The following is a 488,634-nucleotide window of genomic DNA, read 5'->3' as shown; positions in this document are numbered from 1 at the left end:
AAGGCAAGGAAAACAAAGGGAAAGAAAAACAGGAGGAAGGAAGGAATGAAGGAAGGAAGGAAGGAAGGAAGGAAGGAAGGAAGGGGGAGAGAGGAAGGAAGGAATGAAGGGGGAGATTGGTAGGGAGGAAGAAAGGAAAAAGGAGCGAAGGCAGAGAGAAGTAAGAACAAAGGAATGAAAAATAAAGGACAGAAAAAGGAAAAAGGCAGGAAAGCAAGGAAAACAAAGGAAAAGAAAAACAGGAGGAAGAGGAAGGAAGGAAGGAAGGAAGGAAGGAAGGAAGGAAGAGGATGGAAGGAAGAGGGAGAGAGGAAGGAAGATAGAGAGAGATTGGTCGGAAGGAAGAAAGGATAAAGGAGTGAAGGCAGAGAGAAGTAGCAGTGAAGGAATGAAAAAGGAAAAAGGCAGGAAGGCAAGGAAAACAAAGGAAAAGAAAAATGGTAATTATCTATGAGGATCAGTTTGTCATCTGCCACACTACAGCAATCATTGTAGCCTATGTCCTCTAATAGACACTGTGGGGACTTCAGGGATGATTTACTTGCATTCTTCCACAATCACTACAGAATTCATAATACATTATTTTCATTTTATTTTAATTTACAAATATAAAGGAAGGAAGGAGGAGAGAGAGAAGTAGGAGTGAAGGAATGGAAAATAAAAAAAAGTAAAAAAGGCAGTAAGGCAAAGAAAACAAAGGAAAAGAAAAATGAAATTATCGCTCAAGCACTCAATGCGCCTAGTATTAACGCACATTTAATCGCATTTACACGTGTTCCAGCACATTTACACGTGCCAAGCATTTTTTTCTGACAAATTCTGCTGCCATGGATGCACAGGCAGTGGGTTTTCTCTGACTTTAAATGCCCCTGCTAAAACTCCTCTAAAAGCCTGTGTAGGGACATAGGCTAACATGCGGGGGGGATTACAGGCAGAAAGAAATGCTAGATGCCCCTAAGAACAGCTGAAAAAATGCCCAGTGTGACTGAGACCCAATTCTGAGGTCCTCAGTTTCCTGTCTCTGCCTAAGCTATCAATGTTTTTCTCATGTTTGTATGGTTTTCTACAGCCAGTCACCTCCCACGATCATAAATAACATATAAGTGGGTTTTGTCTGACTTGTCCTTAGAGTGCATTTGTGTAAACGTGGTATGGACATCATAATATATGTTCTGTTGCTGGAGGAACTGATGTCAGTTGCTCAGTGTTCTCCCAGAAGGGCCATGAAATTTGTCAGCAATAGTTAAAGAGAACCTGTCTTGTGCCTCACTCACAAGGATGGTTTGAGGCAGAAAATAGCAATCCCATTGTTCTTCTACATCCAGGGAGCTGCAGGTGTAGTATGTAAGTCAGCCATAGAAGCAAAAGGCTATACGTACGTGTTCTTGGATGTACAAGGGCATTGGTACAACGTGCGTGCGCCTATGATATATTCCCCGAATGTGGAAATGAAAGTGTAGCCTAGTGAGCCAGTATAACCACTAAAACACAGTTTGTTTTCTAATAAATGTCTTCCTGAGCTCTATCCAAGCTTAGTGTTCAAGTATTGACTTCCTGAGCCCTCCATGATGGGGCAAGCAGGAGGACACTGCATCACATGTCAAACCCACCAACTGATGTCAATGGGACCGCTTTGCAACCATGAGCCAGCTGATTGGCACAGTATTTCAATATAAACCCCCCCTTTGGATTAAAAAAAATAAAAAGCAAAAAAAAGAGCAGCACCATCAAGCACTTTTCAGAGGACAGTGGAGGCTGACACTCATGTTAAGGAGCCTATAATGTATACTCACCAGCCAATTTATTAGGTACACCTGTTCAATCGTTTGGTAACACAAACTGCTAATCAGCCAATCACAGGGCAGCAACTCTGTGCATTTAGGCATCTAGATGTGGTAAAGACGACTTGCTGAAGTTCAAATTAAGCATCAGAATGGAAAAGAAAGGGGATTTAAAGGGACTTTGAACATGGCATGGCTGTTTATGCCAGGCAGGCCGGTCTGAGTATTTCAATAATTGCTGATCTACTGGGATTTTCACACACAACCATCTCTAGGGCTTACAGAAAATGGTCCGACGTAGTGAAGACGACTTGCTAAAGTTCAAACCGAGGATCAAAATGGGGAAGAAAGGGGATTTAAGTGACTTTGAACGTGGCCTGGTCATTCACAAACGTGATCCCCTGGGCTCCCCCTGGCATTGGCTCCCTTGAGGCACTGGAGAGTTAACACTTCTCTACACTGAGCTCCGTACCCCCTGCTTTCTGAATTCTCAGACAAGGTTTATAAATTCTTGAAAATGATTCTGCCTGTGTTATCAGAATCACCCAAAATACGCAAAACACTCACGTTGCCATTATTGCTTAAAAGAACCTACAAATGTGATGAGATTTTGACATGTTTGCTGCCCAACAAAAACACATGAAAATCATGTCAAAATGCACGTCACAAACATGCACCTGGCTCATTGCAGAAATTTGGTACATGAGCTTCTTTGGCATATTTTTCAGGCATATTCTAGCGAATGGGTTGCCGTAGGTGCAACGCACAGAAATGCACAGAAAATGTGCAAAAAACAGCAAGCGGGCAGACGTGTTCCCCCTACTGGAAGTGTGAATGCGACCTTACCAAAAGACATACATAGTTACATAGTAAATAGTTACATAGTCAGGTTAAAAAATAGTCCATCTTGTCAAACCAGCAGAAAAAGCAATGCTGTGACATCCCTTTGTATGTGTGTTATAATGGTAAGGCGATAGTTCTTCCAATATCACACAATGACATCTGTTTTATTTTTACTGGTGCCCATAGTGCAGGTGAGTCAGCCGAGCACCAACACCCCTCACAGCATGCTGGAGCTCCACAGTCACCAATTATCTATGAGGATCAGTTTGTCATCTGCCACACTACAGCAACCATTGTAGCCTATGTCCTCTAATAGACACAGCGGGGACTTCAGGGATGATTTACTTACATTCTTCCACAATTCAGTCCTTTCATTTGATTTATTTTTACTTAAAAATAGGAAGGAAGGAAGGAAGGAAGGAAGGAAGGAAGGAAGGAAGGAAGGAAGGAAGGAAGGAAGGAAGGAAGGAAGGAAGGAAGGAAGGAAGGAAGGAAGGAGAGGGAGAGAGGTGGGGGAAAGGAAGGAAAATAAAGAAAAAGGATGAGGGAAAAAAGGAAAAAGATGAGGGAAAAAAAGAAAAAGAAAGAAAGTAAGTAAGAAACAAGAGATGGAATTCAAGGAAAGAAAAGAAGAAAAAAAGGAAGGATGGAAGGAGAGGAAAAGAATAGAAAGAAAAAGGAAATTAAATCATTCCTTTCATTTGATTTGTTTTTACTTAAAAATAGGAAGGAAGGAAGGAAGGAAGGAAGGAAGGAAGGAATTGAGGAAGGGAGGAAGGAAGGAAGGAAGGAAGGAAGGAAGGAAGGAAGGAATTGAGGAAGGAAGGGAGGAAGGAAGGAAGGAAGGAAGGAAGGAAGGAAGGAAGGAAGGAAGGAAGGAAGGAAGGAAGGAAGGAAGGAAGGAAGGAAGGAAGGAATTGAGAAGTATGAGGAAAGGACGGAAAAATAAAGGAAAGGAAAGAAGAAGAAAAAAGGATAGAAGTCAAGGAAAGGAAAAGAAAAACAACAGAAAGAAAAAGGAGAGGATTACAAAAAGGAAGGAGCTCCCCAAATCCAAGGAAGGAAGGAGAGGTGGGAGGGAAGAAAGGCAAAATAAAGGAATGGAAAGAAAAAAGGAAGGCAAGGAAAATAAAAAGAAAAAAGTAGAAAGAGAAAGAAATAGAACGAGAAAGGAAAGGAGGGAAGGAAGGAAGGAAGGAAGGAAGGAAGGAAGGAAGGAAGGAAGGAAGGAAGAAAGAAAGAAAGAAAGAAAGAAAGAAAGAAAGAAAGAAAGAAAGAAAGAAAGAAAGGGAAGAATAACAGAGAAAGAAAAAGAAAGAAAGAAAGAAAGAAAGAAAGAAAGAAAGAAAGAAAGAAAGAAAGAAAGAAAGAGAGAGAGAGAGAGAGAGAAAGAAAGAAAGAAAGAAAGAAAGAAAGAAAGAAAGAAAGAAGGAAAGAAAGAAAGAAAGAAAAAGAAAAAGGAAGAAAGAAAGAAAGAAAGAAAGAAAGAAAGAAAGAAAGAAAGAAAGAAAGAAAGAAAGAAAGACAAGGTCGTGTTGCAGTAGAGGGGACAGCACAAAGATCCCCCCCCCCCACTATAGTCTGTTCTTGTAGGGAAGGTCGTTGATTATTCGTACACACAGCCATTTGGCAGCAGCTTATGGTGGGACAGGCAGCCAGCCATCCACTGAGTTGATTTGCACTGTAGAGTTGCAGGCTCTTCATTGCCCCTCTCAGTGAAGTATTCATCCATTAACTCTGCAGAGTTGGCACCAGCTCCTCCACCGCTCTTCATTGCATGTAGCAGCATGGATAGATCCGACAAATGCCATTTGCAGTCTGCTCCTCGGGAACTGCCAGTCCTCTCTACTTACCTTCATAAAGGAAAATTGCCTTATAGTTGTCATAAGCACGTCACCCTCTGAAATATACAGAAAGGGAGCCCCTAGTGGCAGGGTCAGGTATTGCAGCAAAAACATTTTTTTTTCTTTTTACAGTGACCCAAACCCATGTGCAAACTCTATTTCATGTGATCCCTGTGGTTCTAGCTTTGACCTTTCCATTGTCTCTGCTTCAAAAATCTCTAATGCAAGACACTTTTTGTGGACAGTAAAGATGGATTGGTGCCAAAGCTAGTAAAATAAAAGGGGCCCCCAGATCCATCTTAGGGGGCAAATGGAGATGTGCTTTCCATATAGTGTGCCACCAGCAAACGGATTATCTGCTACATCCCTCAAGGCAAAAGCTGCTCAGTGGTCGAAATCCAGCAACAAAACACACTATTGGGACCAGCGCACATCCACACAGCCTATGTGCTGTTAGGTGATGCAGGTGCACAGTGCACACGCTGAGGACCTCTGCACTACAGATGCTCGCACAGGCAAGTGACTACAACATGCTATGTGTTGTGGATAAAACTGCATGCATGGCAAAGGGGTGGGTATAGGGGTTGGTGGTTTCTGCTGTTTTTTTTTTTTTTTCATTGCATGGGACCGTCTGCCAATTTTATAGAGCTAACTTTCCCTGCTCTCCTGATAGCCAAGCACCCCTTAACCTGTCTTCTTTGATGCTTGCCTGGCACCCCCTGATGTTGCAGCCCTGGATGAAACTGGTCTCCCCCTGCAAGCTATAGCAGAATGCATCAGCTCAGGCAATCAGTAAAGAGCTGAGTCCCAGCAAGCAAGGGGCTGCCTATTCCCCATTCAGCAACCTATTGCAATCTGACTGCCACCCCCCACCCTCCAAAAAAAAAAAAAAAAAAAAAAAAAAAAGAAAACAACACTCACACTAGCACTGATCACAAGTGATTTCTGCAGCAAATTCCAACCCCTGTGCGATCTCATCGCTTCTTCTTCTTTTTTTTTTCTTTTGCTGGATTAACTTCATTTCAGCAGATCGTGCTCTGTTTGCTGGTCTCCTGTATCCAGAGCCCCCCTTGTCCACTCTTGCAGCCCCTCTCCTGTTGTCTACAGCAGTCTCTAACCTTGCCTGTGTGGTCATGGGTTGTACAATGTCCTTCTTATCCAGGCTGCCCAGAGCTGTGAAGGTTTTGTGAAGTGGATGTCAGCTGGTGGATTTATGTTCCTGGAGGAATATTAGACACCCAAGGCAGGAGAATCGGGGAGGAAGTCCCATCCAGGAGGATGCATGCTCTATACTGTGTGTCAGCGCTACTGCTCCAGTCCACCCTGCAGCTGGTGAGTGCCATACCTGCCCATTGCCTACCTTCCCTTCTGGTGTTAGGTAGACACATGCATTTGACTTTCGCAGATGTTGCTCAACTCGGATAATGCACAGGACCGGTTCTTTAATTCATTAACTCCAGGGGTAATTTGAGTAAGAGCTAGACTATGTCAAAGGCTAATATAGCCAGTGGAACTACAAGTCCCAGCTAGGTTTGGTATGCAGAACTAGAGACAAGGCAAAGGATGATCTGGTCTTTCCAAGTGGTTGAGGAACTCAAAGTCCCAGCTGAGTTTGGTATACAGAGCAGACCTGGGGTGGTCTGGATTTATCAGTATCTGGGAAACTAAAAGACCTAGCTGAGTTTGGTATACAGACCAGACCTGGGGTGGTCTGGGTTTATCAGTGGCTAGGGAACTAAAAGACTCAGCTGAGTTTGGTATACAGACCAGACCTGGGGTGGTCTGGGTTTATCAGTGGCTGAGGAACTAAAAGACTCAGCTGAATTTTGTATACAGACCAGACCAGACCTGGGGTGGTCTGGGTTTATCAGTGGCTGAGGAACTAAAAGACTCAGCTGAATTTGGTGTACAGACCAGACCAGACCTGGGGTGGTCTGGGTTTATCAGTGGCTGGGAAACTAAAAGACCTAGCTGAGTTTGGTATACAGACCAGACCTTGGGTGGTCTGGGTTTATCAGTGGCTGGGGAACTAAAAATCCCAGCTAGGTTTCATATACAGAACTACAGACCAGGTCCGACCAGGGATGATCTGGGCTTCTCAGTGGCTGGGGAGCAAACAGTCTCAGTTGGGGTTTGCTATACAGAGCCACGGACCAGACCAGGGATGATCTGGACTTCCGAGTGGTTGGGGACTCAAAGTCCCAGCTGAGTTTGGCATACAGACCAGACCTGGAGCGATCTAGGCTTCTCAATGGTTGGGGAACTAAAAAACCCAGCTGAGTTTCATATAGAGAGCTATAGACCAGCTCTGACCAGGGATGATCGAGGCTGCTCAGTGGCTGGGGAGTTAAAAGTCTACACAGTGGTTGGAGAACTCAAAGTCCCAGCTGAATTTGGAATACAAAGCAGACCTGGTACTTATCAATGGTTGGGGAACTAAAAGTCCCAGCTGGGTTTGATATACAGAACTATAGAGCAGACCAGGCATGATATGGACTTCACAATGGTTGGGGAACTCAAAGTCCTAGCTGAGTTTGGTCTTCAGACCAGACCAGACCAAACCAAACCGCAGATGATCTGGGCTTCCCAGTGGTTGGGTAACCTAAACGTCAATGCAGAACTCCAGACCAGACCAGGGATGATCTGGTCTCCCCAGTAGTAGGGAAACTAAAAATACCAGCTGGGGTTGAAATAAGGACCTAGAGACCATACCAAGGATGAACTGCCCCATGGCCGGGAAACTAAAAGTCCAACCTGGATTTGGCATACAGAACTGCGGATCAGACCAGACCCTGAATGATCTGGTCTCCTCAGTGTAAGGGGGACTAAATATACCAGCTGGGCTTGGTATACAGCACTACAGACCAGACCACGGACGATCTGGTCTCCCCAGAAGCTGGGCAACTGAAAGTCCCAGTTGGATCTGGTATACAGTACTACCAACTAGACCAGGGTTGATCTTCGTACTCCAGTGGTTGGAGGACTAAACACCACATTAAGATTTGGTCTACAGAGCTATAGATCAACAAGTGCCAGCTGGTTTTGGTATGCTGACCAAGCTAGGAGTTTATCTTGTGGCCTCAATGTATGGGGAACAAAAAGCTTAAGCAAGCATAGCCGGGTGGTGATTATTCTGGCATCCCACAGTTCTGTAGGTCTTGGGGAACTAAGAGCACCAGCAAATCCAGACAGCTATGTCTGGTCTATGATGCAGGGATCTCGGTGTATATTGTATGTACCAGCCTTAGCACATACAGGTCATTGAGGCTCCTCTATGGTCCGGTAGCTCCGAATGTGAAATTCCTGATTCTCCAGCACCTGAACGGCTTCAAGTCTCAGCAAGTTCAGGTAAAAAGGGTATAAAAGGGATGTATGCGAGTCTCCACCAAGGAAGTAACTAAAAGTACCAGCATTCTAGCTAATGTTTTCTCTACAGCAAATAATATCAGATGGAACCTTATTATGATACCCAACTTGCTGGGTCAGATGCATAGCGCTAAAGATTTGGGGAACTACAAGACCCAGAATGCAGAGTCACTCAGTAGACGTGCAGTTCATTAGTCCCAATAGAACCACAGACATCCATCCTTCCTAAAGATAATTAAAACTGCAAAATTGCAAATTTAAAAAAAATCTTGAAATATTAGCTTTGCCTTAGCGAGTCTGAATTCAACCTAGCTTTAATGTTAAAAAAAAATGAAATCTATAAAATGCTTGTAATCCCTATAGAAGCCTATACCCCATCCTACCTATCGATCCCAAAAACCAATACATTTTATTTGAAGATGATTTGTTGCATAAGGTCCACCTTGAGGGCAGCTCAAGCCTCAAACTTTTGCTAAAAGATTCAAAAAGCAGTGCAGTTACCTAAATTACAATTTCTGAAAAATACCTAATTTTGCTTTTTTTTTTTTTTTAATTATTTTCTTTTTTTATTGAAGGGGTTAGTGAATGCAAGAGACCATATAGATGGCAATGGAGGGGGGGGGGGGTATGTACTTGTAACTAAGCTTGTATGATTGTAATAACACAGAGCCTCTTATCACAGACACCCTTGTCTATGTGATTGACAACAAGCAGACGCTGTACTGTTACTGCCACTAGCACTGTACTGGAAATGAACTGGGAATGGAGAAGTTCTCCTTGGCATCTGAAGCAGCCCGACTAGTCTGTCCTCACTTGCGCTCAGGGACCTTGCCTCCATTGCACCAGCAGAGGGCGCGCCGCGTCACACTGACTTGGCACTCTGGCTTGGCAGGTGAACACTGAAGCTTCAGACACAGCTGTTTGCCCCCATCCCCTCCCCCCCCCTCTACTTTTTTCTTTTTTGATTAAGATTCATGAACGACACTTTAGAAGCCAAAGCCATGAACATTCTGAATTGATAGGAAATCCGGACCTTTCACAAGCAGGATGAGAAAAATACTTAAAAAAAAAAAAAAAAACTTTTCATGGGACTGTAGTGCAAGCTTTCGCGGGAGTTTCTCCCACCTTAAATAGTTATTTTTAACAACATGGGCAAACAAAATAGAAATCAATATGCTGCGTTAAATTTTAAATGTGTTTGTTGGCACTTAAACTGTTTTTTCCCCTCCACTCATTATAACAACCGCCTTGGATTTATCCTAATGCAGCTTGCAACACCAAGCCGCATTAATTCTGCTTTAATTGTAAACTGGGAGCATTTGAAAACCATTCAGTGTGCAAATTATGCTGATTCAATTACCGTTTAGTTACAGACTTCATTACCTGAATGCATTTTCACAGGGGGTTGGCAATTGTGGGATAGGAGACAATTTTCCAATTCTGCTGGAGTCATTGCGGCATTTTCTGAGCCATAAAAAACTGAGTTCACGAAGAAGAAGAAGAAGAGGGAGGAGGAAAAAAAATGACAGTAAACTTTGGAACTGCGATAAACCCCCATGGCCTTACCTGTCCTCTCTCAGGTAGTCACCTAAGCCCATGCAATGCCACCGACAATAGTATTGCCTTCTAGTTTGTCCTAAATTTCCTTTCATACTGACATAAGTCCCACACTACAAAGTATAGGATATGTAATGTTGGGTTAACTAAAACTCCTTTTTGTTGAAGTTTTTTTTACTTTTCTCTTCTTCTATCTTTCTTTCTCTCTTTATCACTTTCTCTTTCTTTTCAAAAACAAATTCCTAGTTTTACAATATTGACTGTTTTTTTTTCTTTCTTTCTTTCTTTCTTTCTTTCTTTCTTTCTTTCTCTCTCTCTTTCTTTCTCTCTCTCTTTCTTTCTTTCTCTCTCTCTTTCCTTCTTTCTTTCTTTCTTTCTTTTTCGTTCCCACTATGCCACTTCAGTAGTTATTTTTCTGTTCCTTAGAAAATATGTATATTATATAGGTATAGATATACATCTGTTTGGTATGTGTCTTAGGAACATTTATATATTCTTCTTTAATATTCATTTTATATATATATATATATATATATATATATATATTAAACAATATAATAAGATGCAGTTCCTAAATTCTAAAGTGTCCTAATAATTGTCACACACAAACACAATAAGCCTAGGCACACGCATGTACACTGATTTACAATATCCCTGGCTTGCCTGTAATTATGGCCTTTTAGATCATATAGCTCACTTTAAAAATAAACAATATAAATGATTTGTTTGTCGTTTATAAGATCATATCTTTACATATACTAAGTAAAAGTTTAGTTGGTGCAGCAGCTGTGAATTCTACAGTGTTTAGTGGAGTTGGTCAGGGCAGGCAATATAGGGATACAGGGCACTGAGCTGTCCAAGGTGCTTAACTAGGTGTGAGCTATAGAAAGTGCTGGTCTAAGTGTAAGCTATCCAAGGTTCTGGTCTAAGTGTAAGCTATGCAAGGTGCTGGTCTGGGTGTAAATCAGCCAAGTTGCTGGTCTGGGTGTAAGCTATGGAAGGTGCTGGACTGGGTGTAAATCAGCCAAGGTGCTGGTCTGGGTGTAAGCTATGGAAGGTGATGGACTGGGTGTAAATCGGCCAAGGTGCTGGTCTGGGTGTAAGCTATGTAAGGTGCTAGTCTGGGTGTAAATCAGCCAAGGTGCTGGTCTGGGTGTAAGCTATGTAAAGTGCTGGTCTGGGTGTAAGCTATGTAAGGTGCTGGACTGGGTGTAAGCTATGTAAGGTGCTGGACTGGGTGTAAGCTATGTAAGGTGCTGGTCTGGGTGTAAGGTGCTGGACTGGGTGTAAGCTATGTGAGGTGCTGGACTGGGTGTAAGCTATGTAAGGTGCTGGACTGGGTGTAAGCTATGTGAGGTGCTGGACTGGGTGTAAGCTATGTAAGGTGCTGGACTGGGTGTAAGCTATGTGAGGTGCTGGACTGGGTGTAAGCTATGTAAGGTGCTGGACTGGGTGTAAGGTGCTGGACTGGGTGTAAGCTATGTGAGGTGCTGGACTGGGTGTAAGCTATGGAAGGTGCTGGACTGGGTGTAAGCTATGGAAGGTGCTGGACTGGGTGTAAGCTATGGAAGGTGCTGGACTGGGTGTAAGCTATGGAAGGTGCTGGACTGGGTGTGAGCTATCGAAGGTGCTGGTCTAGGTGTGAACATTCCAAGGTGCTGACTATATATGAGCTATCCAAAGAGCTGAACTGGATGTGAGCTGTTCAAGGTTCTGAATTATGGTTTGAGGTATCTAGTGTGAGTTGTCCAGGGAGCTGCAATGGGGTTTCAACTATTTAAGGTGCTTAACTAATTTGAACCGTCCATGGAACTTGAACTGGGATTTAAGCCATGGAAGATGCTGAGCTAGGTTGAGCTGTCCAAGGAGCTAACCAAGGTTGAACTGTCCAAGGTTCTGAATATCTCTGAGCAGTCCAAGGTGCTGACCTGGGTGTGAGCTGTCCAAGGTGCTGACCTGGGTGTGAGCTGTCCAAGGTGTGAGCTGTCCAGGGTGCTGACCTGGGTGTGAGCTGTCCAAGGTGTGAGCTGTCCAGGGTGCTGACCTGGGTGTGAGCTGTCCAAGGTGTGAGCTGTCCAGGGTGCTGACCTGTGTGTGAGCTGTCCAGGGTGCTGACCTGTGTGTGAGCTGTCCAATGTGCTGAACTAGGTTGTACTGCCCAGGGTTCCTAAATGCTGTGAGGAGCTGGACTAGATTTTGCAGGCTTCCTCTTTCAATCCATGGTCTGAAGTCACATTGTATCGTGTGAAAGGCAGCCGTGAAAGTCTCTAGCGTTGTTTGCTGTGGATAAACATTTCATTGACCTCAACTCAGCCTCAGCCCTGTGGATAAATGGAGCTTTTCATTGTGTGAACAATACCGGCCAGGCCCAGGGACAAAAGCAGGCGATATTATTGCATTGCCGGGTGTAATATGCCAACTGCACCCTGTCACTGCAATGAAGAATAATCAGGGCCAATATAATTAGAGGCCTCCAATCCTATCAATGGGGTTTACAAATATCAGCTATTTCACCTTGGGACCCACACAGACATCCACCTGCATTCATGGCTGCTACACAAGCCAATGCAAGTAGCAAAATGCGTCTATTGTAATTCCAATGCTTTTTTTTTAAACTTAAATTTTCTAAACGCCATCCAATAAACAGTTCACGTTGATTTTGCAAAAAGGAAAAAAGTCAATGCAAAGGCTATAAAAGCAGGGTAAATAAGCGCTATACTAACGCTAGCCTGCACGTCATTTGTGCAAATCTTTAGAGAGACAGATGACATTTCCGGCTATTTCCACCATCTCCTAAGACAGCCGGGCACCCAGCAAATCTATGTTTATGGAAATGTTAATTAGACAGGCAATAAAAGCACAATAAATATTGCATCTCTAAGTCGGCTGTCTAGTTAAGCAAGATGTTCAATGTTTGTCGGGTGACTGGATTTAAAGGTTTTATTTTATTCAATTTTTTCTTATTGACAATAAAACAATTTTGTGTTACTATGAAATATCACAATGTGGAGATATTCTTTTATTATTTTTATTATTATTATTATTATTATTTAGTATTTCAGCAAGTAGGTAGTAATTAAGTGTCGGCTGTGTGGTCAGGACATCGGCTGCAGCTCTGGAAATCCTCCTGTCAATGAACTTTGCACCGAGCTGGAGATTAGTACATGGATGTAATAATGAGCGGCTGCAAATTACAGGGAGTGTGGGCTCCTTCCATGGACCACATTTATGCTTTTTCTTTATTCATTCCTGGAAAGGTCACAGCGACAATAAAGGAACCATATTTAGTCTTTAGCTCGGAGGTAAATCACCTTTTGGGTACAGTAAGTGTCTCGGTTTTTTTTTTGCTCAGGGTAGAATTTTGTAAAAAATCCATGGAAGATTAAATGACCTTTATTAGGTGGTAAAGGAAGGTTGTAGTTAACTCATTACTACCTGACTATTATTTGAATTAGCAAAAGGAAGAGGTTCAGCTTAGGGTCTTCTAGGAAACACAGAGCATTGCAGTACTGGGACAACCAACCTCTGGGAAGAGACATGAAAAAGGGTTATTGAAACAGGCTCAAGTATTTGTATCCTGAGTGTCTATATGTATTTGAGCATGATATATATCAGGTGTGACTATGATATCATCCCAAAAAAATGATATATATATATATATATATATATATATATATATATATATATAAACCCTCCTATATGTATTTGAGCATGATATATATCAGGTGTGATTATGATATCATCCAAAAAAAATTATATATATGTATATATATATATATATATATATATATATATATATATATATATATATATATATATATATAAACCCTCCTATATGTATTTGAGCATGATATATATCAGGTGTGATTATGATATCATCCAAAAAAAATTATATATATGTATATATATATATATATATATATATATATAAACCCTCCTATATGTATTGAACTGCATTGTAATTATACTGCCCCTCCCTATATTGTAAAGCTTTGTGCAAACTGTTGCCACTATATAAATCCTGATTTATGATAATGATAATAAGCAGTACATGTTGCAGATATAGATGTTTGGAGTGCATGCAGTCATTGTAGAAGCTGGATATCTAAGCTCTGGAAAGGGATATTATTATTATTATAATACAGAATTTATATAGCGCCAACAGTTTGCGCAGCGCTTTACAATATAAGGGAGACAGTACAATTACAATACATTTCAGTACAGAAGGAACATGAGGGCCTTGCTTGTGGAGCTTACAATCTAAAGGATATGAAGAGGATTATGAAAACAGGGCCACATATTTTTAGCTCATATGTCTATATGTACTTGAGCATATTTATATATAAGGTGTCTATCTATCTATCTATCTATCTATCTATCTATCTATCTATCTATCTATCTATTTATCTATCTTTCTTTCTATCTATCTATCTATCTATCTATCTATCTATCTATCTATCTATCTATCTATCTATCTATCTATCTATCTATCTTTCTTTCTTTCTTTCTTTCTTTCTTTCTTTCTTTCTTTCTTTTCTATCTATCTATCTATCTATCTATCTATCTATCTATCTATCTATCTATCTATCTATCTATCTATCTGTCTATCTGTCTGTCTGTCTGTCTGTCTGTCTGTCTGTCTGACTGTCTGTCTGTCTTTCTTTCTTTCTTTCTTTCTTTCTTTCTTTCTTTCTTTCTTTCTTTCTATCTATCCATCTATCTATGTGTTTGAGCATGTCAGATGCGTCTAAAAGACAAAATACATTTGTTAAAAGAAAATACATTATATATATATATATATATATATATATATATATATATATATATATATATATATAAAGCAGCACATGTTGCAGACATTGAAATGTGTTGTGCATACAGCCATTACAGGCTCCAGAATTAGACCTTTCTTTATATACACCATATGAATTTTCAACAATCATTGTTTTCCAATATCCATTACAAAATTTGAAAACAAAAATTTTTTTTCAACTGTCCACAATAAAATTAAAATGTATTTATATATATATATATATATATATATATATATATAAAAACAAAGACACATACAGACACACGTGGCTTAATATATTCCTGGCTTATCTGTAAATGTCTGTATTTCTTAGGTTTATTCCATTGATATTGCTCACTATAGTTAACAGATTCATATTTGAAAATTTGCTGCCTTAGGTATGCACACACTATAAAGCAAATTTCTTAGATGTATATTGTTTTGGCTATTGCATTCATAGGAAACAATTCCTGTAAGGTCAGTAATAAATTCTGCTAAGATTGTAACAGTAAATTGTACAGATAGTGATCTGTGGTAAACGGGGGGGCTTGTGATTGCGACTACGGTAGTTAACAGTTTCCAGAAAAAATGTGAAGTCAGTAGACATTCTTCTACCTCTATCTGTAATCGGATTGTGGACTGGGTGGCTGCTTGTGTTATCACACAACTGCATTTTCTTTCGTCTCTCTCTTATGCTCTCTTCTCTTTGCAAAGTTGTGGATTTGATTTATCAGCTAGTTTAGCTCCCAACCAGCTCTGCTTGTAAGTCAGCCTTCTAAACCACTTTGCTGGGTGCTTGGTAAATAAGGGGCTTAAGCCATTTTAAGCAGCAGATTGACATGTTGACGACTGTGCTTTAAGGAATGTGACAATAAAGAGGAGGGGAGGAAGACAGAAAAAAAAAAATTCCCAAGGCCCAGCAAGGCACTCCATCAAGGATAAAAAGCCAGTGCTTTACGGATGTCACTCAATTTATTGCAAAAGTCGAATGAATTACGTTTAATGAAAGCAGTCCCTAGATGAATATTACTTGCAATTTCCTGTATTGGCTCTGTTGGATGGATAGCAAGAAATGCCACCTCCTAGCATACACAATCCCCAAATCTCCATTACTATGCAAGCTCTTTTATTGGTGTGATATATGCAGTCTTTTTCTCAGCTGTAGAAAGTGGGCTTAGAGTTATCTATAGAGGGATATGGTCACCTTGCCCTCAAAATGGTACTTCCTCTGTGTTAATGGCCAGTTTGATCTGCTATTTTTGCACTTGTGCAGTTAAAAAATTAAAACATTTCTCTGTAAAAAAAAAAAAGAGAAAAAAGAAAAAAAAAACACTCTTCATCCCTACATTGCCAAACATTGATCTATTCCGGCCTACCATTAGGCTGTGTACATCATGCACTAAGCACACTTTGATGATATTGTCAACTGTACAGCAAATCAGTCTTGTGTGAAGCAAGATGTCAGTGTTGTAGGCCTATCTGTTCAGTGTAGAAAATCCTTTTACTTTATACAGCCATTGCAGAGTAATTAACAGTGGAAATACAATGGCTTTAGAGCCTGTTTTTTTAAATATCTAAGCAGAAAGATGCATGGCGCTCTGGACACTGCTATGTGATTGACACTGTAGATACATATTCCAAGGGACATAGACTTCCACAAACTTGCTGCTGCTTTTATTTAATTAAGAGTTGTGTATCCAAGGTAATTTTGCTCTAAATTTTATAGGAAAGTCCACTTTAATTTTTAGCCGTGGCTCACCACTTCTCATACCATTCAAGATTTGTGATTTTGACTCAGCTAATTGTTTTCTTGTTCTTGTTTTACACACTATTATTTGTCTAACTGGATTTCACGGCCTACTGCATTTCTTCAACCAGTGCTACCTATTGTGACTTTTTTGAGCTTCTTGTGCTTATTATTGCTTGGAAGTTGTTAATTAAGTCTATGATAATTTGTAGCCATATTAGAAAAGCAAAAAGAAGAAAAAAACAAAAAAAAAAAAGCTTTTTAAGGTCCTTTCTAGTAAACCAACAAAAAAATATCAGCTACATCTCTCTGCCTGCCAATGAGCAACTGCAGCCAAGAAAAAAAGGAACAGGTGCAGTCCAATGCAATCAGGTAGATGTTTCTTATTTTAAATTTGTAACCAGGAACATTTGAATGTTACGGTAGGGAAACAACCTTTCTTTCTTTCTTTCTTTCTTTCTTTCTTTCTTTCTTTCTTTCTTTCTTTCTTTCTTTCTTTCTTTCTTTCTTTCTTTCATTCTTTCTTTCTTTCTCTCTTTCTCTCTCTCTCTCTCTTTCTTTCTTTCTTTCTTTCTTTCTCTCTTTCTCTCTTTTTCCTAGTTTTACAATATTGACAGTTTTCCTTTGGATCTTTTTTAAAGTTCTGTGGACAGTAGGGAAAAAAAAAAATCAAGATAACACGGGAAGAATTGACCATGTTATGGGTTGTCTTGGTCTATTTATTTTACTCACAATAACATAAATTGCTGCTTTGGAGAAAGAAAAAAAATGGTGTTTCCTTAGAAACCATCTGTGCTCCGGGTCCTGAGTCTTTCTAATTCCCTGTGCCACTGAGGCATAGAAAGGCTACCGGTGATGGAGAGCAGATAAATGGTGTGAAACCCGGTGAACGAGAACAAAAAAATGACTACATGGATTAGGGTCACCAAATCTACATAAGTGAAATGAATTTCCTGACAGTTGAAAGCTGTCCTATCCTTGTCCCGGCAATCAAGGTGGCCTGTGTCCATGGTGGCTGTCCCCCCCCCCCCAAAAAAAAATATACTTTACACACACACTAATCTAAACAATATAAAGGTTCAGTCTGTATTTTTTTTTTACATTTTCTTTTATTTTGTAATTATTATTATGAATATCTGTATTTTTATTAAATATTTACCTGTCTATCTGTTATCTAGTTTTTATCATTCTGTCTATTCCTACCTTGCTAATTCAATTGTCATTATTTCTTTAAATTTTATCTTGCCCTATAGTTCATCCCTTTTTTTTGATTGGTCATAGAGAACATTTTTCTGACAAAAAAAAAAATATACAGTATATATATATATATATATATATATATATATATACATTCACTATAAATTGAGGTTGAAGCAATATAGTTCAAGCAGAATAATATAATTTTCTCTGGTTCTTTTTCTCACCTGTACCCTTGATCTCCCTTTGTCTCTCTTTTTTGCAGTCAATTTTCTGTCTTCTGCTCTTAATTTCCTAATTGCCTTTCTTGTACTTTCTCTTGGACGACTGTGGCTTGTGCCTCTCTGTATCTTAAAGCTGCAAAAGCCATATAGGTATTGGCTTTTGACTTAGCTGTGGGCGTGATTCTGTGTCAAAAAACATACGTGATACATATATATATATATATAGTTATAGTTATGTAGTCAGTGCCTCTCCAGCTATTATTGTGTTAAGGTAATTCAATGTGTAAGTATCTCTGTTGGAACTCTCATTGTATCTTGTAACAAAGCCCTGAAATCCCCTCCCCTCCTCCTCGCCGGTCTAGGCTGTCCCTGTGTGCTCCTGTAGGCTCTTTTAATTTATTGCAGACTATGTATAGGTGCTGAGGAGCTCAGCTGGGGGAGATTTGCTTTTCAGCACCTCAGAGAGCTCCCTCTTGCCGAATTGTATTGGTATTTTGAGGACTTCAGAGCAATGGCAGACTAGCAGCAATCTTTATCCGCATCCATTATCGATTCATAACTTTTATCATGTTGAATAGGCCTGATAAAATAGATTAGATGGGAAAAGGAGACATCATCCCCAGGGACAAATGAACTTCTTTCTCTGTGATTACAGCAATGAGATACAAAGAGATAATACATGTACCTTTTATATGGACACAATAGAAGAAACCTGTAGAGGAAGATGATGTGGGTGTGTGTGAGCCCTTGTCAGGTGGGTTGCAAATTCCATTGTGCTACCTAAATCGACTTTTTGTTTGCACAGTAACAGCATGCCATACACAAACTCAGGCCAAAAAAGTGAAATATGTCTATGTGACTATTTGTGCTACATCTTTGGTGGCCTTCTCGTCTTTGTCAATTCCCTAGACTAAACGTCTTCCTTGGATGCAAACACCTTGTAATTTTAATTGACAGTTTAGTCCAGATCAATCAAGTTCACTTAAATTTGCTTGCACTTTGATCTCTACGAATGGATACCCAACCATTGCGTAATGGTTTATACCAGATTTTCCCAACAATTTTAACTCAGAGGAACCCTTGAAACAATTTTCAGGTCTTGGGGTACCCTTGCTAAAATCAATTTTTTGGTGGTCAGTGAAAAAAATGTACCTTACATTGGTGTGGTCAGCAGGAAGAATGCAACCTTTACAGTGGAGGTCAGAATGCAACCCCTAAAGACAGCTAAAAAGATAACTGACTATATGCAATTGGCTCTAGCAAGTGGCACTGACCCCAGGACTATACAGCCACTGTCAAATGGAAGGCCAATCAGCCCCAGTTCAAGGAACCGCTAGTAACCTCTAAAGGAACCCTGGTTGAGAATGGATGTTATGAATGAATGGATGAATAATTATGTATACTATAAAGAATTAGAATCTGCTTTATTGGTCAAGTTATAAAGTGACTTAAGCAGAACTCTGGTTGAGAATGGATGTTATGAATGAATGGATGGATAATTCTGTATACTATACAGAATTAGAATCAGCTTTATTGGTCAAGTTATCAGGTGGCTTATACTGTCATAATGCACCACAACCCTTAATTAATATTGAACTATAGAAAATAGAAACAATTGGGAATTGGGACTTTTCAGGTGCTATATAAAGTCAAAAACCCCCTTTGTTTAAAAGAAACATTTCACTGATGCCTCTTTGGTCATACAACCAAACAGAGTAATATCAGGTGTACATGTAAAGTCAATTATATAATAAGAATTATATAGTAAAATACAAATAAAAACAATAGATCTAAATAGCTTTCACCTAAAAAGTACCCCTTATATACAACTACACTGTGTTTCTTTGCAGGGTTTGGAATTACTCCCTTTTTTTTTTTTAAGTACATTTGGAGAGTTGTGATTACTGTTCTTCAATGCGTTTCTCATGCTCGGCAGCCCTCTTCATCAGGAAGAGGTGGAGTACAATTCTATGAAATTCAAATATATGCATTAAATATATGCCCACATAACATATGCAATAAAATTGTCTACTTTACAAAAAGACACACACACACACGCACGCACGCACGCACGCACGCACACACACACACACATATATATATAAATGTAGGTGGTATTCACTTCCCTGATAGTACACCTAAACTCGAAACTGTGCAACTAGGTTAAAGGAACTAGGCATATATAAACTGTCAGCTCGCAGTCCCTGAATCGATATAGGGCATCTAGGAAAGACTGTAGACTGGAGGACCTGCTGGGAAAACTCATAGATCTAAAGGATAAAAAAGAAAAACACTTACTATCTATTTCTTCTTGAACCTAAGATGTATATCTTAAAACTGTCACATACACCCTAAATACCTTCTCAAAAATGCAAATCTAATTGGGCTTGTGGCAGGGGCGGACTGACCATTTGGAAAGTCAGGCCCTGCCCGAGGGCCCGGGGTCAGTAGGGGGCCCCATGAGATGCCCCTGGTACCTTTTTCATAGGCTTTTTTGAGTTTGGGCAAGGACACAGGGGCCCCATGATCCCTTATTGCCCAGGGGCCCCATGAGTTGTCAGTCCGCCCCTGGTTTGTGCGTTATAACTAAGGGCATATAGCATATCCAGATGGAGATGTATAGAAATGAAAAGAAACCCATATTCTTAGCTGTCTTTTGGCCAAATATGTACAGCATAAAAAGAATTTATCTTCGGATTAAAATGTAAAAGTTTAAAATGGCTCTCAGTATACTTTGCCAACAGATCAACATTTATGCATACATGTGCATCCACCCATCCTCATACACATGTGTGTAAATAGCCACACCCATTGAGATAACAATACAATGTGCAATGTCAAATATTTTACATGCTGTTCCAGGTCAGATCAGCCTCCAGACTCTACAATCTAAGGTGCTGGCTCAGCTTGTCTCCTCCGAACCAGTCACTTGTATCAGCAACAGGAATGCTGAACACCAAGATGCCAAATAATCTTTCTTAATTAAAATAGCCAGAAGGAACAACTTCTGTTCTGACATGTTTTGGGCTAGGTGAAGTGCTTTCCCAAAGAAAATGAGAAAGCGCTGTGCCTAGTGCAAAATATGGCAGAATAGAATTTGTTCCTGCTGGCCATTTTAATTAAGGAAGATTACAAGTGAATATGTTGATACAAGTGAATACAATATACAAGTCTACACTCAGATACTATATACATATTCTAATACTATGCAAACAATGTCTCACTGTGAGATCTGTAGACATCTAAAAGGTGAAGTAGCACAGGCAGTGCAATTTGGTAATGTTACAAGTGAGTATTCAGGTTTTCTTGACTCAGCTTAAGGGAAGACTCATAAATACGTAATCTAGAAAGCTGCTTCCTCCAATGCTCGTCCAGCTTCCTGCTGGCCAACAAACTAGTAAGAACAGCCAACAAGCCATCCTTGAAGTGCCTTCTTTAAGGCCTCCATGCAACTTTCATAAATACAGTAAGAAATGTAATCTCCAAACATGGAAAGGTTTCTTCACAGTGTGAGCTGTGAAAATGTGGAATAGACTCCCTCAAGAGTTGGTTCTGGCCAGCTCAGTGGATTGCTACAAAAAAGTCCTGGATTCTTTCTTGGATACACAGAATATAACTGGATACTAACATTTATAGGTAAAGTTGATCCAGGGAATATCCGATTGCCTCTCTGGGGAACAGGAAGGAATTATTTTCCAAGCAGGAGCAAATTGGATCATGCTTTGCTGGTTTTTTGCCTTCCTCTGGATCAACTGTGGGTCTAGGATTATAACTTTTTTTTTTCTATGGTTGAACTGGATGAACTTTTGTCTTTTTTCAGCCAGACTAACTATGTAACTATCTGCAAGCTTTCAAACAAAAGTCCAAAGATATTGTCCTCTTAACTTGCCACAAAGGCACCAGCCTGTCCTTGATAGACACCAAGCTTTCTGCTCTTCAGAAGGCCCAGAAGAGATAAATGGAATATATACCAAACCCAACTGCCAACTGATTTTTGCAACTTTGTAAACGACTTCGGGGTTAAACAACAAAAGGTTACATTGTTATTTAATTGACAAGCATACGTTGACGCAGATCTATCTTTGCTGTAGATAAGAGGATTTAATTTGTCTTACTGGACTTGCAGTTCACTGCGTTTATCTGCTGCCTTTGAAGCTCGCCGGTGTAGGCTTGTCACAAACCCCAAAGAGGGGACCTCAACTTTAGATCCATGAACAACGTTGATGTTTGCATCAAATGCTCAGGAATCCTTATCGATTTCCCTCGTCGACCTTGTTGGAGCCTCAGTGTTTAACTCTTTTGCAATACTTAAGTCATAGGAATTGAATGAAGTCCATTTAATTTTGATAAATGTGAACACAGAGGAGCTGGTATTGATTGGCTGTTGAGATGATGCTTGCAGGAAAGTGGGCTATGCGTGGTTTCCTAGTCATTAATACTGACACTTCACCCTCCTGCGAATGACTTGTAACAACCTTCTGTTACTTAGCGAAAGCCTTTCTTTTTTTTTTATGGACATAGGAAATTTGATTTAACAAGCAGACAAAGTCATTTACTATCACGCAGGAAGATATAAAGTTCTGTGGAAGCTTAGGAGACATTAAATGGAGCAGATTTTTATTCAATAAAAAGGTTGTTAGACAACTAATTCTGCAGTACTCTGTATAAGAGACAATCGTTTTCCATAACCAGCTATTACATAAATCCCCACCTTCTAATGATGGAGAAAAGAAAAGGGAGAGCTTCACTCTTATAGTAGTTGTTAACCCCAATTGAATAGTATTTATTGTGCTAAGCACTGTGTTTGCAAGCAGTTTGTCATTTTTTAACTAAAACCAGTAATAAACCCAAAAAGAAAACATTTATTATATTGCCAATCCTTAGATGTGATGGCTGCTTTAGTTTTCTTTTTTTAAGCTTTTTTTCCCTTTATTTAAACTCTGTGATCTGGCCAGTAAGTCTGCTGTTTTTTTAACCTCCTTGGCGGTATGATTCTTTCCGATTTTTTGTGCTGAAAGCGATACCATTTTTTTGCATGGAAATATGTAGTTTTTTATTGTAGGCTGTAATTTTTAGGAATAACTCACTGAAATCTGTCCGAACAAGAGTCTATTAAACATCCCGGGTAGGATAAAATGTGAAACACGAAATCATAAATTATAATTTAATAAATAATCATAAAAAATAATAATATAATAATAATAAATTTAATTCAATAATATAATCAAACCAAAAACACTGAAATTTGAATTACAGAGGCAAATTCGCACATCGCTGAGCAAAGTCGCAAAATCGTTTTCAGTGTCTGATGATGAATTTCCCCCACAAATCATTATCACTCAATTCTGCAAGTGGTTCTGATTTACTATCGCTGTTTTCTAGCCGGTCTAAAACCGCTTTTGACCTAAAGGGACGCTTTTTGGACGCCATGGACTTTTCTAAGTTTCTAGGCAGAAAGAACAGTAAAAATGCAGGCAGGGCGCCGGACAAAGCACTCGGGACAAAATGTATGTGAAATGCATTGAAACAGCAATGATAGCAAAAATGAAATTTTTTAAAAATTTCAAATTTCCCGCCGGTTCCGGTGCCCGTACGTCCCGACGTCACACAAGCCAGATGCCGGCCGGAGGAGATGGCCCGGGACGCTGCAGGGGACACATCGCGGGAGCGAAGGACAAGGTAAGTGCTGCAGGGACTCCCTGAGCAACGCCGCATGGTAAGCCCAAGTGTAGCTCGGGGTTAGCGCTTTTGGTATAGAAATTTTACCCCGAGCTACACTCAGGATTACCGCTAAGGAGGTTAACAGACCAAGCAGTCCTGCAGATGTAGCAGTTAGAGGGAGGGAAGTACTTATATAGCGCTGTCAATTTATGCAGCGCTTTACATATATATTGTACATTCACATCAGTCCCTAACCCTCAAGGGGCGTACAATCTAAGGTCCCTAACTCACATTCATACATACACATACTAGGGACAATTTAGACAGGAGCCAAATAACCTACCAGCATGTCTTTGGAGTGTGGGAGGAAACCCACACAGACACAGGGAGAACATGCAAACTCCAGGCAGGTGGTGCCATGGTTGGGAATCAAACCAATGACCCTAGTACTGTCAGGTGGAAGTGCTAACCATTTAACCACTGTGCATTTATCACTGACAGGCGTGCTTACAATAATCAACTTTTATTTATTCATGTAAAGCCTTTATGTCAAAAGGAAAAAAAAACTGTTTTCTGTAACTGCTTATAAAATGTGAGCTGCAATTTGGCTTCAATGTGTTAGTTTAGCCAAATTTGCTAGTATCTCTAACACTCCCTTCTGACCAGAATAACGGTGCTGCTGTCCAAATGTGTCGCTGTTGCTCCTTCATCCAGCATGGGGGCCCTCTAAGGAGGTGTGTTACTGGACAGATCACTGGGTGAAAAGCCTTAAAATAGAAAACAAATGCAGCCACCAGATTTAATTATTGGTAAGCTGCAATATATTACATTTTTGGTTTTGGGTTTAATACCACTTTTTTATGGGCTTTTACAGGCTTTTTTTATGACAGAAGAGACTGTGGGATTGATTTAGGAAAGGCCAATAGACCATGCACTTTGCAAAGTGCAGTTGTACTCTGCAAGTGCAGTTGCTCCAGAGCTTAGTAAATGACATGAAGCTCTGCTGCTTTCATCATCCAATCAGGTGCAAGAAAAAATGCTGCTTTTTTTAAATTTCCTTGCATGTGATTGGGTATTCTTTGCAAAGTGAAGCCTTACCTCATTTACTAAGCTCTGAAGCAACTGCACTTACAAAGTACACAGTTTATTTGCCTTTAGTAAATCAACCCCTTGTATATGTACATTGGGGCAAAAAAGTATTTAGTCAGCCACCAATTGTGCAAGTTCTCCCACTTAAAAAGATTAGAGAGGCCTGTAATTGGCATCATAGGTAGACCTCAACTATGAGAGACAAAATGAAAAAAAAAAATCCAGACAATCACATTGGCTGATTTGGAAAGAATTTATTTGCAAATTATGGTGGAAAATAAGTATTTGGTGAATATGAAAAGTTCATCTCAATACTTTGTTATATATCCTTTGTTGGCAATGACAGAGGTCAGACGTTTCCTGTAAGTCTTCACAAGGTTGGCACACACTGTTGCTGGTATGTTGGCCCATCCTCCATGCAGATCTCCTCTAGAGCAGTGATGTTTTGGGGCTGTCGCTGGGCAACACGGACTTTCAACTCCCTCCAAAGATTTTCTATGGGGTTGAGATCTGGAGACTGGCTAGGCTACTCCAGGACCTTGAAATGCTTCTTACGAAGCCACTCCTTTGTTGCCTGGGTGGTATGTTTGGGATCATTGTCATGTTGGAAGACCCAGCCACGTTTCATCTTTAATGCCCTTGCTGATGGAAGGAGGTTTGCACTCAAAATCTCACGATACATGGCCCCATTCATTCTGTCCTGTACATGGATCAGTCGTCCTGGTCCCTTTGCGGAGAAACAGCCCCAAAGCATGATGTTGCCACCCCCATGCTTCACAGTAGGTATGGTGTTTTTTGGATGCAACTCAGCATTCTCTCTCCTCCAAACACAAGGAGTTGTGTTTCTACCAAACAGTTCTATTTTGGTTTCATCTGACCATATGGCATTCTCCCAATCCTCTTCTGGATCATCCAAATGCTCTCTAGCAAACTTCAGACGGGCCCGGACATGTACTGGCTTAAGAAGGGGGACACGTCTGGCACTGCAGGATCTGAGTCCCTGGCGGCGTAGTGTGTTACTGATGGTAGCCTTTGTTACGTTTGTCCCAGCTCTCTGCAGGTCATTCACTAGGTCCCCACGTGTGGTCCTGGGATTTTTGCTCACCGTTCTTGTGATCATTTTGACCCCACGGGGTGAGATCTTGCGTGGAGCCCCAGATCGAGGGAGATTATCAGTGGTCTTGGTCTTCCATTTTCTAATTATTGCTCCCACAGTTGATTTGTTCACACCAAGCTGCTTGCCTATTGCAGATTCAGTCTTCCCAGCCTGGTGCAGGTCTACAATTTTGTTTCTGGTGTCCTTCGACAGCTCTTTGGTCTTCACCATAGTGGAGTTAGGAGTGTGACTGTTTGAGGTTGTGGACAGGTTTCTTTTATACTGATAAGTTCAAACAGGTGCCATTGATACAGGTAATGAGTGCAGGACAGAGGAGCCTCTTAAAGAAGAAGGTACAGGTCTGTGAGAGCCAGAAATCTTGCTTGCTTGTAGGTGACCAAATACTTATTTTCCACCATAATTTGCAAATAAATTCTTTCCAAATCAGCCAATGTGATTGTCTGGATTTGTTTTCTCATTTTGTCTCTCATAGTTGAGGTCTACCTATGATGCCAATTACAGGCCTCTCTCATCTTTTTAAGTGGGAGAACTTGTACAATTGGTGGCTGACTAAATACTTTTTTGCCCCACTGTATGTGCTGTCATAGATTCGTCTACCTGCCTGTCATGACTTTCTTCTGTAAGCGTATGCGCATGCGCAACCAAGCTCAGTGTACAGCTCTGGCACAAGTAACTCAGGCCAAAGTACCTCCTTTGCAGATGTGTGGGAGTTACATCATCCTAGCCAATTCAATGGCTTAAGACTTCAAACTCAGAAGAGGACCTGGTGCAGAAGAAAGCACCAGCCATAAAGGGGAGCACGGATATCGCTGAGCTGGAAGGGATCTAATTGCTAGCTACGTGTGCCTTAGGGGGTTGATTTACTAAAGGCAAATAGATTGTGCACTGCAACAGAAGTGAAGTTGCTCCAGAGCTTAGTAAATGAAGGGAAGCTCTGCTGACCTCCATCACCCAATCATGTGCTGTTTTTTTTTTTTAATTTTTCATGAACATGATTGGGTATTCTTTGCTAAGTAAAAGCTTCCCCTCATTTACTAAGCTCTGGAGCAGTTGCACTTGCAAAGTGCACAGTCTATTTTGCCTTTAGTAAATCCACCCCTTAGTGTCCAAAGACACATAAAAGTTGCACTAGTGTGAATGGAGCCTATGTTTCAGAACCTTAAATACATGTTTTGTAACTATGCAAATGAGGGGAGTCTTACTACATATACTATACATGTTGTGCTTCCTGCTTAGCTATACAGCACAGGGAATGTGGATGCTGATTGGTTTGTCTGACATACAGATGGCCACTAGGGGCAGCATCTTTACATCGCTGTATAAAATGCAGTCATGGAAATTTGACTCAGCAAAGATATATAAACAAAAGTCTTATTAAAAAAATATATATATTTCTAGTAAACTTAATAGTAATATTGTGCAATGTAAAACATTTCAGTGCTTGCAAGTCAGGTCCCCTTTAATCACACCAACCTTTGTAGCTTGTGCCTTCTATACTATGAATTATATCCTAATTTATTGCTGTGAACACCAATCGTCTTATTTTCCCTATTATTGATAGCGGTTTATGCGAGGTACACAGTGCAACTCTCACCATTGGAAAAAAAAAAAAAAAAAAATATATATATATATATATATATATATATATATATATATATATAATATTTTCCTTCTTTATCCCATTTTGTATTTTCCATTTGCTTGGCTGGGGCTTGTGCAGTGTTGGCTACGTCTCTATTTCTGTTTAACATTTGACCGGGTGAACAAAGCGTGCAGTATGTTGCGCTGCAGTTAATTAAAATGCAGGGTTGTTGGATAACAGTACAAGGGTCAGGAGACAGAAGAGGGAAAGTGGGAGCACTGAACAATATTCTCATAAACAACTGCAGGAGAGATAAGAAAGAGATAGGAGGTAGGGTGATGGAATTTACTGAGATATATGGGCCAGATGCAGGGGGGCAATACATATCCCATTCCGCTTCTTGTATCTTTGAGGACTTATATAAATTGAAGTCATGCGCCTATACATATATACCGTATGTATACTGTATATATATAAATATAAAAATGCACACACATCTATAAAGTACATATATATATATAAATGCACACACATCTATAAAGTACATATATATATAAATGCACACACATCTATAAAGTATATATATATATATATATATATAAATGCACACACATCAATAAAGTATATATATATATATATATATATATATATATATATAAATGCACACACATCTATAAAGTACATATATATATAAATGCACACACATCTATAAAGTATATATATATATAAATGCACACACATCTATAAAGTATATATATATATAAATGCACACACATCTATAAAGTATATATATATATATATATATATATATATATATATATATATATAAATGCACACAGATCTATAAAGTATATATATATATAAATGCACACACATCTATAAAGTATATATATATATAAATGCACACACATCTATAAAGTATATATATATATAAATGCACACACATCTATAAGGTATATATATATATATAAATGCACACACATCTATAAAGTATATATATATAAATGCACACACATCTATAAAGTACATATATATATATATATATATATATGCATTGCACTAGCAAAAACAGCTCAAAATGTAAATATGAGCCACTTGCAAATCTTCTGTAATCAGAGTGGCTGTAACCCTCAGAAATGAAATATGAGCAAAGCGTATCCCTCTATAGTGTGTACTTGTCTCAGCCCAGAGTACTAAATGTCATTTTTGTCCACTGCCTAGTTCTTCTATTATCAGCATGAGTCACTTCTGACAAGTTTTCCTGACACCAAGAACAAGGGGACAGGGGTGACAGGGGAGGGCACATCTTGTGATTGACAGTCTCAGCTCTGTTCTTGTGTGCTGTGTGAAGGGGGGGGGGGAGGGGGTGGGTTGTCCCTTCTCTCCAATCAGCTCCCAGGGCTCTCTTTACTGAGTGTAATGTACCTGCCCCAGTTCCTGCTCATAACAGCTGAGAGATCCTGTGTAAATCCTGAACTTTGAATGGATGTAGGGGACAGATGGCTGCAGAAAAACAGGTACAACCTATATAGGAGGATTTGTTTCATCTCTGTGCCTCACCTAAGGCTAGTTGCTTCACTGGGTATATGTAAGGGTTTACAACCTTTAAAGTGTATTTAATCCCAATTACTGAAGTTGAATAACGAGCTCAGCTTATTGCCTTGTAATTATAGTTATGGAAGTTTTTCTTTATTAACGTTCATGCTTACAAATACTTGTTAATCCTGCCAGTTTCTGCTATCTTCAGGGCCTTTTTTTATTGGCAGCACAGTAGCTAAATGGTTAGCACTTCCGCCTGGCAGTACTAGGGTCATTGGTTCAAATGCTGAAGTGCACAGTGCACAGAAGTTACCAACTGTCAGCTCCTGCACACTGCTTTGTATGGCTCTGCATAGCAGACCAATACAAAGCAGTGTACTTACAGTGAAGTACAAACACAGCCCACACAATAAAACACACACAGCACACAGTTAACCCTTTGATTGCCCCAGATGTTAACCCCTTCCTGCCCAGTGTTATTAGTACAGTGTCAGTGCTTTTTATTAGCACCGATCACTGTATTGGTGCTACTGGGGATGTCAGTGACACCAAGTCAGTTCCCCCCAGTGTCAGAATGCCCGCTGCAGTCCTGCTATAAGTTGCTGATCACCGCCATTACTAGTTAAAAAAAAAATTCCGGTATCTATACCGCCATTTGTAAACGCTATAATTTTCATGTAACCCAATTAAAGCGCTGAGCAAACTGTTACCGCTATATAAATCCTGTATAATAATAATAATTTACATGTATTGGGATTTTTGTTTAGCAAAGACACGCAGCAGAATACATTTTGTCCTAAATTTATGACGAAATTTGATTTTTAAAATTTTTTTACTGGAGATGTTTAATAGCAAAAAGTCAAAAATGTTGTTTTTTTTTCCTTAAAATTGTCAGTCTTTTTTGTTTATAGTACAAAAAATAAAAAACGCACAGGTGATCAAATACCACCAAAAGAAAGCTCAATTTGAGGGAAAAAAAGGGCATGAATTTTATTTGGGTGCAGCGCGGTGCAATTGTCAGTTAAAATAATGCAGCGCCGTATCGCAAAAAATGGCCTGGTCAGGAAGGGTACCCTTCCTGACCAGGCCATTTTTTGCGCCACCTATCACGGGACCACGCTTGGAGTCACTGAGCTCCTGAGAGCGACCCATTCTTTCACAAATGTTTGTAGAAGCAGTCTGCATGCCTAGGGGCTTGATTTTTTACACCTGTGTCCATGGAGGGGATTGGAACACCTGAATCCAATGATTTGGAGGGCTGGCCCAATACTTTTGGCAATATAGTGTATATAAATATATATATATATATATATATATATATATATATATATATATATATATTTACTGAATGTGTGTGTGTGTATATATATATATATATATATTTTTTTTTTAAATTTTTATATATATATATATATATATATATATATATATATATATAATAAAAATGAGAGATGAAGTGAAAAACAACAATATTTAATATTGTTATTATAATTATTATTATTAGATTTACTACTACTACCAATGTTTAAATTGTTATTATTACTACTACTCCTACTATTTTATTTATCTAAAATATATTTTAGCACATTTATTGTATATATATATATATATATATATATATACAATTTTTAACATGGATTTACTTAATTTGATGTATAAATGATATTTATTTATTTAACTGTATTTATAAACTATGTTATATACACCAGATTTTATTCTCTATAGACTATATGACAATATGACATAAACTATATCTTTTTTATAGCACAGATACAAATAGAAACTATTTATGCAGTGCATTTAATTTTATATTGTACACAATCATAGAAATTGACATTTTCTGTTCTTTAACACATCATTTGTATTGCAAATGAACAATAACAACAACAAAAAAAATTAAAAGGATACCAACATAAAGTACCCCAAACTGTCCGTCTGCTTTTTCGAATGCTCAAAAGATTTTTACTTTGTCCCAGAAAAGCCACAGTAAGATTTCTGTGTGACAATGTGGGAGGAGGAAGGTGAAATCATCTTGAGAAGTAATTCAGGTTTTTGCACTGAGGGTAGGGATGTAATTGAAAGTCATAATAGGTGAACAGTGGAAAGAAAGCAGGCTGTAGTATTGCAGTGAGTGCGTGGGATTGTGGAGGGTGAATTATGGGAACGCTGTTAAAGGAAATTGCACTCAAGGCTTAAAATGCAGCCAGAGTCAAACTTCTGATATTAGTCACCCTATGAGCTGAATTTGTCCTTACAGGGGAATTTAACAAACCTGGCCACATTTTGTCACACAAAGAGAATTTTCAGACTCGTTTTCCATCTTTGTCATCGGCTTTCATTGATGGAATCTCCATAAAATGTCTTGTATTTCCTACATGGGTATTTTTGTTAGATCCTTTAACAATCCTAATTGCACCTTTTTTCCATTGGAATAATGGTTATAGTTGAAAAAAAATCAGCTTAAAACTGGCATTCCTCTAGATCAATCAAACTCAAACCATTCCACTGTCACTGAAATGGTGAAAAGACTCCATAGACTCTGGACCTAGCCTTTAAGCTCCTCCTACTTTAAACCACAATTTAGCCACATCCTCTATTCAGCATTCTTAGGAATTAGGATTATCAAAAATTCATAGTTATGGGCTTCAAATTATTCTCAGTGAAAATAATATTTCAGAAAACTGCCAGGGACTGTAGACCTATTATATGAGATCATCAAAGACTGCTAGCAAGCTCCCAGGGATGGTTAGAGACTGCAGTGATGCTGCAGATGGTCAACAACTGTAAGTACGCTAAAGGAGTTTTTGGGTGCTGTGGACATACTTCATGAGACATTCATACAATGAAGACACATTACATGAGACTGCTAGGGATCACTGCTGGCATCTATGTAAAAAAAGCAGCAAATGTTGTCTGCTGGGGCTCAGAAGGCCTCACAGGGATTTTTTTCAGTGAGAATGCAGGGGAAAACAGTTCCAGCACCTCCAGCACTGAATGTATATTGACAAATATATTGACAATATATTGACATATATTTGAAATACTACAATTTTGGCCATATTCAATATATTTCAAAATATATTTCCATTTAATATATATATATATATATATATATATATATATTTTCATATATTCTGTAATAAAAACACATTTCAACATGCAGTGTGTGTGTAGATATTTATATATATATATATATATATATATACAGTATATATATATATATATATATATATATATATATATATATATATATAAATATATACACACACACTGCATGTTGAAATGTGTTTTTATTACAAAATATATGAAACATATGTTATAAAAGACATTAAAAAAATATACTGTATATCTTTAAAAATACAAATCTACATTTTTGGAATGCATTTACAAATATATGTAAAAATATATGTTAAGATCATTTTTTTATATGTTAAAAAAAATCTGAAGAATATATTTAAAAAATATATACTTTAAAAATATATATTTTTAAATATATTCTTCAGATTGTTTTCACCATGGAAAAAGTCACTTTAACATATATTTTTACATATATTTATAAATGCATTCCAAAAATGTAGATATGTATTTTTAAAGACATACATTATTTTAGAAATTTATTTGAAAAAATATTTTTCATATATTTTGTAATAAAAACACATTTCAAAATGCAGTGTATATATACATATATATATATATATATATATATATATATATATATATATATATACACACACACATATATATATATATATAAACATACAGTCAGGTCCATAAATATTGGGACATCGACACAATTCTAAAATGTTTGGCTCTATACACCACCACAATGGATTTGAAATGAAACAAACAAGATGTGCTTTAACTGCAGACTGTCAGCTTTAATTTGAGGGTATTTACATCCAAATCAGGTGAACGGTGTAGGAATTACAACAGTTTGCATATGTGCCTCCCACTTGATAAGGGACCAAAAGTAATGGGACAATTGGCTTCTCAGCTGTTCCATGGCCAGGTGTGTGTTATTCCTTCATTATCCCAATTACAATGAGCAGATAAAAGGTCCAGAGTTCATTTCAAGTGTACTATTTGCATTTGGAATCTGTTGCTGTCAACTCTCAAGATGAGATCCAAAGAACTGTCACTATCAGTGAAGCAAGCCATCATTAGGCTGAAAAAACAAAACAAACCCATCAGAGAGATAGCAAAAACATTAGGCGTGGCCAAAACAACTGTTTGGAACATTCTTATAAAGAAGGAACGCACCGGTGGGCTCAGCAACACCAAAAGACCCGGAAGACCACGGAAAACAACTGTGGTGGATGACCGAAGAATTCTTTCCCTGGTGAAGAAAACACCCTTCACAACAGTTGGCCAGATCAAGAACACTCTCCAGGAGGTAGGTGTATGTGTGTCAAAGTCAACAATCAAGAGAAGACTTCACCAGAGTGAATACAGAGGGTTCACCACAAGATGGAAACCATTGGTGAGCCTCAAAAACAGGAAGGCCAGATTAGAGTTTGCCAAACGACATCTAAAAAAGCCTTCACAGTTCTGGAACAACATCCTATGGACAGATGAGACCGAGATCAACTTGTACCCGAGTGATGGGAAGAGAAGAGTATGGAGAAGGAAGGAACTGCTCATGATCCTAAGCATACCACCTCATCAGTGAAGCATGGTGGTGGTAGTGTCATGGCGTGGGCATGTATGGCTGCCAATGGAACTGGTTCTCTTGTATTTATCGATGATGTGACTGCTGACAAAAGCAGCAGGATGAATTCTGAAGTGTTTTGGGCAATATTATCTGCTCATATTCAGCCAAATGCTTCAGTACTCATTGGATGCCGCTTCACAGTGCAGATGGACAATGACCCAAAGCATACTGCAAAAGCAACCAGAGTTTTTTAAGGGAAAGAAGTGGAATGTTATACAATGGCCAAGTCAATCACCTGACCTGAATCCGATTGAGCATGCATTTCACTTGCTGAAGACAAAACTGAAGGGAAAATGCCCCAAGAACAAGCAGGAACTGAAGACAGTTGCAGGAGAGGCCTGGCAGAGCATCACCAGGGATGAACCCCAGCGTCTGGTGATGTCTATGCGTTCCAGACTTCAGGGTGTAATTGACTGCAAAGGATTTGCAACCAAGTATTAAAAAGTGAAAGTTTGATTTATGATTATTATTCTGTCCCATTACTTTTGGTCCCTTAACAAGTGGGAGGCACATATGCAAAATGTTGTAATTCCTACACCGTTCACCTGGTTCGGATGTAAATACCCTCAAATTAAAGCTGACAGTCTGCAGTTAAAGCATATCTTGTTTGTTTCATTTTAAATCCATTGTGGTGGTGTATAGAGCCAAAAATGTTAGAATTGTGTCAATGTCCCAATAATTATGGACCTGACTGTATATATGTATGTGTATATATATATGTATATATTTAAATATATTTTGAAATATATTGAATATTGCCATAATTGTAGTATTTGAAATATATTTTTCTTCCATGTGGGAAGGGGTGCTGGATAGTGCATTAATGTCGGTTGCTGGAGGATCTATTGTCACTGCGTGTGTAGTGTTGCTTGGGGGAGTCTGCTGTTGTAGATGAAGAGGGTCTATTTTGCTGGGGGGATCTATTATTGTTAGTGGAGGACCTATTGTTGCTGGGGGAATCTTATGTTGCTGAAGGGATCTACTGTTGAGTGTGGGGGTCTATCATTGCTGGGTACTTGAGGGTCTGTTGATGCTGGCTGCTGGAGGACCTATTTTTTGGGGGGGCAATCTTGTTACTGGGGAGTTTATTTTTTTCTAAGGTAAAAATATTGTTGCTGGGGAAGATCTATTGTTGTTGGGGGATCTATCATTGCTGGCCACAGCGTATGAACCATTTTACTGCCTTTCTTGTTATCAATAACATATTCCATACAGATTATTTAGTACCGCAAAATGATACTTGGTTCTGTATTCTCTTAGTGGGCGGCACTGGGAAGTAGGTGAAGGTGGAGACAGTGCTCAGAGGTGGGCAGAGGGATCTACTATTAAAGGTGGAGATCTAGATTCTTGATTAGGTACCTTCCCTGGTTGCCATCTTGGGGGTGCTCATCTTGGGAGGTTCCCCCCTGTATGTGTGGGTGGGTGGGGAGTGACATGGTCGGGATTGGTTCCTGTATCTCCGATGCAATGTGTTATTACTATTTAGGTGTGGAGCCTATTTTCTTTTTCTTGTTTTTTCTTGAAGGTGGAGATCTACCATTGCTGGCTGCTTAAGCGTCTGTTGATGCTGGCTGCTGAGGGATCTATTGTTGCTGGCAGGGGAAGTTTTGTTCTTTTGGGGGGGTTTATTGTTTCTGGGGGAAAATATTGTTGTGGGGAGGAACTATTGTTGCTGGGGGTGGGGAACTGTTGCTAGGGGGGTCTATCATTGCTGGCCACAGGGGATCCATTTTACTGCCTTTCTTGTTATCATTAACATATTGCAAATGAAACAACAAATTACTTAGTACTTTGTTCTGTATTCCCTGAAATGGGCGGTACTGGAAGGTGGGTGGGGGCGGAGACAAGGGACAGTGCTCGGAGGTGGGTAGGGGTGGATACAAGATTTGACTTGGGGGGGGGGGAACCTGCACCTATTCTCTGGAAAAAAAACCCTGCCCACAAAAAATACTAAAGGGCCACACGTGGCTCCTGGGCTACAAGGTGTCAGAATTGCAAAAAGGGGACGTTTGCTTTTATTTGTATTATTAAACTAGAAGAAAAACAGATACAACTTAGTCACCACATTGGCAGAGCGTTTGCTACCTTGGTGACATGGGAACCGCTATTTTTGTAACCACGCAGCAAGGCTGACACTTGGTAAATTGTGATTTTGTTCTCAGACAAAAAAGCCAAAGGCGTTCTTTAAAAGAGTATACCACTGATACCAGGCACACTGCCAGCCTAGATGCCAAAGTGCTAGCAGAGGGGACTATACCAGTCGCTTTGCTGTTCTGTTATCTGGGAGCATAACTACAGATCATGGGGCCCCATAGCAGAATTGTGATGGGGCCCCTGGTAGCCTCTCTACTGTCATTGATCGTAGAATATTCAGGTCAGGCAGCAGGAGAGCTGTCAATATACTGCATACATTGCAAGAGATCAGGAGCTGTGAATGGAATTTGACAGAGTAGATGGACAAATGTGCAGGGAATGAACTTTAAACCCATGTCCTGATGACCCTTTAAAGCACAGGTGTCAAACACATGGCCTGGAGGGCCGAATCTAGCCCTCCAGGCCATTTCATGTGGCCCTTAAACCTCCCCTGCAGATATTGCACCTCCCTCGTCTCCAGTGTATCTAAACTCTAGAACACACGTGTCAAACACAAGGATCCAGCCTGCAAGGCCATTTCGTGTGGCCCTTGCCTCTTTCCTGCAGCTACTGCACCCCCTTGTCTCTTCCCCACCTTGTCTCAGCAGTCAGCAGCAGAAAGGAGGACAGAACTCCTCCTCCAGATCCTGCACTTCCTCATGCAGCCACAGAGAGGCTTGTCTCTGTCCCTTCCCTGTCTCAGCAGTCAGCAGCAGAGAGGAGGACAGAACTCCTCCTACAGATCCTGCACTTCCCCATGCAGCCGCAGAGAGGCTCGTCTCTGTCCCCTCCCTGTCTCAGCAGTCGGCAGCAGAGAAGAGGACAGAACTCCTCCTACAGATCCTGCACTTCCCCATGCAGCCGCAGAGAGGTTAGTCTCTGCCCTCTCCCTGTCTCAGCAGTCGGCAGCAGAGAGGAGGACGGAACTCCTCCTCCAAATCCTGCACTTCCCCATGCAGCTGCAGAGAGGCTCATCTCTGTCCCTTTCCTGTCTGAGTCGGCAGAAAGGAGGAGGACAGAACTCCTCCGCCAAATCCAGCACTTCTCCATGCACCCGTGAGAGGCTTCATTTTGCAACCCCCCACCCCTGGTCTTAGCAGTTGGCAGCAGGGAGGAGGACAGAACTCCTCCTACAGATCCTGCACTTCTATGTGCAGCCACAGCACCCCCTCGTCTCTAACTCCCCTGGTCTAGGCATTCTGCAGACTCCAGCCCTCTGGTCCTCCTCATGACCCTGCACCTTCTGCTTCCCAGCTCCTCCTCCAATTTCTGCCTAGCAACAGCAGGGAAAGGGGGGGGGGTTGTACTGGGATGTAGGGGAGGGTGGGAAGTTCGGGACATTTAGTCTTACAGGTACAACTAGCCCTTTGAGGGTAACCGTAATGCTGATGCTGCCTGCCATGAAATTGAAATTGACACCCCTGCTTTAAAGGATGTCTCCACTTCTGCAGTCAGATTTGAGAAAACTCCACTGTATATTTCTTTACAATTATACACCTTTTACCTTTTTTGGATGTTTCCAAGGAGAAGGTGTCATGGCCGATTCTAGGAATTTCCAGACCTTCTCACAGTGTCTTTGTCCCCACACAGACAGAGCTTTCCCTTATTAGCATACAACGCAGGGGGCGGGTTCAACATCTTTAACCTTTTTTTTTTTTTTTAAACAGACAGCATTCAAATCAGGAGATAATGAAGAACTGTTCCCTGCAGGGGCGGGCTGACAACTTATGGGGCCCCCGGGCAATAGGGGAACATGGGCCCCAGTGTCCTTGCCCAAACTCAAAAAAGCCTATGAAAAAGGTACCAGGGGCATCTCATAGGGCCCCCTACTGATCCTGGGCCCTCAGGTGGTGCCCGAGTTTCCAAATGGTCAGTCCGCCCCTGCCTGCTCCCCAATCCTCTCTGCAGTAAATGGAGCCAGAAGCGCTCAGCTCTGATATTTTCCAGATTCAGAGTTGTCCTTCCCTGGCTGTTACAGCCAGGGAAGCAGCTAATCAAGCACAATCTATGCTTGATTAGCTGCTATGGAGGGCAGGGGAGACACTGGGGTATCTGTCACATGTCCAATGCTATCACAAAGCCCCCTTGTGATAGCAATAAAGTTAAATGAAAAAATAAATAAATAAATAATGTAAATTTATAAATTGTGTAATAATAGTAATAAATAATAATAGTAATAATATTAGTAATTTATATAATTTATAATAATACGTAGTAATAATAATAATAATAATATTAGTAACTTATATTATTTATAATAATATGTAGTAATAATAATAATAACAACAATAAGAATATTAATAATGTATATAATTTATAATAATAATAATAATTTATATAATTTATAATAATACATAATAATAATAATTTATATAATTTATAATAATACATAGTAGTAACAATAATAATTGCAGCAACCATTTACTTTTATTTTACAGGGCCTCTTCCTTTCAGGGGTATTTATAGCCAAAACTACAGGTTTAAAATATATGCAAAAATGAAATAATAAAGGGGAAGTGAATACACATTAATCTACAACCCCTTCCTAAACATTACAAAGCAGGGAGGACATGTAAGGACCTTTAAATAAGTAAAAAGCACCTAAAAAGGTAATCAGCAATTTTTTTTGTTATGCCATGGTAATGGGAACATGCAGTATAACGAATATAACGTAGCTGTTATTCAATTTGGCTGTAAAAGTGGAAATATTCTTGAGTCGTCATGCACACTGGATATTTTTACAGCGGCTGTTTTTGGCATTTGACGTTTTTTTTTTCTACAGCCAGTAAACCCCCCAGCATGTTATCCTACAGTTGCAAGAAAAAGTATGTGAACCCCTTGGGATTACGTGGAGTTTTGCATGAATTGGGCATAAAATGTGCTCTGAACGTCATCTAAGTCACAACAATAGAAGAACACAGTCTGCTGAACATAATACTACACAAACATTAGATGTTGCCATGGTTTAATTGCACATAATATGTAAACATTCACAGTGCTGGGAGGAAAAAGTATGTGAGGCCCTAGCTTAATGACTTCTCCCAGAGCTAATTGGAGCCAGGAGTGAGCCAACCTTGACTCCAATCAGTGTGATGATATTGGATGTGTTGCTGACAGCTGTCCTGCCCTTAAAAAACACACACCTGTTTTGGGTTTACTGGTTTCAAGAAGCACTGTCTGATGTGAACCATGCCTCGCAGAAAAGAGCTCTCAGAAGACCTACGATCAAGAATTGTTGACTTGCATGAAGCTGGAAAGGCTTACAAAAGTATCTCCAAAAGCCTTGATGTTCATGTGTCCACGGTAAGACAGATTGTCTACAAATGGAGAAAGTTTAGCACTGTTGCTACTCTCCCTAGGCGCGGTCGTCCTGTAAAAATGACTGCAAGAGCACAGCGCAGAATGCTGCATGAGGTAAAGAAGAATCCCAGAGTGTCAGATAAAGAGCTACAGAAATCTCTGGCACATGCTAACATTTTTGTTGACACATCTACAATAAGGAAAACATTAAACAAGAATGGAGTACATGGGAGGACACCACGGAGGAAGCCATTGCTGTCCAAAAAGAATATTGCAGCACGTTTGAAGTTTGCAAAAGAGCACCTGGATATTCCACAGCACTACTGGCAAAATATACTGTGGACAGATGAAACCAAGATTGAGTTGTTTGGGAAGAACACACAACACTATGTGTGGAGAAAAAAAGGCACAGCACACCAACATCAAAACCTCATCCCCACTGTAAAACATGGCGGAGGGAGCATCATGGTTTGGGGCTGCTTTGCTGCCTCAGGGCCTGGACGGATTGTTGTCATTGATGGGAAAATGAATTCCAGAGTTTATCAAGACATTTTGCAGGAAAACGTACGACCATCTGTCTGCCAACTGAAGCTCCGCAGAGGATGGGTGATGCAACAGGACAATGACCCAAAGCATACAAGTAATTCAACAAAACAATGGCTGCAACAGCAGAGTATACGCCTTCTGGAGTGGCCCAGTCAGAGTCCTGACCTCAACCCGATTGAAATGCTGTGGCATGACCTTAAGAGAGCGATTCACACCAGACATCCCAAGAATATTGCTACACTGAAACAGTTTTGTGAAGAGGAGTGGTCCAAAATGACTCCAGATCGTTGTGCAGGTCTGATCTGCAACTACAGGAAACGTTTGGTTGAGGTTATTGCTGCCAAAGGAGGGTCAACCAGTTAATAAGTCCAAAGGTTCACATACCTTTTCCTCCCTGCACTGTGAATGTTTACATGTTATGTGCAATTAAACCATGGCAACATCTAATGTTTGTGTAGTATTATGTTCAGCAGACTGTGTTCTTCTATTGTTGTGACTTAGATGACGTTCAGAGCACATTTTATGCCCAATTCATGCAAAACTCCAAATAATCCCAAGGGGTTCACATACTTTTTCTTGCAACTGTATGTGTCCATACACACATAGACTGGAATCAACGTTTTTTGGCTGGGATGTTTTTTGGCTGTAAAAAAACCTCAGAACTAGTGGGTTTCTAGAGGAGTTTGTAGCTGTACAAAAAGCTCTAGTGCGTCAAAATGTGGTAAATCGCAGCAAACTGGCATTTTTGGATTTTTTGTTAACCAAAAATAAAAAAAAATATTTTGGTAAAAATAATTTTTTTTGGTAAAAAAAAAAAAACGCTAAAAAACACAAATACAGAAAAACGAGGGAAACCGCTAATACAAAAACACACAAGAAAATGAAAAACGTACGTCTTTAACATGACTTTACACAGCTAATCAATTAAATGGGCGTGGACTCCTGCACTGCCAGATATCCTCAGAAGGGAGGAAGTAGCTGCTAACACCTGAAAGAAATTAGCTGAAAAAATTATTTTGAACACAAAAATTATTTTTACACAGCTAATGTTACCAGCGTTATCAACATGCCCTGTGTGCATGGAGCCTTAGAGTTTCTGACTGTTGGGAGTCAAAGATGAAATTCCTGATCATGTGATTGGCTATCACAGTGGTCTCGTGATTGGGAGCCCCTCCCACTGTCAGTGACAGCTCCTTCAGAGGGGTGGCAGTGTCTACCCCATCTGAAAAGTGATCATGCTGTCTCCTGAATGTCTGCTTTTAATTCCAAGGTGTGTGTCTGTGGGCGGGGGTTGAATTAAAATACTGCACCACCACAATGAGCCAAGTGTTTGGATCATGGCTGTGGTCAGGCTGTGGTCAGGGGTGGACTGACCATTTGAGCACTGCCCAAGGTCAGTAGGGGGCCCCATGAGATGCCCCTGGTACCTTTCATTGGCTTTTTCATAGGCTTTTTTTGGGTGTGTTCACAGTGGCCCCATTTATTTATTCCAGGTACTTATATAGTGCTGTCAATTTACATATATATTGTACTTTCACATCAGTCCCTAACCCTCAAGGAGTGTACAATCTAAGGTCCCTAACTCACATTCATATATATACATACTAGGGACAATTAAGACAGGATCCAATTAACCTACCAGCATGTCTTTGGAATGTGGGAGGAAACCCACACAGGCACAGGGAGAACATGCAAACTCCAGGCAGGAGGTGCTGTGGTTGGGATTTGAACCAATGATCCTAGTACTGCCAGGTGGAAGTGCTAACCATTTAGCCACTGTGGTGCCCCATGATCCCCTATTACCTGGGGGCCCCATGAGTTGTCAGTCTGCCCCTGGCTGTGGTGTGATCTCATTGGCCGTCATTGGTGTGTTTGACAGGTGGTGCCACCTGTCAAATGCTGAGTTAAAATTTCCATTGATCAAACATTGTGGATGTGGCATGTGTAAAGCCGTATCCAGCTGCAATAGTAGCATTTAGCTGGGGCATTAAAACACTGGGTAAGCTGCTTGTTTTTACCACCCTCTGGCTACCTGTGTGAGCCTTTAGTGTGCTAGGAATGTGCCATGAGTGCACTCTCAACACAGAACAGTGGTGCAATGTAGATTCATATGCAGGGGCTGACTGACCATATGGAAACTCGGGCACTGCCCGAGGGCCCGGGGTCAGTAGGGGGCCCCATGGTACCCCTGGTACCTTTTTCATAGGTTTTTTTGAATTTGGGCAAGGACACAGGGGCCCCATGATCCCCTATTACCCATGAGTTGTCAGTCCGCCCCTGTTCATATGTGTGGCATGCGGCCACTAAGACCCAGCAACACTGAGAATTTCTGGCTCAGCAAACACTTCCAGTGGAATCATTTTGCAGTGAATCCAATGTAGTGAAAAATCACTTCTCTCATCTCTAGTGATAAAACCATTTGCTTTCAGTACTTCCTGAGTCACTGACCCAGAACAAGTGTGTGGATGAGGAAGGCTTGAGAGAAATCAGACGTCCTCCCTTGTATCATTCTTCCAATATTCAAGTATGAAGGCCACTCTAGCAGCCAGGCAGCCAGCGTTTTCAGAAACAGACCTCACACTGGCTATCTCCCCCCATGACAGTTTCCTTTAATCAAGTCAGATCAGATGTGGAAGAATAAGAATGAATAAGTATTTGTACTTCTGGCTGCTAGGTGTAAATCCATTATCCCGGAACACAACAGAAGTAATCAAAGTTGATCATTTCCTTTTATGTTCTTTTGTTCTTTACTTACCGCCCCGCTTTGATTTCTGTCCCAGTTTCATTTTACCTGAAGACACATTTTCTAAATATAGAAACCTGAAGGCTTCCCGGCCCAACCAGGGTGATTTGAGAATAAATGGGAATGTTATCACTTGTCTATTTGAGTATTTATTTATATGAAAGTTTATATGTATATATTATACATATATATATATATATATATATATATATATATATGTATATACAGTTGTGTTGAAAATAATAGCAATCAGACATCACTAACCTGATCAATCACTGTTTTTGGTAGAAATTATATTTCTACATGGCAAATAATTTACTAGCAGGTGTAGTAGAGTAACAGAAATCCAACAGACCCAACAGTCATGACATGCATGCTGCTGATTCTGTGTAATTGAATCACTAATTGAAAGGGGCATGTTCAAAATAATAGCAGTGTGGAGTTCTATTAGTGAGGTCATTTATTCTTTGAAAAACAGGTGGCAATTATTGCCCTTATTTAAGGAAGGAAGGCAGCAAATGTTGTACATGCTGGTTACAGTGCATTTCTCTCTGAAATTCTGAGGAAAATGGATCGTTCCAGACATTGTTCAGAAGAACAGCGTACCTTGATTAAAAAGTTGATTGGAGAGGGGAAAACATATAAAGAAGTGCAGAAAATGATAGGCTGCTCAGCTAAAATGATCGCAAATGCTTTAAAATGGCAACCAAAACCTGAAAGACGTGGAAGAAAGCGAAAAAACTACCATTCGAATGGATAGAATAGCCAAAATGGCAAGGACTCAGCCAACAATCAGCTCCAGGAAGATGAAAGAAGGTGTAAAGTTCCCTGTGAGGACTGTTACAATTAGAAGACGCCTATGTGAAGCCAAGCTATCTGCAAGAAGCCCCCGCAAAGTCCCACTGTTGGAAGATGTGCTGAAGAGGTTACAATTTGTCAAAGAGCACATTGACTGGCCTAAAGAGAAATGGCGCAACATTTTGTGGACTGATGAAAGTAAGATTGTTCTTTTTGGGTCTAGTGGCCGGAGACAGTTTGTCAGACGACCCCCAAACACTGAATTCAAGCCACAGTACACTGTGAAGACAGTGAAGCATGGTGGTGCAAGCATCATGATATGGGGATGTTTCTCATACTACGGTGTTGGGCCTATTTATCGCATACCAGGGATCATGGATCAGTTTGAATACATCAGAATACTTGAAGAGGTCATGCTGCCGTATGCTGAAGAGGAAATGCCCTTGAAATGGGTGTTCCAACAAGACAACGACCCCAAACACACCAGTAAACGTGCAACATCTTGGTTCCAGACCAACAAGATGGACGTTATGGAGTGGCCAGCCCAATCCCCGGATCTTAATCCAATAGAAAACTTGTGGGGGGACATCAAAAATGCAGTTTCTGAGGCAAAACCAAGAAATAGAGAAGAACTGTGGAATGTAGTCCAATCATCCTGGGCTGGAATACCTGATCACAGGGGCCAGAAGTTGGGGGACTCCATGCAACACAGATGTACAGCAGGTCTCAGAAACAGTGCGACTACAACCAAATATTCATGAAGTCATTCAGAGGAAAGCAAAATCTTCAAACATTTTTCAGTTTATATAGTGAATGTTTGAGTTTGTAAAGAACAATACAAACACTGCTATTGTTTTGAACGGTCTAATATTCACTTTTCTTCAATTTTTTTAGAGGAACAACACACATTTGATCTATTTTTCTTCATGTTTCGATTTGGAATAGAATGTGTCGTGTTCCCAATGGTATTGGAAGGATTTTGAGCTTTATTCACTTTTTTCAACACACTGCTATTATTTTGAACACAACTGTGTGTATATATATATACAGGGTGATTGAAAAGTAACTCCCTATTTTAAACTATTTATAAATTTTCTATATGAAGTTAATTTTTTTCTCAATTCTTTAATGTATGTTCCTAAATCTATGAAAATTAAATCTGCGATACCGTGAATGCCGAAAGGTATCTCACTATGCTGCAGGATGAAATCTGGCCAGTTGTCAATACCTGGTAGAATATTGAAGACTTGATTTTTATGCAAGATGGTGCTCCTCCACATTTTGCTATTATTGTTCGTGAATGGCTGAATGAACATTTTCCTGGGAGATGGTTGGGGCGACATGGTCCGCATGACTGGCTGACCAGAAGCCCGGATTTGGCACCCTGCAGCTTTTTTCTTTGGGGTTGGTTGAAGGAACAATTTTACTCTACGAAACCAAAGACTTTAAAAGAACTTGAAGGGCGACCAGGGGCGGACTGACCATTTGGAAACTCAGGCACAGCCTGAGGGCCCGGGGTCAGTAGGGGACCCCATGAGATGCCTGGCTTTTTTGAGTTTGGGCAAGGACACAGGGGCCCCATGATCCCCTATTGCCCGGGGGCCCCATGAGTTGTCAGTCCGCCCCTGATCCAGTTATATTCTGTGTATCCAAGAAAGAATCCAAGACTTTTTTGAAGCAATCCACTGAGCTGGCCAGAACCAACTCTTGATGGAGTCTATTCCACATTTTCACAGCTTTCACTGTGAAGAAACCTTTCCCTGTTTGGAGATTAAATTTCTTACTGTATTTATGAAAGTTGCATGGAGGCTATAAAGAAGGCACTTCAAGGATGGCTTGTTGGCTGGTGTGGCTGTTCTTACTAGTTTGTTGGCCAGCAAGAAGCTGGACGAGCATTGGAGGAAGCAGCTGTCTAGATTACATACAGTATTCATGAGTCTTCCCCTAAGCTGAGTCAAGAAAACCTGAATACTCACTTGCAACATTACCAAATTGCACTGCCTGTGCTACTTCACCTTTTAGATGTCTACAGATCTCACAGTGAGACATTGTTTGCATAGTATTAGAATATGTATATAGAAACTGAGTGTAAAATTCATATATCAAAATCCGTGGTGTCGTGCTCCACTCTCAGTGTATTTAAATATACATATATATATAATATATATATAAATTATATGAGATAAATTAATTAACTAAATTGCAACAAATTATATCAAGTAACTGAGTCCTGATAAATGTCCACGGCGTGATATTGCAATCTTGCTAGTGCTGCATGCATATCTTTGAAAAGTCAGTGATCCTATGGTGTCTTCTAATGGTGTATTACAAAACAAATATATTCCACCAATTCATATATGATGTGCTCCTTCACCAGTTGTGCTCCCATCTGACGTATATGACCAACCGTTTAGTGAGGAGTCCCTTTAATTGGGCTCAGAGGTGGACAAATGGATAAATCCCTGTATCCCAGAAGGATGGATGGATGAATGGAGTTTTTCCTTTTTTCCCAGCAGGGGGTCTCGCCATTTCCTAGGGATCTTTTTCCTGGAGGCGGATGGATGGATGGAGTTATCCCTCTTCCCACTAGGGGGTCTCTTGACTCCTTTCTAACTTTTTCCTCCATGTGTATGTATACCATGTAATTAAAGAGAGAATATAGTGCCTTATCTTCTTTTTTAAAAAAATTTATTAAATAAATGTAGTGCACTCACATAGTATAAATGTGATGAAGCCATGTGACCCGGTGGTGTAACGCATAGGGGAGGGGCTCTGATGTTATGACGCCTAAAGGCAACCACACAGCAAGTATATGGGAGTGTGGCAAACATCAGGAGCAGAGCTGAGGCTGTCAATCACAGGCTGTGTGCTGGAGCTCCCTCCCATGTCACCGTTTTATCTCCTGGTGACCAGAAGCAACTCATGGTGATAACAAAACAAGCAGCAGACAGAAATGACACTTTGTGTTCTTACACACCATAGAGGGATATGGTTTGTTCATGTTTCATGTATGAGGTTTACAATAACCGTCAAGAAGTTCAGGGATGTTTAAATACATCTATAGATTAAAAAGAAAGCTCCTTTAATACGAAGGAACAAATATGAAAAAAAGAAAACGACAACAAATGACACCTGTGTTTGTAGTAACAAAACCATCTTCCCTTTTTGATTTTTTTTTGTGTGTGATTGTACAGTGGAATAATACATGAGGGCTTTTCATCCCATTTCATACTGAGGCCTTTGATGGATGAAAGGACCAGAGAGAAGGAATAGATTTGTAACGATTATTTGCAGTGCATTACACATTTACAGGTGGTCCCTGTACATTGCAACCGTGTTTCCCCTCATTTTTACATCGTATTACTGCAAAAAACACAGAATGACATATCTATAGCTTCTGGACCTGCTTTCATCGCAGTGTTTTGTATACTGTGTTTCTGTTCTGGAGCATGCATGAACATTTTGTAAGATGCATATGTCCCTCTGTGTTACCAGGCACCCCAGCTATCTGATTTAGGGAACAACTGATCAGCCAGGTAGGATATCTACTGAGCAGCTGATCAATATTCTTTGCCCCAAGATTAGCCAGCATGGGAAGTGTTTGTGTCGACCTCACTCTTCCACAGACATAAGTGTATCCCTTCAGGTGGACTCAGGTCTTTTCCTCTCTCCCACTTCCTTCCTTCATTTTTCATTTCTTCCTTTAGTCAGTCTATAGTCAGGAGGGGTTTAATCTTTGTGTTGTCACCACTACTGCAACATGACTTTCCTTTCCTTTTCCTTCCTTCTCCCCTGCTTCTCTCTCTTTCTCTCCTTCCTTCCTGTTCTTTTCTTTGCCTTCCTTTTTTCGTTTTCTTTCCTTCCCTCCTACCTCTTTCTTTCTTTCTTTCTTTCTTTCTTTCTTTCTTTCTTTCTTTCTTTCTTTCTTTCTTTCTTTCTTTCTCTCTCTCTCTCTCTTTCTTTCTTTCTTTCTCTTTTTCTCTTTCTCTCTTTCTCTTTCTCTCTCTCTTTTTCTCTTTCTTTCTTTCTCTCCCTCTCTCTCTCTCTCTCTCTCTCTCTCTCTCTCTCTCCCTTCCTTCCTTCCTTTCTTTCTTTCTTTCTTTCTTTCTTTCTTTCTTTCTTTCTTTCTTTCTTTCTTTCTTTCTTTCTTTCGCATTACTTGAGGGTGTGAGAGGTTTTGACAGCTGCAAGCTAGGAATTGTAGTCATCATAGCAGCTCACCAAAAAATTTTTATACTATTTTTTACAGCTATAGAGTAGGACTTGAAGGGAGAGACTGTGTGAGGGAAGAAAGCTGCTGAAATATACTTTCACATGTGACCACTGCAGACCATCCACTAAATGTGATTGGCAATATCTCTCAAGTGATACTGGAAGGTATGTCGATGTGATGTGCCATTCCCTAAATTCCATCAGCAAAGTACAGTAAATCTTCCCATTTGTGTGGAAATTCCTTCCTGGGGATATAAAGGTCAATGACCAGGAATGTTATGTTGAGGCCTCTAGTTTGAAGTAGACACAACATGGTGGACGGTTTGGCCTCAGCAGGTACGGATGTGTTTTACCAAAAGGACAGGAGTGGGGAAGGGACTTTTGCTTTTGTGCCAACATTTAGCTACAGTCTCTTACACAGGGCTTGGGAAATTCATTGTTTTCTTACACTACAAAAGACTGAAAAATATCCTCTATACTGCAATTTTCTGGTGTAAAATTGTGTTGGATTCAACTTCTGTGTCTAGCTGAAGAGTTAAGCTGCCTGTGGATGGTGCCAAGTCAGCAGGTGACAGACTGGGTCTAAGGAGGTATGCCAATGCATATAGTAGCATTTGAAACAGAACACAAAGCCTGATAGTGCCTAGCAGTGCAGGTGCCTTGATGTGTTTGCCATTGCACTCATTTGTGCATAGTACAACACCAGGGGCGGACTGACCATTTGGAAACTCGGGCACTGCCCGTGGGCTCGGGGTAAGTAGGGGGCTCCATGAGATGCCCCTGGTACCTTTTTCATAGGCTTTTTTGAGTTTGGGCAAGGATGCAGGGGCCCCATGATCCCCTATTGCCCGGGGGCCCCATGAGTTGTCAGTCTGCCCCTGTACAACACCTATTATTACAGTTCTCTGCCCATTATCACGATGCAATAACGTGATCCTGGCCTGATGTGTACTTAAATGATCGAAGCTTAAAGGCAAGCAGGCATTTCTACAGGAATCCAGCCTTTTCGCAGAGCACCAGAGAAGCCTGGTTTCCCTTCAAATAATTTTCATGGTTGCGGCTCTGTCCCACCTCTTCACACCTCCTGCACCGTACTATTGGACGGTAAGATCACCTATTGCATGACTGCCCAATGGGAAGCTAGGAATTTGGCCATAGTTTTATGGAAGACCAGGGGAAGGAACCTGGAGGTACCATCTCTAAACCGTCCTACAGGCTTGCTTTTAGCTGTACAGGGTATGTGGATAGATCCATCCAGTTAGCGCCTTACCTGCATTTATTAAACCCCAGTACCTGTGTAATATAAATGTATCTGGAATGATGGCGAAGGTTTGGCAATCCTCGTATAGGATGGTGAGCTGACGGCATGAAACATTTCACCTTTCCCCTGATGGATGTTTCATTGTGTTCTTCTCAGTGACGGAGGCAGCCATGGTTCACCGGCAACATCTGTCGCTCAGCCATCCAGCACAGCCGGCCAACAGTGACAGGAGACTGTTCTCCATGCCAGACATCAGTGCTGCTGATAAATGCTGCACTGCACAGACCAGGAGCATTTATGTGCTCTATGGGTATCCAAGTGAATCGCCCTGTTCTGTATTATAGAAGGGGGGCTGTTAGCTTCTGCACTGGATGTGGATATTTCAGGGAAAATAACATTATAGAAATTTTTTTTTTCATGGAACAAGGTTCAAAAACTACCTATCAAACACTGTCTGTCTATTGTAAAGATTTAGTGGCCAGGTTAGAACTTGCAGGACTCGCCAACTTATGGTTTCAGGGTTTCTATGACCATATATAATATATATATATATATATAATTATTATACAGGATTTCTATAGCGTCAACAGTTTGCTCAGCGCTTTATAATGTAACGGGAGACAATACAGCAACGATACCATTCAATACAAGAGGGATAGGAGGGCCCTGATCCTTGAAGCTTACAATCTAGGAGGGAGTGGCTAGTGGTACAAAAGGTAGTAACTGTGGGGGATGGACTGGTTCCATTATTAGCTGAGGGCAGGATAGGCTTCCCTGAAGAGATAGGTTTTCAGAGATCGGCTAAAAGTGAGCAGAGTAGGCGATCGTCCGATAAATTGGGGTAGAGAGTTCAAGAGGATAGGGGAGGCTCTGGAGAAGTACTGGAGAGGAGCATGGGAGGATGAGACAAGGGAGCTAGAGAGCAGGAGGTCGTGCGAGGAGCGAAGAGTACGGTTTGGGTGATATTTGAAAATATATACACACACATAAGAGGCATTTTGAGTCAAACCGGGACTTTTGAGTTTAGATCATAAAAGAACAAATTTCAAGGAGTGGAAACTGCATTTAATGTACAACATAATCCTCTTCTACATTTATACACTTATCCCAGAGTTTAACTAATGCCTGCAATTCTTTTCCTGGAACGCAGCGCAGTATCTTTGTTGCGATGTGCTGGATGTCTAGAATGTCATCAAATCTGTGTCCTTTTAGGGCATTATTTAATTTTAAAAAAAAAGCCAAAAGTGGCATGGTACTAAGTCAGGGGAATAAGGTGGTTGGTCAAGTTTCAGAATTGATTTCTGGGCCAATAACTCGAACGCCTAATGCATCATATGCAGGAGCATTGTCGTGGTGGAGAATCCACTTGTCAGGTCAGAGTCCTGGTCTTTTCCTCTGAACAAATTCCCGTAATCTTTCCATTTTACACATTTGCATCCATCCTTTGTGTTTTTGGCTGCCCAGTTCTTGTCCCTCCTTAACCCCTTGACTCCGACGTAACACAAATATGCGGCCTCGCAGAACTGGGCTTTTTTTCCGTGGGGCTGCATATTTGTGTACCTGTCTTTGTGCTGGGATTACTCCGCATGGCGCTCTCCCAGCACAAAGACCGCGGTGTCACTGAGAGCCCCAGTCCTGTTCTAATGATCAGGACCCGGGACTCCTGATTCCGGGTAACATGATCGCTATGATAGCCTCTGATTGGCTATCACAGTGATCAGTCACTGTACAGCCCGGCCCCTTTGTTTTTTTCTCTCTCTATGAAAGGAGGAGATAGATACATTGTATCTCTCTAACTCTTGGCATAGAGAGAAAAAAAATGTTTGTAAAAAAAAAAAAAAAAAGAAAAATAAATATTAAACAATAAAATTAAAAATAAAGACAAAATACCTAGATCAAGGTTTGATCTAGTTCAGTGCCAGGATTAGTGTTTGGGTCAAGATCAAAAGGTCAGGGTCAAAGGTCAGGATTTAAAAAAAAAAGTGTTATCAGTGTCAGTTAGTGTTAGTGTCAGTATGCTTTAGGTGAAAAAAAGACAAAAACAAAATGTGCAAACAAACAGATACGGGTACAAACAACAAATAACATACACATATATGGTATCTCTATGATCGTCAAGAGCTGGAGAATTTATTTTGGGTTGTTCTTTGGTGGTAGGTTATGGTAGTAACAAGAAACACGCAGCTAAATAAAAAAAAACATTTTTTTTATTATTTTGGCCCATTTTTCCTTTAATAATAAAAAAAATCAGAAGATATCCATTACAATTTACCACCAAATGAAAGCCCAATTTGTACTGAAAAAAAAGGCATAATTCACCTGGATGTACAAAGTAGTTGTGATGATATGTACGCTTTTACTAACACATGTCAACGTTGCAAAATTGTGCTTAGGCATTTAGGTTTGTTTTACCCTTAGGCGTGAAGGGGTTAAACTGCCTATGCCATTCAAAAACGTTTGATTTCTTCATAGAATGACCATCATAAGCCTGTTGTAACAGAGCTAAAGTTTCACTCGCACTTTTGAAAATTTTCTCCAGAATCCTGTCACTCATTTTCTGCCAACAGCACAATGCACACACGTGTTATTTCCACTACTCCGCAAATACTGGAAAGTTTCGGCATAGAAAGATTTGTCAGTACACCTCAACCATCCTAGGACAGCTGGCTTCACTCCCCTATCATTGTGTTCACCGTTCCCACAGAAAGATTTTTCTTGTGTGCAATTTCACAACAGGTGATGCGTCAATTATCTGAAATCAGGCGTTTCACGCACTGAATGTTCACAGGAATGACTGCTGTGGGCTGGGAACCACCATGGCTGGGATGGTCACTGATGGACGTACGGCCATCTTTGAAACGTTTACACCATTCAGATGTATAACTGCGGCTGAGCGTCTCATCACCATACTGTGCTTGACATCTTCTGTAGATATCCGTGGGTTTTACGCCTTCATTCACAAGAAATTTCATCACCACACCAGTGGCGGACTGACAACTCATGGGGCCCCCGGGCAATAGGGGATCATGGGGCCCCTGTGTCCTTGCCCAAACTCAAAAAAGCCTATGAAAAAGGTACCAGGTTCATCTCATGGGGCACCCTACTGACCCCAGGCCCTCAGGCAGTGCCCGTATTTCCAAATGGTCAGTCCGCCCCTGGTCACCCTTCAAGTTCTTCTAAAGTCTTTGGTTTCGTAGAGTAAAATTGTTCCTTCAACCAACCCCAAAGAAAAAAGCCGCAGGGTGTTAAATCAGGGTTTCTGGCCGGCCACTCATGCGGACCACGTTGACCCAACCATCTCCCAGGAAAATGTTCATTCAGCCATTCACGAAAAATAATAGCAAAATGTGGAGGAGCACCATCTTGCATAAAAATCAACTTCAATATTCTACCAGGTATTGACAACTGGCCAGATTTCATCTTGCAGCATAGTGAGATACCTTTCGGCATTCATGGTATCGCAGATTTAATTGTCATAGATTAACCCCTTCACGCCGGCCACACGCAAATGTGCGGCCTCCCGGCGTCTGGGCCTAGACACCAAGCGGCCGCACATTTGCATTCATGTAAGAAAAAACATATGTGCTGAGAGCGCGTCCCCTGCGCGCTCCCAGCACACATGTGAGGTACTCACAGAAAGGTCCCGGTCTGCTCTTTCAATCGGGACCTTTCCCGATCATGTGACCGGCCGTGACGTGTCATCACGGCGGTCACATGACACTAAGCCACTCCCCCTAAAAACGCCCACCTCCCGGCGCAGGAACTCCTCTTCACTCCGGGACGATCCGGCGTGAAGCGGTTAAGGAACATACATTAAAGAATTGAGAAAAAAATAACTTCTCGTAGTCGCCCTAGGGCAGACTGACAACTCATGGGGCCCCCGGGCAATAGGGGATCATGGGGCCCCTGTATCCTTGCCCAAACTCAAAAAAGCCTATGAAAAAGGTACCAGGAGCATCTCCCCTACTGACCCTGGGCCCTCGGGCAGTGCCCGAGTTTACAAATGGTCAGTCCGCCCCTGCACCACACACTGTTCCATGCACGCACTGACACTGTTGTCTGCCATCTTGATTAATGGTCTCCAGCGACAGGTGCACCACCCATCAGTAATAGGACACACTTGCCTTGCACTACTGGGTGTAGTACCGCCACGCTATCATCCCTTTTCAAGTCCTGCTTTCACTTGAACTTTTTTTTGTTCCATGATGTACTGGGCACCCATTGCTTAAAGTGGTAGTAAACCGCAGGTAACGAAAAAAAAATTAAAAATCCCCATGCAAGGTAATGTCATAATGCGCTAGTATGCATCGCGTGCTGTCACCGCTGCAGAGACTTCTATCTTCTCCCAGTTGGTGTGCTCTGGCCATGACTGGCATGTGCGTGGGAGTCCTGGGCCATGGCACAATACTCTGTAGGAAAGGCACGGGTATGCCATTCCTTCAGAGCTCATGCGCCGGCTCTAAAAAAGATAAAATATCTCCTAAACAGTGCATATTTAATAGATATTCATTTCATCTGCTTTAATATAAGCCTACTCGTAGGTAAAGGTTAAAAAAAAAGTTTACTGTCACTTTCATCACTTACACTCCGGAAGGTTTTACCCTCTTCATGACCAGGGCATTTTTTGCTATTCACTGTGCTACTGTAACGGGCAGTTGTGCAGTCATGCAAAACTGTATGAAAATAAAATTTGTGTAATTTTTTTCTTACAAATAGAGCTTTCTTTTGGTGGTATTTTATCACCACTGGGTTTTATTTATTTATTTATTTTTTAGATTTTTTTATTATATAAATGAAAAAAAATACTGAAAATTTCGGGGAAAAAAATATTTTCTAAATTCTGTTAAAAAACGTATCCAGTTAAAAAAATCTCTTCATAAATTTAGGTCAAACTGTATTCTGCTACATGTCTTTGGTTAAAGTGATACTAAACACACACATTGTTTAACCATTTCAATACCGGGCACTTTTACCCCCTTCCTGCCCAGGCCAGTTTTCAGCGCTCTCACACTTTGAATGACAATTGCGCGGTCATACAACATTGTACCCAAACTAAAATTTTATCATTTTCTTCACACAACTAGAGCTTTCTTTTAGTGGTATTTAATCACTGCCAGGATTTTTATTTTTTGCTAAATTAACAAAAAAAACCAAACATTTTGATAAAAAACACGTTTTCTTTGTTTCTGTTATAAAAGTTTGCAATTAAATAATTGTTCTTCATAAATTTAGGCCGAGATGTATTCTGCTACATGTCTTTGGTGAAAATAACCTAAATTAGGATGTATTTTTTAGTTTGTAGTAAAGTTATATAGTTCACAAACTATGGGATAGATCTGAAAATTGATCAATCCTGAAGTACTGACAGCCAATCTAATTTCTTGAGGTCCAAGAATGTCAGAACAGTGCAGATATCCCCCAAATGACCCCTTTTTGCAAAGTAGACCGTCCGACGTACTTCAGAAGAGGAATGGCGAGTTTTTTGAAGTTGTATTTTTTTGTCATAATTTTTCGGAAAATTAAAAAATTAATACAATTATTTTCACAATTTTTTTTTACATACTGTCACCATTGCAGTACAGCGTCATCATATAACTGGCATGGCGGTGATCAGGTACACTGACAGTATGAAAAAATATATATATAATTTTTTTTTTCTTTTTTTTTTTTTAATTTTAAATTATTATATATTTTTTATTTTTTTAAAGATTTTTTTTCATATTTCACTATGACCAAAGTAGTACAATGTTACCTTAGTAACATTGTACTACTTTTGGGAAGTGATCAGTATTTTTTTTTTTTTTTACACAGTTTGCTTATAGCAAAGAATTACTTTGCTATAAGCAAGCATTTACCTGAATGACATCGATTCATTCAGGGGTTTTTTTTGGGTTTTTTTTGTGCTTAGCTGTGATTTGCCCACAGCTAATCACATGACATGTGCATGTGATCCCTGTGACCATTCACAGCTAGACACTAGTATACAATGGATGGCATGAATGAAGCCATCCATTGTATACAACTGTGATGTAACAAAAGGTAGTAACTGTGGGAGATGGACTGTCACATGGTACCGTCAACGGGGGATGGTACTCAGATCTGTCATCGGCCGTGTCCGAGGTACACGGCCGGTGACAGATAGCGCCACTGCGCGGCTCTGCAAGTGCGAAAACTGTGCATGCCCGGGAGGACGCCATTTGGCTCCACCCCGGAAATCTACAGCATTTTGCCGGCCGATAAACGGCTATTGGCCGGGCGTCTTTTGGTTAATTGACATTGTCCCTTCTATTTCTGTATGTGGATGATGGCACTGTAACTATTTTATTAAAAAAACCTTCTATGTACCCTTTTTTCTAATTGATATACAGCTGTGGCATGATCCAACTCTTTCCCAGTCTGTCTTGCAGGGAAACAGTGGCAGGAGGGGCTTTGAGTCCTCAGCCGCTGGCCACATGTTCAGAAATAATAAAAAAAAAAACAGCCTTTGGAATGCAGAAAAATAAATAAATAAATAATACAAATAAACTTTTAAATATTTGATTATATTATATTTGATATCTTTATCCATCTATCTATCTATTATATATTTATCTATCTATCTATAAATCTATTATATATCTATCTATAAATCTATTATCAATCTATCTAGAAATCTGTTATCTATCTATCTATCTATCTATCTATCTATCTATCTATCTATCTATCTATTATCAATCTATCTATAAATGTATCATCTATATATCTATAAATCTATTATCTATCTATAAATCTATTATCTATCTAGCTATCTATCTATAAATCTATATTTCTATTTATCTATATATCTATTTATTTATCTATAAATATATTATCTGTCTATCTATAAATCTAGTATGTATGTATCTATCTATCTATCTATCTATCTATCTATCTATCTATCTTTCTTTCTTTCTTTCTTTCTTTCTTTCTTTCTTTCTTTCTTTCTATCTATCTTCTGTCTTTTTCTAGGACATTACATTTCTATAAAGAATATATTTAAATAAAAATACAATTGTGAACACGTTGGGAATCGCCATGATGTACCTCTCACAATTCGTACAGCATTCTGAATACATGATATTGACTTTCTCTCTTGCAAAGCTTTGCTGTAAATTATTGAATAGAGGTTTAAGCAGGAAAAAATTATATATATATATATATATATATATATATATATAAAAGCTGGCCGATCTATTTGATAAAGTCTCATTTCGAGTTATTACTCTTTAGTGCAATTAAGCTACATGCTGTTATATGCTTCCAGCACAAAAGTCTAATAATAGGAGACCACCTCATATTAGAGAGGGACAATGTGCGGCTGGTATTGGCTGGTTTTCAATGGGGTTTAATAACTATTGTTTTCAGCATGTTCTTTTACAGGCTGGTCCATATCACAGAGTATAAGACAAACTGACACACTGTTAAAGGAACACCAAATTTTGCATTTGAACTGACTAATGGAACACAGTTTACTTTCTTATGATTCTACTACGTATTTTGTGCACTTGGCCGCTAAATCTCTATAATGTCCAAGACCAGAGCTGTCTAATTAGCTTAAGAAATATATAAGACTTGGAAATTGCAGGGCCATGTGTTCCCTGGTTCTTGCTCTGCCTTCTCTTTCTATTTATAATACATTTTTTTGTATTATAAGAAACATTACAGAATAAAAGCAATGGCTTACAGGTATAAATTGTCTCGATATAGAGACCATTACCATTACGAGAATGTTACTAAACCATGCTTGCATGTTCTCCCTGTACCCGTGTGGGTTTCCTCTCGGTACTCCGGTTTCCTCCCACACTCCAAAGACATGCTGGTAGGATAATTGACTCCTGTCTAAATTAGCCCTAGTATGTGTATGATGTATGAATGTGAGTTAGGGACCTTAGATTGTATGCTCCTTGAGGGTTAGGGATTGATGTGAATGCACAATATATATATATATATGTGTGTGTGTGTGTGTAAAGCGCTGTGTAAATTCCCAGAGCTATATAAGCACCTGTATTAAATAAATAAATAGCCATAAATTGTGTAATATTTAGGAATCAAATATAAGAAATATTGAATATGTGAACTCTTAGAGAGTCCTATCAGCCAGGTCATATGGCATCACTTATTCACCAAGTAAACCATTTCAAGAGTGCATTGGGGCTGAGTATAGGCCTACAAACTAGGGGACCTACTCTGAAAAAAGAAACAGAAAGGTAGACCCCTAAAAGAGAGAGGGAAAAAAGGGGGAGTAGTGGAAATAGTTCATGAGCACAGGAAGAAGGCAGTCATTTATGGTCCTGACTAGAGATGAGCGAATCGAACTTGGCGAAGTGGAATTCGTTTCGAATATTAGGAAAAATTTTTCCAAAAATGGCGGTGACATGTGTGGCGACGGAGCGGGGATCTCTGGGAAGGCGCGCAGATAAGGCGCGCTGACCCATAATGCATTCATTCATGACATGTGATCGCATTAGCCAATCAGCAGCCAGCCAGCCAGCACTGTGTAATGGTGGAGCTATAAATTGCGGCCATCTTACAATTCTCCATTTGCCTCCGGTCATTCAAGAGAGACAGACCTTTCTGTATTAGGGACAGAGTTAGGGCCACAGATACTTTAGGGACACAGAATCGTTACTTAGGGACACAGAATTGTTACTCAGGGACACAGAATTGTTACTCAGGGACACAGAACTGTTACTCAGGGACACAGAATTGTTACTCAGGGACAGACACAGAATTGTTACTGAGGGACACAGAATTGTTACTGAGGGAAACAGAATTGTTACTGAGGGACACAGAATTGTTACTCAGGGACACAGAACTGTTACTCAGGGACACAGAACTGTTACTCAGGGACAGACACAGAATTGTTACTGAGGGACACAGAATTGTTACTGAGGGATACAGAATTGTTACTGAGGGACACAGAATTGTTACTGAGGGACACAGAATTGTTACTGAGGGACACAGAATTGTTACTCAGGGACAGACACAGAATTGTTACTGAGGGACACAGAACTGTTACTCAGTGACACAGAATTGTTACTCAGGGACACAGAACTGTTACTCAGGGACACAGAACTGTTACTCAGGGACAGACACAGAATTGTTACTGAGGGACACAGAATTGTTTCTGAGGGACACAGAATTGTTACTGAGGGACACAGAATTGTTACTCAGGGACAGACACAGAATTGTTACTGAGGGACACAGAATTGTTACTGAGGGACACAAAATTTTTACTCAGGGACACAGAATTGTTACTCAGGGACACAGAACTGTTACTCAGGGACACAGAATTGTTACTCAGGGACACAGAACTGTTACTCAGGGACACAGAATTGTTACTCAGGGACAGACACAGAATTGTTACTGAGGGACACAGAATTGTTACTGAGGGACACAGAATTGTTACTGAGGGACAGACACAGAATTGTTACTGAGGGACACAGAATTGTTACTGAGGGACACAGAATTGTTACTGAGGGACACAGAATTGTTACTCAGGGACACAGAACTGTTACTCAGGGACACAGAATTGTTACTCAGGGACACAGAACTGTTACTCAGGGACACAAAATTGTTACTCAGGGACAGACACAGAATTGTTACTGAGGGACACAGAATTGTTACTGAGGGACACAGAATTGTTACTCAGGGACAGACACAGAATTGTTACTGAGGGACACAGAATTGTTACTGAGGGACACAGAATTGTTACTGAGGGACACAGAATTGTTACTCAGGGACACAGAATTGTTACTCAGGGACACAGAACTGTTACTCAGGGACACAGAATTGTTACTCAGGGACACAGAACTGTTACTCAGGGACACAGAATTGTTACTCAGGGACAGACACAGAATTGTTACTGAGGGACACAGAATTGTTACTGAGGGACACAGAATTGTTACTGAGGGACACAGAATTGTTACTCAGGGACACAGAACTGTTACTCAGGGACACAGAATTGTTACTCAGGGACAGACACAGAATTGTTACTGAGGGACACAGAATTGTTACTGAGGGACACAGAATTGTTACTGAGGGACACAGAATTGTTACTCAGGGACACAGAACTGTTACTCAGGGACACAGAATTGTTACTCAGGGACACAGAACTGTTACTCAGGGACACAGAATTGTTACTCAGGGACAGACACAGAATTGTTACTGAGGGACACAGAATTGTTACTGAGGGACACAGAATTGTTACTGAGGGACACAGAATTGTTACTCAGGGACAGACACAGAATTGTTACTGAGGGACACAGAATTGTTACTGAGGGACAGATACAGAATTGTTACTCAGGGACACAGAACTGTTACTCAGGGACACAGAATTGTTACTCAGGGACACAGAACTGTTACTCAGGGACACAGAATTGTTACTCAGGGACAGACACAGAATTGTTACTGAGGGACACAGAATTGTTACTGAGGGACACAGAATTGTTACTGAGGGACACAGAATTGTTACTCAGGGACACAGAATTGTTACTCAGGGACACAGAACTGTTACTCAGGGACACAGAATTGTTACTCAGGGACACAGAACTGTTACTCAGGGACACAGAATTGTTACTCAGGGACAGACACAGAATTGTTACTGAGGGACACAGAATTGTTACTGAGGGACACAGAATTGTTACTCAGGGACAGACACAGAATTGTTACTGAGGGACACAGAATTGTTACTGAGGGACACAGAATTGTTACTGAGGGACACAGAATTGTTACTCAGGGACACAGAACTGTTACTCAGGGACACAGAATTGTTACTCAGGGACAGACACAGAATTGTTACTGAGGGACACAGAATTGTTACTGAGGGACACAGAATTGTTACTGAGGGACACAGAATTGTTACTCAGGGACAGACACAGAATTGTTACTGAGGGACACAGAATTGTTACTGAGGGACACAGAATTGTTACTCAGGGACAGACACAGAATTGTTACTCAGGGACACAGAATCTTTACTCAGGGACACAGAATCGTTGAATTAAAGAGTATGTCAGACAACACGCAGAGGAGTGGCAGAGGTGGCAATGTTTCAGGAGCGAGCAGACGTGGCAGCAGAGGAAGGGGTCGAGGCAGCACTAGTCGCAGCCAGAGGCCAGTGCTCCCGGTGTCATCCAGTGGTCGTGTCTCCACCAACAACCCTGCCGTCATCGATTGGTTGGCTCGGTCGTCTTCCTCTTCCCAGGTCACCTCTGACACCTACAGCCAACGGTCGGTGGGTACGTCAGACACAACCGTTAGTTGGCATGGCCCGGGAGCAAGCCCACTGAAATCACGTGTCCTCTACCTGCCCCTGTCCTTTGGTGTTCCCTCACCAAGCGAAGTATCGCATGCTGTGGGCTCAGCCCCACTGTACAGTGAGGAAGAGCTAACAGAGGGCGGTCAGGAACGGGGGGAGACATCCGCCTCTTCAGCAGCCAGGCGAAGAAGTACTGGCGAGGAGAGTGGCTCGGTAGCCGGTCTAGAGACAGGTCTGTCTCCTGACCCACACGCAGCCGAGGGGGCTAGTAGTGAGGCGGAGACCCTAATTGATGATGATGAGGCTGATCGCACTTGGCAGCCTCGTCGTCATCAGGCTATTGCTTCCGCATCATCAGGAGAAGAGGGTGCCAGCTTGCCAGCTTGCCAGCGAGCAAAACAGTCGGTGGGTTGCCCAGGAGGCAGCAGGGTCGCAGCAGTGTCAGTGGAGCCAAACGGCCACGGAGTAGAGCACCAGCTCCACTGCAGCCTACCACCACGGCCAGTAGTGGTGCCGGTGTGCACGGAGGAAGTAGCAGTCAGCCAGTGAGGAGTAGCGGGGGCAAAGTTTCCTACTCGGCGGTGTGGCAATTTTTCGTCAAGCCGCCCGAGGAAGTAAACGTAGCCGTATGTCGACTATGTGGCCAGAAAGTCAAGCGTGGCCAGGGGGCCCATGTCTCCATCGCCACACTCTGCCATGTGCCACTTTCAGGTCTCCTCACACTGCTGGTGGGTTCCATTTTGTCATAGGGTTCTGGCAGATTAAGGGCCTCACATTGCTGCTGCCAGGCCCGTAATCTGTCATGGGCCCCTGTACCGCCTCCTCATGCTGCTGCCAGGCCCGTAATCTGTCATGGGTCCCTGTACGGCCTCCCATTGCTGCTGTCTCCATCGCCACACTCTGCCATGTGCCACTTTCAGGTCTCCTCACACTGCTGGTGGGTTCCATTTTGTCATAGGGTGCTGGCAGATTACGGGCCTCCCATTGCTGCTGCCAGGCCCGTAATCTTCCATGGGCCCCCGTACCGACTCCTCATGTTGCTGCCAGGCCCGTAATCTGTCATGGGCCCCTGTACCGCCTCCTCATGCTGCTGCCAGGTCCAGAGTGTCTCATGGGTCCCTGTACGGCCTCCCATTGCTGCTGTCTCCATCGCCACACTCTGCCATGTGCCACTTTCAGGTCTCTTCACACTGCTGGTGGGTTCCATTTTGTCATAGGGTGCTGTATGGCCTCCCATTGCTGCTGCCTCCACCGCCACACTGTGGCTCCACACTCTGGTTTTGGCCCCGTGACTGCCCAAATGAGTGAAGTGTGCGGTGATTCTAAGATCGACGGCACTCATCTGCATGTCATACTGACTGACAGTATTATTTCTCTTCCCCAGCAGACTCCAAGGGCATTTAAATTAAGGGTACAGTGTTCTGCACTAATATAAAGGCTCTCTGAAGCCTAGAAACACCCTTTTTATAAGTTAATTTCGCAGCGAATATATTCGCCTCGAATCGAATTTATTCCTCGAATTCGCCGAATCAGCTGAATCGAATTTTTGAATACTTCGCTCATCTCTAGTCCTGACGTCAGGGCTCAAAATTCTGAAGAACAAGATCTCAGTAACAGGTCCACATCTTGCAAAATTGTTCCTCTCTGTGGTTAGAGGAGGCCAGGGCATCTTACATAGTTTTAATTGTGTTGACTTGAGACAAACTTTAATAGGTGGAAGGGTTTTCTGTTTCCAATAAAGGGGAGTACAGTATTTAGCTGCATTCAAAAGATGTATCAAAAGTGAATATTTGTACCTTTTTTGCTGTCTCCACCATCTCTTTTGAACTACTGCAGGATCACTCACGTATATAGGAAGTGCAGGTGGCAAACTGCTTGCAGTCCCACCCTGAAAGTACAAGTGTTCTTCAAAAGAGTTTCTGCACTTTTTTAAACTTTATTATATATATAACAGGGGGGAAACTTTTTGAAGACCACTTGTATATGTAAGGATGATAGCTGCGGTGGATTCTATGGATTTGAGTAAAGAAAGTTCTTCAAAAGACTGGAAGACTTGCCTGTAGTAACCAATGAAGTTTTATCTTTGGGGAAAACTTGATTTCTGGACATTTTATAAGTAGACTTTCAAGATTAAAATTTCAGACATGTCTTCCATCACACAGAATTAATAAAAAAATGTCCAAAGCTGTTTTCTTCTGTTATAATTGATATCAGGATCCTATACAAAAAATTTAGCATGGATGGCCATGAAAGGGAGGGCAGTGAGCGTGCTGCCCCCTCACCCTTTTTATACCATAACAGGGCACATGCCTTTCAACATTGGGGGGGTTACCTTGGAAGAGGTAAGTAGCGAATGCAAGGAACTTTGTCCCAATGTTGAGTGACAACGTCATATTCCTTTAAGCCCCAAGAAAGATGTGGGGGTTTATTGACGGTGCCGTATAGCAGAATCTAGAAGCTTCCTTTATAATAAGTGGCCACCAGATATCAGCTCCCTCCCAGGAGAGTGAGCATAGGGGTAAATTAGTGTCCCTTACCCATTCTAAAGAGTTAAATATAAATAGACACACACACAAATGTACATATATACACACATCTCGGAAAACGTCCTTTAACATAGCTCCCAACTGTCCTCCATTTGGAAGGACAGTCTCTCTGTCCCTCTTTCCACCTCATTTTTGGCCTGATGTATAGACCTCCAAAGTCCTGCAGAACTGCTATTATTAAAGCCATGTATAAAAGAAAAGTAATTTTTTGCATATTAATTTTTCATGGCTCACATCATTGGAGGCATGATAGGGGTGTGAAATTTGCCTACATACTACATTTTACATTGTGTCCCTTCATTGTGTTCCATTTTCAGAAAGTCGGAGGGCATGCCTTTAACCACTTGCCTACCAGGCCAATTTTCAGCTTTCAGCACTGTCGCACTTAGAATGACAATTGCGTGGTCATGCAACATTATACCCATATGAAATTTTTATCATTTTTATCTCACAAATAGAGCTTTCTTTTGGTGAGATTTACTTGCCACTGGGGGTTTTATTTTTTGTGCTATAAACAAAAAAATAGCAAATAATTTGAAAAAAAAAAAGGTTTCTTTGTTTCTATTATAAAATTTTGCAAACAGGTAATTTTTCTCCTTTACTGATGTGCGTTGATGAGGCTACACTGATAGGCAGCACTGATGGGCACTGATAGGCAGCACTGAAGGGCACTGATAGGTGGCACTTATAGGCAGTACTAATGAGGTGGCACGGATAGGTGGCACTGATAGGTGGAATTGATAGGTGGTACTGATGATGGGTACTGATAGTCAGCACTGATAGGCGGCACTGACTGGCAGCACTGCTGGGCACTGACTGGCAGCACTGCTGGGCTGCACTGATGGGTGGCACTGATGGGCACAGGTGGGAGGCACTGATGGGCAGAGGTGGGTGGCACTGATGGGCACAAGTGGGTGGCACTGATGGGCTGAGTTGGGTGACACAGGTGGGTGACACTGATGGGCAAAGGTGGGTGACACAGGTGGGTGGCACTGGTGGGCAGCACTGCTGGGCACAGGTGGATGGAACTGGTGGGTGGCACTGCTGGGCACCGATCATCAGGGCACTGATCATCAGTGCGCTGATGATTGGTGCCGATCCCTGCTCTAACAACTGCCGGTTTTCGGCAGTACTTTCCCCACGTTCTGACAGCGTGAGGAAAGTGCAGCTGAGAACCGTCAATTGCATTTCCCTGTGATCAGCGTGTCATTGGACACGGCTGATCACGTGGTAAAAAGCCGCTGTGATTGGCCTTTTACCACATCACGTGATCAGCTCTGTCCGTAGGACACAGCACTCACCGAGATCGCTGGGTTCTGGGAGGACGTCATATGACCCTCTCCCAGAACTGGCCATCCACGGTGTAGCCGTCATTCGGCTATCTGCGGTCGGCAACTGGTTAATGACATTTCAATCATCTCAAACCCAGGTCCAACCCAAGCCCGAATCTCACCCCTGTTTGGATATACAGTATGTTGCCTTAGCATTATGTATTATGTCATTGTTATGTAACAAGTCATTATAAATAAAAACTCCTCACATGTAAAAAGGGACAAAACTCTTATAAACTGTTTGCCAAAAAATCCCTCATGATTCCCAAATGCAGCTGAACATTCCCTGCATTCAAATATGTTGTCACTTATACATCCTTAATTCCCCGGGCTGTAAAGTATAGCAGAATACACTGACGCTGTACAATATATATGAAATATAATAATAAAATGATAATAAACACGCAGTCCTTTATAGCGCCTTTTCTGAGCAGATGAAAGTATCTTGTTAAATATAGCCCTCTGTACACACTGTAATTATAGCTATATTGATTAACCTGTTGACTTTTAGCATTGGACCAATGTAGCTAATTACTTCTTTATGTCCAATTAAAATAAGAGGCCGATAATGCCTGAGTTATCATGGTGGGATCCATTTTCGTCTTACATGTGATAGAAGCAGCTCCAACATTTCCCTGCTATTTTTGAAACATGAAACGGTCATCTGGTCAGAGCAACTTGCATGAATCCTGTCTGATGATGAAAAAGGTTATTGTTTTACAATAATGAGCTGTTCAAGTCACTAATTGCAAACATTTACACTGCAAAAATAAAAATCAATTAACAAAGTGCCTCCTATAAAGAAGAGTTTATACTTGTACTTTCTAAGACAACCTTTTTCTACCTAGAACAGGGGTGTCAAACTCAATTTTATCGCCGGCCGCATCAGCATTATGGTAGCCCTCAAAGGGCCGGTTGCATCTGTAAGACTAGATGTCCAGAACCCCCCCCCCACCACTCCCCTTACATCAGGTGTCAAGAGCTTCCCTACCCTCCTTTACATCACAGTGTGCTGCTGCCGGGAAGAAGCTGGGGTTGGATCTGGGAAGCAGAAAGTGCAGGGCATGGAGGAGGACCAGAGGAGGGCTGGAGTCTACTGAATGCTGAGACCAGGGGAGGTGGAGATGAAGTGGTGCTGTGGCTGCACAGAGAGGTGCAGGATCTGTAGGAGAAGTTCTGTCCTCTCTGTTGCTGACTGCTGAGTCCGGGGGGGGGGGAGCAGAGACAAACCTCCCCGCATCTACATGGAGAAGTGCAGGATCTGCCAGAGGAGTCCTGTCCTCCTTTCTGCTGCCCACTGCTGAGATACGGGGGGGGGGGGTACTGCAGGTGCAGAAGAGGGGCGAGGGCCACATGAAATGGCCTGGAGAGCCAGATTTGACCCATGGGCCTTGTGTTTGGCACGTGCCCAAGAGGAAGCCCTGAAAAACTTTTCAGGTCTCTGAGGACCACCTTTTGAAACCAATTTATCATTTGTCAGTGGAATAAATGCCCTTTACATTGGTGGTCAGTGGGAAGAATGACCCCTAAGGCCCCTTTCAGAGTTCAGGTAGTGGAAACAAGCATTCCCACTTGTGGTTTTTAAACCGTGATTTACATGTGGAAACTTGTGTTTCACATAGGGCAGCCCATTCATTTCAATAGGCTGCCTTATGTGCATTTGTCACCCAAAAGAAGCTTCTTTCTTCTTATTTTGAGTGAAAGGCTTAACGCGATTTTTAACCTTTTTTTTTTTCATTCGATTTTGTCGCACAACTATGGTGGAAAAATGACACTGCATTTTGGGATGCCATTAAGAATAATGATACTCAAATACACATTGTGCGAACTGACGCATTTTGGAATCATGGGCAGAATTGTGATGATTCTGCCCGCGATTTCAAATCAAGGGACCTTACAGTGGTGATCAAAATGCTACCATTGTGGGCTGTCATTTACCACTATGTATACACCCACATGTGTTACTCAGTAGTCACATGGGCTGCTGAGATGTGATGGGAGGAAATGCTCCGCATAGAAACTCACTGAAAACTGAGCATGTGCACTAGCTGCCAACACTGATCTGCAAAATCCCCAATTGCAGTGGGAACATGGACAGAATGGGGAGACAAAGAACAGCAGGATCAACCAGGTTTTTTTCAGAATACAGAAAACAAATCCCATAGTGGTTAAGTGAGTATGAACAGCATGTAATACAGAATGTATTGATAGTTCTTAATTATGCAGGTTTATTGACACTTTAACCTCCTTAGCGGTCTGAATATTTCCATATTTCTGTGCTCAAAGCGGTACATTTTTTTGCATGGAAATATGTATTTTTTTATTGTAGGCCTGAAATTTTTAGGAATAACTCACTGAAATCTGTCCAAACAAGAGTCTAGTAAACATCCCGGGTATGTAAAAATTTGAAACACGAAATCAGAAATTATAATTTAATAAATAATCATAAAAAATAATAATATAATAATAATAAATTTAACTCAATAATATAATCAAACCAAAAACACTGAAATTTGAAATAGAGCGCCAAGTTTGCACATCACTGAGCAAACTCGCAAAATCGCTTTCAGTGTCTGATGACGTATTTCCCCCACGAATCATTATCACTCAATTCTGCAAGTGGTTCTGATTTACTATCGCTGTTCTCTAGCCGGTCTAAAACCGATTTTGACCTAAAGGGACGCTTTTTGGACGCCATGGACGTTTCTCAGTTTCCAGGCAGAAAGAACAGTAAAAATGCAGGCAGGGCACAGGACAAAGCACTCGGGACAAAATGTATGTGAAATGGTTTGATACAGGAATGTTTTACTATGTGATTTTAGTGATTTTAGTGAATGTCACTTTTTGTCATTTTCAAATTTCCCGCCGTTCCGTCCCCCGTATGTCCCGACGTCGCAGGGGATGGAACCCAGAAGATGGATGCCTGCATCCGCTGGAGGACATTACAGGGGACACTGCAGGAGGGACATCGCGGGAGCGCAGAACAAGGTAAGTGAAGAACGGATCCCGGAGCAGCGCCGCATGTGTAGTGTAGCTCGGGGTTACCGCCAGGGAGGTTAAACATAGGTGTACGATATGCTGGAAAGGGGAATAATACCTTCTATACATGTTTATATCCACTATAGCAATCTATCTCTGGTGTTGTGTATTTCCCTTTAGTAACTCAGTGTGTATCTAATTTGCTAGGCCTTGTTACCCATTGTCTCCAGTGGATTGCATAAACATGACAAAACCTGAAATAAAAACCAAATAGTTGTAGTGGGATGGACATATGTGGACATCTGTAAGCTCAGAGGTATGAAATGGGCAGGGGGAAATTAGGGAAGGTGGTGAGGGGATATTTCCTCCTTCGGCTGGTATGGTTACCTTGTATGGAAATCCTTCACCATTCATAGATCAGAGTGGGACCCACAATCAGTCCTACAGTAAGGCCATCATAATGCTATCTGATCCCTGTTCAAACCTTCAGTCCCAGTGACTGGGAAGACTTCCAGCACCAAATTCCTTTACAGTTTTGAGATGCCATGTGCCCAAAGGCTGAGATCTGCAAGGGAGGCTGAGATGTGAGAAGGTGGGCCACAATAAACCATGTTCTTTAGGAACCTCCATCCTTCACCATGCCCACCAATCTCTATGGCACAATGGCACACTTTATATTATTATTATACAGTATTTATAAAGCGCCAATGGTTCGCTCAGCGCTGTACATTACAAAGGGGGACAGAACATGTGACAGAACAATACCAATACAATGCAAAACATGAGGGGATCAAGGGCCCTGCTCTTTCGAGCTTACAATCTAGGAGGGAGGAGATGGTGGCACAGGAGGAAATAGCTGTGGGGGATGGAGTGGTAGGAAGAGTGGAGGAGGTCGGCAAGTTAGCAGGGGGTGGGGTAGGCTTCCCTGAAGAGATGGGTTTTCAGGGTGCGCCTAAAGGAGAGGAGAGTAGGTGATAATCTGATGGGTTGGGGCAGGGAGTTCCAGAGGATGGGTGACACCCTGGAGAAGTCCTGGAGGCGGGCATGGGAGGAGGAGACCAGGGAACTAGAGAGAAGGAGGTCTTGTGAGGAGCGGAGTGTTCGTGTTGGGCGGTACTTGGATATTAGGTTAGTGATGTAGTTCGGGGCAGTATGGTGGACAGCTTTGTACGTCAGTGTTAGGATTTTGAATTTGATCCGTTGCGCAATCGGAAACCAGTGGAGGGATTGGCAGAGGGGGGTGGCGGAGATGGAGCGGTTGGAAGGGTGAATGAGTCTGGCAGCCGTATTCAGGACCGACTGAAGCGGGGATAGCCAGCGGCGAGGCAGGCCAGTGAGGAGGGAGTTGCAGTAGTCGAGTCGTGATATGATGAGGGAGTGGATGAGCTGTTTAGTGGTTTCTTTATAAGGCCTTTTCTTTATTTCTGAGATATCTGTTCCCACCATGGCTATCTTTGCCCCAAGGCCAGAGGTTCCAAGTCCTTCCCGGGAAGTAGGGGGTCACAATTTTTATGAATTCTGCTCAATCCCCTTAACTTTGCCAAAACCACTGATCTACACTAACAAGCTTTGATATGGTTCGAGAATCGCCTCTCTTGTGTTGAGCGTGATTAGTTAACGAGCAGAGAATATCTCCTCTTTCCCGAGCAAATGTATTTCTGTCTCATCGTTTATTCATTGAGTTATTTCATTAGACATCACAACAAATGACAGATCTGGATTGTTTAGCAAACGTCAAGTTATTATTGGAGGAAAGTGGATTATAAGAGATACACAAAACCAGCAGGGGAATATTCGGAGAGCTCGGCGTGTGGTATTATCTGTGAAAACAGCTAACGTAGTAATAGGCAATCAGCAGCCTTTAGGCTTTTAAAGAACTATGGGGGGGGGGGGGGGGATTCATTAAAACAAGAGGAGCCAAAATCTGGAGTAGATGTGCACTGCAGCCAATCAGCTTCTAGGTTTCACCCATTGTTTAACTGAAAAAGCTGAAAATGGTGGAAATGGAAACTACAGCTTTCTGCCCAGAGAACCATAGTGCCACCAGCAGGTGAACTAGGTTCTGACAACAGCTCCAGACTCCTATTGGTTGCTGTGTTTAGCTGCTCTAGATTCTGTCTTTTGACAAGTTCCCCCTATATGTCTTAGCATGCCTGGTTCAGGATTGGCTGATTTCATAACCTTAGAGTTCTGGAGCAACTACAAGTCCCAACAAGCCTTTGCTAGTTTATCAAGAAAAAAAGTGGAAAGGATTTGGAGTGTTTTTGGATAAGAAGGAAAACATGCACCAAGCATGGGGTATGCCTCAGGTAGGGGCAGGGGCGGACTGACCATTTGGAAACTCAGGCACTGCCCGAGGGCCTGGGGTCAGTAGGGGGCCCCATGAGATGCCCCTGGTACCTTTTTCAAAGGCTTTTTTGAGTTTGGGCAAGGACACAGGGGTCCCATGATCCCCTTTTGCCCAGGGGCCCCAATGAGTTGTCAGTCCGCCCCTGGGTAGGAGTGCTAGAATTTTGGATCCCAACCCCAAAGGATCATTCATATGTGAGGTTGGGTGGGGGCAGTAAAACCCTGCAGTTGAACTATGCCCCCAACAACTACCTCCTTTAGCTTCAAAGGCAGCGCACAGGGAGTACAAATGCAGTGGTGGCAATGCCTTTCCTGGAGGCCATGGAAGGAATTATATCACATGCTGCTTTTGATAAGCATAGCATTTACTGAATGCAACCCATTCAGGTGAATGGGGCTGCTCTGTAAGTACCTACAACTGCATGCAAAGCAGGCAACAAGGAATTAAAGCAGGCGGTAAGGAGGTGATAGAACGCCTCCTCACTGCCTATCAAATGCTCTTTGAAGAGAGATCTGAATGCAGATCGCTGTTCAGCGAGCACTGCTAGTGTGTATGTGCCCTTAATACATTACCCTGCACCCTGTTTTCCAAGATGGTTTTAATGACTGGCTCTTTGGTAAAGATTTTACATCTGTAGTACAATGTACAGAAAACAAAGCATACAATGCATTGTATAGATCTGTATCACAGTGATGCCATGATACTGTGTATGTAATACAACCAAATTTTGTAATGAGAATACCTGTTTATGATAAGACAAGGCTACTTGTACTTCTTTCATGTCTACCTAAATAAAACAGTTTAAAAAAACAGAAAATAATTGCCAGCATGCTGGAAGATGACTTCACACCAGGGACGGACTGACCATTTGGAAACTCGGGCACTGCCTGAGGGCCCGGGGTCAGTAGGGGGCCCCATGAGATGCCCCTGGTACCTTTTTCATAGGCTTTTTTGAGTTTGGTCAAGGACACAGGGGCCCCATGATCCCCTATTGCCCGGGGGCCCCATGAGTTATCAGTCCACCCCTGCTTCACACATTATTTTATCGTACAATAACAGCAAAATACAATACAAGCCAGATTCCTGCCTCCTTAGCCTACAGTGAATCCAAATCCAAAAACAAAAATTAATACAGTTGTGCTCAAACGTTTGCACCCCCCTGGCAGAAACCGTGAAGTGTTGGCATAGAGATTGAAAATATGACTGATCATGCCAAAATAAACCTGTCTTGTATTTAAGGATAGTGATCATATGAAGCCATTTATTATCACATAGTTGTTTGGTTCTTTTTTAAATCTTAATGATAACAGAAATCACCCAAATGACCCGGATCAAAAGTTTCCCTCCCCTGGAATGTTTGGCCTTGGTACACACACACAAGGTGACACACACGGGCAATTAAAGGTTAATTTCCCACATCTGTGGCTTTTTAAATTGCAATTAGTGTCTGTGTATAAATAGTCAATGTGTTTGTTAGCTCTCACATAGATGCACTGAGCAGGCTAGATACTGAGTCATGGGGAGCAAAAAAGAACTGTCAAAAGACCTGCATAACGAGGTAATGGAACTTTACAAAGATGGAAAAGAATATAAAATTATATCCAAAGCCTTGAATATGCCAGTCAATGCTGTTCAGTCACTTATTAACCCCCCTGGCGGTATTCCCAAGTGTAGCTTGGGGTTAACTTTCAGTACCAAAAGCAGTAACCCCGAGCTACACTCATGATTACCCTGCAGCGTTGCTTAGGGATTCCCTCCAGCACTTACCTTGTCCTTAGCTCCCGCGATGTCCGCCCTGCAGCTACTCCGGCCATCTCCTCTGACCGATGCCGGCATCCGTCTTCTGTTCCCTGCGAGCGTCGGTACATACGGGATGTACGGGGGACGGAACCGGCAGGAAATTCAAAAATTTGAAAAGTGACATTAACTAAATACATTAAAATCTGATAGTATTCCATTGCTGTTTCAAACCATTTCACATACATTTTGTCCCGAGTGCTTTGTCCGGCGCCCTGCCTGCATTTTTACTGTTCTTTCTGCCTGGAAACTGAGAAATGTCCATGGCGTCCAAAAAGCGTCCCTTTAGGTCAAAAGCGGTTTTAGACCGGCTAGAGAACAGCGATAGTAAATCAGAACCACTTGCAGAATTGAGTGATAATGATTCGTGGGGGAAATTCGTCATCAGACACTGAAAACGATTTTGCGACTTTGCTCAGTGATGTGTGAACTTGGCGCTATATTTCAAATTTCAGTGTTTTTGGTTTGATTATATTATTGAATTAAATTTATTATTATTATATTATTATTTTTATGATTATTTATTAAATTATAATTTATTATTTCGTGTTTCAAATTTTAACATATCCGGGATGTTTACTAGACTCTTGTCCGGACAGATTTCACTGAGTTATTCCTAAGAATTACAGGCCTACAATAAAAAAACAACATATAATCAGACCGCTAGGGAGGTTAAGAAGTGGAAAATTGGGGAATCTCTTCATACCAAGCCAAGGTCAAGTAGACCAAGAAAGATTGCAGCCATAACTGGCAAAGGAATTGTTCGGGATACAAAGAAGAACCCCCAGGTAACCTCATGAGACATATAGGATACTCTGGTAAAAGACTGTGTGGTTGTTTCAAGGAGCAGAATACGATGATACTTGAACAAAAATGAGCTGCATGGTTGAGTTGTCAGAAAGAAGTCTTCACTGCACCAATGCCAGAAAATAAGCCCGGTGAGGCATGTAATGGTGTTGTCTGGCATATTGTAACCTGGCTCTATCAGGCTTTTAAACTTTATTTTCACCTGGTGATCCTGCCAATAACACACTTCCTGTCCTAGGGTGACAATGTGCATTCGCTGTACTGTAATATTTTTCTTTGTTGTCTGTAGTGCTTCTGTCAAAGTAGAGGAATTATATTTTTTAATTGGCTATAATATCTTGTGAAGCCCCCCTCTCTTATCATATAGAAATGTCTCTGGGATTCTAACCTTGTTGGGAATGAAACACACAGCGCTTTCCAGTGTGGACTGACAGTGTCAGCGCAAACCTCTTTAATTACATAGTAGTTGTCGAAATAAATTATCATTTGCATAAAATGCATTAGCAGGAACAATTCCTGTCGTCTGTTGTTGCAGCAGTAATTTATGAATAAAACAGTCAAGAGTTAATCTTTGAACTTTAATCAGATATTGACATGGGGGCTTATGGTACCGCTGGCAGCGCCATCACTAATTAAGGTCATCGGATTTTAATTATCATTACATTTTTTATGATATCCATCAAACGGCTCAGTCAGAAAAGTAAAATATATTTTCAATCAGTTACTTATACAGTACTGGCAATTGGTTGTGAAATATTATTTTGTGGAACTATTATTACATTGTAGTTTGCTGCATACTTTATAAACATGTGAATGCAACTCCCATTGTCTGAGCTTGAATCTACCTCTCTGTGTATCCTAAGCATCCCTCCTAACATATACAGTGCCTTCAAAAAGTAATCATACCCCTTTGTCATGTTAGAACCAAAAATGTACATTTTTTTTTTTTTGGGGGGGGGGGGGGGGGATTTTATGTGATAGACCAACACAAAGTGGCACATAATTGTGAAGTGGAAGGAAAATGATAAACGGTTTAAACATTTTTTACAAATAAATATCTGAAAAGTGTGGTGTGCATTTGTATTCAGCTCCCTTTACTCTGATACCCCTAACTAAAATCTAGTGGAACCAATTGCCTTCAGAGGTCACCTAATTAGTAAATAGAGTTCACCTGTGTGTCATGTAATCTCAGTATAAATACAACTGTTCTGTGAAGCCCTCAGAGGTTTGTTAGAGAATATTAGTGAACAAACAGCATCATGAAGGCCAATGAACACACCAGACAGGTCAGGGATAAAGTTGTGGAGAATGTTAAAGCAGGCTTAGGTTATAAAAAAATATCGCAAGCTTTGAACATCTCATGGAGCACTGTTCAATCCATCATCCAAAAATGGAAAGAGTATGGCATAACTGCAAACCTACCAAGACTTGGCTGTCCACCTAAACTGACAGGCCGGGCAAGGAGAGCATTCATCAGAGAAGCAGCCATGAGGCCCATGGGAACTCTGGAGGAGCTGCAGAGATCCACAGCTCAGGTGGGAGAATCTGTCCACAGGACAACTATTAGTCGTGCAAATCTGGTCTTTATGGAAGAGTGGCAAGAAGAAAGTCATTGTTGAAAGAAAGCCATAAGAAGTCCCGTTTGCAGTTTGTGTGGGGGACACATCAAACATGTGGAAGAAGGGGCTCTGGTCAGATGAGACCAAAATTACTTTTTCAAGGCACTGTACCGATCAGCCATAGCATTATGACTACTGACAGGTAAAGTGAATAATATTGGCACAATGAAATCTGAAAGTGCGGTGGTTATATTAGGCAGCAAGGGATTATGTTGCCCCTGAAGTTCATGTGTTGAAAGCATGTAGGTGAGTGCAGACTGTTTTCTCCACTCAACCTAAGGAAGTCATGGGAAACATGGCTTCTCTATGGTTTGCTAGGTCCTGGAACCTTAGTTCCGGATGGCTATGCTACATCCAAGTGACCTCTGGTGGCCATCTTGGGTCAGCAAAGCCTTTATAAGTCCCGGCTCACAGGTTTTGGCAAACATTTGCAAAGTAGCTAGTGTAGCTAGAGAGCCTTTATAAGTCCCTGTTTCCAGGTTTTGGCATGCATTTTGGCGCTCAACCTGTGGAAGTCATGGGAAACATGGTTTCTCTATGGTTTTCTGGGTCCTGGAAGCATTGTTCTGGTTGGCTATGCTACATCCAAGTGACCTCTGGTGGCCATCTTGGGTCAGCAAAGCCTTCATAAGTCCCGGCTCACAGGTTTTGGCAAACGTTTGCAAAGTAGCTAGTGTAGCTAGAGAGCCTTTATAAGTCCCTGTTTCCAGGTTTTGGCATGCATTTTGGCGCTCAATCTGTGGAAGTCATGGGAAACATGGTTTCTCTATGGTTTCCTGGGTCCTGGAAGCATTGTTCTGGTTGGCTATGCTACATCCAAGTGACCTCTGGTGGCCATCTTGGGTCAGCAAAGCCTTTGTAAGTTTATAAGTCCTGGCTCACAGGTTTTGCAAAAATTTGCGAAGTAGCTAGTGTAGCTAGAAAGACTCTGCCTGTCATGGAAAATGAATAGTGGCAGGGAAAGGTTCCAGATGAGTAGAGCCAATAGGGACATGTAGTCCTAACAGGAAGCCTCCCCTTTGGCACCAGACCAGCCAGGCCGCATTCCGTTCTCTGAAACAGATGCTGTCGGTGCATTTCCTCCCTTTGCATCTCTGCATTTGAAATGAACTGTGAGTCTTTGCATAAACAGAGCTCTTCCGCTGGGGTGTTTGTAGTTTGCCATTCTCATCAATACAAGTGACAAGTTTTATTGCAACCTTACTCTGTGTCTTTACTGCTGCTGTACCATGCTGCATCTCTCCACAGGCAAAACAAAAAGGGCAAGCGTAAGGATTTGGGCAACTTTGGCAAGGGCCAAATTGTAATGGCTATACGACTGGGTCAGAGCAACTCCAAAACTGCAAAAAAGCGTCAATATATAAAATTTTTGTTCTCGGGTTTACAGATATTTACCATATACTCCTCCTTATCCCTTCCCTCATCAAAACCTGATTTTACTGTTGTGGGTTTAGTAACACTTTAAGCATTGCACCATCCTATGCCACACAAACCAGATAAATTACACTGTTCAACAGGTAAAAAGTTTTGGGCATAAAATTAGCTAATCTTACATAATTTTGGGGTGCTGAAAACGAAAATGACCCTAAAAAATGTTGATTGGCTCTAGTTTCCATGATATATTCACCCATCTAATGACGTAAGCCATTCAAAATTATGATGCAACTTCAGCTGCATATTGCGCAATTGATACTGGTGACCAATAGAAAATTGCATGTATACTGAGATGATGCAATATTAGCCTTTAATTGCATCACTTCACTGCATAAAAGCTGCAGTATCTGTAGCTGATTGTAGTTCGACAGCGTCTTTACATTTCGTTTTCTGCTTATATAGGCTACTCAGTAATGCCTCGAACTTGTGTGAATAAAGCAGATAATTTCTGCTATATCTGCGTTGAAATAACTTTTATCTCACAAAAAAGGAGGATAACAGGAATGATTAAGAAAGCCTACAGCTTGTATTTTGGCTGCAAGATAGGAGACCAGGACAAAAGCTGGGCACCACATATATGCTGCAATTCTTGTGGGACGGCACTGGAGCAATGGTTGAATGGAAAAAAGGCATCTATGCCTTTCGCTGTGCCAATGATTTGGAGAGAGCCAACAGATCATCTTAGTAATTGTTACTTTCGTATGGTGCCTCCAATTGTAAAAGGTCTAAATAAGAAGAAAAAGTTATCTGTGCACTATCCAAATATTCCATCGGCAATACGTCCAGTTCCTCATGGAGAGGGGCTACCAATTCCTAAAGCACCAGAATCCTTTGTGGTTGAGTCAAGTGAGGAAGAACCTGAAGCGTGTAGTCACGTGCAGTTGTAAGAGATAGCCCTTTCCTCGAATACAAGAGAAAAGCCAAGAGAAGCAAAACCGACACAAACTGAAGACAAAACTAGTGAGAATCCTAAGTATTAAAATGATTCAACTTAGCTTATGGCTATAATTTTTCTTGGTAATCCTATGCAATATATTATGCCATTTAGGCTTTGTTATGTAGTCAATATCACTTGCTTTATATTTGTGGAAAGACATCTCTCTATATAATTATTGTGCATTATGTAGTCATTACGCCTATATAGAAAACTTTCCGTTTACAGAAAAACTAGAGCCAATTGACAAATTTCATTGTTATATTTGAACTCAGAATGTGAAATTCATTAAGAAATGGATCCTTTTGTTTCCAAAACTGGCAAAAAATAAAAATTTGTTGAACAGTGTTATAGATCATTTTGCCTTTTTTTGTTTCATAATTCTCTAAAAGCTTCGAGGAAACATAAGAATTTAGCAGATAACTCTACATTTTGCCAAACATGTTCATTTTGAGGTGGTAATGGTGGCTCACTGTCTAATTACAGAGGGCTTATCTCTAGTGAATGCACAGAACCTTACTAAGACATGTTGCCAATGTGAGCAGTGTAGCTAAATTTTTTTAAATATATTCTTCAGATTTTTTTTAACATATAAAACAGTCATTTTAACATATATTTTACATATATTTGTAAATGCATTCCAAAAATGTAGATTTGTATTTTTAAAGACATACAGTATATTTGAAATGTATTTTTAAAAATATTTTTCATATATTTTGGAATATAAACGCATTTCAACATGCAGTGCATGTATATATATATATGTGTGTGTGTATATTCTCTATAAATTGAGGTTGAAGCACTATAGTTCAAACAGAATAATATAATTTTCTCTGGTTCTTTTTCTCACCTGTACTCTTGATCTCCCTTTGTCTCTCTTTTTTGCACTCAATATATATACTATATATATTTATATATATATATGTGTGTGTGTATATATATATATGCCCGAATCACACACCTACTGAGCGACATATCAGACTGGATGTCGCTCCACTTCCTTAAACTGAACCTCTCCAAGACCGAGTTTCTTCTCTTCCCCCCAGCCCGGACCCCACCCCCCACTGACTTCTCCATCACGTCCAACAATGGCACCATCAAACCCGCCCCGCAGGCCAGAGTACTTGGTGTCATTCTGGACTCCAACCTATCCTTCCAGCCCCAAGTCCAATCTTTAACAAACTCATGCAGACTCCACCTCCGCAACATCGCCAAAATCCGCACGTTCCTAACCCCAGAAACCACTAAACAGCTCATCCACTCCCTCATCATATCACGACTCGACTACTGCAACTCCCTCCTCACTGGCCTGCCTCGCCGCTGGCTATCCCCGCTTCAGTCGATCCTGAATACAGCTGCCAGACTCATTCACCTTTCCAACCGCTCCGTCTCCGCCACCCCCCTCTGCCAATCCCTCCACTGGCTTCCGATTGCGCAATGGATCAAATTCAAAATCCTAACACTGACGTACAAAGCCGTCCACCATACTGCCCCGAACTACATCACTGACCTAATATCCAAGTACCACCCAACACGCACACTCCGCTCCTCACAAGACCTCCTCCTCTCTAGTTCCCTGGTCTCCTCCTCCCATGCCCGCCTCCAGGACTTCTCCAGGGTGTCACCCATCCTCTGGAACTCCCTGCCCCAACCCATCAGATTATCACCTACTCTCCTCTCCTTTAGGCGCACCCTGAAAACCCATCTCTTCAGGGAAGCCTACCCCACCCCCTGCTAACCTGCCGACCTCCTCCACTCTTCCTACCACTCCATCCCCCACAGCTATCTCCTCCTGTGCCACCATCCCCTCCCTCCTAGATTGTAAGCTCGAAAGAGCAGGGCCCTCGATCCCCTCATGTTTTGCATTGTATTGGTATTGTTCTGTCACATGTTCTGTCCCCCTTTGTAATGTACAGCGCTGTGCGAACTATTGGCGCTTTATAAATACTGTATAATAATAATAATATATATATATCTATATTCATTCAATATGGACAAATTTGTAGTATTTCAAGTATATGTCAACATATTTGGGAAGAATATTTTCAAAATATATTTCAAATATATTTTTTTTCTATGTGGGTGGAAACTAAACAGCCACACAAAGGCTTGTCACTGCAGTACAACATGAGACTAAATAAAATAGGACAAGGACTATAATTACTGGAGACAACACATGGGGGGCAGAGGGGCATATGAAATACAATAAACAATACAAAAGATAGACTGGCCCTAAGTTTGCCTACCCTACCTAATCAGTACCCCTTGGGGAACATATTATGATAGGTGAAAACTTGAGATCCCGAATTCAGAGAATTCATTAGCTGACCTTGCAATACCCGTGGATACAAGGCTGAAAAGGGTTATAGTTATGGAAGCAATTCCACAAAGAAAAATAAATCCATAATTACCATTTTTAGATGAAGCATACATTTAAATGTTTGTAAATGAGGTAGTTTGAATGGAGAATACAGTAGGAAAAGGACAGTTAAAATTTGATGGGCCTGTTCAACCACCCAGTGCTTTGTAGATGGTGGAGAGAGAAACCCCCTGAGATGATCTTTTATCTTGCAGGGACCCTATTGGTGAGATCTCTGTGCTGAGTTCCCAAGTGTGTACACCTGCGTGTATGTGTGTACACTATTATGGGGGGCTCCCATTTTTTCTGCTGAATCTTTATTTTTGTAATTTTTGGAAAATGTAATAGGAGAAGCTGTAGCATACAAAGGTGGGCAGCAGTACCCAAAACTCAGAAAAGGACAGGAGGAGGGTCATGAATCATGGCAAGGTGGTCTCGCAGTTGGTGAATCTAAGGCCTCATACACACAAGAGCTCCCCTAGACTTCTAGCTCTCCTCGCAGCAGAAAAACACTAAAAGCAGCAAAAACATGTGCAAACGCGGTACCGTGTTTAGCTGCGTTTAGCGCTTAGACATTTACTCATTCGGGCAGCACAGTGGCTAAATAGTTAGCACTTCCGCCTGGCAGTAGTAGGGTGGTTGGTTCAAATCCCAGCCATGGCACCACCTGCCTGGTGCTTGTATGTTCTCCCTGTGCCTGTGTGGGTTTCCTCCAGGTACTCTGGTTTCCTCCCACACTCCAAAGACATGCTGGTAGGTTAATTGGCTCCTGTCTAAATTGTCCCTAGTATGTGTATGTATGAATGTGAGTTAGGGACCTTAGATTGTACGCCCCTTGAGGGCTAGGGACTGATGTGAATGTTCAATATATATGTAAAGCGCTGTGTAAATTGACAACGCTATATACTGTAAGTACCTGAAATAAATTTGATTGGCCAGAGCATTTTACATTGACATGAATAAACGCCCAAGTGCTAAATGCGGCTAGCATTTAGATGTGTTTAGAAGCATTTACATGCATTTACACGCGTTTTAGCTACGTTTAACTGCTCCTAAACTCTGCTGCTCCTAAACTCTGGTAAAAGCCTATGTGTATATGGACATGTAGGCTTTTATTGAGATGATAAAACAAAGAAGAACTGTGCGCTGCCAATGTGCTGAATAAATGCTAAATCATGAGCTGCTGCAGACACGTGTTATGTGTGTTAACTTAAAAAAATAAAAAATAAATAAAAGTGTTGCGTTGCTAAGAACAAACAATAAACAAAATTCAAACGTGACTAAAAGTCCAGAAAAAAATTATGAAATATAAATTCTTCAAAATGTAAAAAAAAGTGGAACATCTTACTGCTGGAGACTGAAGATATATATTGAAGATTTGCAGCACTGGGACTTTGGGTGCAGTCACCAGCAGGAAGATGTCCCACTTTTTTTTTGACATTTTGAAGAATTTATTTTTCATCATTTTGTTGGACTTTTAGTCACGTTTGAGTTTTGTTTATTGTTTGTTGTTAGCAACGCGACACTTTTATTTATTTGTTTGTTTTTTTAAGTTAACACATATAACACGTGTCTGCAGCAGCTCATTATTTAGCATTTATTCAGCACATTTTATTGAGATGAGTTTAGGGGCTTTGGCAAAAAAATGCCAAAAGCGCCTAAACTCACGTTTAAGAGCTGCAGTATACATGAGGCCTTAGGGCGCGTTCACACTTGACTTTATTTCAAAGTCTTGCCAAATGCCCCTATAGCGTTTCACAGGCGTTAGACAGGCGTTTCGGAAGCGTTTTTAATGCTCCCCAAACGCTCCCAAAATGCCCTATGTGTGGTTTTGAGGCGGTTAATAGAGGTTTGCCAAACGTTAAAACCGCCCCACAAACTGCTATAATGAAGGTATTAATGCTTTGCGACCGCCTTGCAGCTGCCTCGCAACCGCACCGCAAATGCCTGCCAGGCATTTGCGGAGCGGCACCATAGACTTGAATGGGAGGCTTCAACTCTTCCTGACTCAACATGAGGTGTAAGTTTTGCCAGGACGCAACGTGACGCGACGCTAACGCCTCAGTGTGAACAGCACTGTGTGCTGCCATGTGCAGAATTTTCATAGGCGTTTGAGAAGTGTTAAAAATGCTTCCCAAATGCCTGTCTAACACCTGCTGACAAAGCTAGTGTGAACGTAGCCTTAAAGCGGAGTTCCACACACCTGTCAAAAAATAAAAGTCAGCAGCTACAAAAACTGTAGCTGCTGACTTTTAAAAAACAGCCACTTACCTGTCCCTCAGTCCCGTGGTGTGTCCCCCGCAGCCCGTTTCACCAGCCGTCCTGGATTCCAGGAGGCCGGCATCTTCAGTGTGGACACCCGGCTGTCATATCTTGCGGCTTCACAGCCGGGTGCCCACTGCACATGTGTGAGCAGCACTGCGCTTCATGAATGGTCCTGTAGTCTTCTGGGACCTGTCACATGTCCGAAAAGACTAGAGGGACAACACAGGAGCCAACTTAATCACTTGAAGACCAGGCCTTTTTCCGGCACTTCATGTTTCCAAGTAAAAATCATTATTTTTTGCTAGAAAATTACTTAGAACCCACAAAAATTATCTATTTTTTAGTAGAGGCCCTGGATAATAAAATGGTGGGTTTTGCAATTTTTTTATGTCACACAATTTTTTTTAATTTAATTTAATTAAAAAAAAATACACTTTATTGAATTTTAATGCGCACAAACACAATATAGTACCCACCTTTTGGTAACATATAAAAAATGGTGGTACGCCGAGCAAATAGATACCTAACATGTCACACATTAAAATTGTGCACGCTCATGGAATGGCAACAAACTACGTCGCCATAGGCATCACTTTAAAAACCTTTACAGGTAACCAGTTTAGAGTTAGAGTTTAGAGTTTAGAGGTCTGGTGTTAGAATTATTGCTCTTGCTCTGGTGCTTGCGGCGATACCTCACATGTGTGGTGCGATCGCCTAAATGCATGTGAGAACGTTCATCTTTGCTCGCAACACCTTCCGTTTCCGATCGCCTAGGCGATCAGACCAGAAATGGGAGTGGGTACCTGTCAAATTCGGGTACCTGCTCCCCCCCCGCACCCCGAAGGTGCCAATCCTTAATGGGGAGCGGGGGAGCAGTCCTTAAAGTGGAACTTCCCCTTTTGGGTAGAGCTCCACTTTAACCATTAGCCGCCCAGCCAATGGCCGTTTGGCAGCTTCAAAAGTGTTTCGGCATTCCGGGTGCACGCCATTTGGCGTGCTCCCGCACATGCGCAGTTTGCGATAATGCAGAGCCGCGCAGCGGCGCGATCTGTCACCGGCCGTGTACCTCGGACACGGCCGATGACAGATCTGAGTACCGGCCCCCGTTGCTGGTACCATGTGACCTGCTGTGACCAATCACAGCAGGTCACATGACAGTTGTATACAATGGATGGCTTCATTCATCCCATCCATTGTATACTAGTGTCTAGCTGTGAATGGTCACAGCTAATCACATGCACATGTCATGTGATTAGCTGTGACCAAATCACAGCTAAGCACAAAAAAAAAAAAAACAGAATGAATCGATTTCATTCAGGTAAATGCATGCTTATAGCAAAGTAATTCTTTGCTATAAGCAAATTGTGTAAAAAAAAAAAAAATACTGATCACTTCCCCAAAGTAGTACAATGTTACTATGGTAACATTGTACTACTTTGGTCATAGTAAAATATGAAAACAAATCTTAAAAAAAAATTTAAAAAATGTTATAAATAATAAAAAATTAAAAATAATAAAAAAATTAAAAAAAATTTTTTTTTTTTTCATACTGTCACCAGTCAGTGTCCCTGTTCACTGCCATGCCAGTTATATGATGACGCTGTACTGCACTGGTGACAATATTTAAAAAAAAAAATAGTGAAAATAATTTTTTTAATTTTTTAATTTTCTGAAAAATTATGACAAAAAAAATACAACTTCAAAAAACTCGCCATGCCTCTTATGAAGTACGTCGGACTGTCTACTCTGCAAAAAGGGGTCATTTGGGGGATATCTGTACTGTTCTGACATTCTTGGACCTCAAGAAATTAGATTGGCTGTCAGTACTTCAGGATTGATCAATTTTCAGATCTATACCATAGTTTGTGAACTCTATAACTTTCCTACAAACTAAATAATACATCCTAATTTGGGTTATTTTCACCAAAGACATGTAGCAGAATACATCTCGGCCTAAATTTATGAAGAACAATTATTTATTTGTAAACTTTTATAACAGAAACAAAGAAAAATGTGTTTTTTTTCCAAAATGTTTGGTCTTTTTTTGTTAATTTAGCAAAAAATAAAAACCCCAGAGGTGATTAAATACCACCAAAAGAAATCTCTAGTTGTGTGAAGAAAATGATAAAATTTTAGTTTGGGTACAATGTTGTATGACCGCGCAATTGTCATTCAAATTGTGAGAGCGCTGAAACATGAAAAATGGCCTGGGCAGGAAGGTGTAAAATTGCATGGTATTGAAATGGTTAAGCTGGCCATACATTACTCAGGTTTTTGTGTTCATCCACTCATTTGAGGTGGGTGGGGAAACCTTCATCCACTCATTTGAGGTGGATGGGGAAACCCTCCCCACTGTGTCCTTATATTCGAATGGCAGTCCATTGGCTGCATGTGCTGATCAAGGAGAGATTTTCTAACAAGCCCATTCATGAAAAGTCATTCAATAGATGGACTTCTTATGAATGGGAACCAACCTTACAGGGATTGGAATTCTTCCAGTTCTTAATGAAACAGCCCAGTTTTGATCCATGCATGGCCAGTCTAAGACTTACAAGAAGCCGGGGGCTAACTCCACCTTCCAGGCTGCACTTATAATTAAATATCACTTTTGGGTTAACTGACCCTTTAATTCATACATTATCTGTAAAGAAAGTTGATATTACATTGTATCTATATATGATCATTTATAAAATATACATAATTCACATTGTAATGTATTTATGTGTACTAGGGACCATCTGCTATCATTTTGATGTGATGCATCTTTAAATGTTGATGTTTCTTAATACCTGATAAGTCAGTATACTCATAATGTCCTTTTGTGACATCACAAAACTCAGAAGAGAGTGAGACGTTGGTGTATAATGTAACATTACTGCAGTCTGCTCAGTGGAGTGTTCTCAGGTTGGGACTCCTCTCCATGGCAGATGGTTTTGCAGTAAATTGTAATGTATAATGAATATCGTTATCAGCCTTTGGAAAGGCTGGAAACAAATGATTGTTCTTGGCAGAAGAGAAAATGAGGGAAATTAGTGTTTGAATCTCCATTCTTACAATCCATCAGCCTCTGAAGCATTTTTCAGTTTTGTCTTTCTTTTTTTTTTAAGGGGAAGCAAATATTGAATTTATGATTCTCTATATATATTTCAATGACTGCTTCATTATTTTTGTCTGCAGCACTATAAATGTAAACCTTTCAGAAATGGTTGCAATGTAAATGTAAATATAGCAATGGAAAAGCCCCCTGGCCATCAGTATGACTAGCCAAATGACCAATCTGAAGTGTCTTGGCTAATCAGACAGAGATGGCCAAGACACTTCAGTGGAGATTGCATGAGAAGCAATGGCACCATCTGGCTTAGTCAGTTATTATTTATTTATTTCAGGTACTTATATAGCGCCATCAATTTACACAGCGCTTTACATATATATTGTACATTCACATCAGTCCCTAACCCTCAAGGGGCGTACAATCTAAGGTCCCTAACTCACATTCATACATACACATACTAGGGACAATTTAGACAGGAGACAATTCACCTACCAGCATGTGTTTTGAGTGTAGGAGAAAACCAGAGTACCCAGAGAAAACCCATGCAGGCATAGGTGGTGCCATGGTTGGGATTTGAACCAACATAGTGTGAACGTAGCCTTAAAGCGGAGTTCCACTCACCTGTCAAAAAATAAAAGTCAGCAGCTACAAAAACTGTAGCTGCTGACCTTTTAAATACAGACACTTACTGTACCTGTTCCTTTGTTCGGCGATGTCCTCACCACCGCTGGTTTCAACGGCCGTCTTCTCTCCCTGGCTACGGCATCTTCAGTATGAGCAACGCAGCTGTGACAGCTTGCGGCTTCACAGTCGGGTGCCCACTGTGCATGTGCGGGAAGCGCTGCACTTTGTGAATGGCCCTGTAGTCTTCACGTGTCCCAGAAGACTACAGGGAGGGGGGGAGGACAATTTCCGCTTCCAATTGCCTAGGTGATAGCAGCGGATGTGGAAGTAGGTACCTGTCAAAGTCGGGTACCCGCTCCCCCCCGCTCCCCAAAGCTGTCAATCCATAATGGGGAGCGGGGAACAAAAGCTTAAAGCGGAACTTCACCTTTTGGGTGGAGCTCCGCTTTAAGAATGCTAGACCCTGGGGGGTGCTGGGAATATCCAAGGATTAGGTAAGTATATCTCCTTTCTCCTGCCCCCTAGACAAAAACAAACAACTGACCCTTGCAGTGTGGGCTTAGCCTCACTGCATGCGAAAACCTTTTTTTGCCCGGAGATGGGCGTTAAGCCTAATAGCTATATACCTGCAATGTGAAATCATCTCAAGACACTCCTGCCTCTGACTACTAGTCTCTGGAGATTTGAAGTGAGAGATGGTAATTTCTGCTTACTGTTCTTTTATCCTGGAGAGTAAGCTGTACTGGAGGACCTGCAGTGGAAGGATATCCCTACTTCTATTTAATTCATTCTGTGGATCTGTGCTATCTCCACCTCTTCTGCTGCTTCCTGAATATTCCCCTACCGGTAAATAGATTATAAACTATTGGGGGGCAATTTAAAAATGAGCAAGCAAAACCCTGCCTTTGCCAAGATGGTCACCTGAAATTTCTAGTAAATTAAAACTCTGAATTTCACTCATCCCAAGACCAGACACAATACTCTCATCCCCCACAAGCACAATATGCTGACTTTCTTTAATCGGGAGCAAGTTGGTTCGCTTTTCCTGTGTACTGTACTTGACCTTGTCACAGTCTTGTTTATTACTCGTATCTCTGTTATAAATACAAGTTTCCATTTTGTCGCAGATATATTTCACCCTTATGAGGGCCTAAAATGTAAATAAAATTGCTTTCTGAAAATGTTTTACACGAAGGTCAGAGTTTCCTCCGCTATTCCAAATGTCAATCGCGCCATGGTTCCTTCAGAAGATAATGCATTCCTCGAGATGGCGCGGGGCTCTCTCTCAAGCATTTTATGGGCTGCCATTTTTATACTGTAGTTTGTTGATATGTGATATTAATCTTCAAAAGCCCTGTTGTGTTATTAATGACAGGCTGAACCATGGCGCGTTTCGGTCTGTGATCTGGGATTGGTGTGATCAGAGGGTGTAGTAGAGATTAGAAACATATCCAAAGAGCAAAAGAAACACTTTTGAACAGTTTGCTGTTGAGGGAACATGAAGCTCTGAAAGTACTGAAAACTGCAAGAAAGGCTTAGAGAGAATCCAGAGCTTGTCAATAATTGTGCAGTGTATAGGTCAGGAGATGACCTCATGGATATGAAGTGACTGTAGGGTCAGATTAGTTGACTTCATTGCTGGCATTTTGGCTCTGGTCGTTTTTTCGAACAGGACTATGAAGATTTGGGACCACTCTTTTCCCAGTACAGGATAAAGAAAGTATACTGGGAAATGGATAGCTCAAAGAGATTAATTTATGAGTTGGTTATGATAGCGTCAGGGTATATTAAGAGTTAAACACTCATTTTGGGGAATGTAGAGGTTTATATTTTGTTGGAGAGAAGGAATATGGTCCTACTGAATATATACTGCTGTGCAAACAGTCAATGGATTATATTTACTGCTGGGTTTATGATGATGAGGAACATGTACTACTGGGGGACTATGCTGCCAGGGTGGATATGCTCCTGGGGAATGTGTACTGTTGCAATGTGTACTGCTTGGGGGAGAGTTATGCTGCTAAGGAATGTTTACTGCTGATAGGTATGCTGCCAGGGAATATGTGCTGTTGGCAAAAGCATCCAGGGGGATATACAGGGTTATGGTGATGAAGAACATGTAGCATGGAGAGAGTAAGCTGAAGGGGAAGATGCACTGCTTAGTGTATGCTAGTCGGGAAGACACACTGCTGGGAGTATGCTATAGGGGAAGGTGAACCATATGGGTTTGGCTGTTGGAGAAGATGTATTGCTGGTGGATATGCTAGTGTTAGTAGGAACAATGTAACGTGGAATTAGCTGTTAGGGAAGATGTACTGCTGGGTGGTATGCTATTGGAGAACTTGTAGTGCTGGGTTGTGTGATGTGGTGGAAGATATACTAGGGGGAGGGCAGCATGATGGTTGGGAAGATGTTCTGCCAGAGGGGTATGCTAGTTCAGAAGATGTTCTGCCAAAGGGATATGCTGGTTGGAAAGATGTTATCTCAGAGGAGTATGTTGGTGGGGAAGATGTTATCTCAGAGGAATATGCAGGTTAGGAAGATGTTCTGCCAGAGGGGGTATGCTGGTTGGGAGGATGTTATCCCAGAACAGTATGCTGGTTGGAAAGTTGTTCTGCCAAGGAGTATGCTGGTTGGGAAGATGTTCTGCCAGAGGGGCATACTGGTTGGGAAGATGTCTGCCAGAGAGGCATACTGGTTGGGAAGATGTCTGCCAGAGGGATATGCTGGTTGGGAAGATGTCTGCCAGAGAGGCATACTGGTTGGGAAGATGTCTGCCAGAGGGATATGCTGGTTGGGAAGATGTTATCTCAGAGGAGTATGCTGGTTAGGAAGATGTTGTGTCAGAGGGATATGCTGGTTGGGAAGATGTTCTGCCAGAGGGATATGCTGGTTGGGAAGATGTTATCCCAGAGGAGTATGCTGGTTGGGAAGATGTTCTGCCAGAGGGGCATGCTGGTTGGGAGAATGTTCTGCCAGAGGGATATGCTGGTTGGAAAGTTGTTCTGCCAGAGGAGTGTGCTGGTTTGGAAGATGTTATGCCAGAGGGATATGCTGGTTGGGAAGATGTTCTACCAGAGGGGCATACTAGTTGGGAAGATGTTCTGCTAGAGGGATATGCTGGTTGGGAAGATATTCTGCCAGAGGGGCATGCTGGTTTGGAAAATGTTCTGTCAGAGGGATATGCTGGTTGGGAAGATGTTATGTCAGAGGAGTATGCTGGATGGGAATATTTTATTCCAGAGGTGTATGCTGGTTGGAAAGATGTTCTGCCAAGGAGTATGCCGGTTGGGAAGATGTTATACCAGAGGAGTATGCTAGTTGGAAATATGTTTTGCCAAGGAGTATGCTGGTTGGGAAGATGTTCTGCCAGCGAGGTATGCTGGCTGGGAAAAAGTTCTGCCAGAGGAGTATGCTGGTTCAGAAGATGTTCTGCCAGAGGGATATGCTGGTTGGGAAGATGTTCTGCCAGAAGGATATGCTGTTTTGGAAGATGTTATCCCAGAGGAGTATGCTGGTTGGGAAGATGTTATCCCAGAAAAGTATGCTGGTTGGGAAGATGTTCTGCCAGAGGGATATGCTAGTTGGGAAGATGTTCTGCCAGAGGGGCATGCTGGTTGGGAAGATGTTCTGCCAGAGGTATATGCTGGTTGGGAAGATATTATCCCAGAGGAGTATGCTTATTGGAAAGATGTTCTGCCAGAGGAGTATGCTGGTTGGGAAGGTGTTCTGCCAGAGGTGCATACTGGTTGGGAAAATGTTCTGCCAGAGGGATATGCTGGTTGGGAAGATGTTCTGCCAAAGGGATTTGCTGGTTGGGAAGATGCTCTGCCAGAGGGATATGCTGGTTGGGTAGATGTTATCCCAGAGGAGTATACTGGTTGAGAAGATGTTATCCAAGAGGAGTATGCTGGTTGGAAAGATGTTCTGCCAAGGATTCGGCTGATTGGGAAGATGTTATCCCAGTGGAGTATGCTGGTTGGAATGTTGTTCTGCCAGAGGAGTATGCAGGCTGGGAAGATGTTCTGCCAGAGGGATATGCTGGTTGAGTAGATGTTCTGCCAGAGGGATATGCTGGTTTGGAAGACGTTCTGCCAGAGGGACATGCTGGTTAAGAAGCTGTTCTGCCGGAGGAGTATGCTGGTTGGGAAGATGTTATCCCAGAGGAGTATGCTTATTGGAAAGATGTTCTGCCAAGGAGTATGCTGGTTGGGAAGATGTTCTGCCAGAGGAGTATGCTGGTTGGGAAGATGTTCTGCCAGAGGAGTTACTGGTTGGGAAGACGTTTTGCCAGAGGAGTATGCTGGTTGAGAAGACGTTATCCCAGAGAAGTATGCTGGTTGGAAAAATGTTCTGCCAAGGAGTATGCTGGACGGGAAGACATTCTGCCAGAGGAGCATGCTGGTTGAGAAGATGTTCTGCCACGTAGTATGCTGGTTGGGAAGACGTTCTGCCAGAGGAGTATGCTGGTTGGGAAGATGTTCTGCCAGAGGAGTATGCTGGTTGGGAAGACATTCTGCCAGAGAAGTATGCTGGTTGAGAAGACGTTACCCCAGAGAAGTATGCTGGTTGGAAAGATGTTCTGCCAAGGAGTATGCTGGTTGGAAAGATGTTCTGCCAAGGAGTATGCTGGTTGAGAAGATGTTCTGCCAGAGGAGTATGCTGGTTGGGAAGACATTCTGCCAGAGGAGCATGCTGGTTGGGAAGATGTTCTGCCAAGTCGTATGCTGGTTGGGAAGACATTCTGCTAGAGGAGTATGCTGGTTGGGAAGATGTTCTGCCAGAGCAGTATGCTGGTTGGGAAGATGTTCTGCCAAGCAGTATGCTGGTTGGGAAGACATTCTGCCAGAGGAGTATGCTGGTTGGGAAGATGTTCTGCCAGAGGAGTATGCTGGTTGGGAAGACATTCTGCCAGAGGAGTATACTGGTTGAGAAGACGTTACCCCAGAGAAGTATGCTGGTTGGAAAGATGTTCTGCCAAGGAGTAGGCTGATTGGGAAGATGTTATCCCAGTGGAGTATGCTGGTTGGAATGTTGTTCTGCCAAGTAGTATGCTAGTTGGGAGGATGTTCTGCCAGAGGAGTATGCTGGTTGGGAAGATGTTCTGCCAATTAATATGCTGGTTGGGAGGATGTTCTGCCAGAGGAGTATGCTGGTTGGGAAGATGTTCTGCCAATTAATATGCTGGTTGGGAAGACTTTCTGCCAGAGGAGTATGCTGGTTGGGAAGATGTTCTGCCAGAGGGGTATGCTGGTTTGGAAGATGTTCTTCTAAAGGGGTATGCTGGTTTTGGAAGATATCATCCCAGAGGAATATGCTGGTTGGGAAGACGTTCTGCCAGAGGGACATGCTAGTTGAGAAGATGTTCTGCCAGAGGAGTATGCCGGTTGGGAAGATGTTATCCCAGAGGAGTATGCTTATTGGAAAGATGTTCTGCCAAAGGGGTATGCTGGCTGGGAAGATGTTCTGCCTGAGGGATAAGCTGGTTGGGAAGACGTTCTGCCAGAGGAGTATGCTGGTTGGAAAGATGTTCTGCCAAGGAGTATGCTGGTTGGGAAGATGTTCTGCCAGAGGGGTATGCTGGTTGGGAAGACATTCTGCCAGAGGAGTATGCTGATTGGGAAGATGTTCTACCAAGGAGTATGCCAGTTGGGAAGACGTTCTGCCAGAGGAGTATGCTGGTTGGGAAGATGTTCAGGCAGAGGGGTATGCTGGTTTGGAAGATGTTCTGACACAGGGGTTTGCTGCTTTTGGAAGATATTATCCCAGAGGAATATGCTCGTTGGGAAGACGTTCTGCCAGAGAGGCATGCTGGTGAGGAAGATGTATTGGCTATCGGGGAATATGTATTGCTGCACTGTATGATGTTGTGGAAGACGTACTTTTGGAGGAGGGCGTTATGCTCTGGGGGAAGATGTTCTGCCAGGTAGGTATGCTGGTTGGGAAGATGTAATATAAGGGGATAACTATTAGGGAAAATGTACTGCTTGGGGGAATACATTGATTAGAATGGCATACTACATAGGAGAATCTATTGATGGGGAAGATGTACTGCCTAGAAGTATATGCTGATGGGGAAGATTCACGGCTGAGGGGTATACTATAGGGAACATGTACTGCTGTGTTTTATAATGTTTTGGAAGATGTACTGTTGGGGGAGAGTGGTATGTTGTTGGGGAAGATGCTCTGCAGGTTGTTATGCTGATGTGGAAGATTTAACATATGGAGATGTACTGCTTGGGGGAATACATGGATTGGAAAGACAATACTTTGATGGGGAGGGTATACTGCCAGGGGTTGATGGGGGAAGTTCACTGCTGGGGAGGTATGTTGATGTGGAAAATATGTGTTTGGTAATAAAACACTGCTAGCATCTCTGCAGTTATCCATCATTTACATGAACTTTACGCTCAGACCAGTTTGCAGTATTGTAGCAGCTGTCGGTGCAGGCGATACACGGACAATGCTAAGTGTGATAGAGACAGGCCACTGTGATTTGTAGTTATGTCCCTGATGGCCAGCATATGCTGAGATGTTCCTTCTAAGTAATTATAAGCAGATTGTTTCTGACTTACATCAGTTTTACATTCTGTAACTCGGCATAAACCAAATAAAAACCTCACCAATACACAAGAACAGCCTGCTAAAATATAATTGATGGCAGCCAATAAAATTCCTGCCCAGAGCGGCTCTGCAGGTGTGGAGTGGCTGGAACATCGCCAGACCCCTGGGAACTAGAAAAACTGAGTATTATTCCAGGGCTGGGAGCAATTAATTTTTTAATTCCCGGGGTTATCTAGGACATACCTAGCCTGGTGACTGACCAACTCTAATACAAACACATCAATAATGGGAAACATTACTAGAAAAAACTATGTATGGGATCTCTGCTGTATTGTATAAAGGAATTTGGATTTATGTTGGAGTTCAATTCAATAACCCTGCAGATGGTCTCCAAACTTGTCAGTACAGGGACCACAATGTATAGTTACAAATATTTGTGGGCTGAAAAAAAAAATATTTATATGTAGTGACCCCCAAGTTTAGCTAGGGGGTGCTAGACATGTTTTTAGTCAGAGGCTGAGTAGCAGCCCGATATGAGTCAGCCTGGGATGAGTCAGCCAGGTTATTTTACATCAGGACTGATGGCTCTGCAGGTCAATTCCCTTATACCTCCTCCTGCTGTAGAAGTTTGTGAAATTTCTAGAAGGCAGTGGGTGGGGGTAAGGAGGGGCTGCTCTGCATATTAAAGGGATCTTGACCAATTCCCAAGCAGGAGGCTTGGCATGGGGTCAGGATAACTCCTAAATATGAGAGAGCCTGATCAGCAGGAGGAGTAGCGTTGGGTGGAAGATGAAGTGAAGGCTGGAGTGTGGAGCCTGGGAGGGGGCCCAGGAGCGGGGTATATCTGCAGGCAGAAGCTGGAAAGGAGGATCTCTCAACCTGCATATTTTGGCAGCCATCAATGCACCACGCTCACAGGAAAGGACTGAGTGAGTGAGTAATCCTGCACCTCCTGGGCCAGATAAGGGGAGAGGGCAGTCAAGTAGTAAACCCAACTAGCTCCTCACCTGGGGCTGCTTTACTAATATGGAAGTTTTTGGGTCCCCTTGTCCAGGGATTCCCTCTGGGTGGCTGGGTGAAGAAAAGAATTCATCTGGAGTCTGAGGTGGTACACCAGAAGGGCTAGAGAGCTCTTCTGAGAAGAAACCTTTTAGTCTATGGACTTGTACATAGTTTGTTCTAATGTTTGTAGTTCCCTTGGGCATTCCACCCCTCAACCCCGTCCAAGTTCAATAACCCCTAATAAAAGTACAAAATCAAGCTGAGGACTATTTACTGTCTCTATTGTGCAAGTATGGAAGAAATTGCATGTTGCCTGGTTGTGCAGAACTATAGGGGGACCCAAAAACTCAGCGACTACTAAGGAGGTAGTGCTACATATACATCACTGAATAACAAATGAATGAATATGTTTTACTTGGATCTTTTTAGGAATCAGCGTGATTTGATTTATTAGCTTACAGACCAAAGAATATCTGAGGAGCACTTCCCTTGGAGGAATTATAATAGTGCTCTGACACCCTGTAATCTCCAGAGTCCTTGCAGTTATCTGGCTGCCAGTGGGAGATCATTCCAAGAAGATGACAAAAGAGACACCCTATATGGGAAAACGTACTCTTTCCTTCCTGGTTAGGTTCCTCTCCCTATGACCTCTCCTGCTCTCTTCCTAACCAACAGGACTTTGTCCCTAATCTTCTCTCACACTTCAGGCACACTGAATGAGACAGAATCTGCTATTTTAATACTTCTGTGTCAAGATGGCTGCCCATATTTCTAAGGATTTCGATAAGAGATCTTGAGTGATTTCCAATAAGACATGCTGGCCTTTCCAGGATGGCCATCTGGAGGGAACAAATTATTTCTCAATGGTCTCTTGCTTGACCGTACAGGTCAGTAGATATAGTAGAACTTATCAGGGGTGTTCACATGCTGCGGCCTTGATGCTTTGTACCCACCGAAAACATTATCTGACATATTGTGATCTGAAGGTGGCAAACCCACCAAACACAACCCATTCAAGGGAATGGGAAAGCGTAGCAAATGCCCCACAACCACATGCAATGCACAGTTGCAGTACGTTTGCTCAGGAATAATGGAGTTAAAACAGGTGGTGAGGAGGCATCATATCCCCTCCTTACTGCTTGTCTATCATTTCGGAAAAGATCAGAATGTGAATCACTTTTCAGAGGAACAATAGTTTTGGACACACGTCTAAATCTAGCCTATGTCCTTCTACATCCCATAGTGGTTACATAATTGTAGTAATGACCTTGGGTCTGGCTGTGAAGTTTAACATTTGGAGGATTCAGGAGTTCTGCTTTACAGCCTAACATCAGCTCAAACTTTTTTTTATTTAGTTTTGGACAAAGCAGAGAAGGGTAAGATATTTTGTCAGGTTTCTCTATTGTCTGTGTGTCTACTGTGGAGATTTCACTTGACTTCCTGTCCGGGCAGGAAGTGATGGAAGCTCTCTCCAATGAAAGCATGGACAAAAATACATTGTAGCAGCATGGCTTGATGACAGCTGGTCCGAATGGCTTGTCTTGAAGTCAAGGGAAGGATGGGAAACCTCCCAAAAGGGGTCATAGAACTCTTCCTGTTCTATAAAGAAGCAAAACAAAGACCAACATTAGACTTTTTACCAACGTTTAACCACCTCACTACCTCCATATGTTGAAATGGCAGTGGTAGACGTTCATTTCTGGATTGCAAGTTATAAATGGCTCTGCAGAAAACACAGATGGGTGGCCAGTTCACCTGTGAATGGTTGTGATCTGAGCTGTCATTAGACACCATGAGAGTCAGATTGGCTCTGTACCTAGTAATAGCTGTCATGTCCAATCACAGCAATCACAAATGTAGACACTGTAGTGTTTACATTTGAGAACCCTCCCCTTCCTTTGTTCAGTGTTTAGGAAGGAGTAGTTATCAATGAAGATTAAGTGAATGGTAACAGGTAGCAGCAGACTTATGATGGGGGATTTAATACATTGTGGGATTTTTTTCTTTCAACCCCCCCCCCCCTCCTGTATATCTCATCTCCATCCTATCACTATATATTACCTGCATATTGAATCCTTCACCAACTTTATCCCCCTTCACTTATTTATTTATTTCAGGTACTTATATAGCGCCATCAATTTACGCAGAGCTTTACACATACAGTATATATTGAACATTCACATCAGTCCCTAACCCTCAAGGGGTGTACAATCTAAGATCCCTAACTTACATTCATACATACACATATTAGGGCCAATTTAGACAGAATCCAATTAACCTACCAGCATGTCTTTGGAGTGTGGGAGGAAACCGGAGCACCCGGAGGAAACCCACGCAAGCACAGGGAGAACATGCAAACTCCAGGTAGGAGGCGCCATGGTTGGGAATATGAACCCATGACCCATTTACTGCAAGGTAGACGTGCTAACCACTAAGCCACTGTGCCGCCCATCATCACTATTGGTAAGTCGTAGTTCCATCATCCAATGAGAGCTCCTTGGTATAGGACACTTCATAGTTTTACCTGTTTTTCTACAGCCATATTTCCTCTATACCCTTCTATAACACACATTATACACATCATTTCTGAGCTCTAGCAGGCAAGGTTGCAGGGCTCTGATGCCACACTGCACAGCATAGATCAGGGGGCTGAATGTAATCTGAGGCCTGAGTGGAGTTAAAGGACACCCCCTCTTTACACAGTCTTACAAGGAAACATGCACAACTGGAGCTGTCAATCACCTGCTGTGTGCTGGAGGAGGGATTGGTTGTCTTCCAGAATTGTCTGGTGTCAGAATAAATTGTCAGAAGTGACTCCTGCAGATAACAGAGGAATGAAAGAGGAGACAGAAATCAAACTCGGTGCTTTGGATTGAAGCACCTCACGTTAGAAGGATATGCTTTGTTCATTTTTCATTTCAGAGGTTTACAACCACTTTAATTGATGATTAAAATATTTACATCATGCTGCTCTTATTCCTGCACTGTATATGCCAGTATTCATCTATATATTTAGAAATACATGTGACAAGACATACGTCGTAGTTAACAACTAACAGTGTGATTATTTTCCTTTTTTTTGGAAGAAGAAAAAAAATTGCAGAAATTTCCAGGGACGGGGCCAGCATGGTGTTGAACTGCTGTAAAAATATAATGATTCCTTTTTTCATTAACGATTATTCACTGGAATCCATTTCCTCTTATCTCATCAATTTTATTGTAATTAAAGCTTTCTGTTCATACAGAGAATTTTCCTTTTGCAAGCAATTTAGAAGACAACATTTTTTATGGCAAGGTGTCTGGATTTTAATAGCGAGGCAACTACAATTTAATATTTTATTCCACTGCACTGGGCTGCAGTTATAGAAAAATGTATTTCACATTAGGTTTTATATTTCTATTTATTGGCTCTTCCATAAGGGGCTTGTTTCATCGGATTTATGACGCAGCAAACAGATAACGGCGAATAAGAAAAGTTTCAATGCACCTGATCTTGTTGTTGCACACTCACCCAGACCATGTGACCCTATCGGCCCATTCATGGTGGTGGTTATCTTCATGTAATACTAGAACTCATACAACGGGTCATGCAGCTGGTGCAAGATGTGTTGATGCTAAAGTAAACGTAAACGCAATCACTAAGGTCCCAGTTATAATTTCAAAAGTAATTTTAAATTTAAAAAAAAAAATCTTTAAAAATAATATCTGGTGATACTGCCATGAAGGTACTTCCTGTTATCAGGTGACAACGCTCTGTCCCTATCCTCCAGTTGTGCTATTGTGTTGTCACCCTGTTGCATGGGCTTCTGATGGAGGCTACAAGTGGCCATTTTGACAGACATTATGTAGACATGTTCCACTATTATCACCATCAGGAAGCCCACCCTAAGAAATGCCACGCAGAATCACTGGGGTACATGTGGATGGGAAGTGGCTGCCAAAATATCTGCAGGAGATCAGCAGCAACGAGATGCAACACAAGTGAAAGCAGGTGTTTTATAGAAAATTAACATGGAAACTGTTTTCATGCATAATTTCATTTTAGCAAACAAATTCACTTAGTGTTAGGACACGTTCACATGTGCGGGAGCTCTTGTTGTCCCTCTGAAAAATGACCTTCAGTTTACTGCTTATGACAGATGTTTGACAGGTGGTGAGGAAGTGACATTTTGCCTCCTCATTGGCTGATTTGTTCAGGTGCATTGCTCATGGTTGTGAGTAGGTTGCGTCACGACGTATAGACTTGCATTAATCGCATTTGGCAGTACTTACTTTGACAGTCCTCATCCCAGGGCTGCTCCTTTAATGCGTTTCACCCAGTAGTGCTTTGGGGAGATCTATACCCCTAGGACCAATTGTATTGCCTTCTCACCGCTTAATTTATGCGTTAAATGTCCCACAGCAGCACCAAAGCTGTTCGCATAGCACTTAGTCATGGGACGGTTGCGTCACAGCGCTATAAACTTGCATTATTGCATTTGCTGGTGCTGACTTTGACAGTGCTCATCCCAGGGCCGTCCCTTTAACGCATTTCACCCAATAGGGTTACATCATAGAGATCTCTACAACTAGGACTAGGACTAGTGGGTTGCCTCCTCACCGCCTGATTTAAACCTGTAAGTGTCCCACAGCTGCATCAAAGTTGCGTGCATTGCACTTGGTTGTGGGGCAGTTGCATCACGGTGCTATAGACTTGCATTAATTGCATTTGGTGATGCTAACTTTGACAATCCTCATCCCTGGACCACCCCTTTAACATGTTTCACCCAATAGTGCTTAATTGTAGAGATCTATACCACTAGGACCTATTGGGTTGCCTTCTCTCCACTCAATTTATCCTGTAAATGTCCCACAGCTGCACCAAAGCCATGGGCATTGCACTTGGTTGTGGAGCGGTTGTATCACGGCGCTAAAGACTTGCATTAGTTGCATTTGATGGTGCTGACTTGACAGCCCTCATCCCAGGGCCACTCCTTTAACACGTTTCACCCAATAACACTTCATTGTAGTAATCTATACCACTAGGACCTATTGGGTTGCCTCCTCACCATCTAATTTAACCCTGTTAATTTCCCACAGCTGCACCAAAGCCGTATGCATTGCACTTGTTGCGGGGTTGTTGCGTCACGGCGCTATAAACTTGCATTAATTGCATTTGGCTGTGCTAACTTTGACAGTCCTCATCCCAGGGCTGCCCTTTTAACACCTTTCACCCAATAGTGCTTAGTGATAGAGATCTATACCACTAGGACCTATTGGGTTGCCTCCTCACCACCTGATTTAACTCTCTGTCAGCGACCGACTGGCGGTAGCCTCTAGCAGCCCACTGGCTGGAATCCCACAGGGCGCGGAGTCTAAGCCTCAGTCTGCTGGTTCACCAGAGCCCCTGATGGTGGGGATGGACTTGAAGCAGCCTGAGACCAGGTTGCGACCCCCGAGGAACACCAGCTGTGGTAGAGGCGGAAGCCAATGGCGTAGAGCAGGTGAGAGCCAGACGTGAAGAGGTATGCGTGGTCAGACAGGCCGGGTCAGTAACAGCGGAGCAGAGAGTGCAGAGCGGCAGGCAGAAGAATAACAGGTGACAAGCCGGGTTCAGTAACGGGAGATCAGGCAATCAGGAACAGATAGAGAATAGTCAGGAGCCAGGGGTCAGAGCAGGAGAAGGCAGCAGTATCAGGACAGGCTTGGGTCGGCAACAAGGTATCAGGAACACAGGATTACTCAGGAACAGGACAAGACCAGAAGGCGATTTGGAGATGCACAGGGCAGGTTTAAATAGGCCGCCCTGTGCTCTCATTGGTGCGGCCACGATCGCTAGTGCACATGCGCGGCCGCCGCCGCGATTACCTAGGATTCAGTGCTCGCTGGATCGGACGAGTCGGCGCTCTGCGCATGCGCGCACCGCCGAGGCGCCGAGGCGCCGAGATCCCTGACACTCTCTAAGCGTCCCAGATCTGCACCAAAGTTGTGTGCATTGCACTTAGTTGTAGGCTGGTTGTGTCATGGAGCTATAGACTTGCATTATTAACATTTGGCGGCATCAGCGTTGACAGTCTTCCTCCCAGGTCCACCCCTTCAACGCATTTCACTCAGTAGTGCTTAGTTCTAGAGATCTGTATGACTAGGCCTTATTGGATTGCCTCCTCACCGCCTGATTTAACCCTGTAAATTTCCCAGCCAGAGCTGCACTAAAGTCGAGTTCTTTGCACTTGGTTGTGGGGCGGTTGCATCATGGCGCTATAGACATTTGGAAGCAACAAATTTGATAGTCCTCATCCCAGGACCGCCCCTTCAATGCATTTCATTCAATAAGGATTAGTTGTAGAGATCTCTATGGCTAGGCCCCATTGGGTGAAAGTAAAGCCAAGGGCAAGGATTGTCAAAGTCATGTTTGTGGATTTCCTACACAAAAAAATGTGGATCCTTTGGTGTGCGGCAACTTCGTTCTCTGCAAATTAGAGGAGAATTTAACTTGCTGAGAAAAAAGTGAATGAGTAACACAGATTATTATTATTATTATACAGTATTTATATAGCGCCAAAGGGTATGCTCAGCTCTGTACAGTAGCAAGGGGGACAGAACATGAGACAAGACAGTAACAATACAATACACGAGGGGTTCGAGGGCCCTGCTCTTTCGAGCTTACAATCTAGGAGGGAGGGGAAGGTGGTACAGGAGGAGATGGCTGTGGGGGGTGGAGTGGTGGGAGGAGTGGAGGAGGTTAGTTGTTAGGTGAGGTCAGGTGTTAGGTGAGGTTGGGGTAGGCGTCTCTGAAGAGGAGGGTTTTCAGGGTGCGCCTGAAGGTGAGGAGGTAGGTGACAGTCTGATGGATTGGGTGAGGGGGTTCCAGAGGATGGGGGAAGTCCTAGAGAAGTCCTGCAATCGGGCGTGGGAGGAGGAGACCAGGGAGCTAACAGGGAGATAACAAGGACTCGTGGCTGAAATCACATTAGTTATGTGCCTGTAGTTTACCTTTTATATATTTCAACTATTTCATTACCAATGGTATTGAATACAAAAACATGGAATACATGTCCTCAAGTGTGCACCTTGAGCTTGTGATCATCATGGGGTCTACTAGGAAAGGAAAAACATTGTTTTTTCCTAATTTATTCTAAATATTCACCATTTTTCCATCCAAGTGATTTTCAAAGCTTATTTCAAAGCGGTTTGATCATTCCATCTGTGAATTTCCCTTGTCCCTGCCATTTGATTTCTGCTTTTTTTCTACAGTGTTAAACAAAGATATGCCTCATTTATAAAAAGTCTTGTATCTTAACTCCTGATTCACCAAAAATATTCTCTGCGAGGTATACTTGATTCTACTATGAGAATTACACTGGAAATTGCAGATATGAGAATTTTTCAAAGCAGTATTCTAGACTAAACCTAACTAGTCTTAAAAATGCTCCCTCTCCCTTACTAACACCTATGCTGACTATTTTCAGGATACTCCAATGCAGTGGCTGCAGGGGAAAGGTGGGGGTGCTGACAATCAGCACTGGGACAAGAGGTGGGCAGGAGGGATGGCTGCCCCTGATACAGTGAACTCAAGTGAGGGGGGGCGGCACCACATGGTGACTTCCCACCCCTGTAGCATTTTACGTCTTTACGTTTCAGGGAGGGTAAGGAGGTTGTACTGGGGACACAATATGGGGAGGGGGGCGCTGAATTTGTGGTATGAGGGGAGATTTGACAGATGTGTTTAAGAGGCACTGGTATGACAATTTGTGCTAGGGTGGGGGATTTGGGTAGGAGATAGAATTTGTGCTAGAAGGGGGATTTGTGCTAGAAGAGAAAATTTGGAGGGGAGAGGATTTGTGCTAGGACAGGGTTTTTTTTTTTGGGGGGGGGGGGGGATTGTACTAGGAATGGGGAATTGGGGGAGGGTGGATTTAGAGTCGAGAGGAGGGGGTTTTTTTTTGCATTTGGAGGGAGAATATTGGCTTGCAGAGGGAATTTATGCTTGGTGGTGGTGGGGGCATGCAAATCAGTGCTGGATTTCTTTTTGGGGAGGGGAACGGGATTTTTTCTAAATCATGATACTCATGATACTCACACATTGCAGGGGGTGGCCGTACTTTGTCATCTTCGCCCTGAGCACTATATGACCATGTCCCGGCATTGCCAACAATGGATGGGCTATGGGTGCCTATGGGGGAATGTCACTGCTTCCAGGCTTTCCAGCTGTTGTCGTGTGCTCTCCTCTGTAGCCGGCGCTGGTTGACACAGGGGATCACATGACTGGACTGGAGCAGCCTGAAGACAGGTACGTTTAGACATCTTTCTTACATAGGTTAGATAGCATAGGAGCAGGGGCGGACTGACCATTTGGAAACTCGGGCACCGCCCGAGGGCCCGGGGTCAGTAGGGGGCCACATGAGATGCCCCTGGTACCGTTTTCATAGGCTTTTTTGAGTTTGGGCAAGGACACAGGGGCCCCATGATCCCCTATTGCCCGGGGGCCCCATGAGTTGTCAGTCCGCCCCTGCATAGGAGAGTAGACTCTTTTTAAGACTAGTTAGGTTTACACTGAAATTCTACTTTAAGGGATCCATTCAGACCCCTTCAGTACTATATGGTGTGAAAACATGCTACTTTCATACACGTTATGCATGTTACTGTGCATCTGTGCCTTTTATTTTCAATGGCACCCCAACACACTAACCCAATACACCTTTGGAACACATTTGTTGTGGTGTTCAACAATGCATGGTAATGCTGCTTTGGAAAAAAATGGTGCATGCCAATTTTTGGTGCATTTGCGCACATATTGGTCACCATCTAACCCATGGTACTCTTTTCCTGCATATATGGGCTGCACTTTTCTCCTTTAAATTTTTATTTTAGGTAAACTTTAGTGCCCAACAGTAGTTGCACCCCTTCAGACACAATCTCTCTTAATGAAACCTTGGAGCAGTACAGAGTAAGGCGGGGACAATGACTGGTTTGACTCATTTATTAGGATACATGAAATCTTGAGCTCAGTATCAATCAACATTTTACAACAAAGAAGCAAAGAGATATAAATCAAATATTGAACTAAGCCCTAATAGTAAATCATCATCTTTGGCAAATAACAAATCTATACTGGACGAGGGTGCGTTTCCCTGCCCAATCTGGCCAATTGATGAATCTAAAATATAACCTTTATTCAAATATATATAAAATGTATGCTCAGCTGTAATTAATGCCTACTGGAGTGGAATGTACTGCGCACAACAAAATGACTGGATACCATTGCAATTATTTACCTTACATCCAAATGGTTAATAACACCAGACCAAATCACATACCATCAGGGGCAGACTGACAACTCATGGGGCCCCCGGGCAATAAGGGATCATGGGGCCCCTGTGTCCTCGCCCACACCCAAAAAAGCCTCTGAAAAAGCCAATGAAAGGTACCAGGGGCATCTCATGGGGCCCCCTACTGACCCCGGGCCCTCTGGCAGTGCCCGAGTGTTCGAATGGTCAGTCCGCCCCTGCATACCATACCATTTTAGATGAAGGGACAGCATAAAAAGAGACACTGTAGTTTGATCATAAGCCTATCAGCTTGAATATATAATCTCTATTAAGGAAATGGAGTTACCCCATGGACAAAACTACTTAGATAGTACAATCTATCTTGCTACAGGCATGTAATACGGGTACACTCATACAGGGGCTTAAATGTCAGCCTCTCATGGACAAGCCCCATACATCACCATATCCAGACCAAAATACTTCACTGTCTTGAAAAATGCAAATTATGCACTGTAAAACGCAGTACAGACCTCTCCAAAAAAAAAAGGGGCAAGAGGAGTGAATACCATGTGCATTCCAAAAGTGCTCCCAAAGAAAGACCCAAAGAAAAAAAAGGAACTTTACATGTTTCTCTCCAGAAAACAGAGCTTTGTCAGGAGTATAAAGAATTAAAATAGGTCACGTAGTGGCTGGAAGTTGTGCTTAGCTGCACATGGTGGCAAAATGGCACTTATCATTTGTTTCACCTCTATATATAGAGATGGCCATCAAAATGGCCCCCGCACATGCTCAGTTCCTCAACAGACACCATCTTGTGGACAAAACCTGCACATGCTCAGTACCTCAACAGACGCCATCTTGTGGACAAAAAACAACGCCACAGCAGCACATCAGTCCACATACACAATAGACACTGCTGGTGCTCTCAAACACTGTTAATGCCCCACTAGTTAAGGACCAAAATTACAGTTCCTACTATTATATGGCATTTATGGCGAAAGTCAAACAAAAAGCACAGAATCCCTAATCACACATAAAAGGAAGAAAGGTAAATCCCTCATTTAAATCATAAGGTGCCCTTGAGCTGAAATGGAAATACCATTTTGCTTCAAGTTTCAAAAGACATTTATTTAGGTCTGCTTTTGCTAGGACCCAGATTATATTTCGTACATCATGTTTTTGTATCATATGTCTTGCTACTGGTCTATCCTTGTTTCCAGCAATATTGTTCACATGTTCAACTCGTCTCCTAAAGGGGCAAATTGTTTTTCTTACATATATTAGGGGCATGGGCATTTTAAAGTATAAATCACCCCCTCTGTGCTGCAATTATAGAAATCTCTTATTTTAATAATCTCCCCAATCTTAGGGTTAACAAACTCCTTGGTATTGCTCAGGAAAGTACATGCCTTACAGTGACCGCACCAGAAACTGCCTTTTGGTTTCTCAGGTAGCCAAGTGTTTCATTGATGTTTTAGAGGTTTATTCTAGGTAACTAAGTACTAACATGTTTCTCAAATTCATGGTCATCCACTTTTATGGTTTTCTGACCCAACAGAGATTCTCACGGAACCCCTTTCACTTTCTCATGGGATTTAATCAAATCAGTCTTATGATAGCCACGTCTCATAAATCTGTCAAACAATTTTTGACTCTCCATTTGGAATGCCTTCCATTGAGCAATTTCTCTTTGCTCTCATTATTGACCAGTGGGGATTCCTCTTTTCAAGGCTGCTGGATGTGTATTTATCCAATGTGGAGGTCGGTTTTCAATAGATTGTTGTATTAATATTGCCTCCTTCACCCCTTTTAATCTCCAAGTCCAAAAATGTTTGCTATCATATTTAATTTCACTCGTGAAGTACATTCCAATATTGTTTCGATTTAAGGTGGCTACAAATTCCACAAACAGACCTTTTTGACCCTGCCATAATATGAAGACATCATCCATGAATCTTATCCACATAAGAATGTGTGACGTAAAACATTCTAGGTCTTCTACAAAGACCATAGTACACTCCCACCACCGAATAAAGAGATTTGCATATGTAGGTGCGCACGATGAACCCATCGCAGTTCCTCTGCACTGTCTATATACTTTACCATCAAATAGGAAAAAATGATGTTCCAATATAAACTGCAAAAGTTGGAGAATGAATGTGGTATTGTTCTCAAATAGTTTACCTCTAGTTTCCAGAAAGGATTTACAAGCTTTTAGACCCAAGCCATGACTGATATTACTATATAAAGCCTCCACATCTAGACTAGCTAGCCACACATTATCTTCCATTGTGATAGTCTCGTGTATCTTCGATAAATGAAGGTAAACTATATACAAATGGACGCATGATATAATCTAGATATTTGCTTGCTCCTTCTGTAAGATCATTATTGCCCGAGATAATAGGGCGGCCAGGAGGTTTTTCTTTACGTTTGTGTACCTTAGGTAAGGCATCAAATGTTTCAATAGTTGGATGTGCATCCATAATAAAGGCACCTTCATCTTTGGAGAGGATCCCCTCTTCAACAGCCCTTTTCAAAATAGAGTTCAACTCACTCGAGCAGGAGTGTACTGACCATTTGGAAACTCGGGCACTGCCCGAGGGCACGGGGTAAGTAGGGGGCCCCATGAGATGCCCCTGGTACCTTTTTCATAGACTTTTTTGAGTTTGGGCAAGGACACAGGGGCCCATTGATCCCCTATTGCCCGGGGGGCCTGATGAGTTGTCATTCTGCCCCTGCACTCAAGTATTTGGGGGTTAGATCATTCTGAAGTGTTTAATAGTTATTCTCATTGCTTAATGTGAATACCATTGGAGGGAAGGCTGTGTCCCTTCCCTCCAATCAACTCTCAGAGCTCTCTTTAGCCAATCAAATGAATAATCATCCAAGGGCTAAGCGTGGTACCGTGTTTAGCAGTTTTCAGCTTCCAGGAGAGTTTAATGACTAGATCAGTTCATGTGTACATGAGGGTTTAAGGTGCAAGGTATCAAATAAATAAATAAATAAATAAAAGGATATAAATGCATGTATAAAAACATTACACATTCCTTTTATGACCCCCACCACCAGCAGTGCTTTTAGTACTGCAATGACAAAGCATAGGGGGAGCTGAATGATGGGAATCAGCGATGCTTAAATACAAGTGTTCATTTTTTTTTCCTTTAATAAAGACATTGTTATTCTTCGCAGGTACGAGACATGAATCTTGTAAACCACTTGCATGCTTTATTGCTGTTCTCGGGGAGTAATTTAACAACATATTGTTTATAAATTTTAATGAGCAAACATTAACATGTAAGAAGGCGGAAAAAAAAAAAAGAAAAAGCGAAAAAAAAAGAACGGGGCTCGACTTAAAGAGCACAGAGCCAGCAGGGGTGAGCTCATTCTAATGAAACAAAAGGAAATTGATTTCAATGTAAAAACATTAAGAATGAAATAAACTGGATTCAACATTGATATTAAGTGTGCGTATTGTTAAAAGGCAGAAATTTGTTTAAGTAGTTTTATGGGTTTTTTACCATCTAGTTGCTACTTTTGAAGCTTTTGTTTGCAGTTAATATAGAATTGCGGCATTAGGAACCCTCCCATGTGATCCTTTTGCCACCATATTGGGAGGAGGTTGCCCATTATTCTCTGTAGCCGGGAAATATCTCCCACAGAGACACCAGCTCCAAGAACGGAGTGACTCTTCTTAACTTTACTCAAGGTCAAACATTCAGTAATTGAACAACTTTATTCAGATTTTTGGCTTTTCACCTTCATCCCTTTCACTGCCAGAGCTGTTTTGGGTTTTTTTTTTTGCACATATGCTTAAAAATTTATTTTAGGCCTGAAGATTAGTTAAATCCCCCAAAAGAGCACATACGCTATATTGCCAAATGTAATTGGCCAGCTGTCCAAATCATTGGATTCAGGCGTTCCAATCACCCCCCTTGGCCACAGGTGTATACAATCAAGCCCCTAGGCATGCAGACTGCTTCTACAAACATTTTTGAAAGAATGGGTCGCTCTCAGGAGCTCAGTGACTCCAAGCGTGGTCCCGTGATAGGTTGTCACCTGTGCAATAAGTCCATCCGTGACATTTCCTGGCTACTAAATATTCCACGGTCATCTGTTAGTGGGATTATAACAAAGTGGAAGCAACAGGGAACAACAGCAACTCAGCCACCAAGTGGTAGGCCACGTAAAATGACAGAGTGGGGTCAGCGCATGCTGAAGCGCACAGTGCGCAGAAGTCACCAACTGTCTGCAGAGTCAATAGCTAAAGACCTCCAAACTTCATGTAGCCTTCAGATTAGCACAACAACAGTGCGTAGAGAGCTTCATGGAATGGGTTTCCATGGCCGAGCAGCTGCATCCAAGCCTTCCATCACCAAGTGCAATGCAAAGCGTCGGATGCAGTGGTGTAAAGCACGCCACCACTGGACTCTAGAGCAGTGGAGAGGTGTTCTCTTGACCAATCATGCTTCTCTGTCTAGCAATCCAATGGACATGTCTGGCTTTGGTGGTTGCCAGGAGAACTGTACTTACCAGACTGCATTGTGTCAAGTGTAAAGTTTGGTGGAGGGGGGATTATGGTGTGGGGTTGTTTTTCAGGGGTTGGGCTTGGCCCCCTAGTTCCAGTAAAGGGAACTCTTAAGGTGTCAGCATACCAAGACATTTTGGACAATTTCATGCCCCTTCCCATTCCAACATGACTGCGCACCAGTGCACAAAGCAAGGTCCATAAAGACATGGATGAGCGAGTTTGGGGTGGAGGAACTTGACTGGCCTGCACAGTCCTGACTTCAACCCCATAGAATACCTTTGGGATGAATTAGAGCGGAGACTGAGAGCCAGGCCTTCTTGTCCAACATCAGTGCCCGACCTCACAAATGCTTTTCTAGAAGAATGGTCAAACCTTCCCATAGACACCCTCCTAAACCTTGTGGCCTTCCCACATCATTTCAGTAAAAAAAACACTAAAGTTAATTTCAAGGCAGATAAATGCTGAATATGACCCAATCTGTGGATAAAATATAAAAGATGAAGTGGTGCCATGCAAAAAGATTCCCAACATGTCAAGCTGTACAATTAAATGAAGACAAACATTGGTACCCTAAATTTTCAGTGGCGATGTTTTAAAAGACTCTACAGGTCATCTGTTTAGAGTTAAAATGGAGGTAAACCCTTACATATACCTAGTGAAGTGACTGGCCTCAGGTGATGCACAGAGATTGAATAAATCCTCCTACATGAGTTGTACCTGTTCATTTGAAGGATCCTCTCCTCTACATCTGCTAAAAATTCTGAATTTATAAAGCTTGTTTGAGAGTTCTGAAGAAAGTGGGTGGGGAGCTGAAATTACACACTGCAGAGTTCAGTAAGGAGAGCTCTGAGAGCCACATCTCTGTTCACAGGAGATGTCAATCTGCTGGAGGTCCCTCCCCATCACCATTTTTCTCTTGGTGTCAGGAAAACTTGTCAGAAGTGACTCATATTGATTGCAAAGGAACACGGCAGCAGACAGAAATGACACTTAGTGCTCTTAATTGAGACAAGTACACACTATAGAAGGATATGCTTTGTTCATATTTTATATCTGAGGTTTATAACCACTTTAACCTCCCTAGCGGTATGATTTCAGATGATTTCAGATTTTTGGTGCTGAAAGTGGTACCATTTTTTGCATGGAAATATGTATTTTTTTTTATTTTGGGCCTGTAATTTAGGAATAACTCACTGAAATCTGTCCGAACAAGAGTCTAGTAAACATTCCGGATATGATAAAACTTGAAACACAAAATCATAAATTATAATTTAATAAATAATCCTAAAAAATAATAATAATAATATATTAATACATTTAATTAAATAATATAATCAAACCAAAAACACTGAAATGTGAAATATAGCGCCAAGTTCGCACATCGCTGAGCTCAGTCGCAGAATCGTTTTCAGTATCTGATGACGAATTTCCCCCACGAATCATTATCACTCAATTCTGCAAGTGGTTCTGATTTACTATCGCTGTTCTCTAGTCGGTCTAAAACCGCTTTTGACATAAAGGGACGCTTTTTGGACGCCATGGACTTTTCTAAGTTTCCAGGCAGAAAGAACAGTAAAAATGCAGGCAGGGCGCCGGACAAAGCACTCGGGACAAAATGTATGTGAAATAGTTTGAAACAGGAATGTTTTACTATGTAATAATCATTTTAAAAAAAATGACATTTTTTTTAAAATTTCAAATTTGCCGCCGGTTCCGGCGCCCGTACGTCCCAACGTCACAGGGACCAGAACACAGAAGCCGGATGCCGGCATCGGCCGGAGGAGATGGTCGGGGATGCTGCAGGGGACACATCGCGGCAGCGAAGGACAAGGTAAGTGCTGCAGGGAATCCCTGAGCAACGCCGCATGGTAAGCCCGAGTGTAGCTCGGAGTTACCGCTTTTGGTACTGAAACTTTACCCCGAGCTACACTCGGGAATACCGCCAGGGAGGTTAACCAAGAAGTATTTCTGCTACTTTGTGATGTGCAGCAATATGTATCAGGTGTAGAGCAATTTTCATTTTTGTGTGTAGGAGACCCTGAAGCATTATAACATTCATTTGTATAACTTTTTTTTTTCACTAAACTATATTTTTTTAATCACATAAATAGTCCCCTAGGTAATACTGTTTTTGGGACAGGTTCTGTTTTAGGCCCCTGTTATCTCACCTGGCCTCATTGGAAGCTAATGGAGCACAGATCCCACTCTATTAGCTTCTTCCTGACTGCCATGACAGCCAAACCCAGAAGTAACATAATATATGTCACCTCCGGGTTCTTACAAGGTAGGGGAGATCAGTGATCGAACATTCGCTGGTTTCCCCCTCCTCTACATGGCGGCACCTGCCATGCCAGCCCCAGATCTGCTGATGGCAGCATGGAGCCCTATAAGTGCCCAACAGACGGTGTGTCAGATTTCATCTGATCTGTCCAATTCACACATCAGTGGCAGCATAAGGGTTAAATAGACAGTCAAGGCCTAGTCCTAATTTCCCCCCGACCTCCCTCTTTCTTTAGATGCCTGTGCAAATGCGGCCGCAAGGAAACTGCAATAGTGAGCACCTAGCCTCGGGGCTCTTTCACACTCACAGTGGACTGTGGTGCCCTCTGAAGAGTGATCCATATTCAGATCGCCTTTCAGAGGGCAGTTGACAGGTGGTGAGGAGGCGTTATATTGTAATGCCGCACTATCACACCACAATCACATTCATTGCACGCAGTTGCGGCATGGCCCTATGGAACTCAGCTGCACCCTGTATTAAAAATGCTGCAGTTGTGAACGAAAGCATATATACGGACCCTCCTGGCTTGGGGGGGAGGGGGTAAAATTGCAGCTCAGACACCTATCTTTATCTCCCTCCAACTGCCATCTGAAAGAAAACTTAGTAAACTAATGGTAGTACCAGGGGTGGACTGACAACTCATGGGGCCCCCGGGCAATAGGGGATCATGGGGCCCCTGTGTCCTCATCCAAACTCAAAAAAACCTATGAAAAAGGTACCAGGGGCATCTCATGGGGCCCCCTACTGACCCCGGGCCCTCGGGTAGTACGAAGAGCCTCGAATAAATGGGAATAGGTGGGGATGTCTGATTGGAGTGTATCTTTAAGAGAAACTAAATGAAGGCGTGAGGTCCTGTTACATTTTAATATAGCGGTCCATCTCTTCCAGACATCGCTGTGGCTGGAATAATGAAATATTATCAAATTTTTACAGAAACGGCCTGAAAATTATGCTCTTCTAATCATGGCTTATTAAGTTTCTCGCTCATTTTCATTAATGTCCATTATTGTTAATGTTGAAATTATTATCATGGATTTAACTTGTGTTAACACTTTGTCAGTCTGAACAGAGCGTCAGATGCAGAGCATTCACTTTTGACTTAATGTGTTTAGGAGTAATAAACCCCATATGGAAGAAAATATATTTGAAATATATTTTAAAAATATTTTTCCAAAATATATTGACATATATTTTAAATACTACAATTTTGGCCATACGCAATATATTTAAAAATATATTTAAAAAAATAAATACATATATATACAGTATATATATATATATATATATATATATATATATATATATATATATACATACTGCATGTTGAAATGCGTTTTTATTACAAAATATATGAAAACTATTTTTAAAAATACATTTCAAATATACTGTATGTCTTTAAAAATACAAATCTATATTTTTGGAATGCATTTACAAACATATGTAAAAATATATGTTAAAATGACTTTTTTATATGTTAAAACAAATCCGAGGAACATATTTAAAAATACATATTTTTTAAATATATTCTTAAGAATTTAAGAATATGGTAAAACGCATCAAAAACACACCGAAATGCACCAAAAACGCACTGGAACGCACATGTCCCTATTTAAATTGAAGAAAAAGAAGGGAAAAAAATGAACCACAATGCATAAAAAATGCACAGGAACGTGTCAACATCACAAATGCACCGGCATGTGCCAAAAACGCATAAAAAAGTGCTTGTGGAAACGCATCTGGATTGAGCTTCTGTAGTGTGAACTGGCCCAAAAGACAGAAGTTGTTTTTTCATCTTATTGCATTCAATGCATTAAGGTAAAAAACCTTCTGAGCAGGGGCGGACTGACAACTCATGGGGCCCCCGGGCAATAGGGGATCATGGGGCCCCTGTGTCCTTGCCCAAACTCAAAAAAGCCTATGAAAAAGGTACCAGGGGCATCTCATGGGGCCCCCTACTGACCCCGGCCCCTCGGGCAGTGCCCGAGTTTCCAATTGGTCAGTCCGCCCCTGCTTCTGAGTGCAGCCCCCGCTATACATACCTGAGCCCTATCGCCATCCAGCAATGTGCTAAAGAGCATCCGCTTTCTCAGCTCTCTCTCCTCATTGGACAGAAAGGCAGTGGCGAAGCCATTGGCTCCTGCTGCTGTCAATCACAGCCAGTGAGGAGAAAGCAGGGTGTGGGGCCGAGCCGCGCTGTGTGTGTCAATGGACATACAGAGCAGGCTCAGGAGCGAGCACAAACGAGTGTCCTCATAGCAAGCAGCTTGCTATGGGGGCACTCGACAGGTGAGAGGAACCCGGAGCACCGGAGGGGGGACAAAAAGACAGGAGGATCAGGACTGTTCTGTGCAAAATTTTAAACAGAGCAACTAAGCCTGACATGTTTGTTATTTTAAACAAAAAAGTTTAGAATCACTTTAAGCAAGACCTAGGGTTCAATTCCTTGCTACTGACCCCAATTTTACCCAGCCGGCAACACAGGATTAGCAGAAGGCTGACGTATGAAGGCAGCCATGGAGCTGGGGGCGAAGCTGCGTCAATCCTGCAATTCTAGAAATGGAATTCCCAGCAGGTGGAGCTGTCGGCTCTCTTCGGATCTCCTTTACAAATCATTGATGTTTACCTGGTCTAAGCAGAAAAACTGACATGGAGACCTCAAATGCCACTAGTCAAGCTGTTTAGGCAACAAAAAAAGAAAAACAAACGTTTATAGGTTTTTTTGGGGAGGGGGGTTACATTATTTTACTTGGTGCTTTTTGTGTTTGTGTTTTTCTTGTGTATTTGAGCAGTATTTGTGTATTTGCACTTTAAATCATTTATTTAACTTTTTACCTTGCTTTCTGTATATTATTCTGTGAAGGAGATGTTAATAAATAAATTAAAATGCAATTGAACCTTAAAAAAACGACAAAAAAACTTATAGGTAGGATTACATACCCAACTATTCTCTCTCTCTCTGCCTCTCTCTGAGCGTTTATGTACACTGAGCTACGCAGTTCAGCGTACATTTATGGCTCCTCTCTGTGGCATGGTGATGTGACTCCCCTGCACAGGCGGCATTGACAATGAAACATGTCTGCTGTACTGTCTCTTTAGCTTCTTTGGGAGTCCTTTGTTGTATAAAAAAAAAAAAAACAAGAAAAAGCGAAAAAGTGTTCCTATATCATAAAAAGGTAAAAACAAAATACATAAAAAACCCATATATATATATATACATATATATATGCTATATTGCTCAATATATTGCTCAATCATTGGATTACAGTGTTCCAATCACCTCCATAGCCACAGGTGTATAAAATCAAGCCCTTAGGCATGCAGACGGCTTCTACAAACATTTGTGAAAGAATGGGTCGCTCTCAGGAGCTCAGTGACTCCAAGCGTGGTCCCGTGATAGGTTGCCACCTGTGCAATAAGTCCATCCGTGACATTTCCTGGCTACTAAGTATTCCACGGTCAACTGTTAGTGGGATTATAACACAGTGGAAGCAACTGGGAACAACAGCAACTCAGCCACCAAGTGGTAGGCCACGTCACATGACAGAGCGGGGTCAGCGCATGCTGAAGCGCACAGTGCGCAGAAGTCGCCAACTGTCTGCAGAGTCAATAGCTAAAGACCTCCAAACTTTGTGTGGCCTTCATATTACCACAACAACAGTGTGTACAGAGCTTCATGGAATGGGTTTCCATGGCCGAGCAGCTGCATCCAAGCCTTACATCACCAAGTGCAATGGAAAGCGTCGGATGCAGTGGTGTAAAGCACGCCACCACTGGACTCTAGTGCAGTGGAGACGTGTTCTCTGGAGTGATCAATCACGCTTCTCTGTCTGGTAATCCGATGGACATGTCTGGGTTTGACGGTTGCCAGGAGAACGGTACTTGTCTGACTGCATTGTGCCAAGTGTAAAGTTTGGTGGAGGGGGGATTATGGTGTGGGGTTGTTTTTTTAGGGGTTGGGCTTGGCCCCCTAGTTCCAGGCGTCAGCATACCAAGACATTTCGGACAATTTCATGCTCCCAACTTTGTGGGAACAGTTTGGGGATGGCCCCTTCCTGTTCCAACATGACTGCCCACCAGTGTACAAAGCAAGGTCCATAAAGACATGGATGAGTGAGTTTGGGGTGGAGGAACTTGACTGGCCTGCAGAGTCTTGGGAGAGTACATGTGATCAGCACAGGGCCAATCAACACTATTGAGACAGATGTCCAGGGTTCTGCATCCTCCTAGAGCAAAATGAAAATGCCTCCTACAAGCTTTAACCAGTGCTCTGTTGGACACTGATAGAAATCACAAGATTGCTGTATACTTCTGATGAGAAAAGGTATTATATTTACTAAAATAATTGCATTTCCATGTTGTGTGTACTGTGGGAGACCAGATATAGTGAATGCCGGGTCCCGGGAGACCAGATATAGTGAATGCAGGGTCCGGGGAGACCAGATATAGTGAATGCAGGGTCCAGGGAGACCAGATATAGTGAATGCAGGGTCCGGGGAGACCGGATATAGTGAATGCAGGGTCCGGGGAGACCGGATATAGTGAATGCAGGGTCCGGGGAGACCGGATATAGTGAATGCAGGGTCCGGGGAGACCGGATATAGTGAATGCAGGGTCCCGGGAGACCAGATATAGTGAATGCAGGGTCCTGGGAGACCGGATATAGTGAATGCAGGGTCCCGGGAGACCAGATATAGTGAATGCAGGGTCCGGGGAGACCGGATATAGTGAATGCAGGGTCCGGGGAGACTGGATATAGTGAATGCAGGGTCCTGGGTTTAGTGACACTTTAATTCTGGTTCTAATAGAAAGCTGTCAGAACACATCGAACTTCACAGTTTGTTGTGTATGGAGCTGTGTAGCTGCAGACCGGTCAGGGTGTCCATGTTGACCCATATCCACAGCCAAAAGCTCCTACAATGGGAAGGAGAGCATCAGAACTGGACCAGGGAGGAATGGAAGAAGGAGTTCTGGTCTGATGAATCATGGTTTCTTTTATATCATAGGTTAGGGCTGTTTTGAAGGCAAAATGGGGACAAGGGGGACTGTTAAGCTGAAATATACATTTTTTCTTGGGTATAGAGACTCTTAAACCTTTGCAATGCAAGGAAAGCCACACTGCAAGGGTAGTTTAGGATTTTCCCCAGAGTTCAGCTATAACAAAAACAAAAAGTTCCAAGTGGCTGTAAAATGAAAAGAAATACCATATAGAAAGGTCAATCCTATGCCAAACATAATTTCACTTCTAACTGTTTTTAAAGTAAAAAATGTAGCTTATTATATCTAAAAAAAAAAAAAATCCTGCATAGGTTTTAATGATTTTGTTGTTTGGTTATCGGGGTTTCCAAACTGCTTTTTCAGTTTGCATATTTTTTTTTTTTAAAAAGCAGTGAGAATTTTCACACCTTGGAAGAAAATAACAATGTCTTCTCCTTAACAATGTACTGGGAGTCCTAACAAGACTGGATAAATATAGTAAGGAGACAAAAAAATGTCAGAAATATTTCTGTTAATGTATAACATATTTTTTCTTTAAAGAGACAGAAAATCAAAATAAAAAAAACAAAATGTAGTGGAAGAAGAAAACAAAAACTAAGGTAAAAGGTAGAGCGAGAGAAAGACAGGGAGAGGAAAAGAAGGAGAAATGGGGGGGGGAGAGAAATGGGGGGGGGGGGGAGGGGGGATATGGGAGAGAGAGAGGGGGGAGAGGGGGATATGGGAGAGAGAGAGGGGGGGGGTATGGGAGAGAGAGGGGGGAGAGGGGGGTATGGGAGAGAGAGGGGGGGGAGGAAGATATGGGAGAGAGAAAGGGGGGAGAGGGGAGAGAGAGAGGGGGGAGAGAGAGAGAGGAGAGAGAGGGGGGGGAGAGAGGGGGGGAGAGGGGAGAGAGAGAGGGGGGAGGGGGGAGAGGGGGGGGATGAGCGAGAGAGGGGGGTATGAGAGAGAGAGAGAGGGGGGGTATGAGAGAGAGAGGGGGTATGAGAGAAAGAGAGCGAGAGAGGGGGTATGAGAGAGAGAGAGAGAGGGGGGGGGATGAGAGAGAGAGAGGGGGGGGGGAGAAAGAGAGGGGCAGAGAGAGAGGGGGGGTATGAGAGAGGGGGTATGAGAGAGAGAGGGGGGATATGAGAGAGAGAGGGGGGGGTATGAGGGAGAGGGGGAGAGAGGGGGGTATGAGGGGGGGGGATATGAGAGAGAGAGAGAGAGGGGGGAGGGGGGAGAGAGGGAGAGGGGAGAGAGAGAGAGGGGGGGAGGGGGGTATGAGAGAGAGAGAGAGAGGGAGAGAGAGAGAGAGATAGAGAGAGAGAGGGAGGGAGAGCGAGGGGGAGAGGGGGAGAGAGAGACAGAGACAAGGGAGAGAGAGGGGAGGGGGAGAGATCATGGTGCCCCCTGGGAAATAGGGGGCTCAGGATTTAATCAAACATGCATCTGGCTGGCAGGCAAACACTGGAACAAGGGCAAAAGTAGAGAGGGACTAAATACCCTCCCAGCAGCCAGAATCAGGTGGAGACTGATTACTGGGATCTGCTCGCTGATAGGAGACTCCCTGGTGTCTGGTGGACACTGAAACTACAACCCTTTGATCAGGGAACCACAGTGCCACCAGCAGGTGATTCAGGTCCTGACACCACAACTTCCTGACACAGCATAACAACCTCAGCAGACGCCAGGCAAGGTTCATGCCAAACCATCGCACCCCTGTAAGGATTGGGGTGATAACGCTGTTAAGGATTTTAAGCCAGACTTCTACTGGTGGTTTTAAGTGGTACAGCTGTCTCCTGATAGCATAGAAGCCAGGAAACAAGGAAACAAGAAAGACAGCGAGCACTATTGTTGTTTATTAATAAAGAGGTTTTTTTTTTTGCATCACAATATGATAGCATAACATTTCAGTCTATAAATAGCACCTTTTTTGTTGTTTTATGGTACTTTGATCAGCTATGCGTTCTCTGTTTCTGCCACCATTGATAGACGCTATTACAGTTCATTAGCAGTAACCATGGTAATGACATTTAGAGACACTGATTAATTACACCACCTAATGAATCAAGTCTCAAGATTAGACGAGCCATCAAAGAGAGAAAAGTTATAATATGAAAACACAATCACAAAAGACCCAAGAAACTGATCTGCCACAAAAAGCAATCATGTGCATACGGAAATATAAACATGCAAGGAACGCATTCAAGGAAGGCCACGCAGCTGCACTTCCACGTTGAATGGGAGTTAAATAGGAAATTAATTAGAAGCTTTAATGCTGCGTCTTTCTTTTAACCTACTATACAAATAGCCTGCCGGGTGACTTTTAAAGGGGATGCAGCATCATGTTTTATCACATTCCATTTGAATTTGCTGTAATTGCACCTACCTCCAGATATACGATTTTATGCTAAGTGAAGCGGTAATGTGTAAATGTGACACTTCTAGGTATTTATTTCCTCTCCCAGAAATGTATCTATTTATTTAGTAAAGGCACTTATATAATGCTGACAATTTACACAGCACTTTTATATACTGTACCATTCACATCAGTCCCTGCTGTCATGGAGCTTACAATATAAGGACTCTATCTAACATTCATCATGTGTCAGCAAAAATCCCACCCCCGCACCCCCCCAAAAAAATAAATAAAAATCAAGCACTAATCTTCAAATTTACATCTTAAGCATTCATTCCTATTGCAAGCAAAAATTCTCCCCAAACAAAAATTCTGCCTCTTCCAGTACAAATCCCCCCTCCCAGCTCAAATCCTGCCCTTCCCCAAATCCCCCTCTTCAAACACAAATCCTCTATCCTTTAACCACTTCCATACCGGGCAATTTTACACCTTCCTGCCCAGGCCAGTTTTCAGGTTTCAGCGCTTTCACACTTTGAATGACAATTGCGCGGTCATACAACATTGTACCCAAACTAAAATGTTATCATTTTCTTCACACAACTAGAGCTTTCTTTTGGTGGTATTTAATCACCGCTGGGGTTTTTATTTTTTGCTAAATTAACAAAAAAAAAGACCAAAAATTTTGAAAAAAAAACACGTTTTTCTTTGTTTCTGTTATAAAAGTTTACAAATAAATAATTGTTCTTCATAAATTTAGGCCGAGATGTATTCTGCTACATGTCTTTGGTGAAAATAACCCAAATTAGGATGTATTATTTAGTTTGTAGGAAATTTATAGAGTTCACAAACTATGGTATAGATCTGAATATTGATCAATCCTGAAGTACTGACAGCCAATCTAATTTCTTGATGTCCAAGAATGTCAGAACAGTACAGATATCCCCCAAATGTCAGGACAGTACAGATATCCCCCAAATTACCCCTTTTTGCAGAGTAGACAGTCCGATGTACTTCATAAGAGGAATGGCGAGTTTTTTGAAGTTGTATTTTTTTTGTCATAATTTTTCGTAAAAAAATTATTTTCACTATTTTTTTTTTACATACTGTCACCAGTGCAGTACAGCATCATCATATAACTGGCATGGCGGTGAACAGGGACACTGACTGGTGACAGTATGAAAAAAAAAATATATATATTTTTTTAATTTTTTTTATTTTTTATTATTTTTAATTTTTTATTACATTTGTTTTTATTTTTTTAAGATTTTTTTTCATATTTTACTATGACCAAAGTAGCACAATGTTACCATAGTAACATTGGGGAAGTGATCAGTATTTTTTTTTTTTTTTACACAATTTGCTTATAGCAAAGAATTACTTTGCTATAAGCAAGCATTTACCTGAATGACATCGATTCATTCAGGGTTTTTTTTTTTTTTTGTGCTTAGCTGTGATTTGCCCACAGCTAATCACATGACATGTGCATGTGATCGCTGTGACCATTCACAGCTAGACACTAGTATACAATGGATGGCATGAATGAAGCCATCCATTGTATACAACTGTCATGTGACAAAAGGTAGTAACTGTGGGGGATGGACTGTCACATGGTACTGGCAACGGGGGCCGGTACTCAGATCTGTCATCGGCCGTGTCCGAGGTACACGGCCGGTGACAGATCGCGCCGCTGCGCGGCTCTGCAACCGCGCGAACTGCGCATGTGCGGGAACACGCCAAATGGCGTGCACCCGGAAAGCTGATGCATTTTTGCCGCTGCCAAACGGCTATAGGCCGGGCGGCTAATGGTTAAATTTCCCCTCTGAGCAAATCCCCCCCCCCTCCAAATTCCCCTTCTCCTAGCACTAATCCCCCCCTACAAATTTCCCCTCCCAGCACAAATCCCACCTCCAAACCATCCCTTCTAGCATAACCCCCAGGGCAGCTACTCTTCCTATCTACCCCTTGTCCTGGCCCTGCTGGGGCAGTAAGCTGTGGCCTGGGAATTCTTCACCTTGCAGGTGAACGTACCAAAGGATGCTGGTGACATCATTGACCAAATACTGTATGGCCACACGTGGTTATTGGCATTGTCCAAATATGGTCATGTGGCCATATTTGGATGATGACATCAGCCAGCATCCCTGCCCCTTTATTGCGTGTGGCGGCAGAGAAACCCCTGGTCACAGATGATTGGGCCAGCGGTGTGCTATCATGATGTACTGGATTTGGTTCAAACCCTAGTTCATCATTACAATCAAGCAGATGGAGAACCTGTTGATAAATAAATAATGCAGCGCTGAAAATTCATAAAGTGACTGATGCATCAAAGTGTGAGCGCTATATTGCGCTAAAGTGATAACAGTATTATTAAAGTGTACCGTCATGAGCTGACGTAATAAATAGTGACTTATAAAACAACTTCAGTGTATAATAACTGTAATTAGGACATATGATTAATAAAATCTGGAAAAAATATGTAACAGTCCAAATTTTCTGTGAAATCTGTGATAAGGATCAGTAGTGTGATTGTACTCACCAGAAGCGCAATATTTATGCGCATGTGTATATATTATCCTCTGTGGTCATCTGGGTTCATGCAAGGAATAGGAATCATCTGGCACACAGATAGCATACAAGGCGTAACTCCAGACCTCACTCACAGGACCCTCTCAGTATACAGGAACAGCTCCTCAATACTTCATCACCACCAGACAATAATAGCTCAAAAGAGGATGTTTCCACCTTAAAAGGATCGTAAACCACAAGCCACAAACAATAGTGTAGTATTTTATTGGTATGCAGAAGGATCAATCCACAAACAGCTGCCAGTAACAAACTTACAGGGACAAAGATGGCCGCCGGCCTTCCATGCTGCCTCTGCGGCGTGACGTCAATACGGCAAGGCTCCTTCCCCAATTTTATTTTGAGGATACAGAGGTTCATCCTGAATCAGGGGCGGACTGACAACTCATGGGGCCCCCAAGCAATAGGGGATCATGGGGCCCCTGTGTCCTTGCCCAAACACAAAAAAGCCTATGTAAAAGCTACCAGGGGCATCTCATGGGGCCCCCTACTGACACCGGGCCCTCGGGCAGTGCCCAAGTTTCCAAATGGTCAGTCTGCCACTGTCCTGAATGTTAGCTGCTATTGTTCAACCAGGCGCTCGCTCATTACCAGTTTCTCAGATGGAAAACATGCAAACTCCATGCAGATGCCCTGGCTGGGACTCGAACCACAGAAGGCAGTGCATTAGAGCAGAAGTGCTAACTTTCTAACAATACCTTCATCTGTTATCCTCTCCAGAAGGAGGGAGTCATCCAAGGTCACCATCTACTTCCTGAGCTGGGATATCAGTTTAAAGATGACACAGTCATGTAAATCTTGGTGCCTGTGCAGTTCTTGGTTTTGTTAAAAATTGTCTGACATAGACTAGGCCCTGTTGCAGCCTCTCACCTTGTGATTTGTTACAAAGTTACATTGTTGCAGTCTGATCACTGATGAGAATAGAGGAAATGCTTTCTCCTGCCTGCAGCAGAGTGATAACATCATTCCAACTTAGGCAGAGTCACTGAACTGGAGTTCAAGGGCTCCTTTAATGGTAACTGATCATTTCTTTTTCCACTTCTGCTCAGAATGCCCTTGTTGGCCCTTGAAACAAAAAGGGTGTGCAGGTGGGTGGCACTTCTCCTCAAAGTCAGTAAATTCAGGCCTCCAGGGACAAAGTGAAACCGGTCTAAGAGTGGTGTATAGAGCAGGGTTGTCTGGCCACCAAAGGCACTAGCACTAGCCTTGTGGCATTTACTCCTAGGCAGGACTTTTAAACCCAAGGCAGATATAAGATAATATAATTACATAGACCATATTTGACATTTAAGGGTGCCGTTCTAAAGCCAGATAAGCAAGATAGATCACCCCTCCAGCATGGGAATGAAGGGAGCCCTTAAAGTGATACTAAAGTTTTAATTTTTTTCACATAAAAATAGCAAACATGTTATACTTACCTGCTCTGTGTAATGGTTTTGCACAGAGCAGCCTGGATCCTCCTCTTCTCAGGTCCTCCACATTGCTCCTGGCTCCTCCCTCCTTTCACTCACAGAGCCACAGCTTGGCCCTGCTTCTCCCTCTCCTGATTAGCTCACTGGCTGTGATTAACAGCAGCAGGAGCCAAGGGCTCCGGCTGCTGCTTCAGCCAATCAGGAGTGAGAGTCCCTGGAGAACCGAGGCTCTCCTGGACATCGCTGGATTAAGAGGGGGCTCAGGTAAATGCTAGGGGAGCTACTACACACCGAAGGTTTTTTACCTTCATGCATAGAAAAAACCTTCAGACTTCAGAACCACTTTGAATAGCAACTACCGTATTTTTCACTCCATAACACGCACCTAGGTTTTAGAGGAGAAAAACAAGAAAAAAAATATTCTGAACCAATGGACTGCAGACGCAGTACAGGAGATGACCAGAGACTGCGGACATCGTACAGGGGATGACCAGAGACTGCGGACATAGTACAGGAGATGACCAGAGACTGCGGACACAGTACAGGAGATGACCAGAGACTGCGGACATCGTACAGAGGATGACCAGAGACTGCGGACATAGTACAGGAGATGACCAGAGACTGCGGACACAGTACAGGAGATGACCAGAGACTGCGGACATCGTACAGGGGATGACCAGAGACTGCGGACATAGTACAGGAGATGACCAGAGACTGCGGACATAGTACAGGAGATGACCAGAGACTGCGGACATCGTACAGGGAATGACCAGAGACTGCAGACAGTAGAGGAGATGATCAGAGACTGCGGACACAGTACAGGGGATGACCAGAGACTGCAGACATAGTACAGGAGATGACCAGAGACTGCGGACATAGTACAGGAGATGACCAGAGACTGCGGACACAGTACAGGAGATGACCAGAGACTATGGATACAGTACAGGAGATGACCAGAGACTGCAGACACAGTACAGGGGATGACCAGAGACTGCAGACAGTAAAGGAGATTACCAGAGACTGCGGACACAGTACAGGAGATGACCACAGACTGCGGACATAGTACAGGGAATGACCAGAGACTGCGGACATAGTACAGGAGATGACCAGAGACTGCGGACATAGTACAGGAGATGACTAGAGGCTGCGGACATAGTACAGGGGATGACCAGAGACTGCAGACATAGTACAGGGGATGACCACAGACTGCAGACATAGTACAGGGGATGACCAGAGACTGCAGACATAGTACAGGGGATGACCAGAGACTGCAGACATAGTACAGGGGATGACCAGAGACTGCGGACATAGTACAGGGGATGACTAGAGGCTGCGGACATAGTACAGGAGATGACCAGAGGCTGCGGACATAGTACAGGAGATGACCAGAGACTGTGGACACAGTACAGGAGATGACCAGAGACTGCAGACATAGTACAGGGAATGACCAGAGACTGCGGACACAGTACAGGAGATGACCAGAGACTGCAGACAGTAAAGGAGATTACCAGAGACTGCGGACCTTTGGGGAGGGAGGGGGAGCGGGTACCTGAATTTGACAGGTACCCGCTTCCACTTCCGTGGAGTTGTCCTTCCTTCTTCCCGTGGCGGCTTCTGTGACAGCCGGGTGCCCACCGCGCATGCGCGAGAGGCGCTGCACTTTGTGAATGGCCCGGAGCCTTCTGGGACTTGTCATGTGTCCCAGAAGACACCGGACCATTCACAAAGCACAGCGCTTCTCGCACATGTGCAGTTGGCACCCGGCTGTCACAGAAGCCGCCGCGGGAAGACTTCAGCTCTGGAGCAAGGAACAGGTAAGGTCCTGCAGCAGAGAAGAGCTGAGCTGCCGGCCCGATATTCTGACATGGTGGCGGCAGAAATACCGGACCGGCCGCTTTACATTCGCTCCATAAGACGGGACTTTTTTTTGGGGAAAAAAGTGTGTCTTATGGAGCGAAAAACACGGTACATTAGTTCTATGGAAACTGAAAACAACTAACTCCGCAGACAACCGGAAGGGATGTTTTCAGCCATCTTGGCTTTCCGCCAACCAGGGAAGAAAACAAAAAAACATCCCCACGTTCATGGGGATACAAAAAAATGATAAATATTAAATAAACAAGCTAAAAACAACAACATGCATGGCTAATTACTCTTCTGGATATCATGTTCATATATAATAAAAACAATAAAAACAGAGCAAATAATTAAAAACAAACTTTTAAAATGAGGACAAATCAGATACATAAAAAATGTAAGATGAAGATCATAGTGTCAAATTTCCTAACATAGTTACATAGTTAGTCTGGCTGAAAAAAGACAAAAGTCCATCCAGGTCAACCATTAAAAAAAAAAAAAGTTATAATCCTACAACCACAGTTGATCCAAAGGAAGGCAAAAAACCCAGCAAAGCACGATCCAATTTGCTCCTGCAGGGGAAAAAAATTCCTGATCCCCCGAGAGACAATCTGATATTCCCTGGATATAAAAGACTTTTATCTTATGTTAATAGTGTATCCACAAGTATTATTATTATTTTTAGGAGTAAGTTGAGCCTGAAGCCCCTCTACCCCAACTTGTCTAGCTTGTTTTATGGCTCATCCATTGTTTTTTACAGAGATTCACAGATACAGTTATGGAAACCTGAACATAAGATACTTTGGAAAGAAAAGACTCACACAGCCATTATGCCTGCTCTGTACCCGTGCTGCACACAGGGGTTATTGAAAATGGAAAACTTCACAATCGCTTGTACCTCTTGCAAAATTCTAAAGCAGAATTCACAAAACATTTCCCTGCATCATTCATAAAGCACAAGCTGAATCTGGTGCCGTCTGTATGACGGAAGGTTGGGGTAAAGAAGATTTGTGTTGATTTGCATGAAATCTGCAACTCATTAGAGCTGACATGAAGAGCATATTAATATCTAGCTTTACATTAGGGAGAGATTAGTATACCTGGCAGCACCTAGCAGTGAAAATATTCACATTTTGCATGTAGTCAATTTTTTTAATGGCTGTTTAACACATACCATTATGCAGTATATCAGGGATACGAAGTTTGAATTTAACATACAGTACTGTGCAAAAGTTATAGGCAGGTGTGAAGAAATGCTGTACAGTAAGAATGGTTTCAAAAATATATATTTAAATTTTTTTAGTTTTTATCCATGAGTGAACAGAAGAAAAATCCAAATCAAATCAATATTTGGTATGACCATCCGTTGCCTTCAAAACAGCATCATTTCTTCTAGGTTCACTTGCACACAGTTTGTGACGAATCTCAGCAGGTGGGTTGTCCCAGACATCTTGGAGAACTAACCACAGATCTTCTGTGGATGTAGGCTGCCTCAAATTCTTCTGTCTCTTCATGTAATCCCAGACAGACTTGATGATGTTGAGATCAGGGCTCTGTGGGGCCAAACCATCACTGTACTCCTTGTTCTTCTTTACACTGAAGATAGTTTTTAATGACATTAGCTGTATGTTTGGGGTCATTGTCCTGCTGCAGAATACATTTGGGGCCAATATCACACCTCCTTCATGGTTGAGGACACCATTGATTGGGAAACAATGAGAACGGTAGACACAGGGGTCGGCTAAGGTACCCTAATGCAGCAGATGAAAAACACATCATTGCTTTCTTCCCTTTGACTATGGAAGATGTCCAGCAGTGCCATCAGCACAGAAGTTATGGAAACCAGTGGGACCCAGGTACACCCATCTACTGTCCTGAGAGGTCTGGCCAGAAGTGGTCTTCATGGAAGAGTTGTTGCCAAAAATGAATGGTGCCTCTGCATAGGTGTAAATTCATATAAAAATGGCCCAGTTTGCATTGCAAAGGGCATGAGTGTGACAAAGAAGTGCCCTCTTCTACGTACTGCCTTGCATGCCTTACTGGTTGCCAACATTCCCAAAAAATTTTGGAACACAATTTTGTGTGCTAGGAAAAATGAAAGAGCACCTCCTGCCATGGTAAATCTTGCCTACATTGATACTCGGGTTGCAAGACAATTTGCAAAACCCGAATGACCTACAGAAAGAGGAAAACTTAGAAACAGTGATGATGGTCTATTTATGACTGGTAATACACAACCAACACGTACTGTATGATCTCATTCTGCAAGCCTTCATGTATGAACTCGCCTCTCTTTATGAGGAAAATTGCTATGATTGTAGCATTTCATTGACAGCAAAATGTAGTGGAAACCACACTATAATTACAAAGATGCCATCATCCTGTCTGTGACTTCGGTAGAAGAGATGAAGAGAGTGCAAGGTGATGTTTGTTTTCTTGGTTGCAATGGATCTTGTAAACTGCAGCTCTTACGGCATTGCCACTAAAGGGAACCTGCAAAGAAGAAGAATGGACTTTGATCGTTGAAGGTCCAAACAAAGATTTCCTTCCAAAAAAATACTTTATTGTTTTAAGAGAAGACAAAAGCCTTTAGAGCATGTACAGCAATAGAACACAGTTAAAACATAGACATGACATGTTGCTTTCCATTTCGAAAACGAGACAAATTGTAAACAGTTGTGCAAAACTAAATCATGTAGAACAGTACATTCATCTAAAAAGTCAAATGGAGGATACCAAGAAGAAAATGGATAAGATGCTGTCAGAGAATGCTATCTCGTCCTGACTCTCATCAACTTTTCAATGGTAAAGTAGAGTGATGATAGGGGTAAGGGTAGGGAAAGCGTTGGGTATTGTGACGGTCATTGTTTACATATTTATAGCTAGCGTATGTGTTATGGTTGACGTCAGTCATATCTTTGTGCAGGTAGATGCTCTATTTGGTTGGTAAAGAAGAGCTGGTACAGGGAAATAACAGGTGTGAAGACAAGAGGTTAGAAAGAAAGACCGTAGAAGGAAGAATTATAGGGTGAGATGTTGGGGAAGAGAAAGAAAGAAAAAAAAAGGGGGGGGAGGGAGGGGGGGAGAAGGCGTTACATCCTCCTGTCTTGGCCCAGCCTGACAGATATTGCTAGAGCTTAAAATAGGATGTGTGAAGGATCGGTCGGTGGGGTAACGCAGGTATCAAAAACCCCAGAAGGCATGTTGAGATATAAATGAACATACCATCCTTGTGTGTTAGTTTGGACTCTCAAAAATCAGTGGTGCTCCATTTTTCTTCTTTATGGATTTGTTTTCTAATCCACCCTCTTGCGTATCCAGAGCCTACTCACTAGAGAAAGAACACTCCTAATTATGGATGATCAGCAAAGCCTTCTACCAACAGTTTTCAAAATAATGAGAACCTGTCAGGATAGTTACCAGTGTCCATGCATTGCTGAAGTTTCCATATATCAAGAATTGGGACTACCAAGGCCCAGCTCCTGGTGCACTTTAAGATCCTCAGAATGTGCTTTATGCGCTTTTCCTTTTTAGAAGGAAGACTAATTTCAGGAATCAGGTATGGACAGCTTCCAGTCTTGGCTGTGATAGGCTGCAACCATTGCAACACGTTTCTTTTGAAATTAATCTAGCACAAAATTAAATTGGGAAGAGGAGTCTCACTTCCCCATAGATCCAGTCCTGCAGATGCCTTGCACTGTGGTTCCTTCTTTCAGTCCCTGAATATCAATACATGATTTAGCAGTGAGGAGTTGGAGGAAGGAACCATGGAGTGAGGCAGGGGTCATGGACATCAACCACTGCCAGACTGTCTAAGGCTTAAGGCAATGAGGGAGGCTGTAGTGGTAGAACAGAGGGGAGGTAGGAGTCATGGGTCATGGAAGAGGTGAGTAAAATTCCAGCTATATTGCCAGAAGCTGTGTCACAAATCAATATATATGTGGGGCATGTATATAGAAAACTTCATAACTGTATATAAAGTCAATATTTTATTGTTACAAAACAAAATCACGGTAACATAAAAATAATGTCTGACAGAGTATCAGTTTCATGTATCCCCTAAACACATGCTCTTTTTGTTCCATACTTAGTTCAAATTTCTTGTACAGTTACATGTGTGGACACTGCTAACGTGTTTCGAATACATTTTCATCAGGGCTTGGAGCACCTTTATATAGAACAAGGGGATGAAATAAATACTTATCAGCCCATTAGTATTAACCACTTGCCGCCCTGCCACTGTATATATACGTGTGCAGGGCGGCACTGGGGCCCGACGTTTTCGCCGGCAGGGGGCGCGCGCTCCTGCCGACCGCGGGTGACACCATTCGATCCCGGAGGGATCAATCATTAGATTTCAGCCAGTGATGTCTGGCTGAAATCAGATGATCGGTCCCTGTCCTATCCTGTCCTGTGTTGACATTTACACAGGACAGGATATGATGTCATTCTTCTCTGCCTGGACACATTCCATTCCAGACAGAGAAGAAGACACAGTAAACGTGAGTAAAACACTACACATTTACAGTTAGAACACACCTAGGTCACATTTAACCCCCTGATCGCCCCCCCCAGTTAACCCCTTCACTGCCGTCACCAGTGTCACTGATCAGTGAACCGATTTTTACTGATCACTGTATCAGTGTCCCTGGCGACTTCCGATAGTGTTAGTGCCCCTCCCAGATAGCGCCAGTTTGCCCGCCAGTACATCAGTAATCCCATTTAACCCCTTAACCCCCCCCCACAGTTAACCCCTTCACTGCCCTGTCACCAGTGTCACTGATCAGTGAACCGATTTTTACTGATCACTGTATCAGTGTCGCTGGCGACTTCCGATAGTGTTAGCGTCCCTCCCAGATAGCGCCAGAGTTCCCGCTAGTACACCAGTAATCCCATCTAACTCCTTAATCCCCCCCCCGAGTTAACCCCTTCACTGCCCTGTCATCAGTGTCATTGATTAGTGAACAGATTTTTACTGATCACTGTATCAATTTCGTTGGCGACTTCCAATAGTGTTAGCGCCCCTCCCAGATAGCGCTAGTTTTCCCGCCAGTACACCAGTAATCCCATTTAACCCGTTGATCACCCCCCCCCCCAGGTAACCCCTTCACTGCCCTGTCACCAGTGTCATTGATTACAGTGAACAGATTTTTACTGATCACTGTATTAGTGTCACTGGTGACTTCCGATAGTGTTAGCGCCCCTCCCATATAGCGCCAGTTTGCCCGCTAATGCACGGGATTTTTTTTACCAAAAACATGTATCAGAATACATTTTGGCTTAAATTTATGACTAACTTTGAGTTTACGATATATTTTTTATAGCTGAAAGTAGAAAATATAGTTTTTTTCAAAATTTTTGTGTTTTTTTTGTTTATAGCGCAAAAAATAAAAAGTGCACAGGTGATAAAATACCACCAAAAGAAAGCTCTATTTGTGTTAAAAAAAGGACGTAAATTTCGTTTGGGCACAGCATTGCATGACCGCGCAATTATCATTTGAATTAGTGCAGCGCTGTATAGCAAAAAAAGGCATAAATTACAGTATCAATACCATAGTTTGTAGATGCTATGACTTTCACACAAAGCAATCAATATACACTTATTGGGATTTTTTTTACCAAAAACATGTAGCAGAATACATTTTGGCTTAAATTTATGACTAACTTTGAGTTTACGATATATTTTTTATAGCTGAAAGTAGAAAATATAGTTTTTTTTCAAAATTTTTGTGTTTTTTTTGTTTATAGCGCAAAAAATAAAAAGCGCACAGATGATAAAATACCATCAAAAGAAAGCTCTATTTGTGTGAAAAAAAGTACGTAAATTTTGTTTGGGTACAGCATTGCATGACCGCGCAATTATCATTTGAATTAGTGCAGCGCTGTATAGCAAAAAAAGGCCTAAATTACAGTATCTATACCATAGTTTGTAGACGCTATAACTGTCACACAAAGCAATCAATATACACTTATTGGGATTTTTTTTACCAAAAACATGTAGCAGAATACATTTTGGCTTATATTTATGACTAACTTTGAGTTTACGATATATTTTTTATAAAGGCCTGGTCATTAAGGGGGGTAAATCCTCAGGAGCTCAAGTGGTTAAAAAGTAATACAAACCTATGGAGTCAGAAGATGGTCTCCCAGGACCCTGTATTCACTATATACGGTCTCCCCGGACCTTGCATTCCGTATATCCGCTCTCCCCGGACCCTGCATTCACTATATCTGGTCTCCCCGGACCCCGCATTCACTATATCTGGTCTCCCAGGACCCTGCATTCCCTATATCTGGTCTCCCCGGACCCTGCATTCACTATATCTGGTCTCCCCGGACCCTGCATTCACTATATCCGGTCTCCCTGGACCCTGCATTCACTATATCTGGTCTCCCCGGACCCTGCATTCACTATATCCGGTCTCCCTGGACCCTGCATTCACTATATCTGGTCTCCCCGGACCCTGCATTCACTATATCTGTTCTCCTCGGACCCTGCATTCACTATATCTGGTCTCCCCGGACCCTGCATTCACTATATCTGGTCTCCTCGGACCCTGCATTCACTATATCTGGTCTCCTCGGACCCTGCATTCACTATATCTGGTCCCCCCGGACCCTGCATTCACTATATCTGGTCTCCCCGGACCCTGCATTCACTATATCTGTTCTCCCCGGACCCGGCATTCACTGGGCAGGCGAGGTGCTCACAAGGACCCAGAAGAACATCAATGCATATAATAGCACAGAGGTTCTGTTGATTTAAGAATACTCAAGGACCCAAACTGGCCACAACAGCTGGTTATAGTTATTGGTTATGCCTTATTCACTATTACCAGAATATCATTTGTATTTATTTAGAAACCTCACAGAGTCTATTCAACCTAGTAGGTGGATCAAAGAACTTTTTTTCCGTTTTGGGGCTTTAAAGCTCATAAAACCTGATTCAACAGCTTACAGCCTCAGAAAAGTTTGAAACTGTTTTTTTTTTCAGGCAGATTTGTCATAAAGCTTCTGGTGTTTCAATCAAAATCTTTTCATTAATTCTTCTCTTAATCGCCTTTAAAAAATGCTCGTAGTAATTTTTCATGAGAAATCCACCTTGCATTTTTTATAAGGCACTTTATCTTTTGGCTGCCATAATCCTGTAATACATTTTGTGTTTTCTGTCACGGCATGTTGTGTTAAACATCGTCCGGCGTTGTTCTCTGGCGTGTTCCTTTAATAACAGACAGAGCAATGGGCAAATCCATCTTCAATTATTGAAATTAACATTTGTATCGACATTCAATCTTCTTTGTACACCCATGTGCCCTATCTAACACAAGCAAATAAACGCAGTATACAAATCAATTTTCTCGCTGAATTATTAAACACAAATCAAATTCGGCGAGCTTTAAGCTTGAATAACAATGCTATATTCCAATATAATATTTTGATTTGAATAGAGAATCTTTGCTTTGTTCTGTCTAGCGTGCTATGACATCGGATTAGTGGAGGGAATTGAAAGAGTTGGTGGGGGTAGAGCAGCTGGTGACAAAACTTCCATACCATTTGATTACCATTTTGTGTCATTATTTTTAGGATGTATTCATTTTGTCTCTATTATGTCTCACCTGAGGCAGGCAAAAAAGTGTCATTGCAGAATGGTGTAAAATAATGTCAGGAAAATTCGCATTTCTGGCATAAGTTTGGAAACAATTGCAAGTCAAAACATTAAAGGGTAACTAATTTTTTTGTACAGTTTATAGATTGAGATTAGTGATCTGCTACATTTACATTTTCCTATTAATGAATATACAGTTGCAAGAAAAAGTATGTGAACCCCTTGGGATTACGTGGAGTTTTTCATGAATTGGGCATAAAATGTGCTCTGAACATCATCTAAGTCACAACAATAGAAGAACACAGTCTGCTGAACATAATACTACACAAATATTAGATGTTGCCATGGTTTAATTGCACATAACATGTAAACATTCACAGTGCAGGGAGGAAAAAGTTTGTGAGGCCCTAGCTTAATGACTTCTCCCAGAGCTAATTGGAGCCAGGAGTGAGCCAACCTTGACTCCAATCAGTGTGATGATATTGGATGTGTTGCTGACAGCTGTCCTGCCCTTAAAAAACACACACCTGTTTTGGGTTTACTGGTTTCAAGAAGCACTGACTAATGTGAACCATGCCTCGCAGAAAAGAGCTCTCAGAAGACCTACGATCAAGAATTGTTGACTTGCATGAAGCTGGAAAAGGTTACAAAAGTATCTCCAAAAGCCTTGATGTTCATGTGTCCACGGTAAGACAGACTGTCTACAAATGGAGAAAGTTTAGCACTGTTGCTACTCTCCCTAGGCGTGGTCGTCTTGTAAAAATGACTGCAAGAGCACAGCGCAGAATGGTGCATGAGGTAAAGAAGAATCCCAGAGTGTCAGCTAAAGACCTACAGAAATCTCTGGCACATGCTAACATTTTTGTTGACACATCTACAATAAGGAAAACATTAAACAAGAATGGAGTACATGGGAGGACACCACGGAGGAAGCCATTGCTGGCCAAAAAGAAGATTGCAGCATGTTTGAAGTTTGCAAAAGAGCACCTGCATGTTCCACAGCACTACTGGCAAAATATACTGTGGACAGATGAAACCAAGATTGAGTTGTGGGAAGAACACACAACTGCAGGAAACGTTTGGTTGAGGTTATTGCTGCCAAAGGAGGGTCAACCAGTTATTAAGTCCAAAGGTTCACATACTTTTTTCCTCTCTGCACTGTGAATGTTTACATGTTATGTGCAATTAAACCATGGCAACATCTAATGTTTGTGTAGTATTATGTTCAGCAGACTGTGTTCTTCTATTGTTGTGACTTAGATGACGTTCAGAGCACAATTTATGCCCAATTCATGCAAAACTGTATATGTATTAAACATTTTTCTCCTGTGTAAAATATTTTAATTTTAAATTTGAATGGATTCGTAAATCTTTTTATGAAAAAATTGACTTGTATCCACATTCCATTAAATTGTAAGACAATGATAAAATATAAAGAAAATTAAGAATTTTTGATAGATACCAAGGGTCAACCATAATGCACACTCACTGGCTACTTTATTAGGTAAACCTGTGCAATTGCTTGGTAACACAAATTGCTAATCAGCCAATCACATGGCAGCAACTCAATTTATTTAGGCACCTAGATGTGGTGAAGACGACTTGCTAAAGTTCAAACCAAGCATTAGAATGGGGAAGAAATGGGATTTAAGTGACTTTGGACGTGGAATGGTTGTTGGTGCCAGATGGGTTGGTCTGAGTATTTCAGAAACTGCTGATCTACAGAGATTTTCACACACAACCTCATCTGCGGTTTACAGAGAATGGTCCGAAAAAGTGAGCGGCAGTGGTGTGGAGGAAAATGCCTTGTTGATGTTAGAGGTGAGAGGAGAATGGGCAGACTGGTTGCTGCGACATTCAGATGGTAGGGTCAGAATTTGACATAAACAACATGAAAGCACGGATCCATCCTGCCTTGTATCAACGGTTCAGGCTGGTGGTGGTGGTGTCATGGTGTGGGAGATTTTCTTGGCACTAGCAAAGTGTACCTAGAAAAGTGGCCGGTGAGTGTATATTTTTTTAAATATAGTGCTTTATTCTTAACTTGGCATAAAACTACATATAGACATATGACACTCTGTATTGCCTGGCTATGTCTCTTCTTGCTGATGACATATAAAAGATACATATATGATATTATTTCACATATTAGGAAACTACCGTGCCTCCATATCACCCTGAACATCCATTGCTATCCTATATATTGTCCCAATCGTAGTCGCCATATCAGAACTATGGATCACTGGTCACTGACTGTTCCTCAACACATTTTCTAGACCAATGCACTACTTCCCCATAAGGAGCAAGGGAGCTCAATATTATAATAACATAGTACCATTAGAATCATTATAAAAACACTGATAGCATTCCTGGGTGTGGTCATCCAACAGACCCAGGGGCGGACTGACAACTCATGGGGCCCCCGGGCAATAGGGGATCATAGGGCACCTGTGTCCTCGCCCACACTTCAAATCACACCCAAAAAAGCCTATGAAAGGTACCAGGGACATCTCATGGGGCCCCCTACTGACCCCGGGCCCTCGGGCAGTGCCCGAGTTCCCCAATGGTCAGTCCGCCCATGAACAGACCCAAGTGGAAATATCAAAGTAGGGATTAATAGACAGGAATCCAAAACCAATCAGTAGGTGGAATCCTTTTCATAAAATGTTATATCATTAATAGTGTCGGCCATTATGGAGTACTTGTCTCCCATAGTAGTAGTTGGACACATTTAACTGGACTTGTTCTATAATGTTAAAGACATTTCATAGCTTACCGAAGCTTTTTCTTCAGTGCAGAAGTGGCTTGGATAACCTACAAACATCCTCATCAAGTCCAGTTAAATGTGACTAACTACTACTAGATTTACCATGACCTGGATAAGTGAGAACCTTCACAGACGTATTGTTCCCCATAGATTTCTATAGGCGTATCAACAAACCACCTACTTCGTTTGATGGCTATATAGAAGTCTAAGAAAAAATGTGCAGGTGTGGCAGGCATGAAGAAGATTTTTGCTGGCAGTGGGGCACTACCAAATTACTTGACCATTCTAATTGGTTAAAGTTTGGATATTCCCTATTAGTTTTGGAGCTTGCAGCTCCTTCCATCTACCCATACCTTCCTATTGACCCAACCATTTAGTGGGCTGTTTCACTGACCCTTATGAATGTATGGAAGTTGGGAAAGGGTGGGCAAGCTTCAACATTATGAGCTGATGTCAAAATTGTACCGGATCCGAGTGGTTTGCATCAGGGGCGGACTGACAACTCATGGGGCCCCCGGGCAATAGGGGATCATGGTGCCCCTGTGTCCTTGCCCACACTCAAAAAAAGCCTATAAAAAGGTAACAGAGGCATTTCATGGGGCCCCCTACTGACCCTGGGCCCTCAGGCAGTGCCCGAGTTCTCGAATGGTCAGTCCGCCCCTGGTTTGCATTCAGACAGAGCACGAGGCACTGAAAGCTGCTGAAGGCATGTGCAATCATTGCTGGAAAACCTACATTTGAAAAGGATATTCTTCAATTACTTCTGGAGTTCACCTTTAAATTGGTCTACTATTGTCCTGCTATGTCTTACGTAAAAAATAGTCAATTTGCCTTCTTGATGGAACTTCCAGAGATATATAAAGTTCACCTGAAGGTCAGTGTGTGAAAACTGGAATCCAATAGCAAGGTTCCATCCTAACCTTATTATGTAAGAATACATATCTCACGGCTGTCAAGGCCTCCTTAGTCTCTCTCTATCGGGGCGATATATTGCTGCCGGCTGAATTAGATCTCCACATTACAATGCGTTGAGCTCATCTTGCTCAGTAGACTTTTATCAAGAGTATTGAGTTGGTTTCTTAATTGCCCTATCAATATTCAGTCAATATTCAATTTCTGTCCCCGGTTTGGTATCTCAGTATAATTTCCAGTGGCAATATGATAAGCAGAGACTCTGGCAGTCCATTGTGATTCACAATATATTACAGAACACTGAATAATGGCTCTTGTAGTCTGTTCAGACAGAATACGGTGTTTTATGTTGTTTGTCAGCTGTGATTTAAATTGTGCCTTTACTGCTGTAGAAAACCAGGAAGGGAGAGGGGAATTTTTTTAGTGTATTTTGGAAGCGTCATGCTTAACCATTTCAATACCGGGCAATTTTACACCTTCCTGCCCAGGCCAGTTTTCAGGTTTCAGCGCTCTCACACTTTGAATGACAATTGTGCGGTCATACAACATTGTACCCAAACTAAAATTTTATCATTTTCTTCACACAACTAGAGCTTTCTTTTGGTGGTATTTAATCACCGCTGGGGTTTTTATTTTTTGCTAAATTAACAAAAAAAGACCAAAACTTTTGAAAAAAAAAACACGTTTTTCTTTGTTTCTGTTATAAACGTTTACAAATAAATAATTGTTCTTCATAAATTTAGGCCGAGATGTATTCTGCTACATGTCTTTGGTGAAAATAACCCAAATTAGGATGTATTATTTAGTTTGTAGGAAAGTTATAGAGTTCACAAACTATGGTATAGATCTGAATATTGATCAATCCTGAAGTACTGACAGCCAATCTAATTTCTTGAGGTCCAAGAAAGTCAGAATAGTACAGATATCCCCCAAATGACCCCTTTTTGCAGAGTAGACAGTCCGACATACTTCATAAGAGGCATGGCGAGTTTTTTGAAGTTGTATTTTTTTTGTCATAATTTTTCAGAAAATGAAAAAATTAAAAAAATTATTTTCACTATTTTTTTTTTACATACTGTCACCAGTGCAGTACAGCGTCATCATATAACTGGCATAGGGACACTGACTGGTGACAGTATGAAAAAAAAATGTATATTTTTTTTTAATTTTTTTATTATTTTTAATTTTTTATTACTTTTTTTAAATTTCTTTTAAGATTTTCTTTTCATATTTGATTTGGGGAAGTGATCAGTATTTTTTTTTTTTTTTTTTTTTTTTTCACACAATTTGCTTATAGCAAAGAATCACTTTGCTATAAGCAAGCATTTACCTGAATGACATCGATTCATTCATTTTTTTTTTTTTTTTTTTGTGCTTAGCTGTGATTTGGCCACAGCTAATCACATGACATGTGCATGTGACCTGCTGTGACCATTCACAGCTAGGCACTAGTATACAATGGATGGCATGAATGAAGCCATCCATTGTATATAACTGTCATGTGACCTGCTGTGATTGGTCACAGCAGGTCACATGGTTCCGGCAACGGGGGCCGGTACTCAGATCTGTCATCGGCCGTGTCCGAGGTACACAGCCGGTGACAGATCGCGCTGCTGCACGGCTCTGCAACCGCGCGAACTGCACATATGCGGGAGGACGCCAAATGGCGTATACCCCGGAAATCTGCAGCATTTTTGCGGCCGCCAAACGGCTATAGGCCGGGCAGCTAATGGTTAAAGCTGAACACCAGGCAGATATAAAAGACACAAATGAATGCAGATTCTGTGCTCATGAATACAGCGATAAAGGGCGGAATCACACTTCTTTGTTGTGGTAACATGCATGTTATGTGGTGCATGTAACATGGGTGTGGTGCCATTCATTTTGAATACCGCCAAATTGCAGGTTTGCCAATGCACCTTTGTTGTATCATGCTGCAACGCCAACTTTGGACAAGCCATTGGCAGCTCATTAGCAAAGAATGGACTTAAAACCATAAGGCAAACTTTTTTTTTGTTTTGGATAAAGTGTAGAGGGATTAGAACCCCTACCAGCTTTTTACTGCTGTCTGTGCCCCCATTACATAGATTCACCCTCTCTATTTGCCCTGTTTACCATTCTCACCAGGAGTGAAAGTAAAAGAAAAATTCAAGTAATGTCTATATAGAAGGTAGGCTTTTTGATAATAATCATTTACGAGGAAGCTGGGAATTTTTAGAATCCTAATGCTCCATTTTCTTCTTTGGTTATTTGGAAAAGAGTTGGCGTCTTGGGTCTTGCTGAGGGAGGTACCATATTTTTGGGCTTATCAGGGGGTTTTGCCGGTCAGCTTTTTAACAGGGCAATGATCCTGGCCTCATATGTATTGCAATCTTTTGGGTCTGTGGGTGTATTTTTTATTGTGTATACCTAAATTATTGGATGATTATCAATTATTGTTTAGTTTGCAGATTCTCGTTCTCCTGGGGAAGACACTAAGTTTGTTCAAAACACATTGGGCGTGAAAATAATTCTACCCAATATGTCTTGATTACTAATGTGGCCTCATCTATTGTCTTTATTTTATTGTGTATTTTTATATGTGTAATAAAATACATTTTATAGACTTAAATACATGCATATTATTATTATTATTATTATTATTATACAGTATTTATATAGCGCCAACAGTTCGCTCAGCGCTGTACATTATAATGGGAGACAGTACACGAGACAGCACAGTAACAATACAATACAATACACGAGGGGTTTGAGGGCCCTGCTCCTTGGAGCTTACAATCTAGGAGGGAGGGGATAGTGATACAGGAGGAAATAGCTGTGGGGGATGGAGTGGTAGGAAGAGTGGAGGAGATCGGCAATTAGGTGAGAGCGGGGTAGGCTTCCCTGAAGAGATGGGTTTTCAGGGTGCGCCTAAAGGTGAGGAGGGTAGGTGACAGTATGATGGATTGGGGTAGTGAGTTCCAGAGGATGGGGGAAGCCCTGGAGAAGTCCTGGAGACGGGCATGGGAGGAGGGGACCAGGGAACTAGAGAGTAGGAGGTCTTGTGAGGAGCGGAGAGTACGTTTTGGGTGGTAAATGGATATCAGGTCAGTGATGTAGTTTGGGGCAGTGTTATGAACAGCTTTGTATATCAATGCATATGTAGAATCAGGGCTTTTTTTCTCATAGAAAAGGTGCAGGAACTCCCCCCTCCAAATTTCCCTGTTTCTCCACCCCCTACTCACCTCCAAGCACTATTTCTTGGTTCCACCCTCTACCCACCTCCCAGTACCTCCCCTTTTGGAGAATACAGAACCAAGTATCATCTTGTGCTGCTAGGTAATTTATATGGAATTTGTTAATGATATTAAGAAAGGTAGTAAAATAAATCCCCTGTAGCTAGAAACAACAGACCCCCCAGCAACAATAGACCTCCACCCAGCAACAATGGACCCCCAAGCAACAATACATCCATACCAGCAACAATAAACTCCCAACAGCCAGCATCAATAAACCCTCCAGCAGCCAGACCCCTCCCCCAACAGTAAATCCCTCCCAGCAAGGTTTGACTCCCGTAGCAACATAAGACCCATCCCCAGCAATAATAGACCCCCACCAGCAATAGATCCCCCAACAACAATAGATCCCCCAGCAGCCAGTATCAATGTACCTTCCAGCAAACCCCAGCTCCCCTTGCCAATACTTACATTCAGTGCTGGAGGTGCCGGAACTGTGTTCCCCCACGTTCTCCCTGAAAAAAAGCCCTGGGTAGAATTCCTGAAAAGTCCCACTCAAATATGGAGTTGCATACTTAAAAATATAGGGATGTTGACATTCACAAGTAGAGAGTGACTACTTGGTTTTTGTTTCGAAAGAAAATCCCAAATTTTGGGATGCCACCAGAATAGGAATAGAGGTGAAATCTCCCAATAGAGACACTACCAGGGATTCCCTCACTCTTACTTTCTATTTTGGCTATGGGATTGAGAAGTGAAGGGAAATCCTTCCAAAGCTGCACAAATGGCAAAGAAAAAAGAACTGACAGGGAATATAACCCTCCCTTACTCCATACACAAATAAAATCAAGTTTCACCTTTAGTTCTATTTTCACACAACACACATTAATGGGAGAGGCTTCCATCTAGACCAGGGGTGGGCAAACTTTTTGACTTGAGGGCCGCAATGGGTTCATATATTGGACCCAGGGGCCAGACCAAGAGTAGATGAATGATGTGTATGTGTCATCCATAGTAAGTATAGTAATATTCCCCCATAGTAAGCATAGTAATTAATCCCCCATATAGTAATTCATCCCCCATATAGTAATTCATCCCCCATAGTAATTCATCCCCCATAGTAATTCATCCCCCATAGTAATTCATCCCCCATATAGTAATTCATCCCATATAGTAATTCATCCCCCATAGTAATTCATCCCCCATAGTAATTCATCCCCCATAGTAATTCATCCCCCATATAGTAATTCATCCCCCCTATAGTAATTCATTCCCCATGTACCCCCTGTGTCAATTCACTTTCCATTGCTCCGCGCGTTCCTCTCGCCGTGTTCCCGCGCCGCTCCGGTGTAGCATGAAAATCTGTCTCCTATGAGGATCTGGCCTGCACAGAGTCCTGACCTCAACCCCATAGGACACCTTTGGGATGAATTAGACTGGAGACCAGGCCTTCTTGTCCGACATCAGTGCCTGACCTCACAAATGCGGTTCTAGAAGAATGGTCAAACCTTCCCATAGACACCCTCCTAAACCTTGTGGACAGCCTTTCCAGAAGAGTTGAAGCTGTTATAGCTGCAAAGGGCGGGGCCAACTCAATATTGAACCCTATGGAATAAGACTGGGATGTCATTAAAGTCCATTTGTGTAAAGGCAGGCGTCCCAATACTTTTGGCAATACAGTGTCTGTGTGTATATATATATATATATATATATATAATTAGCATATTTAGCTCATCTAATTCATCTATAGTTCATTGGAATAGGGGAGTCCATTATCCAAACGGTACCCATCAACAGAGGAATCATGTAAAATTGTGGTCACATAGTTTACAGACCACAAATACAATTATTGTTGAGAGAACTCATTTGTGGTTAATTAAAGAGAAAATTTTAAAATTTCTTCCAACGAAGAGTATTTCTTGTAAACAGAAAATCTAGAGAATTGAAAATTATACCGGCATAAATGAACTTGTGTTTCACTGAACTTCGAAGTGTAACTAAAATACAGTTTATAATGATCTTCCTTGGCGTGTTTTAATTATTTTTTATTGCTTGGTATTGTAATTAAGGTGAAGTCATACGAAACAATGTAAACACTAATATGCTATGACTTATGCACAAGGTTCCCATAGCATTAATATAATTGTATCAGTGTTTATGGCCAAGATTCCATAAAAAGAAAAAAAATCTGTACTCCCTGTTTACTTCACACCATCAAGATGATTGCCTGCTTACAACATTCCACTCAGTAGCTTATTAAAAATGACCATTGTAAAATAATTAGAAATGAACGAAGAAAGTTTTCCCCAGTGCATGTCACTACATCAGATTCAATGACTACACTTTAATAGAGAATGCTGTCTTCTGGCACTCATTGACAATAGAACAAGTTACTAATTTTGCTGTGTGCATTCCAAGAACTCGAGCATTTTTAGAGTTTTTTAAATTCTATAATTCTTTATTTAACCTCCTCGGCGGTATGATTCTTTCCGATTTTTTGTGCTGAAAGCGGTACCATTTTTTTGCATGGAAATATGTAGTTTTTTATTGTAGTCCTGTAATTTTTAGGAATAACTCACTGAAATCTGTCCGAACAAGAGTCTAGTAAACATTCCGGATATGATAAAACTTGAAACACGAAATCATAAATTATAATTTAATAAATAATCATAAAAAATAATAATATAATAATAATACATTTAATTCAATAATATAATCAAACCAAAAACACTGAATTTTGAAATACAGAGGCAAATTCGCACATCGCTGAGCAAAGTCGAAAAATCGTTTTCAGTGTCTGATGACGAATTTCCCCCACGAATCATTATCACTCAATTCTGAAAGTGGTTCTGATTTACTATCGCTGTTCTAAAACCGCTTTTGACGTAAAGGGATGCTTTTTGTCGCCATAACTTTTCTAAGTTTCCAGGCAGAAAGAACAGTCAAAATGCAGGCAGGGCGCTGGACAAAGCACTCGGGACAAAATGTATGTGAAATGCATTGAAACAGTGATGACAGCAAAAATGACATTTTTTAAAAATTTCAAATTTCCCGCCGGTTCCGGCGCCCGTACGTCCCGACGTCACGGGGACCGGAACACGGAAGCCGGATGCCGACATCGGCCGGAGAAGATGGCCGGGGACGCTGCAGGGGACACATCGCTGGAGCGAAGGACAAGGTAAGTGCTGCAGGGACCCCCGGAGAACGCCGTAAGGTAAGCCCGAGTGTAGCCCGGGGTTACCGCTCTTGGTATTGAAATTTTACCCCGAGCCACACACGGGAATACTGCTAGGGAGGTTAACCACCAGCTATAAGTTGCTGATCACTGCCATTAATAGTATATGTATTAAAAAATTCCAGTATTTATACCATAGATTGTAGACACTATAGATTTTGAGCAAACCAGTCAATATACAGTTATTGAGATTTTTTTTTTGCCAAATATATGTAGCAAAATACATATTGGCCTAAGTTTATAAAGCAATTAGATTTTTTGAATTTTTCCACTGGATATGTTTTATAGCAGAAAGTAAAGAATATTGTTTTTTCTGTATTTTTTTTGTTTGCAGCGCAAATAATAAAAAACCCAGAGGTGATCAAATACCACCAAAAGATAGCTCTATTTGTGGGAAAAAAATGCCATAAATTTGTATTCGTGTACAGCGTTGCATGACCGCGCAACTGTCAGGTAAAATAATGCAGTGCCGTATTGCAAAAAATGGTCTGGTCGGGGGCTGGGGGTTGGGTAAAATCTTCCAGAGGTCAAGCGGTTAATTCATTTTTAATATTCAATTCAAACTCCCCCTCCATCCATGTCTCCATTGTTTATTTTGTTGAGAAATCCCTTTGAAAACCCCCCCCCCCAAGCATTCATAGCCATGGCCACTTTGAGTAACGGCAGATTTTTCAAGTGGCATTTATTTCCAAGTGGTTCATTCATTTTTAATATTCAATTCAAACTCCGACTCCATCCATGCTCCATGATTTATTTTGCTGAGAAATCCCTTTGAAAAAAAAAAAACCCTAGCATTTATAGCCATGGACACTTTGAGTAAGGGCAGATGATTCATGTGGCATATATTTCCTGGAATCCACCTGCCTTTAGCTCAGAAATGCAGGCAGGAGGGTGTGCTTAGCTGGAAAAGGCCCTCTTCCCTTCTTCCCATGAAGACTCCTGGGATGTATGACATTATTGTGGCCTAGGCTAGAAACTAAGAAGCGACTGAAGAAATGTATATATAAAAAAAAAGTTTCAAACAAGTAAATATAATATATTTAGCATCATGTGGATTAAACATTTTATGTTGATTGAGAGAGTTTGGCTTTGATTTAATATCACCAGATAACATTTTATTAAAAGCTATTCATTTAGTAAAATTCAAAATTTACTTAAAAATAAATGAACATATTACAGTTTCTGAGAGATTTTAGTGATTGGGTTTATACCTGCTTGAATTTTTTTAAAGTAGGACTTACTTTGGTTAAATTGCATTTAGTATGCCTGGTATATTATTAAAGTAGCATTTTTTTTAACCACTTGCCCTCCAGGGATTTCCCCCCCTTCCGGACCAGGCCATTTTTTGCAATACAGCGCTGCGTTTCTTTAACCGACAACTGCGCGGTCATGCAACGCTGCACCCAAATTAAATTTATGTCCTTTTTTTCCCCCACAAATGGGATTTCAGTGGTATTTGATAACCTCTGCCGGTTTTATTTTTTTGCGCTATAAAAAAAAAAGACTGACAACTTTGAAATAAAAACAATATTTTTTACTTTTTGTTATAAAACATAGCCATTAAAAAAAAAAATTAAAGAAATCAAATGTCTTCATAAATTTAGAGCAAAATGTATTCTGTTCCATGTCTTTGCTAAAAAAAATTCCCAATAACATGTAAATTTATTGGTTTATGAGAAAGATAGCGTCTACAAATGGCGGTGTATACAATATATATTGGATTTTTTTTAATAGTAGTAATGGCAGCGATCAACGACTTATAGCGGGACTGCGATGGGCATTCTGACACTGGGGGGGGGACGACGACTGACTAGCTGCCACTGACATCCGCAGTGACACCAACACAGTGATCAGTACTAATAAAAAGCACTGACACTGTACTAATGGCACTGGGCAGGAAGGGGTTAACATCTGGGGTGATCAAAGGGTTAACTGCGTGCTGTGTGACTGTGTTGTCTGTGTGTACTTTACTGTGTAGCACGCTGCTTTGTAGTGCTCTGCTATGCAGAGCACTACAAAGCAGTGTGCTGGAGCTGACAGGGGAGAGATCTGTGCTGTTTACAAACAGACCTCTCCCCTGTCAGTGTTCCCTAGGTGATCACCAGGGAATCTCCGGCCGGGACCCGAAGATCGAGAGCTGTACCTGCCAATGTTGGCGCCCCTACCCGAAAATACAGTATCACGTAAATATACTTGATTTTGCACAGCCCTGCCACCCTGTAGCAGTAGGTCTGCTAAAGAGCGGTCAGGAAGCGGTTAATAAAGCCAAATATATATATATATAGGCTTAAAATTCAGAAATGCACAAACAGCCAACAAAACCTCAAATCTTCATTTGCATCTCTTCTCTCTTTTTTCACAGGAAAATTTTTACCTGTGCAAAAACAAAAGAAGGGGACTAACATATCAGAAATGTACCCGTTGATTTGTGAATATAATCCTTTTATGTTCCATTGGCATGAGCTCCCGTTATGTCATTCACAAGCCATGAACGGAGGCAGCAAATGAGACAGTGCTCCATGAATGCAGCAAACGCGGAGCCCTGAGCTTGTCCTGTAAATTGACTTTCAGCGTTTTTCATACAGCAGCTATTCAGCTCTTAATAAAGGCCTTATGTGGCTTAAATGCCGCAGCGTGAGTGGAAATTTTGAGGTGGGTCATGGAGCTTTTCACTGTATTTAGAGCAAAATGGCATACAAAAATGGAAATGACAAAGAACAGGGATATTTTTTTTTCAAGGCTTTGTGACACAGAAATCCTAACACCCCTTTATGAATTTTCGAAGCCGCGATGCCAAATTACAGCAATGCATCGGTCAAGCGATATGATTAGGGTTTAATAAAAATGACTTCAAATGTTGGGTTTCTTTTGTAAAGAGATATCAAGCTATAATTTGTGCCACTCTGCACATGTACTAGAGAGAAGAAACCTGTACTGGGAAAGTATAGATGTGCACCTCTTATTGTCTGGGATGCTTATTGCCTGGAAGTCATATCGATCCAATGATTTCAGTTTTTTATTTGTTAGGGCTCATTCACACGCAGAGTTGAGGCAGTAAAACCCTGTGGTTGATCTGTGTTTTACCATCCTTCAACTGTTACCCCCTTTAGCTGCAGATGGTGGGGGTGTACTTCCCAGCCGCATTAAGAATTATGCCTCTTTCAGGGGCGGACTGACCATTTGGAAACTCGGGCACTACCCGAGGGCCCGGGGTCAGTAGGGGGCCCCATGAGATGCCCCTGGTACCTTTTTCATAGGCTTTTTTGAGTTTAGGCAAGGACACAGGGGCCCCATGATCCCCTATTGCCCGGGGGCCCCATGAGTTGTCAGTCCGCCCCTGGCCCCTTTCACCTCCGGCGTATCACCCGCCGAAAGAAACTCAGTAACTGCTCCACCACCGTGTGCAACCCACATGGAAGAAAAATATATTTGAAATATACTTTAAAAATATTCTTCCCAAATATATTGACACATATTTGAAATACTACAATTTTGGCCATATTCAATATATTTCCAAATATATATTTAAATATATATATACTGTATGGTGAAATGCATTTTTATTACAACATATATGAAAAATGTTTTTAAAAATATATATTTTTTAAATATATTCTTCAGATTTTTTTTAACATATAAAAAAGTCATTTTAACATATATTTTGACATATATTTGTAAATGTATTCCAAAAATGTAGATTTGTATTTTTAAAGACATACAATATACTGGAAATGTATTATTAAAAATATATATTTCATATATTTTGTAATAAAAACGCATTTCAACATACAGTATGCTGTATGGTGAAATGCGTTTTTATTACAAAATATATGAAAAATGCTTTTACATTTTTTTTTAAAATATATTCTTCAGATTTTTTTTAACATATAAAAAAGTCATTTTAACATATATTTTGATATATACCGTATTTTCCGGTGTATAAGACGACCCCCTAATTTTCCAGTTAAAACATAGGTTTTGGGCTATACTCGTCGTATAAGACTACCCCCCTTCTGAGGCAACACCATTTAACCCCTAGCCTACAGGGCACCTATACCCACTTCCCCCCCAGGCCAATTTTCAGCTTTCAGCGCTGTCACACTTTGAATGACAATTGCGCGGTCATGCAACACTGTGCCCATATGAAATAGGTGGCACTGATGGGCACTGATGAGGAGGCACCGGTAGGTGGCACTGATGGGCATTGACATGCATCACTGATGGGCACTGAAAGGCAGCACTGATACATGGCACTGATACATGGCACTGATAGGCGGCACTGATAGGCAGCAGTGATAGGCGGCACTGACTGGCACTGTTAGGTGGCACTGACTGGCACTGTTAGGTGGCACTGACTGGCACTGATAGGCAGCACTGATACGTACTGATAGGTGGCACTGACTGGCACCGATAGGCGGCACTGATGTGCACTGATAGGCGGCACTGACTGGCACTGATAGGTGGCACTGATTGGCAGCACTGATGTGCATTGGCAGGCATCACTGATGGGCACTGAAAGGCAGCACTGATACATGGCACTGATAGGCGGCACTGAGTGGCACTGGTAGGTGGCACTGACTGGCACTGATGGGTGACACTGAAAGGCAGCTCAGATGGGCACTGATATATAGCATTGATGTGCACTGGTAGGCACTGATATGTGGCATTGATGTGGCACTGATGGACACTGACAGCTGGCACTGCTGGGGCTACACTGATCATCAGGGCACACTGATCATCAGTGCTCTGATGATCAGTGTACATGTCCCCTCCGCGGAAAACCGATTACCGGCTCTCCTCTCCTCTCGAGCTGTCAGCGTGACCGTTCGAGAGGAGAGAAATGCCGATAACCGGCATTTCCGTCTTTCCATGTGTACACAGCTGATCACATGACCGAGCCGGCATCTTTGGCTCTTTCCGTGATCGGTGATAGCTGTTTCTGAGGGACACAGTGCATCGTCGCGCATGCGCGGAGAATGGGAGGACGTCATATGAGCCAATCATGGCAAGTGATGTATTCTATTAACCTCCCTAACGGTCTGATTATGTCCATATTTCTGTGCTCAAAGCGGTACATTTTTTTGCATGGAAATATGTCGTTTTTTTATTGTAGGCCTGTAATATTTAGGAATAACTCCCTGAAATCTGTCCGAACAAGAGTCTAGTAAACATCCCGGGTATGATAAAATTTGAAACACAAAATCATAAATTATAATTTAATAAATAATCATAAAAAATAATAATATAATATAATAAATTTAATTCAATAATATAATCAAACCAAAAACACTGAAATGTGAAATATAGCGCCAAGTTCACACATCACTGAGCAAAGTCGCAGAATCGTTTTCAGTGTCTGATGAGGAATTTCCCCCACGAATCATTATCACTCAATTCTGCAAGTGGTTCTGATTTACTATCGCTGTTCTCTAGCCGGTCTAAAACCGCTTTTGACCTAAAGGGACGCTTTTTGGACGCCATGGACTTTTCTAAGTTTCCAGGCAGAAAGAACAGTAAAAATGCAGGCAGGGCGCCGGACAAAGCACTCGGGATACAATGTATGTGAAATGGTTTGAAACAGCAATGTTTTACTATGTAAAATTCGTTTTGAAAAAAATGAAATTTTTTTAAATTTTCAAATTTCGCGCCCATACGTCCCGACGTCACAGGGTCCGGAACACAGAAGCCGGATGCTGGCATCGGCCGGAGGAGATGGCCGGGGACGCTGCAGGGGACACATCGCAGGAGCGAAGGACAAGGTAAGCTATGGAGGGACTCCCAGAGCAACGCCGCATGGTAAGCCCGAGTGTAGCTCGGGGTTACCGCTTTTGGTACTGAAACTTTACCTCGACCTACACTCGGGAATACCGCCAGGGAGGTTAATGAATACAGAGCCTGCTTGGATTGGCTGTGTCAGAGAGGCGGGCTGATGATGTCACAACTTCAGCCAATCCGAGCAGGCTCTGTATTCATTAATAGAATACATCGCTCGCAGTGATTGGCTCAGCGTGGTACACTGTATGTAGCTGAAGCTACCATACAGTATTACCGCACATCCAACGTTCTATACCCGGCGTATAAGATGACCCCCAATTGTTGGGGTGTGTTTTTAAGTAAAAAAAGTCGTCTTATACGCCGGAAAATACGGTATTTGTAGATGTATTCCAAAAATGTAGATTTGTATTTTTAAAGACATACAGTATACTGGAAATGTATTATTAAAAATATATATTTCATATATTTTGTAATAAAAACGCATTTCAACATACAGTATCTATCTATCTATCTATCTATCTATATATAGAGAGAGAGAGATTGAAATATATTGAATACGGTCAAACTTGTAGTATTTCAAATATATGTCAATATATTTGGGAAGAATATTTTAAAAATATATTTCAAACATATTTTTCTTCCTTATGGGAATGTGCGTGGTTGCAGCCTGCTAGTGTGGAAATCAAAGAGTTAAAGCAGGTGATGAAAAGACAATACAAGACCTTCTCGCTGCCTGTCAAATGCTCTCTGAAGAGCGACACAAACAAAGCAAAGCACATGTGAATGAGCCTTTACTGACATGTGGATCAGGAATACTGTAAGTAGTTTGCCAAAGAAGAAGAAATAATAAAGATCAAAGGCATAAAGGACTTTTAAGGTGCTCGTATATCCTCAGGATAGAAAACTCTGACACATTGGATGTATAAAAAATATAAAGTTTTATTACACATAGTGAAAAGAACATATACTCCCATAAAAACAGGTAAGAACATGAATCCTTCAGTACAGTGAACCCCATTTCACACCTTCCCTCTTGTAACACTGACGAGCCATGGCCAAAAGGTAAGTATTTAGGAAGATGAGAAGATGGTAAACTCCAACACGTTTTGCCGAATTGGCTTCTTCAGGGGTTCAAAGGAGGGGAAAGAACTGCAAATAGAGAAGGGATCATGAAATACAGTATATTTAAATAGTAATTCTTTTCTTAGACATCAAAGTCTGACAACACAGATTGACTCCTTGACGCCGACGTCACACAAATATGCGGCCTCACAGAACTGGCCTTTTTTCTGTGGGGCCGCACACACAGCGCGCTCTCAGCACAAAGACCAGGGTGTCACTAACGATCGGAACCTGGGACTCCTGATTCCGGGTCACATGATTGCTGTGATTGCCACTGATTGGCTATCACAGTGATCAGTCACTGTACAGACCGGACCCCTTGTTTTTTTTTCCTCTCTATGAATAGAGGAGAAAGATACATTATATCTCTCTAACTCCTGGCATAGAGAGGAAAAACAAAATGTTTGTTTAAAAAAATATAAATAAATAAATATTAAAAAAGAAAAGAAAAAATAAAGAAAAAATACCTAGATCAAGGTTTGATCTAGTTCAGTGCCAGGGTTAGTGTTTGGGTCAAGTTCAGGGTCAAAAGTCAAGGTCAAAAGGTCAGGGTTAATAGTCAGGATTTTTTATTTAAATTGGTATCAGTGTCAGTGTGTTTTAGGTAAAAAAAAAATGTGCACAATTGTTTCTGGGCTGTACTATGGGTACAAACACCAAATAACATACACATATATGGTGTCGCTGCAATCGTCAAGAGCTGGAGAATGTATTTTGGGTTGTTCTTTGGTGGTAGGTTATGGTAGTAACAAGAAACACACAGTTAAATTAAAAAAATTATTATTTTTTTACTATTCTGGGCCAGTTTTCCTTTAATAATAAAAAAAATCAGGAGATATCCATTACCATTTAACACCAAATGAAAGCCCAATTTGTCCTGAAAAAACAAGGTATAATCCACCCGGATGTACAAAGTAGTTGTGATGATATGTACGGTTTTACTAACACATGTCAACATTGCAAAATTGTGCTTAGGCATTAAGATTTGTTTTACCCTTAGGCATGAAGGGGTTAACCTTGTTATAACCAACATCAATGTATTTTATGTTGGTTATGACAAGGGTATTCCTTTACAGCTTTGCTCTTTTTTTGTACATGTAAATATTTGGACCTGGTGCTGATGGATCAGACATATCAAGTGTGAACAAAAGTAGAAACTGTTCACTTTTCCAAATTAAATGTTGGGTTGGTGAATGGTGAAACTGTTCACTTCAATCATCCAGTCATGTGCAAGAAAAATCTTTTTTTTTTTTATCCTGCACATGATTGGGTATTCAAAGTACATACAGCTTATTCCCAAAGTGAACATTCACATTGCAAAGTCAACCACCTCTACGCCTTTGTCAAATCACTCAAACTGATTGCACTTTGATTTATCCCATATGCATTCTTGTACTAAGTCAAACAGTATGGCAGTCAGAAACCGCCAGGGAACTAGCATTTTCAGAGGGAGGTAAGCAATATCCCCCTCTGTTGCTCCCCTGCTGCATAACAGTGGGGGAGAGAAGGAAAGGTGATTTTTGTTGTTGGGGTGGAGGACATTAAAGTGACATTAAACCTTCATTTTTCAATTAAAATAACAAACATAGGGGACGATTTACTAAAGCTGGTCCACTTAGACTCTGGCGCAGCTGTGCATGGTAGCCAATCAGCTTCTAATCTCGGCTTGTTGAATTAGGCTTTAGCAATAAAACCTGGAAGCTGATTGGTTTCTTTGCAGAGGTGCATGAGATTCTGAGTGAACCAGCTTTAGTAAATAAACCCCATGGCATACTTACCTGTTCTGTGTGATGGTTTTCCACAGATCAGTCCCGGTCCTCCTCTTCTGAGGTCCCCCGCCGAGCTTCTTGCTGCTCCCAACCAGTGGATTGGCATACGTGTGGTGAACACTGTTCCGAGCATGGTGGTTCATGGTTTGGGCATCCATAACTTGGTATTCTGCAGGACCCATCATCACCTTGAAATGTGGAGTCTCTGTCAGTGACTATGTACTAAATGTGGCCAACTATGTCCACCCCATGGTTCAGACGTTCTTTCCGGAAGACAGCTCAATTTACCAAGAAGATAATGCTCTGATTCACACAGCTGATGTTGTCAAATTGTGGTTTGATGAGCATGCAGACGATGTCTCAATATCATAGAGCCGATATGGTCAACAAGCTCCGGTCTCGTTTTCAAAGACTTACTGTATATTTGTCATATTCCAGTAGAATTTAGGCCATCTTGGATGCCAAAGGCAGTCCAACACCATATTGGGTAACTATTTTGTTGTTTTATCTGGTGTTTTCATAATTTTCAAAGAAAAAAATGGTCACCTTCCCAGGTCTATAACTGGCTGTTTAACCTCCCTAGCGGTATTCCTGAGTGTAGCTCGGGGTAAAATGTCAGTACCAAAAGCGGTAACCCCGAGCTACACTCGGGCTTACCATGCGGCGCTGCATAGGGTGTCCCTGCAGAGCTTACCTTGTCCTGCGCTCCCGCAATGTGTCCCCTGCAGCGTCCCCGTCCATCTCCTCCGGCCGATGCCGGCATCCAGCTTCTGTATTCCGGTCCCTGTGACGCCGGGACGTATGGGCGGCGGCGGCGGCGGCGGGAAATTTGAAAATTTAAAAAAATTTCATTTTTTTCCAAATAAATTTTGCATAGTAAAACATTGCTGTTTCAACCCATTTCACATACATTTTGTCCCGAGTGCTTTGTCCTGTGCCCTGCCTGCATTTTTACCGTTCTTTCTGCCTGGAAACTGAGAAAAGTCCATGGCGTCCAAAAAGCGTCCCTTTAGGTCAAAAGCGGATTTAGATCAGCTAGAGAACAGCGATAGTAAATCAGAACCACTTGCAGAATTGAGTGATAATGATTCGTGGGGGAAATTCGTCATCAGACACTGAAAACGATTTTGCGACTTTGCTCACCGATGTGCGAACTTGGCGCTCTATTTCAAATTTCAGTATTTTTGGTTTGATTATATTATTGAATTAAATGTATTATTATTATATTATTATTTTTTATGATTATTTATTAAATTATAATTTATGATTTCGTGTTTCAAATTTTATCATACCCGGGATGTTTACTAGACTCTTGTTCGGACAGAATTCAGTGAGTTATTCCTAAAAATTACAGGCCTGCAATAAAAAAACTACATATCTCCATGCAAAATAATGGTATCGCTTTCAGCACCAAAAATCTGAAATAATCATACCGCCAGGGAGGTTGAACAGAGAACATGGAAGACGTCACAAAGTAAAAAATAGGACCATCCAGTTCAACTTGCCAGCCTACCCCAATAACCCCCCAATAATGGCTATTGTTGGCAAGGAACATGGATAAGTATAACTTATCAAAAGAGGGGGATAAGAAAGCCAGTTCAAACTGCCAGCCAGTTAGCCAACTATCAAAAACCAAATTAACCTGTCTAAGAACATGCGTTTAAAAACAGGGGTTTAGTTAGCACACATTTGCAAATACATACGTAAGCCACAGAGCCACATCACGGCACCCTGAGTGTCTGTGGTCCTAACTCTATAAATCTTGAGAGTCCTGCAAATGGAGGCACATGCATTTAAATGGATAGAAACAAGGGCAGGTGAACCTGAGGGAGCCCACCCCTCATTAAGGTCATGGGAGCGCACCTGACACCAAGCATGTAGCACAACGGCAGCCAGGGTGTCCAATGCACCCACTGAACCTCCAAAATTAACATACAAAGAAAAAACTGGTCACCTACCCAGGTCTATAACTGGCTTTTTAAACAGTGAACATGGAAGGCGTCACAAAGTAAAAAATAGGACTTTTAATAAATTTGTCTAACCCCTATACATACGTATACAGAGGTCCCTAGACACCCCCACATATCACGAAGTGCAGTGCTGTCTTTCAGGATGAGTTTAAGAAAAAACATACTGTACATTTTCCTGGGTACTGCTAAGGCACAATAAACATTTCTAAATGTTTCCTATAACATACCAAGTCTTCAGTCTTTCAGTTCAGTTTCCTTTAAAGTTTGATAATTGCTTTGTATCTCTTTATTTTTACCATTGCAATCATTTTTTTTTACATATCTACATTTAAAGCCTAACTCCGGGAATTAAAAAGATACACAATTTGCTTTTCCAATCCACCTGCCTCTAGCAAAACTTACCTTATTTTTCGCACCATAAGACGCACTTTTTTCCCCCCAAAAAAGGGGGGGAAATGTCAGAGCGTCTTATGGAGCGAATATGGAGCGGCCGGTCTGGTATTTCTACCGCCGCGTCAGAATACCGGGCCGGCCGCTCAGCTCTACAGCGGGACCTTATAGAGATGACTGCTGACCTTTGGGGAGGGGGGGGAGCGGGTACCTGAATTTGACAGATACCCGCTCCCACTTCCGTGGAGTTGTTCTTTCATCTTACCCGTTCCTCTATCCAGCGGCGCGGTCTTCCCGGCTTCTGTAGTGTGGGCATGACAGCCGGGTGCCAAGTGCGCATGCCCAGGAAGCAGTGCTTTTTGTGAATGGTAAGGCGGCACCTGGGACACATGACAGATCCCAGAAGCCGCCGGACCACTCACAAAGCGCAAGTGCTTCTCGCTCATGCGCACTGGGCACCCGGCTGTCATGCCGAGCGCCATTACAGAAGCCGGGAAGACAGCGCGCGGCTGGATAGAGGAACAGGTAAGATGAAAGAACAACTCCGCGGAAGTGGGAGCGGGTACCTGTCAAATTCAGGTACCCGCTCCCCACCTCCCCAAAGGTCAGCAGTCATCCCCTGTACTATCCACAGTCTCTGGTCATCCCTGTGCTGTCCGCAGTCTCTGGTCATCCCTGTGCTGTCCGCAGTCTCTGGTCATCCCTGTGCTGTCCGCAGTCTCTGGTCATCCCTGTGCTGTCCGCAGTCTCTGGTCATCTCCTGTACTGTCCGCAGTCTCTGGTCATCCCTGTGCTGTCCGCAGTCTCTGGTCATCCCTGTGCTGTCCGCAGTCTCTGGTCATCCCTGTACTGTGTCCGCAGTCTCTGGTCATCCCCTGCACTGTGTCCGCAGTCTCTGGTCATCTCCTGTACTGTGTCCGCAGTCTCTGGTCATCTCCTGTACTGTGTCCGCAGTCTCTGGTCATCTCCTGTACTGTGTCCGCAGTCTCTGGTCATCTCCTGTACTATGTCCGCAGTCTCTGGTCATCTCCTGTACTGTGTCCGCAGTCTCTGGTCATCTCCTGTGCTATGTCCGCAGTCTCTGGTCATCTCCTGTACTATGTGAGCAGTCTCTGGTCATCTCCTGTGCTATGTCCGCAGTCTCTGGTCATCTCCTGTGCTATGTCCGCAGTCTCTGGTCATCTCCTGTGCTATGTCCGCAGTCTCTGGTCATCTCCTGTGCTATGTCCGCAGTCTCTGGTCATCTCCTGTGCTATGTCCGCAGTCTCTGGTCATCTCCTGTGCTATGTCCGCAGTCTCTGGTCATCTCCTGTGCTATGTCCGCAGTCTCTGGTCATCTCCTGTGCTGTGTCCGCAGTCTCTGGTCATCTCCTGTACTGTGTCCGCAGTCTCTGGACATCTCCTGTAATGTGTCCGCAGTCTCTGGTCATCTCCTGTACTATGTCCGCAGTCTCTGGTCATCTCCTGTACTGTGTCCGCAGTCTCTGGTCATCTCCTGTACTGTGGCCGCAGTCTCTGGTCATCCCCTGAACTGTGTCCGCAGTCTCTGGTCATCTCCTGTACTATGTCCGCAGTCTCTGGTCATCTCCTGTACTGTGTCTGCAGTCCATTAGTTCAGAATTTTTTTTTCCTGTTTTCTGCCTCTAAAACCTAGGTGCGTCTTATGGTCAGGTGCGTCTTATGGAGCGAAAAATACGGTACTTTTTGCTGAGGCCATGTTGCTTTCTGGTGAATTATACACTGCCAATTGGCTGTCAAGAGTGTCCATCAAATGGTCCTCTAGCCTTACAGTGATGGTGATGTCATGACACTCGGAGTGCAACAAGACCGATCTGCTGCAGGCAGTTTAGCTTCTCATCACTGGTCTCTATTACTAGAAGAGGCGGCATAGAAGGTCACATAAAAGTCAAAATTAGGGTTTTAGATTAGAATAAAACTATAGACATGATTGGGGGGGAAATGTTTTTTTTCCATTGGAGTTCAGCATTTATACAAGGGGCTATTTTATTTTTTATTTATTATGGGTTTTATAAAGTGAGAGATCAGCAGTACCTGTTTGCTCGCAGACTCTCTCTCCAAATGAAGCTTTATACAGCCTGGTCTGTCTAGACCAAGCAGGGAGGAGGGGAGAGAGCAGGTGAGTCGCTGATTTGAGTCAACTGTGCATATAAAAGTGAGCTTGAGCTACTAAACTCCATCAACAAGCCTTAAGTGTTAAAGCATTTGAAGTATAACTCCACATTCTTTAGGAAAAACCAACCCTCTCCGGGTGATCAATGCACAATGCTGGGATTTTAACAAACTTTCTTGAAAATTCCTACCTGCTTCTGCTATGAACAGTGGTGTATTTAGGTTTTGTGCTGCCCTAGGCAACACAAAAATCATCTGCCCCCATGGACATGGGCCAATCCCTTCCCCCACCCATGGAGAGAGCCTGACATCGACCAACATCACCCATGCCCCCCACCCGGGAAAGCCTTCTACTACCCCCCCCCGGTGATAGAGAGAAAGACACTCGTATTCACACCTCCAGACATCACCGGGAATGAGAGTCAAGCTCTGCATAAACCATCAAGCAGCCTGCAGCCTCTCTCGGATCCCACCTGGTCCCCATGCTGTGTGTGTCCCTTCTTCCATGCCTTCTTTTAGGTGGAGGTGCTGAAAAATGCCGCCCTAGGCAAGTGCCTTGTTTGCTTTGTGATAAATACGCCCCTGGCTACGAAGAAATATCTATTTGTTTGCCCCTATCTTTTGCAGAGTGATTCTGAATGGAAAGGTCTGGTTCATTATCACCTGGTGCACATTCAGTGTTTTGATGAGAAATGTTGCAGTGTCTTTATCCCTTTAGAGGTATCTAACCCTTAAGGAGTATCTTACAAAAACTGAAATTCCAATTGAAGGGGGTGCATTAACCTCCCTAGCAGTATGATTATGTCAGTATTTCTGTGCTCAAAGTGGTACATTGTTTTCAATGGAAATATGTTGTTTTTTTATTGTAGGCTTGTAATTCTTAGGAATAACTCACTGAAATCCGTCCGAACAAGAGTGTAGTAAACATCCCGGGTATGATAAATTTGAAACACAAAATCATAAATTATAATATAATAAAGAATCATAAAAAATAATAATATAATAATAATAATAATAAATGTAATTCAATAATATAATCAAACCAAAAACACTGAAATATAGCGCCAAGTTCGCACATCGCTGAGCAAAGTTGCAAAATCGTTTTCAGTGTCTGATGACGAATTTCCCCCACGAATCATTATCACTCAATTCTGCAAGTGGTTCTGATTTACTATCGCTGTTCTCTAGCCGGTCTAAAACCGATTTTGACCTAAAGGGACGCTTTTTGGACTCCATGGGCATTTCTCAGTTTCCAGGCAGAAAGAACAGTAAAAATGCAGGCAGGGCACCGGACAAAGCACTCGGGACAAAATGTATGTGAAATGGTTTGATACAGTAATGTAATTCTATCAGATTTTAGTGTATTGAGTGAATGTCAAATTTTTACATTTTTGAAAGTCCCGCCGGTTCCATCCCCCGTACGTCCCGTATGTCCCGACGCTTGCAGGGAACGGAACCTGGAAGACGGATGCCGGCATCGGCTGGAGGACATGGCCGGGGACGCTGCAGGGGGAACATCGCGGGAGCGAAGGACAAGGTAAGTGCAGAAGAGATCCCGGAGCAACGCTGCAGTGTATTCCCGAGTGTAGCTCGGGGTTACCACTTCTGGTACTGAAACATTACCCCGAGCTACACTCGGGAATACCACCAGGGGGGTTAAATGTAACTAATATCTTAAGTGGGGTACACACTATGAGAAAATCAGAAGAAAAATTCCATACGAGGAACATTGTTCAACTTTCATAATATGTGTACACAACTTTCGACATCCGATTCAGAATTTCCAAATGAAAATTTCCGAAGGGACAGACTGCTAAATTTTTCTTGTACGTGAACAGAACTATTTTCTTTAATGTGCACTGTTTTTGTACAAGAAAAATTGGATGCGAAAGATTGCACATGATCAGAAACAATAACCAGCAGTAATCTGGACTACAACGTTTCTACATCAAACAAAAAAAAAAGCCTTTGTCATTTGAGAATTTTCATACAATTAGTACCATCCTCGGGTTCGACTTGCTGTGAAACATTGAGGAAAACCAAACGATCGTTCACCCGACTTTCTGATAGTGTGTACCCAGCTTTAGTGGTGGCTTCTGGGAAAATCAGTGAGCTAATCACAAAGAACATGGACAGGAAAGGATATTTCTGGATGAGTTCTGTACAACAACAAAGTAAAAGAACACCTCCAGGTTTCCATATTGAATTGAATTTTGCAAAAAATTACAGTGGCTGCTAATTAAAATGTAATTTTTAATGATATTAAATTACAATTTGGCTTGTGTAGCAATTTTATGTTATATTATTATTTTTTTTTTAATTTGCTATTTTTTTTTATGAATGTGGTGTTACCTTTTAAGTATGGCACATATAAAAAGAATCCTAGAGACCACCTCCTGATTGAAAATAAGTATAAAATATTATTATGCAATATTGCCTATTTAAATAAAATGGAAATAAATATGAGTTATATTTTTACCTTTAGTCCAGAACATGATAAAATAAAAGGAAAATATTTACAAGGGGAATTTTCTTGATAGTTTTTCCGCTCAGCACAGTCTGGTTCAGCTCCCATACCAGCAGTCATGAGATCCGTAGACTAGACAAGAAAGAAAGTCTGAAAACCCGGCTCTTTACTGTACTTTGTTCCTCGTGTTTTCACAGGAAATTTTATGGCTATTTGCATTTGTTTGCCTTTGATTACATGTGAAGTTTTCCAGGAAAGGAAATCATCACAAAATTACGCTCTTACCTTTTTCTTTAATATGCATTCTCTTTTCTCAAAGGAGAACTGACTATCCCTTCTGATATTCTGTTGTTCCGCCATAATTTCTGCCTATTATTCCGGAGTAAATAGTTGACAATTAGCACTATAGGATAATGTGGAGAATGTCAGGGAGAATATGGCAGAAAATAGCAGAAAACAAACCTTTGTTTAAATAAAGCCCTTCACTACGCACAAGGGAATCTGAGTAAAAACATTGTCACAATTTCAATATATAACAATTTCCATTTATGTTTCCTATTTTTTTTTCCTATGTTACGAAACACACTCATTATCTGCATCATTCAGCACAGCTACTTGTTATATATAAATAGTTGACCAGTTAATCATGAAGGCTGAAATAATTACATAAGGTAACAGGGGCGAACTGACAACTCATGGGGCCCCCGGGCAATAGGGGATCATGGGGCCCCTGTATCCTTGCCCACATTCAAAGCACACCCAAAAAAGCCTATAAAAGGTACCAGGGGCATTTCATGGGGTCCCCTAGAGACCCCGCGCCCTTGGGCAGTGCCCGAGTTTCCAAACGGTCAGTCCACCCCTGTCTGTGCTACATTACTGCATATGCATCAACGCACATTTGGGTTGATTTACTAAAGGTAATTATACCGTGCACTGCAAGTGCAGTTGCTTTAAATTCGAGGGGAAGCTCTGAAATGAGGCGAAGCTCTGCTGATTTCTTTCATCCAATCATGTGCAAGCATACATGCTGTTTTTTTAATTTCCTTGCATGTTCCCCTCAAATCTAGAGCAAGTGCACAGCCTATTTGCCTTTAGTAAATCAACCCCATTGTGTCACGCCTTAACATTAGCAGCTCATTTATTTTAAATGGTCTGTCACAGGGCTGCTGTTAGAAACCACGGGGCCCCATACAGCCAACTTGACACCCCCCCACTAAAAAAACAAACAAACATAGTTTACTATACTTCAGTTATGAATGAACACAGTGAGTGATCAGTACTGATCACTCATTGTGTTCATTCAGGAAAGGAAGGGGCTGGTAAATGTGACATATTTACTGCAACCTTACCCCACTCTCCATCCAGAAGGATCCTATTGCCTTAATGCCTGCAGCTGCCAGAGGGAAGGAAAGGAGGGTAGCCGGCAGCACTGTGGGGGTGGGGGGACCTGGGCATTTCATGGGGTCCCCTAGAGACCCCGGGCCCTCGGGCAGTGCCCAAGTTTCCAAATGGTCAGTCCGCCCTGTCCTGAATGCTAGCTGCTATTGTTCAACCAAGCGCTTGCTCATTACCAGTTTCTCAGATGGTCAGTCCGCCCCTGTAAGTTGCATGTCCAGCCAGAAACCTACTTGGAGTGGAAAGGATTAAACACCCTGTCGGGTTTTTATGGCTGAAATGAATAGAAAAGCATCCAAGAGGCACTGGGATTTTAACTTTATACAATGTAGTGAGAGGGCAAAAATATTTGAAGAGTTCACTGGCTCATATTAGGCTGCTCACAACAGACAAAGCTACCCTCCAGTGGGTACCCCAACAGGTTACTAGTAAGAAGCATGCACAAATGGAAGGACCACCAGACCAAAAGATAAAAGAGTCCAAATTAATTTATTAGTTTGTACTAAAAAAAAGAGTCAACACATTTCAGGGGTTAGAAAGACGTCCTCTTCATCAAGGCTACAGTTAAGAAAAACAGACAAGGCTACCCTCCAGTGGGTACCCCAGCAGGTTACTGGAAAGAAGCATGCACAAATGGAAGGACCACCAGACCAAAAGATAAAAGAGTCCAAATTCATTTATTAGTTTGTACTAAAAAACAGCCAATACATTTCAGGGGTCAGAAAAACTCCCTCTTCATCAGGGCTACAGTTTAAAAAACATACAAGGCTACTCACCAGTAGGTACCCTAGCAGGTTAGCAGAAAGAAACATGCATAAATGGAAGGAGCACCAGACCAAAAGATAAAAGAGTCTGCTTTCATTTATTAGTTTGTACTAAAGAAACAGCCAACACGTTTCAGGAGTCAGAAAAACACCCTCTTCATCAGGGCTTCAGTTAAAAAAACCAGACAAGACTACCCTCTAGTGGGTACCGCAGCAGGTTAATGGAAAGAAACATTCACAAATGGAAAGAACACCAGAACCAAATTCAGTTATTAGTTTTTAGTAAATAAACAGCCAATGCGTTTCTGCCTCCTTCTTCAGGGATTCAATTTAAAAAAATGCACAAATGGAAGACAAAAGAGTTCAAATGCATATTTAGGCTTTTACCTAAAAAAAAAAAGCCAACGTATTTCAGGGGTCAGAAAAACTTCCCCTTCATCAGGGCTTCAGTTAAAAAAGCAGAAAAGACTACCCTCCAGTGGGTACCCCAGCAGGTTACCAAAAAGAGACATGCACAAATGGAAAGTGCAGCAGACCAAAAGATAAAAGAGTCCACATCCCCTAGTAAGAGTAAGAATCCCCTATAATGAGCACCATTTAACAGAAAGAGTGAAAAACCCACAAAATGGGCACCCATTAACAGGCAGAGTGGGACCAGCACATAATGGGCACCCCTCAACAGCAAGAGTGAAAACCCCTTATAATGGTCTCCCCTCAATATGAAGAGAGGGAACTCCTTATAATGGGCACCCCTAACAGGAAGAGCAGGGACTCCTTATAATGGGCACCCCTAACAGGAAGAGCAGGGACTCCTCATAATGGGCACCCCTCAACAGGAAAAGTAGGAACCCCTCATGATGGGCACCCCTCAACAGGAAGAGTAGGAACCCCAGTGCACCTCTGACACACATAGATTGCAGTACACCACTCAGTAACATATTACTGCAACGCACGTTATGTGCTTTAGCGTGATGGCATGCCAATCATCTTAAATCTTGACCAAGTGTTGCAGCACACCACAGTGCATGGTACTACACTACTCTGCATTGTGGGGCGCTAGGTCTGAGAAAATGCTACATTTCTGTTTTTTGGGGTTTGTTCCTGTGTGTTGACAGCCCAGGGTCATGGATAAGGTCATGTTGGGGGCCCAGGCCAGCAGGGGGCCCCAGGCAGCTGAGGGATTTGGATGTGGGCAAGTAGGGTGATCAGAACAGCGGAGGGGTGATTGCAGGTACCGATCCATATGGCTCTTTCTGCAGCAGCTGAAAGCTGACTTCTCTCCCTCCCTTCGGCTTTCAGCTGCTGCAGGGAGAGCCATACAGGGGATCAGTTCCAGTAATTGCCCCTCATCACCCACCTTGTGCACCATATGTTTCCCCATGATGCCCAGGTCCCCCCACCCCCACAGTGCTGCCGGCTACCCTCCTTTCCTTCCCTCTGGCACTCTGTACTGATCACTCACTGTGTTCATTCATAACTGAAGTATAGTAAACTATGTTTTTTTTTTTTGGTGTGGGGGTGTCAGGTTGGCTGTATGGGGCCCCGTGGTTTCTAACAGCAGCCCTGTGACAGACCATTTAAAATAAATGAGCTGCTAATGTTAAGGCGTGACACAATGGGGTTGATTTACTAAAGGCAAATAGGCTGTGCACTTGCTCTAGATTTGAGGGGAACATGCAAGGAAATTAAAAAAACAGCATGTATGCTTGCACATGATTGGATGAAAGAAATCAGCAGAGCTTCGCCTCATTTCAGAGCTTCCCGTCGAATCTAAAGCAACTGCACTTGCAGTGCACGGTATAATTACCTTTAGTAAATCAACCCCAATGTGCGTTGATGCATATGCAGTAATGTAGCACAGACAGGGGTGGACTGACCATTTGGAAACTCGGGCACTGCCCGAGGGCCCGGGGTTAGTAGGGGGCCCCATGAGATGCCCCTGGTACCTTTTTCATAGGCTTTTTTGAGTTTGAGCATGGACACAGGGGCCCCATGATCCCCTATTGCCCGGGGCCCCATGAGTTGTCAGTCCGCCCCTGAGCACAGAATAATGGAGAAGAGTGAATGGGTCCTTAGAGTAACCAAAAGGGCCTGAGGCTGATTCAGCCCACCAGGCTCTACCTGCAACTGAAATATCACTTTAGGGTGATAAAATGGTGCAGTGCTATTTTTACACATACAAATAATTATTTGCACTAACACTGGAGCACCCGTATGTATGATGTATGATGGTACTATATGGACATTAATGTTTTACACTTTATTTATAACAAATGCAAATGGTACACTGAGCACTTGTTGTTTGCAATATATATCCCTGTATAGGGACTCACCTTCTTTTTTTGTGTATATCACACTTGAATATTGGGGATTGGTCCCAGTGAGGGACAGGTTCAAGTCACGCATTTGGGTCCTATTGGACCGCATGTTTTTCTTCTGCACCTTTTATCACCTAAAAGATCCTGGCAGATCTTACGCACCTGTATATTTTATAACTGTATATGCGTTTATGTTTATTGATCTGTATCCACTGATTTTATAATTATTGGTATGTGTAAAAATAGCGCTGCACCATTTTGTTTATTATATTGCATTGTCCTGGTTTAGGTATAGGATAGGGTGTTGGCTGCTTATATCATTATTCCTTCACTCTTAGCAGCGCAGGAGGATCTCCACTTACTATTGTCACTTTAGGGTGGACTTCCCCTTTAAAATGTGAACCTACAGATTATATTCAATGGTCGTCCTTTGAATCAACTCCAGAATCTTTATCAGCTCACATCGCCATGCTAGAACTGTGCCGTAAAAACAACATTTTACAAAATCCCTCTTCCCAGCGATCACAGCCAACACGGTCTAGTCCATCTCAGCAGACTGTGCAGCATATTGCTTCTTGATTGTAAGGTGACAAATTATAAGAAAAGGCTTTTTGGTGTCTTCACAGTTCATATACATCCTGTCAGAGTGGGCCTTTCATGTAACTCTCCTGGGTAAAGTCATTTGCAGAGACAAAACACATCAATGAAATCTGCCATCTAACCGCACTCTTTTTTCAACGCGTTTGCGTAAGTGTGCGCTCTGTGTTTTGACATTACTGAGATTGAGTTGGCAGGAATCCCTCGATGGCTGTCAAACACTTTTACACTTCAAAACTAACTAAGCAGGGAAGAGTCTCAGAATTGTTCTTTACAGCTGACGTACGGATACTTTGTTGCCTCCTCCTCGTCTGTTCTGCAGCCAATTGGTTCTTTATGTTGCAGGAAAAACGAAGCTACTTTTGAATATTAACAGATAAATCTAGAGTGCTGTAGAGCAATTACAATTACCCTCGTGCATTGCCGTGGTAACAAAGGAATTTGTTTGAAAATGACAAAAAATATATACTCACAAACCAAGATTCAGAAAACAAGCTAGGAACCGATGTGACAGTCTGAGCAGCTGGTATTCTAACAGCAGGGTGTGCTAACGCGTTTCGGGAGACATACTCCCTTCCTCAGAGCTCTGTGAGTTTGTATTTTTTGTCCAGGGGCGGACTGACCATTTAGAAACTCGGGCACTGCCCGAGGGCCCGGGGTCAGTAGGGGGCCCCATGAGATGCCCCTGGTACCTTTTTTATAGGCTTTTTTGAGTTTGGGCTAGGACACAGGGGCCTCATGATCCCCTATTTCCCAGGGGCCCCATGAGTTGTCAGTCCGCCCCTGTTTTTGTCATTTTCCTAAAAAAATGTTTGTACCACGGTAATGCATGAGGAGAGTGCACCCCTTCTTTGCTTTCTTCCAGTATAATCAAGATTCCCTGATCTTTAGAGGGCTGCACCCAAGCGAGTGATTGCTACTGTGGTCCTTGGATGCTCACGGACTTGAGCACTTGTGTTGTTCTTTTTCTTTTGACAATTACAACTACCATGTAAAGTTTCAGCTTAGGTGGTACCTTCAGTTTAGGCAACTCTTACAGAGACACAGCTTGAACCAATGTACGTATGTATGTGCCATACCTGTGGGCTCACCATGAAAGCTGGAAATCACTGCAGCAGGCACCACTCAGTGTTGGATTTATAAGGGCGTAAAAGGGACAACTGCCCTGAGCCCCCTGACAGAAGGGCCCCCCCATACAAAAATAATATACAAAATTATATAAAATCATACAAAATAAATAATAATACAACAATATAAAAAATAGAAAAAAAATATATACTCACAAACCAAGATTAAGAAAACAAGCTAGGAACCAATGTGACAGTCTGAGCAACTGGTATTCTAACAGCAGGGTGTGCTAATGCGTTTCTGGAGACATACTCCCTTCCTCAGAGCTCTGTGAGTTTATAGTTTTTGTCATTTTCATTAAAAAAATTTTTTACCACGGCAATGCATGAGGAGAGAGCTCCCCTTCTTTGCTTTCTTCCAGTATAATCAAGATTCCCCGATCTTTAGAGGGCTGCACCCAAGCAAGTGATTGCTACTGTGGTCCTTGGATGCTCATGGACTTGAGCGCCTGTGTTGTTCTTTTTCTTTTGACAATTACAACTACCGTTTAAAGTTTCAGCTTAGGTGGTACCTTCAGTTTAGGCAACTCTTACAGAGACACAGCTTGAACCAATGTACGTATGTATGTGTCATACCTGTGGGCTCACCATGGAAGCTGGAAATCACTGCAGCAGGCACTACTCAGTGTTGGATTTATAAGGGCGTAAAAGGAACAACTGCCCTGAGCCCCCTGACAGAAGGGCCCCCCCATACAAAAATAATATACAAAATTATATAAAATCATACAAAATAAATAATAATACATCAATATAAAATATATAATAATAAAACAATTTAGGGAAGTAATATGTTGCCTGCCATCAGCTCTAAAATAAATATACATAAACCAGTGCCACCTAGTACTCAACCACAGTGTATAAACTAAAACCACATCACAAACTTCCTACATAAATGAAATGAAAAACAAAAAAGACAATATTATCTGTGTATATACTCCTTGTAATATGCACAACATCTTTAAAATAAGTAAAAAAAAAAAATGTCCATGTGTACCAAATTTGTTTGCGTGTACCATTTTGAATTTTCTTTATTGAATGAGTTCTTGAGATGCATCAATAGTACTTCACACACATTCTTATTAATTGAAAAATATTGGGATAATGCACATGTGTACCCAATTTGTTTATGTGTGCCACTTTAAATATTTCTTATTAAATGTGTTCACCAGATGCATCAAAAATACTTAAGACACCTTCTTATTCCTTTATCCTCATGCTTCCACAAGTGTTTTATAATATATAGTTCATCCAAAGTGCATATATCATCACCACAAGGCTTGTACTTTCACCCTATGACTAGGCCTAACATGTATTAGGTCAAATGCGCCTTCCCCTTTAAATAGGATTATTATAAACCACAGCAACAATCTCCACTCCAGTATCCAGAAGCTCCACAATCCAGTTCCATCCTCCATACTGCTTTGGGCCAGGGCAATATAAAACTCAAAAAGTGGAAGAGTACATAGGGCTCTGCTTCCAATGAGTTATTGCATTAAAAATATCTATATGCCTAACTTAAAAAGTGCACTAAACACTGCAGTATCAAGCAATTACATACAGGACAACCTCCATAAAAATGGCTACTCACACACTTCCTTTTAGCGGCGTGACGTCACCGGCTCTACCCAACGTGTTGCGTCAAATCATGTTACTTCTTCAGGGGTATTTCATTTATGTAAGAAGTTTGTGATGTGGTTTTAGTTTATGCGCTGTGGTTGAGTAGTGCGCAGCACTGGTTTATGTATTCTATATTTATATCACTTTATCTTGTGGAAACACACTGTGAGCAGAAGACATACTTTTATTTGGTTCATGTTTGGAATAATATTTTTTAGAGGAGTGATTGCACTTGGGTTGTTTTTTTGAGTTTAGTGTCATCATCTGTAAAAGTTGTTACTCTGAACTGATATATTGTATTTTTTTTTTTTTTTTTAATATTGGTGGCTCAAGTGACCCACACATAGAGCACTTGTGACACATGAAGTCACATGAAAAGTTAAAATATATTAATTTTAATGTAATATATCAATATTGTACCGCGCTCCAATATATATAACTATGAGTGCTATGATAAATTATAAATAGCTGAAGTGTAACACCAATAATTCAATAATATTCTAAATCCATAATACTTGAATCCATAATTAATATAAATATATAAATTAAAAAAACAATTAATATTTATAAATGAGTGCAAAACACTAATAAAAGTGAAATATGAAAAATAAAATAAAATAAAAAAAATGAAAAAATTAGAAAAAATTAAAAATGGGAATGACAGTTCAGTTCATACGAATTGAGATGGTATTGTAGTTCAATCTAATCTGCGTAGTGGGTCAATGTTCATGGCATGAACCTCTCTCTCCTTCCTCCTCTCCTTTCTCCTCAATATAGCTTTCTCAATAAGAACTTTCTCCTCTAGCTGCGTGACTTATTCCTCCATAGCCGATACATACAGAGAAGGGGAAACAAGAAACATAGTGTCTTATCCTGGGTAACAATTGTTTATTGAGCTTCTAATCTCCCACTCACATGGTATAAGTAAAAGTAGCGCTTTGTATATAATGTATCCAAATCCTCCTGCAAACAGCCTTGCAGGTGTGTGTGTGTTCACTCGATATACTCGCCGTTCCTCTGTGGATGCGTGATGACGTCACCGCCCCTCCCCTACGCGTTACGCTACAGGGACTCGTAGCTTCCTCTGGGGGAAGCTACGAGTCCCTGTAGCGTAACGCGTAGGGGAGGGGCGGTGACGTCATCACGCATCCACAGAGGAACGGCGAGTATATCGAGTGAACACACACACACCTGCAAGGCTGTTTGCAGGAGGATTTGGATACATTATATACAAAGCGCTACTTTTACTTATACCATGTGAGTGGGAGATTAGAAGCTCAATAAACAATTGTTACCCAGGATAAGACACTATGTTTCTTGTTTCCCCTTCTCTGTATGTATCGGCTATGGAGGAATAAGTCACGCACCTAGAGGAGAAAGTTCTTATTGAGAAAGCTATATTGAGGAGAAAGGAGAGGAGGAAGGAGAGAGAGGTTCATGCCATGAACATTGACCCACTACGCAGATTAGATTGAACTACAATACCATCTCAATTCGTATGAACTGAACTGTCATTCCCATTTTTAATTTTTTCTAATTTTTTCATTTTTTTTTATTTTATTTTATTTTTCATATTTCACTTTTATTAGTGTTTTGCACTCATTTATAAATATTAATTGTTTTTTTAATTTATATATTTATATTAATTATGGATTCAAGTATTATGGATTTAGAATATTATTGAATTATTGGTGTTACACTTCAGCTATTTATAATTTATCATAGCACTCCTAGTTATATATATTGGAGCGCGGTACAATATTGATATATTAAGTTAACATCCATACACCTGGAGAGGGTGTAATAAGTACCATGGCGATCTAATATCTAGTTAAGCACGTAATTAATTTATTAGCAGTTCACATAATTTATTATTTACAAATATTTTTACACACGGAATTAATTGCTCTAAAAGTAAGAAAACTTCTAGTGGCTCACAAGTATTTAATCAATTTGCATTTATATTAATTTTAATGGGTGCCATCTTAATCAGTGCAACAAAAAAAAAGGTTCCTGCACTACTTTTCTGCAACTTTGCTGCAACTTGAGTGCCAAATACTGCAATGTTAATTCACAAAAGTTGCAAACAAGTTGCAAGGAAGTAGCAAGGAACTCACAAGACGTTGGGGTCACAGCAGTGTGAGCCGAGCCTTAAAGCAGTAGTAAACTTCAAAAATGTTCCCCTGCAAAATAATAGCATAATGTGCTAGTATGCGTCACATATTAGCACATTATGAAAGACTTACTTTAGAACGAAGCCCTCCAGCAGAGCGCTGTTATCACTGACAGGGCTTCCATCTTCACCCAGTCTTCCTTTCCGGTTCGTGGGCTGTGGCTGTTTGACTGGACAAGGTGAGATGACGTCACGGGCATGCGCACGGGAGTCATGGCACACAGTCCATTGAGAGCGCAGTACACATGCGCCGTTGACATTACTGGCTGCTACTACAGTAAATTTCTTCAAAGCGGTGCATGTTTAGGAAATATTTACTGTACCTACAGGTAAGCCTTATTTTAGGCTTACCTGTAGGTACAAGGAAAAAGGTAGGCTTTATTACCATTTTAAGGTGGCCTATAACTGCATGTGTGTGTGTGTGCACGAGTGACCTCAGAATGGCGTTGTGTTATACATTTTAAAAATGTGCAACTGTCACTGAGAATGTAAACCAACTCTGTGCATGAGGACCCCCCCAAACCTGAAGTGCCAGAGGCCCCCTAAGGTCAAAGTAAACAAAAACAAACAAGGGCGCACTCCAATCGTGCATTAACGTGGTACACCACGTATTTATTGAAAAATAATACTCACAAACCAAAAGGGATAAAAACAGAACAGGTGATCCATAAGGACAGTCCAATGGATTCAAACACCTTGTAGGGGATAGGCTAACGCGTTTCGGGAGACGGACCCCCAAAACGCGTTAGCCTATCCCCTACAAGGTGTATGAATCCATTGGACTGTCCTTACGGATCACCTGTTCTGTTTTTATCCCTTTTGGTTTGTGAATATTATTTTTCAATAAATACGTGGTGTACCACGTAAATGCAAGATGGGAGTGTGCCCTTGTTTGTTTTTGTTTACCATCACCTAGATTTCCTGATCTCTGAAGGGCTGCACCTCCACGTTGGACATTCAGAATTTCCTTAGTCTGCATGAAGGTTTGAGCGCTGGTTTCGTTTTGTTCTTCCCCTAAGGTCAAAGTCTGGCCCTGGCACCCAGACTTGCTGTTAGAAACCACGGGGCCCCTGTACAGCCAACGTGACAGGGCCCCCAACTAAACACAGTTTACTATGCTTCAGTTATGAATGAACACAGTGAGTGATTGATACCACCAAAGGAGTCTTTTGAATATGTAATTGTTTTCCTCACGTTTTTGGAAAATGTGAAAATCTTTCTGGTACGATACCAGAACAAATGATTTTCATTTAATCAGTACAGTATTTGTCTAAAAAAAACAAAAACAAGTGACCAAGACCGTGTATGCTCGGAAACAAAAGAATACATTACAATACAATACATGAAATCACTTCCGAAGTTGTATTCGGTCGTGCAAAACTTTTCGCAACTTTAGTAACCTCTTCATTTTCGAAATGAGACTAGCATGCAAAAAAAAAAAAGGTCAATCATTAGTCTGAGCTCCAAGCTGAGTCTATTTAATACATCTGGTGGTGGATTAGCACGGTGTGGGCGTGAACACTTTAGAAAGCACAAGAATCAAATATATGAATTGATGGACTTTTCATCACAAACTCTTGATATATAAACAAGATATATATATATATATATATATATATATATATATATATTTATTTTTTATTTCCTTGTTTTTTTTGCACAAATTGTTATATTAACTTGATATGTTTTATGATGGGGGGGGGGGTATACTAAAATTTTGTATATTAATTAGCATAGGTGAGCTTTTTGATGCATATGATACTTTTTTAGTGTTTGTTTGTATGTAGCACTTTTTTTTTGCATACCTATATAGGTTTGAAGTATTGAGGAGAGTATATTACCAAGGTGTCGGGGAGCGCTGTTTAATTCCTTATATCCAATAATATTGTTTTGGGTTTTCAGAAATAAAATAGCTGCTTCTTCCCATTTTTTCTGGGATAGCACCCTGTAAACGTCCGGTGGCTCCGTTTATAGAAAGTATTTTTGATTTTCTCTGATAAAACCTTAAAAATCCATTGATGTTTGTAGTTCTACAAATAAAGTTTAACCTCTTGCTGCTCACATACCACCCACGCACTGGATATATGCCTCCATGGATGACCAAGGTAGCACAGTAGCACAGTGCCTGAGCTGCCATAGGCGGCCAATCGCAGCGGTCATGTGATTGGACAGCCCATCCCTCCCCAACCCCCAGGAATAAAGACCTATATAAAGGGTTGCTGGGGCTGAGCAGGAAGGTATAAAAGAGGTTTGTGTTAGAGTTATAGAGTATTCATGTGCATTCAAAATGTTGTCATAATTTATAATCTCATTGTAGTTAGCAGGGGTGGACTGACCATTTGGGAACTCGGGCACTGCCCGAGGGCCTGGGGTCAGTAGGGGGCCCCATGAGATGCCCCTGGTACCTTTTTCATAGGCTTTTTTGAGTTTGAGCAAGGACACAGGGGCCCCATGATCCCCTATTGCCCGGGGGCCCCATGAGTTGTCAGTCCGCCCCTGGAAGTGACCCTTCTAAAATCCCAACATTGCTTTACATAGCTAAGCGCTATAGCGTCTCCCTTAATATTTATGCAAAGGCCTCCACACACATTGTCACTGCGGATTAACCTGCGCTGAATCTTTGGAAATAGAAGACAAAAACTGCGCTGAGGGAAATTGACTAGCTTCTTCTTTTTTTTTTTTTTTCTTCCACCTTCTCGGTATATAGCCCGAAAAGACATCCAATAATTCCTGTCTTTCTCTGGCTTGCCGCACAGCCAAGGAGAGAGCGAGGGAGAGAGAAAACGTCCATGATAAATTATATGAGAGGGGAACTGAATTGCACAAGCTGCTCGACCAATATATGTGCAAGTTATACATAGATAACACAATACAGAACAAGAAAATCAACCCACTGACATTTTGATTAAGTGTTCTCTATTCCAAGTCGAGGATGATAGGACAAAATTACTGTGTGACACGGGAAGATAAAGTAGACTTTCTTCTGCTGTGATTGAGGTCCACTGACAAACTGGCACTATAATTCAGAGTGTCTTGAGCCAATTGCAGGAAGCACTCGCGGGAGGAGATTGTAATAGAGAGTAAAGTGTGCTCAGCTGGTGTTGTTAAGTTTTTACACTGCAGATGGTTTTATCCGTCCTTGCTTTTTATTTTTAACATTTTCGGGAGCCCATATATTAGTCCTTTTATTTATTCAACAAATTGACCACAATGATAATCAAAGTTTTGTTGACCACAAAATGACTTTTTTTTTCTGTTAATTTTTTCTCCACAGACCAATTGTCTTGGATATTTTGAAAGTGTAACTGTTATTGGTAATTTATTTTTTAATTTTTCAATTGTAATACTAACAACAGTATCTGTTATATCTTTTATTTGTTCATTGTATAATTTTTTTTTTACAATTTGCTAATTACTTGGATATAATACTTTGTTTTTGTTTTTTACAAATTGGTACATACACTATATTGCCTTTACATGCACATGAACTTTAATGGTATCCCAGTCTTAGTCCGTAGGGTTCATTGTTGAGTTGGCCCCGCCCTTTGCAGCTATAACAGCTTCAGCTCTTCTGGGAAGGCTGTCCACAAGGTTTAGGAGGATGTCTATGGGAAGGTTTGACCATTCTTCTGGAAGTGCATTTGTGAGGTCAGGCACTGATGTCGGGGGAGGAGGCCTGGTTCACAGTCTCCGCTCTAATTCATCCCAAAGGTGTTCTATCGGGTTGAGGTCAGTCAAGTTCCTCCACCCCAAACTCACTAATCCATATCTTTATGGACCTTGCTTTGTGCACTGGTGCGCAGTCATGTTGGAACAGGAAGGGGCCATCCCCAAACTCTTCCCACAAAGTAGGAAGCATGAAATTGTCCAAAACATCTTGGTACGCTGACGCCTTAAGAGTTCCCTTCACTGTAACTAAGGGGACAAGCCCAACCCCTAAAAAACAACCCCACACCATATTCCACCCTCCACCAAACTTTACACTTGGCACAGTCCAGACATGTCCATCAGATTGCCAGACAGAGTAGCATGATTCGTCACTCCAAAGAACATGTCTCCATTGCTCTCCAGTTGACCGTGGAATATTTAGTAGCAAGGAAATGTCATGGATGGACTTATTGCACAGGTGGTAACCTATCACAGTACCACGCTTTGAGTCACTGAGCTCCTGAGAGCAACCTACTCTTTCACAAATGTTTGTAGAAGCAGTCTGCATGTCTAGGTGCTAGACATTTACACATGTACCCATGGAGGTGATTGGAACACCTGAATCCAATTATTTGAAAAGATGTCCCAATACTTTTGGCAATATAGTGTAGGTTAAAAAAAGAAACATTAGTCTATCTAGTTCAACCAAGATAAATAATTAAATGAATAGAAAAAATAGGATTGTACCAAAAGTAATGCAAAAGTGGGTATAACTTTTTTTAACTCACATAGGTCATTCAAAATTTAAAGTGGAACTTCACCCATACCAACTTGATAAAAAATCATGTTCTTTAGCAATGATCATACATTTCACATTAATAATTAAGTTTCCAAAATTAGTGTGTGCTGTAAATTGCCTCCAGTGTTGCTGCTGTTTCTTCTTGCTGGAAGCTGCCATTTGCTGAAGCCCAGAGCCCCTGAGAAGCAGTAAACTTTTAGGCTACCATCAGATTGGCCTCTAGAAATGCAGCACAGTGCCTAAAAATAAAGAGCAACTGAGCATGTGCAGAGCAGGGTGAGACAATGTATTACTAGATTTTAAACAGTATAGACCAGCCTTTCTCAACCTTTTCAGCACAGAGAAACCCTTGAAATAACTTTCCGGTCTCAGGAAACCCTTGCTAAAAATGACTTTATCTACAACTCATAATACATTATCATGTTGGTCATTTGGAAGAATGTTACTTACACTTGTGGACATTGGACAGAATTACCCCCTTATAGATAAAAAGATCAGTGGTGTCAGTGGATCTTCTTTGAGAGGCAGAAATTGCTCATTGCTCAAGGAACTCCTTGAAACCACTAGAGAAACCTTTGGCTTCCATGGAATCCTGGTTGAGATAGACTGGTATAGGCACTTATAATGGTTTACATAGCTATACCTGAAAAAAGGGGCCAGCCTGAAGTGATTTATCTGGACTTAATTTTCTTTAACATGTTGGTAGAGTAAAGTTTCCTTTATAGTAACTCTTCTTCTACTACTTTTTCATTACTGGTAAATAATGTCTTGTCTTTGATGAATCTTGGTAATGGTGTCATCTCTATAAACATTTTGTAGCCTTCTGTGGATGTTGGACAACTTGCACCACTCCTTCATCATGGACTCAGTGGTGGCATGTTGCCTCTGCTTGGACTCCATTATTTATCGGTAATGAGGAAGAAGAGTTACTAAAGAAGAAGAGTTACTATAGAAGAAGAGTTACGTTAATGAAGTTTAAATGACCTAATGAAGTTAACAGAACTTATGCTCACTTTTTCATTACTTTTGGTACTGCCCTTGTAGAGAATCTTGATATACAAAATCCTATGCCCACAATAGGAAACATATGATCCAGAAGAAGGCAAAAAAACCTATAAAAACCTGGTTCAATTTGCTCTAGAGAGGAGAAATGCATTCCATTCCTATTTTCTTGTAATCATTTTTTGTTTTAATAATTACACATAAGGTAGAATATTAAAAAAAAATGGTATAGAATGAGCATTCAACTCCAGTATGGAAGTTTGTGCACCCAGCTCCAAGGGCATCCTGGCAAGCTTACTCCGGATTTTGACAGTCATGAGCTTCTGATGTTTCCAAGTATTTCCTCTTCCAGTAGATTTTGCTACATTTTATTCAGTAAATGAAAAGGAATGGGTACACCAAAGGCTTTTATAATACAGTATAATGCTCAGTTTGCAGAGGATGCCTGGCTTTCTAAAACGAAAGTCCAGACTGGTTGCGCGATTATTGGCTGCTTGTGTACCACTAAGGAGGATAATCACATCTCTCAAAGAAGAGATGGATGAGGAGGAGAGAGAGGGTGAAGTAAAGATTTTCTGTACATAGGTACTGATGAATGGGATAAATATAAGAATAACAAGAATCACTTTAACACCCCTGTTGTTTTTTTTTTCTGTGTCCATCCTGCAGATAACACAGGAGGTGGGAGAGAATCTCTCCAAAGGGAAACCTTCTCTTAGATCAGTGGTCTCCAAACTGCTGCCTGGGGGCCAGATGCAGCCCTTTGCTTGACCTATCTGGCCCTGTTCCTCCCACTGATACAAGGCACTATTCCTCCCACTGACACCAACAATCGGGCATAATTCCTGTCACTGATACCAATGATGGGGCACTATTCCTACCACTGACCCCAACAATGGGACATAATTCCTGTCACTGATACCAACAAGAGTGCACTCTTCCTACCACTGACCCCAACAATGAGGCACTCTTCTTCCCACTGACACCAATGATAGGGCACTATTCCTCCCCCTGATACCAACAATGGGGCACTATTCCTCTCATGAATAATAGGGCATTGTTTACTCCCAGGGCATTTTCTACTCTCACTGGGCACAGTCTGGCCCCCTCAGAGTCTGAAGGACAGTAAACTGGCTCTTTTTTCTAGAAAGTTTGGAGACCCTTGTCTTAGATGGATATCACCAGAACAGGTGTCCCATTGATATATAGCGCCGCACTGCTTGAATCATTCCAAATATAGCTTTTTCAAAGGTTAGTGATACCACATCTCGAGTGCTCTGCAGCAAACAAATAAATTGTGCTCCACCTCTGTGAGAATTATGCCCTCACCTCAAGGTTTGGACCCCTCTGGGGGGGTAACAGGGGGGCTTGGTGTCACTTCCACAGATCCAGTAATATCATCTACCACATCAGCAGATACATGGCTGATCATAGGCTGATCACCTCTCTTGGCAGCTGGAAATAGGCTCAAAACACAGTGTAGAAATCTCCAAAGGAATATATAATTTATTAAAACTGTTTGCACTTACAAACAGTGATAAGATCAGCACAGCACTCCAATATGGTATTGGGATTCTGAGTGCCACTATTGGTGCTGCACTTCCGATTTCAGTAATGATGTCACCTGGCTCCACCCCAATGCGTTGCATTATTGAACACATGACTTCATCAGGGGATATTTTCTTCATGCCAACTCTGTGTTGGGCAAAAAGGAAAAAAGACTCATCCGTTTGCATCTGTGAAAAACTAAAATGCAACTCCAGCTGCTATGCTCTCCCTCTCTTCTTCTAGGTTGAGTGACACCCAGCTTCATTCAATTTACTTTCTGTGAGCCTGAGGTGTCAAAGACCCAGCTCTTTGCCATCGAGGCACAGAAGAATGCAGCAGAGAGTGGTGTCACATCATTACGTTACATGAGGAAGACCTGTGACCTATGAAAAAAGGTATGTAAATTTTTTGTTAGAGTGTGAAGGGTAGCATTAGGCCCCATTCATATAGGCATGCCTATTCATACACCTGTGCGAAGGACAGTCTTTTCCTGTACAGGTTGCACAGGTGTTCTGTGCCTCTGCATGCAGGCAGTTTTATTAATGTCTACTGGGACGCAGCGACTGCATGGGAAAAACCACTGGTCCCAATTTGACAGCTGTGGGGGTGTGTGTTCCCAAATGCACAATGTCTGCTTTGGGCCTTGCAGCAACACGGGTGTCAGATTGGGAGCCTTGACTGTGTCTGTGCAGCTGCTGCATCCCAAAAGACATGCATGGGACTGTTCGCACCCAGATGCACGGAACACTTGTGCAACCCGTACAGGGAAAGACTGTCCTTCGTACAGAGAGAGAGTTTCACATGGGTGTATGAATAGATAGGCCATTGGGAGTAGAAAATGTCTCAACGTCAGTGGGAATAGACCATGCCCAATGTTTGGTGACAGTGGGAGGGATAGTGCCCCTTTTTTGGTTTCAGTGAGAAGAATTGCAACCCATTGTTTGCGTCAGTGGGAGGAACTGTGCCCCCTCATCGGTGTTATTCAGAGGAATTGTGGCCCATAGTTGTTGTCATTGGGAGGAATTGTGCCCAGTCATTGGAGTCATTGGAAGGAATTGTGCCCCTTAGTTTGGTGTCACAGGGGGAAATTATGCCTCATTGTTGGTATCAGTGGATGAAACAGTGCTCCAAGGGCCGGATTAAAGCAAGCAAAGGAACACATCTGCAGTTTGGAGACCACTGTCCTTAGCTATCCCTCCTGTCCTGGAACCTGACCCTATGCTAAGCTCTGTCCCTCATAAGTAAGTTCTTTTCCCTGACTACAGATTTACCAGAAGAGCGCCAATATGACATGGGTCCCTTATTTAAATGGTTCCCTCACTCAAGATGGCTGCCAAAGTCTCTCAGAATGCAGTGTCCAATATGATTACTTTCTTCTCTCGAGGCACTGGACAGAATCACTAAGGGATCAATTCCCATCAAACCCGCCCCGCAGGCCAGAGTACTTGGTGTCATTCTGGACTCCAACCTATCCTTCCAGCCCCAAGTCCAATCTTTAACAAACTCATGCAGACTCCACCTCCGCAACATCGCCAAAATCCGCACGTTCCTAACCCCAGAAACCACTAAACAGCTCATCCACTCCCTCATCATATCACGACTCGACTACTGCAACTCCCTCCTCACTGGCCTGCCTCGCCGCTGGCTGTCTCCGCTTCAGTCGATTCTGAATACGGCTGCCAGACTCATTCACCTTTCCAACCGCTCCATCTCCGCCACCCCCCTCTGCCAATCCCTCCACTGGCTTCCGATTGTGCATAGGATCAAATTCAAAATCCTAACACTGACGTACAAAGCTGTCCACCATACTGCCCCGTACTACATCACTGACCTAATATCCAAGCACCACCCAGCACGCACACTCCGCTCCTCACAAGACCTCCTTCTCTCTAGTTCCCTGGTCTCCTCCTCCCATGCCCGCCTCCAGGACTTCTCCAGGGTGTCACCCATCCTCTGGAAGTCCCTGCCCCAACCCATCAGATTATCACCTACTCTCCTCTCCTTTAGGCGCACCCTGAAAACCCATCTCTTCAGGGAAGCCTACCCCACCCCTGCTAACTTGCCGACCTCCTCCACTCTTCCTACCACTCCATCCCCCACAGCTATCTCCTCCTGTGCCACCATCCTAGATTGTAAGCTCGAAAGAGCAGGGCCCTCGATCCCCTCATGTTTTGCATTGTATTGGTATTGTTCTGTCACATGTTCTGTCCCCCTTTGTAATGTACAGCGCTGAGCGAACTATTGGCGCTTTATAAATACTGTATAATAATAATAATAATAATATAATAATTCCCTTTCCCATGTAATAATAGTGTGAAGCCACCTACAGGCAGGAATGCCAATTGCATCTGCCCACACCTTCCTCCCTCTCTCTCTCTCTCTCTTTGGTATTACCAGTCACAGGCTTTCTGTGTTGTGAGAGGCAGTAAGGAGGGTGTTCCAGCATTAACAGCAGATGCATTCCAAGACCTCTAGATAGGACTGGGGCAGAATTCCCTTATGAGACTCCCCTTCCCATGCCATAATAGTGTGAAGCCACCTCCATCCAGGAAGGATAACTGCATCTCCCTACACTTGTACTTTCTTCTCTCTCTTTTTGAATCATGAATCACATGCTTTCTGTGTGTGAGAGCTCCTAAGGTGGGTGTTCCAGCATTAACAGCAGATGCATTCCAGGACCTCTAGATAGGACTGGGGCAGAATTCCCTTATGAGACTCCCCTTCCCATCCAATAATAGTGTGAAGCCACCTGCATCCAGGAAGGATAACTGTATCTCCCTACGCTTGTACCTTTACCCCTCTCTCTCTCTTTGCATCACCAATCACAGGCATTCTGTGTGTGAGAGCTAGAACAGAGGGTGTTCCAGCGTTTCCAGCAGATGAGTTCCAGGGCCACCAGATTACAGAGGGGAGTGGGGCAGAATGGTGCATGACAACAATTTCTGGATGAGGGTATGAACTACTCATGTATGTATGCATGTAGGCTGTGCTCCCTGTAGATATCACAAGGTTTTGTTCTCAATTTTGGCTGTAGCATCCCTTTAAAGGTTAAAGAAAGATTTGGACACATATACAATGCAAACCAGAAGCACTTTAATGGATAAATTCAGCCTGAAAAGAGCTGATATGAACAATACTTCTTTTGCTCATAAAAGGATACATTCCAGATGTTGGCAATGAATTCTGGGTGGTTTATGGCCAAAGCCAAGCATGGCGGGAATGCAGATAAAGCTCTCATTAATTAATTTTGAATGTAAATGAAGCTTAGGTGACAGTACCTAGTGGAGTTTGCTGAGAGCTTATTGTCGAATGCTGAGAAAGATAAAAATGAAGATGCTTGGCATTGTTATATGGGCCATGCAAAGTGCTCGGCAAGTATTTTCTGCACCTATAAATCAGAAAAATAGAACCCGTTATTTGGCTTTCAGCGCATCACAGATCATTGACATTAAACTGCAAGAGGTGACTTTACAAACGGAGGAAGGTGAAACACATTCAATCAAAAACTCACATGCATAATTTAATATGCATGTTATGCTTCAGTTGTTAGCAGCTACATTTGTTAAAAGAGACCTGTCATCGTAGAAATACGGGGCTCTTCTCCCAAAAATTCTATTTACCTTGCAGTTATCTTGACCCTCTTTAGCCCTCTCCCTTCAGAATCACTGACATGGAATTTAGATGTAGCGAAGGAGTTCTGACTTCACTGTCCACATGCTTGTTCCAGATCTGCAGCTCAGAAAGCCAGAGAAAGTCAGGGAGCTAGTCATTTTTAGAAAGAGTTGAATGATGGTAGGCTCTGTATTAGACATGTGCGATACTTTTCGTTACAAATCAAAATTTTAAGTATTCAGAAATTTGGATGTATCCAAATCTCCAGATCACAATAGTAACGAATTTCAATGAATCCTAAGTAAATTATAACAAAACAACCAATTCATTGATACACATTTATTTCATTCGGATGAAATTATCTAAGTTTGGATCTTTCTTAGATCCGAAATAACGTAACGACATAACGAATGGTCCAAAATGATTCGGATCAATTTCATTTTTATTTTGCATTAACATTTTTCATTTTCATAAAAAAAATGCACTACATATGAAATGGAAATACAAAGCAATAAATACAGTAAGGTATAAAAGTGAAATAAGATGATGATTCCTACTTACTGTGTTTGGGTTGGATGGAGTTGGATCCATCAGAATCTCCAAATCATAACATAACAAATGAATCCGAAATTCATTAATTCATTACTTTCGGATGCATGTGACCCTAGTTGATATTGCCCAACCAGCTCATTCAATTTCTTTTTGTGGGTTGGACTAGCGGGGATGATTCTGAGTGCATAAGTAATCTTCCGAAACAAGGAATTATCACATTACCCCCCCTGGTGGCATTCCTGAGTGTAACTCGGGGTAAAGTTTCAGTACCACAAGCGGTGACCCCGAGCTACACTCGGGAATACCATGCAGCGCTGCTCCACGATCCCTCGATCACTTACCTTGCCCTGCGCTCCCGCAATGTCCCTCCTGCAGTGTCCCCGGCAATGTAATCCGGTGGATGCCGGCATCTGTCTTCTGGGTTCTGTCCCCTGAGAGCGTCGGGACGTGCGGGGAACGGAACGGTGGGAAATTTGAAAATGACAAAAAGTGACATTCACTAAATACACTAAAATCACATAGTATAACATTCCTGTATTAAACCATTTCACATACATGTTGTCCCAAGTGCTTTGTCCTGCTCCCTGCCTGCATTTTTACTGTTCTTTCTGCCTGGAAACTGAGAAACGTCCATGGCGTCCAAAAAGCGTCCCTCTAGGTCAAAAGCGGTTTTAGACCAGCTAGAGAACAGCGATGGTAAATCAGAACCACTTGCAGAATTGAGTGATAATGATTCGTGGGGGAAATTCCTCATCAGACACTGAAAACGATTCTGCGACTTTGCTCAGTGATGTGTGAACTTGGCGCTATATTTCACATTTCAGTGTTTTTGGTTTGATTATATTATTGAATTAAAGGTATTATTATTATATTATTATTTTTCATGATTATTTATTAAATTATAATTTATGATTTTGTGTTTCAAGTTTTATCATATCCGGGATGTTTACTAGACTCTTGTTCGGACAGATTTCAGTGAGTTATTCCTAAGAATTACAGCCTACAATAAAAAAAACGCCAAATTTCCATGCAAAAAAAGTACCGCTTTCAGCACCAAAAATCTGAAATAATCATACCGCCAGGTAGGTTAAGACAAATACAGTCAATCTTCTGAAAAAACTTCCGAACAACAAATATGCAAATCGCTTTAAAACAATGAATATAAGAAACAAATCTGAATATAAGAAAAAAATCTGAATATAAGATACAAATTCTGAAAATGAATCATTCTAACATAAGGAATATGACGAAATGAAATGATTTACTTAATGAATGGATCCAAAACCAAACAAATGTTTCTGATGTGTACATCTCTACTCTGTATTACTCTTATGACAGATTTCCTGTAAATCTCTCTAGGTATACATGACATTATTGTAAAGAAGAGAGACAGCAGCGCCGCTCTAAGTGTAGACGGTTAAAATCAGGCAGATGGAGGTCCAGTGGGAGCATCAGGTCCTTTGGCCACGCTCTGGGTATTTCCCTGCCGTTCCGGTGGTGTCCAGGGCTTGGGGAGTAGCAAAGGGGCACAGGGAGGCTCACAGGGTTGATGTCACCGAATGAACTGGGTGTCCAAGATGGTGCGGGTTCAGAGCATGCTCACGCCTGATGGAAAACACCCAGAGTGTGGCCAAAGGACTGGATGCTCCCACTGGACCTCCATTACTTGACATGCCTACCTGTTACCTAGCTATGTGAGTGCAATTTTAGCATTAAATCTGCCTGATTTTAACTGTCTACACTTAGAGTGGCGCTGCCGTCTCTCTTCGCTACCTGCATTAGGTGTATTTACAAGCTCTTGCAGCCGGCTGCCTCCTCATACAAATCCATACTACTATAAGTCCCCCCAATACAGATGGACTTGGACACCACCTCCACGTGGAGCTTCTACTAACCCCCATTGCTGATGGTCCATCCCCAAAACGCACACAGGGTAGATGCGTCTTAGCACTCCCTCCACTCACCTCTATACATGACATTATTACATTTAAAGCAGAACTAAAGGGACAAGGAGCAGGACAATTAGAGTATTCATCCCTTTAGTTCCCCTTTAAAGTATAAATTCTAACAATAAACTCTCTTATTTCTCCTATTTGCTTTTTTTTGTCTGCTAAATGTATTATTGAAAGTTATTTTTGTAATATCTGTTCAATAAGTGCATGAAAAAAAAAACCCTGTTGATCTTGCCAGAGAGCTTGCGAGCTGATAGCTTCCTATAGTACTGCTCTAAAATTTCAAAAAGTCTTGTCCAAGTTCTGTTTGGGGACTATAGAACACCCAAAGGTGTAACTAGAACCTGTTGCAAGTGAGACCTTTGCAATCCTGGTAGTTCCGCCACCGCTGTCAGTAGTTTTTTTATTTTTGTTATTTTATTTATTATTATCTATCATTTTGTTTGATTTTTTTTTTCACAATATTATCGTTTATTATTTTTTAAAAAAAATTTAGGAGCCCTGTTGGTGGGGCTTTGGTGGAATATCAGGGGTCTAAACAGACCTTTGAGACAGAGAAAAGAAATTGAGGAAACAGCCCTCAAAGAAGACACGGCAGGGGCTGGTACATGACACATTTACTGGCCCCTTCCCCACTCTCATCCTGACAGTATCCCCCGCAGTAGCCACTGGAAGAGGGAAGGGGGAACCTGGCAGTGCTACGGGGTGGAAGGAGGAGGGCTGGGAGAGATCACAGGAGCGCAGTGAGAGCACAGGGGGTAGGGTCAGGGGACAGTACAGGATCCCAGTGAGAGAACAGGGTGCAGGAGAGAGCACAGGAGCCTGGAGAGAGCATGTGGGCTAGGAGATAACACAGGAGCCCATAAAGAGCATGGGGGCTAGAAGAGAGCACAGGGGCCCAGGAGCAGCAGGAGGAATTTGTATAAGAAGGGCGAGGGATGGCAGCATATAGAGGAACTGAATGCCAGCAGAGGGGAGAGGAGGAGAAGTGGTGCAGTCGCTGAATGCCCATTTCTTCTTTTCTCCCTCCTGCTGGCATTCAGAGGCTGCAGGAGGAAGTTGGAGGGATCAGTTCCTCTATATGCAGATGTCCTCGCCTATCCAGGTGTAGAGGGGGCCACACGGACCCCCTGGAGCATGGGACCAAGTTGCAATTGTGACCCCTGTGACTCTCGTAACTGCGCCTTTGAGAACATCCCCATATCATGGGGACGAGGGGAGGGAAAGTGTTCTGTAATCCTGTTCTAGGATGACAACACTGTTCCTTCATAGCTAGAGCACAGTGTGTGTTGTCACCGCAGGACAGGAAACTGTCCTTTGTTACTGGCAGAACCACCAGGTGAAAATAAAGGGAAAACTTGGAAAAACAAATGCAGTTGCCACATCAATGGCCTGTTTAGGTGAATTCTATTACATATTTGTTCTTGGGTTTACATATACCTTAGACATACTGGGGGACACAGCACACTTCCTGACTGGTAGGGATGAGTAGATCTGGCCATGTCAGCTTCAGAAAACCCAGAGGGAAGTCTGAGAACCCGGAACTTAGTGCTGAACGACAATGAAGTGTATGTAAGTAGAATCTTGCTTTTGTTGTCTGGCCTTTTCCATGGCTAATAGGCAAGCTATTTTTGAAAAAAGGCACAGGGAGCTGGGCACTGCCATAGGGGGCATGTACCAATGCAAAAAAAAGATGTAAGCAGGGAGAAGGTCTTTTCATACATCTCAAAGGGCAAAGCTGAAAATACCCAAATCCTTTAAATAACATGCTTGGGGGATTCCCTAAACCTGCATGTGATGTTAACAAACAGTAGGATGCAGGGGCGGACTGACCATTTGGAAACTCGGGCACTGCCCGAGTGCCCGGGGTCAGTAGGGGGCCCCATGAGATGCCCCTGGTATGTTTTTCATAGGCTTTTTTGAGTTTAGGCAAGGACACAGGGGCCCCATGATCCCCTATTCCCCGGGGGCCCCATGAGTTGTCAGTCCACCCCTGGTAGGATGTAGTCCTTTAAAACTGCAAAAAAAAGTGTGGGAGTTTCCCCTACAATGTCCCCCACACCCAGGGGTGGACTGACAATTCATGGGGCCCCCGGGCAAAAGGGGATCATGGGGCCCCTGTGTCCTTGCCCAAACTCAAAAAAGCCTATGTAAAAGGTACCAGGGGCATCTCATGGGGCCCCCTACTGACCCCAGGACCTCAGGCAGTGCCCGAGTTTCGAAATGGTCAGTCCGCCCCTGCCCACACCCCTAACTATGCATGCAGTCTGGGTGACCAGGAAAGGTGGGCAGCAAGTGCAAACTCCCAGAAATAACTATCAATATTGGGGGGAGTTTCTTGCAAGGGGGGCAAAAAGCCTCCCCCCTTACACAGCATCTTTTCTGTATTTTGTGGGACAAGGTCTTCTTCCTCACATCTTGTCCCCCAAAACGAATGCTTAAAGTGGTTGCAAAGCTCTAAAATGACAAATGAACAAAGCATATAATTCTGTAGTGTGTACTTGCCTCACTCTAGTATGATTTCTGTCTGCTGTCTCCTTCCTCTGCTATTTGCATGAGTCACTTCTGTTATGCTGACGCTAAGAAATCCAGGGGGGACAGGGAGGGGAGCTCCAGCACACAGCAGGTGATTGACAGCCTCAGCTGTGCATATTTCCCCGTGAGAGCATTTATTCAGAGGGGTAGTGTGGCCATTCCCTCCACTCAGGTTTCAGATTACACTCAGCTCTGTGCTCTTTGCTGTGCAGTGTGTGACATCAGATCCCCGTCCCTTGCCTTTGTAATCTCAGAAATGCGGTGCAATTTCTGAACAAGAGTAGAGATGACATGGCTGCTGATAAACAGGTACAGCTTATATGAGAAACTGCGAATAAACAGGTGCAACTTATATGAGACGGCTGGGGATAAAAAAGTAAAACTTATGTCGAAGGATTTTTTTTCATCTCTGCGTATCGCCTGAGGCTTGTCTCTTCACTGGGTATATGTAAGGGGTTACAACCATTTTAAATGGTTTATTTTCCACGTATGTCTTTTTTGTATTAAATAGACACCTCTAAGAAAAACCTTTTTTTATGAAGATCCTTCTCTGCTCAAATGTTTCCCCTTTTATACTAAGACACCTTTGGTATTATAATGTAACACGGAGGGAAGTGAGAGAATGATGGGTCTTCAGAGTCATTAAAATAATAGATATGCTGATGACATCACCTCTGTAATGAAATGCAGTAGATGACTTATATATGGGGTTTTTACTGCAGTTCCTTTCCCCGTATGTTCAGGATATATACATCAACAAGCTCATTAATAGCTGTGTGTATCTCATGGATACAGACGATGGGCTCTGTATATTTCATCCGGAGTGTCAACATTCTCCTGGTTTTAATTGCAATACAAAGGCAAGCTGAATTCGGAGGGGAAATGGCAATTCTGTTTTCAAACAAGCAACTTGTTCAAAAGCAATACTGTCATTAAAAAAGTCCATATTATAGGTAAACTCCAAGCGGATATACTGTACAACGTACAGAGACACAAATGGATGCAGCGTTGTATACAACAAGATCCAATTAAATGCATTTTTTTAACCTCTTCCCGCCAAACCCGGGTGTCCCTTTAATAGGGTCTGTATGTCTTAGGCTCCATGTACACGGGACACTTCTGAACGATGGAAACTGACTGCTGGAAAACGTAGGCTAAAAAACGTCTGTTTAGCCGCGTTTGCATACTGCGTTTATGCGCGTTTAGAAGCATTTTTTTAAAGATAAGCTCAGGAGAACCTCCCAAATGCCCAGAATGCACGGAAAAGTGGTAAATTATTAACTATTTCAGACTGTTTTAGAGAAATACAGAGAGTAGAAGCAGAGACAGCAGTATGTGTTGAGATAATTAGGTTTGATTTGCTCATTAACATTTCTTTTGTTTCCAAGGGTGGGAAAGGTGTCTGGTGGAGGGAGTCATTGAGGCCACCTGGCAGGGGGTCTTCATGAGGAAGTTGAGGTGTGAAGGGTCATTAACATATCTTTTGTTTCCAAGGGTGGGAGAGGTCTAAGGTGTAAATTGGTCAATAACATATCTTTTGTTTCCAAGGGTGGGAGAGGTCTGAGGTGTGAATTGGTCCTTAACACATCTTTTGTTTCCAAGGGTGGGAGAGGTCTGAGGTGTGAATTGGTCGTTAACACATCTTTTGTTTCCAAGGGTGGGAGAGGTCTGAGGTGTGAATTGGTCGTTAACACATCTTTTGTTTCCAAGGGTAGGAGAGGTCTGAGGTGGGAATTGGTCGTTAACATATATTTTGTTTCCAAGGGTGGGAGAGGTCTGAGGTGTGAATTGGTCGTTAACATATATTTTGTTTCCAAGGGTGGGAGAGGTCTGAGGTGTGAATTGTTCGTTACCATATCTTTTGTTTCCAAGGGTGGGAGAGGTCTGAGGTGTGAACTGGTCATTAACATATCTTTTGTTTCCAAGGGTGGGAGAGGTCTGAGGTAAGAACTGGTCGTTAACATATCTTTTGTTTCCAAGGGTGGTAGTGGTCTGAGGTGTGAACTGGTCGTTAACATATCTTTTGTTTCCAAGGGTGGGAGAGGTCTGAGGTGTGAATTGGTCGTTAACATATCTTTTGTTTCCAAGGGTGGGAGAGGTCTGAGGTGTGAACTGGTCGTTAACATATCTTTTGTTTCCAAGGGTGGGAGAGGTCTGAGGTGTGAATTGGTCCTTAACGCATCTTTTGTTTCCAAGGGTGGGAGAGGTCTGAGGTGTGAATTGGTCATTACAATGTGTGACAAGCTTGGTAGGAACATCCTGTGTTCAGTGTTGTGTCCATCTGAGTATATTGAAAACTCTTTGCATGCATTTTTCATGATGAAAAAAGGCTCTGGACAGCATCGGGAACTGGAAGAGTTAAAAAAAAATTTCAAACGCAAACGCTTATAAATGCGATTTGCTATGTTTACAAGCGTTTTGCATTTGAAACGCTGATAAAATCGACTGCTAAATGCAAGTTTTTTGCGTTTAAAAAAACTACTGTAAACTCAACTGCCTGTAAACGACTGTAATCGAAGATGTGTACATGGACACATAGGAAAACAGGGAGAGTTCAGGGGCTGCTCAAAAAAACGCTGAACAGCTCCTGAACGTCAGTTTATCAGCTGCAGTGTACATGAGCCCTTAACCACTTCCATACCGGGCACTTTTACCCCCTTCCTGCCCAGCCTAATTTTAAGGTTTCAGCGCTCTCACACTTTGAATGACAATTGCGCAGTCATGCAACCAAACTAAAATTTGATCATTTTGTTCACACAACTAGAGCATTCTTTTGGTGGTATGTAATCAACACTGGGGTTTTTATTTTTTGCTAAATGTACAGAAAAAAGAACAAAAATTTTGAAAAAAAAAGTTTTTTTCTTTGTTTCTGTTATAAACGTTTGCAAATAAATAATTGTTCTTCATAAATTTAGGCCGAGATGTATTCTGCTACATGTCTTTGGTGAAAATAACCCAAATCAGTATTTATTATTTAGTTTGTAGGAAAGTTATAGAGTTCACAAACTATGGTATAGATCTGAAAATTGATCAATCCTGAAGTACTGACAGCCAATCTAATTTATTGAGGCCCAAGAATGTCAGAATAGTACAGATATCCCCAAATGACACCTTTTTGCAGAGTAGACAGTCCAATGTATTTCATAAGAGGCATGGTGAGTTTTTTTAAGTTGTAATTTTTTGTAATAATTTTTCGGAAAAAAAAAAAAAATTTTCACAATTTTTTTTTCCATATTGTCACCAGTGCAGTACAGCGTCATCATGTAACTGGCATGGCGGTGATCAGGGACACTGACTGGTGACAGTGCGAAAAAAAAAAAAAATTTTTCTATTTTTTTTAAGATTTGTTTTTCATATTGCACTATGACCAAAGTAGTATAATGCTACCATAGTAACATTGTACTACTTTGGGGAAGTGATCAGTATTTTTTTTTTACAAAATTTGATTGCTTATAGCAAAGAATTTCTTTGCTATAATCAAGCATTTAACTGAATGAAATTGATTCATTCAGGTTTTTTTGTTGTGATTGGTCACGGCTAATCACATGACACAGCTGGGCTGTGATTGGACCAGTTTGTGCATGTGATCGCTGTGACCATTCACAGCTAAGCACACTTGTATACAATGGATGGCATGAAAGGAAGCCATCCATTGTATACAACTGTCTTGTGACCTGATGTGATGATGATTATTATTATTATAATTTGTATTTATTTCTGTATGTTTTTTCTGATTTACCTGTATAAATATTCTTCTTATTATTATTATTATTATTATTAGTATTATTATTATATGTTTATTTTTATTTACCTGTACAATAATTTATTTATTATTATTTATTATTAATTTTGTATATTTTTTTCCGATTTTCCTCTATTATTATTTATTATTGCTATTATTATTAATAATAATAATTTATTTATTATGTTTATTTTTGTATACTTTTTTTCTAATTTACCTATAGAATTAATTATTGATTATTATTTATTACGTTTATATTTGTATGTTTTTTCTTATATACTTGTAACATTATTTATTTATTATGCTTATTTTTTGTATGCTCTTTTTATTTACCTGTACAATTATTATTATTTATTTATTATTATTATTGTTATTATTATTAATAATAATAGTAATAATAATATGGTTTATTATGGTTTTTTTTGTTTTAGCTTTTTTTATCAGATTTAGCTAGACAATTTTTTATGTATTATTAATTTATTATTTTTATTTTGTATTTTTTTTCTTCTGAGTTGCCTATGGAATTATCCAAGTTACAGTACTGTATATAGCTAGTTTGAAAAATTGTGTATGTCAATACGCACCTTGAAGAACTAAAAAAAAGAAAACCTGAAACATACGCAATACATCCTCTGAAGCCATAGCTGATCCAGAGTAACTGGTAAAGGGAATTGTTACAAGTTTCTAGCCCAGTTCCAGGTGAACATTGTCACTTCCTCCCATTAGCGCAGTGTTACGTCAGCATTGCTGGGTCGTCCGATCATTTCACATTTTCCACACAATTAATGTGTAGTGCAGTATTCTGCAGTAGGGATGAGTGGCAAAAGTCAGCAAAACTGATGTTGCCGTTTCAGTGTAAATCATTTCCAATTGACTTCAATGCATTTCGCCAAAGGCTCAATCAATTTGCCCAAATCGAGTTTTTTTCTTCCTTCAGCAAAATGCTTTGGAGCCAATTAGGTGCAGATTGTTCTGCTAATCTCTGTTCTGGAACTGCAATATTTGAGTAGTCTCAGGCTACTTGTATACCCCCCCTCCCCCTACTCCATGACTTCTCCTATAAGACATGACAGATCACATGTGGGCTGCGCAGGATGGATGGTGCCAAGTTCACACATCATATTACCAGCCATACAGAGTATAGAGACGCATGGCATTTATAATCAGCAGCATGCAGGAGGTGGGGTCAGCTTCTGCACTCCAAATGAATATATCGTGCCATTCCTACTGTAGTGATAATAAAGTTCCTGTACCCTGGTTGGAGGAAGTTCTTTCTCAATCAGGCAAAAAGTCCCTACTGCTAGAAGGTCAAGGTCATTCTACAAAGAAAGTGAAAGAACCAGACCCACACCACACAGCTAGACTCAAAATCAATTTACTGTAGCAGATCAGGGAGCAATTGTGATTGGTTGCCAGAGGTTACAGCATATCATTACCGCTCGCTGACTGGTTGCTAGAGGTGACAGCACATCAATTCTGCTTGCTGATTAGTTGCTACAGGTTACTGCACATTCTTTTGCTCACTGATTGGTTGCTAGAGGTTACTGCACATCCTTAACGCTCACTGATTGATTGCTAGAGGTTACTGCACATCATTACTGCTCACTGATTGGTTGTTTAAAGTTACTGCACATTACTACTGCTCACTGATTAGTTGTTAGAGGTTACTGCACATCATTACTGCTCACTGATTGGTTGCTAGAGGTTTCTGTGCATCATTACTGATTGGCTGCTATAGATTACTGCATATCCTTTCACACACTGATTGGTTGCTAGAGGTTACTGCACATCATTACTGCTCGCTGATTGGTTGCTAGAGGTTACTGCACATTATTACTGCTCACTGATTGGTTGCTAGAGGTTACTGCATATCCTTTCACATACTGATTGGTTGTTAGAGGCTACTGCACATCATTACTGCTCACTTATTGGTTGATTGAGGTTACTGAACATCCTTTCATTCACTGATTGGTTGCTAGAGGTGACTGTACATCATTACTACTCACTGATTGGTTGCTAGAGGTTACTATATATCATTACCAGTTACTGGTTGGTTGCTAGAGGTTACTGCACATCATTACCACTTACTGATTGGTTGCTAGAGGTTACTGCACATCATTACTGCTCGCTGATTGGTTGCTAGAGGTTACTGCACATTATTACTGCTCACTGATTGGTTGCTAGAGGTTACTGCATATCCTTTCACATACTGATTGGTTGTTAGAGGCTACTGCACATCATTACTGCTCACTTATTGGTTGATTGAGGTTACTGAACACCCTTTCATTCACTGATTGGTTGCTAGAGGTTACTGCACATTATTACTGCTTACTGATTGGTTGCTAGAGGTTACTGCACATCAATACTGCTCACTGATTGGTTGATAGAGGTTACAACACATCATTACCGCTTGCTGATTGGTTGCTAGAGGTTACTGCACATCATTACTGCTCACTGATTGGTTGATAAAGGTTACCGTCTCTCTATGGAGGGGCCCCTGGACTGGAGGTAGAGAGACTACTACCTCCAGTCCAGGGACCCTCCATAGAGAGACTACTATCTCCAGTCCAAGGATTCTTCCATAGAGAGACTACCAACTCCAGTACAGGGGCCCCTCTTATTGTAGGGTGACATTAGAATGGAAAGTCCATGGGATAGTAAATCAGTGCAGAGTGTCCTGTATGTGGTCTCACCTGAGTTGGCTCAGTTGAGCCCGGTTTGGCTTTCCCTTCCTCCTCCTCCACAGTGGGCAGGTTCAAGTCAGGCCTGTCAGTGTGAGTATGGGGCTCTTGCTGTTTAGTGAAGTGATTGGACACTGTCACAGTGGGGCTTTAGTGGGGGAGGGGGGCGAGGAGGCAGACAACCCCAGACTCTCAGCACATGCAGGTAGAGCAACGGCAATACCCCTAGTGGAAGTAAAGCTGTGCGGGGAGAGGAAGAGGACAGATTACTCTGCTGTGGCAGGGCTTCAGCCAAGACTAGAGTGGCAAATGCAACTGACCTTTCCTTCCATGGCCAGCATGAGCAACCCTGGACAGTGCATTCTCAAGCAACAGTATTTGTAGCTGCTGACTTAATTTTTTTTTTTTTCTGAAGGAGACTGAAGCTCCTCCTTTAAAGAGGCACTGTCATCTTGAACAGGCAAAGCAGCAAAGTCTCTTTAAATTTAAAGTACGGAACATTAAAATGCTCCCTTTAACTCAATCTTAAATTGAGTCATCCCGCGCTTTTTAATCCTGATGTAGTAGAGACCGCCGAGATATACAGATTCCTTCAGTTCCGTCTAATCACCCTGCCTTGTATAAATCGCGCACAGTATAAGAAAGAAAGTGCAATTACAATAGCATTTTGAAATGCTACATTTGATTAATATCTCTATTTCCCGCCATATACAATCCACTCATTATGTGTCGCGGCACACTCGAGCGTGCACATGAAAGCGACATTATTTTATCTCTAAATTTAATATTTTGACTTTTTACAGAAACATTTTCCAAAAAGAATTAAGTGAATAATTTGTCTCGAACATCATATTCCGTGGAAGAAAGATTTTTTCCCGGACCGTTTAAACAGGGCGCCGCTAAAGAAGGGCATTAAGCGCCATCTACACCATTGAACATGGATTGGATCCAGCTTTTCTTTCTTCCTCTCTCACTCTCTCTCTTTTTTTTTTTTTTGTAAGCTCAATAAAAAATAGCTCTGACACAAACGGCAACGGTCTGTGAAAGTGGGAGAGAAGGATCCTTTTGTTTCATCTGCTGCGTGTTTCGCGGATGGTTCTTTTTACTAGTGTTTTTTTATCATTAAAAGACGCTTATCCACAGGCGTTTGCAAATGAGCCTCGGCGCTGTCAGTTTTTTTGACACGCACACTTCAGTCATTTTTACGCGACAGTACAAAGGGCTTGCACGGTGGGACTCTATGAGCACAGCTGTCAGAAACGCCATCTATATGTATTGCCGTCCAAGGCTGGCATCTCCGCAAGCCGGAGAATGCAGATGAGAAGTCTCTGGGGATTTGTAAGGCATATTACCATTGCTTACTAAAGACAGATGAAAACAAGTAAAGAAACACAATAGCTTGTTATCGCCGGGCTCCATGCATGCTTGGTGTAGCTGTTAAAAAAACAGAAAAAACAAAAATAGTACTTACTGTATATGTATATACATGAATAGCTAATCCAAAATGAAACTAAAATGTATTTTCAAGAAACCCTGTCATCAGACCATTCATATCAAGAACACTGTTCCCATAAAATTATATTTACATATGATATATTTTATTCATGTTATTTACCTTTAAAAGCCTCCATTGTGCAGACATGCAAAAAACCCTGATACTGCTGCTGGGTGCCACCATCATGGATGTGTTGTCAGCAACCCAAGCAGACTCAGAACTGTCACTTAAGTGATGGGGTGTAAACTCAATTTCATTGCAGACCTCATCATCATTATTATACTTTCAAAAGTCCAGTTACAGCTGTAATACTGGATTTCAAGAGCACCCCACCCTCCCTTACATTAGATATCAAGAGTTCCCCACCCTTCCTTACATTAGATATCAAGAGTTCCCCACCCTCCATTACATTAGATATCAAGCGTTTCCCATCCTCCATTACATTAGATATCAAGAGTTCCCCACCCTCCCTTACATTAGATATCAAGAGTTCCCCACCCTTTTCCTTACATTAGATATCAAGAGTTCCCCACCCTTCCTTACATTAGATATCAAGAGTTCCCCATCCTTCATTACATTAGATATCAAGAGTTCCCCATTCTCCCTTACATTAGATATCAAGAGTTCCCCACCTTCCATTACATTAGCTATCAAGAGGTCCCCATCCTCCATTACATTAGATATCAAGAGTTCCCATCCTCCATTACATTAGATATCAAGAGTTCCCATCCTCCATTACATTAGATATCAAGAGTTCCCCATTCTCCATTACATTAGATATCAAGAGTTCCCATCCTCCATTACATTAGATATCAAGAGTTCCCCACCCTCCTTTACATTAGATATCAAGAGTTCCCCACCCTCCATTACATTAGACATCAAGAGTTCCCCACCCTTCCTTACATTAGATATCAAGAGTTCCCCACCCTCCATTACATTAGATATCAAGAGTTCCCCACCCTCCCTTACGTTAGATATCAAGAGTTCCCCACCCTCCATTACATTATATATCAAGAGTTCCCCACCCTCCCTTACGTTAGATATCAAGAGTTCCCCACCCTCCCTTACGTTAGATATCAAGAGTTCCCCACCCCTTCATTTGGACTTCTTATATGATTATCATTTATATTATTCACTATTTATTAACTATTTTTGATACTGAAGTTTCACGATTTGTAGCGCTGCACGCAGGGGCGGACTGACAACTCATGGGGCCCCCGGGCAATAGGGGATCATGGGGCCCCTGTGTCCTCTTCCACACCAAAAAAAGCCTATGAAACAGCCAATGAAAGGTACCAAGGGCATCTCATGGGGCCCCCTACTGACCCCGGGCCCTCAGGCAGTGCCCGAGTGCTCGAATGGTCAGTCCGCCCCTGGCTGCACGTTAATTTCATTTATTTATTTGTTAGGCAAATTGAGTTACAATATTTTTATGAAGTTCATCGCAATTTACTTTGTGATGTGACTTTCACATTTTGTTTTCCTATCTGTACTATATATTCATATTGAAAATCATATAGAGATTTGATGGATCTCCTGCCAGGTGTTATCTGAATATTAGATGAATCACTGCTGTGCTTGTTAACTTATAAAAGTAGATGTAAACCCAATCACTAAAACCTAATATACATTTTAATACTTAATTTCAAATGTCATATTCAATCTATCTTCAGTTATATCTAGGGATCCTGTCATGTAGGTCCTTGTTCAACTGCTTCCTGTTATAGGGTGACAATGCTCAGTCCCTGTCTCCCATTTATGTTACTGCATTGTGAACCTGTCATACAGACTTCCAATGGAGCCTACAAGTGGCGATGGCATTGCACAAAAAGGCTGTAATGAATGAGAACACCACATGTTTATAATCAGTGCAGTATAGATTTCAAAACATTAATATAAAATCAGAATGTAAAACAGACTGGCACTCACTCTGCCTATACTCTAATTCTTTGCCTTCATTGTCCAGTATTTTCTTAGATTATCAGTCACCTGTATTCAAGCCTTGATGAAGAGAGAGTTTTGAGCCCACGAAAGGTGTTGGCTTTACCCTTTGATGTTTAACCAAGGTTACTAAATCTATACTGGACTCATTATGAACTTGTGGTGCCCTAATCATTTAAAGCAGGGGTCTCCAAACTTTCCAAGCAAGGGGCCAGTTTACTGACCTTTAGGCTTTAGGAAGGCCAGACTGTGGCCAGTGAAAGGAGAAAATGCCCTGATACAGTGCCCCATCATTGGTTTAATGGGAGGAATAATACCCCATTGTTGATATCAATGAGATGTATAGTGCCCCAGTTATGGTGTCAGTAGGAATGGTGCCCCATCATTGGTGTCAGTTGGTGGAATAGTGCTCCAAGGGCCAGATAAAGGCAAGCAAAGGGCCCCCGGGCTGCAGTTTTGAGATCACTGATCTAAAGCATGGGTGTCAAACTTAATTTCATTGTGGGCTGCAACAGCAGTATGGATGTTGGCAAAAAGGATCGTTGTATCTGGGATGAGTTACCTACAAAGTGCAGGGTTCAGGGTGCAGATTTCTGGAGTACATTACATAGAGAGCTCAGGAGTGGGTTGTGTACAGAGTGCAGGGTTCAGGTGTGTGCAATGTACAGAGTGCAGAGTTCAGGGATGTGCTGTGTACAGAGTGCAGGGTTCAGGCGTGCGCTATATACAGAGTGCAGAGTTCATTGATCTGCTGTGTACAGAGTGCAGGGTTCAGGTGTGCGCTAAGTACAGAGTGCAGAGTTCAGGGATGTGCTGTGTACAAAGTACAGGGTTTAGGGGTGTGCCATGCACAGAGTACAACCCCCCCGTCTCTCTTTCTTACCTTGCCCGGCTCATGTGCCTCCCTGTGTAAGCAGCTCAGCCTTGTCTTTCAGGCAGATTGTTCTCTCTCTCAAATTCTGGAAATCTGGCACCCCCATGAGTGTGTGCAGGGAACTGTTAGTTCTGGAAGCTGCTGATAGCAAAGCTGTTCTTTTGGGCTCTCTTCACTCAGAGACTCCATCCGCAGAACCTGCTTTTTAAAGGGACCCCTGATGGTGGTACGTTTGAAGGTCTTCTGAGCACCCTGCCCTAGACGTGACCAGAAGGTGTACAGGATCCTGGCCCTTGTTGGAAGCAGATGTACCTGAGTTATACCTGATGAGACAGGCTATCTCAAATGCGTGTATTTAGGCACTTCAGGTGAGTGCGCAATTCATTCATTTATTTTATTACTCGTCATCTGCCACTCCGGATCAGTTCCCCACGCACTTACATTAGGATCTCATCGGATCCCCACGATTTATTTATTTTTTCTGCTTTATGGGACATTATTCTCATTGATTTGTTCACTTACTCTGTTCACCTAATGGTGACATATGACTCTGCACACTATACAGTACCCCATAGTTTGTAGACACTATAACTTTCATGCAAACCAATTAATATACACTTATTGGGATTTCTTTTTTACCAAAGACATGTAGCAGAATACATTTTGGCCAAAATATATCAAGATGTTTGCTTTTTAAAATTGTTTTATTGGATATGTTTTATAACAGAAAGTAAGAATTTTTTTTTCAACAATTTGGTCTTTTTTTCGTTTATATAATAAAAAATATAAAAAAAACAGTGATGATCAAATATCACCAAAAGAAAGCTCTGTTTGTGGGAATAAAGTATATACATTGTGGGTACAGCGCTGCATGTCTGCATAATTGCCAGTTATAGTCCCTCAAGAGTTGGTTCTGGCCAGGTCAGTGGATTGCTTCAAAAAAGTCCTGGATTCTTGCCTAGATACACAGAATATAACTGGATACTAACATTTATAGGTAAAGTTGATCCAGGGAATATCCGATTGCCTCTCGGGGGATCAGGAAGGAATTTTTTCCCAGCAGGAGCAAATTGGATCGTGCTTTGCTGGGTTTTTTTTTGCCTTCCTCTGGAACAACTGTGGGTATAGGATTATAACAATTTTTTTTTTTTTAATGGTTGAACTGGATGGACTTTTGTCTTTTTTCCAGCCAGACTAACTATGTAACTATAGTGGCACAGTGCCAAATAGCAAAAAATGGCCCGATCACAAAGGGAGTAAAATCCACCAGAGCTTAAGTGGTTAAATTAACAACACTAAATAATATAAAAAAAAAAAAAACTAATAGTATCTTTATTGATCATGAATAGGTGCAAAAGCAATACACTAGAGTTAGAAAATACCCTTGGAACATGTACGTATTTGAAAATAATCGATGTAACCGTGCATATAGGAAATAAAAAGGGGCCATTGATTTTCACAACATTTTTATAAATGGCTTCAAAGTCCAACACGTTTTAATTTATGATGCATAGGTGTAAGCGCCTTTTACTTTGTATTATTCTGTGTAGTCTGGTAATTGCCCTGCTCTCCATTGATTGCCGAGCCTTTGTTTTGTCAGAAAGGCCTATTCCCAGCCATGTAATCGGATTCTTACTTCTACCGGAGAACAAATCAAATACATGCATTTAGCTGCTTTTCGAGGTCCCCACGAGCTTCTCAGTCTATAATGTCTAACCTTGGTCTTCTCCAGTCCCAGGTGAGCTGCCTAGCAATGTTGATCTATCTCGTTCCTTTTCTTACAAGCAAATGATCTCAGTAGCCCGTCTCTTTTGCAGACACTTAATGGTTTAAGCGGTAGCTGTTTAATGAATACATTTTAGGGAATTTCCCTAATGGAAAGAATTCGAGCTCTGAAGGCTTCGGGGATATTGTTAAAAGACTAGGCTTTTTCTTTTTCTCTTGTCTTTTTTTTTTTTTTGCAAAAACTGCAGCAGGAAAAAACATATCATTATTGGTTTGTTAATCAAAATCTAAATAGGAATTATTTTACTTTGTGGCACAGGTCAATAGCACAGCGAACTGTTTAAATGGAACATTATTTGAGGTTAGGGCAGCCAGGTAGTTGGAAAAACAAAAGGAGAATGGCAAGGATATGGAAAATTCTAATTGAGGCTTTGAAGAAAAATAGGAAAAGCAATAAAACGCACTTTTAGTTAAAGATCACCTGTCGCCCTGTGACACTGAGGAAGATGCAGCTAAAGTGATTGTGAAGCTTCCTTTTTTTTCATTAAAATAACAAACATGTTATACTTACCTGCTCTGGGCAATGGCTTTGCACAGAGTAGCCCCATTTCCTTCTTCTGGGGTTCTTGCTCTGGGCTTCACCACCCCTCCACTTGCTATAGGGGCACTCGTGTGTAGGCAGGTGCAGTCTGCTTTCTCCACTGCAGGTGGCGCTCAACTGGTGTGGTACTGAAGATGTAGAGGAAGTCAAGAGAAACCCGGTTTCTCTATGATTTCCTGGTCCCATGAGGCACCGAGGAAGCTGCAGTTCTTTTTTATTCATTAAAATAACAAACATGTCATACCAGGGGCGGACTGACAACTTATTGAGCCCCCGGGCAATAGGGGATCATGGGGCCCCTGTGTCCTTGCCCAAACTCAAAAAAGCCTATGAAAAAGGTACCAGGGGCATCTCATGGGGCCCCCTACTGACCCCGGGCCCTCGGGCAGTGCCCGAGTTTCCAAATGTTCAGTCCGCCCCTGTGTGATACTTACCTGCTCTGTGCAATGGCTTTGCACAGAGCATCCCTGATGCTCCTGGGGTCCCTGCTCTGGGCTCCACCCCTCCACCGAGTGCAACTTGCTATGGGGGCTCCCATATGTAGATAGATGCAGTCTGCTTTCTCCACTGCAGGTGGCGCTCAACTGGTACGGTACTGCAGCTGGAGAGGAAGTCAGGATAAACCTGGTTTCTTTATGATTTCCTGGCCCCCTGAGGCTTTCTATGCTGCATCCAAGTGACCCTGAGCGGCCATCTTGAGCCTTTTTAGGTTCCTGCCCCTAGGTTTTGTTGCAGATTTTGCGAAGTGGCTAGTGCAGGGGAAGAACACCCATCTGTCAGGGAAAGTGATTAGTAGCAGGGAGAGGTTCTGGATGAGTAGGGACATGCCTTCCTGCATTGGAACCCTCCCCATTGGGACCAGAACAGCCAGGCCTCACTCCACCCTCGGAGACAGATGCTGTTAGTGCATCACCTGTTGTATTCTAAAGTTGCACAGAACTGTGTTTCCTGGCATGGCGCTCTCCCTCTGGGCTGTTTGTAAAATCGGGCCTGTCCTTTTTGGTTATCTACAACTGGACTCCAGCAGCAATTACTGCAGCCCAGTGGCGTCCCTAGGGCGGTGCTGCCAGCATCGGGTGACACCATCACAGGGGGTGCAGGAGCAGGATGCCGCCACAGTGACAGCTGTCCCCGCCCCGGTGTAGCGGTAAAGGAGTATCCCCTGAAGCAATTGAGCATGTGTCGGTTTCAGGCCAAAGAAGCCAATCACCGGCTCTGTGCGAAAGTCGGAGATCGGCTTCTTCGGCCTGAAACTGGCACATGCACAGTTGCTTCAGGGGATACATATCTTCAAGGGATACTCATTTTACACTGGCACCGCTCCTTCCTCTCTGGAGGGGTGACACCACGTGTTATCGCAACCGCATTGGGTGACACCAACCCTAGGGACGCCTCTGCTGCAACCGCACCACTCTGCACCTACCAACATATGGGTGCTTGCTCCCGAGCTCTGCTCTGTGTGTCCATAAGATGCACAGAATGGGGCTCAGCCCTGCCCCCCACTGCTCGGCACTGGCTCTGATTGACAGCCGTGTAAGACAATGGCTCCTGCTGCTGTATCTGAGCCAATGAGGAGTGAGAGAGCCGAGGGAGCCGGATCAAGAACAAGCTCAGGTATGTATTCAGAGAGGGCTTGTCAGGGATCCAACCGCGGTAGCCTCTAGCACTCCACAGACCGGAATCCGCCAAGGCGCGGAATCTAAGCTCTGACCTGCTTGTTCACCAGAGCCCCTGATGGTGGGGATGCACTTGGAGCAGGCCGAGACCAGGTCGCGGCCCCTGGGTTCACCCAGCTGTGGTAGACGCACCGTTGAAGGTGTATAGCTGGTAAGAGTCTGATGTGAGGAGGTAACTAGAGCAGCGTCGGTAACAGTGGTGGCGGTGTAGTACAGAATCAGCAAGCAGAGGGATAAACAGGTCACAAGCCGGGTTCGTCAACAGGAGGTCAGAACATGCGGGGTTAAGCAGGAGAATGGTCAGACAAAGCCAGGGATCAGAGCAGGAGACGGACAGCAAATCAGGATCAGGCAGGGTCGGCAACAAACAATCTACTCTCAGGAACTCAGGAACACAGATAAGACCATATGGCACTTGAGCATTGCAAGAGCCGGGTTTAAATAGCCCGCCCGACTCCTGACAGGCGCTCCTGGGTCCTAGTGCTTGCCCGGTTTTACAACCACTTTAAATGAAAATCAGGCAGTCTGATGACCAGGGGCGGACTGACCATTTGGAAACTCGGACACTGCCTGAGGGCCCGGGGTCAGTAGGGGGCCCCATGAGATGCCCCTGGTACCTTTTTCATAGGCTTTTTTGAGTTGGGGCAAGGACACAGGGGGCCCCATGATCCCCTATTGCCCGGGGGCCCCATGAGTTGTCAGTCCGCCCCTGCTGATGACTAATAAGTTAGCTTTCTTGGTCATATGTGGTTACATTTTCACTCAAACATTCATGGAGACTTGGAAAAATACTTTGTCAGATCATTCTTTTTTTGCCATCACTGAATCAACTAGTCGTTTTTTTCAAAGACACTATATTATAAAGGTACGCCTGTGCTGCACCGAATATCTTCTTTTTGAAAAATGTATTCTTTATTGAAGTATAGGCGCAGGGTATTGCACAATACATAAAATACCTAAGAACATAACATATTGTGACATTACAATGGATAGCTGGTGACCATTATATACCAACATATACGGGGGTCCATTTTCTGAATTAGCTTTTCTTTCAAAGGGAGATACAGATGACATTTAGCAAAGAAAAATTAATAAGTCATTGAGGCCCATCAAGCAACCAGTACAGTGAAGCAGAGTAGGTCTTGAAAACAATGTAAGAGGAATTTGGCCCTTAGACAGTCAATATGACAAAATGTGGTGTATGGTGAATAGGTTGCACTGACAGGTCCACGTCACCTCAATGAGTTTAACCCCTTCCTGCCCAGTGCTTTTTATCAGCACTGATCACTGTATTAGTGTCATTGAGGATGTCAGTGACAGTCAGTCCCCCCCCCCCCTTTTCCCAGTGTCAGAATGTCCACCGCAGTCCTGCAGTCCCGCTATAAATCGCTGATCACCGCCATTACTAGTATAATAAAATAAATTAATTAATAAAAAATTCCAGTATATACACCGCTGTTTGTAGACCCTTTAACTTTCACGTAAACCAATTAATTTACACATATTGGGATTTTTTTTTAGCAAAGACATGTCGCAGAATACATTTTGGCCTAAATTTATGAAGAAATTTGATTTTTTAAATTTTTTTACTGGACATGTTTTATAACAAAATGTCAAACATATTGTTTTTTTTTTAAATTGTCTGTCTTTTTTTGTTTATAGCATAAAAAAACAACAACTCAGAGGCAATCCAATACCACTGAGAGAAAACTCCATTTGTGGGAATAAAAGGACATGAACTTCATTAGGGTGCAGCGTTGCACGACCGCACAATTGTCAGTTAAAGTAACGCAGCGCCGTATCGCAAAAAATGACCTGGTCAGGAAGGGGGTAAATCCTCTGGAGGGCAAGTGGTTAAGTTATTGTCAGCTAGGGTCATCCACATGTCAGGAGTTTGCAGCCAGCGATCCAGATTTCGTTGTATTTAGATGGGCAACCCCTAGGTATATTGATGAGCTTATACACTCACAGGCCACTTTATTAGGTACATCTTGTTAGTGCCAAGAAAATACCCCCCACGCTATTACACCACCACCACCAGCCTGGACCGCTAATACAAGAGATGGCGTTCTGCATACCTTGGATGTAACGATTGGTTATTTGAGTTACTGTTACCTTTCTATCATCTCAAACCAGTCTGCCCATTCTCCTCTGACCTCTGACACCAACAAGGCATTTTCCTCCACACAACTGCCGCTCACTGGATATTTTCTCCTTTTTAGATCATTCTCTGTAAACCCTAGAGATGGTTGTGTGTAAAAATCCCAGTAGATCAGCAGTTTTTGAAATACTCAGACCAGCCCATCTGGCACCAACAACCATGTCACGTTCAATGTCACTTAAATCCCCTTTCTTCTCCTTTCTGATACTCGGTTTAAACTTCGGTGAGTCGTCTTCACCACATCTAGATGCCTAAATGCATTGAGCTGCTGCCATGTGATTGGCTGATTAGCGATTTGTGTTACCAAGCAATTGGGAGGTGTACCTAATAAAGTGGCTGGTGAGTGTAAGGTACGGTGGAATTTATTTCCCGAATCCAGGAGTTGATTGTGGGGGGCGTAGCCTGCATCCAGCTTTGTACAGTTTTTTCACAGTGAATAAAATTTCATGCAACAACATTTTAGTGAACGTATCTAGATCATGGTTTGGAGCGTAGAGTGAATCAACTAATTGCACTCAAAAGCCCCTCAATATTTCATCCAGGCCTGCTACTGCTGAAATCTCAGACGTAATAACAGATCACAATGTGTATGATTTTTCCTGCAAGGAGAACCACATTCACAGTTAGAATTTTGCTTGTTCGAGAAAAATTTTCCATTCTGATCCTTAGAATTTTCTGGTTACCGGTCAAAAATGAATGTCGATTTAACATCACTAACAGAAAAAATGTTTGGATTCTCCCCATGACATCATTTTCATGATGTTAAAGTTGATCTATGGTCAAAATAATACATATTGAAGTTGTATATAGATAATATATACTGTATATATCCACACTGGTCACCTGTAACATTCTCACCAATGACAGCTAAAGTGAATTGCACTGATTATTTCATTACAATGACATCTGAAAGAGGTTGGGATACCTTAGGCAGCAGGTGAACATCCGCCCCAAAGTTGATGTGTTGAAAGCAGAAAAAATAGGCAAGCCTAAGAATATGAGCAACTTTGACATTGGCCAGATTGTAATGGCTAGACGACTAGGTTAGAGCAACTTCAAAACTGCAACTCTTGTGGGATGTTCCTGGTCTGCAGTGGTCAAGACTGACCATAAGTGGTCCAAGGAATGAAAACCATCGAACCATCGACAGGGTTATGGATGCACGCGAGAAGCGAAGGCTGGCAAGTGGCTGCTATGGGGGCACTCGGAAGAGGGGAGAAGCCGGGGGCACTAGTGTGGGATCCCAGAAGAGGAGGATCGAGGCTGCTCTGTGCAAAACCACTACACAGAGCAGGTAAGTATACAGTACAGGTAAGTACAATCACTTTAATGTGCATTGCATAAGTATAGCTCGATTATGTTGAATGAGCTGCCATTGCAGTAAAATGCAGGACATGCTGAGATATTTTGTAAAATGTCACTCATGCTGTATACTGTTTATTTATGCAGACTTTTAAAGTTATCGAGAAGTCTGCTTCAATTAGAGCAGGGAACCGAATATCAAGTTTTGCATTTGAAGCTTTGAATTTAGAAAACCTTTTTTGAAATCAGTATATAGTACTTTTTTTTTGTTTTTGAATTGAAACAGCTATATGCAGTTTAGAATAAATGGCTCTATAATATTGGACTATGTTTGCACTATTTTGCATCGGTTCTGGATGTACATCTGGCTAATAGGGTGTAAAGGAATGTGTAGGGACCCTACTCTAAGCAATAATGTTCCAAGCAGGGGAAGACTGACCATTTGAAAACTCGGGCATTGCCCGAGGGCCCGGGGTCAGTAGGGGGCCCCATGAGATGCCCCTGGTACCTTTTTCATAGGCTTTTTTGAGTTTGGGCAAGGAAATAGGGGCCCCATGATCCTCTATTGCCTGGGGGCCCCATGAGTTGTCAGTCTGCCCCTGGTTCCTAGTCTAAATTTATTGCTGATGGGCTGTAGTCAGCCTGTGGATGGGGCCACTTGTTCACTAGGGGTACCTTTTACTCGAAGGTGTGGATCAGGACCAGACAGGAAGTGCAGTCATGTGAACAGTCTAACATTAAGGCAGTATACTGACTTAGAGATGCGCTCTCACTGCATGTAGTAATGAAGCTGAGTTTCTCTTATAAGTGTTGTCCCATAGCTCTACACACAGTGACTTGTGTATGTTGCATTCAGAGTAGCAGGCTGAGCCACCTCCACCAGCCAGTGTACCTATGTTACCTCACTCCCAGTAACAGAATGAGATCTTGACGGACCTATAGCCTGGATCCCATGCATTTCTTCTGTTAACTCTTCCTCTTCCATACTATACAGTTAGGCCAAGGTCCTTCATTGTTGTTCTTCCTTAGCATAATTGTTTGACACGGTAGTGTCTTCATACCCCTCTAGTGCTTTACAGACCTGGGTTTTTTGGATATTTAAACCCCAGTATGCACTCCTTTGAATAACTTCAGACCAGGCTCTTGGAAAAGTTTAGCAGTCTTTACTGACCACCTCCAGTAAAACATAATATAAAAGTGCAATGCAGTATATGTCCTAACCCAACTAAACTGATTGGCAGCCTGGGCATACCTTCACACGTGGAAGTCCATGGTTGTGAAGTTCATACTTGGCAGTACTTGGCAGTACTTGGTGGTAGAGATGGCACACAATTGTCCTCTCCTGGTTTTTGGGTTTCAGTGGGAACAGCAGCAACAGAGACACTTCTGTGCCCTTGGATCTCAGCCTTCTCCAAATGTATATCACAGCTGAAGCCCAATGGAAATAGACACCCTAACCCCTTCCCAACCCATCCTGGGCCATCCCTAATTTTCTTAGCAGTTTCAATCTGCTTACAGGCTGGAGCTCTAGCTGACAGTTTGGTGTTCTTCAGGTTTTCCCTTACTCAGTATTATTGTTTTCTTCTGTCTGCTCTTGGGAAGTGTCCTTGGCAATAGTGTAAGAAGATGCAATAACCTGAGTTATGAATATTTATGTCTACCTGGACAACCACTAGTACAGGCTTTCTCAACCAAGGTTTCATGGTAGCTTAGGGTACCTCCAGAGATTGCTAGAGGTTCCTTGCGTAGTGATAAAATTTCTGCCTCACAGTTGAGTAAGCTGTGACAACAGCAATCTGTAATTTGAAATTCTTCTCAATGAGCACAAGTGTAAGGAACATACCTCCCAGTCACCATCAACTAATGTTCTGTGAGGTGTACAGTAGTTACAGTAATTGTTAGCAGAGATCCCTGAGACCAGAAAGTTATTTCAAGTTTTCCTCATGGTGGGAAAGGTCGAGAAAGGCTGCATTAGGAGGTTTATTGCCAGTTGTGCATGTTTTGGAAGTGTAAAAATATTTGAGAGTGACCTTGGAAAGGTCTGTTTCTTCCCATTCTTTTGCATGGTGACGAGGTGTGTGTTGCTGTGGGTTCCTGCTGCCTGGGGAGGGTGTGTCACCACAAAGAGGCCCAAGCCTGATGCCTGAAGATTCCTGCTATCCTACAGGAGGGTATCCAGGGAACGTTGTCTAAAAGGGGTAAAGAATTTTTCTGCTGAAGAGTATTTTGGGAGTTGGGTGGAAACTAATGCCGGTAGACATTGGTGGAAGTTATGTTGGCTCGTCCACAGAGCAAGAACCTTTAAGCCTTGCTTAAAGGAACTTTTTCAGTATTGACTGTGAGTGGTGATACATTTTTTTATATTTTTTGGGTATCTTTTGCCCTAAAACTTCTCTCTCTAAGTTTATTGGTCCTTTAATAAACCCTGTTAAACTGTCTTAAAGTGATTGGTGGCCAATCCACCCTACGGTAAGTCATGAATTACACCCTGACGTGAAATGCTAGCACACTGAGCTACCTGGATGTCCCTAAAGCTAGACACAGATGGACTCAATTTTGGCCAAAGATGGAGTTTTGATCCATCTATGGCTGGCTTTAGGTTTCGCTAAAGTTGGACATGGACCGAATTTTGGCTGATTCTGCAAAATTTGTTCTGTGGGTGAAAACCTAGCTCAACCTTTGTCAAATAATAAAATTCATCCAGCCTAACCATCTTTAGGAGGTAAGGGGTGTTACACATGATTTGCACTTGCCTGACCACTGTTTTGAAATAAGGAATGATTCTTTTATTTTTTGGTAATTTGATAGAATGATACTTGTGAACACCTTCTATTCTAAAAAGGTTTTACTGTGCTCTATTTTTAAATTTAGAAATAATATGTCACGCTGTTCCAGAACATAAATGATTTTGTGCCCAATTAAATGCTATGTTAATGGCATGAGGCTATTGTAGAGGAATTGGCACCACTGTGCCTCACTATGCATCAGTGATTTTGGCCAATCACCTATTGCATCCTCCTTGTATCCACTGATAAATGTGTGTTATATATAGAGCAGATGATAATTGTACAGTCAGGACCTCCACAGGTTTGTGGCTGCTCTGCTGCCTCTTGTTAAAATTTCATAGTTAAATTCATTACGGTGTTTAAAACTCTTCCTCCAAGCAGTGGATCTGATTAATAAAAAGATTTATGTATGTGATTTATATTACCGAAGCCTACTTTTGCCCAGATTTACGCAAACACTGTAGAGATAGCTCCAGCGGGCTTCTTACATAGTTTATTGACTTTATTTTCTTTACAAAACAGTCTGCTGGGAATGCGGATATAATGCTATAACCATCTGTCAGAGTCAGTGAGAGAACACCGTTCTACACCACAGAGGAACTAAACTGAGGAGATGGAGGGAAACGTATCTCATAACAGCCTGCCTCTGGCTACACAGTCAGACCCGGGCCGCTGCCACTCAGGGGAGTTGTGCTGGATTGAGTTGCCACTTTCCCACCCAGAATGCTGTAAGTCACATGATCTAAAGAAGGGGAATGCTGTGAGGTGTCTGAAACCTAATGCTGGCAGTCAAATGTAGCAGGAAGAAATGGAGGGTGGGAGGGAGGAAGGAAGAGGAAGGAAGGAAGGAAGCAGGAAGAGATGGAAGGAAGGAAGGAAGGAAGGAAGGAAGGAAGAGGAAAGAAGGAAATAAGGAAGGAAGGAAGGAAGGAAGAGGAAGGAAAGAAGGAAGGACTGTGAAAGGAAGGAACAATGGTGGGGGAGGGGGTGCAGGAAGTTGGGACGGAGGGCAGATGGGTGGGGAGGAAGAAAGAAAGAAAAAGAATGAAAGAAAAAAAGAAAAGGAAGGAAGGACGGAAGAAGAAAATAGTGATGGGGGATGGAAGGAAAGGAAGGAAGGAAGGAGAAGGACCGAAGAAGGAAGGCACAATGAAGGAGGGGGGGGGGGAGTTGGGATGGACAGATAAGGGAAGGTGGGTGGGAAGGAAGGAAGAAAGAAATAGAATGGAAGGAAGGAAGGAAGGAAGAGGAAGGAAAGAAGGAAGGACTGCGAAAGGAAGGAACAATGGTGGGGGAGGGGGTGAAGGAAGTTGGGAAGGAGGGCATATGGGTGGGGAGGAAGAAAGAAAGAAAAAGAATGAAAGAAAAAAAGAAAAGGAAGGAAGGACGGAAGAAGAAAATAGGGATGGGGGATGGAAGGGAAGGAAGGAAGGAAGGAAGGAAGGAAGGAAGGAAGGAAGGAAGGAGAAGGACCGAAGAAGGAAGGAACAATGAAGGAGGGGGGGGGGGAGTTGGGATGGACAGAGAAGGGAAGGTGGGTGGGTGGGAAGGAAGGAAGAAAGAAATAGAATGAAAGGAAGGAAGGAAGGAAGGAAGGAAGGAAGAGGAAAGAAAGAAGGAAGGATTGTGAAAGGAAGGAACAATGGTGGGGGAGGGGGTGCAGGAAGTTGGTAAGGAGGGTAGATGGGTGGGGAGGAAGAAAGAAAGAAAAAGAATGAAAGAAAAAAGAAAAGGAAGGAAGGACGGAAGAAGAAAATAGGGATGGGGGATGGAAGGGAAGGAAGGAGAAGGACCAAGGAAGGAAGGCACAATGAAGGGGGGGGATGGACAGAGAAGGGAAGGTGGGTGGGAAGGAAGAAGGAAATAGAATGAAAGAAACAAAGAAAAAAGGAAGGAAGGAAGGAAGGCAAGATGGAAGGACTGAGGAAAGAAGGAACAATGAAGAGGAGAGAGGACGGAAGTTGCCCTGGACAGAGGACAGAAGGTGGGTGGGAAGGAAAAAAGGAAAAATCGAAAAGATAAAAAGTAAGATGGGAGGGAGGGAAAACAAAATGAAGGAAAGAACGGAAACTGTCCATCTATCTAATAATATTTTCATGCTATAGAACCTCTACAGCACGTTACTTATAATGAAGGTTGATAAGCAGAGACTATACATTGTCCTCCACTGGACGGGCACAGCAGTATGGCCTGCACAATATATTTTCCTCTTGATTTTTCTCTCCCAGCGAATAACAGGAGGTGGTTTCAACCAGCATTTTTTTTCCATGGTCAGATTCTTTTATCTTCCCGACACTTCAATTACTGACAGAAGCTTCACATAAATGCTCTGCGTAGCGCGGTGCCATTTGTAAAGCAGCAACCATTGATGGGCATAACACACGCACTGTGACCAATTCTTAATGAGAGCCGGTAGGCCGGCCGATTGACATTGATGGAGATCTCAAGATTCTCAGTCATTGTATTCCTGGTTCCTCTTCAGTCAATGTCTAGAAAAGAGGCATTTCAGACACCACATCCACAAGTGCATGGAGGAAAGTAAAGGTCAGCTTACTGTTGCTTGCCAGAAATTAATTAAACAAAAAATTGTACTGCGTCCTTCTCAACATTTAATTCCTCCTTTTACTGCTGGCCTCATACGTGGTGTTCATATTGAAACGATACACCGAGCTTGTTCATTTATGGACTGAGGACTTGAGTGAGCACAGATTCACAGCTTGAAATGAATTTTTCTTATTCTGTGCTAAAGGCAGAAGGGAGGAAAAAAGAAAAATTAAACAATGGTGCATATCCGGATGGCAATTTTCTTTTTGAAAGGCTCCAGTGATGGAAGAATAACTATGGTCCATCATGACTTTATTAACTTATTTTCAACTACTCCGGGCATTTTGCTTTTTGATTTTGTTTTGAGAAGTTGTCCTTGGATGTCTGCGTCAGTTATTATTTGTCTTAGGTTGTATAGCAAGAAATAAGAATCTTAAGAGTTGGTTGCACTCAAGATTAGATATGCATTAAAGCAGAAAGATAATCAGCCACTTCCATGCCCTGTATAATGAGTCACCCCCTTGAGTATCTGGATGCCAAAAGCAGACAGGGGCTTGTCCTTACTCAAAGCTATCCGAGGATCCAAGATAAAGAAGCCGATGACATACATAATTTTATTATAACAGACAAACAACAAGAGGTCTTGTCTAAAACCTTCCCTAATGCATTTTACCAAAAAATGGGTTTAAAGTGGCTGTAATTGTCAGAAATTAAAAATTAACAAAGCAGTCCTTCTATAGTGTGTACTTTCCTCTATCCAAAGCTTCTAGTGTGATTAATGTATCTTCCTCATTGTCCCGCTATTTGTGTAAGTTACTTCTGACAGTCTATGAGGACACCAATCAATCCTGGGAGATGGTCTCGCCTCGCCTCACAGCAGGTGATTGACAGTCTCAGCTGTACATGTTTCCCTATAAGACTGTGCAGAGGGGGTGTGTCCATTCCCCCCCCCCCATTCAGGTCTCAGATTACACTCAGCTCTCTGCTCTATGCTGTGCAGTGTGTGATCGCAGATCCCTATCCTCTGCCTTCTGAAGCTCCATCTGGTCCCAAACAAGCATGAGGTGAATGAAGTCAAAGGAAGGTCAGCACTCCTGATCTGCATATTTAATTGTTGGTAAATAGGTCATAAAAACAGCCAGTACTTTTCGGGGCAACATCACTCTCCCTTCTTCAGGGCTCAACACAGGATGAACCTTGGTTTATTGTTTTGCCATCTGTGCCCCATTGGGGAGATTTACCTTCACTGTCTCATAGCCAAAATAGGAAATGAGAGGAAATCCCTGAAAATTAAGGGAATCCCTTGGGGACCACCCAGTATTACATTTCTGGGACAACAAAAAAATTTGGGATTTTCTTTTGCTTTCCCTTTCAATGCTAATAGTAAACAGGACAAATGGGCTGAATCTCCCTAATGGGGACATACAGCAGTAAAAACTGAAAGGTTTTGCCTTTGGTTATACTTTAAATAGAATATACAATATAATACATTATTTAAACAAATATAAAAGAGATTATTTTAACCACTTGCTGCCCGCTCACAGTACTACTAGTATTCCATGGATGGGCGGCATAGCCCTACTGGATGATGTACCTTGGTGGGGGACTTCCGGGCTTCCATTGGTCCCAGCCAATGATTAACAGTACAAAGCCCTGTGTTTACAAACACACAGGCCTCAGTACACTGATCAGCAATCTAAATGTTTCTTTTCCCTGCAAAGCAGGAAGAAAAACAGTCAGATAGCAGAGTAAAGCAACACACATTACACATTGTTAGGCACATATTTAACCCCTTGATTGCCCCTGGATGTTAACCCCTTCCCAGCCAGTGTCATTAGTACAGTGTCAGTGTACAGTATTATCACTGATATTAATGTCATTAGAAATGTCAGTTAGTGACACTCTCAAGATCATGTCTGTTAGTGCCAGATTGCCCGCCACACTATCACAGTCACTGATCTTATAGTCATCTATAGCTGCATAAAGACATCTATATAGCGTCTACAAACCATCGTTTGCAGATGCTATAACTTTCACACAAAGCAATTAATACACACTTATTGGGATTTTTTTTTTTACCAACGCAGAATACATTTGGCCTTAATGTATGAAAACATTTGATTTTTTTATTTCTACTGTAACAGATAGAAAATAAATATTTTTTCATAATATTCTATCTTTTGTAATTTTTATTGCAAAAAAAAAAAATAAAACCAGTGGTGATCATATATCACCAAAAGAAATCTATTTGTGTAGGAAAAAAGGATATAAATTTCTTTTGGGTACAGTGTTGCATGACCACGCAATTGCTAGTTAAAGTAGCACAGTGCTAAATAGAAAAACATTGTAGTCATGAAGGGCATATAACCTTCCAGGGCTTAATGTCTTTTTCTGGAAACAGATGAGCTCATCACTATGCTGGTTCTCCTATACATTGCTGTAATCATTAATACATCAATAAATGCATTTATTTAAATGCAAGAAGTGTAAATCACAGAATTTGACTTGGTTTAAGGCTCTTGCATCACCTGTACAGCAGGGCTAAAGTGCGAGAGGAAGAATCAGATTAAGAACCCAACCAGTTGATGCTGATAAGAGGAGAGACAGAAATGACAGAAACGTGAGCTCATCACTGTGCTGCTTCTCCTTTCACTGTCCAGTCCAGGGGCGGACTGACCATTTGGAAACTCGGGCACTGCCCGAGGGCCTGGGGTCAGTAGAGGGCCCCATGAGATGCCCCTGGTACCTTTTTCATAGGCTTTTTTGTGTTTGGGTAAGGACACAGGGGCCCCATGATCCCCTATTGCCTGGGAGCCCCATGAGTTGTCAGTCCTCCCCAGGTCCAGTCCCAGACTGGAGTGGGTCTAGGCTGCCCTGGGCTCAGAAGAAAAGTGGTTGCATGATGCTGGCCATCAGACTGAGGACATCTAGGGGCAGAAAAAAAGTACTGCAGGGATAATCTCTGGATTTAAGGCAAATATTGCAGCATAACCTTGTTATATTATTGTATCCTTTTAAAGGATTATTCATTTTTTTTTGTTATTTTTGACTGTAGTTCTATGCTGATGATCAAGTGGGAATTGAATAACTCTAAATAGAAATAATAACACTCCTTTAAATCCCATCACATACACCGTTGTAATTGGAAAGTTTTGGTTCCCCCGTAAAGTTCTCCCCCAGACAAACCAAACTCCCCTGCTGGCATTAACACATTGTTATTTTGTTGCAATTAGCAGTTTATTTATTTGCAGGGCACTTTCCGCAGCTCTCCAGATAATAAAGAAATACTTAATTTACACCCCAAAATAAAAATAAACGGCTTGTTATTCACATAAAAAGATGTGCGAGCGTTCCATTTTTAATAGCTTGTACATGTAAATAAAACATGTTAGCCTAGATGAGTCTAGTATTTGAAATCACAGTATTTAAATCACAGAATTTGACTTGGTTTAAGGCTCTTGCATCACCTGTACAGCAGGGCTAAAGTGCGAGAGGAAGAATCAGATTAAGAACCCAACCAGTTCAGGTCCTGACATGAGGAACATGCTGATAAGAGGAGAGACAGAAATGACAGAAACGTGAGCTCACGACTGTGCTTCTCCACCTTTCACTGTCAAGTCCAGGGGCGGACTGACCATTTGAAAACTCGGGCACTGCCCGAGGGCCTGGGGTCAGTAGGGGGCCCCATGAGATGCCCCTGGTACCTTTTTCATAGGCTTTTTTGTGTTTGGGTAAGGACACAGGGGCCCCATAATCCCCTATTACCTGGGGGCCCCATGAGTTGTCAGTCCGCCCCAAGTCCCGTCACAGACTGGAGTGGGTCTAGGCTGCCCTGGGCTCAGAAGAAAAGGGGTTGCATGATGCTGGCCATCAGACTGAGGACATCTAGGGGCAGAAAAAAGTACTGCAGGGATAATCTCTGGATTTAAGGCAAATATTGCAGCATAACCTTGTTATATTATTGTATCCTTTTAAAGGATTATTCATTTTATTTTGTTATTTTTGACTGATGATCAAGTGGGAATTGAATAACTCTAAATAGAAATAATAACACTCCTTTAAATCCCATCACCTTTGTAATTGGAAAGTTTTGGCTCCCCGTAAAGTTCACCCCCAGACAAACCAAACTCCACTGCTGGCATTAACACATTGTTATTTTGTTGCAATTAGCAGTTTATTTATTTGCAGGGCACTTTCCGCAGCTCTCCAGATATTAAAGAAATACTTAATTTACACCCCCCAAAAAAAAAAAAATAATAAACGGCTTGTTATTCACATAAAAAGATGTGCGAGCGTTCCATTTTTAATAGCTTGTACATGTCAATAAAACATGTTAGCCTAGATGAGTCTAGTATTTGAAGATCACTTGCTGTGAATGGGATATTAACATCTTTTATATTTTTTTTTTCATCTCTCTCTTTTTTTATCCAAACGTTGCAGATCAGTTAGGTGTAAATTATAACTTCTATACAACCAGGGCAGCTGTGCGCCGCATTCAAAACAGACGTCTGCCACTGCTCCTCGGCAGATATTAGACAAGCTTTTGTTCTAAATTGTAAATCAGTATGGTTTAAATGTCAGAAAATCACTGTCTCTGAATGTGCTATATTTATTGACTTCTCCTCCGAAAAGCGCCTCCGAGATCTTTTGTGAAATCTTTCTTTCAGTTTGATCTATCAATACTTTTACAACGGCAATAAATGTTCAAGGGTGTATGGAGCTCGGCGGAATTGGATAGTGCTACCCGTCCTTGCGCTTAATTTTTCCCGGCTTTGTGCCTTTGGAACTGAATCACGGCCTCGGTGGTTATGGAAAAAGAGAGTATGTCACCGCGGATCTTTATGGACGGCTATATTTTACGTTGTTATAGCTGGACTCCAGGCAGATATAAAAGACGCAAATTAATGAAGAACTATCATTATTAATACACTGTTAAATGTTGTTTTTAATTGCAAATGCTGTAAGTACCTGAATTTCTCTTCAAATCCGCCTCTAGCTGCCAAGGTACAGTAGAGCTCAGAAGGAGGGGTGGAAGAAGCAGCACAAGAAGCCAATTAGGAGGAGAAAGCAAATTGATAGAGAGATGAGCTCACCAGTCTCCTGCTTCTTCTTTCACTATCCAATCACAGGCTGGGGGAGGGACAAGACCTGTAAGTGTTACTGAACTGCTGCTGAGAAGAATTAGGTCTTCTGCACTTAAAGAAAGGGCTGTTCTGGCTGGCAGAGCTGTGACTTTTTCAGGACTGAGGAAGCATTGTGTTAATCCTGGTAATTCTGGTTGCAATAATTTAATTCAGATTCAAGGGAATGTAAATTGACTTTATTGATGTTGCAAAGTGTGTTGGATACTATTAGCGCCATAGAAATTATAGTTACTTTGGTTGCTTACTCTGATACCTAGGGTTTCCTTATTTACCAGCAGCAGTAATATGATGAAGAGCAGGAATGATGTCCCCCAATCTTTATAGAAGGAACATATGGATAAGTGAACGGATAGGCTGCATTCTCAGTGATGTCACTGGTCTCTAGTGAATGGATAGGCTGCATTCTCAGTGATGTCATTGGTCTCTAGTGAATTGATAGGCTGCATTCTCAGTGATGTCACTGGTCTCTAGTGAATGGGTAGGCTGCATTCTCAGTGATGTCACTAGACTCTAGTGAATGGATAGGCTGCATTCTCAGTGATGTCACTGGTCTCTAGTAAATAGATAGGCTGCATTCTCAGTGATGTCACTGGTCTCTAGTGAATGGATAGGCTGCATTCTCAGTGATGTCACTGGTCTCTAGTGAATGGATAGGCTGCATTCTCAGTGATGTCACTGGTCTCTAGTGAATGGATAGGCTGCATTCCCAGTGATGTCACTGGTCTCTAGTGAATGGATAGGCTGCATTCTCAGTGATGTCACTGGTCTCTAGTGAAAGGACAGGCTGCATTCTCAGTGATGTCACTGGTCTATAGTGAATGGATAGGTTGTATACTTAGTGTTGTTCTCCATTGTTGTCAGTGATCTCCCTTGTCTCTAGTGAATGGGAGGTTGTATTGTCAGTGATGTCACTGGTTTCAAGTGAATGGATAGGTTGCATTCTTAGTAATGTCACTGTTCTTTATTGAAATTATAGACTGTGTTGCCAGTGATGTCATTGATCCCTAGTAAACGGATAGGCTGCATTTTCAGTGATGTCTCTGTTCTCTGTTGAATGGATAGGCTGTGTTGCCAGTGATGTCACTGGTCTGTGTTGAATGGATAGGCTGTGTTGCCAGTGATGTCACTGGTCTGTGTTGAATGGATAGGCTGTGTTGCCAGTGATGTCACTGGTTTGTGTTGAATGGATAGGCTGTGTTGCCAGTGATGTCATTGCTCCCCAGTAAAAGGATAGGTTGCATTCTCAGTGATGTCACTGGTCTGTGTTGAACGGATAGGTGGCATTCTCAGTGATGTCACTGGTCTGTGTTGAACTGATAGGCTGCATTCTCAGTGATGTCACTGGTCTGTGTTGAACTGATAGGCTGCATTCTCAGTGATGTCACTGGTCTGTGTTGAACTGATAGGCTGCATTCTCAGTGATGTCACTGGTCTGTGTTGAACTGATAGGCTGCATTCTCAGTGATGTCACTGGTCTGTGTTGAATGGCTAGGTTGCATTCTCAGTGATGTCACTGGTCTGTGTTGAATGGATAGGCTGTGTTGTCAGTGATGTCATTGGTCCCCAGTAAACGGATAGGTTGCATTCTCAGTGATGTCACTGGTCTGTGTTGAACGGATAGGCTGTGTTGTCAGTGATGTCATTGGTCCCCAGTAAACGGATAGGTTGCATTCTCAGTGATGTCACTGGTCTGTGTTGAACGGATAGGCTGTGTTGTCAGTGATGTCATTGGTCCCCAGTAAACGGATAGTTTGCATTCTCAGTGATGTCACTGGTCTGTGTTGAATGGATAGGCTGTGTTGTCAGTGATGTCATTGGTCCCCAGTAAACGGATAGGTTGCATTCTCAGTGATGTCACTGGTCTGTGTTGAACGAATAGGCTGTATTGTCAATGATGTAACTAGGCTCTCGTATATGGCTAGGCTACATGGTTTTTGTCCACAAATTCAATCGAATCATACAATCCAGTTTTACATAACTACCTGGCCTTTTGAAATGAATTAAAATGATACAAAACACGGGCTATGTGTGTGAGTTTGCCCATTGTAGCAGCGCTCAGCAACAATAAGGTCCCGTTAATTGATGATTGTTATTCAGAACATTATGTTTAGAAAATTGTTACTTGGAGCGAGATGTTTACAATGCTGTGCAAATTCGGGGAGGAGACAGCTGCATGAAACAGATTGTTTCAGGCTTGAAGTGATGCCAGACAGGCTGGCAATTGTTCTCCGCTCATCTCTTGCATTGTACAGGAGGTGCAGAATGCATTGCTAGGCTTATTTTTATTAATTAAGTTTCAGACATGAGAAATTAACTTTAAGGAATAGATAGAGCACACAATCACTTTGAACAACGCACATTAAAAAGAAATGTTCTTGACTAGATATTTTTCTTGACGTTTCTTGATGCAGCAACTGCCTCTTGCAAATTGCTTTCTAGTGGCACATGGCAAGTCCAGCCCAAAACAGAGCCGGCGGGATACTCCTTATAGGATCACCAATGTTAGGGCCCATTCACACTTTTCAATGCAGTAACATGGGTGGGGGTGATACAGTGCCATTCATCATAAATGGCACACCAGTGTACCTTGCCCATTTACAGCGTGCTATGCTGCCAGAAATGGCTCATGCACCCTTTTTGGTGCATTAAACTCGAAAGAGCAGGGCCCTCGATCCCCTCATGTTTTGCATTGTATTGGTATTGTTCTGCCGCATGTTCTGTCCCCCTTTGTAATGTACAGCGCTGAGCGAACTATTGGTGCTTTATAAATACTGTATAATAATAATAATAATTAGGCAACACATTCAAATGAACCTGTTGTCTTAAAGTGGCTGTAAACCTCTGAAATAAAAAATGAACAAAGCCTATCCCTCTATAGTGTGTACTAGTCTCAGTCCCAAGCATCTCATGTGGTTCCTATCTGATTTTTCTTCACTCTGTTATGTGCAGTCTATACTAAAAAGAAATGTAGTGTGCAGGGGCAGACTGACCATTTGAAAACTCGGGCACTGCCCGAGGGCCTGGGGTCAGTAGGGGGCCCCATGAGATGCCCCTGGTACCTTTTTCATAGGCTTTTTTGAGTTTGGGCAAGGACACAGGGGCCCCATGATCCCCTATTGCCCGGGGGCCCCATGAGTTGTCAGTCTGCCCCTGGTAGTGTGCTAACGCCTCATCAAAAAAAAATTATAAAACCCATGTGAGCAATATATATCCATCCCCACTAAATAAATGGTGAAAATATAATAGTCCAATCCCAAATTCAAAATGTCTTAGTATTGTGCTGTCATCCAAAATTCCACAACTTGCTTGTATTAAGGGCACACTCCCTGCTCACCTTAAGGTTTGACCTACAAATTATATTAGGTCAAATGCGCTTTTTAATTGGAAAATGTATCCTCCATATTGTAATCCATGTGATACTCCCTCCAAGGTATATCTTCACTCAATCTTGGCTCCAAACCGTGCATGAAAAAACCAAAGTACATTCCATAGTGCAACACCGTTTTAAAGGAACTAAGTGAGCTAAACATATACCCTCACCAAGGGCGGACTGACCATTAGAACACTCAGGGACTGCCCAAGGGCCCGGGGTCAGTAGGGGGCCCCATGAAATGCCCCTGGTACCTTTTACAGGCACTTTTGGGTGTGCTTTGAGTGTGTGCAAGGATACAGGGGCCCCATGATCCTCTATTGCCCGGGGGCCCCATGACTTGTCAGTCTGCCACTGACCCTCACATTGAGAAAAAAACACAATGTGCTCCACATCAAAGGGAACCAATATTCACATTTCTCCACTGTGCATACTAATCCATGGTGCTTCCCATCACCGACAGATGTACCATACACTCACCTTCTTCCTTGACCTATAAAATAGGTCCCAAACACCAAACAATCAGTTTCTGCTCATGCACTGCTACCCTTCAGTCTTTTTGCAGTCTATGCCATCACCAGACAATGCTGGGAGATGGCACCACCACCCTCCAGCACACAGCTGGTGATTGACAGCCTCCGATGTGCATGTTTCTCTACGAGACTGTGTAGAGAGGATTGCGTCCATTCCCTTTACTCAGGTCTCATATTATACTGCTCTATGCCATGCAGTTTGTGACATCAAATCTCTGCCCCCTGCCTTCTGGAGCTCAGAAATGCTGTGTGAATTTTGGATTTTGAACAAACGGAGAGGAGAGAGGGCACAGATAAACAGGTACAACTTATGTAGGGGAAATGTGTTTAATCTTTGTGTATCACCTAAAGCTAGTCACTTCACTGGGTATAGGTAAGGGTTTACAAACACTTGAACCACTTGCTGACCACGCTATAGCCTAATAATGGCTACAACGTGGTCATCCAGTTCTGGGAGGATGTCATATTATGTACACCCAGAACTGCCCCCCTTGCGCGCCAGCTGCGGCGCACACCCAGGGCTCTCTCCTTCGGACACAGCTGATCACGTCATGGTAAAGGGCTGATCACAGCGGCCATTTACCATGTGTCCAATCACAAATGATTACGTTACGGTAAAGGGCCAATCACAGCCACCATTTACCACGTGTCCAATCACAGCTGATCACGATGTAAGCACACTTGCTGGTTGTTGGCTGTACTTTTCTCATGCTGTCAAGTGTGAGGAAAGTACTGCCGATAACCGGCAAATGTGAACCCCCCAGCAGTGCCCATCAGTACTGCCTATCAATGCCAGTCAGGGTCCATCTGTGCTGCTGATCAGAGCCCAGCCGCACTGATAGTCAGTGCCCAGCAGTGCTGTCAATCTGTGCCCATCAGTGCTACCAGTCAGTGCCACCTATCAGCTCCCCCTATCAGTGCCACCTATCAGCTCCCCCTATCAGTGCCGCCTATCAGCTCCCCCTATCCGTGCCGTCTATCAGCTCCCCCTATCAATGCTCTTCAGTGCTCTCTATTAGTGCCCATCAATGCTGCCGATCAGCACCCCATCATTGTCATCTACCAGTGCCCATCAGTACTGCATATCAGTGCTGCCTCATCAGTGCCCATCAGTGCAACCTATCAGTGCATCCTAATGAGTGCCCCTCAGTGCAGCCTATCAGCACTGCCTATCAGTGCCCATCAGTGCAGCCTTATCAACGCACATCAGCGAAGGACAAAAATAACCTGTTTGCAAAGTTTTATAATAGAAACCAAAAACAGTTTTTTTTTTTTTGGTTTAGCAAAAAATAAAACACCCAGTGGTGATCAAATACCACCAAAAGAGAGCTCTATTAGGGTGAAAATTTTGATTAAAATGTTATATGGGTACAGTGTTGCATGACAACGCAATTGTCATTCAAAGTGCGACAGTGCTGAAAGCTGAAAATTGGCCTGGACAGGAAAGGGGGAAAATGGCCCAGAGGCAAGTGGTTGATCACTATAAAAAGACAGAACATTTTTAAAAAATGCGCTATATCCGGTCTCCCCAAACCCTGCATTCACTATATCTGGTCTCCCCAGACCCTGCATTCACTATATCCGGTCTCCTCAAACCCTGCATTCACTATATCTGGTCTCCCCAGACCCTGAATTCACTATATCTGGTCTCCCAGGACCCTGCATTCACTAGATCTGGTCTCCCCGGACCCCGCATTCACTATATCCGGTCTCCCTGGACCCTGCATTCACTAGATCTGGTCTCCCCAGACCCTGCATTCACTATATCTGGTCTCCCCAAACCATGCATTCACTATATCTGGTGTCCCCGAACCCTGCATTCACTATATCCGCTCTCCCCGGACCCTGCATTCACTATATCTGGTCTCCCAGGACCCTGCATTCACTATATCCACTCTCCCCGGACCCTGCATTCACTATATCCAGTCTCCCAGGACCCTGAATTCACTATATCCGGTCTCCCCAGACCCTGCATTCACTATATCTGGTCTCCCAGGACCCTGCATTCACTATATCTGGTCTCCCCAAACCCTGCATTCACTATATCCGCTCTCCCCGGACCCTGCATTCACTATATCCGGTCTCCCAGGACCCTGCATTCACTATATCTGGTCTCCCCGGACCCTGCATTCACTATATCTTGTCTCCCAGGACCCTGCATTCACTATATCTGGTCTCCCCGGACCCTGCATTCACTATATCTGGTCTCCCCGGACCCTGCATTTACTATATCTGGTCTCCCTGGACCCTGCATTCACTATATCTTGTCTCCCTGGACCCTGTATTTACTATATCTGGTCTCCGCAGACCCTGCATTCACTATATCTGCTTTCCCCGGACCCTGCATTCACTATATCCGGTCTCCCCGAACCCTGCATTCACTATATCTGGTCTCCCCGGACCCTGTATTCACTATATCTGGTCTCCCCAGACCCTGCATTCACTATGTCTGGTCTCCCCGGACCCTGCATTCCCTATATCTTGTCTCCCACAGTACACAAAACATGGAAATGCAATTATTTTAGCAATTATTTTTATTATCTTTTCTCATCAGCAGTATATAGCAGTCTTGTGACTTCTATCAGTGTCCAGCAGAGCACTGGTTAAAGCTTGTAGGAGGAGTCTTCATTCTACTCTAGGTGGCTGCAGGACCCCCGACCTCTGTCTGGACAGTGCTGATTGACCCTGTGCTGATCACATGCACTCTCCCAAGAAAAAAAAAAAACCTCTCTAGCAATACATACCAAATTGAGCATGTGCAGAGTGCCTCCACACGTTATGTCTTATCAGGAGATAAGAGGGGGACACTGGAAGAAGAAGAGGATCAGAGAAGACAGGATCAAACATTCTTTTTACACAATGCAGAGGATTAGCCCCTTAGGTTCCACAGTGAGTATAACAAGCGTGCTTTACTGCATATACAGACTGATTGTACTGTTGGGGGTTTAGTAACACTTTAAGGAAAGTCAGACCCCAGTAACAAAGTGAAAGTAAATCAGAGAGGTGCACAGAAATTGCAGGCATATTGAGGCATCTGCTCTTAAATGTTTAAAATGGAATACAGTTTGTTCTCCTGTATTGTACATCAGTTACTAAGAGGGTTTATATAAATTCTATATGAACAGCCTGATAAATGCAAGCAATTCTTCTTACTTAGTGCATCTTTTGTAATTATCGGGCTGCTTTTTACATTCAGAGGTGTGAGAACAAGTGCCTGCGGAGGTCAGACGTGCTTATTATCGCACTGGGAGATTCTCGAACATATGAATAGGAGAATGAAAACATCGGAATATTGCACGGACGGGTCAGGCCACACGGGCACGGAGAGCATCAATAGCTTTGCACTACCTTGCTCTAAAAAAACAATGAGGTCTTCATATCACGTGGAAGGTACATTACCTCAAACCGTGTCTAAATCCAAAAACAAAAAATCTACTACAAAATATTGCAGCTTACCAGTTCTTAGATACGGCGGGTGCATTTGTTTTTTCCCCCCTTTATTTTGCACACATTATACTTGTTAGGCACACAGTTAACCCTTCAATTGCCCCTTTATGTTCACCCCTTCCCAGCCAGTGTCATTAGTACAGTGTACAGTATTATCTCTGATCACTGTATTAGTGTTACTAGTGATGTCAGTGTCAGTTAGTAAGTCAGTGTCCCTCCCAACCAGTATCTGCTAGCGCCAAATTGCCCGCCACACTATCACAGTCCCACTATAAGTAACTGATCACTGCCATAGTATTGCGTCAATAGCTGTATAAATTCCGGTATATATACCATCGTTTGTAGACACTAAAGGGTTGATTTAGTAAAGGTAGAAAGACTGTGCGCTTTGCAAAGTGCACTTGCACCCTGCAAGTGCAGTTGGTCCAGAGCAGGGGTCTCCAAACTTTCTGAACGAAGGTCAGTTTACTGTCCTTCAGTTCTTAGGGGGGCCGGACTGTGGCCAATGGGAGTAGACTATGCCCCATGTCAGTGGAGTAAACAATGCCTTAGACTTGGTGGTCAGTGGGAGTAAACAATGCCTCAGGCTTGGTGGCCAGTGGGAGTAAACAATGCCTCAGGCTTGGTGGTCCGTGGGAGTAAACAATGCCTCAGGCTTGGTGGTCAGTGGGAGTAAACAATGCCTCATGTTTGGTGGTCAGTGAGAAAAAAAATGCCTCAGGCTTGGTGGTCAGTGGGAGTAAACAATGCCTCAGGCTTGGTGGTCAGTGGGAGTAAACAATGCCTCAGGCTTGGTGGTCAGTGAGAAAAAAAATGCCTCAGGTTTGGTGGCCAGTGGGAGTAAACAATGCCTCAGGCTTGGTGGTCAGTGAGAAAAAAAATGCCTCAGGCTTGGTGGTCAGTGGGAGTAAACAACGCCTCAGGCTTGGTGGTTATTGGGAGTAAACAATGCCTCAGGCTTGGTGGCCAGTGGGAATAAACAACGCCTCAGGCTTGGTGGTCAGTGGGAGTAAACAATGCCTCAGGCTTGGCGGTCAGTGGGAGTAAACAACGCCTCAGGCTTGGTGGTCAGTGGGAGTAAACAATGCCCCAGGCTTGGCGGTCAGTGGGAGTAAACAACGCCACAGGCTTGATGGTCAGTGGGAGTAAACAATGCCTCAGGCTTGGCGGTCAGTGGGAGTAAACAACGCCTCAGGCTTGGTGGTCAGTGGGAGTAAACAATGCCTCAGGCTTGGCGGTCAGTGGGAGTAAACAACGCCACAGGCTTGGTGGTCAGTGGGAGTAAACAATGCCTCAGGCTTGGCGGTCAGTGGGAATAAACAACGCCTCAGGCTTGGTGGTCAGTGGGAATAAACAATGCCTCAGGCTTGGTTGTCAGTGGGAGTAAACAATGCCTCAGGCTTGGTGGTCAGTGGGAATAAACAATGCCTCAGGCTTGGTTGTCAGTGGGAGTAAACAATGCCTCAGGCTTGGTGGTCAGTGGGAATAAACAATGCCTCAGGCTTGGTTGTCAGTGGGAGTAAACAATGCCTCACAATGCCTCACGCTTGGTGGTCAGTGGGAATAAACAATGCCTCAGGCTTGGTTGTCAGTGGGAGTAAACAATGCCTCAGGCTTGGTGGTCAGTGGGAATAAACAATGCCTCAGACTTGGTGGTCAGTAGGACTAAACAATGCCTCAGGCTTGGTGGTCAGTGGGAGTAAAAAAAATGACCTAGGGCCTGTTGTCAGTAGGAGGAATAGTGCCCCTTCATTGGTATTGTTAGTACTGTTGCCAAAATTAGGGCTCTATCGTAGGTGTCAGTAGAAAGACCAGTACCCCATTGTTGGTGTCAGTGCAAGAAATAGCGCCCCATCGTTGGTTTCAGTGGGAGGACTAGCACCCCATTGTTGATGTAACTAGGAGAAATAGTACCCCATTGTTGTGTCAATGGGAGGAAGAGTGCCCCATCATTGGTGTCAGTAGGTGGAATAGTGCCTCTATTGTTGGTGTGGGGGGACTAGTATCCCACTGTTGGTGTCACTAGGAGAAATAATACCCTATTGTTGACATCAGTGGGAGGAATAGTGTCAAATTGTTGATGTCAGTGGGAAGTCATTATGCCAGTGGGAAGTTATTTTTCACGTCAGTGAAAAAAATAGTGCCTCATCATTGGTGTCAGTGAAAGGAAAAGTGCCTTGTTGCTGTGAGAAGAACAGTGCCCCAAGGGCCAGATAAAGGAGCAAAGAGCAGCAAAAAGCCGCATCTGGCCCCTGGGCCACAGTTTGGAGACCACTGCTCCAGAGCTTAGTAAATGAGGTAAAGCTTCACTTTGCAAAGAATACCCAATCACAAGTAAGGAAAATTTAAAAAACGGCATTTTTGTTTGCACATGATTGGATGATGGAATTCAGCAGAGCTTCTGCTCATTTACTAAGCTCACTAACTAGCAAAGTGCACAGTCTATTTGCCTTTAATAAATCAACCCCTATAAGTTTCACACACCAATTGATATACACTAATCTTAGGATTTTTATTTATTTGTTTATTTTTTTACCAAAGATATGTAGCAGAATATATTTTTACCTAAATTTATGAAGTAATTGGATTTTATTGGATATGTTTTATAACAGAATGTAGGTTTTCTTTTTTCAAATATGTGTTCTTTTTTCATTTAAATACTGTATCAAAAAATAAAAAACCCAATGGTGAAAGTACTGCCGATAACCAGCAAGTGTGAAAGGAGACATCTACACTGTGCCCTGATTATCAGTGCAGCCCCAACAGTGCCCATCAGTGCTGCCTATCAATGCCAATCAGGGTCCATCAGGGAAATCCTCTGGAGGGCACATGGTTAAGGTAGGCTTTCAATTTTAAGACATGGCTCTGCAAGGCTATAAAATTTGAAAGTTGAAAAAAAAAACTGCCCCAAAGCACCCCCCTATGTTGAGGGCAGGTGGCCTGGTGTGGTCCAGGAGGTGGGGGGGTTCGCTCGCTCGCCCCCCCCCCTTCCTGACCTGCCGGGCTGCATGCTCGGATAAGGGTCTGGTATGGATTTTGGGGGGACCCCCATGCCATTTTTTTAAAAAGTTTGGCGTGGGTGTTCCCCTCAAAATCCAAACCAGATCCGAAGGGCTTGGTATGGATGGAGGGGGGGACCCAACGCCATTTTTTAAATTCATTTTTTTTTTCATTCAGTTGATGACTAAACACGGATGTAAAAGGATGAAAAAACGGATGTAAACTCACCTGTTTTTTCTTTGGAAAAATGTGACTGAACTGATGAAAAAAACAGAACGCCCGTGTGAAAGGACCCTAAACTAGAGCGCTCAGAATCTGGTTCAGCTGTACATGGTTACCAATCAGCTTCCAACTTCAGCTTGATCAATTAAGCTTTGGCAATAAAACCTAGAAGCTGATTGGTTTCTATGCAGAACTACACCTGATTTTGTATGCTCCAGCTTTAGTAAATCAACCCCTTAGTAGTGACTTGATTATATAGTTCCCTAGTGTGAGCTCAGTACAAAAGGCTACTATTGAGTTCCAAGAGATAAAGCCCAATAACTCAGTGCACAGCATTGAATGGTGTCAATGGAAAGGGTGTCATCAAGGTCAGCAGAAGTTATTGCATGATTGTATTTCAATAGCTCAAGCCGGCATTCCAGGTTGTAGAACAGGACAATGAATAAAGAGGCACTTTATCATCCGCCACAACCCAGTTACAAATGGCATTGCAGTGCATTATAGTGCAGCAGAATGCAGAAGACATCGCTCAGAGGGTTCCGTCATTGGAGAATGGACTTTGTAAAGTGAATGTTCCCTTATCTTGGTGAATAAGGTGAAGCTGTCTTTATGTAGGTCTCCAGGCACACGCTCGCAGAAGTCTTGTTTTAGATCACTTCTCTAAAACATGTTTATATATTCTTTAAGTGAACTTTATTTTATCTTATCTCCACCTCGGCTTTTCTGTACAAACTGGCAAGAGAAACTACAGCATGTGGCAGGAAGAGCAGACACACAATGTATGGAAGGGATGAATCCCCGCAAAGCCACATCATTTATACATAGGAGATACTTAACCACTTTCCTGACGCTCTATAGGAGATTGTAACGGCAATGCTGGGTGCAATAACTAAAAGCAAGTCATATACACAATTAACAAGTAGTCATGCAGGTACCTTTTAATTGGCATTTAAACCATTACATATTCTACATATGTGAAAGACCCTCTACCAAATGAACACCTGTCCTGGCACATCATAGCATTCACCTGGCACGCCAAGAAATAACAGAATCCAACTACAATATTCTTGCACTGCCAAAACTTCCATTTTTGTTATCACACGACACACAGGAGGATATATATTTTATAGTCATCACAATCTGCATAATAACACACCAATAATAATGTGAGCATTACAGCATGAAATAGACACATCATTTGACAGTGTCACAGCATAGAATTAATACATTGCCAAAGCTATGTTAGAAGCTGGAAGGAACAAATCCCATCGGAACCATACTGTCCAGGGGGTCAAAGGGAAGACGTAAGTGTGACCAATCGATGAGCTCATATAGCCTTGGCAAAAATCCCAGCGTCAGAGCATCCCCTCACACATGAAATGGCTTCCATGAATTGATCTTGCTTGGACTTCCAGCATTTAAACCATTTTTCTGGAAGTTGTCCAACAGTGGGCGGGTGCCACACCCACACAGGAGGAGCTAGCAGAAGGGTTCCACGAGGATAACAGAGTCACGCTCAACCACTATATTGATCCCACATTGTTATCTGAAAAGTCACATTTTTACTTCTTATCTACACTAAACGTCTTCTCATCTACCCCAAACTTCTTCTCATCTACCCCAAACTTCTTCTCATCCACCCAAAACTTCTTCTCATCTACCCCAAACTTCTACTCATCTACCCCAAACTTCTTCTCATCTACCCCAAACTTCTTCTCATCTACCCCAGACTTCTCATCTACCGCAAACTTCTTCTCATCTACCACAAACTTAAGGATTTCTAACTTCTCAAGCAAGTAGATGTCTTTAAATAGGTTTTTATCTCCTAATGTAAGGTTACTAGATGTCAAAACACGTTCAATTTCCATAAACAAGTTTTTATCTTGCTCTAAGCAGAATGTCTTGTGACTCTGTTGCTTTGGCTTAGAGAAATGACATCAGTCACCTCTCATGCCCCTGGCACTTGGGCAACAATGCTTTATTGTAAAAATTACCCAAGAAACAAAGGGTCCAAGGCCAACACATTTCATAGGCATTACAGAGCTACACTGCTAAAGGGTGGCAGGGGTGCGCAAAATCATGTATATATACATAATCTTGTATTTCTGGGTAAGGGGCACGCGAGCCACATGCACACCCTATCCACACTGCTATACGCAGCCTCGGCTGTCAATCACCGGGTCCTGGCCAGTGATTACTCGCTGGCACCCAGTGATAGCCAAGCATTACTGACAGGGGGAGAGAACTCTAAGTAAATAATACAGATCTCTCCCCTGTCAACTCCTGCACACTGCTTTGGAAGGCTCTGCATAGCATAGCAGAGCCATCTAAAGCTGTGTGCTTACAGTGAAGCACACAGACGCCGCCCCCTAGTAAAACACACTGAGCTCACAGTTAACCATTTGATCGCCCCTCATGTTAGCCCCTTCCTGCCCAGCGCCCTTAGTACAGTGTCAGTGGTTTATTTTAGCACTGATCACTGTATTGGTGTCACTGGGGATGTCAGTGACACCAAGTCAGTTCCTCCCAGTGTCAGGATGTCCACCGCAGTCCCACAGTCCCGCTATAAGTCGCTGATCGCCGCCATTACTTGTAAAAAAAAAAAAAAAATTCCCAGTAGATAACGTTATAATTTTCTCGTAAAGCAATTGATTTAAATGTATTGGGATTTTTTTTAGCCAAGACATGGAGCAGAATACATTTTGGCCTTTTACATTTTTTTACTGGACATGTTTAAAAGCAAAAAGTCAAAAATATTGTTTTTTTCTCAAAATTGTCTGTCTTTTTTTTTATTGCGCAAAAAAAAAATAATGCACGGGCGATCAAATACCACAGAAAAAAAAGCTCTATTCATGGGGGAAAAAGGATGTAAATTTCATTTGGGTGCAGCGTTGCATGACTGCACAATTGTCAGTTAAAGAAACACTGCGCGGTATCGCAAAAAATGTCCTGGTCAGTAAGGGGGGGGGGGGGGTAAATCCTCTGGAGGGCATAGGGTCAAAAAAAACTTCATCTAGGCAGAGGAGATCAAGTACCACCAAAAGAAAGCTGTATTTGTGGGAAAAAAGGACACACATTTCATTTGAGTGCAGCGATGAACAACCGCGCAATTGTCAGTTAAAGTAACACAGCACCGTAATGCAAAAAAATGGCCTGGTCGGGAAGGGGGGTTAATCCTCAGGAGGGCAAGGGGTTAGATACAAAGACAAATCACACAAACAAATCTGAATCAGGAAAAGACAATTGCAACTCTAAGCCCTCATGCACACGGGACGTTTTGATAATGCTGGTAACATTAGCCGTGTAAAGCAGGGGCGGACTGACCATTTGGAAACTCAGGCACTGCCCGAGGGCCCGGGGTCAGTAGGGGGCCCCATGAGATGCCCCTGGTACCTTTTTCATTAGCTTTTTTGAGCTTGGGCAAGGACACAGGGGCCCCATGATCCCCTATTGCCCGGGGGCCACATGAGCTGTCAGTCCGCCCCTGCTGTAAAGTCATGTTAAAAAGTGAGTTTTTCAGTTTTTTTTAGCGTTTTTGCATTAGCGTGTAGCAGCGTTTTGCCGCATTTAGCCGCATTTGAGTTTTTTAGCATTTTTTTTAACCAAAACAAAGTCCAAAAATACTGGTTTTCTGTGTTTTACCACGTTTTACTGCATTTTGGTGCGTTTTTCAGCATTAGAGTGTTTTTACAGCTACAAATCTCCTCTAGAAACCCACTAGTCCTGGATTTTTTCCAGCCAAAAAACGTCCCAGCCAAAAATTGTTGATTCCAGTCCAGGGGCGGACTGACCATTTGGAACTCGGGCATTGCCCGAGGGCCTGGGATCAGTAGGGGGCCCCATGAGATGCCCCTGGTACTTTTTTTATAGGCTTTTTTGAGTTTGGGCAAGGACGCAGGGGCCCCATGATCCCCTATTGCCCGGGGGCCCCATGAGTTGTCAGTCCGCCCCTGTTCCAGTCTATGTGTGTACGGACACATAGGATAACATGCGGGGGGGTTTACTGGCTGTAGAAAAAAACATCAAAAGCCAAAAACAGCCGCTGTAAAAACGTCTCGTGTGCATGAGGACTAACAAAGACGTCTTTTCACACAAGACCTGCCTTTTAAATAAGACCTTGACAGATCATTTCAATACTCTTTCTATGGTTTTCTTTTGTTTTATGGAATTAACCTCAGAATAAAAAAAGGAATACTGTATTGTGTTAACTCGTCCTTTGAGCATCCTAAACAAAGCCAAAAAAAAAAATTCCCTAACTATACGATGACAGCCGCTCTTTAACGGTAAACCAGAAATGAATAATAAAAATCACACCAAACCTATTGCACTAAATCTAAATTCCTTGAATCAAAAGGTATTAAAAGAGTTGTAATTCAGGAAGTCTTAAAAAAAGAAAAAGAGAAACCCAAATGATGGCTGCGATCTCACCGACTAGTTTATGGCGCTCTTAAAATCTTGCTGGCGGCTTATAATGAAAGCATTCAAATTCTTCCCTCACTTTCGGAGAAATATGAATTGATCACGGGCCTCCCTGCCACATTTTCATTACACGTTCAGTTTCAGCTGACAGACTTCTTCATAAAAAGTGCCATTTCTCTCCTCTTGTAGCCTTTTTAGTTTACGATCAAAATCAATGAAGGCTGAAGTTTTCCACAGCTATCTATAAAATGCAATTACTGTATACAACGCGCGGTAAAGATCCCACCGTGTATAGGCTGCCGAATTATTTATGCCACTTTCCTCCGGAGCGCTATTGATCTTCATTACTGAGTTCTTTATAAAACAGTGAAGACTACGTCTTGTACTGAATAATAGTTATTGGGCTTGATTTACGATCGGGTGATAATGACCTTTGCTTTACCTTCTTCCTGTAGAGCATCCTAACTGTATAGGATCCCTTTTCAAACTTTGGAGGCATGGATTTCTTTGTCATTAGTCCTAACGCACACGGGACGTTTGCGGCTGTTTTTGGCTTTTGACGTTTTTTTTTACATCTAGTAAACCCAGGGGTGTTTTTACCACATGGCAAACAAGGCACTTGCCTAGGGCAGCATTTTTCAGGGGGGAAGCACTTCCTCCCCCAGAAGCAGGGATGAAAGAAGGGACACACGCACCATGGAAACCAGGTGGGATCCAAGCAGGGGCGGACTGACAACTCATGGGGCCCCCGGGCAATAGGGGATCATGGGGCCCCTGTGTCATTGCCCAAACTCAAAAAAGCCTATGAAAAAGGTACCAGGGGCATCTCATGGGGCCCCCTACTGACCCCAGGCCCTCGGGCAGTGCCCAAGTTTCCAAATGGTCAGTCCACCCCTGGATCCGAAAGAGGCTGCTTGCTGATATGTAGAGCCTGGCTCTCATTCCTGGGGATGTCTGGAGCTGTGGAGATGAGTGTCTCTCTATCGCCGGTGGGGGGGGGGGGTAGTGGAAGGCTCTCCTGGGTGGGGGACAGGGGTGCTGTTGGTCAGTGTCAGGCTCTTTCCGTGTGAAGGGGAGGGGGGGTTGTGTTGGTCGGTGTCCATGGGGGCAGACGATTTTTGTGTTGCCTAGGGCAGCACAAAAGCTAAATACACCCCTGAGTAAACCCCCCAGCATGTTCTCATATGTGTCCATGCACACATAGACTGTAATCAACATTTTTTGGGCAGCATGGTGGCTAAATGGTTAGCACCAGGGGCGGACTGACCATTTGGAAACTCGGGCACTGCCCGAGGGCCCGGGGTCAGTAGGGGGCCCCATGAGATGCCCTTGGTACCTTTTTCATAGGCTTTTTTGAGTTTGGGCAAGGACACAGGGGCCCCATGATCCCCTATTGCCTGGGGGCCCCATGAGTTGTCAGTCTGCCCCTGATACTATATATATATATATATATATATATATATATATATACACAGGGCTGGGAAAAGGGGTGGGCAGGAGGGATGGATGCCCTGGGGATCTGGTATCGTGTGAGGTGGATGGGCGCTGCAAGGAGATTGGGGGGAGGGAGAATCTGGGGGATGGCAGGGTGTTAAGAATGGTTATAGGAGGAAAATTTTGGGAGGGGGTGCTAGGAGTGGTGATCTGGGAAGATTTGTGTTGGGAGGGGAATAGGGAAGGGGATTTGTGCTAGGAGGAGGATTTGGGGGGGGGGGGGGTTTGTGCTACAAGCGGTCACATGGTAGAGGGGATTTGTGCTAGGGGGGGAATTTTTTTTGCAGGGGAAGTGAAGTTTGTGCTAGTGCGAATGATTGGGGGTATTTGTGCTGGGAGGGGAAATTTTAGCAGGTGGAGGATTTGTGGTAAGAGGGGAACTGGGGGGATTTTGTGCTGGAAGGGATGATTGGGTGGATTTCCTGCTGGGAGGGGGGCTTTGGAATGGTGGGGAGAGGATTTGTGCTCAGAGGTGTGATTGGGGGTGGAGCAAAGATTTCTGCTGGGAGGTGGGATTTCAACAGGGGAGCAGATTTGTACTGGGGGGGGGGGGAATTTATGCTCAGGGGGTAAACATGCAGCTTAATGCTCGATTTTTCTTTGGGGGAGGGGACTTTTGCTGACACATAATGCTCATACATCTTGGGGGGGCGGCGCACTTTGGCATGTTCGCCCTGGGATCTAGATGACATTGTCCTAGCATTATTCAGTATCATAATTTATTTCCAAATCAACCCGCCCAGAGCTCAAAAACTGCCCTCTAAAAGCGATATGCAGATGTGAGAGCTGAAGTGGTTCAGGTTGCAATGGACTTTATATGCCTTTCGAGGGTTACAGAAACTCCTTTCAACAATTCTGGACCTTTTCTTGGGAAAAAAAAGTCTCTTTGTTATTGCCATTATTTTTGTTTTTTCCCAAAAGAAAAAATAAATAAATTAATAGCGAAAAAAAGTAAAACAAAAATTGTAAAACAACAGTTAATAAATAGTTAATAAATAAGCAAATTCACACATAAAAGGAAGAAAACACAAAATGAAATAAAATAAATTTGTTTAACTAATTGCCGACCCACCACAGTAGTTTTACTAATGCGGGGCAGCAGCTACAGGCACTGTGATGTACTGGTACATCGCTGCTTGTATCCAGGTTTGGGGCGCATGCGGGCCCCCCACCCACCTACTCCCCTATGATTTGACAAGGCGAGAGTTCATCAACAGACCCCTGGCAATGATTAATGGCTGGGACTTGCTGATTGGCTGTGTCCAATCACAGACCAGAGCTCTGTGTTTGTAAACAACACAGAGCTCTATACGGAGGGAGCGATCGCTTTGTCAAATAAATTGATTTGTAGTACACATCACACATGTTAACACTTGCTAGGCACTTAATTAACCCCTTGATTGCCCCTAGATGTTAACCCCTTCCCAGCCAGTATTACTAGTGCAGTACTATTTTTAGCACTGATCACTGCATTGGTGTCAATAGAGATGTCAGTATCATTTATTCAGTTCCCACAAAGTGTCAGTTAGTGTCAGATCGCCCGCCACAGTATCACAGTCCTTCTATAAGTAGCTGATTGCCACCATTACTGGTATAAAATAAATAAAGAAATAAAGAGACATAAATACAAATTCTAGTTCATATACTGTACTATAGTTTGTAGATGCTATAACTTTTATGCAAGTCAAATAATATACACTCACTGTGATTTTTTTCTTCTTTTACCAAAGACACAGAGCAGAATACATTTTGGCCTACATTTATGACAACATTTGCTCATTTTAATTATTTATTGGATATGTTTTATAGCAAAAAGTCAAAAATATTGTTTTGTTTTTAAATTAATAAATATATAATAATAAAAACCCAGTGGTGATCAAATACCACCAAAAGAACTCTAACTGTGGGGAAAAATTGATATAAATTTCGCCTCTCCCCCTCCAGCTCCCAAGACTTACCTTACCTTTGTCTGGGGTTGCCACCTCATCCCTTTACAACTGAACACATATTCATTACACAGGTTCTGGGGCTGATTAAGTGGTAGTTAAACTCATTTAATGCTTTATCTGCAATAAATTAGCCTCAGAACCTGTGTAATGAATATGTGTTCAGTTTTAAAGGGATGAGGTGGCAACCCTACCTTTGCTCCCTGCTGCTCCATTGTGATCAGGAGAAATCCTGTGCAAGCTACAAAGTCCCTCTGGTTGGAGCTTACACAGGGCTAATAACTATCCCCGCCCCCTTGGGATAAAGTTGGAGCCTTGCAAATGGTCACCTAGACATTGCGGCAGGTAGTGGAGAAAGTCCCATGCCCTTTGTAACCTGGAGTGCCAGGTAATCTCATTACTCCATTGGGCAAATGGGGTGAGTTGGAGTGGTGGGTTGAACAAAGGAAAGGAGAGTATAAAAAACGACAGGGGTGGGGCAATGTATAAACCAATTGTTTCACGCTTCACGAACAGTACAGGTTCACTTGAAAGTGTTACTAAACTCACTACAGTAAAATCAGTCTGTATATGCAGTAAAGCATGCTTGTTATACTCACTGTGGAACCTAAGGGGTTAATCCTCTGCATTGTGTGAAAAGGCTGTTTGATCCTGTCTTCTCTGCCCCTCCTCTTGTTGAAATGATCACCTGATACAGACTGAATCCATAGTCACATGCACGTGCTCAGTTTGGTGTGTACTGATAGGGAGGTTTTTTTTTCTTGGGAGAGTGGATGTGATCAGCACAGGGCCAGAGAGACGGTTAGGAGTTTCACATCCTCCTAGAGCACAAAGAAAACTCCTAGAAGCTTTAACCAGTGCTCTGCTGAAGTCCCAAGACTGCTCTAACTGCTGATGAGAAAAGGTATATAGCAGTTTACATTTACTAAAATAACGTCATTCCAATGTTGCGTGTACTGTGGGAGACCAGATATAGTGAATGCAGGGTCCTGGGAGATCAGATATAGTGAATGCAGGGTCCGGGGAGAGCGGATATAGTGAATGCAGGGTCCGGGGAGAACGGATATAGTGAATGCAGGGTCCGGGGAGACCGGATATAGTAAATGCAGGGTCCTGGGAGATCAGATATAGTGAATGCAGGGTCCGGGGAGAGCGGATATAGTGAATGCAGGGTCCGGGGAGAACGGATATAGTGAATGCAGGGTCCGGGGAGACCGGATATAGTGAATGCAGGGTCTGGGGAGACCGGATATAGTGAATGCAGGGTCCGGGGAGAGCGGATATAGTGAATGCAGGGTCTGGGGAGACCAGATATAGTGAATGCAGGGTCCGGGGAGACCAGATATAGTGTACGCAGGGCATGGGGAGACCAGATATAGTGAATGCAGGGTCCGGGGAGACCAGATATAGTGAATGCAGGGTCCGGGGAGACCAGATATAGTGAATGCAGGGTCCGGGGAGAGCGGATATAGTGACTGCAGGGTCCTAGGTTTAATAACACTTTAACCCCTTATTAATCCTTAGTTACCCTTTATCAGACCTAATTAACTCTGTCCTTTCATTTTCCCCTTAGCTATTATTTTCTGTGTTTTTTTAGTTCTATTATTTTACCATTATTGCTCAAACTTTTTTTTTCCATTTTCATTCCTATTGTCTTTAATTTTTTCATTGTTACGTAATTTTTTTTTTAAAGGCACCTTTTTATATACAAACTACTTTAAGCTCCAGCGCAGCAAATCTTCAAAATATACAGTACAATAATAACACAAATTTACACCCAAAGAAAATGACACTACCTTTCCCTTTAAGTTCCTCACACATACAATATGATATCCAATATCAGCAGAAAGGGTAAAAATGTTCCTCTAATTAAAGAAAAGTGCAGTGGATGCAAATTTGTAAACAGGAGTAATGTGACACATTTAATTAATTAAGCTAAGGACAGGAATGGTTTTGCAATCAAGGCTAAAGAAATTAACTTAGTAAAGAAGTTACTCTGAGGGTTTTATTGCAGTATGTGATGTAGCTCACATCTAACTTCAGAGTTACTCTATTAGAACAGAAAGATATTCACATATTACTTCCATCACAAGTCAGAGTGCAAATGTATTCTCCAATCATTCCTGCATTTCCTAGAGCAGCATTTCTCAACATTGAGGAACCCATGAAATAACTTTTTGGTCTTGGGAAACCCCTGCTAATAGCATGATGGTCAGCAGGAAGAACGCTCATTACTTTGGTAGTCATTGGGAAGAATGACCCCCTGACATTTCTTTGATGTCAGTGGTTGCTTATCTGAAAAGCAGAAATTGCACATTGCTCGAGCAAAAACTAGAAAACTGTCAAACTCAATTGCATTGCAGGATGCGTCAGGATCATGGTTGCTCTCAAGGTCCATTTGCATCTGTAAGAGTAGATGTTCAGTGCCCCTCCACCATCAGAAGTCAAGTGTCCCCCCCTTACATGACAGTGCACCCCCCCTTACCTTGTACTGCTGCTGGGAAGAAGCTGGAGGCAGAGCTGTGATGCAGAAAGTGCAGGGTCTGGAGGAGGACCAGAGGAGTCTGCTGAATGCTGAGACCGAGGGAGGTGGAGACAAGCCTCTCCATGGCTGCACGGAGAAGCACAGGATCTAGCGGGGAAGTTCTGTCCTCTTCTCTGCTGCAGACTGCTGAGACAAGGTGGGGGCAGAGACTAAGGGGGTAGACTAAGGGGGTTCCACAGCTGCAGGAAAGGTGCAAAGGCTACATGCAATGGCTTGCTGAGCTGGATTTGGCCTGTGAGCCTGGTGTTTGACACACGTGCTGTAGGGGAACTCTAGCTGAGAGAGGCGGTTCTAGAGGGTTACATTAAAAACAACAAAAATTTATGCCAGCCATTATCAACCAGGGTTCTTTGGAGCCCTAGGGTTCCTCCAGATGTTAATAGGGGTTCCTTGTTCAGTGGCTAATTGACCTCCCATTCGATGGTGCCAGAATAGTTCCAGGGCTAACACTGCTTGACATAACCAGTTGTATGACATCATCTGTTTGCAAGGATGATATTCTGACCAGCACTGTAAGGGGCATTCTTCAAACTGGCCATCAATACAAGGGACACTATAGCAGGGTTTTCCTAAAACCTAAAAATAATTTCAAGGGTTCCTCAGAAGATAAAATGTTGAGAAAAGTTCATTTCTGTTCTACTTTTATGGGTCAGAAATAAGCATTAATGTTAGTATGGTTTTCCTCTTGCTCCTGGTAACCTGATAGGGTCAAGTATCTTGAAGGACCATTCCACCTAAAACTGTTATTTGTTTCTTTAGATACAGGACATTTTGACATACAATATCTCTCGGGTACTCTGTTCCTGCACATCTTTAGTGCCTATTTATGAGCAATTCCCCCTCTTCTGCTGGATTTTTAAAATTTACTTTAAATTATAGAGACTACAATAGAAGGAACATACCAAGGTAGGCAAGACACTCAAAACTCCTACCAAGGTTTACAGCTGTATTCATTCAGTCTTTGTGTTTAAAATATCTGCAAGGTTATTCTGGTCTTTAAGTTAGCATGACCCAGAAACAAACACTGTACTAAATAACAAAGCAAATTTGAATTTAGAAAATGTATAAATATTGTAATAAGGACCAATGATAAAATCAGCTAAATAAACATATTGCCCGATATGTTCTCATGCTTTTTCAGATGGTAAATATATTCATTGTGCCCACAAATATTTAGACCAGAGTTTCTTATCCAGGGTTTCATGGAGCCCTAAGGTTTCTCCAGAGAAGTTCTCACTGACACCATTGATCTTTGTAGCTATCTGTAAGAGGGTATGTCCCCGCCGCGATGGTCCCGGCGCAGGCGCAGTGCGCCGCCCTGTGCAGGGACTCGGGCACTAGGTCGTTCGAGTTCGCGCATGCGCAGTAGAAGCCGCGGCCGCCCGCTGGGCACCAATGGCAGCGCAGGGCGGGATATTTAAATGGCCCTGAGCTGTCATTCAGTGCCTTCTGGTCTTCCCTGTATCCTGTACCTGCGAACCTGTGAATTGTAAGTTGCTGACCCGGATTGTGCTCTGACCTTGTTGTATTCTCCTGCCCAGACCCTTGCTTTGCCTGACCTCTCTCTTGAATGCCCCCTATTGGATCTGACCTGCTGTTACTGACCTGGCGTGTGACCCGACTATTCTCTGCCCGCTGCCTTGTACCATACCGTCCTCCCTGTTACCGACCCGGCTTGTCTGACTTCGCACCTGCTCAGCCATCCATCCATCCATCCCTCCCAGTGGGGTCTTCTGACCTCCTCATATCAGGCTCTTCCCCGTGGGAGCCCTCGGCGTATGCCACTACCACTGACGGGTTTACCCAGTAGCCACGACCTGGTCTCGGGGAGCTCCAAGCCCATCCCCACCATCAGGGGCCCTGGTGAACAAGCACCCTGGGACTTAGACTCCGTGCTCTGTTAACGCCTATTTAGTGGAGTGCTAGTGGTATCGCCGGGTGGTCCCTTACAGGGTAATTCTTCCCAATGGCCACAAATGTAAGCAGCATTCTTCCCACTGACCTTTACAGTAATGTATCATGAGTTGAAAATATAGTAACTTTTAGTAGGGATTCTCTGAGAAAAGAAAGTTATTTCAAGGGTTCCTCTGTGTTGAAAACTGATTTAGACTTTTGTTGCAAAAGGAGAACAGTAGTCACAGGGAAAGTCACACTAACCCATCAGACTAGCATTCTAACTAAAAGATTATGTTATGGATAAAATGACCCTTTGCCACACTGATGAAATCCCCTGCTCACCTGATCAACACAAGTGGCCCTTGAATATGTTGCGTCTTTTGCAACTTTCATGCACGTAAGTGTTGCAGCCCTCATTTTCCTGAACAGGTTCTTTGATTCCTCTTCTTCTTTCCATCCGGTAATCAGGAAGAGTTAACAAAGACCCTTAAGACATGAACTTCTTCTCAAACTATATGTAGCCTTACAAAAGAAACAGGTGGACTGTATAAAGCACCTTCTTAAGAATTGGTTCTCTAGTAAATATTGTCCAGCTATTTTTTTTTTATTAAAAATTGCTAACAGATTTCAATAAATATTTGTTTTTATTTTATAGTTTCAACATAGTTATCCATCAAACCTTGTGTAGGTTCTTTAGGTGGAAAGTGTACACAAGTAACGCACTCGCTTTAGACATGAACAGTTTTAGTATACATGACCATGCCAGAGAATCATGAATTAATATGTATGTTTCATCAGAGGTGTTCATGTTTTTGATGACCCCTAAGTCACACAGAAGGAGCAGGGAATATCCAATCAAGAAAATTACATGGTGCAACAGCACAAATTGATGCATACGAAAACAGAATTAAATTAGAGAAATTATGTAGTGTAAAATGAAAATTGGATTTGATTTTATTCTCGTAGGGATAAGTATTGAACATCTACTTTTGCTTGTTACTTTTCTCCATCTGATATTGATTTTTGCACACCTTGATTTTAAACTATGAGATTTGTATGAAATATGTTTGTTCTTCAAAAAAAAATAATATTCTAATTTATTTAAACATTCAGTTTTAAAAACAATGGGCAATCTTCCCAAAGTTATAATCATCAGATGAAGAACAATTTATTTCCACATCCTACCTTTTTTATTAAAGAATAAAGCTAATTATTCCTAGAGTTTCATCAGTTGACTCTTAAGCAGTTGCATTATGCAGTTTCCCCGCTGTATCTGTAAATTAATTTAACTCAACTGAGATTCCATGTGGATCAGACAGATAAATTGATACTCAAATATCCTCAAACGATGTCAACTTCCATCAGCTGAACTAATTCACTCAACCACTTTGGAAGGGAAATGGTAAAGAGGCCTTTGGTAAGTTCAAGACTACTGCAATTCAGTTTTTCACATGTGGAGGGAGTGTCCGAAAATTCAGGCTTTCTGGAAGTCAATAGGTAAACTGATTGAGATAATAACTGGGATTGACATAGGGTTAGACCCAACGATATGCCTCTTACATAACATCGAGTTATCAGTAAATAAATATAAAGAAACAGGTTTATGGTACTATCTAAATGCTGCAAAAGGTTCGATACCCAAGTTTTGGCAGAAAACAGAGGTGCCGAAGGAGGAAGATTGGGTTAATAGAGTGAACCAGATTGGTAGGATGGAAAAACTTTACCATATGCAGGAAGACAAGATGGGGATGTACTATACGAGATGGGAAAAATGGGAAAAATCTGAATTGAAAGAGAAATATAGGAAGGTATAATTTAGGACGATAGATAATGTCTTCTTGCTTTAAAAGGAAAGAGCGGTTTAGCATGCAGAGGGGTAGGAGAGGGGTGGGATTGGGGTCGTGGGGCGGAGGGAGAGGAAATAGTTTTTAGAGGGGGAAATGTAGAAATGTATTGGATATTTATGTGTGTTTTAATTGATGGAAATTTGTAATAATATGAAAAATCTATAAATATTTAAAAAAAAAAAAAAGACTACTGCAATTGTGTGTAGTTTTGTAACTACAGATGGGCAGAGGCATATGCTAACATCATTAAGTTCCTGGAAGTGCACCCGGAAGTGGCGTTGAGCTGGTCCGGATGTTGGTTTTTACTGTGCAGTGACTCTTTCGATCTATGCAAGTGCATTTGATAAACGTATCCACTGAATATTATACTATTTGGAGTACTCCTTTTTGAATATGTGCAGATATAGTGGATGCTGATGGTGGCTACCTGTGGGCTATTGTGTTCTATGTGAGGAGTGGATCCTCCTAAGTGGAACCAGGAGTTGTGCCTGTGGTGGGCCAATAATCACACATGCTATATATGGCTTGTCTATGATTTGAGGGTGATATATTTCCAGTAAGCCTTCTTTTGTGTCCAATGGTAGTGGAGTCTTTTCCTTGGAGTAGGACTCACATTTCAAACATTTTTTGTTACTTTGAAATTTTATAATTTTTTCATAAGTGGGCTTTATTTAAAGACGTGTACTTTTGTGTGACATTTTGTGTTTAATGTATTTGTATATTCTAGTGCAACACATATATTTTTAGTGTGTAGTTTCATGTTGGGTGGCATTAAATGGACAATATGTTCATCCATTATCATTACTACCAGCCTAAAGGTACTGACTTCTATAAAGTAAACTGTTCAGACAGATTCAGTCTCCTACTGATGGTAACCTCTATCTCTTGTGAGTCAGTAACAGGGGCGGACTGAGAACTCATGGGGCCCCCGGACAATAGGGGATCATGGGGCCCCTGTGTCCTTGCCCAAGCTCAAAAAAGCCTATGAAAAAGGTACCAGGGGCATCTCATGGGGCCCCCTACTGACCCTGGGCCCGTGGGCAGCGCCCGAGTTTCCAAATGGTCAGTCCGCCCCTGGTCAGTAATCACATTTTCAAAGATTATTATTTCTTAAAAACTGATTATAATTTCTATTTAATTATGGCTGTCTTCTCCATTGGGTACCTTTAAAAATGTGATCTTGCTGACTGTCCTGTGTTCATCTGCTTAATTATTATTTGCCAATAAATGATTATTTTCCATTTGACTGATTTATCAAGATTATTTGATCTCATTGTTCTAAGCTTCAATTCCCTATTTCTTGGCCATTAACGTTCAGATGTTTTGTAAACTATGCTTGCAGATTTGACACATTTACAAAGGCAGTGAATTATATTTAGCTCTAAGCATTTGCTGGATTTTTGTTTTTCAGTTTTGTGTGGCACATACTATAGAAAAAAATAAACATTGACCTCAAAGAGAACCTTAGTATTGCCTACAGTATGAATGGCAAAGCAACAAGTTCATTGTACTGAAGCTGCATATACCTTTCCTATGCTTCGATGTCACTCTGTTTAGTTGACGGTAGCAAAAAAAGGAAATCCTAGGTAAATGAATTGTTAGTGCAGTCAGGGGTTACACAGGGTTTAGGAATCTCCACCATGTGACAGTGTTGGGCCAATCACTAATAACCAATGCTGTCTCACAAGATGCAACCTAGCTAGAAGTACCATGATTTTTCTTTGCTTCTGGTGGCTGAATAGAGCAGTGGAGGAGTTACAAAAAGGTGACTCTAATGTTGGGACCTATCCAGATGCCTGACCGGCAGCTGGCTTAGCCTCTCAGTGTGCTGCTAAGAACCTGAGCCAGTCGTTCCCATCCTCTCGACAACCCGGCACTCCAGTGAGCATTGGAGGGAGAAAGCAGAGAACCGGTGACTGACTCTGCTCCCTGAAGACTGAGACCTGAGCAATCAGCGGTCTTTGAACTCTCAGTTCTTGGTCTTAGAAGTGGTGAGGGACAGATGCAAAAACAGATCGATGATGCATCAACCTAGGTGAGTATTTTGTTTCAAAACCTGCACTTCTTTTTTAAATGAATGGGCAAAGCAGAGGTTTGCTTTAAAGCTGAATGCTAGACATGAGTACACAGTTGAATGATTATGTGATATAAAGGTGGGACAGAGTACATAATGTAAACAGGGGACTGTGATATAAATGTGGGGGACCGTGATGTAAAAGATCTGACCATGCGATTCTGAGCTCTTTTGGAAGAAAATTTTACTGACCAGACCTTCATGAATTTTAATTTGATACCCTTGACATACTGCATACCATTTACCTTCTTTCTTTACTTCATAAATGACTGCTAAACATGTCCAAAAATATCTGTTCTGCTTTGTTCTACTTTTTTTTTATAGGTCTTTGATTCTTCCATCCTTCTCCCATATTCATCCATCGCTTCACATTTCCTCATTTCCCTCCCGTAACATATAAGGAACTACCAGCTCTCCCAATTTCCAGGACAGACAATTTTCTTGGCTTCGTCTTTCCATCTGCTAATTTACCATCACTCTGCCAGGCTTGATCAAACTTCCCGTCTCTCTCTTTCGGAATTGGGCTATATATCGAAATTAGTTCTCGTTCTCAGTACAGTATTCCCAATCTCCTCTGAAAACCATTTCCTCCTCCGTACTCTATTTACCGTCTCCTTTGGAAGTATTTGAATTCCTCTGGGTTATTATACACTCTAAGCAGCAAATGAATGGCTTCCACAATGGGCCTTATAAGGTCTTCTCTAGCTCTTTGCTGTTTTGCTATAAAGGAATGCTCCAGTCCTACATGGAAATTTTGCATTTAAATTGGATCGAGGAACACAGATTGAAAGACTCTAATTTATTCTGACTTTCATCACGTGCCCTATGGCTGCCTTGTAATTCTGAAACATACAGTTGTGACCAAAATTATTCAACCCCCACTGAAATTGAGTGTTTTGGCCAGTTTGACATTGCTTTTGATCATTCAGTCATCTTGCTTACATTTACATTAAAGAGGCACTTGTAGGTCAGACAAATATAACATAACAGTTATAATGAAATAACCACAAATGTCTTTTCTGTGCTCACAGCATTATCAGTTTTATTCAACCCCCAAGTGACATTCAATCTTAGTACTTAGTACAGCATCCTTTTACAGTTATAACAGCTTTTAAACGTGAAGCATAGCTTGACACAAGTGTCTTGCAGCGATCTACGGGTATCTTCGCCCATTCTTCATGGGCAAAGGCCTCCAGTTCAGTCACATTCTTAGGCTTGCGCACTGCAACTGCTTTCTTTAAGTCCCACCAGAGGTTCTCAATCGGATTTAAGTCTGGTGACTGCGATGGCCACTCCAAAATGTTCCAGCCTTTCCTCTGCAACCATGCTCTAGTGGACTTGGAGGTATGCTTGGGATCATTGTCCTGTTGAAAGGTCCAACGTCTCCCAAGCCTCAGGTGTGTGACGGACTGCATCACGTTTCCATCCAATATCTCCTGGTACTGAAGAGAATTCATGGTACCTTGCACACGCTGAAGCTTCCCTGTACCTGCAGAAGCAAAACAGCCCCAAAGCATGATTGACCCTCCACCATGCTTCACAGTAGGCAAGGTGTTCTTTTCATCATAGGCCTTGTTCTTCCTCCTCCAAACATAGCGTTGATCCATGGGCCCAAACAGTTCTAATTTTGTTTCATCAGTCCACAGAACACTATCCCACAACTTTTGTGGTTTGTCCACATGGCTTTTGGCATACTGCAGTCGACTCTTCTTATTCTTTGGAGACAGCAAGGGGGTACGCCTGGGAGTTCTGGCACGGAGGCCTTCATTACGCAGTGTGCGTCTTATTGTCTGGGCTGAAACTTCTGTACCCACATCTGACAAATCTTTTCTCAGTTCCTCAGCAGTCACACGGGGACTTCTCTCCACTCTACGCTTCAGGTAGCGCACAGCAGTCGAAGTCAGCATCTTCTTTCTGCCACGACCAGGTAGCGTTTCAACAGTGCCCTTTGCCTTGAATTTGCGAATGATGCTTCCTAAGGTGTCTCTTGGTATGTTTAACATCTTTGCAATCTTCTTATAGCCATTGCCCTTCCTGTGAAGAGAAATCACCTCTTCTCTTGTCTTCCTGGACCATTCTCTTGCCTTCACCATGTTTGTAACCACACCAGTAAATGTCTAGAAGGAGCTGAGTATCACAGTCATTTTAAAGCTGCCTAATTGGTGCTTATTATGCTTGATTGCTGCTCGGTGACATCCACAGGTGTTTTCAATACCTGATGGAAAGCACCTGTATGAACCTCTGTTCTTCAGAGTGGTAGTCTTTAAGGGGTTGAATAATTGTGGCAATGAAGAAACCACATAAGAACCATTTACTACTGTATTACATAAACAATTGATGTCATTTTAGTTGCATTTGGGTAGTTACAACGTCCTTGTAGGATTTGATTCTGAATACAATTCCAAATGTACACTATAGTCCCTAAACCCCTTTACAGCATTGGGGGTTGAATAATTTTGGTCACAACTGTAGGTATTGTTGTCCTTATGATTCTCAGAATAAACATGCAAATACACTAAGTGTTCTGAGTACCTCCCTTTCTCTGAGCACATTGCAGATTAATTGTAGCAGGGAAGCATGAGATACATTGTAACATGCCAAAGCTAAAATAGCCCTTGTGATTGAAACAGATATCATTCATATCTCTGCTCCTGACCCAGATTGTGGACTCCTGAGTGGGAGGTTGCACACAACAGCATGCAAGAGGCTGTAGTTGCCTACAAAGGGGTGCTGCAGTCCTGCTCAGGAATCATTTCCACTTCCAAGTCATGGTACATGTACATGCTACTGCAATACATGCGTTCCTTCATTATAGTACCATTCATTTTGTATGGCATCCCAAGGCAAAGCACCTATGTTGAGGTGTGCTGCAAAAAAAAGGTCATGCCCAATGTTTGGCATGCCACGTACGTTGGCAGCCCATTCATTTCAATAGTCTGTCCTAATGTAACACGTTCATATGCTACAAAGATTTTGGGGCCTCAAGCTCTACCCAGGGGCGGACAGACCATTTGGAAACTCGGGCACTGACCGAGGGCCTGGGGTCAGTAAGGGGCCCCATGAGATGCCCCTGGTACATTTTTCATAGGCTATTTTGAGTTTGGACAAGGACACAGGGGCCCCATGATACCCTATTGCCCGAGGGCCCCATGAGTTGTCAGTCCGCCCCTGCACAGTAGTTCAGTATTTGCCATCCTTGAGCAGCTGTCATAAGGCGGGAGCCAGCGTTGACAGCGGAACATTTTTTAAATCTTTTTTCTAGTCGGCAAACATCATGATTGACATTGGATCCACTTTGGGGAACATTTTTTTTATCTTTGTTTTTAATAAAGGACTTGTCAATGACTGTCTTCTGTAATTATTTACACTACATTTCTTTTTTTGTGAATGAGTAGTGGGGAGACCCTCCTACCCCAAAGCACCCCCCCCATGTTGAGGGCATATGGCCTGTTATGGTTCAGGAGGGGGCGCTCGCTTGCCCCCATTTCCTAACCTGTCGGGCTGCATGCTCGGATAAGGGTCTGGTGTGGATTTTGGGGGGGACCCCACGGCATTTTTAAAAACAATTTCGGCGTGGGGGGATTCCCCTCAAATTCCATACCAGACCTGAATGGCTTGGTATGGATGGGGGGGGGGGAGACCCCTCGCATGTTTTTAAACAATTCTTTTTACATTCTCCGCTGACAGCTGAAACATTAAATAATGTTTTCACTATTCAAATATTGCATTACTTAATAATATAACTCATGTGGTATTTTAGTAGCTGTGCGGTATATTACCACATACTCAGATGCGGGAAGATACTGCTAAGTGAATTGTCCCCTTTGTTTGAAATCTGCGGTCAAACTTTCGTTATGTTTGAATATTTGACCATGCAACAAACAAGGGGGTGTTCAGCCCATCACTATTGTCTACCTAAAAATTGACAATGCCAGATTTTTGCTTGGTAGTGTTTCAATAAATACATTGTTTACGTTTTCTATTACAGGCTGGCAAATCGGCAAACATATACAGTCATTCCTACAAAATCTGCATTGCAATTTAACTGTTTGCTAGCCCCAGCTGTTGTATTGCTGTGGAGGCAATGTGATGGCATGAGCAAAAAGATTTGATTGCAAAAGAAAACGTGTGATTACCATGTGTAACTGTCATTAGGATCACATTGCTAGGAATCATTTCGATTGGTTCTTGACTGCAGGGGGAGCACCAGAGGTGTCATTTGTCAACAGCATCTGAGCATTAGGAACATGAACCATTCACATTCTCATTTCTAGCCTGCGGTGGTAATATTCCCATGGCATGTGGCATTGTACCTTAAAGTGGTTGTAAACCTCTGAAATGAAATATGAACAAAGCATATCCAAAGCACCTAGTGTGATTTCTATCTGCTATCTACTTCTGCTATCTGCATGAGTCACCTCTGACAGTTTATACCAATCCTAAGGGATGGCCCTGCCCCCCTCCAGCACACAGCATGTGATTGACAGTCTCAGAAGTACATGTTTCCCTATGAAGCTGTGTAGAGGGGGTGTGTCCATTACTTTCACCGAAGTCTCAGTTTACACTCAGCTCTCTGCTCTATGCTGTGCAGTGTGTGACATCAGATCCCCGACCCCTGCCTGCTGGAATTCATAAATGCTGTGTAAATTGCTGTACTTTGAATGGCTGTAGAGAAGAGAGGGACGCAGATAAATAGATACAACTTACGTAGAAGAATGTGTTTTACCTCTGTATATCACCTGAAGCTAGTCACTTCATTGGGTATAAGTAAAGGCGTACATCCACTTTAACCAGTTCCCGCCCAGCTTCTTGGCTGGTGGGACATTCATCATTCCAGGTGAATGTCATATGACATCCTCCCTGGAAAGCACCTTTCACGCACCCCACTGCCGTGCTGCAGCGTGATCTGTCACCAACCACTAAAGATCACATGACAATTGTACAAAATGGATGGCTTTCATTCATGCCATCCATTGTGTACTATTGTGTTGATCTCTGTGATTGGTCACAGTGATTACATGGTACAGAAAGGGCCAATCGCAGCCCATCTTTACCATGGGATTAGTTGTGGTCAATCAAAGCTACAGTAACGACCATTTGGAAACTCGGGCACTGCCCGAGGGCCCGGGGTCAGTAGGGGGCCCCATGAGATGCCCCTGGTACCTTTTTCATAGGCTTTTTTGAGTTTGGGCAAGGACACAGGGGTCCCATGATCCCCTATTGCCCGGGGGCCCCATGAGTTGTCAGTCCGCCCCTGGTAACAACAATAGTAAATACTGAATGAATCAATTTCATTCAGTAAAAATGGTTGCTTATAATAGTGAAATTCACTGGTATAAGCAATCAAAGTGTGCAAAAAAAATCTTGATCACTTCCCTAGAGTAGTACAGTGTTACTATGGTAACACTGTATTGCTCTGTTCGCAGTATTTGAAAAAAAAAATTTGTAAAAAAAAAGAAAAAATTAAATAAAAAAGAAAACAAGATTTTTGAAAAGTTGAAAAAAAGTTTTATTACTATTATTATTTTTTCCATACTGTCACCATTCAGTTGTCCTGCTCACCACCACACCAGTTATATGATGGTGCTGCACTGGTGACAGTGTGTAAAAAAAAAAATTGGGGAAAAAAAACTTAAAAATGTCTTAATTTCCCAACAAATTGTGACAAAAAAGTACAACTTCAAAAACATGCTATGCTTCTTACTAAATACCTTAGACTGTCTGTGTTCCAAAAATGATTCATTTGGGTTTTTTTTGTACTGTCCTGGCATTGTTGGGCCTCAAGAAATGAGATGAGGCTGTGAGTACATCAGTAATGATTTTCAGATATATACCACACCATGTGGACTCTATAACGTTCCTACAGACTAAATAATGTACACCAATTTAGGTTATTTTCACCATGGAAATGTAGCAGAATACATGTTGGCCTAAATGTATGAAGAAAGATTATTTATTTGCAAAATGTTAGAAAGGAAGAAAAACACATTTGTTTCCCAAAAATGTTCGGTTTTTTTAAATTTATATAGAAAAATAAAAACATCAGCAGTGATTAAATACCACCAACAGAAAGCTTTATTTGTGTGAAAAAAATGAAGAAAAATGTAATATGGGTACCGTGTTGCATGAGGGTACAATTGTCATTTAAAGTGAGACATCGCTGAATGCTGAAAATTGGCCTGGGTAGGAAAGGGGTGAAAGCAGGGGTGGACTGACCATTTGGAAACTCGGGCACTGCCCGAGGGCCCGGGGTCAGTAGGGGGCCCCATGAGATGCCCCTGGTACCTTTTTCATAGGCTTTTTTGAGTTTGGGCAAGGACACAGGGGCCCCATAATCCCCTATTGCCCGGGGGCCCCATTAGTTGTCAGTCTGCCCCTGGGTAAAAGTGCCCGGTACTGAAGTGGTTGAGGTTGCACATGGCATATGGTTGTCCTTTTTAAGTTGATGTCACCTTTTTTTCATGAAGGTAATACTCGCAGTACTCTGTGGAAGCCAGTTGGCTCCCTAGTTTGGGGGAGTAGACCATAAAATCATAGAAAGATGTTGCAATCAGAAATGCAATAACAGGTGATTCTGTTAAAAAAAAATGTGCGTCCGGAAAACTGACAACTGTGTTCTGTGTAATTCTCCTGAAGGTATGCAGACAGATTTGTTCAATTTGCAGAGAATTGTATAATTCATGGAAGATGCTCACTTAGATTGGTAAACTGTGAAATTCTTCACGGAGCAGAAAAATCTGCAAGCAGATATTCAGGAGGAAGAGAAGAAATGATGAATCAGCTGTGTTTTCCTAATTGGAACATTTCTAGACCCAACTGCAAATCAAACTCAGGACCAGGGAGGCAGAAGAGAAGACTGCTAACTGCTTAGCTACCACCCAGCAAGACATTTTCTGCTATTTTTAGTAATATGCATTATGCCAAGCTTGCATTTGAAAAATGTGCTAAATATTTTTCTAAAATCTAAACATTGGTTTTTACATTCTTGGTTTACATTCCATAGCCAAAGGCATTTATAATTATTATTATTATTATACAGTATTTATAAAGCGCCAACAGTTTCACTCAGCGCTGTACATTACAAAGGGAGACAGAACATGCGACAGTACAATAACAATACAATACGATACACGAGGGGATCGAGGGCCCTGCTCTTTCGAGCTTACAATCTATGAGGGAGGGGATGGTGGCACAGGAGGAGAAAGCTGGGGGGGATGGGGTGGTAGGAAGAGTGGAGGAGGTCGGCAAGTTAGCAGGGGGTGGGGTAGGCTTCCCTGAAGAGATGGGTATTCAGGGTGCGCCTAAAGGAGAGGAGAGTAGGTGATAATCTGATGGGTTGGGGCAGGGAGTTCCACAGGATGGGTGACACCCTGGAGAAATCCTGGAGGTGGGCATGGGAGGAGGAGACCAGGGAACTAGAGAGAAGGAGGTCTTGTGAGGAACGGAGTGTGCGTGTTGGGTGGTACTTGGATATTAGGTCGGTGATGTAATTTGGGGCAGTATGGTGGACAGCTTTGTACGTCAGTGTTAGGATTTTGAATTTGATCCGTTGCACAATCGTAAGCCAGTGGAGGGATTGGCGGGTGGGGGGGGGTGGCGGAAACGGATCGGTTGGTAAGGTGGATGAGTCTGGCTGCCGTATTCAGGATCGACTTCAGTGGGGATAGCCTTTGGCGAGGCAGGCCAGTGAGGAGGGAGATGCAGTAGTCGAGTCGTGATATGATGAGGGAGTGGATGAGCTGTTTAGTGGTTTCTGGGGTTAGGAACGTGCGGATTTTGGCGATATTGCAGAGGTGGAGTCTGCACGAGTTAGTTAATGATCGGACTTGGGGCTGGAAGGATAGGTTGGAGTCCAGAGTGACACCAAGTACTCTGGCCTGCGGGGCGGGCCTGATAGTGGCATTGTTGGACGTGATGGAGAAGTCACTGGGGGGTGGTATACGGGCTGGGGGGAAGACAAGGAGCTCGGTTTTGGAGAGATTCAATTTAAGGAAGTGGAGCGACATCCAATCTGATATGTCGTGCAGTAGGTTTGTGATTCGGGCGGAGACTGAGGGGGTGAGGTGGGGGGTTGAGACACACTTTCAGATGATTTAAGTGACACTAAATCATATCCTTAATCTCCAAAAATATTCACAACCTAATGACCCTGTAATCTATTTTTTTTCACGAACCTCCCCTTTTCCTCTTCACTTCCATTTTTCTGGAGTGAGAAGTGCACATTAGTTGCGGGCATGCGCACTGCTCTAGTCATACTACAAATCCCTCAGTCCATAGTCCATCTCGGGAGTGAGAAAGAGAGGGTAGATACATTCCTACATACAGTGGGACCGTGGAGATCGAACTCAGCCACCCTCTAACAGGAAGGCAAATCACAGCAGCAAAATAAAAAGGAATTTGGAGTAGGCTGAGAGCGACAGAAGGGACTTTGTTGAGTTAGGAAGACATAGTTAAATTATTATAATTATTATTATTATACAGGATTTATAAAGCGCCAACAGTTTGCTCAGCGCTTTACAATATAAAGGGAGACAATACAGCAACAATACAGTTCAATACAAGAGGGTTAGGAGGGCCCTGATCCTGGGAGCTTACAATCTAAGAGGGAGGGGCTGGTGGTACAAAATGTAGTAACTGTGGGGGATGAACTGATAGGAGGAATAGAAGATTCTGTTATTAGCTGAAGGCAGGATAGACTTCCCTGAAGAGATAGGTTTTCAGAGATCGCCTAAAAGTGGGCAGAGTAGGCGATAGTCTATTAGATTGGGGTAGAGAGTTCCAGAGGATGGGAGAGGCTCAGGAGAAGTCTGGAAATATTTATTCAAAGAAGAATTTAATGTCACTGTAAGCTTGGGTGTTTCCAGTAGAGGGTACTGTTAAAATGTAAGTCCACCAAAAAACATTTTTATAAGCTTTGGATAAAGTGTGTGTGTGTATGTGAGGGGGGGGGGGTGTAAAGAAACTCCTCTTGTGTTTTTACTGCAATCCAGGACATCATAAGAGAGATTTTCTCTCACTTCCTGGTGACAACAGTTTTGTTAGACAGGAAGTTAGGAAAGACCTGAAGAAGTGAGACACAAACGGAAATAAAAATTTGACAGGGGCTTTAGCCTTTTCGATGCTGCTTTCTGTGTTGCTGGTGGAGGCTTGGATAGCAGTAAATCCCAACAGGGGTTCTAATCCTCCCTTGCGCTATCCAAACTAAGAAAAACTTTTACGCTGGACATACACTTCAGTGCTACACAATACAAAGACATCTTAGACTATTGTGTGCTTTCAGCCTTGCGGTTTGTGGAAGGGCCCTTGCTTATCATAAAGACATGGGTTGATAGGTTGGGTGTGGAGGAACTTGAATGACCTGCAGAGAGTCCTGACCTCAACCCTACAGAACACCTTTGGGTTGTATAATAATTTTGATTTCAAGCCAGGTATTCTCATCCGACATCAGTACCTGACCCTGCCAAATGTTCATCCAGCATCAGTGCCTGACCCTGCCAAATCTTGTTGACATCTTTCCCAGAAGAGTCAAGGCTGTTGTAGCCACAAATGGGAAGCCAACTCCATATTAATGCCCTTAGATTTAACATATCCAACAAACTGATATAGGTGTGCTGATCAGATTTACATAAATGTTTGGCCATGTAGTGTATTTCTTTATCCATCTATATCAGACGTTCTTGGTCAGAATCAATAGGTCTATATATATATATTGTGCAAAACATTAAAACAGTAGTAAACTCTACCATTTTATTGTTTTTTAATGCCCCCCCTGCAGGTTCATGACATAGTGTACTAGTGTGCACCACATACTATCACATTATGACAAACTTACCTTTTAAATGCCCTCAGGAAGGATGTACTGGAGCTGGAGAGAGTTCAGAGAAGGGCTGAACTAATAAGGGGGCTGGAGGATATCAGTTATGGTGAAATGTTACACACATTAAGTGAATTTTCCCTGGAGAAGAGATATGATTGCAATATATAAATATATAAATCAGTGTTTCTCAACCAGGGTACCATGGAACACCTGGGTTTCTCCAGAGGTTGTTAGGGGTTCCCTTAAAAATGAGCAATTTCTCAGATAAGTTCCCACTGACACCATTGATCTTTTTAACTATCTATAAGAGGGTAATTCTTCCCAGTGACCACAAGTGTAAGGAGCATTCTTCTTACTGACCATCACACTGATGTATCATGAGTTGTAGGTATAGTAATTTTTTAGCAAGGGTTCCTTAGACCAGAAAGGTATTTCAAAGGGTCCTCTGTGTTGAAAAGATTGGAAAAGCCTGATCTAAATGGTGGTTCTAGCATGGAAAACTATTCAGTCTCAGGTTTCTCAAGAGGACAAGTGGTCACTCAATGAAGTTGGATGAGAAGCGTTTTAATCTTAAACTGCGTATGGGGCTTTTTACTGTTAGAATGCGAAGGGTGTGGAACTCCCTTCCACAATCGGTGCTGTCAGTGGGAAGTGTTGATAATTTCAAAAACCTTTTAGATGGCCATCTTAGTTTACACACTATCCAGGGATATGGGAAGTGATAGAGACATAAATGCATACACACACTCATACAGGTTGAACTGGATCGACTGATATCTTTATTAAACCTTACCAACTATGTAATTATGTAAATTGAACCCTCCAGTGGCAGGCTGTCACTGTTGCAGGCACTTCCATATTCACCCTGTTAGGCCTGCACCCTATGACTAAGTGCTTTGCACGAAACGCATCAGGGTAAGGGGCTACAGCATCCTGATGTCGCTGGCGGCCATCTTTTACACATGGTCAGTTGTCTTCATTTTCTCCTTGTTTGTATTGCACCTTATCTTGAATAAATACCCTATTGAATGCAGTATCACGCTATGTGGCATTATTCTTGGGCTCTCTGTAAGTCTCACCATTCACAGAAGTCATTTTAGAAGTGTCCCGAGGCGGTGATACCATTTGATGGACCCTGAAGGGAACAGGAGCAGGAACCTGACCATACCTGGGGGTGATTGATCTGGCTGACCGGATGAGACAAAAGTGATCTCAAGACTGTCACCTACCCTCCTCACCTTCAGGTGCACCCTGAAAACCCTGGGAAGCCTACCCCAACCTCACCTAACACCTGACCTCACCTAACAACTAACCTCCTCCACTCCTCTCACCACTCCATCCCCCACAGCCATCTCCTCCTGTACTACCTTCCCCTCCCTCCTAGATTGTAAGTTCGAAAGAGCAGGGCCCTCGAACCCCTTGTGTATTGTATTGTTACTGTCTTGTCTCATGTTCTGTCCCCCTTGCTACTGTACAGCACTGAGCATACCCTTTGGCGCTATATACTGTTTAATAATAATAAAATGCGTAACTATAGCGCGCATCTGGTGAGTGCGGATTTCACTTATTTTCAGTCACATCATTTGTCACTCCTGATCTAGAGGAATAGAGCACCTTGAGCTGAGATCTGCTACGATCTTCAAGTTTATTGCTTGAACTTGTTCTCACATACTTGCCACTATAACCACTCATCTGTGGCCTTATGTGTCCTTACGCACTTTATATTTATTGCATCTATGGTGGAGTGTTGTGGCATTATTTGCATGATTTGCACTTTATGAAATAAGATATATTGTTAATTCTGTTTAGTAGGAATTTTTGCACAAGTTTAGAAATATTCACAGTGCCTTATTACACAGTTAACTGCAGGTACAAGTGTATATCAAGACTTGACTACCATTTTATGTCAAATATCATGTGAGCAAAAGTTGACTTAAAATATCTCTGTACAATAAGTGACCAGTACCATCCTCACCCTGTGAAAGATTCCATTAACTTCTGTTGCAACTGAGTCCTCTGGAGCGGTTTAATTTGATGTGATCACATAATTGCCACAAATGGAGCTTCTTTTAGAAGAGTGGAAAAGAAATAAAAGAAACCTTAGTATTTTTACATCAGTTCATGCCCATTTACCTTCTACAAGTTTAATTCTATCTACAGGATGTAATTTATTATTAGCCGGCCTGTCAACTCAGGGATGGAAATCTTATCAATTAAGTAGTTTAAAGGGATCCATCATGTTTTTGGCTTTTATTTAGTTATTTTTTAATCTTCTAGTTTTTATTACTATATGCCCTCAATGGCCACTTTATTTGGTACACCTGTTCACTTGCTTGGTAGCACAAATTGCTAATCAGCCAATCACATGGCAGCAACTCAATGCATTTAGGCATCTAGATGTGGTGAAGATGACTTGCTGAAGTTCAAACCGAGCATCACAATAGGGAAGAAAGTGGATTTAAGTGTCTGTAAGTGTGGCATAGTTGTTGGTGCCAGATGGGCTGGTCTGAGTAATTAAAAAACTTCTGATCTACTGGGATTTTCATGCACAACTATTTTTAGGGTTTACAAAGAATGGTCTGAAAAATAGAAAATATCCAGTGATATGGAGATTTCTGTGTGAGGCTGCTTCCCTTGAGGGTTCCCAGGAGAAGTGTACCCAGCTAGGTGGTGTCTATGTAGTCCTGTGAATACTAATGACGCTGGGCAGAGGAGAGACCAGGGGCGGACTGACCATTTGGAAACTCGGGGCACTGTCCGAGTGCCCGGGGTCAGTAGGGGCCCCCATGAGATGCCCCTGGTACCTTTTTCATAGGCTTTTTTGAGTTTGGGTAAGAACACAGGGGCCCCATAATCCCCTATTGCCCAGGGGCCCCATGAGTTGTCAGTCCGCCCCTGGGAGAGACTGTAGAGAGAACTGACTTCACAAAGGATGTCCTTGTGATGTGACTGTATTGCCACTCCCTGAACAACACTGGTGGAGTTCAGTAAATCTATTTATTGTGTGGAAATGATATCTTCAGGATATAAAGGTCTATGGCTGGGAATGTCATGAGAGGGCCTATTGCAAGGAGCAGGGCATAAGATGGCGGAGGGTTTAGCCTCAGCAAGAGGAACTCTGTTTTAGCAGGACTGGAGGGACTTGTGCTTGGGCACCAAAATTACCCATCCACGAAATCCCTCTTAAAAACTTACTAAAAATTACTCTTGACCACTCTTGCCAAGTTTGTTCATGCAAGAGAAAAATCTTCTTTTATCAATACTGAATGCAGGAAAACAGTTACCTGATCAAACGCTTTAGATGAAGCTCATCCAGTATTCATTCAGAGTATTGCACATAAAAAATGCACTACTGAATTAAACTTGATTCTCAATTTAAATGCGTTAAAGAATTAAACTTGATTCCGGAATTAAATGCGCTAATGTATTAAACTTGATTCTTGATTTACATCATTTCTGAAGAAAAGAACTGCTTATTTTATTGCTTGGTGGAAAGTTCAATTTGCTCACTTTCAAGGTTAGATGGAATCCTTAATTGTTTTTATGTTAGTCAAAAAATGGTTCCATTAAAAAGCTGCTCTCTGGGCCCGCACAATCATGTTCGCTCGGTAATATTCGGTGTTAAACATTGTAGATTTGAGCTACCGGGGAATATTAACACTGATGGATATTTCATCCTGTTTATAGACATGCACAATGGTATAAACCTTTCTCTTATAATTTTTCACAATGCACTTCTACCTTGACCTACAGAAAGGGAATAAAAAGAGCAATTGTGTATTCCTTTTATTGTTTAGTTACGTATGGTACTGCTTCCTCACGATAAAAGATGAGGTATATTTCAAATGAGAACATTGGTTTACCGAGGGGCTTAAAATCCTGTCTAAATTGAACTACAAATCTAGAGATCCTCCATTGTTTGCCAAAGGTGTATCTCCCCCCTCCCCACCCCCACCCCTATAAAGCAAAGTGTTCATGACAGGCAACCAATGTACAGTTGGAACAATTTTTCACAAAAATACATTTTTTTTGTCAATTGCTGTCCATTTCTGCATCTGATGTACTTTTTTTTTTGCTTTTTCTATTAAAAATGTTAAGACAAGAAGATCCATAGAAAATCTTTGAAATAATTGCCAGGAGTGCTGTGTCCCTGCCTGGAGTCCCTGTGCTTAGGTGGGTTTCCTCCAGGTACTCCAGTTTCCTCCTGCCCTCCAAAGACATGCTGGTAGGTTCATTGGATCCTGTCCAGGGGCAGACTGACAACGCCGCTTCACGCTAATGCAAAAATGCTAAAAAAAACCTGAAAAACTCACGTTTTTAACATGACTTTACACCAGGGGCGGACTGACAGCTCATGTGGCCCCCGGGCAATAGGGGATCATGGGGCCCCTGTGTCCTTCCCCAAACTCAAAAAAGCCTATGAAAAAGGTACCAGGGGCATCTCATGGGGCCTCCTACTGACCCCGGGCCCTCGGGAAGTGCCCGAGTTTCCAAATGGTCAGTCCGCCCCTGATCCTGTCTAAATTGGCCCTAATATGTGTGAATTTTAGTTAAGGACCTAAGACTGTTAGCTCCTCAAGGGCAGAGACTCATGTATGTAATATATATCTAAAGCAATGCATAAATTGATGTCGCTATATAATTACCTGTAGTAAATTAAAATAAAAATTTAATAAATCTTAATTCCATCTTTTGAAAAAAAAAAAACTGAGGTCCAAGTGAATGTTGCCACATAAAAGTACATAAAAAGTACATTAAAAAACCAGACAAAAATAACAACTATAAAAACAAAAAAAGTAAAGTGATTTTCTTGGATTAAAATTAACCAAAATACTTTTTAAATAAGAATGGATAGGATAAATAAAGAGCAAATGTTTTTAAAGCCCAACTCCACCTTTAAAAAACAAAACAAAACAAAAAAATGAGGCCCAACTGTATGTAACAGCGTAAAAATACTTAATTTAGCAGTAATTATTATTATTATTATACAGTATTTATAAAGCGCCAATAGTTCGCTCAGCGCTGTACATTACAAAGGGGGACAGAACATGTGACAGAACAATACCAATACAATGCAAAACATGAGGGGATTGAGGGCCCTGCTCTTTGGAGCTTACAATCTAGGAGGGATGCTTATTGATGGAAAAGTAAAGAGTTTTTCCTAAATTTAAATGAACTAAAACCCTATATAAATAAGTTCCAGATCTGTTTAAAACAAATACCAATAAAAAGAACAGACTGGATACAATAAGTGTTAGGAAAATCTAGTTTCAATCTCTTTTTCTCTTCCAACGTTGAATTTATTTTTTCTTTATCATGGATATCTTTCTACTGGAAAAAAGCCAGTAGGCAATTTAGCATATCAACTTCAAGCCATAATTGAAATATAATTTTCTCGTGGACTGATCCTTTAAATGTTGTTGTAAAGAACATCAATGTATATGTAGGGTCACAAAGCCAAAGCATGTCCAATTTTTTTATTTATTGAAATCATATTCAAAGCTTCCTGCAATGAGACAAAGAAGAAAATAAGCCAATTTCACCTCCAGCTCGGATACATATGGAGCGCCCTGATCTCCATGTTATTTTGTGTAGTAATTATTTCATAATTGAACCAGCAGGGCTTGAGGTAAAACAACATTGCCTGGTAAGCAGGCTAATTCAAATATGCAAATATATTTAAATACGAAGAACTTCTTGGAATTTTGTATACCTTACCCATCCTACTTAGCACCTGGCAGCAGTTACCAGACAGTGGAAAAAAATAGTTTACATTGAACATTTATACAAGTGTTCCAAAGAGGAGAAGTCTTTAAAAAAAATATTTTTTTTTATTTCTCTGTGTTCAATGATTACCTGACAGTTGAATTTTACTATTTGTAGACCACAAGAGTTATTGTCATAATGCAGATCATTATACATATGTTTAATAGATCTCTAATAGTGATGAGCTGGACTGCCCTGGTTTCAGTTCGAGCAGGGTTCAGTAAACTTCAAATTCAGAATCCAAGCCCCATTGAAATTAATGGGAGCCAAATCTGTCAAATTAAAAATGCCCATTTTCTGGGCTGATAGGCAAGGGGGTGTCAAAAAACATAGCAGAGGAGGAGGGGTAGGTTGGAACTGCCCTGTGAAAAATGTACCAATGCAAAAAAAAAATAAAATTAATTAATTATATCTATCTATCTATCTATCTATCTATCTATCTATCCATCCATCTATCTATACACTATATTGCCAAAAGTATTGGAACACTCCTCCAAATCATTGGATTCAGGTGTTCCAATCCCCTACATGGCCACAGGTGTATAAAATCAAGCCCCTAGGCATGCAGACTGCTTCTACAAACATTTGTGAAAGAATGGGTCGCTCTCTGGAGCTCAGTGACTCCAAGCGTGGTACCGGATAGGTTGTCACCTGTGCAATAAGTCCATCCGTGACATTTCCTGGCTACTAAATATTCCACGGTCAACTGTTAGTGGTAATGATTGGCAGTTGCCAGGAGAACTGTACTTGCCTGATTGCATTGTACTTAGTGTAAAGTTTGGTGGAGGGGGGATTATGGTGTGGGGTTGTTTTGTAGGGGGTGGGCTTGGCCCCTTAGTTCCAGTGAAGGGAACTCTTAAGGTGTCAGCATACCAATACATTTTGGACAATTCCATGTTTCCAACTTTGTGGGAAGAGTTTGGGGATGGCCCCTTCCTGTTGCAACATGACTGCGCACCAGTGTACAAATTAAGGTCCATAAAGACATGGAGGAGCAAGTTTGGGGTGGAGGAACTTGACTGACCTGCACAGAGTCCTGACCTCAACCCCATAGAACACCTTTGGGATGAATTAGAGCGGAGATTGCGAGCCAGGCCTCCTCCCCCGACATCAGTGCCTGACCTCACAAATGTGCTTCTGGAAGAATGGTCAAACCTTCCCATAGACACCCTTCTAAACCCTTGTGGACGGCCTTCCCGAAGAGTTGAAGCTGTTATAGCTGCAAAGGGCGGGGCCAACTCAATATTGACCCCTACAGATTAAGACTGGGATGCCATTAAAGTTCATGCCCAATACTTTTTGCAATATAGTGAATATACGGAACATATATAATGCGGTAGTGATTTTTTTTAAAGTGCTGACAATTACAAAGGGAAAAACAGTGTTGAATTGCTGCCAAATTTCCGTGCTGGATTTTTTTTTTTAAGAAAAATGGAACGTAGACCCCCAAAGGTCCATGAAAATACATAGCAGACTGTTAAGAGTCTGATATGCACTGTGGGGGACCTTTGGAGGGGTCTGTGTGCTGTTTTTTTTTCTTTTCTAAAAGATGCCAGCAATTAAAATTTACTTGCTGGCAATTTAAACTGCAATTTTCTTTCTTTGTGAATTTCACTTTTGCTGTAGTATATCTTACAGCAGGAATAAAAAAACAAGTTGTGTAGAGCCCCCTCAAATTGCATACCAGACCTTTTGAGTTTGGTATGGTTTTTAAGGTGGTATCTCACGCAAGAACACAACTAAAAAAAATGTGTGAAGTCTCCCAGGAAATCCATACCAGACCCTCAACGTCAGGGAGGTGCCTTGTACCTTGTCTCTCTGTTGAAATGGACATGGGCCTCTTTCCCACAACCCTAACCAGTGATTATGGGGATCTGTAGGTGGGGGCTTATTGGAGTATGAAATAATAATAATTAGTGGGCGCCCCAATAACAAACCCTTCATGTAAATGTGTATTGGGGAACATAGTACTTCTACTTATTCACAAAAAAAAAAAAGATGTCACTTGAAGTGTTGGCAGGTCCTTTGTTTAAAAATAAAAATCCCCAAAGTCCCTTACTGTAAATCAATTGTCAATCAAGATGTCCACCACCCGCCAACTTGCTGAAAAAAAAAACCTGACAACTCCACGAGCACGATTGATCCCAACGGTACTCATAACCGAATGGCAGCTTCCTGGAATTTCATCAGCTATATAAGTGAAGAGTCGAGGGATAGTGGTGACATCATTGACCAAATATGGCCATGGTCATATTTGGTCAATGATGTCACCACTATCCCTCGATGTCTAAGCCAGCCTTTCTCTACCAGGGGTCTGGTAACCCTAGGGTTCCTCAAGAGGTTGCTAGGGGTTCCTTGACCAAAGAGTGGTTTCTGCCACTTAGATAATTAACCTCCAATAACAAAGATCTTTTCCTGTAAGAGGGTATTCTTCCCAATGACCATACATTTAAGGAGAATTCTTCCCTCTCGCCATTATGCTAAAGTGCTCAGCTGAGCTGCAGATATAGCAATTATTAGTAAAGGTTCTTTGAGACCTGAAAATTATTTCAAGGGTTCCTGTATGTCAATAAGGTTGAAAAAATTTGGTCTAAACCATCAAACAATTGAAAATATAACAATCATAGTCTGCATTAACCAAATATACTGTAAATGAAAATAAAACTGTACATATCATAACAAAGAGTCCACACTGAAACAATTCTTCATCTTCCAAGACCATGTCCTTGGAATTGTTCTTGGTGCAAAATATGTTTTGACAGTTTCCAGGTACGCTTCTGTGTTTTCCACCACTTTCATGAATTGCACCCACAGTGCATAACCAAGGGATAGGTAATCATCAGATGGTGTTGACCACTTATCTCTAAGTTGGTCAAAATGTGTGTTTCAGCTGGATCCATTTTATCTTTAATCCTTTTTCCACATCCAATGTGCAGGTTCTACTTTCAGTGGCAACTCAGGGAAAGTAAGGGAGAAGAGGCTTACACCTTTTAAAACTTTATTAAAAAACAATCTTTCTTCCTCCCTCCCCTCCTCCCTTCCTTCCTTCCTTCTTTCCTTCCTTCTTTCCTTCCTTCCGTCCTTCTTTTTCATTGTTCATTTCATCCTCAGTCCTTCCTTCTTATCTCTCTCTATCCCCTTCCTCTCTCCCTTCTTCCTTCATTCCTTCCTCCCTATTTCCTTCGTTAGTCTTTCCTGACTTCTTTCCTCCCTGTCTTCCTCCCTCTTACCCTATTTCCTTCTTGACTCATTCCTTCCCTCCTTGAACCCTCCCTATATCATTCTTACCTTCCTCCTGCTTTCCTATCTTCCATCCCTATTTTTCTTTCTTTCTTTCTTTCTTTCTTTCTTTCTTTCTTTCTTTCTTTCTTTCTTTCTTTCTTTCTTTCTTTCTTTCTTTCGTTCTTTCTTTCTTTCCTTTCCTTTCCTTTCCTTTCCTTTCCTCATTCTCTCTCAGTTTTATAGGTGTATGTGCAGAAAATGTCAACTTGTCTATTAAGAAAAAACCTCAGTCTCTCTCCCCTAATAACTATTAAAGTGTAGAATTGCAGTCTATTAATACAAAGTCCCTATTTTTGGATGGAATTCTCTTGTTCTGTTAGCAGGCTTTCATGCATGTGTGTGTTTTTCTGAGAAGTGTTTTGATAAAGCCTGTTCATTAATCTCTCATATTGCCTCTGTGAACCTGTCTGAGAACAATTTACTGTTTGACACATTAAAACCCTGACATTTTTTTGCCATATTCATTAAGAAGTACGAGTGCAGAAAAATTGCATTTTTGACATATTACGGGTTTGTACGCTTCACCTCATTATTGCAATATGCTACAGAAAGTCAGTCTAGGAAATCTCCAATCTTGATAACGAAGGAGAGAGGGAGAAAAAAGACCCTACCACGGAGCAAGCAGGGGCCACCGCTGACAGCAATAATTCAGAGGAGCTACTATTGCCAGATACTAAGTTCTTGGTGCAATAGGATCTGCGCAGCAGTTTGGTGGCCAGAACATTTCACACCTGAAAATCTATGGTTGAATTATAGCTGTCCGTCCATCGAAATGCGTTCTGTGCAAATGGGGCAAAACCAGATGTTCTTAGGCTATGTCCTCTGCAGATTGATTGTTATTTATTGAAAAAAAACTTTGGTAGTGGGATTATATCACATTTTGGTCAGTAGAAGGTGCTGAGTATCATAGGAAACAAGTATGGTCCTTGGCTACATCTGTTGGCCATAATATGACATTTTCTTGAAATTGCATGTAAATACACTCTGTGTAAATTGGGCAAAATCAAATGTCCTCCAGCTATATTCTCTGCAGATCAGATGTTATTCATTGAAAAAAAAATGAATAATGAACTAACATGCAGTTTTGATGGACAAACTATTCAAGGTGTTATAAACGCGAAACAATGAATTTGTCACATCCAAAATAAAATTAGCTACACACACAAATATTTTACTAACTTTCTTTAAACATATCCCCAATGATAATGTTGAATTAGATCTGTAAGCACACAACCGTATCAGGAACCATGAACCAGGTGGAGAGAGAAAGTGCAGTTTAAACCACACCTTTTATGAAATAGCAAATAAAACATAGATCAGGAATGTAGTCAAAACAGAAGCCAAGGGTTTGGATGCCAGATTGGGTTATCAGATGAGCCAGAATAAGCAAACCAGAAGTCAGCATCGTCAGGAGCCAAAAATCAGGAACAGGAATCAGAAGAGAAGTCAGCCAGACCAAGTTTTACACAGGAACATAGACAGGAACACACTAGAGATCATAGATCATGCATGAGCAAGGAGCAAATGAGCTAAGTTGTTAAAATAGCAAAAAGGAATGGCGGCTGTGGGCTGGACTACTGAGACAGGTAATGGTATCCAGGTGAGTCCCTGTAGAGACAATGGGTAGCTGGTAATTAACCGAAAGCTGAGCAGTTTCTGAGTACTGAAAGAAAAGAGCAGCTCATTAAGTAGCAGGAGCCCAGCCCTGACAAACCCTTAAACTGACCCTGTCAGGTTTAAAACAAATACAGGTGAAAGGTCCCTGCTAGGAAAGAAGTGCAATTACGCTCACCTCTCCAGAGGCCCTTGTCTCTTTCCTTTCCTCAGTTCCGACACCACAGCCTTTATAGGCCTCTCTGGAATTCAACACTTCTAGGAGTGTCGGTGTCCACTGCGCACCATGGTTCCACCCTCTGACCCTTACATCACTACAAGGCACAGCAGTGACATAAAGGACAGGGTTTGGATGCCAAAGTGGGTTATCAGATGAGCCAGAGTCAGGAAACCAGAAGTCAGCGTTGTCAGGAACCAAAGATCAGGAGCAGGAATTGGAATAGAAGTCAGCCAGACCAAGTTGTACACAAGAACACAGGCAGAAACTCACCGGAGATCAAGTCTCAACAGTGACATAAAGGTCAGAGGATACAACCACAGTGAACAACAAGGGACATAGACCTCTGGCACTCCCAGAAATGTTGAATGTCAAGGAGTATGACAAAGATTGCATTGCTGAAACAGACGAAGGCACGGGACACGGGTCGCCAGATAGGTGAATACTGTTCCATTGTAGAGACATCTAACCTGCATTCAAGGGATCATGAACGCAGGCGCTCTTGCCTTTAGAGCATGAAAAAAAAACAGGAGTATTAAGACGCCTGAGAGGCACAGGCAATTTCAATGACAGGCTAAAGTACTCAGGGGCTGTACTCTGTTCCGGGGCGGTATGCATTCAGGGGCGTAAGCCCTGAAACAGAAATTCCATGTTTGGGGCATACATCCCTGCTGAACACATAAGGCCCTGAATGCAAATACAGTTTTGTAACAGCGCACAGCTCCCGCATATAATAACCTGTCATTGATTTTGACAGGGCTCCAGGCATCGAGCTGTACATGTCACCTGTGTCTTCCAAAATTCACGACTTTCAATGCTCTATGGGCAAAGACACACTCTAATCTTTAACTTTATCCTAACCCAAAACCTTAAAGCAATATTAAACCCAAAAGAAAACATTTACTATACCATTCTTAGATGTGGAGGCTGCATTAGTTTGTTTTTGGCTTTCATTCCTTTATATTCACTTGGAGAACAAGCTCTCCTGCAGATGTAGCAGTTACAGCGTTGAGGGTAACCATTTACCACTGTCAGGGGTACTTACGATGATAGTCTTTTATTTATGTAAAACCTGTATCCTAAGAGGAAAAAAAAACTGTTTGCTGTAATAAAGTGTTAATTGGAGTTCAGCTTCAATTTGTTAGCATAACTAAATCTGCTAGTCCATCTAAGAGTGGGGATGCTCTAATACAGGAGATGTGTTACTGGCCAGATCACCAGGGGAGGGAAAAAAGCCAAAAAAAGCAAATTAAAAAATAAAAAAAAGAAATAAAAAGCGCCAAAAATTAATTTAAATAAATGCAAAACCGCAGCAAACCTAAAACCTCAATCAAGGTGAATAATACAAACAAAAAATAGGAATGCGCTGAAAATAGGAATACGCCGCTCCGTGAGGACGTCATTTGTGACGAAACACGTAGGGCGGAGCCTGGATGTCGTGACGTCAGGACGCTCCCTGCTGTCTAGTGGAGGTATCCGTGGTAAGCGGGTTTGCTCGCTGATTGCAATCTGATGGTATTGCTGACTTCCTATCATGCTGGTGTCGGCTGACACCTTATTTGTGAGTGTTTTACTTACTTTTGAATAAATATGATGTTTTAAACTCACTGCACCATCATCCTTTTTCTTTATTCCCGAGTGTGGCTCCTTGACTAGGACTGGAGGATAAGTTTAATAAAAGGTTCCCAGGTGCTGGTTTGATGCTTCTGTTGCAGAGTATTGCTCCCAATCTTGGATATCCCTCTTCAATACAGAGTATTGATTTTGCCACCTGGATACTTCACTGCTCCCAGAGCAACAGCGTTTTTGCTGGTTTTAATTAATCAGCAAAAAGCTCTGGTGAGTTTATTTATTTCTTCTGGTGGTGGATTATGAGCACAATTATACAAAATATATATTTTTTGCACCAATTTTGAAGTGACTTTAAAAAAAAAAATTTTGTGCACTAATTTTGAAGTGACTTTATTTATGTGGACTTTTGATTATAAATGTATATTTTGTAATTCACAGTGCATTCCTATTTTTTGTTCGTAATAAAGCAAATGAATGCAGCCACCTAATATTTGGTAAGCTGAAATATAATACATATTTGCTTGGTTGGTTTAATACTGTTTTAATATCAACTATTAAAATTCAACATAGTTTTTAGTGAATTTAATAAAATCGGTTTGGAATGGAACTTTTAAGGCGTAGATATCAGTACGTAATGTAATTTTAAAAACTATACGAGTTGTATTCATCAAATCTCATTAAAATTCCTTAAAAAGAAGAGAACAAATGCAAAAGTGATCATAATACAATTTGGGCGCATGTTTCTCATTCGCCTATGCGTTTCAAGATACTCTCTTCTTCAGAAAAATTGAAAAGAAAAAAATTGAAATTTTAAAATTACTGACAACTTGACATAATAAAAAATATTGATCTCCCACAAAGGGGCAAACCTTCAAGATGGCACAGAGAACCACTCTAAGGACAACAACACCAAACCACTGATGGATAAAGTGTAGGAAGCCTCAGCAAATATGAGCTCACATATCATGTAGCTGTTATAGAGACATCACTATGTTACATGACATGTGATCCCTTTGGTCGTAAGTCTATCACTGTATGTACTCCCAATGGGTTGTTTTGCTCCTAATATGTAGTCAGTGGGGATGTTATGCTTCTGCTTATTTTCAGTGTATGTACTTTTTCCAGATTGCCTGAAAAAGAAATGATCTCGAAACGTGTTGGTACATGAAAAACTTACACCCAATTTTTATTGCGATTTGATAAATACAATCTGTATAGTTTTTTATACTGTTATCACAGCCTTAAAAGTCCCATTCCAAAATGATTTTGTTAAATGCTTCTAATTGGGGATGTGGCATGGTCTATCTTGGGGGTCAAAACACTCAATGCTTGTTTTTTAAATGTCCCCCAACCCCCTTGCACAGCAGTCACCTACTTAAATACTTACCTTTAGCCCTGCTTGTCTGGATGGACACATCCCACACAAATACTTACTGTACATGTGCTGCCCAGTTCAGTCCCAATGCAACTGGTGTGAATGAGCCCTTACATACCAGCTTGCCTTGACAATTGCTCCCATAATCCCCTCTTTGATTTGGCTCACAGGGGATCTATCCAAGGCAGCCTCTTCAGCAGCCAGGCATTAACCACTTGTGACAGATGATGCTGCAAGAAATTAAATGAAAAAGTTAGTCAGTACAGAGCAATAAATAGGAGAGACTTTATTAACCCTTTGAGGACCGTAAGATTTTGGAACCCCAAAAGAATCAATTTTTTTGTTTTTAAAGTTCGTACACTTCAGTTGCTGTAACTAAGCCATTTCATGAAATAATTGGCAAAAAACTAGATCCATTTGTTGTTTGTTGATAAGAACTAATATTTTGACTCAAACCAAAAAAAAAAAGAGTTTGAAGTTCTTAATCAGAGGATACACGCAATTAAAAACATGGGACAAATACGTCCCTTGGTCCTCAAAGGGTTAAGCAGCGATGATCACTTGTATATATGTATGTGTATAAACAGTATATATAAAAAAGAGAACGAAGAAATTTCAGTTCTTACAAAACAAAATACTATCATAACAAGGTAAAATGAAATTTGACTATCAAAAAAAACAAAAGAAATTCAAAATGCCTTTGTATATTTTTTTTACATTCTGTTATATTTCTTTAGTGCACACTGTTGTGTTGTTTGAATGACATGTCCCGTATTTTTACACCATTGGCGTGAAAATTTAAACAAAGAAGTAAATGTGAGCAGATTTGTGAAAATTTCCTGCAATTCATTGACTCTGCCTTGTCATTCTTTTCATCTTAATGACATTCTTACCTAATTATGTTGTTGCTTCACGATGACATTTACCCAGTAAGGGAAACTGCTGCCTTCTAATTGGGTTAATTATATCATAACGATCCCCCTTCTTGACTATCATATAAATAGTCGATCTCTATTTATTGTCTCACTATCTGGCCAGGGGTCAGAGAGTGAAGACACAGGAATCCCATTTATGGGCTCAAAGAGTATTTTTCTTTATTTACTACAGGTACTTATGTAGTACCGTCAATTTACGCAGCACCTTCATATACATTCAGGGGTGTATTTACCACAAGGCAAACAAGGCACCTGCCTAGGGCGGCATTTTTCAGGGGGGCAGCACCTCCCCCTAGAAGAAGGGATGAAAGAAGGGACACGTGTGCCATGGGAACCAGGTCAGATCCAAGAGAGGCTGTGGGCTACTAATGGTGTATGTAGAGCCCGACTTTCGTTCCCGGGGATGTCCGGAGCTGTGAAGATGCTCTATTGCCAGGGGGGGGGGTAGAAAAAGACTCTCCCAGGTGTGGGGAAGGGGTGTTGTTGGTCAATATCAGGCTCTCTCTGGGAGGAGGAGGGGGATGGTGTTGGTTTGTGTCGTAGGGACAGATTCTTTTTGTGTTGTCTAGGGCAGCACAGAACCTAAATACACCATCAGTCCCTGCCATCAAGGAGCTAACAGTCTAAGGTCCCTAAGGCCAGGTTCACACCTATGAAGGTTGCATTTGTCCCGTTTCTGCATTGCGTTTTTGCCGCATTTTTGATGCGTTTTGCTTTTTTTTTAAATTTTTCTAAACTTTTTCTTGTTGCTAGGCAGATTTAAAACGCAAGCACATCAAACGCGCAGCAAAAATTTGTCGAAAACGCATCAAAACCGCATAAAAAATGCAGCAAAAATGCATCAAGAACACAATAATCCCTTTCTGCAGCGTTCCCATTGAAGTCTATAGAAACAAAGCAAGTTTTTGCGATAAAAAAAGTCCCTGACCCTTTCCAAAAAACGCACCGGGTGAAAACACACAGATGTGAACGTGTCCCATAGGAAGTCATGTTAAATGGACTGTACTGCATTTCTTCCAAATGCAGCAGAAACACTTAAGTGTGAACCTGGGGTAACTCACATTCTTACATATATATATTCATACATACGCATAGTAAGAGAGTTAACTGCAGAATGGTTCAAAGGGCCAGATTACATACTCACTTCTGGGTGAAATATATAGCTTATCTAAACCCAAAAACAAAAGTGTAATACATTGCAGCTTACCTGTTTAGATACAGTGGCTGCATTCGTTTTCTTTTTTTCACCTGGTGATGCAGCCGGTAACACACTTTTTCTTTTGGGTGAATACACTCTTTTACCCTTAGTTCACACCTTTGTGGTTTTTAGTGCATTTGCAGAGAAGCACTATAGTCTATTTAACACGATTTCCTATGGATCTAGTTCACATGTGTGCGTTTTAAGCCGGTGTGTTTTTTGGAAAGGGTCAGGGGATTTTTTCCTACAGCAGATTGCGTTTTATGCATAATAGGCTTTAATGGACCTGCACCAAAAAAAATGCAAGTGTTACGTTTTTGATCGTTTTTTGATGCGTTTTTTTTAATGTGTTTTGCACTTTGTTTTGTGTGTGTGTGTGTGTGTATGTGTGTGGGGGGGGGGGGGGGGCTAATAGGAAAGTATGACAATACTGTTCATGTAGTGTGACTTTGATGCCACTTTACATTCTCTGGAATTCAAGTAGTATCAAAGTAGCATAAAAGTTGCATAAAAGTAGTGCAGGAACCTTTGTGTGTCCAAAGTCGCATGTTAAGGTGAGGGTTAAGGGCGAGGGTTAAATGTTTATGTTAGGGTTAAGGATTAGGGTTAGAGTTAGGGTTACATAGTTACATAGTTAGTCTGGCTGAAAAAAGACAAAAGGCCATTCCAAAAAAAACATAAAAAAAAGTTATAATCCTACATCCACAGTTGATCCAGAGGAAGGCAAAAAAAACCAGCAAAGCATGATCCAATTTGCTCCTGCAGGGAAAAGAATCCTTCCTGATCCCCCGAGAGGCAATCGCATATTCCCTGGATCAACTTTACCTATAAATATCCAGTTATATTCTATGTATCTCAGAAACAGGGGCGGACTGACCATTTGGAAACTCGGGCACTGCCCGAGGGCCCGGGGTCAGTAGGGGGCCCCATGAGATGCCCCTGGTACCTTTTTCCTAGGCTTTTTTGAGTTTGGGCAAGGACACGGGGGCCCCATGATCCCCTATTGCCCGGGGGCCCCATGAGTTGTCAGTCCACCCCTGCTCAGAAACAATCCAGGCCTTTAAAACAATCCACTGAGCTATCCAGAACCAACTCTTGAGGGAGTCTATTCCACATTTTCACAGCTCTTACTGTGAAGAAACCTTTCCGTGTTTGGAGATTACATTTCTTTTTTTTACATCTCTAATTGTTAGGGTTAGTGTTTTAAAATGAACAATTATTGCTAACCCTAACCCTAATGTTTACCGCTAACCCTAACATTTACCCTAACTCTAGACCTTAACCAAACCCTAACATGTGACTTTGGACACATAAAGGTTCCTATACTATTTGATGCTACTTGAGTGCCAAAGAGAGTAAAGTTGTATCAAAGTCGCACTACATGAACAAAGCTGTCATACCTTCCCATTAAGCCCAAAAAAAGCAAAACGCAATAAAAACAAGTGTTCAAAAATGCAAAATGCGCCAAAGAAATGCATCAACTGCAACCTGCATAGATATGAGGGACACCTCCCTCTCTCTTTTCTTTATTGTATACAGGAGAGATGTTTTGTTGTCGACAGAGATAACTGGGAACAGTGCTAACTGGTAGCACCAAAGGGACTGTAGGAGGGCGTACAGGTAGTGAGCGAAGCCACAAAAAAGAGAAAATATACAATAAAATGGCAATTTTATTATACGGTATTTAAAAAGGACATAGCAGTGACTATATCCATCTAATTTACCCAGATATAATTCACATCTTATTACAGGAAACAAACTAGCTCGACGTGTTTCAACAACATTCTGTCTTCTACAGGAAGGTGAACACACAGGGGTTGTGCAGAATCTGGTGTACCTCTACATAGAAACCAATCAGCTTCCAGGTTTTTTCTGTCAAAGCTTAATTGAACAAGCTGAAGCCAGAAGATGATTGGCTACCATGCACAGCTGCACCAGATTTTACACTCTTTGGCTTTAGTAAATAAACCCTATAATGTCCATGGGTCAATGCATTAAATACATGATGAAACAGCAGGAAGTATATAAAGGATCATAAATTCAGGCATGTGGCACCAGCAAATACCATAGAAATATCGCCCATGTGAGTGGGGTATGCGTATGTAGAAAGCGAGTGCATCAATTGGTGTCTAAGAGTGCATGGTCATCAAATAGTAGTGGGACACAACAATCATAAATGAAGATTAGAGTGGTGTTTTTACCGCACATCCATCATGGGTGCTGCTCTATTTCCTGCATTTGGAAACTGAAAGCAGAACTAAACTCCCTGTACTCACCTCCCCTCCACCTCCTTCCATCTTCTCCTGGTCTTCTTCTGGGTTTGGCATCTTCAGCCATCTTGACTGACCAGTCTTGAATGGCATAACTTCAGATTATGCAAACAGGAGCTCATTCATCCCAGAACCAAGGTCTGCTGCATTTTTGTTTGAGGATACAGAGGTTCATCCTGAATCAGGGGCAGACTGACAACTCATGGGGCCCCCAAGCAATAGGGGATCATTGGGCCCCTGTGTCCTTGCCCTAACTCAAAAAAGCCTATGAAAAAGGTACCAGGGGCATTTCATGGGGCCCCCTACTGACCCCGGGCCCTCAGGCAGTGCCCGAGTTTCCAAATGGTCAGTCCGCCCCTGGTCTGCTGAGAATAGTAGAAGAGGAGCTGGTTGGCAGAAGAGGAACTTTTACTGCAGAAGAGAAATTCATAATTTCTTTTGCAGTGAATTTTCCAAGAGAAACCTCTAGGTTCAGCTTTAAAAGGCAGATATTATCTAATCTAAATGAAATAAAAGGTTTACCGAAATCTCTAAATACTGGCAAATATCACTTTTTTTTTTACATTCAATAAATTTTAATGTTGTTTTGATAAAATTATATTCAAACATTAAAGGAAGAGCCAATAAATATAGTTACAATAAGTATGAAAGTCAACTTGTGCCTGAAATTGTGACAGGCTAATGGTCAACTAGTAATCAGTTTATAGCTTGTTACAATGTTATATCAGAATGTAATATAAGAAAATTTCAGAACAAAAAACAATTAAAAACGTGCATGGGTTTTGGTTGAAGGTTGATTGTAGGAGACACAATTTTGACTATAACATAGTTATTTTTAAATTGATGAGGATATAGAGAAATCTGTTAGATTTGTAATTTTACATTGGAATCCAGGATTTCAATCACAGGCATTTGGCATAGAGTTATCTAAGGACGGACATAGATAGATTGAATCCCACCTGGTTAAGCAGGAACCGGCTGAGATTCGATCCATCTCCGGGCAAGTTGTCTGTACTGAAGCTGATCTATCGATCAACTTCAGTACAACTAGCCTGTACTGTTGATGTCTATAGCCACCAGCAGTGACCATTGTATTCTGGCTGTGGGGAATGAACTGTGCCGGTAGAACACAATAGCGCTGCAGGTGGGATTCCCCCATCAACACTGGCTGTGTCAAGCAATTTTCTTTAACTCCACGGTGGAGGGAAAGAAAATTGCATAATATATGGGTTGCTTTCTAGAATCAGAGATTTTCTGTAAAGGTGGGTGTAAAAAGGTCCAATTCAATTATCATTTGTAACCAGCTAACACGTACCTTACTGTAAATGTGAAGTTCAGAATCTGGTACCTTCACAAGGCTTTTATTAAGTAATTCCTTAATAAATCAATTACATCACAGAGGCAATGTGTTGCCCTTAATCCACCACACCCCCAATTAAAAAAGGGGATCTTCACTGGTCCATGCTGCCATAAGTGAGAAACAAGAGATTTTGTAGGCTCCTACAGTGAAGTGACCTGTGCAGAGCCAAGCAACTTTTATAGAAGAATCAGAAAAACAAGGATTGGCAGATGAAGCGGGCTCACTCAAGTTGTGGGGTGTAAGCACTAACTGGTATTCACCAGAGCTCCTGATGGTCAAGAAGGGTTTTGCTGCATGTTAGTACCAAGTTGCGGTCCTCAGGATCTCTCCACCAGGAGGTGAGCAAGTTAGGGTCAAATAGCAGATATAGCAGGCAGAAAGGTCGGTAACAAGTGGTTGCAGGTTAGGATCAAGCAGAAGCATACTCAAGGAATAAGTCAAAGGTCAGAAACAAGTCATTTCAGGTTAGGATCAAGCAGAAGTGTTGTTGAGGAACAAGCCAAAGGTCAGTAACAAGTGGTAGCGGACATTATCAGAAGTGACAAGAGTGAGATTTTGACCGGAGACAATAATCTGATAAACAGAACGTGCAAAGTTCAAGGTTCACTAGAAACCAGGTTCAAGGCAAGATTTTCCAAGGAATTGTTCAGGATGCAGCCCGGTATTTCAGTTGTCTCAGTAAGAAAAGATAATGCCAGACACAGCAGAGGATGCAGGTTTAGACCTGGGTCCCGAAAGTGCATATATATATATATATATATATAGAGAAAGAGAGAGAGAGGGGTTCATTGTGTGTGTGTGTATATATATATATATTTTTTTTTTCTTCTTTTTTTCTATTGGTTGAATTAGATTGTGTTTTTTTTCCCAACCTGACTAACTATGTTACTATGTGTTAGTATCCTGTGGTCTTAAAGTTCCCCTTACTGGAAACACTTGTACTCAATAATTTGAAGAGTGGTGCAAATACTTTTGGCAATATAGTGAGTTAGTAATTATTTTTTAATACTTATAATCACACCCTATTTCTTTTTCACAAGTCAGAAAAGGAAACAGATATATATAGAGAAAAGCGGCAGACAGAACGATCTGGGTAGATCTTCCTTCATTGATTCGTCTTCCAGACTGTGTTATGTTTTATTTATGTGTCACACATAGACTAATTGGGCTTGGATGATCTCCGAAGATAAGGAGCATCTGTGCTGCCAGAATTTATACATATGTTTTTGTTTGGAACGTTAATCAATAGAGTAAATATTTTGTCTTCACTCTCTGAGAAACATATTCAATTTTGGAGCATTTCCCTCTGTTTCAATGTCATACAGGCTGTTTTAGCTTTCCTAATAGGCTGTAATAATCCTCTCCCGATATAATCCCTCTAAGGACAGCCATTAAACTGTCAAAAATCCTAATGACCTTAGGCTAACGGACACCGGGAAAATAATCCAAAAATACGTACACTCAGCTGTGAGCACGCTAAGCGCTAATTTTATTTCCATTGCATGCTTAATTCCTCGGGAGCTCCGGAGAAATGAATTTGTCTCTTTACCATTAAAAATTGATATTTCAGATCTAGGTGGATGTTGACGAGTCAGCAAACGTACTACGTTGTAATATTAGCCAAAGATGAAGCATGCAAATACTGTGTAACTTAAAGTGGGCCACCTATTTTTATTTTTTTTTTAGCTTTTTTGCAATTATTATTAATATTATTATACAGTATTTATAAAGTGCCAATGGTTCGCTCAGCGCTGTACATTACAAAGGGGGACAGAACATGTGACAGAACAATACCAATACAATGCAAAACATGAGGGGATCAAGGGCCCTGCTCCTTGGAGCTTACAATCTAGGAGGGAGGGGATGGTGGCACAGGAGGAGATAGCTGTGGGGGATGGAGTGGTAGGAAGAGTGGAGGAGGTCGGCAGGTTTAGCAGGGGGTGGTGTAGGCTTCCCTGAAGAGATGGGTTTTCAGGGTGAGCCTAAAGGAGAGGAGAGTAGGTGATAATCTGATGGGTTGGGGCAGGGAGTTCCAGAGGATGGGTGACACCCTGGAGAAGTCCTGGAGGCGGGCATGGGAGGAGGAGACCAGGGAACTAGAGAGAAGGAGGTCTTGTGAGGAGCGGAGTGTGCGTGTTGGGCGGTACTTGGATATTAGGTCAGTGATGTAGTTCAGGGCAGTATGGTGACGGCTTTGTACGTCAGTGTTAGGATTTTGAATTTGATCCGTTGCGCAATCGGGAGCCAGTGGAGGGATTGGCAGAGGGGGGTGGCGGAGATGGAGCGGTTGGAAAGGTGAATGAGTCTGGCAGCCGTATTCAGGATCGACTGAAGCGGGGATAGCCAGCGGCGAGGCAGGCCAGTGAGGAGGGAGTTGCAGTAGTCGAGTCGTGATATGATAAGGGAGTGGATGAGCTGTTTAGTGGTTTCTGGGGTTAGGAACGTGCGGATTTTGGCGATGTTGCGGAAGTGGAGTCTGCATGAGTTAGTTAGTGATTGGACTTGGGGCTGGAAGGATAGGTTGGAGTCCAGAATGACACCAAGTACTCTGGCCTGCGGGGCGGGTTTGATAAGCAAGCAATCAGCAAGTACTATAACATCTTCCCTGCCCATTGTATGGGTGAATTTTGCTTTGCCAGGTACCCCTACCTGCTAGGGTCTAGTAGACTGGAGTGAATGCATATACCCCAAGGCTCAAAGCCCATCGAGTGGAAAGCAATAACAAGACTGACAGTACTACCACCCTGTGTAGCTTCTCAGGTGAGGAAAAGTACCATACTGGTGGCCCACTCTGAGGTTGCAGAAAGGGATCAGGCAGGAATTATTTTCTCTGTCAGAGAAAATTGGACTATGCTTTTTAAGAGGTTTTTTTTGCCTTCGTCTGGATCAGCTGTGAGTTTGGAGTTCTGTGTATGCAGGTTTTTGATTTATTTTTATTATTATTATAGCAGAACTAAACTCTGTTAATCAACATTGTTAAAAAATAGAAGGGTCAATTTTATTTAATCGTTTTACATTTTTTTCTTTTACATTTCTTCAGTTGCTTCCTGGTTTCTGGCCTAGGCCAAAATGATGTCATACATCCCAGCAGCAGGTTTTTTTTTCAGCGGGAATGTGGGTGAACGCAGTTCCAGCACCTCCAGCCTTTAATGTATGTAATGATAAGGGGTGCTGGGGTGTATGGCAGGGTCCATTGATGCTAGCAGATGGAGGATCTATTGGATCTGGAGGGGATCTATGTTTGTGGGGGGGGTGTCTATTGATGCTGGGGGAGATTTGTTGTTGCTGGTGGGGGATCTATTGTTGCAGGGGTGGGCCTTATGTTGCTGAGGGGGTCAATTGCTGCTGGAAGGGATCTTCTGTTGAGGGAGGGGTCTATTGTTGCTGGCTGCCAGGGGTCTGTTGTTGCTTGGGGAGATCCTGGCTGCAGGAGATTTATATTACTCCTTTTTTGTTATTATTTATAAATGCCATTCAAATTGATACTTGGTTCAGTATTCTCTAAATGGACGGTACTGTGTGGTGGGTAGGTGGTGGAACCAAGGAACGGTGCTCGGAGGTGGGTAGGGGCAGAAACAAGCGATGACTTTGAAAGACGGAGTTCCTGCACCTATTTTCTGAGAAAAAAAAGCAATGGTTAAGCCAACTTCTATCCAACCGTTCAATTTACATGACTGTATTGAAAGAGCAGATTGTGCTGACTTCAAACATTCAATAATCAGGGAGCAAAAATTACGCTTTAGAAGTTTATAGGGTTCAGGCTTGGGCATTCTTTCTGAAGTGGTTTTAGATTTTATTTAACTCCAAAAAGTAAAAAAAGTGAAAAGTGAGTTTTGTCAAATGCCAAATCCCCTAAAGCCTATAGAAAATTATATTTTGTATAAATGAGACATAAAACACATTTGGTAAATTAAAATAGGGAATAAAACAAATTGATATAAAAGTGTTTTAGCTGTGAACAAAAATAGAAATTAGACATAAAAAAATAAACATAAGTTTAAGTTGGGTAGGAGGGATGGGGCTGTAAGGAGGGATGGCCAAGGCTGGGGGGGGGGGGGGGTAGAGGAAGATGCAAATGGTAGGCCAATTGGAAGGAGTTAGGGATAACGCAGAGGATTAGGCTAGGGTTAACGAGGATCAGGGTCATGGCTTTTTTTTCAGCAGGAATACAGTTCTGGCACCTCCAGCACTGAATGTATATAATCACAATGGGTGCTGGAGGGTCTATTCATGCTGGCTGCTGGGGGATCCATTGTTGCTGGAGAAGATCTATTGTTGCAGTGGATCTATTGTTGCTGGGGGTGGGTCTTATGTTGCTGGGGGGGGGGGGGTCAGCCATTGCTAGGAGGGATCTACTGTTGAAAGAGGGGATGATTATTGCTGGCTGCTGGAGGATATATTGATGCTGGCTGTTGGGAGTCTATTGTTCCTGGTTTGGATCTTTTGTTGCTAACTAGAGGGTGTGACGGACTGCCTGTCACCCCTGGTTGGTTCCATCAGAGAACTGCTTCCTCACCGCTGGGACACTGGACCGAGGCACTATAGCTGGGCATTGCACCCAAGACTAGGCAACACTAGCTCAGGTGCAACTGGAACTACTTTATTAAACAAAAATAACAATTTTTATATACTTCAGGAATAGGGGCAGTCCCCACATGAACAATACAAATGAATATTATACATTAGGATAAACATCCCACAATAGTTTGCTAACAAGGTAAAGTGGACATAATACTAATCACATCTCCAGGAGAACTAGCAGACAGACAGAAACAATAGGTGACTCAATTAACAATGGGAATGCACACCTAGGAGCAGGGGCAGACTGAGAAAAAACTGATCACCTGCCCAGGTCTATAACTGGCTTTTTAAACAGTGAACATGGGGGGCTGTCACTATGTGAAAAATTTCCAAAAAAGTAGAACTATCCAGTTCAACTTGCCAGCCTACCCCAATCTAATAGTGGCTATTAGAGATGAGCGAATCGAACCAGGCGAAGTGGAATTCGTTTCGAATTTCAGGAAAAATTTGATTCGCGGCGAATCCGAATATTAGCATACTTCGGGTGCGCGAATCGGATTTTTCCCGATCAGCCGTCAAAAGTGTCCCTGCAGAGAGCTCCGCTATTTCTGACAGTTCTCTGACAGTTCCTTCACATGTACAGCGGTTGAAACATTGTATCTAGAGATGAGCGAATTTTTCAAAAATTCGATTCGGCTGATTCGGCGAATTCCAGGAAGAAATTCGATTCGATGCGAATTAATTCGCTACGAAGTTAACTTATAAAAAGGGTTTCTAGGCTTCAGAGAGCCTTTAAATTAGTGCAGAACACTGTACCTTTAATTTAAATGCCCTTGGAGATGAGGAAGGAGAAGGAGAAGGAGAAGGAGAAGGATGAGAAGAAGGATGAGAAGAAGGAGAAGGAGAAGGATGAGAAGAAGGAGAAGGAGAAGGATGAGAAGAAGGAGAAGGATGAGAAGAAGGAGAAGGATGAGAAGAAGGATGAGAAGCAGGATGAGAAGAAGGAGAAGGATGAGAAGAAGGACAGTTCTGTGACAGTTTCTGTCTATTTCTGACAGTTCTGTGACATTCACTCCATACAGCGGTTTCAACCGCTGTATGGAGGGAATGTCCCAGAACTGTCAGAAATAGTCTATTTCTGACAGTTCTGGGACATGTATGGAGTGAATGTCCCAGAACTGTCAGAAATAGTCTATTTCTGACAGTTGTGGGACATTCACTCCATACAGCGGTTTCAACCGCTGTATGGAGGGAATGTCCCAGAACTGTCAGAAATAGTCTATTTCTGACAGTTCTGGGACATTCACTCCATACAGCGGTTGAAACATTGTATCTATTTGTTTCCATAAATGACATTCTGCAGATACACTTAGAGGAGCTCTGCAGATACACTTAGAGGAGCTCTGCAGATACACTTTTTGCCGGCTTGGAATTATTCTTATTTTCATCCTACTTCTTCTTCTTCTTCTTCTTCTTCATCCTCATCCTCATCCTCTTCTTCTGAGGATGAGGATGAAGAAGAAGAAGTAGGATGAAAATAAGATTAATTCCAAGCCGGCAAAAAGTGTATCTGCAGAGCTCCTCTAAGTGTATGTGCAGAGCTCCTCTAAGTGTATCTGCAGAGCTCCTCTAAGTGTATCTGCAGAATAGAGGAACTCTGCACATACACTTTTTGCCGGCTTGGAATTATTCTTATTTTCATCCTACTTCTTCTTCTTCTTCTTCTTCCTCATCCTCATCCTCTTCTTCTTCTTCTGAGGATGAGGATGAGGATGAAGAAGTAGAAGAAGAAGAAGAAGAAGAAGTAGGATGAAAATAAGAATTCCAAACCGGCAAAAAGTGTATGTGCAGAGTTCCTCTATTTCTGACAGTTCTCTGACAGCTTCTTCACATGTACAGCAGTTGAAACATCTGTATCCTAAATGGAAACTAATAGATACAATGTTTCAACCGCTGTACATGTGTTCCTTCTGTCAGAGAACTGTCAGAAATAGCGGAGCTCTCTGCAGGGACACTTTTGCCGGCTGATCGGGAAAAATCCGATTCGCGCACCCGAAGTAGGCAAATATTCGGATTCGACGCGAATCGAATTTTTCCTGAAATTCGTATCGAATTCCGGTTCGCCTGGTTCGATTCGCTCATCTCTAATTGTATCTATTTGTTTCCATTTAGGATACAGATGTTTTTATTCAGAAACAAATAGATACAATGTTTCAACCGCTGTAAATGTGAAGGAACTGTCAGAGAACTGTCAGAAATAGCGGAGCTCTCTGCAGATACACTTTTTGCTGTACTGGAATACTTCTTCTTTTCATTCTTCTTTTCATTCTTCTCATTCTTCTTTTCATTCTTCTTCTCATTCTTCTTTTCATTCTTCTTCTTCTTTTCATTCTTCTTTTCATTCTTCTCATTCTTCTTTTCTTCTTCATGAAAAGAAGAATGAGAAGAAGAATGAAAAGAAGAATGAAAAGAAGAATGAAAAGAAGAATGAGAAGAATGAAAAGAAGAAGAAGAATGAAAAGAAGAATGAGAAGAAGAATGAGAAGAATGAAAAGAAGAATGAGAAAAATGAAAAGAAGAAGAAGAATGAATGAAAAGAAGAAGAAGAATAATGAAAAGAAGAAGAAGAATGAAAAGAAGAATGAGAAGAAGAATGAAAAGAAGAATGAAAAGAAGAATGAGAAGAATGAAAAGAAGAATGAAAAGAAGAAGAAGAATGAAAAGAAGAATGAGAAGAAGAATGAAAAGAAGAATGAGAAGAAGAATGAGAAGAATGAAAAGAAGAATGAGAAGAATGAAAAGAAGAATGAAAAGAAGAAGAAGAAGAATGAAAAGAAGAAGAAGAATGAAAAGAAGAATGAAAAGAAGAAGAAGAAGAATCTTTTCATTCTTCTCATTCTTCTTTTCATTCTTCTTCTTCTTCTTTTCATTCTTCTTCTTCTTTTCATTCTTCTTTTCATTCTTCTTCTTCTTCTTTTCATTCTTCTTCTTCTTCTGAGGATGAGGATGAAGAAGAAGAAGTAGGATGAAAATAAGAGGAATTCCAAGCCGGCAAAAAGTGTATCTGCAGAGCTCCTCTATTTCTGACAGTTCTCTGACATTCACATTTACAGCGGTTGAAACATTGTATCTATTTGTTTCCATTTATGGAAACAAATAGATGCAATGTTTCAACCGCTGTATGGAGTGAATGTCAGAGAACTGTCAGAAATAGCGGAGCTCTGCAGATACACTTAGCGGAGCTCTGCAGATACACTTTTTGCCGGCTTGGAATTCTTCTTATTTTCATCCTACTTCTTCTTCTTCTTCTTCTTCTTCATCCTCATCCTCATCCTCAGAAGAATAAGAAGAGGATGAGAATGAGGATGAAGAAGAAGAAGAAGAAGAAGTAGGATGAAAATAAGAAGAATTCCAAGCCGGCAAAAAGTGTATCTGCAGAGCTCCGCTAAGTGTATCTGCAGAGCTCCGCTAAGAAATAGCGGAGCTCTGCAGATACACTTTTTGCCGGCTTGGAATTCTCCTTCTTCTCATCCTTCTTCTTCTTCTCATCCTTCTCCTTCTTCTCATCCTTCTTCTTCTTCTCATCCTTCTCCTTCTTCTCATCCTTCTTCTTCTTCTCATCCTTCTTCTTCTTCTCATCCTTCTTCTTCTTCTCATCCTTCTCCTTCTTCTCATCCTTCTTCTTCTTCTCATCCTTCTTCTTCTCATCCTTCTCCTTCTTCTCATCCTTCTTCTCATCCTTCTCCTTCTTCTCATCCTTCTTCTCATCCTTCTCCTTCTTCTCATCCTTCTCCTTCTCCTTCTTCTCATCCTTCTCCTTCTTCTCATCCTTCTCCTTCTCCTTCTTCTCATCCTTCTCCTTCTCCTTCTTCTCATCCTTCTCCTTCTCCTTCTTCTTATCCTTCTCCTTCTCCTTCTTCTCATCTTTCTCTTTCTTCTCATCCTTCTCCTTCTCCTTCTCCTTCTTCTCATCCTTCTCCTTCTTCTCATCCTTCTCCTTCTTCTCATCCTTCTCCTTCTTCTCATCCTTCTCCTTCTTCTCATCCTTCTCCTTCTTCTCATCCTTCTCCTTCTCCTTCTTCTCATCCTTCTCCTTCTCCTTCTTCTCATCCTTCTCCTTCTCCTTCCTCATCTCCAAGGGCATTTAAATTAAAGGTACAGTGTTCTGCACTAATATAAAGGCTCTCTGAAGCCTAGAAATCCTTTTTATAAGTTAAATTCGCAGCGAATAAATTCGCATCGAATCGAATTTCTTCCTCAAACTCAGCGAATCAGCTGAATCGAATTTTTGAATAATTCGCTCATCTCTAGTGGCTATTATTGGCAAGGAACAAGGATATGTACATCTTATCAACAAAGGGGGATAAGAAAAGCCAGTTCAAACTGTCAGCCAGTTAGCCAACTATCAAAAACCAAATTAACCTGTCTGGAAACATGCGTTTAAAAACAGGGGTTTAGTTAGCACACATTTGCAAATACATACGTAAGCCACAGAGCCGCGTCACGGCACCCTGAGTATCTGTGGTCCTAACTCTACAAATCTAAAGAGTCCTCACTTTAGAGGCACATGCATTTAAATGGATAGAAACAAGGGCATGATTATTGCTGGCTGCTGGAGGATATATTGATGCTGGCTGTTGGGAGTCTATTGTTCCTGGTTTGGATCTTTTGTTGCTAACTAGAGGGTGTGACGAACTGCCTGTCACCCGTGGTTGGTTCCATCTGAGAACTGCTTCCTCACCGCTGGGACACTGGACCGAGGCATTATAGCTGGGCATTGCACCCAAGACTAGGCAACACTAGCTCAGGTGCAACTGGAACTACTTTATTAAACAAAAATAACTATTTTTATATACTTCAGGAATAGGGGCAGTCCCCACATGAACAATACAAATGAATATTATACATTAGGATAAACATCCCACAATAGTTTGCTAACAAGGTAAAGTGGACATAATACTAATCACATCTCCAGGAGAACTAGCAGACAGACAGAAACAATAGGTGACTCAATTAACAATGGGAATGCACACCTAGGAGCAGGGGCAGACTGACCACTTGGAAACTTGGGCACTGCCCAAGGGCCCGGGTCAGTAGGGGGCCCCATGAGATGCCCCTTGTACCTTTTTCATAGGCTTTTTTGAGTTTGGGCAAGGACACAGGGGCCCCATGATCCCCTATTGCCCGGGGGCCCCATGAGTTGTCAGTCCGCCCCTGCCTAGGAGACACACAATGGTAGAAAAACAGTTAACACATAACACCTTAATAAACAGATTAGAGCAAGAGTCCTCAGCATCAGGTTGTTTTGAGCTGATTGTATCAACATCTTCTTAGAGTCTCTGAGCCTAGGAAGGGGTGGGGGGGGGGTGGGGTTTGAAGCAGTCAATGCTGGTTTGGGCACAGAAACCCCAAATCTGTATTCTGGTTCTCCAGTTCTCAGAGTCTTTGTGTTTTGAGGAGACATGGACTTGAATCTGAAGTAAACTACTTCAACGGTCGCGCCAGGCACACACCTCCCAAAGAATATAGCCCCCCAGATGTCAGGGCCATGGTCAGTAGGCAAGAGGCTAGCTTCCCTCCCAAGGGCCCCTGTCCCGGTTGGGTCTGTCACAGAGGGAATCTGGTTTACTGCCTTTCTTGTTAACAGTAGCAATTTCTATAAAATTACTGAGCACCACAAAATGATACTCTGTTCTGTATTCTCTAAAAGGAACAGCACTGGGAGGGAATAGGGGCTGGAACCAAGGAACGGTGCGCAAAGGTGGGTAGAGGGTGGACACATGGGTTGACTTGCACCTATTCTCTGAGAAAAAAAAGCCCTGCCCAGGAGTCTTCATGGGCATTTTTTTTCTTTTAACTGGAGGAGGGGCTTTCTCAGCTAAGCACATCCTCCTGCCTGCATGCCTGAGCTAAGGTCAGATGAATTCCAGGAAGTAAATGTTACTTGAATCATCTACCCTTACTCAAGCTAGAAATGCTAGAGGGGTATTTTTCAAAGCAATTTCTTAAGCCTGGAGACATAGATATACGGGGGAGTTTGCTTTGATTATTATTAACCTAGATATTAGCCTAGACACCGAGCGGCCACACATTTGCATTCTATTAAAAAAAACATACGTGCTGAGAGCCTCGCTTGCTGCGCCCCCAGCACACACGTTCGGTGCTCATGGAAAAGTCGCGATCGCAAGAGGTGATCGGGACCTTTCCGTGCTAACGTGATAACAGCGAATCACTGCGGTCACATGACCCTAAAACGCCTCCCGCCTTCTGAAACCCTTAAAGGGCCGGGAGGCGCCGGCGCCAAGGGGTTAAAAATTAATTAAATAGCGTTTTCAATTTGTGGTGCTCAAATAAAGTTTAGCTCCACTTTCAAATTATTTATTATGTATTAATTTATTTTGAACACAATGGACTTGCATTTTGTTTTTCCAATTGGATACCTAATGTAACAAATCAAAAATGACTTTTAGATAAATGGTACCAGAATAATAACTCATAGGGGGAAATTTACTAAAACTGGAGAGTGTGTAGGTGCAGCTTTGCATAGAAACCAATCAGCTTCCAGCTTTTATGGTCAAACCCTAACTGAACAAGCTGAAGTTAGAAGCTGATTGGCTACCATGCAGAGCTGCACCAGATTCTGAGTGCTCCAATTTTAGTAAATCACCCCCAAAATGTATACTAACTGATAATATATTGTAGTCTCCCTTTGATGGAATGTCTCCCTTTTAGCTGAAGCTCTCGTTTTTTTTTTTCTATAGCGCGCCGCCATCTCCAGGAATCCCCCATAGGCCGATTCCATTTGGAACTCTGTGTTTATGTGCACCTGCCACAGATTACAGCGAGTGTAAGGTGATTGTAATCAGTGACGTGATACTTAGTAAAATGCAGAAGGAACTTGAGCGGGCTCGTGGGACAGACATTAAAGAGGCAGTTTAGACTCCTCATTACAAGTACAGCTTTGCTTTTCAAATACCGGAAAATGAGTCTTTGCTTACAAACCATTATTTTTTTTTTTTTTTTACTTCCCTCTCACGATTTAATTTAATACTGAAGCGACGCTGAATTTTATTTTATGTTTTTCACTTCGCGTTAAACGACGCATGCACGATTTAATTAAAACGCCAATAATAGCATAACTTAAACTATATATATTCCACTTAGATATGGCATCTCCTAATTATCTACGAAAAGCGCGGCTTTGCGGCTCGGGCGTAGGTTTCTATGAGCCGGCTGAAATCCTTTGAATATTTATTTGCCATTTTATGGGTTTACTTAGCGAACGTTCAGCACCACGTAGATGGTCAATAACGCATTATCCGTACAATTAAATGTGACCATGTTAATTAAATCGTGAGATAAAAGTTTATAATAGTATCTTAACTTTTATTGTGCTTAAAGTGGTTGTAAAGGTAGAAGGTTTTTTTTACCTTCATGCATTTTATGCATGAAGGTAAAACAACTTCTCTGTGCAGCAGCCCCCCCACCCAGCCCTCCTAATATTCACCTAAGCCCCCTTTCGATCCAGCGATGTGCACTGGAGACTCGGCTATCCCTGGACTCCCTGTTCTCATTGTCTGACACAGCAGCGGGAGCCATTGGCTGTCAATCTTTGTCAGTGAGACAATGAGGAAGGAGAGGGGGTAGGGCCAAGCCACGGCTCCGTGTGTCAATGGCCACCGAGCCTGCTTTGGTGACCCCATAGCAAGCTGCTTTCATGCCCCAATAGCAAGCTGCTTGCTGTGAAGGCACTCAACAGGAGGGAGGGACCAAGAGCCATTGGCTGTCAATCTTTGTCAGTGAGACAATGAGGAGGGAGAGGGGATGGGGCCAAGCCACGGCTCCGTGTGTTAATGGCCACCGAGCCTTCTTTGGTGCCCCCATAGCAAGCTGCTTTCATGCCCCCATAGCAAGCTGCTTGCTGTAGAGGCATTCAACAGGAGGGAGGGACCAGGAGCGCCAGAGAGGGACCTGAGAAGAGAAGGATCCAAGCTGTTCTGTGAAAATCCACTGCAGACACCAGGTGAGTATAGACATGTTTGTTATTTAAAAAAAAAATTTGCCTTTACAGTCGCTTTAAAGACTCTTAATCAGTAAGGTAAGAGAAAATATATATATATATATATATATATATATATATATATATATAGACCTGCGCTTGAGGAAATTGTAATATATAATAAAATAAAATATAAAAGTGTAAACATATGGCAGCTGAACACTAAAACCTTGATACCAGGCAGTGAACAATAATATATACAGTGAAGGAAATGCGTATTTGATCACCTGCTGATTTTGAATGTTTGCCCACTCACAAAGAAATGATCGGTCTAAAAATCGAATGTTCAGTGTATTGTAACACTGAGAGACAGAATAGCAACAAAAAATTCAAAAGAAATGCATGTCTAACAAATGATGACTGATTTGCATGTTCATGAGGGAAATAAGTATTTGATCCCCTTCACAAAACATGACTTAGTACTTGGTGGCAAATCCCTTGTTGGCAATCACAGAGGTCAGACGTTTCCTATAGTTGGCCACCAGGTTTGCACACATCTCAGGAGGGATTTTGGCCCACTCCTCTTGGCAGATCCTCTCCAAGTCATTAAGGTTTGGTGGCTGATGTTTGGCAACTCGAACTTTCAGCTCTCTCTACAGAATTTCAATCGGATTAAAGTCTTGAGACTGGCTAGGCCACTCCAGGACCTTAATGTGCTTCTTCTTGAGCCACTCCTTTGTTGCCTTGGCCGTGAGTTTTGGGTCATTGTCATGCTGGAACACCCATCCATGACCCTTTTTCAATGCCAACAAGGGATTTTCCACAAAGTACTAAGTCATCTTTTGTGAAGGGGATCAAATACTTATTTCCCTCATGAACATGCAAATCAGTGCATAAATTGTTAGACATGCATTTTTTTTGAATTTTTTGTTGCTATTCTGTCTCTCAGTGTTACAATACACCGAACATTCGATTGTTAGACTTATCATTTATTTCTGAGTGGGCAAACATTTAAAATGAGCAGGGGATCAAATACTCATTTCCTTCACTGTATAAAGTGCAGCGCTTAACAAAAGTGACAAGTAATTGGTGAAAAAAACTGTGAAAAATGTATCATACAGAATATTGTCCATCAAAAATTATTCAGATAAAGAAAAAAAGTCCTCAGAGGCCGTGAGGAAACAAAGGAAATCCAAGGACAGCTGTTGTGTCACCAACCCTTCATATGAAAGGCTTACCAGAAAAGCATGACCCCCTGTTAAGAATGGTCAATCAATCTTTGTTGTTAACAACCCAGAAATGTGGACAACCGGATCCTCCTCCAGATCAACAAGAGAGAAAAGAAGATCCTCCAAGCAATGGACCCTAATTTGGGTAACTAAACCACTCCGGATGGGATTCAGACTGGCTGCTCTAGACCCAGATAGAGATGCTGAGGTGCTCCTGGTTGTCTTGCACAGCACTAAAGCTGTCCCCTTGGTCCTAGACATGTGCGGTATTGCACTACACTGTCTTCTCTGTTGCTTAAGGTAGTAAGGTAAGAGAGTTGTTTTAAGCAAACCTGTGTTAAAAAAGCACAAATAAGCCCATCTGTGTATAGAAAGCCTTCTTCAGTGCCTCAAAGTGACACAGTTAACCTCCCTGGCGGTATTCCGAGTGTAGCTCGGGGTAAAGTTTCAGTACCAAAAGCGGTAACCCCGAACTACACTCGGGCTTACCATGTAGCGTTGCATAGGGATTCCCTGCAGTGCTTACCTTGTCCTTCACTCCCGCGATGTGTCCCCTGCAGAGTCCCCAGCCATCTCCTCCGGCCGATGCCGGCATCCGGCTTCTGTGTTCCGGTCCCTGTGACGTCGGGACGTACGGGCGCCGGCAGCAAATTTGAAATTTTTTAAATAATGTCATTTTTTTAAAAATGATTATTACATAGTAAAACATTGCTGTTTCAAAACATTTCACATACATTTTGTTCCTACTGCTTTGTCCTGCGCCCTGCCTGCATTTTGACTGTTCTTTCTGCCTGGAAACTTAGAAAAGTCGATGGCGTCCAAAAAGCATCCCTTTATGTCAAAATCGGTTTTAGACCGGCTAGAGAACAGCGATAGTAAATCAGAACCACTTGCAGAATTGAGTGATAATGATTCGTGGGGAAATTCATCATCACACACTGAAAAAGATTCTGAGACTTTGCTCAGCGATGTGCGAACTTGGCGCTCTATTTCAAATTTCAGTGTTTTTGGTTTGATTATATTATTTAATTAAATTAATTATTATTATATTATTATTTTTTATGATTATTTATTAAATTATAATTTATGATTTTGTGTTTCAAGTTTTATCATACCCGGGATGTTTACTAGACTCTTGTTCGGACAGATTTCAGTGAGTTATTCCTAAATTACAGGCCTACAATAAAAAAAAAAACATATTTCCATGCAGAAAAATGGTACCGCTTTCAGCACCAAAAATCTGAAATAATCATACCGCCAGGGAGGTTAAAGAGACCGGTCCAAAGGCCTGAGAATAGAGCTACAGTACGCTTCTGTCTGCGTGTCTTTTCTAATGTATGCCAAGTGCACGCATTTTTTTTTTTGCGCTTTCCAGCACATTCATGCACGTCACAGTTTAAAGCAGCCCATTAAATTGCAATGGTCTGCTGTCACGTACCTGATGGGAGACTGAATTGACGATGTCGGCCTCACTTGTGTCACTAGCCCTGACCCCGCTGAAGTTGGAACAGAGGGAGTCTAGGGACCAGGGGGACAAGAGCGCCAGTGGTTGTTGCGGCTCTTGCAGATGATGACCTTGGTAGGCAGAGTATCCTCTGATTTGGGCACCGTAGAAATAGACCAGGCAGGTTCTGTAGATTGCCAGATGTGCAGCAGAGCAAGGTAGGTAGCAAGGACACAGGACTGGAGCAGAGTCATAGGATAGCTGGGGTCATAAACAGTTGGGCAGCGCGGTACAGAATCAGAAGGAGAAGCCAAAGTCAGGAGCAGAGCCGAAGTCAGGAACCAGGAGCAGGAGAGTAATCGGAGTTGGGTCAGGAACAAGCCGGGTCAGCAACAAAGGAATTGTACAGGAACAAGCAGGACACAGGGGGGAGCTGAAGACCAGTCAGCTCTGAATCTGAGCAGAGGCACTCCTTAAATGACCTGTCTGGTGCCAATCTTCGCCGTGCGTGTGCACGTGTGCGTGCATGTGCGCGAACGCGCCTGCACACAACCGTCAATTCTTCTGCAGAATCTCCCTTGCGCATGCGCATTCCCGATTGTGATTCTTCGTGCCGGAAATCCCTTACATCTGCCCTATGCACGTGGACCACATCAAAAATAGTGCACGCACAATTTTTAAAATTGAGCCGCACCAAGACACATGATATTGTGGCACCATGAGTTTTTGCACTCACAAATGTGCATGTTTTTGGTAGATGGAGGTGCCGTTAAGAAAAAGCAGCTAGTTTTTGTGGGAAAATGTGCAATATTGCACACTTTTTTGCTGCACCCTGTCGGGTGTGAAGAAGACCTTAAAGTATTTCTTTTTATTTTTTTATTCATGTATGTTTTTCCAACACTCGTTTGTTACAGTTATCCTTTTTCTTGTCTTGGTGATGGTTTATGCTTTAAGGAACAGAAAGGATTAAGCAGCAAACTATTTCTCCTTCGGAGAGATCAATGTCAGAATCCACACCTTCCGGCTTGTACGAAACAGTTCTTACTGTCACTTCGATTTTACTCAGCTCTCTGACAGATCCTGAGCGTTCTGATTCTACTGTACAGGGAATAGCTACTTCTCATTCTTTAATAGGGTGTCAGCCGTGTATTTGCCTTCCAATTCATCCTACCAAGACAGCATTCACGTAGTGCACTCTGTGTCACTCAAACCGGTGGTTATGTCTCTACACGTCGAAATGTCCCTCCTCCTTCTTTCTCTCCGGCTTCACTGAACTCAAACTTTCCTGCAACTTGTCATCAAGCGCCCTATAATTTGTAGCAGCGTCTTACTTGTCAGCCGGCTGACTTTAGAGTAAACTCCGTGTCCTCGCGCTCTTTTTTCCTATGGATGGCAAGACGACAGCTCAGATCCAATTTAGCCGGCGCAAATAGAAAATTGGATGTGATCTCAGCCACCTCACCTGTCTCATTTCTGAAACAATAAGCAATTGTGCATCTGTATATGGTTCTGACATTTGTTCCATTCAATACAAGGCGGCTTCTCTTCATAAACAAACACCGCGAGCTCCAAATGAAAGTGAGATGCGGCGGCAACGCATTTTGTTTTATTGCAGTTTCTTTTTCAGGGGTTAGGGGTGATTCCAAGAAAGATTTAAACCTTGTGTTCCACCAGACTGCAAATGAACAAATTGATCCATTGGATGGAAGGTTTTGGTAGACCTGGTTGCAGTGGTGTATTTTGGTTTTGTGCTGCCCTAAGCAACCAAAAAATTGTAGGCTCCCCCAAACCTGGGGTTGAGAGCCTGACACCGACCAACACCCCCCTTCCCTCCCCATTGGGAGAGCCTGACATTGACCAACAACACTGAATGAGGAAAGAAAAAACAGAGGGCACACAGGCCTAGTGCATTACCATAAAAAATGTTTAATAAAAAATAAAGTAGGTGTTGTACTCACAAACGACAATATAGTCAAGGCACATAATAAAGAACAGCTGGGTCAACACCGCGCTGAGTAACAGTCCGCAATAGGGAGTGTAGACATCCAATAGGCTGACGCGTTTCGAGGACTTGCCTCTTCCTCAGGCTCTGATGTGCCTTGACTATATTGTCGTTTGTGAGTACAACACCTACTTTATTTTTATTAAACATTTTTTATGGTAATGCACTAGGCCTGTGCGCCCTCTGTTTTTGCTTTCCTCATTCAGTATATTTGGATTCCCCCGGTCTATTTGAGGGCAGCAAGGTGTGCATGTTCCAGGACATTCCTTATGTGGTTGTAGCCTGCATCAAGTCCATCCCCAAGCGCAGGAGCATTTGTGTTTGCTGGTTCATTGACCAACAACACCCCTGCCCCCCCCATCCAAGAGAGCCTTCCACTAACATACAACCCACCCCCCTGGAGAGATAGAGAAAGACACTCACCTTCACAGCTCTGGATATCCCTGGGAACAAGAGTTGGGCTCTGCATACACCATCAAGCAGCCTGCAGCCTCTCTCAGATCCCACCTGGTCCCCGTGCTGCATGTGTCCCTTCTTCTGGGGGGTGGTGCTGCCCCCCTGAAAAATGCCGCCCTAGGAAATTGCCTTGTTTGCCTTGTGGTAAATATGCCCCTGCCTGGTTGATTTACCTAGAAACATACAAAAGTAGTGGCAGATAAAGACCAAGTGAACCATCAAGTCCGCAATTAAACCTTGCAAGACTCCGTGGCTTTAGACTGCTATGGACCACCCCAAAAAAAATTCTTACTATATATGAGGGCTGTACTGAAAGCAATGAAAAAGTGGGCATAACATTTTTATTAATATACGGTGGTCTTTAAAATTTTACATTGGTAAAGTAACTCTTTCTCTTTAGTGACTCTTCGTCGTTTTCATTGCAGGTAGATAGAGGATTCCAAACAGATGCATTGTTTTTTTTTGATGAAGTAGAGGTGCAGGCTGTTGGTCTTCTACTGCATGGTTTGTCTTCAATGTTGGTTTCCCCCTAATTTAATTTCTTCATCCTGCTTTGCACATTACGCTTGTCAATGGTGTCCTCTCCACAACATTTCTGTAGCGTTTTGTAGATGTCGGAGTGCCTGAACCCTTCTCAGAGCCCAATGACAGCAAGTTGATTCTGCTGGAATCCATTATTTACCTGCAATGAAAAAGAAAAAAAATTTAAAGTTACTACTACTAACGTGAAATGTGAAAGACCTATGTAAGTTATTAAAATAGTTATGCCGGGAGTACCTGAAGATGATTTGGTATCAGCATCTTGCAGTCCCTGCACAGTGGGACTGGAGTGTAAGAGAAAGAAGCAGCACAAGAAGTCAATCAATTAATGTGCAGAGAAGAGAGGAGAAGAGCTGAGCTGATCACTGTGCTGCTTCTCCTTTCACTGTCCAGTCAAAGGCTGGGGGCTTGTCTGGGACAACCTGGGCTGAGAGAATGTTGTCTGAATGATGTTGGCCATCAGACTTAGGACGTGTAAAATAAAAAAACTATTTTGGGGAAAATATCAGGATTGAAGTTAAATATTGCAGCAGAAGCTGTTTTTATTATTTTATCTTTTAATAGACTTTTCATTTTTATCCATTTTTTGCTTGAGGTGATTGAAGAAGGAGGTATACCCTGAAAGCTTGTCCTGAAAAATTGCATGTTAGTGCAAATAAAAAACGTATCATGGAGACGAATTGTTTCTGTACATTTTTTATTTTAATTCTGCTTTAAGGCTAGGTTTACACCTATGCAGTTTGCATGATCTGTGTCTGCAGTGCTTTTTGCGTTGCATTTTTGCTGTATTTTGATGTGTTTTATGTTTTTTTTCTTATTGCTAGGCAGATTTAAAACACAAAACATATAAAAAACTCATCAAAAACATGCCAAAAATGCAGCAAGAAAACACTACATGCTTTTCTGCAGTGTTTCCATTGAAATCTATAGGACTAAAAACGCAATTTTTTGCAATCAAAAAAGTCCCTGACCCTTTCCAAAAAACGCACTGGGTGAAAACTCGGAGATGTGAACGTGTCTTATAGGAAATCATGATAAATGGACTGTAGTGCATTTCTGCAAAATGCTGCGGAAACCGCTTAGGTGTGAACTTAGGGTAACAAATGTGTGCCTAATGGCTCATTCACACTAGCGGCAAGGACTGATGCTCTGAGCATGAACTGCTTTTCAGAGCCATTTGACAGGTGGTGGGGAGGCAATATCACCTCCTCACCAACTGTTTTACCCCCCTAAATGCCACTACACAAATGCATGCAGTTGTGGGGCGGTTGTAGTGTGCTCTCATTCACCTTTATGGGTCATTTTTGGCAGCTGGCAATACCCAGCAGATATGAAAAGGGGTATAACACCAGTCAGGGCCTGGACTGAGCAAAGCTAAAAGAGAGGGCCAGCATGACTGGGGCGTGCAGACGAGGCGGAGCGTGTATTTGGGTGGGAATATACGCAGGAGGTAAGTTGGTGGTTACTCACCTGATTGGAGGACACAACCTTGAGGGGTGGTCTTGCCAGGATTATGAGGTGGGTTGGGTCTTGTCAGAGGTCAGTTGGAGCTTTTGCCAGCATGGGAGGGTGGTTTCTCCCACCCTCCTTCCCTGGAGCGTTTCGTGTTTTGTTTAGCTGTTTTGGATATGGTTTGTTCTTTGTGTTTGTCTTGTTTGTTTCGTGTGGGTTCCTTGAGTTTGTTTCTTGTCTGGAAAAGCATTTGTATCCTGAGGTGTTTGTCTGTTTTGTTTTGTCATGGCAGCCGCCAGGGGTTGATGGATCTTTGAAGGTGGTGCTGGAGTGACAATTTGGTGGATTATGGGTTGGGCCCATCGTAGGCATGGGTGTTCCTTCCCAATTATAAGGTCAGGTTGGTAATGTTGGAGTTCGTTGGCTGTATCTGGGACTACGTAGCTGTAGTATTGTCCTCAAGGCGGTGTAGTAGCGGCTGGAAGCCTTTTCATTGGGTGTCAGATACAGCTGAGTTTTGGATGTGAGTAACGATGCCTTCGAAGACCTTGGACCCGGTTGGGATTATTACTGTCAGTTATTATTTGAGTGTGCTGTAAGAAGTGTTATGTTAGAGTTATGTTAAATAAATGGGCTGCTATGGCCGGTTTTACACCAAAAGAGAGTCGCGTGTTAATTTAGGTGGGGAAGGTTGAAGGGTGGTGGTGATTTTTTATGGATTAAGGGTAAGGATTAGCCTCAATATTCTGCTTGTCCATCAGTCATGCATGTGTACATCCACTGCCTCTCAGCTAAAGGGGGAGCAGTTGGGAGAAAATGTGTAAAATGGGTAAAATGTGGACCTACCACATTTTTTAACTGCCTCCTGAATGCAATTGTGAATGAGTCCTGACTGGTGAGGTGGGATATGGATTACCAAGTTGTGCACCAATAAAATTCAGAAATGCAAATCAATCCTAATCAATCATAAGCTGCTAAAATATATAATTTTTTAGAAACCAAAAAAAGCTAAAATTGCAACAAAATGTGCTAAGGTACAGGTAGAAATATAAAACGGTTCACACTTTCTGAAGAGTCTAAGTCGCTGGAAAGCACCATATTACATCATTTCAAAGAACATATTTTGCAGTCTGTGGAACAACTGACAGCGATGTGTTGGTCTTTAAGGGCTGTTGTGACAACCGAGTGAGCACAATGCAATTTATCCCACGTCTGTCTTCATGAAGACCTCACTGTACAATGTCATGTTTAGCGTCTGCTGTATTGGGCTCGTTTTATTGCTTGGTGACTTCTTTGTCAGTTGGAATAACATGTAAAGCAGAAACGGGAAACACGTGCAGAAATCAGTCATTTTAGAGTACTGCGGTGATGCCGGTAATACAGTGCAACAGGCAGCACCTAAAGAAGGGGTGCTCAACCTTTTGAAGAGCGCGGGCTAGTTAAAGTGAAGTTATACCCAAAAGGTGTGAACTTAGGGTAACAAATGTGTGCCTAATGGCTCATTCACACTAGCGGCAAGGACTGATGCTCTGAGCATGAACTGCTTTTCAGAGCCATTTGACAGGTGGTGGGGAGGTGGGGGGGACTGGTCCCTACTCCCCATTAACCTCCCTGGAGGTATTCCCGAGTGTAGCTCGGGGTAAAGTTTCAGTACAAAAAGCGGTAACTCCGACCTACACTCGGGCTTAGCATGCAGCGCTGCTCCGGCATCTGTTCTTCACTTACCTTGTCCTGCGCTCCCGCGATGTCCCCCCTGCAGTGTCTCCAGCAATGTAATCTGGCGGATGCCAGCATCTGTCATGTAGGTTCCGTCCCCTGCAAGCGTCGGGACGTATGGGGGACGGAACGGCGGGAAATTTGAAAATGACCAAAAGTGACATTCACTAAATACACTAAAATCACATAGTATAACATTCCTGTATCAAACCATTTCACATACATTTTGTCCCGAGTGCTTTGTCCTGCGCCCTGCCTGCATTTTTATTGTTCTTTCTGCCTGGAAACTGAGAAACGTCCATGGCGTCCAAAAAGCGTCCCTTTAGGTCAAAATCGGTTTTAGACCGGCTAGAGAACAGCGATAGTAAATCAGAACCACTTGCAGAATTGAGTGATAATGATTCGTGGGGGAAATTCCTCTTCAGACACTGAAAACGATTTTGCGACTTTGCTCAGCGATGTGTGAACTTGGCGCTCTATTTCAAATTTCAGTGTTTTTGGTTTGATTATATTATTGAATTAAATTAATTATTATTATATTATTATTTTTTATGATTATTTATTAAATTATAATTTATGATTTTGTGTTTCAAGTTTTATCATACCCGGGATGTTTACTAGACTCTTGTTCGGACAGATTTCAGTGAGTTATTCCTAAAAATTACAGGCCTGCAATAAAAAAAACTATATATTTCCATGCAAAAAAATGTACCGCTTTGAGCACAGAAATATGGACATAATCAGACCGCTAGGGAGGTTAAGGATCGGCACCTTTGGGGAGCGGGTACCCTAAATTGACAGGTACCCGCTCCCACTTCCGCTGCGATCGAAAGCGGAAGTTGTCCTCCCTTTACGTAGTCTTGTGGGACACGTGACAGGTCCCAGAAGTCTACGGGGCCATTCACAAAGCGCAGCGTTTCTCGCACATGCGCAGTGGGCACCCGGGCTGTGAAGCCGCAAGCTGTCACAGCCGGGTGCCCACAATGAAGATGCCGCGCGCCTGGAATACAGGATGGCTGGTGAAACGGGCAGCGGGGAGGACACCATGGGATCGAGTGACAGGTAAGTGGCTGTTTTTTTAAAAGTCAGCAACTACAGTTTTTTTAGCTGCTGATTTTAACTTTTTTTACAGTGTGAGTGGAACTCTGCTTTAAGTGATTTGGTAACCGGTTGTGGGCCACTATGAAATAAAATGGTTCCGAATTTTTTTTTTCAATTTTCAGTAGCATAAGGAAGATTTTAACCATTTCAAACCTAAGCACTTTCACCCCCTTCCTGCCCAGGGAAATGTTCAGCTTTCAGCACTGTCGCACTTTAAATGACACTTGCACGGTCATGCAACACTGCACCCATATTAAACTGTTATAATTTTTTTCCACACAAATAGAGTTGGTGGTATTTAATCACCACTGGGTTTTTTCATTTTTTGATAAATAAACGAAACAAGACAGAACATTTTGAACGAAAATGCATTTTTCTTCGTTTCTCTCATTCGTCCATTTCTCAGGTCCCCCGCCGGTGCTCCTGGCCCCTCCCTGTTGCTGAATTCCCCAGAGCAAGCAGCTTACTTTCTAAAGTAGTTCTTGCATTAATTTTTTGCAGTTTTGTTGCAATTTCACATACATAGAATATATTGGAAATTGTACGGCAAGTTGCAAGAAATCGTTGAAAATCTTCACAAGTAGTAGTAAAGTCTTCAGAAATCGCACCTGAAATCACTCTGAAATCGCTCAGTTTTAAATCATAGAGAAGAGAGGGCCAGCTATTACTGTTCACCTCTACAATCACAGGACTGAGCTTTTACTCTGATTCAACCCCCCCTCACATACTCTCTCTCCCCCAGGGGCGTATCTACCGTGAGGCAAACAAGGCGTTTGCCTAGGGTGGCAATTTTTAGGGGCTCCCTGGAAGAAGGGACCTTGAGAGCAGCGGCAGACAGAGCCATGCAGGGCCACCAGCAGAGGGGCACCTTCGGTACTTTTGCAGTGGCCCAGAGGACAGCAGGAGGATCCATGTGGGGGAGGGCAGTTGCAGAGTGATGCTCTTGTACCTCTCCCTCCAGCAGCTGATGAGCCGGGACCAGGGGACAGCCTGGAGCAGGGAGAGGAGAGGATCCCAAGGAGGTGAGCTGTGCTGTGGTCTGTGGGATCTCCCTGTCTCCCTCCCTGCACTGGCAGATTGTATGGGACTGCACACACCTCCCCCCCCCCCCTCCTCCTTCCTGCTGCATGGAGGTCAGCAGCCCTTGGAGGAGGTGTGTGTGTGCAGCCCCATACGATGTGAGAAACGGAGAGGGGGGGGGAGAGAGAGAATAAAGAGAGTGAGAGGGGGGGAAGAGAGAAAGGGGGAGAAGAGAGAGAGGGGGGGAGAGAGAAAGGGGGGAGGGAGTGAGGGGAGAGAGGGGGGAGAGAGAAGGGGAAAGAGAGAAGAGAGAGAGATAGGAGATGGAGATAGAGAGGGGATAGAGAGAGAGGAAAGAGAGAGATGGTGAAGAGAGAGAGGAGATGAAGAGAGAGAGAAAGAGGGGGAAGAGAGAGAGCGAGGGATGAGAGAGAGGGGGGGAAGAGCAAGAGAGGGAGGAGAGAGAGAGGGATGAGAGAGAGAGAGAGAGGGGGTGGTGAGAGAGGGAGGAGAGAGAGGGGTGAGGGATGAGAGAGGGGGGAAGAGCGAGAGAGGGAGGGGGGAGAGGGATGAGAGAGGGATGAGAGGGGGGAGCAAGAGAGGGATGAGAGAGAGAGAGAGAGAGGGGGGGGCAAGAGAGGGAGGAGAGAGAGAGGGATGAGAGAGGGATGAGATAGAGAGAGAGAGGGGGATGAGAGAGAGAGTGGGGGAAGAGCGAGAAGGGGAAGAGACAGAGAGGAGAGAGAGAGGTGGGGGGGAGGGGGCGAGAGTGAGGGGAGAGAGGGGGGGGAGAGAGAGAGAAGGAAGAGAGGGGGGAGGGAGGGGGGCGAGAGAGAGAGTGAAGAGAGAGGGAAGAGAGAGAGAATCATATATATATATATATATATATATATACACACATACACACTTATTGACTCTCTCGTTCTCTCATTGGGGGGGGGCGCAAAATTTTTGTGTTGCCTAGGGCAGCATAAAGTCTAAATACATCACTGCTCTCCCCCCGATGCAGTAGCTCTGAGCTCAGCATCTGAGAGCTCACTCCTGTGTTGGTGAAGGTGAACAGTAATAGCTAGGCTTCTCTTAGCAACGCCCTTAGCAATGTCCTGGGAGTATTTCAATCAAGCTTCAGGAGGAACATAAATGGCCAAAACCTTTAGCAAAGACATTATTCAACTTTAGTCAGAGCTGCACAGTTTGTTTTTATCTACAGACGCCCCTTACCTGTGTACCAGTTTTTCGTGAAGGTGAACTAACCCTTTACTGATATGGCAGGTAACAGTTTCATATGTACTCTACACTCAGCTTCACATAGGTGATTGAGTTGAGATTTACAGGCAGACCAGCTCCTGTGGTCTGTGTGATTGTTATATATACTGTATATTTAGGTTCCATATTTTTTATATCAATGTGTTCAGTTGGAGAGTCAGAAAGGAGTTCAAAGCAATTCCATACACTCAGCATATCTCCGGGGGGACATTTGACCTCCGTCAATGATGCTTGCCTTGCTGGTGTATAGAATGATGCTGACATGAGTATCCTCCCAAAATTGCTGATCTTTTTTTTTTTTTTTTGCAATAAAGTGAACCTGTCAACCTTTTTAAACTATTAAAAGTACAACTGCCACCTAGGATAAACCCCCCCCCAGGGTGCTTGCTGTTACCTTATTAACCAGAAAAGCAGCAATAAAGTGGATATAAACCCCAGCAACGATCTTACTTTATTTGCTCGCTTTTTGGTCTGTTAATCATAACATTGAAAGCGTTTTGTGATATTTGATACGTTAAAAAAAAAAAACTGTTGATCCTGCCAGGGGAGCTAATACCTTACTGTGCTCTTTGCTTGTGCTGCCCTGTTGTCAGGTATATTGTTCCCGGCTTTCTCTGTGGATTACAGAACACCTGTCTTGAGAATAGTCTCACCCTATGTCCAGACCTGCCGTGCTTGCCGGCTTGTGTGGGGAAGGGGGGAGTGATGTGATATTATGAAAGGGACAGGAATCTGTAATATGCAGGAGAACTGTGATGAGGTGATCTGTGATGGGGGGGGGGGGTCTTTGATGGAGTGCCTGTGATGAGGGGATCTGTGATGAGAGGGGCCTATGATGAAAGGGGCCTATGATGAAAGGGGCCTATGATGAAGGGGATCTGTGATGAGAGGGGCCTGTGATGAAGGGGTCTGTGATGGGAGGGGCCTGTGGTGAAGGGGTGTGTGATGGAGGGGATCTGTGATGAGAGGGGCCTGTGATGAAGGGGTCTGTGATGAGGTGATCTGTGATGGGGGGGGGTCTTTGATGGGAGTGCCTGTGATGAGGGGATCTGTTATGAGAAGGGCCTATGATGAAAGGGGTCTATGATGAAGGGGTCTGTGATGGAGGGGATCTGTGATGAGAGGGGCTTGTGATGAAGGGGTCTGTGATGAGGTGATCTGTGATGGGGGGGGTCTTTGATGGAGTGCCTGTGATGAGGGGATCTGTGATGAGAGGGGCCTATGATGAAAGGGGCCTATGATGAAGGGGATCTGTGATGAGAGGGGCCTGTGATGAAGGGGTCTGTGATGGAGGGGATCTGTGATGAGAGGGGCCTGTGGTGAAGGGGTCTGTGATGGAGGGGATCTGTGATGAGAGGGGCCTGTGGTGAAGGGGTCTGTGATGGAGGGGATCTGTGATGAGGTGATCTGTGATGAAGGGGTCTGTGATGGAGGGGATCTGTGATGAGGTAATCTGTGATGAAGGGGTCTGTGATGGGGGGGATCTGTGATGAGGTGATCTGTGATGAAGGGGTCTGTGATGAAGGGGTCTGTGATGGAGGGGATCTGTGATGAGGTGATCTGTGATGAGGGGGTCTGTGATTAGTGGGGGTCCAATTATGGAAAATGTATACTTACACTGGGCCAAGCTGGAGCAATGTAGCTATGCAAAACAAAATATGACTAAAGGATGTGTCACCCTTGGTCCTTCTAATAACCCGTAAAATAATAACACAGACTGCAGGACATGCGTTAAAGGCCCAATTTATAAATAAATAAATGAAAAACATCTCATAAACATAAACAATAAATCATTTCAACAATGCAACCAGAATGGGGTCTTCGGGTGTATTTAAAGGCATCATTTACAACTAATATCACCCATGTCCTCAGCCGCGCCCCAACCGGCTAAAAGACATTACAAACTTACATACTTAAACCCCAAGTTGCTGGGAGAACCACCAAACCAACCAAGTGGATGTGCCATACCTCAGATGGGCTCCCCAGTTTTTGTAACAATTTAAGCATTAATTGACTCCCCAAAGACCCCCTGACCAAGCTCCTGTGACAAAATTATTATTATTTTTTTAATAATGCCTCCCCTCAAACAAATCGCAAGTCTAGGGTGGGTAGGTGGGGAAACTTTCTCTTTGCCTTAACTTTCCGGAATGAATACCCAGCATGCTTTACTTGACCAACCCTTGCAGCTACACCCTGCCCATGTGACTTTCAGCTTCCAGTCAGTTAAGACCTACACTTCCTTACACTTTGAGAGCAGATTTTTAACCCTTTTTCTGATCTGTTCCTGCCCTTAGTCATGTAGCCCCTCCATACATTTGCTCTTCTCTTCTCTTCTCTGCTCTTCTCTCCTCTTCTCTTCCCTCCCCTTCTCTTCTCTTCTCTTCTCTTCTCTGCTCTTCTCTTCTCTTCTCTGCTCTTCTCTGTTCTGCTCTTCTCTTCCCTCCCCTTCTCTTCTCGTCCCTTCCCTTCTCGCTATACCTGGAATTCAGTTCTTGCACCCCTGTACATGACACCTGTTTCCTACTGGTTTGATTAGGGGCGGACTGACAACTCATGGGGCCCCCAGGCAATAGGGGATCACGGGGCCCCTGTGTCCTTGCCCAAACTCAAAAAAGCCTATGAAAAATATTCCAGGGGCATCTCATGGGGCCCCCTACTGACCTCCGGGCCCTCGGGCAGTGCCCTAGTTTTCAAATGGTCAGTCCGCCCCTGGGTGTGATAGTGTATCAAATCTCGATGTCAACCTATACGGACATTTCCCAGCTATGGTGATAAAGCTCCCTTCCAGGAATTCACTGACAGGGTTAACAGATGGCTTTCGGATCCAGAAAGGAACATTTGTGTTGGTGTAATTTGCAGCCGTCTCACATGGCTGCCAAATTTCTAAAGTCAGAACAATGCGCGGGAACATGAATAGCGCTGTTGGTAAAATTATATATTTTATAGCCCAGAGTGTGAAACAAAAAGAAAATTCCCACATTCACTGCCGCTCAGTCTCATTCTTAATAGAAAGACATTGGATCAGTTTCTTCTCTGTATTATTAAGGGAGCTGCTCCGCTGACGGACTTAACCTTTGCATCATGCTTTTTTTTTTCTACAGTCGTTTCAATGCACTAAAATTAAACTTTACTGAGATTATTCTCGTCAGCATACTGAACTCTTTGTACTACATACAAATAATTTTATAAAATTGTGCTCTGGGCAGGAAACTAACATACCCCTTTATTGGCACAGTGCCTTTACCCCCTGCCAGCCACTTTCTGATGCTGAAAAGGACAATGATGTCAACTCATATAAAATCCTTTTGCGGGCAAAATACACACTGCTGGAGGATAGACCAATAGCAATACTGTCTGTAATAAAGTGTATAATAATATTGTAATAGTTTAGGAGACTTATCTGTGAAGGTTCTCATTTATCCAGGTCATGGTATGTAGTTGGTCACATTCAACTGGACTTGTTCTGTAATATTGAAGACTTCTGTAGCTTGACCAAGCATTTTCAGTTCTAATGACTGTCAGGAACAGGGGCGGACTGACCATTTGGAAACCTGGGCACCAGGGTCAGTAGGGGGCCCCATGAGATGCCCCTGGTACCTTTTTCATAGGTTTTTTTGAATTTGATCAAGGACACAGGGGCCCCATGATCCCCTATTGCCCGGGGGCCCCATGAGTTATCATTCCACCCCTGGTCAGGAAAATACCCCAAAATAGACTTATATTCAAAAGGTAGCAACAATCCCATGATCCAAAATAACATGAATTTTTTTTGTTTAACCTCCCTAACGGTATTCCCGAGTGTAGCTCGGGGTAAAATTTCAGTACCAAAAGCGGTAACCCCGAGCTACACTTGGGCTTACCATGTGGCTCTGCATAGGGAGTCCCTGCAGCACTTACCTTGTCCTTCGCTCCCGCGATGCGTCCCCTGCAGCGTCCCCGACCATCTTCTCTGGCTGATGCCGACATTCGCCTCCTGTGTTCCGGTCCCTGTGACGTTGGGACATACGGGTGCCGCTGCCGGCGGCGGGAAATTTGAAAATTTTAAAAAAAGGTCATTTTTTTCAAAACGATTTTACATAGTAAAACATTGCTGTTTCAACCCATTTCACATACATTTTGTCCCGAGTGCTTTGTCCTGTCCCCTGTCTGCATTTTGACTGTTCTTTCTGCCTGGAAACTTAGAAAAGTCCATGACGTCCAAAAAGTGTCCCTTTAGGTCAAAAGCGGTTTTAGACCGGCTAGAGAACAGCGATAGTAAATCAGAACCACTTGCAGAATTGAGTGATAATGATTTGTGGGGAAAATTCGTCATCAGATACTGAAAACAATTTTGCGACTTTGCTCAGCGATGTGCGAACTTGGCGCTCTATTTCAAATTTCAGTGTTTTTGGTTTGATTATATTATTGAATTAAATGTATTATTATTATATTAATATTTTTTATTAAATTATAATTTATGATTTTGTGTTTCAAATTTTATCATACCCGGGATGTTTAATAGACTCTTGTTAAGACAGATTTCAGTGAGTTATTCCTAAAAATTACAGCCTACAATAAAAAAACTACATATTTCCATGCAAAATAATGGTACCGCTTTCAGCACCAAAATTCTGAAATAATCAGACCACTAGGGAGGTTAAGGACCAGATGGGAGGTGTGAAAATTGTGGAACCATTTTGTTCTAGTTACATAATTCCATCTTTGGTGTCAAGAAGGCTTTATAAAGGTGATTTTATTTAAAGTAGAACTAAGAGCAAAATATATCCCCTGGTCAGGTTTTTTTTGCCATCGGTGTCCCATTGAGGAGATTTTCCTTTTCTTACTGTCTATAGCTAAAACATGAAGGAAGAGGAAATCCTGACCTAATCACCAGACCTAGTGTCCCCATTGTAAGATTTCCCCTCTATTCCTGTTCTGGTGATAATGCAAAATTTGGGATTTTCTTTCACGTTCGGTGATAACTATAAAACAGGACCTGTTGAGAGGCTGAATCTCCTTAATGGGTATACACATAGCAACAAAAACCTGAAAGATGTTCCTTTCCCTCTCCACTCTATCCAGAACTAAAACAACAATGAAAAAAAGTTTTGCCTTTAGTTATACTTTAACTTCTTCCTGCAACCTCCAGATGGCCCTTTATTGTTCTAGTTATATAATCCCATTCTTGATGTCAAGAAGGTTTTATAAAGGTAAATGTACATGGCTGAAGTTATGAATTGTTGTCAAAATGCTGAGGTAGAGATCTTAAAAATGACATTATATGCAGAAGACAGATGCTGTTGAAGGCCTCTAACTTTGTTCAATGGCAGATGTTCCAGTTTACAGTAAATGGCCTCCTTCCCACCTCTTGTGAACCATTTTCCTCTCTGCCCAAAATGTGCACCTCAATGTCTTAAAAAAAATTGTCCCACTCCTTAGGATGCAGGAATCTGCTGAATCCTGACTTGCAGAAATTGCCCTCCTATGTTGGATCATTCGTTTGTTGAGAGGTTGCTTCACCTCATCACTGTACAGGTCTTTGCATTCCTCACTACACTGCACTGCCTATACCAAGTTACTTGGCTTGTATTTGGTTTTTTGGTCTTTTGAACGGATGTACAAGATTCTGTCACTGTTTATTGCTGAGATTGAAATATACAGGGATGCAATGTCTTAGGAGACTTGTTACATAAAATGTGGGTGCTTACATTGCCCCACTGCATTACACATCAACTGGAACTCAAGTGAAAAATCTCTGTGCTAGAGCTTACACAGAACTCTGGACCCAACACCCCACCCCATGTGGCAGATCTTGGAGAAGTTGGTTGATTAACTGGTCAACATGGTGAGGAGATATGGAGAATGCTATGTGCTTCCCATACATTGAAGAATATTTCACTTGGGTCTGCCAAACTTTTACAAAGGTAATATTTTGGCTTTTATATCTGCCTGGAGTTCAGCTTTAATGAGGGTAGGTAGGAAAAGTTGGTGCCTATCCAAGGCCAGATCTAGCCTGTCTGATCTGGGGGTGCAGTAAAAAAGTCAAGGGGGCATACTGTTAACACACTAACTTTTTTTCCTCTCCTCTCCTAGTTCTCTACAGCTCTATGTGGCTGCAAAGAAAAAGCCAGAATTTCTCAACTTTTTTTTGTCATGGCACCCTTTAAAAGTATGCAAATTCCCAAGTCATCCCAGTCCTGAATTGTATTTATTGGGCTGATGGACACTGAACTGTATTTATTGGGCTGATGGACACTGACATCTGGACAACCTCTCTTTGGTGCCACATGTGGGAGTTCCCATTTACACCAGCGTTCCCCCTTCACATCAAATTCTACCCAGCACTTCAGTCAGCTATATGTCCCCCTTATTCTTTGTGCCTCCTTCAAAATTGCCCCCATTCCATCAGAGTCCTGGTTCCTATTGGAGTCCATACCATCACAACAGTAGTCCCCCATCACAAAAGTATCACTCCATCGCAATAGAGTGCCCCCCCTGAAATAACTGAGTCGCCTCATTACAACATAGTTCTTCTATCACAATGTACTATCCTTCCATCACAACATCCCCCTCTCACAACAGTATCCCCCTCTCACAACAGAGCCTGTCCTAATCACAACATAGTCCCCCCCTTCATAAATAGCAACAAATGATGACATGCTTCCTGGTCTCCCCCCCAACCCACCATAGAAATAATGGATTCAGTGTGGTGGATAGGACCAGGGCACTATGCAGCCATGTTGACTTGGCACCACCGAGGCTGTGTGCTGCCCCCAATCCCTCTAACTAATGATATCGATGTCATTGGTCCTGGGGGGGGCACTACTGAAATCTGAAGGGGGGGAGGCAAAGCTCACCCCAGTACCCCCTTAGATCTGGTCTTGTACCCTGACCAACATTTCCTAAAACTTTCATTTATAAAGAGTGTCTACCTTCCCAACTCTCCCTTTCATTTTTTTTTTCCAAACTACAGGTGCACTTTAAATGCTCCATCCATATGTGTGTAAGTTAGTATCTTATCTTATTATAACAGCAAAACCGCTGGGCTCTGTCAAAGCAAAAGGCAGATAAATGTGTGATTGATATTCAAATTACAGCTCAGTCTTTGAAGGAGAAATACAAAAGGATCCATAATAGCTTGTATCCAAAATAACTTTTAGGCTTTTAGCAATCAAAAACAAAAGTACAAAGTGTACCAAAACACACATGTATGATCACAGGATCTGCTTCCCCGTCCTGATTCAGAATGCTATTTTACACAGGATATAATCCTTGCGTGAAATGACGGAAGTCTGGAGCAGAATATTAATGCAATAGCCGGCTGCATAGAAATGCAGATTTGTGGAATCAGTAAAATTTGAAACTGCCCCTCCAGTTTTCATACAAAATGGTGTTTGTATTTGCAATCTGGTCTTTGCAGGGTCACCAACACAATTTGCTGGTTTTAAAGGTAATGTAAAGTGGTTTTGTATATATTTTTCTATTTAAAGTAGAACTAAAGGCAAAACTTTTTTTTCCATTTTGAATAGAGTAAGGGAGGGTTATACTCCGGTCAGGGGTTTTCTTTGCCATCTGTGTCCCACTGGGGACTTTAATTATACCTTAACTCCTCTCTGCTACCTTCAAATGGCCCTTTAAGTGAGTTGACCCCAGGGTTCCCGATCATGCAGTTATTGTGATTGGCTCTCACAGCGGTCAAATGATCCCGAACAGAGACCAGCAGCTTGGTCAGTGTTGGGAGCGTGCAGCGAGCATGCTCTCAGCACAAATCCTTGGACCCCCAATGATGCGTATGGCCAGCAGTAAGAGGTTAAAGGGGATGTAAAACCAGCCACTAAACATTTATACAGTATGATCTTACTCGGGACTCATTTTGTCTTTGGAGGTCTAAGTTCTGTGGGGGCTTGGATGAGGAGGGGGCAGGTACTCTTCACACCCAAAAGAGTCAGATACCTGTAGTGGCTGGGAATCAGTAACGCGGTTGAGTTTTAACACGATAACATTAAATATATAGCATCTTACTTCACAAGTTTATTTTAGTTTTGTAATGACAAGGTTATAGGGCCTTAAAAATATAGTACCCTCCCATTAGCAGCATAGACCCGCTTGTGACTGTGGACATCATTATATGAGGAAACCCACCTGCCTACCCTATTCCTCTTTCAAGCGGAACTGACAAGTGCAGTGAATACAAATGTAGAACCCTGAGTTTCTTATGGTACAGGAACTGGGGTGGTCTGGGGTGTGAAGGAGCAGGAAATGGGAGGACATGGGACTTATCTGAGGTCTTAAGGTGCATGAATTGGGGCTGATCTAAGGTGTTAAGGTACATGAACTGGGCCTAATCTGAGATCTGAGGGTACAGGAATTGGGTTTGATCTGAGTTGTGAAGGTGCAGGAATTGAAGCTGATCTGCAATCTGAAGGTACAGGAATTGGGGTTGATCTGAGATCTATAGTTGTAGGAATTGGGGCTGATCTGAGATGTGAAGGTACAGGAATTGGGGCTGATCTGAAATATGAAGTTGTAGGAATTGGGCTGATCTGAAGTGTGAAGGTGCAGTAATTAGGGCTGATCTGAGGTTTGAAAGTTGTAAGAATAAGGGCTGATGCAAGATATGAAAATACCAGAATTAGAGCTGCTCTGAGGTCTGACAGTACAGGAATTGGGGTTGATCTGAAGTCTGAAGGTGCAGGAATTAGAGTTCACCTGAGGTGTGAATGTTGCAGAAATTGGGGCTGATTGGAGATCTGAAAATGCCAGAATTGGGGGTTGATGTGGAGTGTAAATTTGCAGGAATTAGAGCTCATCTGAGATCTGAAAATACTAGAATTGGGGTTGATCTGAGGTCTGAAGGTGTAGGAATTAGAGTTGACCTGAGGTGTGAATGTTGCAGAAATTGGGGCTGATTGGAGATCTGAAAATGCCAGCATTGGGGGTTGATGTGGAGTGTAAAGTTGCAGGAATTGGAGCTCATCTGAGATCTGGAAATACCATAATTGGGGTTGATCTGAGGTCTGAAGGTGCAGGAATTAGAGTTGACCTGAGGTTTGAAAGTTGCAGAAATTGGGGCTGATCCAAGATCTGAAAATGCCAGAACTGGGGGTTGATCTGAGGTGTGAAGTTGCAGGAATTGGAGCTCATCTGAGATCTTAATATACCACAATTGTGGTTGATCTGAGGTCTGGAGGTGCAGGAATTGGGTCTGATCTGAAGTCTATGGCACGTTATTGTTCACTAGCATGCCAGTTGTCTAATGCTTATTAATTGACACCTAATGTGGAAAAGATTGCTGACCTCTGGTATTGAAGCACCAAGCTAACAGGCCTGCAGCAGAATAGCAGTGCCACAAACCAGTGATCCATGTGCTTTAATACAGCAAAATAACAATGTGATATGCATTGTGGAGGCACCTGCAATTTATACTACTCTGTGTGTTTATAGAACACAATAAATGCCTTCTGCATATACTTTAATATACAGCACTATGCTTCTCAGGAGAGAAGAGAACATGTGGCAATCTCATGATACAGTTTATTCTTGCTCTTCATTTTATATATGTGATAAATAAACTTTATATTCCCATTTAACCAATTTGTAGAAAGAATTACAAGGCAGCTCTTTGCAGCTCTGTGCAGTAGAAACAATGGAAAAATTAGAGGGAAATATTTCAGAGCAGGCACAAGGTGGAAGCTTAATGAGGACCTTTCAATAAAAAAATAAAATGTGTCAGTGTTATTGAATATGTGAGGCTTGTTACAGTTTCATTTTACAAAAAATCCAAAATTACAAGGGAATAGCCACATATCTATATATATTGTAATGCCTTTTACCCAAAATATCCTTGGGAGGTGTTTCCAAATTTCACAATGCTGACAAAAATGCAGATTGAAAATCTACTATGGCTATTACAAACTATTTATTTATTAACATTAAAAATATATATATGAAACATTTTCCCATGAAAAATGACCCTGGAGGAGGGGGGAAAGCACTGTGTTATTTTTAACTGGAACTGATTTTCATATATTTTTTTTAAATTATAATAAATGAACATTTTGTAATAGCCATCATAGGCATCCAATCAATCCACATTTTTGAAGACATTATTACAGTTTCTTCCCAATTTGTGGGACCATCTTAATGCTGGATGGTGTAATTTAGCCTATCAGTGAGATCGACTCTACTGGTGAGGCCAGCTTGAACTTTCAAGTGGAACTCCAGCCAAATGTATTTTTCTTTGAAGAAGTGGAGAAGGGTTAGTACCTTTGCCACCATTCTCTTCTTGACTGAATCTAGAAATGAAGTACCACACCATGGTACAGGTGTATTCCAATAAAAAAACAATGTATTTCTGCGGCTACACCTCCTCATTGAAGCTTAAAATGAAGCAATGTACGTGGACTCAATAGTAAATATATTGTTGGGTGTTACAATGTTGTAGGTTTGAACAGAATCCATTTGCAGCGGGTTCTATCCCAAAACATTGTTAAAGCGGAGTTCCAGTCAGTTTTGTTTATTAAAAGTCTGCAGCTACAAAAACCATAGCTGCTTTTTAATAAACACACACTCACCTGTCCGAGGGTCCAGTGATGTGCTCACCGGTGCCGTCCCTTCTCTATCTCTTCTCTCCCCAGCACCGGCATTTCAACTGTGGACGCTGCGCATTCTCATTGGTTCGGCAGTCTTTTGGGACCTGTGCAGGCTCCCAGGAGACTGCAGAAGGAAGGAGGGGACCAAAGTTTCAGCTCACTTTGCTACGGCGAACTGAGCCGGAAGTGGGAGCGGGTACCTGTCAAAAACAAGTATCCCCCCAAAAGGTGCCAAATATGGCAGTTGAGTAGGGAGGAGGCAAATAAGTGGAGGTTCCGCTTTTGAATGGAACTCCGCTTTAAAACACCTAACAAAACATTTACTACTGAGTCCACATACTTTGTTTCACTTACTTAAAGCCCAACTCCTGGAAACCTGAAAATTCCCCCTTACATGGGGCTCTGCCTGCACTGCAAGGTTGCACTATTTGCACTTTTACGATCCTTCGCTCGCATATGCACGTGGTGCACCCTCATGCTTTGGCAGTGGACTGTCCCTTGGTGTCCTTATGTCCAATGTATGGCTATAGAGCATGTATCTGTCTTGATAGCATCAAGACCTTAGACTGCTGGAGCCTAATGAAGAAGACCCTGCAGGGAATGGTCTAACAGCATGGAGGAGAAGATGATCAGCTAAGTAAATATACTTTCCAAGCCCCCTAGACCTAAGTAAGTAGCCAAGAATTTCCAAGTTTCCTAGAGTTCAACTTTGAGCCTTTATGAAATGGCAGAGCTGTAGCACCCCAAAATGCGTTGGCTTTGTTAACAGTCTCTCATTGGAATAAACTTTTATCTGGACTGGAATATGAAGGTGTTTAGCTTTAATTGTAGATTCACTCATCCCTATCAAAACCCAAGGAGATTGTGAAGTCTTTTGGTGTGTAGAAGCAGCTACCAGCCCAACAAACTGATACCGTTTACCAGGGTTTCCCAGCCAGGGTTCCTTCGGAGGTTGATAGGGGTTCCATGGGCAATTTCTGCCTCTCAGATAAGTTTGCACTGACACCATAAATTTTTTTAATCATTTGTAAAGGGGTAATTCTTTCTAATGACCACAAGTGTAAGGAGCATTCTTCCCACTGACCATCACACTATTGTATCATGAGTTGTAAATACAGTGTTTTTTAAAAGGGATTCCCTGAGCCTGGAAAGTTATTTCAAGGGTTCCTCTGTGTTGGAAAGGTTGAGAAAGGCTGCCCTATACTATCATCACTCCTAATTTTTTGAATGATAATAATATAAAATAATCTGTGTTTCTGATGCACAAAGTGCAGAAAATCAACCCAATGGGGATGCTGACAATAATAAAAACGTGGCAAAGGTTTTAACATTTACCTACAACCAGCATCCATGGCAACTACATATTCTACGATTGTGATTTCATGTTCTGTTGTTGTTTTTTTAATAAAGGTTAAAGTGAATTATAGTCTATTTATTTTTTTTGTTTAGAAAACATAGATGAATAGAGCCAAACATCAAACATCTCTTCTTCCTAAAAGTTCCTATCAATAGTATAGCTGCCTCCATGATGTCCCTGCCTAAGGATCACCTTTTCTTAATGCATTTCACTGAGTGTAATCATGCTGTTTTGGCAAAACGCGTTAAGGAAAGGTCAGGGACATCATAGAAGCAGCTATAATATTGATAATTCAATAAAGAACATTTTGAAGGAAGAGATATTTGGAGTGCGGCTCCTATTACTTATGCTTTCTAATAGCAAGCAGAGATAGGCTTTTTGAGCCAGTACCCTACCCTAGATGTCCACGGAAAATGCATAAGGTGCAGATCTAGAGTGGAGATGGATGTCTGAAGGTTTGAACCATTTTTTTTTTTAAACACTTGGCTATGATTAAAATTCAGATATTTCAAATATAGTTTTTGTATTTGCAGCTTACAAATAAACATTTTGTACCGGGCAAATCCATTACAAAATAAATGGGTCTGGCATAGTAGCAGTATGGTCATCTTCAATGATTTCAATGCAACCATAGTAATCTATAAACAGTTAAAGGAAATCCAGGATATCTCTGTGCATTTATGAGGCAGGACATCTGTAGGGAGGTGTCTCATACCATGGAGAAGATGGCATCTTGTAAGAATGTCATACGGAAGAGGTCTCTGGAAATATCAGACAAAGCAAAGTAGCATATCACAAAGCTAAGCAAGGTTCCCATGAGGCTAAATCATGGATCTGAATGTTTTATTTTTCATTTGTATTCATAGGCTGTGTTTTTTAATTGAAATTCTGAGTTGAATATAGATTTGTTGTCTCAGTGTAAATTTAAGATATCCGCAATATTACAGGAGTTCTGTCACAGAGTAAAATGCTCATATACTAAAAATTACAATTGTGGATAAACCAGCCTCAATTTTCCCACATAATTCTCTAGCACATCCCTGTACACTATAGATCGTAAGTTCTCATGAGCAGTGTCCTCCTTATCTGATTGTATTATTATTATTATTATTATTATTATTATTATTATACAGTATTTATAAAGCGCCAATAGTTCACTCAGCGCTGTACATTACAAAGGGGGACAGAACATGTGACAGAACGATAACAATACAATGCAAAACATGAGGGGATCGAGGGCCCTGCTCTTTCGAGCTTACAATCTAGGAGGGAGGGGATGGTGGCACAGGAGGAGATAGCTGTAGGGGACGGAGTGGTAGGAAGAGTGGAGGAGGTCGGCAAGTTAGCAGGGGGTGGGGTAGGCTTCCCTGAAGAGATGGGTTTTCAGGGTGTGCCTAAAGGAGAGGAGAGTAGGTGATAATCTGATGGGTTGGGGCAGGGAGTTCCAGAGGATGGGTGACACCCTGGAGAAGTCCTGGAGGTGGGCATGGGAGGAGGAGACCAGGGAACTAGAGAGAAGGAGGTCTTGTAAGGAGCGGAGTGTGCGTGTTGGGTGGTACTTGGATATTCATTCATTGGTCAGTGATGTAGTTCGGGGCAGTATGGTGGACAGCTTTGTACGTCAGTGTTAGGATTTTGAATCTGATCCATTGCGCAATCGGAAGCCAGTGGAGGGATTGGCAGAGGGGGGTGGCGGAGACGGAGCGGTTGGAAAGGTGAATGAGTCTGGCAGCCGTATTCAGGATCGACTGAAGCGGGGATAGCCAGCGGCGAGGCAGGCCAGTGAGGAGGGAGTTGCAATAGTCCAGTCGAGATATTGTATTGTGATATTGTGTATTGTAACTTTACTGTCTCCTTTCATTTTGTAAAGTGCAAACTGTTGGCACTATATAAAGACTGTATGTTTATAATACAATGGCCAACGTTTGTGGACACCTGACCATCTCATACTTTATTAGCTTTTTGGACATTCCATTCAGAAGCCATAACCAATAATATAGAGTTGGACCCCTCTTTAAACTATTACAGCCTCCAATCAAAAATAAAAATAAAAAATGCAGCGCAACAGTATAAACTCAAATGGTGCTAATAATACAAACGTGCATATATGAATAGTGAAACAGAAATGGTGTTTGTGACAATAGATATGTGCTACACCCAATATCTTCTCAACGCATACACATAAATAACCATAGACTTGCACATAACAGTGCTAAAATTAATATAAATACCAAATAAGTTGTACTTAATAGTGAACTGTCCCTTTAAATCTCAAATATCTTCACATGTGCTTTACGGTATGTCTCCTATATATCGTGGTCCAGATACATCAGCAACAAGTGTCTCAAAAATGAAATCTCCAAACAGTGGTGAACCTTCCCTTTAAATATGCTGAACTCCAAGTGGATCAGTGTAATCACACTACTGCATACACGTGTATGGTGCTCCTGTGTCACCCCCAGGGGCGGACTGACAACTCATGGGCCCGCGGGCAATAGGGGATCATGGGGCCCCTGTGTCCTTGCCCAAACTCAAAAAAGCCTATGAAAAAGGCACAAGGGGCATCTCATGGGGCCCCCTACTGACCCCGGGCCCTCGGGCAGTGCCCAAGTTTCCAAATGGTCAGTCCGCCCCTGGTCACCCCTTAGTGTACATTCACCTCCAACACACTATTGCGCTCACCTCCAGGTTTGACCCGTAATGCCAGGTCAAACTACACTTTTCCCTTTAACCCGGGTGGGTATACTGGTAAACAGATCTTCACCACCGTCAGTACTTTAAAACTCTCCAGAACGCTCCACAATCATTGGAAAAAAATGCTCCATATAGTGTAGAATTGCCAAGTAAAACAGACTTTATTAAAACAATCAAAGTAAACTCACATTTAAAAGTGTTCACCTGGGACACTGCAGGGTAAAAACTCACTATACAGCATGTCTTTTGAACAATGTACAGGAATCCCTTTTCCAAAATGGCGGCTCATGCACGTCTGGTTTGCGGCTTGACGTCATCGACGTACCCTTACATAGGGTACATATTACAGCCTCCACTCTTCTTGGAAGACTTTCCACAAGATTTTTGAGTGTGTCTGTAGGCATTTTTGCCAATTCAGCCAGAGAGGCGTTTGTGAGGACAGGTACTTATTTAGATAAGAAGACCTGCAGTTGGGGCTCCAGTTCATCCCAAAGGTGTTCAGTAGAGTCAAGGTTAGGACTCTCAAGTTTCTTCATACCAAACTCATCAAACCATGTCTTTACAGAACTGGCTTTGTACCGAGGCATACAGTCATGGTGAAACAGGAATGAGCCGTTTCCAAATTGTTACGTGGTTGAATAGAGCACGTTTGCCTAAAACATCTTTGTATGCTGTAAGATCAACAGGATCTTTCTCTGGTAAAACCTGAAATCAATCTTTTGAAGAGGTGTCACAAAGTTCCATCCATATTGGTAGGTGTGATGGTCAGGTATCTAAAAACATTTGGCCATATAATGTACTGTACATAATTTTATGACCTCAAATCAGATATTCTCAACTCATTGGCCTTCATAGAGCTAAAGAGCATCTTATATCTCCTAGTACCCATACAGCTGTGCATCCTTTGGCTTTAGGTTGGCATTTATGCCAATGACAATTGACCTCCATGGTGAGTAGGGAGGAGTGTTCTGGTCATATAAAGTAGGTACTGGTATATTGGAAATGACTAGTAGCACCAGGAGGAGAAGGAGGAACTGCTATGTGCTACGGGTTTAGAAATGGCATATGCTTTGTGACTGTGATGGATTATGTCAATAGACAATTTAGCAGTGAATCATGTGACCGGTGTCTTTGAGTAATTAAAGAGGTAAAGATGGCTGGGGCATAGAATTTGGCAGGCTACGCATTTGAAACTCGTGGTAATGTGGCAGGCAAAAAATATATGAGCATAGAGTGTAGGAGCATGAAATGTGCAACAGAGTAGCTAGGGGTGTGAAATATGTCCTAAAAGTTGTCACTTGTAGTATGGAAGTTGTATCTACAGCAGGGGCGGACTGACAACTCATGGGGCCCCCGGGCAATAGGGGATCATGGGGCCCCTGTGTCCTTGCCCAAACTCAAAAAAGCCTATGAAAAAGGTACGAGGGGCATCTCATGGGGCCCCCTACTGACCCCGGGCCCTCGGGTAGTGCCCGAGTTTCCAAATGGTCAGTCCGCCCCTGATCTACAGTGACAAGGAAGTCATTTGAAAACCTTCTTGTAACATGCAAACAGTCTCTTGTAACATATTGGCAATCTATGAAAGCTTCTTCTACCATCGGAGGCTGTCTCTCCAAAATGCTTTTTATACATGTTAGCAATCTCTTGTAAAGTGACAGTGGTGAAAACAATTTGCAGGTAGGGTAAGGTATGGCATTTTGCTACTAAAAAACAAAATTCATTTTTTTCCCAAAAATATTTTTCCAAACACCCAAAGTAGCCCATACAATGTAAACCACTAAAATATTATAATGCCAAGTTCCATTAAGTTTTACCCATTTTACCTCAACAATTAGGTGTCTTGTCTGTCTTGGAAAATTGGGAGATACTAATCTATCCTCTTCTAAATAGTGTCTTAAAGGGGATGTATATTTTTTTTTATATGCTATTGTAAGCTGTGTACCGGGGTGGGCTCCCCAGGATACAGTGAAGTCACGAACGAGGAAAGCAACCCCAACACCAGCTTTTGTCACAACAGAATTTTACTTAGATGTGGCAAATAATATACAATAAATTTACATACACCCAGCCCAAAGGCTGAGACCCTTGTGCTGCACAGCACGGCGCCTTCTGATGGATGAAGGTAGAAAGTGTAGTAATTACCTACTGGGGGGCACAACTAAGCTGCCACACCTTACCTGTTATTACCCTAAAAGAGCAGGAATCAGTGTATGGGTGTACGGTATGGGCTAGCCTGCGGTGCAGCACAACAGCTTACAATCTTACACAAATCTAGAGTATTCCCCCTCCCATAACTGGTCCTGTAGCACGTGCCTGAGTATTCCTTCTGAGCAAAACGCCAGTCTGGCTTGAGTTTGTAGGATTTTATCAGCTCTCCAATGTGAAATGTCACTTTAAGTTGTGGAGTCCTTCCAATGATCAGTAACAACACTTGTGGCCTGACACAAACAGAGACCCTAACTAACTAACTATAGGCCTGTCTCAGTCCTATAGGTGCCAACACTGAAGTGAGTTGTGTGCACGACCTTAGCGACCCGGGTCTGCTTTGCATCCGATGGTGACTCTGAACAGAACAAATGTCTCTCCACGAAGCATGGGATGTCACAGTATATATATTGCTTAGTTCCTCAGCTTCCCATCAGCTTCCTGGCTGCAATCTTCCTTTCTTTGAACAGGGTTAGCGTCTTGAACACCATCAGCTTCACTCAACTGAATTTCTGATTACGGAGGGCTGTCCTCACATCTGGATGGCATCGGATTCTCAGATCACATAGCCCCCTTTCTCTCGCTCAAGCATGGCTGCTCTCCTCTCTTTTTCCTGTTCACTTCCCAAGTCTAAAACCCCACCTCTTCATGAATATAGAATTCTCTATACAGTCTGAGGCTGTTAGAAAAAACAGTGACATCTTGTGGCTAAACTGCAGAATGTAAGTCAGAACGTTTTTAATTTACTTCAATCAGTGTTCAAACAATGAAAGCTGTTTCCCCATCTCACAGTATTTTTATTTAATTAAATAAATTCTTGGCTAAATAATGCAGTTGAAAAAATATCTCGTCATTTTTAGTCAGGGTAAATATAACTATTGCATATGAATATTTAAAATATATGTGAACCCTCACCTTGTAAAACAACTCATTCAGTAAAACATTTGTGTATAAATATAAAAAAGAATTATAAATACCTTTTTCCCTGTTGTATAAGTGATCATACACCCTGTAAGCCCGTTCTGCAGCTAAGAGCAGAGAGCTGGGAGAGGAGAAACAGCAGAACACTGAGATTCCCAGTGAATGGTTGTGCGGGGGGGGGGCATGTAAGCAGAAGTCTGATCATTGGAGAAGAGTAGGATGAATTCCCATCAAAGCTAGAGAACTGACCATGCTTTGTTCTCATGCCCAGTGTGGTCAGTTTGTAATAGAAAGGCAGAGGGACTGGCAGGAACACCAGGGATTTCACACAAAGGAAACAATGCAAAGAGAACAGGAGACTTTTTCATACAAGTACATGGTACAGCAGGCACATATCAGGAATATGAAATATTGGGTTTACACATTCCTAAATGCCCACTATTTCCAGGTTTCTTGGTTTTACCAAACTAACCATAAATGAAACAGTATTAATATTCAATTTTTTTTTTATCATATTATACATATAATATTTTTATTCAATTGCTACACAAGCCATATTGTATATGTTATTAAAAAATACCTTTTCTTTTCAGTCTGTAGCAGGTGTAATTTTCTGTAAAATTCAATGCAATATGGCAACCTTGAGGCTTTCAGTACACAGATGGTATTTATTTATTTTATGTACTTGTATAGCGCCATCAATTTACGCAGCACTTTACATATATATTGTACATTCACATCAGTCCCTAACCCTCAAGGGGTGTACAATCTAAGGTCCCTAACTCACATTCATACATACACATACTAGGGCCAATCTAGACAGGAGCCAATTAACCTACCAGCATGTCTTTGGAGTGTGGGAGGAAACTGGAGTACCCAGAGGAAACCCACACAGGCACAGGGAGAACATACAAACTTCAGGCAGGTGATGCCGTGGTTGGGATTTGAACCAAAGACCCTAGTACTGCCAGGCAGAAGTGCTAACCATTTAGCCATTGTGCTGCCCATGGTATAGAGAGTGCCCCCAGAAATGGCATTTCTGCTTGTGTGATTGGCTCATTGATTTTCCCAAAAATCTGCACTAAGGTGCAAGTCTGATTTTAGGCATCCTCTGCAATATAAATTTAAGTTTTGGTAAGATACACCCAAAAGGTTAAATTTCTCTACAGAGATGCAGACCCTGCAGCATTTCCCATCAGGACAGTGAGAGTGCACCAGGTGATTATAATGAACCAGATCATCCCATTCAGAATCAATCTGAAAAGAACATGGTGAAACAAACACGGAGCAAACTTCAGAACAACAAAAGGTAGGAATCTGGTATACATTTTGTTAACATCCTTGCAGTGTACATTTATCACCCAAAGAGGATTGTTTTTCCTCAGTAAAAGTGGAGTTATAGCCTTGCATACTTGTTTTTAGAGTTGTATCGCTGAAGCTCAGATTACACCCGACTGACATTCGATCCGATCTGCCTAGATGGAGGGAAACGGATCCCCATCGGTTTGTTTTTAGTCAATCAAATTGGAGCTAGGCTAGAGGAGAATGAAGGGTCTGATTGGATCCGCCTGAAAAACAGAGAGGCGTGCCCCATCAGAACGTTCATGTGAAACGGAATAAAGGAATAAGCTTCGGCCATGCAGATCCATTTACCGTATTTTTCGCTCCATAAGATGCACCTGACCATAAGACGCACCTAGGTTTTAGAGGAGAAAAACAAGAAAAAAAATATTCTGAACCAATGGACTGCAGACACAGTACAGGAGATGACCAGAGACTGCGGACATAGTACAGGAGATGACCAGAGACTGCGGACATAGTACAGGAGATGACCAGAGACTGCGGACATAGTACAGGAGATGACCAGAGACTGCAGACATAGTACAGGAGATGACCAGAGACTGCAGACATAGTACAGGAGATGACCAGAGACTGCAGACATAGTACAGGAGATGACCAGAGACTGCGGACACAGTACAGGGGATGACCAGAGACTGCGAACACAGTACAGGAGATGGACCAGAGACTGCGGACACAGTACAGGGGATGACCAGAGACTGCGAACACAGTACAAGAGATGGACCAGAGACTGCGGACACAGTACAGGAGATGACCAGAGACTGCGGACACAGTACAGGAGATGACCAGAGACTGCGGACACAGTACAGGAGATGACCAGAGACTGCGGACACAGTACAGGAGATGACCAGAGACTGCGGACACAGTACAGGGGATGACCAGAGACTGCGGACACAGTACAGGGATGACCAGAGACTGCGGACACAGTACAGGAGATGACCAGAGACTGCAGACACAGTACAGGAGATGACCAGAGACTGCGGACACAGTACAGGAGATGACCAGAGACTGCAGACATAGTACAGGAGATGACCAGAGACTGCGGACACAGTACAGGAGATGACCAGAGACTGCGGACATAGTACAGGAGATGACCAGAGAATGCGGACAGAGTACAGGGGATGACCAGAGACTGCGGACACAGTACAGGGAATGACCAGAGACTGTGGATACAGTACAGGAGATGACCAGAGACTGCGGACACAGTACAGGAGATGACCAGAGACTGCGGACACAGTACAGGAGATGACCAGAGACTGCGGACACAGTACAGGAGATGACCAGAGACTGCGGACACAGTACAGGGGATGGCCAGAGACTGCGGACACAGTACAGGAGATGACCAGAGACTGCGGACATAGTACAGATGACCTTTGGGGAGGGAGGGGGAGCGGGAACCTGAATTTGACAGGTACCCGCTCCCATTTCCGTGGAGTTGTCCTCCCTTCTTCCAGCGGCGGCTTCTGTGACAGCCGGGTGCCCACTGCGCATGCGCGAGAAGAGCCGCGCTTTGTGAATGGCCCGGAGCCTTCTGGGACCTGTCATGTGTCCCAGAAGACACCGGACCATTCACAAAGCGCGGCGCTTCTCGCGCATGCGCAGTGGGCACCCGGCTGTCACAGAAGCCGCCGTGGGAAGACTGCAGCGCTGGAGCGAGGAACAGGTAAGGTCCTGCAGCAGAGAAGAGCTGAGCGGCCGGCCCAATATTCTGACATGGTGGCGGCAGAAATACCGGACGCTTTACATTCGCTCCATAAGACACACTGACATTTTCCCCCCTTTTTTTGGGGGGAAAAAAGTGCGTCTTATGGAGCGAAAAATACAGTATTTTGTCATGGATTTGCCCTGTACAAAATGTTTATTTGTAAACTGCAAATACAAAAACTGTACTTGAAACAGTGCAAACACTTAAAAACCTTAGAAAAATAAACTAATAGAAAGCTAACCTACTGCTGTAATTTGTGACTGGCAGTCGGTATTTACTTTCCTCGGCTACTGTCAATTCAAAGAGAAATGAAAAAGCCCAAATCTTTTGTCACCTCTGTATCAGCGCGCACAGCGTCAGATTAATGCCAGGCGGCCATATGTGCAACCGTGCCTACTAAATATAGCTTCCTTGAAGGAGTTGGTGGCTCTTTACTTCCCCTCGGATGGAAGCATTCAGTCATCCCTGACATGTAGCAATTATAGTATTCCTCCGCTGCTCACTTGAAAGCTTGCCTAATGTAACGGCGATGGATATAATCGTGGCTCACCCAGGCATTCATTTTTAAAACCCCATTTTCTATTTTCTCACGCAGTGCAAAAACATTCTCTATCAAAATTATATTATAAATGGAGGAGAAAAAAAAAAAGAACGACCATTTCACAGATTACAAGCCATGTAAAGAGCCGGTTTACTTTAACAATAGCTGTTTTCAGTGGGGAGCCAAGTGAAGTAAAAAAAAAAAAAATGACGTTATTAAAACAGAACTACAGGTGGTAGGAATTGCACAAGTGCTATTTAAAGGGAATCTAGTTTTTCTTTAAAGCTGAAGTCTAGGATCCACTTTCCAGAGCTCAAGATCCAACCTTCCCTAAGCTCAATTAATTACATTTTTTTTCACTTTAGGCTATAATTTTCTATGCAAATCCCAAACATTTAGCTTTAAGGTTTTCAGTTTCACAGCCAAAAATACAGAGTCACATATAATTCACCGAATAGCATTTGCCCTGGTCAACCGAGTTACAAGAGCCAAACATTTGAAGGAATGGATAAACCAACATCCTTTGTATGAAAGGCTAGGCTCACAGCAGCCATATTGGCAGTATGTTTTTCTTAGCCTTTTTTTTATTCAATAATTTTTGGTATTTGGGAAAGTATAAATAGCCCATAGGACCTGTCATAGAAGTTTTGAAGGCAAAAGTGTGGGGGTGGTCAGCCATGGGATGTGTGGAGCAGGGCAAGGGAAGAAATGGGGGTTGAGAGGGATTTGGGAAAAGGGAATTAGGGGTCCAGAAAGTCTTCAGGCCACAATCTTACTATTGTGGGACAACTGTGTATCAAAGTCAGGAGGTAGAAACTGATCTCTACCCAGGGTTGGCAGCAGGGGCGGACTGACCATTTGGAAACTCGGGCACTGCCCGAGGGCCTGGGGTCAGTAGGGGGCCCCATGAGATGCCCCTGGTACCTTTTTCATAGGCTTTTTTGAGTTTGGGCAAGGACACAGGGGCCCCATGATCCCCTATTGCCCGGGGGCCCCATGAGTTGTCAGATCACCAAAAATGTTGTCATTGTATCTGAAAGTCTAGCCATGATCTTTCATGAAGTGATTCTGGGTTGATTCTGGATCTGATTCCACTAAGTATATGGCTTTTCAAGACCTTAACTATTGTCTACCTCGCTATAGGGGCTAAGAGCACTAGATTGAATTGTGGGTTAGTCAAGCTAGAAATCTTTAGATTAAGAAGTGGTCACTTTATTTGTGGGGCTAAAACATTTCCAGCTAGTTTGGTAATCATGTCAAATATTTGGAACCAGAATTGAGTTGCCACAGGACTGTACCACCATGTGCGGAAAAATGGACCATCGCCCTCAACCTCAGAAACATAGAGAGGAGACCCTTGGAACATAGACTGCAATTCTAGTAGGTATAAAGTACCATCCAGTGAGGATCTTATAAGTAAATTCTACTGCTAGTGCACTACATGAGCAAGACTTTACTGCCATCCAGATTTGGAACCAAACCGTGCTCTTTAAAGTCTCGCCTAGGTCATGGTGCTATTTTTGGATATAGAAGAGGGAAACATTTTTTCCTGCAGTGCTGTTTGTACTGGGGACCATTACCAGCAAGAACGAACGTAAAAGGAAATCCAAAATTTTTATCTTACGAACAAGAGGTGAGGGAATGTCTTCCAAATGGGACACCTGTTCTGGGGAAAGCTAAGAAGGAAATTCCCTTCTCTTTGGCAGAGTTCCTCTAACTTCCTGTTTCATCTCTGGGACATGGAGAGTAAGAAAATTTCCCCAATGGTACAAAGACAGCAAACCAAAATTTTGGTAGGGGTTTTAATCTGCATATAACTGCCCCCCCAAAAAAGATATTGTCAGGACTTGCATCATTACTTTGGCCACCTACTGGTGGCACTGTTATTCATGGAGTCAAAGTGCACAGTTCTGGTGGCTACCAGCAGCTGGGCTATACGAGTACTTTAGCTGCACCTGACGTGGGCTGCTGGGAGATATACTATATAATCCAGTCCTTAACTGAAGTTCAGTACTTGATCTTGATCCTTGTTCCTGTAACTGATCTTAATACCTTGTCCTGTGACCTGCTCCTATACCCTACTCCTTGCATCCAGCTTTCAGTACCCTTCTCCCTGCAACTAGCTTCCAGTACCCTGCCCCTTGCATCCAGCTTCCAGTACCCTGCTCCCTGAATCCAGCTTCCAGTACCCTGCTCCCTGCAACTAGCTTTTAGTACCCTGCTCCCTGAATCCAGCTTCCAGTACCCTGCTCCCTGAATCCAGCTTCCAGTACCCTGTTCCTTGCATCCAGCTTCCAGTACCCTGCTCCCTGCATCCAGCTTCCAGTACCCTGCTCCCTGCAACTAGCTTCCAGTACCCTGCTCCCTGCATCCAGCTTCCAGTACCCTGCTCCCTGCAACTAGCTTCCAGTACCCTGCTCCCTGAATCCAGCTTCCAGTATCCTGCTCCTTGTATCCAGCTTTCAGTACCCTGCTCCTTGTATCCAGCTTTCAGTACCCTGCTCCCTGCAACTAGCTTCCAGTACCCTGCTTTCTGCATCCAGCTTCCAGTACCCTGCTTTCTGCATCCAGCTTCCAGTACCCTGCTCCTTGCATCCAGCTTCCAGTACCCTGCTCCTTGCATCCAGCTTCCAGTACCCTGCTCCATGCAACCAGCTTCCAGTACCCTGCTCCCTGCAACTAGCTTCCAGTACCCTGCTCCTTGCATCCAGCTTCCAGTACCCTGCTCCATGCAACCAGCTTCCAGTACCCTGCTCCCTGCATCCAGCTTCCAGTACCCTGCTCCATGCATCCAGCTTCCAGTACCCTGCTCCATGCATCCAGCTTCCAGTACCCTGCTCCATGCATCCAGCTTCCAGTACCCTGCTCTCTGCATTTAGCTTCCAGTACCTTGCTCCATTCATCCAGTTTCCAGTACCCTGCTCCCTGCTTTCCTTGTTTCCTGTCTCTGTCCTGACCTTTCCCTGATCATGTGTTCTCACTCTATTTGTACATAGTCAGTTAGGTTGTCATTTGGGTTGCTGCAATTTCATGTTTTTATTGATATGGTTTACTAGTGTTGGTGGTGTATTATTTGTGTTAATAAACTTCATTAATCCTCATTCAGCCTGGTTCCTGATTTCTTAAGGTACAGTCCACTAATCTGGTCCTCCTGGCTGGTTACTTCCCTCTGGTATTCCATAACAGATATGACTATGGATGCACTTTAAAGTTTTAAGTATAAGGGTGTTTTAGGTATAAGGCTGCTTTTGAAACTTTTTTAAAAATAAAAAAGTACATTTGCTTTGTTATGTATGCCCCAGCATCCAAATGTATGCCAGATAAGAAGTTACATGCTTAAAATAAAAATGTGACTTGCTTTAATGTTTTGGGGGTCTATCTAACCACCAGAAGTATGTTTTATTGAGCATACCATGTGGAAACAGAACCACATCAAGTGTACGTAGCTTTCATTAATGAAGACTGTAGAAAATATTATTTGGATAAATCCTCAGTGAGTCCTACATGGAGGGGGTATTGCACTGTGCATGTGCTTATCTTTGTGCACATTGGCTGAAGGTCAAGCATTAGCCAGCTACAAATTCCATACATTGGTGCTTAGAATGAAGATTCCAGTGATACATTTCTGTGCATATGTTGCCCCTTTTTCCAATGACTGCATAGCTTATCGTGTATTTCAGACTGCAACATTCAACACTAGGAGAGTCAGATGCCTTTACTGTCCTGTCGCATGCTCTTGTTCTTTCCTCTGACCCCTGCATTGCTTCTGAGTCCTATAGTAATTCATGGGTCAAAGGGAATGACCAAGGTACGTGAGATACAGGCACCTGACACCCCAGGATTTGTCAAATGCTGAAAAGTCTTATGGTGCCTGCAATGCTAGAATAGAGGCAAGATAATAGTCATGGGCCACCAGAGAGAAGAGTATATTACCTCTTCATTCATAGGGGTTCCAGGTGGGAGACCTTAAAGAGGATCTTCACCCTAATGCTTCTGTTTTTGTTTTAACCCCCACATACCTGCTGCTGGGCTGACCTCAATCCAGATACTGTATTTCTCCACCAGATCCAGCATTGTCCTGACACAACGCCCTTTTCTGGTACCATTGCTTAGGTCCTGTACTGCCATCGTCCTTCATGCCATCATCGGGAGTAGGTTGTCCCTTCTGGGTTTAGACAACCGCCTTCTGGTGAATTGCTGTTGTCCCACTCTGCTTTTTTCATGAATGGGAGCCAATGCCTCTTAGGATATGTGACGTACATATCTCAGGAGGCCTCAGACCACTTCATTCTAAACCAGAATGGAGAAGGGTGGTGGGCTGGAATGCGAACAATAAATGAAAAAGGTAAATAAATAGAAAAAGGGGAGGGGGGGTTGTGTAATGTTGGGTGGGAGGGGGGGTGGAGAGTTGTGTAGGGGAGGAAAGTCTGATTTTTGAGTTAAGGTCCACTTTAATATCTGTCATAAAAAGGAGCCATAGAGAGTGTTCTAAAAATGCTAAAAAAATACTGATTCAATAAGCTCTAATGGTCATGTCTCTCTCTGAATTGCAACATGTAAAGTCTGTTTAAACAGAGCTAGAGAGCACATAAATTGTATTTTTAGTCCTTTCTTCCTCTTTTAAATGGTAGTGTCAGATAACAGGCTGATGGTTCATGGACCACTACACATGAAGCCCTCCTTCCTGAAAGGCCTGTACGCAGCTTTTCACTTCTCAGACAGGCTACTATTAAGCTGAAGATGATTAATTAAGTTCCTGGTGTACAAACCAACATTTTTCTATCTTACATGTCTTAAAAATATCCATGGTATGTTAATGCAAACATTTTTAATTTTGAGATTCTGCTGAATGACACAGAGATACGACACACACTCTTCCATTCTCCTAGCAGAAGATGTCCTAGTAGAGATGAGCCATTACACAAAGGCTGCCAACAACTATGAAGGCAGCACTGGACTTTCCTTTTAAAAAGCCCAGCTTGCTTGGCAACATGAGCACAGGACTTGCTGTGGAAAAGTGCTGGAATCAAGATGAGTACTCTAGTGAGAACCATTATATTTTTATTTATTTTTTTTTTAAATGGGAGTTCTGACTTACTTGCTTTGTTTTTTGGTTGAACTCAATGGGTATCTTTTTTGAACTTGACTATTTTTGGCTGAAACAGACAAAAAGTCCATCAAGATCAGAGAACTAGACAGAAGAAACCTTTGGATAGTTGAAAGTAGATCTATACCCCAACCTAGCCTTTTTTTAACCCTTTTAATCCAGAAGAACCCTTAAAATAATTCTCAAATCTGAGGGAACCCCTGCTAGAATAAATCAATCTGAGGTCCTTGGGAAAATGCCCCGTTTAACTGATGGTCAGCAGGAAGAATACACAACTTACAGACAGTTAAAAAAGATTATTGGTGTCATGCAACTGGCTCTGCCAAGTGCCATTGGACCTGAAACTGTACAGACACCATCAGATAGGGGGTTAATCAAACACAGCTCAAGGAACCCCTAGTAATCTCTGGAGGAACCTTAGGGTTCTACAGAATCCTAATCAAAATGACTGCCCTACCTAAATGGCATTTAGGTTGGTAATGCTCTCTGTACCTATAACATTTACCATGAATTTCTCATAAAAACACTGTCGTCATCCTTTTCCATCCATTGCATCAGTACTTCTGATCTCCTCCAGCCTGTTTCATCTGCTTCCCTTCTAAATTAATTTGTTCCTACACCAGTTGCACATCATCACTCTGATCTGGCTTTCTGATAGTAACAGGGGTGAAACATGCCCACACAAAGTATGCCAGCATGAATGCTTATAGTCTCAACCAAACATGCATGTGACATAGTGACAACATAATAGCATGACTGAGAGACAGTTGTCATCCAATAAAGTACTGGAACAAGGTATTCTTTTAATAGAGATTCAGTATATTAGATTGAAAAAGTCTGAAGTTATATAAACATGCTAAAGCTTATATGAGGTTTTAGTGATTGGTTTTAGATCAACAAATAAAAAAGAGAAATGGCAGAAAAAGCACACAGTACAGTAAAAACACTGTCCTCCACAGGCTAGCCTTAGGCTCCATTCAGATATTGTGTTGCAGGAACGAGTGTCCCTGCTTGTGATTCTGAAAGCACGATTTACAGGTGTTTTCCACATTGAAGTGAATGGGCTGAGTGCACAAATCTCATGAAATAATCAGGGAACATTTTATTGAGAATAATAACAAAGTGGCAACTCACAATTTCCTAACTTTACCAGTGCACATCATGCCAGAGGGAGACAGTCAGATTTAGCCCTTTGGCCAGTAGCGGTGCTGAGATCGTATCCAGCTGTCAATTCTTCACACAGTTGAGGAAAGTGGAAAATAGCATTGGACTCATAAGAATACCTTATTGGTATTGTTATCTTAAAGTACTGGCGTTGATGTAAGTAATCTGGTTCCAGGGAAGGCGGCTCCTACACCCCAACCTATGTCTATGGTCTCCTTGGTTTATATTTGTAGCACTATCCCCATAGGAGTTGCTGAAGATTTGGGTCCCCCTATAGTCCTGCACAGCCAGGCAACATGTATTTTCAGCAGACTTGCATTCAGAGTCAGTAAAGAGTCCTTGAGCTTGGGTTTATGTTTTATTAAGGTGTATTACACTTGGATGGGGTAGGGGGTGTACGGAATGCCCAATGGAACTGAAAACTGTGGACAAACTCCTTCGCAACTATGTACAAGTCTTTACACAGCAGAAACTCTTTTTGTAGAGCTCTCCAGCCTCTCCTTGTGTCCCGCCCCAGACCCCAGATAATCCTCTTCTTATCCAGCTGCCAGAGGGAATCCCTGGGCAAAGTAATCCAGTGTCTGCCACTTTAAATGAAATAGTCCCAGGGAAGAAGCTAATCAGGTTTCCCACAAGAGCACTCTTTTTCCCTTAACTGGACCAGAGGGTGTAGGAGTACTCACTCAGTCTCAGTCCTGGGAGCAGATTTAAGTAGGTGGCTGCCTTCAGGCCTTACGCTGTCTCCTATCTCTACAGGTGATCTTTACTCTGGGGGTTGGTGAGGCTGAGCGATCCTTTTTTCCAGTGCCCTGCCTGTAAGTAGGCCTCTTCCCACTGGGACCCCTCTCAGGCTCCTTCATCTCAGCTTCCTCACATCTTCCACCTAAACTCTCCTGCAGCTGAGCAGGCTCAATCACTTTTAAGGGCTGTCCTGAACCCATGCCAAGCCTCCTGTTTGGGGATTGGCCAGGATGCCTTAAGAGTTCAGACCAGCTCCCTCCTCACTCCTCCCACTGCTTCTAGAATATTCTCCAAGATTCTAGAGCAGGGGGAAGTATCAAGGAACTGATCTGCAGAGCCTCTGAGCCCTGACCCACATTTGACAAAGCTGACTATTCCCAAGCTTCTGCTCAGCCTTTCTAACTGAAAAACAATCATATACTGTAGCTCTCCCGAGATAACTAGGAGGGTGCTACATAATGTAAATTAATAAAAAATGGCAAATGAAGGGCCATACCACTGCTAAAAAGTCCAGATACAACTTTATGCCAATAAAAGCCAAGGGGACAACCTAAAGAGTAGCCAATGCATTTTGGAGGTCCAAAAACATCCCCTTCATTAGGGCTTGAGATTGAAAATAATGTGCCAAACCACCAATTAAAAAAAGGCTGCCAATCCAGTTGCTGAGAAGTCCTGTGCTTGTAATCACACTGAATGATAAACCAATAAAGGATCTGTTCACTAGTCCATTTACATCGTTTTCAATCAATTCCTAATGAATGTGGTGTTTTTGGACCCCGAATGTGATGACACCTCTTAGGATTTTTCCCCTGACTTTTATTAGAACAAAGTTATGCTTCAGTTGGCATTTTTGTTACAATTCTTCAGGCAGGGCCTTCTTCGGAAGATGTAAGAGTAGGCAGTGATTAATATCCTTTGGATGCAAGGTGCAAGTAGGAACCAGGAGGAGGACCAGGTAATGCATTTTGAGGGGTTTCTCTCATTTTTAAACCTGCTGGCCCATCTGGCCATATATGAACTGCTACAAATTGGGAAAATGTTGTCACGTGGTTAATAACCTTAATAAATGTTACCCTATTTTATTGCACTAGACCAGGGGTCTTTAAAAACTTATTAAACAAAGGGCCAGTTAACTGTCCTTCAGATTTGGGGGGGGGGGGCTAGACTGTGGCCATTGGGCGTAGAAATTGCCCTGATGTTAGTAGGAGTAAACAGTGCATCTTTGATATTATTAGGAGGAATAGTCGGTGTCAGTGGGAGTAATAGTGTCCCATCGATGGTGTCAGTGGAAGTAATAGTGCCTTATTGATGGTGTCAGTGGGAGTGACAGTGCCCCATTATTAGTGTCAGTGGGTGTCATAGTGTCCCATTGGCGGTGTCAGTGGAAGTAATAGTGCCTTATCGATGGTGTCAGTGGGAGGATTAGTGCCCCATCGTTGGTGTCAATGGGAGAAATAGTGCCCCATCATTGTTGTCAGTGTGAGGACTTATACCCCATTGTTCATGCCAGTGGGAGGAATATTGTCTTGCATCAGTGGGAGGAATATTTTCTTGCATCAGTGGGAGGAATGGTACCCCAAGGGCCATATGAATGCAAGCAAAGGGCCACAACTGGCCCCTGGGCTGCAGTTTGAAGACCACTGCACTAGATCAATGCACTCTTGTCTTATTGCTCTAATTGGTTTTAGATATACTTCAACTCCTCAGCATTTGCCAAAAATTCAGATATCAATTTTAGGTGGGCTAACTTTTAAAAAAAAAACAAAAGCAGACTTCCTCATGAGCTGAAGTTTTGTAAAACTTCTTAATGGCCCCTTTTGTGGTTAGAGATGTTCCATTTGCATCTTGATGCCTTTATATCAGCTGCATTTGAATCCCTTTTATCTGGATAATACAGCGCCATAAAACTGGGCCAGCAGTTTTGCATATTTCCTCTCCATGTTTAATGTAAACATTGCTGACTTTAGCCTGTAATAGCCTTTCCCTTTGCTCGTTTCTCACACGTTGGCAGTTGGCATTGATTACAGTGAGTAATCAGATCACAATATAGTCCCACTGAATAGGTTTATAATGTAGAAGTAATCCTTGTGTTGAATGTCAGGAAATTAACTAACAGATGGAGAATTACAAAAAGTATGCAGATGAGGAAGAGGCGCCTCTAATGAACGCCAAAACAAAAGGACAAGCGAGAAAGAATTGGAAAAGATAAGAATGTTTTTTGTGACACATTGAAAAGTGCTTAATTATGAAACAAAATTAAATTTGGTGTTCTGAACCAGTCTGGTATGTGACTTCTGCTATCATGTATCGTCATGAAACTTTTCGAGCTTTAGTGATTAATAAAGTTTTGGTCAGTTTTAGAATAATAAGGCGCCTCTGGAGTTGTATTGGGCCCCCCCATTTTGCCACCCAATGTGGACCATTCAGCTTAAATTAGCTCTAATTTTTAACAAAGGAATAATTAGTTTGTAGGGTATTTTTTAGCTGAATTCTAGGCGAATATAAAAAATAAAAAATATTGCAGCTCTTAGATAATTACATAGTTAGTCTGGCTGAAAAAAATACAAAAGTCCATCTAGTTCAACCATTAAAAAAAAAAAAATGTTGTAAACCTACACCCACAGTTGATCCAGAGGAAGGCAAAATAAACCCAGCAAAGCATGATCCCATTTGCTCCTGCTGGGAAAAAATTCCTTCCTGTATTTCCTCTGTATTTATTACTGTATTCCTAAATGTGTTATTTCAAATGCAAGCAGCAACCTAACACTATTGAAAGGCATGTGATTCGTAGCCAATATTTCTGTTCTTAAATCAAACTCTTGTGGAGAGATTTGGGTTCTTTAGCCACTTGCCGACTGCAATATGTATGATCGTAGGTCTTCTGAGAGCTCTTTTCTGCGAGGCATGGTTCACATCAGACAGTGTTTCTTGAAACCAGTAAACCCAAAACAGGTGTGTGTTTTTTAAGGGCAGGACAGCTGTCAGCAACACATCCAATATCATCACACTGATTGGAGTCAAGGTTGGCTCACTCCTGGCTCCAATTAGCTCTGGGAGAAGTCATTAAGCTAGGGCCTCACATACTTTTTCCTCCCTGCGCTGTGAATGTTTCCATGTTATGTGCAATTAAACCATGGCAACATCTAATGTTTGTGTAGTATTATGTTCAGCAGACTGTGTTCTTCTATTGTTGTGACTTAGATGATGTTCATGCAAAACTCCACATAATCCCAAGGGGTTCACATACTTTTTCTTGCAACTGTATATATATATATATATATATATATTTATATATACTGTATATATATATATATATATATATATATATATATATACATTGCAGTTAGCAAGTGGTTTACTGGGGTTATGGTTGAAGCCGCTGGATTGCTTTCAAAAGCTGCTGGAGGGGACTTACCGTTCTAACTGGGCCCAAGAAATGATCTGACGCGTCACATGGCTGGCCATAGAGGCGATCAGCGACCAGATTGTTTTTGATCGTCTCTATAGCCTTGGATGACCGGAGCGACGTCATGACGTCACTTCAGGTATCGGCGCCTTGTAAACAAGGCCTTTTTTTTTTTTAAGCAAAAGATTAATTTTTTTTAATCTTTTGCATTTATTGACCCAAGATCTCTCCATAAAAAGGACCTGTCATCCCTTATTTCTATTACAAGGGATGTGTACATTCATTGCAATAGGAAAAAAGTGATAAAAAAATAAAAAAAATAAAAGGGCAGTGTAAAAATAAAAAATAATAATGAAAAAAAAATTAAAGTTCCCTCACCCTTCTGTGCTAGCACGCAGAAGTGAATGCCCACATAGGCCACGCCCACTTATGTAAACAGTGTTCAATCCACACATGTAAGGTATTGCCGCAAACGTAAGAGCAAGAACAATAAATCTTGCTCTAGACCTCCTCTGTAACTCTAAACAGGTAACCTAAACCTAACCTAAACAGGTAACCTGTAAACATTTTTTCAGGCTTGCTCATGGAGATTTTTAAGTATCGTAGTTTGTGATCATTCCACAAGCATGCGCAATTTTAAAGCGTGACATGTTAGATATTCTAATTACTTTTATAGCAAAAAAATCGGGCCTAGGGAAGGAGAATTCAAATAACCAGCCTGAATATTGATCAGAGCCTAGCCAATCCCTGGGGAGGTTTGCCAAGATGGTAATTGGGAAGCTGGCATATAGTCTGAAGCCGTAAAGAGAAGTCTTTTCCCAGGGAGGAGAGTTCCAAGCCTTAGGGGGCCTTTTCCTTCTGAGGCACCCTGTGGACTGTGTGACCTTTCTGTGAGGTCTCAGCAGTGGCAGAGCTGGGACCCGGAAGTGATCTGGAACTGACTGTAGGACTTCATCAAAGGGCCATGGTCTAGAGAAGGACTGTCACAGGTGGCAGCTGTCCCTGGGACTTGTGCATAATGACCATGAACTGATTCCTGGTGTACATTTGAGATATTAGGGTCAGAGGTAGCCTGGACTGAGACAGCTCTCATAGGGTCTCAGATACTGGCCATTCCCCATCCTTATCAGTGTCTTGGACTGTGAGCTTAGAGAAGAATGCCTTCCTGTACTATGCATTGGGTACCAATAGCTGTACAGTGGTGTAGGGTAACCAGATACAGAAGAGACTTGCCTCATGGTCTATAGCTGTGAGGCCTTAGACTTTCCAATATTCACAGTTGCTGAAAGAGAAGATTGTCCTCTCACAGGCAATTGCTAATTGTTTTGGAGCATCCCATGCCCCCAACCCTTCTCTTATTACAAGTTTTATCAGCAATAATTCACAAAAAGACAACCTCTAGACTGGTTATTGGACCTGGAGTAAATGAACTGTTGCTTGGGTGGCAGGTGACCACTGTATTGTTTGGGGGAGAACCAGTAGAAACTCATCTGTCCCTGGGGGGGTACACAACTAAGACTCGTGACCACACGTGTCTACTGCAAATACTTCACGACCTCAAATGTATTGGTAGCCTTTGGTCATTGTAGTTGCATCCTTTTTGCAGTCTTCAGCATTTTGTGCCTGACTTGAATATCCTTCTGTATTTGTACCTTTGAATTGTTCAATGCTAAGGCTGGGGCCTCTTTAATCCTTGCCCCATTGGCAGCAAAAATCTTCTTTTTCCTCATAGACTGCTATAGGCCCATCAGTCCATGGTGGAAGTGGTTTGTTGAAAGGTCTGTAGATGTCTATGGGGAACAATATGTCAGTGAACATTCCCATATACCAGGTCATGGTATATCTAATAGTAGTTAGTCACATTCAACTGGACTTGTTCTGTAATGCTGAAGATGTTTCCTAACTTGTCCAGGCCACTTCTTCAGTCCAGTTAATGTGACTAACTACTATTCAATACTCATTTAACTGTATTTACCTTAAAAAAAAACAAGAAAAACATTTTAAATTGAATAATGTGACACATCAAGCGGGCTTTAAATGGATAATAAATAACTCAAGTTAACCAGTATCTGATCCACAAATTGTGTCACCTTAGACATTCTAACCTTTATGGCAAATGCCAGTGTTCTTGTATCCATTTTGCAATCTTCAGTGGTAAAGGTGCCCTTTGCCTATCTTGAATATACCCCTGTATTTGTACCTTTGATTTGTTCCATGCTAATATCATTGCTAGAGCCTCTTTAATCCTTGTTCCACCTAAGCCAAACATCTTCCTTTTCCCTATAAACGTTTATAGGCCCATCAACCCATGAAGGAGACAGTTTGCTGAAAAGTCTATAAAATCTATGGGAACATAGATTATGCTGGTAAATATTCCTATATACCAGGTAATGGAATATCTAGTAGTAATTAATCACGTTCAATTGGACTTGTTCTGTAATGTTGAAGATGTTTTGTAACTTGTCCGAGCCACTTCTTCAGTCCAGTGGAATGTGACTAGCTACTACTCAGTACTCATTTGCATGTACTTGCATTGAAAAAAAAAAAGCTTTGAAATAAAAAAAGGCACAATCCTTGAGGGTGGCTTGGTGTTCTTGCCCTAGGGTATAGATAGAAAATTTTAGTAGACAGAGACCATCAATGATAAGGATTCATCAAAGTTTGGGAGTAAAAAATGAGTCACCCAGGGATGCAACATTCTCTCATAGTTACAGACTCAAGTACAAAGTTTAAATTTTAACTTCATGGCTTGGGTTGGGTTGCTCTATTTTTTGCTTCAGTTATGTATAGGAAAAGGGACTTCCAAGCCTTAGCTATTGACTGCTTAGCTGCAACTGTGGCCTATAGTAGCAACCTGAATTGTTACAGGTCATATTAGGTAGTAGAACATTTAGTAAAGCTGTGAGGGGGTCCAAGGAGATTGTAGTTGATAATAATTTAGAGAGCATATGGAAAATTCCAGCTCAAAATGCTTTCTCTGTAGGGCACTGCCACCAGACTTGGAGATTTGATCCCTCACCCTCACAGTCATGAAAACAGTAATGTGGACAGGGATCAAGTACCAACTGTGAGGACTTTGTAACTCAAGGCTGCAGTGTTTTGTGAGGTGGATTTCATAGCACTCCATATATCACTCCATGTACCGGCTCCTAAAGAGACCCCAAGGTCCATTTCCCATCGGAATGCATAGGTAGGTGGGCAAAAATCAGGTTTAAGCAGTAGTTGTGTGTATAGAGTAGAAATAAGGCCTCTACCATGGGCATCACCTCAGACATTCTAACCTTTATAGCTCATGCCAGAGTTGGCGGAGAGCCAGTCCAGGTCTTTCCCCCCTCTACGTTAGTAGAGCTGCCTCTCCTCTTTGGATCTCTAATTGTCACATAAAGAGCCCTAAAAACTTTTTTTTTTTCATAGTCATAAGAACCTTAGAAGTTTTGGGAAACTATTCGGCACGGTGATGTCATATTTTATAGCCGACAGTCTGCGCCTGCATGTGCACCACAGGGGGCGTGTAATCAAATTGTTAAAGAACTATTAAACCTTTGTCATTTTTAATTTGTGAATTAAACCTACAAATGGATTAAAACTTATTTGCAGTGAAGTGAAACCACTTGATAGAAAAACAAATAGAAACGGCCATTTAAGGCGTGCAATTTCTAAGCGAAACCATTAAAAAGCACATTAGGAGCAGTTTGTGAGCTCTGTACAGGAGGCACCAGGCAGAAGGCTATTATCCCTGAGAAAGTGACAAGGAATCAGCATGTAACAAATGTGGCGATGTTGCAAAGCTGCTACACTCACAGCACAAAGAAGAAAAGGGAAAAAAAAAACTAGGCTAAAAATATCGATGGAGAGACAAGGTTCAGCAGCACGGCAATAGCCAGGGAACAATTTCTTATCAATACAGATTCCTAAGCAGTTGTAGTAAGTATTTCGTTGGAAAAAGAAAATGTAAAATGTTTTCCTGAAAAGAATTCATGCACCATAAGGCGTAGAGAGAGGAGAGTAATGGAAAATTCGCTCCAGCAGTCATTGGGCGGATTGAAGTCATGGACTTGCTTTGTTCGTATAAATGAATTGATACAGCTTGGAACAAAGGACCACTTACCAGTTCACCAAGTGTAGAGTGGCAGTGTGCCCCAAGAGAGGGGCTTTTTGTATAGGCTCCACCCCTGTGTCATGTGACCATTTTGTAAAGCATTAATGCCAGATTGGGCAATTTGAAACTGTATGTCTTTTTCAACTGTACAGACTGCCAAATCAGCAAATGTGAAGATTGGTTTAAGTCTACTGAGCTAAAAAGAGACTTTAGGTTCTGCTCTACATCCCCTGTACCTCCCACATACAATGCAGGGCAATTAACCCTGTATTGTATGTGGTAGAGCAGGGGTATCAAACTCAATTTCATCATGGGCCACATCAGCCTTACGGTTGCCCTCAAAGGGCCGATTGTATCTATGAGACTAAATGCTCAAAGCACCCCACCCCCCCTTACATCAGATGTCAAGAGTCTCCCCAGCATGAGAAGTCAGGAGCCCCCTCACCTTCCTTACATAATAGTGCACTCCCCTTACCCCTTACCTTGTGCTGCTTCCAGGAAGAATCTGGGGACAGAAATGGGAAGCAGAAAGTGCAGGGTGTGGAGGAGGACCAGAGGAGGGCTGAAGTCAGCTTCTGGAGTCTACTGAATCCTGAGACCAGGGGAGGTGGAGACAAGGGGGTGCTGCAGCTACACAGAGAGGTGAGGGATCTGTAGGAGGAGTTCTGTCCTCCTCTCTGCTGTCGACTGCTGAGTTAAGGTGGGGGCGGAGATGAGGGGGGTGCCGCAGCTACAGGAGAGGTGTGAGGGCCACATGAAATAGCCTGGAGAGTTGGATTCAACCCATGGGCCTTGTGTTGACATATGTATGGTAGAGGCTTACAGAGCAGGCTGTGAGGAACCATTTGCACAAAATGAGGGAGCCCACTAGACCAAGAAGCCAAATAAGTAATACAGCATCTTCTCCAACCGTCAGACTTAACATGGTTCTAAAAGCAGAAGGTTTTTTACCTTAATGCATTCTATGGTAAAAAAAACCTACTGCATGTGGCTCTGCCCCCTCCCCCCCTCCAGCCCCTCTAATACTTACCTGAGTCTGATCTCAATCCAACGATGTTCAAAGAGCAGCAGCTTTCTCGGCTCTCATTGGACAGAGAGGCGGTAGTGGGAGTCAATCACAGCCAGTCAAAAGGGGGGGGGGAAGTGCAAGTAGAATTCTGTATGGCTCAATGGATGTACAGAGCCAGCTCAGGAGCAAGCATGCATGACTGCCCCTATAGCAAGCGGCTTGCTATGGGGGCACTCAGGGGGAGGGGAGGAACCAAGGGGACATATGAAGAGAAGGATAGGGACTGCTCTTTGCAAAACCATTGTACAGAGCAGATGAGCATAACACATGCAGCATTTTCAGAAGGGGGTCAAAATGGCAGCTTCTATTTTTCTGTATAGGCTACCTTCATTGAATAGCCTATTGTACTTGTTATATGTCATTTCATTGTATGTAAACCCAAAACCTATTTTTCCTATGCAAACATTTTTTATGGATCTGTTACAAAGTTTCTTCCATGGAGATCCTGCCAGTGACATCACTTCCTATCGCAGGCTGACAACGCTAAGCCCCTACCTCACGCAGAAGACTGGCAGCGCTATTGTGAAAACATAAATCTGACGCTAGGTCCACTGTAACATCCTTGTGTCATTCCAAACCTGAAATGTTTTTCTGCATCCAAGCACATGAACCGCCTGCACTATGTCCTTGCAAATACACTTGACGTTTGGAATCCCATCTCCAAAATACGTCTCCTTGCCCCATGACCACAATTACGTCTGCACTTATGCAAGTCGTGCAGTAAAGACAAATAAATCACGTCTTCAGAAAATGGCTAAATGTTCCTAACCATGTCAAGAAAATTTATACTACGCTCAAAAAAATTCCAAAGCACAAAGCAGCTCTGGGGCTGTGTCATTATTTACACAGTTATCTCGCCTCCCAGGTTTGCTTTGCAAAATCCTTAAATGCTTATTCCTTGTATGGGGATACTAGAGCGCCTCCGGTGTCTAAATGTGGAAGCACTTGCTGGATGTGGGCTTTATGTAGTGAAAGGATAGGTAACACCCAAGAACGGAAATATAATATATTGCAGCTTACCAGTTCTTAAATATGGTGGCTGCATATGTCTAAGTACATTTCCTCCTGTCAAAATTCCAGTGTCCTTGTAACTTATTGGGAACTGATCTGATATCTCAAACAATATTGCCAGCCTTTACAGCTATCTTCTGCAAACTATGGAACACCTCCTCATGTGTAATGGAGATGAGGAGTCCAAATCAGGAGAGTGGTTGCAGATGACAACACTACACTGATCCTCCTATAATACAGTAGAGTGAGTAAGTGTTGTCACCATAGCACAGGAAGTGTGTTACTCACCAGGTCAAAATAGAGAGTAAAAAAAGACTGAAAAAGAAAAGAGAACAAAGCCCTGGCTCAAACTGCTTCAACTTCTGGTACGACTTGCTGCGACCTGCAACACAGAAAGTCAAGTAAAAAAAATTTCCTTTCAATGGGTACCGACCTAATTGCTGCAGCTCAAGTCACATCAACAAAAAAAATACTCTCTGCACTACTTTTCTGTGTCTTTGGTGCAATGTGAGTGCCATAGACTGCAATGTTAAAATCACAAAAGTCTCAAGGTAGTTGTATCTTTGTTTTATCTTTACAACTCTGGCTGTGACTTCAGAGGGTTTTTTTTTAAAGGATAAGTTCACCTTTTAGAAAAAAATAATAAATGCACATTTTTTTGCAGTTAAAAAAAATGTGCATTTTTTATTTTTGACTGCAGGAGCCTGGAAACTATTGCACCAGAGACCAGCAGTTTGTTGGTGCCATGCAGGTCTCCTGCAGACCTGTCAGTGTATCTGATTGCCTGTACGGGATGTACGAGCCATGGTAGTTTATTGAGGACTACAAGCTGACAGCTGCTAAGGCTGTTGGGACTTGTAGTTTCTCATTCACAGATGACTGTGAATGAGTGACGCAGCCGTGTGGGCAGAGCCCCGCACCACCACGTTTTTACAAAATATGACAGCTAGCGAGGGGGGAGAAGATAGCTGTCAAAGTGGGGAGAGGGGGGGGGGAGCAGGGGGCGGTCTGATCGTAACGTATTACATGTTGCACCTTGAACATGGGTGTAATATGTAACATATTCACAAATTACTAGTGCAGCGCAACTCTCTAAATTAATATTTGTTAGAAAACATAAATACTTTTGTGAAAAACATATACAAGTGTTAAACTAAAAAGTCCATAAACAGTCCTCTCAGTGACATGTATCACTTCCGTGAAGATCTTCTTTTTTAGTAATATTCAGTGATCCTCCACCACACCAGGTGAAAAACCTGATCACCTCAAGAAAAGAAAATATGCGCTCATCTGGGTGTACTCAACTCCTCAGTCGCAGTCACATATCTTCTTATCTCCTCTCGCTTTCCTTCTGACATCAGGCCAAAATTTATCTCATGCAACAGAAAGACCGAAACATAGTGCTCTCTGTATAACATTTTATTGTATTCCCCACTAAAATAACACTTACAGATATAAAAGCATAAAAAACATAAAATGTGTATCCACATCCAGCTCACCGCTCCGTGAGCAAGATAGTGGCGGTGTGGTAACACAGTACCGGCTCCTCCTTCCTAAACGCTCCTTCTAAGGGCTTCCTCAGTAGAGGAGAGCTATTCCAACACAACTTTTTTTATAGTCACACATTCCTCCAACATGTGTGCAGTTGGTCATGGAGACACAGGGAGTGAGTCATTATCTTTGGGCGGCAGTTCCAATACTGGCCTCTTCTCCACCCATGGACTGCACATGCACCTCCTGAAGTACACCGGCAGCCACCTTAAGTGAGGGTAATAGGAGATTCCCACCAAGCTCTGGCAGAAAACACTCTCTCCCATCCTCCACACAAAATACCAGGCTCCTACACATTAATCCCACATCTACCCAGGCTTCCCAGGCCTTCTCAGGGCTTCCTCAGTAGGTGGAGATCCATTCTAACACAACCTTTTTTATAGCCACACATTCCCCCAGGAATGAAAGAAAAACAAACATATCTTACATTTTTATGTATTTTACGACATTTGAAAATATTCATTCTTAAAAAAAATTCTATAGCAATTTGCATATTATATAGAAAAATAATAATAATGTTGTTCTGCTTCATGTTCATAGGTGTGGCCTAATTATCATCCATTGTAGCTGCTGTGTTCCTATGTATGCTACTTAACTTGATAACCCTTCTCCTCAATGCCATCAGTAGATGACATGGTTTTTCTATTTCCAAGCCTTGTGACTGACAGCACAGCTCTGTCCTGAAGGATGGAACATGTTATGTCCTACAGGGCACCCTGAAACCAAGTGGCATCGGGTAGAATTCCTTCACATGGTTCGAGGGCTCTGAGGCGTAATTCATACCCCCATCAGAAGGGGTGAAGAGGATTTCTGAGTAAAGGGTAAAAGCAAAGTCGGCAAAATATACAGGGGTGGAGTGATTATAGGAAAAAAAATTGCCCCTAAAGAGACAAATCACTACTTTGTGCTATTTGTGTAGATTTCCTTCCTGCGCCAGTGGCAGTTGTCACCAGGAAATGTACCATTTATATTGCATCGACCTATCACTTCATTCAATTGAAACCGGTCATTCTCAACTAGAGTCTGTAGAACCCTAAGGTTCCCTCAGAGGTTTCATAGAGTTTCTTGAGTTGTGTCTGATTGACCTCCCATTTGATGGTACTGGCATAGTTCCTGGGTCCAATTGGCAGAAGTAGTGGCATGACACCAATGATCCAATTGGCTGTCTAAAGGCTGGCATTCCCACTACCACTGTAAGATGGGCCTTCTCCCCACTAGCTACCATAATAAGGCACAATTTTACCACTGGCCTGCCAATGGGATAACATTGCCTGGGTGCCCCTTTGTGATTCTACTAGTGCAGTTTTGTCAAATATATCAATTAGGACCTGTCATGTACCTGGATAGTGAGCCTTACATGAGAGGCAGGCCTCCCGTACAACTCCGGCTCAAAGAGCGCTGATGGTGGAACAGCGGCTGTGGGGTATGAGTGCCTGTGATCAGTCCAGTAGTAGCTGGTAGGCAGGTGAGCTGCAGGGCAGGCTGAAGGCAGGGAGCCGGATCTAGATGCAGCCGTGCTGGATGGATCACTGAGGGGTGTGTTTTGAGGATGCAGGGTCAGACGAGCCGGGTTCGGTAGCAGTTGGGCAGATCAGGCATAAACGGCAGGAGGAGGAGTAGTTGGGTCACAGGCCAGGTCAACAGCGGAAGATCAATCAGACAGGTGCAGAGACAGAAGGGTAATTTAAGGCAAGCCAGAGGTCAGGGCAGGTAGCAGTCAAGCGGAGGTCAGGAACAAGCTGGTTCGGTATAAGGAGTCAGTCACAGGAATCAGGGAACACAAGCAGGGATAAGACCAAACGGCAATGAGACATTTACTGCACCTAGTTTAATTAGCAGCATTAGTGACAGGCGCGCGCCTGGATGCGTGAGTGCACGTGCCTATGCCCAAGCACCCGCACATCTGCATGGTCCGTAATAACTTTGTGCATGTGCATATTTGTGTGCCTTCACTATGGGCAGGCCTTTCCTGACAGGGCCCAAGTGTATCTACCTGAGGTTCCAGCAACATCCATCAAGCAATTAATTGGTTTTGGATGTTTGTAGGGTGGCATTCCCACCAGCACAGTAAGATGGGCATTTTCCACTAGCCACCAATATAAGGGGTAATTTTTCCACTTTTCTGCCAATGAAATTACATTGCCTGGATGCCCCATTGGGATACTACCAGTGCATTTTTGTCAAATAGATTATAGGACCCAAAGGTATCTACCTGAGGTTCCAGCACCATCCATCAACCATGGAATTGGTTTTGGCAGCCTATAGGTTGGCATTCTCACCACCACAATAAGGTGGACATCTTCCTGAGGTTCTAGCACCATCCATCAAGTAATTAATTGGTTTTGGTTATCTATAGGGTGGCATTTCCACCACCACGGTAAGGTGGACATTCTTACCACTAGCCACCAATATACAGTAAGGGGCAATTTTTCAACTGGTCTGCCAATGAAATCGCATTGCCTGGATGCTCCATTGGGATACTACCATTGCATTTTTGTAAAATGTATCAATTTGGACCAAAGTGTATCTACCTGAGGTTCCAGTACCATCCATTAAGCAATTAATTAGTTTTGGCTGTCTATAGGGTGGCATTCCCACCAGCACAGTAAGGTGGGCATTCACCCACTAGCCATCAATATAATATATGGATACCCCATTAGGATACTACCAGTACATTTTTGTCAAATACATCATAGGACCCAAAGGTATCTACCTGAGGTTCCAGCACCATCCATCAAGAAATTAATTGGTTTTGGTAGCCTATAGGATGGCATTCTCACCACCGCAATAAGGTGGACATCTTCCTGAGGTTCTAGCACCGTCCATCAAGCAATTAATTGGTTTTGGTTATTTATAGGGTGACATTTCCACCACCATGGTAAGTTGGGCATTCTTCCCACTAGCCACCAATATAAGGGGCAATTTTTCCACTGGTCTGCCAATGGAATCGCATTGCCTGGATACCCCATTGGGACACTACCAGTACATTTTTGTCAAATACATCATAGGACCCAAAGGTATCTACCATCCATCAAGCACTGAATTGGTTTTGGCAGCCTATAGGGTGCTATTCCCACCACAGTAAGGTGGGCATTCTTCCCACTAGCCACCAGTTTAAGGTCCATTTTCCCACTTGTCTGCCAATGGGATCACATTGCCTTGTTTTCCCATTGGCATTCTACCAGTACATTTTGTCAAATACATCAATTACAACCCAAGTGTATCTACCTGAGGTTCCAGCACCATCTATCAAGCAATTAATTGGTTTTGGTAGGGTGTCCCCAAAACCTGAAAATCATTTAAATCTTAAAAATATGAGCATATACAGTATGGCCAAAATATTCCTATCAAGAAAAATTAATCCTAGAGAAAATAGGTTTATAAACATATCATTTTATATTTATAACTGAGAAATAAAATAGTGAAACAAAAAATTCTGAAGTTGGATTCACTTTAAGCCTCGGCGTTGCAGCTGCTGTGATTACATGAGAAATGGCCGTATCTGATTATTCTTGATTTGAGATACTTGAATTTAAATAACCGAAATGGATTGTCGTTTGTTTTCAAACACAAATGAGATGTTGAGTGGCTTAAAGGATGCTAAGATATTCAATACCCTTGATTTATCCTCTGCTCACCATCAATTTCTCTGACAGAAGACAGAAAAAATACACCTGAAAATTCTGTAAGAGGAGGAATATTTTCTTTTTCTGAAATGGCTCCACTTGTGTAACAGAAAAAAGAATGAGGGGTATTTCTATAGCTACCAAGGTATTCCTCGAACAGCAGTTAAATGTCACTGAAAGGAACAAGTAGAGTTATTTTGATTACATTTATTTTGCAGTAAAATTATTGATTTCACTATGGCAAAGTTTCATTAAACCTTAGGTAAAATTTCATTGCAAAAAAAAAAAAGAAAATTTAATACCATTATTTAGCGGTTGTGAGTTTTTTTGTGGGAAGTTGTTGTATAGGGTATTACATTTTATTTAGTTTAGGGGTATTAGTGTTCTTTATATTTGTGTTTTCCCCTTTTTGCATTTGATTGTTATTTGTGTACTGTTTAGTTAAATGTTTTAAAATTTTTATTTATTTTTTTCACTGTCTACTTTTTTCTTTCTGCAAAAAAAAAAAAAAAAAAAAATACATACAGTAATAAGGCTAATGAGGGTTTTGTTTGGTCTAGGATAGATGAAAGGCGCTTCTGTAACCCTCATTTTTACAAATTTTACAAACCACCAAAAAAAATTAAGCTGAAATCTAGACAGATATAAAAGACACGACACACTAAAATAAAAAAAATCAAAGCAATAGTACACAGACCAGGGATTTTTTGCACAAGAGCATGTCCAGCAAAGTTGAAAAAAGCTTCTATAACCCTTAGGCCCCATTTACAAACCATCAAAAAATTAAAGCTGAAATCTAAAGAGATATAAACAACACAAGAAAAAAAAAAGTAAAATAAATAAAATCAAAACAGTACACATGAGGACTTTTTTTGGGCACAAGAGCTGGTCCACGATAGTTAAAAAGAGCTCCTGTAATCCGCAGGTCCCATTTACAAACCATCCAAAAAAAAAATTAAAGCATAAATCTAAATAGATATAGAAGACACTCCAAAAAAAAACTTTAAAAAATCAATGACGTGGTATACTAATGAGGGCTTTTTTTGGCAGAAGAATTGGTCCTGGAAAGTTGAAAGGAGCTTCTGTAAAATTCAGGTCCCATTTATAAACCACAAAAAAAAAAATTACAACTGAAATTTAGACAGATGTAAAAGGCACAAAAAACTAAAATAATAAAATGAAATAAAGGTAATAGTACACAAGTTATGGCTTTTTTTGCACAAGACTAAGTCCAGGAAAGTTGATAGGAACTTCGGTAACCCTCAGGTCCCATTTACAAACTACCCAAAAAAAATCCAGAAAGATATAAAAGACACAATGAATGCAGTCATATAATTAGATTAATATTTGTATACAATTTAATAAAATGTACATCCATGGCACTCGATTTGAATATTGAGCATGCAATTAAGAACCCTGTGTATAACTTTCTTGTAGGAGAGAGGAAGGGGAGTACTGTATATAATCAAATCTTGCTGCGTTTTAAAGTTTATTTGAATACACAATTGTAAAATAGGTGAACGTTGTTACTTTTGTTTGGCGCTTGACCACTGCTGGCTGCAAGTGGTAAATATAGAAATATTTTAAAATATTCAAAAATTCTACTATTGATACACATTTATGAAGGACAAGTAACATAAATTTGAATCAACTATTAAAATTATTGCTGATAAATAAAATGTGTCCTTTTACCTACAGAACAAAAAAATGAATAAATAAATAAAAATGCATTGTTACATAGCGTATGAAGTAATAACAACCCACTAGAAAGAACAAAGAGGTTATCAGGGCACTAACATTAATCAATACACATGTTACAAAAATGTTATAAGTATTCCATATTTTTATTACACAAACATAAACTCTACGTAATTCTTAGTCCAAAGGTCTACTTCCTCAGGAGATAAGTGTATAAGCGTATGGCGTTGATCTACAATTACACAAATAATTCAAATTAGTATCAAACATCAATTACATTTTATAATTGATGTTTAGTACTAATTTTAATTATTTGTGTATTTGTAGATCAATACCTCCCACGTATCCCCTGAGGAAGTAGACCTTTGGCCTAAGAAATGCGGAGAGATGTTTTAACAATCCAATTGTACAGTCCAATCAATTCAACAATCCAATTAATCCAATCAACATTTTTTCCTGTTTGGATTGTAAAATGAGAGAGTAACCTAAATGATTGAATTTTTACATAAATATTGAGCTATTTCCTATATGGTTTTCTGAATAACATATACAGACAGGAATATTGGGCTATTTGGTATTAAGAGGTGAATGTAATAGCTGATTTTATTGTGTAGTTGTGAAGCATGGAATGCTGCTATATGCAAAAAACCCTTTATGTCTTTGAAAATTATTTGTGCAATAAAAATAAGGAATACACTTAACAGGTTTCCAACATGATTATTGATTAATGTTTAGTGCCCTGAAAATCCCTTGACCCCTTGCTGTTAGTTTTTTGCTTGGGATGCTGGCACAAAGTAGAAACTTATATAGACTTTATTTAACTAGTTATATATACAGTATATACATACATACATACCATTTTAAGATATACATATATATATATATAATTTATTAAATAGAGGCTACCTAAGTTTCTACTTTGTGCCAGCATCCCGAACAAAAAACGAAGGGGAACTGTGTATATATATATATATATATATATATATATACACAGTATCTCACAGAGGTGAGTCCACCCCTCACATTTTTGTAAACCAGATAGGAATGACTTAAATCCATACAACGGTTCCTGCTGTATATAAACGTCAATAACCTGTTCTATATGTGTCTGTTTTGCAATTTCTCTTCTTAAAAATTAATATCATACCTAATACACTACAGCCTCCACAAAATATTAAATGAAGTATATGTATATATATATATATATATATATATATATATATATACATATATATATATATATATATATATATATACAGTATCTCACAGAAGTGAGTCCACCCCTCACATTTTTGTAAATATTTTATTCTATCTTTTCATGTGACAACACTGAAGAAATGACACTTTGCTACAATGTGACGTAGTCAGTGTACAGCTTGTATAACATGTAAATTTGCTGCCCCCTCAAAATAACAACACACAGCCATTAATATCTAAACCGCTGGCAACAAAAGTGAGTCCACCCCTAAGTGACAAGGTCCAAATTGGGCCCAATTAGCCATTTTCCCTCCCAGGTGTCATGTGACTCATTAGTGTTACAAGCAGGGGCGGACTGACCATTTGGAAACTCGGGCACTGCCCGAGGGCCCGGGGTCAGTAGAGGGCCCCATGAGATGCCCCTGGTACATTTTTCATAGGTTTTTTGAGTTTGGGCAAGGACACAGGGGCCCCATGATCCCCTATTGCCTAGGAGCCCCATGTGATGTCAGTCCACCCCGGTTCCAAGGTCTCAGGTGTGAATGGGGAGAAGGTGTGTTAAATTTGGTGTTATCACTCTCACTCTCTCATACTGGTCACTGGAAGTTCAACATGGCACCTCATGGCAAAGAACTCTCTAAGGATCTGAAAAAAAGAATTGTTGCTCTACAAAAAGATGGCCTAGATTGTAAGAAGATTGCCAAGATCCTGAAACTGAGCTGCGGCACGGTGGCCAAGCCCATACAGTGGTTTAACAGGACAGGCTCCACTCAGAACAGGCCTCACCATGGTCCACCAAAGAAGTTGAGTGCACATGCTCAGCGTCATATCTAGAGGTTGTCTTTAGGAAATAGGCGTATGAGTGCTGCCAGCATTGCTGCTGAGGTTGAAGGGGTGGGGGGTCAGCCTGTCAGTGCTCAGACCATTTGCCACACGCTGCATAAAATTGGTCTACATGGCTGTCGTTCCAGAAGGAAGCCTCTTCTAAAGATGATGCACAAGAAAGCCCGCAAACAGTTTACTGAAGACAAGCAGACTAAGGACATGGATTGCTGGAACCATGTCCTGTGGTCTGATGACACCAAGATAAACTGATTTGGTTCAGATGGAGTCAAGCGTGTGTGGCGGCAACCATGTGAGGAGTACAAAGTGTGTCTTGCCTACAGTCAAGCATGGTGGTGGGAGTGTCATGGTCTGGGGCTGCATGAGTGCTGCCATTACTGGGGAGCTACAGTTCATTGAGGGAACCATAAATGCCAACATGTACTGTGACATACTGAAGCAGAGCATGATCCCCTCCCTTCAGAGACTGAGCCGCAGGGCAGTATTCCAACATAATGACCCCAAACACACCTCCAAGACAACCGCTACCTTGCTAAAGAAACTGAGGGTAAAGGTGATGGACTGGCCAAGCATGTCTCCAGACCTAAACCCTATTGAGCATCTGTGGGGCATCCTCAAACGGAAGGTGGAGGAGTGCAAGGTCTCTAACATCCACCAGCTCCGTGATGTCGTCATGGAGGAGTGGAAGAGGACTTCAGTGGCAACCTGTGAAGCTCTGGTGAACTCCATGCCCAAGAGGGTTAAGGCAGTGCTGGAAATAAATGGTGGCCACACAAAATATTTTCACTTTGGGCCCAATTTGGACCTTGTCACTTAGGGGTGGACTCACTTTTGTTGCCAGCGGTTTAGACATTAATGGCTGTGTGTTGAGTTATTTTGAGGGAACAGCAAATTTCCATGTTATACAAGCTGTACACTGACTACGTCACATTGTAGCAAAGTGTCATTTCTTCAGTGTTGTCACATGAAAAGAGAGAATCAAATATTTACAAAAATGTGAGGGGTGGACTCACTTCTGGGAGATACTATATATATATATATATATATATATATATATATATTTCATTTAATATATTGTGGAGGCTGTAGTGTATTAGGTATGATATTAATTTTTAAGAAAAAAAATTGCAAAACAGACACATATAGAAAAGGTTATTGACGTTTATATACAGCTGGAACCGTTGTATGGATTTAAGTCATTCCTATCTGGTTTATTGAGGTGCTCATTATTAGTTACCATGGAGACGGGGTAGTAGACTGGTCAGGATCTTTTGCCTTTTGTTCACATTTAAAAAAATATCAGAGTGCGTCCTGATTCCCAGAGTCTTTGTTGAAAAGCTCTACTCTCCAAAAGCACTTATGTTTCAAGTATGCCGCTTACCTGCTGCAATTACATAAAACAAAGCATCCGAGTGCTCATCAAATTTACATAGAATAAAAGTAGCAGAGTGAAGCTGGGCTGTGCGGTGGGGTGGTGACGTAACCTGCTCTGGTAAAATGCCCGGCTCCCTGGTGCAATTTTGCACTGTTTACCCCGTCATACACAAACCCACTGGTGGAGGGAACTACCTTGTAAATTATCCACCATTTCCACCATTTCCTCTCTTCTCCTCTCCCCTCTCCCATTCCCATTCCCTTTCCTTTACCCTCTCCTTCATCTCATCTCTCCTCCTCTCCTTTACTCACTTTTTCCCATCTCTGCCTTCTCCTCACCTCTCTTCTCTTCTCTTTTCTTCTTTCCTCATTTCTTCTCATCTCTCCTCTCATCTCCTTCTTCCCTTACCCTTTCCTCACCCTTACCCCCACCTTATCCTCCATCTCATCTCTCCTCTACTCCTTTCCTCACTTCTTCCCATCTCTGTCTTCTCCTCTCCTTATGTCTTATCTCCTCATCTTGTCTTCACTCCCATCTCCTCTCCACTCCTCAACTCTTATCTCCTCATCACATCTTCACTCCCATCTCCTCTGCCCTACCCTCTCTTTATCCTCTCCTTTCCTTTCCTCATGTCTTCTCATCTCTCCTCTCACCTAGTTTCCCCCTCCCATTTTCTGTCCTTCTCTCCCCTCAGCTCATCTCCCCTCCTCTCTCCTCTCCCCTTTCTTCCCCTCCTATTTCCTCACCCTTACCCCCACTTTATCTTTCATCTAATCTCTCTTCCTCTCCTTTCCTCACTTCTTCCCATCTCTGTCTTCTCCTTATCTCTTATCTCTTTGTCTTGTCTTTACTCTCCTTTCCCATTTTATGCCCTTCTCTACCCTCAGCTCATCTCCTCTCCTCTCCCCATTCTTCCCCCCGTGTTTCCTCACCCTTACCCTCACTTTATCTTCCATCTCCTCTCTCCCCTCATTTCCTCACTTACTCTCATCTCTCCTTTCACCTCTTCTCCTTTCCTTTCTCCTCACCTTTCTCCTCTTCTCCTCTCCTTTCTCCTTTCCTCGACACTCTCCTCATCTCTTATCTCCTCGCTCCTCCTCTCTCGCCTCATTGTCTCTCCTATTTGCTCTCTCTTGTCCACCCTCTTGTTTCTTGTCTCTGCTCACCTTCTCTCTCCTCCCCTTTCCTCATCTCATCTTTCTTCCTGTCTCCTGTATACTCTCCTCAGCTTTTGTCTCTTCTCTGCTCCTTCCTCCTCATCTCATCTCCTCCTGTCTCCACTCTTTCTTCCCCAACTCTCTTCTCCTCTGCTCTCCTCCCATCTTGTCTCTTCTCTTCTTTCCATCTTCTCATCTCCCCATCTGTCTCCTCATTTTTCTCTGCACTTCTCCCCTCTGACCTCTTCTCCCCTGATCATTCTACTCATCTCTCTCCTCCTTCCACCCATCACTCTAATCCATTCTCCACTCCTCTCCTCTCCTCCCCTCCTTCCCTATTGCCTTACCTCTTCTTCCCTCCTCTCTCCTATTCTATTCTATTCTTTTCTTTCTTTCTTTCTTTCTTTCGCATTTTAAAGTTTATGTAAAGTTATAGTTTTTGATAGAGTACAGAATGGTAACACCATTGTCATGTTTTAAAAAAATCACCATTCTATCCAAAACAAAAAACACTTTGGGCTTTAAATACACTTTAATTACACATTTTAATTGCACACATTTTTCACTTTGAATGCTCTGTTGTTGTTTTTTTGTTTGTTTGTTTTTGTTTTTATTTTTAAATACTCGTTCACCTTGTGAAATAAATGTTATTTGACTAACTGAATTCCATGTGAAATACATTTAAATAAAGATTCCTTTATTTCCTCCAACCTTTTCTCTTTCTTTCTTTCTTTCTTTCTTTCTTTCTTTCTTTCTTTCTTTCTTTCTTTCTTTCTCTCTCTTTCTCTCTCTTTCTTTCTTTCTTTCTTTCTTTATTTCTTTCTCTCTTTCTCTTTCTTTATTTTTTCTTCCTTTCTTCCTTCCCTCCCTCCTTCCTTCCTTCCTTATCTTCCTTCCTTCCTTCCTTCCTTTCTTTCTTTCTTTCTTTCTTTCTTTCTTTCTTTCTTCTTTCTTTCTTTCTTTCTTTCTTTCTTTCTTTCTTTCTTTCTTTCTTTCTCTCTCTTTCTCTCTTTTTTTCTTCCTTCCTTTCTTTTCTTCCTTCCTTCCTTCCTTCCTTCCTTCCTTCCTTCCTTCCTTCCTTCCTTCCTTCCTTTCTTCCTTCCTTCCTTCCTTCCTTCCTTCCTTCCTTCCTTCCTTTCTTTCTCTTTCTTTCTTTCTTATTTCTTCCTTTCTTCCTTCCTTCCTTCCTTCCTTTCTTCTTTCTTTCTTTCTTTCTTTCTTTCTTTCTTTCTTTCTTTCTTTCTTTCTCTCTTTCTCTCTTTCTTTCTTTCTTCCTTTCTTCCTTCCCTCCTTCCTTCCTTCCTTCCTTCCTTTCTTTTCTTCCTTCCTTCCTTTCTTCCTTCCTTTCTTCCTTTCTTTCTTCTTTCCTTCCTTCCTTTCTTTTCTTCCTTCCTTTCTTTCTTTCTTTCTTTCTTTCTTTCTTTCTTTCTTCCTTCCTTCCTTCCTTCCTTCCTTTCTTTCTCTTTCGTTCTTTCTTTCTTTCTTTCTTTCTTCCTTTCTTCCTTTCTTCCTTCCTTCCTTCCTTTCTTTCTTTCTTTCTTTCTTTCTTTCTTTCTTTCTTTCTTTCTTTCTTTCTTTCTTTCTTTCTTTCTCTCTTTTCTCTCTTTCTTTCTTTCTTTCTTCCTTTCTTCCTTCCCTCCTTCCTTCCTTCCTTCCTTCCTTCCTTCCTTTCTTTTCTTCCTTCCTTCCTTCCTTCCTTCCTTCCTTCCTTCCTTCCTTTCTTCCTTCCTTTCTTCCTTTCTTTTCTTCTTTTCCTTCCTTCCTTCCTTTCTTTTCTTCCTTTCTTTCTTTCTTTCTTTCTTTCTTTCTTTCTTTCTTTCTTTCTTTCTTTCTTTCTTTCTTTCTTTCTTTCTTTCTTTCTTTCTTCCTTCCTTCCTTTCTCTCTCTCCCTCTCTTTCTCATAAATGTATAGATTTACTCTATGTATTTATTGTGATTTTTAGTCAAAGGTTTCAGATGTATGTGTCCCGCTGAGTTACATTTTGTACCAAAGGACACTCAGTACTGAGACAAGAGTCTCTTGTCGCTTTTGTCAGAATGAATGGCTCAGTGGTAACTGGGATCATTATGATAAACTCAGAATAGGGAGCTGCATTGTATTCTTCTGCTACACAAATCCGCCACGTTGAAGATTATTATGTTTTTCTTTCTCTTACAAGAGACTGAGATTTACAAGAGCGCAATACATCTAAATGTAAAGAATGTCCAAATAACATTTTATTAAAAAGAGAGTAAAGAAAAATAAAAGAAGGGCTACAGCAAGTGTTTAACAAAGGCTGACATGAGAGCTACTGCTGGATCGGGCTTATCATAGAGGAGGCTGGAGCTGGCTGCTTAGTTAATGCAGTAAAAAAATTAAATAAAATATAATTTGATCTGCTACATTTGATATCAGCGCTGGTAACATTAAAGCAGTATTAAACCCCAAAACTAAAATTTAATATATTGCAGCTTACCAATCCTTAGATTTGGTGTCTGCATTAATTTTATTTTTTTTATGTGATTTCCTTTATTTTCACCTGGTGATCCTGCCAGTAAGTCTGTTATTTTTCAACTTAATTTAACGTTTCACGTTTTAATTTAATTTTTCTTTTTTCTTTAGCTTTTTATTTTTTAACTTTTTCAACATCCAGAAAACGTGGCAGTAAGGGTTGAGACAGACCATTTACCATTGATAGAGTGCTTACAATGATCAGCTTTAATTCATTTATGTAAAATATTTTCCCAAAATGAAAAATAAACTGTTGCAGTAACTGATTAGAAAGCATTGTTGGAGTTTGGCTTCAATTTGTTAGTGTATCCAAATCCACTAGTATATCTAACACTCTCCTCACCCCAGACTAACAATGCTACTGATTAACCACTTCCCAACCGCCATATAGCAGAAATATTGCTACAGGGCGTCACGGGTGCACAAAATCACATACATAAACATGATTTTGCATTTCCGGGTAGGGGCGTGCGCATCCCGGACCGTGATTTATCGCTGGTGAACGGTGATTACCGAGGATTTCCAATGGGAAGGAGAACTGAATGTAAACAATACAGTTCTCCTCCCTATCAGCTCGTGCACACTGCTTTGGATGTCTCTGCACAGCACAGCCATCCAAAACAGTGCGCTTACTGTGAAGCAAAAACACAGAGCTTACTGTGAAACAGCACACAGTTAACCCTTTAATCTCCCCTCATGTTAACCTCTTCCTGCTCAGTGCCATTAATACAGTGTCAGTGCTTTTTTTTAGCACTGATCACTGTATTGGTGTCACTGGGGATGTCAGTGACACCAAGTCAGTTCCCCCCAGTGTCATAATGCCTGCTGCAGTCCCTCTGTAAGTTGCTGATCACTGCTATTGCTAGTAAAAATTAAACAAAATTCCAATATCTATACCGCCGTTTGTAAACGCTATAACTTTCACATAAATCAATTAATTTACACGTATTGGGATTTTTTTTTTAGCAAAGACATGTAGCAGAATACATTTTGGCCTACATTTATGATGGAATTTGATTTTAAAATTTTTTTACAGGACATGTTTAATAGCAAAAAGTAAAAAATATTGCTTTTTTCTCAAAATTGTTGACCTTTCTGTTTTTATAGCGCAAAGAATAAAAAATGCACAGGCGATCAAATACCACCGAAAGAAAGCTCTATTCATGGGAAAAAAGGACCTAAATTTAAATTGGGTGCAGCGTTGCATGACTGCAAAAAATGGCCTGGTCAGGAAGGGGGATAAATCCTCAGGAGGGCAAGTGGTAAAGGTGTCTCTGTTGCTACTCCATCCAGACTGGAGACACCTAAGGCAGAAAGCGTGCTACTGGCAGGATCACCAGGTGAAAAAGGAAAAAAATCCTAAAAAAAAATAATAATGCAGAAAACACAGCTAAGGATTGATAACCTGCAATATGTTACCTTTTTGTTTGGGGGTTTAATATCAATTAGTATAGGATCAACACAAGGGTAAAAACCTGCAGCTGCTCCAACAATAATGAAACAACATGAAAGAAACACCCAACTGCAACTAAATCTAGTTCTGTATATAGTGGGGAAGAGATAGAACCTCCATCAGGTTTTTATTTGTGGTCTTTGCTACCATTGGGGAGATTTACTCTCAGTTCCTTTCAGGACAGGAAATGATAACACATTTCTCCTCTAGGGGCACCATGCAGATTTGAACATCTGAATCCAAAGACCAGCAGTGTATCTAGTTCTTGTGCTGCCCTAGGCAACACTAAAATTGGACACCCACCAGCAACCCCTCCAGCCCCCACCACTCTCCAACAACCACCCCCCCCCCAGCCCCCACCACTCTCCGACAACCACCCCCCTCAGCCCCCACCACTCTCTGACAACCACCCCCCTCAGCCCCCACCACTCTCCGACAACCACCCCTCTCCAGCCCCCACCACTCTCCAACAACCACCCCCCTGGCCTCTCTGACAAACACCCTCCCAGCCCCCACCACTCTCCGACAACCACCCCCCTGGCCACCACCACTCTCCGACAACCACCCCCCTCAGCCCCCACCACTCTCCGACAACCACCCCCCGGCCCCACCACTCTCCGACAACCACCCCCCTCAGCCCCCACCACTCTCCAACAACCACCCCCCTGGCTCCCACCACTCTCCGACAAACACCCTCCCAGCCCCCACCACTCTCCGACAACCACCCCCCCGGCCCCCACCACTCTCCGACAACCACCCCCCTCAGCCCCCACCACTCTCCGACAACCACCCCCCCCGGCCCCCACCACTCTCTAACAACCACCCCCATCAGCCCCACCACCCTCCAACAACCACCCCCCTGGCTCCCACCACTCTCCGACAAACACCCTCCCAGCCCCCACCACTCTCCGACAACCACCCCCCCGGCCCCCACCACTCTCCGACAACCACCCCCCTCAGCCCCCACCACTCTCCGACAACCACCCCCCGGCCCCCACCACTCTCCGACAACCACCCCCCTCAGCCCCCACCACTCTCCAACAACCACCCCCCTGGCTCCCACCACTCTCCGACAAACACCTTCCCATCCCCCACCACTCTCCAACAACCACCCCCCCGGCCCCCACAACTCTCTGACAACTACCCCTCCCCTGCCCCGCCCGCAGAGAGAGAGACTTAGTCAAGCACTAAGCTTAACCTTTCCGGAAAGCAGCCAGCCATCCCCAGAGCCATCCCCAGTGTCTTCCTTCCTTGTGTCTCCCTTATGCGGGAAGCTTACATCCTCCAGCAGTGCGCAGCTTCATCAGTATCCATGGTGGAGCCTCACCAGGTCCCCATCCCTGCCACCTGTGTCCCTTCCTCCGTGGAGCGGTGCCACCTCCCCCCCTGAAAATTGCCGCTCTAGACAAACGCCTTGTTTGCCTTGCGGTAAATACGCCGCTGCCAAAGACATTGGCAGCCATGATTGAACATCTCGCCAAGGCCCCAGACATTATTTTGGTATCTCAATTTAAGTACAGTACAAAATATTTCATAATGAATATTCAGGACTTGGAAGTAATTATTCATTCTGAATACCATCATACCAGAATATTATTCATGCAGATGTAAAGGTGCCCATGGTAGCTGGAAACCCACTGGTGCGCACCAGTGGCCAATTCCACCTTAATATTTAGGTGCATAATTACTAAGGTTGAGTGTATAAAAATAAGACATGCTGATGCACATGGACAATGTAATGCAATAATGACTTGACTATGAATGAAATGTGTAAGAATGTAACAAATGACTGACAATCTCTGGATGTCGCCGCAATCTAGATCATGGACATACGATGAGGGCTAAGTGTGCTTTTACTTTATATAGTACAATAACATTATTTTATAAATCACATTTTCAAGTGTTAATGGTAATAATAATCATAATAAAAAATAGTAATAATGAAGAAAATAATAAAAACAATAATAATAATGAGACTGGCAATAAAAACGGTGGAAAGTCTGAGGGACAAAAAATATCAGGAGAGACTATAGGAACTCAATATGTACAGTCTGGAGGAAAGAAGAAAAAGGAGAGATATGAACAGGGGCGGACTGACCATTTGGAAACTCGGGCACTGCCCAAGGGCCTGGGGTCAGTAGGGGGCCCCATGAGATGCCCCTGGTACCTTTTTCATAGGCTTTTTTGAGTTTGGGCAAGGACACAGGGGCCCCATGATCCCCTATTGCCCAGGGGCCCCATGAGTTGTCAGTCCATCCCTGGACCCTACGCTGGTGCAGTGGGTCCTGCGTTCCTCCTGGTGCACGACAATTCCCCGTCTCATGTGGTGAGAGTATGCAGGCAGTTCCTGGAGGATGAAGGAATTGATACCATTGAATGGTCCCCACTCTCACCTGACCTAAATCCTATAGAACACCTCTGGGATATCATGTTTCGGTCCATCCGACACCAACAGGTTGCACCTCAGACTGTCTAGGAGCTCAGTGATGCCTTGGTCCAGATCTGGGAGGAAATACCCCACAACACCATCCATCATCTCATTAGGAGCATGCCCAGACGTTGTCAGACATGCATACAAGCACGTGGGGGCCATACAAACTATTGAGGACCATTCTGAGTTACTGCAATGAAATTTCAGCAAAATGGACTAGCCTGCTGCATCATTTTTTCACTTTGATTTTCGGGGTGTCTTTGAATTCAGTCCTCTGTAGGTTGATAATTTTCATTTCCATCAAACGATGGGGCGTCCTTACATTCCTAACACATTACCCCGTCCATATCAGTATAGATATTCACCATGATATGTTGCATCTGTGCAAGTGGAAGTGATGCGGTGTGCATGTGACCTTGAAGCCACGCCCTTCCGACCAGAACGAGCGATATACACAACGATTACCAGCAATGAGTATAATATTGTTTATTACATTCCCTATATATGTAAATAGTGATACATAAAATATAATCTGCAGAATTCTGGTTTCATCATCTCATTACGCCAATCTACTTTTAACATTTGGATTTTTCGTTCATGTTCATAAACATCTGGGTCATCTTCTGTTTCCGCTCATGCGTGATAGCGCTTGATAGATTTTTTTTTGTACGACTGTCATACCACCGCATAGAAAATCGGTCGTTAGCATGCGAAACAACATTTTTCACTGTTGTTCAACCGGACTTTTTCGTTCACAATATCGATTAATAGCGGTTAAAACATTCTGCTCACCAACGAAGAGAAAATCGTTCGATCATTGGTTCCGCTAAATTTTTCGTACGATTTTCTTATTGTGTGTGCGGGGCATTAGTCCTCATGCACACGGGACGTTTTTACAGAGGCTGTTTTTGGCTTTTGATGTTTTTTTCTACAGTCAGTAACCCCCCAGCATGTTATCCTATGTGTCCATGCACAGACTGTAATCAGCGTTTTTTTGGCTGGGAAAAACCCAGCAGAACTAGTGGGTTTCTAGAGGAGATTTTTAGCTGTAATAACGCCGTAACATTGAAAAACGCAGTAAAACCCAGCAAAAAGTGATAAAACACAGCAAACCAGCATTTTTTATCTTTTTTAGCAAATAAATATTTTTTGAGGGTAAAAAAAGCTAAAAAACCACAAACACGGCAAAACGCGGCTAAACGCTTAAGCAAAAATGCTAAAAATCTTGCATTTTTAACGTGACTTTACACAGCGAACATTTACAGTGTTATTAAAATGCCCCGTGTGCATGGAGCCTAATTCTTCTAGCAGTAGTAAATGGATAGTAAAGTATATTATATTTAGTTGTTTTAAACTTTCTGTTTGTTTTCTTCAATTGCTTCCTGGTTTTTTGCCTAGGTCAAATGATGTCATACATCCCAAGTCTTCATGAGCATTTTCTTTTAGCTGGAGGATGGGAAGAGGGGCATCCTCAGCTAAGTACACCCTCCAGCATGCATTCCTAAGCTAAGGGCAGATGGATTCCAGCGAGTAAATGCTACATGAATCATCTGCCCTTACTCAAGATGGCTGCAGCTGGAAATGCTAGGGGGTGGTTTTCAAAGTGATATCTCAACAAAATAAAGCATGGAGACATGGATGGATGGTGGAGTTTGCTTTGAATATTAAAAATTAATTAAATAGCAATTTCAGTTTGTGGTGCTCAGATACAGTTTAGTTCCAATTTAAAGTATAACGTTTATAGGTAAAATTTTAGGCATGCCCAGCATTGTCCATCTTTTTGGTACAGCCTTTTATCATTGTTGAGACACTGGATATTGGACGTCTGGGGGAATGTCAAAATGCAGGATTTCTTTTAACGACCCTTTAACCCCCCTGGCGGTATTCCCGAGTGTAGCTCGGGGTAAAGTTTCAGCACCACAAGCGGTAACCCCGAGCTACACTCGGGAATACACTGCAGCGTTGCTCCGGGATCCCTGTTTCACTTACCTTGTCCTTCGCTCCCGCGATGTCCCTCCTACAGTGTCCCCGGCAATGTCCTCCAGCAGATGCCGGCATCCGTCTTCCGGGTTTCGTTCCCTGCGACATCGGGACGTACGGGGGACAGAACTGGCGGGAAATTTAAAAACGTGAAAAAGTGACATTCACTAAATACACTAAAATCACATAGTATAACATTACTATATCAAACCATTTCACATACATTTTGTCCCAAGTGCTTTGTTCTGCGCCCTGCCTGCATTTCTACTGTTCTTTCTGCCTGGAAACTGAGAAACGGCCATGGCGTCCAAAAAGCGTCCCTTTAGACCGGCTAGAGAACAGCGATAGTAAATCAGAACCACTTGCAGAATTGAGTGATAATGATTCGTGGGGGAAATTCATCATCAGACACTGAAAACGATTTTGCGACTTTGCTCAGTGATGTGCGAACTCGGCGCTATATTTCACATTTCAGTGTTTTTGGTTTCATTATATTATTGAATTAAATTTATTATTATTAAATTATTATTTTTTATATTTATGAAATTATAATTTATGATTTCGTGTTTCAAATTGTAACATACCCGGGATGTTTACTAGACTCTTGTTCGGACAGATTTCAGTGAGTTATTCCTAAAAATTACAGGCCTACAATAAAAAAATACATATTTCCATGCAAAAAAATGTACCGCTTTGAGTACAGAAATACTGACATAATCAGACCGTTAGGGAGGCTACCTGGCATCAGGCAGACCCTCCCACTTAGTAGTCTTTTTTGGAAAGTTGCTGCAGTGGCCAGTCTCAGCTTTCACAGAAGCAGGTAAGAATTTGCAATGAATTTGCTTAAAGTGGAATTCAAGCCTAACATTAACTATTTATAAACAAGTTCCCCTCCCCCTACCTATCCTGCCTGCCATGTGCAAAAACAGATCTGCATACTTACCTTTTATTCAACTGCTCTGGTCCAGTCATGTGATACTGTAGTTCCAGATTCATTGTGTCAGCTGCTGCAGGGGAGAGTAGGGAGTGCTGACAACGACTGGGCCATGGAAGCTTATGGGTGATGTCCAGAGGTGGACTGACAACTCATGGGGCCCCCGGGCAATAGGGGATCATGGGGCCCCTGTGTCCTTGCCCAAACTCAAAAAAGCCTATGAAAAAGGTACCAGGGGCATCTCATGGGGCCCCCTACTGACCCCATGCCCTAGGGCAGTGCCTGAGTTTCCAAATGGTCAGTCCGCCCCTGGTGATGTCATCGACCCCAGCCCATTGTTGAGCACTCCGAGACCACAGCAGGTGAAAAAAAGGTAAGTACAGGCGTACCTCGGTTTACAAACGCCTCGGTTAACGTAATTTGTGGTTTATGAATGAAAATCCATTGAACATAATGCCTCGGTTTATGAATTTTTTCGCAATATGAAGTAAGTTTCCCCAGGATGCATTGCGCCTGGGAGGTTTATAGCGCTGGCCCCGTGCCTTTAAAGTGCACTTTATAAAGAGTTTTGAACAGATAAGATCTTTTTTTTTTTTACTTTTTTCTGTCCTCCAGAACAGATTAATTGGTTTTCAATGCATTTACAAATTAATTTGTAATCATGTCCCTGTACAGTATTTATCCCTTTAAAGTGCACTTTATAAAGAGTTTTGAACAGATAAAACTTTTTTGGACTTTTTTCTGACCTCCGGAATGGATTCATTGGTTTTCAATGCATTTACAAATTTGTTTTTAATCATGTCCCTGCACAATATTTGTGCCTTTAAAGTGCACTTCATAAAGAGTTTTGAACAGATAAAATACTTTTTTTTACTTTTTTCAGACCTCCGGAACGGTTTAATTGGTTTTCATTGCATTCCTATGGGAAACCACGTTTCAGTTTACGAATTGTTCGCAATACAAAACGTCCCGGAGAACGCAATAAATTCGTAAACTGAGGTACGCCTGTATACAAATCTATATACTTGCCTCTTTTTAGCCTGCTCTGGGCCAGTTATTTGATCCTGCAGCACCAGCTTCCCTGTGTCAGTAAGCTGAAGGGGATAGGAGGGAGTGATGACAACACCTGGGCTATGGGAGCCTATATGTGATGTCACAACTCCCAGCATTCCCAGCCATTGTTGAACTCTCCCAGACCACAGCAGTCACAGCAATCATACAAATCTGTATACTTATTTTTTTTTTAGCCCACTCTGTACTGGTCACATGATCCTGCAGCTCTGGCTTCCCTGTGTCCTAGAGCGCTTGACAACAGCTGTGAATTCCAGAGCTGTGATGTTACCCAAAGGCTCCCATGGCCCAATTATTATTGGCATTCCCTCCTATCTTCTGCAGCAGCCGCTCGCAGACACAGGAGAGCTGGAGCTGCAAGACTATGTGACTGGCCCAGAGCAGACCCAGGAAAGGTAAGTATACACCTTTTTTTTTTAAACAGGGTATACAGGATAAGTTGAAGGGGGGAGGGGGGAACATTTTTAGGAATAGTAAATGTTAGACTTTAATTCCACTTTAAATACATCCAAAGTATATAACAGGCCTGGTGAAGATTGATTTTGTTTCCTACAAACCACTTCCCATTGCAGGACCTTTATTAAATATTATCGGTCACTGTCAATGCAGCAGACGCCGTCATTTTTACCAAATATCGTATTGCCCACAAAGCTGGAATCTGTGTACACAAATCTTGGGTGTTCAGTTGATTTTGTGATACTTTTCTTTTCCCTAAGATAAATATAGAACAATCACTTCACTCTAGAAATGCTCCAGTTAGGCCATGATGAATATGGCTCATTATGTTCAGTAATTTATCAGTGTGTCGCTCCTGCAGGATACTTGGCACAAAGGGGACTCAGCAGCTCGCACTCCAGAGCTAAATGCCAGACTAAACAGATCTGCATTGGGTGTACCGTGGATAGACTATGAATCATACAGAGACAGAGAAGCCAAGGTTCCTCCTTCTGGAGGCTTAGAGGACTTGGTGTGTCTCTGCTGCCTGAAGGGTGGAACAATCTCTACTCAGACCCCACTGAGCACTCTTCTTTAGGGGTAAAGACCTCCTTGTAGGCTCTATAGAGGGTCTGTGACCTGTGCCACCAAAACCATAGCCATGATCAAATCTTCGGCCTCTATTAAAAATGATCTCCAGGATAAACAATATTGTTTAAATCCATTCATCATGTGCATTCTTCCTTGTGTCTTGGTGGGCTTTGTGTAGTTCTTCCAGATCTGTGCAGTGATCTAGTGTGAGATTTCCCTCAGTGCAGGAGCTTCCTGTAATAAAGACCGGTCACTGCTGCTCTCTCTCCTTGTGCAAGCTGACTGGTCTTCTAGCCACCTGTAGGTAGGTGCAGTTACCCATCCTACCTGTTAGTAGGTCCATACCACTATTGAATGGAAAGGGGAATTGATCCCATAAGGGAATTGATCCCTTAGGGATTTCATACAGTGCCTCAAGAGGAGAAGTCTTTCTGATTTGACACTGAACTCTCGAGAGGCTTTGGCAGCCATCTTGGGTTAGGGAACCTTTCAGATAATTGAACCTACCTATTTTTTTAAAAATCTTTATTTAAGGAAAGGAGAGGCATCCAGACATGGTCACAAAACAGGGATTCTCAGGTGCAGCTGCATAGTCATGCCAATATACGTATACATCAGGGGCGGACTGACCATTTGGAAACTCGGGCACTGCCTGAGGGCCCGGGGTCAGTAGGGGGCCCCATGAGATGCCCCTGGTACCTTTTTCATAGGCTTTTTTGAGTTTGGGCAAGGACACAGGGGCCCCATGATCCCCTATTGCCCGGGGGCCCCAAGAGTTGTCAGTCCGCCCCTGGTATACATCAATTACATGTATAACATTGAACTATATTAAAGGGATGTCAACCTTATACGATAACCAATGATTAGCAGTTGGCAAGATTACCTACAAGAGTGTGGTGGAGACCTCATGTGCATGTGAGATATTAAGGTATGTAAGCTACTGTTTTCCCCACTCTTCAAGTGATATGAAGCAAGGAGAAGTGAGAACAAAGAAGAGGGAGGCAAGAGAAGGGCAAGAGGAATATGCAGAGAAAGAGAAAGAATAAAAATGGGGGGTGGCTAGAGGCAGGGGCGGACTGACCATTTGGAAACTAGGGCACTGCCCGAGGGCCCGGGGTCAGTAGGGGGCCCCATGAAATGCCCCTGGTACCTTTTTTTATAGGCTTTGTTGAGTTTGGGCAAGGACACAGGGGAACCATGATCCCCTATTGCCTGGGGGCCCCATGAGTTGTCAGTCCACCCCTGGCTAGAGGTGCATTGAGGAAGAGCGGCTCCAGGGGGGGGGGGGTATAAACCAAGGCCAACTGGGGACAATTATGTACTCAAAGCAGTGGGTCTGTGAACACATCGGGGTTGATTTTTTCGAACTGGAGAGTGCAAAATCTGGTGCAGCTGTGCATGGTAGTCAACCTGTATAACAATGAACTATAATGAACACAATGAACGATCAGAACAAATCACTCACCGTGTTCATTCATAACTGAAGCATAGCAAACTGTATTTTTTTTTGGGGGGGGGGGGTTCCTGTCAGGTTGGCGGTAAGGGGCCCCGTGGTTTCCAACAGCAGCCCTGTTTGCACTATACTGTATCTGTGCCAATGACTGCTGTATCTGTTTATGCAACAAATCTGCAAGGACTTATATGAAGGATGCTAGTGCATTATACAAAGTGGTTACTTCCAAGGAAGGTACCTAATATGGACCCTGTTTACATGCCCCTCCTGTAGTTTTCTGCAGGCAGCCTGTAGTACGCGGAGCCTGCTGGACCCCTCCCACAGCTCTGCTCTCTGCACAGGCTATGTACAGCACAGTAAGGATGTCACTGCTACTTTTATAAGACAATAACTGGGTTTGCAAAGGCGTTTGGTATACACAAAGTGGATTTTTATCCTTTTTCATGATTGAGGAGTATTTAAAAAGAAAAAATTGTGCCAGGAGATCAGCTTTAAGGCTCCATGCACAGTGGCTTAAAAAAAGGCCAGTATTCTTGGCAGAAAAAAGCTAATTCTGAGTGTTTTTATACTAGGGTTTAAGAGCGTTTAGTAGCATTTAGGAGCATTTAGCATTTTTTCCTGCCAGCAAAACACTCTCAAAAATGCAAAACAGAAGGGTTTTTTGTGCCTCAAAATGTCCAGCTTAAAAATCTCCTCCAGACTACCTAATGTGCATGGACACATAGGGTAACATTAGTTGCTTCTACAGGCGAAACGCGTTTGTAAGGCCAGTGTGCATAGAGCCTAATTGTGAACTTTTGAAAGTATAACTAGCTGTGTCAGGGTTTTAGTGCTGTCTATGGTATGGAAATACATCCTCTCTATTTGTCCTGTTTGCCGCTATCACTGAGAGTGAAAGTGAAAGAAAATCCTAAATTTTGAATTGTGACCAGAACAGAAGTAGAGGGGAAAACTTCATATGGGGACACTAGTTCTGGTGACAACCAGGGATTCTCATACTTGTGAAGGGTTTTCTCTCACTCCCTGTTGTGGCTATGGGGCAGGAAGTGAAGGGAAATCTCCCCAATTGGGGCACAGATGGCAAGAAAAACTGACAGGGATATAACCCTTTTTTACTTTACCCTAAATGTAAGTGAAAGTGAAAGTGAAGGAAAATCCATAATGTTGAGTTGCATCTGATCAGGAATAGAGAGGAAATGTTATTTATTTTAGGTACTTCTATAGCGCCATCAATTTACACAGTGCTTTACATATATATTGTACATTCACATCAGTCCCTAACCCTCAAGGGGCGTACAATCTAAGGTCCCTAACTTACATTCAAATACTAGGGCCAATTTAGACAAGATCCAATTAACTTACCAGCATGTCTTTGGAGTGTGGGAGGAAACCGGAGTACCCGGAGAAAACCCACGCAGGCACAGGGAGAACATGCAAACTCCAGGCAGGTGGTGCTGTGGTTGGGATTTGAACCAAGGACCCTAGTACTGCCAGGGGGAAGTGCTAACCACTTAGCCACTGTGCTGCCCTATCTCACATTACATACTCTAGGCCAGGGGTGGGCAACTGTGGCCCTCCAGCTGTTGGTGAACTAAAAGTCCCATCATGCCTCTGCCTTTGGGAGTCATGCTTGTAACTGTCAATTTTGCAATGCCTCATGGGACTTGTAGTTCTACAACAGCTGTAGGGCCACAGTTGCCCACCCCTGCTCTAGGCCAAAGTGTTTATTTTCTCATCTCTATCTGTAATGGAAGAGTTTCATTTTTTTTATTGCTTGAGCTGATGTTTATGTGTGTCTGTGAGACACTCACTTGTGACATGATAATTAAAGCATATTTCTGGGTACAAGGACTGTGGCATGTGTAGACTGTGCATACGGTGAGTAGGCTCAATTGTTGTTTTAAATTTTATTTTTAAGCTCCTTCCAGTGTGCAATTTGGCCATGCCCATTGTTTGGTTGGACCTACTGCCTTTTCTTTGAAAAGCCCGGTTACAAAATGCCTGACAACACCTTGCACACCTCACCAGGTTTTTTTGCGGCATTAGTGCAATAAAGGCTACTTTCTGGAAACTCGGCCATGCAGCTCATTTCTGTTCAAGTATCATCGTATTGTGTTCCTTGAAACAACCATACTGTCTTTTTCCAGAGCAGCCTGTATTTCTCCTGAAGTCACCTGTGAGTTTTTCTTTGTGACCCAAACAATTCTTCTGGCAGTTGTGGATGCAATCTTTCTTGGTCTACCTGACCTTGGCTTGGTATCAAGAGATCCCAAAATGTTCCATTTTTTTAATAAGTGATTGAACAGTACTGACTGGCATATTCAAGGCTTTGGATATCCTTGTCTATCTTTATAATATTCCATTACCTTGTTACGCAGTTCTTTTCTGCTCCCCATGGCTCAGTATCTAGCCCAGGGGCGGACTGACCATTTGGAAACTCGGGCACTGCCCGAGGGCCCTGGGGTCAGTAGGGGGCCCCATGAGATGCCCCTGGAACCTTTTTCATAGGCTTTTTTGAGTTTGGGCAAGGACACAGGGGCCCCATGATCCCCTATTGCCCGGGGGCCCCATGAGTTGTCAGTCCGCCCCTGATCTAACCTGCTCAGTGCATCCATGTGAGAGCTAACAAACCCATTAACTATACACATTTATAACCCTAATCGCAGTTTTAAAGCCATAGATGTGGGAAATTAACTTTTAATTGCCATTTTGACCCGTGTGTGTCACCTTGTGTGTCTGTACCAAGACCCACCAAGGAATGGAAACTTTTGATCCGGGCCACTTGGCTGATTTTTGTTCTCATTATGATTTAAAAAGGAGCCAAACAACTATTTGATAATAAATGGCTTCATATGAACACTATCCTTACATAAACGTGTTTTGACATGACCAGTCATATTTTCAATATCAACGGCAAAATTTCACGATTTCTGCCAGGGGAGGAAAACTTTTGCACACAAATGTAAATGTATGAAGTTGCAGACTCGGCACTTTTATAACAGCTACAGAGCTTCTCTATTAGATCAGCAGGTATTGAACCAAAAGTACTAGGCGATAGTAACCTTGTATGATATAATTTGGTGATTTTGTCCTGATTTCCATGCTCTCTTGATGTCTACAAAAACTAAAGTCATTTGTATGTGTTCCTATGTATTTTCTTTCAATTCTACTACAATCATCCCCTCTAAGTTCTATTTCTCACTCACCCGACTCTGTTGCTGACTTCTGAAACCTTTATATACAATAAAGCCATCATGCTAATAGTATTACTTCAAACAGATCAGTATTTATGAGTCGATTCTGGCTTCGTATAGGACCATTTGGTGCATGGCATAGGCTAATACACGGCAGATGGCAGAGCCTTAACTCTCATAATAATAGCGTCTGTTATTTTCACGGCTGTCACTTGACAATGTGCTGTACAGTAGGGTGGAAAAGCTTGAACTAAGCAATCACAGTCAATATGTTTGGAGGCCTAACAAACTGTATTTTACGCAAGTTGTTTGGTGCAAGCAGCTTGGCTCAGCTGAATCTGACAAAAATACACATTGACAGAAAAACATGATGAAAACACATTCAGTGACTTACAGGGAGGATGCTATGAATCAAACGTTTGTTGATGTGCATTGATGTGCCTATTTTATAGGTCAGTTCCACCTGAGAACTGAAACTCATTGAGTTCACAAAATACCTGTGACTTTCTCAAAGGACTCATTGGCAAAGGCTCCCTGAAGAAGACTATTTATTATTCTTCTTCTTATTATACAGTATTTATAAAAGCCAATAGTTCGCTCAGCGCTGTACATTACAAAGGGGGACAGAACATGTGACAGAACAATACCAATACAATGCAAAACATGAGGGGATCGAGGGCCCTGCTCTTTCGAGCTTACAATCTAGGAGGGAGGGGATGGTGGTACAGGAGGAGATAGCTGTGGGGGATGGAGTGGTAGCTGTGGTAGGAAGGTTAGCAGGGGGTGGGGTAGGCTTCCCTGAAGAGATAGGTTTTCAGGGTGCGCCTAAAGGAGAGGAGAGTAGGTGATAATCTGATGGGTTGGAGCAGGGAGTTCCAGAGGATGGGTGACACCCTGGAGAAGTCCTGGAGGCGGGCATGGGAGGAGGAGACCAGGGAACTAGAGAGAAGGAGGTCTTGTGAGGAGCGGAGTGTGCGTGCTGGGCGGTACTTGGATATTAGGTCAGTGATGTAGTTCGGGGCAGTATGGTGGAAAGCTTTGTACGTCAGTGTTAGGATTTTCTTTTCTAGTGAAAAGAAAGACTAGTGAGCATACTTTTAATAAAGATGTAGTGCAGACCCCAAGCTGGTCTCGCTGTTCGTTCCAAGTTCTATTCGCTAAAGGGTGCACAGCGGCCAGGCATACAGCAGTTTGTCAATCTTTCCACTCAATAACCAGGCAGAAGATCCTTTTTTTTTGCTTTATTGGTTGAAGAACTGGGATGAGGAATGGGGTGAGCCTTGGGATACTCCAGAAGTAGTGCAACTTGGACTGGGCTCACTTTCTACTAGAGCTCCTAGCAGGGGCGGACTGATAACTCATGGGGCCCCCGGGCAATAGGGGATCATGGGGCCCCTGTGTCCTTGCCCAAACTCAAAAAAGCCTATGAAAAAGGTACCAGGGGCATCTCATGGGGCCCCCTACTGACCCCGGGCCCTCGGGCAGTGCCCGAGTTTCCCAGTGGTCAGTCCGCCCCTGGCTCCTAGCCAGATCCTCAGCAGACTTTACTCCAAACTGTTCCTGTAGCTTCAGCAATCAGCCCTCCAACTCTTCCTGAGCTGGGACCATATTGAACCACTTGTAGAATCCAACTAAATGGCCTAGGAGGCAGACAGCCACTCCATACTAGGAGACTTTCTCCACCAGGCGAAGGATTCTGCTGTTCTAGGCCACATTCTATTTAAGCACCCCTAGGTTCCCTGCTGGTTGCCTGAGATGCCTGAGACAGCATAACTATTCAGGCTGCCTATTTGCGTACTCCACACCATGTCCTAGAACTGCCCATAGAGTTTTGGAATGGCAGGAGGAGCAATCAAACCTGCAGCCTGTGAAACCCACACAGCCAAAAGCAATCAACCTGCTCCCCGGCTAATGACGAGACAAAAACTAAATTTGCCTAAACTTAACAGAAACCTCACTAGGAGGGTGCTTCATAGACTTGACGTTTGATGCAAACTAATGGGGAAAGACATGACGATCTTGCAGATTAAATGATAAATACAGTGCAAAAAAAAAACCAGAGCAGTTGTTTTATAGTTTGAAGGGTAAGTGTACGCATAATGCATGGGCCCTTTCCTAACCCTCAGTGTATATACACTAAATTGCCAAAGGTTTGTAGACACTTGACTATCGCACCTACTTGGGTTTCTTGGACATCCTGTTCCAAAACCAATTGATTGAGTTTAAGTATTTGCAGTGAAGGGTACTGTTAATGTTGTAACATACAAAGACATTTTAGACAATTGTGGGCTTTCAATCTTGTGACAACAATTTGGTGAAGACCCATTTCTGTTCAAGCATGACTATACTCTTGTGAAGAATACCAGCTTTATAAAGACTATGGTGTCCGTTTATGGACCAGCGGTAATAGATCGCTGCTCAGTTCTCCGGCATTCTTGGAGAACACAGTTCTCCTGTGAATGCAGTTTATGAAGCAGTTCTCCAAACGAAAGGAGAACGGTCTCCAAACGCTGGAGAACGGTCTACAAACTCTGAAAAACGGCTCATTTTACTATAATCTCTCGAGATTATAGTAAAAGATCAGTTTACTAAACAGAGGTAAATTATCTCTGCTTAGTTTTCGGTCCCTCTGATTCTCCAGCTCTTGGCTGGAGAATCTGGAGGGAGAACACAGATCTCCAGAGAAGGGCTGACATGATCTCCTGAGTGTCATAAACTGTGAATGACCAGAGAATAGCTGAGATCTGTTGAATCGCAGCTATTCTGTGTGTCATAAACGGACACCATAGTTTGATGTCGAGGAATTTGTGAGGCATTCACGGAGCCCTGATCTCAACTGTACTCAGTGCCATTGGGATGAATTGGAATGCCAATATTGAGCCAAGTATTTGCTTTCAACATCAGTACCTGACCTCACAAATGGGCACAAATACCCCCAGATACACTCCAAAATCTCGTGGAGATTAAACCTATGGTTATTGAATGGGATGTTCCAAAAGTTCATAGATGGTCAATGTCCAAATGGGGGCTAAGATTGAGTTCTACAGTAAATTTTGCAGCAGTTGTTTTCTTATTCTGGGTCACAATCCTGCACAATGTCCTTTTGTCTCTTTAGGTCAGTTGACCATTTCAACTGCGCTTATGTTTATGAGACAATGTCTTCCCGGAAACTGTATGCCACCATAACCTTTGATACTGTACCTTGCAACACGGCAAATAATTTGGCAACTTCAGTCACAGAGGCACCAGCTTAGTGGCACCGACAATTTGCCCTCTTTGAAGCTCAGTAAGCGAGTAAGTGAAACTTCCCACCTATTAGCTAGGTGTCTCATCATACAGCAGAAGCAAAACAATGTTACATCACTTTGATTTTGTTTCAATGTTTCTTTATTGTGATTTTTTAAATGACAAAAATCCACAATTGCAGAAGAAAGGAGAGAGTAAACATAGATCATAAAGAGATGCATATACATGTATGCAAACAAAAGAAAACCAAATAGGAAAATAAGTAAAAAAGAAAACAACAAGGGGAATGGCCTTGCTGGGTTACATATCAGTACATCAAGGCTTCAAGGCTTCATAACTTGCAGCACAGCATACAAATGGTAGGTTACATCAGAAGATTATTTGTGATACCAGCTGAGCCATGGTTTCCAAGCTTTGTCAAACGATAAGAGTGAGGTTAATCTAAGAGCTAGTATTCTTTCATAGAAGTAGTGAGTCTGGACAATGGCTATGACTTTGGATGGGTTAGGCGCCAACTCTTTCTTACAGTGTCTTGTGTTAATGAGCTTAGTGGCCAGTAAAATAGAGGGCATTATTTTTCGAAAATCACCTGGAAAATTATCTATTCCTAAGTTTAGGATTGCCAGTGGCAGGTCTGGGCTAATGGTATGCTTTAGGATATTGGAGAGGAGCTGGAACATGCCAAAAGCTTTGTATACTATTGCAGGACCAAAGAATATGAAACAGGTTGCCAGCTTGGCCACAACTAATCCAGCAATAAGAGGACCTAGAGGAAGAGAATTGGGAAAGGTGGTAAGGAGCGAGTTACCATCTAGTGAGAATTTTTTGCACAAGTTCCCAGTGGTTGGTGCAATGGGAGATTACATATGAATATCAGAGGGTCATATTACCATATGACCAAGAGGTCACTGGCCTCTTGCCTTTGAAGTCCCTTGGAGGACTTACATGCCTGTTTTTATTCGCTGTTTGTGAGTACCATTCTTTTACTAAATAAATTTTGGTTACTGAGGTAATGTGCAAGGTTGGTGCGCTTCTTGTTGTTTCATTTCACAGTTCTGTTCGGGCTTCCCCAGCCTTGGTTTGGAGCTGCACGACCTTGTATACTCCGGTGGTTGCTTTTTCGGAGTTTGATTTCATCTACTCACCACCGGCCTGGGTCCCGGAGCGCAGGAGAAATTGCATTTGGTCTGTTGTTCATCAGTTTCAGCTGCTTTGGTGTTAATGATATTAACAAGTGCACTAGATGGGCAACAATGAGACCACCCCCAAAACAGGAATGATTTTACAGGTGATGGCCACTGACAATTTTTCCCTACTCATCTTTTCTGACTTTTTTTCACTAGTTTTGCATTTGGCTAAGGTCAGTGTCATTACTGGTAGCATGAGCCGATACCTGGACCCTACAGAGGTTGCACAGGCAGTCCAACTCCTCCAGGATGGCACATCAATACGTGCCATTTCCAGAAGGTTTGCTGTGTCTCCCAGCACAGACTCAAGAGCATGGAGGAGATTCCAGAAGACAGGCAGTTACTCTAGGAGAGATGAACAGGGCTGTAGAAGGTCCTTAACCCTGGAGAAGCCGTGGAGAATGTTATGCTGCCTGTGACATCGTTCAGCATGACCGTTTTGGTAGTGGGTCAGTGATGGTCTGGCGAGGCATATCCATGGAGTGACGCACAGACCTCTACAGACTAGACAAAGGCACCCTGACTGCCATTAGGTATCGGGATGAAATCCTTGGACCCATTGTCAGACCCTTTCAGGGGTGGACTGACCATTTGGAAACTCGGGAGCTGCCCAAGAGCCCGGGGTCAGTAGGGGGCCCCATGAGATGCCCCTGGTACCTTTTTCATAGCCTTTTTTGAGTTTGGGCAAGGACACAGGGGCCCCATGATCTTCTAATGCCCAGGGGCCCCATGAGTTGTCAGTCCACCCCTGGACCCTACGCTGGTGCAGTGGGTCCTGCGTTCCTCCTGGTGCACGACAATGCCTGGCCTCATGTGTTGAGAGTATGCAGGCAGTTCCTGGAGGATGAAGGAATTGATACCATTGAATGGTCCCCACTCTCACCTGACCTAAATCCTATAGAACACCTCTGGGATATCATGTTTCGGTCCATCCGACACCACCAGTTTGCACCTCAGACTGTCTAGGAGCTCAGTGATGCCCTGGTCCAGATCTGGGAGGAAATACCCCACAACACCATCCATCATCTCATTAGGAGCATGCCCAGACGTTGTCAGGCATGCATACAAGCACGTGGGGGCCATACAAACTACTGAGGACCATTCTGAGTTGCTGCAATGAAATTTCAGGAAAATGGACTAGCCTGCTGCATCATTTTTTCACTTTGATTTTTGGAGTGTCTTTGAATCCAGTCCTCTGTAGGTTGATAATTTTCATTTCCATCAAACGATGGGCCATCCTTACATTCCTAACACATTACCCCGTCCATATCAGTATAGATATCCAGCATGATATGTTTTCTGATGTGTTTTCAAAGTGTTCCTTTCATTTTTTTGAGCAGTATATATATGTCAGATGTCATGAATATGAAATGTTGGGGTAACATAATGCTGCAAGCTGGACCTGGGCTATAAATAATAGGAACTACACATTAAAGCCCATCTCCTACCCCCCCCCCCCCCCCCGGGTCCTCTCCCTTCGTTTCTGGCTGTTGGTGAACCTCACAAGCAAAAAAATACATAGTGCCACAGAGAGTAACCCTTTGTTTTATCAACATGAAAAATGATTACATTTACATATTTTATGAGGAGTGTTTAAGAGAGGATACACAGGTTGGAGAATGATCCCTACATACATCCCTTAGTACTATGCCTACAGTGACAATGGCATATAATGCTAACCTTAGCTACATATCTTCCTGCTGAGTTGCCACCTCCAGCTTCTGTAAGGACCTCCAAAGTGTAACTACTAACACAATTTGGATTTCCACCGTATCTTCTTCACCTAAAGAGGAGCTAAGTGTGTTCCATTCTACTGTGTTTACCCCATAAATAGTGTAAGGAGTTAAATACAAATTGCAATAACCCATATCAATCATTCTTTAGATGTCAAAATGGCAGAAGATGGAATCTGATTGGCTACTATGGGTTCCAGCACATGCCTTTAGCTCTTTGAACTTCTTTTTTGTTTTCTTCAACACGCTACAGAGGTCTCTTCACTGCCGTTCCCAGATTTCCTTTAATTCTCCTTATACTGAAGCGCCAAAACGATCATTTTGACAAGAATCAGTGTCACCCATGCTTTTCTGTTATCCTGTCATTCGTATTTACAATAAACGCCACCAGAAAGATTGATCTGTTAAACTATAAGCAGATGACAAGCAGGCCCCTGAAGGCGTCACTCACAGCATTTAAGCTGCAGCTCGACGTTCTCAGCCCAAGACAAATAAGGATCGTGTTTACTTTATACCGCCGAAATTAAATTTCTCCTCTCTGAAAAAAAATCTTATCCTGGCTTGTTGCTCGGGCTCTTGTCTGCACCTACAAGGTTCAGTGTCTATACTCTCATTTATTAAAATCTCAAGGAGAAAATTATGATAATCCGGCACCGAGGACCGAAGAGACGCACTCCTTCTAGAAAATTAATTAGATCATATTTGAATACTCCTATTTCTCTTTTGTATTTAGCTAAGCAAAAAATAGTTCTTCTTGATTGCCTTGGGGTTTTGGGATGACCCACTGCCGACCCAATTAAAAAAAATACACAACACAATAGCTAATTTTCCAAGCTGCTGCAGAGTCTATGTACCTATGTAATTGTTAAAAGAATGTTATGTCTTGGAAATTGTAGATTAAGAAAAGCTTAGCGGAGATAAGTGGGTTTTTTTTAAAACTTAAAATCATAATGCTATGTCTTATCTGGTCATAATGATCTATATCTCATTCAGCCTCCCTATGGACTTGCTCCACTGCCTCTTATGATCCGATATGTATACATAAACCATATGTTTTTGCAAAGGTCACTGCTGCATCCTCTATCCGTCTCCAGTCCCCTGCTGCTACAGATGTAACTCCGGTCATTGAAGACCATGCTAGAGTTAGGGTGCCCAGCAGCAAGCCACTGGAGGCTCATTGCAACAAATTAACTTTCATTTGCTGAATTTAGAGTACAGAATACCATGTGCAGAACCTTCTGGGCTTCAAACAGCTATACATCTTGAATAACAAAAAGGAACACAACAGTAAAACAGGTTGATAGCCAGCAAAATGCTATACATGAAATCTTATCCTTTAGGACAGCCATTCTCAACCAGGGTTCTGTGAAACCCTGGGGTTCCTCCAGGGCAGACCTGGGAAAATTGAGGCCCTTTGGCTGTCTCTATCCAGCCCTCAATCCCTCCACTGTCAGAATGCTTCTCTAAGCCTGGCAGTTTCCTCGCTGGAGAGGTTGGCAGGGTGAGATGCATGCTGACAGATGTCCACATGGAGAGTTGCAAGAACTGGCAGGAGAAAGCTTGAGGAGCTGATTAGTACAGCAGGAAGGCTCGGTTCTCATGGGAGAACATTGCCAAAGAGATGTCCTGATGCTCTCCAGCCACTCTACTACCACTCTGCTATCAGGCCCAGTTCTTTCTGCATTAGCGCCTGCATGCTGCAAATCCCAGGAGCCATGCACTTTATCTTCTCTCCAGGTCAGGATCTGAAGATATCCCCACTGTACCCAACCTTGGCTCCCTTTCCAGTCACAGTGCTTTTTTTTTTTAGAGGGATTTTAACAGGCAGTGGGGAGGTGTTATATCGCCTCCTCACCACCTTATTTATCTATATATTGCTGCACTGACACATTACAATAGCGTGCATTGCAAGTGGCTGCGGTGCAGTCCCATTCGACTCAATTGGCAAGTTTGACAGGCGATGCCAGTGGTCCAACTCTGCAGCCCAAATTAAAATCACCCATCTCAAAGAGAACTATTTTATGAGCAGTTGCACCTAATTATCCTAGCACCAGATGTCTGTATTCTATATGTTCACATGCTTACAGACCTTCCCAGGTCCAAGACTAATACTGAGCAGAATTAAGTTTGACCCTCCAAAGCAGTCCCGGTTTATCATGTGGTCCTTTGGGGAAATTAATTGCCCACCTCTGCTCCAGAGACTGCCAACAGTTCCTCGAACTTTGGCTGACTGACCTTCCATTTTATGGTGTCTGTGTAATTCCAGGTCCACTTGGCAAAGCTGGTTACATGACATCAATAATCATTTTAACTGTCTGCACAGGGGTGCATTCTGATCACCACCATACAGGGGGCATTATTCCCCCTGGCCACAAAAGGACATAAGGTTCCTTTTTCACATTGTCACCCAATGTATTGATTTTAGCAAGGGTTCCCTGAGACCTGAAAATTATTTAATGGGTTCCTCTGGGGTAAAAAAGTTGAGAAAAGCTGCTCTGGGACTTTCATTTTGCAGGAGGCAATGATCATCCATGGGAGGACAAGTTAAGGAGCTCACCATCACTCATATCCCTGTACCCCACCACCCTACACTGTTATGTGATCACATTGCCTAAAAACTGTAGGATGTTTCTTGGAGATCCATGGTGTGCTTGCAAATATGTACATTGATCTGTGATGTTACCAGTGCCCAGTTGGCTGTTGTTGCAGCACCCATTTACTTTGTAGCCCATTCTGGGTTTACTTGTTAGGATTCAAGCTTTAATATTCAACATGCAGTTTCCTATATAAAAATTCATATTATTTACGCACGGCACTTTATTAGGAGTTACAGTCATGGCCAAAAATATTGGCACTCCTGCTTTTCTGTCACATAATGCACCACTTTGCCCAAAAAAAATTCTGCAATTACAAATGTTTAGACATTCTCATGTTTATTTCTTCTTTCTGTATTGGTATGACACAAAAAAGTGGAGAAACAAATAACCAAATCTGACACATTCCACGCAAAACCCCAAAAATGGACTGGACAAAATTTTTGGCACCTTCAATTTAATATTTGGTAGCACACCCCTTGGAAAAAATTACTAAAATCAATGGCTTCTTGTGGCCATCTATGAGTTTCTTACACCTCGCTATTTGAATTCTGGAGCGCTCTTCTTTCGCCAACTGCTCCAGGTCTCTCAGATTGGAAGGGTTCCTTTTCCCAACTGCTGTTCTGAGATCTCTCCACAGGAGCTCTATGGGATTGAAATCTGGACTCATTGCTGGCCAGTTCAGTACTCTCCAGCTCTTTGTCTGAAACCATTTCTGGGTGCTTTTTGATGTGTGCTTTGGGTCATTGTCCTGCTGTAAGAACCATGACCTCTGATGGAGACCCAACTTTCTGACACCGGGCCCTACATTGCACCCCAGAATTCTTTGCTACTATTCAAATTTCATAATGCCATGCGCACAGTCAAGACATCCAGTGCCTGAAGCAGCAAAGCACCCCCAAAACATTGGTGACCCTCCACCATGTTTGATTGTAGGGACTGTATTGTTTTCTTTAAAGGCCTCATTGCTTTTTCTGAAAACAATAGAATGATGGATTTTACCAAAAAGCTGTCATTTTGTTTTGTCTGTCCACAGCACATTCCCCCAAAGGGATTTTGGCTTCCTCAAACTTCAATCTGGCTTTTTCATGTTTCTGTGTCAGCAGTGGGGTCCTCCTGAGTCTCCTACCATAGCGTCCCTTTTCATTCAGATGGTGATGTATAGTGTGAGCGGACATAGTTGTACCTTGTGCCTGAAGGTCGGCTTGAATTTGTCTGGAAGTTGATCGAGGTTCTTTATCCACCATTCCAACAATCCTTCGTTACAATCTTTGATCTGTTTTTCTCTTCCATCCACGTCCATGGAGATTATCTACAGTGCCATGGACTGTAAACTTCTTGACAATGTTGCACACAGTGGACACAGGAATATTGGTCAGTTTGATTACAAATTACAGGAGCATCTTAAGCATTTCTTACATTTTGAGAAAGTGCCAATAATTTTGTCCAGTCCTTTTTTGGGGTTTTGCATGGAATGTGTCAGATTTAGCTTTTTGTTTCTCCACTTTTTTGTGTCATACCAATACAAACAAAATAAATAACAATTATAATGTTTAAACATTTGTAATGGCAACAATTTTTTGGCAAAGTGGTGCATTATATGACAGAAATGCTGGGGTACCAATATTTTTAGACATGACTGTATGCTGGTATGAGGGAGGTTTGAATGAGCTGCCATACAATGGAGTACTAAGCAGAGACCAATCTTGGCCTATTTTAGCGGTGCGTAGATTCATCCTTCTCTGTACTTACATTTCCTACATGTTGCGTCATCATACCGGGCCCTACCAGTGATATGTTCACACTGAGCCTTTTAAATAAAGATGGATGACACATGAAAATTTAAGGTGTGTATCTTAGGACTACAGATATTTATTAATATTTAAACAACCTCTGTAGTATATGGGGTTAGGAGAAGGAGTATTTGTTAGTCATTTTATGCATATGTTTGTCTTTTGCGTAATTCTGTGTTTGGCCATAGCTTTTATTTTTTTTTAATATAAACAGTATTTACGATAGATAGATAGATAGATAGATAGATAGATAGATAGATAGATAGATAGATAAATAGATAGATAGATTTGTGCTCAAACCTTTTCATACCCTAGCAGAAATAAATAATCTTTTGCCATTGATATTGAAAATATGACCAATCATGCCAAAACAACTGTCTTTTATTTAAGGATAGTGATGATATGAAGCCATTTATTATCACATAGTTGTTTGGCTCCTTTTTAAATCATAATGATAACAGAAATCACCCAAAAGACCCTGATCAGAAGTCTCCGCCCCCTGGATCAGAAGTCTCCGCCCCCTAGAATGTTTGGCCTTGGTACAGACACACAAGGTGACACACACGGGTTAAAATAGTAATTAAAGGTTAATTTCCCACATCTGTGGCTTTTTAGATTTCAATTAGTGTCAGTGTATAAATAGTCAATGAGTTTGTTAGCTCTCACGTGGACGCACTGAGCAGGCTAGATACTGAGCCATGGGGAGCAGAAAAGAACTGTCAAAGACCTGTGTAACAAGGTAATGGAACTTTATATAGATGAAAAAGGATATAAAGGATATCCAAAGCCTTGAATATGTCACTCAGTACTGTTCAACCACTTACTAAGAAGTGCAAATTTTGTGGATCTCTTGATACCAAGGTCAGGTAGACCAAGAAAGATTGCAGCTATAACTGCCAGAAGAATTGTTTAGGATACAAAAAAATAGAAGTAAAGCCCCACAGGTAACCTCAGGAGAAATACCTTTGATAATATGTTTATGGTGATATATAATTTATTGTTAATCATTTGCTATCCCACAAGGCTACACCTATCTTTGTTTAGTTTATATATGTATAGATGATTTTATTTGCACCTGAAGGGGCAGCTGCCTTAACAAGGGTAATAGGTCTACACTATTTTGGGTTGGTGACCTCTCATTTCCTTTGTAAGTATTCACCTCTGCTCCAATGTCATTCGTGAGCTCTCTCAATAGCACTGACATCTTCTCCCAGGCTTCTCCTGGTCGCTGGCTCTTCAGTCTTCTGGATTGGCCGAAGCTGGATGATGTAACTCCTATGCATGCGCAGGACTCCATTTATTCCAACATGTCATGTCCCTTCTGATTAATAGCTTGACTTTTTAGGACAGAAATGGTTTGATTACACTTGTGGTGCCTTCTGAAGAGTGATCCACATTGGCTCACTGTTCAGAGGGCATTTGGCAGGCAGTGATGTCGCCTCCTCACTACCTTTTTTAACCCCTAAAACCTGCATCTCCACAGCTGCCGTACCCCTGGCTGAGCGCAGCAGTGGGGATAAAGTTTGCTGTGCTGCAATTGAACGTTCCTTAGCATATGTACATCCCCTTCTTCTGCCTTTGCAGCTTAATGGGCAGGGGTTGGGGGGGTTGGTAAAAACACTTCTCAACTGCCTTTTTACCACCCCCAACCATAACTGTGAAGGATTCCAAAGTGTGTTAAGAATGAAGGACACCTCCCCCACTCCTCATCTCCCTAACATCAATGTGATGTACTCTGTAGCCCACAGAGAGAATGGGAAACAATAGTAACTGATAACAGTCAGCACAAGCAGAGAGCCTAGGAATGTTATCAGCTCATGATTTCTGGCAGGATCAAGGGGTATTTTTTCTTATTGATCAGAAACGATAAAACATATATATTTATTATTATTATTATTATACAGTATTTATATAGCACCAACGTTTGCTCAGTGCTGTACATTATAATGGGAGACAGAACACGAGACAGTACAGTAACAATACAATACAATACAATACACGAGGGATTAGAGGGCCCTGCTCCTTGGAGCTTACAATCTAGGAGGGAGGGGATAGTGGTACAGGAGGAAATAGCTGCGGGGAATGGAGTGGTGGAAAGAGCAGAGGAGATCAGAAAATTAGCAGGGGGCGGGGTAGGCTTCTCTGAAGAGCTGGGTTTTCAGGGTGCGCCTGAAGGTGAGGAGGGAAGGTGACAGTCTGATGGATTGGGGTAGTGAGTTCCAGAGGATGGGGGAAGCCCTGGAGAAGTCCTGGAGACGGGCATGGGAGGAGGAGACCAGGGAACTGGAGAGAAGGAGGTCGTGTGAGGAGCGGAGAGTGCGTTTTGGGTGGTAGATGGATATCAGATCAGTGATGTAGTTTGAGGCAGTGTTATGAACAGCTTTGTACAATAATGTCAATATTTAGAATTTTATGCATTTGGCAATCGGAAGCCAGTGGAGGGATTGGCAGAGGGGGGAGGTGGATATGGAGCGGTTGGTAAGGTGGATGAGTCTGGCTGCAGAATTCAGGATAGACTGAAGCGGGGATAGCCTGTGTTGGGGTAGGCTGGCGAGGAGGGAGTTGCAATAGTCAAGTCGGGAGATGATAAGGGATTATACAGGATTTACAGTATATAGCACCAACAGTTTGCATAAATATATATAGTGTGTGTGTGTGTATATATATATATATATATATATATATATATAATTATTATTTTTTTTAACCTGCAGTGAATGTTTGGTAAATGTCACATTCACCACTTTATAAACATGCCCCTATATAGTTAACCTTTAAAAAAAAGGAAAAAAAACAGGATTTCATTGGAGATATTTAACTCTAAAAAGAGTTATCTATTATTAATTCAGGATTTTTTTAACACAAGAAGATTTGCTATGGCAAAACAACTTAGTAAAAAAAAAAAATATACAAGCAGTAAGAAAAAAAAAATCTTAATGAGGATTTATGCAGATATTCTTGGAGTTGCATTGTCTTTTACAGAGCAACAAACTTCACGGAGAGATTCTTAATTAATAGTTAATCTTGTTGTTATTACTATCTAAGCAGCAGAAGCTTAGAGATGGGTTTTTGTGAGATTTTAATTTTGATTAGATATTTCCTAAGCTGCCATTCTTTGAAAGGGATTTTAATAGAAGTGCGATTTAAAATAACAGAAGGGTATTTAATCATTTTCATTTTTTGCCTAGGATTTATAGGAGCCATTGCTAGATATAGCTGTGCTCCACACCTTTGGCGCGGCCTTTCTATAGAATGATGGAGGTCAACAAAAATCAGTTCCATGCAAAAGGTTAGATATGAGCTGCGTTAGAGTGGAACTCCAGGCAGATGAATAAATATACAAAAGAAGTACGGCTGCTTTACCTGCCAATGAATGTGTATTTCTGTCCATCCGGTCCTGAGATTTACACAGATCAGCCCAGGGGCGGACTGACAACACATGGGGCCCCCGGGCAATAGGGGATCATGGGGCCCTTGTGTCCTTGCGCAAACTCAAAAAAGCCTAAGAAAAAGGTACCAGGGGCATCCCATGGGGCCCCCTACTGACCCTGGGCCCTCGGGCAGTGCCCGAGTTTCCAAATGGTCAGTCCGCCCCTGGTTCAGCCCTGTCTGGCAAGGGAGGAGACCTGATTTTCTCTATTGCAGTTCGGTAACACTTACGCCCCGTGTATATGAACCCTTACAGGTTGTGTCCCTCTCCCTCATCCTGTGGCTGGACAGTGAAAGTAGAAGCAGCAGATGATCGCATCAGTCTGCCCCTTTGCCCTCTACTCCTGTCAGCGTTCACTCACACAACTGATTGGCACCCTGTGCTGCTTTGCCATCCCCCCAGTCTGAGCTCTGCTGTACAGTGAACCCCAAGAGGCTGATACAAAGTCTAATCTACGCACTTATACAGCTTGCTTTTAAAAACAGAAAACATTGGGGCTTGTTCACACCAGTTGCTATGGTCTGGTGCAGTCACTAGTGTGCGGTAGAATGGAAGCAATGCCGATGCACTGATCATACTGTTTCCTTTTTTTTTTCAAGTTAACTTTATTTAAATGTCACAAAGTGATATTTCATTAAGTTCTGTAGGCACGAGGTGGTGGACTATGTAGCACTGCGCTGCAGTAGAAAAAAAAAAGTGGTGTAAGCAGTATTTTTTTCCCGCACATATGCTGGTATGAACCAGGCAGGTAGGAGACAAGGCATTTTGTGTGGGAAAACCTGTACACACGCAGATGTGTGGAAAACCTGTGCATGTGCAGATGTGTGGAAAACCTGTATGCACGTAGATGTGTGGAAAACCTGTGCATGTGCAGATGTACCCCGCGTCGCGGAGGAGGATTGGTAATGTGAATGTCATTCCCTAGTCACATGTCAGTTATGACACCTTTATGCAAGGGCGGACTGACCATTTGGAAACTCGGGCACTGCCCGAGGGCCCGGGGTCAGTAGGGGGCCCCATGAGATGCCCCTGGTACCTTTTTCATAGGTTTTTTTGAGTTTGGGCAAGGACACAGGGGCCCCATGATCCCCTATTGCCCGGGGGCCCCATGAGTTGTCAGTCCGCCCCTGCCCTTATGTATGAGCTACAACCCTTTTTGTCATGTAATTGTGTTAATGACAGATCTGTTCCTGGATATAGCCGCAAATGTCTAGAGGTAAACAGAAGAGGACAATTAAATAAAGAAACAGGGTGTTTGTAAGGTTTTGGTTTTTTTTTTTATATTGTACATTTTTGTAAATGAATTACTAGGAGTATTTGTATTAGGTACCCAAAATTGTCCATTAAAAACCCTTTATACCGTAAGCCATTACAGGTAATCAGTTTAGAGTTCACCATGAATGATGGCCCTAGAATTATTCTCTCCACTCCAGTGTGCACAGCGATACCTAATACGTGTAGTGCAATCATCATTTATATGAGTTCACATGGGAGCGGGATACTTTAATTGAAAAAAGTTTTTTCGATTAACTTTATTTTTTCACTTAACTTTATTGCTGTCATATAGTGGTTTTAGCACTACTCCCTTAGGAGTCACTGAGTTTTTAGGTCCCCCTAAACACTTGCACTTTGGAGAAAGTAAACAGTCCTTGAGCTTATTTGTGATTTTATTAAGGGGTATTGAACTTGGATGGGGTTGAGGGGGCTATGGGATGCCCAAGGAACTGTGAACATGAGGACAAATCTCCTTAGCAACTATGTACAAGTCCATAGACAAATAGTCTCTCCTTGAAACAGCCAGAAGGTATGCCAGAAGGGCTCTCCAGCCCTTCTGGCATACCTCCTCAGACCACATATGAATACTCCTCTTCACCCAGATGCCTGAGGGAATCCCTGAGCAAGGGGACCCAGAAACTACCACTGTAGTAAAGCAGCCACAGATGAGGAGCTAGTTGGGTTGGCCACCTGATTGCCCTCACCCCTTATCCAGCCCGGGGGTGTAGGATTACTCACTCAGTCCTCTCCTGTAAGCTTGTGGGTTGGTGGCTGCCTTCAGGCTTTATGCTGGGCTGGCTCCTTCCCTGCTTCCCAGACTGTCCTCCCTTTAAAATGGTGGTACAGTGGAGATCCTCTTCTCCAGCGCCTGCCTGTAGGTAAGCCTTTTCCCTGGGCCCCCTCCCAGGCTCCACACTTCAGCCTCTCACTCCATCTTCCACCTGACACCCAACATTGCTCCTGCCACTCCCAGGCTCTGTGATGCTTAAGGGTTGCCTTGGTCACCATGCCCAGCCTCCTGCCAGGAGATTGGTCAAGGTCCCTCAAGTATGCATATCCAAGCTCCCTCCCCTCCTCCATCTCTCCTCCAGAAAGCTCTCAGATGTCTGGAGAGGTTGGAGGGCTCCAGAAGCTCTGACCTTCAGAACCTCCCTACTCCTGAGGTGAACTCCTGCCTCACTCACAGGCTGACACATCCCAGGCTGCTACTCAGCATCTGTCTAAAAAAAGAAAATAACAAAACCTATCTAGCTAAGCTAAAGGGCATTACATCGACAAACCACCTGTTTGATAACACAACGGAAGTGACAGGTTCCCATTAATGAGACATCAGGGATCTGTTGTATTCCTTGAAGTCCACTAAAGCTAATCAAGCACAATATGTGTTTGATAAGTTTCTTCCCTGGCCACAGAGTCCGAGGATTGACAGTACTGAAAATGGAAGTGACGAAATTCCCATCACTTTCTGGTTCATTCACAGAAAGGTCTATTAGTAAACAAATGTTTACTGATCTCTCTCCTGTCTACACACCAGCACCCACCATGGCCATCCTTGGCCAACAGCTGAGGCTGTGTAGCACAAGGTTTTGGGGGGATGCACGTTCCCGTGTATGTGGAAATGATAATGCGGCTGTACCAGCATAGGGAACTGAAGAAGTACTATACTAAAGAAGTACTATAGTAGGCAAAAGTACACTGTGCTGCCACAGACATAAGCCTTGTAACAATGGCAGGGAAAGGATTGGTGGCAGGGGATGCAAAATCCAGCATAGGGTCCCTGAACTGGTCAATAACCATTAGCCTTGTCTGCCATATAGGATCTTCTTCCACCAAGTTGTTCCAGCAGAAAGCTGAATGAAGAAGTTCTATAGAAGCCAGAAGTGCACTTAAAGGTGTGTTCTGCCACGGGCATAATCCTTATGTAAGTGGTAGTGAAAGGGTTGATGGTGGGGATGCATAATGCAGCACAGGGTCACCAAAGTGGTCAACAAAAATGACCCTTGCCCACCATAGAGGATCTTCTTCCACCATGCTGTTCCAGCAGAAAGGTGGCTGAAGGTGTGCTATGGTAGACAGTGCTTAAAGGCCTATGCTGCCATGCATGTAAGCCTTATGTCAGTGACAATGAAAGGGTTGATCGCAAGGAATGCATAGGATCACTGAACTGGTCAACAAATATTACCCTTGTCCACCATAGAGTAACTCTTTCCACCAGGCCATGACTGTAGGTTTATCTACATTACCACTGCAAAGCAGAAAGTCTTTGTATGGGGGGATGGGGTGGCTGCAGCCATGGTCCTTGCTTCTTTTATAAAAAATTTAAATACGTATATGTATTTGTTCACAAGGCTCTTTGCCGGTTCTCTGCCTTTGACCCTCCTTGACAATGCATGTTACTTGCTGTATCCCAAAAGGCAGTTGGTATGTGAAGTACAGATTTCCTGTTTATCCTTGACACTTTTGCAAAGTTCTTGCGGCCAAGATATACACCATCAAAGTAGCGCAAACATTTCTTTATTAAAGAGGCTGCATTCCCAACAGGACCTGTTGACGCACTCCCGTGATCATCGATTTGAAAGCCTTCTCCAGGAAGGTCACCATCATCTTTAACCTCACAATAACCTCCCTGATTACTGTCAGTTGAAAGACATTGTTTCATGTCATCATGCTTAGCCTCTTCAAAGCTTCTTCTTCTGCTCTATGGCATCTAGTTGTGGCCGGGCTTAATCATGTCTGCAGTTTTCTCATCCGGAGATTCTGTCAATCATTTCCTCTGTTGCCAGGGTACGGGGATTCATCATGACACCTGCGCTGAGAGAGCAGAGATCCCGCTACGGCTTCCGCAGACTCAAGAATGACAGAATTGTTAAAGGAGATAATTTAAACATCAAAACATGAAATAAAATGTTTAAATATACACCTACAGTATAGAGTATCTATATATCTACATATACTTCAAAGTATATTCAAACGCAATCATTAAAAACTTGTATGAGCTCTAACAGCTTAATCTAATATTTTATAAAATTTGCAGTTGTCATTTAAGTCTAAGTTTAACTTAACTTTAAATAAGCACAAGGAATGGTACTTACATGTAGGACTATCATTAGAAATTATGGGGCACTGTATGGCCTACCTGATTCCCCCTCCCCAGTACCTCCTATTGGCGACCCTGCCCACTACCCCACACTGTGTCCCTCAGCACCCTCATTACCCCCAACCTGCATAACCTGCATCTCCTTACACCTAGAGGAGCAACTCAAAGCTTGGGTGCCCTGATGCAAAAGTTGACATGCTCCCCTCCCCCCCACTACCACCCTTGCCTTCCACACACGCCAAGATACTACCACTTATCCTGCTCTCTAGACACCCTGCATTCCCCATTACACCTCGCTCTGCATCCCTCACTACCCTGTTCTCTCCACACTCTGCATCCCCTGTAAAACCTAACTCTGCACCCCCTGTATCCCCCTGATATACCTCACCCCTCATTACCCTGTTCTCTGCACCCCCTGCATTCCCCATTACACCTCACTCTGCACCCCCAGTATCCCCCTAATGCACCTCATTCTTCACCCTCTGCATTCCCCACTACACCTCATTCTGCATCCCAAATTACCCTGTTCTCTGCACTCTCTGGATTCCCTATAAAACCTAACTCTGCACCCCCCATATCCCCCTAATACACCTCACTCTGCACCCCCTAAATTCCCCATTACACCTCACTCTGCATCCCACATTACCCTGTTCTCTGCACCCCCTGCATACCCTATTACTCCTTGCTCTGTATCCCTCATTACCCTGTTCTTTGCACCCCCTGCATTCCCCATTACACCTCACTCTGCACCCCCAGTATCCCCCTAATACACCTCACTCTTTACCCCCTGCATTCCCCATTACATCTCACTCTGCACCCCCAGTATTCCCCTAATGCACCTCATTCTTTACCCTCTGCATTCCCCAATTACACTTCACTCTGCATCCTACATAACCCTGTTCTCTGCACTCTCTGGATTCCCTATAAAACCTAACTCTGCACCCCCTGTATCCCCCTAATACACTTCACTCTGCACCCCCTGCATTCCTCATTACACCTCACTCTGCACCCCCAGTATCCCCCTAATGCACCTCACTCTTTACCCTCTGCATTCCCCATTACACTTCATGCTACATTACCCTGTTCTCTGCACCTCCTGCATTCCATTACATTGAACTCTGTATCCCTCATTACCCTGTTCTCTGCGTTCTCTGCACTCTCTGCATCACCACTTGCCTACCAGGCAAATTCTGACATTTCTCTCCAACATGTAAACATCATCATATTTTTACTAGAAAATGACTTAGAACCCCAAAACATTATGTCTATATTAAGCAAAGGCCCTAGAGAATAAAATGGTAGGTGTTGCAATTTTTTATGTCACATGGTATTTATACAGCAATTTTCAAACACAATGTTTTGGAAAAAATACACATTAATGAATTTTAATGCAAAAAAACCACAATATGGCAGCGTTCAAGTCAAATTGGGACTTTTAATGTTACAGATATAAAAAGGCGGTACTATATGCAGTAGTAAGTGGCAAGTGTGTCCTATTATTGATAGGCGGCGCACATGTCACGGGCAAGTCCAGAGACTGTTAACCACTTCAAGTCCAGACACTTTCGACCCCTTCCAGTCCAGGCCAATTTTCAGCCTTCAGTGCTATCACACTTTGAATGACAATTGCGCGGTCATGCAACACTGTACCCATATGAATTTTTTAGCTTTTGTTTGAGACAGATACAACTTTATTTTTTTTGGTATTTATTCACAACTGGGATTTTTTTTTTCTATATAAATGAAAAAGTCCAAAAATTTTGAAAAAAAAGTGTTTTTCTTATAAAATTTTGCAAATAAATAATCTTTCTACATAAATCTTGGCCAAAATGTATTCAGCTTTTTTTTTAGTAAAAAAAAAATAACCCAAATTAGTTTATAACCAAAAATTATAATTTTTCTAAATTTTTATTTACATTTTTATATTTTTTTTTTATATTATTATTTACTTTTTTTTTAACATACTGTCACCCTAGCAGTAGAGTGTCACCATAGTGACACTGTACTACTTGTGGGGGGTGATGAAGACTTTTTTATCTTATTTTACACTGGTTGCTTTCACACCCATAAAGGCTGTAAAGGCAATTTCTCCTCTCTGGCTGCATTCCTGCAGCCATTGAGAAATACTGTGTGAGCTGTGATTGGTCACAGCTTATCACATGGTACAAAGCTGTTGTGAATAGCCTTGTACCATGTGACCTCTGTGATCATTCACAGATTTCACAAGTAGTAAGCAATGATGTCAGAAGTGACATCTTGTTTACTACTATTCATGTGATCACTGATTGGCCAATCAGTGATCAAATGAATCGGGACCTCACACAGAGGCCCCAGGGAGTGCTCACAGGCAATAGAGGTGGGGGACATTTAGAAACATCCACCCGCATCGGCAGTGCTCCCATCCAGAAATTTATCAACATGGGCAATTTATCAACATGGGCCGGACGGGAAGAGGTTAATCAAGATGACAGACAACAGTGTCAGTGTGTGCATGGAACAGCGAGTGGGGATGAAGTTTCTTGTGAACGAAGGTGTAAAACCGGCAGATATCTATAGAAGACTTCAAGCACATTGCGGTTATGAGACATCCGTAGTAAGACATTTAAATGGTGTAAACGTTTCAAAGATGGCCGTATATCTGTCAGTGACGATCCTGGCCATGGTGGTTCCCAGCCCACAGCAGTCATTCCTGTGAACATCCAGTGTTTGGAACGCCTGATTCTGGATAATCGACGCATCACCTGTCATGAAATTGCATAAGAGACAAATCTTTCTGTGGGAACAGATACAAACATTTTTGAAAAGTTGGTGCATGCTGGGTACCAAGACTAAGAATATCACTGTTGTGTTCTGAGTGATGTGCATACGTGTCTGTGGAAAAAACGGCCTGGTTTGTTCGCCAAGGGCATTCTGTTTTTCCAAGACAATGTACGAGCTCATACTGCTCACCAGACTATGTGCACATTACAGCAACTCGACTTGGAGGTTTTACCACCTCCCCCTTATAGCCCGTACCTCGCTCTGAGTGACTTCCACCTGTTTGGACCCCTAAAAAAGTTCCTTGGAAGTTAGCATTTCAGCACTGATGATGAAGTGAAGCCGGCTGTCCTAGGATGCTTCAGGCATACTGACAAATCTTTCTTTGCTGGAGCTTTCCAGGCATTAGTTACACTCTGGAATAAGTGTATAAATGTAGCAGGGGAGTATGCCAAAAAATAAATGCAGTTTCCACTCCTTGAAATGTGTTCTTTTATTATATAAACGCAAAAGTCCCACTTTGACTTGAACGCAACTTGTATAGCCCAATTTTTGGTAAAATATAAAAGAAAATGTTACATCGAGTAGTAAGAAACCTAACATGTCACGCTTCTAAAATTGTGCATGTTCACGGAATGGGGCCAAACTACAGTACTTAAAATCTCTATAGGCGACGCTTTAAAAAATTTTACAGGACCAGTTTAGAGTTACAAAGGAGGTCTAGCACTAGAATTATTGCTCCCGCTACATTTGCGGTGAAATGGTGGTGGTGAGAACACCGTTTACATATGAGGGCACGACCTATGTATGTGTTAGCTTCTGCACATGAGCATGGGGGGGGGACGGGGGCTTTTTACATTTTTTTAATGTTTTCCTTTTTATTGTTACACTGTCGCTTTAATGTTTTCTTTAATCACTTTTATTCCTATAACAAGAAATATAAGCATCCCTTGTGATAGAAATAATGCATGACAAGTCCTCTTTATAGAGACATCTGGGGTCAATAAGACTCCAGATATCTCCTCTACCCTGGAAAGCATGAGATCAATAAAAAACAAACAAACTTTGATTTCTGCTTTTCAGAAATAAAATGGCAGTGTTTACATCTGCCAGAGACAGAAGTGATGTCATGACATCACTTCCAGCCTCCCAGGATCATAGAGATGGCCGGGACCATCCGGTCCATGGCCAGCTCTATGGCAACCTGGCAGCACCTCCAGATCTGATTGCACGGGAGAGCCAGGAGAGGCAGCCAGAAAAGGGTGGGATGTCTCCTCCCGCTTCCTGTTAGAGCAATTCAGTGACTAATCAGGCACTAGGATGAGTTTTGTTAAAGAGGGAATCACTGGTTGAAAAGAAAGATACTGGGATGATGCTTGTAGCTGCAGGCATCATTCTGATATAATACCGGCAAGTCAAGAATGCCCATAGATGTCCACCCATCAGGAAGTGGTTAAACCATACTCTGCATCCCCTGCAACCCCATATTACCTTGCATCCTCTAATATACCTCATTTTGCCCCCTGCATCCCCCTGATACGCAGAGCTCCCTGCCTGGGGTTAGAAAGATGGTGGACTGTGAGATGCCCATAGGCCCACTTGATGACTTGATGGGCCTGGGCCCCATTCAGGAAGGCTGCCTTTTGGGGGATCAGGATGGAATTTTTTCCCCTGCAGGAGCAAATTGGATCATGCTTTGCTTGTTTTTTGCCTTCCTCTGGATCAACTGTGGTATAGGATTATAACTTTTTTTTTTATGGTTGAACTGGATGGACTTTCGTCTTTTTTCAGCCAGACTAACTATGTAACTATGGAACTCAAGAACTAAAGTAAACCAGAGAGTGACACACTGGTCTTTTAACCAGCAAGGGTCAACTGGTACCAAGGTAAGATCTAGAACTGAAGTCAAGGTTAGAACTAGAGGTTATTTTTGTGGGGTTACAGGAACTGTGAGCCCACAGCTTAATGAGCATAAAGAATTAGGCTATGTAACTATGTAAGGAGGATCGCTGCAGTAAGTATTACCTCTTTTTTTTAAAATATGTGCCTTTAGAATCACTTTAAGTTTTAAAGAGGAAGAAAAGCCTAAATCTAAATATTCTTAAAATTCTTCTCTCCCCCAACCATTTGCCTACCTATCCTGCCTAACCTGTATAAAAAAACCTCTGTATGCTTACCAATTTTTAGGCTTTTCTTTCACTTTAAGCATTGTGCCCATCCACCAAAAAGGGGAAGTTCCGCTTTAAAGATTGGTCCCCCGCTCCCCATTAAGGATTGGCACCTTTGGGGAGTGGGGGGGAACGGGTACCCGAATTTGACAGGTACCCACTCCCACTTCCGTTGAGATCACGTAGGCGATCAGAAATGGAAGTTGTCCTCCTACCCTCCCTCCCCGAAATCTTGTTGGACATGTGACAGGTCCCAGAAGACGACGGGGCCATTCAGGAAGTTCAACGCTACTTGCGCATATGCAGTGGGCAGAAGCCGAAATCTGTCACAGTCGGGTGCCCACACTGAAGATGCCGGTGCCCGTAATACATATGGTGAAACAGGCTGCAGCAGGGGCAACGCGGGATCTTGGGACAGGTGAGTGGCTGTTTTTTAAAAAGTCAGCAGCTACAATTTTTGTAGCTGCTGACTTTTATTTTTTTACAGAGTGAGCGGAACTCCACTTTAAAAGAAACCGCTCATAACAAAAACCTGGAAGCTGCCATTGCTTTCCGGAAATTGCTAGCTGCCTGGTCATATTGCTCATCCTTTCATTTTATTACTTTGAGTCATTGACCTGAATTCTGTATACACACTTAGAATGGTACACCTTTAAATACACCTAGCTGGTCATGCACAGTCAAAGCAAAATGACTTTAATGACAAGAAACCCAGCTTGAGTTAAAGATTATAGAATGCAAGTGTTACGTAAGTCAACAGCCCACATGGGCCCTATAGGGTTTGAAAAGAACTCCAGTAGGCAATTGATTGGTTTTGGAAAGGCCAGTATATTAGAGGCAATTGCAGTCATGTGTATTACTTATTGAGAAGCCTAAAGTTTTCACTTTGATTTTGTGATGCCTACTTCAAAGTTCTGTATAGATTTGCCTTCCTCGGAAGTATTATAGTAATGATAATGTTCTGTACTTAACATCTACAATACAGATCTTTTTTTTTTTTTTGTCAGCACATCGATCAATATGATTAACAAAAGCTTTTGCGCGTGGTGCTGTAGGCTTCGGCGTGTAATGAGGGGGTTAATCCTGGCTGCCAGTAGGTAGCAGTCATTATCCGGTAGTTTATGAGTTAGCTTTTTGTCTCTGGGTCATCGATAGTCTGTTATGTTACAATAAGACAAAAAGACAGTGGGAGCCCTTAAATTGTTTTTATCGACTAAGCAAACAGTGAGATTTTTATTCACGCAGAGCTTTTGATACCGCGGAGTCGCAATTCCGACTTGCCTTAGCTCTTTCAGAAGGAACGCTTTTAATAAACTCGATACATTGAACCCGTACATCAAAATATTACACCAAAGGTTGTAGCACTTCTTTTTCTCTGGGTTGCAGAACGGCACGCAAAAGTCTGTGATCCAAAAAAAGACTTGGTTTTTCATCATTCTCTTTTCTAATCCTTGTCATTCGGGTTAGTCAGTTTTATGCCATACATTTAGTTGGCAGTACATCTCCTCCTATTGACTGCGGGCTTAGTTTATAGTCTTTGTGAGTGCCTCCACTGTGTTATCTTCAAAACATCTGTTCGCCACTTTAATAAGATCCTTGCTCCTTTAGAAAGCATTAACAGGTCTACAAAACTCTCTGGGATGATTTCCAACCAGTCTTCAAGTGCTTTAAAATACACAGATCTATGCTGTAAGAGTGGTAGATGGAAGCACCTGTTACATTTTGGCATTTGGTCTATCGATAACAGTTCACAATAGACCACCCGATAAGGTGAAGATTAAAGCATTTGGGCCTAGGTAAAAGTCAGTCATGATGTTCTCCTCTACAGTCTACTTTGTAAGCAATTCCTGCCCACCTACCCTACAACACCACCCATGGGCCATACTATTATTATTTTTATTATTATCATAGACCTGCAGAGGGATCCTCCATTTGGGTGGTTGGAGGATCAACCATGGTGAAGTTATCTGTCTTAGATGATGTTGGGCTTCATGTTGGCATTTGGTCTGTAGATAGTTACTCACAATAGACAACCCAAAAGTACAAAGATTGCATCTTTCAAGCTTAGGTAAATGTCAGGAATGACATTCTCCTCTATCTTGTACTTAAGCAATTCCTGCCCACATACCCCTACAACACTACCCACGGGCCATACAGGTATTGTTAAGATAGGGTAAGAGATCAGAAAACTAGGTTCAGGTAAGTATGACAAGTTTGTTTGTTTTTTTAAATGAACCTTCAATATTACTTTAATGCCCACACATCGCATATATGCAGTCATGGGTGGCAGGGGTTTCTGTCCTGAGAGTAGGCTTGGTGTGCACTCCCAGCACAGTGAGCAAGCTCCCATATTTTAGTAATAATCGAGTAGTCACAATATCAAGCAGACCTCCCCCCTCAACCCCGGGCCTAATAGCCCAGTTAAAGGGACGCTGAGGCTGGGCTGGAAGGGGTTAAAGTAGAACTGAATGAAAACTATTTTCATTTTGAATAGCATAAAAGAGGGTAGAAACGCTTGTCTGTGTCCCATGGGTAGCTTAATCTTCTCTCCCTGTCCCATGGTCACAACAGGAAGTGAGAAGAAATTCCGGGAAGTCATCAGGGCCAGAACTAGTGTCCCTATTGGAAGATTTTTCCTCTATTCTTTTTCTGATGACTACTCAAAATTTAGGATTCTCTTTCACTTTTAGTGTTAATGATCACAAGGTCAAATAAGGAGAGTGATTTTCTATAATCGGGACACAAACAGCAATACAAACCTGACAGGTGTTCTAATCCCTCTCCACTCTAGCCAAAACTATAAAAAAAAAAGTTTTGCCTTCACTTCCCTTCTTATCCCACTTTCAAAAATTGTGAGCAGGAAGGTTCTTTATTACAGAAGAGACATGTCTCATCTCTTGAAGTGTAAGTATCATGGAGTTTAGCTTTCATTTAAGCTTTCTTCTTTTTGATGCCTTATTTGGTTTCCTTTCTAGCTCCTGCAGCTTATCATTCTTCTCTCTGATACCTTCTCTCTGCCTGCCTTCTCTAGACCTTCCCTCAAACAAGCCTCCCCTCCAACCTCCAACCTTATGCACCTTAGGCTATTCACAAAAAGTGTGGCAGAGCCAGTGGCGGACTGACAATTCATGGGGCCCCCCGGGCAATAGGGGATCATGAGGTCCCTGTGTCCTCGCCCACACTCAAACCACATCCAAAAAAGCCTATGAAAGGTACCAGGGATATCTCATGGGGCCCCCTACTGACCCCAGGCCCTCGGGCAGTGCCTGAGTTCCCCAATGGTCAGTCTGCCCCTGGACTGAGCACATTAGTGCATTTCATCACTGACTAAATATATTTTTTTGAGGGCAGCTCAAGCACACCCTAGTTATCCACTGTAGCACTGACCACCTATAGCAGTTGAGAGATTTACCTAGTTACTAATCCCGCTTGTCCTGACCCCATTTGAACTCCACCTGCCAGGACCTCTTATGCTGGCCCTATACTAGTAGAATTTCATTTGAATATTTTATTTTCAAGATGTTCTTTTGATTTTTTTAATCATTAGTGAGTCAAATCAATGTTCATTTTCAACCTCAGTGCTAGGAAAATTCGAAGGAGCTGGAAAATTTTTCTTGAATAAACACATTTCTAACAGTGTATGATTTATGTTCAGGAAAGACAATTTCCAAATCAAATGTTAAAAGCAAACAAAGTTTTCAAGTCTGACAGATCATAGAAGAAAGCTTATGGCGCTGCTCCAAGCTCGACCGGAGAGAAAGGATCACCCCATCATCATGGGAAAGAGGGAGCAGCGTCCTGTAATGGTTCCAGTTACTCCAGTGTTCAGAAAGGGAGGGGTGCCGCTCGTACCAACCCAGAGAGTTAAGTGTGTAGAAAGTGGCTTCAGCTGCTCGCTCCAGCCATGCCTGCTGACACGTTTCACCCCATGCACTGGGGGCTGTGATCAAGGGTGAAACGCATCAGTGGGCGTGGCCGAAGCAGTGGCTGAGGCCACTCTCCACACACAACTCTCTGGGTTGGTACGAGCAGCATCTGTCCCTTTCTAAAGGTTTTAAGTACAGTATTGAGAAGGTTCATAGGTGTTATTGTAGACGCCTTTGTTCAAAAATCTGCTTGTCTACTGCCAGCCTAATTCTTTATGTTCATTTAAGCTGTGGACTCACAGTTCCTGTAACCCCAATAAAAATAACCTCTAGTTGTAACTGTGACTTCGAATCTATCTGTCAGGAATGGATTCACCACTGGTGGTGGGACTCACCTGCTGTGTGGGCTGCAGTACCAGGGCTGGCCAGCGGGTGCTCTCAGCAGCCAGAAGCTCACTCCTGCAATCAAGCCATCACCTGTATTGTTCCCATGAGCCCCTGTACCTGCATCCTGTCTGCTTCCTGCCTGATCCTGACTTTGCTTTGATCCTGACTCTGCACGAATCTGCCTGTACCGACCTCGGCTATTCCTGACCACTTTTCCGCCTGCTCCTTGTACCTTGTCTGCCCGTTTGCTACCGACCCGGCCCGCCTGACTACGTTTGGTGTTGCACATATTGTTATCTGTTGGAGGTTTGGTTTGTTTGCACTGTGTTTATGTTTAGCCTTGCACTGCGTTTATGTATTGTTTAGCCTTTAATAAATTGTATTGTTTTATACTATACCTGAAGTCTGCGTTTCCCTGTGTCGGTCCACACATCTCTTGTCATACCCGGATCCTTGACACTATCTCTTACCTTGGCACCAGTTGGCTTTGACCCTTGCTGGTTAAAAGACAAGTGTGTCACTCTCTGGTTTACTTCAGTTCTTGAGTTCCATAATTACATAGTTAGTCTGGCTGAAAAAAGACAAAAGTCCGTCCAGTTCAACCATTAAACAAAAAAGTGAAAATCCTACACCCAGAGTTGATCCAGAAGAAGAAAAAAAAACACAGCAAAGCATGATCGAATTTGCTCCTGCAGGGGAAACAAAATTTCTTCCTGATCCCCTGAGAGGCAATCGGATATTCCCTGGATCAACTTTACCTATAAATGTTATATCCAGTTATATTCTGTGTATCCAAGAAAAAATCCAAGCCCTTTTTAAATCAATCCACTGAGCTGGCCAGAACCAACTCTTGAGGGAGTCTATTCCACATTTTCACAGCTCTCACTGTGAAGAAACCTTGAGTATTGAACCACATACATTAGGTTGACCTAAAAGAGATTGTAGAGAATGGGTGTCCAAATTTGTGACTTTCCTGGGCCACAACAGGAGAAGAGACATAGTCTTGGGCCACACATAAAATAAACTAACAATAAGGATAGCTGATGAGCAGAAAAGGTCAGGCCAGGGGCGGACTGACAACTCATGGTGCCCCCGGGCAATAGGGGATCATGGGGCCCCTGTGTCCTTGCCCAAACTCAAAAAAGCCTATGATAAAGGTACCAGGGGCATCTCATGGGGCCCCCTATTGACCGCGGGCCCTCGGCAGTGCCCGAGTTTCCAAATGGTCAGTCCGCCCCTGGGTCAGGCAGATCACAAGTTAATGATCACTGATACATATCGGAGTAATAAAACTTCAATTTTTATTTATTTTTTAATTATAAAAGTAAAAAAGGGCATCATAAAACTAGTGCGATATTTGACACTGTCTTTGATAAACTAATGCATCAATATCTAATTTGATAGCTGTAGTAGCAATTCTCAATGAAAAATATGCTCATCAGATATTTTATAAATTGTTGCTCACACATATAGGTGCTGCCAACAACTGATGACATGAATAAGGTGTGATGGTGAAGAGTAGGAGATTTTTCTTTGGGAAGAAAAAACTGTAAAGAGACACTGTCAAATTTTTCTTTGGTAGCAGTTCACTAAATGTAAATGCATTTTTACAAAAAATTCCCCCCCAAAATCAAATTTTTAAGTAAGTTTATGATTTTGAGCACTCATAGCCTACTTGGGCCGCATGCATCTCATGGGCCGCGGGTTGGACAGGCTTATGGTAGAGTATTAGCTAACTCCCATACCCTACATTTATCTTTAGATTTTAAGTCACTTTCCAAAATCCCTCTGATAAAGCACACACACGCTAGACAGTACACTTTATATAAATGTACTGATCAAAAGCATACTATACGTAATAATGACCAGAAGGCCAGTTGCCTAGACACATGATGATAAAAGAATCTCTTGCTTGCTGGAGTACTGCTAAATAGGTTAAATGATTCAGAACACTCCATATTGTCCTCTTAAAATTACTTTTGTATCCTTGGGTCTGGCAGTGAATTGTGAACACTTTCTCATTAGCAGCACCAATGCCTTTGATGTCAGTGATTTTAGGTTTTTGTCTATTCAAAATGTAGTGTTTCAACTAGCTTTAAGTAGGCAGTCCGTTTTCCTTTATCCCATAGATATATAGGCATGTTTAACCGCTTGCCCTCCAGAGGATTTACCCGGCCATTTTTTGCGATATGGCACTGCGTTACCTTAACTGGCAAGTGCGCAGTCATGCAGCTCTGCGCCCAAATGAAATTTATGTCCTTTTTTCCCAAAAAATAGAGCTTTCTTTCAGTGGTATTTGATCACCTGTGCGTTATTTATTTTTTGCGCTATAAACAAAAAAATTGACAATTTAACAAAAAAAAAAAAACAATATTTTTGACTTTTTACTATAAAACATATCCAGTAAAATAAATAAAATTTTGGCATAAATTTAGGCCAAAATGTATTTTTTGACATGTCTTTGCTAAAAAAAAAATCCCAATACATGTAAATTAATTGATTTACGTAAAAGTTATAGCGTCTAAAATGGCGGTATATATACTGGAATTTTTCTTTTTAATTTTTTTTATACTAGTAATGGTGGCGATCAGCGACTTATAGCGGGATTGCGGCGGGCATTCTGACACTGGGGGGAACTGACTTGGTGTCACTGACATCCCCAGTGACACTATTACAGTGATCAGTCCTAATAACAAACACTGACACTGTACTAATGGTCTGGGCAGGAAGGGGTTAACATCTAGGGCGATCAAAGGGTTAACTGTGTGCTGTTTTACTATGGGGGCTGTGTGTGTTTCACTGTAAGCATACTGCTTTGTATGACTCTGACATGCAGAGCCATATAAAGCAGTGTGCAGGAGCTGACAGGGGAGAGATCTGTATTGTTTACATACAGACCTCTACCCCGTCAGAAATCCTCAGAGATCACCAAGTGCCGGTGTGGAATCACCAGGCTGGATCCAATGATTGACAGCTGAGGCCGCGAATGGCGCGCATCCCCTACCCGGAACTGCAAAATCACGTATATATTTATATTTATTTTTGTAGACATGTTGATGCTTTGAGCCAATTTTCATTTATTTCAAAGGATCCCCATAGCACTATGGGTTAGCTAAAGAGAGAGCACATAAGATCTACTTTAACCTCTAGAGGATTCCCCCCCCCCTCCTGACCAGGCAATTTTTTGTGATACAGCGCTGTGTTACTTTAGATGACAATTGCGCAGTCATGCAACGCTGCACCCAGATGAAAGTTACGTCATTTTTTCCCCACAAATGGAGCTTTCTTTTGGTGGTATTTGATCACCTGTGATTTTTTTCTTTTTTGTGCTATAAACAAAAAAAGACCGGCAATTTAAAAAAAACTATATTTTTTCTTTTTGCTATTAAACATGTCCAGTAAAAAAAAATGTAAAAATCTAATTTTGCCATAAATTTGGGCCAAAATATATTCTGTGACTTGTCTTTGCTAAGAGAAATCCCAATACGTGTATATTAATTGGTTTACGTGAAAGTTATAGCATTTACAAATGATGGTATATATACAGAATTTTTTTTTTAATTAGTAATAGCGGCTATCAGCGACTTATAGCGGGACTGCGGCGGGCATTCTGACACTCGGGGGGAACTGACTTGGTGTCACTGACATCCCCAGTGACGCTAATACAGTGATCAGTGCTAATAAAAAAATCTGTCCCTTGTCAGAAATCCTGAGATCGCCGAAACAAGGTGATTGACAGCCGAGGCCGCGAATGGCATGCGCCCCCTACCTGGAACTGCAAAATCACGTATATATACATCATTTTGCACACCTGTGCCGCCCTGTAGCAGTATCTCTGCTGTATGGCGGCACGGAAGCGGTGAAAGAGGAATTTCAGGAGCATACACAAAATAACATACTGCATATCATACATGTCCGATGCCCCTGGAACATAGAAGCCACTCCACATGCTTCCAGTTCCCATGTTGATCAGCTGCCCTGTTGTTCTGTTTTGCATTTTTTAAGGTGCTTTTCGGTAAAAGCAAGGAAACGTAAACACCTCTGTAGTGTATTAATGTTTGCTCTACTAAACAAAAATGCTGTACTCACACTAAATAAGAACACTTTTAGGACATTACATGACAAATCAATACAAAATTTGCATACAATATACACATGCACATGGTATCTATCTTTCCTAGCAAATGAGCATGGACAATGTAATGCAATTGCACTTAACAGCTACTTAACTTGTTTTTTCCTGGTGATGGAGTCTTCTTACCATCTGCTCCTTGCTTCTCAGAGTTCTCCAGAACTATTACATTATGTTAGTTTCTTCTTGCAGTCCTGCAGACCTACCAGTTTCTGCCAACATAATTTTGATGTTTTTTGTCAATATCATTTACTGTAGCATGAGCCCATTAACCAGTCCAACGAGTTAATTAGCATATGAATGGGGAAGCCTAACTTCTACTTATATTTATGCTATACAAATCACTAAAATAGCCATTGACAATGTATTTGATTACATTAAACAGCTACTTAACTTGGTTTTTCCTGGTGATGGGTTCTTCTTCCAGACTGCTCCTTACTTCTGAACCACACTAGTGCTTCTTTTGTTCAGCACAGGGCTGTGTTTCATTGTCCTTTTCCCTCCCCCTACTTCTTGCCAACACCATATCCTGTCCTGAGCTGTAGGAACCAGTCCAACGCATTTAATAGCATACGAATAGGGAAAGCCCAACTTCTACTTATATTTATGCATAAAAATCACTAAAATAGCCATTGACAATGTATTTGATTACATTAAACAGCTACTTAACTGCTGTACTCACACTAAATAAGAACACTTTTAGGACAACATTACATGACAAACCATTACAAAATTTGCATACAATATACACATGCACATGGTATCTATCTTTCCTAGCAAATGAGCATGGGCAATGTAATGCAATTGCACTAAACAGCTACTTAACTTGTTTTTTCCTGGTGATGGAGTCTTCTTACCATCTGCTCCTTGCTTCTCAGAGTTCTCCAGAACTATTACATTATGTTAGTTTCTTCTTGCAGTCCTGCAGACCTACCAGTTTCTGCCAACATAATTTTGATGTTTTCTGTCAATATCATTTATTGTAGCATGAGCCCATTAACCAGTCCAACGAGTTCATTAGCATATGAATGGCGAAGCCTAACTTCTACTTATATTTATGCTATACAAATCACTAAAATAGCCATTGACAATGTATTTGATTACATTAAACAGCTACTTAACTTGTTTTTTTTCCTGGTGATGGGTTCTTCTTCCAGACTGCTCTTTACTTCTGAACCACACTAGTGCTTCTTTTGTTCAGCACAGGGCTGTGTTTCAATGTCCTTTTCCCTCCCCCTACTTCTTGCCAAAACCATATCCTGTCTGGAGCTGTAGGAACCAGTCCAACGCATTCAATAGCATACGAATAGGGAAAGCCCAACTTCTACTAATATTTATGCCATAAAAATCACTAAAATACTGTAGTTATTACAACACATTCTGAACACATAAGGTGGGTCGAGAACACAAAGCTTTCTTTGATTGGATGCGGTGGAGAGCATGATGTCACCACCATGGCTTTGCCACCCCATGCTAAGCAGCTGACCTCCTGTGTTCAGAATGCAACAGGGCAGCCATTTGTCAGGGGACCTGTCAGGCCAACGGGATCTCTAGTGGTCCACAGCATGGGGTTTCCCAGGACGCGGAGTCTAAGTCCCAGTCTGCCTTTTCACCAGGGCCCCTGATGGTGGGGATGGACTTGGTGCAAGACTGGAACCAAGTCGCGCCCCAGGGCACCCCCGGCGGTGGCAGAGGGGTCCCGCTGAGGGTGTGTGCCCGGGATGAGCCTGCTGTGAAGGGGATGACAGGTCGATCTGAGCGGGATGAATGGGATGACAGATCCCGATCCGAGCGGGATGGATGAGATGACAGATCCCGATCCGAGCGGGATGGATGGGCGACTGCTAGGAGCGAGGTCAGACTAGCCGGGTCGGTATCATGCGGGCAGCGTGGTACAGGGGGAGCAAGCAGAGAATGGTCGGGGTCACAAGCCAGGTTCAGCAGGTAGTGGGCAGCGTGGTACAGGAGATCAGTCAGAAGGATGGTCAGGAACGAGCCGGGGTCAGAGCAGGAGAGGGTCAGCATAAATCGGAACAGGCAGAGTTTGGCAACAAGGAAACGTACTTACAGGAACAGGAACAAGACCTTGCGGCAACTTGGAGATGCACAGGGCAGTTTTAAATAGAGCGCCCTGTTCTCCCATTGGTGCGGCCACGATCGCTAGTGTGCATGCGCGGCTGCCGCCACGATCGCCGAGGACTCTGTGCTCGCCGGCTGGGACGGATCGGCAATCTGCGCATGCGCGCACCGCCGAGGACCCGGGATCCCTGACAGGACCCAGAAGCAAATGGAGATCACTAAAGTAACGGTGTCAACTTAAGTGTTTCAAGCTTCCAGGGGCCTCAGCCAGATATGGTATATATACATTGGACCAAGCTGGACTAATATAACTATGTATAAAATACCCATACTTGGAATTCCTCTTTAAGTCAAATTCCTTCAAAAAATGTCATATTGCAGACATCTTAAAGGAAACAAGTCGATGTATTTGTAGCCAATTGGTTAGACTGCAATTAATCACGTTCTTGTTGAGATTTAAGGCAGAGGTCTCTATAGCTCCAGCCGACGTGAAGGATTTATGATTTTTGCTGGGACGTACACTTTCTCTAGGAGGATCGGTAACAGCTGTGTTGGGGTTTTCCGATAAACGTTTTACAGCCCATCAAGCAGCTATGAGGCAAAGCGGAAGAACATTTGGGGCTGTGCAAGGCCTATTACCCATCACTAACAAAACATCTGGTGGAGACCTCATGTTTTCCAAAGTAATCATTTTTCATACTAATAACGATGGAAAAGATTTGTTCATAAGGAAAAAAAAGTTTTATTTATTTATTTCTAAAACATTTTTATTTAGCTGGAAATACGTCTTATGGGGCAATTAGAGGGATGTCGACAAGACCTGAACTTTGCCTCTGAAGCAATTGTGTTCGCTGGGCACAATTCACAAACGAGTTTACACGATCCAATATTTGTTCAGTGATGAAACATTAGCTTCCTACTCAATTTCCTCTTTCACAGTTTTGTTGTCAGAGATATAACAAGAGAGAGAGATCACCTGCTTGGCTTGTGTGATACCATGGCGAGACTCAGATGTTGTTTTTGTAATATTCTTTTTATTGCAGACAAAAGTCATTTTGTGGCATTAAATAAATGCAAGAATTTAACAGTCATGACGCTAAATAGCTATCAGTGTAAAGTTATAGCAAGAAACAGCATTAGATGGACATCATTATGTATAGAGTTCAGATCATAGAGAGACATGTAACATTTGAATGAGCTTTTATCAAAGGGGGGGGGGGGGGATAAGATAATTAGGAGGATAATTTTGTAGGATAATGTTGAGATGTGAGGGAAAGTAAGGGCTTGTTCAATCCATGGCTAAGTCCCCTTTATTTGCAGAGGCAGTTGCGTAGCATGAATGAATCCTCTCTGCAAGTGCCCCGCAACAGTGTACATTTCACATGGTTGTGGTGCACTTGGACATGGCTCAAGGGGTTAAAAAGGAGGTTAGGACGATGCCTTCTTACCACCAGCCAAACACTGATCACTTTTCAGAGACCAAAGCAAGTGGGAACGAGCCCCAAAAAACACCATCTGAATCTATGCATGAAGTATGTCTACTAACTATGAATTCTCGGTATAGGGGAGTGCTGTTTGCCTCTTTTATGCTGAGGAGTAATCACATTGAGATGGGGTAACAATCTACGAGTTGTCCACTTACTTCCTGATTGGTGCAAAAAGTAAACGCAATGAGCATGTGATCGCTGCATACCTCTGTTGCTAGGGGACTGATTGCCCTCTGTACTGGGCACCCCGTGGTGATCTTGGGGGAGCCAGACCCTCATTTGACACTTGGTTCTTACAAGATTTTCTAGACCCACAGAGGCTATATTTAACCCATGCTGGGTCAGACTGGCATGTCCCCAGTGTGGGAACATGTGACTACTGCCAACCTCTAGCACTAGGGGATTGATTTTCATCTGTACTGGGTTCAAAGGAGCCATCTTGGGGGAGTCAGTGTCTGACTGAACACTTCTGGGAATTGGGCAGACATTTTGGATACAAGGAAGCTCTATAAATTGCCCCTGCTGGGCTGATGTGGCATGTCCCCAGTGTGGGATCTTTGCTTGTCTCTGGTGCTAGGGGACTGATTGCCCTCTGTACTAGGTTCCCAATGGCCTTCTTGGGGGAACCAATGTCTGACTGGACATTAGCTTTTCCCAATATATATATATATATATATATCCTTTGCTGGGTCAGACTTTCATGCCAATAATGTGTGGGTGGTGAGATAAAGGTAGTTGGCTAAGGAAAGTTGAAACAAGGGCAGGGGAAAGTTCCAAATGAGTAGGTACAGTGTAGGACCAGTCTGGATAACCCCCGGTTAATATTGCCTGCTTGAGGGAGGATGCTGGTCAAGCCTGCAACTGGTTTAATGCATTTGTGCATTCTAGATCAGTACCCTAATGAGAGGCTGCTGTTTAAAGGGTATTTCCACTTTTGCAGTCAAATTTGAGAATATCCCACTATACAGTATGTTATGGCCTTTAACCTCCCTGGCGGTATGATTATTTCAGATTTTTGGTGCTGAAAGCGGTACATTATTTTGCATGGAAATATGTAGTTTTTTTATTGTAGGCCTGTAATTTACAGGAATAACTCACTGAAATCTGTCCGAACAAGAGTCTATTAAACATCCCGGGTATGATAAAATTTGAAACACGAAATCATAAATTATAATTTAATAAATAATCATAAAAAATAATAATATAATAATAATACATTTAATTCAATAATATAATCAAACCAAAAACACTGAAATTTGAAATATAGAGCCAAGTTCGCACATCGCTGAGCAAAGTCGCAAAATCGTTTTCAGTGTCTGATGACGAATTTCCCCACAAATCATTATCACTCAATTCTGCAAGTGGTTCTGATTTACTATCGCTGTTCTCTAGCCGGTCTAAACCCGCTTTTGACCTAAAGGGACACTTTTTGGACGCCATGGGCGTTTTTCAGTTTCCAGGCAGAAAGAACAGACAAAATGCAGGCAGGGTGCAGGACAAAGCACTCGGGACAAAATGTATGTGAAATTGGTTGAGACAGCAATGTTTTACTATGTAAAATGTAAAAAAAAAAAAAGACATTTTTTTAAATTTCCCGCCGCCAGCGGCGCCCGTACATCCCGACGTCACAGGGACAGGACACAGAAGCCGGATGCCGGCATCGGCCGGAGGAGATGGCCGGGGACGCTGCAGGGGACACATCACGGGAGCGCAGGGTAAGGTAAGTGAAGAACAAATGCCGGAGCAGTGCCGCATGGTATTCCCGAGTGTAGCTCGGGGTTACCGTTTGTGGTACTGAAATGTTACCCCGAGCTACACTCAGGAATACCGCCAAGGAGGTTAATGCAGATAAGGCACCAAGTGAATTTAATTACCCCCTTTATCACCCACAGAACCTGTATAATTAAAATGTATTTGGCTTTAAAGGAATGAGGTGGCAACCCCACATGGAGACTTTGAAGAGAAAAAAAAAAGACATTTTGGACAATTTCAAGTATGGTCAAACCTTCCCATAGACACCCTCCTAAACCTTGTGGACAGCCTTCCCAGAAGAGTTGAAGCTGTTATAGCTGCAAAGGGCGGGGCCAACTCAATATTGAACCCTACGGACCAAGACTGGGATGCCATTAAGGTTCATGTGTGCGGAAAGGCAGGCAGCCCAATACTTTTGGCAATATAGTGTGTGTGTGTGTGTGTGTGTGTCTGTATATATATATATCTCCATTCAGTCGTATCCGACCCTTGGCAATTGGACCGTCACTTGTAAGCGACTTTCTCCATGAATTCTCTTAGCAATTATCTTACAGGGTAGTTTGCCAGGTCTTTCCCCAACCCCTATTATGCAGGAGATCCCGCGTGGCTATGGATGAAACTAGGGCTATTTAGACAGGAGCCAATTTACCTACCAGCATGTCTTTGGAGTGTGGGAGGAAACCGGAGTGCCCGTAGGAAACCCACGCAAGCACAGGGAGAACATGCAAACTCCATGCAGGAGGTGCCATGGTTGGGAATTGAACCCAGATGTGCTAACCACTAAGTCAATGTGCCGCCTATATATATATGTGTATACGGTATATATATATATATATATTTACTTAATCGAGTCCACTGTGTTTAGTGTTACACAATACTGCATCCATACCTAACAATTTCATTATGTATCTTGCCACTAATGTGATCATCACGAGTCAAACATTGCACAGAATGGGAAGTGATAGGAATCAGTTATCTCCCTGGTCCCCGGGCTATACAACATGTCATCCATTCTCTGTCATCTATCTATGCCGGGACAGAATATCTCTGATATATCTCTGTACAGATTCCCTCCACCTGCCTCGGGACATGTGTGTCTCGTGTACTGCGCACAACTGGAAAATTGTATCACTTAAATTAATAGCTATGCTCCCTGGAACCATATATAAAGCTAATATATAATTTATGGAAACGAGATAAAGTGTAGCGGGGATCGGTGTCATATCGCTGAATGGGGACGGTCAGCTATCCAAAGGGGGACTCCAGGGGGAACGCAAATTTGTTTAATTACTATGCAGTGTTGCTAGACTTTAATCTCTATCTGTCTGTGTTCCTGAATGCATGGCTTTAAACTAAAGTGTTGTCCATTTGGGGGCAAATAAGACTTCCTGTGTGCTGGGGTATAAAATCTCTGGCGCATTCTGGTGGCTCCGGGGGCTGAACAGAATGTGTACCACTGCCAGTACAAGGGAATGGCTTTTTCATCGACATTTACCCATTGTGGCATGTGTGGGGTTGTGTGAGTGGCATCTAGCAATGTGAGCTCTGGCTTGATTTTATCTTTTAACATTATTTGAAGTGCACATTGTGGCACCTCATTAAAGTCTTCGCCCAGCAGTGTGGTGTGTTGCGCTGCAGTGCGGTGACATGCGGTGCCATCCAGTGTCCTATGGTGCAGTGACATGCGGTGCCATCCAGTGTCCTATGGTGCAGTGACATGTGGTGCCATCCAGTGCCCTATGGTGCAGTGACATGCGGTGCCATCCAGTGTCCTATGGTGCAGTGACATGTGGTACCATCCAGTGCCCTATGGTGCAGTGACATGCGGTGCCATCCAGTGTATGAGCTTCGTCCTTCTGATCCCTGCATCTGCAAAGTCTCCGTAAATGGCTTGTCTATCCTAGAGAAGAGGACAGGATGGATCTATGAAGACTATCAGATGTGTTTTTGGCACGTCATCAGGGCCGAGGATTGAGGGGGTACCACTGGTCCTGTACGGGGCCCAGACTAGCAGGGGGGCCCAGGTAGTTGGGTGAATCGGATGTGGGCAGGGAGGGTGATCTGCACAATGGGGGGAGAAAGGCAATTGCTGGAACTGATCCCCTGTATGGCTCTCTCTGCAGCACCCCTTGGTGCACCATACATTTCCCCATGTTACTCAAGACCCCCCCCCCACATGTGCCCCCCAATCCCGTAATGCTGTTGGCTTCTCTCCTCTCCTTCCCAGCTGCAAACAGAGTATAGGATCCTTAGGATGAAGAATGGGGGAAGGGTCCATAAATGTGTCACAATTACCAGCCCCTTCCTTTCCCATGCTACCCAAGCCCCCCCCCACACACATGTGCCCCCCACCCCCTGTAATGCTATTGGCTTTTCTCCACTCCTTCCCCGCTGCAAACACATTTTAGGATCCTTAGGATGAAGAATGGGGGAAGGGTTCATAAATATGTCACAGTTACCAGCCCCGTCCTTTCCTGAATGAACACAATGAGTGATTAGTACCAATCACTCACTGTGTTCATTCATACCTAAAGCCTAGTAAACTGTGTTTATTTGAGGGCCCTGTTACGTTTGCTGTATGGGGCCCTGTGGTTTCTGACAGCAGCCCTGGAAGTCATGCACTCCATCTTGGGGCATGCACGGTGTAACATACATTTTTCAATTGTAGCATGGGAGCAGGGACAGATGAGGCCTAAAAAAGGCACAATAAGGGCTTATGCACTCAGGGTGTTTGCTTTTCTCCTATGAGCAACTGGCAGGAGAGAAAGGTGCTTAAAAAATGTGCCTATGGGCTTGTATACACTTCAAAATGTGGCATTTGATATGCTTCTTTAAAGCACTCTGAATGCCAATCAAAGCACCTCTCACTAAATACAATGGTTACCTTACAGACCTGTTCACACTGTTGCATTTCCTTTGCTTTCTTGGTGCTTCAAAGCCTCCATCGAAGTCTATTACAATGCTTGCTAGCAGCACCTGTAGCATTTGAGGGGCATTTATTCAGTTAGCTTCATTTTGTTCTGGAGGTATTGGAGGTATGAGATTCTGGTTCATGTCTATTCTCGCAGTGTCTGGTGCAGATGCCACATCTCGTGTGTATCATGGAGCAGCAGGAAGGGGAGCGGGTTCCGGACTTGAGAGGAGCAACTAGCAGAAGACACATGTGGCGCGCAATGGGGGAATGCTATAGCGGAAGGTGAGTGGGGTCCGGAGAGAAAGGACTGAGAATCAGAGGATCAGCAGAGCTGGGGGACTGGAGTTGGAGAAACCAACAGATGTCACATGTGGTAAGCAGGGACTGGAGAGAGAAGGGACTGAGTGGTGATGAATCAGCAGAGCTGGGGGACCATTGTAGGAGAAACTAGCAGATGTCACATGTGCAATATAGCAGAAGGTGAGCAGGGACCAGAGAAGAGAATCAGCAAACTGGAGAATCAGCAGAGCAGGGGGCTATTATAGAGTTGAAGACCAGCAGAACTGGGGGTTACTACTGATTGGGGGATCAACAGAGCTGGGGTTACTACTGAGTGGGGGATCAGCAGAGCTGGGGTTACTACTGAGTGGGGGATCAACAGGGCTGGGGTTACTACTGAGTGGGGGATCAGCAGAGCAGGGGTTACTGCTGAGTGGGGGATCAACAGAGCTGGGGTTACTACTGAGTGGGGGATCAACAGGGCTGGGGTTACTACTGATTGGGGGATCAACAGAGCTGGGGTTACTACTGAGTGGGGGATCAGCAGAGCTGGGGGTTACTACTGAGTGGGGGATCAACAGAGCTGGGGTTACTACTGAGTGGGGGATCAACAGAGCTGGGGTTACTACTGAGTGGGGGATCAGCAGAGCTGGGGTTACTACTGAGTGGGGGATCAGCAGAGCTGGGGCTACTACTGAGTGGGGGATCAGCAGAGCTGGGGGTTACTACTGAGTGGGGGATCAACTGAGCTGGGGGTTACTACTGAGTGGGGGATAAGCTAAGCTGGGGCTACTACTAAGTGGGGGATCAGCAGAGCTGGGGGATACTACTGAGTGGGGGATCAACAGAACTGGGGGTTACTACTGAGTGGGGGATCAACAGAGCTGGGGGTTACTACTGAGTGGGAGATCAACCGAGCTGGGGATTAATACTGTGTGGGGGATCAGCAGAGCTGGGGGCTACTACTGAGTAGGGGATCAATAGAGCTGGGGGTTAATACTGAGTGGTGGATCAATAGAGCTGGGGGTTAATACTGAGTGAGGGATCAGCTGAGCTGGGGGTTAATACTGAGTGGGGGATCAACAGAGCTGGGAGTTACTACTGAGTGGGGGATCAGCAGAGCTGGGGGTTAATACTGAGTGGGGGATCAATAGAGCTGGGGGTTAATACTGAGTGGGGGATCAGCTGAGCTGGGGGTTAATACTGAGTAGGGGATTAGCAGAGCTGGGGGTTACTACTGAGTAGGGGATCAACAGAGCTTGGGGTTAATACTAAGTGGGGGATCAACAGAGCTGGGGGTTACTACTGAGTGGGGGATCAGCAGAGCTGGGGGTTAACACTGAGTGGGGGATCAGCAGAGCTGGGGGTTAATACTGAGTGGGGGATCAGCAGAGCTGGGGGTTACTTCTGAGTGGGAGATCAGCAGAGCTGGGAGTTACCACTAAGCGGGGGATCTGCTGAATGAAGGTAGTAATGAATTGGGGATCTGCTGAGCAGGGCTATACCTGAGTCTGAATTACTACTGAGCAGGGGTTCTACAAAGCTTCTTTAAAACAAAGAGAAAAAAAACACACATAGGGCATTTGCCAAGCTTCATTAAAGCTTCAAAAAAGCATTACTGAAGCATCAAAAACATATAAAAAATGCTTGTTGAAGTGATAGGTGTTTTAATGTTGAAATGTTAAAATCAAAGCAAGTGTAAATGAGCCCTTAAGCTGCATATGGCACCTGCGTTTAGGTGCGTTTAGGCAGGTTTAAATGCGCTCAGGCTAGGGATGCACTGATATGAATACCAGTATCAGTGCCAATACCGAGTATGAGTACTCATACTCCTGAAAATCCTCCCGATACCCAAACCAATACTTTGTGGTGCAATTTGCTCCATACATAATGAATAGGCACAAATTGCACTGCAAAGAACAGCATGTGATTTGAACAGGAATGCGGTGCGTTTCCTGTCCAAATCGTATGCGGTTTCCCCACTGCTCCTGTGTGAACCCAGGCTTGTCATAGCAAACCACATGCGGTTTGGACAGGAATCTCACCGAATTCCAGTTCGAATTGCATGCTATTCTTTGCAGTGCAATTTACGCACATTCACTTTGTATGGACACAAATCGCACTGCAAAGTATTGGTCCTCGGTACCGGTGAGTACTTGACCAAAGGTGTCGGTACTCCTACTTGTCGATTAATTAAAGGGAATCGGTGCGTCCCGAGTTTAGGCACATGGAGTGTTTGAGCGTCAATGGATTTCATTGGCCAAAATATTACTTTCATTTGACCATTGAATGAATTATCACTCAAACGCTGATACATGCGTCTAGACTCATTTAGGTGCGCCACGTGTTTTTTCTGCCCAAAAACCCCTCTCCTGAATGTGCTGGTGTTGCTGTTTTTTTTCCAGCCTGTAAACGCACCTCTTCCAGTACGCCTGTAAACACGTTTGTGTGCGTGGAAATGTGAGCCAACATAGAGGGACTTTTACAGCTAAACAAAAACCTTCTGTAAAAGTGTCTAGGAAAGACATGCATTGATATACCGCAGGTAAGTTTATGTACACTCTATTAGATACTATTGACATTTTCTGTGGGGGTGGACATTATAAACCTGGCTCATCTGCTTATTTTTGCCGCTCCCCAATTTCAAGTCTGAAGTAAGCCTAAAACGAATAATTGGTGGTTTAGTGATTTTAAAGCTCCGTATTTTGCCGATAGCGGCCCTTCCGTTAGATCCCTGATCTGTTATAATACGACTCATTACAGAAGAAGAAGCCGAAGACGGATACACTGTTGATCTTTGTTTAAGTTGAGCGCTACAATCGTTCTGGGAAAGGTTCTAGAACACACCTCCCGGCCTATATATATCCTCCATGCTGAACAGATACTTTGTGCCGTATAATGAGAGGTTCATTGAACTCCCCACCCCGCTCTCCTTCACACTCTACCATTTTCTCATCACAAAGCCCGGCCGTTCTTTCGTCCTATTATAGTCTGGAATGTCTGCAGTCTGTTCCTCGTCCGATATTGTCAGATTTCCTCTGATTTAGACGTGAAAGGACTACTGCAGTGAACTATCCTACTTTCCAAGCTTGTTAGGCGAGAATCCCATCGCCTGGGCCAAGCCGGAGACATGCCGACCATTTTTCTTTTTTTTTTCCAGTTCTAATAGAAGAATGGTGAGGTGCTGAATAATTATACCGTGCGTCTCGTATCAGCGCCCTGATGGCGTAACTGAAATATATTAACCCCTTCCCACCAAGCAATGACGTTCCTTTAACAGGGTCTGTGTGTCCAGGGGAAAGGGAGGATCGGCCAATCATATGACCACTGTGATTGGCCATCTCAGTGGTCACATAATCAGGAGCCAGTCCCACGAGTAGAGCCGAGAGCTGTCTTCTTTTATATTAGTAGTAGTAGTAGTAGGATAATAATAATAAAAATAATAATAGTAATAATAATAATAGTAATAATAGTCCTAATTATTATTTCTACTGTTGATAATTCTATTATTATTATTAGTATTGTTATTATTTTTACTAATTATTATTATTACACTAATAATAATAGTAATAATTATTATTTCTGCTATTGATACTTCTATTATTATTATTATTATTACACTAATAATAATACTAATAGTAATAAATATTATTTCTACTATTGATATTTCTAATATGTTGTTATTATTATAAGTAGTAGTAGTAGAATAATAATAATAATAAAAATAATAATAATAGTAATAATAGTAATAATTATTATTTCTACTATTGATATTTCTAATATGTTGTTGTTCTTATTATTATTATTATTATTATTATAATTATTATTATTATAATTATTATTACTAGTAGTAGTAGTAGTAGTAGAATAATAAAAATAATAATAATAGTAATAATTATTATTTCTGCTATTGATACTATTATTATTATTACACTAAGAATAATAATAATAATAGCAATAATTATTATTTCTACTATTGATATTTCTAATATGTTATTATTATTATTATTAGTAGTAGTAGTAGTAGTAGTGTAATAATAATTAGTAGTAATAATATTAGAATTATCAATAGTAGAAATAATAATTATTGCTGTTATTATTATTATTATTATTATTATTAGTAGTAGTAGTAGTAGTGTAATAATAATAATAATAATAATAATAATAATAACAGTAATGATTATTATTTCTACTATTGATAATTCTAATATTATTAGTATTGTTATTATTATTACACTAGTAATAATAGTAATAATTATTATTTCTACTATTGATACTTCTATTATTATTATTATTATTACACTAATAATAATAATAATAATAGTTATTATTTCTACTATTGATATTTCTAATATGTTATTATTATTGTTGTTATTATTATTATTATTATTATTATTAGTAGTAGTAGTAGTAGTAGTATCATAATAACAGTAATAATTAATATTTCTGCTATTGATATTTCTATTATTATTATTACTACTAATTATTCTTATTATTCTTCTTATTATTATTATTATTACACTAACACTAATAATAATAGTAATAGTAATAATATATTTTTCTACTATTGGTATTTCTAATATTATTATTATTAGTAGTAGTAGTAGTAGAATAATAATAATTATTATTATAATAAATAATAATAACAGTAGTAATAATTATTATTTCTACTATTGCTACTTCTAATATTATTATTATTATCATCATCATTATTATTAGTATTATTATTAGTAGTAGTAGTAGTAGTAGTAGTACTAGTAGTATTTTTGTTTTATTGTTATTATTTCTACTATTGCTATTTCTAATATTATTATTTTACATTTATTTATGTATTTATTTTACCAAGTTGATGAACTGAAATGGCATAGATTAGTATTCATCTCATCTCATAGCTGTCTGAAGTTTTTATAAGTTAAAGAGGTATGAAACCTAAAAGTAAACATCTGTTATATCGCAGCTCACCAATTCTTAGATGCGATGGCTGCATTCGTTTTCTTTTTAGGTTTTCTTTCTTTTATTTTCATCTGGTGATTTGGCCAGCAAGTGTGTTGTTTTTCAAAAGCACAAGCTCCCCAGCAGAATGTATCAGTTTACATGGATGATTTACGTTTAACAATGACAGGGGTGTTTCAAATGATCAGCTTTTATTTATTCATGTAAAGCCTTTTGCCCCAAAAGGAAAAAAAAAGTGTTTGCTGTAAGTTTATAAAGTGTGAGCTGGAGTTTGGCTTCAATGTGTTATTATATTTAAATCTGCCAGTGTATGTATCATCACCTCCCCTTCATATTGATAATGCCTCCTGTGCTTATTCAGTTGTGCCTTACTAATACAGGTGAAAACATGGCAAAAAAAAAATAAAGAAAGGAAAACTAATGCAGCCACCACATCTAATTATTTGTAAGCTGCAATAAAATACATTTTTGCTTTTGGGTTTACTACCGCCTTAATTTTGATACTTCCAATACTATCGATTACTTGGTTTTAAATATGTCTCCCCAAGAAGGGGATATTGGATCAATAAAATATTGATATGGAGATGTTCTTAGTTATTACAGGTATTTATATAGCGCCGTCAATTTACACAGCACTTTATATATATATTGTACATTCACATCAGTCCCTAACCCTCAAGGGGTGTACAATCTAAGGTCCCTAACTCACATTCATACATACACATAATAGGGCCAATTTAGACAGGAGCCATTCACCTACCAGCATGTCTTTGGAGTGTGGGAGGAAACCGGAGTACCCGGAGGAAATCCACACAGGCACAGGGAGAACGTACAAACTCCAGGCAGGAGGTGCTGTGGCTGGGATTTAAACCAAGGACCCGAGTACTGCCAGGGGGAAGTGCTAACCATTTAGCCACTGTTCCTCCTCGCCCTGGTGAAGGGGAAGTTTGCAATGAACATGCTCTCAGCACAGAAAGCCATGGACACATGTGTGTTTGGGCTCACCCTCTTGGCTGCTGTACATATGTGTTATATGGACAGCAAGAGGTTAAAGCGTATTTAAAGTGTGAGTTCACCTTTTTTACAAAAAAAAAAAATTAAAGGGTGAACTAACAAACTACAACTCCCCCACCCCCAGTCCCCACAACACTTCCTCAATGGATGATTAGATTTCACTACCAATGCATCCAGTGCAGCAGTCCAGGGATCTGAAAACTGTGGTCTTCTTCCCCTTCTTTCCTTAGGGATGTCAGGATGGGCCAGAGAAATTCCTATTAGTCAAAGCGGGCATGTGCCAGTACTGACCAATCAGAATCACTCTGATCTGTCCCATCATCCCTAGGGCAGGAAGGGGACAAAGACTGTGGATTTTTAAACCCTGGACCGCTGAACTAATTGCATGGGCAGTGAAAGCTAATCATTCATGGAAGTGCAGTTCACCTTTTCATTTTTTGTGAAAATGGGAAATTACACTTTAAGGACGCATTCATACTTGGCATTTCGGGAACGCATGACAAAGTACACAGAAAATGCATGTTTTGCAGTGCATTTGCACATTGCGCTTACGGTGCCATTAAATGTTGATGGAACCCCCAAGAGCAGTTAGCAGACATGCATTTTTCCACGTGTTTGGTCACGCTAAAAATGCAGCTAAACACACGCTGAAAAAAAAAGTCACATTCTACACCTGAAAGGTTCTGGAGATTCTTTGGCGCATTTGTCATGCATAGGACATGAGCTCTGAGGTACAGAGAATAAATGAGGCTGATACCAAGTCAAAGTAGAGTACTTACACTGCTTGATTTACAAAAAAAACATCTATGACTTAATAATAAATACAGAGCTGCACTAATCTGTGTATTTTATATCGTCTTGGAGTTCATTTTTAAACAAATGTCAATGACGAGCTGCTATTATTATTATTATTATTAGTAGTAGAGTTTGTAAATATTGTTAATTATTATTATTATTATTAATAATAATATTAGTAGTAGTAATAGTAGTAGTATTTGTAATTAATATTAGTAGTAGCAATAATAGTAGCAGTTGTTGTAATTATTATTATTATTTATAGTAGTAGTATGTGTAATTATTAGTATTAGTAGTAGTAACAGTATTATGTGTAATTCACATTATTATTAGAATTAGTAGTAGTATGTGTAATTACTATTATTATTATTATTAGTGATTTTTATCATTATTATTATTATTATTATTTATAGTAGTAGTATGTGTCATTATTAGTATTAGTAGTAGTAATAGTATTATGTGTAATTCACATTATTATTAGAATTAGTAGTAGTATGTGTAATTATTATTATTATTATTATTATTAGTGATTTTTATCATTATTATTATTTATAGTAGTAGTATGTGTCATTATTAGTATTAGTAGTAGTAAATATTATTATGTGTAATTCACATTATTATTAGAATTAGTAGTAGTATGTGTAATTATTATTATTATTATTATTAGTGATTTTTATCATTATTATTATTTATAGTAGTAGTATGTGTAATTATTAGTATTAGAAGTAGTAATAGTATTATGTGTAATTCACATTATTATTAGAATTAGTAGTAGTATGTGTAATTATTATTATTATTAGTGATTTTTATCATTATTATTATTATTATTATTTATAGTAGTAGTATGTGTAATTATTAGTATTAGTAGTAGTAATAGTATTATGTGTAATTCACATTATTATTAGAATTAGTAGTAGTATGTGTAATTATTATTATTATTAGTGATTTTTATCATTATTATTATTATTATTATTTATAGTAGTAGTATGTGTCATTATTAGTATTAGTAGTAGTAATAGTATTATGTGTAATTCACATTATTATTATTAGAATTAGTAGTAGTATGTGTAATTATTATTATTATTATTAGTGATTTTTATCATTATTATTATTATTATTATTATTTATAGTAGTAGTATGTGTAATTATTAGTATTAGAAGTAGTAATAGTATTATGTGTAATTCACATTATTATTATTAGAATTAGTAGTAATATGTGTAATTATTATTATTAGTGATTTTTATCATTATTATTATTATTATTAGTAGTAGTAGTAGTAATAGTAGTAGTAGTAGTATGTGCAATTAATATTAATATTAATAATAATAATAATAATGTTAATAATTACTAGTACTACTACTCATAACAACAACAACAACAACACCACAAATAATAATAATAATAATAATAATCATTATTATAATAAAAATCACTAATAATAATAATTAAACATACTAATACTAATAATAATAATTATTATTATTATTATACAGTATTTATATAGCGCCAAAAGTTTGCTCAGCACTGTATAGTATTATGTGTAATTATTATTATAATTACACATAATACTATTACTACTAATAATTACACATACTACTATAAAAATAACAATAATAATAATAAGTATTATTATTATTAGTGATGAGGATTATGATTATTATAATTATGATTATGATTATTATTGTTAATAGTAGTAGTATTTGTAATTATTGTTTTTATTATAATGTATTTTTAAGCTCTTTTGAGCTACACCATGGAAAAAAAATCACATCTATTTTCAAGTTTCTACGCTTTCACTCCCATTTCTACTGCTTTTATGTTTCTGAATATATTCGGAAAGCCACGTCTATTCTTGTTATCAAAATATTGTTTCGAAGAATGGAAAAGAATCAGAATCTTGTGTAATAAGATGACAACATATCAAATATCTGACAGTGATAAAGGCACGGATTTTCCGTCAATTGTATAATGGATTTTCTGACAGTGATTAAGTCGTGTATTTCGGTCTAGCGCGCCCCCAGGCAATAAAAAGGAAGGAGCAGACTTTGCAGTACTAACTATTAATATAAAGGAAAAAAAGGTTATATGAACATATACACACGCACACAGGAAAGTACACTAAAAAAAAGGAAAAAGAGAAGGCAAAAATAATGAAAATGCATACACACAAGGAGAAAAATACAGCTTTACAGAAATATATTTCACCACAAATTGTTCTTGCAGTGGAATTTCCGACTTAATGTTCGGTCACAGTATTATGGAAGTCATCCATTCCCCAGGAAGACAGATTTCATTTCGTTCTCTTTTAATTTATTTTGACACACCTAATTAACTGGATTGGATTTAGTGCCTTGTCTTGGCATTCGTCAGTTTGTATCTGTGGAATACTAAATTGTAATGACCTAGTAGAATATGCGATCATCTTAAAAGGAGAAAATAAGTTTTGAGGACGTAAAAGCATTGTGTATATTCATCTTTTATTTATCATTATCATTGTTATTATTATATTATTGTCCTTTACAATACAGGGGAACATAAAACACCACAGGCGTATTCAATAAATGAAAAATGCTGGCATACTGCACCTGTAACAACCAATCAGAAAACACATTAACCAGTCAAATCAATATAACACGGATTCTGATTGGTTGCTCTGCATATTTTATTGCCTTTACCAACTTTCGGTGTGTGTATACAGTTGTAACTTTGTGCACAGGGACTACTTTTTGTGTTTATTAAAGGGTTAATTCACCTTGGTAAAAAAAATACCTATGACAGTGGTGGTCAATTTTTTTAATATGGGGGGGGGCTCAGGTGCAGCCCCCAACATCAAGTGCAGCTAGTGATACAAGAGTTGGCCAGAGACTGGGGACTTGATACAAGAGGTGGTCAATGCCTCCTGCTCCATCACAGGTGTCAGTCTCATTCCAGCATCCTGGTATTGGCTGTGATACATTCTCCCTGTCTGTCCACCTGCAAGGTGATTGATGTGGCCAGTCTCTGGATGGACACCAAACCTGATTTAAGCCAGCCAAGCCTGCAGTCTCATGCTTGTGATACCATGTGTAATACGTGCTCAAACTCCCTGTCTGTCTGTCCTGCTGTGTCGTTTGATTCCCCGTTTTTGACCGTGGATTGGATGAACTTTGCCTGCCCTTTGACTACAGATTGGACATGGACTACTCTGAAACTTATCATGTACCTGGATTATCATTGAACCCCTTGGCCTGTCTGCCAACCGCAAGTACCTGTTTTCTGTGTTCAGTTTGCACCTGCCCTGGAGTGGTAGTCAGGCACTACCGCATTGTGTATAAGTCCTGGGGGCAACACTGTACTGGTAGGCCTGCTTGCCTTATCGGAAAGGGGCTGCGATAGGTGAAAAACACATAAGCCAGCTATAGTACCTGTTCACCTGCGTAAGGGGTAAGCGTGACAGTCAGACACTGGGGACATATACAAGAGATGGTCAGAGACTACGGAGGTGACACAAAAGATGGCCAAAGACTGCGTACATGAAAAGAGATGGTCAGAGACTGCAAAAATAATACAAGAGATGAGCAGAGACTGCAGGCATGATGCAAGAGATGGCCAGAGACTAGGGACATGATAAAAGAGATGGGCAGACTGCAGGCATGATGCAAGAGATGGTCAGAGACTATGGACATCATATAAGAGATAGTCAGAGACTGCAGGCATGATGCAAGATATGGTCAGAGACTATGGACATCATATAAGTGATAGTCAGAGACTGCAGGCATGATGCAAGAGATGGTCAGAGACTGCAGGCATGATGCAAGAGATGGTCAGAGACTGGGGACATGATAAAAGAGATGGGTGGAGACTGCAGGCATGATGCAAGAGATGGTCAAAGACTATGGACATGATACAAGAGATGGTCAGAGTCAGTGCACTTGGATGTTGAGTTGCTGTTGTTCCCAGTTGCTTCCACTTTATTATAATCCCACTAACAGTTGAGCGTGGAATATTTAGTAGCCAGGAAATGTCACGGATGGACTTATTGCACAGGTGGCCACCTATCACAGGACCACGCTTGGAGTCACTGAGCTCCTGAGAGTGACCCATTCTTTCACAAATGTTTGTAGAAGCGGTCTGCATGCCTAGGGGCTTGATTGTATACACCTGTGGCCATGGAGGGGATTGGAACACTGGAATCCAATGATTTGGAGGGCGGGGCCAATACTTTTGGCAATAGTGTAAGCAAAAATCATAAAACTCTTTTTGGTCCCAGCTAGGGATGGGTGCACTAAAAGGCAAAAGACTTTTTCTTAGCAGGCTGACAAATGTGGAAATGCTGTTGCAAAAGTGACTGCAGAGCTTAATCTCAGTCCCGTGAAGACTGCATCCTGTATAGACTGAGACTGAGCTCTGCAGTCACTTTTGCAGCAGTTGTTTTCTTATTCTGGGTCACAATCCTGCGCAATGTCCTTTTGTTTCTTTCTGTCAGTTGACCATGTTGACTGCTCTTATGATTATCAGACAATGTTTTCCTGGAAACTGTACATGCCGTCATAACCTTTGATACTGTACCTTGCGACATGGCAAATAAATTGGCAACTTCAGTCACAAAGGCATCAGCTAAGCAGCACCAACAATTTGGCCTCTTTGAAGCTCAGTAAGCTCTGACATGACTCCGTATTACTAGCAGCGTACACAGTGAATGACGAAAGTGAGGCTTCCCTCCTGTTAGCTAGGTGTCTCATCACACAGCGAAAGCAAAAGAATGTCATCACTTCCACTTTCAATGCTTTCAAAGCGAAACATGTCGTCACTTTCACACTTGCAAATCATGTGTTTCTATGTTTTTTGTCTAACCTCTGTAAGTCTGATGTGATTAAAGTGTAAACCTAGAACATAAATGTAATATAATGAAATTCTGTGCTGCTTACTAGTACCTGTGGTCGCCTATTTAGTTTTTTTTTCTTTTAAAGTGTAACTCAGATTCGGATTAATTGGTTATGTCGTGTTATTTCGGTGACTTGCTTGTGACTTCCATGCGACTTGCTTGAGACTTCATTATACTTCGATGAGACTTGCTTGACTTTGATCTAGCTTGCTTGTGACTTTGATGTTCTGCGATTTTGGCTTTTTTCAATCATAACAACACAGAGTGTGAAACATATTATTGAATTTACAAATTCTCTGAAGTCGTGAACAAATGAAACAAATGAATATGAATGAATTTGATTTTTTCATTATAATTTATTTCGAATTCGCTGAAATGTGTTTCTATTTTGATTTGGAGATTTGGATACCTCCGAATCTCCGAATAATGAAAAATTTTGATTTGTAACAAAATGAATTGCACATGTCTAGTCCTTTGCAGACTGATTCTGAAATTAAAGGTCTGGTTCATTATAATCACCTGATGCACTCTCAATGTTTTAATGAAAAACGTTGCAGTATCTGCATCGCTTTTATAAGTATTTTAATCTTGTAGAGGGTAGAATTTCTATTGCAGAAGATGCCTAAAATGTTGACTTGTATCCAGGGGCGGACTGACCATTTGAAAACTCTGGCACTGTCCAGGGTCAGTAGGGGAGCCCCTGAGATACCGCTGGTACCTTTATCATAGGCTTTTTTGAGTTTGGGCAAGGACACAGGGACCCTATGATCCCCTATTGCTCGGGGGCCCCATGAGTTGTCAGTCCACCCCTGGTTGTATCTTAGTGTAGATGTTTGGGAAAATCAGTGAGAGAATCAACTAATCAGGAAATGATGTTTCTAGTGGCATTGTGTACACCAGTGGTATAGAGAACACCTCCGGGTTGCCACATTGCATTGAATTTTACAGCAAAATTACGGCGGCTGCAGATTGAAAAGGAAAAAAAATCATTTTTAACAACATTAAATTACAGCATGGCTTGTGCACCAATTGTATGTGCTATTTTATTTTTTTATTTGCTGGAATTGTTTTCACAAAAGTGGAGTTATCCTTTAAGCTGGTGATCCTGCAGGTAAAACACTTCTGTCCTAGAGTGACAACACTGTACTGTTTACAGACAGGTATCACGGTGGATCTCTAGAGCACCTCATCCCTCATAATGCAAAACCAGTCAAAAAAACCAGTCAAAAGCAAATGGGTCTTTATTGAAGGTGCTACTTCCCAAAAAAGTTATTAGGAAACTTCGAGATACTGTTACAAACATCCTCTTTTTGGTAGCATAGTCAAACCATTTTTTTGCCTTTAAAATCCCAAAGTTTAAAAACAAAGTTGTTAGATTTGCACATCAGTACAGCAATCACATTTATGATACAACTTTCTAAAGTGGTATTGAACCCAAAACCAAAAATTTAATTTATTGCAGTTCTAGTCCTTAGATGTGGTGGCTGCATTAGTTTTCTTTTTTAGGCCTTTTTTCCCCTCTGTTTTCAGCTGGTGATCTGGCCAGTAACACACCTCCTGTATTAGAGCGCCCCTACTCTGGATGAAAGAGCACAGAAGGCACCTTTGGACAGCAGCACTGGCAGTCTGGGGGGAGAGTAGTGTTAGATGTACTAGCAGATTTAGATACACTAACAAATTGAAACCAAACTCCAGCTCACACTTTATAAGCAGTTACAGCAATGCAAGGTGGGGCCTCTATGGACTGGAGTTGTTCTCCATTGCATCCCACATATGTTTGATTGGATTGAGATCTGGTTGGTGGCAAAGTCAACACCTCAATACCATTGTTGTGTTCCTCAAACCATTCTTGAACCATTTGTGCAGTGTGGCAGGGCACATTATCCTACTGAAAGAGGCCACAGCTTTCATGGAATACCATTACTTATCCCTGTACTGCTGTCACAGAGAGGGAGGGGGGGCAGCTGGCAGCAGCTGCAGAATTGGGAACATGTTACATGTTCCACCCTAAAAACAGGTGGAGCATTTAAATATATGTTCCCATAGATCAGTGGTTCTCAACCTGTGGGTCGCGACCCCTTTGGGGGTCGAACAACCCTTGCACAGGGGTCGCCTAAGACCATCGGAAAACACATATTTCCAATGTGTAAAGAGCAGCTACTGTGTAGAAAGCAGCTACTGTGTAGAAAGCAGCTACTGTGTTGAAAGCAGCAGTATTAGAGGTAAAACGACACTTCATGAATTATAATTACTGGGTAAATAATTTTATGGTTGGGGGGTCACCACAACATGAGGAACTGTATTAAAGGGTCGCGGCATTAGGAAGGTTGAGAACCACTGCCATAAATGAACTTATCTTTTAAATGGTGCTTTACGTTTGGAGAAAGAGAGCATTGTCACCCTATAACAGGAAGCTTCTGGAAAAGCTCTTCAAGGCAGGATTTTGAAGAGGAACTTCTGTCTCAATAATGCTGGCCCCATACCTTCCCATGCCACCATATTTGAACGTGTACCAAAGGCCTGCTGCACTACTGCTTACAAGCTGAGATTACGTGCAGAAAACCAGCTATTTAGGACCTCCATAACTATACAGTTGTGCTCAAAAGTTACATACCCTGGTAGAAATTGTGAAATTTTGGCATTGATATTGAAACTATGACTGATCATGCCAAACAATGCTCTTTTATTAAAGGATGATGATCATATGAAGCCATTTATTATCACATAGTTGTTTGGCTCCTTTTTAAATCATAATGATAACAGAAATCACCCAAATGGCCCGGATCAAAAGTTTCCCTCCCCTGGAATGTTTGGCCTTGGTACAGACACACAAGGTGACACACACAGGTTACAATGCCAATTAGAGGTTAATGTCCCACATCTGTGGCTTTTTAAATTGCAATTAGTGTCAATGTATAAATAGTCAATGAGTTTGTTAGCTCTTACATGGAAGCACTGACTAGGCTAGATACTGAGCCATGGGGATCAGAAAAGACCTGTTAAAATTCCTGCGTAACAAGGTAATGGAACTTTATAAAGGTGGAAAAGGACATAAAAAGATGTCCAAAGCCTTGAATATGCCAATCAGTACTGTTAAATCACCTATTAAGAAGTAGAAAGTTTGGGGATCTCTTGATACCAAGCCATGGTCAGGTAGACCAAGAAAGATTGCAGCCATAACTGCCAGAAGAATTGTCCGGGATTCAAAGAAAAACCCACAGGCAACCTCAAAAGAAATACAGGCTGCTCTGAAACAAGATGGTGTGGTTGTTTTTAAGGAGTACAATAAGGTGACACTTGAACAAAAATGAGCTGTTTGGTCGAGGTGCCAGAAAGAAGCTTTTACTGCACCAATGCCACAAAAAAGCCCGGTTACAATATGTCTGACAACACCTTGACATGCCTAACCGGGCCTTCTTGTGTCATTGATGCAGTAAAGGCTTCTTTCTGGCATCTTGACCATCCAGCTCATTTTTGTTCAAGTGTCATATTGTGCTCCTTCAAAACAAAAACACCAACTTTTTCCAGAGCAGCCTGTATTTCTTTTGAGGTTGCCTGTGGGTTTTTCTTTGAATCCCGGACAATTCTTCTGGCAGTTGTGGCTGCAATCTTTCTTGGTCTACCTGACCTTGGCTTGGTATCAAAAGATCCCCAAACTTTCCAATTCTTAATAGGTGATATAACAGTACTGATTGGCATATTCAAGGCTTTGGACATCTTTTTATGTCCTTTTCCATCTTTATAAAGTTCCATTACCTTGTTACGCAGGACTTTTGACAGTTCTTTTCTGATCACCATGGCTCAGTATCTAGCCTAGTCAGTGCTTCCATGTAAGAGCTAACAAACTCATTGACTATTTATACACTGACACTAATTGCAATTTAAAAAGCCACAGATGTGGGACATTAACCTCTAATTGGCATTTTAACCTGTGTGTGTCACCTTGTGTGTCTGTACCAAGGACAAACATTCCAGGGGAGGGAAACTTTTGATTTGGGTTATTTCTGTTATCATTATGATTTAAAAAGGAGCAAAACAACTATGTGATAATAAATGGCTTCATAGGATCATCATCCTTCAATAAAAGAGTGATTTTAGGCATGATCAGTCATATTTTCAATATCAATGCCAAAATTTCACAATTTCTGCCAGGGTATGTAAACGTTTGAGCACAACTGTATGTGTCGTTGTGTAAGGGCATAAAAACCACAAGCATGCACAGTTGTGCCGAAGGTCTCTGGTAGGTTTCTGAAGGATTTGAAGAGTATTTCATCTCTTCTGCACATGCATGGAATCAAGCCTAGTCAAGAAAAGTCAAAATCTCTTAAACAAAGGTTCAGGTTCACGTAATTTGTTTTTTTTGGGGTGACGGTCCGCTTTAATGAAAGCTACAGAATCAACAATATTATATTTACTTTTGAAAATACATTAGGCGTTAAAGCTGACTTTAGTGATTTGGTTTTACATATACTTTATATTCAAATATTTTTATTAAAAGATTTTAACATACAAATAAGGATATACGAGCATCAACATATAAAGGTTCACATTTGGGAGGTACAGTATATGGAAGAGAAATGAGGAAGGATCCCCACCAGTTGGCTTGGTTTTACATATACTTTAAATAAGAATTTTTTTTGATATGCCAACATCTGTCTCAATTCAAAATCAATCCTCATTTTAATATAGTGGGAGGAGCCATATATATCATCCGTTTATCCCCTGTAACCATTTAGGCATCTGAGACTGCTGGTTTATAGCACAGACTAAATTTATAGAGCCATTTATTATAACTTGCCTAAAGCTGTTTCAGCAATCCTGGCATCCATCGGCCGTAAGCAGATTGGCTATATTATTAAATATCAAGGATAAAGTTTAGAAGAGTTCCTTCTTAATTTTTATAATTTTTTTTCTGTACCGTGACTCAAGCACGAAGTTTTCCGCTGCAAGCCAAACCTCGGGATAGTTCTCCAGCTGTAACCTATCAATCATACCATCAATTATCCCCCTGATTCCTCATAAATCTTCCTCCATAAGTTCAAACAGATAGCAATGAATATCTGCCTTACAAATTAAATTGAGTTCTATAGCTGGGGGACTTTGCTGTGTAAGTGATTACGTTTTTTTTCCCATCTACGGTCGCCGAGCCACCGACCTCTACACATTAACCATGCTGTCAGCGGGTCGAGGAGAGGTAGTAACAAATACGTCAAAGACACATAGCATCAGCAAAGGTTAATGAGAGTATTAGAAGACTGAGAAAAGATTTCTGTGATTGGCACTGGGCACAGCGGGTTAAGCTACGAAAGCACTGATGCGATGGTGGTATTTTTGTGCATTGTCAACGGTGTTCTCTGAAGTCAAAGTAAGAGGTGTGATTACAGATTAGGAAAGGTACCGAAATGAGAGTAATGCGTCAGACAGAATTTATTTGGGAATATTTAGTGGTATAGGATTATTGCTGTCAGGGTTGGTGTTTGTAACCAGTCCTATTTTCAAAGGGAGAACAAATTGCATCTCTAGTTTTTTTTTTTACAATAAACAAAATTATCGCATTTGCATGAGTCCAGTGGCACAGAGTAAGCACAGCAGCCAGCCATAAAACTACAAAGATCCTTCACATCATGACAAATGGCACCATTGGGGTAAAGATAGTCTGGAGGAGAAAGCCTGATTGTGAGTCAAGTTTGTTGTGAGTCCAGTTTTGGTTGTGAGTCCAGTTCTTGGTTGTGAGTTCAGTTTTTGGTTGTGAGTCGAGTTAGTTGTAAGCTTAGTTCTTGCTTGTGTGTCCAATTGGTTGTAAGTCTAGTTCTTGGCTGAGAGTCCAGTTGGCTGTGAGTCTAATTCTTGGTTGGGAGTCCAGTTGTTTGGAAGTCCAGTTCTTGTTTGTGAGCCCAGGTCATTATTGTGAGTCCAGTTCTTGGTTGTTAGTCCAGTTCTTGGTTGGAAGTCCAGTATCCAAGGCAAAACAGTTTGGGGTTTCACAGCTTTGTTAGACCTTCAGTTGGTTGTGAGTCTAGTTCTTGGTTGTGAGCCGAGGTCATTATTGTGAGTAAAGTTTTTGTTTGTGAATCCATTTGGTTGTGAGTCCAGTTCTTGTCTGGGAGTCCAGTTGGTTGTGAGTCCAGTTCTTGGTTGTGAGTCCAATATCCAAGGAAAACATTTGGGGGTTTCACACTTTTTTAAACCTGCAGTTGGTTGTGAGTCAAGTTCTTGGTTGTGCATCCAGTTTATAGTTATGGGTAAAGTTCTTAGTGGTGGGTCCAATTGGTTGTGTGTCCTGCTCTTGTTTGTGCGTACTGTTTTTGTTTGTGCATCCTGTTCTTGTTTGTGAGTCCAGATAGATATAATTTAGACTCTATATATCCCTACGAAAAGTATTACTCTCACCCTCGAAAGTGTAAATAAAATATAATCTTTTCAATGCTCTCTCTGTCACACCCCCAACAGTTGCCCTCATAAATAGTGCAAAAACATATATCAACAAATGTCCACATATGAGTCCATGTAAAGTGCTTTTTCAAACGTTGAGGACTAATCCACTTTGCTGCTCTTCAATCCAAGACACCCAAATCAGGATACCTCAAAAAAATATAAACTAAATATAGTGCATTATCGTTTCAACAGAAAAGAACACTCGTGAGACTAAAAGTGATTCCTCCTATACTCCCACCCGTGACAAATCAACACTCCAAAAATTGTGATTCAGTGCAACACTCCACAACCAGTGTCACCATCCAAATGTAATGAATACCATTACCCTCTCATGGATGATAAGGACTAATAGTGATCACATGCATCAAAATGAGTAGTGCCATCACTCTTGTGGTATAAAATACCATTACCCTCTTCAAATGCAGACCGAGCAAAAACTCCTTCAAGGCAATCCAAAATATCCCCCTCTCCGGAAGCTTCCTGCTGCTTCCAATCCACCTTCCCCGTTCCTCAAAGGGGCAGATAATATAAGACTCAGTGGAGTATATAAAAAGGAATTCACAAATTTATTCACAGCTTACATAGAAAACGCCAACGTCCATCCTCTCCCACAGTCCATACGTGAACTCCAGTATCCAAGATGGCCGTGCCGCTCCTTCCGGTTTGAAATTCTAGTGTAACGTCCTTACGTCTCTGACGCGTTTCGTCACTTCCGACTTTTTGTGAAAAAGTCGGAAGTGATGAAACGCGTCAGTGCCGTAAGGACGTTACACTAGAATTTCAAACCGGAAGGAGCGGCACGGCCAGTTCTTGATTGTGGGTCCAGTTGGTTGTGAGACCAGTTCTTGGTTGTAAGTCCAGCTTGTGGTTGTTATTCCAGTTCTTGGTTGTGGGTCCAGTTCTTCTAATTCATACTAAAAGTCATTTACATGATAAGAAAAATGAAGAATGGATAAAACTACTTATAAAATAAGAGTTCTTTTGTTAATGTTTAAACCTTTTATATTTGAAACACCATTGTTACCATGTTAGATATAATAACATCATAACAAGCTGCATATAGATGCCTCCAGTCCTGTTGGATTATGGTAGAAGTGAGGCATTAGGGTTGATTCACTAAAGACAAATAGGCTGTTCACATTGCAAGGGAATTTTCATTTAGCTTAGTAACTTCTATCATCCATTCATGCACAAGCAAAAATGTTTTTTTTTAATTTTCTGTACACGTCGTTATTCTTTGCAAATTGACTTTTCACTACATTAAGTTATATTTTCCCAAGGTGAAATGAACTTGCAAAGTAAACTGTCTATTTGATTTTAGTAAATCAACTCCACGATCTTCGACTTTGCTAGGAAGGCACAATATGAGATGTGCCAATGGGTCAAGACTCACTGGCATTATCCATACACCTGCCATTGCTTCCTTTCCACAGCATAAAAGCAGCCTTTAGAGCAAAGCACTGGACTTCCAGAAGTCTTCAAGGGAGCTGGAATTCAATGAGTACCTTCATTTTCCATGTCTCTTCTGTTCAACTGTGAAATGCTGCAAAAATATTCAGTAAATACTTTGGCCTTCTCTTGCTGCCCCCTGCCTACAATGACTATTGAGGGAGTAGTAACAAATACGTCAAAGACACATAGCACCAGCAAAGGTTTTCAACATTTTCTATATACTCCAATGGTAGGAGTGTGACATGAAATCTACTCATCTTCTTTGTTTCTGCATAAGTGGAAGGAGTGGTGTAGTGACAGTGGAAGGAGTCAATGAAGCAAGGTAAAATACAAGCACAAGTGAGTGCTACTGCTTAGCCCAATTGGAATAGGCAAATCCACCTGAGTATGGGTGATTCATCACTAAATTGTGTGGATGGCACAATGCTCATCAAAAGGAAACTGGAAAATGAAAGCCAGTCCACCCCTTAGGAATACCTTTGTCAAAAGTAGAACCTGGTAAGCTGATAAGCCAGGACCTGACTTTTCATACTATGGGGTTTATTTACTAAAGCTGGAGAGTCCAAAATCAGACTCCCTTCTGCATAGAAACCAATCAGCTTCTAACCTCAGCTTGTTCAATGAAGCTTTGGCAATGAAACCTGGAAGCTGATTGGTTTCTATGCAGAAGGGAGTCTGATTTTGGACTCTCCAGCTTTAGTAAATAAACCCCCATATGTCTTGGTTACTCCAACAGTGAGATTTCAGTGCCCAAACTCTTGACCTCTTCCTGCCCACTTGGGAATTTTGGGTATTCCCACCCCCTATGTCTTCCCCATCTCCTCCTGTTGCATTCTCCATTATATAAAAAATATCACAAAAATCCAATGGGAAGAGTGAGAACCCCTCATAATGAGCAGCACAAGTGTTTAGATCCATTCATGAATAAGCATGTTGTATTTGTTGCACACCATACAGTTTTACCTACTCTAATATTTTGCTCAGTGCTGCTGGGAACTGATGGATGACACCACCAAGTTCTCAAGGGACCCTGTGTGGTCCAGAAATGTTGGCTTGTAGTTTTGTTTTTTCCTTTCTCAATAAAGAACACAATTCTTTTATGTGAATATCTGTTTTAGATGTGCAGAACCGGAAGCTCAGCACAGGGATCTCACAGACAGAATACCCTAGGGATAGAACAGCCTGTCAAGGTGTTTCATTCTCTAGCATCTACCAAACATTCTTCAACAAACTTCTTACATATCAGATAGAGTAATCTAGCTATTGAATGATATATTGAAAAAAGATGTCTTTAAGAGCCCATTCACACCACAGTGCTTGCATTATCTTGCACATAATGCATTCATACTGGCATTCATACTACTCCTTTTAAGGGCTGGATCACACATTCCTGTGCAGTGCGATCTTGTAGTCCATTCATTTGTATGGGCTGCAAATCCCACCAGAACAGGGGGGGCTGACAACTCATGGGGCCCCCGGGCAAAAGGAGATCAGGGGGCCCCTGTGTCCTTGCCCAAAACTCAAAAAAGCCTATGAAAAAGGTACCAGGGGCATCTCATGGGGCCCCCTACTGACCCTGGGCCCTCGGGCAGTGCCCGAGTTTCCAAATGGTCAGTCCGCCCCTGCACCAGAATGCAGCAAAAGTGATGCATGCACTACTTTTGAAAAACGTGCCACACCAAATCGCATGGTTCTGTGATACTGTGTGATTTGGTGCCCAAAATGCACTGCATCTGCAATCTCCATATGGAGTACCATTACCATTACAATGTTTGGGCTGGAGACCACACTGGGATGATAGTTGGTAGGTGTCTTCGGGAGGAATGAAGAAGGGATCACTTCTAGTGGGTAGAACCTGAAGGTGGATAGTAGTGATGGACCACCTTGGGCTGCTATCGTTCGGTACAACAATGCGGTTGTTTCATCAAGAAATAGTTGGGTCAGCAGGGAGGTACATCCTGTGTCCAAAAAGATGCAAATCTTGATGAGGGATTAGGAACATTTATTTAAAGTGTAAACATATAAATCAAGCCAACACATTTCAAAGGACTTGCCTCCCCCTTCCTCATGCTGTTGTTGTGTGCTTAAGGATGGGGGTGGGCTCCAAAGCAGTAGTTTGGCCAAGTGCCGGCTTGTACTATGCAGGGGAGTTCTGGTGTGAACTGGCCCTTAATGTGTTGTTAACATGTATCTCTGTTAATTTTTTAAAATGTCTGCATGTCATTGTTATGCGCCACAGTGCATTGATACGACATTTCAGCCCATTGAAACGCAATATGCGGCGCAAAAGCAAAATATGCCCCACTTTTTTTATTCAAATGCAAATTGTCCTGATCCTGTGCCAGGATTGGGTGAATGATTCCTAATGCCATATCATATTCTTTTTTTTTTCAACAATAAGAATATCTTTTGTATTTTTTTCTTTGCATTTGGTGTTTAGTCATATTTATTTGTGACTTCCTAAGCATGCAGTATTGGGTAGCCCCCTCCCCTCATTTTATTGTACAATTGTACAAAAGAGGAAAGAATATTTTGAAGACATTTTACTAATAATAAATGTATTAAGAAAATGGGACTTTAACGGTATCAATAAGGAAAAATATATTCACAAAAGCATCTTAAAAGTCTAAAGGTTTGTATTCATATACATTAAAACACATTTAGAATAATACTAAATGAGATCCAGTGCCATTAAAAAAAAAAATCTTAACTTGTTTGTTATTGGTAACATCAAATTGTAATACCAGTCCAATAATACGATTTAAATGGAACTTGTTTTGAAGACATATTCATTTATAACTCAATCGAGATAGCCTTTACAAGGATATCTAATCATTCAATCAAGTGGAAAATGAAGGAAACAGCTAATCAGTTAATTGATTTCACTGAGACAGATCCATGTCTATTTCTATTTTCAAACTGCCTGGCTCAGGCTTAAAAAAATGACATTTTGTAAATTAATCTGATTAGCTATGCTAAATTAAGTAATAAAGGTAGTTTAGAACTGAACATTTAGAAGTATATTGTAAGTGGCATTGCGAGAGAACTAGCAAGCATTGTCAAGTTGGGCTCTGTTTTCTAAAACCAAGAACAAAAAATTTATATATTGCAGCTTACCGGTCTGTACCTGTGGTGGCTGCATTTATTTTCCTTTTTTTAGGTATTTTTTTCCTTTTTTATTTGTGTTTTGTTCTTTGTCCCACATGAGCAATAGCTCTAATTTTTTAAAAATATTTTAAGAACAGGGTAGGAGGTAAGTAGTACACACTTCTCAGAAGTAAAAGAACCATGTATGACTTTTTGAAACTTTTTGAAAAGACCTGATGACACAATAGGAACTGTGGGCTAGTTTGGCCAACGGGGACATGAAAAGCAATAAAATCTGATCAAGGATGTCACCTTATTCCACTCTCTCCAAAATAAAGCCTTTATTGGACTTCCACAACAAATACTATAAATCTGACATATCAGACTAGATGTCGCTCCACTTCCTTAAACTGAACCTCTCCAAAACCGAGTTTCTTGTCTTCCCCCCAGCCCGGACACCACCCCCCATTGACTTCTCCGTCACACCCAACAATGCCACCATCAAACCCGCCCAGCAGGCCAGAGTACTGGGTGTCATTCTGGACTCCAACCTATCCTTCCAGCCCCAAACCAATCTTTAACAAACTCATGCAGACTCCACCTCCGCAACATCGGCAAAATCCGCACGTTCCTAACCCCAGAAACCACTAAACAGCTCATCCACTCCCTCATCATATCACGACTCGACTACTGCAACTCCCTCCTCACTGGCCTGCCTCGCCGCTGGCTATCCCCGCTTCAATCGATCCTGAATACGGCTGCCAGACTCATTCACCTTTCCAACCGCTCCATCTCTGCCACCCCCCTCTGCCAATCCCTCCACTGGCTTCCGATTGCGCAACGGATCAAATTCAAAATCCGAACACTGATGTACAAAGCTGTCCACCATACTGCCCCGAACTACATCTCTGACCTAATATCCAAGTACCGCCCAGCACGCACACTCCGCTCCTCACAAGACCTCCTTCACTCTAGTTCCCTGGTCTCCTCCTCCCATGCCCGCCTCCAGGACTTCTCCAGGGTGTCACCCATCCTCTGGAACTCCCTGCCCCAACCCATCAGATTATCACCTACTCTCCTCTCCTTTAGGCGCACCCTGAAAACCCATCTCTTCAGGGAAGCCTACCCCACCCCCTGCTAACCTGCCGACCTCCTCCACTCTTCCTACCACCCCATCCCCCACAGCTATCTCCTCCTGTACCACTATCCCCTCCCTCCTAGATTGTAAGCTCAAAAGAGCAGGGCCCTCGATCCCCTCATGTTTTGCATTGTATTGGTATTGTTCTGTCACATGTTCTGTCCCCCTTTGTAATGTACAGTGCTGAGCGAACCATTGGCGCTTTATAAATACTGTATAATAATAATAATAATAATAATAATAAATCCAGACTATATAAGGGGCCTACCATGCCCTTCCAGTGATAGGTAAACACCCAATGGTGAAAAAAAAGTACTTTTTTTGCACACAAAGTTTAAAATATGCAACTTCCCCATATAGATGGATATAGAGGTTGCAATAGTAGAAGGCTTAGTGTTCAAGATTTAAATCAATCAGTCTACATATTTTGCAGGACTTTTGCTTTCATCAGGGCTGTGGACAAAGCTTTCTTAAGAGACTAAACAGGGAAAAGAAATCTATCTAGAAAAAAAACACCAAACACCAAAAATACATAAAGAAATAGGAGCAATATATGAAAAAAATATATAACAAATATATAAAAACTGTCCAAACATCCAGTGAGGTAAAAAGATACAAGAGTATGGAAAAAAAAATGAAAAAAAAACCCCACACAAAACACGTATGTATTCACTGATACCCACCTCACACCAGCTGACCCAAAAAACAAATATATAAAAACAGGTGTCCCCCTACCTGGCCTGTGGGAGGGTATACAGTCCCGGGGGGGAGATCTATCAAATTGCATCTCAAAATCTAAGTAAAAAAGACCAAGAACAAGAAGGAAAAAACAAATGTATATGCCAATCTACACTCACCGGCCACTTTATTAGGTGCACCTTGCTAGTGCCAATAAAATCTCCCCCACACCATTACACCACCAGCCTGAACCGTTGATACAAGACAGGATGGATCCATGCTTTCATGTTGTTTACAACAAACTTTGACCCTACCATCTGAATGTCATAGCTACCAGTCTGTGGATTCTCCTCTGACATCAACAAGGCATTTTCCTCCACACAACTGCCGCTCACTGGATATTTTCTCTTCTTTGGACCATTCTCTGTAAACCCTAGAACTGGTTGTGCGTGAAAATCCCAATGATCTGTGTATAGCGTTCACCATGACCAGTGTGGAAAATAGTGTGTATAGTGTGGCTGACAGCTGATGAGGATTCCCAAGTATGCAAAGTGCACGCACAACAAAACCTGCCAGGAGTTTGCTTTGCTCTTCATTAACCTGCCTAGCGGTCTGATTATGTCCATATTTCTGTGCTCAAAGTGGTACATTTTTTTGCATGGAAATATGTATTTTTTTATTGTAGGCTGTAATTTTCAGGAATAACTCACTGAAATCTGTCCGAACAAGAGTCTAGTAAACATCCCGGGTAGGATAAAATTTGAAACACGAAATCATAAATTATGATTTAATAAACAATCACAAAAAAAAATAATATAATAATAATCAATTTTATTCAATAATATAATCAAACCAAAAACACTGAAATTTGAAATATAGTTCGCACATCACTGAGCAAAGTCGCAAAATCGTTTTCAGTGTCTGATGAGGAATTTCCCCCACGAATCATTATCACTCAATTCTGCAAGTGGTTCTAATTTACTATTGCTGTTCTCTAGCCAGTCTAAAACCGCTTTTGACCTAAAGGGACGCTTTTTGGACGCCATGGACATTTCTCAGTTTCCAGGCAGAAAGAACAGTAAAAATGCAGGCAGGGCGCCGGACAAAGCACTCGGGACAAAATATATGTGAAATGGTTTGGTACAGGAATGTTATACGATGTGATTTTAGTGTATTTAGTGAATGTCATTTTCAAATTTCCTGCCGGTTCCGTCCCCCATACGTCCCGACGTCGCAGGGAACGGAACCCAGATGACAGATGCCGGCATCTGCCGGATTGCATTGCCGGGGACACTGTAGGAGGAACATCGCGGGAGCGCAGGACAAGGTAAGTGATCGAGGGATCCTGGAGCAGCGCCGCATGGTAAGCCTGAGTGTAGCTCGGGGTTACCGCTTCTGGTACTGAAACTTTACCCCGAGCTACACTCAGGAATACCGCCAGGTGGGTTAAGGATCGATTGCCATTACCATGATCTACAACTTTTCCAATGCATCGGAGGGTTATCATTCACCTATGACAATGAGCAAACCAGGACATTGAGCAGACCACAAAAACACATCACAGTTGATAGTTATTTGCACATTTCTATAAGACTATACATAGCTTTTAGTGCAAAAAAAACATTATTATTATTATACAGGATTTATATATTATTATTATACAGGATTTATATATTATTATTGTACAGGATTTATATATTATTATTATTATACAGGATTTATATTATTATTATTATACAGGATTTATATATTATTATTATTATACAGGATTTATATAGCGCCAACAGTTTGCTCACCGCTTCACAATATAACAGGAGACAATACAGCAACAATACAGTTCAATACAAGAGGGAAAGGAGGGCCCTGATCCTTGGAGTTTACAATCTAGGAGATTATTATTATCTTCAAACATTGGAGATATTGTTTCTCTTGGGCAAGCACAGAAGTTTTCTTTATATTACTGTTTGTACTTTTCTGCAAACACAGAGGGATTGGAGGTTTCATGTTCCAGTGGTTACCATCACATTGTTACACTAGAGTTGTCTGAGGTGCACACACAATTACCTTTTTTTGTGGAAATTTTCCTATCGCTTTCATATCTGTGAATTTTCCCAGGTCATGGTATAACTGACAGTAGTTAGTCATATTTATCTGGACTTGTTTAGTAATGTTGAAAATGCTTCACCACTCATCCAAATGGCTTCCTCATTTCTAACGGATGTCGGAAGCCTACCCCAGCAGAATTTACACTCTCAGCCCGTAACTCAAACAAATGGCACCAGTCTCAGACTTTTGGCATCATGGTGACTGAATTATGTAAATTACAACAGGGTTGTTTCACACACACCTCCTTCCATGTTCTTGGACTATCAACATATTTGCACAAGAGCACTGTCGTGGTAGAGAATCCACTTGTTAGGCCAGAGTTATGGTATTTTCCTCTGAACAGGTTCCTGTAACCTTTTCAAAATGTTAAAGTTGGTTAACCGTTGTTCCATGTTCTGTGAACTTGTAGTTAACATTCTGGGAATTAAATCAATACACCCCATATTTCAAATCTAATTAAACAAGTGGTAATATGTCTTTACATCACAGAATAAGTCTCGTTGGGTGTGACTATCTACCACAAGTTAACCTGTGCGGAATGTACCAGTGTTCCCACTTTCTGTAGTGTGAACTATCATCAAAGTCAGGAGTCAATGGCTTGGAGAGAACGAGTGCACAGCCGTCACTCTGTGGATAGATAGATCCTGTAGTCACTCACAAGATCTACCTGGCCGGATTAATCTACCCAAACCTACTAAATGGAGTTGTTTCAAGGGCTTCTAGATGTTAAAGCAGATCCCTAGTTGTAGATGCAAAAATTGTCTCCATCAATAAACAACATCTCTTTGAGAGCCAGAAGCTGATACTTTGACTGCTGGCTCTTAATCCCAGCTGGAAGCTTGGGTGCTCACTGACAGAAATTATCTCCAAGTGGTTTCCCAATCTTGATTACTATGTCAGCTGTGAGACTCTACTATACACAGGCTGGAGCATTCATTGAGAGTAAGCCTTCAGATCAGGGATGAGCTTCAAATTTGGACCAAAGTAGAATGTGGTCTACATTTTGCCCATTCAGCGTTTAGCAAACGGGCAAGTTGGATACACCAGCTTGTCGAGCTGAAGCTTCAGCTGCAGCAGAAAATGATACTTTTATAGCAGCAGTATTAATGCTGCTGGTAAATGTTAAAGCTTCCATCTCAGGCTGATTGTTAGGAAGCCCTGCCTAGTCCATTCAGATGAATCTAAACACAAGGGCGTGGATGGTGACCGACATAACTGACCATATGTATGGCCATGGCAATATTTGGTCAGTGACTTCAGTTACCATCCTAGCACCATTATGTACAAATCAGCTGTCAGACAAGAATCTTTCATTTTCCAAGAGGTAGCAACTGGGAGGATCATCTTGGTGGTCAGCATGTTTTTTTCTTTTGGCAACTCAGCAGCTGTCATTCATTATGATGGACAATGGATTGACATTCTTGACTGACATGATTGATGGTGGATTTACATTGTGGGACTACTGCTTCCCCACCGCAAATACTGCTACAGGGCAGCAAGGCCGCAATTGGCGGCTACGGCTGTGGATCATCAGTTCCCCGCCGGAGATTCCTCACTGGCACCTAGTGATCGCCGAAAAACACTGACAGGGGAGAGGTCTGTATGTAAACAACACAGATCTCTCCCCTCTCAGCACAAGCATGCTGCTTTGTTTTGCTCTGCACATCAGAGCAATACAAAGCAATGTGCTTCCAAAGAAAAACACACAGAGCGCAGTAAAACAGCAGTTAACCCTTTGATCGTCCCAGATGTTAACCCCTTCCTGCACAGTGTCATTAGTACAGTGTCTATGCTTTTTTATTAGCACTGATCACTGTATTCGTGTCACTGGGGATGTCAGTGGTAGTTAGTTTCCCCAAGTGTCAGAATGCCCACTGCAGTCCTGCAATCCCTCTATAAGTCGCTGATCGCTGCCAATACTAGTATAAAACAAATCCCAGTATACATATACGGCCATTTGTAGACGCTATAACTTTCATGTAAACCAATTAATGTACACGTATTTGGATTTGTTTTAGCAAAGACATGCAGCAGAATAAATTTTGGCCTAAATGTATGACGAAATTTGATTTTCAAAATTTTTTTTATTGGATATGTTTTATAGCAAAAAGTCAAAAATAGTTTTTTTTTCAATATTGTAGGTTTTTTTGTGTTTATAGCACAAAAAATAAAAAAAACCCCAGTGGTGATCAAATACACCAAAAGAAAGTTCTATTTGTGGGAAAAAAAAATGACATAAATGTCATTTGGGTGCAGGGTTGCATGACTGCGCAATTGTCAGTTAAAGTAACGCAAAAAATGGCCTGGTCGGGGGGGGGGGGATCCTCTAGAGGGCAAGTGGTTAAAGGTCTTGTGAAAATGTGGTGATTTTTTTTTTACTGTTTACATGTTTTAGTGAATGAGTAGGGATACCGTATTCAAGTGGGGGAGAGTTGCGGCATCTGAGGGTGCTGCTAAATTTGGCCTACGTTGGCATCTACAGAATAACGACCTTTGGTCTCAAAATGGTTATATTATCTGACTGTCGGGCAGTTTTGGGGATATTTGTGACCAATATAGGAAGGATTTTGTTTTACTCACCAATTTTCTCCCCTTGCTCAATGGCTCACTTTTTTTTTTACAACAACGTATCTGAACCAGGGGCGGACTGACCATTTGGAAACTTGGGCACTGCCCGAGGGCCCGGGGTCAGTAGGGGGGCCCCATGAGATGCCCCTGGTACCTTTTTCATAGGCTTTTTTGAAATTGGGCAGGGACACAGGGGCTCCATGATCCCCCAGTGCCCGGGGGCCCCATGAGTTGTCAGTCCGCCCCTGATCTGAACATGATATATCAAATGGTTTATCTCATTATATACAAAACAGAAGCAAGTTAGGAAAGGCAACAAAGTCTGCTAAAATCTTTCCAATGAATATAACTGATCAATAAAATAAATTTTTTTATTCAGTGAAGTAAAATGTTCCCTGTAACACACGCATTCCATTATATATAGACACACGTTTCATCTACCATTGTGTGGAGGTGACAGGTCTTGCTCAATAAGGTGACTGTACACGGGAAGTATTTGACGAGATTTACTTTCAACAAGATACCATTCCATAAACACAAAGAACAATATTGTTTGATGGTGTTAGCTGATTGAGAATTCCGTTACATGGATACCGGAGGCCATATGTTCAGTAATTTTCTAGTTTGATGTTTTATCGGGAGAGCATTGAGCCGCGCTTCATACTGTGTATAAAGCAGACCAAAGATGGTAAGGTGTTTATGTGGAGGGGTCAGGTTTCTTCCAAAGGAAGATGGATTGCCTTCAGCAGCTGTTACTGGGATATTAATTTCCCATAGTTAATTGTCTGTCCAAATGCAGCATATGCAGCCAGTGAAAGAAAGAAAAATATGGTATTAGAAACTCCATGGAAAATAAGATGTAAAAAGAAGTGTTGTAGTAGAACTATGGGGCATATTTACAAGCTGGAAAATGATCAAAACGCTCCCTATTGGCTGTTTCTCCACTATGAAAATTATTTTGCATTTAGAGGACACATCTGCCACTTGCATTCTATCAAGTCTATCAACTGATTCCCATTTCAAATAATTTGTCCAACTTTTGGATTCCACGATCTCAGTAACAATGGCTGTATATATAAAATGCGGCCAGTTATGAGTGATTTTTAGGGCTCGTTCACACTTGACTGTTTTACCAACGCATGCCAAACGCCCCTATAGCGTTTGGCAAGCGTCGGTCCGGCGTTTGCAGAGCATTTTTTAACGCCCGGCAAACGCTCCGCAAATGGCGCATGCACGGTTTAGCGGAGGTTGCTAGGCATTTGCCGAGCATTAAAAACGCCCCACAAACGCCTATAATGAAGTTTGAATGTTGTTACCGCTCCGCAAATGGCCCGTAACCGCGTCGGAACCGCACCGCAAACGCCGGCTGGGCATAGACTAGAGTAGGAGGCTTCAACACCTGACCATTTTGCCGTGCCACGAGGCTACTGCTCCCGTTAGAACAGCACCATGTGCTGCAATGTGCAGAATTGTCCGAGGCATTTGGGAAGCGGTAAAAACGCTTCCCAAACACCTTTCTGCCACTAGCAAACACGGCTAGTGTGAACGTAGCCTTTATAGTTATTATATACCCACCCTCTGCAGCTATAACAGCTTCAACTCTTCTAGGACGTCTCTCCACAAGCTTTAGGAGGGTGTCTATGGGAAGGTTTGACCATTCTTCCTGAAGCACATTTGTGAGGTCAGGCACTGATGTCGGGGGAGGAGGCCTGGCTCGCAGTCTCCACTCTAATTCATCCCAAAGGTGTTCTATGGGGTTGAGGTCAGGACTCTGTGCAGGTCAGTCAAGTTCCTCCACCCCAAACTCACTCATCCATGTCTTTATGGACCTTGCTTTGTGCACTGGTGCGCAGTCATGTTGGGTCAGGAAGGGGCCATCCCCAAACTCTTCCCACAAAGTTGGGTGCATGAAATTCTCCAAAATGTCTTGGTATGCTGACGCCTTAAAAGTTCCCTTCACTGGAACTAAGAGGCCAAGCCCAACCCCTGAAAAAAAAACCTCACACCATAGTCCCCCCTCCACCAAACTTTACGCTTGGCACAATGCAGTCAGGCAAGTACCATTCTCCTGGCAACCGCCGAACCCAGACAAGTCCATCAGATTGCCAGAGAGAGAAGCGTGATTGGTCACTCCAGAGAACACGTCTCCACTGCTCTAGAGTCCAGTGGTGGTGTGCTTTACACCACTGCATCCGACCCTTTTCTTTCCCTGCACCTGATTGGCATTGCATGGGTGATCAAACCCATGCGATACGAATTCTGATAATCGCACTGTGTTTTGTGATCTGTTTCGGGGTGTCGTTAATTTAACATTGACACCCATACCAGATTGCATGGACGTAATGCAATATATTTTTTACATACTCAGGCTCTGCAAATATTGGATTCCAAGCAGAAGCAACATGCCATCAATGAGTTCTTGATGAAGAAGGGAGGCAAGCTGTCCAACATTCCACAGAATGTCTACGGATATGACACTATTTAAAAGTCTTCATCCATATGTGCATATTGCACTTGTCAATGGTGTCATCTCCACAAACATTCTGTAGCCTTCTGTGGATTTTGGACAGCCTGCACCTTTCCTTTGTCAAGAACTCAATGACTGCATATTGCTTCTGCTCTGAATCCATTATTTACTTGCAAAGAAAGAAAAAGAAGAGTTACTATAGAGGAAGAATTAATCTACCAACATGTGACATTTGAACAACCTATGTAAGATAATAATTAAATTATGCCCACATATGCATTACTTTTGGTACAGCCTTTGCATATAGATCCTATACAGCTAGGCTATGTGTGCTCCTGAGGAAGCGGCACCACACCGCAATACACATGGAGCTCCATCTGGACTTATCTTCTTATTTGACATTATACATGGGGCATGCTCCTCTAATTATCTTTACTTTGGAATGTACTGGGGTCCACTGCCTCGTGCCATATTTTGTGTTCAGCGTTACTCTGATTTTGCTGCAATCTTTTTTTAGCATTGTGCAACATACTTTGTATACATGTAGTGATCATTTTTCATTTATTTATGGTTTGAATGTTTTTTCTTTCCTGTCGCTATTGGCTTAGTATATTAGCATTGTAGACCTCAGTCTACACTTTACATCTTCACTTGTTTAGAGGATTCATGATATACAGTATGATATCAAGGTTATTGCAGGGAGCAATTGTTTATTGGGTATTTTAATTGCTTTTATGGGATAATGGCACCAGTGTTTTCTTGTAATTATCTATCCATCCATCCAATATCTATCTATCTATCTATCTATCTATCTATCTATCTATCTATCTATCTATCTATCCTTCCAATATCTATCTGCTTAGCTATCTATCCAGCCATCCAATATCTATCTATCTACCCATTCATTCAATATCTATCTATCTATCTATCTATCTATCTATCATCCAATATATATCTACTTATCTATCTATGTATCCATCCAACCAATATCTATCCATCCAATATCTATCTATCTATCCATTCATCCAATATCTATTTACCTACCCATTCATCCAATATCTATCTATCTATCTATCTATCTATCTATCTATCTATCTATCTATATATCCATCCATCTAATATCTATGAACATATCTATCTATGTATCCATCCATCCAACCAACCAATATCTATCTATATATCCATCCAATATCTATCTATCTATCTATCTATCTATCTATCTATCTATCTATCATCCAATATCTATCTACTTATCTATCTATGTATCCATCCAACCAATATCTATCCATCCAATATCTATCTATCTACCCATTCATCCAATATCTATCTATCTATCTATCTATCTATCTATCTATCTATCTTTCTATCTATCCATCCATCTAATATCTATCAACATATCTATCTATGTATCCATCCATCCATCCAACCAATATCTATCTATATATCCATCCAATATCTATCTATCTATCTATCTATCTATCTATCTATCTATCTATCTATCATCCAATATCTATTTACTTATCTATCTATGTATCCATCCAACCAATATCTATCCATCCAATATGTATCTATCTATCCATTCATCCAATATCTTTTTACCTACCCATTCATCCAATATCTATCTATCTATCTATCTATCTATATATCTATCTTTCTATCTATCCGTCCATCTAAAATCTATGAACATATCTATCTATGTATCCATCCATCCAACCAATATCTATCTATATATCCATCCAATATCTATCTATCTATCTATCTATCTATCTATCTATATATCTATCTTTCTATCTATCCATCCATCTAAAATCTATGAACATATCTATCTATGTATCCATCCATCCAACCAATATCTATCTATATATCCATCCAATATCTATCTATCTATCTATCTATCTATCTATCTATCTATCTATCTATCTATCTATCTATATCTATCTATCTATCTATCTATCTATCTATCTATCATACAATATCTATCTACTTATCTATCTATGTATCCATCCAACCAATATCTATCCATCCAATATCTATCTATCTATCTATCTATCTATTTATCCATCCAATATCTATCAATCTACTTATCTACCCAATAAGTATCTATCTATCCAATAACTATCTATCTTCATTTACACCATTCAGCTCTTTCCAAGAAATGATAGATTTAATTATGTTTTATAAAGTTAACAAGATACAAGTGAAATTGAGCTCGCTGTAGCAGTTTCATGCGACTGTACTCCTCCGGGATAAATATTAATGATCACTATAACATTACCTAATCATTTAATCGTTATTGAATTTACTTCCTAAATCAGATTACAAAGACAGCTCTGTCATGGCAGAAAGTAGAGCGTGATGGAGACGGCACAGCACAGCCTCCCCACTGTCTCGCTATGCAGATTCAGGCAGTTAAATGCCGACTTGCCCCAGCTGGGCCCGTTTTCTCCAGATTCATCCATAACACATGCAAATGTAATCAGAAGCATGGTGCTGTTCAGCTCATTTCAATGTTACATTTGCTGTTCACCAATGAATACGCTAATGAGATGTGCACGGGAGAAGGAAAGCTTTTGGCATAGCTGCAGTGAAGAGCGCCAAGCTCTGTGTAAGAGGCCAGGAATGCTGCAAGTTAGCTAGTTTGGGTTTCTAAAGGGTCTCCTCTGTGTGTGAATGTTCAACAATTTCCTTTTGTATGCTATAGCAATATACACAAAATAGTAGAGCTTACCCTAAGTGGATGACATTAAATTTGCTACAAACTTTTTATCATAAGTAATTGGAAGTTTTTTCCCCATAGAGCTATATACTGTTTTTTTTCATTCTTTATTATGTTTCTGTGCTGCTGATCTCCTCCAGTCTATTTCAGATGCTTCGGAATTGATTTACTAAAACTGGAGAAATCTGGTGTAGTTCTGCATAGAAACCAATCAGCTTTCAGGTTTTTTTTCAAGGCTTACCGTATTTGCCGGCGTATAAGACGACTTTTTGACCCTTGAAAATCTTCTCAAAAGTCGGGGGTCGTCTTATACGCCGGTACACATGTTTAGGGGGGCTGCGGCATTAAGTACAGGGGTTTGCAGGGGCTGATGTCTCTTACCTGGATCCAGTCCCACGACGATCCGGTCCCAATGATGGGGCACCATTCCTGCCACTGATACCAATGATGGGGCACCTATTCCCCCCACTGATACCAATGATGGGGCACTATTCCTCCCACTGATACCAATGATGGGGCACTATTCCTGCCACTGATACCAATGATGGGGCACTATTCCTCCCACTGACACCAATGATGGGGCACTGTTCCTCCCACTGACACCAATGATGGAGCACTATTCCTCCACTGATACTAATGATAGGGCACTATTCCTGCCACTAATGCCAATGATGGGGCACTATTCCTGCCACTAATACCAATGATGGGGCACTATTCCTCCCACTGACATCAATGATGGGGCACTATTCCTCCCACTGGTGTGCATTGGAAGAGGGGTAGTCTTATACGGCGAGTATAGCCCAAACACTACATTTTAGCAGGAAAAGTAGGGGGGTCGTCTTATACGCCCAGTCGTCTTATACGCCGGCAAATACGGTAATTGAACAAGCTGAAGTTAGAAGCTGATTGGCCACCATGCACAGATGCATGAGATATTGCACGCTCCAGTTTTAGTAAATCAACCCCTTCATGTCTACATGTGCTCGCTCCAGCTTCAGCTGCACAATATTGCTCGGGGCTAGCTTCCATTGACAAAGGTGAGCCATGTTCAGGCAATTAGGTTGGTTTACTAAAGGCAAATAGACTGTGCAAAGTGCAATTGCTCCAGAGCTGGGATCCCAGTGGTGTTACAATCAGGAGCAGTGAAGGAGGAGGTGCATTTCACTGACAGGAGGATTGCCCCTTCCCAGGCCCATGATCATCCACTAAGAACATCCATGGCCCTGCACTCCCCCACACTCCTGAGTCCTCTCTTGGCTTCTCGGCCCTGCTTTAACTTTGTAAATGGCACCATTATGTCACCCGGCCTGAGGCCAGCCCTTCCCCCCACCCCCGCCCAAGCCCAGTCAAGGAGCTTGGAAACTAGGCGTGGAAAGTTTTGAAGCTGTCTTATTTTTTATGGGGATTTACGGACAGTCTGTAAATTGCCTGAAATTTACAAACTCTCCGTAAATTTAAGAATGGTTGGCAACCCTGTTGCAGAGTGCGACTGTACTTTGAAAAGTGCACACTCTAATTGCCTACAGTAAATCAACCCCTATGTGTGTCGGTGTAGCAGCCTGTAGTCTGCTCCAGGGGTGTGTGTGACAGGGTAATGCAGGAGCATAATTAGAAGACCGGGAGAGTCACTCCACAATAGGAAGTTAATGGACAAAAACAAACAAGGACGCACTCTCATCGTGCATTACCGTGGTACACCACGTGTTTATTGTGTAATCAAATAGATATATACTCACAAACCAAAGGAGAATAAAAGCAGAATAAATTGTCCACAATGGCAGTCAATGCAATGCTTGCCCTAATTAGGAATAACTGACGCGTTTCGGGAGACGAACCCCCTTCCTCACCAGTAGGATTATGGGTTTGGCCCCAAGCCATGTTTGGCCGAACCCATAAGGAAGCTGTCGGTGCCGACCAATCAGGTCATTGACTTATGTGACTATAGTAAGCCAATGATTTCCCAAGCATCCCTACCTCTTTGTGTAGGTGCAGCCATGGGGTGGGGATACTGGTGACATTGATGGCCTACTATGGTCTACATGTGCTCGCTCCAGCTTCAGCTGCATAATATTGCTCTGGGCTGGCTTCCATTGACAAAGGTGGGCCATGTTCATGCAATTAGGTTGGTTTACTAAAGGCAAATAGACGGTGTAAAGTTCAATTGCTCCACCCCTACCTCTTTGTGTAGGTGCAGCCACGGGGTGGGGATACTGTGACATTGATTGCCTACTATGGTCTACATGTGCTTGCTCCAGTTTCAGCTGCATAATATTGCTCTGGGCTGGCTTCCAATGACAAAGGTGGGCCATGTTCATGCAATTAGGTTGGTTTACTAAAGGCAAATAGACTGTGCAAAGTGCAATTGCTCCATCCCTACCTCTTTGTGTAGGTGCAGCCACGGGGTGGGGATACTGGTGACATTGATGGCCTACTATGGTCATATGGCCATATTAGGTCAATGACCAGTTTAAGCCGGCACTGATAGATTTCATCGGAGTTCAGCCAAACATGGGTTTGGGTCAAACCCAATCTCATCCCTACTAGTGATCATGCCATAAGGGTCCTGGTTCAGGCACTTCCTATTGTGAGGTGACCCTGTCCATGTCTTCTAGCTGAGCTTTATGGATGATAGACATTTATAAGCCATGCCCCCTGTAAGTCATTCTGTGTTTTATACACTACTATAGAAAAACCATCATTCTCAAATCAGAATATCCAGTTTCGTAAGCTATTTATATACCTCCATCCTCTTCGCATCCTTTACAAATGCTACATTTATGTACCTTATCTTTGTCCTCCCTGAATTACATACCTCCCCCCCTTCCCCCATAAAAACATCAAACGAAATGATTCCTGCTCTCATTTGCATATATTACCAGTGGCAATGAGGTAAATAGTATAAAAATATAATTTTCCTTTGATGTCTCCTAAAATTGTCTATGGCCTCTGATCTGCATAAAATGCCAGTGGCAAAAGAGGTTAAGAAAACAGATAAAATGGATGTAGTTTAGCAAAGCAAGCAGCTATTGCGGTTATGTTTGGAATATATATGTACAGTATGCAGTAGCAGACAGACAGACAGACAGGCCCGGTGCAGCAAATTTCGGAAAGGTCATCAAAAATTAGATCTGACTTCATATCTAAATGACATTATACTGTAGGAGCATTCGAGAAATACAGAAACAGTTTTGGCCACCCATATGGAGAGGACATACAGTATATAATATAAGCTGGCCACAGTGACACTAGATAGTTGAACTCGACACCAAAATCCTGACATTGGCATCTGCAAGAGAACCGGTCTTCCATGCAAAGTATATTGATAAAAAAGAGGTGAGTATGCAAACAAGGGTTAGGGTGGTTGTAAACCCTTCCATATAAGTTACATAGTTAGTCTTGCTGAAAAAAGACAAAAGTCCATCCAGTTCAACCATAAAAGAAAAAAAAAAGTTATAATCCTATACCCACAGTTGATCCAAAAGAAGGTAAAAAAACCCATCAAAGCACGATCCAATTTGCTCCTGCTAGGAAAAAAATTCCTTCCTGATCCCCCGGAAATTCCCTTTATCAACTTTACCTATAAATGTTATATCCAGTTATATTCTGTGTATCCAAGAAAGAATCCAGGACTTTTTGAAAGCAATCCACTGAGCTGGCCAGAACCAACTCTTGAGGGAGTCTATTCCACATTTTCACAGCTCTCACTGTGAAGAAACCTTTCCGTGTTTGGAGATTACATTTCTTTTCCTCCGGACGTAAAGAGTGCCCCCTTGTCCTCTTTGATGACCTCAGGGGGAATAACTCTACACCGAGTTCACTATATGAACCACTAATGTATTTATACATGGAGATCATATCCCCCCCTTATGTATTATACATGGAGATCATATCCCACTTATGTATTTATACATGGAGATCATATCCCCCCTTATGTATTATACATGGTGATCATATCCCCCCTTATGTATTATACATGGTGATCATATCCCCCCTTATGTATTATACATGGAGATCATATCCCCCCTTATGTATTATACATGGAGATCATATCCCCCTTATGTATTATACATGGAGATCATATCCTCCCTTATGTATTATACATGGAGATCATATCCCCCTTATGTATTATACATGGAGATCATATCCCCCTTATGTATTATACATGGAGATCATATCCCCCCTTATGTATTATACATGGTGATCATATCCCCCCTTATGTATTATACATGGAGATCATATCCCCCTTATGTATTATACATGGAGATCATATCCCCCCTTATGTATTATACATGGAGATCATATCCCCCCCTTATGTATTATACATGGTGATCATATCCCCCCTATGTATTATACATGGAGATCATATCCTCCCTTATGTATTATACATGGAGATCATATCCCCCTTATGTATTATACATGGAGATCATATCCCCCCTTATGTATTATACATGGTGATCATATCCCCCCTTATGTATTATACATGGAGATCATATCCCCCTTATGTATTATACATGGAGATCATATCCCCCCTTATGTATTATACATGGAGATCATATCCCCCCTTATGTATTATACATGGAGATCATATCCCCCCCTTATGTATTATACATGGTGATCATATCCCCCCTATGTATTATACATGGAGATCATATCCCCCCTTATGTATTATACATGGAGATCATATCCCCCCTTATGTATTATACATGGAGATCATATCCCCCTTATATTTTATACATGGTGATCATATCCCCCCTTATGTATTATACATGGAGATCATATCCCCCCTTATGTATTATACATGGAGATCATATCCCCCCTTATGTATTATACATGGAGATCATATCCCCCCTTATGTATTTTACATGGTGATCATATCCCCCCTTATGTATTATACATGGAGATCATATCCCCCTTATGTACTATACATGGAGATCATATCCCCCTTATGTATTATACATGGAGATCATATCCCCCCTTATGTATTATACATGGAGATCATATCCCCCCTTATGTATTATACATGGAGATCATATCCCCCCTTATGTATTATACATGGAGATCATATCCCCCCTTATGTATTATACATGGAGATCATATCCCCCCTTATGTATTATACATGGTGATCATATCCCCCCTATGTATTGTACATGTTGATCATATCCCCCCCTTATGTATTTTACATGGAGATCATATCCCCCTTATGTATTATACATGGAGATCATATCCCCCCTTATGTATTATACATGGTGATCATATCCCCCCTATGTATTATACATGTTGATCATATCCCCCCCTTATGTATTATACATGGAGATCATATCCCCCCTTATGTATTATACATGGAGAGGATATCCCCCTTATGTATTATACATGGAGATCATATCCCCCTTATGTATTATACATGGAGATCATATCCCCCCTTATGTATTATACATGGAGATCATATCCCCCCTTATGTATTATACATGGAGATCATATCCCCCCTTATGTATTATACATGGTGATCATATCCCCCCTTATGTATTATACATGGAGATCATATCCCCCCTTATGTATTATACATGGAGATCATATCCCCCCTTATGTATTATACATGGTGATCATATCCCCCCTTATGTATTATACATGGAGATCATATCCCCTTATGTATTATACATGGAGATCATACCCCCTATGTATTATACATGGAGATCATATCCCCCCTTATGTATTATACATGGTGATCATATCCCCCCTTATGTATTATACATGGAGATCATATCCCTCCTTATGTATTATACACAGAGATCATATCCCCCTTATGTATTATACATGGAGATCATGCCCCCCCCCCCCCTTATGTATTATACATGGTGATCATATCCCCCCTTATGTATTATACATGGAGATCATATCCCCCCTTATGTATTATACATGGAGATCATATCCCCCCTTATGTATTATACATGGAGATCATATCCCCCTTATGTATTATACATGGAGATCATACCCCCCTTATGTATTATACATGGAGATCATATCCCCCCTTATGTATTATACATGGAGATCATATCCCCCTCATGTATTATACATGGAGATCATATCCCCCCTTATGTATTATACACAGAGATCATATCCCCCTTATGTATTATACATGGAGATCATGCCCCCCCCTTATGTATTATACATGGTGATCATATCCCCCCTTATGTATTATACATGGAGATCATATCCCCCTTATGTATTATACATGGAGAGCATATCCCCCCTTATGTAGTATACATGGAGATCATATCCCCCTTATGTATTATACATGGAGATCATATCCCCCTTACGTATTATACATGGAGATCATATCCCCCCTTATGTATTATACATGGAGATCATATCCCCCCCTTATGTATTATACATGGAGATCATATCCCCCTTATGTATTATACATGAAGATCATATCCCCCTTACGTATTATACATGGAGATCACATCCCCCCCTTATTTTTTATACATGGTGATCATATCCCCCCTTATGTATTATACATGGAGATCATATCCCCCTTATGTATTATACATGGAGATCATATCCCCGCTTATGTATTATACATGGAGATCATATCCCCCCCTTGTGTGGTATACATGGAGATCATATCCCCCCTTATGTATTATACATGGAGATCATATCCCCCCTTATGTATTATACATGGTGATCATATCCCCCTTATGTATTATACATGGAGATCATATCCCCCCTTATGTATTATACATGGAGAGCATATCCCCCCTTATGTAGTATACATGGAGATCATATCCCCCTTATGTATTATACATGGAGATCATATCCCCCTTATGTATTATACATGGAGATCATATCCCCCTTACGTATTATACATGAAGATCACATCCCCCCCTTATGTATTATACATGGTGATCACATCCCCCCTTATGTATTATACATGGAGATCATATCCCCCCTTATGTATTATACATGGAGATCATATCCCCCCTTATGTATTATACATGGAGATCATATCCCCCTTATGTATTATACATGGAGATCATATCCCCCTTACGTATTATACATGGAGATCACATCCCCCCCTTATGTATTATACATGGTGATCATATCCCCCCTTATGTATTATACATGGAGATCATATCCCCCCTTATGTATTATACATGGAGATCATATCCCCCCTTATGTGTTATACATGGAGATCATATCCCCCCTTATGTATTATACATGGAGATCATACCCCCCTTATGTATTATACGTGGAGATCATATCCCCCTTATGTATTATACATGGAGATCATATCCCCCCTTATGTATTATACATGGAGATCATATCCCCCCTTATGTATTTATACATGGAGATCATATCCCCCCTTATGTATTATACATGGTGATCATATCCCCATTATGTATTTCACATGGAGATCATATCCCCCCTTATGTATTATACATGGAGATCATATCCCCCCTTATGTATTATACATGGTGATCATATCCCCCCTTATATATTATACATGGAGATCATATCCCCGCTTATGTATTATACATGGTGATCATATCCCCCCTTATGTATTATACATGGTGATCATATCCCCCCTTATGTATTATACATGGAGATCATATCCCCCCTTATGTATTATACATGGTGATCATATCCCCCCTTATGTATTATACATGGAGATCATATCCCCCCTTATGTATTATACATGGAGATCATATCCCCCTTATGTATTATACATGGTGATCATATCCCCCCTAAATCTCCTCTTCAGTTCAGTTAGTTCAGCTTTTCACTTCCCTCTGAAAAATTGACTGGCCTGAGGTGATACACAGAGATTAAACAAATCCTCCTACATAAGTTGTACCTGTTTACCTGTAAGGTTCTCTTCTCTACATCCATTCAAACTGCAGAATTTTTGTGACTTGTTTGAGCTTTCAGAAAGCAGGGGGCTGAAGTTACACTCTGCAGAGCTCAGTTGATTGGAGGGAAGGAACACACCCCCTCCACACAGCACACAGGGACAGAGCTGCGGCTATCAATCACAGGCTGTGTGCTGGAGTTCCCTCCCCTGTCAGTGTTTTATCTCTTGGTGTCAGGAAAACTTGTCAGAAATTACTCATGCAGATAGCAGAGGAATGAGGCAGCAGACTGAAATTACACTTAGTGCTCTGGATTAAAGGAAATGTCTCTGTCCGCGTCCGTACAGTGAAATGTCCCTACTACAACCATGCATGATTCTTATTCCATCTTCTACTTGATGTGCTCAAAAAAAATTATATAAACACACATAGTGAATTATCCTCAGTATGAATACAGCTATATTGAAAGAATCGCACTCAGAAAATGTGTAGCAAATCCTTGCTTAATCACTCCACCATGTGATCATTTCTATACGCCTGTAATTCTTACCCTCTATATATTTAAAGATGCCTTATAGCAGGTACCACCAATAGAACTCTTTCATTTCACAACGTCTTCTTTTCCGCCCTCCTTTTCCATAGGAGATATATCCTCCGGAAAAATTAAATATAGTATAATACCATCAATAACTCCAAATGTGTCCTCTCGTGCTCCACTCTTAAATCAATGGTGACCACCAGTGACATGTGATATATCACTCCACACCTCGCAGACCATGCACCTTACCACACTACGTCAACCAAAAGGCATAGAGTAGAAACCGCACATCCCGATCCACAGTATTCCCAGTCTTCCAATAATATACAGATCAAAATGGCTCGGCGTTTTTTTCTTTGTGTATTACTTTTTTTAAAAACAGCAATTGCCCGTCTCCAGGACTTCTCCAGGGCTTCCCTCATGCTCTGGAACTCCAACCCCAATCCAACCCCAACCCCAATCCATCAGATTATCACCTACCCTCCTCACCTTTAGCCGCACCCTGAAAACACATCACTTCAGAGAAGCCTACCCCGCCCTCACCTAATTGCAAATCTCCTCCGCTCTTCCCACCACTCCATCCCCCACAGCTATTTCCTCCTGTACCACCATCCCCTCCCTCCTAGATTGTAAGCTCCAAGGAGCAGGGCCCTCGAATCCCTCATGTATTGTATTGTATTGTTACTGTACTGTCTCCCACTATAATGTACAGCGCTAAGCAAACTATTGGTGCTGTATAAATACTGTATAATAATAATAATATTCCAATAAAAGCACTTACAAACAAGTCAGAGTACATCAACATGTATTCATCATCAATGCAAAGCATTTGTTGGCTTCAAAACCTTATCCAAGATGGCCGCTATGCAACTTCCGGTGTACGCCTGATGTCACTTTCTGACATCTTTCGTCATTTTCGACTGCATCAAAGGATGTGATAGTCAGACAAGCGGCCAACTAAATACTCTCCCTCCGCCCTTAGCGTGGGCGGCGGTTGCCATCTTGGATAAGGGCACTAACTTCGTGGTGAACCTCTAAAGAGTGCAGCTTGCTTACAGATGATAGAATGCAACATGCAAAACAATATAAACATAGTTAATACATCTAAGATCAATAAGGTATTTGATAAATGACTAATATATCTAAAATTGATATTAATACAAAGAACATAAATAATGAACAATATCACTCACTGTAGCAGAAATACTGCTACAGGAAGGCACGGGTGTGCAAAATCACACACATATATATATTTATATATATACAGTATATATATACTGTGTATATATATATATATGTGTGTGTGTGTGTGATTTTGCAGTTCCAGGTAGGGGAACTACAAACTACACCCTACCCATGACACCACTCGCGGCCTCGGCTGTCAATCACCAAGTCCCGGTCAGTGATTCCCCGGTGATCTCTGAGGATTTCAGATGGGGGAGAGACCTGTATGTAAACAATACAGATCTCTCTTCTGTCAGCTCCTGCACACTGCATAGCAGAGCCATACAAAGCAGTGTGCTTAGAGTAAAACACACACACAGCCCACATAGTAAAACAGCACTCAGTTAACCCTTTGAATGGCCCTCATGTTAACCCCTTCCTGCCCAGTGTCATTAGTATAGTGTCAGTGCTTTTTATTAGCACTGATCACTGTATTGGTGTCACTGGGGATGTCGGTGACACCAAGTCAGTTCCCCCCAGTGTCATAATGCCCACCGCAGTCCCGCTATAAGTTGCTGATTGCCGTCATTACTAGTAAAAAAAAAAATCCAAGTATGTATACCGCTAACCAATTCATTTACACGTATTGGGATATTTTTTTTAGCAAAGACATTTGATTTTTAAAATTTTTTTTACTGGACATGTTTAATAGCAAAAAGTCAAAAATACAGGTTTTTTTTCAAAACTGTCAGTCTTTTTTTTTATAGTGCAAAAAATAAAAACTCACAAATGATAAAAAGCTCTATTCGTGGGGAAAAAAGGACAGAAATTTAATTTGGGTGCAGCGTTGCATGACCGTGCAATTTTCAGTTAAAGTAATGCAGCGCCGTAGCACAAAAAATGGTCTGGTCAGGAAGGGGGGTAAATCTTCTGGAGGGCAAGGGGTTAAGAAAAAAATATTACCTTTTGTATCACTTTAACCACTTTAATACCGGGTACTTTCATCCACTTGCTACTCAGGCCAATTTGCAGCTTTCAGCGCTCACACTTTGAATGGCAGTTGCACAGTCATGCAACACTGTACCCATAATACATTTTTATAATTTTTATCACACAAATAGAGCTTTCATTTGGCTCTATTTAATCACCACTGAGTTTCTATTTTATGCTAAATAAATGAAAAAAGACCAAAAATTTTGAAAAAAAAAAAACCCGTTTATCTTCGTTTCTGTTATATAAGTTTGCAATTAAATAATCTTTCTTCATAAACTTAGACCAAATGTATTCTGCTACATTTCTTTGGAGAAAATAACCCAAATCAGTGTTTATTATTTAGTCTGTAGGATTGTTAAAGTCCAAAAACTATGGTATACATCTGAAAATCTATCAAATCTGATGCAGCGATGGCCATCTCATTTCTTGATAACAGAATAGTACAATACTCCCCAAATTACCCCTTTTTGGACAGCAGACAGTCCAAAGTTTTTAATAAGAGGCATGCCGAGTTTTTTTAAAGTTGTGATTTTTTTTGTAACAATTTTTTGGAAATTGAAGAAATTTAAAAAAATAGCTTTCTTCCTTTGTTTTTGTTTTTTTTTTTATACATGCTGTCACCAGTGCAATGTCATCATATAACTGGTGTGGCGGTGATCAGGGACAGTGACTGGTGACAGTATGCAAAAAAAGTATATATATAAATATATATATATATATATATATTTATTTTTTATTACTTTTTTTTAAAGATTTTTTTTTAACACACTGTCACCAGAGCAATACAGTGTTACCATAGCAACATTATACAACTATGATTACTTAAAAATGTGAATTTCACTGGTATAGGCAACCATTTTTACTGAAAGAAATGGATTAGTTCACTATATGCTATTGTTGTACGCTGCGATTGGCCACAGCTAATTACTGGTACAGATGTGCCATGTGATCACTGTGACCAATCACTGAGATCAACACAATAGTACACAATGGATGGCATAAATGAACACCATCCATTGTGTACAATTGCCATGTGATCTGCTGTGATTGGTCACAGCAATCACATGGTACTGGCAAACAGATCTCGCCGCAGCATCATATGACGTCCACCCAAATCGATGAGTTTTATTTGCAATATTTTTTCTTTTTTACAAAAGCGGAGTTACTTTTTAAAAAATTGAGTAAATACTTGTGAGCTACTATGGTGGTATTGACAAAAAACTATCTACTTAAATAAATAAAAATAAATAATTAAAGTGGTGCATCAACACTAGTACACATACTCATAAAACTGTGTATAATAAACAAATAATAAATGATAAATTGTGTCGCGCTCTACCCAACAGTATATTCCTTGTGATAAATAATAATAATATAAATTCTCCCACATCCGCGCAACTGTTTACTATCTCAAAAAATATTTTTTAGCGGGTATAACCTATTTATCCAATCAAAGATGAAAAGTAAGATGCCATACCAAAAACCTTGGTGACAATGATAATGTTATTAATGCAAGTGAAATATACCAATCATATGTGACATCAAATAATGTGATTGAAAATTCTGAAAAATAAAAATGAAAAAATAAAATAAAATATAATAAAAAATGAAAAATAAATTACAAATGTCAAAAATGTGAAAAATATTATATAAATAAAAATATGAAATAAAATGAAATAAATATATATATATATATATATATATATATATATACATATATATATATATATATATATATATATATATATATATAAAAGTCCTCTTTGTGATCTCACTGTACTGACCTTACTCTATAGCCCAACCATATAGGTTGCTATATTATTATTATTATTATTATTATACAGTATTTATAAAGCGCCAATAGTTCGCTCAGCGCTGTACATTACAAAGGGGGACAGAACATGTGACAGAACAATACCAATACAATGCAAAACATGAGGGGATTGAGGGCCCTGCTCTTTCGAGCTTACAATCTAGGAGGGAGGGGATGGTGGCACAGGAGGAGATAGCTGTGGGGGATGGAGTGGTAGGAAGAGTGGAGGAGGTCGGCAAGTTAGCAGGGGGTGGGGTAGGCTTCCCTGAAGAAATGGATTTTCAGGGTGCGCCTAAAGGAGAGGAGAGTAGGTGATAATCTGATGGGTTGGAGCAGGGAGTTCCAGAGGATGGGTGACGCCCTGGAGAAGTCCTGGAGGCGGGCATGGCAGGAGGAGACCAGGGAACTAGAGTGAAGGAGGTCTTGTGAGGAGCGGAGTGTGCGTGCTGGGCGGTACTTGGATATTAGGTCAGTGATGTAGTTCGGGGCAGTATGGTGGACGGCTTTGTACGTCAGTGTTAGGATTTTGAATTTGATCCGTTGTGCAATCGGAAGCCAGTGGAGGGATTGGCAGAGGGGGGTGGCGGAGACAGAGCGGTTGGAAAGGTGAATGAGCCTGGCAGCCGTATTCAGGATCGACTGAAGTGGGGATAGCCAGCGGCGAGGCAGGCCAGTGAGGAGGGAGTTGCAGTAGTCGAGTCGTGATATGATGAGGGAGTGGATGAGCTGTTTAGTGGTTTCTGGGGTTAGGAACGTGCGGATTTTGGCGATGTTGCGGAGGTGGAGTCTGCACGAGTTTGTTAAAGATTGGACTTGGCGCTGGAAGGATAGGTTGGAGTCCAGAATGACACCAAGTACTCTGGCCTGCGGGGCGGGCTTGATGGTGGCGTTGTTGGACATGATGAAGTCAGTGGGGGGTGGTGTCCGGGCTGGGGGGAAGACAAGAAACTCGGTTTTGGAGAGTCCTATAAAGTCCTTATTTGAACCAGATATAAGATGTTGGTGCTAACAATCAGATATTAGGGACTGACATTTCTATAATGTTTTAATTTATTATTTTGTGTCCATAAGAATGTACAGTAGATGTACATATTTGCATTAGCTTCCTTCATACTGAGTCAGGTGGTCTGGCCATTAACTTTCTGCAATTGTGCTGAGAATATCCATATTCCCAGCAGAATTCTCAAGGGTTTGTATTAAGTGACGGCCTATCCGCTATGTACGCTATTTTAACCGACAGGCTAATACCCTAAAAAGTAGATCTAATGAAGTTAAGTGTCTCTAGGAAATTGACTTAAGCCATTTGAATAGTCTGACATGAAAGCAAAGCGCTACACTGAGAGTGACTGGCCTCGTACATCAATCCGCCGTGTTCTAAAATAGATTTCTTATTTTCAATGAAGCATTGATGAATGATTCTCAGGTGGAGTAGTCTGCCAGGGATATGGCATTTCTGAAAAGTCATTTTTCATTTGACTCGGAAAATTGATAAATTGCTGGAGAGATGATAAGAGTGTCTGATAATTTGATGTGTTGTTTCACAGGAAAGTTCTTTTTATTTTAGAAACACAAAATCCGCAATGGCATTCTGTACAGGCGACACACCGCTAAGTGATGGAATAAAAAACACACGTCTGCAGAACCTTTAAAAAAAAAAAAAAAGAACTAAGAAATAAAATTGGTTTTATGTATCGGAATATGAAATTGTAGGAGAGATGTGCTTTCAGAAGTCTAAAGAAAATTTGCTGACTCAACATATTTGTGGATTGATTTTCTCATTACAAACTGAGAATGAGACAGTGAGGGGGGATTGTATTCATTGCAGGCTGTTAACCCATCCCCCACAATTTTTAATTCCAATTAAGGGAATGTTTGATCACACAATGCACTGGAGCAGCTTGAGTTTGGTGTTAACACTTCGACTTCCAAAGATGTATAACACACCTTCATTTAGCCCAAGAGGTAATGGTAGAGGGGGGTTAGACATGGAATTTCATAGGTTATCAAAATGCGGACAAAGTCATTAGCAATTGTCCTGTATTCAGCAGCTTGCCACAAAGATTGGGACCCTCTCTCCCTTCCCCTCCCTCCCTTTCCCCTCCAGGAGAGGACATTCACCCAAGTTGAGAAATCGAAGTGTATCTGGCCAAAGAGAGCACCAAATGAAAAATCCTTATGAGTCCAAAGTCTTTCTTGTGCAACTGATTACAACAAGCAGGGCAAAAGACAGACAATACGTTTCGGAAGCCCTGAAATGCATTGGCTGCTTTTTGCCCTGCTTGTTGTAATCAGTTGAACAAGAAAGACTTTGGGCTTCTGAGGATTTTTCATTTGGGGACCAATTATACCTTCTCTTAAGCCAGCCATACACGGGTTGAATTCCGAAATAATTTTCTTTTGAAAATCTTTTCTACAAATTTTTGTTCGAATTTCCCACCATTATTGGGTCACAGAAACGGACGCTTTTCGTATGACGATCGAATTTGAGTGATTGGGCATGTTGGAAATTTTTTGAAAAACAAACTAATTTTGAATCAATGTTGAGAGAATTGTGCAAGAAATATACTGTATAGTTGTGACCTGGAAAGAAAAGAAAATTCTTGGCCATGAAAATTCTTTTCTGTAGCAACATGAGGAGAAATTTAAGGGTTGGTTGGTTGAATCAATGGTGGCACCATCACATTACAAAATGCACAAAATTTCTGATTTTCTAAAGAAAATATGTTCGGAATTTGATCCATTTATGGCCTGCATTCGGCTCTGTTCAGCCCTCTTGCATGGGGGAACTGGTAGTCCCGCTTGTGATATTTATAGCGCTATGTTTACTTCAGTGGGCTGTCCTATACACATTTGTCACCTCAAAGTGATCTAAACAGTATATTGTAGAAATCTTCTCCATCTACACCTCCTCCCTTGATAAACTCCCATGACTTCAAGTACAATCTCTATGCTGATTACACACAAATCTATCTTTCTACCCCTCACCTCACCCCTTCAGTCTCCTCTCGCATTACTAACCTACTAAGTGGCATATCTGCATGGATGTCACTCCACTTCCTCAAACTCAATCTTTCTAAAATGAAGCTCTTAGTATTCCCTCCAGCCCGTGCCCCCTCCCCTGACTTCTCCATCAGATCAATAATACAACCATCAGTCCCTCCCCTCATGCCAGGGTACTAGGTGTAATCCTAGACTCCCATCTGTCCTTTCAGCCCCAAATTCAATCACTGTCCAAATCTTGTAGACTTCACCTCCACAACATCTCCAAGATACGCCTGTTCTTAACCTCTGAAACTACTAAGCAACTTATTCACTCCCTGGTTATATCTCGCCTTGACTATTGTAACTCCCTCCTTATTGGCCGACCTCATCGCAGGCTATCCCCTCTTCAGTCTAACATGAATACTGCTATCAGACTCATCCACCTTACCAACTGTTCCATATCTGCCACCCCTCTCTGCCAATCCCTCCACTGGCTTCCCATTGCCCAATGAATAAAATTCAAAACATTAACAATAACATTTAAAGCCATTTATAACTCTGCCCCAAATTACATCAACAATCTTGTCTCCAAATATCACCCAAACCATCCTCTCCACTCCTCCCATGACCTCCTGTTCTCTAGCTCCCTTGTCTCCTCCTCCGATGCTCTTCTCCAGGACTTCTCCAGACCCTCCCCTATCCTCTGGAACTCTCTACCCCAATCTATCTGACTATTGCCTACACTGCCCACTTTTAGGCGATCTCTGAAAACCCATCTCTTCAGGTAAGCCTATCCTGCCTTCAGCTAATAACCAAATCTTCTATTCCTCCTATCAGTTTTTTCCTTCTCAGTTATTACCTTTTGTACCACCAGAACTCTCCCTTTTAGATTGTAAGCTCCCAGGAGCAGGGTCCTACTAACCCCCTTGTATTGAACTGTATTGTTGCTTTATTGTCTCAATTTATATTGTAAAGTGCTGAGCAAACTCTTGGCGCTATATAAATCCTGTATAATAACAATAATAAAGTTCTGACAGGGTACAACTAGGCCCAGTGGGAAGCACAAGTGCCTGGCAACACTTACAGAGTTAGTAGCAGCAGTTCTGTAACTTGAGATGTTGCCAACAGCTTCTGCAAAGGGGAGCAGGAATGAGGCCTGGCCAAACTGAACCAATTGGGAGGCTTCTAATGGTGGAAATAACAAAATCCCTGCGCTTTCCCTACTCCTTTAGAACTTCACCCAAGATGGCCACAGAGGTCAAGAGGGGCTTTAGCATCCAACTGGACAGGTGTTCTCCTGGTGATCGCAGAAAATCATAGAGGAGCTAAGTTCCTCACAACTTCCTCCCCTTCTGCATTTCCACTCCGGTCGAGGGCCACCTACAGTGGGGAGTATAGGCCGCACCTGTCAACATGTAGATAACACATGCACATGGAAGTATTGGTGCATGCTTGAATCCTGCTGAATCCTGTAATAGATTTCTAAGGGAGGCTGTCCACAGCAACAATGTCATCTGAATGGGGAAATACTCTCCAAATGTATGCCTTTTGACAACAGATGGTCATGAGCATGAGCAGGGCCGTGGATAAGGTAGTAGCACCAGTCCTCCTGTATGGAGCCCAGGCCAGAAGGAGGGCCCAGGCTGTTGGGTGAATTGGATGTGGGCAGGGAGGGTGATCAGCATGATGGGGGGGGTGGCAGTTACTTGAACCGATTCCCTATATGACCCTCTTTGCAGCAGCTGAGAGCCAGCTTCTTCTCTTCTCCCTTCTGCTGGCTTTCAGCTGCTGCAGAGAGAGCCATACAGGGGTTCCAGCAATTGCTCCCCCACCTCACAAGTTTTGGATAAAGTGGAGAGGAATTAGAACACCTATCAGTTTTTATTGGCTCTGAGGAAGAGGTTATGTCCTTGAAACGTGTTAGCCAGTTGGTCATCCAGGGTTCCATCGTATGGACTCAGATGTTGTTTGGATCATACGTCTTGTTCAGTTTGACATGCCTGTGTTATTATGTCCATTGTGAGTATGATACCTATTTTTGTTTCTTTAATAAATTATTTTAAATGATAATGCACTAGGTTGGTGCGCCCTTTTTCTGTTTCTCCATTTGTATCCAGTTTTTATTGCTGTCTGTGCCTCCATTAGGAAGATTAAACATCTCTATTTGTTCTGTTTATTGTATCATTGAAAGTTAAAGAAATTCATGAATTTTGGGTTAACACCAGAACAGGTGAAGGAGGAAATCTTCCAGTGGGGACACTAGTTTTGGTGACACCCTGGGATTCCCTCACTATGGGACAAGAAGATAAGGGAACTCTCCCCAATGGGACAAAAAAAAAATGGCAGGGGTTATGACCCTTCCTTACCCTTTCCAAAATAGTTCTAATTTAAGAATATGTAAATATTTGAATGTCCAGAGCCTGGCCATGGTTCTACTTTATTTCCATGTCTAAAACATTATAGATTTGCTTTAAAACTATGGCACAATTCCCACTGAACAAGGCTAGTTGACAGCTATGTAAATGTGTATTAGACGTTGAGTACATTTGGCACTCAATATTCTGTAGGAAACAAAAGACCGACTCTCCTAATTCATGTTCTCATTAGCCTCAAGTATTGATGCCCGCACATTATTTTACACTTGTTTTATACGCCCTGATTTTAGTTGCCCAAATTGTTAATTCGTACCGCACATCTTCTCCATCCTCAGAGCTGCCAGAATTTCCTTACATTTGTATTGCATTAAGTCCCATTATAAGAGATTAGGTTGCAAATCCCTTCATAAGGATAAGACAGCAAGTAGGAGCCTGGAAAGGAAAGCTCTTTTTATGCGTACGGCATCAAAGTGATCCCAATGCTCTGAAGACTCAGCCGCTCCTTCAACATTCACTGTCAGTTTTCTAAAATGTAGGCCTGACAGAAGCTGTAATAGATTCTTCCATTATTTGATTTGTGCTTCGTACAAGAAATATATTCAGTTTTCTTAAGAATATCAGAATTCTCTATGGGTTGGATCCAGAGGATGATTTGCTGGCACTAATAGCTATTTTTATACTAGAATAGCCCCAATTCTAACAGTTATAATTCTGGTATCAGAATGCTTCCACTGTGCGAGAAGAACAGCTGTGCACAATCCCTTTAAATGGGACATTTAAAGGGATTTTCCAAGTTGAGATACCGTATTTATGGCTTGCCATCTTCCAACATTTTGCAATGTGCTTTTTTTGTTGTCTGTTTTAACTGTTTATTTTTTAACTTTATTTTTCCAATAGCAAACAGATGAGTGGTGGAATTTCAGTGGTGTTGATTTTGATGCAAAATCCTTGATTTACAATAGCTGGCTTTAAAATTTTGGCAAATCAGAAAATCTATTTTTTTTATTATTAAGCTGCTTAGATGTCATTTGTTTGAATAAAAATAAAAATCTACTTTATTTATTGACAAAGTGTGCGTTTTTGGGGAAGTATATTTAGGGTAGGTTAGTTTTTTAATGTGGTGTTCTTTTTGTGTATGTTTTCTGTCTTTCTTCTTTATTTTTTAGCTTTTAATTGATATTCGTGGACTAGCACTTTAAATGTTTTATTTTACTTTTTTCACTGTCTGATTTCTTTCTGTGATAAAACAACTAATATAATGGGGCTGATGAGCGGTCATTTGTTTGCACAAGAATACTAAAAGAGAGTTTCTATAACCCCTCAGGTTAGTAGCCAAGTAAAGTCCATTCAACTGTTAAAAACCATCAATACTATTTTTTTTTTTTGCTTTCCCTATGACTTCAAAGCATTTCCACAATATGGAGAAATTTAGATTTGATGTTTGCCTTCTGATTTTTGTAGATTTTTTGGTAAAGTGAAAACTCTTAATGTTGCTCTTTTTAAGTGTATAGCTGTAATTCTTAGTTGTGTTGTCCTCTGTATAGTTGGCAGACTAATACAGAGCACCCCCCACAGTACAGAGCACCCCCATAATACAGATTCCCCCCAAACTACAGGTACCCCCACTATACAGAGCTTCATCCTACAGTACAACACTCCCCCTACAATGTACAGAGCCTCCTAACAGTACAGAGATTCCCTCCACAGTACAGAGCACCCCCCCCCCCTACACACACACACACACACATAGTACAGAACTCCCCTCCACAGTACACAGCCCATCTACAGTACAGAGCTCTCCCCACAATATAGAGCCCCCCACATTACAGAGTTCTACACACACTACAGGTCCCTCCACAGTACAGAGCTCCCCCTCTAAAGTACAGAGCTCCCCTCCACAGTACAGACCCCTTCCCCACACATAGTACAGAGCTCCTTTCCACAGTTCAGAGCCCTCCCACATTGTAAGGATCTCCCCTCCATAGTACACAACCCCCTAAGTAGTACAGAGCTCCCCTCCACAGTCCAGAGCCCCCCTCCCCACATAGTACAAAACCCTTCCCCCTGCCAATATAGTACAGAGCCCCCTCAACATTACAGAGCTCCCCTCCAAAGTACAGAGTCCCCCTACATAGTACAGAGCTCCCCTCCACAGTACAGTGAAGACTGCAGGAAAAGCAGAGAAGTTGGTGTGGCTCAGCTCACCAGAGCCTTTTCAAGAGGGAAACACAGAAGCTGGCAGAGGAAGTGAGCAGAGCAGAAAGCTTCCTCACTGGCTTCTGTGTTTAACAATGGCAAGTTGTAGAGGACAGGGCAGTGCCAGAGGTGGTAGGGAGTTCTGACACATTCTGGCTGAAAAAAAAGTCCTGCTTTGAATCATCAAAGCAATCTGCACTCCTTCACCATTTTATTTTTATGTTTTGAGTCACATTCTGGGTACTCATTGAAGGGAAGCCTTGCCTCATGTGAGCAGCCTAACCTAAGACAGTGAGATTGTTACATGGCTGTATTTTTTTAATTTTTTCAAACAAATAGGTGTTGAAGTCCCACCACCTCTTAGATATGCCTGTTTTGAGATTTTATTGCTGTCCCTGCTGAAGAGCCTCTTAATTTCTACTTGTCCTGGAAACCGCTGTCATATGGGACAGAATGTCACTGAAAATGTAAAATGTTGCAGTTGTCACCGGACACGAGGGTAGGAATGATCTACCAATGGCAGGGGTGGACTAACCATTTGGAAACTTGGGCATTGCCCGAGGGCCCTGGGTCAGTAGGGGTCCCCATGAGATGCCCCTGGTACCTTTTTCATAGGCTTTTTTGAGTTTGGGCAAGGACACAGGGGCCCCACGATCCCCTACTGCCTGGGGGCCCCATGAGTTGTCAGTCTGCCCCTGACCAATGGACACCTAATCACATTGGAAATATTTCCTTCAACTTGGTTTTGTTTCTCCAGGACAGGATGAAAAAAGAAACCTCCTTAAAAGGAAACAGACAGGGAAAAAAAAAAAACTTGCAGGGATTTTATTTATTTTGTTATTTATTACAGGTACATGTATAGTGCTGTCAATTTATGTAGCGCTTTACACATATAATTGTACTTTCACATGAGTCCCTGTTCTCAGGGAGCTTCCTATCTAAGGTCCCAAACTCATACTCATACAGTCAGGTCCATAAATATTGGGATATCGACACATTTCTAACATTTTTGGCTCTATACACCACCACAATGGATTTGAAATGAAACAAACAAGATGTGCTTTAACTGCAGACTGTCAGCTTTAATTTGAGGGTATTTACATCCAAATCAGGTGAACGGTGTAGGAATTACAACAGTTTGCATATGTGCCTCCCACTTGTGAAGGGACCAAAAGTAATGGGACAATTGGCTTCTCAGCTGTTCCATGGCCAGGTGTGTGTTATTCCCTTATTATCCCAATTACAATGAGCAGATAAAAGGTCCAGAGTTCATTTCAAGTGTGCTATTTGCATTTGGAATCTGTTGCTGTCAACTCTCAGATGAGATCCAAAGAGCTGTCACTATCAGTGAAGCAAGCCATCATTAGGCTGAAAAACCAAAATAAAACCATCAGAGAGATAGCAAAAACATTAGGCGTGGCCAAAACAACTGTTTGGAACATTCTTAAAAAGAAGGAGCGCACCAGTGAGCTCAGCAACACCAAAAGACCCGGAAGACCACGGAAAACAACTGTGGTGGATGACCAAAGAATTCTTTCCCTGGTGAAGAAATTTAATTTCAAATCCATTGTGGTGGTGTATAGAGCCAAAAATGTTAGAATTGTGTCGATGTCCCAATATTTATGGACCTGACTGTACATACTAGGTCCAATTTAGGCAGGAGCCAATTAGCCTACAATTTTAACCATTTAACAAAAGTTTAGACTAGAAATGCATTTGGAAAACATTTACAGTTTTATGTGTGAGCAAAAATACCAGCGCATTGCCTTTTATATTTACGTGTTCTGACCTTTAATGTACAGTAGATGAGAAAGACACTTTCTATTCTGTTATGTATTAGAACATTTTGGTGTGGTATTGGATAGGATAGCTTTTACAGAACCTGTTCACAATGTTTCGGAAGGGAAGAACTATCACCAGTTGCTGGCCTGCTTCTGAACAATGCTAGTTGCATGACAGCCTAATTGGTCCTTAGGCTTTGGTACTTTCACTGTTACAGCACAAGAATGCAGATAAAAAAAACGTAAGCTTCACCTGAGATTTCTTAATCTACATGCTTTTCTTAGATCAGGGACGCCGGCACTTTTCAGGAAGGTCATCAATAGTTTACTCTATAAAACTCGAAGTAGAGGGTAGATCATGATGATTGATACCTATGCTTATGCCACAACAAACTTTTTTTTAAAAGAAACCGTGACTTTAATTGCATACATTGAATGGGTGTCATTGAAATAAATGGGTTTTGGCTTGTCATGCGACTTTATGTGTCATAAGTCGCATGCCAAGTCACACTAGTGTGAACCAAGCATTAGCCCCAAACCAACTTCCCCTTTATAGGTTATTTCTCTGCATTTTTTTACTTTACCATGGTTCCTGTAGCAAGAAACAGCTTTTATTAGTCCCTGTACTGTCTTCACTAGGCTTGTACTTTTCTTACAGGTGCAGCTGCTGGGAGCTCAGTTCCTATTGATGTAGATTTTCCCCCAGAACTACATCTCCCAGGAGTCCCATTCCTGTTCACAGTGTGGAGAGATTCTTGGAAATTTAAGTGAAAGTTCAGTTAACTATACTTAAATTTACTCCCACTCCCATTCTAAGTCTATTCTATCTACCCTGTGAATGGAAATGTGTATATTCATCTATTATGAGGGCACTCCGCTCTGGTCACATGATCGGGTCACAGTGCTGGTCTCAGTGTAGAGGATGGACAGCAGTTGCCCCATAGTAAGCCTATGGGTGAAGTCATCACCCAAGGTCTGCAGCCTTTGTCTTCTCTCTCCTCTTCACTAAAGCCGATGCTGGGACCTGATCATGTAACTGGACTGGAGCACCCTCAGAATAGGTAAGTATATATCTTTCCCTTACTCCGTAGAAATAATAGGTTTACAATGGAGGTGGGAATAGATGTATAGCTAGTGTTTGACTGAAATTCCACTTTAAAAGGGTTGTATAGGCTGAAGGTTTTTTTACCTTCATACATTCTATGCATGAAGGTAAAAACCTTCTGTGTACTGCTCCACCCCACAGACCTCCGCCCCCCCCCCCCCAATACTCCCCTGAGGCCCTTCTCGATCCAACACTGCGCATGGGAGCCTCAGCTGTCCCAGGACTCCCTCTCTTCACTGGCTACTGTCAATCACAGCCAGTGAGCCAATGAGGAGAGAGTGGGTGATGAGGGAAGGGCAGATCAGTGATGCGGCTCTGTGTCTTATGGACATTTAAAACAGGGCTCAGGAGCAAGCATGCACCATGTCCCCCATAGCAAGCAAATTGATATTGGGGACACTAGTCAAAGGGGAGGGGCCAGGATAACCAGCAGGGAACCCAATAAGAAGAGGCTAGGGGTTGCTCTGTGCAAAACCACTACACAGAGCCATTAAGTATGACATGTTTATTATTTTTTCTTTTTTAAATTTGAACCACTTTAAGACAGCAGCTATATTTTGATGAGAAGGAGATACATGTATATGAAGTGGGACATAGAGCAGTGGGTATAGTCAGAATGCTGTAGTCCAGTAGGTACAGTAGCTGGCATAGCTTGTTGAGATTTCAGTGCAGCAGAAGCATTGTATTGTCAGCCTTATAGGAGAACACTGGATTTCTGGCATATCAACAAGTATTTTTGGTACCTTTTTAAAGAGATAAATCAACAAAATTAAACTGGGAAACCAACAACCAAAGAGGTTCTGTTGTGAACCTGTACAGAGTAATAGCTCACATACCAAGATTGGACAGTGGTGGATGGGTTCATTTGGGAGACTGGAATAGCCAAGTCTGGATAGTCATTGCTAAATTAAAATCTGGGTTCATGGATCTGCTCATCTCTAAATGTAAATAAAATACCACTTTGGCTACTTGTAGTTAAATGTATACATGATGAATATGTAATCTCATTGATATGCTTAATATTACTTTGAACGTCCCTTTTCATACTTGGTGCCTCTTCTCTCTGCAGGTGCTGTGTGCTAATATATCAGGTGTTGGAAAAAGTGGAAGTTTAAAACCAGGAGGATCCATATCCACACTTAAACATATATGGACAGAAAGTAGCAAGGACTTGTCTATAAGTCGACTCCTTTCACAGACTTTTCATGGCAAAGATAACCAAACCTCCTTGGATATGAGATATGACACTCCAGAACCGTACACAGAACAAGAGCTGTGGGAATGGCTGAGGAACTCAACAGACCTGCAAGGACCTCGTTCAAGGTCCAAAAGAAGGCCAATTGTGAAGACGGGCAAGTTCAAGAAAATGTTCGGCTGGGGGGATTTCCATTCCAACATCAAAACAGTGAAGCTAAATTTGTTGATAACAGGGAAAATTGTAGATCATGGCAACGGAACCTTCAGCGTTTACTTCCGACACAATTCAACTGGTCAGGGGAATGTATCTGTCAGCTTGGTCCCACCGACCAAAATAGTGGAATTTGACCTGGCCCAGCAAACGGTGATTGATGCTAAAGATTCCAAATCCTTCAACTGTCGCATTGAGTATGAGAAGGTTGACAAGGCCACCAAGAACACTCTTTGCAACTATGATCCTTCAAAAACTTGCTATCAGGAACAGACCCAAAGCCATGTGTCTTGGTTATGCTCCAAACCCTTCAAAGTGATCTGTATTTATATTTCATTTTATAGTACAGATTATAAACTAGTACAAAAGGTGTGTCCTGATTATAACTACCACAGTGATACGCCCTATTTCCCTTCTGGTTGACAATAATATGTATGCAAGACTTACCTCTAAGGAATTAATAAAAGTACCGGGCTGGATCCTTAAACCAAGAAAGTCCCATCAATTGCCTGGAATGTGTCTACAAATGATTTAACTCTACATTAAAACGAAAATACTTTTATATTGGAAAATTTATCAGATGCAATTTAATATCCCCAAATCACTCCATATTTCATTTACTAGATGTAACCCTCTGTGGATATAAAGCAAAATGCATATTGTAAGTGGTCGCTTTTGAAGATCCTTGTTAAGAGAGATTTCATTGTCCAACCCATAACATTTTGTGACAGATCTACAAGGAACCAAAAGGATTAGCCATGCTTAAAGCTTTCTTATATCTTCATAGTATGGAGATGTTACTCTGTTGTGCTACGCTCCAGTATACATGGCTTATACCTATCTCTGGAGATACTCTAAGCGGAAAATAAAATATCTTAGGAAAGTATACTGAAAAAAAAACAAAACAGCTAAAGTGTGTGATAATCGTGGAAAGCTTACAAAGGTCATTATCGAGAACCCAACAAATGCAACTCTAAAAAAAGGCACATTGATGATAGTGAATGATGGGTATCCGATAGTTAAAGATGGAGAGCCGTTTAAAATTAACATGCTGGAATACATAAACATGAGACACTTAAAGGAATGCTCTAACCAGCTGTAGACTCTAGTCTAGTTATTTTGATCATGGAAGCAAGACTTAAGTCAAGAGTTGGGTCTCCATGGTTTAACAGTCACAAATCTCTTCTTTAACAGTCTGTGATTGACTGTATTTAACTGTTAAGAAGAGAGTTTTGGCAATTGTACCATGCAGATGTTTGTTAAGAAATAGCTTGCATCGATTTCCAGAGACAGCTTAGCTGGATCTAAAAGGTATATTGTTGTGAGGACCACCCTCACAAAATCCTTGAATTTCCAAAGATAGGTTAATTAAAGGCTAGGTTCATTCTAAACAGATATTTCTGTTTTGGTTGCACACATTGCTTGCTGGTTTCTTTTATTTCATAAGGACTCCTATTGATATCTCTTGTGAAAAAAATATGGCACAGCGCATGATGGGGCAGATGATTGGACCTAGAAATCTAGTTATGGAAACATTACAATGGGAGTTCTCATGATATAAAAGCAAATCACTGAACATATCACACCTATGACTAGAACTGAAAAATCAGTCTTAAGAGGACTGATCCTCTGTTTAAAGAAGCAAAAGCCTTCTTGTGGACACCATGTAAATTGCAAATGGTGGAAATCTTTATGAAAATCTATTGTATACTTCAATATCCTAGTCTACATTTGTATGAATGGTTTGTATTGTATATAGTTTAACCAGTGTTACTTGAGCAGCTTATTAATATAACTAGTAAATGTTTCTGCTTGTTATTGGTTCAATACAATCAAAGGACTATGACGAGTTCATGTTAATTGACTTAGCTGTAAACTTCATGAATACAAAACAAAGGACATAATTATGTACAAAGCATTTATTCCGCTAAAGTATTGTTGAAAAGCTGAACATATACCACATTGAAGTCTGTATGCATTTAGATATTTTATTTCTGGAAAAAAAATTGTATATAAAATAAAATTACATAAAGTTGAGTTTAAATATTTTAATGTGGTCGTTTAGTCTTTGGTCAAGATATGAGAAAGGAAAAAAAGCAAACAAGATACTGGAGCAAACATAAGAAATGGGAAAGGGGTTGTGTGAGCAAAACATACATTCGTTCACAAGGAAGTGCTAAGGATTATCATGAAAGTTGAGTAATATTGTGCACTTCAGCCAGAAGGAACAATTCACTCAGCCAGTGAAGGAGCTTTTTAGGCCAGTTCTGCTCTCCTGTAACTGGTAGGCTCCCTTTAATAATGTTAACTGAAGATTCCCTCAAGTTAATTTGGATTTATATTCGAGACTCAGTTTTTTTCAGTCAAATAAATCTGAAATATTGCATCTTGAAGTGTTAACTAACCCTAATTTTTTTTTACTTTTGTATAGAGTAGGGAAGGATGAGAACCCCTGTACTTGTCCATATCCTCTCTATTTGTTCTGTTGACCACCTGGAATGAAAGTAAAGGAATATTAAAAATTTTGAGTTTCCACCAGAGCAAGAATAAAAGGGAACCCTTCCAGTTGGGACAACTGTTTAATAGATGGTCTACCTTTTTGTCTACAGGCAGGAAGTTGAGAGAAATCTGTTGAACTGGGACAAAAGAGAGGTAGAGGTTTTAACCATGCAAACTATGAGAGGTCGACATCATATTTTGTCTTATCACCTTTTTACTGACAGTTACACAACAATGATAATACAGGCCAACACACATTTTGGTTCCTCGAATGTTAGGCCTGTGTATTTTACCCACTGATTAAAAATATGGCACCAATGTTTCCCTGTTAGCTCTAGTTTTTGAGGTACAGCATAAATGCCATATACTGCTTGTACAAAATCAGGATATTTTAAAGTATTGTTTTTTTTATCTCCTTATAGCATGAAAGAAACAGATACAAAAGAAGCCATGACCTTTACGGCGCTCAATCTGCAAAAATGAAACAATATGAGTGGCAATATAAACATACCTCCTATATGATCATGCCGATAATACAGTTGATAACTTACACTTTAGTATCCAATGTTTCTGATATAAATTTACAGTTGGAAGCATGTAAACACTCTCTATATCTGCTAACATGTGTGCAAAAACGCACACTAGGTAACAGAAGAACAAGTTCATCAGCAAGATTGAGCAAAACTGACTAAAAAATTATATAAATATTACCATATCCAAGAAACTAGAGATGATGCAGTCTAGCCAATACAATTTTCTGAATCACAGCCCCAAATAACCCCAAGAACAGATCCAAAAAAAGGCATCAAGAGAAAAAAAAATGTGTTGGGCTGTGTATTAAAATTGCAACACTTTCAACCTAAAGTCACCTCACAGAGAATGACTCCCGGAAGCAGCCAGTTGGAGTACAAGGAGTACAACAGAGTACAATGTTTGTTGGACTGTGTAATGAAATTGCAACCCTTTCAACCTATACTCACCTCACAGGGAATGACTCCAGGAAGCAGCCAAATAGAGTACATTGTCCCAATCCTCTTCCTTTAGTGAAACTTCCAGGCTACATCCAATCTCAGGTAGGATCCTTGGCTTGTAGTGGTTTAGAAGAAGATGGGAACCAGTAATTTTAGAATATTTAAAAGGTTTATTACAGGTGTTTTGAGGAATCATGGTAAAAAGTATGAGGGTCACAATGTACTCAAATAAAAGTCAACGGTTTCAAATTCAGCTTCTGTAGCTGTAACACTTGCATTAATTTTTTAACTAGGCCCCAGACACTCCTAAGGTAGCAGATCAAAGTCAAGGTTTTTGTGTTTGATTGACTATCTTAGCCTAAATTGCACGACACCAGAGAGGTTCTAGTGTTTTCCTTTCCTTTAAAGCCCATTCATCCTAACATAAATGGGCAGCTGAGGCTGCCTCCCTCTTCGTTGCAATAGATCAAAATACAGGTTGTTTCAACTCTTCAGGGTAGCCCCCCTTAAAGGGAGAGCACCCAGACAAAACCCTTTTGAGCAGAAACCTAGGAGAAAAGAAGAGGAGAGAATGCTAGAAGGTTGTCCAAAATATGTTTCACCTTCCAAAATCATACCACTTTTCTGTAATCAGTTGGGCTGATAATTATTTACAGGTAATAGAGCATGCTTAGCAGCAGTTAGCAGAAGCAATTTACACCATGAGCTTAGGAACTTTAGCAGAGCTTCTAAAATAAAAAGGGTCACACACAGGGGCGGACTGACAACTCATGGGGCCCCCGGGCAATAGGGGATCATGGGGCCCTTGTGTCCTTGCCCAAACTCAAAAAAGCCTATGAAAAAGGTACCAGGGGCATCCCCATTAGTCAATCATTTATTTATTACAGGTACTTATATAGTGCTGTCAATTTATACAGTGCTTTACATACAGTATATATTGCACCTTCACGTAAGTCCCTGCCCTCAAGGAAGCTTACAATCTACAGTACTCGAACCGAGTTAGATGAGAGCCAATTAACCTACCAGCATGTCTTTGAAGTGTGAGAGGAAATTGGAGTACCCAGAGGAAAGTCACGCAAGCACAGGGAGAACATGCAAACTCCACGCAGGTAGTGCCGTGGTTGAGATTCGAACCAACAACAATTAGCCACTGTACCGGCCGCCATTTAAACATAGATAGTGGTATGTGGTACTGCTGTATATGTAAAGCCAGTTAAAAACGTATTCTTGTTTCTTCCAGTCCGTCTTTACATGCCCTAATAACTCTTGACAATCTATGGTCAACACAAGCTGAAGGACTACCAGGGGTGGTACAAAGTCATGTTACTGACCATCAGTAATGCATTCCTAGGTATAACAAAAAGGTATGTTCTAGACTGCCACCCTGTATTCCAATGCAATTGGACTGCCCTTGGTCCATATATTCAACTTCCAACTACTAGAACTATAGAGCAAAAGTTTGTCTTATTATTCTTGCAATTATTTCTGAGCATATCTGCACAGATTATGCAAACTGATACTTCTAACCTTTGGGCACCAAATGTTGTGTGTCTACAATTATGAAAACCTGGCCCTGTTTATCTGGTGTTAATTAGTTGAGAAGATTTGATTAGATTGGAGAGGCCCTGGAACTAGTGTTGCTTTTAAATGGAGTCCATATAGGGCAGTCTTTCATTTTCAGGAATACAATGATTTTAGCTTAGCTGCTTTTAGTCTGAAGATAGGAGGAATCCATGGCGTTCAGTGGCATTCTACAACTGGGACTGATAAACTTGTTTTATACTTCCTTCTTGAAAGTGTTTTTATTCCTTGTGCCTAATACATCTCCATTCATATTGCACTTATAAGTCTCTCTTCTTGTATCTTGCTTTTAGCTTGAACATAGCTCAAAAAAAAAAAAAAAAAAAATAAGATCAGGACCAGGGGCGGACTGACAGCTCATGGGGCCCCCGGAAAAAGGGGATCATGAGGCCCCTGTGTCCTTGCCCAAACTCAAAAAAGCCTATGAAAAAGGTACCAGGGGCATCTCATGGGGCCCCCTACTGACCCCGGGCCCTCGGGCAGTGCCTGAGTTTCCAAATGGTCAGTCCGCCCCTGATCAGGACTCAGGCAGGTGAACAACTCAGGCAGGTGAACAAAATAGTCTAGGAAAAGGTTAGGTGAATTTTAATTGAAATGACTGTCTCTGGCAGCCAGTAGTTAAAGTCTTTTGCCAGAAACAGGCATTTTATTTGTAGCCCACCTTCTGGCCCTTTAAGCTGCACGGCAGCACATCTTCTTCTGCAAATTATTGCTGTCTCCCTGGACTTAACATGCAGCCTACAGGGAAGGAAGGAGGCACTTTATGGCTACAACGACTTTTAGCATGCCCACCAGTGACAGTAGAAATGAGGAGAGCCACATGGAATTTGGCAGCTGGGATGCTGGACTGCTACAGTGCCAAAGTGTCAGGTGCCCAGAGTGACATTCTGCCAGTCTGTACACAGGGCATCACTGTGAGCTGTGTGGGAAGCTGCTGCAGGAGTAACGGTAGTGCTGTATAGGGTTGCTGTGCTGTGCCTGCCCATAGACTGAGTTGCCACCATGTACAGTGGTGAAGAGCAGAGACTGTCTCTGTTTGTACTGTTCTAGACTGTGGCTGAGGACTCAGAGAGAGAGAGAGAGAAATTGAGAGAGACTGCTGATGAGGACTTCAGATATGAGGAGAGCCAGGGTTCCATCCAGCCCAGCCTTGAGGGAAGAAGCCCTGGGTGTATGGCATGACCTCTTGCTAATCCTCATATAGGATGCTTTGGGTTTTTCATCTGTGGTGAGCCCTTTGGCCACCTGTATTGATACTGACTTTTCCACTGTTATTTTTGCTGCCCCATGGACAATAGGCCTTGAACCATTTAATATTTTCCCCTAACACTCTTTTTAGAGAGAGAGTGAGCCCATTCATGGAAGATCCAGGGCCTCAACACTGGCAGACTTTACTGTATTTAGACTTACTAGGCAGTGGCATAAGTAGCCCACCCCCATTTTATTTTCTTAGATAAGCCATCTTGTTAGCATTGGTGTTCTTTATAGTAGACTTGTACATTGTTTTTCATGCCACAATTGTGTTTGGTTCTAAAGTCATTATTATGTGGTATTGCTTTTAATAAAACCCATTTTAAGTGTTTTAAACAGTTAGAGTTCATCGCTGGAAAAAAAAACAGAAGGACCCATCTGACCAGCAGCTTCTTTACACCTCTTTGGGCTTTGTGTTTTATGGTGTAGCAGTTTCATTTTATCCCTTGTATCCACAATGTGAAGATCGCCCTTACTTCCCATACCAGAAACAAGAAAGGATATTAGAAAATGTTATTCACAAAAAGAACATTGGGGAACTGGAGAAAGTACAGAAAAGAGCAACCAAACCGATAAGAGGCATGGAGGAGCTCAGCTATGAGGAAAGATTAGAGGAACTGAATTTATTCTCTCTTGAAAAGAGGAGATTAAGGGGGGATATGATCTCCATGTATAATACATAAGGGGGGATATGATCTCCATGTATAATACATAAGGGGGGATATGATCTCCATGTATAATACATAAGGGGGGATATAATCAACATGTATAATACATAAGGGGGGATATGATCAACATGTATAATACATAAGGGGGGATATGATCTCCATGTATAATACATAAGGGGGATATGATCACCATGTATAATACATAAGGGGGGATATGATCTCCATGTATAATACATAAGGGGGATATGATCACCATGTATAATACATAAGGGGGATATGATCTCCATGTATAATACATAAGGGGGATATGATCTCCATGTATAATACATATGGAGGGGATATGATCTCCATGTATAATACATAAGGGGGATATGATCACTATGTATAATACATAAGGGGGGATATGATCACCATGTATAATACATAAGGGGGGATATGATCTCCATGTATAATACATAACGGGGGATATGATCTCCATGTATAATACATAAGGGGGGATATGATCTCCATGTATAATACATAAGGGGGGATATGATCACCATGTATAATACATAAGGGGGGATATGATCTCCATGTATAATACATAACGGGGGATATGATCTCCATGTATAATACATAAGGGGGGTATGATCACCATGTATAATACATAAGGGGGATATGATCTCCATGTATAATACATAAGGGGGGGATATGATCTCCATGTATAATACATAAGGGGGGATATGATCACCATGTATAATACATAAGGGAGGATATGATCTCCATGTATAATACATAAGGGGGGTATGATCTCCATGTATAATACATAAGGAGGGATATGATCTCCATGTATAATACATAAGGGGGGGTATGATCACCATGTATAATACATAAGGGGGGATATGATCTCCATGTATAATACATAAGGGGGATATGATCTCCATGTATAATACATAAGGGGGGGATATGATCTCCATGTATAATACATAAGGGGGGATATGATCTCCATGTATAATACATAAGGGGGGGGATATGATCTCCATGTATAATACATACGGGGGATATGATCTCCATGTATAATACATAAGGGGGGATATGATCTCCATGTATAATACATAAGGGGGGATATGATCTCCATGTATAATACATAAGGGGGATATGATCTCCATCTATAATACATAAGGGGGATATGATCTCCATGTATAATACATAAGAGGGATATGATCTCCATGTATAATACATAAGGGGGGATATGATCACCATGTGTAATACATAAGGAGGGATATGATCACCATGTATAATACATAAGGGGGGGATATGATCTCCATGTATAATACATAAGGGGGGATATGATCTCCATGTATAATACATAAGGGGGATATGATCTCCATGTATAATACATAAGGGGGGGATGTGATCTCCATGTATAATACATAAGGGGGGATATGATCTCCATGTATAATACATAAGGGGGGATATGATCTCCATGTATAATACATAAGGGGAGATATGATCTCCATCTATAATACATAAGGGGGGATATGATCTCCATGTATAATACATAAGAGGGGATATGATCTCCGTGTATAATACATAAGGGGGGATATGATCTCCGTGTATAATACATAAGGGGGGGATATGATCTCCATGTATAATACATAAGGGGGGATATGATCTCCATCTATAATACATAAGGGGGGATATGATCTCCATCTATAATACATAAGGGGGGATATGATCTCCATGTATAATACATAAGGGGGGATATGATCACCATGTATAATACATAAGGGGGATATGATCTCCATGTATAATACATAAGGGGGATATGATCACCATGTATAATACATAAGGGGGGATATGATCACCATGTATAATACATAAGGGGGGATATGATCTCCATGTATAATACATAAGGTGGGATATGATCTCCATGTATAATACATAAGGGGGGATATGATCTCCATGTATAATACATAAGGGGGATATGATCTCCATGTATAATACATAACGGGGGATATGATCTCCATGTAATACATAAGGGGGGTATGATCTCCATGTATAATACATAAGGGGGGATATGATCTCCATGTATAATACATAAGGGGGGGATATGATCTCCATGTATAATACATAAGGGGGGATATGATCTCCATGTATAATACATAAGGGAGGATATGATCTCCATGTATAATACATAAGGGGGGTATGATCTCCATGTATAATACATAAGGAGGGATATGATCTCCATGTATAATACATAAGGGGGGGTATGATCACCATGTATAATACATAAGGGGGGATATGATCTCCATGTATAATACATAAGGGGGATATGATCTCCATGTATAATACATAAGGGGGGATATGATCTCCATGTATAATACATAAGGGGGGGATATGATCTCCATGTATAATACATAAGGGGGGATATGATCTCCATGTATAATACATAAGGGGGGATATGATTTCCATGTATAATACATAAGGGGGGATATGATCTCCATGTATAATACATAAGGGGGGATATGATCTCCATGTATAATACATAAGGGGGGATATGATCTCCATGTATAATACATAAGGGGGGATATGATCTCCATGTATAATACATCAGTGGTTCATATAGTGAACTCGGTGTAGAGTTATTCCCCCTGAGGTCATCACAGAGGACAAGGGGGCACTCTTTACATCTGGAGGAAAAGAAATTTAATCTCCAAACACGGAAAGGTTTCTTCATAGTAAGAGCTGTGAAAATGTGGAATAGACTTCCTCAAGAGTTAGTTCTGGCCAGCTCAGTGGATTGCTTTAAAAAAGTCCTGGACTCTTTCCTAGATACACAGAATATACCTGAATATAACATTTATAGGCAAAATTGGTCCAGGGAATATCCGATTGCCTCTTGGGGGATCAGGAAGGAATTTTTTTCCCTGCAGGAGCAAATTGGATTATGCTTTGCTGGGTTTTTTTTGCCTTCCTCTGGATCAACTGTAGGTATAGGATTATAACTTTTTTTTTTTAATGGTTCAACTGGATGGACTTTTTTCAGCCAGACTAACTATGTAACTAAAAATGTCTCCCCAAAGACAAGCCTTACAGCAGCATTTGGAAAATTCACCTTTTGTGTTCTGGTGCACTCTGCACCACTTGCAATTTGAGTAGCTTGAACCCCCTATAAGCTTACCTGTCCTGCTCACTTAGAACTAAGATCTGGGTTCAAACAACTAAGTAGTTGTAAAAAAAAAATCGACTACTAGAAAAATGTGAGCTTACTGCCTGTGTGGAGGTGAATCTCAGATGCTTTAAATTTCACAATATTTAAATTAATTTTCGCTTAAAGTTCTCTTGAGATTCACTCAGCTTTACCGTACGTTACTACCTCATGGTTCCGCCATCAGAACCTTTGGAAACATCCAGTGTTTGCAGATATGGTAGAGCATGTGACCTCTCAGGGTGTAGCATTTGAGTCTTAACCAGGGGCGGATTGACCATTTGGAAACTCGGGCACTGCCCGAGGGCCCGGGGTCAGTAGAGGGCCCCACGAGATGCCCCTGGTACCTTTTTCATAGGCTTTTTTGAGTTTGGGCAAGGACACAGGGGCCCCATGATCCCCTATTGCCCGAGGGCCCCATGAGTTGTCAGTCCGCCCCTGGTCTTAACAACCCATTGCCATGGAACAGCTTCCTATGGGGTCACTGGACAGAGAGGAGGAGCCAGGAGCACCAGTGGGGGACCTGAGAAGAGGAGGTTGGGACTGCTCCGTTCAATTCCACTGCACAGAGCAGGTAAGTATAAACCTGCTTGTTATTAAAAAAAAAAAAATAAGTTTACAACCCACTTTAATGCCACCTCACTGACCCTCTGAGAGAAAAAAACTATTCTGATACAAATTTCTATAAGGCTTCATCCCTCCCTTGTGTGATTTTCCGGGTTATTAAGTATGACATTCCAACATGCAAATTTCCAGGAGGTCATCTCATTTAAAAAGAACTTCTGAAATCATTTTCTAACACCCCTGCAAGTCTGTGAATTCCTCAGTTATGTTTTGTCGAGTTCATCAAACCTTTTGCTTCCAAACTGACCAATCTCAAATTGCAATCAATGAACTTCAGTAATGTCTTACAACGGAAAGGTCAAAGGAGATACCAGCTTGTAGTTTATCAATAGACATCAGTGCCTGTTGTTTGATGTAATTAAAATATAGTCCCAGCACAACAGGGCATTACCAGGTGATTAATACAAGATGTGGAACTAAGGGCCTTGAACGAGCCAGGGCATTAATCACTCGTAATAAGCCATCCTTCCGGGAATATTATTGCAGACGAGAATTTTATTTTAAAACCTTTGTTTTGCATACAGTATGCCTACGGATACAGCTGTTTTCCAAGACAAAGATCATTTCTTGTGTTGCATGTTATCCAATTATTTTTATAGATAGTGGTAATGCCCTTTTAAAAAATAAACATTTTACAATTAAAACTGAGTTATATTGCTTTTTTGAAAATTAAATTTTTATTTAATTTCATACTGACGTTTTTATACATTCTTTTTACAAATACATATATAATAAACGTCAATGGATTCCACCTCTTTATGAGTTCTCTAAAGAGTTCTGTCTGATCAAAACCTCCAAAACAGCTGTCCATTTTCACATTTCAAACATGTGAATACAGATTAGGAGCTCCACCTTCTGGTTGTATAAAAAACAAAATTTTTATTAACATTAATAATTTAATGGGTTTTTTTTAAATCAGATCTTTTTTTATTAATTGAAGTATGGATCCATGTACAAATATAATCAGACAACCACAATCTCCAACGGAGTGTAACCTTAGTATCAACAAGTTACATCGTTATAATATAAAAGGTATACAAAGTCATGTATACCAAAGATATAACCACAGATTCCAGACCACAACATTTTCCAGACTCTTTTTTTGAAAAAGAAATAACCCCCCCCCCCCAGATTTCAAGATAGGCTGGGAAAATACAGATGGAAATTAAAATAACACGAGTTACAAAATCAAAATAGTTTTTAACAATTTGAGCAAAAACAAGAACCAAAAACCAGCCTTCTTCGAACTGAACTCCGAGAGTCAAACCTCCTCAGCTCATCCACGTGCAATATAGTAAATATAGAGTCTAATCCAGATTTTTGCCAATAGTAGAGTTGTACCGCATGGATACATCTATATCCCAATTCCTATTCAAGGGTTGATGGAAGGATAGTTATCTCACAGTAGACCCAATGGGGTTCCACCGCTTAAAAGCCTGTCCTTAACCATTAGCCGCCTGGCCAATGGCCGTTTGGCGGCGGCAAAAGCGCTTCGGCATTCCGGGTGCACGCCATTTGGCATGCTCCCGCACATGCGCAGTTTGCGCTCCTGCAGAGCCGCGCAGCGGCGCGATCTGTCACTAATGACAGATCTGAGTGCCGGCCCCCGTTGCTGGTACCATGTGACCTGCTGTGACCAATCACAGCAGGTCACATGACAGTTGTATACAATGGATGGCTTCATTCATGCCATCCATTGTATACTAGTGCCTAGCTGTGAATGGTCACAGCTAATCACATGCACATGTCATGTGATTAGCTGTGACCAAATCACAGCTAAGCACAAAAAAAAAAACCTGAATGAATCGATTTCATTCAGGTAAATGCTTGCTTATAGCAAAGTAATTCTTTGTTATAAGGAAATTGTGTAAAAAAAAAAATACTGATCACTTCCCCAAAGTAGTACAATGTTACTATGGTAACATTGTACTACTTTGGTCATAGTAAAATATGAAAAAAAAATCTTAAAAATTTTTTTAAAAATGTAATAAAAAATTAAAAATAATAATAAAAAAAAAAATATATATATTTTTTTTTTTCCTAGTGTCATCAGTCAGCGTCCCTGTTCACCGCCATGCCAGTTATATGATGACACTGTACTGCACTGGTGACAGTATGTAAAAAAAAATAGTGAAAATAATTTTTTTCATTTTTTCATTTTCCGAAAAATTATGACAAAAAAAATACAACTTCAAAAAACTCGCCATGCCTCTTATGAAGTACGTCGGACTGCCTACTCTGCAAAAAGGGGTCATTTGGGGATATCTGTACTGTTCTGACATTCTTGGACCTCAAGAAATTAGATTGGCCGTCAGTACTTCAGGATTGATCAATATTCAGATCTATCCTATAGTTTGTGAACTCTATAACTTTCCTACAAACTAAATAATACATCCTAATTTGGGTTATTTTCACCAAAGACATGTAGCAGAATACATCTCGGCCTAAATTTATGAAGAACAATTATTTATTTGTAAACTTTTATAACAGAAACAAAGAAAAACGTGTTTTTTTTTTCAAAATTTGTGGTCTTTTTTTGTTAATTTAGCAAAAAATAAAAACCCCAGCTGTGATTAAATACCACCAAAAGAAAGCTCTAGTTGTGTGAAGAAAATGATAAAATTTTAGTTTGGGTACAAAGTTGTATGACCGAGCAATTGTCATTTAAAGTGTGAGAGCGCTGAAACGTGAAAAATGGCCTGGGCAGGAAGGGGGAAAATTGCCCGGTATTGAAATGGTTAACTAATTGTACTGGTGCTAATCCCGGAGTCCCCAACCAGGCATCCCACACTTTTGGAAATTTCTGTGCACATCCTCTATGCTGATAAATTAGTTTTTCTCTAATCAGAGTATCATTGACCGCTTTAATCCATTGACTATGAGAAGGAAGTGAGGGTGATAACCATTTCAGAGCTCTAAGTTTCCGAGCAACAGCACTCTAAGGATAGCTATATAGACATGTGGACTAAACAGTTCCTCATCCAACATTCCCAATAGACAAAGTTTGGGATCTAATGGTACATTAAGATTAATCATTTTATGTTTACCTGAAAATAGTATTTATTTTTTAGTTCTGACAATGATAAAGAAATAAAATATTTTCAAATCCAGTATACATTTCTTCTAAAGCTGAATTCCAAGCAGTTATGTACACGCAGTTTAAATGAGTGGCCACTAGGGAGCGCAGTATTGTGACGTGAGGAATGTGTGGGCAGTGAATTTTCTGGAGAGGATCCCCAACTGCTGAATCTGTAAGGAAGGACCTTACTATTTCCAACGGGAGGTGCTATGGTATGTACCAGGGGCGGACTGGCCATTCGGAAACTCGGGCACTGTCCGAGGGCCCGGGGTTAGTAGGGGGCCCCATGAGATGCCCCTGGTACCTTTTTCATAGGCTTTTTTGAGTTTGGGCAAGGACACAGGGGCCCCATGATCCCCTATTGCCCGGGGGCCCCATGAGTTGTCAGTCCGCCCCTGGTACGTACTATGCATTGATTGTAGAATTGCAAAGGAGGGTTTTCCTGAAAAGTGAACTTACACTTTATTTTTTTTTTTTTTTATGGAATTCACCTGTAAAAAAAGAGAGCACACATATTAATCTCACAATAATACATTTATATATACATATGTATATGTATGTGCCTACAACACCCCCCCCCCCCCCCGCCACACACACACATACCTTCTGACTAGGTAGTGAAAGAGAAGCAGAAGACTGATAAGATCATCTCTCTGTCACTCTGATCTATTTTCCTTTCTTAGCACATGAGCTACATAGTAAAAGTGTTACTAAACCCACAACAGTAAAATCATTCTGTATATGCAGTAAAGCATGCTTGTTATACTCACTGTGAAACAGAGGCGGACTGTCAGCTCATGGTGCCCCCGGGCAATTGGGGATCATGGGGCCCCTATGTCCTTGCCCACACTCAAAACACACCCAAAAAAGCCTATAAAAGGTACCAGGGGCATTTTATGGGGCCCCCTAATGGCCCCAGGCCCTTGGGCAGTGCCCGAGTGCTCGAATAGTCAGTCCGCCCCTGCTGTGGAACCTAATCCTCTGCATTGTGTAAAAAGGATGTTTAATCCTGTCTCCTCTGATTATCCCCTTCTTCTACTGTCCCCAATCCATCTGCTGATAGAACAGAGACTTGGGAGCAATCTGCACATGCTCAGTTTGGTGTGTAATGCTAGAGAATTTTTTTTTTCATTGGGAGAGTGCATTTAATCAGCACAGGGACAATCAGCACTGTCTGGACAGAGGGCCAGGGGTTATGCAGTCTCATAGGACAATTAGGGGAGAATGAAAACTCCTCCTACAAGATTTAACCTGTGCTCTGCTGGACACTGATAAAAGTCATAGGACTGCTCTAACTGCTAATGAGAAAAGGTATTTATCAGTTTATATTTACTAAAATAATTGCATTTCCATGTTGTGTGTACTGTGGGAGACCAGATATAGTGAATGCAGGGTCCGGGGAGACCGGATATAGTGAATGCAGGGTCCAGGGAGACCAGATATCGTGAATGCAGGGTCCAGGGAGACCAGATATCGTGAATGCAGGGTCCAGGGAGACCGGATATAGTGAATGCAGGGTCCGGGGAGATCAGATATAGTGAATGCAGGGTCCAGGGTTACCAGATATAGTGAATGCAGGGTCCGGGGGAGACCAGATATAGCAGATATAGTGAATGCAGGGTCCGGGGAGACCAGATATAGTGAATGCAGGGTCCGGGGAGACCGGATATAGTGAATGCAGGGTCCGGGGAGACCAGATATAGTGAATGCAGGGTCCGGGGAGACCGGATATAGTGAATGCAGGGTCCGGGAGACCAGATATAGTGAATGCAGGGTCCGGGGAGACCAGATATAGTGAATGCAGGGTCCGGGGAGACCAGATATAGTGAATGCAGGGTACTGGGTTTAGCAACACTTTAAAAATGTTAGTCAGAAAGTAGATTTAAAAAAAAATCACACAAATAAAGAACCTCCGTATACACAATCCTATCCTCACAGCTGATCCAGAGAAAGGCAAAAAAAAAACCCTAATAAAGTTTGATCCAATTTGCTCCATTGAGGGAAAAAATCCTTCCTGAATCTTCCAGAGGCAATTGGATATTCCCAGGAAAATAAATGGTGTTATTACCTATAAATATTAATATTCAGTTATATTATGTGCATTTAGGAAAGAATCCAGGCCTTTTAAAAACAATCTGCTAAACTGGCCAGAACCAGTTCTAGAGGGAGTCTATTCCACATTTTCACAGCTCTTACTGTGAAGAATCCTTTCCACATTTGGAGATAAGATATCTTTTCCTCCAGACCTAAAGAGTGATCCTTTGTCCTTTATCATGGCCGTAAAGTAGAATTATAAAAAATGTTTTATTTCAATTTGGATAAGGCAAGGGAGGGTTATAACCATTTTTTTTTTCGCCATCTGTGTCCCATTGCAGAGATTTCCCTTCACTTCCTGTCCCATAGTCAAAGAGGAAGCGAGAGGAAATCTCTGCAAATTAAGGTAATTCATTGGGAACACCAAGATCGGCATTGGAAAATTTCCCCTCTATTACTTTTCTGGGGACAAACCAAAATTTGGGATTTTCTTTTACTTTCAATTTCAATAATAAACAGGAGAAACAAAAAGGGAGAATCTCCTTAATGGGGACACAGATAATCCCTTAGCACTCTGTCCAAAACTGGAAAAAACTTTAAAGTGAATCCCCCTACACCAAGTTCACCATATGGACCCCTTATGTACAGTATTTATGCAGGGGCGCCTATCTTTTACCTTTACATGCTACCTCTGGGAGAAGCTTCTGTCCAGTAAAGGCTGCCTAGAGCCTAGAGAGATGGATCAAGTCCCTACGTTTTACCTGCACTGCCATAGACTACTCATATGAGGATCTGTGTTTGATCCAGCTCCCTGCATTTAGTTCCTTTTCCCTAGTCGCACCCTATGTCATCCTCCTGGGTTGGACTTCAATGGGAGCATTGTACCTTATTATTTATTTATTACAGGTACTTATATAGCGCCATCAATTTATGCAGTGCTTTACATATATATATTGTACATTCACATCAGTCCCTAACCCTCAAGGGGTGTACAATCTAAGGTCCCTAACTTACATTCATACATACACATACTAGGGACAATTTACACAGGAGCTAATTCACCTGCCAGCATGTCTTTGGAGTGTGGGAGGAAACTGGAGTACCTGGAGGAAACCCATGCAGGCACAAGGAGAACATGAAATCTCCAGGCAGGTGGTGCCATGGCTGGGATTTGAACCAACGACCCCAGTACTGCCAGGCGGACCATTTAATCACTGTGCTGCCCAGATATATTATTTATTGTATCAGCTTTAATGTGTGTGTTACATACCCCTCTCCATTTTGTTGCTTTGCAGCTCTAGTATTGCGTCTGTTCCTTTGTTTATTGGAACCACGATAAGCAGCTGGGGACAAAAGTCACAATCATCGCTCACCAGATTGGTAAATATTATACATCTTCTCTTGCAGGGTGTCTTTAATTTTTTTTCTGGCAACAGAGCTATGTTGGCCAGAAATCAACAAACAATTCTAAATAGTGGAAATCTTAAATATCTTAAAAGGAATTATGTAACTTTTCCTGAAAGCACCATCCATATAAAAGTATAAAAGTACATTACCAAACCATGTGTAGACTACAGACTTTAAAAGTGCTACCAGGAAAACACACTAAATATTATACGATTCAAAGTACATAACAAAAAAAAACAAAAATATATATATATATATATATATATAAAATAAAATGTAATAATAAAAATATATTAAAAATAAAATCTCACAGAATAAGTGACATATCTAAAAAAAAATTTTTACACAAATATAAAAACAGAACCTTTTACAAAGACTTGTACAATAACAGATATGGATTAGTGCCCAGTTATAAGTTGATGTGTTTTGCGGATTTGACCTTTTCCCCAGGACTCAGGACTATGTATTGGATCACTTTAATCTCTTTAACCCCCGGTTTACATATATGCGGACGCACGGGCGCGTTTTGCATGGACACCAGAGCCCATTCATTTGAATGGACTCCCGTGCCCCTGACAAGCAGGGAAGAAGTCCCTGCACTTCTTTGGAAAATGCAGCCCACACGGGTACAGTTGCGTTTTCCAGTGCAGGTGGTGTGCCATTAGAACTAATTTTCTGTATGGGTGGTGTGGCTGCACGTATTTTCATGCGGATCCACAGCGGCACCACCCGCAGAGATGTGCACCTAGGGTAAGAGAGATTTAATTAGAGGCAGGCGTGTGTTTAAACAATTATATCATGCAGGTGCTAATGATCATCAATTTTATATGTAGGTTGAAACACAGCTATTAACCGCTTGCCCTCCAGAGGATTTACCCCCCTTCCTGACCAAGCCATTTTTTGTGTTACGGCGCTGCGTTAATTTTACTAATTGTGCAGTCAAGCAACGCTGCACCCAAATGAAATTTGCTTCCTTTTTTTCCACAAATTCAGCTTTCCTTCTGTGGTATTTGATCTCCTATGCGTTTTTATTTTTTTGCGCTATAAAAAAAAAAGACCAACAATTTTGAGAAAAAAACAATATTTTTGACATTTTGCTATTAAACATGTCTAGTAAAAAAATTTTAAAAATCAAATTTCGTCATAAATTTAGGCCAAAATGTATTCTACTCCATGTCTTTGCTAAAAAAAATCCCAATACGTGTAAATTGATTGGTTTACATGCAAGTTATAGCGTTAACAAATGGCGATAAATATTCTTTATTTTATTTTTTCAAATTTTTACTAGTAATGGTGGCGATCAGTCACTTATAGCGGGACTGTGGGACTGCGGCGGGCATTCTGACACTAGGAGGAACTGACTTGGTGTCACTGACATCCCCAGTGACACCAATACAGTGATCAGTGCTAATAAAAAGAACTGACACTGTACTAATGACACTGGGCAGGAAGGGGTTTACATCTGGGATGATCAAAGGGTTAACTGTGTGCTGGGTGTGTTTTACTATGTCTGTGTGCTGTGTCTGTGTGCTTCACTGTAAGCTCACTGCTTTGCATGGCTGTGCTGTGCACAGCCATTGAAAACAGTGTGCACGAGCTGGCAGGGAGAACTGTTTTGTTTACTAACAGTTCTCCCCCCATCGGAGATCCTCGGCAATCACTGGCTGCCAGCGAGTAATCACCGACTGGGACCCGGTGATTGACAACCACAGCTGCGAATGCAAAATCATGTATATATACGTGATTCTGCGCACCTGTGCTGCCCTGTAGCAGTATATCTGCTATAGGGCGGACGGGAAGCGGTTAATTGAACCATAAACAGCTGTGTAGGAGGCTTAAAAATGGGCGAGGAACAACCAAACTCTGCTGCTAAGGTGAGATTGTGGAAGACAGTTTCATGTCACAGGTCATACTCTATGGCAAGACTGAGCACAGCAACAAAGACACAAGGTAGTTGGTCAGTAAGGTCTCTCCCAAGCAAAGATTTCAAAACAGACTGAGCTTTCAAGATGTGCTGTTCAAGCTCTTTAGAAGAAGCACAAAGAAATGGGAAACATTGAGGATCATAAATGCAGTGGTCAGCCAGGGAAACCTAATGCAGCAGATGAAAGACCCATCATGCTTACTTCCCTTCAACATGGAAGATATCCAGCAGTGCCATCAGCACAGAACTAGTGGAAACCAATGGAACCCAGGTACACCCATCTCCTGTCTGAAGCAATCTGGCCAAAAGTGGTCTTCATGTCAAAAATCTATACCTCCCACATTGAAACAAGGCTAAGCAGCTCAACTATGTATGAAAACAGAGGAACTGGGGTGCAGAAAAATGGCAGCAGCTACTCTGGACTAGTGAGTCAAAATCTGAAATATTTGGCTGTAGCAGGAGGAAGTTTGTTCACCGAAGGCCTGGAGAGTGGTACAATAATGAATGTTTGCAGGCAACAGGGAAGCATGGTAGAGGTTCCTTACATGTTTAGGGCTGCATTTCTGCAAATTGAATTGAATTTGGTTAGGATCAATTCTGAGAAATACAGGCAGATACTAATGCAGGCCATAGATGGGGAGAAAAACGGCAGATTTTCGGCCGATTAACGAACTATCGGTCGGTCTAAAAAACTTACCTGACCACCAATTATTACGAAAATCGGCCGATTAATGAGTAACCTATAACGGGAAATGATGTCATTTTGTGGCCTTTGTGATCCTTTTTCGGAAAACGATCGTTCGTTTTTGACCATCAATGAGGATAAAGTCGGGCGTTTTTCGAAAATTTTCCAACATCACCGATAATCTGAAAGTCCAAAATACACGAAAAACGGCCGACAAAATCGTCCACTAACGATAAGATAATCGGCCGGTTTTATTTTCGGACGAAAAATCGGCCGTTTTTCTCCCCATCTATGGCCTGCATAATCCATCATTCCATCCCTCCATCAGGGAGGCATGTGATTGGTCCCAAATTCATTCTGCAGCTGAACTATCTTCAGTGTGAAGAAGAACAAGAAGTCCTGGAAGTGATAATTTGGCCTCCACAGAGCCCTGATCTCAACATTGAGTCTGTCTGGGATTACATGAAGAGACAGAAGGATTTGAGGCAGCTTATATCCACAGAAGATCTGTGGTTAGTTCTCCAAGATGTTTGAAACAACCTACCTGCCGAGTTCCTTCAAAAACTGTGTGCAAATCTACCTAGAAGAAGTGAAGATTCGATGCAGTTTTGGCAAAGGCAAAGGGTGGTCACTCCAAATATTGATTTGATTTGGATTTCTCTTCTGCTCATTACTTTCCATTTTGTTCATTGATAAAAATAGCCTATTAACACGTCTATTTCTGAAAGCATTCAAAAATAATTCACATAATTTACAACTTTTTTTTACACCTGCACAGTACTGTATGTATATAGTCAGTAATAAACATGTACTTCTCATTCATCAGGTGGATATAAAATATTACATATACATATTTTATAATACTTACTTGCATCAAACAGGCAGAGATATCAGCAAAGGTTCTGTGTTCCGGAAAGTCTCTTATTAAAAATCTCAGCATGATTCAAAGCAAACTGTCTTTGATAAATGTTTGCTGGTAAATAATACATCTAAACAGATAATTATAAAAATACATATGAAACTTCAGTTTATAAATGTGTAAAAAAAATAGCCAAAAATTATTATATTTTATTATTAACCTCCCTGGCGGTATGATCATGTCAGGAATTTTGTGCTGAAAGCGGTACCATTTTTTTGCATGGAAATATGTAGTTTTTAATTGTAGGCTGTAATTTTTAGGAATAACTCACTGAAATCTATCCGAAAAAGAGTCTATTAAACATTCCGGGTATGATAAAACTTGAAACACGAAATCATAAATTATAATTTAATAAATAATCATAAAAAATAATAATATAATAATAATAAATTTAATTCAATAATATAATCAAACCAAAAACACTGAAATTTGAAATACAGAGGCAAATTCGCACATCGCTGAGCAAAGTCGCAAAATCGTTTTCAGTGTCTGATGATGAATTTCCCCACAAATCATTATCACTCAATTCTGCAAGTGGTTCTGATTTACTATCGCTGTTCTAAAACCGCTTTTGATGTAAAGGGACGCTTTTTGGCCGCCATGGACTTTTCTAAGTTTCCAGGCAGAAAGAACAGTCAAAATGCAGGCAGGGCGCTGGACAAAGCAGTGGGGACACAATGTATGTGAAATGCAGTGAAAAAGCAATGACAGCAAAAATGTCATTTTTTAAAAATTTCAAATTTCCCGCCGGTTCCGCCGCCCGAACGTTCCGACGTCACGGGGACCGGAACACGGAAGTCAGATGCCGGCATCCGCCGGAGGAGATGGACGGGGACGCTGCAGGGGACACATCGTGGGAGCGAAGGACAAGGTAAGTGCTGCAGGGACCCCCAGAGAACGCTGCATAGTAAGCCCGAGTGTAGCTCGGGGTTACCGTTCTTGGTATAGAAATTCTACCCCGAGCTACACTCGGGAACACCGCCAAGGAGGTTAAGTATTATTGTACCCTATCAAAGAGTTAGTGGGGCATCCCTACATTTGTTGTTGATAGGAAACTCGAGCACTGAACTCGTTTAACTGAGAAGCAGAACAGATCCGAGTCTTCCTTGGGGGTATCACAGCCTGGCCCCCCAAAAGACCAACTTTACAGTAACGTATCATAGAGGTGAACTATAGAGAAGCTCGTGGAAAAGCAGTGGCCTTCTAAAAGCAACTGTAACAACTTCTGAAACCTCCTTCTCAAGACCCCCTGCTCTCTAGCTCCCTTGTCATTTAAGCCAGCCTTACATGGGTCAAATTCCAAAAGAATTTTCTTTCAAAAATCTTTTCTAAGAATTTTAATTCGAATTTCACACATCAGTGGGCCACAGAAATGGCCAATTTTTGTTCAACCATCAAATTTGAGTGATTGAGCATGTTGGAAATTTTTTGAAAAACAAAAACGCATTTCTAATCAATGATGGGAAAATCGCACAAGAAATATAATCAAAAAAGAAATGAGCATGAGCTGTGATTTGGAAAGAAAAGAACATTTTTAGCCTCGAAAATTCTTTTCTGTAGCAACATGAGGTGAAATTGAAGGCTTGGTTGGTCAAATTTCTAAATCAATGGTGGCACCATCGGGTTACAAAATGCCCAAATTTTTGATTTTCTAAAGAAAATTTGTTCAGAATTCAACCCATGTATGGCCTGCATTGCTCTCATACTAACCTCCAGAACTTCTTCAGAGCCTCTCCCATTCTCTGGAACTCCCCACTCTAATTAGTCCAGCTATCTCCTACACTGCCTTTAGCTGATCCTTGAAAACTCATCTTTTCAGGGAAGCACATCAACCTCCATCTAAAAACTGTAAGTTTGCTTGCTTCATCACAGTTTCTGCCTTCCTTTTTATTGACTTGCCTCTACCTTTAGATTATACATTTTCATGATTAGGGCCTCCTATCCCTCTTGTACTGGATTTTATTGTAGTTGTGCTGTCTCCCATTATATTGTAAATTGTTGGCACTAAACAAATCCTGTATATTTTTAATACCAGAAAATAGTTTGGTTCGATTGTTGGATTTGACTTCATCCATATATATAAAGATTAAAAAACTACAAGGTACTGATTGCAATGGTGGGGATAATTTTGAAGGGTGCATCATGTTGGACATTGTCGGATTATAACGGTTTACCTGTGGATGCTTTGGGAATGCCATCTCTTTTGATACATCAAGTGAAACAACTAGACCTTGGATTTTTGGGGACCCTTTTTACTTTGATTTTGTTAACGTATACTTTTCTACATATGTTTTGCTACTTGTTTTTAATATGATTTGAATACATTTTGCTATATTATGGAATGTTGATGTCTAGTGCCATTAAAATCCCAGCCAGTTTTGTAATTTTTTATTATCAATACCAATAACTGTAGGCAGCAGAGCAAATATGAGTGGTGGTAAACTTAGAGCTGATTCGTTGTTCTATTCAAACAAGTGATTGGTGAGGTTCTCCAGATGGTAAATTTGGGTATGTTAATGTGTGGAATGCATACCACCCGAGTTTAAAATTTGAGAAAGAGGGACACCTTTGGTAGATGAGGACCTGAATAGCACGCTTCAGCAAAAAAGTAGGCATGGTTAAACTATGCTGAATATTGGGCTTGGCTTCATATAGTCTAAGTATGTAGAGAAAGCTTTCTCAACCTTTTCAACACAGAGGAACTCTTGAAATAGCTTTCAGAGGAACCCCTGCTCAGGGCTTTTTTTCTCAGCTGGAACTACTGCAACTCAGTTTCACTACCTCTGGCTCATGGTCTCTGCTCCTTGCCCACCACTATCACTTGTGAAGACAGAAGTCCAGATTCTGTATTTACAAATGATAGCACGTCTTCCAACATCTCCCAATGATCTGATCTCCTGAATGCCTCCCAGGATGGGGACAAGGGAGGTGCAGGTGCCCGGAGTGCAGTGAAGATGCCAACAACCCCACTGAATGATCTCCACGCAAGAGAAAGAGGTGGAGCCACCTACAATGTACGTGGAGGTACTAGAGCCGGCTGGGTGCTTCAGCTTAATACAGCAACAAAAGTAAGACATGTGGAAGATGGTCACTTCACTGGGTATATGTAAAGTCTTCCAACCACTTTAAACCAAATCTTTCCTGTGAATAATTGTTGTGCTAAAGATTAGGTTTCTGGACAGATATAATGAGATCTTCACCTGTTCTGTCATCTGTTTGAGGTTAACCTCTCACAATGACCACTGCCTGTGTACCCTTACATGCATTACGTACATACTGTAAGTAATGACATCAGAGGATCAACAATGTAACTGTGGATTGACAGTTTCAGAATGAGGGTTAAAACTAAACTCCAGGCAGGTATAGAAGGACACGAATTAATGCAGGTCTGTATTCAATTAAATATGATTAAATTGATTTTTCGGTCTCGCTTACATGTGGGTATTTAAGCATACACCCATGTGAGGCCTTTGAATTGCCCACACGGGATGCACAAGTGTTCCATGCATCCATGTGCAGGCACTCTTATTCATATCAATTGAAACGTAGTGGCTACAAAGACACAGCTGCTGCTCCCAATCTGACATACATCTGAATGGGGGTGCTTGCCCTTGAATGCAGACATTGTGAGTACTTATGGGTGTATGCTTAAGTAGGCCTGAATGTAGTGCCCCTCTAGTTATCCAGGGGGAGCTAGACTAGGTTCTTAGGCAGAGACTGAATAACAGCCTGGGCATGAGTCAGCCAGGTTTTCCTGGGGTCAGGACTGCTCTTAGGTATAATTGGGCCTGACTGGCAGGAAGTGGGAGGAGTATGTGATGGGTGGAAGATGGAGTAGGATACTGGAGTGTGGAGCCTGGGAGGGGGCCCAGGGAAGGGGCCTACCTACAGGCAGGTGCTGGAAGATGGGACTGTGCCACCATCTACTAGGAGGGACAGCCTGAGCAGCAGGAAGGAGCCAGCCCAGCAGAAAGCCTGAAGGCAGCCACCAACTCATAAAGCTCCTAGGAAGGACAGTGTGAGTAACCTTACACCCCCTGGGTGAAGTTTAATGGCGCCACTCTGAAATCAGATAAACAAGATAGATCACCCCTCCAGCATGGGAATGAATGTATCCTTAATCTGTTCCAGTGCCTGTCATGAGATAAAGGGGAGTGGACACCGCTCAGGACCAGCCCCAGGAGTCCAGCATGTATGTGTAGAGTGGCCTTAGCACCGTGCTAGCCACGCCTGCTGATGCATTTTGCCCCACCCATCGGGGCTCGGTCTGTGACCAAGCCTCAATGGGTGGGGCAAAATGCATCAAAGGGTGTGGCTAGTGCGGTGCTGAGGCCACTATACACATACACGCTAGACTCCTTGGTCTGGTTCTGAGCGGCGTCCGTGCCCCGTTACCTCATTCTTACACTCCCCCTGGGCCGGATAAGGGGAGAAAACAGTCAGGTGGAGAACCCAACTAGCTCATCGGCCGGGACTGTTTAATCTTTGGCAGCTTCTAGATCCCCTTGCCCAGGGAATACCCTTAGTACTGCAGAGTGAAGAGGAGGATTTATCTTGGGAAGTGAAGAGGTACACTGGAGAGCTGGAGTGCTCTCAGAGAAGAAGCAGATTTTTGCTTCCTGTCCATATACTTGTACATAGTTTCTGATTGCATTTCACAGGGCATCCCATGCATCCCTCAACCGCATTCAAGTTTACTCCCTAAATAAAATCACAAAAACAAGCCTAAGGACTGGTTACTATCTCAGTGTGCAAGCATGGAGGAAGAAGATGTGTGTTGCCTGGCTGTGCAGGACTGTAGGGGTACCAAAAAATTTAGCAACCCCTAAGGGCGTAGTGCTACCCATGTAAACGAGGCCTTGTGTGCAAGCCAAATACATGAATTTGACTTTGTATCAGCAACCAGAACAATTTTCTCAAGCTTTTTTACACCAAAGGAACCCTTAAAATATATTTTAGGTCTCAGAGAAACCCTGCTAATACCAATTCTTTGGGGCTCAGTGGGAAAATTGGCCCTTACAGTGGTAGTCAGTTGAAAGAATGCCACCACTACAAATAGCTAAAAAAATCATTGGTGTCCTGCAGTTGGTTCTGGTGTTGGCCCCGGAACTGTGCAAGTATTGCCAAAGAGATCAACCAGCCACAGCTCAAGGAGCCCTTAGCAACTTCTGGTGGAATCCTAGGGTTCCACAGAACCCTGATGGAGAATGGCTGCTCTAGAAATTCCCTTTATAGCTGAGGTCAGACCGGAAGAAGAGAAAGCAGAAAAAGGGGATAATCAGTTGTGCTTCAGTGCTCGTATGCTTACAAGGACCATGCTGGTAGACGGACAGAGCATAGTGACAAAGAGGTGAGCTCTTTAGTCTGCTGCTTTTTCATTCATCTTCAATGACTGTACAAGAAGTTCTTCCATGATTTGTTTATTTTGTATGCCCCACACCTTCAGACAGTTCAGTTGGTAAAGACTCTTGTACATTATAGAATTCTATCTACACATTAGCTTTTTATTATTATTATTATATAGTATTTATAAAGCGCCAATGGTTTGCTCAGCGCTGTACATTACAAAGGGGGACAGAACATGTGACAGAACAATACCAATACAATGCAAAACATGAGGGGATCGAGGGCCCTGCTCTTTCGAGCTTACAATCTAGGAGGGAGGGGATAGTGTTACAGGAGGAGAAAGCTGTGGGGGATGGAGTGGTAGGAAGAGTGGAGGAGGTCGGCAGGTTAGCAGGGGGTGGGGTAGGCTTCCCTGAAGAGATGGGTTTTCAGGGTGCGCCTAAAGGAGAGGAGAGTAGGTGATAATCTGATGGGTTGGGGCAGGGAGTTCCAGAGGATGGGTGACACCCTGGAGAAGTCCTGGAGGCGGGCATGGGAGGAGGAGACCAGGGAACTAGAGAGAAGGAGGTCTTGTGAGGAGCGGAGTGTGAGTGCTGGGCGGTACTTGGATATTAGGTCAGTGATGTAGTTCGGGGCAGTATGGTGGACAGCTTTGTACGTCAATGTTAGGATTTTGAATTTGATCCGTTGCGCAATTGGAAGCCAGTGGAGGGATTGGCAGAGGGGGGTGGCGGAGATGGAGCGGTTGGAAAGGTGAATGAGTCTGGCAGCCGTATTCAGGATCGACTGAAGCAGGGATAGCCAGCGGCGAGGCAGGCCAGTGAGGAGGGAGTTGCAGTAGTCGAGTCTAGTTTTTGCTAGATTATTTTCAATAGTGTAAAATATAGAAAAATCAAAGGAAATCTATTTATCCCATTTATTTGTAGGCAACTAAATATGTCACAAAAGTCATAAAATTCATATTTCTGCACTTTAGATATAGCCACCCTTCCCCTTACAGGTTAGTTAGGGGATTTTACCTCTGTGTTAATATATCACATCTCTTTATTACATATTGGAAATAACGTACATGGCAGGGGTTGTATTTTCACCACCACTAATTTCTATTCCGTCCATCTTGGTAATTGTTATTAATAGCTTGTAATTTGCTATTCTATTAAACATTAATACATATCACTTTCATGCATGTCAAGAGCAAGACAAATGCAACCTCGTGTTATGTTTAATTATATTAGCACACAATGTTCAAGACTTTTCCCAGTCAAGTTCAAGTGCAATATTTATGTGTACAGGAGTGATAGACAGGGCTTGGGTTCAGATAATAGACCCGCGGAATAAACTGAAAAGACACGCTTCACAATATGAATGTTTAGCAGCCAGCAAGTGATAGGACTGCTGATTCAAGAAGAGTCTGCTCAGTGAAACGTGTATTTATACATGTGATAAAACTAGTTCCAGAAAAACAGAAACCCATTCTGTTAAAAACAAATAAATACATGCATTGCAAATTATTATTCATATTATTCTAAACATTACAAGCAACAACCTATGGGAAAAAAAAAGCTAGGTTGTGGAACCTGAGGAGGATAAGAGAGTGAGACTGATTAATGTGGAACTTCACCTGAAGGGGAAAAGCACTCTGAAAAGGCCTCCCAAATATTTATCACCTCCCCAGGCACCTGCTGGATGCCTTCTTCCAAGGATTGGCTGAGGCATGATAAACATTCATAACTGGATATCTGACCCTCCCTGCCCTATATTGTGGAAGCTTCTCCCAGAAGCAGGTAGGAGAAATCAAATACCCGGCTAGGAAGACCTGACCATATAGAAACATCAAATCATTACTCCCCTGATTACAGTGAGGTCACAAACTAAACTTAGCCCACCAACCTAACTAAAGTTTTGATATATATATATATATATATATATATACACACAGGTGAAGCTCGAAAAATTAGAATATCGTGCAAAAGTTAATTTATTTCAGTAGTGCAACTTAAAAGGTGAAACTAATATATGAGATAGACTCATTACATGCAAAGCAAGATAGTTCAAGCCGTGATTTGTCATCATTGTGATGATTATGGCTTACAGCTCATGAAAACCCCAAATCCATAATCTCAGAAAATGAGAATATTACATGCAATCAATAAAACAAGGATTGTACATAGAACAATATCGGACCTCTGAATAGTAGAAACATGCATATGTACTCAGTACTTGGTTTGGGCCCCTTTTGCAGCAATTACTGCCTCAATGGGGCGTGGCATGGAAGCTATCATCCTGTGGCACTGCTGAGGTGTTATGGAAGACCAGGATGCTTCAATAGCGGCCTTCAGCTCTTCTACATTGTTCGGTCTCATGTCTCTCATCTTTCTCTTGGCAATGCCCCATAGATTCTCTATGGGGTTCAGGTCAGGCGAGTTTGCTGGCCAATCAAGCACAGTAAACCCACAGTCATTGAACCAGGTTTTGGTGCTTTTGGGTGGCTCACTGGGTGGCTCACTCTATAACAGTGTATTCTGTAGTCCCAAAATGGGGAAGGGGTTGTTCCCAGAGGAAAAGTAATCCCAAAGGGGCAACACAGTCTTTGCAGATAGACAAACTAAGAATATATTTGGCCGCTAGACCTCCAACTACTGGAGTTGGTTCTTGCTTCCTAGGTGGTACCTCATAGGCCAAGCAAAAAGTCCCAGTCCCACCCCACTCAATGGACCCCTCTCAAGCCAGAATCCTGCAATACCACCAGATGATCCTCCGCACCATGGCTCAGGAATAGTCTCTTACCAGATCAGGAACAGCTGCAGTTTCTCGCTGCTCTTAACACGTGGTTGGCAGGTCCCTGCAAGGGCACTCAGTAACCAAACCAATTACTCTCCCTGATCTCTTCTCCCAGTACCAATCCCCAGCATCAGCACTCTTTCATGAGCACCAATCACGAAAGCAGCCAAGCACTGTAAAAGTTGTGCTCTCTCTCCAGGGTTCATTAACCCAATAATGTTTAGACTGGAGTCTATTTTGCCAGGAGGGTGCATGGCACTGCTTGTACCATGTATTTAAAACTTTGAGAGTGTTCAAATGTACACTTCATTCCAGTCTCAGCACAGCAGTGCAATGCAATGCACTGTTAGTACCATACAATGCACCCCAGAAAAATGCAGCATGTTTGTATTTTTTGTACCTCAGATCACTTCAGTATTGTAGCATAATGTAGCGTCATGTGTATGTGTCCTATAGATGACCTTTGTTGTTCTGTGCAGAAAAACTCAAGACAACACATATAGTGTGAACAAGTTCCAATATGCCTTTTGCCTTACTACTCTACTGGTCAGTAGTACTTCACTCAGTTCATCCTGTAGGCTGGTGCAGTTACCTACTTTGCCACTAGGTGGCTCTCTACCAGGATGGTGTCTGGTTGCAGCAGACAGTTTCATCAGGTGTTAAGCCCCTTTTGGGTACAGCCCTCCTGCAGTGATGTCATGGGTGAGCCAGGGTGAGCCAATGCCCATTTATAAGCCAGGTTGAGAGGATCCCTAGCAGCTTTTGAGGCATGGGAGCCAAACACCCCACACCAGTACAGATGTAACCAGCATGCATAGGCCATGGACAGAGCAGGGGGCCGGGGAGGAGTAGACCTACGCTCAGGAAGAGCCAGCTGTAGATTTTCTGACCCTTATGGTGGTGAGGGCTAGGGCAAATTGCAAAAGGCCTTTTTGGTTGGGCCAAGAGTTCCCTAAGTGAGGCTGTTTTCCTTAAGGTGTACCTAAAGAGGAGGTGACTACAGAGAGCTCAGTCCTGTGAGTACTAATGTCCCGGGGTGAAGGACAGACTGTTAGAGGGAGATGGCTGCTAATGGTGTTGCATATGCTTTCATATGTGACTACTGTGGGCCATCCACTAACCAGGAATGACTATGTTAATATGATTGATGTCATGTTCAGATGACTCCGGGAATGTATGTTGATGTGATGTGACTGTTATATCATATTTTGAATTCCATCAATAAACTACAGAAATCTACTTTCATGTGTGGACATTCCTTCCTTTGGATATAAAGGTCAATGGCTGAGAATGTTGTGTGGAGGCATCTGGCATGGAGTGGGGCACAATATAGTGAAGGATTCAACCTCAGCAGGAGGAACAGTAATCTAGCAGGGCTGGAGCCGGGGTAGAGACTTGTGTTCTTGTTGCTAATTCTAGCCAATCATGAAGCCCCTCCTACAAGCTGGCAATGGGGCCCTTAGTCTTTGAGTGGATCACTCTATAATACCAAAATGGGAAAGGAAAACACAAACTATCAGAAAAGATTACATTTGTAGAATACCAAACATTTTACACTTTCAAACCATCTCAGTTTAAAATTCATGGATTTGTCTCCGTGCGAGGCAGTTTTATAAGTCGTTAACAAAAATAATCTTTGTACGTTCAAAGGGGTATTTTTACTTTGTAATGTCGCTTATTATGATACATTAACTGCCCAATTTTTTCAGATTAAAACTTTCCAGCATTGACGATATTCCCCCTCGCACCGAAGCTCCATAATCTCACAGCTATTCACACATCGGAAGAAAGTGGAGGGATATTATTATCTTCTAATTTTTCTACGTCGGATAAGAAAAGCTATTGATCATCTTGTAGATTCTCCACTCTGGGGAGATGTATAAAAGCCAGCTGCTACAGAAGAACATTCATCTAAAACTAATGATTTCTTCAAACAAAGACTTGGGAAAACAACGACACTACTCCGTATTACTTCATGTAATGGAACACACCACACTTTTTTTTATAGTGCTTGTAATTTCCATTATAAGATATTGTAAAATGACTTTAGGTTGTGATCCAATTACATTAACATAAAACCTCAGTAGAGAAATTAGTTTGACCAATTGGTTGGGAGCACCTGCAAGCTAAAAATAATGGAAATCCCTAAAGATGACATAGAATGACATAGGAAGACTTGAGGTCAAGTTCAAGTAGATGGATGTTTCCTTATAATAATTCTCCTCTGTGTGCACTCTTTGGTCTGCAAGCAGATGAAGGAATCAAAGTATATTTTATAGCTACTGTATATAGTATGGTTAACAAAACACACATGTTCATAAAATTCAACCAAAAGGCAAATAAATATATTTAAAAACTGCATTCATAGAACCATTAAAATGTATCTAAACCCAAAAACAAACATTTATTATAACCACTTGAAAACCAAGCCTAATCTGACCCAGTCGTCTAGCCATTACAATCTGGCCCTTGTCAAAGTCACTCAGATCCTTACACTTGCCCATGTCTTCTGCTTTCAACACAGGGACAACATGTTCACTTGCAGCCTAATATATCCCACCCACTTTCAGGTACCATTGTCACAAGATAATCAATTCACTTTATCTGTCATTGGTCAGAATATTATGTCTGATCAGTGTAGGTCTTCGTACAAGATGATCTCTAAAATATCTTGTTTTCCTAGGTCCTCGTCCCCTCCCAACAACTTGATAATGTACCATCTCTCAGAACAGTTAAATATCTTTTTTTTTAGCTGTAATACAGCACTTCTTGTTTTCTCATCCAGGACAATGGGCCACCTGCTGCCTCCTGGGATCTCCAAGTCTCACATCCCAGGAAACAGTGTTTTGCTGAGAGCAGGGGCGGACTGACCATTTGAAACTTGGGCACTGCCCGAGCACCCGGGGTCAGTAGGGGGCCCCATGAGATGCCCCTGGTACCTTTTACATAGCCTTTTTTTAGTTGGGGCAAGGACACGCGGGCCCCATGATCTCCTATTGCCCGGGGGCCCCATGAGTTGTCAGTCCGCCCCTGGCTGAGAGGGGCATGCGCAGATGTCCTGCAGATCTTTGGGATATAATAGAGACCTGTTGCACACATGGGAATATTCCCGAACATTCACACACATGCCGCAGGTCACTACAAGGTTCAATATCAGAAACCAGTGGCATGTAAGCACCTGGCAGAGAACTGTGGGACATCTGCACACATGAATGATATCTAAAGGTGGAGGTGTGGAGGAGAAGCAAGAGAAAGATAACATGCCCCCTTAAACTCCTGTAGTGCCCTTCTAGCATAGGATGCTACATACATTTTATTTTTGTCTCCTTCTATAATCAAGGAAGCAGTAATTGTTTGTTCTGACCTGTCCAGGGTTCCACAGGCTGGGAGTTTGATTGCTTCCCCCGGCCTCTGGGAGAAACTTCCAGAGCTTAGGACAGGAGATTCAAATAACCAACCTGAATATTTATCATGCTCTAGCCAGTGCATGGAGAGGAGTGTCCAGAAGGGGCTGGAATGTGGATAATTAGTCTGAGGCATCAGGGAGCTGGGTTCCTTTTCCCCAGGAGGGTTCCAGAGCCTAAAGGGCTGTTGCACTGACTGAGCCCGTGGACTGCGTAATTGTTCTAGAAGCCACAGCAGAGTCAGGGCTGAGGGCCTGTATGAACTGTGCTAGGAGTCTATTGCGGGACCTCACCACACGTGATCTGGTCTGGAGAAGGACTGTCCCACTCACTGGACCATGTTTGAAGAAAGCTAGAAGGGGGCAGCAGTCCTGGGGAGTTGTGAGTAAAGACCCTGAATTGAGCCATGTGATTTTGCAGTGTTCTGGGGATTGCACCGGGAACCAGCAGTTGTGTGTAGACATAAGGTAGCCAGATGACAAAGAAGTTTGGCCCAAGTTCACCAGCTGTGAAGCCTTATACTGTCCAACATTCATGTCTACTTAAGGAGAAGATTGCCCTCTAATTGCTATATGCTAATCATTTTGAAATATCCCATGCCCCAACCCCTCTCCTGTTAAAGTCTCTTCAAGCAATAAATATTAAAGAGACATCCCCTAAACTGAGTTTCTGGGGTTCGTGTGAATGGACTGGTGCTTGTGGTGGGCAGTCTCTGTACTTTTGGAGAAGAACCAGATGTTACCAATGGCTCGTTTGGGGGTAGTTCTATGCTCATCTTTTCAAGCAAGAATAAATTCAGTTGGTAAATCTATTCTCACTTTATGGAAGTAGATCCCCAACCAAACCACATGGTTAAAATTACAATCTTTTTCCTTTATGTGATACAACAACATACTACAGCAATTCTCAAAGTAGCAGCAAGCAATTTTAAAGCGTGACATGTTAGATCACTATTTACTTGGCATAACATCATCTTTTATATTTTACCAAACAATTGGGTATTATATTGTGATTTTAAGCATTAAAATTCATTAAAGTGTATTTTTTCCCCAAAAAATAGCTTTTGACAAAACACTACAAATACCATGTGACAGAAAAAAAAAATCAAAACCCACTATTTTATTCATTAGGGCCTCTGCTTAAAAAAGTTAATTTGGGGGGATTCAAAATTTTCTAGAAAAAAATACTGATTTTTACATGTAAACAAAACGTGTTAGAATAGGCCTGGTCTTCAAGTGGTTAAGGACAGTAACTCACAATTCAGTGAGGCAAGAATGGAGAAGACACATACCATTTTCAAATGAAAAGTAGTCAGAGGCAGTTTCTGTCATAGTCATAGCAGACACTCTTTAAGTAAGTAATATTGCCTAAATCCTTTCATCATGTGTATTCTTCCTTGAATCTTAGTGTGCTTTGAGTATTTCTTCCAGATCTGTGCAGTAATCCAGTATAAGAATTTAGGTTCCTGTAATAAAGACCAGTCACTGATGCTCTCTCTCCTTGTGCAGGGTGACTGGTCTTGTCTCCACCCCTCCTGTAGTTTTCTGCAGACATCCTGTAGTAGGTGGGGCCTGCTGGTCCCCTCCCACAGCTCTGCTCTCTGTACAGGTTATGGATAGTACGATGATGATGTCACAGCTACTTTTATGTGGCAATATTTGGGTATACAAAGACTTTGATGCATACAAACCAGATTTATGTATTTTTGTGACTATTGAGAAATATATTAAAATGTAAGTTTTTGTGCCTGGAGTTCAGATTTTAATGAAATTACTTGAAAGGACGCTGCATATTAAAATTTAATCAACATATAGTCTTTTCATCCTAGGCCCATTTACGCTGTGCATTAATCATTGTCTTTAGTAATATGAACAAAGAGTTATACTGTATAACTTTTATATGTTATTAATAATCACGTAATAGAAAGATGTTAAGCAAACTAATTCTGTGCTCTACTAACTTAGACAAACTGAATCTATGGATGCAGAACGGCGGCGAGAAAGATTCTGCAAGTTTTCTCAACTTTTTGGGATAGTTCGGATAGTTTCACTTTTATTAGAAAAATATAAAGCACAACTCCAGCTGCAAAAAGTATTTATTATTATTATTATTATTATTAATAATTTTTATTTAGTAGAGTAGAGCTGCCCATGTTTCCAACAATGAGGAATCCACTTGGATAGGTAAAAAACATATTCAACAATATAGGAGAAGTCCAGCTTCTCCAATGGATCACAGGAGTGCAGTTAGTTCTGCACTCCTGTGACCCTGAATCAGGCAACGATGGGCTAATGGCTGTCGGCTAATGCCACAGAGCCAGTCCAGGCTCTGAAAAGATCCCGACCAGGCTCTGAAAAGATCTTGGCCATATGGTTGGGATTCACCAAAAAGCCTGGACCGAAACCTGACTCAACCTGTCAGTGATCCTCCCTTCCTGAAGACTCCTGAGATGTATGATATCATTTGCCTAGGCATGAAAACTAGGAAGTAGCTAAAGAAATGTAAAAAAGTTTAAAACAAGTAAATATAATATACATTCCTATCTTTTTACTAATGTTAGCAGCATACGGATTCTAAATAGTCAATATTGATTGAGATAGTGAAGTTCCGCTTTAAGGGTCCATTCACACCAGATGCGCTGGCATGTGTTGATCAATGCCTACCAGTGCATACACATTGTAAAAGCAATTTTAATAGAAGCAGTTCCTACCAATGTGTTGTGCACATGTAAAAATGTAATGCAATGCAGCATGCAAATGCATTTCAACGCATATGTGTTTCCATGCACTCAATGTACACATTGAGGGGTGAATGGACCCTTGATTTAATTTTTTTATGCAAGCAGTGAAGGAACCTGAATGTGACCTAGTTTTAACCTCTCTATACAGCAAAGCTCAAAGCAGATGAGGAAGAAGCAGAACAAGTAGCAAATTGCTTCACGTGCTGTTAAGAAGCATGCCGATAGAAGGAGAAAGCATTATACACCTGTAATGCCCTCCAGGTTAGTTAGGTAGTGTTTTTGTTAGATAGAGGCTGAGTAGCAGCCTGGGATGAGTCAGCCTGGGGAGGGAGATCACTTCAGGACAGGCTGTTAGGCTCTAACAGGTCAGGGTTTCTGTAGCCCTCCCATCTCTCCAGAAACCTGCGAGTTTTCTAGAGGAGGGGAGGAGGCTCAGATCTACATGTTTGAAGGACCTTGGCCAATCCCCTGGCAGAAGGCTGGGCATGATGACCAAGGCAACACTCAAATGTGGCACAGCCTGGGAGCAGAGTCAGCGAGTGTCAGGTGGAAGATGGAGTGAGGAACTGGAATTTTGGAGCCTGGGAGGGGGCCCCAGGGAAGGGGTCT

At 41.9% G+C, this 488,634-nt stretch overlaps 1 protein-coding gene and 1 long non-coding RNA gene across 2 annotated transcripts; one reads left to right on the top strand and one right to left on the bottom strand.

The window, feature by feature from the left end:
- The first annotated feature begins 4,285 nt into the window (after positions 1–4,285).
- NXPH1 (neurexophilin 1) lies at positions 4,286–454,966 on the top strand. The gene is made up of 3 exons (XM_089654594.1): positions 4,286–4,983; positions 5,631–5,800; positions 452,584–454,966. The coding sequence occupies exons 2-3, from the start codon at positions 5,747–5,749 to the stop codon at positions 453,343–453,345; spliced, it is 816 nt and encodes a 271-aa protein (XP_089510720.1). The 5' UTR covers positions 4,286–4,983; positions 5,631–5,746; the 3' UTR covers positions 453,346–454,966.
- Positions 144,801–163,746, bottom strand: LOC149444757 (uncharacterized). Its single transcript, XR_016306524.1, has 4 exons — positions 163,649–163,746; positions 153,870–153,987; positions 153,597–153,716; positions 144,801–144,885 (listed from the first exon to the last, which is right to left on the bottom strand). It is a non-coding gene; the product is annotated as an uncharacterized LOC149444757 (long non-coding RNA).
- Positions 454,967–488,634: the final 33,668 nt, after the last annotated feature.

Source organism: Staurois parvus, unplaced genomic scaffold (genome assembly GCF_062004578.1).
Source record: "Staurois parvus isolate SC_StPar_1 unplaced genomic scaffold, SC_StPar_1.0 ptg000779l, whole genome shotgun sequence".
Taxonomy (NCBI): domain Eukaryota; kingdom Metazoa; phylum Chordata; class Amphibia; order Anura; family Ranidae; genus Staurois; species Staurois parvus.
The sequence above is the reverse complement of the archived record's forward strand: the minus strand, read 5'-3'. Positions and strand labels throughout refer to the sequence as shown.

Excerpts from the sequence above, each read along its gene's own strand:
- NXPH1 (XM_089654594.1), top strand. The coding sequence starts at position 5,747 with ATGCATGCTCTATACTGTGTGTCAGCGCTACTGCTCCAGTCCACCCTG. Across the intron at positions 5,801-452,583 it reads TCCAGTCCACCCTGCAGCTG|GTGCTGTGTGCTAATATATC; the intron begins GTGAGTGCCATA and ends TTCTCTCTGCAG.